The 576,716-nt window shown below is 44.6% G+C and overlaps 4 protein-coding genes across 8 annotated transcripts; 2 read left to right on the top strand and 2 right to left on the bottom strand.

The window, feature by feature from the left end:
* The first annotated feature begins 132,744 nt into the window (after nt 1-132,744).
* Nucleotides 132,745-287,082, top strand: GRM3 (glutamate metabotropic receptor 3). Of its 2 annotated transcripts, none has more exons than XM_090041867.1 (6): nt 132,745-132,826; nt 215,780-216,383; nt 236,509-237,364; nt 262,162-263,228; nt 272,841-273,015; nt 286,567-287,082. In XM_090041867.1, exons 2-6 carry the CDS (start codon nt 215,886-215,888, stop codon nt 286,638-286,640), a joined length of 2,670 nt encoding a protein of 889 aa, XP_089897993.1. In that variant the 5' UTR covers nt 132,745-132,826; nt 215,780-215,885; the 3' UTR covers nt 286,641-287,082. The 2 variants fall into 2 exon arrangements, with proteins under 2 accessions (XP_089897993.1, XP_089897992.1); XM_090041866.1 differs by lacking the exon at nt 132,745-132,826 and adding an exon at nt 133,325-133,371.
* Nucleotides 287,083-293,588: 6,506 nt separating this feature from the next.
* On the bottom strand, nt 293,589-469,361 carry ELAPOR2 (endosome-lysosome associated apoptosis and autophagy regulator family member 2). Its single transcript, XM_090041865.1, has 22 exons — nt 469,221-469,361; nt 381,037-381,157; nt 359,945-360,140; nt 357,971-358,118; nt 353,140-353,226; nt 349,535-349,640; nt 348,449-348,601; nt 341,577-341,665; nt 336,164-336,344; nt 334,909-335,037; nt 332,872-332,962; nt 330,475-330,577; nt 329,475-329,612; nt 327,113-327,376; nt 323,365-323,538; nt 320,871-321,060; nt 315,251-315,347; nt 314,241-314,342; nt 309,696-309,822; nt 308,398-308,576; nt 307,277-307,442; nt 293,589-298,656 (listed from the first exon to the last, which is right to left on the bottom strand). The coding sequence occupies exons 1-22, from the start codon at nt 469,299-469,301 to the stop codon at nt 298,597-298,599; spliced, it is 2,982 nt and encodes a 993-aa protein (XP_089897991.1). The 5' UTR covers nt 469,302-469,361; the 3' UTR covers nt 293,589-298,596.
* A 36,533-nt stretch (nt 469,362-505,894) lies between these two features.
* On the top strand, nt 505,895-551,189 carry DMTF1 (cyclin D binding myb like transcription factor 1). Of its 2 annotated transcripts, XM_090041847.1 has the most exons (17): nt 505,895-506,058; nt 519,526-519,642; nt 520,507-520,626; nt 521,907-522,001; nt 522,749-522,863; nt 529,010-529,086; nt 530,871-531,028; nt 533,253-533,285; nt 533,399-533,508; nt 535,294-535,522; nt 537,034-537,185; nt 538,337-538,552; nt 541,882-541,967; nt 542,995-543,153; nt 545,868-546,251; nt 549,083-549,230; nt 549,822-551,189. In XM_090041847.1, the coding sequence occupies exons 2-17, from the start codon at nt 519,534-519,536 to the stop codon at nt 549,929-549,931; spliced, it is 2,301 nt and encodes a 766-aa protein (XP_089897973.1). In that variant the 5' UTR covers nt 505,895-506,058; nt 519,526-519,533; the 3' UTR covers nt 549,932-551,189. The 2 variants fall into 2 exon arrangements, with proteins under 2 accessions (XP_089897973.1, XP_089897974.1); XM_090041848.1 differs by lacking the exons at nt 505,895-506,058; nt 519,526-519,642; nt 520,507-520,626; nt 521,907-522,001 and having other exon boundaries at nt 528,978-529,086.
* A 27-nt stretch (nt 551,190-551,216) lies between these two features.
* On the bottom strand, nt 551,217-576,510 carry TMEM243 (transmembrane protein 243). Of its 3 annotated transcripts, XR_016441717.1 has the most exons (5): nt 559,495-560,020; nt 554,789-554,839; nt 553,833-553,937; nt 551,467-551,701; nt 551,217-551,352 (listed from the first exon to the last, which is right to left on the bottom strand). XR_016441717.1 is itself a non-coding variant. In XM_090041856.1 (4 exons), the coding sequence occupies exons 1-4, from the start codon at nt 576,449-576,451 to the stop codon at nt 551,579-551,581; spliced, it is 357 nt and encodes a 118-aa protein (XP_089897982.1). In that variant the 5' UTR covers nt 576,452-576,510; the 3' UTR covers nt 551,333-551,578. The 3 variants fall into 3 exon arrangements, 2 of the variants coding, with proteins under 2 accessions (XP_089897982.1, XP_089897980.1); XM_090041856.1 differs by lacking the exon at nt 559,495-560,020 and adding an exon at nt 576,374-576,510 and having other exon boundaries at nt 551,333-551,701; XM_090041854.1 differs by having other exon boundaries at nt 551,333-551,701.
* Nucleotides 576,511-576,716: the final 206 nt, after the last annotated feature.

Genomic DNA, 576,716 nt, shown 5'->3' with positions numbered 1-576,716 from the left:
CGGGTGGAGTGACTTGTCTTTTCGATCTCGGTTACGGGACTGTTTGGCTTTGATTTTGACTTCGGCTTCCTTCGTTCTGGCTTCTTATCTCCGACCTCGGTTTACGGACTGTCTTTTGGACTGGCATCACGACCCCATTTTTGTTGTTTGTTATCCCGTTCATGAGCTGTTGACCAGCCCTGGGACTAGCTAGTGGGCAGCCGCACCTATCCCTCAGGGGGTAGAAAGCAAGGGCTCGCTAGTGAACCCCGTGGGCCAACAGACCCCTTTGTTGTTCGCTATACTTGAACTGAAGAAATATCTGAGCCTCCGCTTCCCAAGCATGAGTAAATAAATCATCTTTGTTTAAACTTCCCATACAGCTCACACTCCACCGCCGCTAATCCCACCTGTTCGTATTCCAATTGTCACCGCGGCCCACCGCGACCTTGGGGCCCGATTCACTCGGTGTTCGGTTACCCCGACAGGAGGATGAAGAAGGCACTGGGTAACGTGGGGCCCCTGCAAAGTACACTGGGCAATCTGGTGGTTGCACCAGAGGATAAAGCAGAACTCTTTAACCAATTCTTCACCTCCATTTTCTTGTGCAGGGACTTGCCCCCAAGTTCCAGGGTATTCAAAAATGGCCCATTTTTAGTTCAAATGTCAACTTACCTGTTCCTAGGTTATTTAGGGAAACTGCACCGAGGTCTCTTTGGGAGGCTTTCTTCTTTGCAAGAAGCAATCTAAATTCATCTGAGCAACAATGCAGCCTCGCTGAGCCTACATTTACAGCTTCATTTCACAGAAATGTATACTGGAGAGCTGCTTGAAAAGTCTTCGGGTACTCAGGCACCCAAATCCTGCTTCCTCCATCATGAAGGTTATGATTATGTCTGGTTATGACTAGGGTATTATCAAATTCATGGCAGTAGCTCCTTTAAGCTTACACATTCCTCCATGCACTCTCGCCCCTCCTCCCCCTGCATTGCTAATTGGCTGATGGGTCTCTGTGGCCCTGTTGCTTGTTGCTGACTGGCCAGGAGACAAAAATCATGCTATATTTAAAACCACAGTTTTCACCTGCCTGCCAACTGGGGACCTCTCCACCAACTGGTGTGGGCGGGGTTAAAGTTAGGGTTGGGGTGTATGCGGGGGAACCTGCAAGAGTAAAGTAGCTGCCGTGCAGCCCACTTACACCATGAATTCGGCAGGTCCCTAGTAATGAAATACCTCTCTTCTTACTTCAATTTTCACTTTTTTCTGTATGGGTTTTTCCCTGAAGTAGGAAGAATGGCAGAAAAAGAGAAGGCAGCGTACCCCAGCCTGTTGTTTGATAATATGCATTTGATAATGGATAACCTATTCATAAATAATGGGACAATAGGTTTAAAGTTATTTAACTAGGAGATTACTCTTTTCTGAACAGCCCAGCAGTCATATCATGCTGACAGATAACAATAGCTCTAACCCACGGAAACATAGTGTATATGAAATAATCCCATGAAGAAACAAGAACTAAAATATGAAAACAATGGTTTTTGGCAAGTACATTCTTAGAGATCAGTTTACTGAGTTTCATGAAGTGATAGGAAATTATTCCTCCAAGTTATCATTCAAGGCATGTTTGCTTGCTTATTTACGTATATATCGGTGATTATTTTTTTCTGCAAATATTTGTAATTTCAATCACACATCCCACTTTGAGTATGTCTATACTTTGCAGTTAGCCTGGGTCTAGCATCTAGATCTGAGACCATTGGCTAGCTTAGCCAGGCTATGAATGATCCCACAGCAGAATTTGCCCTGGAAAGCTTTCCTCTACTTCTGGGCAGTTTTTTCCACCACAACATTTTTCAAACTTTTGGGCACCCAGTGGGTCATCTTTTTTGTCTCCTGCTTTCATTACCAAGTGTGTGCATAGGGGCACATGTCATGTTTCTTTGAGTTATTATGGGAATGTTGTACTGGAAGGGACTACATGACATCATCTACTCCAGCATCCTGCTCAAGTCAAGATCATCCCTGACTAAACCAGCCCAGCCAAGTGCCTGTTTAATGTGCTGCAGTGATGAAGATTCTGCAGTTCCTCTAATTAGCCTGTTCTAATGCTTGACCATGCTTATAGTTAGAAAGTTCCTCCAAATCACCAACCTAAATTTCCTGTGCTGCAGTTTGAAGCCATTTCTGCGACTCCTGTCCCCTACAGCCACAAAGAAAAAGCTATCTCCATCTTCTCTGTAATCACCCTCCAAGCACTTGAAGACTGCTATCAAACTTCCCCTCAGTCTTCTCTTCTCCAGAGTGCATAACCTGAGTGCTTTCAGCCTTCCTCATCAGCCATGCTTCCTATGCCTTTAATAATTGTTCATAAATTCATAGATTTCATAGATTTCTAGGGTTGAAAGGGACATATTAGATCATTGAGTCTGACCCCCTATTCTGGGCAGGAAAGAGCATTGGGGTCAAGTAACTCCAATCAGGTGCTTGTCTAATCTCCTTTTAAACACCTTCATGGTAATGGAAAGCACCACCTCCCTTGGAAGCCCATTCCAGATTTTGGCAACCCTCACCATAAATAATTTTTTTCTGATGTCCAATCTAAATCTGCTCTCTAAATATGGCCATTGTTTCTAGTAACCCCAAGGGGTGCTCTGGTAAACAGAATATCCCCTATTCCCTGCTGCACTCCCCTAGTGAGCTTGTAGACAGCTGCAAGATCACCACTCAGCCTTCTTTTGCAGAGGCTAAAGAGATTTAGTCCCTCGGTCTGTATTCATAGGATCTTACCTGCAGGCCCTCAACCATACAAGTAGCCCTCCTCTGAACCCTTTCCAGGTTATACACATGCCTCTTGAAGTGCAACACCCAAAACTGAATGCAGTTATCCAGCTGTAGCCTCACCAATGCTGTATAGAGGGGAAGTATCACCTCCCTAGACCTGCTCATGATGCACCTACTAATGCAAGAAAGAGTGCAGTTAGCCTTACTTATTACCTTGTCACACTGGCAACTCATGTTCATTTTTGCGTTGACTACGACTCTGAGATCCCTTTCCACTGCTGTGCTACTTAGAATGGTACTTCCCAGTCTATAGGTGTATTAGTAAATCTTTCTCCCCAGGTGCAGCACGTTGCACTTATCTTGGTTAAATTGCATCCTATTCTGATCTGCCCACTTCCTCAATCTGTCCAAATCCACCTGAATTCACTCCCTACCCTCTAGTCTGTTTACTATAGCCCATAGTTTGGTGTTGTCTGTGAATTTGAACAGAATGCTTTCAACATCCTCATCCAAATCACTGATGAAGATATTGAACAGTACTAGTCCAAGGACAGAGCCTTGGGGGACACCACTGCCCACGTATCTCCAGGTAGAAACCAACCCATCCACCACCACTCTCTGAGTGCATACCATAAGCCAACTTTCCACCCACCTGACTGTGAAAAAATCTACATCACAGCTACTTAGTTTATTTATAACAAATGGGTGTGACCCTGTGTCGAAAGCCTTTTTAAAATCCAAGTAAATTCCATCTACCCCTACTCCAGCATCAAAGTACTTTGTGACCTGGTCATAAAAAGAAGCCAGGTTAGTCAGGCAGGATCTGCCTGCTATAAACCCATGCTCATTCCCCTTAGCATTGTGTTACCTGCTAGCCACCCACAAATGTGATCCTTAATTATTTTTTCTAAGGTCTTGCCAAGAACAGAGGCAAGGCTAACCGGCCTATAATTACCCGGGTCCTTCTTCCTGCCCTTCTTGAAAATAGGGACCACATTGGCCCTTTTCCGGTCCTCTGGGACCTGTCCTGAGTGCCACGAGCACTCAAACAATTGCATCAGTGGCTTCACTATGACACTGGCCAATTCCTTTAGTACCCTTGGGTGAAGATCATCAGGGCCTGCCAATTTAAATATATCCAACCCCTCCAAGTGCCCCTTTACTAGGTCAGCACTTATCATTGGTGGACTGGTATCTCTCTCATGCCAGACTAAAGTCTCATTGGGAGGTATGTTTGTATCTGTGTCCAGGAACAGAGATGCAAAGAAATCATTTAAGAGCTCAGCTTTCTCTATCCTATCTGTTTTGAGTTGCTTTAGTCCATACTGTAGTGGCCCTATGTTACCCTGCACATTCTTCCTGCTCCCTATGTACTTAAAGAAGGACTTCTTGTTATCCTTAATCTTTGCTGCCAGCCTGAGTTCAGTTTCTGCTTTGGCCTTCCTCACTGCTTCCCTATAAGCACGAGCCAAGCAGGTATAATTCTCCTTGGTGGCTGCCCCCTGCTTCCACAACCTGTAAGCCTCTCTTTTCCCCTCTAGACTCTCCTGGATTTTCCTGCTCATCTTGGCTCTTTTGCCTCCTTTTATGTGTCTGCAGGATCAGTCCCTTGAAGAACTCCCACCCTTCCTGGACTCCCAACTCAACAATGTTATTATTCCTCAGTCCCACTCTAAGTAATCTCCTGAGCTCATTGAAGTTAGCCTTCCAAAAATCTAGCACTTCTGCTCTACTAGTTACCTTTCCCACCTTTCACTAGATAGTGAATCCTATAAACAGGTGGTCCCTATCTCCTAAGTTACATTGTACCTGCAAACCCCCACCAAGTCCTTCCCTGCGGCCAGCACGAAGTCAAGCAAGGCACTTCCCCTAGTGGGACTGTTTCCCTCCAGTGTTAGGTGCAGGTCCTATGCAGGTTAGGAACCTACATGAACAGGCAGACCTGGCTGACTGCTCCTCCCAGCAGATCTCTGGGTAATTTAGGTCACCCATGACAACCAGGTCTGTCCTGTTGTCACTGTCTGCTAGACTCTTTCCAATCTGTCCACATCTTTTGAAATGTGAAGTCCAAACAGGTGGAGGAATTGCTTCCCTTGATTTGCAAGAGTCACTCCAGTTAATACAACCCAGTATGCTGTTGACTTTTTTTTTTTTTACAACAGAAGCATAAAGTTGGCTCCTATTCAGTTTAAAGTCTACTGTAAGCCCCAGGTAGAACCTCTGCAGTACTGCAGCCAAGCCAGCCATCCCCCAGTCTGTATTTGTGCATGCAATTATTCCCTTCCAAGTGCAGGACTTTTCACTTGTCTTTGTTGAATTTCAAATGATTAACTGAGGACCATTTCTGAAGTTTGTCCAGGTGACTCCAGATCCTAGCCTTATCCTCCAATAAGATAACTCCTATGAGAGCCCAACTCTTAAGTGTAGAGGCTGAAGGAACTGGGCTTATTTAGTCTGGAGAAGAGGGGACTCAGGAAGGATTTAATAGCAGCCTTCAAAGAGGATGGAGCTGAACTGTTCTCAGTGGTGGTGGATGACAGAACAAGGAGCAATGGTCTCAAGTTGCAGCAAAAGAAGCTTAGGTTAGATATTAGGAAAAACTCTCTCAACAGGAGGGTGGTGAAGCACTGGAATGGGTAACCTAGAGTGGTGGTGGAATCTCCATCCTTGAAGGTTTATAAAACCTGGCTAGACAAAGCCTTGGCTGGGATGATCTAGTTAGGGATGGTCCTGCTTTGAGCAGGGGTTGGACTAAGTGAGTTGCAGAGGTCGCTTCCAACCCTAATTTTCTATGATTCTGTGACTCTACCCAACCTGGTGATACTCATCCATAAATTTGTTAAACATGCATTGTGTCCCATCACCCAAATCATTAATGAAGTTGTTGAATAATATTTGACTGAGGACAGGTCTCTGCAGAATCCCACTTGGTACCTCCTCCCAAATAGACATTGAGCCATTGATGTCTACTCATTATGATTCTCCCTGACTATTGTGGTAGAACTTGTCTGTTCCTGGAAATCTGGGAAGGACATTTAACTATTTTGCCTGAAATGTCAGTGAATGGGCGGTGGGACAAGTCAATATCTAAGTTACAATACTGAGAGGACTGTTACCCATACTTCCAGATGAGCAAGCTAGATACTGCTCAGAATACTTTCCAGAGCAAAAGTGTGGATCGTTAGGAGTCTGAGGCTAAAACTCAGGTTAGACCCTGAGTTTCCTTTTGGGTCCCTTGTTGAACGGGACCAGTGTGACATTCAAAAGTAATTACTTGAGTTTCATGTGATTTTGCATTGATACCATATGTAGCAGCATTTTAAAAATGGACCTACCTGAAAGAATGGAGAGGGCCGCCTGGCAGAGAGACAGAGTTTTTCCCACTGGGGACACTGTAGGCTCTGAGGGCAATTGAAGCTGCTTTGGAGGCAGTCCTGTTGGAAGTGGGAGGGGTGATATAACCCCAGCGAAGTTTTGAAAGACAGCCATTAGCAAAAGCCTGGGAAGGGATCTGGGCTGAGAGGCTTGGATAAAAGGGGGGAGTAGTTTTCCCGTGGGAGGAAACAAGAGAGAGAGAGTGGGGCTGAGGGACAGGCTGGAGACCGGAGGCAGAGTCTCAACACAGCGGTTCCTTGGAGAGCCCCTAGGAGTGCCCTGAGGAGCAGCAGGAAAGGCTGCCACAGGAGAAAGGCTGCCACGGGAGAAATACAGTATCCAGTTCCCATCTCCAGCCCGGCAGCCTGCGGAGGCAGAGTCAGAGAGGGGCTGCTTGTGTGGAGACTCCAAGGCAGGAAAGACCTGCCTGCAGCCTGGTGAACTGCTGGGTGAGCACAACAGAGCTGGGTGTGGGGAGACTGCCAGAGTCTGCCCTGTTTTCCCTGAGGGGCGAGGGGCTCCAGGTAGGGAAAAGCCCAGGGAGGAGCTGCATTTGCCAGGCTGCAAGGTAGGAGAGTTGCTACAGCCTGCAGCTCAGATACTGCTCCCTGCTGAGCCGGGGAAGGGGGTGAAAGACAGGGGAAGGCTGTCTTTGCAGGGACTGCAGAGGAGGAGCTGCTGCCTGATGCCCGGAGACCCTTGCTGCCCGGAGACCCCAAGAGCAGGGAGATGGACACCAGCACCAGGGAGCGTCCACAGACCACGTGCAGGGACACGGGCAGTTCCGCTCCCTGAGACACCCCGCCGGGGAAGCGCACACGGGATCCCCAGTACACTGTGTGCCAGTGAGAGACTGCGTAAATAATTTCTTGAGGGCTTATTAGTTGGTATATCAATGTGTTTATTTAATGGTTATTTGTTATGTTGTAAATAATTAAATCTTGTAAATAGTTTGAGAATTGTCTGCAAGGGTGCTTGATTGTAAGGGGAGGCTCTCCACTCGGGGGCACTGCAGCAGCTTTCCAAGGGGCAGGGCAGGACTACTGGCTACCGGGTACCCCAGGATCCCACTATTCAGGTGAGAGAGTGTTGTGCCATGCCCAGGGTTACACACATAAAACAGTTCATGTTGTATGCACTGAGACAAGCCATCAATTATTTACTTGAAAACTGGCCCAGGTGACTATGAAAATTTGTAAACTTTAGTAAACCTCTTTTTGATAAAATATGCTCTGCAGTAGATGTGGTAGTACTATGTCCACCCAAACTGCTTTGTAACAAAATTCTGTTACTTAGCGATGATTCTGGTGAATTTCATCCAGCTTTGTTTCTTTTGTGAACACTTGAACACTCCCGGAGTTCAGTATGCTTTTTAATTTTATGTCAAGGCCCTTAAGCATTAGTCATAACTAAACTGAAATGTAATACATGCATACCATGTAAGTCACAAGCATTTAGTTTAATGTTCAAACTAATAATTACAAATAAACTATTAAATCTGACCAGACAGCTGTTAATATCCCATATTGTTGGGGGTTTTGTTTTGGTTTGTCTTGTTGTTTTTCCTGGATTGCCCCACTTAGATTAACTCTGATACTTTTGACAGATCTCAAATCCACCGGACTTTGCGATCTTTTTTGCAATGTGGAATGCCTACAGAAGAAACCAGTTATTAGTCTTATAAATATTCCTTATGGCACTCAGGAATAAAGTCCAGGCAGACAACAATAAAATACATGGGATCTCGAAGCATATCAGCCTATAAAATTAGATTAAAATAAATTCAATGAATAATAATATCCAATAATCCAACAGTTTAATATTTTAGTAGTCCCTAGGCAAATACAACTTGAAGGTTGACATCTCCACTGCATGCTGCATTGTGATAACAAAAACTATGTGTGTATGCATTTCTATGTATGTGTAAAATGAACACCAAATTTGCCCAGCATTAAGTCTCCAAAAGTAGACAAAAAGGAGGCAGTAACTGTGCCTCTATCCTGGTTCTAAACCATTTGTGGCATAATTTAAAGCAATTCATGAGTTGTTCTAAGCAATACCACTTAGGTCAGTCCTCAAGAGACCATCTTGCAGATGAGGATTACTGGAGTGGAGTTTATTCACCCATCTTCCATCATGCCCCTTTAGTAGAATCTGCAGTGACTGCAATAGAAAAGGAGACAGCCCCGATGACTGTATTCTAACTCAAAACAATTCTGCCTCCAACATCTCCAGCTGGGATATTCAGATTGTTTTCCCCTGCCTTCTTGCTATAACTACAAGTCAGTCGTCCGTGGTCTGGTTGAGAACACGTTCATAGCCTCATTGAGTGCATTCCCACAAGCAGGAGTGTGTGTTTCCTGGACATAACTAGCAGCGGCACATACTTGTGCCATTGGTGGTTGTCCCTGGGTACACCCTTGCACATTTACTCTGGTGCACAGCAAATTGCCTCATGTGGCATAGCCCAGCAGCCTTACCTGGGGTTTGGGGGTAGATTGGGCTGACCCTAAGCAGAGGGGCAAGACCTTCTAACTAGGAACCTCTGTTTCAATCCCAGAGGGAAGATAGGCACAACAGTTGACTGCAGCCAACACCTGAGGAAGTGAGTTTCTGAGCAAGTAAGAAAAATAGCAAAAAAACAAAAAAAAAACCCTCAGATACCTGTAACAACAGGAGGGGAAAAATTCCTTCCTCTTTGTTAGCAGCAAAGTTAATTAACCACTGAAACAGCTTATCAAATGATGTAGCAAGCTCTTCTCCTCTTGGAACCTGTATATCGAGTGATTTTTCACTCTAAAATCTATGCTGTGTTTGAACTAAAAGTTGTCAAACTAAATACTGGAAACAGTCAGTGAAATCTAGCCCTTGGTTATGTAAGAGGCTGTATTATATATAATAAAAGTTCTTTTTCACCTTAAAAAACTTTAAATCCTCACGTTATAAAACTGATGGGACAAAATTACCACAGCAGGAAAGCAGAGTTTAGCTCTAAAAATCAATATTAATATTATTAACAGGACAGCGTAAGTAAGACTTCTTTTAGGCCAGAATTGAATTACTTTTCCACAAAGTCAAGTGCAATCCTTTAAACTTTAACATCCCAGACTATACAATTCCTCATAGGAAACACTACGTAAATACAAATCTTGATATCAGTTACTAGAACCATTTTCCATTCAAAACAAAATGCCCCTCTCTTCTCAGAACCCATTTATTAACAGTGACTTACAGACCTTCTGGACACCTGCCCAGACCCTCACAATAAATAAGTGTTTAAAGCTTTCCTCACCTGCTGAAAGTAATTATCAGCAGTTTAAGATAAAGAGCAATAAGAAAAAGAACCCCCCAAGCACCAAATGGTTTGTGGAAGCCAATAACTTCCTTATGGCTAGGGACAGACATTCAAAAAGCCTGAGCCTGAATTGTTTCAAACTTTGTAGGTTAGTCTAACCTGGCTAGGCTGAATCAGTTTGTAACTATACAGACATCCCAGAAATGTAGGCACATACCTGCAGTGGATCAGGCTAGATGCTATGGGGCACTAGAGCAGCCCTCCCTTCCCTTCCAGAGTGCTGAGCTGAGGGGGCATGGCCAGGCCCTGACAAGACACTCTGATTAGGGAGTGGTTTCCCCACTCCTGATTAGCCCAGCAGGGAATTGATAACACAGTTTTTATCACCCTTAACTAAGTGTTTATCACAGAAAACATCAGAGGGACATTACCAGCTACCTGTTGATTCTGCCTTAGTCCCGTCTGCCACAGCACAGACATAGCCAGCATGTGGTCTGCTGGCTAATGCTGAGAAGTGTCTGTGTAAGCCAGAAGGGATGGGGAAATCCCTGCTTAGCCGGTTGGGGGCGGGGGGCAGGCAGATACCTGCAGCCTTTGCCCAAGCTCTAGCCAGAGACCAGAGGGGAGGGGCCAGCTCTGCTGTGGAGCAGAGAGTCCTGCCCAGCCAAGAGAGCGTGCTGGGGAAGTCTGATTTAACTTAAACCAAGAAGGGGTCTGGGACAGACATTGCATAAACAGTCTGACCCAAATCAGTTAAGTCTGATACAACATTTAACCAGATTTATCTCAAACCAGTTTCAGCCATTTTCATACCGGTTTATGTGCATGTAACATCTGTTCTGTTACAGGTTTAAACCAGTTTCTGATCACTTAAACCAGTTCATATGTAATGTCTGTCCCTTGCTCAGAAATCTAGGATCCTATTAAGCCTGATGACCCATTGGGCTAGAATGGTTACTTCTCACCAGTAGTATGGAAGTAGCCAAGGCACACAAGGGAGTGATGTGGGTGGTATTGCATCTAGCTATCTTTGTCTCCCTGGCTCAAGTATCCATGTACTCGTGTATAGGTAGGTCCATGGAGACAGCTTTGAGCCTAAGTCTAGAATAGAGATTGGACTCACACTTCCAGAGCCACAGTAAGATGCTTTAACCACTCTGCTGCCATGACCTACACTAGAAAGATCCTATGTAAAACAAACGGTCTGTAAAAGACCTACAAAACTGCATTATATGGAATAAAACTTGACAGTAGATATATCTGACTGGCTAAAATCAGCACAAATGATCATTCAGATTCAGATCTATCATTCTCATATTACATGACCCATTCTGCTGATTCTAGATGACCCTTAAGGATAAGCCCATTGTCTACAGTTGACAAGAATGCAGCCATTCCCCATGTCTGAGGAACAAACCAGTGTGACTCCCTTTTCACCATTATTTATCACTGACAATTTCTCTGTCCTCTCCAGCATGCCAGGCTGATAAATCTGGAAGGTGTTGCATCACAGTTTTCTAGTGACGCTACCACAGATATGAGAATCAAGAACTTCTTACGTCAGCCAGAAACCAGGTAATTTAAACATACTCAAAGGATTTCCATAATTGTTTCACCAAATGTGACTGTAACATTTACTTTCTGCTCCATGAGTTTCAGTTAGAACGTGCAATACATCCGTGTGTTTTCTTTGGGAGTTTTGTTAATGTTTCCTTTCCTTTAATGCTTGTGAGTTTTCAGATGAACATGTAGCAAGTAACTTCTGCCTCTTCTAAATACTGTCTTTTATAATAGTCATCTCTCTCTTACTGCATGCCATGTCATGATATAACTGTAATCCCTTTTGCTGATTTATGTTAGCTGGGACTGCATTGTTCTGAGGATTACCAAAGAACTACAAACACCTTTCACCTCCAACTCCTTCCTATAGAATTAGTCCAAGTTAGTAATATTGGAAAATTATTACTACTGTCTAATGGTTCTTCAGTTAGCCTATGCACAAAGAGTCCTTGGTTTAAAATTATACTCAGCTGAACAAGTAGAGACATTTACAGATTGAGGAACAAAGGGTTTAAAGCCAAATTTTCTGTCTTCAAGTGCCAAAAACCTGAAAGTGAGATCACTTCTTGGATAGCCAATGATGGGTCAACATGCTGATCTTTAGATATCCAAGCTTAAAAATGTTGGCTGAATAGACTTATGCAAGGTCATTGGTAAAGATAAAAATAAAAATCAAGAGTCCTGACCCCAAATTCATGCTTCTAATCACCAGATGATACTTTTCATACAGTGTTTTGCAAGTCATACCATAATAACACAAGATTGAATATTTTAGGCATTGTTAATCTCAGGAACACAGTCATAAAGCCTTTTCTTTTTTGTTTGACCATTTCTAACGTTCTTTTAATCAGATCATGCCAAGGACAGGAATCCCTCTCCAGAAAGCACTCTTCTAGGCTACAACACGTATCTATCACATGATTGCAACTTTGCAGATTTCTGGGTTTTGATTGCCATCCATGGGATCTTTTGTGGCATGCTTATTTATGCTGAACATTTAACTCCACAAGCAGTACAAAACAGAGTTAATAATGGTAATAGGATCTATGTACTTCTTACTACATGATCATAGGATTTGGTGTTCCGTTCACTGTTTGAGAGCATAATTTCCTCGTTGTTTGGACAGTTCTTACTCCTTTACTCTTCCAGGTAATGCATATCGTCAGCACTTCAACAGTTAATCAAAAAACACAGCTTAGTGCCTCTTATTTCATAAACATCAGTTAGCTAGAGTGTTAGGTTAATACATTAATCTATGAGCTGATTTCTTTACCAATTAAGTGAATTGTCGAGATACCTCCTCTGGTTGAAAGCAGTACTTGGTCAGAAAAACCTGAGCATGCAGATTGGTATATTGTGTCTGAATGTAGCTTCATGTACATAAATGTAGCTGAATGTAGTTTTGCAATTGTTCACAAAATCATCAATTTTGCTGCAAGTAGGCTCAAGGAAGATTAATTCAAACTTTTAATTAATGTCAAAGCATCCCTGTCAGGGGCCCTAACTGCCGTGCAGTCTGGGCTAATTGACAAGCAGTTAGATATACGTGCATAGGGGTCTAAGTGGTAGGGTTGTGCGAGGCTTTGGACAGAGCTTAAGACTGGAGCAGCTTTGGACACTTCAGGGTCCAAAGCAGCACATCCAGGTCAATGCGCTGCCTCATTCGGCTTCCCGAAGCGGTTTGGAGCTGCCTCGGAGATCTGGCCATAGGGTATAATGGGGAAACAATAAAATATCTATAACTTTGTTGTGCTTTGTCCAATTTTGATGAAATGTTCAAGAGTGGTAGACTCTGCAGAGAGCATGAAGTTTGCCAAGTTTCAAGAAGATTGGTGCAGGAGTTTGGGGGGAAATGTACCCCAAATTCTTGAAAGCAAAACTCCTGTCACGTCTATGGGTTACAACACAGGGGTGTCACAACTACAGGGCTGGTAGCTCTTGCTGAGGCCACAAAGCCTGCCACGTTTCCAGAAGATTGGTGCAGGGGCTTGGGGGGGAACTGCCCCTCAAGCAAAACTTGTGCCATGGGTGTTAAGGCGCAGCGGGGTGAAAGCTGCAGGGATGGTGGCCCCTGCTGCAGCCACGAAGCCTGCCAGCTGTCCAGGAGGTTGGTGCAGGGGGGTTCTGGGGCCCGGCACCTCTAGCTGATGACAGACAAAACTCATGCCGTGGGTGCTTGTGGGGCTGACTTGTGTCTGTCTTGGGGTGTGGGGGACACTACTCCAGGCCTGGCTGCTAAGCTACTGTGTTACCAGTTACCAATCAATCATAATTCACTCAGGGACCAGCTCAATACACAGGACCTAGCTAATGTAGCCAGTTAATTGCCATTAATTAGCACCTACAAAACCAGGCTAAGGAGAGGAAAGAATAAATACAGACAATCAACTGCCCCAACACAGGGACAGCCAGTCCTCCGAAGATCCACTTTGGTAAACCTTGCTAGTCCTGTGCTCTCTGGTTTCCTGCCCCTCCCCTGGATTTCCTCTTAAATCTAGTGATTTAGCATCTGACTCCTGATCTTTGATTTGGTGTTTTTGGATTCTGTCCCTGTCTCTGGTCCTCCTCTGATAGCCTAACTACTAGGCCAGACTGCCCCAAACCCAGTCCTTACAATCCCATTTCAACATTTGCCAAAGGAAAACGATCCAACTTTTCATTTTAAAACAACTTTTCATTACAATTTTTATTCTACATCTTTTTTTAGTTTGTAATATATTATATATGATAGTATTAAAAAGGAGAAATTGAAACTTTTTTCCAGAATTTAACGGAGATTTTTTTCCCCCTAATGTTAGGCTTTTTGTTTTTATTGAGATGAGGAGAAAAGCTGAAATGTTCAACTTCACTCTCTATCAGTCCTTCCTGAAATAGATTTTATCTCCTCTACACAGCTCTCATTGTAGATGATTTACTCATGGCCACACTGAAAGCCTGTGGTAATGAGGGGAATATAACTCAAGCTATACAAGCTTCCCTGAATATATATAAGAAGACTTCCAGTAGTTAGAGGCTTGGGCCCTCAAGATGATGTGAAAGGTAGTTCTCCAAGAAATGAAATTATCTTACTTATATAGGGGATTTTTTGGAAATAAATCTTTGGTCATGCTGGATTACAACCCTCAGATCTTTTAAAGAATCCCTGACTCGCACACAAACTTAATCTGTTTCTATGTACCAATGTACCAAATATCACCTGCCTTTCTTCTTACTCTTCCTTACTCTCATTTTCCTTACTTTAAAGTCCTTCAAAGTTATCACCTTCCCATTGTGTGGTTTTTCTTTATATCAACAGTAGCTTTTTCAGCTGTCCTCGCAGGTTGCTTTTAAAAGCAGATTATGCAGCCGGGCTGCTCAGTGAGAGGTCATTGTCATGGTACACAGGTGGCTGGGTATCACAGAAGGAATTGATATGGTACAGAGAAAGTCTTGATGAGGCTGAAAATGTTCCAACAGCTATAGCCAAATCTTTGTGGCTAACAGGTGATTCTTAAGTTATTTCTGCCGTACAGCCGTTAAGCCAACAAAAGCTTTGTCGGGGTATGTTTAGGCTAGTAAAAGTTGTGTTTTCCCCAAACAGGAAAAGTCCACAACAGGAAGCAGAGTGGAACATAACCCAGAAGAGACAGGAATGACTCAGGGTCAAGATCTAAAGCCCACTGCAATCAGCAGGGACTCCTATTCATTTCTTTCGTCAAAGGTGAGTTATTTTTCATAGCCATTTCATATTTTTCATTGTTTCATAGCCATTTCATAGGAATGACGTTTCCAGGGAGCTCTAACTTTTAATGAAATAGTGGCTCATGCTAAGTACTTACATTAGGGTGTAAATTTTGCTCTTGTTGAGTGAATCAGCTGTATAGGTCACAGTGGCCATGTCCACATAAGGCACTGACTGCACGGTAGCTCGTTACTACTGCGCTGTAGCATCCCATGGCAGGAAGCATGACACAATGCTACCGCACAAGTAGTAGTGAGCTACATGAGCTACTGCACAGTGTCATGAAAAAGCCATTCGGTGGCACTACTGTGCAGTAACTCCAGTCACTGTGCAGTCATTTAGTACTTGTTATATAGGTACTAAATGACTGCGCAGTGACCACTCGTGTAGACATGGCATCTCGTGTAGATATGGCCAGTGGGTGAGGGAAGAGGAGGGAACATATGCCAAATGGGAAAGGATGGGCAGCTGTTATGGAGAGAGCACGAAGCTTCAGTTCTGCTCCGCACCACCTTTCCGTACAGTGACCTGCACATGCAGCTATAATCTGTGCTAAATAGAGGATTACCATTATTTATTATTTCCCATGGTGCAGGATATCACAAACTAAATTGGGACTGTGAGATCGATGACCTGCTCCTACGGTGTCACCAAAGCTATAACAGGGGGCCTGGGTGCCCTGGGAAGTAGCACTGCATGAGGCAGCATCACTGGCTGTGCTGCTAGTGGCACAGTGATGGCCAGTCCAGCAGTGAAGGTGTTTCCATTTTTCATGCTCCCCTTCAGATCAGCACCCAAGGCTGGTGTTCTCATCACCCTGCACCCTTCATTATGATACTGGGTGTCACAGCTATGGCCACTACCCCTTACTCCTCAGGATACAGGCCTATGGAAAAGGATAGGATTGTATTTTATTTACACCATTCTTAATTGCCATTTTCAAAAAGAAACTATATATTTCTTAGTTGCTTCCTACACGAAGAACATAGAAAATCAAAATGGTCACACAGTTTTGGGGCAGTTTTTTATTTTTTTGGTTTTTGAGGGGGTTTTTTCCCTAAGAAACAGCAGAAAGATACATAATACAGTGCAAATAGTTTGCCCTGCAAAATTTCACTGCTGCCTGCAAATAAATAAGTCACAATCTTTTGTTTGCAGCATCCACAACCTTCAACATTTTTCTCCTTTTTTTTTTTTTTTTTTTGTTGGTACGGGGATGTGGTTGCCCAAAATATCTGCACAGCTTTGAGATGAAACTGTTATGGATATTTACAATGTCAAACTTGTTCAGAGATGCTCAGAAATTCAGGGAAAGGAGAAAAAGGAAGCAGGCTTGCTTTCCTTTATATCAGCTCATACTCATAAATTAATAACCAGCCCCAAACAAACATTTACATTTATTTTGTAATGAAGATAAATTTTTTAAACTTGAGCATTTTCAGCTGATTTGGAAATGTAATGTCCTAATTCATCAGCTCTGCCAACATGATAAATCCTCCACATTAATTGCCTGCTCTTTAAAATAGAAGTCAAATACATCTGGCAGCAGTTTAAGTATAGACACACTCTAACTATATGGTCGCTAAGAAAAATAAATCAATTAGAATAGTTTGCTAAAAGAGCTCTATTAGATCAAGCATTTTCTGTTTCATTTATGGCCATATGGCGAAGAATTAATTCTGTGTTGCCATCAGGAAAGTTTTGTGGAAGAAAAATTGGATTGACATTTTATTTTTACACCAAGCTAATTTTTGCCTCTAAGATAATTATTTATGAAATATGATGTGTAATCTGATGTATAAACCCTTAGAGGTTACTAGCAAAAGAATAAAATTGATATTTTTAGCATTGGTGCTTAAACTATCCATTTAAGAGAGCATAAGTATAGAGTTACTAGCATGGGGATTGCTATTGTGATGTCCGTCCTATTGTCTGATACACTGGAGGCTGAAGCTGGAACCTCTAGGGCTGAAAACATGAATGTCTACAGCTGGAGCTAACGCTCTACAATGAGGTTATAACTAAACTGTGGTTTTGGCTTAAAGAGGGACCTATTATACTATATTTACTCAAATGTAAGACAAGGATTCCCCATCATCATGGGGGGAAAAGCCCCTCATCTTACATACAAAGCAGAGAGGGGAGTCAGAATCAGACCCACAGCAGCCTCCTGCCCCCCGCCCCCTCCTCCTCTGCCACTTGCCCCCTTAATCTTGTGCCCTCTGTCCAGCCCCTTCCCTCTCCCTTCCTGCCAGGCACTGCTCTGCTCTGGCTTGGGCTGGGGTCTCTCCCAGCCTGGGGAACATGGAAACTCCTTCCCCCACCCACCAAACAGCAGTGCTGACACTGCTGCGTGACCAGGCAAGGACTGAGCTTCCACGTGCAGTGCTCTGGGCTGGAGCAGCCTGAGCAGCACCTGACATTAATGGGGGAAGTGGGGATAGGGGCAGAGACTGCGGGGAGCAGGGGGGAAAAAGGGCAGAGACTGGGGAAGCAGGGTGCAGGAAAGCTGCAGGGGGAAGAAGTGAGCAAGGCAGAAGTGAGCAGGGGACCCACCTACTGTTTTTCCTGCTGGGGGGCAGAGTTCAAGACAACCCTCCAATACTTGGATTCTGTGCCTGAAAAATTACAGTAAATTGATAAATTTTCCATATATAGAGACTATTTACTGGGGGTGGGGGTTGTCCTTATCATTGAATTGTGCATTCATGGTCATCGTGCATTCGAGTATATATGGTATGCACCCTCCAGCAGTTTATGCAGTGTCAGTGACAATCAGATCTGTATGGGACTGACTATGTTAATAGCATTGCCACCATCACTTAAGTATTTCTGGAAGCCTAAGCAGAGCTAGGCCAAGTCAAATGTTTCTGCAAGGAAGTACAGACCCAAAGTCTCTTGCTAAGGAATGATGAGTCTTCCTTCCCTAGGCAGGCAGAAGGCAGGGAAGGATGGCACCTTAAAGACTAACCTCATTCTGACAGTGCCATAGATTTTCTCATGCAACAGCCTGCTTCAGGCTAAACAGCCCTCTCCCTAGGAAGGACCATATAGCCTGACTTTTTATGTACCACTGGTCTTTATATTTCACCCAATTTTCTCTGTATCAAGCCAAATAACTTGCATCAGAAAACAGTAGAAGTTCTGCTTGGCTAACAAAGCATATCCTTCTAATCTTCAGCCATTTGTTTCAGTGGTTAATCACTCACAATGTTCATCATATGTGTTATTTCAAATTTGAATTTATCAGGCTTCAGGTTCCAGCCATTGGTTTTTATGCTCATTTGGAGATTTCTGCACTACCATCTCTTTCCTTCCAATGAAGGTGTTTATGCACAGATTGAGTCATCTCTCAATCTTCTTTTTGATCAGATAAACATACAAAGCTGTTTAAAAGCCTCTCATCATAATGCAATTTCACCACATAATTTGTGTTTCCTTTTCTGCCTCTTTTCCAGATTTTCTAAACCCATTTTCAAATGTAGACATGAGGATTTTACCCATTTTTCTAGTACAGAACTTAGAATGCTGTATAAAATGTCAAAAGTACTTCCCTCTCCCCTTTGCTCCCCCTCCAAACCCACCACCTTTGCTGGTACGTATCAGAACCACAATGTCACACTGGGAGCTTCTGTCCAGTTGCTTGTCCACTGTAACTCCTAGTCTGAACTGCTTCTGCAGTATTCCTGCAAGTGCTGTTGAGAAGCATGCCCCACCACCACCCACTTCCACTCCACACATGCGAAACCCAGAAATAAAGCACTGAAGCCTCCCTCTTGCCTCCGAGTCAGCACTCTCAAGCACCTCAGAGACAGGTATACCCAGTGGTGACAGGAGACACCACTGGGGTAGATTCAATGCCTCTTTTCTAGGTTTGATTTATGCAAGGAGTGGGTGATCAGGGTGTACATGACAGCGTTGTGGAAACAGTATAGACATGCCCATAGATCTTTCCCAGACTCACTGATTCCCAGGTTATCATCCTCCATCCTTTGAGACTGCCCTGCATTCCTTGTTCCTACATGAAACTTTGCATTTGGCTGCACGAAGTCTCATGTTGGTTCCTACTTGCTGTCTATGCCTGCCCCAACCTCAATCATTATTTACTATTCAATCAGGCTCTGCATCATCCATTGATTTTATTGGCAGTGATTTTAGTTTCACTTCCAGACCATTGAAAAAGTTGAATTATAGTTGGCCTGGTTCCAATCTCCATGAAACCCCACTAAAAATATTTTTTATGTTAATCTCCCGTTGACAGCTACCCATAGAAACACAGAATTAAGAAGAACCTCAGGGGGTATGTCTACGCATGCCTCTTTTAAGCAGGCTTAGCCTAAAATCACCATTTTTAAGTTGCATTAAGGGCATGTGTCTACATGGGTGTGCCCTTAATGCACCTTAAAAATGGCAATTTTAGCTATGTGAGCCTAAATTTGATACCTGCATAAAACAGGTATCAGATTTAGGCACAAATAGCTAAGTCACATTAGCACACATGTAGACGCAATAATACGCATTAAGGTGGTGTGCGGCAATGGGCACACACTGCGTTAATGCATATTAGCATGCCTGCACATGCGACTTAACTATTCTCACCTGAATTTAATGAGACTTACTGTGCATTAGCCTGTCCACATGTAGACACACACCTAAATAGCCTTAATATGCCTTAAGCAAAAGCGTATTAAGTTTAGGTGCATGCAGATCCACGTGTAGACACGCCCAGGGTCACCTAGTCAAATTCCCTGCACAAAGGTAATGTGTAGTATACTTAACTATCCCAGTTCAATGCCTATATAGACCCTTCTGTCCAAAACCTACACAGTGAAGGAGCTGCCACAGCCTAAGATCTGTTTGTTACCAAGGTCTTAATCCATGTGGAAGAACTGTATTAATATTACACAGTACTAGATTTTCACCCAGAATGTCATGTGGAACTTAGTCATATTTTTTCAGAACTCTAAGTGATGTAATTAATAATTCATTTACAGTTAACTTTATCAACTGAGCCCTTCTCTAAAAATAAAATCAGCCTTGTTAAACAACCAGTAAGTTATGCTGATTGTGATTAATTATATTGTTGTCCTACAAATCTTTATTAAATGAATTGTTTATCAGCTTTTTGATTATTTTGCATGGGATTCATGCCAAGCTAAGTGGTCTATCATTACCTGGATCATCCTGCTGCTCTTTTTGCATTGTTGGTACAACATTAGCCCTCTTCCTGTCTTCTGCAACTTCACCAAATTTCCAAGATTTATTAAATCAGTGAACCAAATCTTGTTAGCCAGCTCTTTTAGGACTGATAGATACAAGTCTTCTGGGCCTGCTTATGAGATGTTTAATGTTCTCCTTGGTTCCCCAATGGACTGAAAAGCAAACTCATGTGATACATGCATGACATCCTGCTTCTTTCCAAATCCACAACAGGAATATTTATTGAACACTTCTGCTCAGTGAGTTGTGTTATCGTCTCCATCTACTGTTGACCCTCTTTTCATCACTTGTCACAAGGCATTATTTTGCTCCTGCCATATTTAGAAAATGCCTTTCCCTACATTATGAAGATGTTCAAGTAGCATCTTTAAAGTATTGCAGACCTGTATTCTGTAGATTCTGTGTTGCAACCTGTCGCAGAAATGTTACTAAACAGCATCCGGTAGCAACAGAAGCATGAACTGATCCATTTTGCTGATTGCATTTGGGTTGAATTGAAGCCACATGGTCTTTTATGCTCAGGGACCAGCCTTTCTTTGTAGAACATTTTCCTTTGTAAATTCCCACATGAAAGCCAGGTCCACATTTTCATCTAAGGACCTGTCTTAAGGCTAACATAACTAACTATCTCTTTCTTCTAAGTATTTATTCCTTCACATGAAGATTGCTCAGCAGATTTTGTTTCAGTGCAAGATTCTTTATTCCCAAAGACAAAATTATCTTTAAGAGCTTCTTGCAGAAAGTTACCAAGACAACAGGTAATACAAATCTTCTTTTTTTAGATAGGATAGATATGCATAGATTTTTTTTCCCTTCCCAGTTGTTTTTATGGGTTCAATATATCTTCTGCATGGAATGTTATACAGTGCTACTTAGCACTTTTAATTAATTTCTTTCAATCCTTTTTACATAATATATTATTATCTGAATTACAATAGAGCCTAGAGGCTCCAGTGAAAAACAGAAACTGAATATGCTAGGCACTGTATTAATTGTAAGAGAGAGTTTCTTGGGTAGCAGACAGTCCATATAAATAAACACAGGAGCATTATATTCCTGACTTATAGCTATAAAACTAAGTTTCATATCTATTAAAGTAGTGGCCCAGGAGCACAAGGTTTGCAACAGACTCTGAATTTGAAGACTGTGATTACAGAAACATAGGCCACACCCATAAGACCCTCCTTTTCTTCAGACTATGATCAATTTTCTGTCAAACCCATAATTTAAGCGTGTCAAAGGTCACTCTTCCGACTGGACTTAGAGAAGAAGACTGCTCTTAACATGGTTCCACAGCTTTGATATACAGTAATGGTCACACTGCATATATGCCAGTTCGGGAGGCTGGTGGAGTACAGGCGGCAGTGGGAAACATGGTTTGTTTTTATTATTAGATTGATTTGATTGTGTCTGGATGGGGTGAATGCATCCAACATTTTCATAATTTGTATGTGTATTTAAGGAGTAACAGGGTCCCCAGAGCTTTGGGGACTATATTTTTTAATACTTTATAAAGCAAAGAAAGAAATCAGAATAAATAACGTGCTTCATAATTATAAGACAAAGCTTCCATAAGTGGACATTTAACTTTATTGTTGTTGGTTTTCCTTTTTCTTTTCTTTTTTTTTTTTAAATGACTTTTAGCTGGGAGACTTTTCTACTCGCTCTCCTTTTCTGTGACTTTGGTTTTAAATTTCACGCTCATTGCCAGTTTCCTTTTCGATACCCAGAAATATGCTCTTGCAGTCTGAATGGCTTACTATAATGGAAATTAGCTAGGCTAAGGAGAAAATAACAAAAGTAAAATCTCCATTAAAAGGAACGCAATGCGCCTCTCCTTTGTGACGGGCAGAGGAGCTGAATGGCACACAAAATGGCAGCATCCTGCAGCAAGCAGCTGACTCCCAAGGCTGTATGAAGAAAACAAAGGCAAAGATTTTCAAAGGTGACTAAGGACTTTGCCGGACTCCATTTTCTGGGTTTCCACCTTGAAACATCTTGAACACTTCCACTCTGAAAGTCTTTTAACAGGAGTCTCAAGGTGGACCACCAAAAAAATTACACCAGACACAAGCACTGGTGACTGTTGGAAAGTTGGTTGGACATCATAAATATATAGCTATAGGTGGTCCAGCATGAACAGCATCAAGGTCACTATCTTCAGACTCACCAGTCACCAGCATGAACAGATCAGTGTCGCACTTAACTGAAGATGCAATGAGGCATTTGGAGTGAGTCAGTGGGCTGAACTGACTACATGCAACAGATTCAGTAAAGGACTTAGGACCAATGAAGGACTTCATTTTTAGGTGCATCACTCCTAGAATCAGACATCAATTTTGTAGCCATACTGGTGGGCAAAAAAGATATACACAAAGCTCTCGAGTGAGAGGCAATATCTTTTATTAGACCACCTAAACAGTAGCAAAAAAATGCAATGACATTTATTTTTCCAAACAGCTCAAATACAATATCTATTTGAAGATATCGTATTTTAGGCAATAGGAAAAATAGACTTCATTGCTAAACAAAAACAAAGATTTTTTTCACCTTCCTGGCTGCCTCTGACATGGGACACCTTCAGGGAGGTAGACAGCCTCATCTGCACATCACAGATCAACACTTTTACAAAAGGACTCTCAGATCCCCTAGGAAATACACTTCCAGCCTCTACCTCCCCTGAGCAAAATGGAGTTTATTTTCTACCTAGGAGGACTTTGACAATCTTTGAATTCTCCTCAGCCTGATGTGCCTGAAAGTTTGCAAAGAAAAGATTTATTTTTGCTACTGTTTAGTTGGTCTAATAAAAGATATCACCTCTGACCCAAAAGCTTTGTGTATCACTCCTGGAACAGAATTCAGACCCACTTAAGAGTCTGTATTCACAGCAGAAGCCTTAGCAGGAAATCACCATATTCGGTATGAAGGTGCTTAAAGCTGACCAATAGGAAATGCTCTGCATAGGCTCGTATCTTAAATATAGCCTCTCTCCCTTATTTGATGCTACCATTCACTCAGGATCCACAGCTCTGACATAGCTGACTACAAAGCAGGGCTCATTCTACTTTTAAAACACTCCTGGAAGAAGAGCAGATGGTACCTTGGCACCTTCTATATAATAGCCCAAAATGTAGAGCCCTTGCCAAGGAAATGGGAGAGCAAGATTCAAATCCCTATAAGCTGTTCTGGATAAGGCACCCTTGACCCCTTCCACTGAAGCTGTGGCACTGTGAAAAAAAGAATTCAAGATCTACTGAGCCAAAAAGGGAATGAGCAGAAGAGGAAGAATGGTTTTGCCATTCGCCTTTTGTGATGAGATGTGGATGTTCCTCTCCATTCCAAGGATTGTTTCTGTGCTTTGCATCGATCTGTCTTTGTACACAGTGACAGAGAGGTGGAGAATGCTTGCCTCTCAGAATAACCACAGCCTGGTAGTGAGAGGCACTTTCTTAGGATATGAGAGCTCTAGGTTTGAACATCCTCGCAAAGAGGAGGTCGTTGAACCCAAACGTTTCATTTCCTGGAGGAGAATGTGCCTGAGCAAGTTTCTGTACAGACTAATTGCAATTAAAATCGTAGAAGCTACAAGGGACCTTCAGAAGACATCTAGTCCGACCCCACACCATCCTATAACCAAACTATCCAATACATATCCATTGTCTAACCCATTAATAAAACTACACAGTCAATCCTGACAAAACCACAAGGCATAAAATTGTAACGTGCCATGGGTAAAGCAGGGGGACAATAGTGACCAATATTCTGCTGCTGCAAGAGTTGTTAAAATATGCACCTTCCAAGGGAAAGGACCACACCCCTGCTACAGAGGAAGGCAAAAACCCCCACAGTCCATACCCATCTGACCACGGGCTAAAATTGCTTTCTGGTACGGCTGGGTGAAACTTCGGGTGCTGATTCAGCCCAATTCGGTGGCCAAATCTCTAAATCCAGATGGAATCAGGGAACCAATAAAATGCTCTGAATTGATTCAGAGAGCTTCGGTGATTCAGGCAGTCCCTGCATGCTGCAAGGGAGCTGGAGCCAGACTCACAACTGGTAAATAGGGGGTAGGGGGTCAGTGGAGGAGATCATGGGGGGACTTCTGACAGGCCCTAGCCCCTGCCTGCTCCCCCAGCCTCCCCCCATGGCTGCCCCACCCACCTCAGCTCCCAGGGCTTTAAAAAAAAGCCCCGCACTCACTGGGTGCTGCCTGGCATGGGGCAATCCCCACTGCTCCCCATTGCGCCACGCTGCATGGGGAGCTCTGCAACGAGCTCCCTGACCCCCCTCTGCTCCCCCAGCCCTCCCCCCATGGCTGCCCTACCCACCCAGCACTGGCCCTGTAAGGGGAAAAAAAACTAACTCACTGGCACCTACAGCAGCCTTCGGACTTTGCAGGGCTCATGGAAGAGTCCCCCATGCAGTGTAGGACAATGGGGGGCAGTGGGGGCAGCAGGGATTTCCCCCCTTCCCCCCACCAGGCAGGAACCAGTGAGCCCGGGGGGGGGGTCTGGGGGGGTTCTTAAGGAGCCAGGAGCTGGGGCAGGTGGGGCAGTCATGGGTAGGGGGCTGGGGGACTGGGTAGGGGTTGAGGGGTTCATGCAGAGCCCCCCACATGGCGTGGGGCAGTGGGGGGGGCAACAGGGATACCCCCCACTGGGCAGCAGCTGGGCAGTCGGAGCTTTTTTTTTCAAAATGCTGGGAGCTGGGGCGGGTGGGGGATGGGCCTGTGTGATTCAGAGATTCGACAGGAGCCGAATCTCTGAATCAGTTTTGGCTGAATCAATTTGGGACAGTGATTCAAATCACCAAATCAAATCACTGTCCCCCAAATCAGCCAAATCCAAATCTGAAGTGAATACAGCCTGCTTCGCACATCCCTAGTCTATAGTTTCCCAGGTCCTCCTTTCTGCCTTTTTAAAAAGGGGCCCTATGCTTTCCAGTCCTCTGATATCTCCGCCATATCTCATGACTTCATAAATATTATTGCTAAGGCTCTGCGATCTCCCCTGCCAGTACCCTGGATGAAGTTCATCAGGCCCTGCTATCCCGAATTCATTCAGATCCAACAAAGACTCTCTGTTTTTCCTGTATTCTTGTCCCTCAGCTTGTCCCCTTCTTTATCCCAATAATCCTTATTAGCTGTCTGGTAGCAGCTTAATTATTTTCTGAAGACTGAGGCAAAATAGCTACTGAGTAGCTTTGCCTCCGTTATATCTTCTGCTAAGAGTTCACCCAGTCTACTCCATTCAGCTGTGTGTGGTGCCATCTGGGAGCAGAGAGAGTTAGTTAAACTGCATAACAAGAAATCATTCTCAAACTAGATTGTGTTGAGTGTGATCTAAACGGGAACAATGGATTCTCAGCCCAGTATCTGGATAAACTGTTTTGACTTCTATGTCCCTATGAGTTTATTGTTTGTTTGCCTGTTTCTGCACTGCCCCTTCTCCCCAACTTCCCTCCCTTCCATGTCTTATATTCAAATCACTCTCTGTATTTGTTAGCCTGTTTTGTGCATATCCTTTCATAGCATCAGATGAAGTGAGCCCTTGTTCATGAAATCTTAGGTATCCCAGATGCATTCAGTCTATAAGATGCATCTCTACCCTTTCCTGGGTTAGTGTCCTAACCACTGTGCTATTGAATAAAAGGGGTACTTCCTCTGGCCATGTTTTAAAGAAGATCTCTCTAACTGGTGGCCTGCAAGGGACTACCACATGGCCCGTGAGCCACACACAGCCTGTAAGCAGTTAACATGGAGCCTGCAGGCTCCAGCAGCCACCTGCCTTGCAGCAGTAAAGGGAGTGGGGGTCTGCTCTCTGCCTGTGCAGCCCTTACAGTTGGCACTGCACATACCCCAGCACCGGATTGAGGATTCACATAGCACCAGCGTGGTCCAAATGGAAGAGGATGTGCGGGGGCTGTGTGCTACTGGACAGCCTGTGCAGTGAGGCATGGTGGAGCCATGTGTTGTGGGGTGGGGTATTGTAGGCTTCTGGTACAGCCCATATGATGGTGGGGATCCTGGGGAAACTGCCCTCCATCCCCTCAGTCTGCAGTGTGTGGACCATGCCATGTACAAAACGGAGGTGGGGGCACACACTAGCACCTCATGCAGGTCTTGGGCATGCTGAAGTTGAACCTCCCCCATTTTAAAAGAAAGCAGCATTTGAAGGAAGCCTGTTCCTATCCGTGCCTGTTAGGTGTGCCCAAAGTGCAGCACACAGATAATGCAACTCTGAGGATTTAGTGAAGAAACCCCTTGCTCCTTGATCCTGCTCAGCTTAAATGTGAGCTGGGTGCTGAGCTGCTTAGCCTGCCAGGACTGGGGCACTTCTGGGCATGCACAGAGGCACAGCTCTTGGCCTTTAAGTTCCCCAAGCAGGTAGAGGCATGCAAGTATGAATTATAGATACCTCCAAAGTCAGGTGGTAACTGAAAGGGGGTTTTCCAATCACTGGTTTTGGCCATAGGCAGAATGTAGGTTCTTAAACTCCCACTCCATTGGATCTGGTTTTCAGGTCTACTATGGCCCTGCAGATCATTTTTCTTTTGCTGGAATACAGTGCACTTGGCCATTTGAAAAATCAAGCTTGTTAAAGAACTGTTTTAAATATTTTGAAATCCATTGACCAAGCTGTGTGTCACTGTTAACAGCATTTCTGAGAGAAGTTAAGGACTTTGGTCAGAATAAGCATTCAGCACTTACCTTTAAGCACATGAGTAATCTCATCCTTATTCAACAAAGCACTACATTTACCTCCTCTTTATTTAACAGGCCTGAAAAATCAACACATGCTTTCAGGCATATAAGGCTATTGGCAGCATATTATGATATCTGTGTCAATCCCCAGGGCATGTCTAGGATGGGGCATGCTGGCTTCTATATGAGTCCAAAAGATAAATTAAGTTTTTGTAAAATCATTGTCTTTCCTTTCACGATATTCATATTTTAAATAAAATAAGGTAAAAGTAGCAATTCTGCAGCCATATGCCTATTTTCTGCTGAAGCAAAGGGGATTTGAAATTAATGGTGAACCTTTTATCAGGCGAACAGAAAAATATCTCAACTTAGATTTCAGTTACTTTGGTGGGGATGACAGGACAATGTTGAGAAGTCCCATTAAGCTTCCTGGCACTTACTGGCAGAAAAATAAATGAAAACACTGTTTTAAGAATGCTGCTTTATTTACTGATGACCATAAAAAGAGCAAAACTGGAAGGCATTCAAGAGAGCTGACTGGCTGATTGTCACAGTTTACTGTTTTCAATATCCAAGTGTCCTGAACATCAGTATCAGCAACCTGCAAAAGTATGGGCTCTATCAATCAGGGAGCCAAACATCTAAAAAGGATCAGTGCACTCAAGCTTGCCACTATGTGGAACTGTGAGTTTGGGCATGTTATTTAATATAAATTGTTTATCATAGCTGTTAGCTCATTATTTTTCTAAGCAGGCACACTGCCTGACAAATTAAAGTTCATATTCTAATATATGATGACAGTACTAAATGACTGCTTTAATCAGTTTTGCCCAGAAATGTCATTCTTGGTTTGATGGAACCAGTGGAACTTCAACTTAAAGTCTGAAGAAATGTGGAAGGAGAAGCTCAGAAATCATCAGCTGGCTTTAGAAATGAAGGATAATTTCATACAATCCAAGCCCTGTTACCATTGGCACAGAGGGGCCTTGTAGGACTGTGAGTGCAAGTTTACTACTTTCATAACATATGTTGACATTTCCATGTGCAAAAATGGGACACATGACCCAAATTCTGCTTTCAATATACTGAATTATTTAGTATGTATTTTCTCACATACTACACCCCCCAAAATAAGATATGCACCTTATTTTTGGGAAAGCAAAATGGAGAAAAAGAGATTTTCCCAGAGTTATGATTGCAGAGGGCAGAGACAGAGGCTAATCTTCAGCATACTTGTCTCACATTCTTGCTTAACAAGAAACTGAAATCCTAGGTGCTGCTGAAGACAGGTCTCCATGGGTGGATCTACAATTTTTAAAAGAGCTAAAAAGGCTGCAAGTCCATGAAATAAGAGGAGATAGACCTCCTGTTAGCAGACTGAAAAAATTGCCCAAGAAAAGGCTAGCATAATTAGTGGAACATCAAGACCATTAACAAGGAGAAATGATTGTTAACACCTGTGGATTGAAGAACAATCTATTAAGTCAACTAACTCCCTTGGCTGCCAGCTACAGCTGCTTCCAGGATGTAGGTTTTGGGGGTTCTGAAAAATCAGCTTCCCCACTTAAGATGTACACCCCAATTGCAAGAGAGGGGGGTGATTTATGGGGGAAGGTGAATGTGATATGCAAGAAAATATTGCACCCTGTACATTTCAGTGGAGTTTCTACAGATTAATCCCATTATAACTGAAAACAGTATTTGGTCCTGGCAGTGCAAAGAGTGCAGACGCATGCTGCTAATTTGGTATTATGGCCAATATTTTCACAACTTATGAAGAAATTTTGATGCCTCCATTTTTGGACATCCAGCTAAGATACCTTACAGTGGTTGGCTTGACTTTCCAAGAGGGGATGTTTGTAAGTTCCTGAAAAAAATAGGCCCTATTTAAGTTATTTCTACCTGGGCACCAAAACGTAACAGATACAAAATCACTGGTCACTCTGGAAAATATAACTAAGGAAGGCTTGACTAAGGAAGATAACTAACTCCACTGTTTATTTTTAATGTGTTATTCTATCCTAAGGAGGACTTGATGTGAAAGCTACTGTTGTGTTCTGTATTTATTTTGTCTTGCTGATTTTTTGCCATCAAAGTTTCTTGTTGTGCTTGTGAAAAAGTTTGATTTATCAGCCACCCACAGACTCCGTCAGGGCTCTGACAATCACATTCTACTCTCTTCAGTCTTGTATATCATCACCAATAATAGAGGTTCTTTAGGACATATTATGATTTAAATTATACTTAAATAACCCCATTGTCTTCAAGGAATCAGGACCCGTGATAGAGGTGATATCTTTTATTAGACCAACTAGATTTTTGCAGAAACATTTCTTTAATTGCAAGCTTTCAGGCACAAACACCCATTGTCTTCAGACACCTGCTCAACCCAGTGAAGTTCCATGGATCTGTACAGGAACCAGAAGAGCAGGATCTGAAGACTGCATCATTGCAGGCATACGGTGGGCACCCCTCCCAAGGATAGCAAGCTTGACACAATGGAGAAGCTTGTGTGCTACCACTGCCCTCAAAAGTGATGCCATCTGGGGTTTTGTACTCCTGGTTGGGGCACCCATGGCAACAAGTGTGAGAGCAAGGTTTCCAAACTAATAGCTATCTAAAGATAATAAAAGGCTCAATGGCAAAGCAGATGGATGAAGAAAGAATGCTTCACAATGGCTGCAAATGTAGAAGAAGGCTGCAATGGAATAGAAATCATGTACCTCCTCCTTGCCATCAGCTTAAGGCTTCCATCCTGTGAAGTACCATATGCTTGCTGATGTGAAGTGGCATCCCCATGTTAAAAGAAGAAATGTACAGGTGTCTTCCATCAAGAGCAAGTCCCATGGCAATGGGCGAGTGGTGACAGAGGCAGGTGCTAGTGATTAATAGAAGCCCCTAGTCACAGACCTACATGGAGATGATCATTATTACCACATTAAAGCCAAGACTCAGAGGAAAATGTGAGCGCAAAAGAAAGAGAACAGAGCAAAAGAGATTTTTAAAATTGCCAACAGCTATGACATGCATTGTTTCTTCAGTGCTACCAGAACTATCTATGGGCCAAGCACAAAAGGAACACTCTTTAAAGATAGCTCCACCATCAACATGTAGTGGAGGGAACACTTTAAAGAGCTCCTGAACTGAAATTCTAACATCAAAGACAATACCATCAAAACCACTCCATAACACCCCGTTAAGGACTACCTTGCAGATCCACCAACTTATCAAGAGGTTTTGAAGTCCATTAAGCAGTGAAGAACAACAAAACAAGTTGTTCTGATGAAATTTTTGTGGAATCTCCATCCTTAGAGGTTTTACTCAGGTAGATAAAGCCTTGGCTGGGATTGTATGTTGGGGGTTGTTCTGCTTTGAGAAGGGGTTTGGACTTGATGACCTCCTGTGGTCCCTTCCAACCCTCATTTTCTATGATTCTATGATTAATGCCAACTGAAATTTGTAAGCAAGGTGGAAAAAAGCTCTCTCACCAACTACACATCATTATGTAAATCTGGAAACATGAACAGATTCCCAGTGATTTGAGAGATGACAGAATAATTTCCATATTCAAAAAAGGAGATGGATCAGATTGTGGCAATTATCAAAGTAGTGCACTCTGTCCATAGCTGGGAAGATCTTTGCTCACATTCCCCTCATTAGAATCACTTTCCTAACTAAAGAGATTTTACCCAAATCCCAATGTGGGACTCAGAGTACAATAGATATGCTCTTTGTTGCTAGACAGCTGCAAGAGAAGTGTCATGGGCAACACTGAGATCTTTATATGATCTTCATTGGCTTAAGTAAGGCCTCTGATTCAATCAACAGAGAGGCCCTATAAAAGATTCTGAAGTGATATGGATGCCTAGCGACATTTATTACCATGATCAGTCCTCTTCATAACAGCGTGACTCAACTGTCCTAAGCAATAGCTCAGAAATGGACCCCTTCACTATTAAAACTGGAGTCAAGCAGAAATGTTTGATTGCATCAATATTCTTCCATCTCTCTTGGAACTATTCCATACCTCTTTCCTGATAGTGGATGCTGACTCTAGATGCAAGTCTATCTCATGGAGTATTTCTTTAACAACTGGTTACATTCCAAATCCAAGAAAACCAACAGCTCCATTACTGATCTTCATTATACTGACAATTGTGTCATCTATATTCACTCAATTGAAGAGCTCCAGGTTGTTCTTGATTGCTTCTGCACAGCACAGGAAATACTTAGACTCACTGTAAATGTCACAAAAACCAAGATCCTTTACCAGCTAGCTGTTCCTCCATATATAAAAATTAGAAGGAAATCCTTGGAAAAATGTTGAGCATTTGCCCAACCTAGGTACACCTTTCCCAAAAAGTAAACAGAGACAATATTCAACACTATATAAAATCTTCCAGTTCTGCCTTTAGATGTTTCTAAAACTGTCTTCTATGATTGTGACCATAGCACCCAAACCAAACTTCTCATCTACCAGGCTGTTGTCATCTCTCCCCTGTTGTATGGGTGTGAAACTTGGATCAGAAACACCTGAAAGTTTTGACAATCAACAATGTCTTCAGAAAAATCTCTATATCAATTGGAAGAACAAATGCCAGCATTCTGGATCAAGCAAACACCACCAGTATTGAAGCCATGCTTATATGGCACTAGCTCCATCAGACAGGACATGTTGTAAGGATGCCTGACAAGCAGCTCCCAAAACAGGTTCTATACTCCAAACTCATCAATGGTTACTATTCTAGATATGGGCAAAAAAGAGATGCAAGGACACCCTGAAGACCAATCTGAAGAAATGCAATATTAACATCAATACCTGGGAGACTCAATAATATTCCCAAACAGTGTTGTGATATATGACAAAGCTTCAATCATTCTGAACAAACTCCTCTCACTGTGGAAGCAGATAGGCAAGAGAGAAAAAAGGAAAGCTATGACCCAGCACTGCCAGTATCTACTCTGATGGTTAGAAAATGGTATTTAAAGGTTTGCTTTTGGGAATTTGTAGGTAAAGTAGATATGCGTTAGAACAATGGGCCAGGGAAATAGCAAGGGTCAATTGATTTCTAAAAGCCTTTGTGACAAAGTTTCCTCAAGGCACACTGTGTCTGACACAGGCAAGCAAAAAGTAGACACATAGGCTGGGAAATTGAAGACATGTACCAAATTGTTCCATAATACGAGATAAGGGACTCTGCAGCATTGACACCAGATCATAGTGTCCAAGTGCAGAGCCTTTGGGATTTCTGGTTTTGGTAGATGGACCAAATTATGGGGAGAAATGGGTAAAGCCCAAATTAGGATCTGTGCACGTGACGAATTTGTGAAACAAAGAAATAGGCTGACAGGACAGGGGGACCAATCAACAATGCCCAAAGATGAAGTGTCATCATGGAGGGGAAAAAGATACAAAAGGAGGGATTTCAGAGATACAAAGTGTCCCCAAGGGGGGAACCCAAAGCCATCATGGACAGAGGGCACACCACCAGCCCGTCTCACCCCACTGGGGGGAGGATTCAGCCTCCAACCTCCAGGCTGCTGACATCTGACATTCAAGAGCAAGAACCTCAGAGTAAAGCTCATGTACTGGCCAGATGTACCTTGACTCTGTGAACCCTGGGACCATTAGATATAGAATTGCTGGCATTATTCTTATCTGCTATCACTGTGTATCAATAAAATTCACCCATTATTGAATGTAGAGGTCATGGTTGGTCTGATGGTTTGGGTCCACCTGGAACAAGGTATCTGGGTCATAAATCCAGTGCTAACATATTCCTTCCTCCTAGAACTATTTGCCACATCTGCAATTGAACATGCAGGTTTCAGATCAGCTTCCTCAATCATATACAGACTCACAGATGCCTTCCCTATTTCCTGGAAGACTGTCATCATTTTATGAGGGGACTGCCAATGGCAGTGGACACCTTACTTTGACAAAAAGCACTCTTTGAAAAGCTGGTAGGGATTTTTTTAAAAATTTTCAAGGAAAAACAGTCTGTTTTTCTGAATGAAGAAATCATACATCCCTATTTTCTCCTCTTTCATTTGAGAAAAGCACAGCACAGTTTTGAAAGCCCCTATATAATCATTTTCTCAATTTTCCCCTTTCTCTGTGTTAGCTCCATTCTCATCCAGTGGAAAATTGGACAATAGAAAAAAGAAACTAAAGGAGGAAAATGAGGAAACTCTTTTATTTCCTCAAAAGCACTCCCCAAAATTTGTTCTTGGGACTTTTGAAAACATGTTATAAAATAACTTTCTCTTTGAAATACTATTTTTATCAGTTGTATTTCTTGGTCATACATAAAATGGAAAGAACAGTGTGACCTTTGGAATCCAGAGGATTTAGGGCTGTTGCAGAAATTACCCCCATACTTGCAAAGTGAACCCACTTGAGATGAAAATCACCAAAAGAATAAGCATAGAACCCCCTTTAAATTTTCCCCTTTCTCAACCTTTCTTTCTGACTGAGTGTCAAGATGTGTGCAACCACAGGAGAGGGTTATAGAATGCCTTTGATGCAGATACAAATTAGTACATCTCCTTCCACATTTCCCCATCACCAATCACCACACCAACCATTGCACTCTTCTTTGGGATGCTACAATTTAATCATCTTAAAGTTTTGAATATGGACAAACATTATTACCTTGTATCAAATGACACTTGGATAACTCACTGGCACTTGAACAGTACATGTAGTTTCCAGTGCTGAGCTGAGATCTGTCATGTCCTGAACATTTTACAGGCCTGGGCGTTTTGCTAAGACTTCTAGCTTGAGTCCAAACGAGGCCTGCAGGGCCATTGCATCTGGCCAGCAGGGTTTCCCACTGGTCCAGAAATCTGGCAGCGGGGAGCAGTGGCCATTACTCCCTTGCCAAATACCCAAACCCCATTTCCTGTGCAGTTGGTTGGAGATAACCTAAGTCCCCTTCTCCCTGAGTGATACCCTAAGCCCCTGTCTCTCTGCAGGCCCTTTCCTCTCTACGGGGCTGAGTCAAGCTCCTTTCTCCTGCAAGACCTGCCCTCAACCCCACCCCTCCCCCACCTCCGTGCACCCAGATGGTGCCTGCTGTGACTGCCAGAGTGCCAGATTGGGAACTGGCCCAATACACACACACACACACACACACACACACACACACAGGCAAAAAAGGTTGGGCACCACTGTGTGAAGATATTTGCCATGCCAGATATATTCTAACAAGGTGCTTTCCTGTGGTTTTTAAAGAGCCAACCCAGTAGCACAAATAATATAAAATTAAATTAATGTTAATGCATGTTTGCTTCTGTAATCAATAATTACATGAAACTATCACTGATAAACAAACTAGATGGATTTTCCAAGTTTCTTAAGGAATCATTATAGGAGCAGGCTAAAGGTATTTTGGGTACGTTTACCATGTCCATACTTACAAATGTTTGGAGTATTTGTAAATTCTTTCTTAACTTCAGGTTTTTCATTTCTTAACTTTCTGGTACTTAGTTTTTCTTTGATAGTTTGAAAGGTGTTATAAGAATTTCTGTCCTTGGGTTACTGTTATGTCCTTTCAACTAAGACTGTGTGAATAATTGGTTTTTCAGTTCAGCCACTGAACTGAAGAATCTGAAATTTATTTTGCTTCCATCTGGAATGAAATTAAACCAAGAGATGAAAAAAACCCAGAAATATTCTCAATTTGGGTCATGCAAAATTGTTTGTCTCATACATACTTTCTGTGGTTCAGTGGACACGGAAGTATTACATACAGAGAGTAAGACCTCCAACAGGTGAGGCAGGAAACGTTCACTATTGTCTGTGCTGAACGGGGCAGAGAAAGGATTTCACCTTGGGCTATTTGCAGTTTGACAACTGCACCAGGCAGCACAGTTTGGGAATGAGATCAGCAGCCCCCAGTGATGAAAGAACAGGTTAGAGACTATTTAGAAAAGCTGGACATGTACAAGTCCATGGAGCCAGATGCAATGCATCTGAGGGTGCTGAGGGAGTTGGCTGATGTGACTGCAGAGGCACAGGTCATTATCTTTCAAAATTCATGGCGACGGGGGAGGTCCCACATGATTGGAAAAGGATGAATATAGAGTATTTATACACCTGCTCCTGGGGCGGGAGGGGGAGGAAGGCTTTAATTAGAGCAACTCTAAGAGCCACTCTAATTGAAGTGCCCAGAGCATCTCATGTATCAGCATTCCCATGCTGAAAAATGGTGGCAGAGGTGCTTTAACTATAGCTCATAAATGGAGATATTAGAAGCCTAGCCTGAAATGAATACCTGACTTCTTAATATCTATGATGAAACAGGTTTGTGTCTTGTGGGATTTGCTCCACTGCTTCACAGCTCCCTGCCTGACATCCAGCTGCCCCCTGTCATTAAACAACTTTAGTTAAAGCACCCCTGCCACCATTTTTCAGTGTAGGGACTTTGATACTTGAGATGCTGGAGGCTGCTAGAGCGTGGTAATTACCATGCTCCAGCACACGCAATTAATGGAGTCTGCTCCAATGTGCTGTAATTACAGCGGGTCAGAGAAGCCTCAAGGCTCACAGGTGCCCATAGTGCCCATCTTTAAGAAAGGCAAGGAGGATCCAGGAAACTACAGACCAGTCAGCTGCACCCCAGTCACTGGAAAAATCATGGAGCAGGTCCTCAAAGAATCCGTTTCTAAGTACTTGGAGGAGAAGGTGGTTAATAGGAACAGTCAGCATGGATTCACCAAGGGAAAGTCATGCCTGACCAGCCTGCTTGCTTTCTATGATGAGATGACTGGCTCTGTGGATGCGGGGAAAGCAATGGACATAATATACCTTGACTTTAGCAAGACTTTTGATGTTGTCGCTCACAGAATTCTTGCAAGCAAGCTGAGGAAGAATGGATTAGATGAATGGACTGTAAGGTGGGTAGAAAGCTGGCTGGATTGTCAGGCTCAATGGGTAGTTATCAATGTCTGAATGTCTAGTTGGCAGCCAGTATCAAGTGATCTGCCCCAGGGATTGGTCCTGGGGCCAGTTTTCTTCAATATCTTCATTAATGATCTGATCTGGAAGATGGCATAGAGTGCACCCTCAGCAAGTTCATGGATGACACCAAGCTGAGGGGTGTAGTATATACACTGGAGACTAGGGCTGGGTTTTGGGCCTCCCACTATTGAAAGGATGTGGAAAATTGGAGAGAGTCCAGCAGAGAGCAACAAAAATTATTTGGGGGCAGGGGCACATGGCGTTTGAGGAGAAGCTGAGGAAACTGGGTTTATTTAGTTTGGAGAAGAAAAGACTGAGAAGGGATTTAACAGCAGCCTTTATGATCGAGCTAAACTGTTCTCAGTGTTGACAGATGGTAGAACAGGGAGCAATGGTTTCATGTTACAGTAAAGGAGGTTTACGTTGGATATTAGGATAAACTTTCTCACTAGGAGGGTGGTGAAGCACTGGAACAAGTTACCTAGGGAGGTGGTGGACTGTCCATCCTTGGAGGTTTTTAAGACCCGGCTCGACAAAGTCCGGGCTGGAATTATCTTGTTAGGGATGGTCCTGCTTTAAGCAGAGGGTTAGACTAAATGATCTCCTGAGGCCCCTTCCAACCCTCATTGGCTATGAGTCTGTGATTCTATTGGATAAAAGGAGAGGAGCACTCTTCCTCAAAGTTGTGAAGCTAGCCTTAACATTTTTTTTGCAGATGAACCATTTGGCAATTGCTGATCAAATTATAAACAGTTTGGATCAACTGTTTTAGTGAACAATTTATTCACTTAAAAAAATTACTCATTTCAAATCTCAGTATTCATTTTCCTTCAATATTTTTTATCTTTTTCTCACTTCTGAGGGGGAAAAAAAAACCCTTGAAAAATATTTTCTGTCCTGATTTTATCTCACTCTTATTATTATAATTATAATGATGTCACACACCAAATAACTCTGTGGTCTTTATGGCCTTCAGCAATTTAGAGTCTGTTATCATGAAATGAATCTGCTATGAACTAGGCAAATTTTGGTGTTTTATCTTTTATTCTAAACCAAGCCTGTGATCATTTTTTCTTACCCCTTCCAAAGGGAGTGCATCTGAGCAATACAAAAGCTATGAATTCACTGCTTTACAAGGATCCTTTGTAAAGGCTGCTACTTATGGTATTGCTTGTGCAATGTTGCCGTTGTTTCTTTTTTTTGTGGGGGTGGGGAGGCTGGAGGAAAAGGACACGATTACAGATTCACATTCAGTTGGATGTCTCTTTCACTGAAAATGCTTCCAGATGTCTTTCACTCACTGAATTCATATATCGGATATTTTTTCTCTCTTATATTCATGAGTTCCACTTCGTGCAACATTTCCTACTGCACATGCTGTACTGTCTACTGAGAAGCAATTTGGTCTTTGCTTATCTCTGATACTTCCTCAGTTTAGGTCACGCCTTCAATTACAACAATCCTACAAGAATTCCCCTAGTCTGAAACCTATTCACCTGCTCAGTCAGATAATCTTGCTCAAGATTTTAAAAGGTCAAAGACAGGGAAATATTGATCATTCAAATTCACAAATCTCCGTCTCAAAGATATCTACCGGTAATTACAGCAAGCCTGGAATTTTTTGCTGGACTGCCAGCAACATCTCATAATGCCCAAGTCTTCTCTGTTTCTACTGGGATGCAGAATGGTGAAGGCCTAATCTAGGTTTGTAAAGTAAAAATTCATGGAGTCTTTTCAAAACCACTGTATTTCAACTCTGAAAAGCAGACATAACAAAGGTTGCTGTATGCACTCACCAACATAGCTGCCTTTGAGACTTTTATCAAAGCAATCCTAAATCCTAGACTATTTGAAAAAATAAATGGTATTTACAATGGTTTCCCCGGTCAGGGCAATCTTTGGGACTAATATCAATTTAACTTAATGCCATTGAACATTGCCATGTCATTGTAACCTGTGTAACAAAACTGACATTTCTCTACAAGTACAAATCGTTTCTTAACCATCATCTCTAATTCTATAACTAGGACAAAACATAATTTAGCTTCCCCGCAAAAATTAAGTATATGTAAAAATAATTATTACCAGCTTATATAGCACTGAAAAATGTACACTGGAAATCTCATAGAACAAATAAAAGATGGAGATAGAGCAGGAATGTAAAATGCATCTGGCCCTGTGGAGCACATGAGTGGCACAGGGCTAATCCATGGCCCAGATCAGACCCACACAGCCCCCCTGTGCCCCTCCCATGCCAGATCCAGACTCAGTGCTGACCCCCACATTGGTCCAAGACCTATGCCACAAACAGCAACTGGTCCAGCTGATCCATGACCCACATTGCAAGTGGCACCCATGCAACTGCACTGCATGTGGCATGCGTCCCAGACTGGGTGGCAGGGGTACACCATGTGCAGTGCAGATCCCAGACCAGCCAGGGTGGGCACCAGATGGTGCAGTTCCAGACCAACCAGGGTGGGCACCAAGTTAGTGCAGATTTCCAAGTGGACGTCCCACTCCCTCCATGCACCACATGGGTCAACTCAAACCCGAGGCAGCACCACGGGCCAGCTGACAAGATTTGATGGCAGGATCTGGCCCACGGGCCAGATTTTGGACACCCCTGGGGTAAAATTATCAAAAGCAGCTAAGTGATTTGCAAGCTCAAATCCTATTTTAAAAAGCAACTGAGCCCACTGGAACTTGAAACATTATATGACTTACAAGTGATCAAGGTGCGCCCATATACATGCAGTGAGGCTACTCTGACTTGCTGTAATTAGAGTGTGTTGGATCAGACTCAATTAATCAAGCAGACTCCAGTGCCCCTGTGCTGAAAAATGGCAGTGGGGGTGCTTTAACTAAAGTTCGTTCAACAACACATAACACTCTGGGTACTTTAATTAGAGCAGCTCTTGGAGCCACTCTAATTAAAGTGCCCGCCTCCCCACCCACTCCTGGAGCATGTGTATAAATTCCTTCGGTTCCTAAGTATCTAAGTCACTTCTGAAAATGGAACTGCCCATTGTCTTCAATCAGGCACAATTGTATGGGCTTCCCTGAATCAGTATGTTAGCCTGACAACCTCAGCAGATGCCTATCCATTTGATTCTATGATTATATGGTTTGACAAAAAAAAGGTCTGTGTTTAATTAAAAAAGGACATGCAAAAAACATGCTCTGCAAGTGGAATAGGCCAGGCCAGCTCCCGCCCCCACCCCACCTCCTTCCCCTCCAAGGATCAAGACCACTTTTATCAACAGGAAGCAACAGATGGTGGCAGTAGTTGGAGACTCCCTCCTATGGAAGATGGAGGCATCTATCTGCCAGCCTGATCTGTTGTCTTGGGAGGTCTGCTACTTCCCCAGAGCCTGTATCCAAGATGTCATGGAAGGATCACGAAGACTCATCTGTCCCTCGGACTACTATCCCATGCTGGTCTCCCACGTGGGCACCCATGATACTGCCAGGGGGGACCCTGAGCAAATCAAAAGTGACTACAGGACTCTGGATGCCAAGGGAGAAGAGGACAAGAGCTCAGGTGATGTTCTCCTCAATCCTTCCAGGATGTGGACAAATTGAAAAGAGTCCAACAGAAGGCAACAAAAATGGTTAGGATGCTGGAGACCAAGACTTCTGAGGAGAGGCTGAGGAAACTGGGCTTATTTAATCTGGAGAAGAAAAGACTGAGGGGGAAATTAATAACAGCCTTCAACTACCTGGAGGTGGTTACAAAGAGAATGCAGCTAGCCTGTTCTAAGTGGTGGTGGAGAACAAAGAGCAATGGTTTCAAGTTGCAGCAAGGGAAGTTGAGGTTATACGTCAGGAAAAAACTTTTTTACTAGGAGGGTAGTAAAGCACTGGAACAGCCTGTCCAGAGAGGTTGTAGAAGCTACATCCTTAGAGGTTTTTTAAGACCTAGATAGGCAAGGCCTTTGGTGGGGTGATCTAGTTGAGGATGTTCCTGCTTTGAGCAGGGGGTTGGACTAGATGACCTCCTGAGGTCCCTTCCAACTCTAATTTTCCATGATTCTATGATTTTGTCTTACATTTCAATGATTTTGTCTTGTATTTCATTTGCTCTGGTGACACACTAAAAAACAAGTTGAATTCTACAAAGGAGATTAAGTGGCCCATGGTCAGAGACAAATCTAGGCTTGCTTCTTTTGAAAGCTCTGTCTCTAATCAAAATCACACTGGAAAGGGTTTGGATCCCATTCACTTTTATATTTATTTCCATCATTCTAGCACGAAAGGAAGTCCATGATTAACTCTTCCAGTTTTTCCTAGGCATGATTAGGTCCTTACCTGAAGACGACAGTGATCTTATGCACCCTGGGATCAGTCCTGAACTCAGTGGTAATTCTTCTAGTAGATGGCTTGGGTGGGATCTACAAAGACAAGTACTGAAAGGGCTGTAAGCAAAGTGTAAAATCTGGGGTCTGGGTTTTCAAAATGAGTAGTGGTTTTGTGTGTTGAATATGAGAGATTTTAAAAAGGACTCATTTGGAGAGATTGCTTTTCACTTTCTGAAAATCAGCCCTCTTTTAGGTGTCTCAAAGTAGTGTATTTTGAAAATCTTGGCCCAACTGTGTCTCATTTTCATCTCTCACATCCCTCTTTCATCTGTTTAAACCAGGCATTTCTCATTATTTCACCATCCATCCTCCATGCACAGATTTGCTAGAAAGCCATTAAAAATAAAATGTCCCCCCATCTCTTCAGAAAGTTTAGATGACAAACAGAAATGGTGACTCGTGACCTTTTGACATTTAAAGGGAGGAGACTCATCACTTTCCTGAAGCGATGCTCAGAAATTATGACAAAGGTTAAGCTTGCCTCCAGAGCACAAGGTCTGTAGAATTACTTGAAAAGCCTAAGAAAAAAAAAAAGGAAAAATATATTTCCTGCGTGAATGACACAGAAAGGAATTGCTCGTTTAAAAATTCAGAAGATACTTTCTGATTCTTGGTTGCAGTTTTCTAATAATTCTTTGATCAGTCACAACCACGTGATCACACACATTGAAAGTACCAAGACACGGTTTCTGCATTTACAATTCCCCATCTTCAAAGTGGTTCTCAGTTTTATCACCACTATGGAGAAAACCCTGTGGCATGCAAGCATTTTTTTTTTCCTTCTTAACATGCATTATTGTTATTTTAAATATTTTCTTCAACTCTCATTCAGGATATTAATATTATTCATATGCTTTCAGGATACATTTCTACCACTTTGCAGACAATATCTGGTATTGCCTCTAGTTAAGCCAATGTTTAAAAAAGAAAAACCATAAAAAAAAAAAAAAATTCCATAGAAGAGATTACTCATGTATGCATTACTACAAAAGGCTTCAGTGCTGTTGTATTAAACCTGAATAGACCTGTGGAACTCATAAAGGAAACTGAGGGCAGAATTAGCGTAATATTGAATTACCCTACCCCTACTGAGATCTGTTGGCTCAAAACATAATTCGCTTTCTGCTGCCCATTATTTCAAATAGGTAATTGTGGGAAGAGAAAAGAGACTAAATGAAATTATATTAGAGCTTTGTGGGAGAGAACAGAAAAGGGTCTCTGGACAGTCAAATGATTAGTGACTAAGGATTGCCATGTGTCAGGTGGATGGAAAAGCCTACAGAATAGTTTGTCGGGCTACCTCTGGTATCATTCCAATGGAATCAGTACAGATCAACCTTACCTTAATTTGGTCTGTGAATCTTTGTCCTGTTAGAAAAGTGTCATCTCTATTCCTTTTTTGTATCTAATATCTTGCATCTTTAGTGGGACAAATTTTGTTATAACTTAACTTTGCACCAGAGCAGTCTTATGGCCCTCTTGAAGTCAATGAATAAAGCCACACGGACGCTGAATTTGGAACCTTGATGTAACTGGGTTGCACAAGTATGAGCAAGGATCGGCCCCTTTTCTGTTGAGCGATGTCAGTGTTTTATCCCACCTCTCATGATATTTGTTGGTTTTTTTCCTTAAAAACTTATCTGCAAGAGCTGTGAGACTCTCTGCTTTCTTTTGGTATATTTACAGCCCTCGTGGGTGCAAAAAGAGGTAGGAACCAGGAACTTTCTACATTGCATGACCTCCGGACCACCTTTGACAGTGAACAGATGCACAAAGGGCAACAATGTACTTGTCTTAGAAACATGAAGAGCAAAGCCTGCTCAGCCTCATTAGAACAAAAGGAAGCCATTGGATGGGGGAAGGACAGCTCAATGCAAGCTTTTACACGAACTCCCATACAAAACCAGCAATGTGTCTGTGACTTGAATGCACCTATATGGCATTTAAGGTTCAGTTTGATTTAACATACCTTTTAAATGAGTAAATAATTCCTAGCAGCATGCTGCCAGCGGTTAGAAATAGGTTTAATTTCAGTAAAAAGCAATCAAAACTAGTTTCCCATCCAACCCCATGATACAAAGGCCAGTCTACTTGTAATTTCTGGTCACCTCTGAGCATACCTTCTCACATGACAACTGCTGCAGTTGCTTTAAGGGGATTGTCCATCTTTCATCTTCCACAAAAGGATGGCCTATACACTGCCCACAATCCTCCCTTCTGCCCAACCTGCTAGCCATGCCAGCCATCCACTAGGGAGAGCAGAAAAGGCACAGGCAAACTGTTGTTGCTGCCAGTAAGAGTCAGGTCATCATGACACCTGGTCTCTCTCCCATCCAACATCTGTCTGCAAGACCAGCCTGAGTTACAAAGAACTTGTAGTGGAAAAGATCCAATATCTAGCTTTACTTAACCCCTGCCCTGTCCACCACACTTTCTCCCAATCCCTTCCCATGCATGCATAGGGAAACCTCTCTACCTCAAGGCCAAAGGGGAAAGGGGGACACATGTTCCCAACTTGCCCCCCAGCTGAGTCCTCGAAAGGACCCATTCCTCACTGAACTAATTGCTGGATGCCAGACACTGCTGTATGAGATCCTGCTCCAGCAGCAATCCTGCTCAGATAGCTGAGGAGCTTCATTAAGATACCAGGCAGGACAACATGATATATTAGGTTGGAGGGGGTGGGGAGTGAAAGGTCTTAATGACTAGAGAGATGATAGATGGATAATAGAGGGGGGGAAGATTACTTTATATGTCACCGAGAGAAAAATTTGCAGCAGGCCCCTTGTTAGTATGTTGGCAGCATATCGTCTGGCTGGACCTCAGTGGCTCTGATCCTGCAGGGGAAGAATTCCTCCTGCAGTCAGTCAGAATTCAGCCTGCATGAATAATGCAGGATGGGGCCCACTAAACTTTTTCAATAATTAATAAGTGTGTAATTAAGAACCCATAGTGATCAGTACATCGCAATTAAATTCTTTCTTTGAGACATTTAAACTGAAATGAAGCTAAATAATTTCTCCTGCTTGACCCAAGGAACAATGCAGCTTGCACAGGATGTTGGCACTAACCAGGAATGTAATGCTTTCTTGACTGACGGCTATTGTTATCATCATCATCATTATGCTGCCACTACTGTGGCTTCTCCAAATAGATTACAGGCTAAGTATAAGACAAGAGACAGCAGATGCTTATAAATATCACAGGGATAGCAGGCAGAAACTCAAGCCAGACAGAGTGATTGGCTTGCCCAGTCTATTTCCCTGGATTTTTCCCTTCAGTCTCTTCCCAATTCCAGAGAGGAGAACCCTTGAAATGACATTGCTGTGCTGCTCCCCGAAGGATTTTGCTGAGCTCCAAAGCAGCTGACAAACCAGCACTGCAGAGCAAACGTCCAACCTGTTAAAACTATGGATTGTTCTCAGCAATAGGTTCAGTTGCCTTGCAGAAGAATGCCACATCCCCTCCAAAAATTAGAGCTCAGCTTTCTGACAGCAATGCACAGTTCAGAGACAAAAGTGGTTTCTAGGCCCAGCTTGAGAGCAAGTAGTGAGGAGGAAGCAAATGGGGATCAGAGGCCCGAATGAGGGCTGACATTGAGGCAGTGTTACTTCACTGCGGCCCTTACCTTGCTAACTATTGAGCAGCTATTTCCTACGGATCCTACTGTTTCACCTGAACTGTGAGGTTCAGAAACCTGCCCCTTGCGAACTCATCAGGGGAGAATTTTATTCATAAATAAATACTCAAGAGCTCCCTGCCCATCCAACCTTACCCTTACCCTGCCCCAGAGGGATTCATAGATTCACCGATTGTGAGGGGCTGGAAGGGACCTTGTAGATCATCATGTCCAGCCCCCCTGCACTAGGCAGGAAAAGACACTTGGGGTCAGGTGACCCCAGCAAGGTGACTGTCCAGTCTCCTTTTGAAGATTTCCAGGGTAGGTGACTGTACCACCCCTGAAGGAAGCTTATTCTACAGTCTGGACACCCTGACTGTAAAAAAGTTTTTCCTGAAATTGAGCCTGAAGCAGCCTTCCACAAGTTCATATTCATTGCTCCTGGTCTTCCCCAGGGGTGTCCTGGTGAACAGCTCTTTACTGAGTTCTTGATGTATTTCCTTGATGTAGCGGTAAGCTACTACCAAGTCCGCTCTCAGCCTTCTCTTCTGTATGCTGAAGAGGCCCAAGTCCCTCCGCCTGTCCTCGTACAGCTTGCCTTGCAAGTCTCTGATCATACAGGTGGCTCTTCTCTGGACCCTCTCAAGTTTTTCCACGTCCTTGTTGAAGTGTGGTGCCCAGAACTGGATGCAGTACTTCAGCTGCGGCCTCACCGGTACAGAGTACAACAGGAGTATCACTTCCTTAGTTTTGCATAAGATGCAACTGTTAATGCATGCCAGCATGTTGTTTTCTCTGCTGGCCACAGCATCGCACTGCCAGCTCATGTTAATGCGATGGTCGATCACTACCCCTAGGTCCCTTTTGGCCTTGGTCCAAATCAAATTGTTGCCACTGAGCCTGTAGGTCTGTTGAGGATTGTTTGCCCCCAAGTGGACCACCTTACATTTCTGAGTGTTGAACTTCACATGGTTCCAGTCTGCCCAACTCTCCAGCCTGTCTAGGTCTGCCTGCATCTGCAACCTATCTTCTGGCATGACCACACTCCCCCATAATTTCATGTCATCCGCAAACTTGGCCACACATCCAAATCATTGATAAAAATGTTGAAAAGCACTGATCCAAGCACTGATCCCTGAGGGACACCAATGGCCACTTCTCACCAGGATGACACAGATGTATTCATGAGAACTCCCTGGGTCCTACCATTCAGCCAGTTTTCCACCCACTGAACTGTTGAGCAGTTAAGCCCACAATCTTCCAATTTTTCCACAATGATATTATGGGATACTAGATCAAAAGCCTTTTGGAATTCTAGGTATATAATGCCGACCTTCTCTCCCATGTCCAGGTGGCAAGAGACCTGTTCATAGAAGGAGATGAGATTGGTAAGACAAGACCTACCTGCAACAAAGCCATGCTGGCTGTCATTCTGAATCTTACCCTCAATGAGTGTATTGCACCTCGATTCCTTAATGAGTTTTCCCAGGATTTTCCCTGGGATAGAGGTTAGTCTGATTGGCCTCTAGTTGCCTGCGTCCTCCCTCTTCCCCTTCTTGAAGATGGGCACAAGGTTGGCCCTCTTCCAATCCTCAGGGATCTCCCCTGTGTGCCACAATTTCTGAAAGAGTTTTGCCAGGGTTTCCACAATGACTTCAGCCAGCTCCATCAGCACCCTCGAGTGAAGTTCATCTGGTCCTGCTGACTTATAAATGTCTACCTTTTTAGCTGGTTTTGCACCAGCTCACATTCGCAGTGGGAAGGCTATCATTCCCACCATTCCCCCTGTGATCCTTATCTCACTTGTCTTTCCCCTTGATCCAGTGAAATACCAAAGCAAAGCAGGCATTCAGGAGTTCAGTTTTTTCCTGAGTGTCTGTTACCAGCTGTTCCAAGGTGTTCATCAGGGGCCCCACACTTCCATTTGTTGTCCTTCTGCTCCCTACATACCTAAAGAAGGACTTCTTATTGTCCTTCGATCCCCTGGCTAAATTAAACTCAGTCGCTTCCTTAGCTTTCCTAACCATTTCCCTATAAGTGTGGGCCACTGTTGTATAGTCCTCCTTGAGGACTGTCCCTAGCTTCTACTGTGTGTATGCCCCTTTTTTGTTTTTCAAGAGGACTGCAATGTCCCTGTTGAGACAGGAGGGCTTGCCATCCCTTCTGCTACTTTCCTCTTCATGGGAATGGTTTTCTTTTGTGCTTCAAGGATCGTGTCTTTAAGGAACAACCACTCTTCATGCACCCCATTCACCTTCCATACCTGGTCCCACATCACCGCCCCTACTAAGCCTGTTGAAGTCAGGATTTTTGAAGTCCAGGACTCAATCCTGCTATTCGATTTGTCAACCTGGAGGCAGACAGTGAGCCTGATGAGCTCATGGTTGCTGTCACCCAGGCTACTCTCAATGTTCAAGCCACACACCAGATCATCTCCTTTGGCTAACACCAAGTCTAGGAGAGTGGTACCTCTCATTGCCCTTTGCACTTCCTGGGTCAGAAAGAGCTCCTCAATTACAGTTAAGAAGCTACAGGACCGATCTGACCAAGCTATGTCCGGGTACTGAAGTCTCCCATGACAACTAAGGCCCTTGCACTCCCTCTGTCAGTTCTTGAGAGACCTCAAGCTCCTGCCTTTGGTTCTGTGGCCTGTAGTAAACACCCACAGTAAGGTCTCTCTCACCTGCCCCCCACCTCCCACCCCAAGCTTGACCCAGGGGGCTTTAAGCTGCTTATCTCTGGAGCCAATGTCAGCCTCCAGAGGGTTTTACTGCTCCCTCACATAGAGAGCTACCTCTCCACCTCTTCTCCCTGCTCAGTCCATTCTGTGCAGGAGGTAGCCCTCTACGGCTATGCTGCAGTCATGTGAGGAGTCCCACCAGGTCTCTGTGATCCCTACCAGGTCATATTGCCCACTAGATGGGATGTGGGTTTCTTTCTCAGAGAGGGAGGTCTGGTGTTAATTAAGATAAGGGGAGTTCTGGCAGTATTTGTAATTTAGACACTGGGCCAAATTCTGCCCTAATTATCTCTCTGAGGAAATTAGTGACCTAAATGGAATGAGGGCATACCCATTAAATTGAATAGAAAGATATAGAACAAATTAAATCAAATTATAAATTCTTCTCTGCCTTTATGCCTTCACTAATCCGCTAAGCATCCTTCTGTAACTAGTGAATCCTTGTGTCTGCAATTAATAAAGACATGCAGAAACGTTGGAGGTGTGCGACACCCCAGAGTCCCTTTCACATTCACACTCACTGGGCTGTCCTTCAAGCCTTGCCTCCTGGAATCAGGTGATTATGATTTCTGACCTGGCAATTCTGCACACACACTATGAGCCGCCTCAAAATTAGATTCCTGAAGTGATTTAGGCAACCAGGGTCAATTTAATAATTGATACGCTGAAGGCAGAGCAATTTATCTTGGCCCTCATTAGAGCAAAATGCAGACTCTCCGATCCATAGGAATGATGGTTCTTTTATGCGGTGTTAATTGCAAAACACCTAATAGTTCACAGCTGGAAATCTATAACATATCCTGGGACCGAAGCCTCTGACACTAGACTGAGCTTTGCCACTTGCACTGAATATTGTAGTGACTGAGTTAAAGGGAGGAAAAAAGCCAAAAGCTAGTGCTCGTGTACTGTATTTCTTGGGGATTTTCCTTTCATATGGATATCTGATGATAGACTATAATATCCTCTGGCAGTATAGAACTCTAAGATAATATTAGATATACTGGAGCAAACCCTGTATCCCCACAGCCTTTGGAGTAAAGACCAAGCACAGCTGCACACCCTAGGCTGGCTCTGAATAATACAACCCTGCACTCCCCTAAGAGACCTAATCTCTGTCTGCCTCTCTCAAAGATAACTAACATCCTTGTCAGAAAGTAGGGCCACCTCAGAGGACTGACAGCTTAGGAAGCAAGAACGAGTGGAGTCGCTCACAAAGCAGCAGCTGAGCAGACAAGAAAGGGCATCTACAGACTCAGTGAGCTCCCCATCCTACTGAAGGCAATCGGGGAGGATGGAAACAGCAAGACCGCTAACCTCGCACTTGTTATAGCTCTGTCTGACCCGCCTCTAACCCTTTCATCCGCAGGTCCCAGTTTTTCACTTGTTCTGTGAAAGTTAACGTGGCCTCAGACTACACCAGTCGCTAAGTTGCATACATCAGGGAAGGCGGAGAAGAGGATCAGCCACCGTCTAGACGAGAGGGCTGAGATCTCGTTTGCACAATCTCCTGTGCCCATCTGAGGACTATATTAAGCAATGGCAGACGACCATGCCATGCCTCTTACCAGGCTTCACTATTCTGATAGTCAGCTGATAAGAAGCTCCCTTCACGTCCCAGGACTCAGGATTTGCCCTGTGTGGAAGAAAAGCTATCACCAGCTGAAATTTGCCCAACACCATAATAAACAAACTAATGAGTGCAGGCCTCCATCTTGTGCGGTACCGGGGATCCTGGACTTCCCCTGGCCATCAAGGAGCATTTAGGCCATGCAGCTCCTGGAGGTATTGAACCCCTGATATGCACGGTCCTATTTCCAGGCATAGAGTCTCTGTTGTGGGGAAAGGAAATAAACAGAGCCGCTCAGAAAATGAGCTGTTCCCCCATGGGAAAAAAAATGGTAAAAAACTGACAATCTGAAAATTGAAAAGGTTGTCTTGAAGGGATAGGGGGAGGAGAGCAAAGGGTTTCCACATACAAAAAGAAATCCATTTAATCAATAATCCATTGTGTTTAAAAAAAAAAAAGACAACTTTCTCCTGTTTCAGAGAGAAAAATTTTAGTTCATCTAGAGATTTCAGGTAGCCAACAGCGTGAAAGTCTCATAGCCCCTCTTTTTACCGAAGCACCTCAAGTTTTTAATGCATTTCTCATCCTTTCCACCCTGTGTGATAGGAATGTACCATATGTTTGCTCTAGTTGTAGCCTTCTGGCAAGTTATTTAAGCATGCTTCGTCTGCTCCAACTTCAACTGTATTTTTCAGAGAGTAGTGAATATAACAAGACAATTCCTGGAAAAGCAGATAATGGGCCAATTTCCCCGCTGATGAAGGAAGGCATAACTCCATCAAAATCAATATAGATGCATCCACTTACGCCAGCAGTCAGTTTGGAACAGTATTTTTATAGTATTTTTTCTGCATTTATTTTTCAGTCAGTGCTTAAAATATGCTGTTATACAAAAACATTTGAGCAGTAAAAAAAAGAGAACAGGAAAAGAATACTGGTAAAAGAACTAGCCAAAAGCAAAAAAGACATAGAAATTCACAAAGTGCCCTAAATCTTTTCATTTCCTTAGGTTTTGTTGTTGGGTTTTTGTTGCTGCAAAAGGTTAGCGCACTAGAAAAGCAAATAGGCACTGAGTCTACTTCAGAGCTGAGCCTGACATCTTCAATACTGTCTGCAGTTTCATCTGCTCGCCCAAGAACATGGCTCAGCACACCTGAAAGTCCTTTTGGAGTAGGCAGAAATAAGACTGGAGGTACCCTACAGCCTTGAAGCCGGTCACAGAAGGAGTCTGAATGGAGCCTGTAGCCACACTTACATTATTCTTTATGGAGAATGGGAAAACCAGGCTCTTTGGATATGTCTGTCTTGCTCCTTGATGTGGCGCTGAGGAGCACAGCCTCACCTGCCCATTCCCATTCCTCACATGCCACACCTAGCAATGAGGCAGGGAAGACACAATGAAGGGCACCCACCAACACTCATTTAGTACTTGCTTTAGCAAATACTAAATAACTGCGCAGTACCCACCGGTACTGTGTGGCCGTGGCAGCACATGGGTAGTTTTTGACCCTACCATTGCTACTGCGCAGTAGTGGCAGCAGCACGGTTAGTGCCCGCTGATGCTACATCACTGTAACAATGAGCTGTGTTACCGTCACTCATCACTACAGCGATGTAGCATCTTGTGTAGATGCACCCAGTGTGAGGAATGCCTCTGCTTCTCTGAGAAGCTGCTCCAAAGCATCAAAGAGCAGGAGCACAGCGGGTCAGCAGCATTACTAAACCATAAGCTTGAAAGTTTTATGGATTCCTGCCTCTCAGCAGAAAGCAGTAGGCAGTAAGAGAAGAATAATTCAGTTGAAAAAAAGATTGATGAACATCACGACTCAAAACACTGCCCGTGGTTGTCCAGACTACATCAATCACAGGAGGAAGCACTGGAGCAGGAGGCACGTACCGCTGTGCTTATGGGTCAGGCAGATGGTGAAAGGTTACCCTCCCTTTACTACAAAATGAACTGGTCTGCATTACCCCGTCCCACCTTGAGGAAGAACAGCCAACTGCTCTTTCAGTAGATAACATGGCAGAGGAAGATTTACAAGACAGGATGCTGATGTCCACTGACTCAGAGACTCTTTCTAATTGAAGAAGGATGTGTGGCCAGCTGTAACAGGAGCCCCTAACCCCATTACTGGGTTACAGCAGCGATTCTCAGCCAGGGTGATGCAGCACCCTAGGGCGCCCTGAACTCCTTTGAGGTACCACAGGATGGCACACAATGTTAGCACTGTTGGGTGTGCAAACATGATTCACATGATAAACTCAGAGGGCACTTTTACACATGTATGTGCAGCACCGCCAGGTGTTTTGAAAAGTGTCCTGCGTTGTGACTCTTGCAGTTGTATAAGCAGTGAAATGCATGTCAGCACAGAAAATGTCAGTGATCTACTTTTGAACTAAAACACATCAAAGGTGTTTTAGTTCAAAAGCACATCACCACCATTTTCTCTGTGCTGATGTGCATTTTGCTGCTTATACAACTGCAAGCAACGCAGAGCAGTGCGCGTTAGCTCACTTGTGGAGCAGACTTGATTAATCGAGTCTGCTCCAACACGTCAGATCTTCTGCGTGTCGCAGCACAGAAAAGTATGTGTATAAATGCCCAGAGATTTCAAATAGGAATCCTTAGTGCAGGAGTGGGCAAAATGCAGCCCACGGGCCAGATGCGGCCCGCCAGGTCATTCTATCCCGCATGCGGGCCCCCTAAAAAATTTAGTTAGCTGCTTCTGGCTGCCTGTTATGCGGCTCTTGGTGGCTTGCCAAAACTCAGTAAGTGGCCCTCTGCCCAAAATAATTTCCCCCCACTGCCTTAGTGTCACAAATATCCTGATCTGTTTTGGTCTTTCTGAGTTCTTTTCAATAGAAAAATTGCTATATTATTTTTCCATAGTCAAAAAAAAAGGGGAAACAATGAGCTGGCATTTTCTGAGAGGTGCTTTGAGTCTAAGGAGAGGTGCCTTGAGCCTAACAAGGGGTGTCTTCAAACTAAAACAGTGAAGAACTCCTGGAGTAGAGAGTGTGGGTTTGAAAAGGGAAAGACTTGACAGACCCTTTTAAAGCTAAGACTTTTGAGGCCAGAAGTGGTGAAACTAGGGGTTATGTAAGCCCAGAGCTGAAGAGAAACTGGGCAATCTGGCCCAGGCAACACTGGGAGAAGAGGCCCCCTGAAGTGGACTGCAAGCCTGCAAGCTTACAGATAAAGATTTACTAAACCCATAAGGGCTGCATCTGAGGTCACCAGCAAACTGGATGGGAAAACCTGAGGAAAAGGCTCATTGGTGTTAGCTGATTGTGTGTGTGTGTGTGTGTGCACGCGTGTGGAACAGCTTGTTTACTCATAATTTGGATGAAAGTATGCTCCCAGCTCAGGAGCCCACCCACAAGACAAGGAATGGGTTGGCTGAATAGGGGAGAAGACCAGGGGCTGGTGAGGACACTCGGGTGGAGTGTGTCTGTGAGATCCAGAAGAACCCTGGAAGACTATTAGGAGGGTCTGCAGTGTCCATGAGCTGAGTTGAGCTGGCAAGTCTCTATGAACTATTTGGGCTTAATGAGGCTTCCGACAGATTGCAGTAGAGAGTTCAGGGGTAAGCTGGGAACACCTGATGAGCCAGCGAGGCTAAGCAAAGTGGGGAACCTTGGAGGCAGGCAAGTAGTTGCAGTGAGGTTCACAGATGATCATCTTGGTTGGCCAGACTTGAAGAAGCCTGGTGATGAGTGGAGTGGAGAAACACACCTGCAGTGTCACTCTATCAAAACTGAGGACTGACTCCCAAATGAATATATAAGATCGAGGTGTAGCAAAGAAGAGCAGGGAGGCCACTGGGATGAAAGGCAGGGCCCTACTGACCCCCCAGTAGACCAAGCAGTAAAATACCCAACCTGCTACAGCATGACATCAGCGGACTGCCACCACTCATGTCCACTGTCCAGCATATATCCATACTTTGTCTTAAATGTATTGGTACCACAGTCTTCAACAAGTGCTCATCTGAGCATGTGAGAGCTTTTCTTTCATCTGAATGAACAGATACTGGTTGCTAGAGGAAAATACCCTGAGTGTGACAGAGGACCCACTAGCAGCAGTGAGCTTCCCCTCCTCACCATGGTAAGAGGCAATGCAGTCCTGATCAGAGCCCTGCTACCTGTGCCAAAGGGAGGATGATCTTTTAATTTCCTAAAGTGGGGACAAAGGAAATTGTTAGGTCTCCTTGTGGGTGGAGATGTAAATGAAGAAACACAGCTCCTGCCTCCACTGCCCATGATTGCTTAATTCTAAATCATGTAGAAAATGCAATTCTTCTTGCTCTTTTATCTCTTTGTTTTCTCCTGTGTATCTTCCTGTTCACAAAACATATACCACAGAGAAAAGGGTGGGGGGCAGGTGAAGGGAAAGAGCCAAGGAAGCACATATTCCTCCACTGTCTCAACTCATTTTCTTCCAAACAGCATGAACAGAGTAACAAGCAATTGCTCTTGCTGATGGCCTCTAAGCCTGAGTACTAATTTTTATTCTTCTGTGTTCCTACAGACTGGAAACAAATGCTGATGCTTGTGCTTAACACTGTGGAGGAAACAAATTAACTAGATTCTAGAAGAAGCTGAGTGAAGTGAGCAATTAAGGAAACATACTTTCTTTAACTGATTAATTCCAAATAATATGGAAGGAGCAACTGGTTTTATTTGTTAATCATTTTATTTCCTGTTATGTGTATTAGTTACTGTCCACAGAACATAACTGCTGATGCGGTGAGAGGAGGACAACTTAAATATGAAGGAAACTGAACTTGCTTCTATTTAATCATTTAAGTTTAAATATTGTGGAATAGCAAGTAGGTTTGCACCATTTTTTTTTACTCGGAAAGTTCATGTTCACTGAACTAAGACAGGGCACAGACTGCAGCACTATAATTTGCTGGGATCTGAGAAATGCAAACACTGGAGGAATTATCTGAGGAGGAGGCACAGTTTTCTTCCTCATTTAGCTTCTTTCCACAGATAATGTGGAACAGCAATTGGTTGGATTAGGTTTTTTTCCCCCCCTTCCCCCACTTGGATTTGTCCTAATATTGTCTCACTGAGTTTACTCCAGATTAAGTAAGGAAGCCACAGTGCTGGTGGGTGCAATAAATGAAAAGGATACTTAAGAGAATTCTAAGGGGAAATGTTGGGAAGATGTTTAGATCACCCGGACTATAATAATTTCTTTCATTCTTCACAACCCAAGATGACCACATCCGGGACGGATGGAGAGAGGTAGAAGAGAGAAAGGAAGGAAAGGAGAAAAGAGAAAGGGAGAAAGAAAGGAAAAAGGAGAAAGAAGAGAGAGGAAGGGGTGGAGGCTAGGTCGCGTGAGTACGCAGGTGATTTATAAGCCCAATCTTTGCCCTTAACAATCTGCTGCAGCAAGGGCAGGAGAGTGACGAGGACATGAGAAGTCCTCATTTTCCTGGCCCCACACTTCCTCACTTCCTCTGCTGCTGCTCGAAGGCCAGTGCTCTGCTCTGGACTGATGACCTCCAGGATAGATGTTGACCTGAAGGCCACCCAGACTAGGGATGGACATTACACATAAAACAGTTTAAGTGATCAGAAACTGGTTTAAACATAACAGAACATAAATTCAGTGCACATAAACCAGTTTCATAATAGCTAAAACTGGTTTACCATAAACCTAGTTTCATGTAGTATCAGACTTAACTGATTTGGGTCAAACTGGTTTATGTAATGTCTGTCCCATACCCTTTTCTGGTTTAGGTTAAACCAGACTTCCCTTTGCAGCCCTGGGCTGGGCTAAATTAGGCTTCAGACAACAGGCTGCCCCCGCCCCTCTCCTCCCCAGCCAGAGCTCTGGGGAAGATTGCAATCACAGCAGGCTTCCCTCACGGCTCACTGCTCAAGCTTGAATACCCTCTCCCTCCCATCTCCCACAGCACAGACCTCAGCCCCACAGACCCTAGGCATGTGGTATGATAGCTAATACTGAGAGGTGTCTGTGTGTGTGAGTGTCTCCAAATTCACTGGGACAGGCACACAGAGCAATGTCTACTTAGGGCTTTTGGAGCTAATAAACAGGTCAGCTGGTAATGTCCCTCTGTTTCTTCCTTGGAAAAAGCTGTTTAAGAGCTTGAACTAATGAGAGGCATTTGTTTTGCTGATGGGCTGATAAACCCTGATATCAGAGCTGGTTTTATCAGTGCCCTGCTGGTTTGCAGCCATCAGGTTTGAAGACAGGGCGAGAGATTGAAAAGCTCAGTATCATCAAGAGATACATGCACTGTGCACACACCCTTGCCTCAGAGTGCCAGCTGGGGACTAGCATCTGGCAACTCTCCCACCCTTGAGCAGAGAGCAGGGAAAAGCCTGGGACAGTGCAGGCAGGGTGGGGTTTTACATTCCTCCCTAATCAGACAGTCCTGCCAGGGCCTGACCATTTCCCACCCCCACCCCCACTACAGCTCAGCACTTTGGAAGGGAAGGGTGGGCTGCTCTAGCATCATCCCTCCCCCCCCACACCCCTACCCCAGCTTCTAGCGTGAGCCATTTCAGGCATGTTCCTGCATTTTTTCAGTCCACAGGGGATGTCTGTATGGTTACAAACCAGTTCAGCCTAGTCAGGTTCACCAACCTGCAAAGATTGAATCAATTCAGGCTCAGGCTTTTTGAATGTCTGTCCCTAGCCCTGTTCAGTCACTGTAGCGCAGCCCATAACTCAGTGTGAATAATGAAAGTTGCAGACGGGGAGAAGCATGGGATGGGAAATTCAGAAGGCAGGGTAGATATCCCCTATTATAGACTAACTAAGAGGTATAGGTGTGTGTGTGTACACACGTGCTTGTTTATACATAAATCTTATTTAGTTAGTCTATAAAGGTTCATAGCTACCCTGCCTTCTGACTGACTTCAGACTAACATGGCTAAATACTTCTTTCTGCTTATGGGAAATTCTAGACATATCATGTTCACCCTCCGGTTCAGCATCTGCCACTAAGATACTGAGCTAGATGGACCTATGGTCTGATTCAGTAAATGGCAGCACTTAGGAGTTAAGGATAGTATTTCTTATTTATTGTTTCACAAAAGAGTCCTGCATTAAACACAAACATGACCAGGTCACAAAACGCCTCGACGCAGGAGGAGGGGTGGATGTTGTATACTTGGACTTCAGGAAGGCCTTTGATACGGTATCCCACCCCATACTGGTGAACAAGTTAAGGGGCTGTGACTTGGATGACTGCACAGTCCGGTGGGTGGAGAATTGGCTGGAGGGTCGCACCCAGAGAGTTGTGGTGGATGGGTCGGTTTCGACCTGGAAGAGTGTGGGCAGTGGGGTCCCGCAGGGCTCGGTGCTTGGACCGATACTCTTTAATGTCTTCATCAGCGACTTGGACGAGGGGGTGAAATGTACTCTGTCCAAGTTTGCAGATGACACTAAGCTATGGGGCGAAGTGGACACGCCGGAGGGCAGGGAGCAGCTGCAAGCAGACCTGGACAGGTTAGACAAGTGGGCAGAAAACAACAGAATGCAGTTCAACAAGGAGAAATGCAAAGTGCTGCATCTAGGGAGGAAAAATGTCCAGCACACCTACAGCCTAGGAAATGACCTGCTGGGTGGCACGGAAGTGGAAAGGGATCTTGGAGTCCTAGTGGACTCCAAGATGAACATGAGTCGGCAGTGTGACGAAACCATCAGAAAAGCCAATGGCACTTTATCGTGCATCAGCAGATGCATGACAAATAGGTCCAAGGAGGTGATACTTCCCCTCTATCGGGCGCTGGTCAGACCACAGCTGGAGTACTGCGTGCAATTCTGGGCGCCGCACTTCAAGAAGGATGCGGATAACCTGGACAGGGTCCAGAGAAGGGCCACTCGTATGGTTAAGGGCCTGCAGGCCAAGCCCTATGAGGAGAGATTAGAGAAACTGGACCTTTTCAGCCTCCGCAAGAGAATGTTGAGAGGCGACCTGGTGGCTGCCTATAAGTTCATCGGGGGGCACAGAAGGGAATTGGTGAGTATTTATTCACCAAGGCGCCCCCGGGGGTTACAAGAAATAATGGCCACAAGCTAGAAGACAGCAGATTTAGATTGGATATTAGGAGGAACTTCTTCACAGTTCGAGTGGCCAAGGTCTGGAATGGGCTCCCAAGGGAGGTGGTGCTCTCCCCTACCCTGGGGGTATTCAAGAGAAGGTTGGATGTGTATCTAGCTGGGGTAATGTAGGCCCAGCACTCTTTCCTGCTTATGCAGGGGGTCGGACTCGATGATCTATTGAGGTCCCTTCTGACCCTAGCATCTATGAATCTATGAATCTATGAATCTATTATGAAAACAGAACACATTTCTTTTTTAGAATGTCTTTGGACGCATGAAAGGACCAATGATCAGGGACATGGTCACATCCCCATGAAGCACCAGCACGAAGAGAAGATGCTGAACAGAAGTTGCTTGTATCACAGCGGATGCCAGTAGTGTGCACACACACATACTAAATTTTCCAAGCGAAATCAATATTCTTCAGAGGTTTCACATTGATTTAGTCTTTGGAAAACATTTGGGGGGTGTGTTTGCTTCATATCAGAAGCTTAGATAAATCTACAAAGGGACATTTTAAAAGTAAACATGAGCTGGAACAAGATTTCTATTCCTAAGACAGCTATACTAGAAAACTAACAAATAACTTCCTCCAAACTATTTACCAAGGCTATGAACTGGGCTGAATTCCTTTATCATCTTACTTTGATAGGAATGTAACTTCCCTTTCTGCACATTGTACTCATATTAATTAACAGATAAGTAACTATCAGTCACAAAACCTAATGAGAAAAGGGACTCGCCTTGAATATTTCTTATAAACCTCCTGTTCTACTTTTAATATCTACCTTCAAAAGATATTTTCAGTTAAAACAAATTTCTTTACATCCATTTCCAAATCCTGTACCCCTTGCCAATACAAAGGCACTGTTCTATCTGCTCAGGGTAAAGGATGCTAAAACTACCCAAATAATGCTGAGGGGAGGGAATGGGGGATGAGATTAAGTATGGAAAAAAATTCCAGAAAAAAATTGTTTCAAGTTGCACTGAAAACCCCAATTTTCTTTTTCTTTCTTTTCTTTCCTTTTCTTCTTAAAGCAGTTCAGTAAAGTTCCCCATGTCCTAACAGGTACATAGCAGAAGAGTGTCTTCACTGGGAATGTTGAAAGCACAAGGGACAGAAGGATGTGAAGAACCAGGTGGGAGAAAACAGAAGCCCGGTGCCCCTGCTCTGGTTGTCTCAAGATGATATGAAGTGGGTATGTGAAAATGCATCTCCAAAAGAAAGCAGAGCTCGCACTTTAAGTGATAATGGGATGACAACACTGAATCAACTACTATTTCTTTGTTTTTGGAACACTGTAAAGTTTTAATTCTTTAATCCATATCCCCTGGCTTGCCTTTTTGCAGGCTGCATGCTTTATTAGTAGCTGCCTAAAGCAAAACTCAACATCACTGATGACAAAAGGCCCATTATCTTCAAGAAGACTAGAATTTCACCCAAAGAAAGCAACAAAAGCAAAGATAATCAGCCAGATTCACACTTAGTAAAACTCCAGTGGCTTCAGTAGAGTTATATCAGGAAGAAATTTGTCCCTTTGTGTACACTCACAATTAATCAAGGATAACAGAAAGGACCTCTTGTTTTCACACTGTATCTAGTACTTGTATCATCAATCAATAATTGAAGGAATGAGTGTTTCATAAGGGATATCTGTTGACAGTTGCTAGTAATCCCTTATTGTAGATAGCTCTGATGAATGTTTAACAGGTCCTGCATAGATGACCAAAGCAGGCAGTGAAAAGGAATTAAATGCTAAAGACAGCAATTTCTTAGGGAAAACAAAATAGTGTGAACACTACACTGTGTGTTAACATAGAAAGTATGAAAAGACAGTCTCTGACTCCAGTCAGTCAGCTTAACACATCACAGTTGCACATTATAGATCAACAGGCCAGTGTTTGTCAAGAGAGTCATTATAAACAATGGATTAGGAATAAAGTCTCCTGAAGCTGCAGGTAGCCTGTATACCATGTAGAATTGTGGACAATGAGACTATTTCCTTGTAAGCTGAGGATTGCTCACTATCGTAAATACTTAGTGCTTTGTCTAGCTTTGAACATATCTCCCAAGATGGGGGTTCAATGAGCTGGGCTAAACTATTCTCACAGTACATATACTAGTGTACAGGAGAACTTCCACTAGTTCTTCTGGTCTCTGCTCAGATAATGACTCTAGCAATGGCACAAGGAGATCAGGGGCAACACCTTTTTAATCCACCCTGTGAACAAGTGGATGGAGAGAGATTTCATGGGTAGTAGCACCTGACCAAGTGCATGGGAATAAGTATACAAAGCCCACAAAAAGGGTGTCAGCAAGGGAAGAATTCTAATATTATAAAAGCCACAGTCTGTCTGTCTATAATGCTTTGTTTGCACTCTGATTAATGATAGAAACAACCAATCAGTATGAATATAGCATTCAGACGGGAAGCAGGGGTGCAGCAGTGTCACCATGATGGTGGGGACATAGGGAATGAAGCGGGGCCTTGCCCCGCCTGCCCTGCTCCCTGGTGGTGGGGGCAATGGAGCAGATGGAACAGCTTGATCCTTGGAAGTGGCAGTGGAAGCATAGGGGGGCAGTGGTGTTGCACAAAGGCGGTTCGTTTCCCTGGAGGCGATGCAGAGATCACAGACACACAGACATCAGTCGGCACAAAAGGATGTGTATTTGTTTGCAAACAAAGGTCAGAGAGTGGAGCTTTGAAGCTCAGATCACCTCTCTGGCAAACTAAATGCGTTTGCAAGAGGAATTTATCTTCTCTCTCCTGGGCATGTGTGCAGACACAGGAATTCTTGCAGCTTACTTCCGTTTCATACAAACATACATGTAACTACATCATTACATACATCGCATGTATAGTATAATTAGCTGTTTGAGTACACGGGGTGGAGAAGTAAATATGCAACAGCTCATTAAGCATGCTCAATGCTACAAGAGTTCAAAAGTTTATACCCCAAGGCCATGCAACTAAATTCTAGTCTCTGTAATCAGTAGGAGAAAGTTTAAGGAGGATGGGGGAGAGGAGCCTTGGACAGTATTTCTTTCTTATCAGGAGCAAGATGTAAGCTGTGCATTTCTAACAGTGGGATCAGGATGCCACAGGAGGGGGGCGAGGCTATTTTCACCCACTCCCATGCTTCCTGCAGGTGGAAAAGCTGCTCCCTCCCAAAGTGGGGCGGGGGAGCAGTGGGCCCAGGCCAATGTGGCGGAGGCAGGGGGGAGGGGAGGAGCAGACCTGATGGGGGGAAAATCTGGCCCGCCACAGTGGTAGGGGGTGGGGAGCAGCAGACCTGGGCTAATGCAGCAGGGTAGGAAGTGGGGGGATGGAAGGTGCAGGCTCAGCCCCGAAACAGTGTCAAGGAGGGTTGGAGGGTGCGCTGGGCCCAGCCTGGCACGCGCCGGCCCTGAAACAGTGGTGGGAAAGGTTGGCTGGGCGGGCCCAGTGCTGGCCCCACAATGGCAGTGGGGAGGGTGAGGGGGCCAGACCCAGCCCCACACCAGAGTGGGGGAAAAGGGAAGTGGCACCGGTGCAAGGAGGAGACAGGTGGAGCAGCCCCAAACCCGGACTGCCGGTGGGGACAGGGTCAGGCCCAAATTGTGGGGGGGGCTGGACAAGGGGAGCGGGGGCACAGGGCCAGATGCCGGGCTCTGGCCCCACTAGCACCCTGGGTAGGGATGGAGGGAGCAGGCCCATCCCCGAAGCAGTTGGGGGCAAGAGTGGAGAGAGTAAGCCTGGCCATGGGCCTCTGTCCCACCCCTCCTGGCAGGTGATGGAGCAGACAGGCCAGCAGTGCTGGTCCCTCCCCGCTCTGAGGCAAGGCCAGCACTGACCCTGCAGGCAGTAGCAATGGAGCGGATGGAGGGGTCAGGGCCAGCACTGCTAGCCATGCCCTCCCGGCCCTGCAGGCAGTGGCAATGGAGCAGATGGCGGGGCAGAAGACAGAGTGGGGGACAGCCCAGTCCCGGCCCTGAAGCAGCAGGGCAGGAAAGGGGGAGCAGGCCTGGCCCCGAAAGTGGGTGGGGAGCAGGGCCAGAAGTAGACTACTCTCCCTGGCCGCCCCTCCTACCCGTCATTCTTGACAAGCAATTGGCTAGTAGAATGTGAGTCACTGTATAGCTATCCAATGAGTTCCAAGCATATTGTAAAGTTATGGCCTAGCTCTGTGTTTTGAAGATTATTACACAACTTAAACTATCAATGCTAGCTGTCTATGGGTGTGCTATACCCAGACCTCTACCTGAAGCACATTTCATTCTTTGTGCAGAAAGTTTGCAGCAGGAAAACCCACTAATTTGCCACAGCCAGAAGAACCTTCAGAAAAAGCAGTCAGAAATGGGATGATGGAAATTCTGCACTGGAAAATTTCAAGTTTTGCCTAATATTTTGACCAAACCTTCTTGGGATTTTATTTATTTATTTTGGAAATGTCTCTTAAGCACCTTCTATTCCAATTCACCCCATATAGGCCACACATTCTGGCCTTCCTCTTGATGATGGGGGGTGTGGCTGACCCACTTTGCCTGTGCCACATATGTGCAGTGAGCTCTTAACTCGTTGTCAAGTAAGTGCTGGCTCCTGACAGAGGTCCAATGAAATGAGTGAGCTGTAAGCTTACCAGGTGATTGGGAATGGGGTCTGGCCAGAGTCCCTGCTATTTTTTTTTTTTATTTTTTTTGTGGCCACAGAGCCCAGTAGATGAACACTGCTGCTGTTTCTCCTTACCCTTTCCCTTCCCATCCCCTCCACCACTCCCACCCCACTCCAAACTGAATGCAGCCAGAGGCATAGGTGGCAGAAGGGGGAGAGCTACTGGGGCTCAGCCCCACCAAACACCAGCGCAGCCTGACCACAGGCTGCTGCAGCAGGAGGAGAGGGGTGTGCACACTCAGATACCCTGCACAGCCAGGATCGCAGCCAGCCCAGTGGGCAGTAAGTTTCTTTCAATCTACTTTGTTTATGACTTCCTGGGCTTGGGCAGGGGGAAGGGTTGCAGACCAAGACCCCCACAATGCAGGAGAGAGTGGGGCAGGGGCAAGGACAAAGCTTTCACCCTTTCCCCTGCCCCATTCCCTCCTGCACTGTCCCACAACCCAGCCCAGTGGGGGCACCATTCACTGTGAAAGAGGCCCCATCTGGGCTGGGCTCTGGGACAATCAGAGCCTGGTGGCTCATCCAGAGGCATGGTGCGGGGGAACCGAGGAGGGGAACACATGGTCTCCTGATCTGTGCACCAGGGAAGTGCGGCTTGCAGCTGCAGTCTGGGTTCTGCTCCCTGCCTTTGCACCTTGCTACCACTGCTTTGAAAGCAGCGTGGCACAGCACCATATGCATCCCACCACTGGGCAGGTTGGTAAGCAAGGCAGGCCAGTCCCAGCACCGCTGCCTCCTGCCTCCTCACCCCCACTAGGAACAGCCCAGCACTGCCTCAGTCCCAGCTGGCAGTGGCAGCCCACCCTCCCCCATGCAGATGCAGGAGCACACACCCCCCATGCCTCCCAGGATGTTTGCAGCAGCAGGAGCCACCACCCCTCCCCATCCCAGCTTCATCCCACGCCCCCATCCAGCTGGTCAGGGCCCGGTGGAGCAAGCACATGGGTCCCAGGGTCTCTGTCTCCTCCAGCCCAGCAGCTGCACATGCACAGCAGACCCCAGCCCCAATCCCAATCCAGGGCCCAGTTCTGCTCCGCTCCTTCCTGAGCCCTGCCCAGTCCCAGCCCTACTCCCTCGCCCCCACCCCCAGCCCCTTTCCCTCCACCCATCCCTTCCCCCTAGACTTTCCTGCCTGGGGGAGGTATGTGCGCATGTGCAATTTTTTTCTCCCTCCACCTATGGCCAGAGGGAAAATGATAGGACAAGCAACAGAGTTCATTTCCTGGGATGCAAAGCAACAAAAAGCAGGGGCTTCTCACACAGCCCCATGCCAAGAGTTCACACATAACACAGCCAAAGTGTGGGGGGGTGACCAAGCTGCAGCACCCCTCTGATGATGACATCAACACAAGACTAGTGAAAGCTGGTGTGGCCTTCAGCAGATTCAGTAAGTCGGTTCGGGACCAGAGGCATTGGAATATCTACAAAACTGAAGGTTTACAAAGCCATCATTCTCCCGACTCTCCTTTATACCTGCAAAACCTGGACCGTCTACCAGCGTCATGTCAAGAAACTAAACCACTTCCACCTGTGCTGCCTGCGAAAGATACTAAAAGTCAAGTGGCAGGAGAAACTTCTGAACACCACGGTGCTTGGAAGATCACCTCTCCCCAGTATTCACTCTCTACTGAAACTGGCACAGCTAAGATGAGCTGACCACCTTTCAAGAATGCCTGATACTCGCCTGCCAAAGAAAATCTTCTAGGGTGAACTGTCAAATGGAGTACAGTCTCACGGCACACCAAAGAAGCAGTACAAGGAAACCCTAAAGGTGTCTCTAGAGAGCTTCAGCATCGACCCAGAGTTGTGGGAGCAAATCACTCGCAACCATTCATCCTCGAGGTCATCAATCTAGAGCGGAGCCCCTGCTGCGGCAGATTGTTCAAGGCAAAGGTCGGGGTAATAAGTCACCTACATACCCATGCGACCTATCCTGCACTCCACTCCCTTCTCTTTCCTCTCTCTCTTTTCTCCTTTTTCCTTTATTTTCCTTTTTTCTTTACTCCCTCCCTGTTTCTTCCCCACTTCTTTTATCTCTTCTTTCCCCCTCCTCCCCACCCCTGCCAGATGCAGTCATCTTCGTCCGCAAAGGACAAATGTGTGTGTGTGTGTGTGTGTGTATGCTATATCTTTCCTGTGGCTAATAGCTCCATAATTATAATGGTCAAATATTTCAAAAGTAATTAGCGCTTTTTAGATCCCTCATTCTTTAATTGTCTAACCTGAATCTCCCTTAGGATCTGTTCTTTTTAAAGTGATTAACACTCACCTTATGGTGCCTCAGAACTGGCACCCAAACCACCAGCTACTTTTAAAAAGCTGACGTAATAATTTTTGGCTGCAAAAAATTCACATGGCTCACAATTCACACTTGTCTCCAAGAAAATGAATCATGAAGATGGGAAGGAAGACACTGAGGTTTTATATTTGCACCTTTGTGTTTGCACTGACAAACTAGAGTGGGACAAAGCCCTGGTATATTGACATGAAATCAGTAGTCATCTGAAATCTGATAAGGAAATGAACTGCTCTCTCATCAGCCTGACAGGCAGGTCTTTCCCAACTACATGTTCAAAATGATCAGGCATGCTTCTGTGGTTCCTTATCTTCTTTACTTCTGACTTCTTGCTCCATCTCAGGAAACAGAAGATAAAATCACCAATAGCATCTCTTAGGAATGTGTCACTCAGGTTTACAAAGACCTGCTAGCCCAGATTCTCTGGTGCATCCTGTCTTCACATCGCATAAAAAGAGAAACTCAGTCTCCAGGGAGGGTGGTCTGGCACCTTTCATCAACACTAAGGGTGCAGCCAGAAGTAACAATTTTTCACCTGATCTGAGCACAAAAAGGCAGTTTATAGCTGTGACCAAACACAAGTGCAGAGCTTCAAACAGCTTCAAAAATGGTTGATTGGATGAAGATCTGACGCCTCATTGCATGAGGTATCAGATAAAGATGTTACAAAATGTAGCATCTTTTGTAACTTGTGTCTGCCCAGCTCCCAACCTGTCACTGTTTTCAGAATGGGAGGGGGGTTTCCAGCCCCCACTGGACAGTGGCGTGCATGTATTGCAGCTCTCCCCCAAGGTGGGGGGCTCCAATTCACCCACCCCACCCTTCAGCACCAACTGGGGAGCCCCAAGAACAAGCTCCACTGCCTTTCCTCCCTCCCATGCTGAAAACAGTAAGCACTGATAGAGAGTCCTGGCCACTGCTATGGGAACCTGACTGCAGATTCCCCTCTTCCTTGGAGCCAACAGTGAACTTCTGTTTGGTCTGGGGTAATGTAACTCAGAACACTTTGCAAAAATCATTCTGAGTTACACATGAACAACACATGCCCCTGGAGGCTGGGGGGGCCACGGTGACCACACACAGGTAGCAGCAGCAGTGGGAGCATGGCATTGGCGAGCAGGGAGCTCCTGCAGGTAACCACAGCACCGTCAGCAGCAGAGAAGCGTGCTGGTGAGTGTTGACCAGTGGTCGGTGATCACCTGCAGATGCCTCCAGTAGTGTTGGTAGTGGCCAGCAGCAATCGACTACTGCCTACAGATGACGCTGGTGGTGTTGGCGGCAAGGGGGGGTGGCAAGCACCTGCAGGCACCACTGGCACCTGCATGCACTCCATACAAGTTGCCAATGGAGTTACAGCTGGGAGCTGAACTTCTGTCTGCACCTTACATTCTCAAAGAGGAAAAAAAATCTCAAACTGATTCTTTGACTGGTGACAATGGGAAAATGGTCTCTTTTTCACAAGCTGCTTACTCCCCAGATATAGTCAGGGTCTTTACTTCAGCCTTTAGTGATAGCCAGATTGTAGCTGGGCCATATATGACTGCTGAAGGAATAAGACCACTTGAAAGTGACTGCTTTATCTAATTTCAGGAGTTGGTGCTCACAGAATGAGTGGGTGGGATGTGCCGCACAGAGGAACTCTCAGGCACGGCACAGAAGTAATGTAAACATGCTCAGTGTGATTTAGAAAGACAAGCCCCATTTTAAAAAGTGAAGCATTGCACCCCAGATCGTTCAGTTTTGATGTGAAAGTTAGCCTCTTAAATAACTTAGCTGATTTTGAAAATTATATCCTAAAACTATTCTAAATGTGTAGATTATATATTCAGACGACAAGCCACTTACGGCTACTTTGTCCCTGCACTTCCTTGTACCTGCCAAATCCACACCAGACTATCTGCTAAAAAAAAAATCTTCATGTTTCATTTATATGGCTGTTGCCTGGGCTCTAAAAGTATACCAAGAAATTGCATATGAAGGGTATAAGTAAAGCCAAGTTTCATAATGCCATAAAAAACGGCTTCTCGAGACACTTTGAGAGCTTACCTAGTCCAACTCCCTGCTCAGAGCAAGATCATCTCTTTTGAAGCCAATGTTTTTCTAACTTGCACTTAAAATATTCCACTGACAAATTCCACAGCCTCTCCAAATAATCTGTTCCTTAACTACCTTCATAGTAACAAAGATAGTACCTATAATCTCCTTTTTGCATTTCAAGTCCATGATTTCTTGTCCTTTCCACAATGCAGATAAAGAACAATTCTTTGCCATCCTCTTCATAACACCCTTTTTGTAATTGAAAACTCTTTGAAGGGCACTCTGTGCCCAAAAGGTTGTCTTACCTCTTTCCCAACTATGTAGCTGGTCCAGTAAAAAAATACTACCAAAAACACTTTGCTTCAAATTGTTCTTCTAGAATAATACATCTAATGTTTCCTCATAGGTTTTGGGAAATACCTCATAGGCATTCCCCAATTCTTTTCTCATGGGTTTTGTTTTCTAGGCCTCTGATCTTTTTAGTTGCTTTCCTCTAGATCAGTAGTTTTTCATCTGTGGACACCTAAACAATTTTGAATAGAGGTGCAAACTCCTCTGGAAATTTCAAATGGAGGTGTGGACCCCTTTGAATGGTTAAGTCTGGGTAAATTGTAAGCGTGGGTATTCACATACTTTTGACTGATCATAAGTCATCTTTCATGGACCCCTTAGACCCCTTTTATAGTCTCTGATATGCAATTTCATGGGTGTTCAATTTTCTGGGCTTTTTTGTTTTTGCTTTTGTTTTATTGGGGGGAGGAGAGGTTGTAAAGTTAGGCCCTTTCTACTTGCCCCTTTCCAGACTCTGGGAGCTCATTCGCCTGCATACATTCTTGAAGATAAGAGCCAATTACTCTTCAATTAGTTCAGCCAATATCTTGAGAAATCTAGGATGATTCTTATTAGGCTCTGCTAATTTGAAAATATCTAATTTATCTAAGTAATCTTGTTCTGGTCCTTTCCCTACCTAAGCAGAGCACACATCCTTCTTGGTAAGCAGTTCTATTCATCAACTAACCATTGGCTGGGGGTCCAATTCTAGGCAGGGGGGCATTTCCTCCCCTCCCCTACTCCTTCCTCAGCTGGCCTGGCAGGGTCCAGGTGATCAGCCTGGCTCCCAGCTGCAGAGAACCTTGTAGTGGGGGCTTTACTCCTCTGCCCAGACTGGGAACTAGGCCAATCACCCAGCTGGCAGACCAGTTGAGGAGGGAGTGAGGCACAGGTGAGTGGTGCCTCTTGAGTCGGGGGGGGCACATGTGGAGAGTTCCCTGGTGGCCAATTGCACTGACTGGGTGACGGGGGGGCGTCCCCCACAGCCAATCTCACTCACCAAAAAGCACCTACATTGAACACCTTCAAGAGTAAACTGGATGCTTATCTTGCTGGGATCCTATGACCCCAGCTGACTTCCTGCCTTTCAGGTGGGGGGCTGGACTCAATGATCTTCTGAGGTCCCTCCCAGCCCTGATGTCTCTGAAATCTATGAAAGTGGCCGTGCTGCTTCTGGAAGTCTCACGGCCACTACCGGAAGTGGCGCAGCCACTTTTGCAGTCAGCGCCGCTCCCCGGCCAGTGCTCACAGAGGGGGCACCAGCACGCCTGTCTGCTCCCCTGCCCGTTGCCTAAACAGGGAATGTGGCCTAATAGGGGGTGCACCAGTCTTCTCAGGGGGTACGCATGCACCCCCTATGTGTCGCCACTGGAGTGGGGGGAAATAGTCCCCTCCACCTGGCCATGGACCCCCAGCCAGGCTGTGCCTGGCACAGGGAGTGGGAAGCCCACAGTGGGGGCCATTTTCTCCCCCACCCCTTCTCAGCTGGCCCGCTGGCTGAGGCTCCTGGCTCAGGTAGGGGAATAAAGGCCCCACTGTGGGCTTCCCTCCAGCCAAGAACCAGACTGATCACCTGGTAACATTCCCTTCCCAGCCGGCAGGCCAGCTGAGAAGGGAGTGGGGAGGAAAAATGGAAACCTCCCCCCCCTCCCTCTCCCACCCCATTCCCAGCCGACCGCACCTGGCATGGGGAGAGGAGTGGAGCCCGCAGTGGGGGCTTTTCTCCTCACACCTGTGCTGGGAGCTAGGGCGAATCCCCCAGCCAAGAAGGGGTGAGAGTGGCATGGGGGGAATCCACCGGGCTCCTGGCAGCTGGGAGTGGGGCCAGCCCTGCTTTGTTGAAGTAGAGAGCATAGCCCAGGGCTACACAGCATCCTGGGATGCTGGAGGACTGAGTTGAATTGAATCAGGAGGGGGCCTGGGACAGAAGTACCATAAACCTATTTGACCTAAATAAGTTAAGTATGATACTACATTCAGCCAGGTTTATCTTAACCAGCCATTTTGAAACTGGTTTATGTGCAGTGAACTTCTGTTCTGTTACAGGTTTAAACCAGTTCCTGATTACTTAAACTGGTTTATGTGTAACTTATGTCCCTTACCTGTTTGTTTCCCCTCCCCAGTCAGTAACGCACTTATAATTTTCCTGGTCTTTCTCTTACTTACATATTTATCCAAGTCTTTTTGTTGCAGCTAGCAAGGAATATGAAAGGTATCTCAATTCATTTTCTTTCACCTCTTTATGAGCATTAGTAATGCAATTCCGATATTTTTTTTAATCTTAAGTGAATTCAAGCTTAGCCCTAAGGCCTCTCTCTCTGCCCATGGCTTTTAAGTTATTAGTATATTTCTGAGGTGGAGGCCTCTAGTGCAATACAATTATTATACACTGTGTCAGTGTTAACCTCCTTGAGGGTAGTGGTAAACTTGCTAACTTCCAGCAGAGAAGTTGCTTGTATTTTTAAAATGGCCTGAAAGGTAAGTTAAATTACTTTAGTGCTCACCGACAGCATCAGATTGACAGGTGCGGAGACAGAGGTCTATCCACTGAATAAGCAGTGGCAATACAACCTCTTTAGCCTCCACATTGCAGGGTACATCTGAGTCTTGACATGGAAGAAGCTCCATGGCTAGGAATGAGAAAGGATATTTGTTCCCTATGACCCATTCAGTCCATGACTGCTGAAACTGAGGAGATGGGTGCTGCAGAGGGTCTCCTGCATTGCTGACTTTTGTGATGTGAACACATGGCTACAATGAATGAAACCGAAGCCCTCAGCTCATATGACAGAGGCTCCTGTTGTTCATTTTCTACATTGCTACAGTGCCTCGGGGACTGCTCATGGACCAGGACCCCATTGTGCTAGGAGCTATACGAACAGGACAATAAGATACCGCCTAGGCTTTATAACCTAAGCATAAGAAATGAGACAAGACACAGATACAGGCAAGTGGGAGAATGTGAAAGCATCAAGATAATACTGTTCAGGAAGACAGTAGATCAGCAATGGCCACAGCACTTCAACAGCCTAATCCACACCAAGTGTTCTGTAGACATCACAGCAAAGGATAGTTTTAAGAAGGGACAATATAGTAGCCGGTGGGATATTGCACGGGACTCTTTTCAGGCAAATGAGAAAGTGTAGAAATGCTTTCAAAATGTAATGAGACATCAACTGAACAAGTACCTGCTGGTAATGCTCCTATTCACTATCAACCAGCTCTAATTCAATCCAGGAACTGAGGCATACAAAGTTCTGTATTAGGTCTACCATGTATGTGAATTTCCCTTATTTCAGCCTTCTAGAGCCAACAACAAGGAACAAAGAAGAAAAAGCTCCACTTATTGATGGCCTGACCCATGAACTCACTAGATGAACTCACTGAGCCTGTTCACCACTTCTGCAGTTTAACTAATCCATGGCACTAAGCCAGGGATGAATATGGCCTGCGATTGCATGAAAAAATGAAAGGAGAAAATAGAAGACATGGGGCACAACCAGCACATAGGGACTGACTGCAACTCCTCACTCCAAACTGTGGGAAAGTTCAAAATTAGGTGCGATTCAAGCCTTGGTTTCAGACTTGGGACAACCAACCTCCCCTACTGATTCCCCGCAGCCCCACTCCAAAACCATAAACAGCTTCTCAGGGTAAACCCATGTGTTTTTCCTGCATTGCTTCTACATCTTACCAGTCTCAGTTGCCATTACAGGGACATGGTTAGAAGAAGTGGGAAAGCAGGCAGTGTATCACAGAAGTTCCCAGATGAAGTTTAGAGAACTTAGTTGAAGACAGGGCGGCCATCATAGAAGACATTCCACCTTTCTGCTGCTCTGTCCTCCATTGATACAAAACCTGATGCCTTTATGTTCTCTATTTTTCTCTTCAGGAAGGCTCAGTGGAAGGCTTCTCTTCACGAGAAAAATAGAGGACATAAAGGCATCTGGTGTCGTATCAACAGAGGACAACCAGACTGTCCTCTATGATGGCCACCCTCGTTGCAGAACAGCCCCTCGCAGCCACCAGCAGTGAATACAAAGTAGGGCTGCCTTGAAGATACATTATTGTAAAACTAGGTCTTTCTTCTGGCCTTCAATTTAGGGAAACACAAAGGAGGCATCAGCTCCTCTGGGGTTGGGCTGAACATATTTTAACCAGAAAATGTATCCCTTAAAAAAAAAAAGAATGGGCTGTTTTCTCTTTTTATCTATCTGCCTTTCTCCCATTCCCATTTTTTGAGGTCTCAATGGACTCAATTCACCACAGTCTTAGGGAAACTAACTTCTGTGAAAAATCTGAGAGGAAAATCCTTCTTTCTTAGAAGTTTACTCGCTGTACTTATTCTGTTCACTTTGAACAGAGGTGACTGATGACTTTGGGTTAACTGATGACATCTGGAGCCCAAGTGTGAGCTTTATCAGGCATTGAGGCAGTTCACCATTCTTCCAAAGACCCCCTGCATGACCTTGGACAATGCATTTAATGTCTCAGAGTCTCAGTTTCCCACCTGTAGGCTGGGTGTGACTGTGCTTCTCTTCTTTGAAAGACTGGTGGAAGGCTTATTGTGAGGGGATCAAACAGAACAAGGAAGTATTTTGTTAGAGGTGGGACTTGGGGAAGAAGCATTTTCCTTTTAGATATGTGCTCTAGTGTAAAACATCTTGGTTTCCTCTCCCACCAACAAGCATAAATCTCTTGGCTTTGGTGGAATTACTGCCTGCTGACATTTGTGTTACGAACCTTAAGCTCGACAAGGCAAGAACCTTGCTTCCTTGTCCCGAGTGCTTGGCATGCATACTAATGGGACTGCATGAGTAATAATAATAATAAACATTATCAAAGCATGGTTCATAAAAGATGTTTACGAGCCCCAAAAGAAACCATTTCAGTGCTTTTAAGAAAAAGATTTTATTTCCCTATTCATTCCAAGACCATCAGCAAGGAGCAGGATGGCAGATTGATAGATAAACTGGAGGAGCTAAACTATGCAGTTTCACTGCTGATAAATAAAACATCATTTGGCCACTAAATCACAGCTTTTGCCATTAAATATTGGTATGTTCTCAACATACTATTTTACGGCTCATGACAGTTCCAAAAGAAGAACCAAATGCCTGCTTCTCGCCTGCGTTTATTTGGCTTAAAGACTGGTTTGAGACATCTAATAATTTCTGGATTTAATATTTTTACTGCCACTTTTCTAACCACTTGTAATAAATCTCTCTTTGGGATCCCAATTGTAGAGTGATTATAAAAAAGAATCCCTGCTTACTAGCTTTGTGTTTTCTACTTTTCAGCTATATTTGCAACTGAGTTTTGAAGTTGACATGAATCTAATTTTTCTTCGGTAAAAGGCAGCATTTAGATTAAGATGCCTAAGTTCAGCAAAGCCCAGTTCAAAAAGCCCATTTCAAAATATAAATGAAGATTATATTTCTGTTATAGCCATAATTTATTAGAATCTGAAGAAATACTATATGACAATATCAATAGGATATTGGTTGTCTTATCATAAAAGATATTGGACCAGATCACCAACTTGTATAAAGGGGGCGATTTCATTGATTACAGCAGAGGTAAAGTGACCTATACCAGTCAAGGAACTGGGCATGACTATGGCCCGATCAGTAAAAAAATAGTTTTCTGTTATCAGAGCAGGTGATTTCCTTGTAATTACTCAGGAAAGGTTAGTTTGGACAAGAGCTAGAAATATCAGTAGAGAGCCACTGCCTGAAAAGTACTAATTTACAGCAGGGATTGACCATGGAATATAATAAAACTAGAAATGGTAGCAAGAAATGTCACCAAAATGCAGGTGAGAAGTACAACTTATTTGCTACAGTCTGGTACACAGATTCAGTGTGGCTTGTGTTTAGCCAGATATAAGTTAGAATCTCATTGGATCACCAAGACAAATCTGTTTTGTGTAAGAAGGGCTAGAGCATGGGCTTTCAGTATGGGGTATCATAAGCAGGTCTTAAGGAGTTCTTTAGGGCTTGATAGAAGGGTGGATTCCCAAACTGTTTCTTTGCCAACTGCAAAGTTACAGTTACAGAAGGCAACATGCTTAGCTCCACTGTATAAGTGGATCTGTAATGAGTTATAATGGTCATAGTGCTAGTTTTATATCTCTGCCCTAAGATGGAAAATAAATAGACAATTTAGGCGATTAAAAGCTATTCTTGCAAAAGCTTTTTCTACTAGTTACTGTTTCATTATCATGGTTCTAAATGATGGCTCATGGTTAATGATTTGTGTTTTTACATAACACAAGCAATTGCAGATACAATTTCTCTGGCTGCCCATGAAATTACAGTCATTTTGAATTTCTTTTGATACTGTTTTTTCAATAAGCATTATCTTTGGTAATCGTTAGGATGTTATGAAGGATTTTAATGCCCATAAATAAAAAAACGACCAATTTTCTTCTAGCAATGCCTTTTCAAGTTCTGCAATACAAAGAACTCCCTAAAGTGGTGCATTGTTGTTTATTGTATGAAAAAAATTGTTTTTGTTCACCATTTGCTAGATTACACACTCTCTGAAGTGCTACTAAACAATAAAACATGACTGCAAAAAATTGCTCAACCTTTATCTTTCAGAAATATCATCAAGTCAAAATGCAGTTCTCTCTGACACATAAAGAATGCATTTACAACAAAATAAACTCTCGAGTGAATAACATGTGCTGCCTGCCATAATCCCAGCTAAATGCCAGATTCCATTCAGGTTTACAAGAAAATCAATGGGTTGCTTACATTTAACCAAAGAGTTTGGACACTCACTTGCTAGCATCCCTCTGCTGAAAGTCTAAAGGGTGCTCTATAAAAGCGGTCAAGGCCCCAAACCTAGAAGCCCATCAGGCTAGCACAACTAAGATGCACCAGTTTCTGTGGCCAGCAAAGGGCAAGACCTAACTTTGACCCCCAACCCAAATTACCAGCTAGCCATTAACTGCTGTCTTGACTGGCGGGCAGCCATCCTCTTAAGTTTGAGGCCAAACTCACCCCACTGGGACCAAACTCACCCCCTGGAGGCCACAACAAAATATCTAAGCTACACTGGTATCAAACCACACTATTAAATGGGGCTTGTCTCTATATATTGTAAATGGTAGCACTGGGGGTAGCAGTAGATGGGGCTGGTAGCACTTCTCAGGTTGTCAGATCCTGCCAAAGGCCCTTTTGATAGTAACTTGTAACTTCCCTATGCTTTAGTTTTTGGGGTCTTATTTCTAAACTAGTGGTTTGCCACAGGTGTATGTTGTCCCAGATTGCCCCTCTCTCCCCACATCTAGCTGTGACCTTTCATTATTAACAGCGCAGCAGAAGCACGCTTTTTACTCTTCGATCAGGTGTCACTTCACCCTGGAGCAGCTGGACACAACAATCACAGGGAAAATCTATTTGCACTTCATAGTCCAGGGCTACAGCATGCTTAAGCAATGCCTACTAGGTAAATTTATCATACCTACCAGTGATACCTTAAACTAGAGCATACAGACACTGCTCCATGCCTACTGCCCACTACAGTATAAGCAGTGTACTTGCATCAGCCTGATATTGTGTGGGCTAATTAATAAAGGCTGGGCAAGGACAATTAGCATTATCCACAGCAGTAAATAGCATACCCAGAGTAGTAAGTGGAGGTGGCTGTTCAACACCCTGCCCAGAAGCAGGGTAGTGTATTTCATAGATTTCATAGCTATTAGGGCTGGAAGGGACCTCGGAAGATCATCGAGTCCAGCCCCCCGCCCAAAGGGTACGAAGTCAGCTGAGGTCATAGGATCCCAGCAAGATAAGCATCCAATTTGCTCTTGAAGTGTTCAATGTAAGTGCTTGAACCACCTCCAATGGCAGGCTGTTCCAGACCTTGGGGGCTCGGATAGTAAAGAAATTCTTCCTTATGTCCAGCCTGAAATGGTCTTGTAGTAGTTTATGACCGTTCAACCTTGTCATCCCTTGGGGCGCTCTGGTGAACAAATGTTCCCCCAGATCCTGGTGGTCACCCCTGATAAACTTGTAGGTGGCCATCAGATCACCCCTGAGCCTGCGCTTCTCCAGGCTAAAGAACCCCATGCCTCTCAGCCTGTTATTGTAAGGTCTGTTTTCCTGACCTCTGATCATGCGCATGGCTCTTCTCTGGACTCTCTCAAGCTTCTCCACATCCTTTTTGAATTGTGGAGCCCAAAACTGGATGCAGTACTCCAGCTGCGGCCTCACCAAGGCCGAGTACAAGGGGAGAATGACGTCTCAGGATTTGCTTGAGAAGCATCTATGGATGCAAGCCAGCATTTTGGTCGCTTTACTAGCCACAGCACTGCATTAAGGGCTCATGTTCATCTTGTGGTTAATGATGATCCCCAAGTCTCTTTCTTCCATAGTGCTAGCCCGCATAGGACTGCCGAGCTTATAAGGACACTGCAGGTTTTTCCTCCCAAGGTGGAGAACCTTGCATTTTTCGGTGTTAAACACCATCAGGTTCTCATCCACCCATTTGCTGAGCTTGTCCAGGTCAGCCTGGATCACCCGCCTGTCTTCTGGTATGGATGTTTTGCCCCAAAGTTTGGTGTCATCGGCGAACTTGGCCAGTCCACTCCTAACTCCAATGTCCACATCATTAATCAAGATGTTGAACAATATGGGTCCAAGGACAGAGCCTTGGGGGACCCCACTGGTCACAGGACACCATGATGAGTGACTTGCATCAACTACCACCCTCTGGGTCCGACCATGGAGCCAGTTTCCCAGCCAGCGGACTGTGGTGGACCCAAGGCCACAATTAGCCAGTTTCACCAAGAGGTGATCATGGGATACCAGATCGAAGGCTTTTTTAAAGTCAAGATATATAACATAAATCTCTTCTCCCTTGTCCAGGTGATAGGCCACCTGGTCGTAGAAGGAAATGAGATTGGTCAAGCAAGACCTACCCACAACAAACCTGTGCTGGCTTTCCCTTAGGATGTTGGCGTCGGCCAGTCCATTCAGGATGGCCTCTTTAATAAACTTTTCTAAGATCCTCCCGGGGATAGAAGTCAGGCTGATGGGCCTGTAGTTTGCCGGATCCACTTTCCTCCCTTTCTTGAAGATAGGCACCACATTGGCCTTCCTCTAGTCTTCGGGCACTACACCAGAGCACCAGGAGTTCTCAAAGATCCGTGCCAGAGGCTGGGCAATGACGCTCGCCAGCTCCTTGAGTACCCTGGGGTGTAGATTGTCAGGACCGGCTGACTTGAAGGTTTCCAGCTTCTCAAGATGTTCCTTCACAAGTTCAACATTAATGGAGGGTAGGGGATCTCCCTCACCTAAACCGCCCTTTCCCGTAGCGGGCATGGACGTCCCATGGGACTAATTAAAGACTGACACAAAGTGCCCATTTAATAGGTTGGCTTTTTCCTGGGCGTCAGTTGTCAGTTGCCCCATCTGGTTTGGCCGGGGTCTAATGTTGCCCTTGCTTTTCCTCCGGCTCCCCACATATCTGAAAAAGGACTTTTTATTGTCCTCGATCCTCAAAGCTAGTTGGACTTCAGTTGAAGCCTTGGCTTTCCTGGTTTGCTCCCTGCAGGACCGGACCAGTGCAGAATATGCAGGTGCTGCTGCAGCTTTCATGCTAAGTTGACTGTGTAGACACAGTCTCAATCTCTTTGTTAGGATGGTACAGGCTCCGTGTGAACTGAGTGGGGAGTTGTGAGAGGCTCAGACTTGCTCAGTGGGGATGGAGTCTTTGGAGAATCTCAGTATTTTTCAAATCCTTCAGATCAATGATTCTCAGCCTTTATAAACTGAAGGTACACCTTGTTAGACTCAAGGCACTTCCTGAAAAATGCCAGCTCTTAGTTTTCACTACTTCGAAGTCTTCAAGAAGAGACTCGACAGACACTGTGCTGGGCTCATTTGATCTCAGCAGCAGTACTCCTGCCCAGAGCAGGGGGTTGGAATTGATGTTTCCAGCCCTTAATTTCTTTGATTCTGTGATTTTTTTGACTATGGAAAAAATAGAGCAAGTCTTCTATTGCACAGAACTCAGAGAGCTCACAACAGAGCGGGATGGTTTTGACTCCATGGATTCCAATTTGAAATCTGTGTCTATCTCGTGAATCATGTGTACCTAACAGGGCTAATATTGCATTGCACCCTTAAAAGGATCTCATGGTATCCCAGGTTGCCACAACACCCTGGTTGAGAATCACTGTGCTAGCTATTATGTGTGTGCAAACTGGGATTTGTGAAAGGCTTGGACACATGGCCGATGTTTATGGAGAAGGTAAAAGGCACATCCCTCATACAAAGACCACTTTCCACCAGGCTTTAAGTCCCTGCTTAAAATCATATGGGTGCTCTAGCATTTGAGGAAGGGGGGAAATGATGTCTTAATATGATAGGAAATTCAGTGCATAATTTGCCTAACCCTTGTCTGAGAAGCAACCAGATCTTTTTGGCTGAAATTCAAAACATGGATTTAAAAGATTAATGATTTTAGCAGAAATTTTACTGAAATTAAAGTCATAAACAAATGCATGTGTGGTAGGAAGCTTTCAGGCACCTTAATGATAGGCAAGCAGTGCCCCTAATATGTATATGTGTTCATGTGTATCTGTCCATGCGTACATATAGTCTTATACACAGGTAATACACATGCCAACTGTTTTGAGAGGTTATCATCATTAGGAAAAGCTTTGCCTTTTCATAAGGATACAATCATATCTTGGGCTGGATTTGCTGATACACTGGGGCTATTTGGCCTCACTCCACTGATACAGAGCTTTACAAACCCAGCTTAGACAGTTTTACAGCTGCTTTCCATCACCACAGATGCAGCCAGAGCCTCCCAGTGAATATGGCCTTGCCTTTCTTTTCAGATATTTCAAACCACTATTGCTCTCCTAGCTTGTCACTTCTCCAGAACTATCATTATGTAAATAACCTGTAGATTTTGGCCGATGAGACAGATTCACCTAGTGATTTTTTTCCATCAAGCCTTAGCGAAACGCTTCTAGGTGATACTGTTTCCTTGCAGCATGTTATGAAGCATTTTCAGATGGATATTTTCCTACTGAAAAGGGATCTTCTGTTATGATAATTCCTGGGAGGAGTTAGCAGCAAGTGCACGACTTGCCCATCTGGAGAGGACAATGGAAGCCATGCAAAGGTTACAGTATTTAGGTAAGTTCATAAAGCTGAAAGAGCACCTAAGTCATGTAAGTTTGCACATGCATCCTGAAAACTGTGGGAGCTATAATGGATATCTAAATGGAATCTGCATTGCAATTCAGTTTGAAGTGTATAGAGTGTTGATTTATTGGCACTTGGCAAGTGTGTTTGGGTAGATACAACCTGCGTTTTAGTTTAAGCAGCCTGAATGTTGCAATATACTATCATTCACAAATAACCTGTTGCTTGCTCATTTGAATGACATGCCATCAATACACAACATAATGCTAGAGTTATAAGGCTCACAAGATCAGTGAATTCCAGATAATAGAGTGAATCTGTATCATTTGCTGTAAATTGGAATTTAGATGAAAGCAATGAGAAAAGTTCTTTTGGTTCCTTCAAGTCATGTAGTTTATGATGCTGTCAGCTGCTGTTTCATTTATTCAAGAAGTGACAAGATTGGAAGTAAAAATGTATATATGGAATTAGCACTTTTTCTACTGTTGTTGTTACAGCAGGGCTCCTTGCACAGGGCAAACTCAGATCATTGTTAGATTACAGTATTTTCATGTATACAACCTGCACCATTTTCACAAAAATCAGCTGCTGGAAATTGGATTTTACACTTTAAGCAACAAAATACAATAATGACAGCTTCTGCAGCATGAGCCTCTGCTGGGGAAGAGAGAAGATTATCCTGCATATGCTGCACAGGGTAGTATAATGAGCATGTGGGGCTCCTTAGCTGCTGGTTGCAAACAACAGGAGTCCCATGAGCTCGCTGCATTGCCCATATAAAGCTTTACTTTCCCTTTTTTTCCTAGCAGAGGCTCATGCTGCAGAAACTGAGCAGGAGTTTCTGCCCCATGCCAGGGTTTGGCTCTGCTGTAATTTTACCAGACTTAAGCTGGATCAGTTGGGTGGGCCCTCAACTGACCTGGCAGGTGCTGCTGGCTGCAACTCAGCTCAAGAAGAAGAGAGGGGCCAGGCATTTGAGCTCAGCCAGCAACACCTGCAGACTCATGCACCTATAGGGTTAAAAGAGCAGCCATACTGTTTTTTGGCTTCCCCTGATTTGCTGCCCCTGTTTTTTTGCTGCCCCCACCCACCGATGTTTTCCCTTAGAAAATACAGTACTTTCCAGTATTTTCAAGGATTTTTTTTCATTTTGCTTTTCAAAAGGAAAGTCATATCTTATTTGGGGGTGTATTATATGTGAGAAAATATGATCATAGGAAAGTATGGCTGGAACAGACCTCACAAGGTCATCCAGTGCAGCATCCCTGATTGAACCATCCCAGGCAAGTGTCTCTTCAATCTGCTACCGAAAATTGCCCAGGTCTAAGAATTGCAAAATTTCTCTAGGTAGCCTGTTCCAATATATAAACACTCTCAGAGTCAGACAGTTCCTTTTAATCTCCAATTTGAATTTCCTTTACTGCAGTTTAAGGCCATTGTTCCTGTCCTCTGTGGCTACAGAAAAAAGCCATCTCCATCCTTTCCATAATCACCCTTCTGGTAGTTGAAGACAGTTATCCAATTCTGCCTCAATCTTCTCTTCTCCAGACTCAATAACCTTGATTCTTTTAATATATATTATATCTATCTATTATATATATCTATATATTATATTATATTATATATATCAGAACAAAATACATTGTTCTGATATAATATACATAGTTTGTCACAAATTATATACATTATATAATATATATTATAAAAAACTAGAGTTATTTAGTCTGGAGAAGAGAAGATTGAGGTGGATTTGATAACAGCCTTCAAATACCTGAAGGGTGATTGTGTGTGTGTGTGTGTGTAGTTGTACTTATAGGTATAGACAGTAAATAGTAACATAGGTAGCAAACATATAAATACAGTAGTATAAATCAGGACTAAGTCTGCTGATGTCAGTATGTTTATACTATATGAAATTCAGCTAAGTGAGATCAGAATTGAGCCCAATGGGAGAGAACGCAATCAGGCCCTTAGAGATTATATACAAATGGACACATCATCTGTCCAATTTCTTTGGAGCACCTGTCCCCATTATAAGGAAAATGTATAGCATTAAAATTTTAATATGATGCTATAGGTGCTTTTTCCTGATGTAGATAATATTGCATATCTAAAACAACTATCTGCATTTCTTAACACTCCGGATGCTAGAAGTCAAGTGATCATTTTCACTTCAGTGAAGTGTAACTCCATGCACATACAAGCTCATCTGTATCTTCACATGATGTCACAGATATTCAGAGAGAGAGACACTGGAGAACTACCAACCAGCTCATCAATACTTCCCTGGGAATATGCAAATGCATTGTATTCTGCATTTAAAAATATGATCATTCAGCAAAATATTACCAAGTAGTTCTAAGTATATATAGTAAAAATACCTGTAAACATGGTTTTGTTGGTAGCAGATTTAATCCTATACATATATGTATATATAAATACATATGCATGTACATGCACATATATGTATAAATCCCTTCCTTTTCTCCATCATTGTGCCCAGGGCTGCATAAACATATTGAAACACATCAGGCAGAATTTGCAACCATGCCTAAGTGACTTAAAGAACCACTGGATTGAAAGCAGCCTCATGGGTCATCTAATAAAATCAGCTGAACAGATATAGGATATTTTTCTTAAGACTTCATCAAAACCTGCTTGGTGGCATTTCAAATTCACCCCTACCTGCCATGTCCTCTGCAGCAAGGGGCAAGAACAATGTTTCTTCGCCTTTACAAGTCTATAATCTGGAACTACAAAAGAGCTTAGGAACTGGAAATAGAGAGACCTGGGAATGTTGCAGTCTTTGGGGGGAACAAAATATATTTACTGAATCACTGAAAAGAGCACCCCACCCTCCCCCAAAAAATCTGTTTTCATTCAATCTTGGTGGGTTTGAGCCTCCAGAACAGCCCACCATGTTAGACCACCCAGGCCCATTTCTGTGGAGCCAGGACAGACAGTCATGAAGTTGTCCCCAAGACTTTCATAAATCCATGACCAAGGATTTACAGATCTTGGTGCTTCCAGGCCTCAGTGTTTCCAGGGGAGCCAGGTATCCCAGACCATCCAGGCTGACTGCTGTAGAAGCAGAAGTCTAAGGTTATGCCTATAGCATCTCCACGGTGATACTGAGACTGCTACCAAGAAACAAGCACTGCTCACTTGCTCACACTTCACACTGTCTGGCCAACAAACTATTTTTTTTCCCTTTCAAAGTAAACTGGTTTCCGAGAAGATATTCAGAAATACCTCCGAAAACACACCTTTAAATACCCAAGAGCGCACTCTCTAAGCAGTAGTGACCAGGCTGGTGAGCACCTGCAGAAGCCGCCGGCGGTGTCGGTGGTGGGGATGGGGCTGGAGAGCACCTGTGGAAGCTGGCAGTGGTGGGGCTGGTGAGCACCTGCAAAAGCCGGCGGGGGCCACAGGGCCCATGAGCACCTGCAGAAGCCGCTGGTGGAGTCAGTGGTGGGGACAGCCCTGTCAGGGAGGCACATGCTCCCACTGTACCTCCCTACCAGTCACCTATACCCACACCTCGTGTGAGTGTGGGAGCCCAAAACCCCAGAGAGGTGGTGGAATCTCCATCCTTGGAGGTTTTTAAGGCCCGGCTAGACAAAGCCCTCCCTGGGATGATCTAGTTGGGGATGGTCCTGCTTTGAGCAGGGGGTTGGACTAGATTATCTCCTGAGATCCCGTCCATTCCTAATTTTCTAGGATTCTATGAGTGCTCTTTAGCTAATATGTGAAGAGGGAAAGCACAGCCTCCTGCTAGCTCTGTTCTGTCACACATACTCTGAGAAAGCTCAGTGAATGGGGACCCAGAATGGTCATTTGTGAATCCTGATGGGACTTCAGCATTAGATAACAACTGAGCAACTCTTAGTTGCTTCTGCACATCCCCAGTAGAAATGTATGTGCTTAATTGCCTCCAGTGGTGCAAGTTTCAAATGCAGTCTACTGGTGGTATTTCAATTGCACAGAGCCTAGGAAGCAAGCAGGAAGAATTGGAAGACCTCTCAGAGTCATGGAACTATGAGATTGGAAAAACGGAGACTTGGTAGGATAATTTGCATGACTCAAGCACTGTTCGGGAAAGACAGACGGGGAGAAGAGGAGGACGAGCTGCACTTTATATAAAAGAGGAATATAATTGCTTAGACCTGCAGTATGAAACTGGAGATAGGCCTGTCAAAAGTATCTGGGTCAGGGTCAGAGGAGAGAGCAACATGGGTGATGTCATGATGGGTGTGTGCTATAGACCACCAGACCAAGAGGATGTGATAGATGAGGCTTTCTTCAAACAGCTAGTGGAAGCTTCTAGGTCACAGGCCCTGGTTCTCATGAGGGACTTCAACTTGACATCTGCTGAGAGAGCAATACAGCAGTCTGCAGGTAATCCAGGAAGTTTTTGGAGAGCGTTAGGGACAAAATCCTGGTATCAGCTCCCAGATTACTGCACCTGGCATCACAGTCTGGGGAGGATGTGAGAAGCCAACACAAGGAAAAGAACAGGTTAGGGATTATTTAGAAAAGCTGGATGTGTACAAGTCCTTTGGACCGGACAGGATGCACCAGAGGGTGCTTAGGGAGCTGGCCAATGTGATTGCAGAGCTGCTAGCCATGGTCTTTGAACACTCATGTTGACCAGGAAAAGTCTTGGATGATTGGAAAGGGACAAATATAGTGCCCATCTTTAAGAGAAGGAGGATCCAGGGAACTACAGACTGGTCAGCCTTACCTCAGTCCCAAGACAGATCATGGAACAGATCCTCAAGGAATCCATTTCTAAGCACTTGGAGGATAAGGTGATCAAGAACAGTCAGCATGGATTCACCAGGGGCAAGTCATGCCTGCTCAACTTGACTGCCCTCTGTGGAAGGGCCCAGTGGATGTGGGGAGACCAGTGGATGTGAAACACCTTGACTTTAGCAAGGCTTTTGATACGGTCTCCCATAATATTCTCAGGCTTGTGGGTGTGCTCCAGGAAGGGGGCTGGCCAAGAGTTGGCACCCCTGGAGAGGCATCTGCAGTGAGATGGGCGGCTTGGCACCAGAGCACCCACTACTGGCCCACCACAAATCCTTGTCTGGGATGATCTAGTTGGGGATGGTCCTGATTTGAGCACGGGGTTGTACTAGATGACCTCCTGAGGTCCCTTCCAACCCTACATTTCTATGATCCTAAGTTCAAGTGCCTACTGCATCTACATGGTTAGACAGCAGCTGAATGTGATTTTTAAAAATTAACATTTTAAACATAGACTCCTAAAGTGGTAGTTGGCTACCCAAGTGCTTTTGTGGGTCCTGTTCCTAAGTCCCATTTTGGAAAGTAATTTAGATATTTGGTGTCCACATTTCACTGAAAGGGATCTTTTTCACTTTTCAAAATTTGAGGTAAGTTATGTAGGCATATTTGAAAATTTTAATGAGGATCATTTGGAATCATACAGTATATGTGTGCCTAATTATTCGTATCTGGGTTGTTCGAAACCTGCTTAATTCACAGCAAACAGCCAAATTCAGGACATGTCACTCAATTTTTGCTGTTTTTTACTTCAAAGTAAAAAAACCTGAAGCTTCTCAGTGGTTTCTCAGAGCTGATCAAAGTGGAGCCCTATGAAATAAATGCTATAACAAATAGCAGTCATGCACACTATTTGTTGCAGTTATGTGTACACTCAGGTACACTGCAATCCCCTAGATTCACAGGGGGAGGGATAACCCCACAAAGTATCCAGCTTCGGCTGTACTTCAAAATGATCTTTGCACTGAGGCAAAGGACTCCCTACAAGGACTCCCTAAAAGCAAACCTTAAGAAGGGTGGCATCAACATTACAAACTGGGAAGTGTTGGCTGGTAACAGGCCTCAATGGCGCTGCACCCTACATCAAGCTGCACTCCACTTCCAAGAGAACCATCTTGCTCAGGAGCTGAGAAATGCCAGAGGGGTAAGGAAAGTGCACAACATCCTGGCCAACAGCTGTGCCCCACCAAGGCACCACCTGTCATATCTGCAGAAAAACTTTCAGAGCACAGATTGAACACTTCAGCCATCTTAAACCTCACCCATAATCCATGCCCCCTGCCCACCAGACATCATCTTTGTATCAAGGAATAGCTGTAAAAACTTCAAAAAGACAATACAGAAGACTAAGCTTAAGTTGTAAAGTTGTACTGATCGTCAGAGGCAAGAGCACTGCTACTGATCGACTAGAGCAAATAACATTTGAATGCAGTTTATTCCCTATCATCAAACTCAGGACATCTTTGAAACCTCTATTTTATAGCGGTTCAAAGCCAGTTCCCTAATGAGGTGAGTTTTTTTCCTAATGGGCATCATTACATACAGACCACAGGTTATATGTTACAGAGTTACAGTAGCTGAAATGAGTGTTAGCATTAGACCATCCTTAGCAATGCTGAATCTGAGCAAATATATTGATCCAAGGACCATGGTATATAACCAGGGTTCCCCAATAGAGAGCAGCTGGCTAATACAGCCAAATTTCTCATGTTAGTGTAGGAAGATGTGACAAATACCTTCTTGGCAGCTACACAGTGAACCGTCAGTGAACCCATCCCTCAAGGAGATGACTTGGATTAAGAGCAGCCCCATAAGGAGTCATTGTGACTTCAAGACTTATGCTTGTGGTTTCACAGTTATAAGACAAAAGCTGATACTGGTGAGCCTTTAAACTATTTATTTTCTGAACAGCTAGATATCTCCCTGCCTCCTCTCTGAAAACCAGTATCAGATTTAATCAGCATAAGCAGGAACAGCCTAATAAAACACTGCATGGCACTTCGCTGATTGAGCCAAGGTTATCTTAACAGAAGTGTCAAAAGGGCACAAATACAAAACAGGGATCATAAAATAGAGCCAAAATCCCACAGCCAGGAAATACTTTCTCACATGTTTCCTTTCCACTGTCATAACAATCAGGTTCTGCCTCTGAGCATTCTTGCTTTGTCTTTTTTTATGCTCCAGGAATTTCATTTTCTAACCCCACCCTCCTCATTTGGCCCCCCTGGTGTGTAGTGCTCCAATTCAATCTGTTTTCTTTCATTTTTAACTATGTTGGAAGTCTGTAGAATTCCTTCATCTAATTACTTTGTTGATGCTGCAGTCCTGGAATAATGGCCCATTATTAGCTTCGGCTGAGAAGAATATGTTGGCTCAGTCAGAAATGCTAGAGTTGACTCTTCTCTCGCTTACACACTTCCCCGCGCCTCCCCACCCCCCCCGCACCCACACCCCTTCAGCCTCTCTAGCTCCTCTGGGCCTGATTCTGTTCTTTCTTGTAGAAACGTAACTTAGGAGTCACAGGACGCATCTACATGTGCAAGAGCTGCCAGATGGGTTTACTTTGTAGTAATTTACTGCAGAGTAAACCCACCCTGGACAAGCATCTACACAAGCAGGCATTCAGGAGCAGATTTGCTCCCACCTTCCTCTGCCCCCTTGCGGCAGCTAGGGGGAGCTCTAGGCTCCCCCAGGTGCTAGCCCAGAGGCTGGCAGGGAACAAAGGGATAGGAGACAGCTTTTTCCTTGTGGGGACTGGGAGATTGTTCCCTGCCCCTGGGAGCTGCCTGCTGTCAGGGTGAGCTCCAGTGGTGGAGCCCAGGTGGAGACAATGTCTCCCTGCCCTGGCAGCAGGGAGCTCCTGGCCCCAAATCCCTGGATGGGGGGAGCTTGGAAAGAGCTGCAAGGGAGGGACAGGTCCAAGTCCCTCCCCCACAGCTCTTTCCAAGCCCCCTGCCCCCAATCACAGAACCAGGGCCAGGAGTTCCCTGCTGCCAGGGCAGAGAAACATTGTCTTAGCCTGGCTGAGACCAAAACCCACCCCAGCAACTGGCAGCTCCTGGAGGCAGGGAGCAATCTCCTTCCCCCTACTGCCTGGTTGACCAGGAGCAAATTTGCTCCCAGTTGGCCATCTACATATGCCTCACTGCTCTGTAACCAATCAAACTACTAGCAAATTAACTGCTGAGTAGAGCAAATTACTGTGCAGAAAGGGCCTGCATATGTAGACAGTGATGCTTCCTGCAGTCTATTGTGCAGTAAAGTGTCTCATGTAGCCACCCCCACCTTAAGCAAAACGTTATCATGGAATCATTTATAAGCCAAAATTACCCTTCCAGGGCAGACAAATTTCATTATAAATTTGGCAAATCATTTTGGCTGGGGGAAAAAAAGGGAAAAAAAATTTCAAAAGGTTGAAACAGCTCATTTTTAGTACCTCCAAAATGCAATGGTTTTACTTTGAAGCTAGAATTGCAAAGGGACAAGTACAATTCACATAACTAAGGAGAAAGACATAACAAATATATCCTATAGACCAGTTGCTACAGCACTCGGCTACTAGGTGGAAGTTCTGGGCAGTAACATAACCAGTAGTGAGCAACCAGGGCAACTGCCCTTGGCATCCACTTGGACGGGGTACAAGAATGGCAGCCACTGCCTCTGTCAGCTAAGCTGTCTCTACCACCACAACCATCCTAACCCCTGCCACTACTGCTTCCCCCTAGGTCACATCCACACATGCAGGCACATGTACTTACAGCTCAAGTACCAACACCAGAAATGCCTGACTAACCTGGTCTCTTTCAATGACCAGGTAACAAAAAGCTTAGATGTGAAGGAAGAAGTTGATGTCATCTTCTTGCACTTCCAGAAGGCCTTTGACACAGTGTCCCACCCAATTCTGGTGGGCAAGCTGAGGGACTGCGGCATTGACAAATGCACGGTCATGTGGGTGGCAAACTGGCTCCAGGGGCGCACCCAGAGGGTGGTGGTGGACGGGTCAATGTCGACCTGGGAGGGTGTGGGCAGCGGAGTCCCCCAGGGCTCAGTCCTTGGGCCGGTGCTGTTCAACATCTTCATTAGCGACCTGGACAAGGGTGTGGAGAGCACCCTGCTCAAGTTCACTAATGACACCAAGCTGTGGGGTAAAGTGAATACACCGGCAGGCAGGAACCGCATCCAGGCAGACCTGGATAGGTTGGAGAAGTGGGCGGATCTGAACAGGATGCAGTTCAACAAGGACAAGTGCAGAGTGCTGCACCTGGGGAGAGGGAACCAGCATTTTGGTTATAGGTTAGGGGTGACCCTCTCAGCAGCACAGAGGCAGAGAGAGATCTTGTAGTCAGGATTGATTCCAGGATGAATATGAGTCGCCAATGCGACAAGGCAATAGGCAGAGCCAACCGCACCCTGTCATGCATCAACAGGGGCATCGCTAACAGGTCCAGAGAGGTCTTGCTCCCCCTCTATGCGGTGCTGGTCAGGCTGCAGCTGGAGTACTGTGTCCAGTTCTGGGCGCCGCACTTCAAGAAGGACGGGGAGACCCTAGAGAGGGTCCAGAGGAGGCCACTCGTATGGTTGGGGGCCTCTGTGGCCAGCCCTATGAGGAGACGCTGAGGGACCTGAATCTCTTCAGTCTCCGCAAGAGGAGACTGAGGGGGGGATCTTGTGGCTGCCTACAACCTTATCAGGAGCCACCAGCAGGGACTTGGGGAAAGTCTGTTCACCAGGGCCCCCCTTGGAGTCACCAGGAACAATGGCCACAAGCTGAGGGAGGATAGGTTTAGGTTAGATATTAGGAAGAACTACTTCACTGTAAGCGTGGCCGTGGCCTGGAATAGGCTTCCCAGAGAGGTGGTGCTCTCACCTTCCCTGGAGATCTTCAAAAGGAGACTGGATAGGCACCTGGCTGGGTCTTATGACCCCTGCCACCCCCAGTGCTCCTTCCTGCCCATGGCAGGGGGTCAGACTAGATGACCTGTCTAGGTCCCTTCCCACTCATTGATTCTATGATTCTATGAAATTTGTGCTGGTGATTCGTGCCTCAGCGCACGTGCCCTGACATGCACTTTGATGTGGAGCAAACTGTGCCACTTGGAACAAACTGACCCTGACCAGCTCATCCCAGATCTTCATCCAGGAGGAGCTAGAGGCTGAGGCCAACACAGTATAAAAAGCTGAACTGGCAAGCAGGTCAGGGATACTTTCCCTGAGGAGCTTCTGAGGCCTGGCCAGTAGGTGTCTGGGAAAGCTAGCCCCTTGTGTCAGCTGGACTGCTGAAGTAGCCCTAACCTAGAGTGGGCTTGCACCCTCTACCCTGTGCAACAGTCTGGCAGTAGGGGCTGCTGCCTGGTTGTGAGCTGCTCCCACCTGTGACAGCATCCACCCCTTTGGACCTGCCACAAAAGGCAGACCCAAAGGCCACAAGCCTGCCAGACCCAGACGGGGACCACACAGCCACCTGGGCTGTGGTATGGGCACTGTAGCAGAGCCACCTGCACCTCTGGGCCAGCTGCCCATAGACCGTGAATACACAATTGGCCTTTGCAAGACAATGCTGTCATGTCTTCTGGTTCCCCTGCTCTGCCAACTGGACAGCTGTCATCCAGAAGATATGTTCATTGTGGTGGCCCACTTCAAACTGCCAAAGTGTGTCCTCCTGGCTCCAAATGGTCAGGAGGTCAGCCACCTCATCTGCCCTCCTGCTGGGTCCCCAGTGCTGGCCCTGGGCCAGATCCCCTGCCTGGGTCCTCCCACTTGCTTCACCAGCAAAGATCCTGGTGTTCTCTGTTTAAAAACTGCAAATTCTCAGCTAAAAACCCCAAATTCTCTTATTAAAATACCCCAAATCCATGTTCTTCCATGATTAAAGTGAAGCACCACTATATATAGAGAAAGAGAGAGTTTAGTTAGGCAATGTTTTATTGACATGCTCACAATTTTAAAGCAATTTGAAAGCCTACCAGTGCTTCTATCATCATCATAAAATAAAATCTAAATACCTATACACTTTGGCATTTGCTTTTTTTATCATAAAAAAATCAGAGTTACCCCTTCCGCCTTCAACCACAAGGATGTGGGGACAGCTGCAGCTGGACCTGCAGCTGCTTTGTGGTGCTGAGCAGCACTGATATGCTGGTTCCCTGCCTGTGCCCCTGCCCTTGCCCCTCATTCCCAACCCATAGCCCTGCCAGTGCCCCTCACTCTTGACCAACAGCCCCTGCCTGCCCCCCAGTTGCTACCTTCCAGTACCAGCTCCATCCCAGCACCAGGACATGGGTACAGATCCATCTGTCCCACCCACCACTTTGTGGCTCTGAGCAATGCCAACCCTTGTGGTTCTGCTCCCTGCACCTGTGCCCAGGCCCCAGCAATCCCCAAGCTGTTTCTGGGAAGCCCTTGACTGGGGCTTGTTGACTTCCCTTCCAGGCCAGCTTCCCCCTGCACAGGCTGCTCTAGGGAGGCACGGGGTCTCTCTCTCTCTCTCTCTCTCTACTGCCACCTCAATCCCCCCCACCCATCATCCACCCTGATGCCACCTCCACCCCTCCCCGCAGCCCATCACACCCCACAAGTGGTTCCTGGGACCAGGCTTCTGCAACCACATGGGGCTCCAGGCACTGCAGGCAGAAACTACGTTCCACCAGGCCGGGCTGGCTCCTACCTCCATGTGGTGGGCACGTGGAGGCGGGAGATGGTGCGCAGTTCCTACCTGCAGTGCCAGGTGGCAGCAGGAGCTGGCCCAGTTGTGTTCCAAGGCACATGCCAGCAGGTCAGGCTGGCTCCATGCACCACATGAAGCCCCCAGGACTCAGGTGGCACTATGTGCTGCCGGGGGGCTCTGCCTGCAGCGGGCCATGAGCACCCCACTGCACACAGACCCACCCTTCCCACACAGTCCCGCCACCCCAACTTACTAGGGACAGAGCCTCGGTCCCAGCCAGCTCCGAGGCACTGCTGCCAGCCATGGCCTGCTTCTATATCTTCCCGCATGCTTAGGCAGGTATAGAGGGCAGGGGCACACAGCAGGTATAGAGGCATTCTGGCCAGATGCTAGAATGTCTCTTTGGAGGACCCAGCCTCCAGTTGCTTCAGGGCATGCTCCAGGAGTGCACCTTTTTTGGAGCATGTTTTCTTACAAAACACTTCATGTGACAACCACCCAAACAATCCATTTGAACATCTCTATGTGGTGTACCTACCCTAGGGGTAAGGGGAAATAAGGCTACATAAAGTTACTCCTGATTCTAACTCATATAAGTGAGAGTAAATTTAGGCTCGCTGACTTTGACACCACTAGGGATTACATGTGCATCCCTACATATACATAAATAAATTACTAAAACAAAAAAAAAATCTTTTTAAAACTGATAGCCAGATTCTCCAGCTGACATAAATCATTGAGCTCCACAGAGCTAGCCTTCTACTTTGAATCAGCTAGCATCAGCAAGGGTGGTCATGTTCCCTCAGGTGGATTTTGCTTCTTATTGATTCTCGAATGTGATCTGGCAAGTAGCTGCCCCCGTATCAACCCCTGATCTCCCAGCACCGACTTTGATTCCATTCGAACTGGCAATCCCTTTTAGGTGATTCTTCCATTCGTCTTCAAGTAAACATTGCGTCCTGCTGCTTTTGACCTTGTGGCTCAAGTTTCCACTGTGTCCTGGCTCTGGGACTGCAGTTGCCTGGCTTTTTTCATTCAGTGCCTATTCTGTTTCATGAATAGCATTTTGTGTACTTCAACAAGACAGTGTGTTATTTCTTTGCTCTTTGTTGCACTGCTTTAATTGTTCTTGATGATGACAGCTTGGAGCATCCGTGAAAAGTGTTAATGCAGACCTCTAAAGACAAGGTGGGTTTTTTTAAGTGAAGATTTTGCTAAAATATTAATAGAAAATATACAGCTGTATATTTCATCTTCATAGAAAAATGAAAGTCATCTAGTCTACCCTGCTGCTCAAGGCAGTATTGTCCCGGATTAAACAATTCTAGGCAAATATCTGCCTAACTTTCTGTTAAAAGTCCAGCGATGGCGATTCCACAAGCGCTCTGAGCAGCCTGTTAACCACCATAACTACCCTCACAGTGAGAAAATTCTTCTTAGTATCCAACCTAAAATTCCCTTGTAGCAATTTGAGAGCTTTGCTTCTTGTCCTGTCTCCTGTGGCCATGAGAATCCTCTTTAGAACCACCTTTAGGTATTTGAAAACTGTTATCAAATGCCCCCCTCATTTTTCTCTTCTTCAGACTAAATAATCCTAATACTTTCAGCCTTTCCTCGTCATGAGTCATGTTTCCCATGCCTCTCTTAATAGATGCCGCTCGCCAGTTTGCCTAAATTATGAAGGGCCCAGAACTGAATACAGGACTCTGGATGAAGCCTCACCAGTGCCAGATCGAGTGGATGAATCACCTCCTGTGACTTGTTCAGCATTTGACAGTAGATCTCAAGAGCAGGAGTGGAGTTCACTGCTGCTGCTACGGAGAGATTTTCACCCAGTGTTTGCTCCTAAAGCCCATGCTGAGAAAGCAAAAAGCGCCTACTAATTCTGGTGGCAAAAATGGGTGAGTTCTCCCCCCAGCCACAGTGACCTTCACTGCCGCTCTACGAAACTATGATTCCCAGAACACCTTGCACCCCATGATACACATTGCTTATGCCAGCTGCTTCTTACATCCGGACAGCACAGGCAAAGTGGGGAATGGGAAGGTAAGGAGCTTCCTCCCTGTCCCTCCCACTGGGAAGCACCTAGGGCACGTGCCCCACTCACCTACCCATATTATGGTAGTGGTGATATCTCAGATTCTGCCTGGTCCTCATGTGACTGGAGGGCTTTAGGAGCTTTTCCTTCCTACCCAACCGAAGCACTTTTAGGGGCTGTTTCTTGCTTTTCCTAAGCAATAACAACCCAAAGGTTGTCAGGAAGGCCTGAAGTGGATAAAGACTATGATGAGTCACGGAGAACGAACTAAGCAGAAGGAAGGACTTCAGACTAACATGGCTAACTATGTCTCTCTGGGCAGAAGGAGTTGTACTCCATTAGACCTGGGCCCACAATCCAGGTAAAGAGTAGGTGCATCTACACATTCATTAATGCACCGTAATTACTGCATATTACATTTAGTACTTGTATAATCAAGTACTAAATTAATGCACAGTAACCAGCATTACTGCACAGTAGCATAATAATACTGCGCAGTAGCACTGTTCATGCTGTGACACACTACTGTGCAGTATTATTAGGCTACTGTGCTGTTAGCATCTCGTGTAGATGTGCCCAGTATGAGGCTAAGAAAGGTGGAAAGCTTTACTCCCTTCTACATCCTATGGCAGCTGAATAAGATAAGGGCACAACACAGCCCTAGAAGTATTCGTTACTGAGTTTCCACACTGGGGGAGGGGGAAATACCCTTGCTTCTGACCTTACACGTAACTACATGGGTCTAATTTAACTCACTTCAGTGAAGTTATTCCGGATTTACGCAGGGATGAATGAAATCCGAATACAGCCCAGAGTGTTATTTGTACATTAGGTCCAATGTCCAATCAGTGCAGACTATTCTTATACTGCTTCTAAACATTGATCCTTGCTTCGTGTCCCTCCCATGGGATGCCTATAAGAGCCACTAGTCCAATTTCCAATTAGAAGTTAGTGCATGCTGCATGCTGTTCACGCGCTCCCCCTCCATGTTAGCAAGCCCTGAGTGGATTTAAAAAAAAAAATTATAATTGGGATCTCTTTGCTGGTATAAAGAAAAACAGAAAAAGAATTAATGTATAACCAAAAACTAGTCCAAATGATGTGACCAGGGAAAAAGGCTGAAGCCATAGTACTCCACAAAATCTAACTGTGCCTTCTAGAATAAATTTGCAGCAAGAAGATTAGGACTGGAATATCTTCATAAAAAAAGGAGACTAGGACTGGAGTCCTGCCTTTTACGGGCTACCACCCTTCTTGAAAGTTACCACTGCTGTCCTCTTCCACATTTATGGAGAGAGAGAGGCTCCAATATTGTTAACACTGGAATACAGCGATACTGGAATTCCCACCTGCCTGGTACATTTTTAAAAAAGCATTGTTCTGTGTGGCGTTCTGCCAGCTTTGATTATGAACAGGTCTGAAGAACAAAACACTACGCCACATGCTTCAGTAGGCTGGAGAGAGAAAGCCAGTGTATTGTACAAATGAGTATTAACCCCTATTGACCCTGGCCACCACACGTACCCTGAAGGCTCATTAGGCACTGACCCTCATTATTAGACATGCAAAACTGTCCTGCTCTGGGGAAAATGCTAGAAGATATTATGCCACTGGAAGGAAGGGTGGGAGGGAAGGTCCTGGACTCTTCAGCACATCAAAAAACACGAGCCCTGCTGTACCCTTTCAAGTGGTTAGCATACTTTCTCTTGTTTGCTCAGCCAATGCCACTTCCTCCATATGCTTCCTGACACTTTTAGGGTGTTCTGCATACCAGTAGAGAGAAGCTACTGTGTTTAGGGAAGACTAGAGACTTACTTTTTATCTGACTACTATGCAGAGGTGGAAGGGAATGTTTCCCTACCCTCACACTTTCTGGGCTTAGTAAGGACCTTCATTATGCCTCCCAAGAATCCCTCTGATGCACACATCACCAAAAAGTCAAGTAGCTTATTCAAACTTTGTCGAGAAAGATCATACTTGGGAGTCCTTTGATACAAGGGTGATGGTCTTCCAGTAAATAGGGAAGTCATCAGTGAGTCCATAGATGACTGAGGAGGCCCATCCAAGATCTGCATGCTCGACTGCAGATGTGGCGAACAATTCTGAGTAGATCCTGGTGATGTTGGATCACAGCTCATTTTGTCTTTCTCATCTGCCTCCATGGTGAGATGAGTTTGTTTGAAATGACTGATTCCTTGTCATACATCATGATGCTACTGCAGATGATTCAGTGCTCGAAGTCTCCCAGGTACTGGCATTAAAATAGCATTTCTTCAGACTGGCAGTCAAAGTGCCCCTGAATCACTTCCTTTGCCCACCTCTAGAATGGTGACTACTGGTGACTTGGGAGTATAGGACCTATTTGGGAACCAGTCGCCAAGCATCTTTGTGACATGTCCTGTACAAGCTGTAGCAACATGGCTTCAATATTGGTGGAGTTTGCTTGAGCCATGCAGAATGCTGGCATTTATTCTTCTGTCCTCCCAACTGACATAGAGGATTTTCCGAAGGCAACATGGGTGGAAACATTCCAAATCTTTCAGGTGTTTCTGATATGTCATTCACATTTCACACCCATACAACAAGGTAGGCTTGACAACAGTCTAGTAGGTGAGAAGCTCGGTTTGGGTCCTGATGTTATGATCGAAGACTTAATTTCAGAGCTATCCCATGGTAGCACTAATAAATTGTATCCAGTGTTAAATGTCATCATCCAAGTTTACTTTTTGGGAATGGTGGCTGCCCAGGTAGTGTGGAAATACTCAATGTTCTTCAAGGATTGCCCTCTAATAGTAATGTGTAGAGGAGCAGCTGGTTGGTTTGGAGTGGGTTGGTAAAGGATCTTGGTTTTCCTGAAGTTGACAGGGAGTCCAAACATTTCATAAGCTTCACAAAGGTAATAAGGTGTGACCTGGAGCTCTTCAGTTGAGTGGGCAGACACAACGTAGTCATGAGTGTATAGAAGATCAGTAATAAAAGGGTTGGTTATCTTGGAAAAGGAAGATAAGGCTACATTTGGGGGGGTTTCTCTTCCCTATTCTGGCCTGTTGTATAACGGCAATAACCCCTATTGCTTTATACTCTAGAAGTGATAAACAGCTTTTGCAATAGATTAGTGCCTCAACTTTTCTTCTGCATTTGATCAGCCAGAGCAGCTGTTCGTTATTTTCTATATTACAAGGCAGCAGAGATTATCGCTTAAATAGACATTAAAACTTGTGGTGGGGGAGTAATCATGTCAGCTGTTGAAAAACAGATTTGTTTGCTCTCCTAAAATACTGCAAAAAGTACAAATGTTTCTTTGGCAAACATGTTGCTTTGACAAGATGCTCTATCATTCAGGTCTAGCATAAAGACAACAGCTACCACTTCACTCTCAGCTGGTCTAAGAGTTGTTGGTGGCTATTAAAGTGAATCCAAATTGTTGCACAACTGGAGCTATGTAGCTTTATATAAAGCTATGTAGCTTTATAGCAGGGATGTCATTGATCTGGCCTTCAGGCTTCATTTTGCTGGCGAAGTGCTATCAGCTGGCCCAATATGCTGCCCATAGGTCTTGGACTGGACCCAGACATCCCAAGCAGCATGTGCAGGGCCAGCTCACATGCAGGGCTGGATCCAGTACAGCATGTGGCACACTGGGCTGGATCCAGCACACAGGGCCAGTCTGCGGGTCTGATCCAGGCTGCAAACTGATTCCATACCACTCCTCTAGTCCACGGACTGCCCACCGGACCTGTTGAGTTTAACACCCCTGCCTTACTGCGTTATGTTAATTCCAATAACATTTTCTCTCTACCAGGACAGAGACAATTCGTGTATGACTACTGATCTATGTGACTTTGTGTAAGTCACTGATGTCCAGACCCTTAAAAAGCATTTGGGAACCTAGTAGTCATTGAAATCAAAGGGATTTCAATGGAACCTAAGCTTCTACATGCCTTTAAGGACTTGGAACTTAATTTCTCCGGTAGGGAGCCACAGCTTCACATCAGCAGAACAGAGATAAAATCATTCTTTTTGAGCCAACTGGATGAAATTCTATGGCTTTTGTTGTGCAGGAGGTCAGACAAAATGATCATAAAGATCACTTCTGGTGTTGCAATCTATTACTATATTGCCAAGCTATCTTTACCTCTAAGAGATTAATTTGACTGTCTACATGGGCAAAACCAATGAACATGGAGGAGACAAAGCAACCCTGACAACACTGGAACTGAGCCCCTGGTCAAAAATGTTTGAAAAATTAAAATACCCAGACTTCATTCACTCTGGCTAGTTTATTATTCCTTGCTCATGAACAATCACATTACAACCTGAAATTCATTTCCCAAACCCTTGTAGTTTGGGAAGTTTTCCTCTAAAATTTCTTAGGACATGTGTTTGACTGTAAGCCATTCTTCTTCATTTAAAATAGTCTGGTTCAGTGCTTCTCCAACTTTTTTTTTCACGGAACCCTTGAAAATTGCTGAGGGTGTCGGGGGACCACTTAATAAACTTTTCTTTTTTTGTTCGACAAATCAAAGCACACAACTCATAATTTAATATCAGTAGACTTACCTTACAAGTACAGATATTCTCAATTATTCCACAACCTTTCTACAGACCACCTGAATGAAGCTTGCAGACCAGCAGTGGTCCGCAGACCACAGTTCGACAGCATCTGGTCTAGTTTATTTGCATTACAGCAGCACCTCTTGCTCCAGTGAGAGTAGGCCAGATTCTGCTTGATTGTGTGTGGTCGGTGATAGTATATAAAGTATGTTCCCAAAGAGTCATAGTATATACTATGTTCCCAAAGAGTTTACCTACCAAACAGTCTATTCAAAACACTTTACAGCAACCATTAGAGCCTTTCTGGTTTCTAGCCACTTAAGATGAGGATTGAGAAGATACTCCATCTGATAGCTTCCATTATAACGGTATAGCTCTTTTTTTTTTTTTTGGTAATCCCTTCCAAGATCTGTCAGCCAGCCAGTCAGCAGGCAAGGAAGCCAGTAACCCTTTCTGCACTAACATGCCCAGAGCATCATTCTACTGCACCACAAAAGGGAACGTTCTGAGTCTCTCTGGTCCATCTCCCATTTCTATTTTTTCACAGTATTACATAATAGAAAAAGAGAGGTTTTTCTTTGGTAAAGAGTTCCCAGATTTGCCCCACTGAGGGCTGGCACATGGTCAGGAGATCACCAAACTAGTTTTAAGTCTGGTGGAATGTGTATTCATAGTCATAAGGGTATTATAAATAGACCAGTTCTGAACCAGTGTGCTGTGGCATGCTGGATTGCCTTGAGATCCTTTCAATGGTGCTATGGAAAAGTTAGCATTGTTAGGTTTGCAAACTTGATTCAGAAGATAATCCAAAGATGTCAATTAGGAATCCATATGAAACATTGTGACCTGCTGCGAGTCCTTTGCAAGAGAAAAAATTCTTAATAATTTTCCACAGTCAAAAAAATGAGTGATAACTAATATCTGGCACTTTCTGAGGGGTATTTTGAATCTAACAAAGAGTGCGTTGCATCTAAAAAGTTTGAGAACCACTGAATGAGATGAAGGAATGCAGTGACTGATGATCTTGTACCCTTTTTCCATCTCTTAACTCCTCCAATTTAGCAAAATCAAACACTTACACTTTCCCGTCTCCACATAACATGCTGGGATCTATTTTTAAATATACAGAATACGGTATTTGTAAATGACATTGTTTTTATTCATGAAGGGATTGAAGTTTGATTGATGTAAATTGCAAATCCTCCAGGAATGCTGTTTCTCATCTTAAGCCACCAATATATCTCCAAGGAGATTTCATGGTAGTATTCCTTTCAGAGCTCTGATTTACATTCCACCAGAGTACACCCCTGGCTCCCATTAATTGTAGAGGTCCGGCGGAACCAGCGAGAATCCGGCTTACTTTAACATTAAAGTCAGCTGAGCCTAGTCGATTATTTATTTATTAATGCACAATTTTAAATTACAGTTCTGCATCATTCTGAAGTCTTTGGGTGAGTTCTATATGAAGGAATAGTAAGCTTGTATGAAGGGGCTGGAAGCTATACTATATCTGAATAACATTTCTTCAGCTCAGTAGTTGACAGGAAATGGAATGGTTTCCCCCCCCCTCAATTTCTTTCTTTTTTTTTTTTAATAAAAAACCATTAATTTGGGACATCATATCTGAATAATCCTCAGTGCATGGGATGCTAATTTTAAAACATCACGAATTAAACTTTTTTTCCCATTTATTGCTTGGCTTGTTACATCAACAGGCAAAATGATAAAGTTTAATTACTTTTATGAAAATGAACTAAAACTATTATTATTTTGCTAAAGTACTGATGACAGCACCACTTAAAACTAAACAGCCAAGGCATACCAAGTGCGAAGTAAATCACAAGGTGGGGAGCACATCAAGCAGTGGAAGAGGATTCTTATTTGCTAGGACAAAATTAGCATTTTATGGTACAGAGATTGATTACTCATCTCTGATTTATTTCCTTCCCCCTCTGTGATGTTACCATGTTGGTTCTTGTGAAATTCCCTTATTTCCCCATTGCAGTAGTGATTGTTTGTTTCAATGATACATTATGGAGCTCAAAATGTAATCAGATAAAAGCTGATAGCAACTGCACTCCAAATCCAAAAGTTTTGTAGACTATATTTACATGTTAGAACTATAAAGAAGAAGTGTTACTTGTCCCCCATAAGAATAAGGGGGTTTTATAATCCAAAACATTACAAGGTTAATTTTAAATTATCATGTTGATTATTAGATCTTCGACTGTCTAAAAGCCAAAAGTTGTATTGAATTTAAAGAATCTACGCAGATTTTGCTATCTTATGATTCTGTGTGGTACAAAGAATCTTTATTATGAGAGAAACTAATTCTGCTCAGAGCTTGGTGCAGCTCCCACTCTTAGTGAAGTCTTTGAGCTCTTTTCTACACTGATGTAACTCCATTTACATCATTTGAATTACCCTTTTTGACTTACACTAGTGTAAGGTAGAGGAAAATTGTATCCATAGATTCCTCAAGGGCATAATCTAAATCCCTCTGTCCAGTCAAATCTCTCAGTGACTTCTCTAAGAGATAGAATAAAAATGATTTTCATGTCATTTGGACTCCACAACAGTTCTACAAGGAAGTGGTAGAAAGTGGCTCTAAACAGGCTTGTCCACCCCAGATTAAAAGATGTTGTCCCCCTTCTCCAGAGACAGCTGGATCCTGAGACCCAGATTTCTTAGTTGGTTTTAAAAAAATAATCGAGTATTTTGTGATCCTAGGATTGGCAAGTTATTGAAATATAACTTTAGTATTATTTTATCATAAAAGCAATCTGTCTGAATGTTGGGATAGATGATCATCTGGGGTAGGAACAGAAATTACACATAAACCAGTATAAGTGATTGGAAACCAGTTTAAACCTGTAACACAACAAAAGTTCAGTGCACATTGTGGCAAAGTGGGCTTCTCTCAGGCCAGCCATCACCAGCCTCCCACCTGCCTTCAGGCACATCACCTGCCTGTCTTGTCCACCACGACTTGTTGGAAAAGTAATAAGTTGTTAAATAAGGCAGGAGGCTGCCCATTTCTTGCCCTGATGCCAGGGGGCGCTATCTGCGGCTCTGTTCCTCTCCTACACCACAGCCCAAACCTCACAGATGGCATCCAGATGTTACAAGCACACCAGCCCCACACTAGGCTCCAGAATCCTCCCCATAGGACCCTTCTTTGGTTCCCCTGCTCCAGCGGCCTACACTGCCTTCATCCAGGCTGCTAAGCTCCACATAGCTGGCTCCCCTCTCGGGTGTGGTCCCTACTTAGGAACTTCGGCCCTGCACAGCCCTGGCCTCACCTCAAAGGCCAGGCAGGCCCACAACTCTGGGTGCCCCTCACAGTGGGCACCTGGCCCTTTTGACCTTCTCAGTCCTGGCCCCAGCATGGGCCAGTCTAGGGGGCACTCTAACTCCGGCCTCACTAACCCACTCTCTGTCCGGGTCCCCCTTCCTGGACGTGGGGAGCTGGGGTACCTCACACCATGACTGGTGCCCCAGGGTCTCACAGGGGACTTTCACTCCCCCCCGGGGCAGCAGGTCCTGGTGCTACTACGGATGTTACTTTCAATCCACTCTCTGCCTCCCAGCAATGGAGGACTCGCCTCTTTCGCTCTAGAGCTGACCCCTCCCCCCCCGTTCACTCGGTCCGTGGCCCTGCTCCCCTTGCTTGGGGCTCTGCATTACCCCCCTCACTGGGGCTTCAGATCTCAGCCCCTTACTAGGGGCTACCCCCTCACAGATACTCCATTACTCTGCCCCTCCCTTGGGATAGCACACCACCCCTCATTGGGGCTACAGATCTTGGCCCCCTTCACTGGGGCTACCCGCTCACTGGGGCTTCCCAACTCTGCCCCTCACTTGGGACTAGCACACTGTCCCTCACTTGGGGCTACAGATCTCATCCCCTTTCCCGGGGGCTCTGGGTCAGGGTCTGCTCCCTGGTGGGCTCAGGTGGCCATAGCCATGCCTGGCCCCAACTCTCCCTCTTGGGGTCTTGCATCCTCACTCAAGGCCACGGGGTTTGCTCCCCAGTGTGTTCCGGCAGCTGTAGCTGTGCCTGGCTCCAACTTTCCCTCTTGGGGTCTCAAACCCCTGAAGGGATCAGGCAGCCTCAGCCATACCTGGCCCCAACTCTCCCACATGAGGTCTCGAACCTCCCCATGGGGCTCAGGTGGCCACAGCCATACCTGGCCCCAACTCTCCCCCTCAGGGTTTGTACCCCTGCAACTACCTCTGATGGAATGCAAACCCAGCCAAAGATGAGGGCTAGGGTTAAGGCGCCCCTACCCACCTTTCACCAGGGTGATAACTGGCCTGGCATTTCCTGGGGGTACCCACACCACTGAGAGCCCCACCAAGCCACCCACTCCTGGCAGGGTGCAGTTTTAAGTCATGCCCAGGACCAGAAGCCTCCTATCCATTCCCTACATCTCCTCCCTTACCTCCAGATGATAACAGCAGCCCTATGGCCAAACTACGTTGTTGCCTGTCCTCCAGTAACAAAACTGCCCTGTTTATATGGTCAGTCCTGGGTCCAAAATGGCTGCCCTCATCAGGCACCTGGCGGCTGCCAGTGTCGGGCCCTTAAAGTGGCAGGCACCTATGGTGCCTTGCCACACACATAAACCACTTTCAAAATGACCAAAACTGGTTTAAGATAAACCTGGATGGATCTAGTATCAGATTTAACTGATTTAAGTTGAATCAGTTTATTGAACTGCTGTCGCAGATCCCCTCCAGATTCAAATTAATTCAGTCTCCCAGCATCCCAAGTTGCTTTGTACCTCCCCCACAAACCTCCCCTCGCAGGGTAGGCAGGCCAGCCTTAGCCATGCTGTCTACTCCAGCTGAGCAGGGAGGTGTGCTCTAACACCCCACCAGCTTCTGGCCTGGGACATTGCAGGCATGTTGCTGCATTTCTGGAATCAAAAGTAAATGTCTGTTCACTCGCTTACTGGTTCAACGTACACAGCTCAAATGAACCTGTGAAGATTGAATCAATTCAGCCTCAGGCATTTTGATTCCTGTATTTAGCCCTGATGTCATAAGTATAGCCTCACTGACTTCAACAAAATCTTCATTAATGTGCATCATGTGAGAGTCAGCTGTCAATGAATTCCTTTTAAGCTATCTATTCCTAAATGGGCATTACAGTGTTTATGGTTTCAGATGGATTTTTTTTTTTTTGGTTGGTCGGGTTTGGTGCTATATTTGGTTTGGTTTGGTTTCTTAAAGCACAGAGGTATCTTGAAGTGTTGGGCCCAATGCTATATCAGACACTTGCACCTGTGTAAAATGAATACAAAATGAAAAGCTACTAAATCACAATGCCACCCACCTGGCTCACATTAAGGCTCCAGTTCTACAAATGACAATGGATGGGCTGACTGTTGTGTTCAGGAGAAGGCCCACTACATACAGAATCAAGGTTTATTTAATTTCACAAGGTGCAGGGCACTGGAGAGAAAGATCCATTTTATGTCCAAGATCCACACCTGCAGGGAGTGGATTAGAAAAACAAAGGCAGAAACCAAATACAAACTACCAACAGAAATCAAAGACTATAAAAATTCCTTGTTTAAATATGTAGGAAACAAGAAAAAAAAAATAAGGGACTGCTGAATGCAATGGGACAGCTGATAACTGACACGCAGGAGAAAACCGAACTTCTAAACAAATACTTTGCGTTGGTATTCCACCAGGCCAAGGATATTAACTTGCCTGACAGGAAGCAGGGTGGACAAGGTGGGAGTTATCACCCACCTATAATCAGCAAAGATCTTATGAGGGAATACCTAGAGAGGCTAGTTAGCAGGACCAGGTGAACTACAGGTCAGCAGGACCAGATGAACCACACTCAAGAGTGCTGAAAGAACTGGCTGGCGTCATCACACAACTGATGGCAAAGCTATTCAAGAACTCGTACTCAGGTGAGGTCCCAGAAGACTGGAAGAGGGCCAACATGATGCCTATCTTCAAGAAAGGAAGGAAGGAGGACCCAGGGAATTATAGGCCAATCAGTCTGACCTCAATTCCTGGAAATATCCTGGAAAAAATTATCAAACAATCCATCAGTGATAGTGTCACACCACTGCTTGACTGGTGAATAACCCTATGACTACTGGGATGGGCCTTCTCCAACTTGCCTGCCACATCTTGATGATACTTTGAAAGAAAGGGTTTCAGTGGTATATGTGATGGGCCCCACAAGGGGGTACTCACAGTACTGCTGCGCCTGACTCAGGGCTGAAATTGGGTTTCAAAAAGGCCTTGGACTTGGTCTTCCAAGATGTCCTCATGGTTAAATTGAGAAATTGCGGCCTTAACAACTTAACGGTCCAGTAGCTGGGAAACTAGCTCTGAGGTTGGACCCTAAAAGTGTTAAGATGAAACCAAGTTGACATGGTGAAAGGTGACCAGTGATTGTCTCTCAAGGCTCAGTACTCAGACCAGTGCTTTTCAACATTTTCATGAACAATTTTAATACGGATGTGGAAAGCATACTGGCAAAGTTTGCCAATGGCACTAAGTTATGGGGGAGTGCTGTCATGCTGGAAGACAGGCTGAGGACACAGGCTGACCTGGACAGGCTTGTAAAGTGGCCAAATCTAAACCTGATGTTTAACACAGAGAAATGTAAACTGCTCCATCTGGGGAAAAATAGTCCACAACATACTTACAGTCTTGATGGTACTACACAAGCCAGCACCACAACTGAAAAAGACCTGGGAGTCATGGTCAACCACAAAATCAACATGAGCCACCAATGCACTGCTACAGCCAGCAAAGTGAACAATACTCCGGCATGCATCAACTGGTGCATCACAAGCAAAACTAAGGATGTCATCCTCCCACACTACTCAGCATTGGTGAAGCCGCAGCTGGAGTACTGGGTCCAGTTCTGGATGCTGCACTTCAAGAGGGATGCAGGGAAGCTGAAATAGTCCAACAGAGGGCTGCATAAATAGACCATAATGAGGAGAGGCTGAAGGACATGGGACTGTTCAACCTGGAAAAGAGAAGACTTAGGAGGGGACTTGGTGGCAGCCTTTGAGTATATAAGGGATGAACATCAGGGGCTAGAAGAACAGCTGTTCACCAAGGCACCCCAGGGGAAGACTAGGAATAATGGTCATGACCTGATAAAAGATTGCTTCAGATTAGACATAAGGAAAACCTTCTTTATGGTTCGTGGGTCCAGAGTCTGAAACAGACTCACCAAGAAGGTGGTAGTCATCTTCCCTGAAGATCTTCAAAAGATGACTAGACGCACACCTCAAGAGATCATCTTTTCCAGTGATTTTCAAACTTTTAAAATTTGCAGACCCCTAAAAAATTTCAAATGGAAATTTAGACCCCTTTGAATTGTAAGCATGGGTATTCACATACTTTTGATTGACCATAGTCATGTTTTGTACATCTCTTAGACATAGTCTGTTGACTCCCAGGGACCCATGGACCACAGGTTGAAAACCACAAATTTAGTCCAGCCAGAGATCAAACCTGAAACCTTGGTGTTATTAATACCACACTCTAACAACTGAGCTAAAGCATCATAGATGTCCAAGGTGCCTATACAGGAATTTTAGGGCAGTTTTTTAGCATCTGAGTCACAAAAGCAATCCAAATCTATCCTGCTCAGTGGTCACAAAATCCTTTAGGTGCTTTGACTCATTAAGTTTCTCCATTTTAGCCAGAAAAAGAAAATCCCTAGGGGCCTGGACTGGGACTCCAGGTCATGCTCAGAAGCAATCCAAGACCAACCACTGGGCTACCACACTCCCACATACGCTCTGTTGTGGTTCAGATCAACACACTTTAAAGGCCTGTTGATCAGTCAGAGAAATAGGATCTTTAGCAACTGATGCTGCATTCAAGTATACAGCTTAGTACAGAATGAAGCCAAAGGAGAAAGTCCTCACTTTTTGCCTTGTAGAAAGAGCACTTGCCCAAGAAATCAGATAGCTGTGCTTTACCACACCACTGTCCCCAATGGCATTCAATCCTACAGCTCAGACTTCACAGGAGAATGCCCTAAACCCCAAGCTGAGTGAGATCTACTCCTGTTAAAGACAGACCACTGGGTAGCCATGAGTGCAAGTATGGGGCCAGCAGGAAAAGAAACTAACGGGAATGCCACAACTAACAGTTGTGGCATTCCCATTCACTAGTTCAGCTAATGAACTAGTTGTGGCACTGTCTCAGGAAGGGACATCCTGCTTTCCAGTCCCTGATGGCAGGGTTATTTCTGTGCTTTAACCAGTGTAAAATGCATTACAGCCCAGGTCCTACATTTCATACGCTATGCTCTTCCACAAGGCTATTTGGCATTGTCAGTACCACCACAAACATGCTTAGGATGCCGTGCTTTACAGTGAGCTCCGTATTGTTGTGGTGAGAGCATTTTGGTTTAAATAGTTGTCTCCTTTCCGAACACCCTGGATCCTCACTTGGTGGTAGTGTCTTCCTTGCAGTTCCTTGGAGATTCAGCCTGTAACTTAGAGGAACAAGCATTCAAGATGAATCTCTGTGCCTGAGCTTTCCTATGGGCTAGCTGCAGATGCTTCCCTCTCAAGTGCCCACACAACCTGCACAGCCCATAAGAGGCATCCTAGGTTTCCCCATTCACGGTATAGGAAACAGTTTGCCTGACGCCTCTGTGAGCGTGGCAACTGCCTCTTGGTTGGCAGACAGGGAATAAAACCAGTGAATTCCAGCACTGAATACATGAACTAGCATGCACAAGTCATAGCAAACAGCCAAGCCATTGTAAAAATGCATGCTGCATGGATGAGCCACATAAATCCTATGCTCAAAATAAGTTTGCCCCAAGCACCTAAGGCCTACCACAGATCAAATCCTATATAAGCCCCTCTTGGTCAATACATAAGGGAGTAAAACTTGGGACCTTCAGCTGATGAGCTGCTATTGCTTGAATTAAGCATCAACCTGAGTGGGAGTAGAAACAGGTTTTATCCTCTGTCAATTGGGCACAGGGTAAGGCTTATAACATCTACTCTCCAGCACATTTCTATAAGCCTATAACAGCATGGATGGTCATAGATTCATAGATTCATAGATGCTAGGGTCGGAAGGGACCTCAATAGATCATCGAGTCCGACCCCCTGCATAAGCAGGAAAGAGTGCTGGGCCTACATTACCCCAGCTAGATACACATCCAACCTTCTCTTGAATACCCCCAGGGTAGGGGAGAGCACCACCTCCCTTGGGAGCCTGTTCCAGACCTTGGCCACTCGAACTGTGAAGAAGTTCCTCCTAATATCCAATCTAAATCTGCTCTCCTCTAGCTTGTGGCCATTATTTCTTGTAACCCCCGGGGGCGCCTTGGTGAATAAATACTCACCAATTCCCTTCTGTGCCCCCCTGACGAACTTATAGGCAGCCACCAGGTCGCCTCTCAACCTTCTCTTGCGGAGGCTGAAAAGGTCCAGTTTCTCTAATCTCTCCTCGTAGGGCTTGGCCTGCAGGCCCTTAACCATACGAGTGGCCCTTCTCTGGACCCTCTCCAGGTTATCCGCATCCTTCTTGAAGTGCGGCGCCCAGAATTGCACGCAGTACTCCAGCTGCGGTCTGACCAGCGCCCGATAGAGGGGAAGTATCACCTCCTTGGACCTATTTGTCATGCATCTGCTGATGCACGATAAAGTGCCATTGGCTTTTCTGATGGTTTCGTCACACTGCCGACTCATGTTCATCTTGGAGTCCACTAGGACTCCAAGATCCCTTTCCACTTCCGTGCCACCCAGCAGGTCATTTCCTAGGCTGTAGGTGTGCTGGACATTTTTCCTCCCTAGATGCAGCACTTTGCATTTCTCCTTGTTGAACTGCATTCTGTTGTTTTCTGCCCACTTGTCTAACCTGTCCAGGTCTGCTTGCAGCTGTTCCCTGCCCTCCGGCGTGTCCACTTCGCCCCATAGCTTAGTGTCATCTGCAAACTTGGACAGAGTACATTTCACCCCCTCGTCCAAGTCGCTGATGAAGACATTAAAGAGTATCGGACCAAGCACCGAGCCCTGCGGGACCCCACTGCCCACACTCTTCCAGGTTGAAACCGACCCATCCACCACAACTCTCTGGGTTCGACCCTCCAGCCAATTCTCCACCCACCGGACTGTGCAGTAATCCAAGTCACAGCCCCTTAACTTGTTCACCAGTATGGGGTGGGATACCGTATCAAAGGCCTTCCTGAAGTCCAAGTATACGACATCCACCCCTCCTCCTGCGTCGAGGCGTTTTGTGACCTGGTCATAAAAAGAGACTAGATTGGTCAGGCACGATCTACCTGCCACGAACCCGTGCTGGTTTCCCCTCAGCATAATTTGTCCTGCCGGGCTCTCACAAATGTGAGCCTTGATGATTTTCTCAAAGATTTTGCCAAGGATGGAGGTGAGACTGACTGGCCTATAGTTACCCGGGTCCTCCTTCCTCCCCTTCTTGAAAATGGGAACCACATTGGCCCTTTTCCAGTCCTCCGGGACTTGACCCGTGCGCCACGAGCATTCAAATATTCCCGCCAGTGGCTCTGCAATGATGTCGGCCAGTGCCTTCAGTACCCTCGGATGGAGCTCATCCGGGCCTGCCGACTTAAAGGCATCCAGTTCCTCCAAGTGACCCTGCACCACCTCAGGGTCCACGCATGGAAGTCTGGTGCCTTGCTGCTGCCTCCCTACACTCCCAGTGAGAGACTTGTCATGCCTCTCACTTAGGAACACTGAGGCGAAGAACTCGTTGAGGAGTTCAGCCTTGTCCCCTCTGTCCGTCACCAATTGTTTCTGCCCATTTAGCAGGGGTCCTATTCCTCCCTGTGCCTTCCTTTTACTCCCTATATATCTAAAAAACAATTTCTTATTGTCTTTTACTTGGGTTGCCATCCTCAGCTCCATGGTAGCTTTGGCCTGTCTAACTGCCTCCCTACAAGCACGAGCAGAAGAGGTATATTCCTCTTTGGTGATCTCTCCCTGTTTCCACTTTTTATGTGCTCCCCTTTTGGCCCTTAGTCTGCCCTGGATTTCTCTGGTCAGCCAGGGAAGCCTCCTGGCCCCTTTCCCTCTTTTACCTCGCACGGGGATCGTCTCGCTTTGTGCGAGAAGGATAGCTTCCTTAAGGCACAGCCACCCTTCTTGGGCTCCCATCATTTCAAAACTACTACTCTGCAGTGCATCCTTCACTAATCGCCTGAGTTCGCTGAAATCAGCTTTCCTAAAGTCCAGCACGTTCACCCTACTGGTTACCTTACCCACTCGACGCCTTATGTTGAATTGTACTTTTAGGTGATCACTGTCCCCCAGATGGCTACCGATCTGTAGGTCCCCTACTATGTCATCCCCCGTTGCCAATACCAGATCCAGTAAGGCATTCCCCCTAGTGGGACCATGTACCTCCTGCGTCAGGTGGAGGTCCTGTACACAGGTTAGAAACCTGCGTGAGCGGTGGGACTTTGCTGTCTGTGTCTCCCAGCAGATGTCCGGGTAGTTTAGGTCCCCCATGACCACCGCCTCTTTAGCTTTTATGGTCTCTGAGAGTTGCCTCAGGAGCCCCAAATCTATTTCTTCCCCTTGATGTGGGGGTCTGTAGCAGTGGTCTTTCACTTTGTGTTTGTACAGCACCTATTCCACTGGACCACCATTCCCACTTGGATTCCCTAGCTGCTACTGAATATAAGTATTAAATTTGTTTCTTTTTGCCCTTATACATGTACTAATAATCTGATTACTTAGTAGTGAGGGCTTGCTTAACACAGCTACGCTTCTTCCAATCTATTTGTTTCTGTCAGGAAACAATTAATTTAAAGGCATCAACTGGATATTTTTATACTTTATTTTATGCAGCTGTACACAGGAGAAAAGAACAGGGAAAAATACTTCTCCTTTTACCCACTTATATTAAAATGAGTTGTGTACAACAGTTAAACATGGTTAAAAAAAACACTGGTTGCTTGGGGGATTGATTAATTACATTGGGCTATTTATCATTGGGGAAATTAGGTGCCACCTATAAAGTGCTCCTCTATAGAATAATTGTTTTAATTGATTGAAAATGAGATTTTTTTAAAAGCACCGAAGAGCCTTAAATCAATAGATTAGTACAGTAATCAGAAGAGGCTTTTGAAAACCCCAGCCTAATGCAATTGTGATAGCTGGGACAGCGGGGACACAAAGTGGAAGCCAAGAAGAAGGAAGCTGTGGGGAGGTCCAATGAAGAACCAGGAAGTTTAGCAAAAGGGAAAGAGTGGGCAATTTTGCCAGGATTCAAAAGTGATCAGTCAGGCTTTTAAAAAAAAATAAACCTTGAGGTTAGAAAATGAGGATGTTGAGCTCTTTATTTATTTGAGCTCCTGCTGCTGGAATAATTGGAGTCCAAGGTTTTCTGTGCAGTCACGAGGGCTAAGAACATACTTTAAATGAAAGCCGAGATTCTCAGGGCATAGTCTAATTCCAGCCACTATGGGGTTAAGTAAAACAAACCTTGTGTGGCTCATGTTGTAATTGCAAGCATTGTCGATGTTGTTTTTAGCCCTTTGGGCAGGTGCCATCTTTTTGTTATGCTTGTACCCCGGGGTGGCCTAGTTGAGGTGCCAACTACCATGAACTAACTAATAATCAGAATACAAATAAATGAACCTCTAATAAGGACAGGCTGAGAGAAATACCGAGAGGATGATGCATACATAGAAATGGCTAAATTCAAGAGAGAAGAGCATCTTTGAGAGAGAGAGAGACACTTTAATGCCACTGAACTGAAAAAATATTGAGTCTTACAGAAAAAGGCAGCTGGAAGGAAAAACATAGAGCCTGACAGAGGTTTGAGGCGCTCTGAAAGGCCTATCTGGGAAGTGGATGATGAAAGATCATTTCACGTGCTGCAGGACTTGAACTATTTGCCATACACTAATTCTCTAGTTGCTGATTGAAAAAAATGTCATCGCCCCAGATTAATGTATTGCCTATGGATTGCAATGGGAAAGTAACAGCAGTCTGTCTACAGAACATAGAAATCATTTGTCCTCAGAACTGTCTTGCGTGAACAGGCACCGAAAGAAAGGACAGCCTGGAAAGTGAGGTGCCTTCAAGTGACCATTGCTGGGCATAGCCCTGTTGGATTAATCTTTAAATGCAATAAATGTTAAAAATGCATAAAAGTTTGGAGAATTTAGTTACTATGGGTGTGTATACATGTACTAACTTTCTGACAGTTAAGCCAACTTAAAAAAGTTAAGTCAACTTAACATATACACATGTGTGGAGCAGAGTCAACCTAAATGTGGTGCAAGATAATATACCTCTGATGTGTATTACCTTGAGTCACATTAGTTAAGTCAATTTAGCTCACAAGATAGCTGCCACCAAGTCAAGGAGCTGCATCTGTGTATGCTCCAACGTGGCTTAACTTTAGTTGACTTAGGTCACCTTATTTTAAGTTGATTTCATATGTATGCATGTACCCTCTAAGCCTTCCTGTGAAGGGCTCTGAAGGAGCCATTAGGGGAGAGAAGAGAAAGGAGGGGAGGGACTTATGTGCTGCAACACAAAAGTATATGTACACTAAGGTGGCAGTAAGCCTTTAGAGGACATCCTGAAGCAGTCCTCAAGCCCAGAAATATGTCAGTAAGGCTCTCCTACAACAGTGCCTCTCAAAACTTTCATTGCTGACATGCTTCTGGAGCAGCCTCGCTGCCGTATTTCTAAGCTTTCACCAAGCAAGTGGGCCTTGGTACAAGTCCTGACTTTTAGGCACTCTGCCACCTAGTGCCTTGTTCAATCCAAGCACCAAGGCTCTCTGTACAATGCATGGAGAGAGATGGGATCAAAGAATGGAGTTCACAGAAGCCAGCATGCTTGTCAGGCAGCTGCCCATGCCAGCCATGAGAAATGAAAAGGAAAAAAGAGTTTCTTACATTTCACCCAACTGCTGCTCACAAACTGGACTACAGAGAGGCATCTCGTTCTACTTGGGATTCATAGTCCTGGCCCAACCCCTGGAGTTAGTACCTAAGCCCTACTTTCAAAAACAAAGAAGGCAGCAATAGCAACAGCCCAATATTTTTACTCAACAGTCCAATAATTACATCTGGACTAGAGCAATGGTCTGAAACTGCAACAGAGACAATGTAGCTTGGAGGAACATTCTGACTGTGAGGGTGGTCAAGCATTGGAACAGGCTACCTAGAGAATTTGTGAATCTCCATACTTGGAAATTTTCAAAAACAGGTTGGACAGACCCTTGGCTCAGATTTCATAGACATTAGGGCTGGAAGGGACCTCGGAAGATCATCGAGTCCAGCCCCCTACCCAAAGGGCACTAAGTCAGCTGGGATCATAGGATCCCAGCAAGATAAGCATCCATCTTGCTCCTGAAGGTGTTCAGTGTAGGTGCTTGAACCACCTCCGATGGCAGGCTGTTCCAGACCTGGGGGGCTTGGACTGTACAGAAATTCTTCCTTATGTCCAGCCTGAAACGGTAGTTTATAACCGTTTGAACTCATCATCCCTTGGGGCGCTCTGGTGAACAAACGTTCCCCCAGATCCTGGTGGTCACGCCTGATAAACTTGTAGGTGGCCATCAGATCACCCCTGAGCCTGCGCTTTTCCAGGCTGAAGAGCCCCATGGCTCTCAGCCTGTCATAGTAAGGTCTGTTTTCCTGACCTTTGATCATGCGTGTGGCTCTCCTCTGGACTCTCTCAAGCTTCTCCACATCCTTTATGAATTGCGGAGCCCAAAATTGGATGCAATACTCCAGCTGCGGCCTCACCAAGGCCGAGTACAGCGGGAGAATGACGTCCCGGGATTTGCTCGAGAAGCATCTATGGATGCAAGCCAACGTTTTGGTCGCTTTACTAGCCACAGCATTGCATTGCAGGCTCATGTTCATCTTGTGGTCAATGATGACCCCCAAGTCTCTTTCTTCCATAGTGCTAGACAGCGTAGCACTGCCGAGCCTATAAGGATGCTGCAGGTTTTTCTTCCCAAGGTGGAGAACCTTGCATTTTTCAGTGTTAAACACCATCAGGTTCTCATCCACCCATTTGCTGAGCTTGTCCAGGTCAGCCTGGATCACCCGCCTGTCTTCTGGTGTGGATGCTTTGCCCCAAGGTTTGGTGTCATCGGCGAACTTCGCCAGTCTGCTCCTGACTCCAATGTCCGCGTCATTAATGAAGATGTTGAACAATATGGGTCCAAGGACAGAGCCTTGGGGGACCCCACTGGTCACAGGACACCATGATGAGTGACTTGCATCAATTACCACCCTCTGGGTCCGACCACGGAGCCAGTTTCCCAGCCAGCGGACCGTGGTGGACCCAAGGCCACAATTAGCCAGTTTCACCAAGAGGTGATCGTGGGATACCAGATCGAAGGCTTTTTTGAAGTCAAGATATATAACATCAATCTCTTCTCCCTTGTCCAGATGATAGGTCACCTGGTGGTAGAAGGAAATGAGATTGGTCAAGCAAGACCTACCCACAACAAACCTGTGCTGGCTATCCCTTAGGATGTTGGTGTTGGCCAGTCCATTAAGGGTGGCCTCTTTAATAAACTTTTCTAAGATCTTCCCCAGGATAGAAGTCAGGCTGATTTGACTATAGTTTGCTGGATCCATTTTCCTCCCTTTCTTGAAGACAGGCACCACATTGGCCTTCTTCCAGTCTTCGGGCACTACACCAGTGCGCCAGGAGTTTTCAAAGATCCATGCCAGAGGCTGGACTATGATGCTTGCCAGCTCCTTGAGCACCCTGGGGTGTAGACTGTCAGGGCCGGCTGACTTGAAGGTATCCAGCTTCTCAAGGTGTTCCTTCACAAGGTCAGCATTTATGGAGGTCAGGGAATCTGCCCCACCTGGACCTCCCTGTCCTGTCGCAGGCATGGGCATCCCATGGGACTGATGAAAAACTGATGCAAAGTGCCCATTTAATAGGTTGGCTTTTTCCTGGTTGTCAGTTGTCAGTTGTCCCATCTGGTTCAGCAGGGGTCCAGTGTTGCCCTTGCTTTTCCTCCGGCTCCCCACATATCTGAAAAAGGACTTTTTATTGCCCTTGATGCTCAAAGCTAGTTGGAGTTCAGTTGCAGCCTTGGCTTTCCTGGTTTGCTCCCTGCAGGATCGGACCAGTGCAGAATAATCCTCCTTGGAGGTGAATCCCATCCTCCATCCTTTTTGGGCTTTTCTTTTTAGCCTTAGGAGGTCTGCCACATCCCTGGAGACCCAGGGGGACTGCTGTGCCCTCTTGCTGCCTTTCCTTCAAGATGGAATAGACTTAGCTTGTGCATTGAGGATCGCTTCCTTGAGCCATCACCCTTGAACTCCACTCTTCCTGGGGTTATGGTCCCTGAGGGCCTGACTGACAAGCCTCCTGAGCTTGTCAAAGTCAGCTTTTCTGAAGTCAAGGACTTCTGTATTGCTGACTGACTTGCCAGCTTTACAGTGGATAATGAAGGTGATCAGCTCGTGGTCGCTGTCACCCAGCTTCCCATCAATCACTAGGTCGCCAATTAGGTCATCCGCAGTAGCCAGTACCAGGTCGAGCAGCGCTTTGCCTCTTGTTGGCCCACAGACTTCTTGAATCAGGTAGCGGTCATCCATGCACGATAGGAAGCTTTGCGACTGCTCAGATTTTGCTAAGTGATCTTCCCACAAGATGTCCGGGTAATTGAAGTCACCCATGACAACCATGGTTTAGTCAGGAACGGTCCTGCCTTAAGCAGGGGACTGGACTAGATCAGTGTTTCCCAACCTTTTCGAGCCCAAGGTACACTTACATTCATACAAATTTTCTGCGGCATGCCTGTTCAGGCATTTCCCATCCTCATGCCTATTGTAGCTCATTACCATGGCAAAATTCCATGGCAGACCTGTTTATTTCTGATGCCACCTTTTTGTGCCATGGCACACTGGTTGGGAAACACTGGATTAGATGACCTTGTAAGGTCTCTTCCAGCCCTGCTTTCCTATGATACAGAAAACCCAGGTTTAAATTCCTCCTGTGCCTGTGAACGAACTTCAGGAAGTATTCCCAAACCACTGAGCTATAGGGCATTCTAGGGTAAGGTAGCTCTCACTGTCCCTTCTTGATGGAATAACTTAACATTCACTGAGTGTGGACTGGAATTAACATCCTCCCCCACACCCTCCTTCTTCCAGATGAAAGTTCGCAAGTCATTTTCTCCTCACCTTCTGTCTGCCTAATGACTAAGTAATCACTCTATGAAAACTGGAACAACAGGATGAACAAAGAGAGCTCCTTCTCCTTTCCTCTCTCAGGATTCCCTGTAACATGGTAGATATAATGCTAACTTACAGGGTAGAAAATATGGATCAAGTTCCCTCAAAGAAAGAGCCATAGTTATTGGGTTTTAAAAAAAAAAAAAAAAAGGTTCTTCCTCATTTTCTGTGCAGAGTTAAATGAATTCTGATCATGCCTAGTAAATCAGGCTTCTCAGGTGAAAGAGATGGAGGAAAGCCTATTCTATAACCTGGAAAGGTTTGCGAGTGAGAGAGGTAACAAAGGTAGATAATTGAGGTTATACTTACCAATAGAAAGTTAAGGCTTTACAGATAGAAAAATAGGTAGTAATGAGCTTTAGGTGTTGAAGGGCTGTAGTTGGGTTAGACAAATGTTTTCTGAATGACACTAGAAACCTGTTGGACAAAGGTACCTAAAAAGGCATGTCAGCAATTAAATCTGCTGTGTTCCTAACAGAGCCAGTAGCATCACTGGAGTGGGTGAGCAGGCAGTGGCAGACTGGCAGCTCCTGTGGATCCCACGCTCTCAGTGTTTCCCCTCTCCAGGCCCCGGCTCTGCAGAGCTCTGCTCACACCGCCAGGTCTCCAGCACTCTGCCAAAATTGCTAGTTAGGCATTTAAAGAGACTCATCTACAATGATCAAAAATCCCCTTCTTCCAGCAATAAACCACCCATTCCAAGTCCCAAAGGTCTGAAAGACATCTGAGGTTAAAGTGGAGACACTATCTGATGTAGCAAATCTTGCATAACCTTCTTGACACTCCTAGTTTTATGGTAGTTGTACTTCGGGGATAATGAGGAAAGGAGAGAGAAAGGAGAGAAATTTAGAGGGGAGTGAGGAGGAAATACTTTTTTTTTTATGACTGACTGATTTGTCTGCTTGTGTTAAGAGCTGCTCAGGCCTTTGACCTAGTCAGGTAAGACATGGGGAGAAGATTTAGAAAGCAGACTGAGTGGGTAATAGTCAAAATTGTACCAATCAGTGATCCCATGGCTCTGCAATTTGTCACATAGACATTATCTCCACTTAGGTGACATACGTGGTGGGATGCCCTGGAATTCGAGTGGTCCAGGAAAAAGAATTAGGCACAGCTTGTTTACAAAACTGAGAGATCTTGACCGAAAAATTGATAGCTAGAAAAATGATCCTAAAATAGGAAGTGTTTATGTACACTGTGTGGTTCAGAACAGCATATTTGCTTATTCTTAAAAATATTTCTCTGTTTAGCGCATAAGGCAAGCCAACATGAAAATGGGAAAAAAATGCCATATGTTGTTTTTATTTTCTCTTTAGAAACTATGTTATTTCCTCGGATTTGTGAAAGGGATGTTGTAAGGTCATGTTTATACCAAATCTGGGTCTTTGTACAAATGAGTTGATGCAAATTCTAAAATGGGTAGATGTTTTTCCCCCATTTGTTAAAGTTTCCTTTGCAATTTTGAATTAAATATTGTTTTGTTTGCCAACCAGTCATCACAGCTTCGTGCTTTCCTAGGTCGCTAGTCACAAAAGTAACAATACATGGAAAACTAAGCATAAAGGAAAGATAAAAGACATTTCTGAAGCACAGACGGAGATGATTAAAGTTTACCTGAATGTAGTCAGAGTTTATGTCTGGTATTGTGTGACCAGTAGGCAGCTATACAAGAGCCCTTGCAAATGTTCAACTGACTCCAAAGTTGTTAGGTAAATCAAACCAGCATTGCATTGACTGTTATCATTGCTCAGTGCTACCAGAAAGTAACAAGCAGAGAAACATTTAAAACTCTCCTTAGTTTAAGTAAGGGCGCTGACAGAAGTGACATTTGTTGCATGATCAGTCCCCTGAATGTGGTCTACAGCTATGCCCAGACAGAAGTGCATGGCTGCAGAGCATTTTTAAAGTGCCTGATCATGCAACAAATTAACCCTCATGTAGAGGGTTCAGACTAAGGCACTCCAAAGCGGAGCATCTTCAGTAACTTCTGTCAGTACCTGCATGGGATCAGGGCTGGGCTGATGCAGCCCACCCTGCCCCCAGGTCTGTCAGCAGGGTGGGAAGGAAGAGAAGGGAGTCGAGGGAGCTCTGGGCTGGGGGTTGCCCAGCCGGGGAGGGTGGGAGTGAATTGGAGTCCTCCATCTCGTGGTCCCTGGCTCCAGCTCAGGCTGAGCAAAACACAGCCCAGAGCTCCTTCCTCTCCCTTCTCCTCCTCCCATCCTGCAGACAGCAGTGGGAGGGGAGAGGGGCTGCAATCAGGCAGACTCTCTCCACTGAATCGGCTCCAAGGTGGAGCTCGATCCCTATCTGTGAAGCACCGTGAGTTAAAGTGGGGACCTGCACATATGTCAGTGCCCTAAGTGATCACATAAGTAACCTAGGACTGGAAGGGATCTCTCAGGCCATTAACTCCACAGCCAACCCCATGGAGGAAGGATAGCCTTGTGATAAATGTACTGCACCAAGGCTGTTCCTGGCTTTCCAGGCACTTCATCTGTGACATTTTAAGGTCCAGTTCTCAGTCAGGGTTTATCTCCTTTGAAATCAAAAGATCTATGTTGACTCTATACCACCCTGGTTTCCAACCCTGTTCAGTCTTTCTGGTTCAGATCTTCCCTGCAATTCAAGTCATCTACACTTGAGTTGTTTTTCTCATCTTAACCTAGGCAAAATGAGAGTGGCTACACTTTTATGCAACACTTGAATTTCTGGGTCTACACAGGTATGTTACTAACTTGAGCATGGCAGTGAGACTTCTGAAGGCATACCCCACGATCGCTAGGGACATGCTGCAGGAAACAGTCGATCTATGAATCCTCTCCCATGAGAAGCAGGAGAACCTGTCTGCACATAAGAGGGAATTTGTAGGGGGGCACCAGAGACGAAGTAAAATGTAAGTGTGGTTACTGCTGTGTGATTGGATTTGCAGCTGACAAATTGTACACACTTGACTTGTAGCATATTCTGCTTCTGGGAAAAGTCATCTTAAGAAAAGAGCATTATTGCACTCAATATAAGCAGTAGGTTTGTGTGTAGATTCAAGTTAGGAATCAGGTTTTAGAAAGGGCTTCTAAGCACTAATTCAAATAATGATAATGGCAGTGGCAATGATGATGATGCTGGGAAACTAAGTTGGAGATATGCCATTTTTTGCCAGCCAAGGATCTGGCTCATGCTTTTTAACTTGGATGTTTCTCTTCCAGTTCTTGTTCTTTGCAAATAACACAATGCTGTTGCTGCAAACATGGCTATAGTCAGGTAACATTTAATGATCTCCATCTGTGCCCCACAGGACCTTTTATCTTTTCTCTGTTTGATTAGCTATTTATTTCTTCATTGGTGACTAGCAGTCCAGGAAACCTTATAGCACTGTGTTCTGAGAGGACTGTCAGTGCAACTCTTGTGAGTATTTTCGTGTGAGCATTTAAGTGAGGTGCAATTACCTGGCTTGAGGGCCATTTGGAGGCAAGTTTTGCCTGGCTCTTCATAGATGCATCATGCAACCTGCTGAGCCCCTCTCTTCCAGCTAAGCAGCCCATGTGAGGCTCAGGTAGAACTGCAGTCCTTGTGATCCATGCACCAAAAAATGCAGGGTCTCCTCCCTGGGTAGGTCCAAGGCTGCCCGTTCTTCTGCACAGGCTGCCAAAGAAGAAAGCAGGAAGAAACAGCAACATTCATGGCGACAGGTTTGGAAAGTAGGTCTTAAACTGAACTCCGTAAGAGGGGAGGGGTAACAAGCAGGGTTTGTGCCCCAGGGAAACCCCAGCAGGGGGAGGGAGGGAGGGAAGGAGGCACATGGGTCTGACAGCAAGGGAGGAGGGCATGCACAGCTCCAAGAGCAGTTGGCACAGGAGTCCCACCCATGGCAGGACTCCAAAACGGTCCCTGGTTGGGCTGCTGCTGTCACGTGCTCTGCCTGCCCCAGTGCTTGCTCTTAGAGCAGCAGCACCCAGGTGCTCCTGCACCAGCTGCAAGATCAGATCCACGGGGCCCTTCTTATTCCTGGGGTGTGGACTCCATGAGAGTGGGGGACAATTTTGGTGCTCCTCCTAATTTGGCACCCTGGGCTGATGGCCCTTTTGCCCACCCCTAGTTACACTACTGCTTCTTAAGCTACATACGGTAAAAGGCTTGTGCACAAGGTATTACTTCTCACATGGTCACTTAACTTCTCAAGGTTAAAACTTCCTTAAAAAGGGAAAAAAAAATATTTTTTTAAATGAAAGATCAGCATTTTCAGGCAACACCTCATCAGGATGGTCTGACCACAATCTCAGGCTCAAAGGTATATAGGCAACAAATTCCAATTTAAATAAATGATTAATGTTTATGTTTTTTTCATTTTATATGCTGCTTACTTTTCACTGTCTTCACAATACAAAACACACATACAGCCAACCTAAGCAACCATCTAAACCTGACTGACAGCTGCTTTATATTCCTGGAGTGACACCAGGCAGCCAGAAGGTAGTTATGAATCTAGCTGACCTTTCAAATCTAGATGACCTTTAGAGTTGTCACACTCCCACTTTCTAATTTGCAGTGAATTCAACTCTCCTATAAACAGTAGAAACACTCAGCCAGTGGTATAAAAATATCAGAATCATGAGCTAAGTAGGAATAACTAATTATTTAATAACATACAAGTATCTGGAAAGCCCCATGTACTCCACGAAAATTTGGCATTGTATCTGCCTGGGGAGCATTTTGAGTATAGGACTGGAACAGAGGAACTCAGATGGACTGCTTCTACCAACATTTTAGTCAATGAGCTTGAGTTAAAGCTTCTCTGCTGCCATTTTGAAGAGTGGGAAACTGAATACACGAGATGCTGCGGGCACTTTAATTAGAGCGGCTCCCAAGTGTCGCTTTAATAACCTCCCCCCACCACCACCACCCACCCAGCCTGGAGCACATGTAAAGACGCCCAATTGACATTAAAGGTGTTACGTTTGATCTGCACACTGGCATACATGAAAGGAGAATTCAGTTCATTGAGCAGTATCTGCTCATTGAACACAATAGAACTACACTCCCAAGTACTATTAAATGTGAATAAAGATAGCATCTCTGAATCTCTCTTCTCTTCACTAGTTCCCTCATCTGTAAAATAGTTCTTTACCTACTTCACCCGTATGTTGTAAGGATTAATTAAGACTCAAATAGAGGGAAAGTGATCTTTAGAAGTGCTGAGGGTTGTTGTTATTACTTCTCACATGGTCACTTAACTTCTCAAGGTTAAAACTTCCTTAAAAAGGGAAAAAAATATTTTTTAAATGAAAGATCAGCATTTTCAGGCAACACCTCATCAAAATGTGTGAAAATGCACTTCTTTTTCCAAGTGACAGGGAGAAAGGGAAAGCGAGAAAACGGAGGATCTTTTTTCAAAAGCACAGCTTCCCTGCAGGTTTCCTTAAGTCTTTTTATGCATTAACATACAAGGGTTTCCTCTGGGCTTGCTTAGCCTCAAACAAAGAGAGTCAGTTGCAGGCTCCTAAACTAACGAAAGCCTAGTTCAGTTTTCAGCCATAGTGCAGGAAGAAATATATTGATCCAGTGGAGAAAGCTTGAGGATTCTCTGCTCTCTACCCCTCTCCTGATCTAATACATACATTTCAGGATTTCAAAGGTAGGAAAAATAAAAGCCTATGGCTGCTATTGTGATCTCCCACACATTCCTAATATCTAGAAATACATGGCAAAGGGTACAGGACCCAAAGGAGAATAGGCCAGACTGTGACTTCTCTGGGAGCACCTCACACATATCCAATATGAAGACAGAGAATGAGCCAAAATATTTGCAATTTTTAGGTTGCAAGACTTTTTTATAATGCAGCTGTACACACTATTTGTTACTGTTCTGTGTCTGGATCACTTTGACACCAGTTGGAAGCTGGCTTTGAGGTGGTAGGTTCCACCAGATTGACACTGGACCTTCTGTCTCAGCACCTGTTTTGCACCTATTGAATTTATGTCTGGGAAGCATCCCAGTGGCCATTCATTTCACAGCCTTCAGGCAGAACTTCCACAGTCTCTTCACATTGTCATGCCCACATCTAATACCAGTTCTTCCAGATCTTCTGTGGATGCCAGTTGTTCTTCCAAAGGAATTTGGGGGCTGGGTGGATTGACCTGTAAAGTCACAAGGATATTCTTGTGCACTTTTCTGTAGAAATATGCGCGCTAGTTCTGGAACTGGAAGCAATATAGCCATCTCAGACTGGGCAGAGCACCTCACTGATCCAGCTCTGCTAGTTCTGGGACCCTAGCTGATTAATATATATGCATGACATTTCCTTGTACTTTGCTGACATACCAGCTGGCACAGTACATCTACCATACTGAGCCTTATAGACAAATCTTAAATGGTAGGCGGCCTGAGAGAATCTGGGTCTCCAAGCCAACGTCAGCTGGGGTGTTCACAGTGGGGAGAGGGATATCATCCATAGGGTATTATCCATGAGGGACCCTTAACTATTGACCTTGCTCTTCTCACTCACCATGCATTCAAAAAGCCTGATCTATAGGCCTTTGGAGCATGCTGTGAAATCTGAGAGGACTCAGGGTGTGGGCTTTCAGGACAAGTGAGGTGGGTTTATGCTGCTGTTTACAATCTGCTGCCTGATAGTCTATTTTCTCTGCTGCATTATGCTGCTGGTGGAAAATGTCATTTGTAAATGTAAATGCTGTCAAGGTGCCTGGAGCCTTCATCAAGGCATTCTGCGTCTTTCCCTTTGACAGCAATTCCCTGGGACCTTCCGCCCCGTTTTCCCAGTGGAACTTGTATATTTCCTTTAGAGCTTGCAAGTCACTTATGTACTTTGGTGATGGGCATTTAACAAGAAATTCAACAGACAAGAGCCTAAGCTTGCACTGACTTCTGTGCTGACCCACTGCAGGTCTTCACTTGAAGTAGCATTGATTCCTCTCAGGCCTGTGATCGCCTTGAAGGATCAGACTGTAAAGCAATAATGCAAAGCCCACTGAATATTGCAAGAAGCCCAATAGCTTAACTGGATTTTGGATCATGTCCTAAATCAGATATTTGCCAGCGTACATTAGGTGCTCTTTCTAGTTAATCCCTCCCTATAATTTAAAGCTAATTCAATTGTTTATGAACTCCAATCTACACGTGTCGGGTAGCACAAATCTATTATCAATTTGTTGTGAATTCCCATTTTAAAACTCTCATTTTAGTAGCTTATAACTCTGTTGACTTTACCTGGCTGGGCCGAAGTTTCTTGAGCCAGGTGTTTGCCTTAGTCTGGATTTTATTTTTATTTATTGATTTTTAATTTTCTAGATAAAACAGTTCAGCCATTTATGAAACTAGGGCTACAAACAATCACTCTTTGCAATGTTGCATTGTTAAGTTATGCGGCTGCTTGTCTGAGTTTCCTCATCTACAGCAGAGCCTTTCCAATTTGTGTCAAGCACGTGACTTGCTGTCCCCATTAAAATTGGCTCAAATGTTTCCAAATAATTAGTCTTTTAAAAAGTCTGCTTCCACATGCTCAGTAGAGATTTCCTAGCATGTAACAGCAGAGACACCCAAGGATGCCATCTGCACTGGGCATACATTAGCTCGCAATAATTAAAGCTCTGGAGGACATGTTGTGTCTGAGTCCAGGCACCAAGACTGAAAGATGCAAAACTCTCTCCTATAACCTTAATTCCCATTTACCTATGGAGCCTAGATAAGATAAAGGAGGAAGCTTCCTAGAAGACTACCAATATCTGCCAGAAACATCATGGAGGAAGCAAGAGACACCCTACTGTCATCATGGCCCCAGAGAAGGTGGGAAAAGCAATGGAATAACAACCAGACCCCACTACACAACTACATACAACTGCCATCTTCATACCCGGCTTGTCATAAACTCCCACGTGAGGCATGGGTAAACCTGAATCAACTGCAATCAAGCTATGGAGCCTTCAACAAAAATCAAACATAAAATGGGCCTTCCAAACTTACCATCATGCCCCTGTGGCAAAGGAGATCAAACCACCCAGCATATACTGACTGCTCTCTATATGGTCCACCAAAGGGAACAAACAGACTGAAAGACTGCAGTAATATTGATGGATCTACTCTTAAATGGTTAAAGAGGTCAACTTTCTGAAGTCATATGCAAGAAGACTAGAAATGATTGGGCAAGGAAATTGGCCCTACAAACCAGTGGTATTCAGGAGGATAGCTGCCAAGTAGAGGGAAGACAAATGAGATAGGAATAAGATTATGGGGGAGCACGTGAACTAGGACTGGCTGGGTGAAGTCCTTAGGGCAAGAACTGGGAGTGGAGAGAATGGATTAGACAGGAGGAAGGAAAATGGAGCTTCTTGCCTCATTCATTGTACAGTATGGACTTGCTTTGGGGATGAATCAGGTGAAGGACACTGTTGCCTCAAGAAGGAGGTGAAGTATTCCAAGAAAGAAAGGATAGTGTTGCACTTACGGTAGTTGAATACTGTCCTAAATTCTACCCCTGCCTCTGCCAGAGTTTTCTTGAAATATTAGGCACATCGCTTATACCACACTTCAACAGAAAATCACCAGTTGTGTATTGGGCATCTTATTGGAGTCTGACCTTTAGAATTACTGGGTGTTCACAGCTGCGCTTGAAGCCAAAGTACTTTGATCGTATGAAGCGTTATATAATGTTAAGTAACCTGATGTAAGGATTTAGTCATAGGCAAGCTTGTGGAGCACACGGGTAGACAAGAACCTGAGCCAGGGGAGAGTTCAGACTAGGAACCAAGGCTGCACAGGACAGCCAACACCAGAGAGTCCAAGTCAGAGTCCTGGTTAGCAAGCAAGGGCCGCATTCATAGACCAGGCAGTGCCAGAAGTCAGGATCCAGAAAGTCCAGGACACCCAAACAGGGTAAGCAGGAACCAGGGTGAAGGTAATTAGATTTGCAGGTTGTGAAGCACTGAGCAGCAAATGCCCAGCTGAAGGCCCTAGGTTTATCTACTAGTCCTACACTATGCAGTCAATGAGTTCAACCCTTGCGGCTGGTATTATTCTGAAACAAGGTGGCCCTTCTCAGGATGCAAATTTTCTGCTAACACCTGAAACTTGAGACACTTAAGATCAACATTTTTCTCTGCTCAGAAGTAGAGGATACCTTTGACATTAAACTCTATGAACCCTAACTATAACATCTCTATGTTGCCAACCTATAAAATGGAGAAAATAGCCCCTCATGTCACAAGGGTGCAGTAAACAAAATAATTCATTAATGTTTGTGAAGCAGTTGTTGCTGTAGCTATTAATGCCACAGAGGAAATTAAAAATGGTGTTCTTAGAGTGGGGTTCGAGTAGTACGCAGTAAAAAAGGGTGCAGCTACAAGTTCATTAATGTGCAGTACTTACTGCGGATTTAATTTAGTACTTGCTTAATGAAGTACTAAATAAATGTGCAGTAACTAGAGTTATTGTGCAGTAGTGCCGGTGAATGGGTTTTTAGTTGACTGTGCAGTGGCCCAATACTACTGAGCAGTAGCATATTAGCACAGTTTTTGCCCAGCACACTACTGTACAGTGTTATTAGGGTACTGCGCATTAAGCATCTCATGTAGACACTCCCAGGATAGCTAGAATAATAAGGCAAAAAATACTGAATAACTGTTCTTATGTAAGCACCATCCGTTCTATGTACTGAATATAGCAGGGTCCTGTGGGAAAAAGAACACAGTATATAATCATGTGTTTAAAATCTGTATTTTATCTGTCTCGCATATGCACAAGGCAGATGAATTAAGGTTTAACAGGCAACCTTAAAAGTGGTATTTTTTAACCTTTAAATGCTTGATTTATGGCCTTAAATGTTCTTTTAATGTAATGGGTTCATGTAATATAACTGTAAAGTGTGAAAGAAGCTATATAACAATTCTCTTGTATGTTCTTCAACTACCCTTTTTTTCCAAGTTAGAAGAGAAAACATTATTCTGAGAGGGAAAAGATTGTGGGTCAGGTTTTTAAATTGGCTCAAAAGTTTTAGTCACCTTACCTTAAGTTGTCTTCCATTTCTATCAGTTTCCCAATGATCCTGATGTTTTGCTCTTTGAAAAAAATGTGTGCCAGATCTTCAACAGGCAGCTTTCAGTTAGAACCATTGACTTCCATTGACTTCAAAGGAGCTATGTCCATTTACCCCCATAGCTCCACTGTGCCATCCTTTTTCACTGAGAAGAGGTACTACTAAAATTACAATGGACAGAAGAAAGAAAGAAAATTAAAAACGAAACTCTGAGCAAGATTTTTAAAAAATAGAAATATCATTCACCAGGGCTAGGGACAGAAGTTAAACATAAACTGGTTTAAGTCATCAGAAACTGATTTAAACCTGTAACAGAACAGAAGCTTAATGCAAATAAACCAGTTTCAAAATGGCTGAAACTGGTTTAAGATAAACCTGGCTGAATGTAGTTCAAACTTAACTGATTTGGGGCAAACTAGTTTATGAAACTTCTTTCCCAGATCCCTTTCTGGTTCAAGTTAAATCATAGTCCCCCGGCATGCTTCCCAGCCCTGGGCAAGCTGCACTGTCTGCCCCAGCAAGAAAGGGTGTCACAGGCCAGCTGGGCACTGTGAGTATATCAATTTAGTTACAGACTGACTGAGCACTGCAACTTTATTAGACTTTTTTTGGTTCAGGATCGAGGACGTGATGTTGGGAAGGAAAGCAATGACACGTTTCACTTATAAAAAAGAATAAATTTTACTTATACCAACAAAAGATATAGTTTACACTTATGACAGTTAGTAAAAAGGTTAAGCTAATAAACAGACAACATAACAATACAAGTTAAAATTGACAGTGATAATAAAACAGATAAAGGAATTAACCAAGAGTTCCCACTTGGTTAGCAACTTATCGATAGTCCCTCAGTTAGAAGATACACTTCAAGTTGATTCAGCGAACTCAGGCATCCCCAAACTGGGCTGTCAGAGTGAAAACCGGAGGGAAAGTCCCTCAGTCTGGATCTGGCCTTCGTTCAGAGATCCGGGGAAATGGGACAGCAATGACCTTTCTGTTCCTTCCTTCCCTGAGGGTGACTTAACGTGCATGTTCTTTTATATCCTGTCTATGCTAATTTTTTGGTTATATAGCCATTCATAGCTATATATATTACTTTATAGCTGTTATCCTATGGGGTTAAAAGGTGTTAGAAATCATTATAATAAGTTACTGCCCAAGCGTGGGTTTACCCAATAAGCGAATCACACCACATCACTTTGGGGTCTGAGATGAACATGTCCCCACCTAAGTACAACCCACTTTGTTAATTATACCTTGTGATTACGTTTGTTAATTTTTACTGACCCTAAGCGAAATTTCATAAATCAGCTATGTCTGTGGTTATAATTCTTACTTCTGCTTTTAAAAGTTCATGCTGTCTGAAGATCAGTATAAAAAGCTATGTATAAATGTTTTTCCAGACAGACAGGAAACTACTCCATAAGCTACTTCAGATACCTTTAAAAAAGCAGATTTCTCCGTTAAAGTTGCTTGTCAACCCTTTTGGTTCTGGCCATCACAGAAGGGTTTTAACCAAAAGGTGGGAGAGAGGGAGGAGACAAAGGCAGGGACTGCCCCTCCCCCGGCAAACCCTGGCTGGGGTCTAGGGCAAAGGAGGGGGTTAATCCCCCCTTCCCTCAGTAAAATCCCCCTCCTATCCCCACCCCTCCCCTGAGCTGCCCTGCCCTGCTAAATTTACTGAAAGTTCCTGCTGGCTGCAACTGTGGACTACAGAGGCACCTAGAAGAGGAAATGATGAGCAACCCTGCAGAGTCTCAAGCAGGTCTAAGGAAGTGATCCTCCCTCTCTATGTGACACTGGTCAGGCCGCAGCTGGAGTACTGCGTCCAGTTCTGGGCGCCGCACTTCAGGAGGGATGTGGACAGCATGGAGAGGGTCCAGAGGCCACCCACATGGTCAGGGGGCAGCAGGGCAGGCCCTACAAGGACAAGCTAAGGGACTTGAACCTGTTCAGCCTCCACAAGAGAAGGCTGAGGGGGGATCTAGTGGCCATTTACAAACTGGTCAGAGAGAACCAGCAGGCCCTGGGGGAGTCCCTGTTCCCCCGAGCATTGCCAGGAGTGACTAGAAATAACAGTCACAAGCTGGCAGAGGGTAGATTCAGGCTAGATATCAGGAGGCGCTACTTTACTGTGAGGGCGGCTAGCATCTGGAACCAACTTCCAAGGGAAGTGGTGCTGGTTCCTACCCTGGGGGTCTTTAAAAGGAGGCTAGATGAACACCTTGCCAGGGTCCAGTACTCTTTCCATGGCAGGGGGTCGGACTTGATGATCTGCTCAGGTCCCTTCTGACCCTACCAACTATGAAACTATGAAACTATGAGTCTTGCTTCTGTGATTCTGAACTGCAAATCCCAGAGACCTCTGGGGCAGCAGTACGAGGAAGTGCCAGATAGCTATACTCTAGCACCCCCTGGCTTCTGGGCCCAGCCACTGCAGGCATGTGGCTGCATTTCCTGAATCAAAGGTAAATGTCTGTCCAGGTGTTTCTCAGTTTAATCTTTGCAGCTTAGACTAACCTGCAAAGACTGAAACGATTCAACCTTGGACTTTCTGACTGTCTGTAGAACAAAAGAACAAACTTCCTGTTTATAAATTTAGCCTTTCATTTTTAACAAGGGGCACAGCAAAGTCTCAGCAGGGTATTTAGACAATAGTATATCCAGATGGGCTTTCAGTGTGAAGAGAATCTGAAATACACTCATTGACATAATAAAAACAGGCTGAAGTGCAGTTTTCAGGCTTGCAAAGCTGTTGCCTATTGTCTATGAGTGTATTTATTTCACAAGAAGCCCATATCTTGAGTTAATGGGAAAATGTAGATCTTTTGCCTTGCTCTGTATGTGGTAGGTCATAGATATGATAGGATTATAAAGGGAATGGATCCATGTGTCACAGTCTCTGACAGCACTGCACTGAACTTCTTGGCATGCATGCTACTTTAGAGTCACAAACAATCCTTTATATCATCCAGTCAAAGCCTTTAAGTGGCTCACAGCTTGACAGTGTTACATTCACCCTCAATGAGCAAACGGACTTGTCAGTAAGTTGCAAGCACCTTTAAACACAACATGTAAATATAGTACTTCCTATAGAGAGGGAAAGGGAAACACCACTAACAGACTGGAAATATTTAAAAAGAAAAAATATTGGTAACAGCTTGAATACTAATAAATATAATAAAATGCACAGAAGCTTAAAGCCGACTTAAATTAAAAGAAAAATAGATTGGATGATGCTGGTAAGCAGAATCCAGTTATCCACATGATAGAAAGAACAGAACAGTGTTAAGACTCTGACTAGAAAACGCCACTATTTTTCTATGTGTTACAGTGTGGGAGGAGAAGAGTTGAAAACTAATTTGAGCAACTGTGGTTTGTCCCATAGGGATAGATGCTTCCAGAGGGCTAAATAGTGTTTTTGCCTTAGGCCCCGTAGTGTTGTGTTTTTACACAAGGAGAATGAGAAAAGAAAACCTATACTGTCCCCAGTAAGAAATAAGCTGCGCCTACTCATGCCTGTCCGAGCACCCAAGCCCACCAATTCAGCAGTGTACACAGCACAGAGGAGCCCTGCCTATGTATTATAATCTATTCCTCTTGCAGGAAACTCTGAGCCTGTTATTGGGGCCTGCATTAGTGGCAGCTCTAAGCTATCTACGGCATCAAATTTGTAGACCTTGGTGTGTGCAGAGCAAGTGCAACCAGACAGGTCTTATTCCTCAGAAGTGGCATAGGCACACCCATAATCCTCAAAGATTATGGATAACTTGCATATGTACGGGACACTCTCCCTAGGTATAAGGATCTCCCTAGGTAGGAGGGTCTCCACCTACTCTCATGTCCTTCCTATGTAAGGCGTAATACTTGCTCTGCAGGTAAGACATTAGCCAATTCAGAGTACAAAGGGGAAGCTTTATCTCCTGAGCCAGCTATAAAATGGACTATAATTTGGCCCTAAACTAACCAGGACTGTTTTGCCTTGTATCCCTCCTCTACCACAGCCTGCGGGAGAATTGCCCCCAAATGTCTCCACAAAGTTACTCAGGATGGAGCTGAAGGGGGTAGGAGAAACATTGTCCCTAATATCAGTGATGCAGAAGTCCATGTTGCATACAGTGACCACACATACACACTTGCCATTTTTCTCAGGCAGTGCCTTAGGCCCTAGTTATATAAAGCACTTAAGCTTGTATCCAAGCAGCTGCGTATGGCAAGTAGAGGGAGCACTGCAAAGGTTGAGGCAACCGTGTCTAATTATAAAAGGTAAAATTAGAAAGTTTCTAGGCTTGCCCACTGTATGGCATTAAAGCCTACAAGCCATTTAAAATAAGAAACCTCATCAATTTCTTTTTGGTTGTGAGCTGGCATGAGGTTGTTAATCACATTTATGAATTTGATAAAACAATTTCTTCTGTTCATTAGAGGTTACTATAAAAGTGCTACGTGGGAGATCAACTGACAATTTGAAAGTAATCTGGCTTTTAATCAACAGTAATAAAATCCATTATTTCACTAGCGGATAGCTCATGAAGGTAAATCTCTCCCATCAAAAACACTTTTAATTTTCCTGACTTATACCTTCCTGGCTGAGACAGGAAAATAAATTTCATATTGCAAGTCCCCCTTCTGGAACCAGCTCTCAGACACTGAGGGTTTCCTTATAAAAAAGATGCACTCAGAGGACTCGAGCCTCCTTTATTGCTAGCTATCTCTGGTCTCAGGTCTAAACAGATATCCAAGATAGCTCTAAACAAGCTACCTCAAGTACTGAAAGCCTAAGTAGCATGGAGCAATTTGAGGCAGTATGTGAGAGCTAGGATGTCTGTCTCTACATACTATTGCAGTATGTGCTTTTCATACACCCTGCACTCATCAGCACATGAAATTAATGCAGCCAAATAAATTCCAGCACAGTTTGCACCAGAATTTATTACTCCTGGGTCCCATGTTTGCATGTGTGCCTGGGACACAGCACGTTGAGTTGAGGTGGAGAAGCCTTGGCTAGCAGGGGTCCCAGGGACACTGAAACACCCACGGGCCCCAGCCAGCCCCATCAGCACCTGTGTTGCATGTGTTGCAGTGAAGTAAGTAACTCCATCGTAAGACAGTACTTGGGTCTGGCAGTACTATCCTATGGCGGAGTTAATTAGTTTCCTCCATCTTAATAGCACTACAATGTAGACAGTGACATTTTACTGTGGAGCTAGTTAGCCAACTCCGTAGTAAACTTCTCATGTAGACGCACCTACTGTGCTCTTACATGTGTGGTAGGCTTGCCGTGGCAGCGCAGTGCACTGGCTTCGGAGAGGTTTAAAGTGATTGGTGGAGCACTCCCCACCAATCAGGAAATTCAAAGGGAGAGGCCTGCCCCACCCCTACTCAGGCGCGAGGCAAAGAGCCAGACCAGAGTGGGGACTAACCCCCTCTCTCTCTGATTGGTCCATTTGCAATCTGGGGATGGAGCCTCCAAAGGGAATAAAAAGGCAGCGTGCCCAGCACATGGGCAGCTGTGACAAGGGACAGAAAAGAGGGCCAGCAGGGCAGAGTGGCTGCCCCAGAAGAACCTGAAGAGACTCGCTAGATGGGGAGCAGCAAGCAGCTGTGTCACCCAGCCACACCATGAGGGAGCACGTGCATCAGTGCACAGAGGGTCTGGGAGCAGACCGAGGCCCCAGTGTTACAAGCAGCAGTTCGGGTCTCCAACCCCTGCAGAGAGCAGGGAACCCGATGCACAGATGGAGGCACGGAGGACCCGGGAGCAGATCTGGACCCTGGGGCTGCACACAGTGGCTCAGGTCCCCAACCCCAGCACGGGGCCAGGCAAGCCGTGCATGGAGGGTCTGGGAGCGGACTGAGACCCCAGCGCCGCACAAAGTGGCTCAGGTCTCCCACACCTTGGATTGAGGCAGGGCCACATGACAGTACACAAGGCCATGAGCAGGCCTGCTGGAAGAGCTCCACAAAGCAGCTGAGGCCCTGAAGAGAGAGGAAACGCTACACGGGGGTGACAAGGAGAGCCTCCATGGGTCCTGAGGGTACGAGTTGCCTGAGAAGGGAATTGCCATGGGGGGGGCCTTTCATCAGGGCAAGCCGCCAGGAAACCCCTGAAGGGGAAAGGGAGAGAGGTTAAGGATTAAGGCCCCCCACCTACTGGGTTAAGTGAGGTTGTAGGGTGCTACAGGGACATTGGGGTGTTCCCATTTCCCTTTCTGGGGGGCCCTCTGCCCCAGGTCACCAAAGTTACCCTAGTGCAGCTTGCTGCCCTTTTCTCTTCCTTTGGGCTCTGCGCCTCATGCTTTGTAAACCTTGCACCCTATTACAGTACAAGAACGCATGTTTGCTGAGACTCCCTTTTCTGATTACCTGCTCCCTCACCTGTATATAGAGTATTTGCATCAATTTGTACATATACTGCCTATAGTTCCAATATCCTCTGTGTATATGTCCTATTTTAACTTTCTTCTCTCTTATTAAATAATATCTAGTTACATCCCGATACGTGTCCTGCTTTTGCTCTATCAGGGAGGAGGAAAGCTGCACCCGGCTGGGCCGCCATGCCTCCCCAGTGCTCCTGCCCTGCTAACATTCCCTTAATTTGGAGAAGTAGTACATAATTGAGTACCACCCAGGTTACACATGGCTATCATCACCAGCAGACCTGTCTTTTGCATGCTCACAAATGGATCTTATTCGTACAACATGCTACCATGCAGTATACTGTTACCCTGACTTTAGAGAAAGGGAACTGAGGCACGGTGAGACTAAGTGATTTGTTCTCTGATAAAAAGTCTCTGCTAGAGCCAAAAATTAAAGTCTTGTCAACCCTAGTTCCGTGCCCTGCCTTCTAGACCAAGGGTGGCCAACCCACAGCATACATACCACAAATGTCATGAGCAGCCTTGGTGTACGGCATGCAGCAGACTGGGGAGGGGATAAGCAGCACAGCAGAAATGAGAGCAGGAGATTGGGAGGTAGTGCAGGACAGGGAGCAGAAAGCTGAAAAACAGAGCAGGGAAAGGTGATTGGAGTGGCACTCAGAGAGGGTATGGGGCTTATTTGTAGTTCACCTGCCAAAAAGATTGGACCCCGCTCTGGTAAGCCATCCTTTGAACATTTGAAGCTCCCTGTAAGACAGCCAGAAGGTTTCTATTACTGGAGGAGGAAAGAGCAACAGGAAGAGCTAATTACAGAGAAAACAGTCAGCCAGGAGGGAAAACATAGGCTAGGAGGGCATACTGCAGACAAGGTTGCCTTGCAATAGTCCAGCAGGGTCAAGTCCAGCAGGTAAGACAAGATACTCCTGCAGCAGCCAGGCAGCAACAGTGAGCTACCATGGGATGAAGCCAGAAAGCACCTGTGGGTAGCTGGGGAGGTCACCTGACTGCAAAAGGGCAGGGCCTGGGAGATACAGGCCTAGGGCTGAGCCAACACAGTCAGTCTGGTCCTGCAGGCTGGAGGTTAAAGAGATCTGAAGCTGAGAAACTGCAGAAGACTGCTTGGCTGTTTCCTGAGCTGACAGGGGTCCTACAAGTAATGCTTGGACGGGTAGCAAGGGAGCATGTCCAAAATGGGGCAGCTTGTGTTACAGCCAGAAGGCTTATGATTTTGTGTGTAGCCTAAACTGGTGGTTTGGATGGGACTAGAAAGGAGTGAGAGGAGATCTTGGAGTGCCAGGGAGGCATATGAGGCTGCGGCTTGCTGAAGCAGGATGCAAGCTTCAGCACAGCTCACAGTCCAGAGAAGGGCAGCAGCGGGGGCCAGGGCCCCGCAGCCTGAGAAGGGCAGAGATTAAGAGACAGCGAGATGCAAGTGGGAGCAGGGAACCAGAGATAAGAGCCCAGGGAGGTAAGACAAGGGCTAGAGCCCAAGAAGCCAGTGCAGTAGATCTAGGTAGAGCAAGGGGCAGGAGCCTGGAAAACTGAGGTCCTAACAAGGGAGTAGGGATCTAAGGTGGCCTGGTGGCTTGTGGCAAAGTGCCCAACTAGGTGATGATGCAAGGCAGCACAGCTGTAAGGGAGGTTCAGAGGCCATGCTTAGCCCATAACCCAATAGGTATCTTGGGGGATATGTATGGGCCAGGAGGGCCAACTAAGTGTGAGGACTGGAGTAAGCCCAACAAGATTTAAAGGGGAACTACTGGCAGAAGCCCAGTGTATAACTTGTTCTAGGGCCCTGGGACAGTCTCACTTTCCAAACTTCCACCAAGGTGTGTCAGGGGAAAATAGAGGTGGGTGGGGGGGAGGTACATGGAGCCAGAGCAGAACAGGAGCAGAGCGACTACCAAGGAGCATCACAGCCACCCCTGGAGCATGAATCCAGTTACATTCCCCCAAGGAGGCCAGTAGGAGCTGGGTGTGTACATATCAGAGCCCACAGTATACAATGGTTTTTTATCCAAGGGTCTTCATTACTCTCATAGCAGCTGCAGGCCCCACTCTGCTGCACGCTGAACAAACACTGAATGAAAAGACAGCCCTTGACTCAAATAGTTTACAAGCTAAGAGTAAGTTGGCCACTTAGCCTGCTGGCTCTTGAGAGAAGAATTTGCTCCCCGAGTTCCTCAGCCAGCTCCCCAAAGCAAAGTTCAGTCGTTAAACAAATAAAATCCCCCTGTCCCACCCCAGCACAGCAGCCTGACAGCTCTTTGCAGCAAGCCATTCCCTTCATAGCTTGCTTCCTCCTCTTGCTTCTAGGAACTTTTTAAATCTCCCAACGGGCCACTCCCACCTTACCCAAATGCCCCACAGCTGGGCTTTCTTCACGGGGCTAGCTGTTCCTCCTTAAAGGAACAGACACCCTGCTACAGTAAGAGGTGGATACAGGCAGGCAGGGAATGTGAGGAGGCCGCAAGTTTCAGAGCCAGGTCTCTTCACAATTTAGAATAACGGAGCAGGTAAAAAAAGGGGCTCTGGGAGAGATGCCCTTGTATTGGATGAGATGTGTATAAAGAGTTTGAGCCATTCACTGTAAATCGGGTGTAAACCTGTACCAGCCATGGTCAGGACCTTTCCACTGCAGAAGCCCCCATCAGGTACATCAGGGCTGCCCCAGGAGCTCCCCGAGAGCAATATGAGATGTGGCCAGTGATTCTATCTCTTCTCCTTGCTTCAGATCCACATTACATCCTAAACTGGTCCCTGTACTCGGCAATCCCATATACAAAGGGTTTAAAAGGCCATATAATCTAAAGGGCAGTGTTTCCCACTTACGCTGAACAGTGGCTCGTGTACATAAAGCAAAGCAGGATCAGGTCTTCACTATTCCTAGCAAGGCAATGACATCAGCAGCCTGAAGGAGGGCTTGCTTCCCCTTTCTATGGTCCTCTGTTATATAATACTGCAGCTTAGAGGTTTGGGGCAGATTTTCCTCTCTCACCAGTTTCCCCCTGACATAACTGCATCCGCTTTAGCAGATGTACACCTGGTTTCCACCAGCCCGAGCCAGACAAGGGTTGGGCCCTTTGCATTTTCCTCCCTGATTTGGTGAAGTCCTTAATGAAACTGAGGAGCATGATCATCTCAGCAAATGCCCTTGACTCACAAAAGCAAAACTCACGTAAAACTATCCAAGTAGCTCCAAAGCAATGGTCAGAATGCCAAAGTAAGCCGGTGTTAAACAACTTTGCATTAAATATTAAGGAGCAGGTATAGATTTCTTTTAATTGGCTCAATTTGCTATTAAACTCCTAGCTGGTTGGAAATGAATAGCCAGGCCCCTGCAAGCCAGTCTGTTGTGTTTTCTGCCTACAATGCCAACAATGCCAGTGCTCTTCCTTTGTTCTTCAGCCCACCGAGCGAAGTGGGTAAGCACTGACTTGAAGCATAAAAGCATAATACGCGCGCTGTGGCTGTGGAAACAGGTGAGGGACGAGCTGTCTTTCCTATTAAGCAGAAGGAGGCAGGGGATTTGCAAAGTGTCCCAAATAGGGCAGTGCTGGGGGAGAGGGAAGCGCTTCTGATTCTCCCTGTTGGGCTGCTCCCTGCACGCTCGCAGCCAGCAGAACAGCAGCTTTTCCCCAACACCACTTGGCAGAGAGGAGCATGAGCAGTAAAGCAGCCAGCTTTCTCTGCAGTCCCCCAGGCAGCATTGTTGCAAATGAATGAACGTGCACCCACTGACAGCCCTACCTGGTGCCTCCATCCCACGCTGTCTAATTGTCTCTGAATTCAGCACCTGCCACTACTTCTGGAGCGGGGACACTTCCCATAAAAAAACCCCAAACTTGACAGTGGATTTAAACCTCATTGTGTTCCACTCTCCCTTGATACATTTCAGCTTCTTTCCTTTCTCTTTCTGGGTCTGCCTTTGCTGCTCTCCACCTTGGTTCCCAGTATCTTTTTTTTTTCCCCCCTCTGTGCCACCGGATGGGCGAGTTAGGAATGGTTTTCGTTCCTTTTTGTTTTCTCCTTTTCTTTCCTAAGAACGAGCCAGCCCCAGCGGTGCTTTCAAACGGCTTGAAAGCGAGAGAAAGAAGCAGACAGCCGGGAGAAAGATGAAACAGGCTGCTCTGGCTCTGCATTCAGGTCTGCTCCTGGCAGCTCCTGCCCCCTCCAAAACCAGCATCCCGAGCATCCTTGGCGGGGGGGGCTCCCCCCCCCACCCCGCCCCGTCCAATCAGCACTCCGGAGAAGGGAGGGGGCAGCATCCCCAGATGATGGATGAGGGGTTGCTAGGAGACCGCGGCGTCTCCCCCCCGGCGGACCAGGGGGCATTTGCCGCCCGGACAGCGGGTGGAGGCAGCGCTGCCCCGGCCGCCCGCCGCCAGCGATAGCCAGCTGCAAAGTTGGTCCGCGGGGCCCGGGTCATTCAACCCCCGCAGAATAAAAGAAGCGGGGAAGGCGGCCACGCCACGATGCCGCCGGGCCGGAGGGGCCGGGCTGCACGGGCAGCCCGGAGGGGGGACGCGGGGGGCGGGCCGGTGGTCGCAGCCCCCTGCCCGCCGCGCGGCTGAGGGGCTGGCCGGCAGGGGGCCGGAGCGCGGCTCGGCCCCGCAGCAGCCGCGCCGCACGGTAAGGACCCGCCGCGGGAGCCGGGGAAAGTTTGGGGAGGGCGGTGCCGCGGGGCAGCGCGGCCAGACGCGGCCCCGCGGTGCGGGGAGGTCTCGCTGCCCTCTGCTGCGGGGTCGGGGCAGGCGGGCAGCGCGGGGGAGGCGCGGAGGGGGCTCCGCTGCGGCGCGGCCGGGCTGCGGGGGGCGTCCTCTGCACGCACGTGTGCAAGTGGATGCGTATGGGCGCGTCCCTGTATCCGCGCATCCGCATGCTCATCTCGGGGAGGTGCTCAGCGGCTCCGCTGCTGTGTGCGTGCGCGGGGGTGCGGAGAAATGCAGGCGCGTGAGCCCCTCTCCCCCCTCGTTGTCCACCCGGCCGGGTCTACACGCGGGGGCGGGGGCGGGGGCGGGGGCGGGGGCGGCGAGGTGGCGCCGGCCCCCTCCCCCGAGTTATCCCGAAGTGGGTGTGCAGACCTGCCCCTCCCCGCGAGCGCAGCCCCGGGATCCTCCCCAAGCCCAACTCAACAGTTCAGCCATCAGCCTGGCGGTGCGTTGGACTGAATTAAGGTCGGGCTGTTAGTTTTACCTTTGAGTTTTTTGGCTGTTTTTCCCCCTCTCCCTCTCTCCCTCTCTCCCTCTCTCTTTCTCTCTCTCTCTCGGTTGATGTCGTTTGCTGCAGATGAAGTACAAGATTTGCAGGGGGAGGCGGAAAAATTGGCTTTAAAAACATCTGCCTTCGAGGGTCTTGAAAGCCGATCGTGTGCGATGCGGTCGCGGCTATTTCAGTTTGTGCAAATGCATGTCTCGGGTGGCCTGGACGAGCACGGGGACAGGCTGGAAGGTGTATAACCCACCTGGTCCAATACAGCGTTTAGCGCATGGCCGTGTATTTGCGGCTGCCTTTGCCTCCCAAGCCATCCTCACTTGTTCGGCTGGCTGCATATGTCGATCTCTGCCGTAATTGTTAAGCGATGTTATTTCCTCTGAAACGACTGCTTTGGGGAAGATAGGCATGAAGGTATTTTTATCCGTACTGAGGCTGTAATACTGAAAGCTTACTTTTACTTTGTGCCTTTCATCCTCCAGCGTAGATCAGTAGTCATGTCTGTACACCCTTCTGATCACATTGATGGTGAGAGGCACATTAGGAGATGTCAGACTGAATGTAACTTATCCTTTGGTACGGCTTGTTTCCCCCACTTTCCTCCCCCCCCAAAAAAAATACCAGTCTTATGAATGGATGGCCCACAAAGCCTTATTATTTCTGTGATGTGCTTATTACAGCCATAAGGATAAAGACCAATTTAAAGTAGAAAAGCCATTTAAAGGACAGCAAGTATCCTTTTCCTTCCCTTCATCAGTTAAAAATAGTAAAAATGGCAATCTTTCTCAAGTCCATTAAAAGCAGGAATTCTTGTGCCCGGAGCTGTTTTTATTGTTGTTGGCTTTGTGATGACTGTTTTAGTGACCTAGTTATATGCTTCTGCAAATAAAGTTTTTGAAGGTGAATGTTGATGCTCTCTACCAGTGTAGCACAATGCTGGCGTTAAAAGAATGAATGTGTGGCAAAGCGCGGTTATAAAGTATCTATTTGGACTTAGTTTGTGCTTTAATACTTCGATAATATGTTGAAGCAAGCTGTGAAATTAAGCTTGACAGCCAAAGAAAAGAAACCTATGTTAGAAATAGTGGTATTGATCACGACGGTGGTCTGCACTCTTTAACTGAAATTAAATATAGGATAGGTGGGGGTGAGGTTCATGTATTGAAAGGAAGGTATCTACAAGTGTGTTTTCCCCCATAGAAAAATCTTGTCGAATTGAATAGAGATGAAACGAATAGAGACCCACATAAATTACTCTAAAACTTAGGGGGGCTAATTCTAATGTTATATCAAGTGATGACAGAGGTAGTTCAAGAGTAAGACACTATTGGGCCAGACCTGCATAGTATGTAAATAAATAAAGGGTCATATCATCAACTGGTGCAAATGAATTCTGTAGAGCCACGCTGATTTAGACTAGTGATGATCTGGCGCAAGTCTATCGACTTCATAAGATATGAGAGATTTTCTATAGGTTTATTAAATCATCCTCTGGTGGGAATATCGTTCCCCGTTAAATTCTACTGGGGACTTCAGAAAAAAAAACTATGCAATAATTACCATTTTCTGTTAATTTCCTGTAAGAGCCAAAAATTCAATGCTTTATCAAATAAAATAACAATTTGTCTTAATTAACTATTTTTAAATAAAGCTCCCCACTAACGAGGGTCTCTGGGGGCTGCGCAGCAGTGCAGAGGAAGGACATAACACAACATAAGAGCATGTAGCATCACTGCTTGCATATGACTACATATAATGAGAAGTGCGGGAAGTTACACAAACTCTGGTGAAGAAATCCACGTAGTATCAACTTGCTTCTCTTATTGGCAGTTGAAGTCCATTTATATAGATTTCAACCAGATGGTTGTCACTAAGCAATCCAGATGTGTTTGGAACCAATCGTTAAGAACGAGATTATCCTGCATTTTTACGCCTGTGTGGCAGGTACATCTAGTAGGGGAGCAGTCTCCACAGGGTCACCACTCCTCCTGTGTAGATCGAGGGAGAATGCATGGCCGTGGGAGGATAAATGGAAGAATCCTGCTTACATCTGTCCTACCAGTGCATCGCTCAGTGCATTTGATCTGGCACAGAGAAGAACATAGTCTCATTTTGGTACAGACCAAGAGCAAAATTGTTTCCCACTGAGATATAACAGCAGCCAGAGATACTTTCTGGCTCTGAGTGTCTTTCCTGGGCCAGGGTTGCTGATTGTAGCCATGTTAGTCTAAGGACAAAGGCAGACAAGTTTCTCTGGGTAAATGTGGTGTATTTTGGTAGAACAACTAAATAGAAAAATTGTTCTTTCCAAGCTTTGGGGCACAAACACCCTTCTTCAGGCTCTCTATATGCCTAAAGAAGGGTGTTTGTGCTCGAACGCTTGCAAGGAACAATTTTTCTATTTAGTTGGTCTAATAAAAGATATCACATTTACCCAAAGAACCTTGTCTGCATATTTCCTGGGACAGCAGTTACAAGCTATATTTTCAACAGCGCAGGTTGCAAAGTGGCAATTGAGCCCTAAATGGGTAGAAAGAAATGATGCACAGGAATGGGAGGACTTTTAGAGTGTCTGTATGAGTATGTATATACGTGAACACACCCCCATCCCAACACATTTGTGTTTAAAATCGTGTGTTTTATTTTATTAGTCGAACAAAAAATGACAGAGAATAGGACTGTCTCGCTGACATTGTGAGGAATCTCGGTGCAAACATATGAGCTAATTCCATTGACACAGACAAAAAAGCAATTCATTATCTACAGAAGTGTTTCAGTTGCAGCTACCCAGGAGGGTAGACTATTTCTGCCTTCTCTGGTATGCTCAGAATCTAATGGGTACCATCAATGAAATTGTTGCCTTATTCGTTTTACTACAGGGTTTTGCAGTGTTTCATAAATACTACAAGGAATATCCTGTGTAGTGTTTAGCTGTGTGCTAACTCAGTAGACCAAATCTTCATGTAGTGTACATCAGGATAGTTCTCAAAGGGCAGTGAAGTCAATGAAGCTACACTGATTTGCATCAAAGATCTGTCCCTTTATTTCTATTATTTTTATGTTGGTCCCTTCAGATCTAAAATGGTATGACTAAAACCATTCAAATGCCATCAGAGCTAAATGGAACTGCACTGGAGCTACATGGATGTATAATAAATAGTCATACTACCTATAGAGAACCATATCATCAACTGCTGTATATCAGAATAACCATGAAATCCAGTTGGGTCACCTAGATTTATGTAAGGGGAAGACTTAGCTCAAAATCTGTTTCATGAAACTAAAATGTCTTTTGCAGAGACACCATCTGCATTATGATGATGATTTTGTGTCATAAATGTACACAGCAGTGGCCAGTAAGTAATCTGCTACAACATACCACTATCAGATATCTGTATTGAAGAATTTGCAAACTGAGAGCATAGGTCGTCCCAATGACTTTAGTGAGACTGGACACACCTGTTTAAAATTTGCCATATGCTTAAGTAGCTGAATGATTGTTTATCATTAAAGGCCTGATATTTGCCATTGAAGTCCATGACTGAACTGATACAAAAATGTAGACACAGTGCAAAACAAGACAGGATATGCACTGAGTAGGGAGCAAGCCTCACAACTTTAACATTTTATAGATCAAGTGTTTCATGGCTGTTTCTAGGTGAGCACTGAGGGACCATAAAGTAGGCTGATGAAAGAAGAAGACAATAGAAGACAAAGATATGGAATAACAGAGGGGCTAAGAAGGTAAAGTGAGGACAGTAAAATAAAGAAGGTTGAATACAACACAGTGGCAATGTCTACACATGTGATTAATTGTGGAATAGACTGATGTGATTAACTGTGGAGTAAAGCATCACTGTCTACACATGTAACACTATTAGGCTGCAGTAAACTGATTAACATAGCCATGAGATAGTACTGTCCCTGACTCCACTATCTTATGGCAGGGTAATTAACTGTGATTAAAGGCACATGTAGACATTGACTGTGAGTATAAATTGCACCCAGCCAGCAGGGAGCCATACTCCTGCCTGTTGCCTAGCCACCCACACTTGCAGCACCCTCATGCCCAAGCCAGCCCCTCTACCACCCAACGTCACCACCTGGAACCTGGAGCTGACTCCTAGTGTCCCCGCCCCTGACATGAACTGCTCCACCATGGCTCAGATTGCTGCTGTCCTGGCACACATGTAGATGCAGAGGTTGGGAGTAGTATATTCCAGCTCAGACTGTTCTGGAGTTTATCGCTTCGAGTTCATTGCATGTATAGATACACCCAATAAGTGGAAGATCAATGAGGCATTCAAGGGTGGGTGACTTGGCTGGAACAGCGAAAAAGCAAGATGGTATTGGTAGCCGCATCATGGTTTGAATGAAGTAGAGAAAGATAAACATGGAAAGATCATGGAGGAGGAGTCCTTGAGACCACAGATGACAAAGACTTGGACTAACCAGTATGCTAAAAATGCAGATATTTTATTTTATAGGTATTTTACAAATTGTACCTGCCAAATTTGACCAGCAGGGAGGGAAAGTTCAAAGACAAGCTGATTCACTTGAAAGGATGGTGACCAAGTTTGGAAAAAGACAGAGGTTTGCACCAGAACTTTTAGGGGTTCATTTTTGCCTATGTTTAAGGCCATAATGAGTTATAAAAGAGAAGATATCAGGAAGGCAGGTGAGGCTGTGACAATGCAAAAAATGTGGGAGAGGCAAGGATTTCTTAGGGTGATATCTGTTATTAGACCAACTACAGCAAAAGCTGTGTTAACCGGCACTTTATTAGCCAGAAAACTCTATTAACCAGTATCCGAGGGATGCAGTAAAAGTGAAACTGGAAGTACCACTTCCAGGTTTCACCGCTGCCACGAGCAGAGTTCTTGCCACTTCTTCGGCCCACAGCCCAGGGCAAAGCAGCCTGTGTGGGGCAAAGCAGCCTGCACAGGACCCCCCCTTCCTGTTCCCCGCCACACTGATGCTGGGGAGTGCACCAGCCAGTGCCCATTTGATTAACCGGAAGATTTGATTAATCAGCATCCCCCGGTTATCCCCTGGATAACAGAGCTTTTACTGTATGTAATTGGGATAAAGTTAGACAAACTTTCAAATACAAGATGTTCTTTGACCTGATAAAGAATGTCTTGCATTTGAAAGCTTGTCTAACTTTATCCCAACTACATAGTTGGTCCAATATCACCCTAAGAGAAATCCTTGCCTCTAACGTTTTCTGGACCATTATTGATACAACATCACTCTTACACTACAAAAACTTGGAAAATCATTGGTGATCAAGACTATGTACAAAAGTTGACATTGCTAAACCCATACGAGCAAGGAGCAGTCATGAACAAAGCCCCAGTAAAAATTCAAGAGCTTCACCTGAGCCTCAGTGGTCCCTTTGGGCTAGCACGAATGGGTGACACCAGTTTCTGGCACCGGTGACACATAAGTTGACTGAGGAATGGCTTTGTAGAATAACTGTGGAATGAGGCTCAAACTCATGCCTCAAGGGCTACAACAAGAAGCTGTAAGGGTTTTGCAATTTCACCCCAGGCATGATGAGAGGGTAGAAGGAGAAAACCAGGTGATCATGGCTGGAACAGGGAAAATGAGAAGGCAAGGGAAAAAGTATGGTAGAGATCCCCAGGGAAACATCAGAGAGGTGGTCAGAGGAGGACCAAGCAAGCACAATCACAAAATGGTACAAAATGATTACAACGTCACATGCAGAAGTAGGACACTGAAATTACTTCTACAATTAGCCATTTGGGGCATTTTTACACATGCTCCAGGAGCCATGGGGGGTGCTTTAATTAGCAAGCCATGCCACTTAAAAGCACCCGAGCGTCACATGTATCAGTATCCCCCATGCTGAAAAATGGTGGCAGAGCAGTTTGAACTAAAGCTCATCGAACGATTAGTTTAAAGTGCTCCACCATCATTTTTCACCACAGGGATGCTGATACACATGATGCCAGAGTCTGCCGGAGTGCATTTATTTCTTGATTAGTCAAGTCTGCTCTGACACGCTGGGTTTCCAGCACGTCAGAGCTGTCTCCCTGAACGTGTATAGGAGCCCTTAGTCTCTAGCAGCTTGAGTAAGAAAAGTGTTGGTAAAATGAAGATACTGCAGGCTACGTAGTCAGGCCTTGAAGAGAAAGAGCTTGAAGAATGAACTTCATGGCAGACAGACTGGAGCTGCATGTTTTTAAAGACATCTATTCAAGGAAATCGGAAGCAAGGTCAAGGAGGAAAACAGGGTTTGTGTTTTAAAGTGGCAGGTGGGTTTTTCAGGCTAAGAGAAACCACAACTTTTGCTATGAAGTTAAAAGTGTATCTGAAGAAAAGGCAAAGGGACACAAGGTTAAAATGAGCAAGTGAAAGATTGAGAAGGAAATGGAGCTGGTAAAAGACTAAAAACAGGAGGAAGGAAAGAAGGATGAAAATGGGAGAGAATGAAGAGAGGAAGAAGGGAAATAAAAGGAACAGATTTCCTTGGGGTGGGTGTAAATGGTGTTTCTTTTGACCCTGAGAAACTGCGCCACACATTGTACAGAGAAGAAGGAAGCAAGGCTTGGGTGGAGGTCATAAAGAAGAAATAAGAGGGAACCCAGATCTGAAAACTTTGGAGAAAAAAGGATACATACTCTTGCCAGGGCTGGCACTTTACTGATGAAAGAAAGAAAAAAACAAATGTATAAGAAATTGAGGCAGGTGAGTTAACATCATTAACTAGCCTAGAAACATAGCAGAGATTTTATAATGTCCTCCTTCCCCATTGGGAACATCAGTTGGCAGCATTTCACAACCAAATCAGAGGACCATTATGTTGCCTGAAGTGTTGCATTTGCAAAGATAAATGTGCATACTACTGATCTGACAACCTACACAATAAGATCTCTGCAAACCATCCTCTCCTATGCAGTTGTGATGGCCTGTCCCCAAAACCATGTGGTGGTAGACCAATCCAAACATTACCCTGCAGTCCAAGCAGGATGATTGTGCATACAATTTATGGCGTCTAAGTTCCAGCAACGCTGAGACTTTTCTTGGAATAAGTGTGGCATAAAACCTTCTGAGATGTGTTACAAATGTATGGCTGCCTGGCTGCACTGTGTGAGGGGCTTTTTTTTACATAGCTTTCAGCTCAATCAAAGATCTAGATGCCAAAGCTAGCACTTGGGGACATCACTGAACTGTGACAATCAGAGAAGAACTTTGTGCTCAAAAACCACTAAGTGTATTATACTGATCCATAGAGTACAGCAAGGTCCAGTCTTTCAAACTAACTCAAATATCTAAAAGGCCTTAGTTAAAAAACAAACAAACAAGAAAAACTGGTCCAAATTCAAGATCTTACCAAAAAGACCAGACTTTTGCAGCTGAGTGCTGAGCTTATTTAAATATACCCCCAAATATTTTGACATCAGTGACAATTAAAATAATGATAACATTTTTCATTTTACTCACCGGTTACAAAGCATTATTTTTATTAGGTCACAACACAATGGGAAGGGCTTATAAAACGTATCATATGTTATGGTACAAGACACCATACAACATTGTATATTGTAGTCATGAGCTCACTATAGCCAAAGGAAGTTTTGCCCCTGGGAACTGTTCTAGGGATCAGTCCCTAGGTTAAGAGATTTGTGGTTACATACAGTTGAATATAGTTGTATATGTCTGTACATTTGCACTGTACTTTGGTTAGGCTCTTTAGATATATTCATTATATATTTTTATTAAGAATCACTGTAAATTGTAATCAGACTCTCCATATGCCTGGAGAAGGGGTTTTGTGCCTGAAAGCTTGCAAAAAAATTTTTTTCCTACTATTTCACTGGCCTAATAAAATATATCACATTTACCTAAAGAACCTTGTCTGCCTTGTAATCATAAGGACATGTAAATGATCTAGAAATGATTAGAGCAGAAAGAATAAAGGACATTTGATACTATACTCTTTAAAAAGAAATTAATGTATAGCACAGGAATTAGTTAAGCACACACAGGTCATGTCTACACAAGACATTTACTGCGCAATGGATTAAGTAGCTGCGCAGTAAACGCTGCACATCTACATTTGCACCCCAATTAGGCTGGAGTAAACTAACTCCACAGCAGGATAGTACTTATAAATACAAGAAGTATCCTGCTGCAGAGCTTCTTACTTCACAGCAGCATATGCATAGACACTTCCTGGGGCACAAGGGCAACTTCAGTGCTTGAGCTGCCTACTAGCTAGTCCTGCACTGAAGCACCCTCATGCCCCAGGCAGCCCCTCCACAGCACGTTGAGCGGTTGGGAGCGGCCCTGGACTGGCAGGCTGACCTCCCTGCCCCAAGATCCTCTGCCAGTTGGGCCTGCTCTAACTTGGCTCATTGTGCTGTGGTCCTGTGCACATGTGAAGACATGGTGCCCAAGAACAATAAACTCCAAAGCAATAAGATCTGGAGATGATTCATGTGCATTAATTGCATGTGTAGATGCACCCACAGGTGTTTAGTAGTGTGTGCCTATCAGACAGTCAGAACCACACATTGAGAGATCTCTGAAATATCAAGGGGGAACATTTAGGAATGTTTTTACTAGCCTTCTCTCATGGAGGGATTAGCTGAAACCTTTCTTCCAGCCTACTCATTTTTTCATACCAAGAGAAAACATCCTATAGGAAGATATCTAGGGCCCACTCTTCCAACCCTAACTCAGTATGTTTACTCCTACTGACTGGAACTACTCTTATGGCAAAAGACTGTAGAAATGTGTCCCTCATGTTTAAAAATATATATATAAATATTTTATCCTTAAAAATATTTAGCTTAATAAAATAGATTTTTTGAAATAGGTAAATTTAGCATCTTTGTTAAGAATATTAACATGAGATTTAGCCTAATGGGAATAAATTTGTCAAGATGCAGAGTTGGATTAATAACTAGTTTAAATTAACATAACTCTATAGTTTTCATGAAAACTGCATCAATCTACAGCACCTGAGAAGCTGGCCCATAAACTCCTGAATTTTTAATGGAACATACTAAAATGGGACCCCATCCAAAAACCATTGCAAACAATGGGAAATCACCCATCAGCTTCACTAGGATGAGGTTCCTGTTTCTATTGCAAAAAGCTCCACAACAGATCAAGCTCTCACTTTTAGCTACTAGGAGTTCCATTTTGTATTTAGCAAAATGCAATGCAATACAATTTCATAGGTGGCTATTCTGTATACCACATTATTCATATACACAGAAATGAAGGGCTGTGCCTCCTCCCTCCCTGCTAATAGACATTACAGGAAAAAATAAAGGACATTTGTAGCTTACAAATGTCTATATTTTTCTGTATAAAATGTACTACTATGGGGTTCTTTCCAAGTCATACTGAGCACATCTGCATGGTGACATAGCTCGTTGCTAAAGCAGTGTAGCATCAGGGGGCACAAACCATGATGCCAATGCTACTGCACAGTAATGATGAGCTACTGTGCGTTAGCATGTTGCTATTGCGCAATAGCATCATAAATGACCTGTGCAGCACCAGGACGGTGCACTGTGAATGGCAGTTATTACGTGGTCGTTTAGTACTTAGTCATTGAGATTAACAACTGTGCAGCCAGGTGCACTATGCAGTCGGGCGTACGTGTAGACACACCCACTGATCTGTATAATTAAGCCACATTTGTAAAAAAAATGGACTCTGTGCATTTTGCAATGCTCACACCTTGGTTTGTGCGCTATCACTAATTTGCTACACAGGAATTTACCAAAGCCCTTTCCTTGTCATTTGAGAGTGATAGGGACTGCATTTCCATTACTTTCTTGATGGGCTTGATCCCATATGATCCCATGTGTGCTCTCCTCCCATTCAAGTCAGGAAGAGTTATTGATGCTCATGTCTTTGTGGGGAGGAATCGAGCACCTTGCTGGAGTAATCCATGTTATTTGCCATGCTCCCAAAAGGAAAGGGTGAGGAGAGTTCTTCATAAGAAAGGACCTTTAACATTAAAGTCAGCATCAGTCATTTTTTTGGAGCCATCCAATCAGTTTTTCCAGTAAAGATAAATCTACAGCTACTCTTGGTCCCTTGATAATAAAGGAGAGATTTACCTTCAAGATGAACACATCTGCTGTAGCTAACACCTAAGTTGTCAATCTCCGGATTCTTGTTACAGAACAAAAAACCAATTACAGTATTACCAAGGACAACATAGATCCCTTGTCCCGTTTCATCCACTTGCCTGTCAATTCTGCTGTCCATAAAGATATATTTACATGTGAGCAATCCTGTGATCAATTTATTAATATTCATTTATGAGTTAAAGGAGCAGAAGATCTAACGAGGTAGTTTCAGCAATACAAATAAGGTGAGATAACTGTGAGACAACAGTATTCTTGCTTCCCAAAACTGGCTGGAAATCTCCAGGAAGAGAACGGTGCAGCTTAAAGCAACCTTTTCTTTCTCACTCAGAAGTGAGCTCAAATTAATTGTGCAGTTTAGCTGAACTTTGCTTTCCTCAGTATCCTAGGAGAAAAGCTCTGACAGATTGGGAATTTTAGCTTGTTTGTAATGTAAACGCCACGATATCGGTGGCACTTTTTAATGCTCCAGAATCTGGGTGGGGAAAAAAAAGCCTTGATCCTTCAAGCAAACAAAGAGGAAAAAAGGTTAAAAGAATCATCATCTGTGAAGGCTGAGAATGAGTATGTGGGGAGAGGTGCCTCTATTTTAATAGTTTCAAAGAGCTTTTTAAAAGATATTAGCAATGTTAGCAACTTCACTAGCGCTGAAACCCACTGAAAAGGGTTCCAAGTGTCTCTTCCATGTTTTTAACAATGTTTTCCAAATTTTCCAGTGATTATGTTAAATTTACTGACTGACATCAGTTGCATTTCATTTTGCCAAGATTTTCCCTAGAAGTGAATACTTGGGGTATGCTGTAAGTGTTCAATACTCTGCGAGTCAGGCTAAGATACCTGTATTTATAACAGCACGACTGAGCAGGTATAAAGGCTTCTGATTTTCTCCCAGGAACAATATCAAGTTCTTAAGGGCTAGACTGTGAATTTTTACATCATGCTCCTGAGCAAAAGGTTGTGCATAAGCCGCACTTCCCAAGAATAGCATCAGGAGGTGTTGAGACTCCAAGACACCACCGTGAGTCATAATTCCTCTCCTGCTTCCTTCTTGCTCCCAGCAGGTATAACTACTTTCTATGTCTCTACTAGCTCTGGCTCTCTGGAAGAAAGCAGGCTGGTAGAGCCTAGGATCTTCCCCTTTCCTTTCCCACCTCTTTGCCGACTCCAAGGAAGGAAGAAGTAGTCTCTTCCACTCCTGAACACAAGGTTTAAGTAGGCAACATAGAAGACAATGGATATTCTTAGTCCCTACCATTTCAGAGAAAAGACATACTAGACTTGATTGCTGTTGGTTCCATTAAGATGATGTGAGCAAAGCATTTCTTTGATGTTAGCTCATGTTTTCAAGGATTATTACACTGGTTTTTGTCCCTGAACTTGGTAGGAGTCAAACAGCAGGGCACAAGCTTCTCGGAGGACGATCCCATTCCAGGGACCATTCTACACGAAGTGGCCCCTCTCTCTTTGCTTTCTCATAGGGCTGCGTGTCTTGGTCTCTCCTGGCTGTCAGCATGATTTTTCTGACTGCTCCAGGCCACTTCTGCCTGGGCACACACACACTTCCACCAAGACAATTCTCAGCCCCTGCATTTGCATTCAAACCTGGGATGAACCCCCTTGGATCGAATGCTACAACTCTTACTCCAGCTGGTCCTGTCACATTGGTCTGTGAATTGGGTGACGGCTGCTATTATTTCAGCTCTCACCTTAAGCAAAGGTGTGTATATCTGTTCCCTCGGTTAGCTGGAGTGGAAGGTGACTGTCATGCTGACCAGCTTCAACAATTGCCCATTGATTAAAGACACTCCTTGGGAGCCACTACAATCTCCAGCTTGACAATACTCATTCACTCCAGGCCTTTGTCCTGTGGATCCATAGGCGACAGGGACAGTGACCATGCGGCAGGGGGAGCTTTGCACCCTGTGTACCAGGAAGCCATCCATACCACCCCCAGATGTGTCAGTGTGATCCAGAGTCCTGCGGGCCAGAACACTGAATTACTGCTTACACAAAGCCAGTGGCCAGTCAGGGGAGAGTAGTAGTCCACAGGCTGGTCCAGTGCCTCTGGAGGAACGTGTATAGCATTCCCCTGCCAATCCCAAATACTTCATCCCCATTCAGCCCAGCTACCATAGTTTTTGCCAGGGATCAAGAATCTCCCCTTCATGTTTCAGGCACTTAGTACATCATGGCTCCTCTGGTATTAATTCTTCTTCTTCTATTCAGAAATAAGCCTTTTGTTGATTTGCAAAAAGCGCATCCAAAGCATGCCCATAACCCTACCCCGCCACAGGTAAAGCAGGGGGACCACAGTGGCCAACATCCTGCTTCTGCAAAGGTTATTAAAATATGCTTGAGAGATCCAAGGAAGAGGGCTACACTCCCTACAACAGGGGAAGGCAAAAACTATCACCAGCCATACCAATCTGACCATGGGCTGAACCCAAATGTGGCAATTCTTCTTCTGACCTTGAGCAAGATCCTCTATCCAGGAATTTTTGGGTTTTAATCCCAGCAGAAGCATTGGGTGCAGCCAGCACACTTCTGAGGAAGCCAAAAAACAGCCAAAAAAACCCAAACCCAACGGACAGTACAGCAAGGTTGGGGGGGGGGGCGGGATCCTTTCCAGCCCTGTGTAGGAATCAGCAAAGCACAGAAGCATGAAAAATACCTAGAACATAACATGGAGATAGTTACCCCATGATAATCCCTGACTAATGCTTATCCAACGTCTTCTTGAACCCCTACAATGACAGAGATTCCACAACTCCCCTAAGCAGCCTTATTCCAGTGCCTCACCATTCGACTAATGGAGAAGGTTTTCCTGATATCCAATCTAAACCTACTTTGCTGCAACTTCAAGCCATTGGTTTTCAATTTGTCTCTGGCTCCTGTCCCCATTAGGGTTGCAGAGAACAGCAATATTAAGAAAACAAAAGAAAATGATGAGAAATTTTATTTTTAGACCAAGAGATCCTTCACCTAATATTACAATAAAAAATGGATGAAAGCCAGGTTAAAACAGAAGCCCATTTGGAATATTGATGTCTAGGTAGCAATGCCTTTTGAGGAACTCAGGAGCTAAATCCTGCTTTTGAATGTCGATGTACAGATCCCCTTAGGTTTGATGATGCCTCTCCCATTAGAATTTTCCTCTACTATAGAATAATTGACTAATTGACTATACCCATGACTAAAAAATGTAATTGTTTTTTGGGTTGCATTTAGTCCAATCTATCCAGATGGGAAATATGGAAATGGAACATTTCTCACAAATATTTTTATTTGGACAAAAAGAGCCATTTTTCATTGACTAATATTTTGAACAAAAAGATTTGAACTGATTGTCTTGAAGAGAGTTGCAATGAGGGTGATGGGAAAGCTCCAGAGAAACATCAGGCATCTTGGGAGGTGATTTCCACATAGTAGACGCTTGTGCTTAGAAGTGTTTGGGCCAATTCCCATGGCAGGTTTTGTAGATAAGCACCAAAGCCTTAAAATCTCCCTGGTCATCAGTGAAAAACCAGGGGAGGGATTGGATACTGAGGTACTGGACTCTTGGTGGCTTAAGAGATGGCTTCCACTTAATGAACCCATATCCGTAGGCTTTATTTCAGGGTACTTCTACAGTCCAGCACATCACAGATATTTGTCCTTTCTAGCATCGCTAATATTCAAAACCCAGTTAGGAGCAAATCTAGTATTTTTCATTTTGATTATTTTACATTTTAATGCTGATCCCCTCCAAACTGTTACAGTATCACATGGATTTTAATAGCTTTAAAAAAATAGCCATTTGGAATCAGCCATATTTATCTTTGGTGAGTAACTACTCCAGAAAGAAATGGATTGAGAGGGATTAAATGTAAGGCTAATCATTCATTAGGCAACCTAAGGCCGATTAAATGTGTTAATCCATTTAATTTTTCATCTATTTGTTTCCATTGATACCCTTGCTGGTATTCGTTTGCATATATTACTAACCTAAAGGTGTTGATTAATGAGAGGATTCACTTGCTATGCAAGGCTCATTCCTTACTCATGTAAACCTCCCATGTTGGTACTGGTATAAGGACCACAAGAGCTCACTCTTATTCTCTCCTTTGTTCTCTTTCCTGAACACAATATTAACCTAGCTACCTTTTCAAATAAAATGAAAACTAATACACTCAGCATGTGTGTTGATACTAGATAGCTGCAGTCATGTTTAATGACTATAGCTTCATTTGCAATTTGTTTTCTGTGTATTGTTCTATGAGAAAAGGCCTAATCTACAATTGTTACTCAACTGAATAGTCCTACGATTGGTAGCTATTGTTTTAGTTTATTATTTATTAATTGTACGCTGCCAAGAAATGCACTAAGCTGGATGCTTTATAGGCGTGTAAAAGATTCCTACCCCAGGGAGTTTATAATATAAAGCATAATATTGCCAGAACTTGTTACAAGGCATAGGCCTCAACTATGAGTCAACTGGAAGATCACTTGGGGGAGTAAATGTAAGGAAAGGGCAAAGACTGTTGTCAGTGTGTGTCAAAGCACAAGGAGCAAAAGCAGAGATGGCTAAGCTTCTCCAACTCCCCCTGCTATGCAGGTAAGCAAAGAGTAAGAGACAAAGAATAGGTGGGGGAAAGAAAAATGTCTTGTCCTTCAGAATGCATTGATTGTGTAAATGCGGAGAGAAACTATGCCAGAAGAGAGCTAAGAGAGCCTGCTTCCCCGGGGATCCAGTGTAACCTTGAATTCCAGTGCTGCTCTGTTCCCGGCACACTTACTTGACACCCCTCACTCAGGACAGATTGCAAGGTGCTAATCTAATCCATAATACTTAAAACCACTAATCATCTTGTTGATTTCCTCTGGCTTCCATGTGATAAGGAAGCCAAAAAGGACTGTTTGCAGGACCAGATATTATATGGACACGATATAAAGCTACAGTCAATCAAAAGGAGAAAGAGGGAGAAGTATGGCAAGGGTTAAGCTACTCTTTTTGAATTCTATACTGCATTTTTACTGACTTCAAGACTCTCGTGTGTAATCTTTAAAGTATACAGATTCATAGTTTCTAGGGTCGGAAGGGACCTGAGCAGATATAAGGTTCTACAGTTATGTATTTTTTGGAATATTTGCATAAGGAGATGAATGCAGTGAATCTATTGATGTCGTCAATGCAGAACTACTGAAACTCTAATACCTTCTGCACTGCAGTGATGATTATGAAACTAGTATGTATTTGGTATTATTAACCCAAGGCATCAGCCATAAGAAACACTTGAAAAGTAGAAAGGCAAAAATATAAACTGCGGAAATATGTGCAAGGCAGATGCGGTATGTTTTTGTCATACACAAATTGCTAATTCTGTTATCATCTAATGATTTGATCAAAAATATATTGTAACTGAAATCTGAAATTGCTAAGAGATTTCAGTTGTTAGAAATAGGATCCTGATGTTAATGTTAATTACTGTAGCAGTGTTAGAGTATATTTTAATAAAAGTGTGAGAAGATATTGAAATTCAAATAACTCCTTAGAGGTTTTACAACTTATATAATATGCAAAGGAATTCAGGATGAGAAGGTTTTAGAAATTAATAACTCTTTTTTTTAAAGAGAGATAAAGAACTACGTGTCTTCTTCTAAAGGGACTTTATGTTTTATTGTCAGTTTGTGAAAATGTATTATTCAAAGGAGTGATAAAAAGAGGTTTAAGGTAAATCACACACTTTTGTTTCTCCCCTGACATTTTTCTCACTGTCACAAACCCCTACATTTTTTTCTACTTAAAGCCCATATACAGTGACCCCTGAGAAGATAGAAATTGCCCTTTTATCCACCCCACATCATGTAAACAGTAGGAATATGCTGACCTGTGATGCAGCATAAGTAGTTCAGGAAGGACCTAAACCCTAAATGCAAGACTCAATGCGATAAATCCTAAACTGATATAAGAACAGTTACAGGGGTGTGAGAGGCGAATCGGGTCTAACATGTCAAGCCTTCAGAACAGTAGTAAAAAAGAGGCAGAGGATGTGAACACATTTATATTAGTATAATCTGTCTTTCCAAAAAGTAAATGAGAGGCAGACAATAACATAAAGCTCTATATCAGTGTAACTATCTACTCCAGTTAGAGTTATCCTTTGGAAAGTCTGGAGTGCCAGACACTTAGACCACATTAAGGGCACTTAAAATGTGAACTTCTACTTAACTCATACTAAGTGCTCTCTGAGGCCAGGTACAGACATTACACTTTTCCCAGTATAAGTGATCAGAAACCAGTCTATACCCAGAACAGAACAGAAGTTCTGGTTTTAAAATGGCTGGACCCAGTCTAAGATTTACCGCCCACCCCACAGACTCACCAAAGGCAAACGTGCATTCTGTTTGCCACATAGTAGACGGTTGTGCTTAGAAGTGTTTGGGCCAATTCCCATGGCTACACCACTTACAGAAAACAGCATAGTTTAGATCAATTCTGCCTTGGGCCTTTTTAATGTCTGCACTTAGCCTGAGTATCTCAGAGGTATGCCACTTCAGGCAAGAGTTAACTCTGGGCCATGCTATCTAGCTTGTGTTAGAGTAACTTTAGTTTGCTCAAGGGAGATAAAACGAGTGATTTGCAATGCTCCACCATCCCAGTTCCCACACCCAAACCAACCAACAGGGACAGAGCCTGGGTCTCTGGCTCCTACCCACGGCCCTGCTCACCAGCTTTCTAGTGGCAAGCCAGAGCTGTACAGGCAAGAAATGGTATCAAACTTTAATGTGTGATTGCTGACAGTATGTTCTAACTTTCACACTGCTTTACACTCCACAGATTTAGTATGGTTGAAGTGTAATGTGCAAGTTCATCCTAAATTGATAGATCATGGGTGTAATTCTGCTACCTTCCTGCACTTAAAGGGCACTTACCTAGCCATTGAACTAAATGACCTCTTGAGGTCCCTTCCAACCCTAACTTTCTATGATCTGATGATTCATTAAGTGGCATTTTTGGTTACAGAATGTTATTCTATTACCCCTGTACTGTGGATACGTAATTACGTACACGTATACTGCAAGTGTTCAGTAGGCTATATGCTGGCTAGGCAGCTTCATGGCTATGTACACTTATACCTGAGTATAAGTTCCCAAAAGCAAGAGGACCCTCCCACAATTCAGTCTTCATAGCTGAGTGGTCAGGACGCTTGTCCAGGAAGTCGGGAAACTCAGGTTCTAGCTCTCCCCACCAAGGTTTGATCTTATACCGCTCTGACTTCCTAACACAGTACCCTAGCTACTAGGCAGCACCAAGTCTCCCATCAAGTCTTAGTCCAGAAGCCAAGCAAGTGCACCTTACATTTTCCAATCATTGAATAAAATAGATGAAGGAGAGTGGGGAAGTGTCTGTGCCTTCAGAAGCACAGGGCTCAGAGCACCAGCCCCATTTCTTTCCAGAACAATATCTATCTCACTGAGCCATGCTTCCTGTGGCTTGTTTTCTTTCTCCTGGCTCCATATTAGTAGCGAAATTAGGGGTAGGGGCAAGCGGCGCACCTGCCCCAGGTGCTGTCTTAGAGGGGGTGCTGGAACACCCCCCTGGGAGTCTTCCATATGACAGGTACAGCCCAACTAAAAAACCCAGGACAACCCAGTGCCCTGTGGGAATTTTGCCACAGGAGGTGCAGTTCCTCACCCAGCAAAATATGTGTGTGTTGTGGGGAGTGAGCAAGGTGCCAGGGGCAGGAGACCCGGCACTGCAGGGCTGTTATAGCTGAATGCTGCAAGCTGAATGTTGCAGCGGCCCCACAGCACAGGGTCCCCAGGACCTGCCCCAGTGCCTTGTTTTCTTGCATGAGCACACACACACACACACACATTACTGCTCTTCCCGTGGCAAAAATCTGGGCAGAGGGCACTATACTGCTCAAGGACTCCCCCTCATACACTACTGGGCACAAGGCTGCCCGGCTTTTAAGTTTAAACATGTTATAGTTTTGGATCCCTACAAACCATTTGCTGTCATCTAGATAATAACATTTTACCTCAGGCACCTCAGACCAAAATATCTCAGTACAATCAGACTCAGTAGGAAAGGCACATTGCCATCAGGTTCCAATTTTAAATCTAGCGTATATATATATTTATATGTAGTCCTTGTGCCAGGTGGTTAACAGCAGCAGCAAAGGCTAGGTCCCGTAGGTCTAACATACCTCTTAAAGAACCACCACACTGATTTAAGACCCCTGCCCCAAATTCTGGAGGATAAATATTTCCCCCTCCTGTAAGTAGACTCCCACCCGCAACAGCACCATTATCTTGGCAGAAGTTCAGAAGTCCTCAGCAAAAAGGGACAAGAGGGGCATAGAGTCTGAGAAAACATGTTCACAGCATAACATCTGAAAAAGTATGAAAGCAGTCAACAGACCTGCAGTCATCCATTCAACTCTCCCCACCATCACCAACCTCTACGACTGCCCAACAGACAAGAGTTTTCTGGCCAACGCACCCTATTATCCACTGCACTCAGGGCTCAGGTTGGAAGTCTGGATATCTAAGGGCTCTCTGCAGAGCTGGATCCAGCCTCACTGAAGCTCACGTAGGTCCATCCTGAGAAGCCATTACCCAACCCATCCTTGCGATGGAGTCCACACAGGTCATGGATGTGGGGAGGTCACCTCGGCATTATTGTCTGACAGCCTTTGTCAAGGCCACCTCCCCATCCTGTTTCCATTCCAGAACACAGACTTATCACAAAGGAGAAGCCAAGAATGTCGCATGCCCTGAGCTATATTGTTTTGCTATTTGAAAATGAGCTTTTCACTACATTGAGACTAACTTTCCCCTTTTTTCTCTTGGACTTCCAACCTCACTTTCTACCAACATCTAAATCTGGTTCTGGTAGGGTGTTCCATGACTGACTGGTGGAATAGCGGGTATATAACTAACGTACATAAAAAGTCTAGCCATACTTTTCCCTTACTGCCAAAAAATGGGAGCAAAGAACTCTGAACCTTCTAACTGCAGGCTTACATACACGACTTTGAACACAAAAGATACTAGGACAAAAGGATCACCAGCAATAGATTATCATTTAAGTATTTCTTTATAAAGCAATCCTATCAAGAAATAAATTTATATTTTATACTTCAGTTAATATAGACCTGCATTTATACATTCCTCAGGCCTGTTTCTCATGTCAAAAGAAAATGCTGGTATTTTCCAGGTTTCACTACGGATGCTTCCTTTTAATTCAATTTAAATTTCAGTGCAGAATTGGCCTCCCTAACACACAATCTGTTTTATTTTCAGGTTCTGATTTCTTAGTATGATTAATTCCCACCTTCTCTGAGTTACTTATACAGAAACCAGGCCAACGGCCCAAACACAAAACATCCCGACACATGTTTTCACCATGAGACGCATGGTGTAATCTATTTCCTGTTTGTTAATATGAGAAGTGATACTGTGGCTAAACCCTGCTAGTCTACACTTCAGGGAGGTAATGAAAATTGGTGAGATTTCAAAGAAGAGCTATTAGAGTTATAAAATATCTGAAAAGCATGCCTCACAGCATGAGGTTTAACTCTATCTGGTGAACATATCAAAGATAAGGGAAGACTTGATCACAGTCCTCAAGAACCTAAAAAGGGAACAGAAAGTTGATAATTAAGGGCTCTTCAGCCTAATAGCCAAAGGCATAACAAGATACAAAGGCTGGAAGTGTCAGGGAGACAAATACAGGCTAGAAATAAAACACAAAATGTTTAGTTAGGGCAATTAACCATTTGAAAAACACGCAAAGGATTGTCATAGCTTCATGATCGCTGGAAATATTTAAATCTGGAGGTGAACTTTTTTTTAAATATATGCTGTGGTTCAGCCACAGCTCTTGGTCTGGAAACATGCATCAAACTGGGGAAATCTGCTTGTTTGCGTTATGCAGGGATTCAAACTAGATGATCACAATGATCCCTTGTGAATGTAAAATGCACCAATCTGTGAATTAATTGAAGTTTATTTAATTATTCCCAATCTTCAGAGTTGTAAACTAAGTCTTTATTAAGGTGAAGCAAAAATGATTAAAAAATTGGCAAGCTAGCTAGCATTCATATTGATTCTATTAATTATACTGATTCAGGCATTGGGTTTCTCAGAAAACATTCAATTCTCCTCCTACTAATCTGATGATGACAACAGACCTGTGAGATTAAAATATCCTTATTGGCTTGCATAAAACGATCAAGTGTACTTGATGACATTCATCTTAGTTGTAACTAAGGCCCAGGTGGTGACCTCCAGACCTAAAAACATCAACCTTTAGAGTTTGAGGGGAGGAGCTACCTCCTTTTCTGGGAGCTGCAGTGGACTCATATAATCTCTGGATCAAACACAGAGGAAGATTTCTGACTCCCAAGCAAAGAATATTTTTATTTTTTTAAAAACTTTTTTCAAAAGCCACATCTGTTAAGCTTTGAATGCCAAGTTTTATTGGCATTTAAACAGGGGGATTGCAGTACTATAAATTACTTAGAAAATAGCTCTTCCTCCTCATGTCAGAAAGCATTTCTGGTCTGATCTATATGACAGTGATGGTGCCTCCTGGCACTGAGGGGCAAGAGTACAACCCACACCCCATTCAGCCGCATCCACAAAAATTCCCCAAACCTAGAAATACATCAGTAAGGCCACGCTGGGCTCATCCTTCACTTCCCGCTCTTGAGTTTCTACTGTCCCCAAAAGAGGCTGCTAGGGATGATGCCAAAGAGGTCTCACTAGGAAACTTCCAGGTTTGGAGTATGTCTCCAGGGACAGGATGGTTGAGCATTCGTGGGCACCTGCGAGCCAAGATGTACCACCACCACATTGCAGACCACCTCTCTGCCAGCTTGAACTAGTGTTTATGATTTCTTGCTTGAGTACGAAGTCACTGTCAGGTTTGGATTGAGGGACAGATAGTGTTTGAAGGGAGAGGTTGCTGTTTTGATTGTACAGTCCCTTGCAGACATTTCTTTTACAAGCTGTCATCAGTCACAATTCTCTGATGAAAGGCAGGGCTTGGCTTGGCTTGGCTTGGCTTGGCGTGCTGCTGCCCCAGGTGGAAGGAATCCAAACTTTTGGTTCACCAGTAATACATTCTTATGATGTCCCTGGTCCAGTCCTTTTCTCTCCTCACATCTACCTTTTGTAAAGTTCTCTCACTATTTTTTGTGCATCTCTCTAGCCTTTCATCTGGAGCTGGACAGATGATTTTGCCTCCTTGTCAGGACCATCCAGATTGCCTGGTGATTCCCTTCCATACTAGGGCCTGGATCTCTCAAACCTTTCTGCACTGTGATTAGCCAAACTGAAGCAACAAAACTGCTTACGTTATGTGAAGTTGAGCACATGCTTATTAACATCTTTGCAGACTCGGGAGTTGAGCCATCATCACTTCAGAAGCTAGATGAAGCCTTTGTGCTTCTCATTCAGGAATGGGAATTGCTTCTCTTGCATGACTTCTGCTGTAAACAGGGTAGTTTTGTACCTTATAGACCAGGGAAGGGCAATTATTTGGGCCGGGGGCCACACAGGTAGTTTTGCTGAGTTGTGATGAGCTGGGTCAGCTCCACCCCTTATCCCCACTGCCACAAAACTCACCAATCTCCCTATGTAGGTTGGGTCCACAGGCAGGCAAGGAGTGAGATGGGCAGGCAAGGCCAGGATTGCAGGGTGGCCCCTGCCCTGTTGGGGGAGGAGGTGTGTATGGGGTGTGGCAGGAGGGCATGTGTGCATGTGTGGAGGGGAGGTGGGGGGGAGTTTCTGGGTGCTAGGTCCTGGGACCCAGCTAGGGATGAAGGGAGGAAGGAGGGAGCAGCAGAACTCACCTGCATGGTGTGGTCCTCGGTTGCCCCCACAGCCCACGTCAAACCGAGACCCATCCAGCGCAGCCCTTGCCGTGCTCCAGCCCACTGGCAGCTTATGAACAAGGCTGCTCCTGGTGCAGCTGCAGCCACCTGGGTGCTGCTCAGCTCCCCTCACCTCCAGCACTGACTCCTCCTCCTCCTGCAGCACCAGGCTGGGAGGAAGCATGCAGGGCTCCAGCTCCAAGCTGCCTTGCAGCCACTCTGCCCATGCAGCACAGGAGCCCAGTGGGGCAAAGTCAACCAGGAGCTTCAGCCAGGCAGCTCCTGCCCGAGCACACGGGGCAGCCAGGAGCTGGAGCTAGAGCTAAAGCCCCACACTCTGGGGCAGGAGCCACTTGACTGAATCTTCCTCCTGGCCCAGAGCAGCCCAGCAGGAGGAGGAGGAGGAGGAGCTGCCACTAGGGGCAAGGGGAGTCAAGCGGCCCCTCCAGAAGCTGTGCGTAGTAGGCAAGGCTCGGGCCAGGCCCAGGTGAGCAGGCATGGGCTAGAGCACAATTCAGGCTGCCCTAGGCAGGGCTTGGCCCCATGCAGAGTGCCACACATGCTGGATCCAATTAGTTGGCTGCCCCCCACCCCTCCTGCAGGTCATATCTAATCCATTGGTGGACTGGATCTGGTCTGTGCGCCAGATTTTGCCCACCCTTGTTATAAACTAACTAAATTGGAGATGTGTAGCATAAGCTTTTGTTAGTAGAGCGCTTACATCACCAGCAGGGATCCTGGTTTTCCCTGATAAAAAAAATCACAAATCCTACAATAGAAATCCCAAAATCTGTGATTAAAATGGCCATGCAGCAACAGTAAGGGGCACAAGCCCATGCCACCTGCCCTCCCCCCGCCCCCCCAGTGCTGCCACATGAACAGGGGATGCCCCACTAGGACAGCATGCAGCTCACAGCAGCAAGCAGCTTCCCCGCGTGGCCTCGCTGTCCTTTGCAGCACCAGGTCACACTCACTGGGGTGCGGAGGCCCGGGGGGAGGGCAGCAGGCAGGGAGCCCTAGCCTGCAGTGGGCAGCCCGCACCACCCCTGCCCCACACACCACACGCAGGTCTGGGGGGCACAGGTCCCCGCTACTTTCCCAGGAGTGCACACAGCGGCACATTTCAGCCCTGGGCCCCAAGCCCCATGAACCAGCTGGCTGGACAGCAGCCCCAGCCCTGCCCAACTCCCTTCCTCCCTTCCTATGGGCACTTCCATTTCCTCCTCCCCCCCGCCCTTACCTATGAGAGCTGCTTTCCAGACTACCTGGTGGTCACGTGCACATGGCCCCCACCGCCTGCCAGTCCTCCTCCTGCTCCCCCCCAGCCCCTTGCAGGCAGGGACTCTGCCAGCCTGCAGAGAGCTCTTTGCAAACTACGCAGGTGTCTCCATTAAAATGAGAAATCCACGTTTTCCTTAGGTAAAGGGGAAAAACTATATTGTTCTCTATTTTTCCATGGGAAATGGAAAATCCAGATCCCTGGTCATCAGATGCTGACTTGTATCAACATCAATCCTTTCAGGTTGCTTTTACTGGCCTTCTGACTGGCATAAGCAGGGGATCAGTAATGATTACAAATATGTTGTTTTCCTAGACTTTAATACAGTTTTCAGAATGTGCCATTCAAGCCTCATCATCTCAAACCTTTTCTCACTATGTATCTTTTCTGTTTTTCACTCACTGGGCATATTTTCCTTACTATATTTTATTAAGCAGTTGTCTTCCGGAATATCAGCATTACATGCATACTTATTTGTGGTTTGGTTTCCATTCTCTGAACCCAGGAAGTAAAAGCTGAATAAGAATTAGAAAATTCCAGCTCAATCTAGGGAAACTAGATTTACATTTGTTTCCACTAACATCAATAGAGTAAAATTTATGAACTCGAGTACTTCAGCATAAACCCAGAGTGTGTTAACTGATTTAAGTTAATTTACTCTAGAATTATATCATCGAGAGTAAAAGAAGAATTTTTCATCACATAACAAAATATTTATTACTGTATTCAATACCAATAAGTACCAACAGGACAAGGAAACAACTTCATAAGTGTATCCCCGTGAGCAGGAACATAAGTTCCCCGGGGACAATTAGCAATGGCACATATTTGAGACATATTTGTGCTGCTGCCAGTTGTCCCCATGCATGCTCTGGCATGTGGCAAGTTGCCCTGTGGGGTAGGGGAGGTAGGCTGGCCCCAGAGACTCCAGCAGTGGCAATCTGGGCGAGCTTAGCTCTGCCCAGCCAGGCTCTGGTTTTAAGCGGCACACGCTGCCGCCACGTGCACTGCTCCACTTTTTTCTGGAGCAGGTTTTTGACACGGGGATCTTAAAAACGCACTATTGCTGCAAATTCACAGTGTGGGGAATAGCTGCAGGGGTGGCCCCAGAGCTGGATCTGCAGTAGTGCAAACTGCACATGCGTGCTCATCTGGACGTGCTCCATAAGTCATAAGGTACTAGGTGTTTTCATGTTCCAAAGTGTGCAAGGATACTGTTTACACTGCAACGGCAAGTCCCAGCAAAGATGTTCTTCAGCACTCCCTGCCCATTGACTGGCTTCAAACCTAGAAATACACCAAAGGGTGTCCCCCGCCTGTGTTCTGGAAAACAGCCATTCAGGGTGACCTCAAGGAGAATTCACCATCGTATTTCCAGAGTTGGACCATGTGAACAGGAGCCTCTGGACGGGGTGTGCTTGGGAATGTCCTTGCCAGAAGACAGTGCCATCATGGTGGAGATATACCCCAAGTTATTCCTTGGCTGTTCAGAACAGAGTTATAGTCTTGTTAAATAAATCACAGCTACCCATGGCTGACAAGATGTACAGAAGTAATGTAGAGAAATTCAGGAGCTTCCAAGGTCAAGTTTGATTAACTAACCAAATGTGGGAACTCAGGCCAGATCCTTCACCAGAAAAGGCTTGCTTGTGAGACAAATAAATATTCTGTCAATCACTGTTAATATCATCTTAAGGATATTCAAACAAAATGGGAAGAGGAGAATAAACTGACAGATTTAAAGTCTTCTGGTACGCAAACACATATGAACAAATGACAAAACCTATAAACGATACATCAAAGAACGGAATACAGAGATTTATATCTTCAGCTGCTGTAAATTAGCATAGCTCCATTGCCTGCTAATGGCCACCTGATGATTTATGCCAGCTGTGGGTTTGACCCAATTGATTTTGCAGTTGATAGTTTTTGTCCAGCCATTAACATCATCTCCCATGGGTGCATTTTTGTTTTTGAGAATTTGGCAAAGCAACAAATACTAAACAGATTAGGCAACCTTTGCTCTCCAACCCACCTGCTAATTCTTTATTAGATATTCAGCATAAATTCCATGCACAGTACTCCCACGGAAACCAACGGGAGTTCAACATTCAGAGCAAGTGAAGAATACAGACAATGCTGAAAAGCATGTTGGCTGTTGCCTGCAGTTGACAGACTATTTTTAGCTCACAGACTGTTATTCCGTGGAGTAAACTCAAGCCAGGTAGAACAAAATGCACTTTGCAGACTCATCTACATAGCAAGCCAGATCAATCAGAATTTGCTATGCCCCTTATATGTTCACATTCTTAATACTTGGCCCGTGATGTCATGTCATGATGCTGCATCGTGAACACAACAGAATTATATCCCACAGGTAGGTAATGCAGCTGTGCAGTGATATAGATCCATGATTTACTCTGAGCTAAGATCAGACAGTACAGTAACCAAAGTTTCTAAACAACCCTCACAGACACATCCCATAACTTTGGCACTGTCAGAAGGGGTCCCTCCACGTGCTCAGCAGTGAACCTAGAAGTGGACTGGAAGGACTTCCTGTCCTTCCAGGTCCACCGGGGAGTGTGCTGAGGGCCTCCCCATGCGTCCCTGGCTCAGTGATCAGCCATAGGGGGACCCCAGGTGCCCCCCCAAACCCAGGAGGCACCAGTTGCCGAGTTCAGAGGGTCTGGGGGGGGGGCATGTGCTCCCTGGAGGACCCTGGAGAAGACTGGATATGTTTCACTTCCAGGTCTGCTACGAGCTGCCTGCTACCTTGAGGTATGTAGAAAAAACATTTGAAGCTGTGTCTATGTCTGAATCTCCAAATCTTTCCGAATCGCTCCAAATCAATTCAGAGGGCTCTGATTCGATTCAGAGAGATAAAAAGTGTCCTGATTCGATTTGGAGATTCGGCCACCAAATCGGGCCAAATCTCCACCAAATTGAATCAGGGACCAAAGCTTCACACAGCCCTGTCCTGCAGCTCCCAGAAATCTTCTAGCAAATCTGATTGTTTCCTCAGGAGGAGTGATACTGTTAGGCAGTGACCAGTTTTCAAAAAGTAGGGTATCATTACAGGGAAAACGTATCCCAAAACAATGTCCAATCCACATGCTTGCTACTATCTACCCCCCATCTTCCACATAACAGGGGTTGTTTGAAGGTAGGTATGTTCAGATGCTTCACACACGTAGCCCGGATGTACACAGGTTTGTACTTCCCTCTCCAATTGAGGGAATTACTGGCAGGGCAGTGTGCTGTGGAGGGACACAACAGCCCAGAGGCCACCTCCATCCCCTATAGAGTCAGGTCCAGTCAATCAATTTCTTAACTATATACAGATTTATTATCACAACAAAACCATTAAAGGAGTAAGGACATAGATTATATATACATGTACAAGTTTACAAAACAATACACCCTATAATATATATATAGAGCTATATAGTTTGGGGGGGGGGGCGTCCCCTGTGGGGACCCTCTCCCCAGGGTAACTTACTACTACTCCGCAGTCCCGGAGGGTTGCCTCCTTTTCTTCAGGTCAAGTTCTGTCCCTGCCGGGTTTTCCTGCTGCCTGAGTCTGCTGCCGCTGTCCTGGCTTCAGGCCACAGGCAGCGCTGTGTGTAGTGGACACCTCGCTTGGTGCTAGGGGTTGGAGGCCTGGACAGCCTTGTGCAGCACCCGGGCTCGGTCTGCTCCCAGACCCTCTGGGCTGCATCATTTGTACTGAGCTGCTGCCCCATGTCAGCAGCCATAGAGCCAAGCCACCTCAAGTGGCTCCCAGGGTCTCTCACCAGCTGTGCACCAGCCTTGAGTCTCCTGAGCCACATGTTATGTTTTGCTTTCATATCTCTAAGTACTGCCTCCATGCAGTGCCTCCGGCACTGAGCTCCCAGCTTCGTTCCAGGGGCTGAGGGCCTGAGTCGCCCAAGGGGATCCAAAGGTCCTTCTCCATGCACCAGCCTGTGCACCGTGTCTGTGGCCGTACACCAGAGGTTGCAGACCCAAGCTGCCTCACACAGCTCCCAGGGTCTGGATGCCGTGCGCTGTGCTGCGCACCGAGAGCCTAACCACTGGAACCATTCCCCGTTCCTCCCAATAGAAGTCTTCAGGGGCTCTTCCTGGGCTACTGCTTTGCCCTGCTGAGCAGCTCTCCTCAGCTCTTCTAACCCCTGCTCTTCTCAGTCCCACACGCATCTGCCCTAGTGCTGGGCATGCAGCTCTCTTTATACGCTCCAGGGCTCCGCCCTGAAGTCTTCTGGACCTGACAGTTTGCAGTCTTCAATCAGGTCCAGGAGAGCTCTTCTCCCCCTCCTCTTCTCCTCTGGAAAGGGGCCTGATGTTATTTCTCTTGCTGCCTCCTGATTGGTGGATGGGCTCCACCAATCAAAACAGCAGGATCGCAAGCCTGGGATTCAGCCCAAGCTCTGAAAGGTAAGCCTGCTACACGCAAGTTTCCAGGTTGTCACAATGAACATCGCAGTCTCATGCTAGCTGTCAAATCAGTTGAACACTCTTCTCTATAACTCTGTTCATTGCATCTGGTAATTTTGTCAACTACTGCAAAGCTAGCTGGGTATTTCCCCCAAAGATGTTGAGACTTCTTCAGTCTGTTTCCCTATACATTTTCATTATGTTGTAGCCATATTGGCCTACAGGCAAAAGGAATCAGAACTCTGGGTAGAGGTGATATATTTTATTAGACCAACTAGATATAAAAAGTTCTTTATTTGCAAGCTTTCAGGCACACTCACCCTTCTTCAGGCATAGCAGAATGCAAAGATTGTAAAATTGTGTTTCCACGCAGAAGAAATTTTACAATCTTTGCTTTCTCCTATGCCTGAAGAAGGGTGTGTGTGCCTGAAAGCTTGTAAATAAAGAATTTTTTTGCAAATATCTAGTTGACCTAATGAAAGAAGTTCCTTGGAGCATCCAACTACAGTGCATAAGCAACTGAGATATCACCACCTTTGCCATGGTTTGTTAACCCTTTGGTGATAAAGACTCTGCTGCTAAAATGTCCATTTTTTCACTGTCAGGTACTTTTAAGGCTCTCATTCCACGTCTGTAGTCTTGTCTTGCTGGGGGTGGTATCAAGAGGTTGGGTGCTGGTGAGGAAGATCCTTTGTTACTTCAGCCATTTGTGGGCTGTGGGATCATTGTACAGCAGGTATCTTACAGCCTCAGTTCGTCTCGATCATGCTGTTCTGCTTGCCACTGCTCTTCTAATGTCAGATGGAGTGATACCAGCCAGCAGTTACACACTGTTTAGGTTGGTAGGCTTTAGCCATCCTGTAACACATCAGCAGCTATCATTCAGGACGGGGTCATTTAGCATACATTAATCTCCCCCACACAGGGCATGCATACCTAGCAGAAGAGAAGCTGAGAGCCAGAACAGTAAGTTTCGATGACTGAGGGGCTAGCTCCCCATTTCATAGATTTCATAGATTTTCATAGACATTAGGGCTGGAAGGGACCTCGGGAGATCATCGAGTCCAGCCCCCTGCCCAAAGGGCAGGAAGTCAGCTGGGGTCAGAGGATCCCAGCAAGATAAGCATCCAATTTACTCTTGAAGGTGTTCAATGTAGGCGCTTGAACCACCTCCGCTGGCAGACTGTTCCAGACCTTGGGGGCTTGGACAGTAAAGAAATTCTTCCTTATGTCCAGCCTGAAACGGTCTTGCAGGAGTTTGTGACCGTTCGACCTTGTCATCCCATGGGGCGCTCTGGTGAACAGGTGTTCCCCCAGATCCTGGTGGTCACCCTTGATAAACTTGTAGGTGGCCATCAGATCACCCCTGAGCCTGCACTTTTCCAGGCTAAAGAGTCCCATGGCTCTCAGCCTGTCATCGTAAGATCTGTTTTCCTGACCTCTGATCATGCGCGTGGCTCTCCTCTGGACTCTCTCAAGTTTCTCCACATCCTTTTTGAATTGTGGAGCCCAAAACTGGATGCAGTACTCCAGCTGCGGCCTCACCAAGGCCGAGTACAAGGGGAGAATGATGTCCCGGGATTTGCTCGAGAAGCATCTATGGATGCACGCCAGCATTTTGGTCGCTTTACTAGCCGCAGCATCGCATTGGAGGCTCATGTTCATCTTGTGGTCAATGATGAACCCCAAGTCTTTTTCTTCTGTAGTGCTAACCAACATAGCACTGCCGAGCCTATAAGGGTGCTGCAGGTTTTTCCTCCCAAGGTGGAGAACCTTGCATTTTTCAGTGTTAAACACCATGAGGTTCTCGTCTGCCCATTTGCTGAGCTTGTCCAGGTCAGCCTGGATCACCCGCCTATCTTCTGGCGTGGATGGTTTGTCCCAAAGTTTGGTGTCATCGGTGAACTTGGCCAGTCCATTCCTGACTCCAATGTCCACATCGTTAATGAATATGTTGAACAGTATGGGTCCCAGGACAGAGCCTTGAGGGACCCCACTGGTCACAGGGCACCATGATGAGTGACTGCCATCAATCACAACCCTCTGGGTCTGACCACGGAGCCAGTTTCCCAGCCAGCGGATCGTGGTGGAGCCAAAGCCACAACCGGCCAGTTTGGCCAAGAGGTGATCATGGGATACCAGATCAAAAGCTTTTTTGAAGTCAAGATATATGACATCAATCTCTTCTCCCTTGTCCAGGTGATAGGTCACCTGGTCGTAGAAGGAAATGAGATTGGTCAAACAAGACCTACCCGCAACAAACCCATGCTGGCTGTCCCTTAGAATGTTAGCCTGGGCCAGTCCCTCAAGGATGGCCTCCTTAATAAACTTTTCTAAGCTCTTCCCCAGGATAGAAGTCAGGCTAATGGGCCTGTAGTTAGCCGGATCCACTCTCCTCCCTTTCAGGTTGGTGAGCTTATATAAGATATTGTTACAAGTGCTCACCTTTGCCTTTGTCTTCATTGTTTGTTCTTTGTATGAGAGGTTTAATCAAGGATGACTCCAAGGTAAACTGGGTTTGGACAGTGAGATAGTGGGGTCTCAGACACATCTCAAAGGAGGTCAGTATTGCTCCAAGGCAAGAAAGAGATGAGAGAGACCAACTGTAGGTGTATACTACAGACCACCAAACCAGGGAGACCAGCTCAATCTGGAGTTTACCCAAGAATTGACTGAGGCTGCACCTGCACATGACATGGTCGTCATGGGCAATTTTAATCATCCAGACATCTCCTGGAAGTAACACTCGGCCAAGTTGGATCAGTCACGATCCTGTGTCAGGGAGTTCTTCCTGCCTCGGGAGGTGCATGGGCCAACCAGAGGTGACGTTCTGCTAGACTTGGTCCTGGCCAAAGGAGGCGACCAGGTAACTCACCATCTGCACATGAGCCAGCAGGTTGGCATTGTATACCTTGACTTCCAAAAGGCCTTTGATCTAGTACCCCACAATGTCCTCATGAGAAAATTGGAGGATTTTAGGCTGAAATCCAAGACAGTCAGGTAGGTGAGAAACTGGCTGCAGGATAGGACCCAGAGAGTTGTAGTGAGTGGATCTGTGTCATCCTGGCAAAAAGTAGGCAGTGGTACCCCGCAGGGGTCTGTTCTTGGTCCAGTAATTTTCAACATCTTTATTAATGATTTGGATGTAGGGGTGAAGAGCTCACTGTCTAAGTTCATGGACAACACCAAGTTATGGGGAGTGTGGTCACACTTGAAGATAGGTTGCAGATACAGGTGGACCCAGACAGGCTGGGAAGTTGGGCAGATCAGAACCTGATGAAGTTCAATGTCAAGAAATGGAAAGTGCTCCACCTTGGGATGAGCAACCCCTGACACACGTGGCAACACCAAACTGACTAGCACCATGAATGAAAGGGACTTGGGGGTAATAACAGACCACATTATGAATATAAGCCGACAGTGTGATGCTGTAGCCAGTAGGGCAAATAATACTCTGGCATGCACCAATCAGTACACCTCCAGCAAAGCCAAGGAGGTGATTCTTCCCCTCTACTCAGCACTGGTGAGACCACAGCTGGAGTACTGCGTCCAGTTCTGGGCACCGCACTTCAACAAGGACATGGACAAGCTTGAGAGAGTCCGTATGATCAGAGTCTTACACGACGAGCCATATAAAGAAAGGCTGAGGGGTCTTCGACTCTTCAGTCTGAAAAAAAGAAGGCTGAGAGGGGACCTAGTAGCAGCTTACTGCTACACTAGGGGAGCACATCAAGGGCTTGGTGAGCAACTGTTCACCAGGGCACCTGAGGGGAAAACTAGGAGTAATAGCCACAAACTCATGGAAGATTAATTCAGGCTCAACATTAGGAAAAGCTTCTTCACAGTCAGGTGTCCAGACTGTGGAATAAGTTCCCTCCAGAGGTGGTGCAATTGCCTATTCTGGAAACCTTCAAGAGGAGCTTAGACAGTCACTTCGCTGGGGTCACCTGACACCCCCCCCCCCATTATCTTTCCTGATTGCTGCAGGGAGCTGGACCCAATGATCTTCCAAGGTCCCTTCTGGCCCTACAATCTATGAATCTATGAAGCCCATACTGTGCTATATAGTATAATAAGATAGTGAAAGACAGTACCTGCCTTGAGGACTATATCATTTCAACGAACGAGGATGGTAAGGAAAAAATAGGGGCAGTGACTTGCACAAAAACCAAACAGCAAGCCCATAGCAGAGGCACAACTAGATTCTGGGTCTCTTGGGCCCTGGCCCTATCCACTGTCTTCTGGCAGGAGGAACAGAGGAAGGGGAGGAAGTGGGTCAGAAATTAAGTAGAGTAATTAAGGCAGAGCAACCGGGTACCAACTTGCGGATGGGTGGAGAAATAACAGCTGTTGCTGCTGTCAGCCAGGCCTGCCGCCACCAGCACCTGGGAGCCACCACTGCTGCCCTGTTATGCTTCTGCAGAAATATGCAGGGTGGGAGAAAAAGCCAGGAAGGAGAAGGCTGGTAAAAGACAGGAGGAAAGAAGTGGCTCAGGGGAGGTGAAAGAAAGGGAAACAACATGAATTTTGACCCCAGAGCAGCCATCAAATCTGCTGGCCTGACTCCTCTTCCATTTCCCCATCTTTAACACCCCACAAGAATCTGCTAGCATGAGCGTGGCATTTGATAGTGGCAAAAACTGAGTCTGGAAAAGAGACAAGAGAGACGTGGCTGACGAAGAAAAGAAAGTCAGTGAAGAAAGGCAGAGAATGTAAGAACGCAATCTCCCAAAACATGAGAGACGAGCTAGCCATACTAATTCCTGGTAAAACATCATTGATTTCAGTGCAGCGTAGCAGAGATGACTTTGGCTACAGTCAATGTATATTTCTTTGAGAGAGAGTATTTAACAGCCTGGTGCCGAGATATAACATCAAAGCTGCATGTGTGAGATGAAAGAGGCTTGCAAGTTCTATGAATGGGAGGCAAAGATATTCTTAATCTGTCCAAGAAAGGTGATTTGAGGGGGCTGTTTCATTTGATTTCAGTGCTGTGTCAGAGTGCATTAGCAAGCAACCACCACTCCTATTGAATTACACAGCACTTTCCATCCAGAGATATCAACATGATTTTTCAGAGGAGGCTAGTATCATTAACCCCATTTTACAAGTGGAGAAACAAGGACAAAGAGGTGAAGTGACTTGTCTATGACAAACCAGCAGGTCAGTGGTACAGCTGAGAAGAGAAGTCAGGTCAGCTGAGTCCTTGTTTAACCATTAGCCCTCACCGTCTCCCCTCCTTGAGTGCTTGGATCAGTTGTTCATGTGTGAATGGAACAGAAATTCAATTAGGATGCCTAATTCAAAATTGCTAGCTGGAGTCCCATTTTATCTGTTGTGATGCCTGTAAGAAATCAGCCATATTTATCCAGTTAAATTAAGACAGGTTAAATACAGCTTAAAATTTTTAAGTGCATCTCTCCTAGGTGTTTGCACGGGGGTAACTAAATCAAGATGCATGTGTGGGATTGAGGGACTGTCTTGCTTGTCCATGATGCTCAGGTCATATTGAGCTAAAAATGTTCCAGAGTTCCTGGAGTATCCTCAGGGCCAGGACATCTTGTAACAACTTTTACAAAGTTTCTTATACCTTCCTGTGATGCAGCTGGTTCAGAGACTGGTTACCAGGTTAGATGGATGTGTTTGTGATCTAGTCTGGCAATTTCTGCATCTCTAAATATGTTATGAAACATGCTCACATTTTGCATCCAAGTCTATATAGAGAAGTGCAAATGAGGCGAATATTCTCCTTCAAGAAATCTCACATTACTTTCTAATGTTCTGTGGCAATAATCCTTTCAGTTCCCCCTCTAAAGCACTTGAACTCTCAACAATGTGTAGTAATGTGCTTATCAAGGTTTTGCTTTCCCAGCTGAGACAGCAAAGTTAATTACTACAGTCACCAAGTATTTGCAAGGGTGATTTTAAATGATGTTGCCATCCTCAAAGGTGTTCATTTATTTGATTCTTGAAGTGACCACCTAAAATAATGGAGCCGCTAAATGTGTTCCACTTGCCTTTCTGATTTGAGTACGGGATTATTATCACCTTTCTATTTCAAATTGCAGTTCATTAAACCACAGACACAAAAATAGATGATGAAAATGTATCTCTTGATGCTGAAGGCAAAACTCTCCTGGGGAAATGGACCATTTCCTTTGTGCTATAAATGAGGGGAGGTGTTTAGTTAGAAGCATGGGAGTCAGATGGAGGCATGGATGAAATGGTTCGATTTCATGATGCTTTATTTCCTTCATAATTCAACTTTTTGTGTAAGCACTCTGTGGCTTGGTACAAACAGTCAAAAAGCTTGAGGTGGAATCATAGAATCATAGAAAATGAGGGCTGGAAGGGATCTCAGGAGGTCAAAGCAGGACCAGCCCCAACTACATCATCCCAGCCCGGGCAAGGTTAAATGAGGAGTGAACAGAACACAGGATTGCCTTTCTGGTAAAGGCAGCACACAAGCTGCCTGCAGTGGCCAAGGCCAGCAGGTTGGGGGCACAGTGGGCCCTGCACCCAGGCTGTCAGAGCCAGACCAGCACAGATTCTCTTCCCAGTCCTGCCTCCAGCCTCTGGCCAGCTTTCAGCCACAGAAGGGGGGGAGTCTGTGTCCCCGCACAAGTCACAGCACCAGCGGCAGCCGGCATCAGGTAGGCTCACACCGGGCAGTTTGGACAAGGGGGGCTCTGCCAAGGGAAGGATCGGGCCCCTTGGAGCTTGGCACCAGCATCTGCTGGCAGCAGGATATGCCGGGCAGTCTGGGAGGCTTGTCCTGGGCAGTGAGAAAAGGGGCTCTCCACAGCCTCCTGCCACCGCCTGGCATTCACCAGAGCTCTGAAGGGACTGATCCTTCCCTCAGCGGAGCCCCCTGTCCCCGCTGCCCAACACGAGCCTCCCAAGCTGCTGGGCACATCCTGTTGCTGGCTGTCACTGGTGCTGGGGCTCATGCAGGGACATAGACCCCCACCACCACCACCATCTGCCCGCAGCTGACAGGTCACTGGAGGCAGGAGCTAGGGAGAGAGTATGGGCTGGTTTGGCTCTGTGACAAGCCGGGTGCAGGGCCCACTGGGTGCTCAGCTGGAGTAGCCAAGTGTGGACTGAGTGCTACTGTGTGTCCCTGCAAGAGGGGGTGGATAGTGGGGGGCCACAAAGGCACCTGGGATGCCAGGGGCAGTGACCTAAGATGAATCAATAGAGCAGCAGTTCCCAAACTCCGACAGACTGTGCACCACCAATTTAAAATGATATAACCTGAAGTACTCCCAGCAAATCTTTGTCATATAAAGTAATTATAATAAATCTGTTAATGCATACCACTGACAGGTTGTCTGTATACCATTGGTAGTACTGTACCACAGATTGGGAACCACTGCAATAGAGGATCTGGTACAGAAGTTGAATACACCAGTCTAACCTAAATCATTTAAGTTTGAACATGGGCAACTGTTGCCTCCGGAGTCTGGGGAGGCACCCGCAGACGCCAGCAGCAACACTGATGGCAGGAACGGGGCTGGCAAGCACCCACAGAAGCTACTGGCAGTGGGGATGGAGCTGGCAAGCACCCACAAAAGCTGCCAGCGGTAGCAGGGACGAAGCTGACAAGCACCCATAGAAGCCGCAGGCAGCATCACCAGCAGCAATGGCCCTGTTAGGGGGGGCATGTGCCCCCAGTGCCCTCTCTGCCAGTCACCTATGAGTTTGAGTGCACATTGATCCAGATCAATTTTACACTGGGTTCCACCATTATGGAACCAGTCTGAACTGAAATTCTGTTCTGTTACAGATGTAAACTGGTTTGCGGTCACTTAAACTGGCTGATGTGTTACGTCTATGTTTGGCCTGTATTTTATTTATGTATGTAGGGTACATAGCAGAATGGGAAACTTATTCTTGACTCAGGCCCCAAGGTTCAACCAACTAGTAAACAGTAATAACCCACATACTTTCTATTTAGATAATTTTAATATAATAAAAGCTGTGGCACTTCTAGACGTGTGTCTGCCTGTCCACAATGCTCCGAGCTAATGATGCATGCATGACTCAGAGCCTCACAGATGGAGAGACAGGTGGAGGTGGGGGCAGGGGCGGTCAGGCCGGGCTACGTTCCTTGCTGCAGGGTGCAGCCGGGGGGAGAGGCCCCGAGCTGTGGCATAGGGCATGTGGCTGTAAGGGGGTGGGGGGAGGAGAATGGCATGTGATGCACCTGGCAGGGGACCTGGTGCATGGCCACAGGGTGCTGTGAGGAAGCTGGCATGGGGGGCACACACCATGCATGGTGGGGGTTGTGGCATGTGGCCACAGGCTGCCACAAGGGCCTGAACTATAGAGATGGTCTGCATATGAGGTACACATGGTTGCAATTTGTTTTAATTTGAATATTCATGGGTCTAACCTTGCAAATGATGTGCGGATGGATATTTAAGTCATTTCTTTGTGGGGAGTATAATTCTTCATTGAAAAGAGCAGCACTAAGTACTTAAGGGAAGGAAAAAGGTAGAGTAGAATTACACTTTATAGACTAAGTAATGCAGAGATGCATAAGCTTTTGTAAGCGTACATCAGATATTATCCACTTGGTGTAGGTGAGATGTTGCTAAACCCAATCGAATAACCAACGTTTAAGAAAGATGGCATATAAAAACCCTGTTCTTCACTCTACAGCTGGCCCCTATATTTAAAATAATGCCATGGCACCTTTATGGTTTGATCTTGAGAGCTATGGAATGCTTTCATCTTGCCTGCACCACAAGTGCACATCAGTTGTACATTTAATCCAAAACCAACATCTGTAACACCACGCTGGATTATTGCTCCAGTCCTGACTCAGGGATCATTTCCTGCAGCTCCTGTGTTTTCCTTGGAGGTCTCTTTTCCATGCACTGAACAAACTGAACCCTTTTTAGCTTTTGAAATATGACAAGGTAATGAATCACAGCTGCAGGCTGTATGTACATTGTGTAACCAGAGGTGATGATCACCTTCCACATGGCTGTCAGAGGTCCACAATGCATGTTTCGTTTTGTATACCAGAGGCAATGAACAAGATCCTCTCCTGATTTCTTTTGCAGGAGGTTGGGCAATGGGGTTCAGGCTTCTAGTAATAGCTCCATGACTCCCAAAACCAACCCAGGTGCCAATGCACCTTACAGCTGCTGACAGGCATCTTTAAATTATGCCAGTGTCATAGAATCCTTAGGCTCTGCCATGCACTTTATTCAAATTAATAGGCTTGCTGCTTCCCTGACACATCCTATCTCAGACGGTGCAGACAGAAGTGCAGCTCCCCACTGTAATAGAGAACACTGTGCAGGAAGCGTTTTGAGTCACGACAATCCCCCAGACCAAACAGAAGTTCACTGTTGGTCACAAGGGGAGGGGAATCCAGCTGCTGGCTAGGAGTCTGCAGCCGGGTTCCCCTACAGCAGCCCCTCCCCTCTCCCAGCCTGTCCTCATTTCAGAATGGGAGAGACAAAGGAGCTCATTCTAGGGGCTCCCCAGCCAGTGCTGGAGGGTGGAGTGGGTATATTGGAGCCCCCTGCTACCTCCTATACACCCACCCTCCAGCAGGAGTTGAAACTCAGACTGAACTTCGACCCACACAGACTAAACTCCCTTCACTCCCTTTCCCCCCTCCCATTCTGAAAGCAGCTCGAGGCTGGGAGGCAGAAGAGACAGAAGTTAGAGAAAAAGCTGTTTTGAAAAGACTTCATCTGACCCCTCATGTAATGAGGGTTCAGGTTTTTGCCCGATCGGCCATTTTTTAAGCTATCTGCAGCTGTGAGCTTGTGTATGGTCACAAGTATAAACTGCTTTCCATGGCCAGATTGGGTGAAATTGCCATTTCTGTCTGTGCCCAGAGACTCAGACCAAGAGCTATATATTTCCCTGCATTAGGGTAATTTTATGCTGGTCATTTACCACCTAGTAATGGTTCCTTTATGCCACAGCCCTGAAATTATTGTGGAATCAGACCTTCTAATGCAGGGGTGGCCAATTATTTCAGCTGGCGGGTCACTTAATGAGTTTTGGTGAACTGTCAGGGCCCCACACATAAATTCTTTCAGAAAAAAATCATTTTAACAGATTATAGATTAAAAAAAACCAGATCATACACTAAAAATCAAACATCTACCATAACACATTTTAATCTTCTTTCAAAAAATATTTTTGTCCTGATTTATGTTTTTGGGGGTTTTTTAGTAGTGCATATAGAGGTGATTACATAATAGCTCAAAATAAAGTCTTATTCTTGTATATTGTGTGAGGGGGTGTATGTGGGGGAAATATGGGGAGGGGGGTGAGTGTGTGTGGGGAGGCTGCCCATGTGCTAAGTCCCAGGATCCAGCAGGGGGGAGGGGGGGTGGTCTAATAAGTTGGTCTAATAAAAGATACCACATTCACCCAAGGGGAGGGGAGGGGAGAAGGGGTGGAACCTATAATTGATGAAAAGGTCCAATGGCAACAAATTACAATGTACCCCGTAAATGTATGCATAGTAGTAGACAACCATCGATCCTTCTGGATCATGGTGTATGCAAGAGAGGTCATCAGGGCCTTCAACGCGTCTGCCTAGGCAGGAGTGTGGAGTTTCATTATGCCTCATGCAATTTATTATATCAGGCATGTTATAACTGACAGCAAAATCTAACTCTGAAAGGCAGCAGAGTTATACTTATGTTAATGGAGTTAAAACAACTGAACATCTAGCCTGCTGATTAGCTCTGTATCCCATGAGATGTGCTATGGTTCTCAATGGAAGTACTCACAGAGTAAACCGCTCATGCCGAGTCAGGCTGGCAGAATCCAGCCCGTTGTTTCTGAGACATTTTTGGTGGGGTATAAGAAGCGCTCAGCAGGAGCTGAGGGAAAGCCAGAACACAAATGAGATGGAGCAGCTAGGGAGATTTCATTTCCGCACAAAAGCATTTCCCACAAGCTGTATCAACTATCTTTAGTTAAACAAATACTCAAAAAGATCAACATTCCCCATTTACAGTGCAAGGCAGTACCAGTTACCTGTGGTTTTGCTGCCTTGGGAGACTCAAATCATCAGCCAGAAGAGACTGACCGGGATTTTTTCTGGTGTTCACAGAAAAACAAGAAGAAGAAAAAAAACCTCCATAGGAAACAAACTCCCACAGCCTGCCTCTCGCATGTTCCCTCTTTCATAATGCTGGGGTCAGATTCTGCCCTCTTCCCTCCTCATTACTGCTGTGCAGAGCTGCAGGGCCATGAAAACTCTGCCCTTTTTGTGCTACTGAGATCCACTCAGAGAGTCAGTGACCGACAAGCAGAAGTAAAGCCCAGGTAAGAATTTTTTATAGTTTTGGTGGCACATTGCAAGATACACCAATTATCGATTTTCAGAGACTTCAGATGTGATCAGAGGCGAACACTTTGATGGTCTTCTCCCTTACTGCCAGTGTCAGTTGGGATCGACGCCATCTTAATGAAGGAAGGCACATCGATATGAAGACCATGCGAATGAGTTCACAGCCAGGCCCCAAAGTCTTATTCTGTCAAAATGACTTTCCATCATCTCCTCTTTCACCTTTCATCTGGTACAGGTCTTCCAACTGATGAACTTTTAGGAGAAAAGCTTTCACTGCATGTTATTCATACGGGGAGATATGGTGTCAAAGTAGTTAAAGCTGTGGTCTCTGAAGCGTGAGTCTCAGCCCCGCGCTGAACTCAGTGCAAAGCCTAGCTCAGCCAATTCCGCTTGAAAATGGGACCTGTTCATTTGGACTGAAGAGTCGAAGGCAACCCAGTGTGTACGGACCACAGTGCAATCTTGTGCGCCAATGGCTACAGAAATCAGCATGTGTTAATCATGCTGACTGCTCCGGTTGTTAGACTCAGGAGGGCGCTTAGCCCATTAATATTGCCCCGACCCTAAAAACCCTTGCTCATGGAAGGAGTTGTATTGACAATCAGTGGCACTACTCACAGGAGCATTTGCACACTCCACCCTTTTTTCTAAATTAATTTGTGAAGGAGAAAAGCAAGATAGTTTATGTTACCCTGGACCAGAGATCTGACTGCCCCATTCCTTTTCCCACCAGGGAAGCCCTGGGTCATTAAGGACATGTCTACAATGGCTCTTTGCTGAGCCAGGGACTGACACTGAGAAGCCCACCCGCCTGTTCAGCATGCACTAAATCCCAATCCTGTAGCTGCCATCAGGCAGCCCTGAGCAGGTGTCCCAGTTCTGCATTTGGTCTCTCTGTTTCAGGCAGGCTTCCTGGCATGCACTCTCTCACGGAGTTACACCACCTCATTTCGCACTGAGAGCGAGACCCTGTGATCAGGGTATGTGCAGTGATCGCTGGGTTCAACAAACACCGGCATAGGTAAATGAGAGCAACTAAACAAGCAGCTTTAATTGTGGAACAGTTGGTAACATCTGCAGACCCTTTGTCTCTAAGTAACTAGCTAGCTGCTCCCTAACTGAGGGACCATCTCCCAATTCCCAGCTCTCTCAGTCTCCCATTAGGGAGCATCTCTAAATTACAACTTCTGTCACTGCAGCGTGTTACGACAGGGCTCTCAGACACAAGTAGGCAGCGGAGACAAAAGCTCGGTCTCTCTGGGCTTCACTTCCCCATATGTAACATGGGCTTCAGAGTCCTTTCCAATTTCCTAGGGATGCTGTGGGGATACATACATTAAAGACTGTGAAGCAATCAGGTAATTGATAGTGTCCTGAATACCTGAGCAGGAGTGGGAGGAACACTTTATGAATAACTTATTATTCTGAAGGGGATTAAAGTAACACTGTATTTGCCTTTAATCATTTACAGGATTCTTCAAAAATACGCACTGTTTCCACAGTTGTGCAGCTGAGAAATGATTTAGGGCCAAATCTGCCACTGGGACAAAAGGAAGTCAGCAGAGCTATGCTGATTTGTAGCATCTAAGGATTTAGCCCACTCATGTTGTATGCACGGACATGTTCATTTGTACTGAAATTTTTCAAGTGTCTCTCTTTAAAAAAAAGTGGAATTTGTGAGGGGAGCTTCTGTTATTACCATGCACAACTGATGCAAAGGACAACATCAAACATTTGGAAAATTTGCAAATACACCAAAGGGAAATATGGTGATTTACTTGCTTTTAATCAGTTTAATATAATTTCATGAATCTTACACCTAAAGGACTCTGATTGCTGTACCAGTTACCTGTGAATAAAGCCTCCTTCTGGCATGTGATAATTAATTCTTAAATCTTGGAAGACTTTGAGCTTCAGAGACCCCTGGGCACATTTGTATGAAGATTAGACATTGTTTCTTTTCTCCTGTTTTCTTTGAAGTCTTTTCTTCAAAGATTCCAGTTCACTGTTCAGACTGCATAAAGCGCCTATTGACAGAGTCTGCTTTTCCCCTTGCACTCGCACAGGATTTGGGTCTGATTCTCTTCTCTCTTGCACTGACTTCAATGCTACAGATGTCGATAGAGAGAGAGCAGCGTAAAAGCGGTGTAGGTAAACTAGAGAATCAGACCTCTTGCCAAAAATGTCATGCGAAGTGCTTACCCCATAGTGAAACCTTACTACACAACAACATATTCATTGATATTGATGATGCATGCTGTACACATTTTGTTTTTTTGTGATGCTTGTCTTAAGGTTGTGGGGTGTCAGATTGCAATGATCAAAAGCCAAGGCCTTAAATTCCCTGTAATACAAGCTCTCAGGGGCTGTGTCTAATGTGGGAAGAAATTTGTGGGAAGGCTCATGTATGATTCAGTGCAGGCCTGTGCTCCTGGTGATGGCAGCTAAATGAATGCAAGAGTTGGATTCTGTTTTCTTTTATACCATGTGAATTGGAAATAACTCTACTAAAGTCAATGGAGTTTCTCCCCCTAGAGTAAGTAAATCCACCATTTGGCCCACAGCAAATACTGCAAAATAATTCCAATCAAACCTTAGATTAACTTCTTACTTTCTTCTCTTTCAAGGCATTATTGTTCCCTTGATCCTTCCAGGAAAAATACTTCTCAAACTCTCATTTTAATGCAGGGAGGAGGGGGATGCAATTGTGCAGACAAGAAAGCTTTATTTCTTCAAGAGAAGTGCTCTCAGTCAGCTCCTGGCTGATAAAAAAGCATTGCCAGTGGAAAGGCAGTGCCTGTATGCTGTGAGGACTGTAGGAGTTCAGTCTGGGTGTGAAAAGAGATCAACTAAACAGCACCAGGTACAAAGGGTTAAAAAAACAAGGAGGACATTAAAATTACACAGGAAATTGCACCACAGGCTTGATCTCGCCAGCCTCCCAACATTGCCCTACGACTACTCCCATGGCTGAGTACACTTAGACGGGTTGCCACCCGCCTACTTCCTTTGACCTTTGTGGGAGAAACTTCTCAGCAAAGTGGTACAGATCATACTATTTAGATCAACTCTTGTAGAGGCAGGTGCAGCGTGGACAGCAGAGCCCCAAGTGAGTGGCACAGGTATGTAATAGGTGGCTAAGTACCTTGCATAAGCAAATGATGATCAACAATATGAGTTAAGCTGGCTGAATGAGGTTTTAGCCAGTCCACTGGGAGGCTATTGCATGATCCATTGAGCCTTCAGCTGTTGAGGAGAGATGGCAATGTTCTGACTGAAAAACAATGAAGACATATATAGTATTTTTAATTAGATCTCAAAACAAAGAGAAGCTGGTGTGATGATTTCGGTTCCTGAGCTTTTTTATAGACAGAAAAAATAGAGATATAGAGGATGAAATTTGCCCAGGGTCGCCCAATAGGCCTGACTAGAGCCAGAAATAGAACCCAGGTCCTCAAGTCCAAGTCCTATGCTCTAGCCCAGTGGTTTTCAACCTGTGGTCCACAGGGGTCTGCAGACTGTGTCTAAGGAGTCCGTGAACGATAACTATGATTAACCGAAAGTACGTGGATACCCACCCTTCCAATTCAAAGAGGGCCACACCTCCATTCAAAATTTTGTAGGGGTCCACAAATGAGAAAAGGTTGAAAACTACTGCTCTAACCAACAGGCTGCACTGTCTCCAGGCCTGTTGGATCAACCACCCTTTTGTCATTCAGCAGTTCTTCGCATTCCCAAGACGCTATTCCTTCTCTGAAAAAATACACTTTGTAATTCTATGGCTGTCCTTGTAGTGAAAACCCTTGTCCTATGAATTCTCCAAGAACCGAATGCCTGGACCTGATGCTCTGGATCATTGTTTCCCAACATTCAAATTCTAGCCACCTTTTCCGTTTCTCACGCTCTTCAGCCGTGGGTAGTGGCTCCCCCTGGTGGCCCAATGTGGAAAAGAGCCAATGGTAGATCATACCGGGGGACTCAAAAGCCTGCCAGCCAGCTGACAAGCCGCCAAAGAGAAGTTTATAGCTGCATGTTTTTACGTAAGAAAAAGCAGGCCAAAGAATACAAATGTCGGTCGAGGGCATATTGCCCTTGATTGAGTGGGGAATGGCCCTGGCTGGCTGGAAACCCAGAATTAACAACAACACAAAAATTAGCAAGGATTGCCAGCTGAGGATAGGCATCTGGCCAGTAATCAGAGGGGCCTCCAAGTCAATTAATCCATCTGAGAGCTGGATTAGCGCATTTAAACATGTTTCCCTTAGTTGCTGCAAAGGGACCTGTTGAATGAGTTGTAAAGATGAATGGAAGGAAAGACATTTCATTTAGATGAAGAAAAATGGCTCTGAAACAGTGGGTGGGTGATTTTTACATACCATATGTGCTGCAATAACTGAGCACAACAAGAGCGAATTAAGGGCAGAGAGCAGCAGTTTTGATTTAAAAGCTCATGAGTTTCAAGATCTGTTACATTTAAAATTATTATCTATCTACCTGTAGAATTTGTAGACAGTGCACACACAAGTGCAGGAAGATTTGAGACTCTGTGCTCCATAGTGTTAAGTGAAGTCATCCTGCTCATCTCTAGAGAAACCATAGCTGGACTATTTTGCCACCATTGGAATGGCAGAAGAAATATTCAAAAAGTTATATCCTACGCTTAGCCCCAAAGGTGATGAGACTTGGTCTGAGCCTGGCCTATTGTTGCAAGCCAACAGGACTTGCTTCTAAGACACTTTTTAAACCATTGAAACAAAGTACAAAGGATTGGAAGGAACCTTTTAAGTCTAGCCCCCACCTCTCACAGGCACCGCCATCATCTAACCCCTTTCACCAACGCATTAGGATTTTACCCTCACTACTTGTGTTGGAAAGCTGTTCCAGAAACTCGCACTTCTGGTGGTTAGAAACATTCTGCTCCTCTCCATCCTAAATGTATTCACTACCAGTTTCTATCCATTTGTTCTTGTGCTAAAATTTAGCTTAAATAACCCTTCTTTCTCCTGTGTTTTCACTCCACTAATATAGAAAGCAATCATCCATTTCATTTTGCTAGGCCAAGACAAGATGTTTTATTTTCTTCCTGTATAAGATATCTCCATTCGCCTATCATCCTAGTCCATTTCTGTTCTAATCTGAAGTTATCTTTCTTGAACATAAGAAGCCAGAATTGTACAGTTTTCTACATGAAGTTTCAACAGTGCCTAGTACAATGGTGTTAATGTACTGAAAACACCTGGCCTGATCTATCTTCCGATCACACTTGCCTTTTTCATGACTGCATCACGTGGGCAGCTCATAATCATCCTGTGACTGACTAGCACAATGCTTTTGCTTCCCCTGTCATTTCCAGCTGATGAGCTCCCAGCTTATAGGGACTAATAACAGGAATTTCTAGTATAAGCTGAGAGAGCTCATCAGATGGAAATGACAGAGACCTGGGTATATTAGTTGATCACTGAAAGACGATGAGCCCCTGATGTCATATGCACTGTGAAACAGGCAACGACAATCCTGGGATAAATCAGGCAAAGTATTTCCATCCGTGATAGCAAAGCATTAATGCTTTTGTTCCAGTGAGACCTGATCTAGAATAGTGTGCGTCGTTCTGTTCATTTGTATTCAAGAAAGACTAATTCAGACTGGAACAAGTGCAAAGAAGAGAATGGAGAGCCTGCCGTGCCAGATAAGAGTAAGGCCTTGGCTAGAAACAAGGCTTTGCTGGAGGACCTAATGTTCTTCACTATGGCAGCAGCTCACTACTTTTTTGTCAGCAGTTACACCAACTTCCCAGGGTGCAATTTTGGTCTGTGGTGACTTGCGGAAGCACCAAAATTGCTCTGGTAGATGAGTAGTAGCAGCTGCTGTCTGCTACCAGAAGAGATAGGTGAGTGGAGACAAGACCTAGAAGGCTTGTTCAGCCCCAAGGAACTGAAGGCTGAAGCCTTTTGAAAATCTCCCCCTTTGTCATGAACAACCCTCCATCAATAAGATCCCTTTGAGAGAGTTTGGCTCCCATTAGCTGTAACGTTCCCAGGTGTCACATAAGGGCCAAGGTGGTACTTGAAGTAAGCAGTGCTTTGTAGACAAGAATCAGTACCTTGAATGAATGCAGCACTTGACAGGAAGGTGGTGACAACAGCCGAGTGTGATTTTCCGCTCATTACATACAAGTTTTATAGAGCCAAGGGAAGACCCGAATAGCAGACTCTTTAGAGATCTATAGACATGCTTTATTCTTGTGCTCTTTCTTGATTAAAAAATGTGAGGGGCAAGGATTTCTTAGGGTGATAGCTTCTGTTGGACCAACTATGTAGTTAGGGTGAAGTTAGACAAGCTTTTGAATGCAAGACATTCTTCCTCAGATCAGCTTGATTTAAAAAACCAGAAATATAAAATGCACCTGGGGGGCCCTACCTGTGACATGTCACTAAAATGGAGTAAAAATCCACCTCCCAACCCCATATTCATATACTAGAGCTGGGCATGATGAAGAAGGTGTAAAAACTGGTTTCATCCCCACTGCTTCCTGGCTTAGAAAGCTGAACTGGCACTAAGGGGAAAAGCCACCGCTAAACCAGTAGTGCTCATTGGCCCTGTGAGTCAGATGAGTGAGACAGGGCCTGTCTGCAAGCCAGATCAGGCCCTGCAGCACGGCACTTCCTCCTCCCTGCCCCACATGCTGGGATGGGTCCTGGGGGCCCAGTGCCTCTCCCTCCCAGCCCCCCACACCAAGATTGGGCCTTGGGACCCAGTGCTGCCCCTCCTGGCCCTGCATACTAGGATTTGGCAGCGGGTCCAGCACACAGGGCCTGGGGCTTCCAATGGGTCTGGAGATGTGACAGCGGAAAAGTGGTGCCACCACCCCACACTGCCAAATGTCCCGACCCCTGGGGACCCCCACAGGTTGGAACTGGCCCCTGGGCAAGAGGTTGAGCAGCCCTGGCATAAACCAACAGCAGATTATTTCCCCCTGGGACTAGGGTAGAGTGGAAGGGGAACTATTACAGGGGTGCTCTTGAACCAGAGAGGATCCCAGCTACCCTGAAATATGGGAAATTTCCTAGCAACACACTTCAGAAACCAGCTACCACAGTTGAATTTCCATCTGTAGGATAAAGAAAAAATACGAACTAGCAATTTTCCTGCAGCCAAGGTCTGTTCTTTCCTAGGTGAGTGCTCTAAACACTTGTTTCTTGTATAAAAGGGAGGTGACCTTCTTGCTACCATCACTTCCTTCTCCTCAGGCTGTGTTCTAAAAGTTGAGAGTGAACCTAGGACAGGTTTTTGAAATAAAGGGTATAGAGGCCTACTTGCAGGAGAGAGCTTGGGAAAAGCTGATTCTCACAGGTTAGTCTAAGATCCATAGACTGAACTAATAAACAAGTGAACAGGCATTCACTTTTAATTCCAGAAATGCAGCTGCATGCCTGCAGTGACTCAGGCCAGAAGCCAGGGGTGCTAGAGCATACCTCCCTGCTCAGCTGGAGCAGACAGCTTGGGCCAAGGCTAGCCCACGCACCCTATGGTGGGGAAGGGGTCACGGGGGAGGTTCAAAGCATCCTGGGGACTGTGAATTAGGTTGAATCTGGAGGGGATCTGGGACAGAAGTTCAATAAACCAATTTAATCTAAATCAGTTAAGTCTGGTACTACATCCATCCAGATTTATCTTAAACCAGTTTTGGACATTTCGAAAACAGTTTATGTGCACTGAACTTCTGTTGTGTTGCAGACTTGAACTGGGTTCTGATCACTTATACTGGTTTATGTGGAATTTCTGTCCCTAGCCAAAATACCTAACAGTCCTGGATTGCATTCAAGGGTCCCAGGGCCTAAGAAGTAGGCATCCTGGTGCCTGAGTCCATTATTGGATCCAGACTGTCTCAGCAAGGATGATAGCATCTCCCTACCTCGTGGGTAGGAACTTACCTAAGTTGCCATGAGACAAAGGTTTTTTGTGGCCTGCACACTGCACACAGAGCCAGTTTCACAAGCATGTTGCAGTGGCCCCGCCCCTCGCAACTAATTGGCAAAGGGGTCCCGCAGCTCTGCCCGCCGTCACTAATTGGCAGAGGGCACCTTCAGTCAGTCTATGTCACTACTGCTTTTTGGGTTGTTTTGGTTAATTTCTGAGAAAATTGTGGCCAGTGCTGGATTTTCTGGCAATTGTAGCAATTGTGAACACTGTTTTTTGCAGTTTCCACAAAATCTGTGAAACCACAATTTAGGTAGGTTGCTACTCATGGGGTCTCTGTTACAACTAAAGCATTAAAGCAAGGTCCTGGCTGATAAAAATGAATTGCCAGGGGGAAAATCAGTTCCTGTGAGCTACGGATACTGCTTAGGAGTTCAATATAGGCAGGGATAAACTACTTACCATCAGGTATGAAGGGTTAAAAAAGCAAGGAGATATGCTAGAAGATGAGGAGGACCTTAAAATTAAACAGGGAATTGTGCCAACGGCTTTATTTCAGCAGGCTTCCAGCATTTCCCTACAATGACTCCCACCATTGAGTATACCGTCCAACATGTACACCTGCAAACCATCCCTCCTCTTAAGACAGACAGAACTGATTATGTTTCTTTCCCTTCCATGGTAGTCACACTTGAAGATCAAGAAGAGTATTAAGTCTAAGTTTTAATACACCATAGGGATTTGGAAACTCAGTTCCCATCAATTCTAATAGGCATCTTAATTGAAAAATCTCTCCCTACAGGTATGTTAAATTTCCTTTCCTAGGTCTTATATATGGCATGCAATATAGCATTTTAAAATATCAAACTAAGTGCCAAGCAAAGACAATGTTATTTTATTAACCCAAGGAACTATGATGTTAAAGATTTACATTTTTTGATGCTCTTCAATCACGTTTATTCTGCCCCTTCTTTCCCAAGTGGCAAACCCTTGAATTAATGTAGCGCCATTGGCAAGAGACTGTTATAAAATATATATTGTTCTAATGTAAAAACCACTTGTCAGCATTTGATTCATCATCAAATAATGGCTGCCAGTGATGTGCTTCAGCCTACGTACTAATACAAAATACTATTGATTTTTTTTAAATATAGAAATATTTTTATTCCTTCTGTTCATACATTTCATGCTTGTTTTGTAGATAGTGTTATAGATTTCATAGATTTCATAGACATTAGGGCTGGAAGGGACCTCGGGAGATCATCGAGTCCAGCCCCCTGCCCAAAGGGCACTAAGTCAGCTGGGGTCATAGGATCCCAGCAAGATAAGCATTCAATTTACTCTTGAAGGTGTTCAATGTAGGCGCTTGAACCACCTCCGCTGGCAGACTGTCCCAGACCTTGGGGGCTCGGACAGTAAAGAAATTCTTCCTTATGTCCAGCCTGAAACGGTCTTGCAGGAGTTTATAACCGTTCGACCTCGTCATCCCTTGGGGCGCTCTGGTGAACAGACGTTCCCCCAGATCCTGGTGGTCACCCTTGATAAACTTATAGGTGGCCATCAGATCACCCCGAGCCTGCGCTTTTCCAGGCTAAAGAGTCCCATGGCTCTCAGCCTATCATCGTAAGATCTGTTTTCCTGACCTCTGATCATGCACGCGGCTCTCCTCTGCACTCTCTCAAGCTTCTCCACATCCTTTTTGAATTGTGGAGCCCAAAACTGGACGCAGTACTCCAGCTGCGGCCTCACCAAGGCCGAGTACAAGAGGAGAATGATGTCCCGGGATTTGCTTGAGAAGCATCTATGGATGCACGCCAGCATTTTGGTCGCTTTACTAGCCGCAGCATCGCATTGCAGGCTCACGTTCATCTTGTGGTCAGTGATGACCCCCAAGTCTCTTTCTTCTGTAGTGCTTTCCAATATAAAACTGCCGAGCCTATAAGGGTGCTTCAGGTTTTTCCTCCCAAGGTGGAGAACCATAAGATCAGTTGGTTGATGAGCAACAAAATCTAATAAAATAATGGTCAGAAATGGATTTGTATGCTTGAAAATGGCAAGAGAAGCTAAAGAAGCAAGAAAAAAACCTCAATATACATTCAATCTGAACTGATAGGAATGGAATCCATTGCTGTATTTGAACTTCATAGGCCTGGTTTTCCTCTTATGGTTATATTGTTTTAAATAGCTTTCACCATGTTCTTTACAAAATTTGTCTATAAGCACACTCCTCTCAGTTAAAGTATTGTTATCCTCATGGTGGCAAAGGTAAAACCAAGGCACAGAGAAATTAAGTGACTTCGCCACAGTCATAGTTTCATAGTTTCATATTTGGTAGGGTTGGAAGGGACAGATCATCAAGTCCAACTCCCTGCCATGGCAGGAAAGGGTACTGGGGTCAAACGACCCCGGTAAGGTGTTTGTCAAGCCTCCTCTTAAAGACCCCCAAGGTAGGAGCCAGCACCACTTCGCTTGGAAGTTGGTTCCAGCTCCTAGCCACCCTGACCATGAAGTAGCACCTCCTGATGTCTAGTCTGAATCTACCCTCTGCCAGCTTGTGACCGTCATTTCTAGTCACTCCCGGCAGTGCTCAGGGGAACAGGGACTCCCCCAATGCCTGCTGATCCCCCCTGACTAGTTTGTAACAGGCCACTAGATCCCCCTCAGCCTTCTCTTGTGGAGGCTGCACAGGTTCAGGTCCCGTAGCATCTCCTCACAGGGCCTGCCCTGCTGCCCCCTGATCATGTGAGTGGCCCTCCTCCGGACCCTCTCCATGCTGTCGACATCCCTCTTGAAGTGCAGTGCCCAGAACTGGACGCAGTACTCCAGCTGTGGCCTGACCAGTGCCGCATAGAAGGGGAGGATCACCTCCTTGGACCTGCTCGAGATGCATCTGTGGATGCATGACAAGGTGCGGTTGGCCTTCCTGACTGCATCCCCACACTGTCAGCCCGTGTTCATTTTGGCATCAATGAGGACTCCAAGATCCTTTTCTGCCTCTGCACTGATGAAAAGGGAGTTCCCCAGCCTTTAAGTATGGTGCTGGTTCTTCCTCCCCAGGTGCATCACCTTGCACTTGTCGGTGTTGAATCCCAACCTATTCTCATCTGCCCACCCCTGTAACCTGTCTAGGTCTGATTGCAGCCTATTCCTCCCTTCTAGGATGCCCACATCCCCCCGCATCTTAGTGTTGTCTGCAAATTTGAACAGGGTGCTTTTTATTGCCTCGTCCAAGTCGCTGATGAAGATGTTGAACAGTGCGGGCCTGAGGACTGAGCTCTGGGGGACCCCACTGCCCACATCCTTCCAGGTTGAAAATGACCCATCCACTACCACCCTCTGGGTGCGGCCCTCCAGCCAGTTGGCAACCCATTTGGCTGTGTGGGTGTCGACACCACAGCCCCCCAGTTTCTTAATGAGAACGGGGTGAGAGATGGTGTCAAAGGCCTTCCGAAAGTCCAGAAAGACTATGTCCACTGCTATCCCTACATCTAAGGATTTTGTGACCTGGTCATAAAAGGCCACCAGGTTGGTCTGACAGGACCTGCCGCTAATGATCCCGTGTCAGTTGTCCCTAAGCGTAATCTCCCCTTGTGGACATGTGCCAGAATAATTCTCTCAAAAAGCTTCCCCAGGATTGAGGTAAGACTGACTGGCCTATAGTTTCCTGGGTCCTCCTTCCTCCCTTTTTTGAAAATGGGAACCACACTGGCCCTTTTCCAGTCCTCTGGCACCACACCAGAGCACCATGAGGAAAGCCTTGCCAGGGGTCCCTCAATGACCTCTGCTAACTTCCTCAGCACTCTGGGGTGGAGATCGTCCAGACCAGCTGATTTAAATACATCCAGTCCCTCCAGAAGTTCCCTGACTAGATCCTCACTGATCTTTGGCCTGGGTGCGCCTCCCCTGGGGTCTACAGGGGTCCCGATGGGGTGGGGGGGTGACCCAGTCCCTGCTCAGAAAAATGGAGTCAAAGAAATTGTTAAATAGGTTAGCTTTGTCATCTGGTGTCATGACCAGATTTCTTAGCATGCCTTGCAGAGGCCCCACGTTACTTGGTACCTTCTTTTTACCCCCTATGTATTTAAAAAAGGACTTCTTGTTGTCCTTGATCCGGGTAGTTAGTCCCAGTTTCAGCTCCACTTTGGCCTTCCTGACTGCCCCCCTACAGCCCCGAGCAACTGAGGTATAGTCCTCCCTGGTGGTGGCCCCTCCCTTCCATTGGGTGTACACCTCCTTTTTAGCTAGGAGACTTACGAAGCCTTTGGCAAAACTAAGAATTGAACCTATATGTCCTGAGTATCTGTTCATAAGAATTATTCCAGGCTGAAAGGGAGAGGAAGTGGGCATTAGGTTGTTTGAGCAGCACAAAGCAACCCTCGCTTAACTAGCCGCTGGAAAATGACTCTGCATTAAGAGACACTGAACCACCATAGCACACCTGCCAATACATGCAGGGGAAGGCCCAAGATCAAGGCACATAGTCCAGGTGTTCCTGCCTTCTTCCCTTCCTTGGTTGCTGGAACAGCCCATGGCAGCTAATGTCAAGAGGCATAGGTCCGTAGCAGACACCTCCATGAGATAAACATAGACCCAAGGGTGGCAGGAGGGACACAAAAGTGATTTAACTCTGAGGTTGTGCTGAGTTCTCCACAAATGGACCAAAGTCTTAGAGACTAACAAGTATGCCCATCAGAGATAGTCCTATATGACAGACCAAAAAGTGGAAAACAAACTGCAGAAGCTATATTAAAAAGTACAGGTATTACAAGAAATTAACCACCCTTGTTCCAGTGCAATAAGGACCTGATCCAAAGCACATAGCAATCAACAGCAAGACTCCCGTGGACTTCAAAATATTTTGGATCAGGCCAGTAGATTTTTACAACAATTAGAGGTTGAGCTATAAATGTTTTAGCATTACAAAAATATAGGGAAAAAACTCTTGCATTTCACTTACTCAGGTGAGACTTTGCCATCTGTTGTCAGAGGAGAGTTAATAATGAGATTTTTTTTAAAAAGAAAAGAAATATTATGTCAGTATATCTTTTCTTTGCAGTCTTAACATATTCTAGCACAGGTAAAGTATTTACATGAAGAAATATCATCAGAAGAAAAGGCTCAATTGCTTCTAAGTTTCTGATGTAAGCCATACCAAACAATTCCCTATCATCACATCTGGAAGTATCTGTGAGTAATGCGTTTTATTTAAATTCATGGTGGCATTTACTACCTACGCACAGACAGATAATGGACAGATAGCAGAATAATGATCAGCAAGTGGCTATCATTCGATCCTGTTTTATGCTGCAGCTTGCCTGCCTTCATCTGTCTCTGCTTGTGAAGAAGTTGCACGTCCCTCTATCTCAGATGTAAACGCTCCCGCCTATTATGAATGCATTGCAAGGATTTCATTTTCCATCCAAAATAATGTCAAATGATAAAGAATAAACCCCTGTGCTGTTTGTTTCCAAAAGCATTCAAAACCTTGTGTGTGTTTCGCGTTCTGCGAATGGGCTTTGCATCCCAACAAAGACACAGTCAAGAGCTGAGCTTCAGAAGGACATAATATTTAAGGAGCATATCTCCCCTCACCAACACCAAAGGTATAAAAGGTGGCAGTGGAAGAGCGTATCTTTTAAAATATTGAAATAAGAGATAGCGCTTCTGCAGTCCTACTGATTTCAGGAACCCAAGGAGAAAATTCTGAACGGCAGGGAAAAGAAATAAGATCCTGTGAATGTGGTAGTAAAATATCACACAAATTGTCATCACTGTCAGCTACCTCAAGTGGAAAATATGTGTTCTGCCCCAAAATAATACCTCTTCTCAATGAGGGTATCAGGATGTACTCATTCGCTGTAGCTATTTGTATTCCTCTGGGTTTCATGAAGCTGTCAAAAATCTTACAAGTGCGAATGCTGTTGTGTAAGTGAAATTAATGACTCCTTTGCTGCTTCCCATATTTTAAGGCTTTAAATGAGACTTATTGCAGGGGGTTTTGTCAAAATGTACATGTAAATCTGCCGGCATTTAAAATCTTAAACCTGATTGACCTCAAGACATGATTTCAGATCGGCATTTATCTCTGTGTTGTAAAGCAAGCACACTGTCTCTTCACCCAGGCACGAATCCCATATCACAATCTGTTTTAACTAACTAGGGGATAAGGCTCAAAGGGAAAGATCCAGTCAAGCAAGTAAGCATTGCAAAACAAACAAAAAGCATTTGCATAGAGAGACATTGTATTTATTTAGACATTAACCCCCATTTTATGATTATTTGTTGGTGTGGAAGGGTCTGTCTGGTCAGCTGAGCATTGTCGTGGTGCAAACAGGAGCTAAACATGAATTATATGTGTAACCCGGGCGGTACTCCAAGAGGTACCCCCTCGCCAGTTGAAGGGATCAGAGCAGGTGCACAAGCACTGTGGGAGGTGTAGGGACTCTCCTCCCCCTACAGAGCTGAGCCAAACCACCAATGGGGACTTAACCAATACCATTTAATACTGGGAACATAACAGGCATAAATCAGAGGGTATAGTGAACACTACAATGCCCCAAGGGGGTAGGATTCAACAAAGGTTAGGCACTTACAATCATTGACAAAAAACAAGGTTAACAAACTATAAAACACAAACAGCTGAACAAACAATACAGGTTGGTGAAATATAAAACGGCACAAAACGCAAAATGTCAAAGAAATATAGGGCCTTGCTACCTGGAGGGGGGGACACAATGACCCCTTTTCACTGCAAGAAGATTTGTTTCTTGCCAGCTCACTCACCCCCAAGCCACTTAGGCTGGGATTATGAACCTAGATCTCCCACATGGAAAGCAGGAACGCTGCCACATAGCCACCACTGGTGCCACTGTTCAGACCTGCGAGGGGTCTTGACCTTCTCAGAGCCCCGGCCTCACGTTGAGCTGCCTGGCCTCCGATTGGAGGAGCTGGAAGCACAACTGGGGACCCCTCAGGTCACTGCTCAGATCCTTTCTGGAGCGGAGGTGGGGGGGCCCTCTCCTGCTGGCTGCAGCCTCTCCCAGGGGATCCTGGAGCCCAGCGGGAAGCCTCTGCTGCTGGCCGCACACCAAGCTGCTGAGGGTCCCACCGCTGCCTGCAGGTCCTGCTCTTTCAGGCTCTTCCGGGGCACTGCTCCTACCCTGCTGGCTCAGCTCTTGCCAGCTCTGTGAAGCTCCTTCCTTATTGTCCCTCACTGGTCTCCCCTGAGTCAGCCCACGCTGCCCCTTTTATCCCCCTCCAGGTGACCCAAGGGGCCAATCGGGACACGGAGGGGTGGGGGGTGAGTCTCTGGGGCCTGATTGGTGCGGTAAGGGAATCCCAACTTCTCTAATCATCTTTTACCCCTTCAGTCCAGAGGAGAGCCACGCGCGTGATCAGAGGTCAGGAAAACAGATCTTACGATGACAGGCTGAGAGCCACAGGACTCTTTAGCCTGGAAAAGCGCAGGCTCAGGGGTGATCTGATGGCCAGCTACAAGTTTATCAGGGGTGACCACCAGGATCTGGGGGAACGTCTGTTCACCAGAGCGCCCCAAGGGATGACGAGGTCGAATGGTCACAAACTCCTGCAAGACCGTTTCAGGCTGGACATAAGGAAGAATTTCTTTACTGTCCGAGCCCCCAAGGTCTGGAACAATCTGCCAGCGGAGGTGGTTCAAGCACCTACATTGAACACCTTCAAGAGTAAATTGGATGCTTATCTTGCTAGGATCCTATGACCCCAGCTGACTTAGTGCCCTTTGGGCAGGGGGCTGGACTCGATGATCTCCCGAGGTCCCTTCCAGCCCTAATATCTATGAAATCTATGAAAACCCCTGGGCCAAATCATTACCAGATTGATGAGGAAAGGGAATCCCAAGTCCTCCAATCATCTTTTGCCCTTTCAAAAACCCTGGGCTAGGTCACTGCTAGCCAGCCCGTCACATCTGAATGATTAATAATAACAACTGTGCTTGTCAAAGTGCCACAAATCTAAACTGAAGTCTGTGCTTATGTGGTTTCTTGAATGAGGACTGACATTTCCAGTTCTTGGGATGGGGGCTGTGCTGTCCTCTGTATTTGGAAGTGCCAGACCAGTAGCTTAACTATGAGTGGGCAAGCAGGGCACAAGCCCTAGGTGCTACCTAAGGGCGGGGGGGGGGGGGCACTCCAGAACGGAGGTAGGGGCATGCCTCACCCTCCCTTGTGCCCTTCATTCTGCATCTTTCCTGAAGCAGCTCCATCAGCCAGAGCAAAGAGGCACCATGAGGTTGATGCCAGCCATAGTCTCACCTCCAGGGGAAGCCACTGCTGAGTGGGGAAGCGCCAGTGTGGCCAGGACCAAAGATTTAACTCCCTCCACTCCTTTTTTCACCACCAAATTCCAGCTTTCATATTGCCACTCAACATACATTTCAATGGTGTTAACCCCCCCAAAAGCAGCTCGCCCTGATGGAAACTGTATCAGTTAGTCCTCTGTGCCAGGCTATTTTAAGCAGTAGCTCAGTCTATATACTGGATTGTGCCTCATCCTTTCATATCTATGCAGTGAGAGGGAGCAAGGGCTCCAACAGTCCACATTTTGTGACCTGAGTAATAGCAAGCCAGAACTGCAGCCCGAAGCTCCAAGAAATGTAGGGGATTTATCTCAAATACCTACCTACCCACTAGGAGGGAGCTGGAACTCTCCAGAGGGGGTCAGGGAGTATATGGAGTGATGGCTCTGCCCCCAAGAGATGAGCAGCTGCACTATTTCAAGGAGTATAGTAAATTAGTTTCTCCCTTAGCCCACATTGCTCCCAGACAGTCTGGGGAGTGGGCACGCCTTGCTAATGCCTAGCACCTCCTGCTGCTTTCCAAGGGATGGTGCCCCACACACATATGCCAACTTCATCTTAACTCTAAGGACCTAATCAAACATATAAATAACAACACCTTGTCCTGTAAAATCAAACATCACTTTCCTTACAACTGGTTTTGTTGTTAAACCTGAGGCTAAAGACCATTTGAATAAAACCCCGTCACTGAGGGAGGTTATATTTTTGCACCTGAGTGAGCCAGATTTTTGCTGTCAACTGGAGAGAGGCCTCTGATGTCACCAGGATCATTCCAGATCCTGCTAAAATGAGTAGAAAAATGGGCCTGCTGTGTGTGTTACTGTTCACTGGAGGACCTCCGAGCTCTTTGCAAGTGTTAAGGCTCATGACTCTCCTGTACGGTACCAAAGTATTGTTGCTGTCCACTGTAATGACACAAGGAGAAGCAATGGCATAGCTCTGGTTGCAGAGCAAACTAGTGACAGACCTGGGATTGGAATCAGGGAGAGCTGAAGTTCACTGCATTGCTCCAATTACTTGACTGACGTCCTTTCAATGATAGAGGAGGAGTTGTTTTGGAATCTGGAGGCCACAATATGATCCAGAGCCCTGTAAAGTTGGTGGAAAGACTCCCATGGATGTTAATGGGCTTTGGATCAAGCCCTGGAGCAGTATCCAGACTTTGCCTGAGTGTTGTGCCTCATGCAGAGACAGACTATTCAGCCTCCCGCTAATTCAATTTCCTTTGCACTTTCTGCTAATTCAATAGTGCAAAGGATTCATAGAACGACCAACAATCCTAAAGGATTCATGGAACTCACTCTTTATGCTTGGGATGGTCATAAAGCCATTGTAGATTATTTTCATTTTTAAAAATCCAGCATTTTCTTTTTCTTTTTTTTATCCCTAATCCAAAAATTAATGTCTAGAACATTTGCATCTTCCCTCTAAAGCCATCCACTGAGTATACCATCTTCAGCAAAGAAATTGCAATAGCATGGTCTGCTTTTGGCACAACAATCCTATGACCCCGGCTGACTTCCTGCCCTTTGGGCAGGGGGCTGGACTCGATGATCTCCCGAGGTCCCTTCCAGCCCTGATGTCTATGAAATTTATTAAATCTATGAAATAGTTGTTATTCCTGGGCTCCTGTAACCCCCTCCTGCCTTGAAAAGCTCAGAGCCTCCTCTCAGGGAAGATAGCTGCTGGTATGGAACAAACCAGGATGTATTATGGGCCAGGTACTGTTCCTCTGCATTATTCTCCAAGATCTAAAGCCCTGGGTGAGGGGATAAGTAACCAGAATTCTGTTGCTGCTTCCGCCGTTGATTCACCGACTCATCTTGGACAAGTCATATAGCCCTTGTGTATCTCAGTTTCTCATTTGTAAAACAGGAGTAATAGTTTGCTACTGTTGTAAAAAGATTTCAGACCTTTGGAGAAGAAGTAGGAGGTATTCTTATCTACTACTGCACCAGTGGCAGCAACTGCAAGCACAGGGATGAGGGGGCAGAGATACCAAAAGAAGTACTGCCAAATTACAGAAAGGACAGATAACAAGTTTGAAACAGAGGAGCTGCATCTTGCCAATGCAGCCCAGAAACAAATAGCTTTACAAGGAAGATGGTATCTTTATTTTATACATCTCCCATGCTCTGAAGCACAGCAAATCCTCTATAGTAATGGTTTGCTGGATGCTGAATGCAACTAGTAAACCCAGAAGCGCAGATATATTACCACTCTGAGACTGATGGAAACTTTATAGAGCACTTTGCCCTCTCAGGAATTTTATTGCTTCCAACCAAGGCTCAGTGTATTCATCCAAGTAGCAGAACTAGGCGCTGAAAATGAGTCTCTGAAGCAGCAGATTTAACAGACAAAAGCATCAAAGATCCCACCCTCCACACGGGCCAACTGATGAGTATTTAATTTCTTCTGTACAGATCCTGAGGTGCAGCAGACAAACGGGACCAAATCCTGAGACAAATCCTACTGACCCCTAAATATTAACGAAGAAAGTCTGTGCTTTCTGTGACAAAAAAACAGTCCAGGGCTAGCTCCTCAGTGAGTAAAAACCGGTGCCGTTCTCTATGGTGCATGGATAGATATCATTTTATGCGGTTTGTAAATCTGCCCCCAAATCATTCCAGTAGATTTCTACTAACAGTTGAGCTCCCAGCAGTCTCTCAAACACATCAGCATGTACCTGATAAAATTATCTAGTGCACTCCCACCCACAGGTCTAGCAAGTGTCTGTCCAAGACACTACATGCAGTGAGTCTGTGTCCCACATCCAAAGTCAAGGATCATTTTCATATATTACACATCGTTGGGGTGTATTCAAATTCATTCTTTGCTGCACTAGATCTATCAAAGGGATGATAGGCAGATTTTATTTGTTCCACTTCACAGATTTCAGGTTTTTTATGGCATTCCCCTTCCTGCCTAATCTTTCTCATATCTTTTTAAAATTTCAGCTGAAAAATACTAATCTAACTGCAAAATGTTGTCAGTTGTTCAGGAGGAAAACAGTTTCAAGTAGCTAAAACAAGAGACAAAAAACAGCTTGAACATAGACAAGGGGCCAAATTCAGCACTGGTGTAGCATCATTGCTCTCAATATAGACCTTTTTCATAGGACTGAATATGGCCCACATATTGCACCAAGTCTTCGTGGTCAGAATCATACTTCAAAAAGGCCCATCTATCCAATAGTTCAGAATTAAACCCATAACACACCTGATTCAATGAACCACTGAAGCTGGTTGAAAGACTTCCATTGATTTAGACATTGGGTAGAAAACTGGCACAAATTCTTGAATTCCATTTGAAATTAACAAGACCTGCAAAAATATAGATTTTTACGATTATTAAGATTACCTGACACATCCTGCTGGCTGCCTACAAACTCATCAGAGGCGATCAACAGCAAATAGGTAGAGCCCTTTTCTCCCCAGCACCACCTGGGGTGACGAGGAACAATGGTAATACACTGATGGAGAATAGGTTTAGGTTAGAGATCAGAAGGCAATAGTTTACAGTTAGGGTGGCCAAAATCTGGAACCAGCTTCCCAGGGAAGTGGTCCTCACCCCTACCTTGGGCAAATTCAGGAGGATGCTGGATGATCACCTGTCTGGGGTCTTGTGAACCCAGCATTCATTCCTGCCTGTGGCAGGGGGTCAGGCTAGATGATCTGTTCAGGTCCCTCCTGACCCGAGCTACTATGAAACTATCCCTTTACGCATTCTAATTACTTACGATTTTGCCAGTTCATTTAGTGTATCCATCCCCAGCTGAATTTCTTTGGAAAGTTTGAGTTACAATGATTTAAAGAACGGAGTTCAGGGAAAACATGTTTCTCATTTTAAAACACTTCTTTGAAAAGTCAACATGCCTTCATGCTTTAGAGCAAGACTTGAAATGATGCAGAAAGCTGCTCTTAGCATCAAAGGTATGCCCCTGGCTGTCCCAATGAATATCTGCCCAAATTTGACCAGCTTACAAGTCCTTGGATAATCACAGTATGCATACATTCAGTAAACACATTGAGTTCATCAGCTAAAGTCTCCAAAGATGCTGTCTACACTGAGCACAACTGAGACTTTCATATCTCTTACTGCTGACCAAATTGCATGTGCACCATTAGAGGCCTACCTAGATCACGCTTTTGTGGAATTCATGGAAACAGTGAAAAACAGTGTTGTCCATGATTGCTGAAAAATCCAGCATCAGTCACAATTTCCCATGAAATCAACCAAAAAACCCCCAAAATGATAGTGACATAGACAGAGTGAAGGCACTCTCCACTAGAGGCAAGGGTGGGACAAAAAAGTGGTGGTGACATAGACTGTCTAAGTGAAGGCACCCTCTGCCAATCAGCTGAAAGCGGCAGGGCTGGTGGGGGTCCTCCACTAATCAGCAGTGAGGGGTGGGGCTGCCATGAAATGCCCACAAAATCCTGGCCTGCTTCTGCATGCCAGAAGCAGGCCATGAAAAACCTGCTGTTTTGCTGAAACTTAGATAGGTCCCTATACATTATCCCTGCCTAATAAATGAGCAGGTTGTGTCCCTCACACCTCCTGCACATGATCAGCTTGCACACGCTCCACCACAAAGACTGAAAGAGAATTTCTCAGGGTGACAGGGACACAACCAGATTTTCCCTTTTATTGCCGCTCTAAGCTGCTCCAGGCTGTGGTGAAGCCAGGCCTTGAACAGAGTGTCTCCATTGCAGAGGCATAGCTAGGGACTCAAATCTTGATTTTGTGGATGTCATGGAAATGTGAAATCAGGAAATCTCCGCAAAATCCACTGGGAAAAAAAGAATTTACTAAAAATAAGGGGCCAGCTCCCCAGTAGGAGTCAGCAGTCCTCCCTGCCACACAGCCTGGCACAAAAAGGGCTGTGGGCATGAAAGTGAGCAATCAAGACTGCTGTTGCTCCCACCCCTTGGCTGAGAGGGCTGCCTGCCATGTGGCCCTACACCTCTCCACTAATCATCAGGAAGGGGGTGGGCTGCATGATGGATAGCCCTCTCAGCCAATCAACACTCAGGAGTGGTACCATATGACGGACAGCCTTCTGCACCAAACGTGGGGTCATCAGGGCTCCTCAGACAGTCAGAGGCATGGGGAGGCCTCACCATGATAAACCCGTGCAAATGTCAGCCGCCCCCACAATCTGCCTGCAAAATTATCCAGTCACCGCCTTGAGTTGAGTAGACCCCTAGGCATAGCTAGCTATTTTGGTGCCCTCAGTAGAGAGGAGAAATGAAGGGAGCAAGGTCTTACCTGCCACAGCATGGGCTCCCCACACTCTGGCTGCAGGTCTCTGTGACAACAATATGAGCTTGGGCTTCTCTGGCTGCAAGATGCGCTTCCTGCACACCGACTTAACCAGCTGCGCATCCCCATCCCCACATGGGCTCCCCAAAGACCACCACTCTGGTGCTCTCTGTAAACGGGTGCCCAGGGCTAGCATCCCACTTGCCTACCCCTATTTATGCTATTGCTCAGTGAACCCCACTGCTGGCACCCAAACAGCACAGCAGAGGAAACAGCCTCACTTGAATGCAGGGCTAGGAAGAACTAGGCTGGGGAGGAAACTTATTGGGACAAGAAGTCTACTAAGACTTAGATGACAGAGACTGATGTGTAGGGAAAGAAGGCTGAAATGGGAGGCAGGGCTGGGGATGGAGTTTGTGAATGAAACGGGGGGAAGAGGGGACAGAGAGAATGGTGAGTGAAATGGCACATAGGTTGCACAACCAAAACTTCCAGCATTTGAAATTATATTAGAGCCATCTATTGATACACATGTACAAAACAAGCATCCTTAAAATGTGAGTAGCCACACTACGGAGAAATGGAGAAAATATAATTACAGAGCCTGCAGAAATAGCATGAGTGCATTTATCTTTCATGAGTATAAGCCCATAGATTGATAGATCAGTTGGTCTCTATGACTCCATTATGGAGTCCATGGAGTTGTCATTCTCTTTCCTCTTAGCCACCCTGAAAGAATTAAACACCATATTTGTTATATTATCATTTTACCAAACCTTGTATGTTCTTGTGGAGATTATTGGAACCCAGATTATCTACAAAAGATGATGCCATTCAATAATTTATAATTTATAGAAACCAGTTTGTCCAAGGAGCTACATATAAAATGCAGTTTCTTTTTAGCATCTTTATAGTCAGGTTTTAAAGGAGAATACGCTGCTATGGTCTGTGCAGTCATTAGCCATAAGAGACAGGGAAATGTACTGTGGAGAAAAACTCATCCTCTGGACACATCTGTTCCTGTTTTGATTGAGGAAACAGCTCAAACAAATCAATGAGTTTGAAGTGAGGCTGAACAAACTATCCATAGCATGGATGGACTTGTAGAGTATGAGTTCTCCATAAATCAAAGGGTATGGCTTCTGCTCCTTGTCTGGATAGCTGTTATAACATCAGATGATGCATACAGAAGCTGCTGATCCTATAGGAATACCATAATGGTGGCCAGATGCTCAGACGCTGCCAATCAGTATGGTTTATTGTATCCAGTCAAACAGAACATTTTCCAACATTTCTCATCTCAAGTTTGTGCCTTGTAAGAAATCTGGTGCTGAGTTCTTTAGCAAGGGAGCTTAAGTTGCAGACAGTTACTGTGGTGTCAAGAGAGGGGTCAACAGAACACACTCATCTTTCCCAATACAGGAATCTTGTCATAGTGTCACACACTGCGTGAGCACCACAGCAAGACTGTGCACCCCTCCTTTGTGAATAATACCTGAAAAATGGGCTCAGGAGTGCCAAGGAAGCTGAGTCTAGCCCCAGTTCCACAAGCATAGCTTCATACCTTGCTCTGGACTTGTGCCATAGGTCTCACTCCCAGTCTAACCACCTTCGAATGGGTACCTGGCCATTCAGGCTGGAAGGGATACTGGGCATATCACTCTTAGGTGCTGTTGAGTGCAAAAAATGGCAAATCCCTTGGATTGGTTGGTCCCTAGGTCCTTATATGATATTATGCCCAAATGGGGACACCCAGGCAAAGTGATATTCATGGATAACTAGGTGAAATCCAAACTCAATTGCAGTCCATGAGACTGTCATCATTGACTTCAGAGAGACAATAATTTCACCCCTAAAATTCACCCTTGTCTTAAATAGAGGGACACAGCCTGGAAAGAATAAAAATCTAGGCATTTGGTCAGAAGGGAATATTTTATGGTACCTCTTGTGTCAGCAGGGCATATTTTCATATTGCATGTCTGCAGTCTGACCCAAACTATGCAAATTAGGGCCAGCCCTTAGCATCTCAGTTCAGCCTCAAGTGGGACAAAATCTGAGCATCTCTAGCCTCTTCAGCTAAATAATTTGCTGCACTGTTCTCCATGGGCTGGCTCCTAAGCTAGAAGCAGCATCGCCTTGTCCACACAATGCTTCAAGTGGCCTAATTAGCGCAACAGTGTCAGTGCCAATCAGCCCACTCCCGCAGTGATTAGCAACTCTGCTGGCTTCTGGTTTCAAGCACGGTCCATGCAGGCCAGTACAGCATGCCCAAGGGCGTTGCTGCCAGGCACAGTAACTGTGCTCTGTAGGAGCAGCTCGGTATGCTACTATTCCTCACACACAGCTGTTTCATATGGGACAGTATTTGTATTTTTTCTTATGTAATCTGCCAGCTTTGGCAGAACTCCCCTGGGTCTTGGCATATAGATCACACGGTTCTTAGTTCCCTTTGTGTAATGGCGTAAGATAGAGGATTTTGGCTATGTTGACTTTGCTTTCCTGAGATACAGTATACCGGCACCCTGTGGGGCTTTGCTGTTGGGAACAGAGCCCTGAGGGAGAGACATTTCACCTCCAGTTAGCACTCGCGCTGGCCAAATTGTACACGGTAATCCTGCCAAAAGCTTGCAAGATCATTCAATGTAAAGAGCTGTGTGTCACAGCGCTTGTTCCCTAAGAAGCTTCCTGGGCCTTAAAGGTGTAAGATTTGCCTGGTGCTCGTTTCCTGACTTCGACAACAAGCTCATTTTCAAAGCCTGATTGCAGAGGTAGAGCTCCTCCCAGCACTCCTCCTCGTTATTTCCGTTTCAAGATGAACCTCAGAGCATGAATGAACTACATGGTTTTTGCTCCTCCGCCCTTCTTCTGGCTCAAGCTGTGGCTTTGCCACAAGCCCTGTAGTCGCCTTGCCCCAGGAGAGGACCTACTGCCACACTATGGCTGCGAGGGATGAAATCTGGCTGCTGATTTTCCTCTTGCTCCAAGGGAGAAAGAATGAGGTGCAGTCCAGCATCTCTAGAGCAATGCACTTCACCTTGCCCATGAGCTCAGGTCTGGGGCTGGAAAATGAGAATCTCAGCCAAGGCTCCTTCTGCTGCTTGCCTATGGCCAACCATCCCCAACCCATAGGCACAAGAGTAGGAGTAGGCACTGAGCACATCAAGGGAGGGTGCTGTGATACAGCTGCACCTCCCTGCAATTCCTCTCCCTCTCCTATTGCCCATGAGAGCTGAGGCCCCGACCAGAACTGGGCTCTCTGCCCCGGGGGCCTGCTGTGCCCTGACAGCCCCAGAAGCCAAGGGCCCGATCCCAATTGCACCCTCCCTTCTCAAAATCTTAGATCCAGAGCTGGTAAGTGCCCCAAAGAAATTGCTCCCCACCACCCTGTGATGCAGACTATTTTCTCACAGGCACATTCTTCTTATTTTGCTTGAACCCTGTCTGGAAGCAGGGCTGTGGAGTCAACCTGGTGCTCAGGCCTTTACAATTCCTAGCTTCCTTCATCTGCACACATCCAATCTACTGCAAATTAACCCACATGTTTAGGTAACTATTGGGACAATAATCATTTAATAACATTATTTGTCCACTTAGTGCAGAGTGGAGGGTTCTGCTGGTATTTCCATGAGGGTTATAAATATGACAAGCAAAAAACTTCTACCCAATCCAAGCTAGTGAGAAAAGTCGAAGAAGAGAAAGAAATAAGGCTCCTCGTTTCTGACTGGGTTGTGATACTAAAGAGAACTAATAAGCCTCATCCAATTCCTGAACTGCAGTGAAATTATTACATATTCATTTATACCACCATCATGCACATTGATGCAAATACCAATTCTTATCCTGTAAAGATGCTCAGAGAAAGCAAAAGCAATAACAAAAATTGTAGGTCACAATCAGCAAGAATTTCCACTATAAAACCTTCCAAAATAAACCAGATCCATCTATTATCAGTGGCTTGAGATTGTTGTGAACTGTATATTCTTGCAATAATGAAAATATCAGGTCCTTAATCAGTTTTGATTTCGCTAGAGAAGGGAGTAAAAAAAAACCTCAGCAGTTGGTCCCTTAATGAATCGCTCAACTGAAAATACTTTACGAAGTTGGGGTGATGCTCAGCTGATATAAGTTAGGGTGATTCTCACTGGTGCCCCCTCTGAGGAAATCTGTGGAGATATGCCGCTTTAGTTCACCTGAGGGTCTGCTTTTAATTCAGTTAAACTCACAATCTGCTTTTGATGCAGGGATTATTGTTCCCATTTTAGAGATGCGAACCAGTCTGAAAGAGGTTAATTAACCTGCTGATAGCCTCACAAGCATCAACGACAGAGCTGGGAATAGACTTCAGGAAACCAGAGAGCAACAATCGTTCCGACTGAGTCAAAGATCATCAGAAGTGTTGAAATTTTGGAGAGCACCTTGAAACGCGGGCTAGCCTGAGAGACATACATGTGTGTATAAATGCACAGCTGGCGCGGCACAGCCCCTAGCACTGGCTAAGAGGAGCATGCCTACACGTGGGGAGAAACAGTACATAAACCGAATTCCTAGTCTTCTCATTCCTGTAGTTTGCCCATGTTGAGTGTGATGGTACTTTCAGACCAGTGTAACCTGGAGTAACTGTGCTGACTTCAGTGAAACAACTGTGCTGCCTTTACACCGCTGAGATCCAAAACTGAACCCTTCCTAGGACAGGCATCTTAGATATGTGGTCTGACAGCCCAACTGCTGTTTCTTCCACTTCTTGCCTGCCATGGAGATTTTGAACATTGATGTTGCTCAAGACATGCCAGATCTGATCTGTGTTCTCTCCAACCCTTCCCAGCCATCAGCAATATATACCTCAGTGGGGCAACATTTTGTGATGGCACCGAACCTTATATCCTGGCCCTCTGGGGAGGTGGGCAGTTGCAGGGAGCTTGACCTGTGCAAACGAGAGCTCTGTCATGGGTGGGACGTGTCTGTGGGCAGCACTCAGTGGCCCCCCAAGCAAATGCTGGAGTGAGGCAATCATTTCCCTGGCTCTAGACAGATCAACATCCCTGCCAGCCTTTATTCGGAACAGCATTGAGGACCACAGCATAAACCCACGGAGCCGAATTCTGCAGCTCAGCAAATAGCTGAGTCGCCTTGTACTGTCACCACAGAGAAGAGGAAAAAGATAAAGGAAGCGAGGGTCTCCTCTGAGATAAAAGGGCCAGCACCAGAGGTGACAGGACCTCTGGGTTTGTCCTGATGCACCTGGACTCTGGCGACAAAGGCAGTGACACTCCGCACAACAAGGAGCTGAAATAATGCGCTTGTGCTTTGCTTTTGTTTTAATTTTTACTGTCCTTATGCTAATTTGGAGTTGCTGTGGTTGTTGCCATAGTGATAGCCATCTAGAGATGAGGGAAGCCAGTGAGTATGACAGAGGTGCGAAGTTTTGGCTCCAGGGGACACATACGCAGAGTCACGTGGGAGAAGCTCAGCAGTCAGCTTGAGCCAGGTCTGAAGAGAGAAAAATAAGAGCTCTTGCAGGAGGAGGGAGAGTTAGGAAGTTCAGCCTAGGACTGAGGAATAGCGGGGGAAGGAGCTCCCTGCTAAGGGTGCTAGGGATTGGCTCTGAGCCACGTCTCTAGACAGGGACTGCTTGTAGGCAACATGGGGGTTACATTCTCCCAATTTCGGGCAAAGTAAACCCCCATGTCATGTACACCTGTGTTGGAACCTGATCCTTACCTGCCTCTTCAGCAGCGGGGAGGGGAGAGCGAGCTGCTGGTGGGCAGAGCGGTCCCTGAGCTGCAGGGGGAGGGGAGGCTGGTGCTCCCCTCCATGGCAGCAGTACCCCCCCCTCCACCCCAGGTGGCACCGGCCCACAGACACCCATCTCGGGCGGTCCCGGGGGGCACTGCAGCCATGGAGGGAAGCCCCAGGCCCCTGCGCAACCGGGGAAAAAAGATCAGGCTCGTTGCTTTTTTTGTTTGTTTTCCCTCTGTGGAACCTGCCTTCCCAGACTGCTGCCGGGCTGTCTGCGCGGGCTGCCTGCACGTGCTCTGAGCCACAGGAAGCCCAATGCTTCCTTCCGCGGCCATACAGTAGGAAACTAAAACTCCTTGGAGGTGTTTTACTTTGCAGCATCCCAAAGTCATTTGCTGCATCCCAAAGTAATTGAAAGCGCATTATGCCGCCAACTGTGCTACACCGGCTGGAGTTAACACATGATACACCGCCGAATGTGCAAACAGAAATGCCATTAAAGTGGTGCAAAAGGCATTTATCCTTCTTCAAACCCGCTTTAAAGTGTTGTGTACAAATGGCCAGGGATGTTAACTACCAGGGTCTGGTGATGGGTGTCATTTGACATTCAGCAAAAACTGGCCCAGCTGTGGTGTTGCCCATGGCTGAGCTGGCTGTGGCTCCTGTTCTTGCATCTCCCTTAAATGGAAATGCAGAGCTGGTGCCCCAGTTGCCCACCCCTCAGTATGCTACTACCTCTACCCAGCCTAGCCCCTACAACCAGACGTGATGGGAAATTAAACTGGGTAGCAACTCACTTGGATTTTGTTTCACAGAAATAAAACATCTGCTTGCCCCCGCCTCTCTGGGATGTGTGGGGCTTGCTTATTGCCCTATTTGTGGGGCATTTCTTTCCAGAAAAGTAACTTCTTTTCAGAAACAGGAAAAAATCAGTTTTTCAAAATCTTTTTCTTTAAAAAAAGAGCCATGTCACTAACTTGAATGTGCAAAGTGCCTTTTGGCAGGCTACTAATGGTGCCTGCAAGAGGAGCTGATGCTAACTAACATGTCTATGTCCCTGGGACTGACTTTCCAGGGTATGTTGCTGACAAAGATAAGTGTGTGTGATGAGATCCCTCCAGCATGCTTTGCTCTTGGCCTTGTTGAAGTACTCTCCAATACATGCCTGCTACAATCACAAATTAAGGCTTGGACAGCTACTTTTCTTATTTTTCTCTTCTGCCCAGGTATCTTTGTACTAGCTTGTTTTTCTAGTGTAAGCAAGGAACTCAGCAAAAAAAAAAGTCAGAACTAATGCTTCCTATAACATCTATATGCTCCTCCTTACAATTCTCTTGACATTAAAGGCTTTATTAATCCTACAGTTCATTTGGAGCATGAGCTTTCCAAAGGCACTCAGCATAGGCCTAATTTTGCTCTCAGTGGGTGTGTCTACATGTGCATTAGATCTGGGAGCAGTTTACTCACAAATAAACTACTCACAGGTAAATGCTTCCAGGCAGGCATCCCATCCACATATGCAGGGAAGCAGGAGCAGATTTGCTGCTAATAGCAGCAAAATTCTCCTGCTTCCTGGGCTCATGCAATGGGCCCTTCTGCCACCAGGGGAACCTATAGGCTCAGTGCTAGCTGCCCCACCAGCAGATCAGGGGAGGGGCAGGGAATTACCTCTCCCCTGCTGCTCTTTCCAAGCCCTGTGCTTTGATCAGCCAATCAGGGCATGGGACTGAGAACTGAGACCTGCCCTTGGCAGGCACAGTTCCCAGCCTCCACCCCATGTTCATGGGACAGAGGCTGGGGGCCCTGTTCCCCATTCAGCTCCATGAGATAAGGATCTCCCAGTGCTGGACTTATGAGTGCAGATCTGGCACTGGGAGATATGGATCTCCCAGCCTGAGCCCTTGACCATGGAGCTGGCACTAGTAGATAAAGATCTCCCAGCCCCCACTCCCCAAATGTGATCTCAGAGTGGGGTGGGGGTGGGGTTCCTCTCCCTGCCACTGGGCAGGAGAACATAGTCCCCATCCAGGCTCTGGTGGCAGAGCCCGCACCAGCAGCAGGCAGCTCCTGGATCCGGCCCCCTGGTGGCCACCTAACCAGGAACAAATTTGCTCCTGGTTAGTCATCTACATGAGTGCTAATGTGCAGTTAGTAATTGCAAGTCAATTTAATACTTTCATTTTCAGGTAGCAAATTTACATGCGATTAGTGAAGTTTTCTGTGCAGTACGCATGTGCACATGTAGATGCACGTGCTTACTGCACAGTATGCTACTGTCCAGTAAAACATCTTGTGTAGACCCAGTGACTTCAGAGGTAAAGCACCAATGGACTGCATTGAAAGCAGAACTGAGCCCTATGCATTTTTTCTCTCGCATCCTGTAGATTCAGCAGTCTAGACAGCAGTTCTGGGACTGTTAAAACCCTGGGGAATCAGAAACTAGAGATGGAAAAAATCTGTTTGGTCACACAGCATGGTTCTTTGCCAATGCAATGCCGACAGGATAGCTTCCCGTGCTGTGTCCAATTCACCCTCAGATTATTCCATGTATGCATCTTCCATTGCTTAGAAGTAGAAGGTGCATTTGCTCTCTATTTACGTACCATCTGCATTCCATCAAGTACATATCACTATGTACCACTACCTGTGGCTGCACAGCTGTAAGTTGGAGAAGTGTTATGGCTTGTGCTGAAGGCTGTCCCCAGCTGTAAACGGGCACTTGGGCATTCAGGCAAGAGAGTCAGAGGTGACCAATGGTGATGCTGACCATATCACTCCTTTGGGCGGCTGTTGTGTACCTTAACCATGCTAGCCTGGGTGATTTTTCTTAGTAAAGTACGGTATAGCAACTGCCACCTCGTATCCTATCTATTACTTGCTTCTCAGGGCAGGTTAAAGTGAATAGCAAGTCAAGTTAAAGTGAATAGCAAGTCATGTCTGAAAGACTGAGGGTATCGTTTTCATCAACCTCTCACCAGTACTTTTCTGACAGTAGAAAAGACAATATCACACTCTCTTCAGATGAGTGAAGAAAATAAAGATCAAGAATCACATCAGCAAAAATCATTGGTTTCAAGAGCTATGCAGTGATTTACATCAAATAAGCCTTCTGGCCCAATAATATGCTTTGTCATCTGTACAGTAAAAACTTTAAAACACCGCAGTCCCAACTGATAGCTGAGGACAGGATTTGTTTCCAGTAAACTTCTGTGACATTAGCAATTAAAAATATAAAAACAGTAAGCACAATTCACAATCAATTATATTTTATTAATAGGTTTTTAATACACGCCACAGCCCAGTAATCATGAGGCTGTTCAGCAGAGTTATTCTAAAATCAGCTAATAGCAGGATGTAATTTGCAGCAGCCTCTGCTCACTTACAAAACACTTGCTCCGTTAATTGTGATTTCACACTCCACTGAGCACCGTAGCCTAAAGGTAACATTCATGTGATGGAACAGTTACCAGTCTGTGGTTTGGGGGGGTACATGGGGGTTGTTATTATTTTAAGATATGCTACTGTAGCTAATTTTCCATTTTTTAATATTACAAAAGGCCAACAGACAAGCATCACAATCAGTTGCTAACCACTTCAATTCTTTCCTCAGGAACCCGAATAGAATAAGTATGTCTCCTGCTACAGCTCCCCTTTAGTTACTCATCATTGTTTTCAAGAATAATGATGAGCAGTATTAATATGAGCATATGCAAGATATTAAGACTGAGATCTGGACTGCGGTATGGCAGGCATGTGCAAGCACGTAGAAACAATCAGCCCTTGCCCTGAAAAGCTTACAATCTTGTTAGATGAAGGGAGCAATATTATCTCCTAAGCTTCTTGGACACCTTCAGAAAATCCCAGCCTAAGTGTTTTAGCCGCAATCACGATGGGATTGAAACTAGGTCAACTTTTAAACCACAAATTATCCTCACACAGAATAGAGACTTAAATGTCAGCTCTAGAGAGGAGCAGTCCCCCATCACTTATGCAGAGATGACTGTCATTTAACACTCATGACTTGGAGATCCTGAGTTAGGATGGTGGGGAAAGGCATCCTTTGGGATTGCCCTCTAGCTGTCAAGGGAGCAGATGGAGTATCTGATACCCACTCTGGGGCACAGGGGACTGAATTGCATTCACATACAGCCTCCTCCTTGGGTGGAACAAATTGCTGGAAATCCCAATGTTAAACCACAATTCTCCCCAGTACCAAATGCTTGAAGCCAGGTATAACTGTACCACATACAGCAGCATTATAAGTAACAAGCTCTCCATAGCCCTCACGTGCACAGGCACAGCCATAATTTGGCCCTCTTGCTGTAATGTGAGCAAATGTCTTGGCAGAGCAATGGTGAAAATGAAACCTGGCAGATCCTAACACTGCTGTTTTGAGGGAGCCAAGCATTGGCATGCAGAGTATCTTGGCTGGAATATGAACAGAAACTCACAGAGGGAACTGGGCTCAAGAAAACCTCTGCAGATGTTCCAAAGAGCTGCAAAGTGATTAGGAGCAAAGGAAAGGGATTAGCTTTGTTCGGGTGGAGAAAAATGAAGACACTTCACAACAAGGTAAAAAGAAAATGCTAAATACTTTGCCAAAGAGATATATCTTGATACCCAGTCCCACCATCAGGGAGAGTAGCTAAGTAGGTGTAATCCATACAGGCGGTGGAAGGCGAGGACTAACAGGGCTCAGGCCCCTCTGACTTTTTGTGGAGGCCAACAACAGTAGCAGCACCATGGCACTGCCATCCCAGTGCCTGGTGCCACTCAACGTGCAGCGGCTCCGCTGCTGTTGCATTCAACACCAGCTTGTGCCAGTCCTGCAACAGCCCTGCAGGAGGGGCAGATGGGGCTCAGCACTCCCAAATAATATTTTCCCCCACGCTTATGTGGTATCTGTATTCAGTGACTCCTATGGTACATTTGAGTCCTTCATATCTTCTCTCTTCTTTGTGAGAGTCAAAGCAGGACACAGCATAGTGACTTAGCAGGACATAGCATAATGACATCCCAGAAAGCAGTCCTAGTCAGCTGTGGGCAGACCAGTCTCTTAACCTATACCATTAAATCTGGCCTTTGATGCTATTGACATATCAGTATGTATCACTACCTGTGACTGCATAGGTGCAAGCTGGAAAAGTGTTCTGGCTTATACTGAAGGCTGTCTCCAGGCTACTTAGCTGTAAATGAGAACATGAGCATTCAGGCAAATGAATTCAGCTCAGAAAAGAGAAAGAAGAAGATGGCAAGAAGGGAGAAAGACTGTGAGGGACTGGCAAAGGTCTAATGCCATGTTACAAAGGTCTTAGACAATCATCCAAGAGTGGCAAAGCATGAGCCTGGTACTGACACCTCAGAATTTCTGAACACTCATTACTCAGTTGCTGAAGACTAATATCATCTATCCTAGGTTTACCAGGGCAGTGCATATTTGCCTGATGTTGGAGGACCTAATCACGGCAATCCACCTCCTACAGCACCTCAGTCCAGTACTGTATGAATCACCCTGACTCAGAAAGCAACACAGGCCAAAATACAAACTCCTCTCACTTCCCATTCATTATTAGAAGGAATTCAAGGGGGTTGTTCTACTCAACAGAATCATTTTAGACCACATCTGTGTAACATTTCTCCCAAATCCGAGGCCACAACAAGGAGAAAAGCCCAACCAACATGACTGAGACTTGCAGTTAGTCACTGTAAATGAGTCAGGAGGGGCCTAGAAGGATCCAACTGATTCCCTGCAGACCCTCCCTACACTCAGCCCCGTGTCCACACTCAGAATTTGAGGGTGAAAAAAGCACATATTTAGTTGACAGAGTGTTCATCTTTTTTTAAATACAGTATATCAATCAATAGGCCATAAAAAGGGACTTTTTAATGTAAAATTTCCACTTCTGTTTATAATAATTACCAACACTTACAATAAGAATTCCTAATGATTTTCAGAAGTAAAGCTCAAGCTCTTTATCCGGAAGGTCAGTAATATTATCCGTTTTAGAAATGGCTAAATTGAAAGGAAAAAAAAATGACCAGCCAAGAGTTCCAAGTAGCCTAGTGATAGAGCCAGGACTAATCTCCTCCAAGATTAATGCCCAACTCAAAAGGCCAAATTGCATCTCTAAACAACACTGACTTTCTTCCTGAGATCTAAATATGAGAGTGGAAAAATTCAAGTGTGCCAGAGCTTTTTAGGAGTCCACAGTATTCTTCTCCAATAAATCATATCATCATAAAGCAAAGAAAGAAAAGGTCTTTGAACCAGGTCCTCAGCTGGTTGAAACCAGAATATTTGCATTGACTTCCACTGACAGCATGTTGTGTCTCCCTAGCCTGACCCTAGAGGTACAACTGGATAACACACTCTTTGCTTCCTAATCTACATGTGATGCTGCTGTTGTTAACTAGCTGCCACACTTTCAAACCTCAAAGGTGGCTGCATTCTGGTGGTCTTGGAGTAGGGAAGAAAAAAAGAAAGATGAAATAGTGAAGGGGAAAACAGAAGCCCCAAACCTTGGATGGATTAGTAAGAAAACAAGAAAAAAAGGACAAAGAGTAGGAAAAAACCTAACTCCCCAACTCTTCCAAAATGTTTCAAACAATATATATAGCAAAAAAATACAAAAAGAAAAATCGTTTACTGCATGAAACTGCGGAAGGGTTATTTTAACCAGCTCTGGTTTCTGCGACATCAATGACACCAAGCCCTGCTAGTTGCCACAAGAACATCTGATGTGAATTTATAATGCATTGGTTCAAGGGTGGCCGAGTTTCAAGGTACATGCCACAAGTGGCATAGGCAGCTGCTGTGTGGGGTCCACAAGCCCCAGGCACTTAGTAAAGGGAGGTGCCAGAATGGACACAAGGAAATTCAAACCTCTGGCCATTCATGGCTTTGGATCCTCACTTGCCATATAGAACTGCAGCAATTGCAAGACTAGGGAAGAACTAACCTGGCATTTAGCAGTAACATCTCCTCTTACAGCAGTGTCCACCCTCTACTCTGCTCTGCACAGCTGGGGGCTCAAGCTCTTCTGCCTCCATTCCAGCCGCCCAGGGTGCAAACTCTATTAGCAAACTCTACACCTCTGGGCAGGTAGGGATCGGAGCGACCTTGGGGCTTAACTTGCGGTATACCTACCCTTTTAGTCTGTGGCAAATGTGGGGTAGTTCATCCCAATTTCACCGAGGGGCAAGCTATTGCATGGGTACTGTGGGAGCACACACACACAGGCAGTTACCAAGGAGTATCTGGCACTCTATAAATTCACATACTCACTTACCCTTTAGTAACTTACTCGTGTAACCATGCTCATGGGTGAATTTTTCAAAAGCATTTAAGTGATTTAGGATAAGATTTTTCAGAAGAGCTCTGAGTCAGATGTTCAAGGACACAACAATCTATAAGTAAGTCCAGATTCTCAAAAAAGCGCTTTTTTGAACACCTAGTGGTACATCAATAGAACTAATGTTCCTAAATCACTAGCTACTTATGGCAACCCTGTTAAGTACATGTTTCACTTTCAGAACACGAGTAGTTTCATTGAAATCAAAAGGACTACTCAAACACTTAAGTATGTTGCTGGATTTCAGCCACACACTTCTTTGGAATAATTAATTTACCTCACCTGTATCCCTAATGTGATCATAAGCACCAGTCTTCAATGAGAGAAGCAGAAATAAACACTGAGTTTGTAGCTTCAGTGATACAGGCTCTGAATCATTGGCCAAGCAAGTTAGGAAAGTGTCCTACCAGTGAAAATAATATATATTTTGACTGTATTTCATGCATGTCTTATTCCATTTGCTGCAGTTTTTCCAGACAAACTCTGAAGCATAACATCCAGCATGTGAAATTTCAGGAAGATTGGTTTACTTTGAGCAAATGTATGTGTCAAAACCCAGCTAACATCCCATGAAATAAATTCTCTTTTTCCACGAAGAATATTCACTTCTGTTTCCTTTACCTTGTCACATCTCTACAATTGCCCCTTTTCTAATGCCATTCAGATTTGAGTTATCAGACTTCAGGCAGCCACTATCAGTATGTGAGCAATTTGTGTACCTGGCACATTATCTGCCACCCTAATTCATGGGTACCTGTAAAAAAAGATTTTTAGAAACAGGTGTCTGGATTTCTAATTGTAAGCAGTAAAGAGAGTCAGGATTGTCCATCACTCCTTTCCAGTGCAGTCAGACATCTTATCCCATGGTGCAGTTCTTATCAAGTGTTGAGGTTAAGTTCTGGTAGGGCCCGTATAAATGAATGAAGTGTGTTGGATTAGCAGTACCGTGATAGGAGGCCGTCATCTTCAAGACAGATGTAGAGTGGCATTTATCCGTTTCAGTTCTTGTGTCAGCCTTAGACATGCATTGAAATTTGAATAAAAATAGAGATTTTTTTTAAACAGGCTCCGATAGAAAAAAGCCAGTCTTTGGCCTCCTTGACAATAATTAGTAATGCCACCAAAATCAGCAGTAGTTTTTCACCGCAAGACTAAATATAGCCAACCACAACAGCCAAACCCAAACAATAACTTCTTCACTATGAAAAACAGTTCATTGTGCATTTTCCTAAGAGCCTGGGTAAATAGATGAGCCTGGCAGGATGCTCTGAAGGTCAATACATTTAAGCCAAGACAGGGGGGGACAGGAAAGGATTCCAAACTTGAGGTCTCCTCAGAGCATCCCAAGTAGCTCTAGCTCTAGGGTAGTAGACCACCCTATTTCATAACTAAAGGTATTAAACAGAAAAGATAAAGCCAACAGCTTCAGCATGGGCACTCAACCTTCCTTCACCACTTCAAGGATGTCATCTGCTCATGCCACCAATGCAGTTGCAATCCTGCACCCAGGATGACCTCACTTGGACAAGGGTCAAGGAGAGGCGTATCAATGCTCAGAGTTTCTACCACACTCTTCTCTATACTCTGAACCAGAAAGGAAGTCTGAATCTCCTTGCCTGTTAAAAGCCTCTCAGTGTCAGTAGTGATTAAGAAGTGAGTAAGTTCTTTTCGTGGTGTAAGATGGTGAAACAATAGAAACCAATATGGAAGTCATTGGGCTACCTAGGAATGCCTGAGCAAAATTAACTCATGGAGAATAAGGCTGAAGTAACGCATTACACTTAGACCATACGAAGGGCACTTAAAACCCGAGCATCCACCCATTAAAGCTTATTAACTTGTTCTAAGTGTCCTCTGAGTGTCTCAAAGTTACACCAGTTCAGGTGAGGGTTAACTCTGAGCTCTGCTACCTAGCTCATGTTAGGGTAACGTCAGTCTGTTCCATGGAGATAGGCAATTTAGTCCCGTGGAATCCCAGGATGCACCACTTCAGCCTCCTCCTCTCCCACGGAGCAGACAGAGATAAAGCCCACGTGCCCTGGCTCCTAGCCACACTCCTGCTTACCAGTCTTTTAGTGGCAAGTCAGAGCTATGCCAGCAAGAAACTATATTAACCCTTAACGTGTGACTGCTCACAGCACATTCTAACTTTAACACTGCTTAACATTTCACAGATTTAGTATGGTCTGAGTGTGATGTGTGATTTCCCCCTAGGAGGGTGTTTTCTCTAAAACTGATAAAATAAGTTGTTGGTTTTTTTCTCTAAGACTGATAAAATAAATGTTCTATCCTAATAGAAACAACTTGGCGAGACCACAAATATTGGGTAACACATAGGAACTCAATCTTCCTTTATCACGGCATGGAAATCAGCTGCTCATCCTACCAGTGCAGTTGCCAGGGGCAATAGTATTTTGAGCAAAGCCCACATACTTAAAATCTTAAAGCAAGTTAGTGACCTTCTCTCTCTAAGAGAAGGCGCTTTCAGTGTCCTCTAGCAATGGATTCATTTTTCCATGCTATAATTCTCTGCTGAAAAGGACACCGATCCAAAGGAGAGGTTGTGGAACAAAGGTGGCCTAACGTTTCTAGTATCTCACTAAGCTAAGCTGGCCATGGCCTACCCAGAAAACACTTAACAGTTGTCCCTGATGCTCCTGCCATGCATCTATGGACCCCTATTCCTGGTTTGCTTCACTTTGTTTCAGTTGTTTCAATATTCAGATTGATTCAACACCACTGGTGATCCCACATTTATATTCAGCCACACTGAAAAGGGGTTTGATGGTAACAATGTCCTACAATTGCTTCAGAGAAGCTTGAAGTAGACGAGTAGGTCAAATATTTGATGGAACATCCAATCAGCAGTCACATGATGGGGCACTGATTTGCTGTGTGATTTTGGGTATGTTACTCTACCACTATTTCCTTTCCTTCTACCTATATACGTTGTGAGTTTTTCAGAAGTACTGTATTATGTTTTACACAGAGCCTAGCACAACAGACCCTTGAGACACTACAACAATTTAAATGTCAAATAGCAAGAAGAAAACCAACAACAATAGGATTCCAGTTTGAACAGTAGGCATTCCCATTTGAAGTTTTAATGTACATTTCAGAAACCAGTGCTTTTAAGGGTTGGTGACAAAGGGTCAGACTGACGCGGCCCATATGGTGACATTTCTTCTGGTAGAATATGACCACCATCCACTCATGAGCATCTGGGCACTATTTCCGGTGCAGGTAAGGGAAGAATACAGTCCATATTTTAGACAGAACACTTCTAGAACTGATCTATGTATGTAGTAGATTTAACATATCCCAAACTAATCAAGCATGGAAGATATATATATGTAAGTAGGCAGAAAAACTGAAATCCTAGCTCATTTTTGCTAATTGCTTTAGAACAGCTTCTCCTCTGCAGAGCAAGCTCTCAGTTCTGGCATCCTCCTGATGACACTGTTCATCTAGCCACCTGAATCTGCCATTTAAGTCTTGCTCTTTTACAAATCACATAGCCATCAGATAAACACTTGGTCTTGGGACCGTGACCCTTTTAACAGCCTGAGAGGGAACATTTTTGACAAGCTGTCCCTCCCATAAGCACCTGTCCTCACACTGATACATCTTATAACACCTGCTCCTTTTGGCACTGCATTGAAACAAAGGGAAGCCAAAAGCACACAATGGGGGGAGGGAGAGTCAAGAATCAAGGATGCAGACGTGGGAAGCTAAGATAGCAGATTTTCTGGGTGAAAGAGCAATGCCTACAAAAGGAAGTGCACTTTATGATAAAAAATTAGGCCATTGGTTAATCTCTTCCACAAATAAACAAAGGAAGTGAACAATTGAGAATTCTGTTTCACTGCCAAGATATGCAGGTAACACTTATGCAATTTGTTGATCAGCATTTTGCATCGCTTACTTGTATTAAGATACCTTGCCTTATGAAGCCACATTTTTGCCCTACTCCACTACATTTGTCCCTAGTGTGAATATTCAGAAGTGATTAGTACTGCTCCAGAAGACTCTGCCTAGTAATGCTGCATTGAGATTTATCTTCTCCACCGATGCCCAAAATACTGAGTAACGCCCCTCTCCTCAAATGGTACACAGAAAATTACAAGTGTCTAACACTGAAATGAAGCTGGTGTGCATGGTGCATTGGTGATAAGATTCTAGGCGGAGGGGATTTCAACCCTGACTTCTAACATTTCAGGAAATATCTTAACCACTAGGTCACACAAGACTGAGAGTACCTTCCTGTTAAAGGTAAGCCATTGTGCTGCCAACAAGGAAAGCATCATGGAGATAGAAAGAAAACAAGTAAGGGGGAGCCTGACTCTTTGGGTGCTGATAGACATGCAGCTCCCTGATTTAACTCATGTGTTTCACACAAAGTGCCATGAGTTACAGTGACCTCTCCCCCTCCCCCCGACACAACACGTTTGCCATTTGGGACACGGAAATCAAGCTTCACTTTGAAGCCAATCTCTGCACCCTCCCTTCCCCAACCCTCCCCACATCCACCCTCCACCCCATCCAGCGCAGGCTGGGTAAACCCCAGGCCAGAGATCCTTCCTTTCCCCCATCCCCTTTCCCATCCTGCAGACAGATTTGGTGACAGGGCTGGGCTTCATCATCCCAGCCCTGCTCAAATGCAGGGACAAAGAGAAGTTAATGAAATGTCTTTGGATCACCTTCATCTGAACCCACAATCAGGCACTTTTAAAGTGCTCTGCAGCTGTGCACTTGTCAGCTGCAGAGCATGGCTGTAGAGCACTTTCAAGAGGCCAATCGCAGACAAATATCACTTCTGTCAGCACCCTCTGACTCAAGAAGGTGGATGATGTCTTGCTGGAAGGGAGAATATGAGAGGCGGTGAATCCTTACTTCTACTGTTTGTGCCTTCTGCTTTACAGAGCCTTTGGAAAAACTGTATAAAATGCAATAAGGGCAACATGTTTCTTCCCATGGTGCCCCACCTGCTTGAAACACCCTCCTCAGGAGGTTGTAATAGGTGCTCAGACTGTACCGTTTAGAAATCCTTTGAGTAGTAGTCCTGATGACAGTACTCCTTCATGAAGAAAAGGCCTCTAAGAAGACATGACCCAGAATCTTTAACCAAAAGGAGTGTGTGCCTGTGTCTAGTGAGAGGAAAAGACAGTCAGATGGATTGATAGAAGCAAAATTCAGAGTCTCTGATTTCCCATTCTGAAAAAGAAAGGAGAGTGTGCATGTGCTTGTGCATGTGCTAAATTCAGCATTTTTCATTCCTTTGCCTCTAACCTACCCCATCTTTTGGACAATGACATGACTCACCACTGTCAAATTTCTCTTGAAATCATATTTCTATGACAACTATGGCCACACACCCAACTTACACAGAAAGATGGAACAGGACTGGTGATCTGTTTGCTTTCAGATCACCCTGGGAAGCCACTTGCATTGTGTCACTTGCATTGATGCAGCTCTATGGAGCCAGATCCTGCCCCCATTTGTAAAACTCAGTCCAGAATAGGGCCATGACTTACAATGGCTTTACCCCAGGTGTATCAGCGTATGTGATGCATTTGGTATTGAAGAGGTTAGCTGGTAAAATGGCATAAACAGATGTATCACCAAAAACCAGAACCTCTCTACCAAGACACCAGCCTTCTCCCAGAGCCAGGAAGTTTTGTTTGCTTTTCTTCCGGCCCTAGCACTTTTGACTAGTGGCCCAGAGGGCCAACTTCAAAAGAAGGGGGTTAGGAGGTGTCTTCAGCCATGACTATCCCAGAACCTGGGGCTTAGCCACTCTGCATAAACCTATAAGGTTCAAACCCCCTGAGAGAAACATCTCCCATATCTTGAGGCAATGGTTTAATCACTTAGCTACTGGAGCAGTCAAAAGAGATATGTGCTGTTTGAAAGGTGGATGTGGTTGCTGCGTCTGTATGTTTCTTTCTGCGTAGGTCAAAAGCCCTGCTAAGACATGCATGTCTCATGCAATCAAGAAACAGTGAGATTCCAACCAGAAAGACATTCCTCATTCCCTGTCTTACAAGAGGTTAAAATTTGCCACTGGAATGAATGGAGAGTCAGTGGCTCCTGAGTAATCAAGGATCCATCTTCACAAGCCTGTCAGAGGTCTAGCAAAGACCTGGAATCAGGACTTCTCAACACCTGGGGTGTTGAAGAAGTGAAGTGGATTTACTGAGGAAAGCAGATTAAGGATTGGTTATACTTCTATTTCTTACTTTTCACAACAATTACTCTTTAGGGCACATCAAAAATGTTTCTCCTGGGGCTAAGTCAAGTTTTCCCTAGGCAGCTGTTTGGTTTCCTTTTCAAAGCCAAAAAGCAAACAAACAGAGGCCTTTTCTACACGTGTGCCTTAACGCACAGTAGCCTATTTTACTGTGCGGTAAATCGTCACGTCAAAAACACGGTAATATGCTAATACACAGTAAAAATAGGCAGCATTAAGCATCACTAAAAAAAACATGTGCTTCTGCTCCTGCACAGTAGGGCAGCCTAAGAATCTAGGCTCAAGTAGGGGCACTGAGCAAACCTGGCCCTTCATATCTATATGCCTCTGTAACAGGAGCCTCTAATCCCTGCTGCTGAAAGGTGAAAGCTGCAGTGAGGCAGACTGCAGGTGCAGACTGTAAAAAAGCAGGCTCCAGAGCAGCAAGCCTGATAATTAACAAAGAGGAATCCCTGTGTATGAGTAAGGGAGGGAAGCCTGGTAACTAGAAAGGGTGGAGCCAGGCAAGGAATTTAGACAGAGCTCCTAGTCTGAGGAGTCAGTCTGACCCAGGAGAGGTTGATGGAAGGAGCTAGGCAGGACTGGAAAGAGACACAGGAAGGTAAGTTTGCTTAGGGGTTTGTTTTAAGGTTTGCATCAGCTGTAAGGTATGGATGTGGCTGAAAGGGAGGTAGTAGACCACTGAGGGTGCCTGGGGATGATGCTGAAGTTTGTCTAGTTGACATAGGACCAGAAAGGACTGAAGGTCATTTGAGTGAGGCCTGAACGCAGGGGAGGTGACTGAGAGCTCTGGCTGAGGATAGTTATTGGGGCCGCTGACAGAGCACTAGCTGAAGATGATTGTCTGGGCCCTGAAAGAGAGCCTACTGGGGAGCTATACTGTGGGGCAAGCAAACCCAGTGAATCTCACTGAGGGCCAAGTGAGCCCAGGTAACTGAGCAGGATGGACACGGCTTCTAAGGCCACGCTGGGCTTTTCTAAGGGCAGCCTCTGAAAATTCATACTAACCTCAAAAGACATGGCAGGCGAGAACAGACGAGGTGACTCTGATAAGCCAGAGTGCAAGGAACAGGATTAGAATGACTGCTGGGGATGCCATGACTGCTGGGGATGTCCTCAGAGACGGGATCCTGTTACAGCCTCATTTCTCCAATCTGAAAATGAGGGATAACAACTTTCATATCTGTGTTGTAATTATATTGATTTAGTTAAGATCTTCAGCTACAATGGTTGCAGAGGCCAAACACACACCTGTAGAAAAGACAATGTTGTGAAGATCTTAAAGTACATTATAATCCAGAGAGTCTATCACTGGCATGGAAACAGATACAATTGAATTACTAACCGCAAATAAATGATCTTTTTTTAAATGTCCTATCTATGTAGGTTTCTTGTTGTTTGACTTGTTCTGTAGATGGCTGAATAATATTTTGCAAATAATTTATCCTCCTAAATTTGACACCGAATTATTTGTGAAATATATAGTTTATTAGTAATTATCATTTTGCAGTTATTCCTACCAGTCCAGGAAAGATGTTTACCTCCTTTTCTTACACTGGTTAATAAAAAATATGATATTAGCAAAGCCTGTAGTGAAGATGTCTGTTTCCAGTTGACGTATCGCCTATCTGTGAAGGGAGAATTCTGCTGAAAAGGGCTTCAACTCAGGATACATACAACTATACTGAAATCAATATAGCTATAAAGAAACACATTTAACTGTGTAGCTGACTTCTTAATGATTTATGATATTAAGATCTGGAATAAATGCTGTCCTTTCCCACAATCTCTACATCAAATAGAATGTCCACTGGAACAAACAGAATAAGCTTGTTTGACCATCTTTCGATGTTAAATTTTAATCGTCTTTATTCTTAAAATTTCTTAGCACTCTATTTTAAATAATGCTAAGTGTTCCTAAATTATATATAACCCTGCAAGCCTAACCATAACAAATTCTGCTTTAAGGAAAAGGTAAGTATAGTAATAAAATATTAAAGTGCACTATTTAAATATTACCACACTTGATTTTGTTGAGGGGAGGAGGGAAGCTGGAGTTCTAGGTTGACATTTTAAGTCATACACTAAAGAGATTATATGAAGGGGTTTCCAAACAACTTATTTAAAGAGAGACTGCATGTATATATAAAGGGGTTTGCACATGTGTGTGTATGGGAGAGAGAGGAAGCATTTTCTGTGGGCATATACACATAATGAAACTATTATACTATCACAGGATTTCTCTTTTAAATCAATGACAAAATGCCCATTCATTTCAATAGGGGTAGATATTGGTCCCAAAATACATACATCACTCCCATGTGCATGCTTGTCTCCCACTGACTCATGCACCAAACTCTCCAGTTCCCCTTCAATAGCACTATGAAGGTTTTATGGAGGAAAAGACGATAATAACTCATGTCCCCTTTTGCCTTTTCTAATTCCTTACATCTTTCTAGGAATTTGATGGACGGTCTTGCTGACTTGCTCTTTGCTTGCTTGGAGGACAGCATTTCACACTTGACAATGGAGCAAGAGGACTGAGGGGAACTCCTACTCCTGCCAATGTTTCTTAAAGCTGCCAAAACGGGACCAGTGAAGATGTTTACCAGGCTCCAGGTCCTTGCCTTAGCTTTGTTTTCCAAAGGAGTTTTCCTTTCCCTAAGTGACCATAATTTTGTAAGAAGGGAAATTAAGATAGAAGGAGACCTGGTCTTAGGTGGTTTATTCCCAATTAATGAGAAAGGCACTGGGACAGAAGAATGTGGGCGAATCAATGAAGACAGAGGCATCCAGCGCTTGGAAGCGATGTTGTTTGCCATTGACGAAATCAATAGTGACTATTACTTGCTCCCAGGAGTTAAGCTTGGAGTTCATATTTTGGACACCTGTTCCCGGGATACATATGCTTTAGAACAATCTCTGGAGTTTGTTAGGGCATCTTTGACAAAAGTGGATGAAACGGAATATATGTGCCCTGATGGATCATATGCCATTCAAGAAAATATGCCGTTACTCATTGCCGGTGTCATAGGTGGTTCTTACAGCAGTGTCTCCATACAGGTAAGACATTTCAAAAGTTATTCCCTTGGAAGACAATTATTCATCTTGAGCTTCCTTTAAATAAAAGAAATATTAAGCACGTTACTGATAATGAGCCAAAGTTGTTCCTGTGGTCAATGAATTGCACCAGCTATGAATCTATTGCACTGCCCTCCCTCCTGTTTTTTTTTTTTAAACAATCCTTCAATAGCTGTAGGATTGAAGCAGATCCTTCATTATGCAATTCTTCTTAATGAGGCTAGAACCCAGTTGTTTTAAGGTTTCTGAAGAAAAACTTATTTTAAGCTTTGGATTTCACAACGTATTTTAAACTGAAGAAATATTAACAAATTCACATCATTGTTTTTGCATGGGAACCTAATAAGACCACATACATTTCAAAGATAACGAAAACTTGTGTCGTGCAAACAAAGAAGATTTTTAAGTATTCCATGCCCTTCAAGCAGATCTGGGTTGTATAACAGACATATGCATGCAGCAAACCACCCCCATGTTGGTTGAACCACACATGGGTGCCCTTTTTCACTTTCAGCACCCCAGCTGCACTGCACTGCATGGGTGCTCCAGGCCACCAGCTCTACAAGCTGTCTCATCACCCTCTGTCCTCCAGGAGCCAGGACAGGCTGAGAGCCTCCTGCAGCCAGAGCGATGGAGGCAGTGGGAACCTGTGGGCCATATGATAACCATCGGCCACCAGATAGCCCTGATCTAGACTGATAAGGAACTAAAACAAAAAATCATGTAACAGCCCCAAAATTTTATTCTAGCCAAACCAAAGGCAACTCATATATTTCAGCTATTTAAACAGAGATGATCCTGGCTAGAACAGAAGCTTGAACTAAATGGCCTTTTGAGGTCTCTTCCAGCCCTGTTTTCCATAATTCTGCAATTTTTCTACATCTTAGTCTACTGAAGCTGTTGGAACTTTTCCTAGTAACTTCAATCAGCTATGTATCAGGTCTTATTCATGGGAGCCACAATTCCTAATCATGTTTCTAAATTTGTTGTTGTTTCTCCCTTTCTTTGTATTGTTCATCATAAAAATGCTTTTAGATCCCTGCTAACAATCAATAAAGAAGTTGTCTGGAGAGGTGCAAAGTAAGCAAAACTATATGGCAGAGTACAGTTGCTTAGGTTTTAACTGAATTAGAAATAAGTCTGTGAACAAAAAGAGCAAATATTTGCCTCAGAGTTTTTGCAGGAATTCTGCCTCCCTCAGTCCCTATTCAGGTGTTTTTACAGCAGTCATCTCCAAGAACCTTTCAAAACTCACATCCCCTGCCTTAGTATACACTGCACAACATTATAAAAAGCCTCTGTGACGACAATAGATAGAGATCAATGTGGTTCTCTTTGGTTCAAAAAACAAGCCAAATTGTGCCTCCCTTGTACACAAGTGATGAGACTGTTCGTACACTCTGAGATAAGGATTTCAAGATTATATCAGGGTCAAATAACAAAATCCTGCCCTGCAGGTGGCTCTAGTGGGAAAAAAAAAGGCATAGTATGCTTCACTTACCCCTCTTGGAAGTAATGTGCATTTTATCCAGTCCTAGAGGAAGGCACTGGATATTACCTTATCCAATGAATTAAACCACCAGGTTGAGAGCATTCCTGACTCATATCATATATGCATGAGCACACAACAAGGACTAAGAGAGGGCCTGTCCTCTTTATGGTCCAGATAACCACCTGTTCTGTACATTCATGCAAGGGAGTGAGGGACGATACACGGCATGGACAAAACCCGCCTCTACAAAGCTGCCACTCGCCCCATGCAAATAGAAAGAATCACAACTCAGCCCTGCAGGTTCCAGATAGCACAAGTGTGGGAGGTGGTGCCTAATAGGCCAGGCATATAAGCAGGAACCCAGTCATCAGCTGCCCACCTGTGCAATTCATGGGGTTTGTGGCAAGGAGTTATCCATAAATTAACAACTCCAAGAGCTAAGAGGGAGGAGTAAATACATCCTGATGCATGTTCCTGTTCAGCATTCCCAGGATTTCCTACCAGATGCTACCAAGATGGGCTTGAGGCCTATAGCACAGACAGTGTCATTCCAGCCCTTTGCCCCAGTCATTGCTCTTCACAAGGGCAGAATTGCCTTGCACTCTGTGGGGCATCTGGGAAAGAGTGCACATCCCAATAGTGATACTAGCAACTTAAGCTTTGGCTATGGACAATGAAACAGTCAATTGGGTCACCAACTGGCTGGAGGGCCGCACCCAGACAGTGGTGGTGGATGGCTCGTTTTCAGCCTGGAGGGATGTGGGCAGTGGGCTCGGTCCTTGGGCCTGCACTGTTCAACATCTTCATCAGTGACATGTGGACGAGGAGGTAAAAAGCACCCCGTTCAAATTTACTGATGACACTAAGATGGGGGTGGATGTGGGCACACTAGAAGGGAGGAATAGGCTGCAATTGGACCTAGACAGGTTGCAGGGGTGGTTGGACGAGAACAGGATGGGATTCAACACTGACTTGTGCAAAGTGATGCACTTGGGGAGGAACAACCAGCACCATCCCTACAGACTGGGGAACTTTCTTCTCGTCAGTACAGAGGCAGAAAAGGATCTTGGGGTCATCATTGACTCCAAGATGAACATGGGCAGGCAGTGTGGGGACGCGGTCAGGAAGGCCAACCGCACCTTGTCTTGCATCCACAGATGCATCTCGAGCAGGTCCAAGGAGGTGATCCTTCCCCTCTATGTGGCACTGGCCAGGCCGCAGCTGGAGTACCGCGTCCAGTTCTAGGTGCCGCACTTCAGGAGGGATGTGGCCAGCATCGAGAGGGTCCAGAGGAGGCCACTCGCATGATCAGGGGGCAGCAGGGCAGGCCCTATGAGGAGAGGCTATGGGACCTGAACCTGTGCAGCCTCCACAAGAGAAGGCTGAGGGGGGATCTAGTGGCCTGTTACAAACTAGTCAGGGGGGATCAGCAGGCATTGGGGGAGTCCCTGTTCCCCTGAGCACTGCCGGGACTGACCAGGAATAATGGTCACAAGCTGGCAGAGGGTAGATTCAGACTAGACATCAGGCGAAGTGGTGCTGGCTCCTACCCTGGGGGTCTTTAAGAGGAGGCTGGATGTACACCTTGCTGGGGTCGTTTGACCCCAGTACTCTTTCCTGCCATGGCAGGGGGTTGGACTCGATGATCTGCTCAGGTCTCTTCCCACCCTAGAAAGTATGAAACGGCAGCAAATTTTATTACATTCTATAACTTGTTCAGTCATCATTTTGTCAAGCTGCCAGAAGCCAAGGAGTTAACACCACTGCTGCTCAAACCTATTGCTGCAGCTGCCGAATTAGGTATTTTCAGTAGCTGCTGGTGACTAAAAACAACAGCATCCCCCCTGGGCTGTTGGCCACATTGACACTGTGGTGCCAGCAGCCACAGCTCTGGGGATTGAACAGCAGCAGCATCAACATCTTGACTGCTGGCACCAACACAACAGCACCTGCAGCCATAGCCAGAAGCTCGGTGGGTTGGGTCCAGCCCACGGGATCAAAGGAGATTGACCCCCCCGAGGTAGGGCTCGCTGCAATCTATGTTTTCTACTTTTGTCTAGACTATCAGCAAATGCTAGAAAAGATCAGGTAAACAATGCAGTTTGCTTCTGCCATTCCTCTTTGAATGAGTCATGAATGGTGGCCGTGGAGAACAGCAGGCTCTGAAGAAGCAAGAGTGCAGGAGCAAGCATTTGAGTGCGGAGGCCAAGAATTTCAAGCAGACAACCCTAAAGCTAGACACCTGAATTGCTACTTAGGGACTTCTCTGAGAGCCTAATGTTCAGAGATGCTCAGCGTCTGCAGCTTCCATTGGCTCCTCTTAGAGGTGTGGGTACTCGGCAGCTTTGCAGATCAGACCACCGTAATCACCAACTGATTTGTCCAAGTGCCTGTGACGATTTCCCTTGGTTTCAGTTCAAATGTGGGGTACTGAGCACTTTGAAAATCAGGCTTGCCATTTAAGCGCCCAAGTGTGACCTAAAAGCAATAAACAGCTCCAAGTCCACATCACGGCTTTACAGAGAAAGCCACAAAATAATCTCTGCTGAGCTCTTCAGCCAGGAAAACATTTCTGCCTTTTTCCCCTCTGGTGAATATGCTGTTGCAATTCTAAACTCCCTCTCCCTCCTCAGATTCTGCCTGGACAGCTGTCTTCCCAATCACTTCATGATGCTCCTGCTGTCAAATTTCTGCTTCTTTCATTATCCTTCCACCAAGGAAAGAGAATTCACTGGTAAATCAGCATAAGCACCAACCCCACTGAGCCAGAGTGTGAAATAGGCACTTTTGCAGATAGTAAAAGCTACAAGAGAATTCAGAATGCTTAATTATTTTCTGGTCAGAGTAGCCTATTATGGCTAATGAAGATCTGGATAATTAGTTTTTAGATGCTGTGTTTAAATTAGCAATGGGTCCAAGCCACACAGTCTGGTCCTGAAAGACCCTTGCTTGTGAGGTTTAATCTTTCATTACTTATAGGACCCACCCCGCTGCCGCCCGTGGAACTACGCACGTAAGTAAGAGCTGTTTGCATGATATAAGACTTGAGCTTAGGCCGAAAAGCATCAAAAATGAAAATTGACTTTGTCCACCCCTCTTCACCAGGAGTCTCATCTCTTCCTCTCAGACAAGGATTGGAATAGAGAGACCATTGCGTTCGTCACCTGTATCCGGCATCCTGTAACACAGAAGAGGGCAGCAGTGCAAAGGCTGCAGCTGCTGCAAATCACAGTAGCCCACATTACCAGTCACAAGGGCTGCTGTGAGCTTTGGGGGATGGAAGGAAATGAGGACTATAGTTATCCACTTGAAATGGTAGGCAGGCTGTAATTAGAAGAGCTACATAAATTATAAGTATTAGCAAAATGTAGTTTAGCCAGGATAATGAAATTGCTATCTACTCCTGAAAAAAAGCATCATCGAGCTTTAATGACCACAAGTGATCAGCTCTTAGCATCATCCAACAGCCTGCAGCTTCAACTGCGCGGTACCTATAACACCAAACTATTGCTTTGGTACCTCAGGTACTCATAGACCAATTTCTCAAACAGTCGCCCGCCTAGAGCTGGCTGACACTGTTTCATGAACTGCACGATAAGCAGGGTTCCGGGTTTTCCATCTGCAATGCGAAAACGTGGTAAAACCCAGATTTTCTCCTTTAAAGGAGAAAAACACAGGAAACAGTGGATTTCCCCTTGCAGGCTGGCAGAGTTCCAGCCTGAAAGGGGTTACGGGGAACGGGAGGAGGGTGGTCAGGCAGGGGACACCATGTGCACCTGCGCACATGCACGTGGCCACCAGGCAGCCTGCAGTGCAGCTCCTGCAAGTAAGTCTGGGGAGGGGGAGATTGAGGCCCCCATAGTGAGGGAGGGAGGAAGTTGGACAGGGCTGGGGCTGCTGCCCAAGTGCGTGGAGCTTGGGGCCCAGGGCCAGAATGCAGAGCTACAGGGCCTGGGCAGGGAGCAGGACAGAGCCAAGGTCAGCTTGTCTGGAGGGCAACGGGGGGGCTGGCTCCCTACTGCACACACTCCTGGGGGGCATAGGAGGCATGTCTCCCCAGATGTGTGTGCAGGGGCAGGTATGAGCTGGGACTCCGCACACTTCTTCCCTCCCCTTGGGGCCTCTGCAGCCCAGTGGGCAGGACCCAGCGCAGCAGGGCAGAGTGGAGTGGGAAAGCTCGATGCTGCCACTGTGAGCCCCACACTACATGGCTGCTTCCCCCTGCCCACCCAGCAGCAGCAAGGGGCACAGCCACCCCGATGCTGCTGGGTGTGCAGGGGGTGCCGCGCCATGGTGACTCAGGACTTGCAGCAGTGCAATCAAACTTCCCTGCCCCACTCTGCCCTGCTGTGCTGGGTCCCATTCACTGGGCCACGGAGGCCCTGAAGGGAGGGCATCAGGGTGGGGAACCCAAGTCCTCAAAGGGCAACCCATATCCGCCCCCCATGGGCTCCACTTGGGCTGTGATACCCACAGGGAAGGGGGAGCTGGGCTCCATGCTGCTCCACTGCAGCAGCCACCGCAGTAGCCGGGGCTCAGGGGGCAGGGGCTGCGGACCCCGGTCCCTGGCCCTGTAGCCCTGGCAGCTGGAGCCCCCTCCAGTAGGGCTGGTGGAGGCAGGGGGACTGGGGATGGGGACTGAGGGGCATAAGCAGGGCTGGGGGGCTGGGGGTGGGGAGTGAGGGGCAATGGCATTGGCAGGGCACCGGTATATTAGGGCTACTCCGCACCACAAAGCAGTGGGGAGGGACAGCCACAGCTGGACCCACATCCTGGTGAGCGAAGCAGGCAGGGAGAGCTCTGATTTTCCATGATAAAAACTCCCCAGTCAAACCCCAAAATGTATAGGTATTTAGCATTTATTTTTTTATAGTGATTGAGACACTGGCAGGCTTCCAAATTGCTTTAAAATGGTAAATATATCAATAAACCATATGTGTTCAACTGATACCTATTTATATGCTGGCGGACCTTTCAACATGTCACCCACTCCCATTTTGTTAGTGCTGTTAGTAGGGGACTTGCTTCCACCCGGTTGCAGCTCTCATTCAGCGGTGTGGTATCCTTTTGGTTCTTTGTATTGCTCAGATGATTCATTTCTTCTGATTTTCTTATATCAGGTCACATGACAGATGAAGCACTTTCTAAGTCCACTTGGCCCTAGTCTTTGGCCTTGGCCTTGGCCCTGCCTGCCTGGTTATCTGGTTGGCTGACCTTATCCCACCGTTTTGTCTCCACAACTTCTCTGAATCTGCCTCCTGTAACCCATGTCCTAGTGCAACACAGATTGTCGCCTTTTGCCTTTATTTGTGCGGCTTTTTGATGTTCACTGGGTCTAGTGGTCTCAGATATTCTCTTCCTTTCCTATAGTGGTCTGGCGTACTCTTTTCTGCTTCCTCTTCTGGGCACCACTAAACTAGCCCTCATGGGAGACGGGGTCTTGTTTTTCCTGCCCTATCTGTCTAGTCCTTGGGAGGGTGCATTGCGGTGACCCAGCATTGTCGTACAGGAATGCCTTTCTGTCTGGTTTGCCTTTGCCATCAGTCTCTTAGCTGTCTTTACTGCCAGCTCTGCCTTCTCACTGCTTTGTAGGTACTGAAGGGAAGGCATCTTGTGCTCAAATTCTCTTTTGTCATCGAATCATGTGAATCCTGCTGCAGTGTACTGTGGCCAATTTATCTGAACGTGCCACATTGGTTATATTTTACCTTGAAAATTGTACCTTCAATTTTCTGATCACAGTTCTTGCTTGAGTGACTTCTAGAGATTACCTCCCAAAAGATGAAGTAGTAATCTCCTGTGACTGTGTACGTCTTATCATTAAAACTGAACGTATCTCTTCCGACCAGCTCTTTAGAAGTTTTTGCTGCTTAGTATCACGGTCCTGAATTGCTTCACCCTTGACTTTTCCTCCTGCAATGAGAATGACATCTGCTATGCCCACAGGCATTTTTACCTGCTAGCAGGGGTGGCAAAGATGGTCAGGTGGCTGGCTGGCTCACCAAGCTCATTCTGAATGTCATAGTTATAGTTACTTATATACCACGTGCACTTTTCCCCCCTAAATCAGCCTTCCAAAATTGGGGTGCATGTCTTAAGCAGGAAAGCTGATTTTTTTTTTTTTTTTACTGGAATAGCAGTGTGGCGTACATCAAGCAGACACTGTGACTCACGGCTGGCAAGAGGGTCTACCATTTCTCCCTGGGTCTACCAACCGCAGCAGCAGAGTTTGGTGTTAACCCTCTCACAGCCACTGATTCTGGCGGAAGAGCTAAGTGAGCTGTTGCATGTAGTCTATTGTATTGTGAGCAGGCTTGTGGTGTGGAAACAACACTTTATCATTTACAGGAACTTACATACATAACTACTTAGAGGAGAGAAGTTAGATTCTTGCTACTGCCTTTGCCAAGTGTCTCATACCCAGCTGTGGGGGCTAGGTCCTGGATGCGGGCAGCTGGGCCTGTAGATAGGCTCCTGAAGGGCAACCAGGAGGTCAGCTGGGTGGGCGTGTGGGTCACCGGGGTGTCAGGTTGGGCTCTGGGTCAGCGGAGCAGAGATCCAAGCAGCCAAGTCCAGGGTGCAAGCCCAGGCCAGAGTCCAGCAGAACCAAAGAGCCAGGTACTTCATTCTAGGGAGGATCCAAAACCAGGGCCAGGGGAAGCCAAAGCTTGTTCAGGAGTCAAAATAATCAGAGAGCTGGTATCAAGTTCCAGAGAGGATCCAGGAGCAAGTCCTGACTGTGAACTTAGCAGGCCAGGCTGCTGCATCCTCAGTCACAACACGCTTGTGCCTGCACTCCCTCCAGAACTGAGAGTCAAGAAGCTGAGTTTGTATGGTACGGCGGTTGGGCGACTTTTTGCCACAAAGAGCCGATGCCAAAAAGCTCTCTCGCAGTGCTGCACAAACATGGCTACTTTGCTTCTGGGTTGGGAGGTAGCATGCACAAAGGAGCAGTGTGTGTGTTAAGTAGCACTGTTACCTGTCAGAGCCAGTTGGCAGCTTAGTCACGCCTAATGAATACTTTTCTCTGAGACGGATCAATAATGCGTTCTTAGTTACTGGCAATGGGTAGGGACTTCTTTTCAATGGTGTAGTAAATGGTTTGTGGTCAAGACAGACCCTTAGAAGGTCTCTGAAGGTTTTCTCCCTAGTATGATTAAGCTGTTGATTCATTCTGAGTTTGTTTCAGCAAAAGTAATGAGGCCTCTTCTTCCCAGGGTTGATGGTCCCTGTTTTAGTGCTTCTGCTGGGGCTAAGACAACTCTGTTTCATGGGAACCTATTTCTTAAGTTCACCTTGCCATCTGAATGACTCCTCATTTGAAATATGCCTTTGTATTTTGTTACAAGGCTGCACTGAATCCACCGTGACTGCTCGCAGTCCTTTCTCATTTTGAGGATATTCTGCTGTAGTGCTATGATCTAATCCACAGCTTGCAGGGCCCGGTGCTCAACAGTGGATCGTACTCCTGTGTGTCAGCTACTATTAACTCCTGATGATAACGTTTCTTGTTTTGTGGGTTTCTTATCAACAGCCTGCATTTGCCCACTGGCCTCACAATGGTTTTATAGTATATTAATGGCACTTTGTCACATTTCTCCAGTCCCCGTATTGTTGCTTATCAGTGCAGGGATTATACTGCAGCTGGCTGAACAAACCAGCAGTTATCAAGCTGTCCTTGATGTAATAGCCTACTTGCAAATATGGCAGTTAAAAGGCTGTGCATTGCCTTCTGCATCTCTCAAATATGCTCAAGTCCTATTGTAGACGCTCTGCTCTTGCCTAGAATTCTCCGTTACTTCTTTCTTTCTTGCATAACCGGTTCTGTTTCCCACTTCCTTGGTCCAGTTGCCTCTTGGATGGGCATTTTTTTCTTTCTGCCTTTCAGGTTGCTTTCCAGGGGGTATTCACTGGACCATGATGTCTGTGCTCTCGGTCAGTCCATCTCTGTCTCTGTTCCTGTATTTCTTCAGCCCGGTGGAACCCAGCTGTTTAGAGCGGTGGATCAGGTGCTTGCGACCCAGCTGCTCTGGGGGCCACCACTCTCCTCCAGTAGTGGAAGGTGGGGAAGGAGAGAGGAAAGAAGGGAGGTGGCTGCCAATGTCAGGGGGAGGGAAGGGGAGAGGAAGGGAATGAGGACAGGATCAGCTTACCTCCGGGCTGAGGACAGGATCAGCGGCATGCTGCAGGGCGAAGAAGGGGATGCACTGTGCTTGGTTGCTTGCCATTGATCCCCCATGCCGTGGGCTGGATCCAGTCTGTGGGCCATAGGATGAGCCCTACTGCATTAGCCGGATCCTGTGAACTTGTTCTGCACTAGCAGCTGTTAATGATTTGATCCTTTCCTGGGGGCAGTTCAGCCACCCTTGCTATTTGGAGACATTTCTGTAAAAATGCACCTGTTTCTCTCAATAATCTCTCTCACAGATTGAAGGGTGTGGCTCACAAATGATACGCTCTTTATTTAGAGAACATTTACGGGTAATCCCTGCAAAATCATATGTTCATGTAGATGCCAAGGTTCTCATCTGTGTAGTTTGTCTGTCTATTCCTGCTTCTACTTGTTAGCGTCACATAAAAATGCAACACCTTTCTACAGTCTCATTCTTTTGAGGCCGAAAAACCCGAACACCTTTGTCAGCCATTCCAGTGTTTCTGGTCTATTCCTGACAAAATTCTCAGTCATTTCTTTTCTCCCAAGAAGGTAGGAAGAGTTTTACCTTTGTTTTCTCATCTTGTTCCCCATTTTAAGCTCTGTATACAGATTCACTTCTTGTGTCAAATGCTTCCAGTCTTGTTTAAGGATTATTTTTGACTGAAAATTCAGTAATCCTGATGTTCCCTGCATGCTTGCAGTTGCCCCTTCCCCTCCCCAGATACTGCTTTCTTTGACTGTTACTCCTTGTATTTACCATGGATCTCATTTGACTTACCACAGGCATCATGTTTTATTTGCCAGATTTGCAAAATGACAAAAAAGCACTCATACTGTAAACATTTTCTGCATTCACCCCTCTGCATACAGAGAGGCAACTACCATTGTATCCAATTTCATAGACATATTTCATAGACATTAGGGCTGGAAGGGACCTCGGGAGATCATCGAGTCCAGCCCCCTGCCCAAGCTTGGGTCATAGGATCCCAGCAAGTTAAGCATCCAATTTACTCTTGAAGGTGTTCAATGTAGGTGCTTGAACCACCTCCGCTGGCAGACTGTTCCAGACCTTGGGGGCTCGGACAGTAAAGAAATTCTTCCTTATGTCCAGCCTGAAACGGTCTTGCAGGAGTTTGTGACCGTTCGACCTCGTCATCCCTTGGGGCGCTCTGGTGAACAGACGTTCCCCCAGATCCTGGTGGTCACCCCGATAAACTTATAGGTGGCCGTCAGATCACCCCTGAGCCTACACTTTTCCAGGCTAAAGAGTCCCATGGCTCTCAGCCTGTCATCGTAAGATCTGTTTTCCTGACCTCTGATCATGCACGTGGCTCTCCTCTGGACTCTCTCAAGCTTCTCCACATCCTTTTTGAATTGTGGAGCCCAAAACTGGATGCAGTACTCCAGCTGCGGCCTCACCAAGGCCGAGTACAAGGGGAGAATGACGTCCCGGGATTTGCTCGAGAAGCATCTATGGATGCACGCCAGCATTTTGGTCGCTTTACTAGCCGCAGCATTGCTTTGCACCCAGACTGATTTCCTTGGTAACCCCTCCAAATTCTTCCCTCCAGCACTTCTGCTTCCCCCTCCATGCAGGAGGGAAGACGTTCCATGCAGGTTGCTGCAGCTTCTCTCCTTATTTCTAAATCACATTCAAAAGCTAAAATCCATAAAACGGGGAGACCCTAAAGGACCCAGCTCTCAAGCAGTCACAAAGAATGTGGATACCTAAATGCACCATACTCTTTTCAAACTCCCAGGCCTGCTGATTTCTTAGTAGTGTTTTCTTTCTCTGTCAGCACTTGTCGTAGTTACCAAAGGAAAATCACGTGACTGTAAATAGGAGGGGTAGTCGTTTAAGCAGTTCCAAGTGGGAAAGAAAGCAACATATTACCATGACGGGAGAGGGGGTAACCATGAAGCAGTCTGTCTCTTAAAAAATGGCTCTGTGAACAAGTTAGAAAAGTCCAGGCACAGCCTACAATCAGTGGGGAATGCTGTCTTCTCACGGTGGCTGAGACACATCTGGGGGATGATGAAACTGTCTAAACCAGGAGTTTCAAACTCACCTGGCCCCCCAGACTGAATCCAGACCACAGGGCTCCTCTGGGGCTGGATCTGGACTACAGGGATCCTTACAAACTGGATCTGGAGATCCCTCCAGTGGCAGAATGAGCAGCAGTGTGAGTGGGGTCAGGGAGCCAGGAGTTAGTTAATGCAGCCATCGCTGAGCCCCTGTTTCTAACACCCAACCCCAACAGGGCTCCATAACTTGACGTTTGGCAGCAGGTCCTGCCCTCACTTGCCCCATCTTCTAATTCCCACCCCCTCTAGGGCTAGATATAGACAGTCAAAAAGCCTGAGGCCGAATCGATTCAGTCTTTGCAGGTTAGTCTAAACTGCACAGATTAAATTGAAACAGAAGTGAACAGACATTTATCTTTGATTCAAGAAATGCAGCCACATGCCTGCAGTGGTTCAGGCCAGAAGGTGGGGGTGCTAGATCATGGTTCTCTTGTTACGTTCACGTTCTCTGCCTCCTGTTTCTGAGATCACTGGGATTTTCAGTCCAGAATTGCAGCAACAGGACTCTGCAGGGTTGATCAACACTGTGATTTAACATAAACCAGGAGGCGGTCTGGGACAGAAGTTTCATAACCTGGTTTTACCCAAATTAGTTAAGTCTGGTAGTACATTCAGCCAGATTTATCTTAAACCAGTTTCAGCCATTTTGAAACTGGTTTCTGTGGACTGAGCTTCTGTTCTGTTACAGGTTTAAACCAGTTTCTGATCACTTAAATTGGTTTATGTGTAACTTCTGTCCCTAGCCTAGAAGCTCATGAGCCAAATAACAGTTGTGCCCACCAGTCCTGGCCAATACACCCTGTGTTTGATACACCGGTTCCAGATGTTTCAATTCAAGCATTAAGGGAGTCATTTAGAATCAGAAGTCCTAGGTTCAGTCTCTGCTGCCAGTGACCCATTCAGAAGCATCCTGTTACAAGTGTGCCATGACTACGACATAAAAGGATTACTGCTTTCCAGAGAAGGAAATCTGACCTGCTTAATCCCCCACATGAATATGTAGGTCATCCTTGGGCTTTTATCAATATGCTGATTTAGCTTATATATCTGTGCTACATATTCAGGTCCCACTATGCTATTGCACAAAGGAAAACATTCTGGATAGAGACAATTCTGCTCTAATATTCCATGGTTTCCTTGCATACTCCCTCTTCATTTGTTTTATTTTCATTGCTATAGATAATTATACAAAAATAAGTTCTCAAACTTTTTAGACTTTTAGGCCCCTCCCTTATTTTTCTAAATTTAGCAGCACCCCATTTCAGAAACTAATACTAGAGCAATTCTGCATTGCAAAGAATTCAGGAAGACCACAACAGGATTCCTGTTTGATGCTATGGATTCCTATTTCAAATCTCTGGATTTATCTTGTGAATCACATGTAGGTGTTTGTACATGTAAAAATGCTAATATTTGTTGGCACCCTATAGCACTCTTAAAACAATCTCATTGCAGCCTTTGTTGAGAATCACTGAGATATCACTGAGATACAGCTTCACCATCAAAGTCTGCAACCAGACTCAGGCACCTGTTTTAAAAACATGCACTTGATTCCTGATGTTCATTTCTTTGATAAAGTCATAAGGCTGTCTAAATATTTTCTATCTAGAAGGCTATCAGGGATCCAATGGCTATAATAAATGCAGTGAATATGTAGCTAAATTTTTAAAGCTTCATTTCCAAGATTTCTGGCAGAAGGCAATTCTAAAAAGAAGCATTTTGTGTGTTGGTAGGTTGGTCGTTTTTCCTTAACTGTTCCCCTTTCGGCAGGAATGTTGTTAGAGAGCGTATGCTAATGGAAAACAATAAGCAACTCCAACAATGCCACAGAGATACAATGGAAGGTGATCACTACTTCATTCCTACAAATAGGCCGCACACTGTATATGCATATGGGTAGGATGGGACTCTGAATTAACTTAGCAGCTTCTGGCTTGGACACTCTGATACTGACATTATAGTACAATGTGTAAAAGGCTCGGAGCAGCAGTACTACTACATTGTAGCTATGTTCTCAGAGCTATTCTCAAGCTCTGCTTCACACAGGACTCAGGCAGATGACCAAAGACAGCCTTAAACCACTTTTCTATCTTAGATACTTACATGGCCCTCGTTACTGTGGTATCAAATAGGGCTGTGCAAAATTTCGATGGGTGTTTCGTTTTGAAGCTGTTATGATGCATTTCGAGCTCCAAACAGTGAAATCAAAACAAAATGAAAGTCTTTGAATGAAAATTTCGAAACGTTTCAAGTTTTGAAGCCAGACTTGCTTGCAGCTAACCATATTCTTCCATTTCCAATTCGATCCCCGGATCCCTGATCTTTCCCCCAGCTGTCTGATCACTTCTCCCAGCACTTCCAGCTGCTGCTACCAGGTAGGGCTGGCAGTGGCTCTGGGCTATTTCCCTAGCCAGCAGTGGCAACCTGCTGAAGCCCCACACAGATCCGGGGGCTGCGCACCATGGGAAGAGCTAGGAGAATGATCAGAGATCTGGAGATCAAACCAGGAGCTCTGGCTGACTGCTGGATCCATCCCAGCTCCCAGACAGTGTGCAGCACACTGCCAAGCCATGCTGCACCTGCACCATGGGGCAGCTGCCACCCAGGTGCCAGGCAGGGGAGTGATCCCCACTGCTCCTGCCGCTGCATGGCGGGTGCTCTGCCATGAGTGCCCAGAGGCCCCAGTCTCTGCTGCCAGAGCCAGTGAGTGCAGGGCTTTTTATTTATTGTTTCAAGCTCTGCGCACCGGCTATGGAGCATGTGAATGACAGCATACTGCTGCTGCCAGCTGGGGCAGCACCCGAGTTTGCCTGGCACAGCCCACACCAAGCGCCGGGAAAAACCCATTGCTGGAGCTGGCCCCAACCAGCAGCTGCAGCCCGCTGTCATCCCGCATGCAGATCCAGGGGACCGTGTCCCCTAGGAGGGCTGCAGGGCTGTGCCAGGCTTCTTCCAGGGGGAGCGGGCCCCTGGATCTGCGTGTGGGATGATAGCACGCTACCACTGCCGGCAAGTGATATGAGTTTTGCTTTGAACAGTTTGAGGTGCAGTTTTACAAAAATCCCTGCACCCATCTCCTTAAAACTTGGCAGGCTTCATGCCCTCAGAAGGGGCTACCATTCCTGCAATTTTCTTCTGAATCAAACAAGAATAACAAAGTTATAGGCATTTTCGTGACTCCCCAATATAGTCTACGGGCAAAACATTGAAACACATTGAAACAGCGTCAAAACAGTGAAACAGGTTTGACAAAATGAAACGGAACAGCGCTTCTTCAAAACAGCAAAACGAAACATTGTCCCTTCAAAATGGCAAAACGGAAGTTGAAATGAAATGGTGCTGTTTCGCACAGCCGTAGTGTCAAAGTCCTTCACTTGTGCGTACTACTATCTCCATTTCATGAATGGAAAACTGAGACAGAGAGGGCCAAACCCTCATTGACTTCTCAGGGTTTGTCTCATCTACAGGAATGGGGGGGGCCCATCACTGGGGGATTCAAGTGCATGCTGCCCACCCACTCAAACCTAAAAGCTCACTCCAAAACCAGAGCTTCAGCAGTGAGGCTGGGTGGACAGGGTCTGAGTGGGTGGATGGGTTGTGAGTCCCATGCCAGGACTTGCCATTGAAGCAGCATAGACTAACAATGAAGTGCCGAAACAAGATGTACGAAGAAGTTAGGCACCTCAGTAACAAAAAGAGATGCAAATTGACACTTAACAATGGGCACAAAACTGCTAAGGAACCTATATTCACCTCTACTGGGGCCTGTAAAGGTCTCTAGGCATCTAAACTGAAGCTGAGGTGCATCTTGAGAAGTAATCGTGGCCAGTCTTGGCCCCACCTAAGTTCTGTTTCAGTTCAAGCTGATCCTGAGGATCTCACACACTCTGGTCAGGCCCCTGTCCCCCAGACAAACCATGCTGAACTATTTGAGACTGACAGGAAGCATGCAGATCAATACCAGAGGGCTCTAGTGGTGGTCTTTTACCTAGTAGCCATGACAAGAACACTTGACCAGCAAGTGAAAAACCAGTTATAGACCCACCTCATTCCAAGCAACTCAAGTCCACACTCCTAGTTCCTAAACCCCTCTTCCCCGCTTCCTCCTCAATTCCCCCATCCCACAGCAGCGTGAATTCCACTACTGCAGGGACTGCTAAGTAACTTAGCAGTTGCTGGCTTTGATGGTCTGATACTGAATTTATAGCTCAATGTTTAAAGCAGTTGGAGCAACAACACTCCCGCACTGAGCCAGAGTCTTGCCTGCTTGCAATCTGGCCCTCTGAATGATGAATTGGCTGCCCAGTAGGCTAGCTTCAATTGGAGAAAGAGTCCACCCAGCTTAGCCCATAGGCTTGTAGTTAGGCAATCTCATGAGAAGTCAAAATGTGGGTTTAAATCAGGATGAGGCACACCTAGAGCATGGGACTCCCACATCCTGGGAAGTGTCCTTGTCACTAAGTTAGTAGGCAAAAGCTAAAAGCCACCAACCCTGCAGTCCTTCAAGTGTGGAGAACAGCTCTGGTACCTGGCACTGAACTCAAAACTGCCATCAGTTAGTTAACCTGGTCGAGGCAGACACTTGCCCACTGAGTCATTTGAACCCTCATCACATGGAGGTACCTGCAAGTAAGACACTTAAGGAACAACAGTTCAGACACAGCTTTCTTCTTGTTTAGTTTTAGGCACATCCACAGCTGCCCTGAGCAATCTGGTTTTACAGCACCAGGCACCCACGCTTCATGCCCCCACTTTTAGTTTCCAACACCTTTTCTACATGCCTATATATTACACCAGTCTTGCAGAGCATTTTATATCAAATGAAAGCTCAGCTTCATGATCAGAGGTCAGGAAACAGACCTCGTGATAAGACGCTGAGAGCCATGGGACTCTTGAGCCTGGAAAAGTGCAGGCTCAGGGATGATCTGGTGGCCACCTATAAGTTTACCAGGGTTGCTCATCAGGATCTGGGGGAACATCTATTCACCAGAGTACCCCAAGGGATGACAAGGTATGGTTGTATGGGGGGGGGGACGACAGCTGGTTCACAAAAGACTGAAATATAGGCGAGCAATGAAGCAGCTGTTGTCCCGCCCCCCCCCCCCCCCCATACAACCATACCTTGTCATCCCTTGGGGTACTCTGGTGAATAGATGTTCCCCCAGATCCTGATGAGCACCCCTGGTAAACTTACAGGTGGCCACAAGATCATCCCTGAGCCTGCACTTTTCCAGGCTCAAGAGTCCCATGGCTCTCAGCGTCTTATCACGAGGTCTGTTTCCTGACCTCTGATCATGAAGCTGAGCTTTCATTTGATATAAAATGCTCTGCAAGACTGGTGTAACTTAGTGCCTTTAAACACAGCTTTTCTTTTTTTGTGTAATATTTTTGGATTCTTAAAACTAGCAGGAAAGACCAAACAGGAAAAATAATTTAAGATGTTCTCACTGCAAATATGGGTAAATGTACTGACCATAATCTGACCTACAGTTGCCCCTGAAAGTGTAGTAAACAGTGCATTTCTTTCCAAGCTGGCTAGAAGGTATATTGGCAGCTGTGCATGTTTCCTTAAGGGAAGACAGATCAACCGGGGTTACAGCAAGGATCTAGATGTTAGAAAACCTGCTGTGCTGTGCAATTGCTGTAAAATCCTGAACAATTTACTTACTTACCTGTAGCATAGAAATTCTAGTGCTTACTTGTCTCAAAGGGGTGCTAGGCTGGTAAATTCCTTAAGTCTCATTAAATGCTATAGTATTTTCAGATGAAAATGTCTCAGAAAGGAAAATGTGGCAATGTGATGAGGTTTCTTGTCAAACGAATGTAACATGAACCCTCCCACCTTCGAAAATAAAATTACATCTAATAAACACAATAACACTACTGTAACATCTCTCATGCCAGAACATCTTGTTCTGATTCACATGTGAGCATATATACAACCAACTAGTGTACAGCGTGTTAGCGCTGAAGGGGAGAAGATTTTTGGCCAAAGACACAAAAGCAAATCTCATCTTTAGCAAAAAAAGAACTGAATACTGAATACCTCCCCAGGATGGAAAGAGCACAAAGCATTAAGATTGCACTGACATTCACTATATCTACCTCAGGAAGGTAAAAAATACCTTTGAACCTGTGGTTTCTGAGGAGTGTAAGTGTTGCAAAACTTTACCTTCTAACATCTAGATTACTGAATGGCAAGGAATAGATGGAGAAACAGATTCACATATATTCAGTATCTATGCCTGAGTCACCACTCCTTGATGGTACAACTTTGGAAAAAGTTCTGTCTCTTTTTAGCTTGCTTGAGAATTATAGCTAGAGACTCACTACCTGTGCCTTATGAATGCGACAGAATGAAAGAGTGAAAATGATGACTCTTAAACCAGGAATTTATGCCAAGACTGTATAGTTCAATGTTAGATGCTTATGGAAATAGCTCAAAGACTGTGAAGGGAAGTGGGTTCTCAGCTGGGATTGCACTGACAGGTGACAAACTTCCAGTTGTTTCATTTGTACATAACAAACTGAGTATATACAAAGTATATATAGCTAAACTAGAATATTCCTAAAGTTAAATTCCTCAATCCATCCACAAGCCATTGTCTTGCAAAAACCTAGGCTCCAATTTACCTGTGTGTGCTCCCATTCATGACCCTGCTCTTGAAGTCAGTGGCACTTAATCACACTGGGCATGTCTACACATCACCCTGCGGAGATATAGCGACACACTCCATCACCGTATGGTGTGCTACAGTGATGTAGAGATCATGTGCGTCTACATGTGTTCACCAGCTACATCGCCATAGCCACATGCTCCCTGGCTATAACATGGCACTATGGTGACGCAGCTGGTGAATCTGAGCATGCACTGCCCATAGGCCACAGTACAGGTGGTTACTGCGCCATGTTTTAGTACTTCTGCATAGCAAGTACTAAAACATGGCACAGTAACAACGTTGCCATATGGCAATATGTAGACATGCTCACTGTGTAAAGTCCTGTGTGTGCCTATCTCTCTTGCAAGATCAAGACTCGAAGGAATTTAATAGATCATTTTCCCTGATTTTCAAAGGTGCTGAGCTTTTGCAACTGACTCCCACTGACTTCAACAATGGAAGAATCAGATTACTTAAGTAGCTACATATGGATTTCATGGTCTAATTGCATAAACCCTGGGTTGAAAACATTGCCCTTAATTGGCTGAGTCCTGTTGCTAAGGTTGATTCTAAAACTTGGGTTGCTTCTATTTTTCATTTAATTCTTGCCCCAGGTATGGCTGTCTACCATACCAGACAACAAAGTTTCATAAACCATCTGTTTAGACTGCAGTCACAGGCGACCAGAGAAGAAAAGTGAGTTAGCCGATACTGAGCTTCATTCTGGTCCAAATATACTGTTGCTGTTATCTGGGCTTGTCCATAAAGCTAGCCTGAGTATCCCCACCTTACCTTTCATTTCCCAATCACCACTACAATTCTCAGAAGTCATTGCACCTGAAATATTTCAGAGGAGAATTCAAGGGCAAATTATCTATGCCTTTTTTTACCTCTTGGCCTTAGAGTTATTTGTTTTCAGAACATTATTCTAACATTTTGATCAGCCCAGATTCCATAGCAGTTGCCCAATGAAGCAAGAAATGCTAACAATTTTCCTTTTGTGCTTTCAGATGTAGTCCAAGAGTAACACCGCCTCATAATGACCAGCATGATCTGACTAGATAGATACAAACATATTTACCCATAATAGCTACTAGCACGAGGAAAGGTAATGGGTAAGGAAATAGCACATGCAACAAGCTAAATCTCCCAGCCAGTATAATTACAGTATTACTGTTGTTATTTATTATTTATAAAATGTTATAGGTAAACAGAGCATTGTACCACAATTGAGCCATACCCAACAAACAGCATGTTCACTGCCTCGGGGATGCTCAGATGAGAAAGATACAGAACAAAGAGCACAACACAGCACAGAAAGGAAAAGACAAGTCACTCATTTCAAATGGAGGGTGTCACTAAATAGGTGTGGTTGGAAGAGTTTCTTTAAAGGTGAAGGTTTTGTATGCATTCATTTGGGGCTGCTCTGGGCATATCAAGTAAAGTTTCACTGAGCCCTAGAGAGGCTACATCATAAAAAGGAAGGAAAAGCCACTCAAATCACATAGGTCTGAGTGAGGTATCAATACCAAGGCTGAATAGATAGCTATGCTCCAATCAGACAGTGGTGTCCAGAGAGCTGTGGGCCAACTAGTCTGCTGGTTTAATGGTGTCACCCTCATGAGAGCAGGCCTCATTCAGCCTTTAACCTGTCTTAATTCACTCTTGTAAATAATATTCTCTGTTAAAATGTGTTTTCCCCCAACTTCCCTCCAGGTTGCAAATTTGCTTCGGCTATTCCAGATCCCCCAGATAAGCTATGCTTCCACCAGTGCCAAGTTGAGTGATAAGTCCCGCTATGACTATTTTGCAAGGACGGTGCCTCCTGACTTCTATCAAGCAAAAGCAATGGCCGAGATCTTACGGTTCTTCAACTGGACCTATGTGTCAACAGTTGCCTCAGAAGGAGATTACGGAGAGACAGGGATAGAAGCTTTCGAACAAGAGGCTCGCCTTCGAAACATCTGCATTGCCACCTCTGAGAAGGTTGGCAGATCCAACATCAGGAAGTCCTATGATAGTGTGATCAGAGAGCTGCTCCAGAAACCCAATGCACGAGTCGTTGTCCTCTTCATGCGAAGCGATGATTCTCGAGAGCTCATAGCTGCTGCCAACCGATTCAACGTTTCCTTTACGTGGATTGCTAGTGATGGGTGGGGGGCGCAAGAGAGCATTGTCAAGGGTAATGAGCATATAGCTTCTGGAGCTATAACCCTAGAACTTGCCTCCCACCCAGTTAAAGAGTTTGACAGGTACTTCCAAAGCCTTAACCCTTACAGTAATAAACGCAATCCCTGGTTCAAGGATTTCTGGGAGCAAAAATTCCAATGCAATCTCCAGAACAGAAAGGTGCATAAAAAAACTTGTGACAAACACATAACAATCAACAGCTCCAATTATGAGCAAGAATCCAAGATCATGTTTGTGGTGAATGCTGTGTATGCAATGGCCCATGCCTTGCATAAAATGCAACGAACGCTATGCCCCAACACTACCAAACTCTGTGATGCCATGAAGCATCTGGATGGCAAGAAGCTGTATAAAGATTACCTACTGAAAGTTAACTTCACAGGTATAAGCTTGATAACTCTCCTTTATTGCATGCAGTGTGTGTGAACTTTGCTGCTGCTAATTAAATGTCTTCATTATAGTATTTACCATTTGCATTGCACCAGGTCTACATTGTTCTAAGTGATGAAGTAAAGGAATAGTTTCTACCATAGTCCCTGATTCAGCATGATGTTTATGCTTGTGTGATTTTAGGCATGTGACAAATCTCATTGACTATGCAAGTGTTATGGATTTCAATGATTTGGAGCCGTAAAGATGTGACTTTTAAAGTTGATAACATAATGCAACAAACTGGATGAATCAAATAAATGGGGGGGGTAGAGAGAAAGTGGATGATACAGTAATGATATGTGTTATGGGCAGAATTTAGCCGTCTACCTGCTTTTACAATTACTGTCACCACTGTTTAGTCTTTTATTAATATACCACCTACCAAGGCAAGCTGGTTCAATAAGGAAAACAATTACAAAACATAATCTTATGGATCCTTGTTGTTATGAGTCACTCTGCCTCAACAGTATTTATGTCATGCTTGGATTTTTATGAATAATTAAACTAATATTCTTGGATGGTCTATGTGATGCAAAAGAAACAGTCACTGGTCTCAGAGAGAAACCGAGGGATTGTACACGTATGATGCAATATACTGTATTGACTTAATGATTCATTATAATTTAGCTTATTCCTGCTAATTGCTCTCCACTCTGCAGATGTTAACAATCCTGTCTCCTTTTTAACAGTGTTGATGTTCCACTAATCAAGCTAATTTTGCTTCAGCAATATTCCTGTCTGTTTACTGCTCCTGGTCTCTCTCCTCCTATTTCACAGTCCTTAGCCCTTTTCAAAATCCTAGCTCTGCCCATGAAATCCAGTCTTCAGCAGCAGCAACTGTTTCAGCTTTTAACTGAGCAGCCAAAACCTGCTGGCAATTCAGCAGTGAAAGGGTGAAACTGTGACTTTTGCTTGAGCAGGAAATGGAGGGTGAGTGAGCTGAAGATTAGGCTCAGACCCTGCTCTATGCAGTCATAATTGAAAAGATATTTTTTTCTTCATTCTGCCTTCCCTAAAGTAATGTCTCTCTTATTTGAGGGGCATACGATACCCAAGAAAGTATGGTACTTAGGCCCAGGAGTCAGGCAGCTCTCATAGGACACTAAAAAGAAACCACTCAGCTATCATACATACTATCAGGGTTTGAACTTCTCCATGTTTGGGGCTCTTTTTGGGTCTCAGTTCAGGTCTCTCTCTAGACATCATAGGCCAGATTCTCAGTAGTTCTCAGCATCTACAACTGAGACTAGATTCATAAAACAGTTCTCAGTGGGGAGGCACTAACTCCTGAACTCTTCTGAAAACTTAGCTCTAGAAGTGCCATACATGGTTTTTGACCTCCTGACAGGTAATAGCATTGGAAAGTTGCATATGTTTGGTTCCCACCTCAACACTGATATCTCAATTAAAAACAAAAAAACCCAAAATAACTCTAAGCAGCTGTGATGCAAAGTTCCTCTTCCATTGCCACAATAAACAGTAAGCTTTTCCCACCATATGATCTGATTGCCTCCTGCAGTTTTGGAACCAGTTCTCAATTATAAAATGCATCAGTATTTTTCTTTCTCTCATTCTGGGTCATATAAATCCTGCCTGCATCTGTTCCATGTATACATCTGTCATTTCACCCAGTGGGAATTGCAAGTACAGATCAATTGCAGGAGTGTTTGGAGAACACGCTGTTCTCAACACTAAATACCTTACAAAGGAAACAACCAAAAATTGAGCCCAGTGCAGATGAAGAATGATGTGGAGTTTACAAACACAGCAGGAACATTAGTGCCAAGGTTGATTCTGAGCACTGAAGCTTCCTTAGCGCAGATAATGGTTTACGCGCGCCCAAAGGAACCAAGCAAGAAATGAAACAAGGACGACAATTATACATACGCACGCAAGCACACACATGGTTATTTAATATTTCAGAGGTAGTCAGGAGAGCAGCACCTCACCATCTGTGCTGAACGTCTGTAGTACAGACAGACAGGCCTTGAAGGCAGAGAACTTAGTAGCAGGTATATGGCTTGCAACCAAGTATGTGAAAACCAAGATACGGTCCTTTTAATCCACTTCCAGGCTTTATAAATGTGCTAGATTGCATCTTTGTACACACCAGATTGCATAAATTACAGCATGAGATCTACACCGCACATGTATGAAGACTCAATTTTCACACCCCAAGAGCAAGCAAGAAAAGCAACTAACAGGAAAGTGTAAGGTAAAAAAGAGAGTGTCCTTCGAGATGACAACTGGGTACCAGGTTTCCTGTGTACTAGACCTATTTCTGCTATCGATTCTCTCTGACTCTGCCTCTCTCAGGCTCCATTTACCCACCTGCAAAGTTCCTATCACAGCTTATAACTGCCTCGACCAAGTAGGTCTAGCACACAGAATTGCAGACAAGTGCCTGGAAATGTGATACAAGTGCTCCAGGACAACTCAGAAACCAGAAGGCAAGTGTTCCAAATTGAGATCTCATGTTTTTTAAGCCAGATTCATGATTTCAGAGGGCCTGACTCATGATTTTGAAATGATTAGACTCCTGATTGAAACAATGGGACAGGAGGATCAGAGGTCAGAATCCAGCTCCTTGGGTTTGTGTATATTCATGTGAGTCTATCCATTGTATCATCAAACAGAACAGCAGCTGATTGAGAAGCTGTAAAGAGGACATCCCTCTATGTAAGGCTGCATTATGAGGAAAATAAGGAATAATAGACTCCAGCAACATATACTACTTTTGTACTAACTGAAATGCTCTGGGTCTCTCTCTCTTTCTCATATCCCTTCCATATTTCTTGTATCCCTGTTGGGAAGTATGTCATTAAACTTGTGATCTCCAGTTAGAAAAAAATCTAAAGTCACTAAGATTTCCTCCTGGAGTTAATGAGTATTTCATGGTTTACTTCTAGCCCTCCTCCCACAGATAACATATAGATACTATTACACTGAGGAAGCAAAGCTGCCTTTGCAATCTTCTGTGGCACTCTAATGACTTCTGTGGTGAGAACAAGCCTTCCTGGATCATTTCCGTGGTAAAAGTTCTGTTTAGGAGATAAGGAGCTTTAAATGACCCATAGTCAGCACTTGTTTCCTATTTTATGTGCACAAGAAAGACTGTCTTCCATTGTTGTCCTTTATTTGTATACGTGTCATGTTCAGTGAAACGTAAAACTTGAGAGCACAGAAAAGTAGCTGAGTACTAGGGTTGAATACTTATTGATCATCGGGGTAATTATCAATGATCCATAAAACCAAAGCAAATATGGAGTGAATTCTGTTGACTAAGGGCTAACAAGCTGTCAGGGGGGTGGTCTATGCACCATTGCAATCTACTGCACAGAATCATAATTGTGCTTGATAAGGCTTACAATTGTAAACCACGAAAAGAAAGTATTTTGAAGCACAATTCATAGAGGAGGAAGGTCTGGCTGCAGTGTATGCTGTTGCATAACATTCCACATGGCCAATCAAGTGAAAATCAGTGTCCGAGGTATGCCATTTTTACACTATCATTTGTCTTTTTGTGGACACATTCATATTATGCACTGCAGCATAATTGAGAAGGGATGATTTACTGATCTGGAATGGCATGCACTTTTCACTTCTAGGTCACAGCTGCAAATCAGATCTTCCACCAGGAGTTCTCAAGGCATAATGGCAGTGCAGTAGGTTGTATGCATCACATTAATGCTGTCCATCCCACTATAGGAGGGATCATTTGGCATCATTCATGGCACTCTTGCACTGATAAGCAGAAGGACTGAATGGGAGCAGAGATTGAATCATGCTCTTCTTCTAGTTAAGATCAAGATGTAGTGGACAGCGAGCCCATCTACATGAGATGCTTGACTCGAGATCAGAGCAAATTACTGTGCAGTAAGCATCACCAGGCTGCAAATGCTTACTGTACAGTGATTTGCTCTTATCCAGGGTAAATTTGCTACCTGTAAGTACAAATAGTAAATTTACTTGAGAGTAATTACTGCACAGTATAGCATGTGTAGATGACTGCCTGGAAGCAAATGTGCTCCCAGTCGGCTGGGCAGCACAGTGCAGGAGATTGCTCCCTTTCCCCAGGAGCTCCCGCAATTGTCCCAGCTTTGAGGTTGCAGAGCTGAGGATGGGAGATCCCTACTGCTTTGGCAGGGGGACATTGTCCATAGCCAGGGTCCACCCCCAGAGCCCACCCCCACAGAAGGCAGCTCCCAGGGGTAGGGAGCAATCTCCCAGCCCCCCGCCAGGAAACAGCTATCTCCTAACCCTGTGTTCCCTGCCAGCCCTGGTGTTAGCACCCAGGGGGAGGCTAGAGCTCCCCCTGGCTGCTGCAGGAGGCCAGTGCAGGGCCAGTGGGGGTGGGAGCAGACTGCTGCCATGAGCAGCAAATCTGCTCCCTCTTCCCTGCATGTGTAGATGCTTTACTCTAAAGTAAATTGCTCTAGAGTAAACCCATCCTGGGGCATTTCCACATGTAGAGGCACCCAGCAAGTAGCATTCACTGGTGTTGCCTAGGTCATATCAGATGTATGAACAAAGTCCTCCCTCCTCTTTGTGGTACCCTTATGCTGCCTACTCATTACTACTATGCAGTACCGTTGATGTTAGTGCCCAGCAATGTTACTGTATGGTAGCAACAAGCTACTGAGCAATATCTCATTGCTACTCTGCAGTAGCGTGTTGTGTAGACGTACCCACTGATAAGCAGCATCAATGACATTTCTTTCCACTGCTGCTTCTCAATCCTCAGAGGAGCCCCGGGAATATGTTGCAATTGGACTGTACCCAGCATACTTCCATTCCTAAAAAGTCTGCAGAAACCACAACACAGCAATGAAACCAAAATGGTAATACTAATAGCAGCATATTTAGATGAATGAACTTTGAAGTCTCTGAAACAGCAAACAGCTCTTAATCTCAGTTTTCTTCACTTGAATACTTATATTTCCCACCACTTGTTTCAGCTGAGCTGGTCAAAATACTCATTGCATATAAATAAAAGTATTCTATACTGTGTTTGCAAATCCAGTTCAGCTTTCTTGGCTGTATTGATAAAGTAACCTTTAGATGTTACAAACTCTAGAGTAAACTGCTCTTTGGGAGCTGAAAATGTAGGGTGGAATTTGGCATTCTGTTTGTTGAGCCATGCACTCCAGTCTGAAAAACCTGACAAATGGTTTCAGCTTTCAGATGAAATGTTACAGAGCTAGAAAGCTTAGTAACCTCATTTCCCTAAATCACAGGCTTGCTATGTTTTGCCTACTGATTGCTTTATAATTATTATTATTTCATCTTTTGTTTCACTGGCAAAATGTCATCCTGATTTCTAAACCAAGTCTCTACAAACTAAGAGTTCAAACTAATAAGTACACTTGTACAGTACTTTTCATCTTCTAATCACTGTACTCGCTGCTGCAACTCAATTGGCTTCAAGATCAAGAGCAGAGTTCAAGAATTTCAATGGGATTATATCATTGTTTATTTCCCATGCAGTCAACGATGCGCATGACATTCACACACACAAAAGACGATAGAAGGTCTGATCCTCTTCACATTGAGCTGAGTGTCAATCCTAAGTACATCACTGAGCTGTGATGAGAATAATACTGTGGGAGTAGAGAAACTATTCTCCTGTGCCTACTCCTATGCTTAAACTGGGATCCTGAAGCCAATGAGATGCACCCACATTTTTTGACTTGTGATTTAAGAAAAAAGAAAATAGCAAAAATGGACACAAGTACATAGTCCCTATGGGGCATATAAAAGCCATATCTGTAGGGACTTTTTCTTAAATTCATGTTTATGTGTGCACACACACACACGCACATTTAAGTAAAAGTCCATCTTGTATTTCAAGCAATAGGGCAAATCTGTGGGAACAGATAAATGCACCTGTTTACAGATAGTCGCAAGATTTTCATTGTCTATGAACGTTCTCATAAATGAGAATGGGAAAAGGCTTATCTGGTAGTTGGATGAGAATTGATTTAAAGATGACGATGCCTTATCATAGCAAAGTTGTTTTATTCATGCAAATGTCTGGGAATGCTTTTATTGAGGAATTCACCCAGCACTCTCCCAGACCTTTAGCTTGCATCCGTACTTTGAGGGCAAATTCAGTAAACAAAGAGCTCTACAGAGAGGATGAGCGGGATTTTGTAAAATACAGGATCATTGCTCAGAAACGGACCTCCCACACAATTCCCACTGACAACTGTTGGAACCAGATCTGGCCCATGTGTTTGTTTAAGAGGGACATTTAAACACCTATACAGTATTTCAAACAAATCTAGTGTGCCATCTATGCAATATTTATAACTATTTTATTAACAGATATGGGTAATAATGGAAAATAATCTCTCATGGCTTTAATTGGGTGAGTTATTTCCTTGAGTTTCCGTCTTCCTGACATGAAATCATGCTTTAGATGAGGATGTAGGCTACTAATGTAAAACTGTATTACACTTCTCAAAAGGCAAACTGGACACAAGAATTAGAAGCAGAGAAGCTGCAAAAGCAAAACAGAGAATGGTTACTTTAGTAGTAATTCCTGATGCTATGATTGACGCACAGGAATGTTTCCTCGATCTAATCTCGGTCATTCCTTGCACAGCCGACGGCCCAGAATTCAGGAGGTTACTGAGCCCAAAAAGAGAGGGAATGCCTGAAGTTAAACCTGCAGTAAACCGTCTGTTCATTTGAGATGCAGGATTGATGAGCTGCAAAATACATTTTGCCCAATGCCAACTAGTACAAATGGCACTATCAGCAGTATTATATCGTCAAGGTTGAGGGACATAAAGCAGAGGATATTAGTAGGATCGTTAGATTTCCATCTAAGGCCTAAACAAAAACAGCTAGTTTCTTATGAGAAGAATAATGTCACAGAGGTAGGGGAAAATAATCAGCTAAGCAGTCAATGGATACGAGTTGGTATAAGTCACACATTGAAGTCCTTATCATACTTTATATTGCACCCACTTACTCCCCCACTGAACCCCCCAGGTTGCTTTTCCTCTTATAAATCCACCCTTCCGTTTGCCAATTTGTCATTGGCATTGCTACCAAATCCCTTCTGTTATTAGGAGAGTGATTATAACAGTGAATTCTGCCTCCAGATACATGTCCACAATTCCCATTCAGTTCTACGACGGCTTCACACAAATTCTATCCATATAGTAGATATCAATCCTCCTTCTACTACAATACACAGACTGGATGCTTTGGGAACCATCTCACCTCCACTCAGCGCAGAGCTCCGTGTATACCCATACTTCAGTTTTGAGTTCAGTGCTAAGGGAAGAATGCCACCTATTAGATCAAGGGGCTTCAAACCTTTTTTGAGGAGTGTACCCCTTCTGGTGGGTACCCCTCCTGATGGGTATCGTAGACTCACAGAATACATGAGTCGGAAGGGACCTAGACAGATCATCGAGTCCAACCCCCTGCCATGGGCAGGAAGGAGCACTGGGGGTGGCAGGGGTCATAAGACCCCAGCCAGGTGCCTATCCAGTCTCCTCTTGAAGATCTCCAGGGAAGGTGAGAGCACCACCTCTCTGGGAAGCCTATTCCAGGCTCTGGCCACCCTTACCGTGAAGTAGTTCTTCCTAATATCTAACCTAAACCTATCCTCCCTCAGCTTGTGGCCATTGTTCCTGGTGACTCCAAGGGGGGCCCTGGTGAACAGACTTTCCCCGAGTCCCTGCTAGTGGCCCCTGATAAGGTTGTAGGCAGCCACAAGATCCCCCCTCAGTCTCCTCTTGCGGAGACTGAAGGGATTCAGGTCCCTCAGCCTCTCCTCATAGGGCTGGCCACAGAGGCCCCCAACCATACGAGTGGCCTCCTCTGGACCCTCTCCAGGGTCTCCACATCCTTCTTGAAGTGCAGCGCCCAGAACTGGACACAGTACTCCAGCTGCAGCCTGACCAGGACCGCATAGAGGGGCAGCAAGACCTCTCTGGACCTGTTAGTGATGCCCCTGTTGATGCACGACAGGGTGCAGTTGGCTCTGCCTATTGCTTCATTGCGTTGGCAACTCATATTCATCTTGGAGTCAGTCCTGACTCCAAGATCTCTCTCTGCCTCTGTGCTGCCGAGAGGGTCACCCCTAACCTATAACCAGCCTTCTCCCCAGGTGCAGCACTCTGCATTTGTCCTTGTTGAACCGCATCCTGTTCAGATCCGCCTACTTCTCCAACCTATCCAGGTCTGCCTGGATGCGGTCCCTGCCTGCCGGCGTATTCACTTTACCCCACAGCTTGGTGTCATCAGTGAACTTGAGCAGGGTGCTCTCCACACCCTCGTCCAGGTCGCTAATGAACATGTTGAACAGCACCAGCCCAAGGACCGAGCCCTGGGGGACTCGGCTGCCCACACCCTCCCAGGTCGACATCGACCTGTCCACCACCACCCTCTGGGTGCGCCCCTGGAGCCAGTTTGCCACCCATGTGACTGTGCATTCGGCAATGCCGCAGTCCCTCAGCTCACATCTAAGCTCTTTGTTACCTGGTCATAGAAAGAGACCAGGTTAGTCAGGCAGAATCGGCCTTGTACGAACCCATGCTGGTTATCCCTCAACATCACTTCCCCTGCAGGGCTCTCACAAATGTGGCCCTTGATAATTTTTTCAAAGACCTTCCCCAGGATAGAAGTGAGGCTGACTGGCCTGTAGCTGCCAGGCTCTTCCTTCCTCCCCTTCTTGAAAATAGGGACCACATTGGCCCTTTTCCAGTCCTCAGGGACTTGGCCCAAGCACCAGGAGTCCTCAAAGAGCCGTGCCAATGGCTCCGCAATCACACCAGCCAATTCCCTCAGCACCTGTGGATGAAGGTCATCCGGGCCCACCGACTTGGACACATCTAAGCCCTCCAGGTAATCCTTAACTAGGTCTGAACTAACAATCGGGGGACTCGCATCCTTCCCGGGCCTCTCTGCGCTGTCACCCAAGAGCACCCCATTGTCAGCAGACAGGAACACGGAGGCAAAGAACTTGTTGAAGAGTTCAGCCTTCTCTCGTGCGTCCACCACCAACTGCCCTGCCCTACCCCGTAGGGGTCCAATGTTACCCTGAGACTTCTTCTTGCTACCAATATACTTGAAGAAGGACTTTTTGTTATCCCTAATCCCAAAAGCTAATCTAAGAGCCAGTGCTGCTTTGGCCTTCCTTACCAAATCCCTACAAGCTCGGGTCAGGGAGGTGTATTCCTCCTTTGTCCCTGCCCCCTGCTTCCACCGCCAGTACCCTTTTTTCTTTGCCCTCAGGCCAGCCTGGATATCCGCACTCAGCCATGAAGGTTTCTTAGACCCTTTTCCCACCTTCCTGCGCAGAGGAACTGCATCCTGTTGTGCCCCAAGGATACCCTCCTTGAGGAAGGACCACCTTTGCTGGACCCCCATACTAGCTACACCCTGGGCTCCGAGTGCCTCCCTGACTAATGCCCTGAGCACATCAAAGTTGGCCTTCCTAAAGTCACCCGCTTCTGGTTGTGGAACAAAGCGAGGGGGGCCAGTCAATGAACAGGGGGGCCCCAGCTGCTGAATGGGAAGTGGTGCAGTGGCAGTATGCCGCGCACCCCCTCAGGGCCTTCCCAAGTACCCCCAGGTACCCCCAGGGCATACCCCTGGTTGACAACCCCTGGATTAGATCATCAGTACTTCCTTTCTTCCTCCTTGTGTCCTAGTCCTTATGACAAGGGATTTAGCAAAATCTGCAGATTCACTAGAATCTGACATGGCCACTTCTGCTATGGCCTTCGACTTGTGACCTCTGGGCTGCCGACCGCGTGCCTTAGTGCCTCTGCCATCCCAACCCCTGTCATCAGTGCTGAGTAATTACAATGAGGCTGTGAGTACTTAACAGAATTCTCTTCTTTTTAAGTGAGGAGTCATTTTAGCTCATTCTTTCAGTCTGCAAAGACCAACTACATTTCCAATAAAGAGATAATGACTGTCTCTTAGATGGAATTCCAGCATCTTGATGAACAAAAAATCCTCTTCAGGGACTTTTTACCAAAGAAAAACGTCTAGCACCAGAAAGCTTTAGTGACTATGTTTTAGTGCCCTTCTAAGATTTCTACAACATTTTTCACCCTCAGTCTCTCCTGGGTCTATGCTTCTACCTTTAAGTAGGGAAATAAATCAACATTTTCTTTCTGCATTTTCTCCCTGGAGGTCCAGTGGTTGCTCTTGCTGTTGCTGAACTGGCTCATTGGAGCAAAACATTGAAAAAAAATGCTGTGCTGTGTGCTTTATCTTCCATTCTTGAGAGCTGAGGAATTTGCAAATATTAATAGGACACGCAATTTGCATTTTGTAGAATAAGAGACTCCAGTGAACCCTGATGCTTCTGGGAGAGGTGACATGTCACCTTGCAGCTGGGGTGTGATATGTGTGAATAACTTAAAAGCTAGCAATGGTCATCCTTTATCTCATCTGCCTTCTGTCACTGCTTATCGGTGCATGTAGCCTACCACCACAAACTGGCTGATGCAGCATTTTGAAATTAATAAGATATTTCCCTGCATGACAGCTTAACCTCCCATTTTATTAGATGTAAATTTCTAGGTGTTGCATAATTACAACTAACAGAAAGATTAATCCATAGACTACACATACCCTCACTCAGGCTCTGACTAAGCAAGATACTTGACTTAGCAGCACGTACCATGAGTGGATCTAGGATTTTCAAAACAGGGGTGCAGATGATGTGGCACATCATCACATATAACACAAGACATATTTTTTCTCCAGTTAAAGAGAAGCTAGAAGCTTTACTAATATACTAGGGGGCTAGCATTGCATTATTCAGTTTAAGATCAAAGCAAAAAACAAAAATAAGCATTGGAGTGTGCACTTATTTGCTAGATTGTATATAATTTTTTTTAAAAAATACAACATACTAGGAAAAAATTGCCAAAAGACTCAAAAGATACCGTACATTAGTCTTGTAGTCATTATAATTAAATGTACATCTCTCATTCAGATTCACAAAACAAAATCTACATCTGAGTTAATATTACCACACCTGAATTAAGGTTTCTAGCTAGAGCTAAAACCAGTCGACAAGGCTGTAATGAAGATATTACCAGGAATGGCCAACAGATGGCAAAATTGCAGAAGAAAGGATAGTTTGAATAGTGGAAGATTGAGACCATTAAAAAGGATAGAGGGTCATTAGCACCTGTGAAGTGGAAAGAGTTTAGCAGAAATCAGGGAGATGATAATGAACCAGAACATCAATTGACTCTCTCAGCATTGCCAGTATAGGAATCTCGGTGCCCATCTCAAGCAGTTGATTTTAAAGTCTGGATGAACCAGGTATTAAAGTGGAGTGCAAATGCCCCACTGCAGCCCCCTGGCTCTGCCCTTGATGTGTACTTAAATCAGGGATGGACAATGTCTGGCTCGCGGGCCAGATCTAGCTGGCAATGGACTCCATTTCCCAGCAGCCGCTGCCCACATGGCTGGGGCTGGTTTCTTTGGAGACCCCAGCAGCAGCTGCACTGTGATAGTGCAAAGCTGGGGTTTCCATTGAGACCAGCCCCAGCAGTGCTCGCAGGGCGACGAGCTGATCCAGAGCTGCTGGGATCCCGTGGTGGTGGCAGTATGGTCATGATCAGCAGAGTCATGATCGGCAGTCTGCATGCTCTGGGCAGGGGCGTGCTGGCAGTAGATCACCACTGCAAGGAGCTGGGGCAGACCTGCAATCCGCAGTCTGCATGCCCTTGCCCATGCAGGCTGTAGATTGCAACTCTGCCCTGAGTCTGGACCACTGCTGCAAGATCCCAGCTGCTGCAGAGCAGCTCCCTGCCCTGCCATGCACTCTGCTAGCACTGCTGGGGCCAGTCTCCTTGGAAACCCCACCCTTGCATTATCGCAGTGCAGCTGCTAATGGGGTCTCCATGGAAACTGGCCCCAGCCATGCGGGCAAGGGCTGGTGGGAAATGAAATCTGGCCACCAGCCATATTCGCCATTTTGCCCACCCCTGATTTAAATGGACCTGACGTGCCCCACTGGAACTTCATTATACTGGAACCTCCTTCCTCCTCCATCTGGACTCAGCGTGTTTGCATGTACATCCCAATCACATCCCAAACACATTCGCTTTCTAGTAAGCATCATGAGATAAAATTATGGGACGACTAAGCCATTTGCATTTCCAAGTGAAACCCAGCCAACTTTCCTTTTCACCAGTCTTACATACGAGGGCTGTGTGAACCTTCGGTCACTGATTCGATTCAGTGGAGATTCGGCCAGATCCAGTGGCTGAATCTCTGAATCCAAATCAAATCAGAACCCTCCGTATCGATTCGGAGCGATTCATCAATTCGGACACAGACACAGCTTTAAATGTTTTTTCTACGTACCTCAAGGTACCAGGCGGCTCATGAATGCTGCCATGCTGGGACGCATGCCGTGTCCCACAGAAGCACAGGGGGCTCCCCAGTGCACTTGGCAGCAGACCCAGAAGTGGACCAGAAGCACTTCCACAGTCCACTTCCAGGTCTGATCGCCAAGCTGTGGGGTGTGCCCCCCCCCCCCCCCGTGTGCTCCCCGGTGGTACTGTGGAACACTTCCAGATTCACTGCCGAGCATGTGGAGGACCGCCCCCACCCCCCACCACCCCACTGCTCCTGTGGGACACTCCATCCACCCCAGTGTCTCAAAGTTCACAAGCCATGCTGGTACCTTGAGGTATGTAGAAAAACGTTTTAAAGCTGTGTCTATGTCTGAATCACTGATTCTCTGAATCAGCATCAAATCTTCGCATCAAATCTTCAGATTCGGATTCAGCTGAACAAATCAGGGACAGTGATCCGAATCAACAAATCAAAACACTGTTTCTGATTCAGGATGAATCCAAATCCGAATCGAATAGGCCTGCTTTGCACACCCCTATTACATTCACTGTTTCAAGCACTGTAATTGATGTGCAAATGCACAGTCTTCTCCCTCTTAACAAGTCTATTCCCTCTTTCCATGAGGTATACACACAACGCATATAGCATTAATACATTCAAACTCTGAATCATTCAGTAACTCTTTTCACAGATGGCTCAGTAAATTCAAGCTTCAGCTGTTTTGCAGGGACTGCACTACACCAGGACTTTATTTTCCTGTTGGAAGCACGATTTCACTTTGTAAACAGCCTGCTGATTATCAATTTACATGGTGATTGCTTAGAAATTTTTGATAGTTTCATAAAAAGCTAAATAATAGTATTGCAGTATAAGTAATTAAATCCACATCTATTCAGATTTAGGAGCTTTTGCATATCAAGTCAATTAGACAATAACAGACAGAGGGTCTATTTCAAGGTTCATTTGGTTCCACTCTCTAAGGTATGAGCTATCTAATTAAATACATTTTAGAGCACTCTCTGGAAACACCTTTCTAATCCTCCAGGTCCCCACACAGGAGAAAACGTTTTAACCGTCATCTTGCAATATCTTAATTCCTGAGTTTATTCAAATTCCCTTCAGGTTTATCCCCAGAGGCACAGATTAAGAACTGGAGAAAAAAAACGTGATAACGATTCAACCCCCAACCAATCCTCACCCAAGAGCAAATGCCATTTGTGCATAGGTTTTAATAGAGCAAGAGATGAAACATAAACTGCAGCACTGCAAGGACAGCCCTGAAAGGTATAGTGCCTCGAAAATATGCCTCTGAGAACCTGGATATACAACATAAACTGCCCTTTATACTGGGGTATGAAAAAAAGAGCGCACACACACATTAACACTTACAAGGCTATAACATATGAGGATCCAGTGTAGAGTACCCCTGGAGTAAAGAGCAGAGTAAAATATCTTGGAATAAGTTATATCTGTATAGGTATTGTGTGTTTGTAGTTGTTCCGGGTAGTTGTCTCCTGAATACGAGGATGTTTCCACTCCACCTAACAATGGAGTAGCATTGTAGTAGTATCTGAGATGGAAACTATCCCAGGACAATTCATCATCCATCTGCTCTGGATCCTCATGTCATTTCCATCAGTATACAAAACCAATGTAAAGAACACTGGTGTTGAATTGTTGCATGTCTAGGCCCATAGGTCCTTTCCTGCTTAGAGGGATATTTGCCAGATTTACCATAATTTATGCAAGCAGTAAATCCAACATACACTAGCCAGGGGAGCTACACCACTCAGCACATGATGTGGGGCTGAGGCTGAGCTTCTATTTATTCCCCCCACACAAACGTCTAAACTACTTACACTGGGGGGAGGAGCAAATAGGTATGTCCTGTCTCCAAAGGTCTAGCGAGCGTGTAAACGGGATTCATACTCCTTTCATTTGGCCCGACATAAAATGTAGCCCTCTTTAAACAACATTAACATTCAGGAATTGCCAAGAAAAGTCACCATCAAACTCATTTATTCACAGGGCTAAAAAGTCTCATAGGATTCTGAAATCAACCCAAATCTACACTTTTCCCCTCTGAGGTTTCAAGCTGTCACCCTAACAAGGGCCATAATTCTTCCTAATGGGATTGGGTTCCCCTTGCTTATGTTTACAAAATAACAAGTTGGCCTGAGGGAGGAGTTAGGCTGTTTAAAGTCATGCTTTAATTTCCTTTGTAATTACAACTTGATTGCTAGTATAAATTACCTTGCTTTCCTGCTGCCTTTTGTGTCAAAGTGAACAATCTTAAATTAAAAGCCTGATGTCAATCCAAATGCATTGACGTTGAAGTCTTGCAATGGGTTCATGCAGCTTATCAACTACCAGTTAAACAGAATACTTTAGATAGAATAAGACTAAGATGCATTTGATATATGCTTGGTGCCTTTGGTAAGACCATATATTAATGCAAGTTCAATTTTAAGACACTAGGAGATATTTCACAAAAACCTTAATCTTTATCAATGATCTTAATGATCCAGAGAGGTCTCTTAGGCATCTCCAGATTACTCATCACAGCACTGAAAATTTAGGTCTTAGCATCCAAATACAGTCTATAGGGGGAACTGAGCACCTCCAGTGGGAAATTCAGCAAACCCAGACACTGAGCCTAAGACCTAGTCAATAGGAAATGCTGAGCACAAAGGTGTCTCTGAATTCCTGCCCCTTTTTGGATCTTCAGTCCCGGAGCGAGTACTGCACAAGGAATCATAAACCGCAAGTACTCTTCTGAGTCTAGGTACATTTTGTGGTGGTGATGACGGTAGTGCTCAGCTTTATATACCATCACTAAAGGCCTTCCTCAGCCTGACAGAATTCACACCCTCATCTTCCACCTCCCAGGAAAATGCCTGACGAACCAGGCTGAGAACAATCTGGGCTGGTGCACCCTCTGCCCCTCCTGTTCAACCTTGCCTCTGGGCAACCTAGAATAAAAAGAGTCATGGGGCCAGAAGGAATATGATCCTGAAGGTTAGTGCTTAGGATACACAGTTTGGAGGAGGAACCCTGAGTTCTCTGAACTGTTCATGCATTTGACATTAGAAATAATCCCGGGAGCAATGATCAGAGCCCAGGTCTTCTTCTTCCCCTGTGCTGCACTGGGTGCTGAATTCAGTGCTTTCAGTGTGTGCTTGGAGTGCCAAACAGACCAACCCCTCTAGGGACTTTGGTGGAGTTAGGTGCTGCTCTGTCTTGGATGTTGGATGTGGTTTACAGACACACATAGATGTGGATTATGGCCATAGGTAGGAGTTAGGCACAAAAGTCAAAACATAGGTGCCTAAAGATCCTCGAGGTCTGAAATGCAGGCACTGAATGAATTTAATTGCCTATGCTGGAGCCATCAACTGATATTCATGACTTACATTCCACCGAAGTCCCATTTAAAGTGCCTCAGGTATCATGCTGAAACTGGCCCTACACGTCTTCTATTTTCCCTGTTTCAACCTGAAAATTCCTCAGTGAATGAGAGGTCCACCTGTGCATTTCAAAAAGTTCAGAGTAGGAAGCACTTGATCAGAAAAAGATTTCCGTGGTGAGGGGTTGTCACGTAGCAACCAGCTAATGTTTTCCCAACCACAAAAGCCCCAAGGACCATGCATGCAAGAGGCCAACACATGATGGAACAGAAAACACCGTTGTCCGGCAAACTCCTCACTGCAGAAGTGGTTATTGAGTTTTCCATATATTCAGATGTTTTACATACTTGTATGGAGCTATGCTTCCTCTTTTAAGGATTCCCATAATCTTGCTAGGAGGGGCAGCTACTGCCACGTTCTTTCCAATGGAGTTGTCTGCTGGCCAAGTTGCTAGAGAACATTGCTTTTTGCGTGTACTGTGGACAGCTCATAAAAGTTACAGTCACTTTGGTCTGCAGCTGCAGATGTCTACTTTTGAGGCATGGGAGCACTGGAGCCCTGGCATGTCCAGGGACAGGCGCTCTTGAATACACACCATCACACACTGCCACTCACATGTGCCAAATTAAAAAATGCAGCAGTGAAACCACTCCGAGTCCCATCTGTCCAATGCTCTTGAGAGCAGCCACAGGCGTTATCTCTAGAGTGGCCTTATGGCCATATTGACAGGTTTAGAGAATGTGAGTGGGAGTAGGAGGGTAGGGCACCTGACCCTCTATTTCTGGACCCACCAGGGACACCGTGTAGGCATACTCTAGGGAACTAGGCTAGATACAGCTTTCCCACCTGTCTCGCCATGGATGATCCTGCAAGGATCCACAGATTCATGAAGTTGCTCTCAAGGGTAGGAAGGGGAGTAGATCAAGTGGAAATGAGTTCCCAATCAGATCTCTACACCAGTGGTTCTCAAATTTTTTTTTTCGCAGACCACTTGAAAATAGCTGAGGGTCTCGGCAGACCACTTAAACTTTTTTTTGTTCTACAAATCAAACCACACAACTCATATTTTAATATCAGTAGTCTTACCTTACAAGTACAGATGTTCTCGATTGTTCCACAGCCTTTCTGCGGACCACCTGGATGGAGCTCGCGGACCAGCCGTGGTCCACAGACCACAGTTTGAGAATCTCTGCTCTATGACAGTCGAAATATTATCAAGGTAGAAGTAAATCACATCAACCTTAGAAACCTGCTTCTAGCTCAGTCAGAATAAAGTTAAAAGCTAAACTCCTTGAGCCTTGTGCTTCCAGATCAGGTCCCACCATAGTATGAGGCCCCTGGGCAACACTATGTAAAGTGTTGTTATATTACCGAGGATCTTTCTTTCCAATGCTTTCATAAGGTATAATAAGCAGATCTCTGAAACTGGGTGGGAGAACTAACAGAAGTACAACTTTCATTTTACGTAGTGGCGTGAACAAGTATCTTGTTTCCCTCTCACATTATTTGTTGGTAGTTTTTGCAGTGCCATCTAGTGAGACTAATGGGGTTTTACAGAACTTGGCAGGAACTTCAGCATGGCATGGATCTAAGTCTCTACCTTTACACTCCCAGATTAGCTTCGTGCGGTGCACTTACTAAAGACCAGTGGAGCCAGTAGAAAACAGAGGGAGGTAGTGTTAATATGCGCAGAATGCACTCTTACACTGTTTGCGAATCACAAGGAAGCCTGCGGTTTAGGAAACAGCTGGGCTGAGAAAATGCCAAGCTGTCACTGAAGCATGTTATTAATGAGCAACCTCTGACTACTGAGTTGTGTCTCTAGTCCACACCATGCTTTGGGAAATTACATTCTGCAAACACAGAGCAGCTGTTGAGTTATATAATACAAAGAACCATCTCAGATTGAGGCATGTCTGCTATTATTTCCAAAAGGCAATGCTACAAAAGTTATTTTCTCTAAGGTTACAGTTCAATTCCATCCAGGGTCAAACACGTGCCCAAATACCTACATCCCTGTTGCAACAAGATTAGTGCTTCTGCATAAGCAAAGTATAACAGCTCACTCTAAACTGGTCAGAATGAAAGTCATCTCTCTCCTTTAGGATGTTAGTTCTCAGAAACGTCCCCCCAGTGCCTAATAAATTTAAATATTTTTCTCTTCCACTGTCTTCCTACCCACTTTGGAAGTTTCTCCACCTCATTGACCCTGTGTGTGGAACTAATCATCTTTCAGTGCAACACACAAGATCTGCTCTTAACCTAAGCTTGCTTGAATTTCCTCATCATGTAAATTTTACAACCAGCATTTTGCTCCTGAATCTGCTTGCATCGTTTGTCCCTAGCAACATCAGCATCATAACTACCTGCTCCTCCACAATATTCAATAGATGGTAATTTCAGCGTCTTTTGGGTTCTGTCATCTTCATGCTTGGAAAACAAGTCACTCACCTGGTCTGAGAGTTGCCCCTTCCCCAGAATTTCTGGAGACACACAATGTCTTTATGTTAGCCATTTACATCCCCGGGCAGGCAGAAGGAAACACATGGAAGTGACTCACCAAATACGAACTGTTCAATATTATTTTACTTTATTACCCCATGGAAGCTAATAAAATATACATAACATTGGGCTCTCCTACTGCAGTGCTGGCTGTACCTGAAAGAGCTCGTCCTTGGCCCCTCCCAGCCTGAGCCAGGGTTGATGATCAAGCAGCCGGTTCAGAGGAGGATCTGCATCCTCCGTACACATAGACTCTGTAAACCTCTCGCTCAGTTCTACTAGTTTAGCATCATTGACTTTAGGACACAGACATGCATCACTTAGCCACAAGGCTAGAGAAAGCACTGTGTACGTAAACTAAATAGCCCTCGTCTTGGGATGTCTGTTGCTGGTATCCTGTTAATTTGGCAGTGTAGTAATCAGAGCTTGTCTTCCTCTCTAAATTGCTTTAAATTGTGCACTGTTTTGTTAGTTTATTTATTTCATAGATTTTACTTTAATTCACTACCCTCTCCACTGATGTAACTGAGTACATAAAGCATTTGGCACAGATGTATTCCAGGACATTGCTCCAAAGAGAGTCATTTTCACTCTGCCACGGCGACACATTCAAAGAGATTAGTTACAGTAAGAAGCTAATACTTTTATAAACACCTATTTTATAGAGTGTGGTTTAAATAAAAATTAACTTTCCAATTTAGTTTTAAAGCTGAAATTAAAAAAAAAGTAAAATACCTACTCAGTGAGTAAGTCTCTCTAGGAAAAACTGCTGCTCCATTCAAAAATTATTCCTCTTATTTTATAGAATAAATGTCTATTTTATGTTCATTATGCATTCTTGCCCTTTAATTCCTTTCTGTTAATATGAGATCCTCTTCTTTGAAACAGCATGAGTTGTGTGCTGCTACATCAGCTAAGATATGGAGATAAATACTAGGCGAAAAATGCTTCAGTGATTTTTATATATATACATATATATATACACACACATACACACACACGTATGTATGTATGTATCTGTGTCTGTGTGCATATATTATATATATATACATACATATATGTTTATATGTATGTATGTATGCGTGTGTGTGTGTATAATATATATATACTATACACATAATATATATTACACACACACACACACACACACACACACACACTGGCAAGCATCATAGCCCAGCCTCTGGCACAGATCTTTGAAAACTCCTGGTGCTCTGGTGAAGTGCCCGACGACTGGAGGAAGGCCAACGTGGCGCCTATCTTCAAGATAGGGAGGAAAGTGGATCCGGCTAACTACAGGCCCATCAGCCTGACCTCTATCCTGGGGATTATCAAAGAGGCCATCCTATGCAGGCTAGCTGATGGCAATATCCTGAGGGATAGCCAGCATGGGTTTCTTCCAGGTAGGTCTTGCTTGACCTATCTCATTTCCTTTTACAACCAGGTGACCTATCACCTGGATAAGGGAGAAGAGATTGATGTCATATATCTTGCCTTTAAAAAAGCCTTTGATCTGGTATCCCATGATAACCTCTTGGCAAAACTGGTTAACTGCAACCTCACCACGATCCTCTGGCTGGGGAATTGTCTCTGCAGCAGGATCCAGAGGGTGCTGGTTGATGGAAGTCAATCGTCATGGTGCCCTGTGACCAGTGGGGTCCCTCGAGTCTCTGTCCTAGGGCCTTTACTTTTTAATATCTTCATCAATGATGTTGACATTGGTGTCAGCAGCAGGCTGGCCAAGTTAGCTGGTGACACCATACTTTGGGGTAAAGCGTCCACACCTGCGGACAGGAGGGTGATCCAGGCAGATCTTGACAGGCTCATGAAATGGGCAGACAAGAACCTGATGGTGTTTAACACCGAAAAATGCAAGGTTCTCCACCTTGGGAGGAAAAACCTGCAGCACCCTTGTAGGCTCAGCAGTGCTACACTGGCTAGCACTATGGATGAAAAGGACTTGGGGGTCATGATTGACCACGAGATGAACATGAGCCTGCAATGTGATGCTGCAGCTGGTAAAGCAAGCAAAACCCTGGCTTACATCCGTAGATGCTTCTCAAGCAAATCCCGGGACGTCATTCTCCCACTGTACTCGGCCTTAGTAAGGCCACAGCTGGAGTACTGAGTCCAGTTTTGGGCTCCACAACTCAAAAAGGATGTGGAGAAGCTTGAGAGAGTCCAGAGAAGAGCCACGCACATGATCAGAGGTCAGGAAAACAGACCTTACAACGACAGGCTGAGAGCCATAGGACTTTTCAGTCTGGAAAAGCGCAGGCTCAGGGGTGATCTGGCAGCCACCTATAAGTTTATTAGTGGTGACCATCAGGACCTAGGGGAACGTCTGTTCACCAAAGCGCCCCAAGGGATGACAAGATCGAATGGTCACAAACTTCTCTGCGACTGTTTCAGGCTGGACATAAGGAAGAACTGCTTCACTGTCCAAGCCCCCAAGGTTTGGAATAGACTGCTGCCAATGGTGGTTCAAGCACCCACTTTGAACGCCTTCAAGAGACATTTGGATATCTATCTTGCTGGGATCCTATGGCCCCTGCTGACCTCCTGACCCTGGGGCGGGGGGCTGGACTCGATGATCTTCTGAAGTCTCTTTCATCTCTAATGTCTATGAAATCTATGAAATCTATATGGTGGTCTATTATAAATATACCTGCTGATGCTATTTTTTTTTTATATATATATATATATATAAATAAAAAAATAAAATATAAATAACATAGATCATCCAATGGATCCATTTGTAGTCTCACATTTTCCATATTCACATTGAATTAAACATTTTATTCAGTGACTCACTCCCTTATCCAAAGGACTGTAATTTATTTTTCTCCATCAACCTCCACTAAAATAGCATTGATCTGTCTGTCTGTAACTAGGTGCAAGGAAAGAAAATGAATGGTGTTTACAAACTACCTGGCAAGCACTTTTCTACGCACTTACCTTTAAGCAGGAGAATGGCTCCAAGAAAGTCAACCAGATGCAGGTTTCAAGTTAAGCACCAGCATAGATACTTATAGAAGAGGGGGCTTCCCCTTCGCTAGGCTGTTTAACAATGCATCAGGCTGTCTAAATCCGTGGCTGATTGGAAGTATTTAGATACACATTTAAAACGTATTCTTTAATGTTGTTAATCCCATTTCTAGCCACATGGCAGGCCTCGGGCTTGATACTGCAAGGTGCTTATAATTTTAACCTTTAGTCAGCTAAGCATGCACCTAGCCTCAAGCATGTTACTGGTTGTATAATCACCTGCCTTGAGTCAAATAGGTGACATTATTCTCAGCCCTTGAGAACAGTTGCTCACCTGAGGCTCACCTCAATAGGAGTTGCAGATACCCGGCATTTTGCAGGATTTCGCCCAACTTTCACGGAAGCTGGGTGAATAAACAGGCTGCTAAAACTGAACGGGTACTAAAAGCTTCCACGTGAATACTGAAGTAAGACAGTGGTAAGGACGACAACACATTATTGAAGAGTTAAGTGCAGCATTACGATTTTATTTTAAAGCTGCTCCCGGCTGGGAAAGTGTGTTGGTGGAGGGGGAAGGAACTGGTTTAATTTTCCTTCCTGTTGACTTACATTTAACTGTAACTGCTTGAGTCATGGAGACCATCTTGTTCCTGGGAGCACAGGCAATTCTCGGGATGGTTTTGCCACCTTTATTCTGCAAGGGATATCATTGGGCTAGATTTTGACAGGAGCTACATGCCTACAGAGGTGAACAGCAGAGAATTAGAAATCTCGTCATACCACTTCATGGGTTACCTGGGCCTTGGATGTAGCTGCCTCACATACCTGCTTACAGCCGGGGTAAAGAAGGTGACTGGGCAGAGACTGCTGAAGGGCCAGGGATGGAAAGAGTCCTGGATGTGAGCCCGGCACTCTGCCAGCCGGCACTGCTGAGTAATTTGCAGCTGGGATAGATCCATAGTGAATAACTAGTGCCCTGCCGCTCCTCAGGACAAAGAGAGGACGTGTCCCACCAACTCACAACCTCTTTCCTCTTAGGCAAGGGCAGTTTATTCACTACCCTGTTGTTTGGGCCTCCACCCAAAGTCATCATTTCTTCAAATGAAATCAGAGGGCGTAGCTGCAGAGCAAGGAGCTGTCGCACATGCTTCAAGGTCCCAGAATTGTGCTCTGGGTTGTCTGAAAAATAACATCCACTACCTGCATGAACTCTAAAAGGAAACAGATTGCAAGCCAGAGGGAGCAACTGCATCTTTATATGGCACTGTTCATGTTCATAAGAGGCTGATATAATCAAACCTGTGATGCAGTTGCAACATGAGGCTGGGGAGGGGGACATGATTTGTTCCAGCAGTGACAATGGAACCACTTCCATAACCAGAGACACTAGGATCGAAAACGCTTTTATTGCCTAGCAGTGGTAAAAACACTTCTGGTTCCTGCCAGTGATGCTGTTCACCTTGTGTGCTACAGCAAGCTGTACAATAAATCACATGGTAAATACAATTTCCTCTTACATTTTTAATAATCCTTCATTCCCTCTGCATGAGGAAAAAATGAAACTCTCCAGACTTTTAGCAGTCTAAAGTGCTACACTATTGATTCCCCGTAGAAGGTCACAGTTCCAGCCTGTGTGTTTTTATCTATTCCCCCACTGAGATGTGGGACCAAAACAGTCCATGCTGGGCAACTTAACACAGGAGCAATGTAAAAAAATCAATACACCCAACCAAAGTATGATGGATACCTAACATTTTAGGGCAGACGAAGAAGCACATAAAAAGACAAGGCAGGAAATGGTTGAGGAATTTATAATTACTGTACATCATACCCTCAATCAAACCCTTAAAAAATAATCCTATATTCAACTTTATTTGAGACTGTCAAGCTCCCAACTGCTTCTTACAGATCTGACCAGCTAAAATCCTTTCTGTCCTGCAGGGTGAATTCCACTGAATAACAATGAGCACCTGTCAAAACCAATACCCTTTCCTTCAGGACAATGGGAAATTTGAAGGGTCAGGATTATGCACATAGTGGTGATACCACAGGAATTTGAATGTTGTGGATGAAATTACCTTCCTGTCTTTTCATTAAAACTTTTCCAGTATGTTCAGTGTTTTAAAGCAAAGTGCAGTAGTCTAGCTACTTTTCCAGGAGTAGGCATGCTTATATTTGCCATCCTATTTGATGGCCTTCTTTCATGCACAAGCCATGAGGGCACTTTCCTCCTGTCTTTATCCAAACCATGCGAGATGAGGCCCTTTCACATGAGGAGGGGCTCAGCATAGGGGACAGGGGTGGTAAATACCATGTTTTGCCTCTAAGGTCACTGGAAACACACACCCAGGTGAAACGTGATTTTGAGCAGGACTCATCTCTTTAACAAATTTTGCATTAGAATATACGACATCCAAAGCATTGCTTCATAATTAATTTATTTGTTAAATCATTTATGTTCAAGGTAAACAATAAAGAAAAATCAGAAATGGTAATTGTTCGTGCATACTTCCAAATAACACAGTAGCAGATAGCCAAGAAATAGCGTATTCTATGCAAAGACATTAAATGTGAGTTCTGGTAGTTGAAGTCATTTTTGTCATCAACACAAATCAAGCATACTTCAAAACTATTTGGTGACATCTACAGCCTAGGTAACAAACCATAGGTCCATTGGTTTTAATAAACCTATTTACACAAGTGAAGGATGTGACCCACTTTGTGTAGAGTTATAATGGGCATGAAACTGAGGAATCTTTTTTTTAATCAAATTTGAGATGCTGTTGTAAATTTAGGTAAAAGAATCTTTCAGTGATAATACCACATTTTTCGATCCTTAAATGCAGAGGGAGAGATGAGTCAGAGTATTGACATATTTCAAATGCACGTTGGAAAGAACTGCCAAATGCAAACTGCGTCTAGGCCAGTATGTCTTAGTTCATGGGCTAAAAAGGATCTTTAGAGACGTCCTTGAGAAAGCCATATTTTTATATCAAAGCCACTGGGAAATTGGGGTGGAGAAAAAAGATGTCTCTCATAAAGTACTGTGCAATTCAGACAGCATGGGTCCTGGTGTAGTTTTAGCCTGGTGACCCATGTGCATTGATTGCTTCAATACTTTAGACCAGCTTGTAACACAGAATCATCATCATCGTCACCTCCACTGCAAGAAAGAGCTGGAAATATACTGTCGTAGGCCATTACCATTGAAAGTTCATGCCTCTTTTCACTAGAAACATTGCTTTCTCTAGACATATAATAAAATCTCAGAGCTGACCTTGATGTCCATATCATTGGGATATTCTTTATTAGCTGTTCCTTAAGCAAGAGCCGCTACCCAAAGGAAAATTTCTCAGTTGATGTTTTGGCTCAAAATACCTTGCTCATTGTAAATTGTCTAAAAGGCTGCCAGTCTTCTCTGATATATATGCCAGCTAACGGAACAGGAAATGACTTGGGGGTCATGCTAAATTTCCTCTCTTTCTGTTTTCCACAGCTCCATTCAATCCTTCCAGTGCTGCAGACAGCATGGTCAAGTTTGATGCTTATGGAGATGGCATGGGCAGATACAACGTGTTCAATTTCCAGTACACAGGGGGCAGATACTCCTATGTGAAGGTTGGTCACTGGGCAGAAACCTTGTCACTCGATGTAGACTCAATTCAGTGGTCCAGAAGTTCAGTCCCCATTTCCCAGTGTAGTGACCCCTGTGCTCCTAATGAAATGAAGAACATGCAGCCAGGAGACGTCTGCTGTTGGATCTGCATTCCCTGTGAGACCTTTGAATACTTGTCTGATGAATTTACCTGTGCAGACTGTGGCCCTGGGAAATGGCCCACTGCTGACCTGACTGCCTGTTATGACCTACCAGAAGACTATATCAAGTGGGAAGATGCCTGGGCAATAGGTCCTGTTACCATTGCATGTTTGGGCTTTATTTGTACCTTCATGGTTGTAGCTGTCTTTATCAAGCATAACAACACTCCTCTGGTCAAAGCCTCTGGTCGTGAACTATGCTATATATTACTTTTTGGGGTGTTCCTCTCCTACAGCATGACCTTCTTCTTCATAGCTAAGCCTTCACCAGCCATTTGCACCCTGCGTCGCTTGGGGCTGGGAAGTTCCTTTGCTGTTTGCTATTCTGCCCTGCTGACAAAAACGAACTGCATAGCCAGAATATTTAACGGTGTAAAGAATGGTGCTCAGAGGCCTAAATTCATCAGCCCCAGTTCTCAGGTCTTCATCTGCCTGAGCCTCATCTTGGTACAGATTGTGGTGGTGTCAGTGTGGCTCATACTGGAGTCCCCTGGCACCAGACGGTACACTCTTCCCGAGAAAAGGGAGACTGTCATATTGAAATGCAATGTCAAAGATTCCAGTATGTTAATCTCCTTAACGTACGATGTAATCCTTGTAGTCTTGTGCACTGTGTATGCCTTCAAAACAAGGAAGTGCCCAGAGAACTTCAACGAAGCCAAGTTTATCGGTTTTACAATGTACACAACATGCATCATTTGGCTGGCCTTCCTTCCCATATTTTATGTGACGTCAAGTGACTACAGAGTAAGTCTTTGGACATTTGTTTCCCCTAAATTGTGTGCATCACTTAAGCAAGGGCCTGTCATTTGCTAAAAGCATCTTACACTTTGTGATCTCCAGCGCCCTTTACAAACAGCTGCTTTTCATTGTTAATGCACAGCTAAGCAACAAGATACACCAGCTATTGCTTTACATGGAAATGTTGTACTTCTAAGCAAAGTATGGACTTCTTCTGAATTATGGATATACAATGTGTACAGTACTAATCAGGTGATGGAAGTAGTCGCACATGGGTAAAATATTCACGCACCAGCACATACCAGTCAGAGTTATAAGAGATCAACCTAAAGCTTCAGAGGGGCAGGGTTTTAACTAGAAGATTGAAGTAGAAACTATAGCCGTCCAAACCCCAAAACGTGCATTTTTCCAAGAAATGCAGCCATTTCAAGATCTGGTTTGAGTCTTGTTCTAAAGATTTTTTTTTTTCAATTTTTGTCATTTTTTAATTAAATAAAAATCCTAAATGGAAAATCACTTCAAATTTTACAAATTACAATATTACGTTCCAAAAATTATAACATAGATTATTTGAATGTCAGTGAAATGCCTTTTTCCTTTATTTTAAATGTGGAAATCAATATGTCCCTGCAGCAAATCTGATTTCAACAAAACAGCATTTTCTGATTAAAACATTGTCGGATTTTTTTTCCCCCAGATCTATTGGAATCTTTATGTTTCCTAAGAGGAGGGTTGGGGGTATTAGAGGTAGTCTTTGGAACTATATTCATGGTCTTCATTCAAATTGTTATCCAAAGATTTTTTTATCAGACTAACAGGAAAGGAGGAGGAATTAGTAGGTATATAGACTTGGCTCCAGTGCAAGGTACTCATTCTGGTCCTGAGAGTCGTGGGGAGAAGAGCTCCCTGGAGAACAGGATGAATAAAGGGATGTCTAGGGGGATAAGGTACCCCAGGGGGCTGGTAGTGATTGGGAAGGATCTTCTCTGTGGTGAGTGTACCCAGGTGGGTTGGTTATTTTTGGTGAAGTGTTTATATTGACCATTTTACCTGCTGTATGGGAGGTAAGAGGCCACAAAGGGATGCCCTGAAGAAGGTGCTGTTGATAGTTTGGCTTTACAGGGACAGGCAGCCCTGAAAAGCCTGAGGCTCTAAGGGTATTTATATAGGTGCTCCGGGAGAGTGGGGAAGGGGGAGCACATCAATTAGAAATGCTCCAAGAGCCACTTGAATTAAAGCGCCCAGAGCATCTTATGCATCAGCGTCCTCATGCTTCAAAATGGCAGCAGGGGCGCTTTTTCTAAAGCTTGAACGAGTTTTAAATAAAGCTACTCTGCTGCCATTTTGAATTGCAGGGACGCTGATATATGAGATGCTGGAGGCTGCTGGAGCATGGTCATTACCATAACTTGTTATCGAAGACTTGGTTGATCGATTAATCAAGTCTGCTCCGACTTGCTGTAATACAGCACCTTGGAGCAGCCTTGCTGCTCATCTGTAGGCACCATAAGTGTTTTTAGTTACTAGGCTCAGGGCCTGGCCCAGTGGATGAACGCAAGGCTAAGGGGGCTTGGTAGAGAGAGAGATTCGGAGAGTGCCATGGCTGAGGCCAGTCAAGAAGAGCAATGCCTTGCTCAGGGTAGAGACTGGGCGCAGACAAGGCTGCCCAATGATAAGCAGGGCAAAAGGATGCTCCCCAGGAGCATTCTGGTACTCTGCGGGCAGCCTCCCCAGTCTACATTTACTTTCCAACAATGTGTGGCCAATCAGGCAGTAGCCTGTGAGGCCAGAGTGGGTGGAGGCATGACAACAGTCCTCAGAGGTGGGTACTGTCATGCAAGGGAGTACATAGTGGCTTTTATTAACACAGTCTTGATGTTCCCACAATATTAGGCACATTTCTAATTCCTCCCCACCCCCATCAACCTAGGAAAGATATTTCATAGATTTCATAGACATCAGGGCTGGAAGGGACCTCAGGAGATCATCGAGTCCAGCCCCCCACCCAAAGGGCAGGAAGTCAGCTGGGGTCATAGGATCCCAGCAAGATAAGCATCCGATTTACTCTTGAAGGTATTCAATGTACGTGCTTGAACCACCTCCGCTGGCAGACTGTTCCAGACCTTGGGGGCTCGGACAGTAAAGAAATTCTTCCTTATGTCCAGCCTGAAACGGTCTTGCAGGAGTTTGTGACCATTCGACCTCATCATCCCTTGGGGCGCTCTGGTGAACAGACGTTCCCCCAGATCCTGGTGGTCACCCCTGATAAACTTATAGGTGGCCATCAGATCACCCCTGAGCCTACGCTTTTCCAGGCTAAAGAGTCCCATGGCTCTCAGCCTGTCATCGTAAGAGCTGTTTTCCTGACCTCTGATCATGCACGTGGCTCTCTTCTGGACTCTCTCAAGCTTCTCCACATCCTTTTTGAATTGTGGAGCCCAAAACTGGACTCAGTACTCCAGCTGCGGCCTCACCAAGGCCGAGTACAAGGGGAGAATGATGTCCTGGGATTTGCTCGAGAAGCATCTATGGATGCAAGCCAGCGTTTTGGTCACTTTACTAGCCGCGGCATCGCATTGCAGGCTCATGTTCATCTTGTGGTCAATGATGACCCCCAAGTCTCTTTCTTCTGTAGTGCTATCCAATGTAGCACTGCTGAGCCTATAAGGAAGCTGCAGGTTTTTCCTCCCAAGGTGGAGAACGTTGCATTTTTCGGTGTTAAACACCATCAGGTTCTTGTCTGCCCATTTGCTGAGCTTGTCCAGGTCAGCCTGGATCACCCGCCTACCTTCTGGCGTGGATGCTTTGCCCCAAAGTTTGGTGTCATCGGCGAACTTGGCCAGCCCACTCCTGACTCGAATGTCCACATCATTAATGAAGATGTTGAACAGTATGGGTCCCAGGACAGAGCCTTGAAGGACCCCACTGGTCACAGGGCATTGACTGCCATCAATTACAACCCTCTGGGTCTGAACCACAGAGCCAGTATCCCAGCCAGTGGATCGTGATGGAGCCAAGGCCACAACTGGGCAGTTTGGCCAAGAGGTGATCATGGGACACCAGATCAAAAGCTTTTTTGAAGTCAAGATATATGACATCAATCTCTTCTCCCTTGTCCAGGTGATAGGTCACCTGGTCATAGAAGGAAATGAGATTGGTCAAACAAGACCTACCCGCAACAAACCCGTGCTGGCTTTCCCTTAGGATGTTAGCCTGGGCCAGTCCATCAAGGATGGCCTCCTTAATAAACTTTTCTAAGATCTTCCCCAGGATAGAAGTCAGGCTAATGGGCCTGTAGTTAGCCGGATCCACTCTCCTCCCTTTCTTGAAGATCGGCACCACATTGGCCTTCTTCCAGTCTTCGGGCACTACACCAGAGCGCCAGGAGTTTTCAAAGATCCGTGCCAGGGGCTGGGCTATGATGCTCGCCAGCTCCTTGAGTACCCTGGGGTGCAGATTGTCAGGGCCAGCTGACTGGAAGGTATCCAGCTTCTCAAGGTGTTCCTTCACAAGGTCAGCATTTATGGAGGGTAGGGGATCCCCATCACCCGAATCTCCCTGTCCCATAGCAGGCATGGGCGTCCCATAGGACTGATGAAAGACTGACGCAAAGTACCTATTTAATAGGTTGGCTTTTTCCTGGGCGTCAGTTGTCAGTTGCCCCATCTGGTTTAGCAGGGGTCCAACATTGCCCTTGCTTTTCCTCCGGCTCCCCACATATCTGAAAAAGGACTTTTTGTTGTCCTTGATGCCTGAAGCTAGTTGGAGTTCAGTTGCAGCCTTGGCTTTCCTGGTTTGCTCCCTGCAGACCTGGACCAGCGCAGAATAATCCTCCTTGGAGGTGAATCCCGTCCTCCATCCTTTGTAGGCTTTCCTTTTTAGCCACAGGAGGTCCGTTAGGTCCCTGGAGAGCCAGGAGGGCTGCTGTGCCTTCTTGCTGCCTTTCCTCCGTGTTGGAATAGATTTAGCTTGTGCATTGAGGATCACTTCCTTGAGAAGCAACCACTCTTCTTGAACTCCCATCTCCCTGGGGTCACGGTCCCTGAGGGCCTGACCGACAAGCCTCTTGAGCTTGTCAAAGTTGGCTTTTCTGAAGTCAAGGACTTCTGTGTTGCTGACTGACTTGCCAGCTTTACGGTGGATGGTGAAGGTGATCAGCTCATGGTCGCTGTCACCAGCTTCCCATCGATCACTAGGTCGCTGATTAGGTCATCCCCCGTAGCCAGTACCAGGTCGAGCAACGCTTTGCCTCTTGTTGGCCCATAGACTTCTTGAGTCAGGTAGAGGTCATCCACACACGAAAGAAAGCTTTGCGACTGCTCGGATTTTGCTGAGTGATCTTCCCACAAGATGTCCGGGTAATTGAAGTCCCCCATGACAACCAAGGTCCTGGAGCAAGCGGCCTCAGTCAGTTCCCAGGCGAACTCCTGGTCAAGCTCAGGACTTTGAGTGGGAGGTCTATAGTAGACTCCCACCGTTTTGTCCCCTGTGCCATATTCCCCACGAATTTTTACCCAGAGGGTCTCTAGCTGTCCATGCTGGTCGCCAACATCAGCTTGCAGGGACATGTAGCTTCCCTTCACATAGAGAGCTACACCCCCGCCCCTTTTGTCAACACGATCCCTCCTGTACACGGTATAGCCATGTATACCCGTGGTCCAGTCATGGGTGGAGTCCCACCAGGTCTCCATTATCCCAATGACGTCATAATTCTTTGCACTGAGCAGGAGGACGAGCTCGTCCTGCTTGTTACCCAGGCTCCTGGCATTAGTGTACAGGCAGGCAAGTGTGCCCTTGGGGGCTCTTGCCTTGCCCACAGATTGTGCCAGGGCTGGGGCAGGGGTGGGCTCCCTTAAGTGCCTTGGTCTGCTGGCTTTGCAAGGGCCGCTCAGCGGGCCAGCAGGGGCAGTAGTCCCCCCATCCCCCAGCGGCCTTAGTTTAAAGCCTGGTGGAGCAGGTCAGCCAGCCTGGCTGAGAAGAGCCTCCTCCCCAGGGGAGAGAGGTGGAGGCCACCTTCCATATTGAAGAACTAAACACCCTACAAGGACAGATAAGAAAAATGGCATGGCAAGATCCACAGAGTGACACTAAAAGAGCTAAATGTATTTGGTCTAGACAAGAGAAACCCCAGAAAGACAGGATAACAGCCTATAAATAAATTCAAAGTAACAAAAGGGAAAGTAATTATTCAATCTCAGGAGACGTTTGGACAAGGAGCGATGGCCTGAAACTAAGGGGACAAACGTTTAAGCAAGGCACTGGGGAACAGTGCCTTACACTAAAAGCAGCAAGCAGTGAGATAGCTCCAAGGGTCATCCCTGCAGATTTTCTCATTAGTAGGGATGCTAAATGATATATGCCTGAAAACAGCAGGATTAGCTAAGAGGTGCTTTTTCCACCACCCCAACTTCATTATGTATGACTGGGATTTTTTTACAGAGGAGCCTAAGGGGTTTAGGCACATGTTGAATGCAGAGACATAGCTGGGCAGTTTTGCACCCTGAGCAGTGGTGGCACACAGGGCAGCAGTAGGAGGCAGGCCAGCAGTGGTGCCAGTAGGCAGGCAACAATGACAGCTGCTATTTTTGTGCCCCCCACCCCAAGTTGGTGCCTAGGGTTATTACCCTGCCTGTGTCCCCCTTAATTATGCTACTGATTGAATCTAAGTGGGTTAGAGGGCTGGATTTTCAAAAGCACTTAGTGTGATAAGAACACAACTCCCATTGACTCACGTGTAAGAAAGGATTTGTTTTCTAACTCCTGTTGGTGCTTTTTGAACCCCCTCCCCCTGTCCATGCCAATGAATTTTAAGATTTTTTAATATATCCCAGCCTAAGCTTACAGGTTCAAGTCCAATGTCTATTGCAAGCCTAGGTGACTCAATGGCCTGGCTCAGTGTCTGTACCCAATATACATGAGGGAGTGATGAGACCTCCATCTATCTTCCATTCCCCATTAATTGATAACCAGGGACCTGGGCACATCACTGGGCACACCCTTCAGCACAAGTCCTGAACATGTCCCTGTATCCCTGTCAGCTTCCCTGAAGCAGACTAACATTTTCAATATAAATGTATCTTCTAATCTGCTGATTCATGAATAGATTAGAAAATTATTGATTCATTATCTTTGAATGAACTGAAGAAACGTACTCTCCTTGTTCCATTCTGCTGTAAAATAATAGTGGTGAAGTTATTCTTAGGACTGGAGCTGCTCACTGAGAAACAGGTATCAAAAACTTCTGATGAAACATGCTGAAGGTAATGAAAAAATGGTTAGCACTATATTTGAATGCTGTTTAGGAGTCTTGAAAGCTGGGGGGGGGAGAAGGGAGTCCTACTGGGGAGACATTTACAGAAGATGGCAATAAGTACATTTTAAAAATTGAAAAAAGTAAAACAAATGGATGAATAATGGGAGTCTCATTGGCGGAAACAAACCTTCCACTAACTAAGGCTGCATCTACTCTTAAATTTTTTTCCAGCAACCTCTGTCTGGTGAAGAATCATTGGTACTGGCAGAAGAGTTGTAAATCACTAGTTTAAATCAGTCTTTCAAGTGTAATAAGTTATACCAATAAAACAGTTTCCCCCACAGCTACTGCACCAACAATAGGTTTTTAGCTGGCATAGTTATGCTTGCTGAGTATGTGACTTCCATACTTATGCCATCACAACTTATGGGAAGACTGGGGGCGGGGGGACAAAACAAAACAATGAACTATTTCATAGCATTGATTTTTCATGCAGTGGTGCTTTACATTGATTTCAGTGAGCAGTTTTGTTTCAAAAATCAATGGCACAGTATGGCCAGGTGTTATTTAATAATCACTTACAAATTTGCACTATGTGCAGCAGTTGAAGTCTATAGTGTGTTCAGACAAAAATACATGTTAGTTTTATAGCCTCAACTAGTAGAGAGACAGGCACGTAAAGAAAGTCCTGAATCTTCCAGCTTCTACGAAACTAATCTTTTCCTACTATGACAAGACATAGACATAGACAAGATAGTTGATCTGGTTTCCATTACATACAGAATGATCCAGAGACTCACTGATTTTTTTTAATGGGATCTTTCTGGACTTCAATGAGCTCAGCATCATGCCCATAGAGCAAGAGGAAAGACATGAGAATAGACTTATAGGAAGAGTTTGTGTTCACTCTGTGGCCATTTAAGTTCTTCACTGGTCCCTTACAGTGGCACCTTAGCAAAGCTTGCAATGTGCTTCTTTTGAAGGGGGCTGTTATTAATTATATGACTGCAGTAATGATATGACCCATTAACATTGTGCCAGGTGCTCTGTGAATGTATACAATGACAAAGTCCATTCTCCACACTAGTTTTTGTTTTACAAAACTTATTTCTGACAATGGAGCCTCGAGACATGTTCCCACACAAGAGAGTTAATCTCCAGGGACTGGTTGAATGGAATTGAATGCAGAACTGCCCAGAGACGTGCAATAATTTAGATTAAGTAGCAGATTTTAAGACAGTTTAATGAAACATCTTAACTTGAAGAACCTGCTCAGAAGTATAGAGGCTAAATTGAAACTGGGGCAGCAAACTGGCAGGGAGAGAGCGGTGGCGGGGAGGGCGGAGAGAGAGAGAGAGAGAAGGGGAACATAAGGAATATAGGGACCTCCTGGGCAACTGAGACTGCAAATGCAGAGCACTGGGCTGCTGCATAATAAACATTTATCTGAAGGGTCAACACGAGCATCCACTCCAGTCCTTGTCCTGCGGCACTGCCCCAAGAAACCTTACAGTGTACCACAAAAAGACAGTAGGAGAAACAAGGCCCCCATCAATAACTTGTCAACTGTATTGGCAGGGAAATTGTTAGGTAAAATATGCTCAGATGGTACTAGGAAATGAACCACGTCCAGGCTACAAAGGGAGGCAAAATAAACTCCAGCAGCCCTTGCTTATCTGCCTTGGGGAGAAAAGCTCTTACTGGACCCAAATCTGGCAATCAGTTTAACCCCAAATACATGAACATTAAGGGGCCTGGATAAGACACCTGAGAAGTTTCTCTGTTCCATTAAGTCCAGCTCACCTTAGCCAATGTCTTACCTCTAGCCATGGCCAATGTCCAGCCCATGAGCAAAAGGAGAAAAAAATCAAAACCAGAAGCCAAATAATGTATTCAAGGAGCTAGAGGGGAGGATTTTCTGCCTGAAACCAACACAAGGTATAGAGTGTGAGACTGCCCATATATGCAAGCAACCCACACAGTAACCAAGAGTCCTTTCTGCCCCTTCAACAGGATGCTGATTAGTCTAAGTACCATATTGCACGTTCTGCTCCAAGAACATCCCAATCCTATCATACGACCCCCTTCTAGAAACTTAACAAGTTCCACCTTAAAGCAATTCAAGTTCTTCACCCCTCTACTTTGTGCAGGACACCATTCCAGGAGGGAGAGAAAGTGCAAGTCCACCAAAGCTGCACCAAGAAGTGCAAGGGCAGTTACCCCCAGAAAATTCCAACCTCCCGTCTCCCAAATTGACCTGTATGAAAAAGCTTTATGGTAACTCAGTTTTACTGGAGTCAAAAGACTCTTTCAAGGATACAAAGAGTTGCTAGTCAGGGTTCCTTTCCCGAACAGAGGCCTTAAGCTGAACTGGTTCTCTGTGTGGCACATCCATCTCTCAGGAACAACTCTGGACCCCCACTGTGCACAGCATATCCCTTGCCCCCTATGGCTCCTAGGCTCCACAGAAGACTGCTTCTTCTTGCAGGAAACATTTTTTTCCTTGTACCCAGATCTGAAGTGATACAGTGAAGTAGGCCTGCCTTTCTATGTGCACTAGAAGGGGGACCCTCTGGACCTTAGTTATAGTCATTGTGAATCACAAACGTAGCCATGAAAGACAAGATGGGTCTGGAAGCAAAGGATTTTTGTGGGTGATATCCTTTATTGGACCAAGTGCATGGTTGAGATAAAGTTATGCAGGCTTTCAAATTCAAGGCATTCTTCATCAGGTCTGAGCTGATGAAGAACATGTTGCATTCAAAAGCTTATCAGCTCAGACCTGATGAAGAATGCCTTACATTTGAAAGCTGTATAACTTTACCCAATCATGCACCTGGTTCAATAAAGGATATACTCCAACACTACCAATACCATTCAGTAGATCACTCAGGATAGCCCCTGCCAATATAAGTCTTAAATTCATTTCCTACTGTGGTATCATGTCTATCCTGGTATTTTGCATTTCAGGTTCTCCCTGCTGTTCAGATGAGAAGACGTTTTTGTTCCTACTGATTTAGAGAAGCAAGTTGCATCACAATCTGCAGAAACAAACAGTGCCAGGCACAACAGGGCATGCTGCTGTCCAATATCCCAATATGCAGCAGGCACTGGTCACAGGGAATCTTCTCAAAGAGTAGGTTTTGGAGTCAGCTCATTATCCTTAAGCCATAGTCATAGCTAAACCTTCTGAAGAGCTGGCTGTGAATTTGGAAACAAGAAATCTATAGAAATCAAAACCAAAGAGCCATAAAGTCGTGACTTCCAAAGTGAGCACCTCATTCACAATCTGGTTAGCAAGGCACTCCAGCTCATTGCCACACATCTGATAACTCAACTCTTGCTTTATGATGACTCTCTTCTAGGTGCAGACCACAACCATGTGCATCTCTGTGAGCCTGAGTGGCTTTGTTGTGCTAGGATGCTTGTTTGCACCAAAGGTACACATCATCCTCTTCCAGCCACAGAAGAACGTGGTCACTCACAGACTCCATCTCAACCGGTTCAGCGTTAGTGGGACTGGCACCACTTACTCCCAGTGTAAGTAAAGAGCCTGTCATCTAAGCACTGCATGCCTAATGCTGTACTGATGCTCAAGGAGAGTGAAACATGCATGCTCTGAATCTAATCTCAAGTCTCAAGGGCTGAATGCAACCTAGGAAAGCCCTGTCCTTTTCATCTCAGTTAAAACATCATAGGATTGTCTTTGTGCCCTACGGAAACATTGTTCCTCTCAAGTCTGGTGAGAACAAAAGAAACCTGTTCATATCCCATGGCATTTTGATCAGAGAAGCATGGGTGACCTGAACTGAAGCTCATTGAAGTTATTGGAAAGGCTATCACTAACTTCACTGGGCTTTGAATCAAAGCCATATTGCATGATGTCCACAGAACCACAGTCCTCTGTTACTCTCATAAGAATGGGGGTGGGGAAGATTGCCCTGGAGTATTCCTGTCAAAATGCCATGATGGCAGGATGTGGTCCTCCAGGCAGCACAATCTCAGTGGATGTTATTGCCTGGGTTACAAGACAAGGCTTTGAGTCATAAACAACTGCAGAGAATATCTGTCATGCATGTAAGTGACAGTGAAAACTGCCTGGATGTGTCTAATATGAGCTGTACCCTACAAAAGCCCCATGACCTAGGTTATCAATCAAGGCATTAGTGCAAAAACAGCTCCTCTGTTTTGCACCCCCACACACACACACCCATCCCCCCACCCAATCTTATTCCTAGACAGATTGTCACTTTTGTTCCTCGTTTGGGGTTGTTGTTGGTTAGGAAAATGGGTCACCTTGATTTTATTTTTTTTCCTGTCAAACTAAAATAGTCAGAGAAGTGAGCAAATGACACTTTGTTCACAGGGATAAGCAGACAGCATGTCTCATTGGGAAAACTAATTATACAAGCATAACACAAGAAGAGACAGGGATGGAGAAATGGATGAGGATGGAAATGGAGGACAGCTTGCAGGGAAGGTGCATACTCAGACACTGGAATATGATCTGAATAATGAAGAGTGATTAGGTATGCCTCTATTTTGAGGTACTGAGCTAGAAACAGGGGCCTGGTACAATATTCACCAGGCACGTCTGCACTGGACACTTTATGGAACAGTAAAGCAAATAACTGTGTAGTAAGCATCACCGTCTACACTGTCTACACATGCAGACCCTTACTGTGCAGTCATTTTCTCTACTCAGCAGCAAATGGAAGTAGCAAATTATCTGCCAAGTAATTACTGCACAGTAAAGCATGTGTAGGCAAATTTGATCTGGAGCAAATTTGCTCCCAGTCAGCTAGGCAACAGGGGTGGGAGATTGCTCCCTGCCCTTGGGGTGGGCTCCACCACCAGAACCTGAGTGGGGACAAGTCTCCCTGCCTCTGCTCTGCAATTGTGGAGCTGGGGGCTGGGAGCAATTTCTCTGCCCTCATTCCATGATCACAATTACAGAGCAGATGCAGGGAGCTCCCTGCATGGGGAGAGTTCCCCACCCAGCCTGGAGCTGACTGGGATGTGTTTCTGACTGGGACAGTTCCCAGTCAGCCCTGGGCAGCACAGGGAAGTCTGCAAGTGAAGCCTAGAGCTGACCGGGGACTGTCCCAGTTCAGATAGTCCCCAGTCAGCTCTGGACTGCATGTGCAGACTTCCCTGCACAGCCCAGGGCTAGCTGATAGGGCTGTGAAAAGCTTCAGATCATGATTTGGATTTGGAGATGATTTGGAGGCCAAATCTATTAATCCAAATCGAATCGCTAGAAGCTTTAGGCTTTCTGAATTGATTCAGAAAAGATTCGAAAAAGATTTGGCAGTAGGGTATAATGGGGGATCAATGAAATAGCTATAACTTTGTTGTCTGTTGGATGATTCAGGTGAAACTTGCAGAGATGGTAGCCCCTGCTGAGAGCATAATGTGTACCAAGCTTCAAGGTGATAGGTGCAGGGGGTTCTGGGAAACTTCCCCTCAAATTCCTAAAAGCAAAACTCATGTTACGTGTGTGTATTAAGCCATGGGGGGAGGGGGTGTGAAAACTGTAGGAGTGGTAGCTCTTGCTGAGGCCACAAAGCCTGCCAAGTTTCAAGGAGATAGGTGCAAGGGGTTCTGGGAAGTTGCCCCCCAAATTCTTGAAAGCAAAACTCATGTCACATGTGTGTTAAGCCACAGCAGGGTCAGAACTGCAGGGATGCTAGCCCCTGGTAAGGCCACAAAGCCTGCCAAGTTTCAAGGAGATAGGTGTAGGGGATTGGGGGAAATTGCACCTCAAGCTGTGGGCAAGCAAAACTCATGACATGGGTGACACTATGTGTGTGTTAAGGCACGGCAGGGTGAAAGCTGCAGGCCTGATAGCCCCTGCTGAGGCCACAAAGCCTGCCAGCTGTCAAGGAGATAGGTGCAGGGGTTCTGGGTTTTGGGGCCCTGCACCTCTAGCTGTTGACAGGCAAAATGCATGTCATGGGTGCTTGTGCAACTGTCTGTCTTGGGGCACTGAAGTGGGGGCGGAAACTACTATAGACCTGGCTGCTAAGCTACTGTGTTACCAATCAGTCATGCTTCACTCAGGGTCCAACTCAATACACAGTAGCTAGTGAGTAGCTACTAGATAGAGTTAACAAGCAAGGATTAACACCTACAATACCACAGATTAAGGAGGAGAAAGAATCAATACAGACAACTGCCCCAAGACCGAGACAGTCAGTTGCACAAGCAGTCATGTCACGAGTTTTGCCTGTCACCAGCTAGGGGTGCAGGGCCCCAGAACCCCCCCTGCACCGATCTCCTTGTCAGCTGGCAGGCTTTGTGGCTACAGCAGGGCTTAGCAGCCAGGCCTGCAGTAGTTTCCCCTGACTGTGCCCCAAGACAGACACAGTCGCATAAGCATCCATGACACAAGTTTTGTCTGTCAGCAGCTACAGGTGCAGGACCCCAGAACCCCCCTGGACCAATCTCCTCGACAGCTGGAAGGCTTCATGGCCTCATCAGGGGCCAGCATCCCTGCAACTTTCACCCTGCTTCACCTTAGCACACACAGTGTCACCCATGTCACGAGTTTTGCTTGTCCGCAGCTTGAGGTACAGTTTCCCCCAAACCACTGCACCTATATCCTTGAAACTTAGCAGACTTTATGGCCTCTGTAGGGACTACCATCCCTTCAGTTTTGACCCTGCTGTGACTTAACACACACACGACATGAGTTTTGCTTTCAATAATTTAGGGTGCAGTTTCCCCCGAACCCCTGCACATATCTCCTTGAACCTTGGTAGACTTCATGCTCTCAGCAGAGGCTACTAATCCTGAAAGTTTCATCTGAATAAGACAAAAAACAACAAATTTATAGATATTTCATTGATTCCCCATTACACCCTATGGCTGAATCTCCGAATCAACTCTGAAGCTTCAGAGCCGATTCAGCTGAATTGAAGCAAAAAACCAATTCGGGGTTCTGAATTGAATTGCTGAGATCTGAATGAGCCAAATCCAAACCCGAATCGAATACTTTCCTATTTGCACAGGCCTACTAGCTGGGTGCTCACCCAGTCAGAGGCAAGTCCCAGCCCCGCATCATCTTCCCAGCCCCATGCCCCTATCAAGTGATTGAGGCACAGGGCTTAGAAAGAGCTGCAGGGGAGGGGCAGTTCCCAACCCCCTGTCCCAATCTGCCAGTGGAGCAGCTAACACTTCTCACTGCTAGCTGCCCCACCAGTGGATCAGGGCAGGGAGCTGGGACTTCCTCCCCTCCACACAGCTCTTTCCAAGCCCCCTGCCTCCAGATGGGGAGCTGGGGCTAGGAGCTCCCTGCTGCCAGGGCAGGGGGACATTGTCCCTGCCAGGTCTCCACCACTAGAGCCCTGCAGCAAGCAGCAGGCAGCTCCTGGGGACAGGGACAAAGCTCCCAGTCCCAGTCAGGAGACAGCTGTCTCCTCCCCAGCTGCTCCCTACTAGCTTCTGGGCTAGCACCCAGGGGTAGCCTAGACCTCCCCCTGGCTACTGCAGGAGGCCAGTGCAAGACAGGAGGGGGTTGGAGCGGATTGCTGCCAGGAGCAGCAAATCTGCTCCCAAATGGGTACATGTATAGATAGATGCCTTCCCAGGGTGGGTTTACTCCAAGTAAATTACTCTGGAGTAAGCTCATCCAGCAATGTTTATCCATGTAGGCACAGCTACAACATCTGTAAATGAGATGCCTTTAAGGTGTCTCTACTTAGATCCCCCAAATTTTAGCAAACAAATAACTGATCCCCCCCAGACTTAGCCTTAAATAGGTCGTATGAACTTAATTTTCTGAAGTGCTTAGCAGTCACTAATGAGGCCAGATTTTCCTTGGACCCATGTACTCTCAGGGTAAACACGTGGACCGCATAAACACGGACAGCTCTTTGAAAATCATAAAAATCATAGAAAATTAGGTTTGGAAGAGACCTCAGGAGGCCTAGCCCAACCCCCTGCTCAAAGCAGGACCATCCCCAACTATATAAGAATAATAGGAAACTAGGGTTGGAAGGGAATCTGGCCACTTACCGAGATACCTGTACATGAGAGCTGCTGCATGCTCATGTGTGCTTCTATGTGGGCTCATCTACATGTGTGCTGGACTGTGCAGTTGTTACTGTGCAGTCCAGATCCTGCACAGGCCTTTTCCCAAGCTATTGCACAGTAGCAACCCGCTTTTCATGTAGACGTGCCCTGTATGTAGAGTGTAAGACGGTCTTTGCAGTTTTTACATCAAACTGTGGAAATGAGATGGTAAAAAATGGTTTCCATTCAAAGAGATATTTCTGCCAGGACTTCATCCTATATTATTCTTTGTTAGGAAAGAGTGGATAAAATAGCTGTGCAAAAAAACCAAAAACCAAGCAGCAGCAAATGTGTGGGTCTGGCATTTTGATGAAGATTGCCATCTCTCTTCCTTACTGCATCTTTTTCTATTATTGTATTAGCCTGAAAAAGTGTATCCTGTGCTTTTGTGCAGTCTACAATCATATGAAAAACACACAGCCTAAAATCATCATAACAAAGATAAATGCAAAGACAAAGCAAAGCAGTCAGCCCTGCCAGTTCTTGCTCCTCTATGGTTTATAAAAGTGGCCTCCAAATACATCCTTTCCTATGATGAACTGAAACATCCCTATTTTGATGGGTCTTGGCATGATTTTGGGAAGACCTAGAAAGTGGTTTAAGAACTGACACATTGTATATAATCCAGTGCCCATTAAATATAGTGGGAAAAGCCCCATGGACCTCAGCGGCCACAAAAGAAAGGCCATAATATCTTAGCCAAAAGCACAGTTCTGCCTTCTCTCAACTGGAGAGAGGTAGCTCAGAGAAAAGCAAGGACTCATTATTTCAATATCAATAACTAGTTTAAAAACATTATTTTTAAACAGATGCCATTGAGAAATCTTTATACATTCTAAAGGTACATTTTAAAGGACCAACCGTTTTTAAGTGTTTTTGATGAGTGGATTTATTCTTAGATGGTTTTGTAAATTGTGCAACAGCCATTCATAAAACACCAAGTGGCTGTCATCTAACCTGATCTCAGCCAATTGTTATCATCTTGTTTATGCCTGGTGTAGCTATGCTTCAATCCATGGCCAATAAATCATTGAGAATATTTTCTCACTGGCAGCACACAAGCCAGAGGACACCAAGAAAAAGTCAATAACCCCACACCATCTCTTAAAACAGACATAAAATGTTCCTCCATCAGTTCTGAAGTGACAGCTTGTTTTTCTTTTGGTCCCGATGCTTCTTTGCATTTATCACAAACTGGTTAATGCACATCTGACCAATATAATGCCTCTAACTGCATGCTTTCTTTTCAGCATAGCCACCTAAAACCCCATTACGTAGCAAAAGTTCTTGCACACTATTAGGTGCTGTCTAAGCCTTAAATGAATATGTGGGGAACTAGGGTTTTCAAGGGTAAACTCTTGGAACTTAAGCTGGCTGCTCCAGAAAATTGTTCAAATCATCAGAGCCCTGTTTATAATATTCGTTATAGGTATACACATAATGCAAGTATCCATTTAAATGTGCATGTGCATATACATATGTGTACTTTTCCATACACATAACATATTGTAGCAATTATGTTACACTTGTATAAATTGACTTCAAATTTTCATGTTCAATTTGAGGAAAAACAGCATTTTCCCTGAATACAAGGAGATAATTACAGCTAAAGACTTCCGTCCAAAACCCAATGGGAGAGCCAAATAAACAAGAAAAAGCAGTAGTATAACTAAGAGGTGACAAGCAGGGCACCTGCACCAGGCATCCAGTTAGGGAATCGGGGCACAGAGATTACACCCATTGCCCCTGCCAGCTCAGTACTGCCACCACTAGCAGCAACCTGGCCACGGCCATTGCCCCTTCCACCAGTGACATCCAGCATGCAGAACTGTCCAGCCGGGGCCTCTGAGAAAAAGACATAAAAAAAATTAAATGACTAAAAATACTTCCATCAAAATTGCACTTAAAAAATTCCAAATTTGTATTTTTATTGCAAAAACCAAAAAAAACCTAAGTATGAAGTCAGGACTGTAGGGAGCCCAATTATGTCAACTCCACATGTAAGTCAAGTGATTTTTGTGGTTCTTTTGGAGGTAAGAGGTAGATTTAGAGCAAAATCAGAACAACATAGCATAAAAAGACACATTTAGACCAATTTCTATATTATGTATGTAATACATATATAGTCATATTACCTATGTGCATGTACAAAGAGAGAGGGGTTGATATAACTGTACCTTTACATGCTATGCTGCTCTAAGTGTACCTTTTTCCTGAAAGATAAATACGTTTTCTTCTTTTAAATGATCTGATTCTGTAGTTCAAGGATTCTACCACTGTGACTTATATACACTTTTGTAATGGTCCAATGGACCATGAAAATGGGTAGAGTGCCACATGGAAGGTAAAGGATTTCCAGGTGAATGATTCACAAGAAAATCTTGTCTTTACAAAGTGGCCTGCAAAAATTGAGTATCAAGTGTTAGTGTTGTTTGGCTGCTATGTGGGGAAAATTGTTTGAAAGTAACTAAACTCTGATGCTTACAACAGTTAAAGCTTGGGCAGCAGGCAGTCAAGCAGATTCTCCCACTAACAAAGGAGAAGACATAAATGAGAAAGGTAGATATTAAAAGGGGGCTGAACAATTAGCATTTAAGGTGCTGCATAAACTTTGCACTGCACAAACCCCCCACTTTGATAGTCTCACAGCTTTTTTGTTTGCTCTCCATCATTTTGCCAGCATTCTCCAAAGGTCTGACCAAACCATGAATGACTGGTGCCTTCCACGACTGGGGGGGCACCATAGCATTGAGCAGGGACCACCCGCAGACACCACTGACCATGTCAGTGGTGATGGGGGGTGGGCTGTGAGTGGCAACTGCCCGCAGAAGCTGGCAGCAGCTTCAATGGCAGCCAAATTCAGGAGGGGCACGTGCTCCCCCCCCCCCCACACACATTGCCTATGAACCAAACCTTACTTAGGAGTTATGGTAGCAGCACATGCCCAAGAAGGCTGTGATCAGATTGCTTGGGTCATCATCTCCTGGCTTTCCACAATACATACCTGAAGTTGGATATGAACTGGTCAAAGCGAGCTGACAGGGTCCACTCAGACCCCACAGTCTATTAAAACGGCACTAAGTGAAATGTACTGGTAGTACAGGAAGACAGAAGAGGAGGACAGGAAAGAAATGACAGACCTCATCTGGTGGACAAGGGTCTGGCATAGACTTTTTCAGGAGCAGACTCTCTGAGGAGGGCAGTGGGTGAGGGTACGGGTATGAAAATGGGTGTGCAAATACACAGATATGCAGGGAAAACTGTGTAATGGGTTTTTCATGTGTTTTGAGCTGCCAAGTGAACCACATGGGCCACTTGACAGAGTATTGTAGGTGGAGTTATTTATATTTATTTACATATACATATATATATCCATATCATATACATATTATATATCTATATAAATAAAAATTAATATTTTTACACACAAAAAAATTGCCCGGGTCATCACCACAGTGAGAATGCCACAGCACTGACCTCAGCGTGGGGTATGCAAAGCTCATCAGGAATGCTGGCACTTAGGTAGTTTAAGCTGAAGACTGTACCACTGCATCTGCATTGCAAATGTTACCCAGGCTAGAGAGGTGATGCAGAGAGACCCTTAATGACTCAGACAGCAAGGGACAGAGCAACCTTCTGCCTTCAGATCAAAGATAAGAGGATAGCAGCAACCACTGAAGTTCGATGCTGGGCAAGGTAGAGCGCCCTGGCCCGCACAATATTATTGTTTCCAAGGGCACCAATTCAGCACAGCTAAGAAACTGTCTAACAGAGGTTAAAATCACCTCCACTGTACCTTTTGCTAGATGTGGGAGCAGCCATCTCCCCTGGCATTCCTCAAAGCCGTAGTTCAGCTCTTAATCTTACCTCTCAAATTGCTATAACCGGAAAGATTTCTCTGCTGTGGAGCTCAATAAATATTTATCCCCTGTATTCTAATGGCCTATAAAAACAAGCAAAAATGGTAAGGGAAACATCTCTGCTGTGTTAAAAAAAAATTGATCCATGGCATGAAATCTGTAGGCCATAAGAAGCCAATGGTTCCTAGGGTCTGCTAGATAACTTCAATCTTTGGCAACTTTTGGAAAATCCCAGCAGAAGTCCATGGCCTTAAAATGCTTAAACAAATCCCTACTAGTTTTCAGCGGCCTTTTCAATCATGCAGTTAAAGGGCTCTAAGAAAAAGAGCTATGCACAGATGTACACCCAGGTCAGGAGCAAAATGTGGGAAGACAATGACATAGGCCAGACTTTTGGGGTGTCATATTTTCCCCACATACCATACACCCCACAAATAAGACATTTTAAGAAATTCTTCTAAGAATTCTTCTTTATTTTTTGGAAGGCAGAATGTAGAAGAGGAAAAAATATTTTTTCCAGACATAGAGCAAGTCCTCCAGGAAACAGTGTGTCCAGTAAGTGCAGCCATTAGTGAAGTGTAGGCAGTGCACATGGGTTCACGTGCACCCCCTGAGCATGGCAATGCACCCCTTGCGAAAAGGCACCGCCTGTGGGTGGTCACTGCTTGCCACTGCCCCCCACCCCGCCACTGACACCATCAGTGGCATCTGCAGGAGGTCCGCAATTGCCACTGGCTGCTGCCGATGCTACCGATGTTGTCTGTGGGTGGTCACCAACCAGTGGTCAGTGCTTGCCCCCCCCCCCCCCCACCGACAGCACTGCAGCTGCGTGCAGCAGCTCCCCGCTTGCCTTCATCACCACCAGTCCCCCCCAGCCTCTGGGGGCATATGGCATAAACGAGTGCAGCTTCCCAGAAAACAGGCTACATAAAGCAGTAGTGTTGGGGAAAAATTTTGCCTTTTTAAACCAAATCTTGAAGCTGGCCTAAACAACTGCTTCTCTTCAGATTTCTCCCTGAAAGGTAAGGTGGATCTTGGCCCTGTCTGTATCTGTCACCAGTTTAATTAAAAATCACAAAGAGGAAGGCTTGTGGTACACGAATGAAACGGTTTATTAAAGAAACACAAAACAGCCACTACTTTGTTAGTAATATACATATAAAAAACAACAGTAACAGCAGTAACAGTTACCACTAAGTATAAATTCTATAAATCCTATAACTAGGACAAAGGGACTGCAATCACGAGAGATATTTATTGGACCACCGCTGTCGTCGGCTCTGTCTGCCTTTTCAGACCCAGTGCCAGGGCTTACCTCACCCTATTACTGGTCACTGGTCTTTTACAAGGGTATATGACAGAAAGATCGCCCACGAAGGCATCCCTTCCCAAGGTGTGGGGGGATACACACCAGCTACTCAGTGAGGGCGCTACCAAAGCCTTATGCACCTGACAGGAAACATGTCAGGGAGCCACGCTCTGAGTGAGTGTAGTGGTGTGCTGCGGAGCGGTCTCTGACCGCCCCAGGGACCCTTGCTCCTCACAGAGGACCCGGATTCTGCGGAGAACTATACCGGGACAGGCAATAATTTTGGGCAGAGGGCTGCTTACTGAGTTTTGGCAAGCCATTGAGGGCTACATGACAGGCAGGCAGGGGCAGATAAATATTAATTTTCTAAATTTTGTAGGGGCCCCATGGGCCAGATAGAATGGCCTGGCAGGCCTCATCCAGCCCCCGGGCCGTGTTTTGCCCACCCCTGATCTATACCCACTCACACAAGCTATTGCTCTCTCTCGGTCTCCTCAATCACTTTCTCTCCATCAGTCCTTACAGGCCCTCTCACAAGCGTACCCTCACCAACACACAGAGCACCAGCCACACGCACGCCAAGCCCCACTCACTCCCTCACTCCGTTTCTGTCCATCAAAACCCTTCATAGGAGTAGTGCACCCCGCGTGCCAGGGCTCTGCACACGCCACGTGGGCGTGCACACAGCACGCTATTCATTATATCTAAGGGTGTCATGTGGAAAATTACCAAGCTTAGGACCAGCACCATGTCATTCGTCCTACTTAGTCTCACCTGTGAATGACCTTACTAACTCGAACTGTCCTGGTCCCATAACATGAGCCAGCCACAAGCATCATAATTTGCTCTCAACAGTAGGAACGTCCTCGTGTGGCAGCAACAAGGCTAGCCCCAGACCCTTGCAAGGAAAGCAGCAAGACTGCAAACTTTCTTAGTGGAAAAAGTACTTTATAGACATTCCCGTAGACCAGGGGTGGTCTAAATGTGGTACACGGGCTGGATGTGGCCTGCCAGGCCATTTTATCCAGCCTGCTGGGCCCTTAAAAAATTTAGAAAGTAAATATTTATCTGCCCCTGGCTGCCTGTCATACAGCTCTTGATGCCTTGCCAAAACTCAGTAAGCGGCCCTCCCCCCGAAACAATTTTCTGCCCCTGCCCTAGATACCGTAGGCCTCACTCACCCTCAGCCAGCTTGGTGGCTCTTCAGCCAAAAGTTATTGCCTTGCCAGCAGCTGCAACAGGATTATCACAGAGCAAGAAAGCAGCAGCAGTCATTTTGGGAGCCACTTTGGCACAGCGTCTGCTTCTTTCCTCCCTTGCTTCTGTTCCAGCAAAGGAGGGGGAAAAAACCCCAACTTCCCTGCTTAGGACACAATTTTGGAGAGCTGATTTTAGAAGAGGGTTCCTATGGTAAGCAAGTATACATGGTGCCTTGTGGGGAGAAGGTATCAGGAAAAAAATAAAGGAGCAATATTTATATTTGGCACATGCACAGCTCTTTTCATAGCTGTTAACCTTTCAGCTTCAAATCATGCCAGCAATGCAGATGAATGACAATCCTTATACAGAGTGGGACCAGAGTAAATGAGATACATCCCACAGTTTTAGGATGGGCATCTGCATCTTAGAAGAGATTATGGGCCAGGTTTTCTGAGGCGCTCACCTCCCTTTAGTCACCTAAATAAATCAGCTGGGTTTTTCGCTGATATTTACATCCAGTCTGTCTCCTTGATATAGGTATCTAAGTCAGAGCTGAGCTTTCCCATTTCCGCTCTGGTTCTTAGCTCCCAGGTCTATATGACTTCTGTCAGTTTATATGTACAGAGAGCCACCTACAGACTGCCCTCGGCTCTTTGGTCCCCAGCTTTCATTCCTGTCTGCTAGAAGCTCGAGGATTACACAAATTGCCCTAAAAGCCCTACACAAATTGATGTCCCCTAGCTGACCCAGGCCACATTTTGCATCGTGTAAGCAGAAGCCATTTATGTCTACAGTTCTATTGTAGAGAATGCGTTAAATGAGAAAACAGACCAGACAAGATAGCAAAGAATCACCGCGTGGAAATGTGATGTGCCCAAACAACAAATTATGGATGACCCAACTGAATGAGTGGGTCACAGAGAAAGAGTAAAGAAAACAGGAGTTGTGGAAAATACAGGTAAAATAATGCAATGTTGCAAGATCCGAGTTGCCCACTGCTATATGAACTAATGAGGCTTCTAGCTCAGGGTTGAAGAATAGCACTTCTGTTCATCCTATTTCTGCTTCTGAGGTAGGTGTCTAACTGACAGGTAGCAATGCCTAGCTTTTATGAACTAGCCTAGGAGAGCAAAAACCCAAACGGTCAGCGTGGCAGATGCAAGTCCAAATTCCTTCTTTTTCATGAGTCAGAGCACTTGAGTCCTCTGTTTTTCAGGATCACACCCAACCACTAAGCTATTCCAGGAGCAAATGTTCACAATCTGTCCCACTGCAATAGTGTATTCTGCTTTCTGTGCAATAGTGAAATATTCAGTAGACCAAAGTCAGGGAACAAGAACATCTCTATAGCCTGGTGAGGGCAAAGAAGGGGACACATGTGGGTTGCTGGCCTTGCTCTAATTTGCAAAAAGTTATGACCATCCTGAAACTTTTTTTTTCAAGCAAATAAATTACTCGTAAGGGAAAAAAATCACCCGGCTTTATTTCTGAGGCTTAGGTTATTCAAATCACTGACCTCTCTTTCCCTTCATTTGGTAGACTGCATAATGGGACTGTGGAAAGACTTATTAGCTGCATAAAAAAAATCTGGATTGAAAATAAGTTTCAGTATCTTTATCAAAATGGTCTCAGTCTCAAAGTGCAGCTATCCCTGCTTTTGGAAGACTCATCATGCCTTTGTCAGAAATGTAAATTGTTTGTTGCACTGGGGATTGATTTTACTTAGTCAATGCTTGCTGCATTTTTTTCTTTTAAACATTTTTTTCTTTTAAACATTTTGATCAAGGCATCCAGTTTCTTTGGGTCACTGTAAATGTTAACCTAATGTACCTTTGATAATGTACCATTGTCTGATTTTGAATAGAGATGTCAATGAAGTCTCTTCATTCTTGATGCTCCAACAGAGACAGACAAAACTGTTGGTTAAAATTATACCTCCCTAGGCTTTATCAGGATAACATTATGTCCTATTGCTGTAATACAGAAGTATTTAAGGAGAAGTTCTGCCACGTTGACTCATACTGAGCAGCCTCAACCTCCACTGAAGTCAATGGAACTGTATATTTATTGACTAACATATAATTTAACATTAAAGGTATTGCAATTTGGCCTTTGGGTGTGGGTACTCATTAATTCCCATCCTAGACTCCTAGGAGTGAAGGGGTCAAGGCCAGAATATTATTAAAGGGTACTAAATGTGCTGGTAAATTTATATGGTTGTTAAAATAAAAGACTTGCTTTGCTCTTTTGAGCATATATAGAAAATAAATCACTTCCTTTAAATTGAAATGTAGATGAAAACACATTTGATGCAAAAGTGGACCCTCGTAATTCTCAACTGAATAATGAAAGGCAAGTAAATGGATAATTCCCATGAGGTGCTAAACATTCACCACTCTTGCTGATATCATTGAGCCTGGAAAATATTTAGCATCTCATAGGATCAGGCCTTGTTTAGAAATGGTGAAAAACCCAAAAACCTTGATTCTTACTTACAATACGGCCACATTATATTATTCTAACTAAATTACAGTTACCATACTTTGCATTGCCAGAAAGGCATAAAGCAATATCTGCCATTTATAAGAATCATGTCCTCAAAGCCATTTTCCTTGGTAGCTAATGACTCTTCTTTCTCTCTTCCAGCATCGGCTAGTATGTACGTGCCCACGGTCTGCAATGGAAGGGAAGTCCTAGATTCCACCACTTCATCTCTGTGATTGTGACTTGCGGTTCAGTTCCTGAGTTTTTAGACTGTTAGGCAAAATTTGCACATGTTGTGCACTCCAGAAACAAAATAAAAAACAAAACTAGTACCTTTTTTTAGAAACAGTATAATAAATTATTTTTGAGGACTGTACAGTATATAGTGATGTTCTAGAACTTTTTAGACTGATTTTAGCACCTCTGTTATTAACAGTTCTGGGGGACATGTACATAGCCATGGTTTACCGTGCGCATAGTTCTGCAGTGTTGACTCAGCAGTCAAGGGAGTGATTTGTTGCAAGCACAGTCGCAGTGTTAGGTGACTTTCTTTCCTATGAAATTTTTTGTAGTTCCTTGTTGTAATTAACCTCAACTGCATTTCTATGTTGTATATTACAGTTACATTCTGTGTAACGGATTGTTTTCTCAGCACAAAACAGCAGTATTAATGTAAAGATGCCAATAATAAAATCATAAAAGATTTTTCAGCATTGTTGCACTTTTTGTTTTTCCCCTCTCAGGTCATTATAATTCATTAGAGGGGACTAGATCCTCTTTCTTTCTGTTTCCACCAATTAGTAAATTAAATCCTGCTGCTCATTGTGGTTCTAGGGTTTAGCAGTCTCCAAATGTTTGGCCACAATTTGGCCGGTAGTATTGGCAACAACATCCCAAGGTGGTTTGGCCAAGTCAAGGGCAGGTTAGCTTCAAAAAACTAGGTGAAAGCAGATGTAAGCCTGGAAGTCTGCTCTGCTAGTCCCTCAGCTGGTGTTGACTGACACTTATCCAGGAGTCTTGACTTTGATCAGAAGGAAAATACATATTGCTAAAAAATTTCAAATGAAAATATTTTCCCCATTGAAAAATGGCCTTTCTTCAAAACTGAAAATGTTCAGGTTTTGTTTTCTGTTTGTTTGGTTTTTTTATGGGGGGTTGGGATATTCATGAAATTGGGAAATTCGTGAAAATGGCTTCTATTCCATCCAGGAGCACAAAACAACCCCAGATGCTCCCTTTGCCTGGAAAAGGGTGTTTGTACCCTAAAGCTTGCAAAGAAAAATTTTCCAACTATTTTAGTTGGTCTAAGAAAAGAGGTCAGATTTAGCCAAAGAATTTTGTCTGCACTGTGTCCTTAGACCAACACAGCTACATGGCTACCCCTGAAATTTTCTGTGACTGTCTGCCTCAAGTTTCTCTGAAATTTGACTCAAAGCTGTTATCAAAATGACCATAACATTATTTTAATGTTAAATCATACATTAAGCTGTGTTTGATATACTAAAGCATTCATATATTTTGCTAGAGTCTAAAAACATGGGAAGGTTATATTAGGTAGATAAAAAGATAGAGACTCCTGATAAATAAGATTACATCTGTGTTAGGCCTGCTTTGTATTAACATGGTGACATAAAGCTAGCATGATCTCTCCATTAAATTGCTTTGCATCACTAGAACAGAATCAAACAGTTAGAAGATACTAAGGAATCTGGACCATAAAATATAGTCACAAAAAGGACAATCCTGAAGAAATGTCCTAGCATCTCAGTAGCAATGCCTGTGACCAAACCATACAGATTTAGAGTGGAAATCTACTGCAGCTGTAGGCAATTGCAAATCACCTTTAAAATAATGTGACTTTTATAATCACATCCTAAGAGGAAACAATCTCCTGTCTTACCTTCGATCAGGTCCAATAAGTCATTCAAGAAACAAACACACCTCTAATTAATGTTTTGGTGTATATTTACCTAAGGGCTTGTTCTCATCGATCCTGCACCCATTGAAGTCAATAAGCAAAATTTCCATTGACTTCAAGGAAGTGGCTGTGACTCTTAAAAGGCTTGGATGAAAGACGCATACAATTTAAAATACAACGGGAGAATAAATTATCTGGGATCTGATTCTTCTTTACACCCAGGCCCTTCTATTCACTCACAGTCTATAGCTCCTTGGGGCTGGATTGACAAAGGAAGTCAGGTCTAACGGCCACTTTACATGCCAAAGCCCAGCATTTAAGTGCTCAAAAGCCCCACTCAGCTGCTACCATCCCAGGAACTGCCTATGGCACTTAAGTTTCCACCAATTAAGGTGGCCTGCCTTACTTTCTGCTTCTGGGCACATACAAAAATCACCAAAGTCCCTATCTGTTCTATACCTAAATCCCTGCAGGACTTGTACATGAAGTTTTCCTCTACTTCTATTGCTTAAGAGGCTCAATTCAATAGATGATGTCAGAACGTGCCTCCCAGATCATATCTCACACAAAACAGAGCCGGGGTAGCTGTGCTGCTGCATTTATGCTAAGTCCCTTGGGCTAAGGACAGACATTCAGAAAGTTGGAGCCTGAACTGATTCACTCTTTACAGGAGACCCCAGCTCAGGTCCCAGCCAGTAGGACAGGGAGGGGGCTGGCCAGTTCACTCCAAGCTACTGCTGGGGTTGACCATACCCTTGCCGCTGGAACAGCCAGTAGAGAAATGCAGGTCCATGCCGGTGAGACAGGGTGGGGAGGGGGGTGGAATAAACCTCATCCCTGCTCCCTTCTGGGGACCAGATTCTGGCCAGGCCCCTGCCCCTGCCCCTGCCCCTGCCTGTCCATGCTCTGGCTCTGGTGCAAAGAGCACAGCCTAGCCCAGACAGCATGCTGGGGGACTCTGGTTTAACTTCAACCAGGAAGGGGTCTGGGACAGAAGTTGCATAAACCAGTATGAGTTCAATGAGTTAAGTCCAACTACACTCAACCAGGTTTATCTCAAACCGGTTTCAGCCATTTTGAAACTGGTTTATGTGCACTGAACTTATGCTCTGTTACAGGTTTAAACCAGTTTCTGATCACTTAAACCAATTTCTGTGTAACTTCTGACCCTAGACTGGGCGATTAAAGCATTCACCTGAGATATAGTTGAACCAGCTATAATTCTCTCCTCTATGTGATTAGGAGCAAATATTTGAATATAGGCTGTTCAGGATAGTGCTGTAATAGAGGACAACCATCTCTCCCAAGATGGATCCATTAGTCTTTGCAGCTGAAACTGGCCCATTTACACAGTGATTTATATGTTCATGAATCAGGGAGGAGAATCCCATTTCCCTAGGTGAGTACTCTAGTTGTTGGGTTACAAAGTTGTTCCATCTTTCTCTCTCCCTGCAGTGCAATGAATAGTTGAATATGTTGTGGAATGTTATTTTTTATGTCTAGTTTTCTTGGGTGGCCAAATTGAGATGCATGATTCTCTGAAAATCAGGTCCCTTTGAGGAGTCTTAAATTAGGCAACAAACATCGCTAAATTAAACAAACTCCAGGAAACCACTTATGCAGTAAGTTATTATTTAAAGTCAGAATCTGACCTGAAATACTTAAATCAAGTCACGTCCAATCATTTCAGATCCAAAGACAAATGAACTCTTTGTGAACTCCTTATTTGGCTTGAAATACACAGGTGGTTACCACCTAAACTTGTTTCCTTATAGGCAATTGAGACCAGATGGAGACTTAGCTGTCTCCACTGTTTTTCATTAATAAAGGTGAAGAAATAGCTGAGTCTTTTTGATTATTTGCTCTGAGTAGCCATGTAGCTTCAAAGGCATCAGGCTATGCAGCTGCTTTGCTTTTGTACAAAAATGTCGTGGCTGGTGTTGAAATGATGGAATTCTCTCAACTCCTTTCCTAGCATTTGTGTATGATTCTTGTGTTTCTTTGGACGGTTTTCAGTGCTCTGATTTGGATTTCCAGGGAATGTAAGGTTCATGATGGATTTGAGCCAGTGGGAAAAAAACACCGAACAAACAAAAGGAAAATGTCAAACCCTGCTAGTACATCTCCATGCATTGCAGTAGCACAAAAATGTGATGAGATTCCTTTAAATTAGATCTTAAAATGAACTCTTAATTTTCACCCCCCGTGAATACTTAGTGGATGTCTTTTAATATTGTCTTTTTGGAAAAAACTCAAGCAAGTATTTGGACTTTGCAAGTCTCTGAAAGGCTTGGCAACTCATGAGCTGTAATTGCTTTCCCTTTAAAGTACTATACTAAAGATGGGAAGTGTGCTAGTTTCCCTGCTTCTTAAATCAAGTTTCTTTGTACATGATGTGAGCCAGCTTGCTAATTCAGAGCAATTAGGTGGGTAGCACCACCACTGGGCATGTTCGCTGCCGAGGGGAATTTTTAATTCCGTTTTACAAGTACTATTGATTCCATTATTACATTTAATCCTGCTTGTATAATTCCACCTCTCTAATTTCACTGGAGAGGAATAATTACAGTTATGGAGCTATACACTGAATTTTGTATTTTATTTATTTTTATCTAAATTTTTGGATATACATAAGGACCAATACACGCACTAAACAATATGAAGAGTCACAAAGAAAAGGGGCCTGCTCATAACCGTACTGGCATTGTGAAAAAGGTTGTTGCATAAATGAGAATTTACATGCAGATGTTCAAAGACACCTAACAAACATTCAGCTAGCTGGTTTGTCAGTAATTCTTTGAGGAAAAAACTCATAGCCAGATCCTATATAAAGGATTCAGACTTCTAGAAGCACCACAAAGCTGAGATGTCTGGTTAGCAGAGTGGGACCCAGAATCCCATGCTGAGTACCTTCTACATGGTGAGAGTTGGGCACTAGAGAATGGGATACAAAACAGCCAGAGCCCTGAATAGGAAGCCAGCATATCTAGGTTAGGGACAGACATTACACACAAACCAGTTCAAGTGATCAGAAACCAGTTTAAACCTGCAACAGAACAGATGTTCAGTGCACATACACCAGTTTGAAAATGGCTGAAACTGGTTTGAGATAAACCTGGTTGAATGTAGTATCAGATTTAAGTGATTTGGCTCAAACTTATTTATACAACATCTGTCCCAGACCCCTTGCTGGTTTAAGATAAACCAGACTCCCCCCAGCATGCTCTCTGGGCTGGGTGGGGCTCTCTGCTCCACAGCAGGGCTGGCCCCTCCCCTCTGCTCCCTGGCTGCAGCTCCAGAAGAGACTTGCAGGCACAGCAGGATCTGCCTGGCTTCCCCTGCCCTACCCCCCACCCCAGCTGCTTGCTGGACAAGCAGGAATCCCCCCCTCCCCCCGTCTCTCCCCTCCTATCTCCCACAGCAGGGACCTTAAGCATGTGGCATGCTAGCTAATACTGAGAAGTATCTCTGTGTGTCTCCAATTTCACTGGGACAGAAAGACAGAAGAGTGACCACTTAGGGCTGTTTGGAGCTAATCAACAGGTCACCCAGTAAGCTGTTTAAGAAAAGTTTGAATAATGGGAAGAAGCTATTGCTTTGCTAATGAGGTGATAAACACTTTATCAGCCCCTTGCTGGCTTGCTTGCCTGTCAGTTTGCTGCAGACAGTATGACAAAGCAGGGGGGGAGATGGAAAAGCTCTGTATCATCAAGAGATGCATGCACTGCACAACCTGCCTTTGCCTCAGAGTGCTAGCAGGGGGCTGGGGTCTAGCAACACTCCCACTCCTTGAGCAGCGAGTAGGGAAAAGCCTGGGATGAGGTAGACAGCCCTCCCTAATAAGAGCGTCCCGCCAGGGCCTGGCCATATCCCCCCTCAGCTCAACAGTGTGCAAGGAAGGGAGGGCTGCTCTAGCAGCCCCTGACTTCTAGCCTGAGCCACTGCAGGCATGTGCCTGCATGTCTGGGATGTCTGTGCAGCTACAAAGTGATTTAGCCTAGCCAGGTTAAACTAACCTGAAAATATTGAATCAATTCAGGCTCAGGTTTTTTGAATGTCTGTCCCTAACCCTAGAGTCAGCACAATCAGCACAAAGATGTATAGAGGTAGCCAATAGGAAATGCTGAAGACTGAAGTAAGACTAAAGCCCCACCCACAGCTTCCTTATTCAGGGCTGCAGAGATGAACTGTTGCTTAGCTGGGGTTTATTACCCTGAGCTCTTTCCTGAAATTAAGTGCCAATGCCCTCTTTTTCAAAACTAATCAGGGCTCATACTTTCAAAAATCAGTTTCCCATGTGGGAATCCCAAATTTAAATCCTTTTTCAACCTGAAGGGATGCAAGACAGTCCCTTAGCCACCAGGCTGGAAACTAGTCGGAGTGCAGGATGGGAGTGAAGGGCACCCAGAGGAAGCTGTGTCACTGTGCAGAAAAGAATTCAGGATTCATTGGACCAAATACAGAGCACAAGAAGGAGCCTGAATCTATGCATTAGTGGTCAAGGTACTCTCCTTAGACTCCAGTGACCTGATTAAAAAGTGGGACAAAAGGTATCATATCTCACATCCACTAGAATCAGTAGATTTTTAGTCTCTGGAAGGCACCCAGAGAAAGGGTGCATTGCCCTTTTCCACCTTGTTACACCTGTGAATGTCAGTCATTCATCTTAGTATGCTGCAATTTCAAACCCATACTGTAGGAAACCATGTTAGTAAACCCCATTCCCTCCTCCAGTCCTAACCCTCAAATATAGGAAAGGGTTTTTTTGGGTAGGGGTTAGAAATCTGATACTATCCTGCCTCTCAGTGATGAGCTGAGAAAAGTTTGTGGGAATCTTGAGGGCTGACTGCAGCCTGCCTTGCAACAGCAATCATGGCAATGCAGCAAGGGTTCAGGGGCGTTGCAGGCACTAATGTGCACAGTGGACAGCCTAGAGTTTGCGAGTTTGAGGCCACAACAGAAGCACTTATGGCCTGGTCTCTCAAATTCCAACAAATATGTAAATTCTGCTAAATACCTTGTCACAAAGGACTGAAAAAGGAATGGAAGCAAAAATTCAGATTCTCAAGCCAGCCAGTTGTGAAAAGGCTGCAGATAATCCACCACAAAAGATAAAGGTAGCTACTGGCTTCTAACCACTGCCTGACTCACATTAGACCCAGTTCTGCAAATGTTACAGGAGGATGAGAGTGGGGAGGAAACACCTACTTGATGACACTGCTTGAAGGAAAGGTACAATGCTACCCAGTTGCTTTTGTGTGTCTGGCAAACTTTTATTAGACAAAATAAAGGGTTCAAATATCCAAAACAAACCAGAACAGATGCAACATAATCGACACAGAAGAACCACGGTGCAACAAGGATTCAGCATTCAACAAGATCTGGGAGCGTCTCAGCCTGATCTTTGGCAGACCCCTCTGAAAATAGGTTCCTGGGGAATTCTAGTGTAGGGAGGTTACACATAAAACCAAAGCTCCCAGCATTCATTCATCCCCAGTTTTGATTTCACCAAGCACACGGATAAACACATACATGCTCCCTCCTTTGGGTTTGGAGTCCTTTAAACGGACCAATAATCTCATCCAGTATGGCTTCCTACATCAACACGTGGGCAGTTTGCTTCCCAGTAAGATTCAACTTCACACAGCCAGGAGTCTGGCCAAAACATGGCGGTAGCTTCTGAACATCTTGCATGTTGCAACTCTTCCCCATTCCTTGCTGTATCACACTGTCAAACTGCCAGTGTGTCCATGAAGTCATAGGTGCTCTAGCCTTCTCATGTCTGCATATTCTGAGTTGCAGCTTTCATACGTTTCTTCTACCTTACCTATACAACTACTCCCCAAGATACCATGAATTTCATACTCTCCGAAGGAAGAAAGTTAAGAATGCACATAGGTCATGTTGACAAATAAGGAGAAAGAAGAAAGAGGGGAGAACAAAGTTAAGTAGTACCCACCACTCCATAATATCACTGAAGCAAAGAGTTTTGAAAGGTTTGACATTTTATGAATAGTAAAAATAATCGTCCACTCTTGCACTAGCTAGGACAGCAGTGCAAAGGCTCTGTCCCTTCACATTTCAGGACCTAAAGCAACCCTCAGCAGGAAGAAACATCACTGGTAGGAATGCTTTTGAGTGTTTTCAATCATACTTCAAAGCATCTGCTACTGGCCACTGTTGGAAATTGGTCAGCGTTTCCGGGTAGCAATATCCATTGCTATTATTTCTAGTTATAATCAAGTATCCCACCCTTGTGAGATCCCACCAGTTCTCTTAGCACAGGCAAACGAACAGATCCCAAGTGTCCACCTGCAAGAACCACAACCTCAAAGACTCCTTTTAAATAGTTAATAATAACAATCCTCCTTTAACTAGGATAGACTGCAATTGCCTAGATCCACAATATGGCTTCTACTTGACATTTGAGAATTCAGATTCCAAATCAAGTGTATAATGCATCTCGAATACCAGCAAATGTAATTAGAACCAGGGGGAACGGTACATTGCAATTTGACCTGTAGAACCAGATCCTCTAACGGTGTAAAACAAAGTACCTCCCCATGAGTCTAATGGAGCCATCCTGATTTACGCCATTTCAGCCTAATTTACTTAGAAAATCTGACTTTAAGAAAGGTCTCTGTACATTTGTCCCCAGGCAAAGACTGTCAAGGCAAAAAATGATAATATCCATGCTTGATTTGCCAATAATTTATACAGAGACACCACTATAATGTATTTAATCCCTGAAAAGATTCAGTGGCTTGGTTCCCAAGTTAAAAGGAAAGCATGCAAATGCTGCAATAAAATGTATTCCATTTAATCAACTGAACACATAACAGACTGATTCTCATTGTTTTATGGCATCAAGTAACAGAAGATGTCACAGGCAACAGTTTACTTAATGAATTGTTTAAGGCTTCCAAACTGTGCCTTTTATCGGAAAATGAAAATAACATTTTTCCCCTTGTATCTTCAGGGAGAGGAAAAGAGAAATAGTGAAAACCAGCTAAAAGACATCAGAACTAACTTGCTTACTGCTGGAAAATTCCATGGTATTATTTTAAACTTAACTTCAATCAGTTCTGTAGGAGTGGTTTGTGTCTATTTCCATAGTACTGCACCAGTATTTTTAGACCGCTTGAAAGAATATTGTATAATAATGTGACAGATCATTTGGAACCACAGATAAAAAACTGCCATATACTAAAGTCTATAGGAGCTGACAAAGAGAGCTGTTTTGCAGCTAATTGGATAAATTCCAAGGGAAACCCCAAACAAACCTTCCTTGGTATCAACCAACTGAAATATAGTTCATTTAAATTTAAGGCATTTTGATATTTCAGAGACCTGGCTCCAGTGGTAGAAGAAGAATCCCAATTCTCTCTCAATGGCTTGGAAATGATGTGCAGATAAGGGCTGTTACTCAACATTTGAAAGATAGAAACATTGGTAACAGGCAGAACTATGTGGAAGGTGGGAATTCTGTAACTCCATCCATCACTAAAGCTCAGTGTAGGCTGCCGTTCTACTAAAGATCTCCAATCTGAAGTTTCACATATTATTTTTACTTTATGAATGCCAGTCAGATAAAAATCTTTGATGCTACAGCACACTAATTGAATAAAAAAAATTTGTAGAAATATCTTCATAAAAGACCAGCAAAGAACTGAAATCCCAAAGCCATTGCCATTTACTAAGTAAACATGTCACTGATGATGTGTGTCAATGATATAATGACAACAAATACAATGTACAATAATAAATGCATAACGGTACAAAATATACAAAAAGGAGTGCGTTTATAATTTACATTCAGCAATACTCCAATATGGTGCGACACCCCATAAAAATCCTTTTCTAGCAAATGAAGTGCAGTTTCAAGAACAAAAAGTGTATTTAATACCTGTTAAGGTGTCCAAAGTATTTCCCATCAAAAGAACAAACCCCAGTTTCTGCAATTGATTATATAAAATAATTGAGTAAAATTTCCCTGAACAAGAAAGAAAAACCTCTAATCTTCATAAAATTTTCTTCAACATCTTAGAGTATAATAAAATATTCAGAATGCAGAACAATCTGTTTTAATTTAATTTAAAAGTGGGCTGTTGCCATAGGGGTTGATGCAGCACAGTCATATAAAATAACAGAGCTATATTCCTTATAATAAAACCACCATTTCTGCCTGTGTCTTTTCCAGTGTTTCATAATGCAAACATGTGTATGCCTAGAGGGACAGTCAAGATTGGTTCCTTATCTCCTCATAGCTCTACACAACTTTTTCCTGCATGATTTTTAGATTTAAAGATTTTTAGATCCAAGTTTTAATTAATCATGAGTTCAACTCAGACAGGAATTTCAGAAAATTAGTTTTTGATAGATTGGATATTATGCAGATCACATGCTTTTGATAGGGTGAATTATTCAGTGATTTTCTAGGCCTGATTTTTAAAGGATCTCCACTTAGCTTTCAATTTCCCAGGTACCATCTTGTGCCCTCATTTAAAAGCAAACATTGAAAGAGGAACCAATTTAAAATGTTAACCCACATTAATGCCACTGGGCATATCTACATGTACATTAATGCAGTTTTCCTAGTGCACGTTAAATTTAGTACTTCCAATGTGAGGTACTAAATCAACATGCATTAGGCTGCCCTAATCCACAGTAGCTCAAGCACACACTTTTTACGTGATGCTTACTGTGCAATAGCCTATTTTACCACACATTAGCATAACAGTACTTTTTTTTACACGGCGCTTTAATGTGTAGTAAAATAGGCTACTGCACATTAAAGCGCACGTGTAGATGCACCCACTGAGGATCACTATGCTCTTCTAGTGCTCAGATCTGTGAGAGTAATATAGGATTCCAATTAAGAAGTGTGGTCCTTTGGGTCAACTATTAAACTTTTGTGCTTTTACAGCTAAGGTTCAGTTCCTTCAGTCTACATGAACCCTAGAAGGTTGGGACACAATTGGTGGTCCATATGGGATACTGAGCTGCTGTTGAATCAGCATCCTGAGAGAATGCTCTGGAATAGGTGCCCTGGGTAGAGAAAAGTGTCATTCATGTTCTGGGTCTTGGTTCCCCTCAAGTGCTGACAACATGTAAAGAAGCTATGAATCAACTATTGCCTCTAACCACGTGGATCTGGGCACACAGCAGCAGCTCACACATCGAGGTCCAGGGGGCACGTCTACATGTGCCCCTGACTGCACAGTTGTTATTGCACAGTTATCTAATACTTGTAGCAAGTACTAAATAGCTGCGCAGTAGTTGCTGTTACTTCGCAGTCTCAGCACCGCATGGGTCATTTCTGACCCTGCTGCTAATGCACGGTAGCATCAGTGTCACACTTTGTGCCTGCCGATGCTACGTCGCCATAGAGATGAACTATACTGCCATAGCTCATCACTACGGCAGCGTAACATCTCATGTAGACACTCCCAGGGCTTCTGAAATTTAATCCTGCCAAGACTGTTATTACATTGGCTACATTGGGTTCAACCTGTAGATGTAAAATTGTGCCTGCTACATTAGAGGCTGTTGCAAAACACTTAGAGCCTTGTTACACGGTAATTTTGGGCAGCTCCTGGAGCTCTTAATCCCTGGACTGTCCGCACATTAATATCTTAAGTGGTTTTAAACACTCATTAGGCAGCTCAAAGTTGTGTCACTCCAGACTAAGGGTGTGACTGCTCCAAATTCCAAGCTAGCACTAACACCAATCAACATTTGTGCAGCTCACAGTGTAAGGTGTAACAAGGCCCTGACCTTCTAAAGTATTATCCTCTTCAAGAATCAAAACTCACCTATGTTTCTTCCCCTTCAAGTACCGTTGACCATTTTAAGAGAGACTTGAAATGCTACAAAAGGAACAGTCCAGAACCTTTGTAGATTTCCAGTCTCTCAGAAGAATAATTTCTTATGATGTGTGTGGAAGGAGTGAGAAAAAGTGATAGGTACCTATAAATCACATTACATGCCTGAGCAATGCCCAGGTGAATATCTCATGTCATTGGCAGAATGTCTCTCTCTTCCTGAGTTAAATTTCATTTTCAGTATGGAATCCAAGTGTCTGCTTTCCTTTTTGGCAAGGTACTCAATCACGTGATAAGGCAACCCACTCTTTTGTTTTGATCTTCGACTTCTCTCTTAAACTCAACTTTTGTTAGAGAGATCACCACTAAGATGTATGCCAGAATGTGTTTAAAATGTGGTCCTGTAAAAATAGAAATCAGGTTTGTTTCTTTGAAGGCAGCAATAAATCGTCATATATTTTGGGATCTTGAAGATTTCAGCTGAACAGATTCAAAGTGATCTTCTTTCTCCTGCAATGGAAAAGAGAGGTTTTCAGCAACCAGCATTTCTCATCTTCATTACAAAATTTGCTTCTCTCTTATCACTCCATATAGCCAGCCATAAACCAAATTTCTTCTTTCTGTGACTCCAATGCACGCCCTTTTGAAGACATTTCAATTAGAGAGAGCAATTACTTCTCTCTCAATTAGAGAGAGCAGAATGTGGATTTGTCACATCTCCAATCAAACAAAAAGAATAAAATCAGGAGAAACTTCATATTTTTGCAGAGTGGCAGAAGGATTGTTTATTTTTTAATGCTTGTTTTATGGGTGTCTACAGGTACGCCCTTAGAAATATACACAAATGAGCATTTTGTACAGTATTGAACTGATTGATCCATGTTAGGGATTCTATGGCAAATTTATAAGACATCTTACTATGTCATGTAAAGAAAACAACAACAAAAACCCCAAAGTCTAAGTCATTAAGACAAGTCATTTGAGCAAAGAACACAGATGGAGAAATTGTTGAAATCTATCCCGTCTTTAGTCTTCTGTGGCCTTGGGCATCTCCTGTAGACTACAGCTGATCCAGACACTTAGCTATGGATTGACCTTTACTCCAATGCTTAACTTGAAACAACTGTCCTATTGATTTCAGTGGGATGACTCAACAATGAAATCAAGCATATGAATAAGTGTTCACAGGATCAGAGACTACAATGTGACTATGCACATGCTTAAACTTAGCCACATGTTTAAGCTGAACTGTGCTGAACTGTGTCCAGTCCCCCAGCTGTAAAACAGGGATAACATTTTCCTTCCTCAAAGAGTCGATTTCAGGATCAACTACTTAATGCATCTGAAGTGCTACAAAGATGAAAAGCATCATGCACTGGAAGTGAGAGATGTGCTACTTATTATCCTTTAATTATGATGTCCCTGCCTTTTTTTACTGAGAAAGAACTAGCTTATATAAGAATACAGAACTCATTTTTCAATAGATTTCATTTCATTTTTAAATGGATTTCATCTTGAAAGGTTATATAGTAATTTATCTATCAAGAAGAAAATTACATAAAGGCAAGCTGCTTAACTGGCCACACTTTCAAAGCAGAAAGATACCACAACTGCTTTGTTTCAAGGAGCCGAAGAAATAGAGATGTGATATTGATTATAAGCTGTTTTGGGGGGTTTTTTGGCTATTTTTCTATTGTGTTGAACGGGCTGGTTAGAGGATGTGGCAGTGCACTGGTTGTACCCGCCACTTTAAGATCATCAGGCAGGCGGTGGAGCAGCCTGGAGGTGAGTTCAGAATTGATTAGGTGATCACCTGATTGCAGGGGGCTGCCTGATTGGAGGAGGGCTGGGCAGACAGAGTATAAGTTCAGACCCTGGAAGCAGGGCTGGCAGTTACATCTGAGGAGCTGGAGGAACAATATTGCACAGCCTGAGGACTGCAGCTCTGGTAACACCTGGAAGTTAGGGTAGGAACTATGGGGACAGAGAAGGTTCCTGGGTAAAACCTGAAACTGCACCCTACTGGGGCTGGTTGGTTTGGTGGGGCTGCCTGGGGCAGGACAGGAAATGCCACACCTGTGCCTCCCCAGTGAAAGGCAAGGAGAGGGTGCTGTAAAGCCTCAGCCCCCACTGCCTTGTGTATCACCCCATAGAGGGGAAAGGCTTGGGGCCAAGGTCCACCAGGAGGGACCTTAGGCCCATGGAGAGTAAAGTGTGGCCTAGTGAGGGATTGGAGTGAGTGAGCGCAGTCCAGTGGGGGGCCAAGGGAGTGGGCCACTGAGAGGCCATGGGGGTCAAGGCACACCAAGTGGCACCCAAAGCTTAAGTGGGCCAGAGGCTGAGTGCAGTTCAGCAAGTGGCCAAGGGAGTAGCAAGGAGAATACAGGGTACCATCTATAAGGCATGGGACATGGTATAGAGGTAGTTCGGAGTCGTGTTATTAGCCCCGAACACCAAGGCCACAAATGGGCAGCCTCCCACATATCAGCTATTTTGCTGGAATTTTTTTATTGACATTTTTTCTTCAGTTTACAAAAAGGCTAACTCAAAGCCTTCTCACCCAAATAAGACTGTGGCAGCTGACTCAAAGTGGTTTCTGTATCCATGTTTTACGTTTTGGGGTACTGTTCTCCAATATAATGTAATTAACATTACTGATTTAAATAGTATTTTTCCAAGTTGATACTTGCTAGCATAGATCAGAGCTGAATCTTAGACAATGAAATTCCATAGCTGCTAGGTCAACTTCGTGCCTGATTTGTCTGAAGACACTGCAAAGTAGAGTAGGCAAAGTTTACCAACTATAAGAATTCACAGCTAATGCCAAATAGCCTCGACTTTTGAAGTAAGAATCTACCTGAGACAAGATAAATGTTCCAGAATCTCCTAAATTAATCACCTTTGGCACTTTTACACATGTATCAGGGATGGAAGATGCTTTAATTAAAGCGTCTCTGGGAGCCACTCTAATTAGAGTGCCCACAGCGTCTCATGCATCTGGGTCCACGTGCTTCAAAATGATGGGGGGGGGGGGCACTTTAACTAAAGCCCATTGAATGAGCTATTCCCCCACGCACTACCAGGAATAACTAGGAATAATGGCCATAAGTTGACTGAGAGTAGGTTCAGGCTAGACATCAGGAAGCACTACTTCACTGTCAGGGCGGGTAGGATCTGGAACCAACTTCCAAGGGAAGTGGTGCTCGCTTCTACCCTGGGGGTCTTCAAAACGAGGCTAGATAGACACCTTACCAGGGTCGTTTGACCCAGTATTCTTTCCTGCCCATGGCAGGGGGTCGGACTTGATGATCTGCTCAGGTCCCTTCCAACCCTACTAACTATGAAATTATGATGCTGATACACGAGACAGAGAGGCTGAGCGCATAAATTAGCATACTCCAGTAGATTTGATTAATTGAGTCTGCTCTGACGCTGCAATTACAATGCATTGGAGCAACCACCCTGAATGTCTCCAGGTACCCCTTGAGAGTAAATTAATAATACAGACTACTCCAGCCTATGACTGGTTTCTCCCTTCAGACCTACTAGAGAGAAGCAATTTGCCAACAGAACATCACCGCCTGGTTTCTGGACTGCAGTTCCAAATTGCAAAAGAACCAAAGAACTTGCAAGCCCCCTATTGTCTTAATGTTACAGTTTTTATATTAAATTATGGTGTGGATGTGAAAGGGTAACTGTAGGCACAAATGTGGGAGCATCCATGAAGCCTACATGAAGAAGCTGCCTGAAAGTTAAGTTTCCCAGGTGAAAATCCTTAAATCCTAAACCTACTCATTAGCACTTGTAGGTTCTGTCTTCAAATTCTGAGAAACTTGTAATCTCCAATATCTGCTAATAAAAGCTGTGGAATTTAAGATTATCAAAAGTGATCCCTTAAAGTCTTTTATAACTGCTCTGTTGTAGGGAGGGGGGTAGAGGGGAAGGGGTAGCCACCACACAAAAATAAAATTATAAGGAAGAAGCTTTATAAATATCTCTTAGAGAGTTGTTTGGTTTCAGCATTAAGGTATTTAACTACCTCTACATTACAGGTTTAATTGACTTTGGAAAAATATTTCAGTTATGATTTATAACTGAGCTAGCAGCTACCTCCTTTGAATCCCATTTAAAATTATAAAATTTAAGCGTTTAGCATTAACTTGTTTTAACCTCAATCCAGTACTGAAATTAGCTCAATAACTTGACCTTAAATAGTTACATTGTTTTATTTTGGCTTTAATTTCACATTACTAAGAATAACTTGGATTCTAGGTTTTCTTGATTTTTATTTGTTGTGTTTCCTTAAATGTTTTACTAGCATTTATGAAACTGATATGGAGTCTCTGGCTAAGCAATTTGCATCATTTGGTAACCTTTATAGATATAAGCCACTCAACCTAAAACCTTGACCAGCTCCTCTTAATTAGTTAGTCCCTACAACATTTGTCAAACATTTATACTTACACAGCTCTTCTCCCATCAAGGCTTACAAACTCATGTCACTTTAGACATGTAAGGACATGTAAGGAGAACAATAGGCTTCAAGGGGACAGCTTGTAACCATGTCTGAAAGATCAGGGCCTTGACCTGCTTTTCATCAAATATCTATCCAAAAAACCATGGGGATTTCTTCTCAATGCTGTCATTTTGCTGACAGTACTACAAATAGATTTTCCTTTATTTAAAGAAACTCTTTAGAATATAGCAAGTGCAAAAGTGGAAAAAGAAAATACCTTATTTTTTTGCATATAACAAACCCTGGAATATAAGACGCATCTTGTTTTTAAAAGACAAAACAAAAAAAGATCTTTTCTTGTAGTAACTGAGTAGCAGCAGCTAGGGAGCCGAGCCTCCTCATGGTCCTGCTCCCTATGGATCACTGGAGATTTTAATTTTGGGTTTAGCAGATAAGCAGTGCATCCTGCTCTTACCATAATTCTGCTATATAATGTGCCCTCTGATTTCCAGCAGCTGCTTTTTGCGGAAAAGGTACACACAGTATGTGAACATATGGTACTTATTCACACATTGTATAAATACCTTGTAGGCCCCCTTGCGTCTGGAAGCCACTAAGGCCAAGAACTTGTTGAAACAAACAGGACGTTGAACATTTATGTGGACAGCAGCCTAGTTGCTAGTTATACTGTGTGGACAGTAATATGAGTTACTAGAATCAGGGGGAGGAATTCTATTTCCCTTTGTGCACCTAAATGGCAGTATCCTAGTCATGCAAAAATATAGAACTCTTGGTTCCAAAATGATACCTTTTATTAGACCAACTGGGAAATAGCAAGCTTTTGGGCTCATGCACCCTTTATCAGGCTCAGGGAAAGTTCAAGATGGTAAAAAGTCCCCATATGTAGGAAACAAACTTCTTTTTTGTACAGTATCCTCATCATGCACCTCAGTGTTTTGGACCCTGCCTGTGCACCATGGACACTTAAGCATGTTCACATGGATTGAGCATGTAGAGTCGGCAACACACTGGCCATGAAAGAATAGGTCCCTCCCCCCCACACACATTTTGTTTTAGTCTCAACAGCTGATCAGTTAAGTTTTTAGGCCAGGAAATAGGAGGCTAGGTTCTAGCCCTCTTCCCATCCCCTCCTCCTGCACCTAGAGTGGTCTCAGAGCCTGAGTCCCTAGCACTGTGCACCAACCACCACATGGCAGAGTAGGTGTTAACCAGCTGCTGCTCCAATTCAAAATTCCCCTGGTCCTCATTTTCCACCTTTTCAAAGATAGGCACTATTTTAGCACTTCTCTAGGAAGTGTTGACAGAGCAGTTAAGGCACCTCCCTCTGACTCCAGAGGTATTTATTTGAACATTGTTTGCAACTTCCAAAAAGAATCACAGTTTGCAGGTATGTCCAGGGACTGCCAGACCTGACAAAAGCCACCTTGCTCTTTTCTCTGTCATGGGCTATGGGAATGTGAATACATTAACCATTCCAGCCTGATGGGCCCTGTAGGCACAGGCAAACCCATGCCCCACCTTTCTTCAATTATTTTCTCTCTCCTTAGGGAAAAAGAACAGAAAGAAAGAAAGATGTGGTGAGGATTGTGCTTCCCCATCTTTGGCATTAATGAAGAATGATGCTTATAACATTTGGTTTAAGAAATAAATAATACATTCCAGTTATCTGCAGGGATAAGGACAGAGACTTAAACAAGCTAATGAGGTACTGGAAACTGAGTTTGCCAGCTTTGATTATCCAGCAGGCAAAATACACCAGCCTAGAGATATCTGACAGGCTTATTTCAAAAAGGAAACAGAGTACAGGCCAGGCTGCTCAAATGAATACAGAACTTTGACTTAAGAATAGGATGACTATGGAGTTCAGGAGATGGAGTGGTCTCCATTCTGGATATGAAATATGAACTGATTTTTTTAAACTTTAAAACCTACTTTCCTAGCAATCCCTCTTCTTTTTTCCTAATGATTAAAGGGCAAATGATGCCAACGTGATCAGCAAGGCCAATGCATTTGCTGTGTCTCCTCACAATATTAAACGCTGCACGCAGCAGTAGAGCTGACGCAACATTTCACTACGTTCAGCCATAGCGAGCTGATGCTTTTCACAAACAATTCTAAATAACTGCCTTTTCCCAGGGTTTAAAATTGAACAATTTAAGAGAAAAAATTGGAAAATAACCGCACTATTTTTAGAAGGAAAACTGAAATTCGAGATTTTTAGTATTTTGAAGCTTCTGGGGGTTTTCCCCCCATTTTGAAGCTCTGTGACTTTCACAAAGATGAATAACTGGGAAATTTCCAGAATGAAAAGAGGAAAAATAATTTTAAAAATCAGAACGATTGAAAGGAAAGAGACATAACAGGAGGAGAAACCACTATACATCATTCATTCTGTTGCACTCAGTGGCAAAATGGAAAATAAGGAATAAGATAAAGGGGGAAAAAAGACCCGAATCTAAAAACTGCAAATCTGAAAACATTGAAAGACAGGGTTCTACATGAAAAGGGCAGCCAGGATTATTCAACAGGAAATCCCTGCTCCAAAACCCCGTTGAAGCCAAGAAGGTATTTTTATTGACTTCCAGAAGCTATGGGTAATGGTAAAGTACTCACAGGCTCTACCTTAGGATCTCCCTGTCCTCTACTTCTGTCTAGTTTTTGTCTATTTAGGGCCCACTTCTCTAAACCTACTCATGCCTTGCTTATTAATGGGTAGAGATGAGCTGATTCAGGGCAGTAAGCACCACACTACGTGGTAGGCATTTGTTGATATGAATCTATAGACTGAAAGTCCATGGTTCCTAAAATGTGATCCCTAGGCCCCTTCTACACATTACAAGGATTGCACAATTAACTGGTTAATTGCGCAATTACCTCAAGACCAGCTACATGTGCAAAGTAGCTGTCACATGATAAAAAGCTCCAAGCAGCTATAAAGTTAAGACCTCAAAAATGTGCCCTAACTTCCTACCTGGTTGCTATCGAGCTTTAATTTGCATGTGTAGCAGGGTCTTTCCTGTGACTGGAAGCCATGCCACTTGACAGGGCTCCCAGCGACAGGGGGGCACCAACACCTGGCATGAAACCCCTGAGACCAAGGATCATGGCTGCTGTGATCCCAAGGTCTGGTAGTTCATGAAACCCCCAGGCCCACAAGAGGCTCTTGGACCCAGCTGCGCCTCACCTGCAGCTGGGACCCAGAGTCCCACAGCTGTCACCTCTGGGTCCCCGCTGTGTCTTACTCTCACAGTCCTGGGTGTGTGTGGCCCCCACAGCTGGGAGCCCCCTTAGCAAAGGGAATTCCCAGTTGTAGGCGCCTGCTCCTTGCCAATGCAAGGAAAGCCCAGGATAGGGCCCCCTTACACCAGCAATAAGGCGTGATTGGATCTAATGCGGGAACCCACAACCTACATTTATGATTCACACCTCCTGCCGAGCACATGTGGCATGGCAGGAGGCACAATTGTGTGGACCACAGATTAGATCCAATCCACGATGAACATGGGCCGGCAGTGTGGGAAGGCAGTCAAGAAGGCCAACCGTACCCTGTCATGCATCCACAGATGCATCTCGAGCAGGTCCAGGGAGGTGATCCTCGCCCTCTATGCGGCACTGGTCAGGCCGCAGCTGGAGTACTGCGTCCAGTTCTGGGCACCACACTTCAAGAGGGACGTGGACGATATGGAAAGAGTCCAGAGGAGGGCCACTCGTATGATCAGGGGTCAGCAGGGCAGGCCTTATGAGGAGAGGCTACGGGACCTGAACCTGTTTAGCCTCCACAAGAGAAGGTTAAGGGGGGACCTTGTGGCCTGCTACAAACTGGTCAGGGGGGATCAGCAGGTATTGGGGGAGTCCCTGTTCCCCCGTGTGCTGCCAGGAGTGACCAGGAATAACGGTCACAAGCTGGCGGAGGGTAGGTTTAGATTAGATATTAGGAGGCGCTACTTCACAGTCAGGGTGGCTAGGGCCTGGAACCGGCTTCCAGGGGAAGTGGTGCAGGCTCCTAGCCTGGGGATTTTTAAAAGGAAGTTAGATGAGCACCTTGCCGGGGTCATCTGACCCCGGTGCTCTTTCCTGCCAAGGCAGGGGGTCGGACTAGATGATCTACCTAGGTCCCTTCCGACTCTAGCTACTATGAAACTATGCCTTTACCTGCACGTGTAGAGGGGGCCCTAGATTAGCAAAGCTCTATGAAACAGCATCAGCAGCTGCTGCTCTCCTTCATTATCTTCCCCTTCCATGATACAATGGCTGTCAGTAGCTGGAAGGTCACACTGTCATCGCTCATTTGGAATATTTATACTCCACGGAGAATTGACTGGGCACACTTTGCTTTCTGCATATTAAATTTCTATGGAAAAGGACTAATGTCATAGCTTCAGGGATAGCATTTAAAGAGAGGTGACTCTGGCAAGTGTCAAGATGGAGGTGTCCATCAATCTCTTTTCAGATGTGGTCCACATTATGAGGATCCTTACAACAAAGGTGTTTAGGGAAAAGCTGGCAATGCTTACTTCCATAAACAATTCCAGTGATTTCAATGGAATCACTATGGCGACAATGAAATGTGCATTTGCAGGTTTCTGAAGTGCTATTAAAAGGAGCACCGCTACACAATCATTTTCAACATTCCTAATAAATAATAATGCTCACCTTTGTTGCCAATGATTTGAGCTTTCCCAGAAGTGACTGTTTATTTGAATATACTATTTCCTCTTCGTTATCTTCCCCTTCCATGATAGCACAGCTGTCAGCAGCTGGGAGCTCACACTCTTTTGAGTTTGCTGTCATCACTAATTTGGAATATTTATACTCCAGCCTAAAGGTATAAACACGGACAATTATGGTTTCTTTTTTTTCGCCTGCTCAATGTCCCATATTCTAGCATTATGCAGACAGTGCAGATCTTCATAATTTTATCTGCAGCTACTCCTCCAAGTTAATTGTTAGGCATTTCTTCAGAATTGGAAGTTATATTTTAAGAACCAGAAATAAGAAACATGCCGAGAACTTTCTATTTTGCAAACTAGAGCAAACCCCATAAAGTCTTTAAATCAAGATCCATGTATCCCTCTATGTCAGTGGTTCCTAGTCTTTTTAGACCGGGGTGTCCAAACTTTTTGAAAGTGGGGCCGGATCATGAACTTTTTATCAACCAGTGGGCTGGCGAGCCATATTCAAAGACCTCACAGGAAGCAATGTCACATCATCCCCTCCTCCCCCCCGCAATGAAAGTACAGTGTTTACTTTCGTTTCCCATCGCAGCACCTCGGGCCTCAGAAAACAGCTTGGAGGGCCACATGTTGGACAAGCCTGTTTTAGACTAATGGATCACTGTCAACACTCAAAATTTCTCAAGACACCCATTTATCGAGAGAAAGCCATTGGATCCTAATGGCCTTGTATGGGGGTCACAGTCTAGGAACCACTACTCTTAATCAAACTGAAACTGTAAGCTTAAGGCAGGAATCAGTAGATACAGGTAGATGATTCCAATGGTTCTTTCTGGCCTGAAAATCTATGACTTCATAAATATATATTACATCAGGGCTTAAAAAATCTTTAACTATCAGGGGTAAAGAGGAATATCCGCACTGGCATATTATTCCATCCTTGCCTACTTTGGGATTTGTGTTATCTTTCTGTTAGAGACAAAAAACTAGAGATGATTCAAGTTGGCCTTTCCTATGCTGTTCCAGAGTGCACAGGAATCAGAGCCTTTCCAGAGATCTCAGTGAGTTTTGGCTCATGTTACCTCAGTGCTTAACACTTACTTCTGATTCTTCTTCCAGAAGTAGCAGGTCAAGGCTATGAGTAGGACAGCTGTGAACGCCCCAACACCTGCTCCAACTTTTAACCAGAAGTCCACTGTTTCACAGGTACTGATCCTTTTCTCCGGCAAGGAAACCCCTTTGATGCACTGCTTTGGCTCATTCCATACATACAGGATTTCCTAGAAAGAGAATGAGAGGATATGAAAAAGTGGCTCAAATTCAGAGACTCATGTTGGATAGTCTGAGAAGATAACAAGATGTTTAAGAGAGAGGGTACCTGGAGAAAGGAGATACTTACTCTTTAACGAGTCTTCTCATTTTTTTGGTCAAATCAGAGTCAGACTGCACTGCACTGCATACATTTTCCCCACTAAGATGGCATTAAGGGGCCATAAACTGGTCATAAATGCCCCAAAAGTCATTCCTCTGTGAACAAGGATTTCCTGCTGTCAACCTGTGTCTGTAGCCCTCCATCTCACTCAGCATAGAGAGTGGATTGGGGAAGGCAGGGAAGGGTTGTGTGGCATGTGGGAGGGTATATGGCAGTAGCTTACTAGAGGCGTCGGTGATGGGGGCATGAGCCCCAGGCACTGACAAAGATAGGGGTGCTGGAACTGAGGCTTGGGGGAATCCTAGAACAGAAGCAGTTACTCTGCTAATCTAGCAGCTACAAACTACGGCTGTGTGAGAAGCGGCTGGGAATTGGGTAGCAACATCAAGGTGGTTCTTGGGTCCTGCTAGATAAGTGCTGAGAGAGAAAGAAGCAGGAGGTGAAGACAGCGGGGTGTCCCCCTGCTGCCGCCAAATTAGAAGTTGTGTTTCTTCACTCAGCATGGCATTTGGTAGCACCTCTCAAAAGAGAGGTGGGGACACCTTCCCACATAGCTGTCAGGCATCTAGACTGGCTCTGGCTCCACCATGGTCTTTTCCTCTCTGCAGAACTAGATCCCAGCTGCTGTCAGGACCTGAGAGCCCCTGCCTTTACCACCTAGGTCCTGGACACCACCCAGAGCCTCAAGCACGACCCTGGGTGCCGCTGCAACTTAAGGGCAACAAAGGAACTTGGTATGCCTCTCAGATGTGGTAGCACAGACTTGACATGAAGGACCCTGAAATAAAGGACCAACTTATGATAGCCTAGAAAACACTTCAGAGAGCTGGAGAATCAGGGAGCGCTACAACACCGCACTGTGCATGCTGGTGCAGAATCCTGTGGTGCTGACAGAGGCAGTTCAACAGTGGCCAACAGCTCCACAAAACCATCCTGTTTGATTATTTATCAGGCATCAGCCTCATACCTGAAATCCTTTTTTGCAAGCTCCCTCAATCTCATGGTAGTCATGCTCCATGCACAAAGGGCAGGCTTCAGCACTTTCCCACATGAAGTAAAATGTGCATCCATCACAGGTGCCGGCAGGGCACAAGCTGGGAGAAAAGCAAAGCAAAGCTTGGTTACCATTTGTGGCACAGATGTCTATCCTAGGGGATGGAGAAACAGCCCACCTCCTGTACAGCCAGCCTATTGCTGAAGGCTGCTAATGACCATTACAACAAATTACCCTTCACTAATTCAATATTTAAAAAAAAAAATCAAAATTCCCAGGGAAAAATTTTGCAGGCAACAGAACACCTTGTGTCAAATTTAAAAAGTGACTTCGATGTCAAATTTCTGGAAATAATAGTGTGATTATGAGTGTGATACAAGAACTTCTACTGAACAGAATGAAATAGAACTTAAACCTATACTGAATAATGGATTTATTCCAGATTTGCAAAATTACTGATAAAGTCAGATTCTCACCAATTGTGCCAATCTAATCTCCTTAGTAGCCATGGTCTGTCACTGTGAGATAAGGAATACTGTGTGAGGTAGATCTGTGATCTTTTTAGGTTGTTAGGTTACCTTTTGGAAATACCCTTAAAATCATTTTAAGATGAACATATTAAGGATGACCATATGTTCTGGTTTGGCTGGGACAGCCCAGATTTCAGAGGCCAGTCCCAGCCAGCCAGTGAAAATTACAATGAGCGTCCCAGGTACAAAGGCAGAGCAGTAGGAGCTGTGAAATAGGAAGCCCTAGCAGACTGCAAAATTGCATGATTAGTGGAATAATCATTAACAGTAATTGTTACTTCACCGGTCATTGTTGACACCTGTGCAGTAAAGAACATGGATTTCACATCATCTCATATTTTACATATTTTAAGCTGTTTTGGTTGCATCCATTTCTGATGTGCAGGGATCCTGGTATTCTCCAATTTAAAAAAAAATCCCCAATTTTGGGGTTATAAAAAGTAACCCAAAATCCACATTTTCCCATGATGAAAATGAACCACCACTAATACATAGATAGATAGGTATAGTAGTGTTTCATATATATACACATCACACACACACACATATATATAATATACACATACCTAATATATATACACACATACACCTATTTTTTTATATATATATAGTGGTGGTTCATTTTCATCATGGAAAATGTGGATTTTGGGTTACTTTTTTTAACCCAAAAATTGGGTATTTTTTAAAATCAGAGAAAACCAGGATCCCTGCTGATTTCATATGTTTGGTTTACACACTCACTCTAAGTGCTTGTATTTGAGTGCATCTTTGTCAGGTGTTCCAGATAATTAGGGTGACAGGAATGGGCACATTCATTGGCTGAGACTAGCTGTTACAAGCTGCTGCTGCTGTATAAAGAAGCCCCACTTTTTCAGACACGGGCAATGATTCTGGGATGTCTCCACCCACACACTCCAGAATCAAGACAACCAAAGTCAGTTCCCACTTCTGAAAAACCTGGGCTAAGCAATTTTAGCTTTGTGCTCTGCTGCTTGCCGTGACTAACAGAAAGCTCTAGAGAGTTAGAGTACACACCACTGCCTCATAAAGAAAAATGGATTTGAAACAACTGTCAAAATTATAGCTAGATTTCAGCATAACTTCCACAGAAAACCCTAGCTAGCAAAGTTATAGAGGTCTCTGCTCCAGTGCCTCAGAATGTTTTTATAAAGTATTTTTTTTAGAAGAGTTGAAAAATAAATGTCTTTGTGCTAAAAAGAGTGTGTCAAGTTTATGCTTGATGTAACTCCATTGATATCATTAGCAAAAAGCTATGCTTATAGGAGAAATCTTATACATTGCAAGAAAAAATGTTTATTTGGAGAGAACCCATCACTATTGTAGCTTCACAGACAAATCCAGATCTGACCGATTCTGACCAATCCACAGGCAGCAAATTCTTCACCAAAGATCAGTTTTGTCCCCATGTATTTTTCTAGTAATGTCTCACTACAGTTACAGATACTTGCATGAAACAGAAACGAGACCCCAGTGCTCCAGTACTGTAAGTCAGAGATGGTGAAGACACCAGCAGGGTCCACGTGCCATGGGGGCCACACAAGAGGGCCATGCCCCCCTCCCTCCTCATCTCCCGAGCTGCAAAGTCTTCTGGCATCGTGTGGACAAGCGGCTCCTCAACACCTCCTTAGCTGCAGACTCCCTTGCTGCACTGTGCCATGGGCTCCCCCAGCACTGCAGGATGCACCACCCTGCCATGCCTCACACCCTGTGACAGGCACAGGAGGTGAAGACCGGAGAAGAGAGGGAGAGCCTGCAGACTTTGGCAGCAGCAGCCAGCGGTGAGGGGGGAATGGCAGCCAGGGGAAGCCCAAGGGCTGCAGATCACCTCCCTCACAGGCCACATGCCCTGCTGTGAGCAAGTATTGTTGGATAGCCCAATTGGAAGTAATCTCATTGCCACCATCACCACCACCACCACCCTGAAACTGAGGGAGGAGAGATGCTGATTTCCAGATCTTCAACATATTGTGGAGATCTGTCGTCAGGCCCAGTCTCAGACTCCTCAAACAGTATAAAGGTACAGTGTAAAACCCCTTATCGCTTTTCTTTTGCAGCTGGCTGGCTGTTCCATATGGGGTGGCTAGAGTCTGCTTCCTACTGATCTAATTGTGATGTTTTGGGTGATTTCTTCCATATGTGGTGGACATGCTCTATAATAGTTAAATGCCAGAAGGACGTTTCCCAGCCTACTGAACAGACAACTTCCTTTCCACAAGTCTGAGAATACAGAAGTGCCATTTTAATATTCAGTTAACAAAACAAAATATTACTTGCAATGCCATGATGCTCACTCAATTTTTATTCCCAGCAGCTAGATTTATAACAATTAAATGCAATCACAGCTAATAAGCAACTCGTTTAGGAAAGCGTGGAACACAGTTACTGTAGAAACGTGGACTCATAAGAGACTTGCACTGTGACTTTGAAATCTAGTTGCCCATTTCTGGTGGACCAGGGAGCTAAAAGCCCGATCTCATGCCTTGATTTTGCTACTTTAGAACTTTCTCTCTCAATTACAGACTATTTTCTCTTCATACATATCAAGGACACCAGTAGACCTCTTTCCTGAATACTACCTTGCTTAGGTTATAACAAGCAGCAAAGAATTCACCGATTTTTGTTATAAATAAAAGTACTACTTTACCCAATACTAAGTGCTGTGTGTGGAGAACAAGAGAGCTAGTGGGGGGGAAGGTTACTTGTTTTTAATAAATATTATGTGTCCCTTGGGTTATGTATTATCTGTTTTGGCCCATCTTGCTTCTGGCTGTATTTGGGGGGAAATGATGCATAATACTTTATTTTAAAGTGTTATTGAGTTGTTTTAATCAGCTGTTGTCACAGACTCATAGAGAAAAAAGGGGCTTGCAGATGCTAAGCATAGTTGGGCTGGGCAGATCAACACAGCTGGTAACAGAGAGCTGCAGCTCAGAGGTGCAGTCTAAGAGTGATCCTGCAGTTCCATGCAGAGAGGGGAAGGCTAGATTAGAAGATCCTCTTTGAGCAGCTAGGCACCTAACTCCATCCTAGATGCATTACAGGCTGGCTGGGGAAGCTGCATAAATTCCGCCTATGTTTCCATAGAGGCCCAATCTGTCAGGTGGTCACAGAATATGCCTAACAGCAAAAGGAAAGGGCTTCTGCAGGACCATAACAGCAAGACTAAGCAGCATCCAGTTCACCGGGAGATGCTGTGGCCTGGATACTCATCTGGATGAAACGAACATGGGCCTCTGATTAGTAAGAGATGATGGAGTGTTTCACAGTACTTGCATAAGGTGACTAAGGAACAGGGTGAAAAAGTACCCTGGTGAAATCAATCTTGGCTTTATACATCAATGTAAAACAACATGGGGTTCAGAAAAGGACAGATGTGGAGGAATCCTGGGGTCTCCCCCACAATATCTGACTACTACTGCACCTCACCACTCAGTGGTGGAGAGCAAGTGACAGCCTATTTGTTTCACAAGCGGCTACTGTGCGATAAATGCCACTAGGTGAAACCTAAACTTGGGTAGCTTACACCCACTAGGGTTTTACCCCCAACTCTTTCAGAGGTAACTGGATTGGACTGGGTGATGACTTAACGATCTGCATTCTCTGTCTGCTGCTGCTTTGACACTGGTGAAACGCCCATTTCAATGGTATGTGTATTTTGTCCGTCTACCCCCTAAAGCAGGGCTGTGCAATTCGTGGCCTGTGGGTTGCATGCAATCTGCAAGTTGTTAAAATGCAGCTCCCAGGCTCCTGCCCAGCAGCCAGTCCCATCCCCCTCTGCCCCCAGAACAACCAGGAAGAACGCCTGAGCAGCCTAGTGGCCAATGGCTCACCTGGTGTGTTCTGCACAGCATATAGCCCCTGCTAGCATGGCCCCCAGTGGCCTAGAAGCTGGACAGCCCTGCCCTTAAGATTTTGCTTAAAGGAAGTGGGGACACTCGGCATTATTATAATACAAATAATTAAATACCTGGGAACTGAAATATCTCCCTGATTGGGTTTGGAGGGGTCACATCTCATTGTCACAATGGTTGCACGTCCATTTTCACAAGAGGTTGTAACTGTGGAAGACCTAATCCAAAATAAAACAAAACCTGCAATAAATATTTAGTTCATTTTCACTAGATATGTGTTGTGCAGTATTTGTACTTTAGATGCACAGTATTTGTATTTAAATACATAAATGTAAACACACAGCTTCAAGACATATCTGCCCGCATATGTATAGGTACAGCTCTAGAGATACTGTCACACCTCACTGTTCTTTGCCATTGTCAGATGAAAGGAGGAACGAGACAATTTATAACTGATTATATAATCATTTTACATCCCTGCATACTTTAAAAAGGTGCATTTCAGGGACTCTTCACAGAGGAACAGCTTCTTCCCATGCCAAAATCAAATGATTAGAAAATGATAGCCGTAAGCAGTATGGTCTGAGAGTTACTAAAAACCCAAGAAGCTGCAAACGACTCTTCCCTGAAATAGCAGAAGTTGGGCATGCCTTGGAGACCAGAACTCGCTGCCCCATTATGCAGTACAGCATAATAATCTGAGCCAAAGTATGGCCGTTGGCTATAATATTACCCAGACGAACATGAAAAACAGGAAGAAGCTGGTATGATCTGGGCAAGTCTGAATCAAGTGATTTTTTCCCCTGTTTCAGTTTTGGAAACATGAATGCAAATATACAGGGGTTTCTACTGCCATAAATGTTTCAAAGCAAATGAAGGAAAAACCATGCCAAAAAAACTAAGATATAATATAGCACCTAGAGAAATCATGGCTCTGGTTCCACTCTGTGTGCTCAAAACTGACTCAGATTTGTACAGGCAATGGTGTTTACTGATGTCCTAGGCTTGTCATCAACACTCCTCTCAGCATTAGCCAGAGACTGGATGAGTGCCTTAAGGATCTTCTGTCTAAGACTACTCTTCCATTAAACAAACAAAAATCATTGATGTAGAATTTTCCACCTACTTGTAAAAGAAATGCACATCAGGTATTTTCCTTGGAGAAGGTGGAAACATTTCTGTTTTCATGCTAATATTTTCCAACGTGGTTTCCACTGTAGCTCCTAAAATAATAGCCGAAAGAAACAAGAAACAGGTTAAGAATGAGATTTTTGGAGGATTCATGTACTGTGCTTTCACAGTCTACATGTTTTCAACGGATGGTACTTGACTTCTAGGCATGAACTCATCCAGTAACTTTGTGTTAAGTGCTATCTTTTAATATAAGTGAACTCTACAGATTTTTGTCTCTTTCAGACAAGGTACAAGCCTATAAGATAAAATGCATTATATAATTTTAATAATTACAAAACATAATTAGATAAAATACATTACATAATCTTAATATAAACTCTATCATTGATAAATCAAAGTGTAAAAAACAGTCTTCATTTTTTTATGTGAATTTACAGCTTTGTAAGGAGGATGCCAGATACAGGACCTAAATGAGTGCTGTCTTCCTTCAAAGGACAGGCAATTCTGGGAGGAAAGAGACAAGTCAGTGTGCAGTCCCCTGGAGCAGAAATTCCAAATGCAACAGAAAGATTGCGTAGACTTACAAAGCCATATGGAAAGTTTTTTATGATATGCAGTGGAATAAATAATACAGTATCACATGAAACTACAGGCTGCAGGGATCTTGGAAGGGAGCTAACCCAGAGAAAATCCAAGCAACCTTCTTAGAAATCCTTCTAGTCCCATGAGAAAGAGAAGACAATTTGGAGGTAAACTGCTGGTTGCATGACTGGTGCGAAAGGTTTGGTTTTATGAAACACTGAGCCACTCCAGAAGGAGAGGGATCTGGCCGAATAGGACAACAAAAGACTGACTTTCATATGGGGGAGGGAGGTGCTCATTTTCTGCTGGAGACTATCAGGAGCAACCAGAAGGCCAGCATACAAGTAGGGTGCTAAGATGGCAACGAAGGTCAATAGAAGAAATATTTCAGCTGCTGAGGAGTCTCTGAGGAGTGTGGATAAGAAGCCCGAGGAATCAGAAAGTCTTAGTAATGAGGAAAACAACAGATAAACTTGACTGAAACCTGCTGGGTTAACTCTCACGGTTAGATTGTTAAAAATATCTAAAAGGATAGAACAGATCATTGAGGTACAAGGCCAGCAATCTATATTGCAGATGCCATTGATTATGCTAGTCATTGATAACTAAGGATTCCACATGCACATGGATTTATAAGATGACTGACAAAACCCTCAAAAGGGGGGAAGGCTCGGGTTTGCTACAGCTCATCAAATGGGATGCTACTCCACGAACATCTGGTGGTGAGGTAAGAAAAACTTTATTATTATGGGGCAGAGCTTCATTTTCAACACGCATGCTGGAGATCCCATGAAGCCAGTAGTAAAATATTTTTAGATTTTCTAAATATTATAGTTGATAATTATATCACCCAAAATACACTGGTCCCAACAAAAGGTAACACTGCTTTGGACTCTGTTATGTCAGATGAAGATGAACCAATCACTGGACAGAAAATTTGTCTATGGATCACAATCAGATTTCATTTAATATGGGCAAACCAAGGTGTGTCCTAACTGTATAATTTAGGCACACAGGTTTGTATGTATATACTTGATGCTTCAGAAAAACTCATTTCCCAAACTGAGAAGAATTATGAGAAAAACTGACTAGGAGGACAAAATGAGAGAGAAATGTGAATGGAAATAAGAATTCCTTGAAAACAAACTGATTATTATTAGATGGCCAAAAAGCCTGCGATTCCTAAATAAGCAACTTTGCCAAAAAGCCCAACTTCTGTACTAAGTGAAGGCAGCAATTTGAAATAAAAAAATGGGATACAACTAACAAGAAAAAAGGGACATAGATAAATCAATTAAAATATAAAAATTAGGAAAAACAGAGAAGTACTAAAGGAAACTAAAGATATTAAAAAGCCATCAGGGCTGGCGACAGCACTAAAGGGCAAAAAGGAGGTAATTAAGTACATCAGGAAAAGCAAACCTACTGATATTAGAAGACTGTTACCATAATAGAGACAGTTACTTTGTTAATCACTCACAGAAAAGACAGAAATGCTTCATAAATATTTTTGGTCTCTGTTTGGAAAGAAACAGGATGATGAAGTCTATTAGTAACTAAGAAGGATGTTAATTAGCATCTACAGAGCACAAATGCTTATGAATCACTCAGCCATGGTAACTTAGATGTAGGAGCCCTAGCAGAGTTGGCTGAGGACCTATCTAGCCTGATATTCATTTTAAACACATCTTAGGATGCTGGGGAAATCCTGGAAGCCTGGAAGAGTAGTAATACTATGTCAATATTTAAGTGCTAGTAGGAAAACTTGGTGATTGGCTGGTTAGCCTGACATCAATCCAGAAGCAAATAATCTGCAGATGGCAGAGCACTCAATCAGAGAAGATCTAAAAGTGATGAATATAATTAAGGGCAATCAACATGATTTTATGGGAAACAGATAAAACAACCCTAATTCCATTCTTTGATAAGATTGGCTGATAAAGAAAACTACAGAGAAGTAATTTTTTTTCATAAAGTATTTCACTTACTACTGTTCAACACATGATTTAAAACAAAACAATATACTGTCAAATAAAGTACATATTAATGAATTTAAAAGCTGCAAACTTAGAGATGTCAAAAAGTGGTTGTCAATGGGAAATTATAGTCCAATGGAGTGTTTCTACTGCCATTGATATTGGGCACAATTTCATACAACAATTTCATCAGTGATCTGGAAGTTAATAAATCTCTACTGATAAAATTTGTGGAGGGCACAAAGATTGCCAGAGCTGTAAGTACTGATGAGGACAGAGTAATACAGAATAGTCTGGATCATTAGAGAGGATGGGCCAGCTCAAATAAAATGTGTTTTAAAACAAACGTACATAAGAATGAGGAAGGCAGGCCACAAAAGAGCAGCACAAGCAAGTCAACAGGAGCTTCCAATGCCATGATGTGGCAGGGAGGAGTAACACAGACACAAGATAAAGAAGGATGCAGTGAATGGGGGTAAAGAGGTGAGACAAGCACTAAAACTCATCACCATTTTAAAAATATGGACATGAGAACTGTATGTTCAAACACTGGAAAGAATGCAAAAGAGTCACAAAAATGCTCTAAGGGGAGGAAAAAAAGATTTCTAGTGACAGACTTAGAGCTTGATCTGTTCAGTTCATCAAAGCAAAGAGTGCATATTGACTACAGCATTGAAAGGGACGTCTATATTGTCTCTCCCCTAAAATTTTAGTGGGGGGACAATCTCAAGCATGCCCCATCCACTTGCATTTGCCAAACCCAGAGTGGTTTCATGCCAAATTTCTGGGGGTCTTACCACATGGCCATTCTCAATGCCTCTGTCTCTGGCACTTGAGCAGCTTCATGGGATGCCCCAGAGTAGCTTCACCACCGCGTGTTTGGGTTTAGCATGTGTGAACAGGGGCAGGTAGGCATGGCATGTGTATCTGGGGACACAATGTAAATGTACTTACTCTAAGGGTGGGGACAGAGTTTTTAATAGAGAGAAACATAAAAAAGTATCAACATCTGGAAGAGGAAGGCAGACAACTTCCAACTGGAAATAAGGCACACCTTTTGTTTTGTTTTGTGTTTTTTTAAATAGCAAGGGTGTTTAACCCTCTCTGATAGGTGCTTTTCCTAGCGTGCCTACTCTGCTGGGTTGGATGATGTAAGGAGTGGTGCATATTATCCATTGCTTGACAGCTTCAATATGAGATTGGGCACCTTTTTGGAAGATATATGTTATGTTTGTCCAAGGCATTCACAGATAAAGGACTCCAGCCACAAGTGGGGGAAAGAGTGCTGCCAGACTGGCAGGCACAGAATATATTGTAAATATAAAGTAAAATTATATATGCATTGGCATGAACAGATTCAATAGAAAGTAACTGAAGAGTCACACATGCAGATTCAACACATTCACATATCTCACAATACACTATGGTCAAACACAAATTATTGAGTTCAATATGTGAAAAACTAGTGACAAGTAAGAGTCTGTGGTCTCATGCTCCTTTCCAGGCATAGACTCTTAAAAACACAGTACATATTTTGTAGATGGAAGAAGTCATATTCTCTGCAAAGAAAAAAACAACATTGTGTTCCTACTTTTTTCTTCTCATGTCCTTAAAATTACCACTTGGTCTCCTGTACTATAAACACACAGATGAACACAAACAGGGCAGTACAAGGGACAGCAGTCTCCATGGCTAAGTACAGACAGTCAGAAAGCCCAAGGCTGAACTGATTTAGTCTTTGCAGGTTAGTCTGAGCTGCAGAGATTAAACTGAGAAACAGCTGAACAGATAGTCACTTTGGATTCAGGAAATGCAGCCACAAGCCTGCAGCGGCTTAGGCCAGAAGCCAGGGGGCACCAGAGCATGCCTCTGGCACATAGCCACCACGGGCTGTGTGTTCACTTCCTCTTCCTGCTGCCCCCAAGATCTCTGAGATTTGCAATCCAGAATCACAACAGCAGAACTCTGCAGGGTTGCTCATCACTTCCTTGTCCTACTTCCAGGTGCCTCTGGGATTTGTAGTTCACAGTTGCAGCCAGCAGTAAGTTTAGCAGGATAGGGCACCTCTGTACTTGGGAAAGAGGGTTTTAAACCCCTCCCTGGCCCCAGCCCTCAGACGGGATTTGCCTAGGGGGAAGCAATCCCTGCTTCTGCCCCCACCCTGCTTCTCTGCTGGAGCAGACAGCACAACCCACCCTAGGGCTGCAAAGCATGCTAGGATGCTGGGGGACTGTGATTTAACTTGAACCAGGAAGGGGTCTGGGACAGAAGTATCAGACTTAACTGACAACCCAAGTCAGTTAAGTCTGATACTACATTCAACCAGGTTTATCTTAAACCAGTTTCAGCCATTTTGAAACTAGCTTATGTGCACTAAACATCTGTTCTGTTACAGGTTTAAACCAGTATCTGATTACTTAAACCAGCTTATATGTAACTTCTGTCCCTAGCCCAGGTCACAGCCTCCTGAGTATGGGAGTGGGTGACAGACAGCCTGCCTGACTTGCATCATTTTCCAAAGCACAGTTGACAGGCTGGGAACAGCAGCAAGAGGATGGTATAGATCAGGAGCTATTTAATTCTCCCCTACAGGAAAGGGGAGTCCAGGACTGAATTGTGCCTCTAACTACCTTTCTGGTCTGCTCCCGGGAGGACAAAGCTATGCACAGGTTTCTTCTCCAAACTACCATCTCTATTTCCCCTACCAAGTATCTTCAAGAAAGCTTGCTTAAAACAGTCTGAGAGGTGCTTCCTCTTTTGTTTCTGTATTGTGTTATCTGGTCCTGTGCTCTCTTTTGCCTGAAAAAAGTAGGAACCTGTTATGCCTTGAGCGTAACTTGCCTATCAAGAGCTGAGGAGATCATCTTCTCAAGGATCAGAGAAAGGGAAAATACAATTGCCACACAACATGGGGTGCCTTGTCCACAGAGGTGCTGGGAAAATTCCACTGATGGGATTAGACCGTGAAGCAGTGTTGCCCCTTCTCTTATTTGTAGATGACCAATCTGTAGAGTGTGTATTAAGTGCAAAGAAGCAAAAGACAAAACCACATACCTAAAAATGCATCAGCAAGACTGTTGGACTGCAGAGCCAGGGCTGTCCTGAACCCCTTGCTGTCAGATGGGATGATGGTAGACTGGCACACAAAAGCTCCCATGAAGTTTGAATCATCTTCTGATTCAGCCACCATATCCTTTAGAGTGACATCTGTTATGTTGTCAGTGCAAATGGCCATCTTCTTTCCCTGTAGATATTAGATGAGGGTGAAAATGGGCTTTTATTTCCTGCAGGATTTTCACAGACTTGGGAGGGAGGGGATGTAAAGAGGGAAGGTGCGTTCCTCTCATGACAGCTTGAAAAGAATTTGAAATTGTCAGCAAGGAGGAGACAAACGGCAACATTAAATTGTCCCATCATGAAGGTTCCAATTAAATCTGGACGCGTATTCTGAAACAGCCAGACACTTCCCTCTTATGTATTGCTCAGGACCTGTGCTATTAAGCATCCTTATTTGTTTTTCTTGACAACATAGCACTTACTTGCAATGCATAATAGAATGTCTTGCAACGAAAAACTGTATTTCCCTTAACCACATAATGATTCATTATATGATACCTCGTTATCTGGGACTTAACCCAGGAAAAACTGTTCACAGAGAATGAATGCATGCAATGCTTAAAGGAATGCCTATTGGTTTCTACAACACTGCATTAATACATCTCAGAGATGTATCCCTCCCTAGAGACCTCCATGAGAAATGCAGAGCAACTGTCACAACAGACAAGGCAATTCACTCCTTGCGGGCCCAATTCCATAAAATACTGAACATTCAGGGTGTGTCCAGATGAACACGCACGTGCGTTTTCCTGGAGACAAATAGCAGCAACACGTAGTTGTGTCGCTGCTACTTGTCCCTGAGGAATGCTCACGCACACATGCTCTGGCACATGGCAAGTTGCCCTGGGTGGGGTAGGGGAGGCTGAGGCCAGCACCTGGGCTGGCCCCAGCAGTCTTACCTGGGGTTCTGAGTGCTTCCTGGGGCTTCAGCAGCAGCAATCCAGCATGCAGAGCCTGGCTGGCAGCTGGAGCGTGGATCTGGCCAGCCAGGCTCCGGTTTCAGGCAGCACACTCCAACGCCATATGCACCACCTCGTTTTTTTCCAGTCGCAGGTTTTTTTGGACACCAGGATCCCCCAATGTCAAAAAAAACCTGCCATGCTGCCAAGCACGGCAAACGCCTGCATATGCGATGCATATGGTTTGCAGCACCACATACTGCACGTGCCCATTTGTCTGCATGTGCCCTCAGCATCCCCAGTCCAGAAGAGCACTGAAGCATGTGAGTTACTCTAAGACACTGGGACTGCTGGTATACAAAATGTTGCATGTGTATTTAAGCATTTTGGTGGAAGAGCACTCCACGCCCTGTAGGATCAAGCTGTAAGGTACAGCACTTGCATAGATTTAAGCACATGAGTGTTTCCATTGTCTTCAGTACCACTAGCGACATCACTGGGATGACTAACCCACATGTTTAAATGTATCCATCTGCTGAAGTGCTTTGAGGAATCAATAATCATTGCTTTAGTGTATTTCAAAATTTAGATTAAGCCTTTGTTGCTGTAAACTGCCATCTTCCAGATGATGTGCATTAACACTCAGCAACAGAAGCATATGCTTTTACCGAAATTAGTTAAATGCATTTCATTATTGCTCTAACAGTCGGAAAGCAAACAGTCAGAGACCTCAATAACTGGCAGGTGTGACTGGAAGTGAAGGCTGGTGGGTAGCTGGGCAAAGAGGTGCTCTGCTGACAACAACATCTTCACTTGAGTGAGAAGGGAACCTGGGGCCATATGGAAAGAAGCTGACAGTTAAAAATTTCAGTTCTTAGTTTGGGCTGGTTTTGCAGCAGAATACCACATTAGCAAGAGATAGGTCAGGTGAATGGCCCTGGAGATCCCACAGAAAAACAAAAGAAGGTCCGGGATTCTGTTTCCTGAGCATCTCCTTAATTTAAAGCAGGGGTCTTAAAGCCTGTGGCCATCTCTGGCCTGTGGATCTATACATCCAGCCTGCAGGGTTCCCAGAGTGGCTGGGAATTTGGGGACAGGGCCTGTAGCCAAACTCTGGGGTGTGGAGCCCCATTAGGGACACATCTCAGCAGCAACAGGGCAAGTACTAGCCCCTGCAGCTCCCTGACACTGCTCACCCTGCCAGCAGAGGTGGTTCCAGACCCAGCACACGAGAAGCCCCATGGTTCAGATCTGGCTGGAAGTCCAAATGTGCTTAACTCCCCTGGCCTGAAGCACTACAGTCCTCTTGCCAGAATATCATTTTGCCATAAACAGGAGCCTCATTTGTGATTGGATCCAAATCCCAATGGAAAGGTTTGGCACTGAGCTGGGGCCTAAATGCAGAAGGAGCTCAAGACAATTAAGACCTCCCCAAATCAGGTGCTGATTAACTACTAGGAGGCCACAAAGATATACACAATCAAACTCAGTGAGGCTAGCCCATTCCCTGTCCCTACTACGTCAGCACCTACCTCATTCCCACATAGGCTGATGTTAAAGAAATGAAAGAACTTGGTTCCTCTAGACGTGAAGCTGGGTCCACTCATTAACGAGCCCACACCACTGAGGTTACTGAAATCATAATTCAGGCTCTGGTTATCCTTGAAATACGACACCAGACAGTCACTGAAGCACGTGGAGTGGTCCTTCCAGAGGAAGAAAAGTATATTAAAAGACAGTTACAGACCCCCTGGGTTAAAGCAAATGGGAGTATATGGTTCCCATATATATAAGGAGTATGCTTGGTTCAGAGCTCCCCCTTCTCAGCTGGTGAGGCGAGAGCTCCCATTTCTATTTAAATCTCTTTTAACCAGAGTCCACAGCTTATACATACTGTAGGTTGTATACATTATATTGCAATCAGTCTGCAATTCTAGTCCACAGAGGGCCATGGCAGATTTATGTAGCCCACACTGACACAGCATTGCCCTCTCCCCCATCTTCAGGTAACTACATGATGTATACATTTATGAATTAATTACTGACTTAGTGTACTAACAGATCTGATGCTTTAAGCCTTGTAATAGAGGCCTGTGTTTTTAGATCTGGAAGTCCTGAGTTTAGCCTTTGTAGATGGACCTCACAAAGACATTGTCACACTCACCCATTACAAGAGGACACACAGAACCATAAGCAGAGTGTTTTGTTAAGCAATTGCAAGCAGACATGGTGCCAGGAATGGGTCTGGAGCAATGGCACTGTTGACTAACTACATCACAGAGCTAGCAGTGGCCATTTCCATGGTGAAGCAGACAGCTCTGTCCTTGGGCTGAGTGCTCTGAGCTCCTAGCTGAGTGATTGCTGCCTGTGTCTGACAAAAGCCCTAACAAAGGGGCAGCGCCAGTCCATGCTCCGCAGAGCATAAAAGGAGATCCCCTGAGTGATCAGGGAGTGAGCAAACAAGGGGAGCAAACAGAGCAGTTTTTAAGTCAGTTTGCCACCCCCCCCAACCCCCCCCCCCCCCCCCGCTTTCAGGGGAAGCCTTTAAGGGTGTTCATAGATGTGTTCCAGGAGGGAAGGGTGTGCCTCAATTACAGCAGCTCTGAGAGCCGCTCTAATTAAAGTGCCTGGAGCATCAAGTGCATCATCAAACAAGCTTTAGTTAAAGTGCCCCTGTCGCCATTTTTCAGTGTGGAGACGCTGATATATGCAATGCCGGAGTCTGCTGGAATGTGGCAATTACCCATGCATGCTCCTCTGGATGCACCCCTAGGTAAGAGGTTGAAAGCCAGGACCCCTATGGTAGCATAGTGCCATATACAGGATCAGCTACACAGGGAGAGCTCCAGTGCCTAAACACATGGCTGAGATGATGGTGTTGGGAGGAAGAGTTTAGGTTTATTAAGAGCTGGGGGAATCTTTTGGAACACGAGGACCCTATACAGAAAGGACGGTTTCTACCTGTGCCAAAATGCTAGTAAGCCTCTGGCATATAGCATTAAAAAAAGGGTAGAGAATCTTTTAAATTAAAGTGGTAGGGAAAGCTGACAGGTGCAGAATAGCACACAGTTCAGACTGACACTCCCTACAGGAGTGAAACCACTCCTGAAGGAGCTAATGACATTCACACCTAGGGTGCTAAAGCAGCTCAGATCAGAAATTACTGAAGTTCTAACTGTAGCATGCAACCTACCACTAAAAACAGCCTCAGTACCAGAGGACTAGAGCGTCACCAGTGTGACTCCCATATTTTAAAAAGGGTCTAGAAGGGATTCAGGGAACTACAAGCTGGTAACTTCTGTTCCTGGAAAACTGATAGAAACAATAATAAAAAAATAATTGTTCAACACATGGATGAACATGATTTGCTGATGAGGAAGCAACACAGCTTTATCAAATGGAAACTGTGCCTCACCAACCTATTAAAATTCTTTGGGGGTGTCAATAAGCAGGTGGACTGGGGCAATCTTGTTGACACTGAGTGCATCTACATGTGCAATTAGCATGTGGCAATAAACTCTGGTGCAGTTTGTTCTGCAGTTTATTGCTTCCAGGTGCAGCATTTACACATGTACCCAGGACCACAGCATGTTGAACGAGGGTGGAGAAGCCCCAGCTAGCAGGGAACACAGAGGGGTCAGCCTGCCAGCCTGGAGCTGCTCAAGCCCAGCTCAACATGCTGCAGAGGGGCTGGCCGGGGCATGAGGTTGCTACAGTGAGGGGCTACCTGGCATGTAGCTTCTGCACTGTAGCATCCTTGTGCCCCAACCAGCCCCAGTCACCTACTACATGTGCATTTCATTGCACATAAATGCTCCGCTTTAGGATAGTATTTGTCCTGGACAGTACTATCCGACAGCAGAATTAATTATTTTACTGCACCCTCATATAGGCACATGTATACAGTGATACTTTATTGTGGATTAGTCAGCTCCACAGTAAAACACATGTGTAGATGCACCAATAGTGTATTTGGACTTCCAAAAAACCTTTGACAAGGTCCCCCATAAGAGACTCTTAATAAAATGAAGTAGTCACAGAATAGTAGGGAATGTCCACTCATGACATAGAAACTGGCACAAAGCTAGAGAGCAAAGAGTCCATATAAAGGGTATAACTTTATCTGCCTATAAAGGGTCAGCTTCAAGATGGAAAAAAAGTAAATGGTGGGGACCAGGGATGCTTAACATATTCATAAATGTTCTGGACAAAGGGGTGAGTAGTGAGACAGCCAAATTTGCTGATGACACAAAATTATTCAAAGTGGTAAAGACCAAGGCAGACTGTGAGGAACTACAGAAGGATCTGGCACAATTGAGCAAGTGGGCAGCTAAATGGCAGGTGCAAGTCAATGTAGATAAGCATAGTGGTACACGTGGTCAAAAATAACCCAAACCATACACAAACTATGATGGGCTCTACATTAGCTGTTACCACAAAGGAAAGAGATCTGGGAGTCACTGTGGACAGTCTGCTAAAAACAACAGCTCAGTGTTCAGCAGCCATAAAAAGGCAAACAAAACATTAGGGATTATTAAGAAGGGAACTGTAAACAAAACAGAAAGTATCATTACGCCCACCTTTATAAATCCATAGTGCATCCACACTTTCAATACTGTGCCTAGGTCTGGTACCTACACCTCATAAAGAATATAAAAGAATTAGAGAAGGTATAGAGAAGGGCAACAAGGATGATCTGTGGTATGGAAGGGCTTCCATATGAGGAGAGACTAAGAAGGCTAGGCCTATTCCATTTAGAAAAGAGATGTTTGAGAGGGGGAATGAGAAAGGTTTACAAAACACTAAAAGGCGAAGAGAAAGTAAATAGGGATTTATTACTTACTCTCTCTCTGAATACAAGAACCTGGGATCACAATGAAACTAGTAGGTAGGAAGTTTAAAACCAACAAAAGGAAGTTCTTTTTCACACAACATGCAATTAAAGTTGTGGAGCTTGTTGCCACCAGATGGTGTGGAAGCTGACAGTTTAGCTAGATTCAAAAAGAGGCTAAAGACAAATGCTTGGAAGAAAGGAGAATCAGTAGCTATTGAGCATTGTGAGTTAAGAATCAGAACTTCCTAGATCTTAAATGCTGGAGGCTGCAAGCAATAGAGGAAGAATGATTAAAACTCTGGTCATGCCCAATTCACCCTCCCTTTCAGCATCCACACTCTGCCACTGTGTGACACAAGATACTGGACAAGATGGACTGACTATTTGGCCCCAGTCAGTGGCAATTCTTATGTTGTTATGTTTTTAACCACTTTCAGTCTCTGTACCTTGGTACTTTTACTGCCAGGCCCACAAGAGACACAAGCCTCTTTGCCATACACCTGATGTACGGACAGACAGGTATTGGCTGGGCATTCCTTGCACTGGTTGGTTTCCTTCTCAATGTAGTGTCCAGCTGGGCATGGCACGCAGGATGAACCGAACTGCTCCGAACCCAGTGCGCAGGCCCGACAGGATGAGGCCACTCCATCCACAGCATTGGTCACCATGATTGAGTAGATCTTCACCATGTCATTGATGAACTGCCTGCTCTGAAACAAGAGTGGGAGAAATAATCCCAGTCCATGTTATACAATCAGAATCTCATCTTTGAATCAAATCTCACAACAGCCCTGTGCAGTAGAAGACCTCCAGTTCAAGAAAGCACTTAGGCATGTTTATCAGACGCTGGAAGGAACCCTTAGGGAAGCATGTTGTATCCTGTCTGCGATTAATAAGTTGCTTCCCCCAGTGCTTCGTCTAAAGGTAGAGATCAGGAGGCAACCTGCAGGTCACCAGGGTCCAAATCCTAGTCCACTTATTAGGTGCCTAAGTGATTCTATCCCATCCTGCTCATCCCTGGAAAACAGCTGACATAAGGGGTGGATGAGTTCTGCTCCTGCTCTCTGCCTTTTGGTGACTTAATCTTGAGTTTAGGATGGAGCCATGTTACAAAAGTATTTACAGTCATGCTCCAGGCATTTGTAGACATCCTCCGGGAGTTGGTGGGGGAGCGGGGAGCTTTAATTATTGCAGTTCTGAAAGCAACTCTAATTAAAACGCCCAGAGCATCCCATGTATTAGCGTCCCTACACTGAAAAATAGCAGCAGGGCCATTTTAACTAAAGCTTGTAAAAAGTGCCCTCGCCACCATTTTTCAGAGCAGGGACGCTGATATACATGACACTAGAGTCTGCTGGATCATAGTAATTACCACAGTCCAGCAGACTCTATTAATTGAGTCTGCTCTGATGTGCAGCAGGCAATTTCAGCATGTTAGAGCAGCTTCCCTCCATGTGTATAGGTGCGCATCAATGTTTTGTCTGGGACTTGAATAAGGTGGAATAGATAAGAATCTGGTTCTTAGATAAAACAACCTTTTTATCTCGCTCTTAGATATGAAGCCAAGAAGCAGTTGAGTTGAGAATGAAATCTCTTGGCTGTCTAAGGGCCAGCTTCTAAAGGCACACTAGAGAAGGGACTGGCTAATAGCTGACTTGTGGTGTGGTGGTTAGGACACTGCACTGGACCACTGTGGCAGCCAAGACAGTAAGGTATGTGGGGTCAGGAGGAAGGACACAAGGTAGAGGATGTGTAGCTCAGTGAGATGATATTGCTTCTAAAAGGAAGCAAGCCCTGGATTCTTCCCAGGAGCCTTACAGAACCTTCTGCATTGCTCCCCATCCATGTTATGCAGTAACTATTAAATGCAGTGGCTCAGCTTCAGGAGTCAAACCCATTCTGTGTTAGGGAGCCTAACGGTTGAATCTCCTGCTTCCTCAGCAAGTGCCTTAACTACTCAGCTACTGGGGCTAAAACAGAGGAGGGTCCCCCCTCCCTCTCATGCCCCTTCACTTTTTTCTAGAACCTGTCCTTGTACACATGCATAGTGAGTTGTGTGTGCACAAGCCTGTACCCACAGTCATGCAGAGCCAGTGTATAATCCAAAGTGTAAAGCAGAGCCCAAAAATGGCGAAGATTCCACTTAGACATGCAGAGGCAAGAGCTATTCCATGAACGGCTTCCCCTCCCCACTCCTTTTTTCATTAGGGCCATTCCTGACTTTATAAGCAGCTATGTGTTTTAGTGCCTTGTTGAATCAGAATCTAATATTTTGTGGTAAAAGATATAACGTAAGAGATGCTGCACAAGTACAAATGGGATTAACATTATTAGCATCTATAGCATTTGCTTTGCTCTCCATTTCTCAGTTTAGCATTTTGCTGTCTCCTATTGATGAAGCAGGACAATACCAAGTTTGTGCCAGATGAAAGCAAGATTCAGCCTAAAATAAGGGAGAGATCCTGGCCTCTCCCAAAGGATCATTCATATTTTTGGAGACTACCCAAGATGTCTTGCTATCCAGATTTTCACTGTTTTTGTTATCATTTTGCCTTTTGATTTTTGTGAGCCACTTTGCACCTTCCTACTTAGCCATTATTAGAAGTACAATATATTCCCACTGTGTGACCCCGAATACAGATGGTAGATACAGGGTTTCTATTATGTTGGACAGCACGCCTATGCCAGCTTTCTCTATAAATGAAGCAAGAAACAGGCTTGAGTAGGTGGACTGGGATTTTGAGTACTTGAGTGAATTTCAGAGGGAGGCTCTGCTGTTAAATCCTGGCTTAAATATCAAATACTTACATCCTGGCCTTCGTTTATTCTCTGGAAGGCCCATGTGAATGTGAAAGAAGCATTTTTGGAGATGATGTGAGTGTAGGACTGTTTCTCTTTACTTCTTTCCCAGGATTCCACCACATTAGTGTTTTTTCTATTAACATCCTACAAAATCCATAATAAAATAGAAACAATATTAATGAAGGAGGTTTGAAATATTATAAGAATATTTTATAATAATAGCTGGTGCTTAATGCATTTAGAGGACCTTTTATTTGTATATGGTGTTTAGCAATGGACAATAAATACATTTGTCTCTATTTCTCCACAACTGGCAATTTTTAAGTAAAGAATGGGAGCTTTTTCTGAAGCAAATGCTCTAGTTTAAACAAAAATACATTGAGGAAAGTCCTGTGACTTGTGTTATACGGGAGTCAAACTAGGTTGATCCAAATGGTCCCTGCTGACTTGAAAACCGAAGAAAATAGATGGGACAAATCCAGGCACAGTGAGAGTAATGCCAGTTTTCCAAAAAGTAGATACTAATTTTGAGTGCCTCCGTTTGAGGGACATTCCACTTCTTGATGTCTCATGTCAAAGCTCAGCAAAGGGCTTAGTGATCGCCTGACAATCTAGTATGGGTAAAAAGAGTTTTTCCCTTCCTGTACCCTTTACCCAGAACATGACATTGTTAGATTAGAAGGTGAAATTCTGGTCCTATTGCCGTCAATTGGAGTTTTATCAGGTGGAGTCAAAAAGGACAGAATGCGATCCTTTTTTCCATCAGCTTACTGATTCTTTTCTATACTTCAGAGAAGAATGAGATCATACTACAAATGATGGAGAAAACTTGCTAGATCATCAATTAAATCCACCTACAAGGGCACTGCAGATACTAAACTAATGCCACACTTAATCTTCATCATAATAAACCTAATGCAGCTAATCGTTTCTATGTACAGATATTAAAATGACACGTGGAATGCCAAGCTCACTCATCTGTCATGGAGTAAAAGGTCTCACTTACCACCATAAAGTACAGCACGCAATCTGCTGAACAGATGGTCTCAAAAATAAATGTAATCCGTCCTAGTTCTGACCCAGTTGCTCCAGTCACTGACGTTGGAGGTCTGTTTAACAGGGAGGAACTGAAATATTTACAAAGTTCTCTACAAACACTTAGCAGTCAGTCACACTATTTCTTTTTCAAATGCCTGGAGAATTGAAATTCATTCCCACAAAGTCTGCCCCGAACAGAAGGTCTGGTCCATCAATCCTTGCAGCACTGCGGGTTGGCTACAATGACGTTTTTGATTAGGAGTATGATTTCTTTAGTGATACTGCTATATCACTGCAGTCAGTAAGGGAATACAATTATGCTGGTGTACAAGTGGCTTATTCTTGTACAGCTTATTTTCCTTCCCAGATGGGAACAGCTTCATCAGTTAGGCAGCATATTTATGCCACCATAATTGTGTCTGCACTGGAGGAAGGGGATGGACCACTTTAATTATACTGGTTTAGCTCAAGTGGTATAATTTTTGTGTCCAAAGAAACCTGCAAATACTATAACCTTAAATGCTGGAAGCTGCAACTGAGAGAGGACCAGTGGAAAAAACCTTAGTCATACCGGGCATTTTTACACATGCATGCGTCACAGCACTGGGCACTTTAAAAATCACCTGGCGCTGTGACGCTTGCAGTTATACAAGCAGTAAAATGCACATCAGTGCTGAGAAAATGGCAGTAACATGCTTTTAAACTAAAACACCTCAGAGATGCTTTAGCTGAAGAGCACACCGCTGCCATTTTCTGCGCGCTGACATGCATTTCACCGCTTATACAACTGTATGCAGTGCAGTGTTGTTTGCCTCAGCTTGCATGCAGAGCAGACTCAATTAATTGAGTCTGAAGCAGTGGATCTCCAGTGTGTTGAAGGAAAAAAAATATGTGTATAATGCCCAACTAGTTCACCCTCCCTTTCAGCGTCCACTCTCTGCCACTGTAACACAGGATATGGAACAAGATGGTCCTTTGATCTGACCTAGTAAATGGCAGTTTTTATGTTCTTATGATACCAGGTTGTATCTGCAACTCGACTTTGACCAAACCACAGTGCTAAAATAAAGACGTAGAATTTAGTGACACCTAAAATCATCCCAGTGGTTTACAGCATTGAGTGCCTTGGAACCACATGGGCATTAGGAAGCAGTTTAGAGCCTGGTCTAAGTTGTGTGCCTATCCCTTACCTTTCCATCAATTGTGTTATTGGGTACAGCAAAGAGAGAGAGAGAGAGAGAGAGAGAGAGAGAGAGAGAGAGAGAGAGTGTGTGTGTGTGTGTGTGTGTGTGTGTGTGTGTGTGTGTGTGTGTAATTATGCAAGTTCTCCTATTCACTTCTAGAGGAAAATATATATATCCATAAATGCATATATGTAACATTTGGCTGGATTAAGATCATAGCCAATGTCTGGATTCACAAAGGCTTTGATTTGAAATATGTTAGTGCAGATTTTATGTTGCAAGCTGCAAGCAGGACTTGCACGTAGGACTTAAATATTTAGGGTGTTACCCTGCAAAATGCTGAGTGACTCAGGGTGATGCTGAGTACACTCATATCCCACCCAGGACCCTGCTACATGTTCAAATTTAAGTTAAATAGAAACCAGCTAGAGAGTTATTACACATTTTCTAGCACTAACTTTATTGTTGGTTGGTTCTTTTTATAGCTGGATAGTGATTTTTATTGTGTGATAATTACTTTGCACTAATGGCTGGTCTTACTTTTCACATGTGGCCAGTCTAAATTAATTTATCAATTAACCAGGCAATAGAGTAATATGCGTAATGTTTAGTAGGTGCCTACAGTACAGAAGCAGGAGAAGGTGGGGTATATCACAAAAGATACTCACTGTTCCACTGTGATCCCTTTCAGGGTAATTTTTCCTCTACCTTCTGAAGGGAGGTGGGAGTTGTCTCTTAATCTAAAAAGATATAACTGGCCTTGTGTCCTAGAAAGCATCACACCATTAACTTCTAAATCACTGCTCACTTGAGTGAGGTCCATGGGATGCCAGCCCTAATATCAGGTTTACTTTAGAAATTGCACCTAATTTGCTCCTGTTCAAGTGAAAGCAGTTTGGTCCTTAGCAAACAGCAAAGATCCTGACTGCTATCTGATGTATAAAGGACTCCTCCACCCATATGGTGCTGAAGTGACTTCAGTGGTGTCTACAGATCTGATGACAGATTTGGGGTGTAGGATGTCAACAGCCCCAGTCACAATAATGTATGGAGTAACCAGTTACTTATAAATGATCTAGTACTGAAGAACCAAACTTTGTTTTCCAATCAGGAGTTAATGTAAAGCAAGTGCAAAAGCTGGCAAATAAAATACAAACTGACAAAGAAACTGTGATTCTTACTTAAATCCTGGGATGTGCAGATTCAGGATAAGAAAATCATTATCAGAGCCCCCTGCCCCGCTCTGAATATGGTCTCCAGCCACCTCCCAACCTGCAAAGGGAAAAAAATCCACATTTCCAGAAACAGGCAATTTATATAAAAGTGTCCTCATCTCTCTATATAATACAGGGGTTTTCAATAATTCAGTAAATAAACTAGTGATTGAAAAATATAGTTGGAACAAATTGTCAAAAAACTAATTTCTTTTAAAAAGGGGGACATTTTCAGGATGGATATCAGCTCCTGGACATTGTCCATGTCAGATGAAAATGTCACCTTTGAAGTTCTGATTTAAAAAGCAACTTGAAGTTCAGTAAATTGGGGTCAGACTAGATGATTAGAACGGTCCCTTTGTGCTCTAAAATCTATAATCTAGGAATGTATGTGCTTAAGTTTAAGTATGTGTTTGAATTACTTTACTGGAGCAACCTTATCATGCACCCTAGAGAGCAGTAGTTCCTATACAGAACAGGACAGGAGCAGTTCCTCATAGGATATGTATAAGAAATCTCTGAATAGGAATATGTCCACAGCTGCACTATGAATGTTTTCTGCTGCCACCTCAGGACATATGCAGGGAGAAGGCTTGGAAGGCACCAGGTATGGGGTGTTTCCTCAAGTCTCAATGATCAGGAAAAATGACATTAAGGATAAACAGGAAGAAACTACAATACAACAAAAATGTGGACATTTATTTTCCTATATAATCCTTAGCTCACTGATTCTCAACCAGGGTGCCAGGACACCATGGGATGCCGTGAGAATATTTGGTGATGTAAAATGTTAGCTCTATTAGGTGAGCAAACATGATTGACAAGATATACCCAGGGTTTTCACATACGAATTCAGTGTTAAAAAAACATTCTGACTGGTGTAACGTGAGGTCTTTGAAACAGAAGAATTGCTCTATTACTTTTCTATAGTCAAAAAAAGAGCAAAAACTAAGACCTGACATTTTCCAAGGGGTGCCTCAAGTCTATCAATGCATGCCTTGAGTCTAAGAAGGTTGAGAACTACTGCCTTAGATGCACCCTGTACTCTGTAACATGGATAACTACCTCTTTAATATACTCTAAGCTGTTCAGTTGGTATAATCTGGGATCAGATCCTACGCCACCTAGTAGGCACATAACAGAACGTAGATTCTTTAGCGTGATCCATCTAATGTTAAAAGCAAATAGGTTCTCCTCCACCCCACTTTCTTGTACCTCAGACTAAAGAGGGTTTGTTACAAAAGCAGATTCATTAATGGATTTTCAGGACTTGCATTAGGTAGAATGCGATCACATTTAAGCACCTAAGTCCACTTAGATGCCTAGTAGGTAGAACAGACTCTGGCATCTGGTCTGGTTCCAGGAAAGTTAACAGAGCAAAACTGATTTATTCCAGCTGAGTCTTGCCCTTTATTTCCTCTTGCTTGGTATTCAACAAGATGATTATCCACTGACTTATCAAACCTATGTGCAATGAGAGGAAGAAAAGCAGCTGTATGCTGGGGTTAACTGAGCCAAGCACATATTTGATGGGCCCCGAGTGTGTGAACAGACAAACACATTCTCTTGTATAGTTATTCAGTTCTGTATACCAGAAACAATTAACTGAGATCAGGAACAGGCAGGTGCAAAGCTATCCCAGGGTAGCTCACACAGTCGGTGGCAATTGCTGTGCCACCACTAGGCGACACAGGAGCAAGTAATTCCCTGTTTGCCTACAGCAAACAGCTACTTTAGGATGGTTGTGGATGTATGAAACTTAAAGCAGTGCAAATTACACTAATAGCATTTTGCCCTGGACTCTTTTAGGAATAGTTCTTTATGTGACTGTGTCGTTATCCCATGTTAGGTGTCTGTGTCATCTGTCCACTACTTTTTTTTTTGTTTACAGCAATGTAAGATGTTATGCTAATTACAGAAGTGTAAGCCTCTCTGTCCATGCCCTCAAATACTCTTACAATCAGTGAAGATGAAAGATAACAAGGTAGAGAGAGACCGGCTCACCATTCATTCCATCACACTTTGAATTTCCAACATTGAAACAAGAAGTCTTCATATTGGCTGGCAGTATGTTCCACCATTTATATTCAAATCCAAGAGCTGGTTCAGTCCCAGCTGGGCAGGCCTGGCATTCTACAGGGGAACAGCAGGGAAAGGAGATTGCACCCAAGTAATGACTATAAAATGCAGCACTTTACAAAAGTATAAAGGGAAACAATAGTGTCTCATACAGGGCAACTGGGAATGAAATGGAAGATACGTGTAAAACAAATAGTCCTTCAAACCTGAATAATCATTCTTAGAATCTAAGGATGTAAGAACAATCGCCCAAAGTGCAAAGGCAAAAGACTCCTTGCTGACAACTTACAATAAACTTGGCTGGACAAGGATGTCCTGGGGAATCAACAGGTCAAGGTAGAGGGGTGGTAAAAAGAGTGAAAGGTCATCTCAACTGATACGGTCCACCAGACTAGCCTACTTAAGGCACGCCCGTTTCTGTAGCCAATGGACATGTCTACATGTTCATTAACTTGTATAATCAAGTACTGAACAAATGCACAGTACCCGGAGTTACTGCAAGTAGTGCCGGTGAATGCTTTTTAAGTGATGCTACCGCGCAGTAGCCTAATATTATTGCACAGTAGCATTTTAGCAGTATTTGTGCTGTGACACGCTACTGTGCAGTATTATTAGACTACTGCACTGTCACCATCTCATGTAAACACACTCACTGACATACAAGGAAGTGATGTGGTGCAAGGCATCACATCTGGATGCTCTGATTCCACGTCCTGAACAATCAGGGGCCAACTTTGGTACAAGCCTGGGGGAAGGTACAAACTCACCCCTCTGACCCTGTAGCACAGTGCCTTAAACATTCTGCTCCTATGCCCCCTGGCTGGGGATGGATTAGGATGAATTTTATGCTAGAGCAGAGTAATCACTCTATCCTCCAGTGGCCCTTAAAATAATTCTGAGGATGTTAATGCCAACTAACTAATGACAGCAACCCATTGTTGCTCTAACACACCCATTCTTCATGTTCTCCATTCACCTGCCTATCCCCAAACACTGCTCTGATGTCATTTAATCACTAATTATTAGATGGATAAGAACCCTAGCTAATAGTAACACTTCATAAAAGCGTAAGTAATGCACAGGCTAGTGATTGCCTTTAGGGAAACAAAGCAAACATGGGTAGAAATTCACTGCAATGATCTACTGAAAAGGGGAATTCACCAGATAATAGGCCTCCTACCCTGTGTCCCATCCGAAAACATGCCCTGAGGGCAAGGCGTGCAGGAAGATGATCCATTATTGTAAAACCCAGGGTTGCAGGGTGGACAGTCCTTCCTCTCTCCAGAAGGGGGCAGCTCCATTGCATCCCGAAGATCTTCCCTACAGATTTTAGGCTCTATCCATTTATACATGATCTGAGTCTGAAATAAAAAGGATCTCGTGTCAGATTGTAGAATCATAAAATCACGAGAAAGTAGGCCTGGAAAGGACCTCAAGAGGTCATCTAGTCCAAGCTCCTGCCAGAGGCAAGATCAAGATCATATCTATCCTTACAAATCCACGGTCTTGCCTCTTAGCAAAACTACACAGTCAATCCTAGTCAACGCAAGACATAACGCCCTAACCTGCCTCACATAAAGCAAGGGGACCATGGCCAGGACCAATGTCCTGCTGCTACAAAGGTTGTCAATATACGCTCATGAGATCCTAGGAAGAGGGCCACAAAGCCCCATTACAGAAAAATGCAAAAAACCCAACCCCACAGTCCATACCAATCTGACCATGGGGTAAAATTCCTTCCGGACCCCAAATATAGTGATCAGTCTGACCCTGAGCAAATGGATAAGACCCTCTAACCAGGAACCTCTGAGTTTAAGTCTCAGCAGGAGCATTGGTACACCCCAGTGAAAATCTCATAACTTGGCTGCAGCCAACATGCAATGCTTCTGAGGAAAGCAGAGGAAAAATAACAAAACCTTGACATCATGTAGCAAGAGGAGGGTGAAATAATGTCTTCCTAGTCCCATGTGCCAACTAACAAAGGCCAGAAGCATGGGGAATACCCACAGTACAGCACAGATATAGCTACTCCTAGAACATTCCTGACCAATGCTTACCCAGCCTCTTCTTAAACACCTCCAACAAATGTGGAAACCATCGATACCACTATTACTCTATGGTCCAAAACAGGACTGAGACCAGATTGTGCTAGATGGTATACATGCAGATAGGAACCTGCAGCCCTCCCTGATATACTTCTAATATGACTTAAAACAAAATGGAACAAGTGATTATGATGGACAATAAATATGAGGGAATGAAGGGTGAGCGCAGTGGTAAAAAGATAACATAGGTGAGCTAATGGCTCCAAATGCATGAGTTAATGGCTCCAACCATTTGCAAGGATGCTGCTTTTTAATTAATAAATAAATATATGCTATCCCCGACTGCCCTTCCCATCAGGAGATCAAAGCCTGTCAAGTCAGGAGGTCTTTCCACTGAGTTTGTTGAACTTTGCTCCAGGCCTTAATTAATTGGTTTCCTGTAAGCATCACAACAGCCAACCACTGACCGTATCTGAACCTTGTGGCTCTGGCCTTCCCATCTTTAACCCTTGCCTATTTCATTGACTCTTTGCTGTATGCCACTTGGGATCTTATGTTGGAAGAGTGCCACATAAAAAAACACTGGGGGTTTTTCCTCTGTATTTTAAAGAGCCTAGCACAATGGAAAACATCCCTCTGAAAACCTCACAAGCTATTTATCATCCCAGCATATGCCTGTATTTCAAAAAAATTCCTAATTTTTCTCCAATCATATTAGCACATTCTTCTTTGGAAAGACAGTAGTACCAGATCACATGGACTCTCCTGAACTGCCACATTAAATAAGCGCTGATTTGTATGCACCAAAGTTTTAGTTCTGTATTGACACTGCAAAATAAAATTGCATCTCTGGTTCATCATGGACTGATCCTTGCAGAATTTGGGTTTCTGGATTGCACTAGGTTGTGATGGCCTATAAAGTGTTAATATTTCAAAAGAAGAAAATGAGATAAGTTCAAAAAACTGGAAAACATTTAAATTACCCAAAATTAACTGTCTCTTTATACCTCGGGGGTGGCTTTTGAGGATGATGATACTGACAACTACATTATAACTGTCATATAACAATAGGGAATTTAAGAAAGAGTTAAACAGCCCTTTTGATTCTTAATTGTAGTAGGGTTCAGATTTATAGATTTGCCTGATTATTATTTATTTTTGTAGTAGGTGTGCAGAACATTTAAAATAACATAGATCAGTGCCTACAAGGAAGGAAAACTTGTGTGTGAGCAAACTTTACTTGCACAAGTAATCCCACTGAACTCAGTGGAACTCATATTGTGCATACAGTCTGTGTGAGACTGGGGCTTATCCAATAGACTTGAATTTTCCAAGGAGCTGGTCAATGAAAGGGGTATCTAACTCCCTTTGGACCTTTTGAAAATCTCAATTTAAGTCCTGGTGATTACAAGCCCAATCTTGTACCCAGGAAAAGATATCCATTGACTTCACTGGCCCTTGGATCAGGTCCCTGATTCAAAGAGACTACACACACAAACATAAATGGACACAGTACAACAAGTGATGGCAAAAAAAGCATTCGGGAGTGACCTATTTATGACTTGACTTTCAGAAATGCTGAGTGCTGACAGCTGCTGCTACTCTGGGTGCATTTGTTGCACACTCCTGTGTGGGGGACTTTCTACACAGAGCTGTTTTATATGTTGATGAGTTCATTTTACAATACTTTGAGAGAAAGGTCATCAGGAAGGCAGAAGGAGTGGGTCTGTACTGGGAGGCTAATCAAAGCAAGTGAGCCTTGAGGAGGGACTTGAATTTCACAGCTCAATTACAAAGTAATCTGCAGGAAACTACATGACAGCATAGTACCTTAGGGTGCAGTGGAAAAGGCTATTAATTCACAGAGTCATTAGAGAGGGAGGTTTCGGAGCACAAGTACTGTGTGGTAAGTCATGGGTACAGATCTGTCTCATTCGGAAGGTCGGTATTCTAAAATCGTTTTTATTAAAGCAGATTCAGACTCAAAAAGTGTGTGTAACTGGCTGAAAAACTCCATCCTGTTAGAAAGTGATATGTTAGCTGCACCTGGGTTGAGGGGATTGTGGTGTCTTGCTACCCAGTGTTGGCTGAAGGGAGGTGGGAGGGGGATCTAGGGTGTGGGCAATGCAACCCTACATGAACTGTGATGTCAGCCAAGTTTCAGCAAAATGTGTGTCAGGACAGTGTCATAGTTGGCAGCTGCTTGCCCCCAAAATCCAAGCTGTGATCTCAGCACTCTCACAAAAGAGTTCCCATAGGACTGTGGGGAAAATGGGAGTAAAGTCCTCATTATAGTTCACCCTATCATAAATCCAGTCACTGGACATTCAAGGTGGTCCCAGAGGCAAGGCTGTATTGTTATCAGCATCTGGGTCCAGATTTTGTCAACACCTACACATATGAGAAAGATCAAGTCAGACAGATCATGGGCACAAGTTTGACAAAACCAGGGCCTTGCATACTATAGTGATAGTTACTGAAGGAAAATCTCAAACAGATATTTATAGTTCCTGGAGGAAGTGAGAGGGTGAGCCAAGTGACTTTCCCCAAGTCACTAAGGGGGTGCAATTCTACTTCCTTAACTGACAGTTTTCTAGCTGCATATTTTCAGCACTCATGCATAGCTGAAAATTCAGCTTTGCCTGAAGTGTGAATAAATAAGTGTCTAAACAGCTGCCGGGATATAGGTTGTAGCCGTGTTGGTCTAAGGACATAGGCAGACGAGGTTCTTTGGGTAAATCCAACATCTTTTATTAGACCAACTTAAAAAGTTGGAAAAACTCTTCTTAGCAAGCTTTCAGGCACAAACACCCTTTGTCAGTCTGAAGAAGTAAAAGTGTCTGCAGATGGTTTGTGCTCTTCCTGGATGGAGTGGTAAAGCAGCCAGAGGCCAGTACAAATTCAAGAAAGCCAGCTACTGAGCATGTGCAATAGGCTACAGGTACACAGCTATATGGAAGGCTCCTCCTTCCTTTATCCTAGAAAAAGCACAAAGGAAGGAGGAGACTTCCACATTTTAGCCCCAGTTGCAGAGTGGTTAGAGCACTCCTTCAGAGAAGTGGCAGACCTGAGTTCTAAGCCCACCTCATCCTAAGGGGTTTTGAACCTGTCTCTTGCTCCAGTTTTCTAAGACCACGCTGTAACCATCCTATACAGGTTAGGCATTGTCCAGTGCTCCTTTTGAAGCTCAGCCGAGACTCCCCATACCCAAAGAAGGGTGACTGCACCCAAAAGCTTGCCAAGAATTTTTTTTCCCCCCAACTACTCAGTTGGTCTAATAAAAGATATCACATCTGCTCAAAGAACCTTGCCTGCCCTTGCCTTTAATAGTTACTGGATAAATTGAATACAGAATAGTACAGAAGTTTATGCTCCCCTGTGGGTAAGGGTCCAGGCTAACACTCAGGGCCAGCTCCTTTGTAGAACAGCAGACATCTCACAGAGCCACTTACCATCTAGCTTGTGTGCATCCTCCTGGCCCCACATATCTCCCTCTCTTGTTTTCCCAAAGTCAGCTTCAAAAGAAGTGCTGAAGAGTGGCATGGATAATGCCTGACCTGCAACAAGTACTCAGCTCCCTATACTGATAAATCAAAAAGATGCAGGTTCAACCCCTCCTGGGCAAAGGAAGTCCCAGAACCCGGGGTTTTGGCTTCCTTGGGCAGTGCCCTAACCACTCAGTGATTTTAGGGCTAAAACATGGAAGGATCTTCCTTGTGAGTCTAGCAACATTAGTCATGGGTTTCTGGCCTGCTTCATTTTTGCAATTTAGATGCGGGTATGCATCTATAACAGGCATACATGCATAGCTAGGGTGACCAAATGGAACAATGTGAAATCTGGGACATTGCCCTCCAAGTCCCGCCACAAGTCAGCAGCACTGCTGCAGGTAGAAGTGGGGATGGTGCGGTAGGGTGCAATTCTGGTACTACTATTCAGGCAGCTAAGGAGGTCAATGGCCTGTTAATGACCCATTGTTCCTTACTTCAAAGGTGTTAACAATCATCTCCCTTTTCAGTGGTCTTTCCACTAATCAAGCTAACCAATTTTAGAGCAATTTTGCTGTCTGGTAGGGCTTCCTATTTCACAGCTTGTGCAAGTCCACCTCCCTGCCAGACTGCACTCCATGCTCCATGCCCGGGGATGCTCATTTTAATTTTCACCGGCTGGCTGGGCCTGGCCTCTTAAATCCAGGACTGTCCTGACCAAACAAAGGCATATGGTCACCCTTATACATAGCCATGTGCAGGCCTAGTCGGTGCACAGCTTACTGCCCATGCTTAATCTGTGTGCACATACTCAGATGCCAACAACATAGATAAAGTTGAATTACTTCCTGCATGTAAGTGCCAAAAAGGCCACTTAGGTTGCTAGAAAACTGCCACTGAGATGCACAAAAGGAAGCAGGATTCTACCCTAAAAGTAACTGCTAGAAAAAGAATAAGAATTCAGGAGTTACTGGCTCCCTGATTGGTGTCCAAACCAATAGACTTCCACTGTGCCAATGAATTAAAGAATAAAGTCAAACTGAGTGAGCCTCATACTTACCTTCCCTTCTTTATCACATGGCGTATGGATCTGGAAGAAGTCTTTGTTCGTACAAGGAGGACGCTCCATGCACTGACCAGATCCTTCATCTGGAAAGGAAGGTCGAGAAACAGAACATTACGCGATTAAATGATTTCTGCAAAAATGAAAAACAGGGTTCAAGAATCAATATGTCCAGTTAGGCAGCAAGGTAAAACAAGGAATTACAGAATTAACAACGTACAGATTCAGAACCAAAACCACATTCAGTAGGATTTTTAAATGTGCTACGAAGAAATGGCCACCCTACCACTGCTCCAGATAATATAGTTTTTAGGCTCCTTTGAAAATCTCATTTATTATTTGTACTATACAATGCACTTGGCTTTGCAACTCACTGAGACACCAGTATGATCATACTTCTGTAACACTGGACTTTTCATTGAACAGCAAACTACAATTCACACAGATCAGGTTGGCACTAAAATTAAATTCCTTTTGACAATGTATAGAATTGAGAGTCTATTTCCCTTCAGATCTTTTCCGCATTGGAATCAATTACAAAATTCCCATTGATTTTCATGGAAGCAGACACACATCCCTAACTGGTATCCATAACTCAAGTTTGCATTTAAGTGCTAACATGCTTGCAGCAAGTAATCAGTTTTTTAACAATGTTCCTTAAAATCATTCTACAAGAAAATGAATACCAGAAGTTAACTACTCTACAATAGTCAGGAAGCAAGTGGGTAGTATTTGAGGTGCCATCACAGTACAGGGCATGTTTATGTCTCATACTAGCTGAAACCTGCAAAACATTTGCGATTAAATTTCTATTGCAGAAGTATTTCTTTAAATACAAAGGATAGCTAAAAATCTTGACTGAATACTTTAACGGAATCCAAACTTCTCACCCTTGAAAAAGCTAGATAAAGCTGTCCACGTGTAAACACAGGCATGGGAATATAAATACATATTTTGTCAAGTCTGACCTTGTGACTTGCTCATAGTCATAAAATAAGAGGGTCCTCATACATGTGATGAAGGGCCCTCGTATATGTGAAGAAATTACTGTTTAGTGGTTTAATTGCCCTGTTTAATTATTTAATTGTGTAACAGTGCACACGTTCGGCAGCGTGCTATGATTAAATTTCATAACAGTATACACGTTCGGCAGCGTATTTCAATTTAAATGACTTTTTTACATAGCAAACTAAAACATATCCCAGGTACTTTAGCTTGCTACCTAACAAATTACAGCAATATTCCTCACATGTACAAGGGCCCTATCCAGAGAAGGAGGAAGGGATGGTGTACAGGGTGCTGGAAGCCCAGGCATGCTCAGGGAAGTTTGGGCTTGCCAGGCACTGTCCCTGCCACCTTCTCCAGCTGCCAGCACACCCAGCCACCCTCCTGCCGCTTTGCCAGGGCAGCCAGCCCATTCCCAGGCAGTGGGAAGGTGGTGGGGATGGTGTACGGGGCACTGGAAGCCTGCCAAGCATGCCCAGGCTTCCAGCGCTCCATGCACCATTGGATCTGGTGGGTGCTGCCTGCGAGCTGGAGCTGCACAGCTAGCACCCTGCCTCCATGGCCCCTGGGAACATCACCATCGCAGAGGGAAGCGCTGGGCCTTCACCCCCGCAGCTCGCAGGCAGGCTCCGTCGGGAAGGGGTGAGGGTGAGGCAGCAAGGGACCTGATCTTTTTTTTTTCCTCCCAGAGCCTGCCTGCATCTCCCACGGCCGGGGAGCAAGCTACCAGTGGGTCATGCATGCCATCAGGGACTGCGAGCAGAAGATAGACTCCTACTGCCAGGCCCTTCTCCCCCGGGACCCGCAGGGGAGAGCTCCATCTCCCTCCGTGACTAAGGAGGACTCTGGGACCTCCCGCTCTGCCCAGTCAGGGGCATGGACCAAGGTGGTCAAGGGCCCCAAGTCCCGCCGCACCAAGGCCCCTGCCCCGCCGGAGCTTAGCAACAGGTTCGCACCTCTTGCAGCCCCGGCAGAGCCTGCTCAGTTGCCGGCTCCCGCAGGCAACCCAGGCTCGACCGCAGCCACTGCCCCCGCTCTCCCCAAGTCAAAGCGAAAGGTGTTTGTTGTGGGAGACTCCATCCTGCAGGGCACTGAGGGGGCAATCTGCCGCCCCGACCCCTTAGCCCGAGAAGTCGCTGCTTCCCGGGGGCCCGCATCCAAGACATTGCAGAGAGGATCCCGCAGCTCCTCCGGCCCACAGACCACTACCCCATGCTCCTTATTCACGTGGGCACCAATGACACAGCTCGGAGCACCCCCAGCCAGGTCATGAGGCGCTACAGGGAGTTGGGAGCGGGGCTTAGGGGTCTGGGAGCTCAGGTGGTGTTTTCATCCATCCTCCCAGTCTCGGGCTATGGGCTGAGGAGGGAGAGGAGGATCCACGCAGTGAACCAAAGACTGCAGCGCTGGTGTCATTGGGAAGGCTTTGGCTTCCATGACCACAGCCCGCTCTTTGGCGAGAGAGGCAGCGAGCTGCTGGGAAGAGATGGCTTCCACCTCTCTCCCCTGGGGAGGAGGCTCTTCTCAGCCAGGCTGGCTGACCTGCTCCACCGGGCTTTAAACTAAAGCCACTGGGGGATGAGGGGACTACTGCCCCTGCTGGCCTGCAGAGCGACCCTTGCAAAGCCAGCGGACCAAGGCACTTAAGGGGGACCACCCCTGCCCCAGCCCTGGCACAATCTGTGGGCAAGGCAAGAGCCCCCAAGGGCACACTTGCCTGCCTGTACACTAATGCCAGGAGCCTGGGCAACAAGCAGGATGAGCTCGTCCTCCTGCTCAGTGCAAAGAAATATGATGTCATTGGGATAACGGAGACCTGGTGGGACTCCACCCATGACTGACCACGGGTATAGAGGGCTATACCCTGTACAGGAGGGATCGTGTTGACAAAAGGGGCGGGGGTGTAGCTCTCTATGTCAAGGAAAGCTACATGTCCCTGCAAGCTGATGTTGGCAACCGGCATGGACAGCTAGAGACCCTCTGGGTAAAAATTGGTGGGGAATACAGCACAGGGGACACAACGGTGGGAGTCTACTACAGACCTCCCACTCAAAGTCCTGAGCTTGACCAGGAGTTCGCCCGGGAACTGACTGAGGCCGCTTGCTCCAGAACCTTGGTTGTCATGGGGGACTTCAATTACCTGGACATCTCGTGGGAAGATCACTCAGCTAAATCTGAGCGGTCACAAAGCTTTCTCTCGTGCGTGGATGACCTCTACCTGACTCAAGAAGTCTATGGGCCAATGAGAGGCAAAGCGCTGCTCGACCTGGTACTGGCTACGGGGGACGACTTAATCGGCGACCTAGTGATCGATGGGAAGCTGGGTGACAGCAACCACGAGCTGATCACCTTCACCATCCACCGTAAAGCTGGCAAGTCAGTCAGCAACACAGAAGTCCTTGACTTCAGAAAAGCCGACTTTGACAAGCTCAAGAGGCTAGTCAGTCAGGCCCTCAGGGACCATGACCCCAGGGAGACGGGAGTTCAAGAAGAGTGGTTGCTTCTCAAGGAAGCGATCCTCAATGCACAAGCTAAATCTATCCCAACACGGAGGAAAGGCAGCAAGAAGGCACAGCAGCCCCCCTGGCTCTCCAGGGACCTAGCGGACCTCCTGTGGCTAAAAAGGAAAGCCTACAAAGGATGGAGGACGGGATTCACCTCCAAGGAGGATTACTCCGCGCTGGTCCGGTCCTGCAGGGAGCAAACCAGGAAAGCCAAGGCTGCAACTGAACTCCAACTAGCTTCAGGCATCAAGGACAACAAAAAGTCCTTTTTCAGATATGTGGGGAGCCGGAGGAAAAGCAAGGGCAATGTTGGACCCCTGCTAAACCAGATGGGGCAACTGACAACTGACGCCCAGGAAAAAGCCAACCTATTAAATAGGTACTTTACGTCAGTCTTTCATCAGTCACACGGGATGCCCATGCCTGCTATGGGACAGGGAAATCTGGGTGAGGGGGATCCCCTACCCTCCATAAATGCTGACCTCGTGAAGGAACACCTTGAGAAGCTGGATACCTTCAAGTCAGCTGGCCCTGACAATCTGCACCCCAGGGTACTCAAGGAGCTGGCGAGCGTCATAGCCCAGCCCCTGGCACGGGTCTTTGAAAACTCCTGGCGCTCTGGTGTAGTGCCCGAAGACTGGAAGAAGGCCAATGTGGTGCCGATCTTCAAGAAAGGGAGGAGAGTGGATCTGGCTAACTACAGGCCCATTAGCCTGACTTCTATCCTGGGGAAGATCCTAGAAAAGTTTATTAAGGAGGCCATCCTTGAGGGACTGGCCCAGGCTAACATTCTAAGGGACAGCCAGCACGGGTTTGTTGCGGGTAGGTCTTGTTTGACCAATCTCATTTCCTTCTATGACCAGGTGACCTATCACCTGGACAAGGGAAAAGAGGTTGATGTCATATATCTTGACTTCAAAAAAGCTTTTGATCTGGTATCCCATGATCACCTCTTGGCCAAACTGCCCAGTTGTGGCTTTGGCTCCACCACGATCCGCTGGCTGGGAAATTGGCTTCGTGGTCGGACCCAGAGGGTTGTGATTGATGGCAGTCACTCATTGTGGTGCCCTGTGACCAGTGGGGTCCCTCAAGGCTCTGTCCTGGGACCCATGCTGTTCAACATCTTCATTAATGATGTGGACATTGGAGTCAGGAGTGGACTGGCCAAGTTCGCCGATGACACCAAACTTTGGGGCAAAGCATCCACGCCAGAGGACAGGCGGGTGATCCAGGCTGACCTGGACAAGCTCAGCAAATGGGCAGACGAGAACCTCATGGTGTTTAACACCAAAAAGTGCAAGGTTCTCCACCCTGGGAGGAAAAACCTGCAGCACCCTTATAGGCTCGGCAGTGCTACGTTGGTTAGCACTACAGAAGAAAGAGACTTGGGGGTCATCATTGACCACAAGATGAACATGAGCCTGCAATGCAATGCTGCGGCTAGTAAAGTGACCAAAACGCTGGCTTGCATCCATAGATGCTTCTCGAGCAAATCCCGGGACATCATTCTCCCCTTGTACTCGGCCTTGGTGAGGCCGCAGCTGGAGTACTGCGTCCAGTTTTGGGCTCCACAATTCAAAAAGGATGTGGAGAAGGTTGAGAGAGTCCAGAGGAGAGCCACGCGCATGATCAGAGGTCAGGAAAACAGATCTTACGATGACAGGCTGAGAGCCATGGGACTCTTTAGCCTGGAAAAGCGTAGGCTCAGGGGTGATCTGATGGCCACCTGTAAGTTTATCAAGGGTGACCACCAGGATCTGGGGGAACGTTTGTTCACCAGAGCGCCCCAAGGGATGACGAGGTTGAACGGTCACAAACTCCTGCAAGACCATTTCAGGCTGGACATAAGGAAGAATTTCTTTACTGTCCGAGCCCCCAAGGTCTGGAACAGTCTGCCAGCGGAGGTGGTTCAAGCACCTACATTGAACACCTTCAAGAGTAAATTGGATGCTTATCTTGCTGGGATCCTATGACCCCAGCTGACTTCCTGCCCTTTGGGCAGGGGGCTGGACTCGATGATCTCCCGAGGTCCCTTGCAGCCCTAATGTCTATTAAATCTATGCAACCCTGAGCTGCAGAGGACTGTGGTGCTTCCCTCTGTGGCAGCAGCACCCCCCCTTGCAGCACCCATTTGCTGGGACCGCACCTGGGGGGTCCTAGGGGACACTGCTGCCATGAAGGGAAGCACTGAGCTGCCCTGCAGGACCCACTGGCAGATGGCCTCCTGGCTGTGGGAGAGTTGAGCAGGCTCCAGGAAAATAAAAAAGGATCAGGCCCTCACCACTTTTTGTCCATCAGCGGAGCCCGTCCGCTCCACAGCGGAGGGCTCAGTGCTTCATTCTAGCTCTGACTTGCCTGCACATTTGTTTGAAACTTCTCAGGATCTATAATAACAACACGCTAGTTCTGTCTGTCGGAGCACTGTGATTGGTTGTTTCAGTAAGCATTGTGATTGGCTGCCAAGACAACCAATCAGAGTGCTCCAGACAGACAAACTAAGCCTACTATTATTATAAGTATGCTGTAGATGCCCAGTACATGCAAATATAAGCCAGTCCTTAAAAAATATTCAAAAGGACAATTTGGAACAACTTTTGTACAAAAGGAAATCCTGCAGTATTTTACTTGAGAAACGCCATTAAACTCTTGCGTCCAAAACAAAATATAGTCCCCAGTATCCTGGAAATTGCTCCCTGAAACAGACATGATTCTGACATGATCCCTGATATAACTACACCAACACCTCTGATTTCAGTGCTATTATGCCATGGATGAATCTGGTCCATTTTATCCAATGCTTTCCAGCCACCCTGGCTGGGGAAACAAAAGAGTTTTGATGGCTCTCTTTCATGCCCAACTTGCAGCTAAACCATCACGGGCTCCATTCTACCAGATATGACAAGCAGGGATGGGGTAGGTGGGCAAGAGGAGTATATGAATGAGAGACTCCAGGAAACGTGTGGATGGGTCAGGAGTTGCCACTGGGTCTGGAATGAACCAAGGCCCCATACTGGTATTAGACAGCACCATGCAATTGCTGTCATCATGCAGAAGAAAACTAAAGCCAAAACTATTGTGAAGCTCACGTTCCAGTCTTTTAAAGTATGGAAATACCCTGGCCAACTTCCACTGTGGGGCCATTATAACCTACCAACAGAAATTCCTCCCCCCCGCCATCCCCCAGAATCTAAGAAAGGCACTGTATTAAACTTCACTTTGTGTCCCAGCCTGCTTGACTACGTTTTAGTGGTAGGCAAAGCAATTCTCGGGCAAATGCAGACCTACACACAAGCTTGTAATGCTGACCACTGTCCCGCACATTCACATATTCATGGATTTTATTCATCTCCTGCTGTGTACCTGCATAATGTGTTGCTTCTTTACATTTGGTACATTCCTTAGCTCCTTTCTCTGAATAGGTATTTCTTGGGCACACTTGGCAGTTGGAAGACCCTGGTTTATCACTGAACGTACCGGGTTTGCATGGAAAGCATTCAGATGTATACGCAACTCCTGTAAAGCAAAGTAGAGGTAAACCACTTGAATAAACACAGAGACATATCCTCCACCGCTCCTGTCTACCCTACTGTCTTGGGAAAATAAACACTATGTATACCATCACTGAATACCCACAATCACGGCTGGGTTAAGTCCCCTGGTTTTGCTATCCGAGAGTGCGGTGCTTCAGGTCTTACCCAGGTCAAACGCCCATTCACCTCAAAGTTTATGCCTTTCTGAACAAGTTAGTCCCTGCCTTGCCTTCTGCCATTCACCTCAATCAGAGTTCAATCTGAATGAACATCATATTATATTCCAACTGAATACCATTATATTCCACTCCGTCTGTTTAAACTTCAAAATTAACCTAAATGACTATTCCAGAATAATTAAATGGTTTATTTAAAGATGACTGAACCATAATTATTCTGGAAGAGCCCTTTCAGTTAATTCTCAAGAATAGACTGTTTTAAAACTTTTTTCATCCTCTTCTTGCTATCCCAGTCCTGCCCAGCAGATGTCACCATTGGCCAAGTAGTCCCCCGTAACATATTTCTCATACCTTTGTTTCTAGAGATTTGGGAGCATGCATAGAGTTTACCAGCAACCCCTGCTTAGCGCTGTTTCGCTTAGTGCTGTTTCACTATAACGCTCATTTTACATTGATACCCAATTCCACTTAGCACTGAGCGAGTTCTGTTATAACTCACAGTTACCACCTTGGTTTGTCAAAAAATTTTGGTTTCATTTAACACTATTTCTGCTTAACGCTCAGTTTTTTGGGAACCAATTAAGAGTGATAAGCGGGGGTTGCCTGTACTATGGTTATGATAATGAAAAATGCTCTTTCCCAAACCAAGACATTTACCTTTGAAGACAGAGATAGTAATAATAGAGTTATCACTACAATGAACAACTGACTTAGATTAACAGCTCAACCTCTCCTACCTTCAATTGTGATGTTTTTTACTAGGACAGGTTTCACCACTTTTGACCCCATGAGAATCCCCGTTGTTCTCCAGTATAATATATTTGTGCCTGATTTCAAAGTTACCTGCAAAAATAATGGCACAGCAATTAGCACCCTTCCTCAAAGGTACTCTTCTATTGCTCTATGCAAGTCACCCATTTCAGTGACTCAAATTCCTCACTTCCTTCCAGGAATTCTAGTTTCCTGGTTAACTAAACTAACTTTGCCTGGTATATCAAGGGCTGTGGGGGCAGCAGTCAAGAAGAGAAGGAAGCAGTGCCTCCCCTCTGAAAGCAAGGGGCGTGAGGATGCTGGGAAGCAGAGGCTCTGAGGCTTCCTTTGTGGAAGTGCCCTGTATCCTACCTTCAAACCAGTTGTAAGCAGTAATGCAACAGTTATGTTCCCAGACCTCTCCAGACAACCCACAGTCACCTGTGGAGGTGCCTAGCTCCCCTAGACATCCTAGCATTCAGTAATGCTTAACTCTGCTTACCTATTCTCTTTCGGATATAGGACCTTAACTCCTAAGTTTGTTTCTACGGGCATAGGGTCCAGTATTTGACAAACCATTTTTTATGGCTAATTCGGCAATTTCAGTGGGCTTCTCCAAAGCATTCAGGATTAGCCTGACCGGCTGCTTTGGCAAGCCTTTGCTCACTCTGGAAAGTTTTCCTGTCTTGACTATACCACAGTTCAAATGGTATCACTTATCCAGCATCAACCCAAGCATGTCAGTAGAAAAGTGCTTTTATCGATGCAGCTTTTCCTGTACAGGACAGGGAATAGCTATACCAGCAGGAGACAACTTGAAGCAGAATCATTCCATCTACACAAGGCCTATACAGGGATAGCTTTGCTGGCAATAAATTTTTTAAAAAAATCTCACGCGCACACTCTCACACACACACACACACACTTCCGGATGACAGTCACACCAGCAGAGGTGGCCTGGCAAATTTTTAACCAGTAGGAAAATAAACACCCTAACCCTCCGCACCCTCAGCAGGCTCTCTCTAAGCATGGGACCATCCTGGGGCAGGGTGGAATTTCACTTCACTTTTCTTTTCACACCAGTCCACCCTGTAAGGCAGTCCAGCTCTCAGATATACCGTGTAGACTGAGCCCAAGCCAATGGGAGCAGGCTGAGGCCATCTCTGAGCACTTCTAACAAGCCCATACATTTTGGTGACTCAAAGTGGGAAATTCTAAAGGAGCCACTCAGCAAACAGCCCCGCCAGGGTCACGCATGTAACCCAAAGCACAGCTCTTCTAAAGAAACGTTTCCAAAACTATCCATTTTACTCTGGCCTTGTCCACACCAGAAAGATTTCCAAAGATGTGGCTCCCTCCTAGTGGAGAAACAACTGGACGTAGCTTATTTCCACTTCTTCAAACAGTCAGCAATAGTGGCAAAAAACAATTTTGCTAATTTAACTGCATCTGCTTTAGCTTTTCTGCCAGCTAGCAATATCATTCAGCAGCACAATCTAAACAGCATAGCCATATCAACCTCTTCAGGGTACACCGGCCTCAGTCTCTGGATTAAAGATCTTTGCTCAGAGAAAGTAAACTAAGGGCGAGTCACTGCAGAGCCACTGATTAAACTGAACTGATTTAGCAACAAATTGAGTTAAGTGGATGCTGTTTCCCCTGTGCAGACACTCTTAAATTGATTCCAAAGAAGCCATATTACAGCCTTGTTACACACTGTAGTCTGAGCTCCTCAAATGCTGATCTGTGCTAGTGCTAGCTTGGGTTTGCACCTGACAGCTAAAACCTTTCTCTGAATGACCTCCACCTGCACAGCTGTGACTTGCCTCTAGAGGCCTGGTTAGTAGGGGCCTGACTAAGAGCTACAGCAGTGACTTACAGCAGGAGTGGGCAAAATGCAGCCCACCAGGCCATTTTATCTGGCCCGCAGGGCCCCTAATACATTTAGAAAATTGATATTTATCTGCCCCTGGCTGCCTATCATGTGGCCCTCGATGGCTTGCCAAAACTCAGTAAGCGTCCCTCCACCCAAAATAATTTCCCACCCCTGCTCTACAGGGCTAGTGAGCCAGAACAGGCTTCTACCCCTGCTCTATGGCAGCGTAAGAGATCCTGGGATACTAATGGACCTTAACTTGGATGGCACATCTATAGGGAGTGGTCACACTTCCATGGAACAGGAACTGTGTAGTAGGGATCAGAAATGATCCTGCCCTGGAGTGGTGTAACTTTGAGCCACAAAATGAATGCTTAAAACCACTTTAAGATGCTAATGTGGGGGATGCACAAAAGAAAGGTTCAAGGCAATGGGAACTTGAAGCTGTGAGGTGGAGAGTGAATGGCATGGGAGTGGGTAATGAAATGGGAGGTGAAGAGGAAATGAGGATGAGGGAAAGGTGGTGAAATGAAGGCAGCCAGCCACTGAAGGATAAAATAAAAATAAATTTAAAAATGTAAAAAGAAATAAAGAGGAAGTAATTAAAGAAGACCTCCTGTTTAATAAATTGGGATTTGGGATTGGTGTGAGGGTGCTGGTTATGCTTCCTGGGGTGGCTGGGAGGTGCGAGCAGTGTGGGAAGGTGCTTTTCATGGAGTTACTGCCCCTCCCCCAGCTCATGGAGACCCAGTCCCCCTACTTGTTCCCCCAGCCCACGCCCACTAGACCTCACTCTGGACCCATCCATGCCCTGTGCCATGGTAACTGGCATGTAATCTGCTGGCTGTTTGCATGGGGTGCACCCCTGGGGTGGCAAGATCACACTCCTGGGGACTGGAGGCACAGTTGGCTTGGTGCCAGAACTACCCCTGGGCAGCATAGAAATTTTGGGGTAGAAATTTTGTCCACAGACAATAGGAGGATGAGGGGGGTAGAGACACTGCATCCTGGGATGCTGGAGGACTGCAACTTGGGCACCTCATCTGTGGCGAGTGGTCAAACATTCATGGAACATGAGCTGGGTAACACAGATCAGAGATAAACCACTGGCATAACTTTAAACTGCCTAAAGAGCTTTTAAAACTAGTTTCGGGTGTTAATTTTTGGAGAATCCAGGCAGTCGTTAAGCACTCCAGAAGTCATCTAAAATTAATGTGTAACAAGACCCTTAGAGATGGCTATGTTTATTTGCTAAATAGGGTTTTAAACTGATGAGTTCAATCAGTGAACAAATTAGAGGTAACCCAGCTCCAAAATGCACTTAAAAATAAGAGATCAAATGGCATCCTTACATGAACACACGAAGCTCCCACTGATTGCAGTGTTTTCCACAAAGCAGAAAATCTATGGCACTAATGAACAACCAGGCCTCTAGATTAGTTGCTGAGAGTGACTCATGGCATTTTGATTCACATAAATCTGTCTGCTTTCTTAAAGGCATGATTAAAAGGGAAGAAGATCTGCATTGATTCAGTAGTCTTTGGACCAGGCCTTTACAGCATCCATCAACTTTGATGTTGATCCTAAGGGATTTTGTACTCCTTTAATAGTCTTTCAATGCACAGGATCTAGCCGTTACTTTCTGGCACCTCATGGGAAACAATGTTAAATTATCAATGAAACAAGAGCCTTAACCAAGTGATACACAGCACTTACAGAATGAGAGCCCCATTCACCATTATCTGTTAGCTTCACCCATTTGTCTGCTGTGGAATCCATCTCCTTGCACTGGTCGTTTTGAATCTGTCAATTAAAAACAGTGACCCCCGTTAGACATCAGGCTAATTATCCCAATCTGGATACATACCACTAGGCTGCCTAGAGACAAAGGAAGATGCTGTGCCACTGGTAATGCATCCTGGACGCTGCTAATGCATTCTGGATAGCGGCTGTATAACTTGCTACAAAGACATTAGGCACATACATACAAAACTGATAGCACTCTAAGGAAGGGCTTCAAAAGATAGCACTGCCCAGTGCATTCTGGAGAGAAAGTGCAGTGTTAAAGGTTAGCACATATGGAGCCCAGGAAATAATGAGCATCCAGCTGCCAAGATATAATTATTTGCTGACGAGCTTTTAAAGCGACAGCATGTCCATTGATGCGCATGAGGGGAAAAAAACTTCAGGCAAGAAAAATCATTGCTATTTTGCTAAAAACATCTAATAATTGAGAAGGCAGCCTTCAGACCTAGTGCCAGATTCTGTTTTACTTATTGTACACATAAGTGGACTCTGGTGTCTAAGTCAGATTCTATTCAAGTCCCTGAAAACCAGTTAATACAAAAGGTGTGTGGATCCTTCTCCTCCTCGGGCACATCTATATGTGTAACCACCACACGTGAATAAACTGCAGAACTTACTGCTGTTTGAACATGCACCTGGAAGCACTTAACTCTGGAGCAATAAGCTTTGCAGTTTATTCAAGCACAACACATGGAGCCCAGGCAAAGCAGCCATGGCAGCCTGGGACTGCTCCAACCCGGCTCAGCGTGCTGTGGTAGGGTTGGATGAGGCACGAGGGTGCTTCAGTGTAGGGCTAGCCAGCAGGCACTGCCCCCTTACCCCACACTGAAGCACCCTCGTGCCCCAGCCAGCTGGATCAGCATCTATATGTGAGTTGCTATGCATGAAAAAAACTCCGCAGCCAGCAAGTACTTGCATTTACAAGTACTAACCTGTGGTCCGGTTTATTAGTTTCCTGTGCCCTAATAGGGATGCATGTGTAAATGCTGAGCCATTCATGGCAGAGCTAATTAGTCAGCTCCACAGTAAACGTCTCATGTACATGCACCCCTTGCTGCTTTTTTGTGACTCACCATATTTGGGATCAGGAAGGAATTTCACATTGCGGTCATACTGGCACGATCTGTATGGAGTTTTCTCTTTCTCTGCAGCTGGGGTTGGGAGTGGGGAGCGAAGGGGGTGAAATGAAGACTTCCTTTCATTTCTTTAGAGTATTTTAACAACTACTTCCTTGCCTTGCAGTAGCTGCATGTGAGCAGTGCCATCATCACCCTGCCTCTACCTGTGGCAAGCTAGGATGCTTTTTGATGTTTCAGGCCTGAATTTTCATGACATTTTAAAGAACCCATTAAACAAACACTTGTCTAAAAGTTTTAGATAAGGATGATCCTGCTCTGAGCAGGGGGCCTAGATGACCTCGTTAGGTCCCTTCCAGCCTACTCATCTATGATTGTATGATTCTGTAAAAATAAGATGATAACAGGTTATAAAAGTACATATGTTAATGGACTTGGAAGATTTAAGTAGGGTAGAACAGATTGAATGTAGGCATCTACATCCACTAAGATGCCTAATAGATGGACTACAATATGGCTCCTAATGTTTTTGCTTCTCTGCAAGAAGAAAACTCAGTCAGTCATTGAAATAACTACAGCTAGGAGCATGTTCCTATTACATTCAACTGATGGTAAAAGCACATTTGCTGCTTCCATCTTTTGAGCCAGGCAGGACAGTCTAATAAAAAGCCTTAGGGGGTTTAATAAAACAGTATGCCCTGTCTCTTATCAAAGTGCAAGAGGTTGCATTGAACTACTAGCAGCAGTAGGAAGGTGCCCCAGGCATTGAAACCAAGTTATTTTTTGTCATCCTTTTCCATCCCATACTAAGAATAACGATATATAGAGGCTTTCATTCCAGCAGCTCGAAAAAGTTTACAAATGCTAATTAAGCTCTAACATTCAGCTGAGATACCCTGTTTTCCTAATAGTATTGAAGGTGAGACCCAACCGATGCAACAAGTGAGGCCAACAGACAATGCCCAGCACTTTTGTTCCAAGTTTTTATTCCCTGGTAAGTCCCATCTGCCTCCTCCTGAGCAGCTCCTACAACTTTGACCAGGAATGCAAGATCACTTTGGGTAGAATCTTCCACAGCACCTAAACCCACGCCATACGATAAGCTTACAATGACTGGCAGCAGTGCCCTCAAGCATGCCATACTGTCTCAAGTTCACTGCCTCCAAAACTGAAAGCAGAGTTGCTGTGTCAACAAAGGGCCTTGGCTAATTAGCACTGCTGAGGGATACTAATTAGCCTGCACACAACTACACTGCTTTAGGTTCTAAAAACATCCAGTGCAGAGCAGTATGGCATGTTTGATAGGGCCATGTGAAATTTCACCGGCTGTTTCGTTTCAACACATTTCGATCACAAAACGGTGAAATCAAAAAAAAAAAACAGAGGGCTTCAAAACAGCCTCAAAATGAAACAAGGGCAGTCAAAACATTTTGAGTTTCAAAACTTTTTGAGTTTCGAAGCAGCCCGGCTGAGTTCCCCTCCCCAGTGCTAGGATCACTCAGTTCCCCTCCCCAGTGCTGCAATCCATCAGGCTAGGGAAGGGAACTGAGCCCAGCTGAGCTGAGTTCCCCTCCCCAGCTAGGATCGGGCTGGGCAAGGGAACTCAGCCCACTCAGTTCCCTTCCCCAGCCTGATGAATCGCAGCACTGGGAAGGGGAACTGAGTGATGGGGCTCAGTTCCCTTCCCCAGTTTGATCGGGCTGGGAAAGGGAACTAAGCCCGATCGCACCTCCCCTGCAGCCCTCCTGGGGTTGCAGGCTCTGACCTGCCTGCCAGATGAGAGAAACTGGGTGCTGCTGCCTGGGACCAGCAGAGTGCTGGCGCTGGTCCCAGGTGGCAGCACCCAGCTTCCCTCCCTCATCTGACAGGCAGATTGGGGGCCCACGACCCTGAGAGGACTGGCACAGCCCCCACAGCCCTCCCAGGGTTGCGGGCCCCTGATCTGCCTGCTGGATGAAAGAACCTGTTTCAAACTTCCCCATTATAGCCTATGGGTGAAACTACAAACAGTGTTGAAGCAGCATCACTGTTTCAACTAAATGAAATGGAACATCATTTTTGAATCAAAACTAAATTCAAAATGAAACGCTGTTCCATCGAAACACTGAAATGCAAGTCAAAATGGAACAGTGCTGTTTCGCACAGCCCTAATGTTTGAGGGCACAAATGGTAAGTGAGCAGCCCAAATGTTTGAGAAACAAATCTCACTGAAGGTCAATGGGATTTGGGCTCTTATAGCACTTGGCTCTTTTGAAAATCCCAACCTTAAGCCTCAGGCAGAGCTAGCTTGTGCATCCTCACAGCTACAGGGTAATGACTCAGACCCTAAGACTACAGCTGACTCATGGCAAGTTTTCATTCCAATTGCTCCTCAGTTTTTGGATACCCAGTGGAGGTATTTTTCAAAGTGAGCCCTCTGTCGTTTTTGATCATTAGGCCTGTTTGAAGGTAACTTCACTTAAATTCTCCAAAACTGAAGCACCTAAAATTGCTAGTCATGTTGGAAAATTTTGAAGCTGAACTTATAACACGCCTTGTAACACGCCTTGGAAAGAGAATTCCCACAGACTTCCACATATTCTACAACAGTGGTCACCTACATCCCACATAGCCACTGGGTCTCACCTGAGGAGCTGGAGGGCTTTGCTTCTTCCCATGTCTGTGGGGCTAAGCAGAGGGGAGCTGCACCCTCATTGCCACTGCTTCTCCCCACCTGCCCATCCCGCAACCCTGTTGCAGGTGCAGCTTCTAGCTGGTAGAAAAGTGAACCAGGGCTGGGCAAGTTTCAGCTAGGAAGAAGTGGCAGTAGTGGGGCAAGCTCCCAGACTGCCCAACCCCAACCCTGCTTGCACCACTGCCTGGGATCTGGGCAGGGAGGAAAGGGCTGGGAAAAATGGTGGCAGTGCCTGGCCGCAGTGTGGACACAAGCAACCCCCCTGCTGCTGATGCACTGTTGAAGCCATCCAGCCCACACCAGCCTGAGACCAAGTTGTTCTGGCCTATGGCTTATAAATGTTGCCAGCCCGTGCTCTAGGACCTATACACGGGTGTAGTAGTACCAAAGTAGACTGCATTCTTCCAAGTTAAAGGGACCCTAGAACCAACCTGGAGACTTTGTTCTCTTAGTAGTCCCACTGAAATCCACAGACCTATCCATATGAGGGAACAAGACCCATATAAGGATTAATTTTAAGATCAGGCTCATTATCCAGACCCAAAACTTTGGCAAAGGAGAAGAAAAAACTACTCCAAAGAATTTCATGGAACCCAATATGGTCAGAAATGTTTTTGTGGCATTCAGAAGAACTATGTGAAAGCAGATTCTCTGCTGATTTCAACTTTATGGTAGGATGCCATAAACCCCCATAACTAGGAGAACAGTGACAGAAAAGTTGGACACAGATGTACAGGAACTTTCTGCCTAACTACTTAGGTACTTTTGAAAAACCTACCTAACAATGAAAGCAGTCAGCATAGGCCAGTTGTGAACATAATGTAAAGATGTAAACAGGCAGTGTAAACAACAAGGAAAAATGAGATTTTTTAAAGCTTGTTCAGACTAAATGGGTAGAGAAGGAGAAAAATAAAAGGTTTCCAGTATAGGCCTTTATCTGGAACATGTCCTTTTACTCTAGGGGTTATATTCAATGTAGAAAAGTCCTTACAAAAAACTCAAAGAAGATGTTGTTGTCAATATACTGGTATTCGAAGAAGACAGAGCCAGACTTCTTCAAATGAACTGCGTAGATCAGAGAAACCGTGCAGTCATCCCTATTAGACTCGATGTAATTCCCACGAGGCGTCCATGAGGAGCTGATAAACATAAACAAAACAAACCTGGTTTTAGAGCACAGGCACAGGGAAGACATTTTTAACATCCTTCTATAAACATATGGCTTATATAAAACTATATTGCTTCATAAGGGACACAAATTCATTCCCTACCTCTAACATTGGCTTCAGGTGCATTTTTCACAGTAACTATAATGAGCTCTGCAAAGTTTACCTTTTCTCAGAACTTTTTTAGCCCGTGGTGGGATGTCTCATGTACCCTACGCTGGAAGGCATTCTGACCCATGTTCTAAAATATCAAATCTCAGAGCCTCATGAACAGCCCTTCTCAACTATTGAGGATGGCATAGCTTTTGAGACAGCTTCAAAACACTTTGGGCGCTTGTACACGTGACGGGGGTTTAGTCCTTCAGGGTTACATTCTATGCCCCCTAAATCGAAACAGTGAGTTTTTAATTAAAACAGTGGGTTTTATTTTTCCGTCACTGTATACACGTCATTGTCCTGGCAGCTGCAGGTGCCTACTGAAGGCAGACGTGGTGAAGGACCTGATCCTTTCTTTTTCTTTTTTTCCAGCAAAGCCTGCCTGCCTCTCCTCCAGCCATGGGGTGAGCTGCGGGTGGGCCAAGTGGCCCCTGAGTTGTGGGGGCCCCAGTCCTTCCCTCCGCAGTGGTGGTGCCCCCTGGAGCCAGCTGGGCAGGCTACTAGTGGGCCAGGTGCTGCCACAGCTCAGAAGCTCCTGATCCAAGTCTTCCCCAAGCCCACCTGGGCTTCCAGCGCCCCGTGCACCATCCCCACCACCTTCTCTGGCTGCCAGCACACCCAGCCACCCTCCTGCCACCTCTCTGCACTGCCCCAGGGAGAAGCCAGCCTGGTCCCAGGCGACCCCAGGTATCCTGTTCATCACAGGCACCTGCTGAAAGTAGAAGCGGTGAGGGGCCTGATCCTTTTTTTTCAGTGGAGCCTGCCAGCCTCCTCTGCAGCTGTGGGGTGAGCAGACAGATTAATGGCTGCAACATTCCAAGTTGCAACACTGCAAACTAAACTACATTGGGATGTGGTTTAGTTTGTGACAATGCAAACTCATGTAAAACCCCCAAAACACAAGCATGTGTAAAGTGTAACACCAGTAAGCCACACAAAGGAAATTTTCATCACGTGTACACGGTAACATTGTCATATGTACAAGCTCCCTTTTACTCTAAATCAGTCTTGGAATGACTGAGGCACAAGTCACAGAAGCCCCAGGCTGTTCTTAGTTTTGCTAAAGAGTAATAACCCACAGAAGGCCATTAGGAAAACAAAGATGGGCTGAAAGCAAGTGAGCCCTTGCTACTCTTATCACGCCTGTTATCCTGGCCTTATGTCATCTGAGGACTGCTCCCCTCCCCTCCCCTGATATAGAGGAATGCTCAGGTGATTAATTAAATTGACTTTATGCTGATGGGCCAGTGCAAAGCAACTGCGGCAGGTCAGGTAGGGCTTGCTGTATTTCTCCTATATTTTTCATTATTCAATAACTCTGCAGTATGCTGACTGGTACTATGCAGACTTCGCTTTGATTGCAAAATGTCTTTGTTTGTACACATCTATGCAGCATAGTGGGCACCACTCTCCCCTCGTTTTCCTGAGAACTCCCATTAAAAGATGATCCTGGGTCCCATTCTGATAGGCACTGTATATCAGTTACTGTTCCTCTGTTAACACCATGCAAAATCTATGTTAGTATGCTAACCAAGCAACTGTTTCCCCACAGCAAAACTATGTGCTAATCCCACTAAAATCCAAGAGAGTCAAAACTCTTCTGTGAGTGTGGCTGCAGATCAACCCATAAGGTTCTTTCTTACTTGTCACAGCTGTCTGCTTTATTCTCAGCTGCGCCGATAGCAGTATCCATGAAAGTTGCCACATTGGAGAATCCTGCTGGCAGTTCATCCCATTCATCAAATTTGATCCCACTCCCCAAGGAATAGGTCCCCTCGGCACATTTACTGCACACCTGGTTCTTCATTTCCAGGTATTCTCCAGAAGCGCATGAAAAAGCTGGGAAGACAACCATTTACAATTGATGAACTGGGAAGGTAATTAGTAGCACTAGTGAGCTGTCACTCTGGAAACCTTTCCCCAAAGCCCTAGACACAGAAATCAGAAACATAATGGTGCATAACCAAAAACCCACTGTAAAACTGAGCTGCAAACAGACTTCAGTTTTTCTGCTCGTGTGAAAGTGCTGAAATCAAACCTCAGATTACAGCTACTGACTGGTTTATTTGCCTCCATTAGTGGGGAAAAAAAAAAAAGAATTTGTCAAATATCTACACAGAAAGCTGTGCACACAACCATATATGCAGAAAGATGCTGTACTTCTGCTATCTTGCTCTTCCTAATCATTGCCAGATTTCTCTCACCTGTCTGTTGAGCTAAGACTACAATGAGAGCAGGGACTGTCTTTTATTATGTCTGTATAGCACTTCATATGATGAGACCCTGATTTGGGATGTGGACCACCCTGCAACACTAAAATGGCTAAGTGAGTTGGTCAGTGGGGTAGAAGATATTCTTCTGCTGTCTATCCAATGACTATGAAATTCAAAAACACACTGGGGTCTGGACCACTGCACCCTCTACTCTCAGCCTTGATTTTTCAAGTTCACATATCATCCCCTCTTGGCAGCCCAGTGAACCAGCTTTTACAGAAAGGTCAAAGTCCACAGGGTGGTTGAAGAACTTTGCAGGAAAGAGGAAGATGTAGATTTAAACCCCACTAAGTGAGTGGGTTCTCTAACTTGGGTATCATTTGCAGGTCAAGTAACCACTAAATTAAAAGGAGCAAGGGCCCTCCTCAGTTGTTTGTGATTTACATGCGTAGACTATAGTAGGCTCTAAGCTACTTAATGGCAATATGGTAAAGCACTTGCTTGTATTTGCTTGCCCAAAGTTTAGGTAAAGAGAAGAGGCAAAGGAAAGGTGCACACCATAGAATGTCAGGGGTGAGAATATTTTTACAAAGTCCAAGACATACAGGTCAAAAGAAATAAGCTAAAGGTTGCTTAGAGCACATTTAGTGGCTTTATTCCAGCTACATTTGGTTTGGGCCAAGATATAGCTTAATAGTTGATATAAATAGGCATATGAATATTAATTGGAGCAGAACCTAATAAAACTTTTAAAAAAATGTTGGCCTTATTTAGTAAGCTTTTTGATACTGGGCCAGGCAATAGAGTATAATAATCTATGTTCACCTTGGCATCTTTGCTGTTCAGCCTTGAACTACTGTCCTTGCTGAACAGCCCAGCTGAAGATGAATCAAGTTCTGTTTTAAAACTTAAATTGAAACCTAGATAAGATGTCCTTTTCCCCAACAGGCTGGCCATCTATTAGGCTTTTTAAAAAAGAGTCTTATTTCTTTAGATGAATGCACATTTTATAAATTTTAATCATTTGGTTATATGACTTACCTGTACCATTTGGTCACTTATATCACATCAGTATTTCATTATTAAATTTGCTATTAAAAGGTATTTACATTGTTGCTTATGAGTATTTAATTAGTGGGACTGACTCTTCAAACTTTTCTTGGTTCTCAGGATGCCTCTGGAGGTCAACACATGGAATAATGCACTTACAGGAGAAGGATCTATAATCTGCATAAACAACCCAAATGCTACTTAGGCAGCTTAAGTTAGCTACATAAGTGCTACTTACCCATTGAAAGGTGGAGCTGGTTTTAGGCCCATATCGATTCATGGGGGCAGATTCCCGGCTGGTGTAACTGTCATAAAACAGTGCACATCAGCTGACGCTTTGGCATGCGATGTTATACAGATGTACCAAAGCTTATCTGGCAGCTGAAAAATGTGTTTGGCTTAGGACTCTTTGATAAGGAGGTGGTACGGTAACAGAAAATTCACTTTATAGCCAATCTCAACCAAACCTGCAGTTCAAGTTCCCACTCGAGTATTGACTCACATGGCATCCCTTTGTGTAATGATCCTTGGCTGGCAACCCTGGGGGGTAAACAAAAGATTACCTCCAAAAGAAGGTTAAGTAGATGAGTTGAATTGGCCTCTTAGTCAAATCAGTGCAGTTTCCATGAACCTGTGGTTTTCAGTCAAACAAATAATTTGACTTCTTTTAATCCTGTCACTCTCAGTGCAGGTAGCAATGAGAAATGGGAAGGAACCTATTTAGGCCATAATGCAGGACCGCACTGCTATTCATATATGTGTTGAAGCTTAACTTCAAATATGTGGGCTTAATTTTCCATGTGGGTTGAAGTCCCTTTGACTTTCAGCACATACTCAAACTTCTGCTTAAATGCATTCATGAATTGGGGTGTAGGCCTCCTTCATGAATTGGAGGCTTCAACTGTAAATGCTTTGGAACAGGAAGTAACTTTTCATGCTCGGTTGTACAAAGAAATGAGCAGAATAGTGTGCCGATTCAGCATCAGGAATTAAGCCACTACAACATCATATTCTGTTCCGCCGTCCTGTGTTTTTCTGGAAGTGTGGTGAGAAGCCATGAGGGAATAGCAAGATATTTCATGATGCTGTTTTATCTATTCCAAATGCTTTTTTCAGTTAAAAAGCAAGAGATTGAGAACATTGCTTAACCACGTGTTGCAAATTTGTGAACTTCAAGTAGGGGGTTGGTATCCAAGAGAAACTCACTGCCATGCTGAAGACACAGCAGGCATAAGAGCCTCATGTTCAGCTTGCAGCGGAGGTAACCAGGGATGATTGCTTGAACTGAGCTGGTATCTGTTTAACTCCTGATGGTCTGATCACTTCAGATGGGAGGAAAAGGAAATAACAGCAACATTTGAAAGAAACAGCTTGAATGAGCAGGCAGGCTAGTGTGAAGGATGTCCAAATTAATCACCTATAGTCCCAAATTAATCACCCACACTCAGTGTTACAGACTGATTTTCTTCTTTTGTTTTTAAATTTGCTTTTCTCCATAGCACCCTGATATGTACTCCAAAGGAGGCCACAATTCCCGTCAAAACACATATGTCTAAGAGCAAAACTAGCTCTAAGCGTACCAGCTGCTTGCCAGGTTCAATTTCAGGCTGAATGTGGCTAATGGCAAAGCGAACTACTTTCAACATCAGAACAGATGCATCACTTGATTTTATTCCAGTCAGTGCAGAGTAGCTAACGGGGGGATGGGATTACAAGCACATAGCTGGAGCATGTGGAGGGTTTGTGTGTGTGAGGATTACCTACCAAAGGGAAACCTTTGTTTTATTAAAAAATAGGATGCAAAAGGGCCAACCTCTTTTATGCCTTAAAAATGCCAGTTGTCAAGGGAAACCTCTGAGAGTGGGAGTATTTTGATGACAGGAAGGCGTTGACAGAATCCCAATGGATTCCTTGGAGCTTATATTTTTCTCAAGATATGGCTAACAGGCAAGTAGTCCCCAATCTCCTATCCTTGATGAGTTGCCACACCCTCGTTAAATGTCACTAATCATACATGCAATACTTTTCTCTTACTATTCGTCCATGTAAATTGCTGTTATAACCATGTGGTGCTGTACATAACCAAGAAAGAGAAGAGTGGGCTACTGTGAACAGCAAGGAGGTCCACAAGCTCCCCTCTCCGTGTTAGGCTCCAGCGGTAAGTTAACCTCATCAATGGCTCATTTTAGCCATCGCAAAATCAAAATAAAAAAGCAGTACCTAGCTCCAAGCAAGTAGTCCAAAAAAATTGAATTTGGGCACCTACTGTGAATACACACCTCCAAAGGACAATTTAGAGCACCGAGGCACCCAGTCAGTCAAACACTGGGCATGGATCTATGTCAGAGCTCCCACCCCTCCTCAGAGTCGATGTACCCAACTCAAGGTAGGCAAGTCTCTGCACTTCGGATCCAAGGCATGTAGGGAGAGAACCTGACTGAGCCGCCGTGGGGAGGCATTGCCTACTTGCTGCACGGTGGCCCACAGGTGACAACACTGCACTCAGCTCTTAGGAGACGGTCATCATTGGGCCACACAAGTATACTTTCTCTTGCTTGATCTTCTCTTGGCCCTATGACTCTTCCATTGCTTTCTGTACAGTGGTCCAGCTTCTTCAATGGAAGTAACAGATCCTTCTATGGAGATCATTACACCCTAGCAGTTAAGGTACGCAAATCAGAGGAAGGAGATAAGGGGTTGAGCCCCCTCAGGCTGAGGAAGACCCAGAACCTAGGTCTCCCACTTCCTAGTAAGAGTCCTAAACATTAGGTTATCAGCAGGTGAATGATGCCACGCCATCCCCGGTCACTTAGGCACTTAGGGTACAATTCTGTTTTCTCCAAGATTCCCAGTTGCCAGATTTGGTTGTCCACCTGGTCGTCAACATTCAAAAATGCCACTTAAACTTAGGTTGCTATTCTATTTCTGGGCATGTACATAGCCATTCACATACACAGGGTTACATGTGTAGGAAAAGAGTGCCAATCTGTGCATAAATGGCATTTTGAGGTCTTAACTGACCCAAATTAGCTCACCTAGGCCCTTTTGCTTTAAGACGGGGCAGGCAATTATTTTGGGCATAGGGCCACTTACTGAGTTGTGGCAAACCATCAAGGGCTGCATGACAGGCAGCCAGGGGCAGATTAATATGATTTTTCTAAATGTTTTAGGGGCCCTGCGGGCTGGATAGAATGGCCTAGCGGGCCGCATCTGGCCTGTGGGCTGCCATTTTGCCCACCCCTGCTTTAAGAGGATGTCTTTATGTGTTGGATTCCATATGCATAATTCACAGCCCTGCAACAGCTCTAAGTATGGCAGAAATTCAGACATACCCCAGTGTTTACAGTTGGCTACTGCTAGGTGCTTTCCTGTTCCAAAATCACAGTCTGAAGGTACTCAGATTTTCTCATTCATTTTGAAGTGATCCCAAGTGCTCATATTTGGGCCAACTTCCTACATTAAGGCACCTATCTTTTAAGCATAGTGAATCCTAAATTGGAGACACCTTTGAGTCTGATCCCTATCTGATCCGGTGTCTTTTATGAAAATGGAATTTAAACTCCTAAGTTACTTAAGCACTTTTGGAAACGTTAGTCATGGTCCAAGCTGAAAGAGTTGGGTCGCCTTGTACTAGAACCTGTTCCCTCTGGTATGGAAGTCTGGCAAACTACAAGACAGACTTTCATACAAGATGATTCAAAGATGAGCTCTAGGTGTAACTCATGGCTTACATTCAGAAACACAGCCTGTGCAACCACCAAACTGGATGCCCATGATCTCTGGCAAGCCATCTATCAGAAGAGCATTCTAATATATCCAACTGGGCACAGAGGTATATAGGAAAACTCTTCTAATGCCAGGACTTGCCCTTGGCTTTCTTAGTTTCAAGTGAACTTGGGTTCACAAAAGTTTGTGCTCTACATGTCTTATTGAGTTAATCTATAAAGGTGATTATTTACCCTGCCTTATGATGGATTTCAGACTAATACAGCTAACCACCTCTTTCTTAGACTTAGTCAGACAGAAGTCAGACATTGTAGTATCAGTTACACTGGTGGCAATTTGGGGTAGCTCTACGGAAGCTGATAAAACAGCTTCAGATTCACAGCAATGCAAGCGAGCAAACAATGGGCCAAGGTCTTGGCTATGGCCTGGAGCTGTATTACTGAATGTTGCCATCTTATCAGCTTTCTCCTACTAAGCACAGGGAAACTTGTGTTGCTATGGCTGCTAATCCTAGGGATAAAGGATGCTATTAGATAGTATTATATATACTTAACAGGCATACACATATATGCACCCACACACAAGCACATATAAAGCTGACATGGGATTCAATTAATAAAGAACTAAACGAGAGGAACAAAATGCACACCAGCCAATATGATCTTTGAGAAAACGTGCCTTGCCAAACAAACCTATTCTCATTCTTTAAGGATATTACGAATGTAGTTGATATTATACAGATGTAATATACTTTCATAAGGACTTTTATTTAGTACTGCATGATTTTTCTTTAAACATTAGTACTATATAGTACCAATAAAGCATACGTTCAACAGATTAAGAAGGGGCTATCTCAAAAATATCCATTAATGAAAAATTATCATTGAACAGGGGTGTTTCTACTGGTGTTTTCCATGGCCAGCACTTGGAAAATGTTATGCTATGTATCATTTTCCCTAGTGAGCTGAAAGTAAATGCTAAAAACATGTGCAGAGGAAACGCAGGCTGGCAGAGTACTAAAGACCATATTTTCTACTGTACATTTATAGCAAATCACCAGAACCTGATGGCATTCACCTTATGGTCCTGAAGGAGGTCAGATTGGAAATTGCTGAACTCCTAACTATAGCATACAACCTGGCGAGCTGGCGAGCACCCACTAAAAACAGCCTTGGGCTACAGGACTGCCAATGTGACTCCCATATTTTTAAAAAAAAGGATCTAGAGGAAAATATAAGCCAGTTAATCTAAATTCTGTAGAAAGCTGGTAGAAACAATAATAAAAAAAGAACTGTTCAGTATATGGGCATGACTAGCTGGAAAAGAATCAATATGGCTTTGTCAAAAGGAAATCATGCCTCACTAACCTACTAGAGTTCTTTGAGGGTGTCAATTAGCAGGTGGATCAGGGTGATACAACTGACAGTAAAACTGGACTTCCAAAAATCTTTTGACAAGGCTCCGTGTCAGAGGGTCTTAATGAAGTCACACATGAGGTTAGGTAGTCACACGCAATTAATCGAGTATGCTGGAGCATGGCAAGTACCACACTCCAGCCAGCCTCCACAACTTATTTATTAGCGTCCCCACACTTCAAAATGGCAGCAGGGGTGCTTTACCTAAAGTTCATCAAACAAGCTTTAGATAAAGGGCATTTATATATGTGCTTTTGTTCAGGGGCGACTGGTGCCTCCTAAGTCTGGAGAAGCACCCACAGAAGTTGATGGCGGCGATGGGGACGGGGACAGGGCTGGCAAGTGCCTGCAGAAGCCAGCGGCAGTGGAGCCGGGGCTGGCGAGCACCCACAGAAGCCGACGGCAGCAGTAGGGACGGGGCTGGTGAGCACCCGCAGAAGCCAGCGGTGGCAGCGGGGACAGCCCTGTCGGAGGGGGCACTTGCCCCACCATGTCCTCTCTACCAGTTGCCTATGCCTTTGTCTGTTCTGGAGCAGCAGACTCCATCAATCAAGTCTGGGGAGCACACAAGGTGACGCACCCAGCACTGCATCACATGCATTTGTATAAATGGCAAAATGCACATCAGCACGCAGAAAATGGCGGTGATGCACTTTTGAACTAAAACGCCTTTGATGTGTTTTACTTCAAAAGCATGCCACCACCATTTTCTCAGTGCTGACGCACATTTCACCATTTATACAAATGCATGCAATGCAGCACCAGGCGCTTTTAAAAGCACTTGGTGCTGCAGCCCACACATGGACAAATGCCCCAAATACCCCCACCACCATTTTGAAGCATGGGAGCACTGATACATAAGACACTCTGGGTGCTTTAATCAGAGCAGCTCTCAGGGTTGCTCTAATTAGAGCACCCCTCCTTCTCCCCCGCTCCCAAAGCATGTCTATAGATGTCCTTAGAGACTAATTTGTTCAGAGAGTCACAAGCTTTCAAAAGTGACAGCCTGCTTCATCCAATGCTTATGGTCTCTGAACCAATCAGTCTCTAAGGGTGTCTAGACATGTGCTCCCGGGTGGGGGACAGGGAGACAGACATTTTAGTTAGAGCAGTTCCCAGACAGCCGCTTTAATTAAAACACCTCAGCACCACATGTATTCAGCATCCCGCATTTCAAAATAACTGCAGGGGTGCTTTAACTAAGGCTCGTTCAATGAGTCTTAGTTAAAGCGCCCCCATAGCCACTCTGAAATGTGGGACACTGAATCCTCATGATGCTGCAGCACGCTAGAGCATTTGTATTAGAAAGCTCCAGGCGACTGCTCCAATGCTTTCTAATTAGAGCACTTTGGAGCACGTGTATAGGCACTCCAAAGTGCCACCATGCCATGCCTCCAGCCTGGCATAAGTGAGAGGATCCACTCCAGTGACTTCTTTAGCTCACCCCATTCCATCTTCATCATTCAGAATTCATCTCTCCAGGCACCAGGAACTATACTAGTTTCTTATTCTGCCTCATCTGCTCAGCTGAGCTGCCTTGCCTGGTGAGGACAGAAGAAAAAAACTTCAGCTCAGGCAAGGTCTAGTAGCTCCCCAGAGATATCACTCATCTCTGACCAGCTGTTGAGTTTGGTGGCACAGATGTCAATGCGGAAGCTTTAAGTATAAGAATGAATGAATACTGTGAAATGCAGCTTATTTGGAACTATCTATTCAGCAGGACTTCCTGACACCAAAGTATATCCTGTATGCTTTGTACCAGCAGGTCCAAACAACAGCTAAACCAAGAACCAAAATGAGGGATGAAAAAAAATATTGCTGAAAAGCCAAAAGAAAACAGGCATTGTTGCTTTATTAATAATGTTTCCTATAATCTTAATCTAATTCAAAATGTCTCATGTGAATAATTTGTATGAGGCTTCTCCAATAGACTGTGACTAATTCATGTTCTTTTTCTCCAGTAGTTATGTTCAGAGGTGTTATCAGTAACTAGATTAGATCTTCCTTTAAAAAGGGAACTGTCAATTCAGCTTATACCTTAGATTTATTCACCTTGAAAACTAGTGTAATCTGAGAGGAAATGCCCACCAGATCCTAGACATTTTATTGTCTTAAAAATAAGTCAGTTATGCATCACACTTCTATCCGAGAAACAATAAAATATATCAATGGTCCCTCTGGCCGTACCTATTTAAAGAGGTGTAGATCCTCTTGCCCTTAGATAAATCAGTATATTGACCTTTTTACAATCTGTTCTGTCTGAACATCTTAAATACTTTTACAGATCATCTCTTTCTCCCTCTATCTTCCTCCCATCCCATCCCATCTCACATACACACGTTACATATTGTTGCCTATCTGCTGAGCAGTAGCAGATGTCAGGGCCTGGCAGGTTGGCCTCCTGCTGGAAGAGAAATCACTGTATCCAAGTCAAGATGTTTTGTAGTATTACTTGCTTATAACACTGCATTACACTTGCGAGGCAAAGAAATGTGCACAGACAGCATGCAAGCAAGCTCTTCTTTCAGAAATCTCACCAATGCCCAATTACCAGAGTATAACTCTAGCCCCAAAACTGATTTCTGTAATTAGCATCAAGGAAGCGAGCAAACTCTTCTCATGCTTGCAAACTGATTTCCTAAAAGGAACCGTATCTACAAAACATAACGACAGAACACTTCTTCAAACCCTGTTCGCTGCCCATACACCAAGGAGGACATCTATATTACTATCACCGTGGTATTTTAAGCATATTCAACTTCACTTTCAACTACCGACCTGGAGGACTCTAACCACGGAAGCCCAGAGTCCAGTGCAGTCTAAATTCACCCTGCTTCTTATATAAGTTTTGCAGTCCTCACTGACCTCCATGATGCTGCAGTTAAACTGCTACCCAGACTACAAAGAATTAGTTTAAAAATACAGATATACACCAGAGGTAAAAGCCAAGGTGACTCCCTAGATAGCAACATGTTGACTAGGAAATGGTAGGGAAAGAAGGACCCCCACAAACACAGCCACAAGACTCGATTACGGTAAGCATCTTGGGTCAGGGCGATATTTAAAATGCACAGTGTTACAAGGACTTAGCCACATGCTTGAAGCCAGGAGCATGCATCTGTGCTGTCTGAATGAAGAAGGGTTTACGCATGTCTATCTGCTTTTCTGAACCAAGATCTTAGGCTATAAACAGACAACACTGAGTGCAGTCGATCAGCGGTAGCACGATGTATCCAAAGCTGTCCTACATTAGGCAGGGTCCCAATTCTACAGGACAATGGACAACATGTTCCCTACTCATAGTACCTTGGAGGTTCCCCAGGGTGCTTCTCTGTAAGAGGGGAAGCCCAGCTTTCCCCATTTGGAGATGCGCCTCAGAGATTCCCCAGGGAGTATGTCTAAAGGTGAACCCGAGGTTTCTCCATTTACAGAGATATGCCTTAGAGACTCCCTCGGCAGGTACTCCCAAGACTGGAGAAGCCCAATCTTGCATGGGAATTACTGGAGTACACAGGATCAAGCCCTCAAGCAACAGAAGCACTTACCTGGGGCAGGTGGAGAGTATAGGCAGCTCTGGGCTGCCCACACTCTTGCCTGGGGCAGGTAGAAAGCATAGGCAGCTCTGGGCTGCCCACACTCTTGCCTGGGGCAGGTGGAAAGCATAGGCAGCTCTGGGCTGCCCACACTCTTGTGTCACAAAGCAAAAAGACATCTGCCACAATAAAGGGGCAAAAACTATTATAAACTCTGTCACAGCCACTAAGTTTAGGCATTTGTGGTGCAACAAGAGTGCAGATGTCTGTTAGCTTGGCCTTTGTTCAACCATAAAAAAATTATGGTGACACAAATGCGATGTCTGTTTCCACCCTTCGAGTGTTTATGGTAGAAGAGCTTCCTTAGAAAGCAAAGAAAACCTTCCAATAAGTAATACAGAGAAATAGATACAATTCAAGGCCCCAAGCTGCAGGCCACACTCATAACTATAACCCATATAGAAGTAGCACTTTGAAAGCAGTGGGCTTTATTACATTATTAAGAACTCATGCAAGTGAGTGCTGCAGAACTGAGCAATCAATTATAACTGCTCACCTCTCTTCCAACTGCTCAGAATAAATCTAGCAAGTCAAGGGCCAGACCATAAGCTGCCAGTCTTTTCTCAATTCCCCTAGCCTTCAAAGAAACTGCATCTGTTTATCCCCTGTGAACATCAGGCCATTCATTGAAAATCCAAGTTGGAGAGCCTTAAGTTAAGCATGGAGGTTTACATTTTAATACACCTTAGTCATATAGCACACTGATTTCAGCAGGACCCAGGGTAGGGTAAATTACTAGTTAACCTTGAATATGTATATCAGAATTTGCTTGTGAGCACTAGGCTGTGTGAAGCTTCAGCCGCTGATTCAATTCAGTGGAGATTTGGCCCGATTCAGTGGCCAAATCTCCGAACTGAATCAGGAAACTCTTTAATCTCTCCAAATCAAATTGGAACCCTCTGAATCAATTCGGAGAAATTTGGAGAGGTTTGATGATTCGGACATAGACACAGCTTTAAATGTTTCTTCTCCATACCTCAAGGTATCAGGCACAGCTTGTGAATGCTGAGATGGTGAGGTGAATGGAGCGTCCCATGGGAGTGCAGGGGGGTCCCCAGCACGCTCAGCAGCAGACCTAGAAGGGGACTAGAAGCACTTCTGGTTCACTTCTGGGTCCACCGCAGAGCATGTGGGGGACCCTTCCCCCCAGCTGGGCTAGTGGTGCCTCTTGGTTCAGGAGTGGGGCATTTGTGGTCCCCCCGTGGCCATTCATCAAGCCAGGAAGGCACTGGGACTGTTGCACTAGGGACTGTTGCAATCTGTCTCACCAATTTTCTGCTCCAGGGTGGAGTGGGGACACCTTAATTAGTGTGGCTTTGAGAGCACCTGCAGTGTCATGTATTCAGCACTGAATACACATGACGCGGAGGCTGCTGGAGCTCGCTAATTAACACGCTCTAGCAGACTTGACTAATTGAGTCTGCTCCAACATGCGCTAATTAGCACGCATTGAAGCAGAGGTCCATCACGTGTATACATGCTCATATTTTCTAACTAAATAGAAGGCTTCCACTCTCAAAAGCAATCAGTCAAAGTTGCTCCAATTGTTTGTCTGCGCTTGCCAGTGCTAAAAAGGTCACTTCTCCCAATTGTTATCTAAAAGTCACTTTAACTGGCAGGGAAATCTGTATCTCCTCTTGTGATATACTGGGAGAAGATTGCACAAGTCCAAATAAACTGCAAACAGAGCAAAGTGTCAGTGAAACAAAATAAATTCCACTCTCAGACCCCAATCATGCAGGTTGCTTTGAGCAGGAACAATTCATCCACTGAAATCAAGAGCCATTTGCAGGCTTTAAGGTGGGCGTGTACTATATTCAAAACTGAATCCCACCATTGGCTGGAATAGAGCTATAGTGGCCTCCCTTGTGTTGGGCTAGTGAGGAATTTGGCCCAATTACTCCACCAGCCACTTCAATGGACTGCATTTATTTGAACAAATGCATCTCTGTTATTCAGCCTACAATAAGATGTGTAATGTTTCCATTTTTGCTACCATTGTCTCATAAAATTGTTTAAGCAATTATCATTGTACATAGTGTATTTTTTAATAGCCTTGCCTATTGTGAATGACCTTTGTGCATTAACTGTGACCACTGACTTTCCTAAGCTTTGTTCTCCAAAATAATGTGAAAGACATTACTTCTGGAAAAGTCCCATTTTGCTATTCTAATTCAGAATTATTCTGCCTTATTCTGCATACAGTACCACTGAGATCGATGTAACTACCCATTCAGTGCAAGCTAATGTAAATTAGAGGGGCCAGAATATGCCCTAGATTAGTCTATGGAATGGAAGGGTAATATTAAAAAGAAATAAAGGTCAGATCACGAGCCCTTTTTACTCCAACTGGTGAGCTCCATTTTTACCTGTCCTGCCACACCTGGGTGTGACTGATAAGGTTTTGGGAGACAGCCCCTAAGGTCCCAGAGTGAGCCCAGTCCAGCTCCGTCTCATCCCTCAGACACTAAGTTGTGATCCCCTCCCCTACCACTTGGCCCTATTAGTACCTCAGGACACCAGTTGCCTTTTGGGCTATTTGTAGCCTCCATATAGCCACCCCTGTATACATCACAGATGTCACTCGGTCATCCAAGTACCAGCCTGTACAGGCCCTGCTGGCTGCTCTTGCAGCAAACTGCTAAGCCTAAAACCATTTTCTATGGCCTCTCAGTCCCAGCCTTCCCTGTACTGTTGCTTGGCAGGCCCCTTGGCCTCATCTCACCCGGCATCTCACCCAGCCCCCCCGCAGTCCCCAACCCAGGCGAGGCTGCCTGCACCCTCAGTGCCAGCACCCTCGTGATCCCTGACTCAAGTGAGGCTGCTTGCACCCTCGATGCCAGCCCCCCCGCGATCTCCAACCCCAGCGAAGCTGCTTGCACCCTTGGTGCCATTCTCCCTACAGTCCTTGAGCCTTTCTGGGCTGTCTGCTGGGTGCCCCTCAGACACCCCTGTGGCCTCCTTGCCACTCCTACTAGCCACACCCAGTCCTCCAGGCTCACACTTAAATCACAACATAAATATGAACAACTGCTTCACAACTAAAAACTGACCCAGCTCTGGGTCATCACCTCACTACAAGCTGTAAGTCCCCTTCGGCTCTTCCCCTTGGTAGCTGTAGGGACAGCTCAGGTGCCTGCCAGGCTGTCTTCCTCAGGAGCTCCTCTCCCTGCAGCACACAAGGCCAGGCTGACCCGCCTGCTCTCAGGGCAGTGCTCTTATATACCCCATAACCCCTCCCGTTCCTGTCAGGCGGCCCACCAGCCCCACACGGGTGTTTCTGCTTTGGCTTGGTGGTCAGCCCGCTCTCCTTTACTGCAGCTTGGGCCAGCTCCTTGCAGCCTTTATCCCTGCCCTGCCTGGGCGCTGCCCCTTGGCTGCTTATTGCAATGCAGCTGGCTCCCCACAGCAAGCTTAGCCTGCCACGCTTTCCCTTAAAATTAACATGAGCCTCTGGCTCGCTGTTACAGGTATCCACTCCTATCCAGAGGTAAGTTGTAAAGTAGCACCAAACCTTCCATCTCCTTCCACTCAGTACAACTGCTGTTGTGTCCACATCTGTTTTACGATAGAGGTCATAAAAGATTAGACAGACAGACAGATCATCCAAATGGAGATACTCTGTATTCAAAGGACTTAAATCCATACTATAGAACATATGGCATGAAATTAGTCTGGCAAAAAGCCCGATTCTGCTCCATAGTAAACTGCAATATTCCTATTTATGGCAACGGCAGCACAGAGACAGATTCAATTCCCACCTCTCTGGCCTCTGAGGGCCCTATCAGACAGCATGTACAATGCACAGACAAAAAGAGCTTTCACGGGAGATTGAAGCTTGCAACAGTACTGACGGGGGCAGGCAATAGGCCAGCCTGAAATGCAAACTGCTTGAGCTACTGACAGACACATAAATATTCTTCACTGAAAAAATCACACCACCTTGATAGCCAGTCGCTCTTATTACCCAAAGTTCCTACGGCAAGATCAGATTCACAATGAGATCTAAATATAATTCAGTGAGGCAATCATTTAAAAATGTGGGAGCCAAAAATTAGTACAGCATATTCCTATCAAAGAGAAGTAATGGAGTGATTCACATAAGATGAAGGAAAAAATAATGGATTTTTCCTAATTAATGGTCTTTGCCTGCAAACTCCTGCACATTCAACTATTTCCTCTGAGGACATGTGCACTGGAACTTGATATCCCGAGGCAGTGAAGTGCTGGAGAAGGTTTCTTAGGAGTGTGGATGGTGGATGAACGAGCCATGAACAGTGATCTTAAGAATAATATTGTTTTGTAATCTAATGTCCTTGTTCTGTGTTTGAACAGACTGTGTCTTTATCTTCATTGTTACATGACAGCATAAATGAGCAAGCAAATAAACAGAAGTAAGAGAGAGCAAAAATGCAATACTTCAGCCTTTCACAGTTTGAGAAGCCAATGGAAGGGCCCATGTGGGAAGAGCTCTTCACTATACATGGCATCTGGATGGAGATTAACACAGTGTTACAGCATGGAGTACAAAGGAGTATAGATCATCTCATTAACTTACATGGGGTGGGCTGAGAGCTGCTGCTGCTTCTTCTTACACCGCATTTGACCATTTTGTTATGTGTGTTTGTGCTTGTGCATCGTATTTTGCAAGATCTTCCATTGTACGTGCACCTTCAAGCAACGTTGACACAGGTGTTGCATAGTCTGAGGCTCTGCAGCAGGTGTTGCCTAGCCTGAGGCTCTGTGCCACAGTCACAGCTGGTTGAACCAATGGTGTAGCCTCACTGCTTCATTAGTTCCTTGGAGCATCCAACTCAGGTACGTACACAGTTGAGACATCGCCACCTTTGTCATGGTTCATCAGCCCTGAGTGATAAGGACTCAGCCGCTGGAACGTCCATTTTTTTTGCTGCCAGGTCTTTTTTTCAGCCTCTCGTTCCACAGCTGTAGTTGTGTCTCCTTGGGTGTGGCATCAAGAGGTTGGGTGCTGGCAAAGAAGCTCCTGCACAACTTCAAATGTTTGCATGCTGCGGGATGGTCATATAGTAGGTGTCTCATATCTTCAGTTTGCCTCAGTCATTCTGCCCTGCTTGCCCCTGCTCTTCTGATGTCAGGTGCAGCAATGCCAGCCAGCAGGTACACACTATTTAGGCTGGTAGGCTTCAGACATCCTGTGATGCATCAGCAGCTATAACTCAGGATGGGGTCAAGGAGGTTAGCATATATGGATCTCCCCCATATAGCTGGGAACTGGAAATATTTATGAACCACTGGTCTTTTTAGGAGAAAGACAAAAGAAAAGCTGTGGAGGGATTTGTTTATGCCAATTGATTTAAATGTTTATGGTGCTCTGTGGTTATGTCAGAGAAGGCAAGTTGAAGAGACATACCCTGCACTTGGGAAAGGAAGATTCGGAGGTTCATAATGGTGATCAGATGTGCGGGAATTCATTCCAGGGTTTGACAAAAGGTCCTTACCTTTATGGCAGAAGCTTTCTCCCAATAAAGCACAGGAATGAACTTCTGAAGAGCTAAAGGACATAGTAACCTTATTCCCAGCACTGAGATTTTTATAATGTTTCTAAATCTACGACGTTTCAGCAGATGTCAGCAGCCAGGGTCTCTTCAGAGTGCTATAATCTAATGTCATGGTGGTGACATGGCAAATTGTTCAGGAAGCTTTCAGATTCCCAAGTAGAGGCCACATCTACACGAAACACTGACTGTACAGTGCATAACCAAGTACTAAATTTGGTGAGGAACACCTTTTCCTTGACGCTGATTGCACAGTAGCTTGTGACTACTGCACAGCAGCATTGCATCAGGCTTCCTGCCACGCAACAGTACTGAGCAGTAGTTACAGGCTACCACGCAGTCAGCAGCTTACGTAGACATAGCCAGAGACTACAAAGACTACACAATAAACATGCTGCATGGTGAGTTAACTGATATTCAAGATGTTCACAAGATATTTTCAGGGTCTTGAAAAATAGTAACAGACAGGAGCTACTTGCACATTTAATGAACAGTAAAGGTCAAAATAAGGTTCCTCCTAAATGCCAGAGATTGTTTATGCTTTTGATAAGCTTATATCTACTGCAACCACTGATGTCTCTAGGGCTAAGGACAGAAATTATACATAAACGAGTATAAGTGATCAGAAACTGGTTCAGATCTGTAACACAACAGAAGTTTAGGGCTTTCTAAATGGCAGAAACCAGTTTAAGATAAACCTGAATGGCTGTAGTATTAGACTTAACTGATTTAGACTACATCAGTTTATTGAACTTCTGTCCCAGATCCCCTCCAGATTCAAGTTAACTCGCAATCCCCCAGCATCCCAGGATTATTTGCATCTTCCTTGCAAATTCCTCCAATCCCCCACCCCTGGCAAGGTGGGAAGGCTAGCCTTGGCCTGAGCTGTCTGCTTCAGCCAAGCAGGGTGACATGCCCGAACTCCCCCACCCCCGCCTCAGCTTCTGGCCTAGGCTGCCACAGACATGTGGACGTATTTCCGGAATCAAAAGTGAATGTCTGTTCATTTGCTTATCAGTTCAATCTCCGCAGGTTAGACTAACCTGTGAAGATTGAATCAATTCAGTCTCAGCCTTTTTGACTGTCTGTACTTAGCCTAGCGGTAGCTGAAATGAAATGTTTGACATGGATACTTCAAAAGAGCTATGTGGGCTGGATCTGAAATGCTTAATGAAATCAGGAAAGTCTTGAGGTACACCCAGAAACACATAACTCAAAGAGTATCCCAGATTTACAGGCAGCATTTCTTGATAGATCTTGACAAAAAATAGCATTAGACCTGAAGGGAGAGAAAAGGCATACCTGTTTGCCAAGCGATGTTACAGTAAGACAGACCATGCCACTGCATAGTGCACCAAACTGGCCCAAACCCCCACTTCATTGTGGTCAGGTTTCAGCATGGTGGTTTAATAAACCTGAAACTGACTCTTTTAATGCAGCCACCAAAAAGTTAACCCTGCCATTGTCTACCTGGAAACCACCAAGCATGTTTCTAGTAAGAAACACTCAGGCCCCTGGCATGCATTACATGCATGGCACTGTTAACTGTAACAGTGCCCCATGTTCAAAAAGTTATGGCACTATAAAATGACAAACTACCCACAAAGATATTCCACAAAAAATATGGACTATCTTTGTAACTGCTTTGCATGGCACAATAAATTGAATATGTGGCACGTCCCCATCCTAATGTTGACAATCAGTTGATTCTTGACATCAGCATAGGAATGGGGCTCAATACCAAAAATGAGCTGCCAGTAAGAAGGCTGGAATAGTCCTGGAGGGAAAAACCAAGGGGCTACCCCTGCTGCAAAAAATGCCTTGCTTTGTAAGGATCCTGAAAATCACACATCCTGCTATGCAAGTGTGGCATGACAGGGCACGCACTTGTTGGGATCAAAGATCAAATCCCTTGGAACTTTTATTCAAACATCTGCCAGTGCCCTTACTGGTGAGCATGTGTTACATATTCCCTTCAGTGCCTGGCCCACTTAAAAAAGGAGTTGCCACAGGCTCCATTGGCACAACCTCCACTAACTCAAGCAGTAGCATACTGCTTCTATCTCAGGCACTCCCTAGCTCAGGCCCTGATGTTCACAGCCTATAGAAAAAATGCTGCCCACAAGCCAACAAGTCCTAGAAAAGGTGTATGGCATTCTCTTTTCTTTAAAGATGCTGGAAGAAATAGTCATTGACAATGGACAGCAGTTTGTGAACTCTAAGTTCTAAGTCTGTAGGGCTCAATATCCTTTCAAATGTATCCCTTCCAACCCATACCACCCACAAAGGAATAGATTTGCAGGGAATTCTACAATATAAAGCTTCCACATTTACTTGCCTGAGCAAAAGAGGTACTTATATTCATTCACCAGAGTAAGCACAACTCAGGGTGCTAGCACACTCTGTGATTACTACAGGGTAATTTATCTTAGATTTTACTTCAAAGTAAATTTACTCCATATTTAAAAGCAGGCACATGACCATCTCCTCTGAGTTCCCTACCTCCAATGGGAACAGTTAGAGCACCTGACCACTCAGTTCTTGGAGAGCGAGTCTGCATTCAGTAAAGGGCTACCCAGGAGACAAAACTGACTATGGAAACAGCCCCATAACAGATATACCAGTCTATCTTATACCTGTGTATAATTGATCTTCACATTCTCAGGGGTAATATTACTAAGGCGTACAGTAGTACAAGGTTGTATTGAATGCGCTCACTTTTCTTTTACAACACAGTAAAGCCAATTTTATTCCATAATAAATTTGTATCAGGCCCTCAGTTTCAGACATTTATTGGTTGATAGGACAAAGTTGTAAGCCTGACAATTGGCTCATTCCCTTGAGTGGTTTTGTTTTGTTTTTTAACATATGAGATGGAGGGAGGCTGAAGTTGCCAGATCTAAGAAGTCAACATCAGAAAACAGAACTGAAAAAAAAAAATTAAACTAGGACCACCAGTGCTGATAAAAAAACAAAATACTGGATGATACCAGCTCTTCTTATTGAATATAGCTGCATCCCAAAATCACAGCAAGCTGAGATTCACCAACACACTCATTAAAGGGAATTAAAAAACAAAAAGGGAATATTCACCTGGTTCCCTACTGGAGCCCCCATGTGATCCTAGCAGCCATGCCCCAGGTGGGAAATAAAGCTATAGAGAAGAATCCTTAAATGTGGTGAACAGAAGCCCATAGTCTGGTGATTTAATATTCCAGTGAACCAACTGAACAGATGTCCCCTTCAGGTAAGAGGTAACTAGACCTGGATGAGTGGACAAGTCAATGACTCAGCTAGAGCCATGGTTTGCTATTAAATATTAATCATAGTTAAAGATTGTTTACAGATAAAAATAGGAAATGGGCAGGAGGATGCATGTACTTGTTTTTTTACTCTATTACAGCACCCGCAAAACACAGATGGCAATCCAGCCATTCAGGCTTTTAGTTCTGCAGGTCTCCAAATCAATGTTTTCCCAGCACATCTGGCCAGTGTAATAATAATTATATTTGCATAATGCCTATGTTCTTGATGCCTCCATGTCCTACCACCATTTATCTTGTTGTTTATAGAATTTAGACTATGTTTTTTTATGACAAAGTTTTTGAATTTTTTTAAACAACTCAGATGTTTCTTGCATCACTTTCTCCCATAGTTTTGTTTGTGAAGAGCTGCGTTAAAATGATTCTCCTCCTCATCAGCTGCCTAAAGGCATGGCTGGTCTGAAGAAGACTTTGAAGTGTTCCCTCTTCCCTGTCACCCACAACAATAAATTTTCTTCACCATTACACTTTGCTGTCCTAGCAGTTCTTTTGGAGAATGACCTTATGGCAGCCTAGTGCTTTTCTTTGTCAGTTATATGTACCGGGAGATATAAATGGTTACACCTGCCAGACTAGATAAATGATGGCAATGTCCCTTCCTTCATTTTATAGGAGAGGTGAACTTTTATTCACTTGTGCCTTTGAATAATCTCCTCTGCTGCTACAAAGGTTTATTGTTAAGTACATTACCATACGTGTTTGAGTATAGTACACATAAATGTTTTCAGTAACACTATCAACCACTAGAAGACATATGAATAGTTATGAACACTCACTGAGAGGTTAGTTGCGTTATGCTAGGCATCTCAATTTTGACTGCTAAGAAGTTAAATTTGGTGAGTGTATCAATTCCTAAGCCACAGAGGGCACATATTAGGTGGCTTCAGTGGAGTTGCTAATGAATATTTTGTTTAGAAGGAATGCCTCATTAATTCATACTGAAGTATAGCAATTTTTGTCTTATAGATCCTATACTATTCATAAAGAAATCAACAAACAAGTAGAATCTCTCCTAGGTCTCCTCCTGGCTTTCTACCACAGATTTTACAGGGAGGCCTAATGTATTCAGCAGATTTGTCAGTGACACAACAAAGCATGGGCACCAGCCTACTGCCCCTAAAAGACGGAAAGGAAAGGACTCGCCTGAAGTCAATCAGATCATTAGCAGAAATACGAATACAACTCCTATCTCCCAAGTCCCAGTCTACTGCACTATCCAGGAAACCACATTGCCTTGCTAAGAGGTAATTAACCCATGCTAATTGCTTGTGTCACTAAAGGAAGACACATGAATTGATCATTTGTGCTCACTTTTTTCTAAACCGTATTAACTAATTCGCATCACATAGTTCAAATCAAATTTCAGTTCAAATAGATGATCAAAGAGGTTTGCCCCCTTCTTCACAGACCAGTAGCCCCTCTGCTTGGAGGCTTGCAGGGCTGGAGGCTTAGTCAGGATACTGATATTTAGTGAGGTGTTGTTGGCACATTTGACTTTCTAAAAGTGTTACTTTGTGCCTGATAGTCTCTGCTGTTTTGCAAAAACCCAACTGAGTTTCCTTTGAGGGGACCAATATTTGCAATTCTTATTGCATTCCTAAGGAAGGCTTATCTGAGTTCCTAAGGACTGTTTTTCCTAAAAGTAACGCCATATATACATGTTAATTAATACATTTTAAATTGTCTAATTTGGCCTGCCCTAGTCTGCATTAAATTGAATCCTCATTCAATGAGGATTAGTTAATTCAGACTAGAGGCAATTTTAATTTGGATTACAGATGTCCATGTGTATATAGTGATAGCTATAGTCCGGATTAAACATAGAAAAACATAGCATTTATAAATGACTGAAGAGTTGGAAATTAAAAAGTGCAAACATACTGCATTCTTTCCCTTTCACAGGGTCTGGCAATCCGGAGCACTCCACTGCTGGGTTGGGGACAGCCACCCTCCATCTGGATCCACTGCTATCACACTCGGTGTATTCAAAGTGGTAATCTGTCTGCAAGCAATCAGAAAGACTCTCAGTTTCATCATAAAAGCCGCACCTTCCCGTCATGGGATCATTCATGAGAGAAGGACATTTAGTGATCTCGATAACAAGCACAATCGCAGTAACAATAGCTTTGCCATGTAGTATACTGTGCATCATTCCCATCACACCCTCATTTATTATTTTATTCAGTGTGCATGTGTATGTTTGTGTACAGAAAAAATGAAAAGACACCAAATGGGATATTCACAAGCATCTAAAGACAGTTTAAGTGGACCGGTGTTCACAAGTTACTTAGATGCTTTTGAAAATCCTACCCAATTTCCTTACAGCTAAAGAATAACCTTAAGAGCACAGGGTTCACTGAAAGTCAGTGCGATTAGTCCAAGCCCTAAATACCTTAAATATTTTTTTAGAAAAATCTTTCACTTTTACTCTAATATAGACAAGAAGATAAAAATCAGATTCTCTAAAGGACTCCCATGTTGGCATCAAAATCATTGTTCGTTCATGACTGAGCACTTTCATTCCCATTTCTGTCATAATGGGACCTGCTGGCTAAGTGGGTATTTTTGGAAGTTTGTGTGCCTAAGTGATAGCTGAAAATCAGGCCCCATTCCTAGATGCCAAGAACTTCAAGACCTAGTCTTGTAATTACGGCACGTAACAATCTGAATCAACACTCTGGTTGGACGAGAAAGAATCAAGACAAAAGTTATGGGATCACAGTGTCACTCAGAACTTGCGTGGGCACATCTTGGTGGTCCAGTTAAGTTGCAGGTTTAATCTAATGATTACCACATTTTCTTGCCTGCCCCTTGTTTTTTGGAAGGCAAAATATAGAAAAAGAAATTGGCTGACTGTGACTTAAGACTAAGTCCCCCTGGAACCAGAGTATCCATGAAGTGTGGCATCCAACGAGACAGTCTGAATGAGGCAGCAGGCACTTTCTGGGGTGGTAGAATAGCAACAAGGTGAGACTCCAGAACTTTGTAAGGGCAGTAGCAAGACTGTTACTCCTTTACTGTAAACAGTTCTTTATGTAAGTTCCTGTGAATAATAATGTGTTTTTTCCATACTACAAGCCTCAGCAAGGTATCGCAGACTGCATGCAGCAGTTCACTCAGACTCCCAATGACTCTTCAGCCAGAAGGTACTGCCTCACCAGCCGGTGTGTGAGGGTTAACACTGGATTCCAACCCTCCTTTTAGCCGTCCCAGACATCTTAGCAGCCAGGAGCCGCGGTGTCTGCTTGCTGTATTGTACCCTGCCTGTATTGCAGCAAAGAAAAAACAGCTTCCCCTAGATACACACTTCAATTTTGGAAGTCTCACTTTAGGGAAGGATGCATATGGTATGCAAATAAATATGATAAATATATATTTTAGGTCATTTCTGGTGGGGTAATCTCATTTAAAGTCTATAGTAGTACCACAGCAGTGACAACAGATTACTGAAGGACAGAGCCGTCCCTTGTGGGGGCGAATCGGGGTGACTGCCGTCGGCCCTGTGCTTCGGGGGGCTCTGCAGACAATGCTGTACAGGGCCTACAGAGGGCACCAACCACTCCATGCAGCCGCCACGTGCCGCCAGCTTCGCACACTGGCTGCTCACCACACTCCCCCCCCACAGGCCCTGCACACCCCTAGGGTCAGCTCTGCTGAAGACACTCCCAAGCTACCCTTGAACTATCTAGCTTGGGTACTAGGAGCAGTCTAGCTGTGGCAACACAGAGCTCAGCACGGACTGCAAAACTTGTGCACCAGTCAGGGTAAATGAAACGGCATTGACCTCTGCGCTGTTGCAGCTAACCTGCTGCCAGACCTTAGTGAGCTATCTCATTACACCCCAGTGTAGACGCATGCCCATAGCACTGGGGAATTCTAGCGCACACTACCCATATACAGTCCCAAGTAGACCAGGATGCTATATCACCACGTATGTCAGCAAGCCATTGCAGGTTCTTCTGCACCAAGAGTCCCCGCCACACTGACTTTCTACATTCCCACAAAAGTGGGAAGGGAGCAAGTGGCTTGGTCCTACAGCTCCTGTATTCTCAGGGAAGATATATGCCAGACAAGGCATAGGCTAGATCAGAATTGCAAGTCTTTTTCCTGGTTAAAAACAAGCATCACTACTTTTAATATCTCTGCTACTTGCTATAGCTGATCTTCTGAAATCTTTGGATTATAATGCAGTTCTACCTTAACATTATTAAAGCATTGGCCACCTTACAAAAAAACTGCAAGTACATTCTGGCTGGTTGGGAATAAATATATTCATGATTCAACTGGTGCTTCAAAAAAAAAAAATCATTGAGAACTGAAAACTATGGAAGCAGAAAAATATTTGTCATCTAAATAATAAAACTAAGGAAAATAGGATGTAATCATCTCCTGAGCTACAAAGGAAATATGATCTACCACAAGACTATAAATATATTCAGTTACAATTTGCATTTCTCCTTTTCTCATCTTATATAATCTCCATGCAAAGACAAAATCCAGGTTTTAATTACTTCCTTTTTGAAATCTTCCTGTGGATAAACAAGAATTTATAAATAACCTTACGTGATAAATGAAACCCATACCATGGCTTATATCACTTAAGGAACCTGGTTTATCCTCTGAATAAAATACACAGGATGAGAATTAACAGTGAAAGGATATTTCAACCATTGAATTGACTTATGTATTGAAACCACATTTTTTGTCTCGTGTCGGATCAACAAAAGCATACAGAGTAAGTGTGGTACCAACCAACATAGTCATTCCTCTCCCAGTCCCAGTTCATAATGTTATCTGAAAGTCAACCCACAGTCAGACATCAAGAAAAATATCATTTCTGCAACAGGGAAATGAATCAAAATAACAGAGAGGGATGGTATTTTATTGTTTGTTACAAGAAGAAGTGGTAAAGTCACTAATTCCCTTTAGAGCCATAGGCCCAACATCTTCCTCACCTCCTCAGAAGAACCCAGATAGTTTCCTTAAGGGTCTGCATGAGTTGGTCTGCAATTTTTACAAAAAACCTTTCTGAGACAGATGGCACCCATGCAAGTCCTTCACTCTGGCCACCCTCATCCCCATATTTATGTAGATAGACCCATGGAGGAGTTTCAAAGATCATCTGTCTTTGCATATGCTCTGGGGTGGGGGCCCTTTAATTAGAGCAGCTCCCAAGAGCCGCTCTAATTAAAGCCTTCCCCCAACTCCAGAGCACATGTAAAAATGCCCTAAGTTCAATGCCTTGACCAGTTTCTTAAAGGGTCCTCTTCCTGTGGCTTCCAGCCCAATAGTTGCTCAGTTTCCTAACAGAAGGATGTCATTTGCTGTTCCTTGAACCCAACCTCATGTTTAAAAGCTAATCTGAGATTGCTCTTGTTCTTGCATTAATCACCTGCAATAAGGTAAAATTCTACCCTCTTTAAGACCTGTAGACTCTCTCTTCTTGCACTCACTAGAGGTTCCCAAAAACCCATTGTTTTCAGGTGTTGAGAAATTGGCCTGATGTTAGAGGAGTGACAACAACTCATATAAGCACAGTTAGGTTTAAACTAGCCAAGTCAGGTGCACTGAGCAGCGTGATCATGACATCGAGTTCATTGTGGGCTAACCACTCAGCACAATGCTGCCATAGCAAGACCACTTCCACAGCCAAGCTGTAGCATTTTAAAGCTATATCTATCTATACCAGTTGCAGTCACACCTGGACTGCAAATGTAGCTATAACCTAAGTGGCAAAGGCAGATGATAGAAGTTATCCACTACTACTGCTTTATACTCAGTTGATGGGATGTGGTGGCAGAGCAGTTAAGTTGTCTCACTACGGCTTGCTACAGCCCAGGCTCTACTCTTGACTCATGCTAAAGTCTATCCTCTGTTGACCCGGTAGTAAACAGAGGATCTGGTCATTCAAACTAGGGTGTCAAAGGCAGCCAGATGTGATGCCAGCCACATCTTTTGTGTGTTGTTGGCTAAGAAATTGGTGTGCCTATAACGTGCCAGCCTAACAGGCTTAGAGGGACCTTCCTTCCTCTCACACATTTTTCTCTTTGACTTCCTCTGTTATTTTAGACCCCTAACTGTATCCTAGTCAGAAGGCCCATAGAGTAATCCCATTTTGTGTAACTGCATTCCTCTGCCTGAGAGCATACCCATGTACTCTAAGGACCTGTCTGTTTGGTTTTTTTAAATCACTAGATTTTCTAGAAATTGTTAGCCAAAGGCTATTGCTATTTTACCCACCTTTGTAATCTAATATGTCTTTTCTGTATAGTTTATATGCAGGTATTACAGCATTTCATCTCTCTTTTTTTGCCATTCCATTGTTTTTCAGTAATGCCTGCTACAGCAAAGTGTCCTCCCCAGTGCCAGACATTAAGCTATATTGGGGAGGGGGTTGAAAATTCTCACATTTAATCTCGCCACGTGTCTGCATTCATTTTATTCCTTAGCTTGATGATTTCTTACTCTTCTAGAATGTAAACCAATTCCTCGTCCAATTCAGCTGTAATTTCCATCATGTCTTCTTACTACTCAAATAGATCCTGGAGTTTCTCAGGTCTTCAGCTTGGGTTTCACAAGAAAAGTTTTAATGCCTACCAATAACCTATTGTAGAATTTAAAATATAATTTTCTTAATGGAAAATGTTGATGCTGTTCCAAGAAGCCAGCCAGAATCAATAAGAGACGTCTTGAACACTACATTTCAAATGAAAGATTAATATGAACTCAGAATATGCATCTGCAAATAGTTGTGTATATTTCTTACACTCCATACTGAATTTTACCTTGTGCTGTACTCTTCTTTCATACAGCTGATGCAGATACAGAACACCAACTATAATTTTACATTTAGGTGGTTGAGCCAGACAATTACATCAGGAGCAACAGAGTGCATCACTGTGATACCTCCTTCATAATTGTCAATCGGGCATTGAATCATTACATGAATGACTGGTGCCTCCAGAGACTAGAGGGGCACCATGGCGGTGAACAGGGACTGCCCACAGCCACTGGTGGTGGTGCTGGTGATGGGGGAGACGGGGCAAGCGGCAACCACCTGCAGATGCTGCCGGCCATGTCGATGGCAAGGGAGGCACACGCATGCAGCAACCACCTGCAGAAGCCAGCGGTGACTTCGGCAGAAGCCAATCTCAGGAGGGAGCGTATGCCCCCCCCATGCCTAGGAGTTGTTATATTTTCCATGGTCTGTTCTGGGTGACCACAGTTGCACACTGGAGTGTTTTCAATTTTCCATTTGTGCATCAAATATCAGCATTTCCCATGGTTTGTACAGATATGGTTTAGAGTTACCCATGAGTGTCATGGGCAATCAAAGCCAAGGACCTTTTGCACTGGATCTATCACAAGATGTTTTGGTGGATGGGGAGACGTTTCTTTTCTTTCATTCGCAGGACTTCCTGTAGAGTTGCTGCTTCACAACAAATAGGTGGAGGAGCGATGTGCAACAGCATGGGCAGCCAAGAGCTTGGGGCCAACTCAAGGGTTCCAGTGGTGCACTGCATTACAGAGTTCAGTTGAATATCAAGAAGCCAAGTGTGACTGCTTATGGTCCATACTGGTGCACAGTACTTGGCTGTGGAGTATGCAAGGGCCAGCACTGATAGTTTCACAGTTTCTAGGGTCAGAAGGGATCTGAACAGACCATCAAGTCCAACCCCCTGCCCTGGGCAGGAATGAGTGCTGGGATCATAATACCCCAGCCAGTTATCTATCCAACCTCCTCTTGAAGACCCCCAAGGTAGGGGAGAGCACAACCTCCCTTGGGAGCCCATTCCAGAGCCTGACACCCTAACTGTAAAGTAGCATGATGTCCATAATACTGATGCTCCCCAGCTTGTGCTATACTGAGAGTTAGTTATAAGATATCTGTGGACTCAGGGGTCCATTAGCATATAACCCAATGGTAGAAAAACTGTCTGGAAGCAGGTCATACTGGAAACACTGCAACCACTGCCCCTTCTCCAGTGGGAGCAGTTAATGCCATACAAAACTTTGTTCAGGGAGTGTGGATATTGCCAGATCACCTAGAACAGAGGTGCTCAACCCCCACGCCATAGGCCAGATCAAGCCTGTGGCCCTATGTCATCTGGCCTGCGGGGCTGCCAGTAGGTCAAGGGAAACGATTATTCCCCTCTATTCAGCACTGGTAAGGCCACATCTAGAGTACTGTGTCCAGTTTTGGGCCCCCCACTACAGAAAGGATGTGGACAAACTGGAGACTGTCCAGCGGAGGGCAACAAACATGGTTAGGGGGCTGAGGCACATGACTTATGAGGAAAGGCTGACATAACTGGGCTTATTTAGTTTGGAGAAGAGAAGACTGAGAGGGAATTTAATAGCGGTTTTCAACTATCTGAAGGGAGGTTCAAAAGAGGATGAGGCTAGACTGGTCTCAGTGGTGGCAGATGACGGAACAAGAAGCAAAGGTCTCAAGTTGCAGCAAGGGATTTTTAGGTTAGATATTAGGAAGAATTTTCTCATGAGGAGGGTAGTAAAACAGGTTACCCAGAGAGGTGGTAGAATCTCCATCCTTGCAGGTTTTCAAGACCCAGTTAGACCAAGCTTTGGCTGGAATGATCTAGTTGGGGGATGGTCCTGTTTTGAACAGGGAGTTAGACTAGATGACCTCCTGAGGTCTCTTCCAACCCTAACTTTCTATGATCCTATGCCTGGCCCCCAGGACCCAGTCCAGCACACTAGGGTAGAAAGAGTGGTGCTGGGCCCCTGGGCTCAATCCTGGCACACAAGGTTCGATTCTGCCTGTAGGCCAGCCCCACCCCAGTCATCTGGCCTGAAAGTGCAAAAGGTTGACCACCACTGACCTAGAAAATCCATGAATTCAACATAAACCACATGCAGCTTTTCACCTATATAGTTACTTCCACATTGGCTCCACCAGGTAGAACCACCTGTGAAGGCAGAGGTGCTTTTCCCTACTGGCAAATTACTTCTGGTACAGAGCTTCAGATACTGCACGGAAAAGACCCATGTAAATACCAAGATCACTCACTCACATTGTCCCACACCAAGATCCCCTGGAATCCTTTTTCCACTTACTTTAATAGTTCTCAACACAAGGCACCTTTATGAGACTCAGGGCACCTCTCTGAAAATCCCACCTCTTAGGTTTCACTTATTTCTTTTGACTATGGAAAAATAATGGAGCAATTCTGTTGCAAGGAACTCTAAAAGACCTTAACACATCAGAATATTTTTGACAGTATGGATTCCTATTGGAAATCTCTGGGTTTATCCTGTGACTGATATTTGCACACCGAATAGTGCTAATATTGATTAGCACCCCACAGTACCCTTATAATGATCTTATGCCACCCTGGTTGAAAAATCACTGTTCTAGCTGGAAGGGCTTGAGGTCATCACCTTTGATCTGGAAGGAGAGGGTGAATCAAAGGCTGGAAACCATAAGTACTACAAAATCTGGAAGTACAGGCAACCCCCACTTAGTGCTCTGAACTGGTTCCTGAAAATCCGAGCGTTAAGCAAAACGAGCATTAAGCAAACTGAAAGTATTTGACGACCCAAGATGGTGACTGCGATTGTTTTTAATGACCCAAGAAGGCGACCGTGAGCGTTATAATGAAACTTGCTGAGTGCTAAGTGAAATCAGGTATCAATTTCAAATGAGCGTTATAGCGAAATAGCGCTAGGTGAAACAGCATTAAGCAGGGGTTGCCTAGATGTATAATGATAAGAGCCTCTCCACTCTCAATTTACAGTTCTGCTCTTGTTAACTTCCTATCACAGATGTCATGGAGTCGAATTTAGGGCTTCCACCTGTAATACTGTTGTACAATACACCATGAATAGACTGCTTCTTTCTTCCCTTTGCAAGGCACCTGAAATTGTGTTACTTGATTTAGAGACACTCTCATTTGGTTTAACCCAATTAACTAACTGCACAATGCTATTAAAAGATACTGTTTGCCAAAAGGGGCATCCATAATCTTTGGCAACTCGTGTACTTTCTATATTTATATGTGAAATAAGGATTAGCTGTGCATAAAACAGAAATAAAAGCTTTGTTGAGGAAAGAACTAAGGCTCAATTAGAAGAGAGTCCAATTTCATCACATGCTCTAGTTCTCTCTAGACTAATCAAACTGAAAGAAAATGCATTCACTTCCTTTGCACTCAAAGATATGATACTACAAAGATCCCTAGAAATCAGAGAGGAGGGCACCTCTTACTGTCAATCAATCCACTATCTGCAGACTAGGTCAGAATTGCTTCCTACAATTGTAAATCATGGGGCTCAGTCCAGACTAGTTTTACTACCTCCAGACATGCGTTTCCAACAGTTCTCACGTGGAGACTATTCCACAGTCTCACTGCCACATTTTTCTTACAATTTCTTTTTAAAAATGAAATGCAAGTGTTCTTCTCAGAATCAAGCCTTCACTTTGTTTTATTTTACCCTGTTGTGCCTAGTTATAACTTCTTGTACCAATAAACATTTCCTCTGCCCTTTCAGTGGTCCTTCTTATGAATATGGGTGGTCATCGTGTTCATGCTTAATCACTGCTTCACCAAACCACTCCCACGCAGGGCCCAATCCTGGAGCTTTTTGTCATGTAAGTTTGTATTTGGACACACAAACATCTCTGTGGAAGTCAGTGGAAGAGTGCTACTATGAGAGTCCTGTTCAGTTGAGAACTGAACTGAGCCCTTCATTATTTCTATGTTTACCCTAAAGTGAGTCCAGCTGTTTCCTTATGCTGCGATTCTCTGAACTGGCTCTGGTTCACAACTCGGAGCTACTAAGATACCCAGAACCAAATGCAGTATTGCAAGCAATGCAAAGGGACATTTGAGATAGCCAGACTTCCTGAAAATCAGGTCACCTTTATTTATAGCCTAGCTGTAGGTGTCAGGTAGACCTACTGTTCTCTTAAGTCCATCACCATTTTGGAGCACTCAGGTTGCAGTAACACAAAAAAGGGTAAAACCAATCACTACATCTTGATTCAGGAAGGCATGTTTACCTCAAATCACAGTGTCAAGGTCTTTTGGGGTTTTACCTTCCTCTGCATCACAGAATGTAGTCCTCTTCCTAGGATCCTCTGCACATATGTGAATCAGTTACTTCCCTGCCCTTGTAGTAGACAGTCATTGGCAGTGCCCTCACTCCTGCCCCACCAATTTATTTGTCATGTGGCATGTAGTAAGGTGTTCTTGGTGTCTGTGATTTGAGCTCATGTAGTTGGGGGTACATGAGGCTTTGAAATGACCAGTACTTAAGGAATCTTTGGATGAAAAGTTGCCTATGAACACTCTCAATCATGCAAAAGACTCCTTCCAGTCCTCTATTCCTAAACCACTGTAAAGTAAGCCCGTGTGTGAACTTACAGTGTGGTAGCCATACACTGTATTAACTGTCCACGTGTATGCTGTTATCCCAAAGGAAACTTTCACTGAGGGGAAAGCTATGTTGGATTTCCTACAGAGAGTGCAATGCAGGCAGCTATTTCAGAATAGCTGGCGTGCTCCGTGTTCACTCTCTAACTTGTCACAGTAAGTTATTTCTGGAGTGTATCATTCACCCTCCTGCTGGCATGGTACTTTTTCATGCGTTTTATTGCAGTTTCACAGATGTAGAGTTGAGGATGTACTAAAGCAGGTGTCATCTAACCCGTGGATGAGTCACAAACCACTGACCTGGTCCACAGGGTTAGATGAGTTTGAAAACCCAGTGTTAATGTGTTTTGCTGCATCAGTTCTTTCATCCCTTGTTGTAGGAGAGTCAGAATACATGAGTAACAGATACAGACTTGCCTTTCATAGTCATTTTTTACCCACCTCATATCTCCTCTTACTACCAGTGGGGTAAGCAGCATTTTTGGTAGCTTCCCAGTATTCAAATAAGTGGGTAGTCCAAGCAGGCAAGTGGGCATCCTAGGATGATTTATACTGAAAATCTTTCCCTTGCAGAGTGAATGGGTAAATTCAAGGAGCCCTGAATCACTTCAGAAGCAGGGACAAGGGCAGAAACAGTCTTTATCAATGTTTAGAAATAACCAGTTGATAAAAAAAGAAAAAACATTGGGAAGGATAGTTTGACACACAATAAATGGAACGAGCTCGATTATTCATGAGTTTTCATCCCAACTAGGTCAAAAGACAGCCTAACTTGGAGAACTGGGTCCAGTGAAGAAGCCAAAAGAGAAACCTGCCAATTTATCTGCTCAAACAAGGACTTTCACCATACCGCCTTATTATCTTTTCAACTCCTCCTTAAAACCTACCTCACCTGCGATTCCCCATTTCACTACTGTCTGGCACTGATTAGGCTAGTGAAAAGCTGTGACTTCTACTTTTCTACTTCATAATGTACATTTTACTGTTTTATCATCATCCTCCCATCCCACCCACGGCCCATTCGTTTGTTCTGTTCCCCTGTCACAGATTGTCTGTCACTTAGGGAGCTCCCTGTCCCTTCTTTATATCCCATCCATGCAGTGCCTAGCAAAACAGGTTCCCCATCTTGAAGCATGCTTCTAGCCATTATTGTAATAGACTCAGTTGTTGTAATAACAACAACAACAACAACAACATGCTTCAGATATTTATTGATAAGATAACAATGATGCTGTGCACTCATTCACTCAGCAGGTGAAGACAAGTGAATATCGTCATCCAGGGAAGTCTTATCACTAGGCTCATGGTGAATACTTAGAATGATGCTGGCCCTACCCAGTGGTTGCAGCCTGGCCTTTATTTCTTCTGTTAAGAAAGTTTTACCCACTTGTAACTTAGCATAGTCAGGAAGCAATGAATATTGCATTCGTCATGATTCAGCAATTCCAGCTACCATTGAAACCACAGAATTTTTCCACTAACTTCACTGAGCATTGGATCAGGCCCTAAATCAAAGTTTTCTTAGGTGGAGATGGTGCTGCTTGCCATTGTGACACTTCAGCCTCTTTTTTTTTTACTTTAACCCCAAGAATTTTACTAGAGTGATTCTCAATTTACATCTGCATATGTGAGAAAAGAATCAGATTGTGTGTATGCGTGCACACGCATGTGCATACACTTGTACATGGAGATAGGCAAATGTCAGTGAATGAGATCCTTAGAGCATTCCAGCATTATTTCCATCTCTGGCTGTAACACAGGGACTCCAACTTACCCCCACCGCCTGATTTTGTTTCCCTGAGGGCAGTAATTATGTCTGCATAAAATCCCTGTGCTCACCTGGGACCTGAACCTGCCAGGTGCTGAGCTCTAGTACGGGGTGAAACTTTTTGGACAAATAATTTTGTTTCCTGGAAAAACGCACCTTCAGGACAACCACAATTACTTGCAAGATTAGGCCCAATTTCATGACCAGTTTCAGCTGGAAAAAGAATACAGGGAAAAATTCAGTAAAATCAAAACAATCTGATTTTTCAATGGAAAAAGATGTTTACTTTGAATTTTAGCAAAAAAATAAAATAATCTTTGAAAATCCAAAAGCCAAGTAAAATATTTCTTTTGGGGCCAGCTGAACTATTTTGTTTGACCTGAAATCCTCTTAGCTTTTATTTTTTTAACACCGTATTTTTTTCTGACTTTTCATTTCAGGGGCCAAATTTTTTAAAATAGCACTAAAGCACTATGGCATGGCTGAGGACTTGTGAGCAATGAGACTCCTGGCGGCAGTTGATAGGAATAGGTCCCCTGCACATAGAAGACCTGATAGGAATAGGTCTTCCAGAATAGGTCCCTGAATGGATTCTGGATATTCAAAATGTCACTACAGGGATTTTCCTCTTACTAGTATAGATAATAATAAAAATATCACTATATAGCCCAAACGTCCCAGTCAGGATCAGGCCCTCCTTGTGCTGAATAAACAGACAAACCCTAAACTGAAGGACTGACCATTTCGATGCAAATAAGGTTGGACAAAGAAATACCAGGTAAGTAAGGGGATAAGTAAGAGGGAATGGACCTCTTTACTGTTAACTAGGGACAGAGGTGAGAAAAGGAAAAGCAGTAGGAAAAGGAAAGAAGAGGAGGAAGAACAGTCATTTCACAGAACAGCAAAGGTTGGATTAACTAATCTACAGGCCACCAGCTGTGACCCCTGCTACACTGCCTCTTGTACGTAGTGGGAAAACAGCTGTATGGGGCTGCAAATATGTCAAGAAGATGAGTTTTCTCACTGTTGTTAATACCGGCCCTCTTCTTCTTGATCATAGCCATGCATCAGGACCAAATTCCTAGACCAGGAAAGAAAGTCATTCGTGAATCCAGTTGTGGGAAGAAAAATTCAGACATTCATTTGAGTTTATAACTACTCTTGTTTTTGACCTCCTTCAACCTCACGTACCCCAAATGCATGTGACCCTAAAGAACAGGAAGACTAAAACAGCATCCAAAGTCTACTCAGCTGACGTCCTAAATGCACATTCACTCCATAGCAACACAACCTCTCAAACCTACGGCTAAAAGGTATTTTTTATGTCAATCAGGATATAGAAATAAAATTAAGGAGTAAAATATTTAACTAGCAATAATTAGACTGTGTGTTTGGTGAGACACTGATCCTGTTTCCTTATTATCCCAGTTTATATTCAGCAATTGCCAGGAAGCCCATCAGCAAGGAAATATGTAATTAAAATGCACGCTTGCATGATGCCTTCCTCCCCTACATCCTAACTGATGCATGTAGGGAAGAAGGATGGACAGGGGTCTTCCCACAACACCCTGCACGGCCTCCTCACATCTCCAGGTGTTGGTTGGGGAGGCAGGAACTACGTGCACAGTATGCATCACAACAATTAAAAGATCTGGTGTAGAATAAGAAACCCATATGTTGAAAACATGGTAGCAAAGTTTAATCTCCTACTGGAAGCAAGGAGCAGGGACAGACATTCACTTTTTTATACTTAGTTGGCAGAATAACACTTGGCTCTTTATATTCCCTCTTCCGGCATCTTGTCCAAGATCCTTCATTTTCTGTACCTCATTCTTCCTCATCCTGTCACTTTTGTGATCGGTGTGTTGTGTGCTGAGGACAGAAATTCAATTTTGTAGAGGATTTTGAGAGTTCAAAAACTGGTTATGGTAAATAAGAAGGCCCCAAAATTTCAAAATTCCCAACTAAAGATCAGTGGTTCTTTTTGGATGAGTGGAAACATTTTTTGTTTCAATAATGTCAAACTGTTTCTTTGCAATTTTGATGTAAGATGTTATCATTTATAATGAACAAAACTAGAAAGGAGACATTTAAATGTTTCTTTCTAAATATGTCTAAATAGGGTATAATCATATGATTCTATTTCCCTTTTCTCTTCCAACACAAACATCAGCAAAATCATGTTGTTATCTAAAAGGTGTCGACTCCAACAAAACAGCCTTTTCAAAAGGAAAACCCTTCCCTCATAATTTCTCTGACCAGCTCTACTAATGTGCTCCAGGACCTACAGACGGAAAGAGCCAAGTGGTATTTTCATCGGATATGGCTCACAACAAAAACTCAATCTAGACTTATATAACTGCTTAAGACTTAACAACCTCACCAAGTACGTAAGGGCTACAGATAAACTCCATAACAAAGGCACTTTTGAGGTTATTTGATTTCAAGATTATAACTGCATTTGAAGTGACTTACCCTAAATCAAACTATGAGAAAAATCATGGATAGAACTGTGAAGCCCCTACCCTCCAATCAAAGACCAAACTGCCTAATCTTATGAGTAAAAAAAATGAAATTATAAATTAAATAATGGTAAACATGTAATTATACATTTAAAAATTATAAATTAAATAACAACCAGTCCATCCAAGAAGAGCACACACCAGCTGCAGATGCTTCCTTAGCCTGACGAAGGGTATTTATACCCAAAAGCTTGCTAAGAAAAATTTTTCCAAGTGTTTGAGTTGGTGTAATAAAAAAGATCTGTTGGTCCAATAAAGATATCAGATTTACCCAAAGAACCTTGTCTGCCCATGTCCTTAGACAACATGGCTACAACCTGTACCACTGTAAATGATATCATCTAAGGATACAGGGTTTAAGCCATAGATATCAGAGTATCAAATCAATGGAAGGTTTAGAACATTTTATATGGGAAACATTAAAAGAGCCACTGTGCTAATAGGTTTAGGAGAATGGCTGGCCAGAATAACCCAGCTCAGACCTGACGTGGGCTGACACAATGACCTGGCCACTGCCACCAGCACCACCATTTGGACGGTCTGTGTTAAGAAAGAGCTCTCTAGGAGAAGTTTCTATTTCAGACCTACAAGTCTGTGTATTGATTGCTTTCTTAATTCTGTTTGAATTTGAGACTAAGCCATCAACTGGGCCTAAAGCAGAACGCAAAAGAATAACAGCTTTTCATGCTGCTCTACCACCATGCTTCAAGTCATGATCGAGAGAAGGTGATAAACAACCCTTAGGATCACGGGAGCTGTTCATTCACTCATATCCATTCACTTTTGGTCTCTGCTGTGACTGAGCCAAGGTGTACGTCATTGCCACATGAGAAGCTGGCTCTCTAACAGAACACCAGCCAAGTGAAAGCTCAAGTGAGAACCAAACCTAAGTCATGAAGACCAGCAAAACAGACATCATATGGTAACTACTGACCTGGACTAGACTGTAGAGCATGATTTTCATATAAAAAAATGGTTTTATATACTCTGCAATATCACAGCAACATTGCTGAAGCAATGAAGTGCTTAGCAGCAAGTTAGCTGAACTTCTCAAGTGTGAGACAGCCTTCTCAGGTCAAAAATATATTTGAATTATAGAATCATATATTTGAATCATTATTAACAGGCAGAATGAGAGACGGAGAGACAGAATGACAGAGACATTCAATACTTAGAGCTTCCATTGGGAGGAACAGCGGCTAGACACAATCAATTAATTCACTGTAATAAAGAGCACTGTAACCTGCTATAGATCATTTTTGCTGTGCATTTTAACCTAGATGGATTCCGACTATATGTTCATGTATTAGGCTAGGTATACTACTCGGTGAGGCTGTGACTCATCTTTTTAATAATAATAGGATCATTTTTGTGACTACACAGGGAGACCTCCATGTTCCATGGATATGTAATTTATAGGCTGTATTTAGGTAGAGAGCCACGTGCAGCAAACAGAAATGAATAAATAGATAGGCCTCTCTGACACTGCGTGTGTGTGTGTGTGCGCGCCACATACACATGCTTATGAAAAAACACAATATACGTCTTTGCATTTCATTGCCAGGTCCAACACCCTCTCCTCCAGTGGAATTTGGAGGCACTTCACTGACTTATACAATGTCATAGGAACAGACACCAGTAGCTCCTAGTCTCTTCCTGCAGCACCCTTTAGTAAGGATGGGTAACACCTGAGCAGGTGTTAAAGTTTTAGCTCTCTCACATTCACATGAGCCAGGCTGTGTTCACAGAAAGGACCGTAAGAAATTCTGAGTATGGTAGCAAATCCCACCGTGTCCTAGCATGAAGAGAATGCTAAGGAAACCAAAAAAGAAAAGGCTCCTGCTGACCAACATTTCCATTTAATAGGTTAGCCACAGTGGAAACGACAATCCAGCATACACATGGAAACCTTCCCTGTCCTGAAGAAACACTGGAGAAGCAGAGAGAAAGATGGGCACAAAGATAGCCAGCCTAGGGTGGGAAACGTTCTCCTAGAACAGCATCAGAGAGGCCTTCCCGTGCCAGTCACGAGTTCCCAGCTCCCTGACCCACAGGACAGGAGGCTAAATTTTCATACTTGCTATCACTTAAGGGCTCACAGAACTGTCAGTTCTACAGGCGGCACAACAGGAGACTTGTCAACAGAGGTATGGTGGCCTAGTGCATTTCCAGGGCGTTTGACTGTGATGCCCTGGTCCCTACTTTCTCACTAGCACACGTCATTCAGCAGAGGAACATCAGGCTAACTCATGCTGCTTACAGAGTTTTCACGGCTCTGATTCAACCCCAGGATTCCCCATCCCAAAGGAAGCAGTAGATTATTCATATCAAATACAACTACCGGCATTACAAAAAAGACAATCTTTTCCTTTTTTGTGAACAACCGTGCTTCTTTCTGCCCCTCCGAACCTCACCTTGTACTTCTCTCCATTCTGCAGCCTCTTCTCTGTGTGCTCAGAGACATTCATCCTCTCTGCCCTGTCTATCTCTGTGGTGCTCAGACAAATATGCACATTTTACAAAAGGAAACATGAGCTTGTTAGACTCCAGTTACCTCTGGCCTATGCTTCTGACCAGCCTGACAATGAATTGCCAACAGTGAAGCATTCCTGCCCAGGGACCAAAGATCTTGGCTTGAAAGATTTGCTGATTCTTTGTGATCAATTCAGAATTGACATCAAGAGAAAAATATCTTGAGGCCCCAATTCAGCTGTCCATTCCTATGTACCAAGGCACTTAAAAACATGCTTAACTTTAGGCAGTGCTTTGACAGCATTTAAGCGTATGCTCAAAACTAAGCCTATGCTTTGCTGAATAGGAATGGACTCAAGCACATCATTCATTCTTTGTTGTACTGGGACTCGAATCTGACCCGCTCTCAATAACATTCTTTGGAGATCTGAAATGAAGTTGCCTGCACCATTAATCCTGGAAGTCAGAAAAGTAAGATAACTCTAAGCAGCACATTTCCTGAAGGCAACACAGCTTTTATTTCAACACATCTCCCTGTGAGGGTCAACTGGAAAGGAATATAAAAAAAAAAAAAAAGAAGAAGAAACCAGGACATGCCACATCTACAGTCGTGACTGACGGTTGTCACTGTTCTTTCCTGGTTATCTAAGTTGACATTTTTTGGCCACCTGGCACTTAAGCACCCAGAGGAATTCTCTCTAGACAAATAGTCCCGTGGCTTTGTAATCACACAGACTGATAAGAAAACATGAGACATCTCCTATCTATTCCCCTAAATTGCTGAACGGCTACAAGACTTACTTAAGAAGCCAAAGGACCTGGATTCTGGGCTCCCCTAAAAAGGAGTTTGAACCCGGGTCTCCATCACTACACTCTAATCCCTACACCACAGGTCAATCATCACTTAATCCTTTCTCTAGTCAAAGACTGTGGGGATTAAGAGCAGGAGGTCAGAAACCACTGCTGACAATTCACATTTCCCTGAAGGGAATGTGGCAGAGCAAAGGAGGGGTATACCACGTCATAACAGCTCCGGAGATACAGTGGCTCAGAGTGCGCTCTATCCCTGGTCGCAAAGGTGAGCTGGAAGTACAATCACCTATTATAATAGCTTTGGGGGCCTTGCTGTCCATCCTCCCATCCTCATGTTTAAGTGGATGTCCCACTGCAGGCACCTTAATTTGCCCTTTAGCAAGTTATGCATATAAAGAAGGTTCTCAATAAAGTGACACCATAGACTAATCTCGCCCCCTTTCTGTAGTTCTGCAAAGCCTGATGAAGTGCAAATCTGGCTTCCAACCAAGAAACACTCATCAAGTAAAAGCAGGGATGTGCACTTCTCTCCTCAGTTATGCAGGCATTGCTTCTGGGCTTTGCTTCATTGTGCAAACACAACTTCACCCCCTAAAGTCAACAGGCACTCTGAAGGCCCTTGGACTACAGACTGCAATACACTTGTCAGCAGCAGTTCACCATTTATCTTATGTCAGTTTGCCTGATGGAGCCAGCACAAGGTTAATGTAGTCTAGATATGTAAAATTATAATAATAATATGGTGATGAGAGTTAGCATGCATATAAAATACCCAGTTTTTAAATGCGGGTAACTTTGCCTCATAGAGGATTACCACTGTGTGCTTATACAGCATTATTCAGCTACAAACCTCAGCACGCTTTACAAACTATAAACGAAACTCATCTCACCATGAGTTCCTAGGATCAAAGGAAAGTAGGACTGGAAGGGACCTCACAAGGTCATCTAGTCCAGCCCCCTGCTCAAGGCAGGAGCATCCCTGCCTAAACCATCCCAGCGAAGGGTCTGTCTAACCTGCTTCTGAAAGCTTCCAAAAAACAGATTCCACAACTTCTCGAGCTAGCCTGTCCCAATGCCTGACCACTCTCACAGTCAAAAAGTTCCTTCAGACCTCCAGCCTAAATTTCCCCTGCTGCAACGTGAAGCCGTTGCTCCTAGTCCTGTCCCCTAGAGCCACAGAGAAAAGCCCATCTCCATCCTTCCTACAATCCCCCTCCAGTCTTCTCCAAGCTAAATAACCCTAGCTCTTTCATCGTTTCCTCATAAGTCTTGCCTCCAAGACCCCTAATAATTTTTCTTGCCCTGAGATGGGCAGCTTGGAAAGAGTTCATGTTCTTGTTAGAAGTGTGAAACCTAAAACTGGACAGAGTACTCCAGGTGATTTGCAAGTGATGCTTTTGTTATACAACCCACATGACTTTTTTCTTTTTCCTTTTTATTTTTTTTTAAGCAACAAGAGCATACTGATGGCTCATATTCAGCTTATGGTCAACCATAACACCCAGGTCTTTCTCTGAAGTACTGCAACCTAGCCAGTCATTCCCCAGTCTATACTTGAACGTGCAGTTATTCCATCCCAAATGCAGGACTTTACACTTGTCCTCCTTGAATCTCATCTCACTGATTGCAGACCATTTCTCCAATCTATCCAGGTCATTCTGGGACCTAGCCCAAACCTCTGGAGCATCTGCAATTCCACCCAACTTGGTGTCATCCATAAATTTGCTAAGCATGCACTCAATCCTATCATCCATATCATTAATGAAAATGTTGAACAATACCAGACCCAAGAAATTCAGGAACCTCATTTGGTGCTTCCTCCCAACTAGACACTGAGCCATTGAGGACACCTTGCTGAGGACTATGATCCAAGCAGTTACGTATCCACCTGACTAGTACTTTCATCTAGTCTGTATTTCCTTAGCTTGTTAATGAGGATGTCATGGGAGACAGTGTCAAGGTAGAACATGCCCACTGCCCTCCCCTCATGCATGGAGCCTGTCACTTGTTCATAGAAAGAAATCAGATTGGCCAGGCATGACGTGCCCTCGGTGAATCCATGATTCCTTGAGAACCAGCTCCATGATCTTTCCAGGTATAGAGGTCAGGCTGATTGGTCTGTAGTTTCCTACATCTTCCTTCTTCCCCTTCCTAAAGAGGGGCACTATATTTGGCCTTTTCCAGTCATCCGAAACTTTACCCAACTTCCATGAGTTTTAAATAAGGATACCTAATGACTCCAAAAATACCTCAGCCAATTCCTTCAATACTCTTAGGTACATGCCATCCAGCCCTGCTGACTTGAAAGCATCTAGCCCCTAACCTCTTCTGCCGTTACTCCAGCCTCTTCCTTATCTCTGCTGCCGACATGCTCATCATCTGGTAGCTACCCCTATTTGTGAAATATTAAGTAAAAAAAAGGCAATAAATACTTCAGCCTTCTCTGCACCATCTGTGACTAGACTGCCTTCCACATTCTATCAGGGACCTATGGAATCGCTGGTCTTCCTCTTGCTATTGACATACTTGTAGAATCCCTTTTTATTGCCTTTTATATCCCTTGCCACTTGCTTCTCAAATTGTGCCTTGGCCTTCCTGATTTTCCCCCTGCATGCCCACACAATGCTCTAATAGTCATTCCTAGTACTATAACCAAGTCGCCACTTTGTATATGACTCTTTTTTGAGTTTCAGCCCCTTGAAGAGATCGCTGTCTAGTCAGGTTGGTCTCCTGTTGCACTTCCCATTCTTCTACCCCTTCAGGATAGCTTGTTTCTGCACCCTTAAAAGGGCTTCCTTAAAGTATTGCCTGTTCTCCTAGACTCCGTTTCCCCTCAGACTTGCGTCCCAAGGGATCCTGCCCACCATGCCCCTGAGTTTGTAGAAACCTACTTTTCCGAAGTTCAGTGTCCTTTTTCTGGTGCTTTCCTTCCTTCCTGACCTTAGAATCTTGAACTCTTATCATTTTGTGGTCATTGCCACCCAAGTTGTCTTGGGTGATACCTTCATATTTTCAACCAATTCCCCCCTGTTTGTGAGCAGTAAATCAAGAAGAGTTTCCCCGCTTGTTGGCCTCTCTACCATCTGAATCAAAAAGTTATCCCCAAAACACTCTAGGAATTTGCTGGACTGATTGTGCACTGCTGCGTTTCCTTCCCAGCATATGTCCTAATAACCAAAGTCCCCCAACGAGAGCCACCTCCTGCAATTTCTAAGCATCTATCAGTTGTCTAAAGAAGTTTTCATCCATGTACTCCTTTTGGTTTGGAGGCCTACAGCAGACTCCCACCAAGACATCTCCCCTCTGATCTTTACCCAGAGGTTTTCAACAGGCCTGCCTACCTACCTACCTTGTAGATAAGTAATACTTTACAGCATTAGACAGAGGGTCAGGCCAGTGTTTTCAATTGTCTATTAAAGTTTAGGTTCCTCATTTTTGAGTCCCGAAGTGGCGATTTCTAGGCATGCTCATCACCTTTGGAAATGAGAAGCTGTAGTTTCATAGTTTCATAGTTTCATAGTAGCTAGAGTCGGAAGGGACCTAGGTAGATCATCTAGTCCGACCCCCTGCCTTAGCAGGAAAGAGCACCGGGGTCAGATGACCCCGGCAAGGTGCTCATCTAACTTCCTTTTAAAAATCCCCAGGCTAGGAGCCTGCACCACTTCCCCTGGAAGCTGGTTCCAGGCCCTAGCCACCCTGACTGTGAAGTAGCGCCTCCTAATATCTAATCTAAACTTACCCTCCGCCAGTTTGTGACCGTTATTCCTGGTCACTCCTGGCAGCGCACGGGGGAACAGGGACTCCCCCAATACCTGCTGATCCCCCCTGACCAGTTTGTAGCAGGCCACAAGGTCCCCCCTTAGCCTTCTCTTGTGGAGGCTAAACAGGTTCAGGTCCCGTAGCCTATCCTCATAAGGCCTGCCCTGCTGACCCCTGATCATACGAGTGGCCCTCCTCTGAACTCTTTCCATATTGTCCACGTCCCTCTTGAAGTGTGGCGCCCAGAACTGGACGCAGTACTCCAGCTGCGGCCTGACCAGTGCCGCATAGAGGGGGAGGATCACCTCCCTGGACCTGCTCGAGATGCATCTGTGGATGCATGACAGGGTACGATTGGCCTTCTTGACTGCCTCCCCACACTGCCGGCCCATGTTCATACTGTAGCTGTAGTATAATTATGCCCTGGTTAATCCTGGGAGCAATAACTAGTTTAACGATATCAAGTTTTCCCATGTAAGGTTCAGACTATTCTAAATAGACTTGATAGTTGTATATAATTATTTATATGACCTAGCGTCCTGCAGAGTAGCACTGAACTAAAGGCTCAAAGACCTAGTTCTGTAGGAAGAAAAGGAGAGGGAAGAACACTTTTCATTTTAAAATGAAAAATTGTTTCATTTTAAAGTGCCAGTGCAAAACAAGGAGGGTTTTTTTCTTTTTTCATTTCTCCTAATCAAAACGAATTGCCGATTCAGCCAAAATCAACATTTTCATGTGGCAAATTTAATTTAGACAACACCGTTTTTTCCCCTGGGGAAATGTTGACTGTGTCCATAGTTGTCAAACACCATGCTTTTCCAACTTCATTTTAAAGCTCAAAATGAGACCAGATGGTTTAAACTAAGGACTGGGAACAAAATGTAATGCTGGCCCAATTATCAGCCTAGCTACAGCGATGCTAGCCAAAGCACTAGCATGTACAATGGAGATATAATCAATACAATTTTGGCTAAGCCAACCTAATATATAATAGATATATAACTCCATTCAACATGATTTAGAGGCTTTCTGCAGCATCCAGGGAGACTGCTGCAGATGAAGTGCTCACAGCTTTGGCATTGTGCATCCAGTCACAGAAATGCCCAGCCTTTCCATGCACTGCATGTGCGTAAGTAATATTCTAAGCAATTTATTTTTAATTTGTCAAATATAAAGCAATCGTCCATTCCATGCTTCAGGGGCCTTTCTATAATTTAATGTTCACAATGAAATGTCATAATTATGACTGCTCGTCTCCATTCCAGCAAATCAATATACAACTATGCACCAGTGGACACGGTAATAAAATATGAACCCCTTCACCACAAGCAGGACATATCCACATGCACATAGAGTCATGCAGGAGCAGGGAATTCAGCCTCCGAAAAGGCCATGCCTCCTGTTCTCCTTTACGATTTCACTAAAGAACAGTTTTATGGCCACAGGAGCTACAACAGGAGAGGATGAGGAAGGCTGAGTACTAAATAATTTCTTCATCTCCTGGACAGACCCCTTGACATCAACAGTGCTCATAGCAAGCTCCATAGCTGGTCCCTAGCAAGTTGTATGCCCCGCTCCCCTGAGCTAAATTTAACTTGCTCTACTCTAGGACTTTATCCCTAGCCTACAAGAAAATGTTGACACCCTACAGAAAAGGTGAGGACATATTAAAAATAGAAAAAAACCAGACAGAGAACCACAAAAGCAGCCAATGCTGGAGAACATTTAAGGTGAGGGAAATGAATTCCTGTTGCACTTAATTTCTACAACAATAATGCCCAGCCCTGTGAAAGGCTGTCTGGGAAGCAAAATGAGAAAGTCAGGTTACAAACCCTGGAAAAATCATTGTCTCTACGTGGAAAAAAACAGAACAATCCTGAACTTCAGCAACCCCAGCAGGAGCCATTAGGATGAAGGATTACAAGCACAGGCCATCTGGCTGGGGGGAGAGGAGGGTGTTTTACTGTATGATGCAGCAGCAAATCACTGTGAAATTAAACCCAAAAGCGACCTATCCATTTCCATACTGTGAGAACTGCCATCACGCATAGCGCATGGGTTTCAAAATGTAAATTCACTTTGTGATTTATGGGTGATGATTCAGCAAGATGCGAAATATGCCACCAAAAACCGAGCCTGTTCAACGTGTAAACAGCGTAACACAGACAGGAGAGTTCAATCAATCGCCCTGATTTAAGCTGCAGTGTTAACTTTGGTTCTCTCTGTTACGCAAATATATTACGATGATTCACTGAGGCAGCCTCAGAGATGCGAGCTGCTGTGCATTATTATATACCATTGTGACAGGAGCTTTGGAAATGTCATATTGCAGACAGATGGCATTAGCAATTTAATTGGTCCTTACGTGAGTAGTGGCAAAAACATCAGACAACCACAGACATAAGCTCTGCTGGGAGAGGTAGAAGCCAGGCTGTGAGCAGCAAGGAGAGGGTTAATGCTATGAGCACAGAAAACAACGCAGCTGTTCATGCTCAAGGAAGAAATTACTAGGGAACTCGGCTCTCGGGGAAATGAGGCTGGAGTGAGTCAGTGAATCCCAAAGGAGGTAGAAGAGGAGCGCGCACTTGGGGGAGACTCTCTGTTTGGTCTTGCCTGGATTAACAGCCGCTTCCTTCCTGCATCGCTGGAAAAAATATTGTTGGGGAGCCTTTCAAGTTCATTACCAAGTGGGCAGTGCCACTGACGTGCATGGTGTTTGGCAGGCGAATAAGCAAATATGGCCCTAGCAACTCAAATGAAGTACAAGGGTGATGGCAAACAGGGATTAAAAGGAACTGGAGGGATTATGTTCAGGGACTGCCTTTGACAAGGAAACTAGGACTGTATTATTATCATTAGTTGTATAACAAGAGTATGTCAAGGTCCCACACAAAAATTAATTGCCTAATTGGCTAGGCATGGTTACACATGGGTAGAAAGAGAAAGCCTCCTGTGAGCACCTTAGTCTCCATAGACAAGGAATGTGAGGTACTATCATCCTTGTGTCATCCAAGAGGCAGCGAGAGGGAGTGTGAATTGCCTAAGGACCACAGTGCATACAGCACAGGTGTACAATGTAAATGGGAAGGGGAAGGACTGCACATTGGCTGTAAACCCCACTCTGGTTTCTTTCATTACACATCTGCAGCACAGCCTAGCACCTAGAGGGTTTGACCACAGTTTACCGAACCTGACAAAGAAATGGGGAATAGATGTTTTTGCCAGTAATAGCCCATTTCTCACATCATAATCGCTTTCTCCAAAGCAATATGTAACTGATAACAGCTTAATCCTGTTATCAGTCTGTAATCCAGGTTCAAACCCTTTGATTCCAAGGAATGAGTTGCTCGATGCTTTCAACAGTTGCAGTAATTATATTCCAAGGGGGCGCGCACACCCTCATGCATGCACACAGGCTCAAGAGTAAGCATCTATTGGGAGAGACAAGTTTAAATGGAATATTAAATGTAATTCTCCCAAACTTCTGCGAGGGACAGGTCTACATATTTTAAAATTCTTCTAGGAATTAATAGTTAATATTACAATGTCACTGAATTTTCATACCAATAAGTTTCAAGGGTGTAGGTTGTAGCGTGTTGATCTAAGGACATAGGCAGACAAGGTTCTTTGGGTAAAACCTTGCTTCCTCAGCCTGACAAAGGGTGTTTGGGACAGAAAGCTTGCCAAGAAGTGTTTTTCTCCAAAAATTTGAGTTGGTGTAATAAAAGATACCAGATTTCTCCAAAGAACCCTGGCATACCAGTATGTCATATTTTTTAATTAATAATTCAAATCATGAAATCAAGAACAAAAATTAAGTTCTATATTTTACAAATGTATGTCCTTGTTTTAGGGGTTTTGCTTCCCAAGTAGTGAAAGTCATGTTGTTCTTGGAATGCAGATGAAAGAGGTTTTAGGTATACTGACTTAAGAGATAATAAAGAACATACTGAACACAAGGCAAGACCACATTCAGGTCAGCTGGCAGTGGCTCATGTTGTGGAGCTGCAAGATACGGGTTCCATTTATATAGCCACATGTAGATTGATCCTGGTTTAGTTGCATAATATTTCTCCTGCATCCCAGATTGGTTGAGGCCCAGCCAAAAACTTGTTCACTGTGTACCCTGTAAAAATGAAAACCCAGGGGCAGATCCAGGATTTCTCAAAGTGGGATGTGGGAGCAGCAGTCTGCACTGCAGGGGTGGCTACACCCCAATGCTCCCAGCTCCTCCCCCCGACTCATGTGAGGACGCATAGGAGCCTTCAGGGATTTTAAGAAGTTCCCAAAGCATGTGAAAATCCCCACTCCCTTCCCTTCCTCTTCCACCCTCTCCCACCTGCTGCTGCTGCCTTCTCTGCTGTCCCAGGGCAAGAAGAAAGGTCCAGAGCTGTTTTTTCCCTTTGCAGCTGGGATGCATGGGGATTGGGCTCCAGTAGGGATGGGGACAGGACTGAATTTATCCCTGGACCTAGGAATCTCTTACTAATAGTGTCTTCAGTTGCTAAGAAGGGTCTTGTTGTCCTGTATGTTTGTTCACATAATTATGAAGCACTGTGAAAAGAAAGATCCCTGGGATCTGAATTCTGCTACACTAAACTAATCTCACTTCCAGCATCAGTGAATCAGCAAACCACTATCAAGAAATGGAAGTCAACATGAACCCAACTGGATGAAATCTCACCTTTGGGCTTGGTCTTAGAATAAAATATAGGGTACTGGGGCCCCTTTGAGGTGTTACATTTATGGCACAATTTGTGTGTTAATTGCACCATAAACAGAATAATAGAAATGAAGGGCAGAAACGGACCTCAAAGGATCATTGAGTCCAATGCCTCTGCTCTGGGCAGGAATACTGCTGAGATCAAATGATCCCGGCAAGGTGTCTGTACAGTCTCCTCTTGATGACTTCCAAGGTTGAGGACTGTACCACCTCCCTAGGAACTCTAGCCCAGATTCTGGTCACTCTTACTATAAAGAAGTTATTTCTTGCATCCAACCTGAAACTATCTTCTAACAGTTTATGGCCATTGCTCTTTGTCCTCTCCTGGGGAGTCCTTCCAACAGCTCTAGCAAACCAAACCATCCAAACAGATTGCAAACTTCAGGATCCGTAGTCAAAGATCTTGCATGTCAGACCTGGGGGCAGAGGGCACTGGCAAAAAGATAACTTCCAAAGCTCCTCAAATACATCCCTCTTACTCTCCACATTGGAACAACCAGCTCAGCAGGCTAATCCTTCATTTGACTGGGCAAGAAATACAAGATAAAGACCTCTTCAGAGAGAGAAATCCCCACATACAAGGCTTTCTCAAAGGAAAGGGTGAATAGCAGCATGCCACATATTCAACATGTGAAGACCTAAAATGAAGAACCAGCCCCAAAGATGTTCCACATTATAACATATAACATCTTTATGGCTGGCTGGTAGGGTGCCATAAACTGAACATATGGTACATCCCCGATGCAGGGATGCTCCATCTCAATGGCAACAATCAACTGATTGTCAGCATCAGACTGAGTGCTTTAAAGAGCTGCTCTTAAAGTGCTGATTGCATGGGTTGCAAGGTTCCCAGCAGGTGGCTCCTTTGTAACCCAGCACCCCATTGTTGCCATCAGGATTGGTGCTACCCCTGGTCCCAATGCCCATGCCAGTACTGATGCCAGCTGATATCAGGACTGGGCAGTCTCTAACCATATTCCAGATTCAGCTTTTTAAAAACCCTTGCCCTGCAGCTCCTGAAGGCATGGCATTCAATACGCTGGGCTGGTCTGTGCCAGGCTGGATTTCACAATTAAACTCCTGGTGGGGGGGAGACCCCTCAGCTCCCCCCACAGTGGGAACCTTGCAAGCTGCATTTGGGTTACAAGATTCCTGTTTAAATAACAGTGGATTGGAATCAGTCTCTGATCCTGAAAATTATGCTTCCTCCCATATATGCGTATCATGGCAAGATGTGCAATTCTGGGATCTGGGATCCAATTCCATCACACCACTATTTGAACGCATGTCAGCAGCCTAAGAAAGACAGAGACCAGATTTATTAGAACACTGAACTTTTCCAAACTTCAAGGCACAGAAAAAAGAGCTCAGAAAAATCTGAATACTCTCATTTAAATCCAGTTTTGCCAACAATTTCAAGGTTTTAGCAGTGATTTCTCTTAAACTCAGTTTTCCTGAAGTCCTGTCATTATGAGACAATTTCAGTGGCCATCTTACAAAATGTCTCTAACCCTCAAGGTTGCAGAGGAAAGATGAAAAATGTGAACACTGAAGGCTGGAAACCCAGATGATAAAAACAAGAAAAACTGAAAACCTAATGGTTACATTTTCTAATTGTTGAACCTATCTTATGATATTGTTGTTGTTGTTTGAATCCTAACCATTGAACTCCTGATGCTGGCAACAAGTGTAACTCTGAACTAGCCAGTTTTTCTAATCACTCTTTCAGACAAGGAAGCCAAAGAATGAACTCATATTGAGACTCACCTCCTAAGTGCTGATTAACCTGGACTTGTTCTACACAAAAGAGAAGCTGCCCTGTAACAGAGTGGCTGGCATTGCATAAGAGCATTAAAGTCAATTTAAAATATTAACTAATTTGAAAACTGAGTCTAAAAGAGGACTATGAGGTACTAAACACCCAAACACCCTAACTATGTGACAAGTAGTACCTATATTAAAACTGAGTCAATGTTAGATTTCTCCAGTTCAGTGACTGGACTGAAAAACTGGAGAGAAAAACTGACTGAGATCAAAATTAAACTAAATTTGTGAGGTTTCATTTTTGGCCAACCCAACATTTTGCTTAAAATGTAGCTCAATTTTTAAATAACAAACGGTATTTTGAAGCAAAGGTTTTTAAAATATTTTGAAAATGCCAAAAATCACTTTGAAAATGTAAACATTAAATGTCTTGACATTTTCAGCATTTTGGAAATTGATCAAACATCTTAAGGGTAGGGAAATAAATTTACATAAACCAGTATAAGTGGTTGGAAACTGATCCAAATCTAATAACACAACAGGAGTTAGTGCACATAAACAGCTTTCAAAATGGCCAAAACTGGTTTAAGATAAACCAAGATGGATATAGAATCACACTTAACCGATTTAGGTTGACTCGGTTTACTGAATTTCTATCCCAGATCCCCTTCAGATTCAGAGCAGGGAGGTGGGCTCTAGCACAAAACCTTGTCTAACTTTATCCCAACCACGGAACTGGTCCAGTAAAGCATATCATTCAAAAGACAATCCTTGCCTCTTGACAAATAGTTTCAGTTCCCCCTCTGCCCCAACACAACATTTTCTGGTGAATTTACCACTTGTCCAAAAAAAATAAAAATGGTCATTTCTATTACTGGCTACAAGGAATTTCTTTGGTCCTAAACTATTATGGACGGAGACCATGTTTTCATACCACACACGAGACAGACTAGTCAAAAGAAGGATCAACTCCTCAGGCCAAAGAAGATTTATTGCATGACTAAGGATTCTTGAGGATTAAGGCAGCCAACAGAAGAAAAATGGCTTCTTTGGGCCAGCATTGAATTAGGTCTGCCTAAGGCTTGCCTGAGATCTCTAACCTTGGGCCAACCTATTCTTTTAACGATATTCAGCATGAGGACCATACATTAGTAAACTTAATTCTGAGAGGCTCCATGTAAAACATATGAAAGAAAATTAACTTCTCTTGCAGTGGGAGGAAGCCAAGACACTATGGGGATAGCAGGACCCTGCATTTAAACTTTGGCAAGAAGATTAAGTAGTTGTTATTGGCCATGATTAATCCCTCAGAGAATGGTTTTAGTGCTTAAAAATGTAATCTGGGTCAGGGCAGCATTACTCTGTAACCAAAAGTTGCATGACTGAAATATAGGAAATAAAAGACAAAGCTGCAGCACTGGCACATTCCAGTGATCAGCAGCTGCTGGAACAACTCTTTCCCTGAAAATCTGAGCCAAGTTAAATTAGTCCTATGGCTAATTATAAGATGTTACGGTACCAACAAGAGTATTGAGGTACTGAAGCTCTGGGTTGATCACTGCAGCTGGTTAGGATTTTTTTTTTTTTGGTGAAAACATCAGTTCACTAAAAAAGATCTATTTTTTTTATCTCAGTTTGGATAGGCTTCATGAACTTTCATACATGTGTAGGGGGGGAGGGCTGTATGTGTGGGGAGGCGGGGGGCACAGAAGGACTGTATGCACATGCAAAATCCAGTGAGAATTGTGCCAATGGGCATTTTTCAATAGTAAAGATTTTAAAACCACATTCAAAAGTCCACTGAAATGAAGAGGAATCTTCCAATTGATTTCAGTGGGCTTTCAACTCAGTCCTGAAAGATGCTGAGCTATATATCAAACTCTCACAGAGCTCTGGCCCTGGCAGAATCAATCCCTGATAAAGGCACCCAGTATCAGGCCGACTGATCTTACTGCAAATGAAGATTAAGCACTCCTTTAATGGGCAAGGAAAAGTCCAACAGGATCTCATCAGTGGTACCAGAAGAAAAGAGAACTCCTAAAACTTGTGCATTCTGCATCTCAAGTAGCTGGAAGGTTACCATTGCCTGCTACACACCAATCCATACTTCACTTCCAATTTTCCTTATGACTGCTCTTGCCACATTGGCGTTTTCCAAATTTGCAGGAACAACCCACAGTGAGCAGAACAGGGCTGACAGCACTGTCCTGGCTTCTTGATTTATATAACCTACTATGAATACCTCAGCAAAGAAATGTATAGCAAACTGAGAATCTTAAAAAAAATTGAGGAAAAATTGCAAGCAACAGAAAATGATATTTTTCAAAATTCTCAGTTGGATCAAAAAATAAACCCAAAGAGGACATTCTTCACTCAAAGTCAATATTTATGGCTGAGTCACAACCCCTGATATAAGGGACCTGGGGTAGAACTACTGCCACAGCCTCAAATGCAATGAAGTGTGGTGGTACTCTGCAGTTCTAATTTGCTGACAGAAAAATCAGTAATTAATATTCTCATGAAGTTATCACTTCAGTTGTGCTCTATCCCAGTGCCCTGAAATATAGGTCCAAGTTACAAAATCACACTAACAAAGAGTGGAGAGTGCTTAAAGCACCCACATATCAGGTTATGATATAACCTCTTAGGACCCTCTTGATGTGCGTTTATAACTAGTATTTAATGTAAATGTGAGTTTTGTAAGCATATGGGCTAGGTACAGACATTCAAAAAGCCCGAGGCAGAACTGATCCAAATTACGCAGTTTTCTGTAAGCGGTGTAGTTTAGATCAGTAGCAAACAGAACACACATTTGCCCTTTGGTGGAGGAGGGGGCATAAATCCTAGACTGGGTTCCACCATTTTTAAACCACTTTATGTACACCAAACTTCTGTTCTGTTATAGCATAGACCGGTTTTGTGTGCTGAACTTGTATTCTGTTACAAGTATAGACCAGTCCCTGATCACTTATACTGGTAGAAGTGTAATATCTGTACCTGGCCATGGAGAGCACAATATACCCCCCACCCCCAGGAACATGAGACATCAACTGAGAGTACTGCAAAGATTACCTAACACTAGCAACAGGGAAAGCAACTCTCAGTTGGAATCGTCAGACCAGATCGTTCCACAAGCCATAAGGAAACCTGAGGGTCTGTAGATAATTCTGCAGGGATGCAGAAGGAAGAGAGCTGCAGGTCTTCAGTCTTGTCCCCTTGTAGACCAACACCAAATGTAAGTGCCCCGAGCCACTCAGCTTGAGGCCTGCCTCCATCTACTGCCATTATACAAATAACAATATGTGACAACAGGGTACAGGTTAGAGAGCATTTGGAAATGGTTTAGGGTTTAACAAGGTGGGACCATTATTTTCCTGTGTTCAGAATCGGTAGGTAATATAAGGCCCAAAGCATAATGGTGGTCCATGACTTCAATGAAAATGGACACCAGTGATTATCCAGGGCTCTTAGTACTTTATATGAGCACTAAGATTCTTGACAACTCATGCCCTTGGTTTGCTTTAGTGCCCAGTTCTGAACAGCCTATGACTGGATGCCACTGCACTGATACAAATTAAATTCAGAAGCAAGGGCTAAATCTGTTACCAGGGTGATTTTCCATTGGTACAAATTACATGAGAGGTAGTAGACTCCCTTTTGAAATCATCAGATCAAGGGCAGATTCAGCCTTTCTGGAAAAGAAATACTTAAATAGAAGTCACTGGACTCAATACAGAGGTAACTACAGGGCTACGGACAGACATTCAAAAAGGCTCAGCCTGAATTAATTCAACCTTTGCAAGTGAGTCTAATTTGGCTAGGCCCAACCAGTTTCCAACCATACAGACAATCCCTCTGGACTGAGGAAACTCAGGCACATGCCTGCAGTGGCTCAGGTTGGAAGTTAGGAGGGCACTAGAGCAGCCTTCCCTGCTGTTCCACGGAGCTAACTGAGGGGGGCATGGCCAGGCCCCAGCAGGGCTCTGATTAGGGAGGGGTATGAACCCCTACCCTGCATGCAGTCCCAGGCTTTTCCCTGCTCACTGCTCAAGGGTCAGGTGTGTTGCCAGCCTGCCGCCCCTGGCTAGCACTCTCTGGCAAGGGTCGGGGGGTGCAGTGCATGCATCTGTTGATGATACAGAGCTTTTCATTCTTCCTCCCTGCTGCATCATACTGTCTGCAGCAAACTGACAGGCAAGGAAGCTGGGGAGAGTGGGGGAGCTGAAAATAGTGTTTATCACCCTTAGCTCAGTGTTGATTGCACCATTAAGAAAACAACAGAGAGACATTACCAGCAATCTGTTGATTCAACACAGACCCAGCATGTGGTCTGCTGGCTAATAAACAGGCACCTCAGCAAGGGCAGAGAGGAGGGGGGGAATTTGTGCTTAGCAGAGAGTGGTGGGGGGAGGGTGGGGTGCAAACAGCTCTTCTCAAATGTTTCCCAGGAAAGACATTAAGCTGCTGATTAGCTCCAAAAAGCCTGTCTGCCTTTGTCTCTCCCACAGCACAGACTATTGCCAGCATGTGGTCTGCTAGCTAATCTGGAGGCGTTTGCTAAAGCAAAGGGGATGGGGGAATAATCCCTGTTTAGGAGGACGAAGCCAGGCAGACGCAGAGGGGAGGGACCAGCCCTGATGTGGAGCAGAGAGCCCCACTAAGCCCAGAGAGCATGCTTGGATGCTGGGGGAGTCTGGTTCATCTTAAACCAACAAGGGGTCTGGGACAGACATTGCATAAACCAGTTTGAGCCAAATCAGTTAACTTTGATTCGATCAGGTTCATCAATCAATCAACTACGTTCAATCAGGTTCATCTCAAACCGGGTTCAGCCATTTCCAAACTGGTTTATGTGCACTAAACATATGTTCTGTTACAAGTTTAAACTAGTTTCTGATCACTTAAACCAGTTTATGTGTAATGTCTGTCCCTAGCCCAGATGACAGTGCTCCCTTTTTACAATTGATGAGCTCGATAATGTACAACTAGAGCCAATAGGAGGTGTGCCTTTAACTTCAATAGGATAAGGATGGTCTGCTCCCTCATACTCCAGCCATGGAATACCCTACGTACTCCAGTTCGAGATGTACAATCTATCTTCTGCTGTCATTTCAGAAAAGACTGCAGAAGAAGTTTACTGTCTTGTTGAACTGGCCTGACATGCTGATAACATGTTTAGTTGCAAAAACCCTGTGACAACATTGCAAAGATAGCTGTAGAAGGAGAAACGTGGTATGTGTAATGTGATCAAGAATCTACAAAGGTACAGAAAATGGCACGGATGATTGCTGTAAGTGAAAGAGGTAAGGGTGTGAAAAGAAACACAGGCCTGCTCTGTAGTCAGCTGAAGCCAGTGAAAAAACTTCCATTGACTTGATTGAGCTTTGGATCAGTTGCCATTTGAATAAATAAAACCATCCTAAAACTATTATTCTTCAACTGCAATCTCTCTTGGGGCCCAATTCTAAAACTCCTTCACTTTCACTGAATATAAGGAGATTTTGAGAACGACTTGAACCATTGCAGGACACAACCTTCAAAACACACAGTGAACAGCAAGCAATTACATTCCAGTTTCTGGGAATTCCCAGTCTCACTTGGCTCTACCTTTGCTCGTTTTATCAGTTTCCTTTTAGCGCAACAGTTTCCTTCCTCTTGTTTCTCTCCTGAGACTTTCTATTTAATTCCAAAGTATGACCCCATATAAAGAGATTGTTTTGGCCCCTCTATGAATTCCTGTTTAACTTTACAGGATTTAAATACAAGCAATAGAGAAAAAAATATATATAAATTCAGCAATACTTCCAGGTTTGTAGGGTTTTACATTTTAAATGTTTTGTTAATATTTGCAAAATTGTTCTTTAAAGCAAGAAAATTTTCTCAAAACTCAATTCCTTCGCATGTATTATGGTTTTATATTAAACACTGCAAATCATTTTTTTATGTGGGCATTAGATGCTTTTAGATACACCTCTGCACCATGATCCCAAATCTGGCAGAAATGCAATTTAAAAACAAGTCACTAGTAATGCTCTTCAATTTACTTCTATGCAACTATGAATCCTCTATTTGACCCCTCTATTGTTTTAAATACACGTTTCCTGTCTTTTGAGCAGATGGCTAACTCTGCTTTGATAGTTCCTATAACTCTCTGTATATGGGGCACGCTGTACCTCAAACTGGTTTCACAAAACTAGATTGTAAACCCAGAGAGCAAGCAGTGAAAAATGAAAACCTGAGAGGATTTCAAGAAATCTCTTGATCAAAGAGACTCCTTTTCTGCAATGTCATCCTGCTATAACATTTGCCACAGTCCTGTGTTCCTACCACATGTGCAGTTCACAAACGCTCCCGATGCTAACATCTACTAAAGTCAAAGGATCACAGCCCATTTCAGGGAGGCCAGTTGAGTCATTCCAGTATTACAGCAGTGTAATCAAGTAAAATTGATCCCAGCAATGCATGTTAAAAGAGGAAAGAAATAACCAAATGCAATAAAACCCAACATGAAACTACATTCATCAAAAGCATATAGGATATTTTATAGTCTATATAGTCTTCTACTAAACCTATTTCAAGCCTGATCCTACAAATCAATTGGTGTTCCAAATCTAAAGGACAGACAGCATTTGAGTCTTTATATCTGGAAAGCCTAAGTAACGGTTGGTTTACAAAAGATTCAGAAAAGTATCTGCAGCCAGGTATAGATCAGCAAAGGAGAAAGCACAAAGCTAGAAAAGGAAAGTAGTGAAAAAGGGTTGTGTGTGAAGGAGGCTTGACAGGGGTCCAGGCAACAGGGAGAGGAAGGAAATGAGGATGGAGCTCTAGGCAGGACGAACAGAAGTCTGAGGCTGCATCTTCTCTGACAACAATGCTGGCTTTTTTAACAGCAAGATAACTACGCATTAACTATCTCACTGTAAAATCTGAGCAAAGACAAGACACGGGTGGTTTTTACTGCAATATAGCTAAACAGGATCCATCTGTGTTTGACCTTCCGTAGCAACACTGCAATTTAATCTGACTGTGCCTTTCCTCTGGTAGCTATCTCGCTGTAAAATCCTAACTCACCTTATTTATTTTGCTGTAAAAACACAGTGAAAACACCTGCTACCAGAGAGAGGATGCTCCTGTGATTAGGTCGTTAACCAGCAACAGAGAAAACATAGATTTAATTCCCTGCTTTACCACACATCCGTGGACAAGTCACTTAAGACACTTTTACACGAGCTCCGGGGATGGGGCGAGGGAGGGATGGCACTTTAATTAGAGTGGCTCCAAGAGTGGTTCTAATTAAAGCAGCTCTAGTTAAAGTGCCACGGAGTCTCATGTATTAGCAGCCCCATGCTTAAAAACGATAGCGGTGGAGCTTGAATGCTCATTTGACGACCTTTAGTTCTAGTACCCCTGCCGCCATTTTTAAGCGTGGGAACGCTGATACACAAGACGCAGGATGCTGCTGGAGTGTGGTAATTACCACACTCCAGTTCCAATGCAGTGTAATTACAGCACGTGGGAGCAGCCTCCATGCTTGTGTACAGGCACCCTTAGGATATGGCCTTCCTTTTCCCACGGGGTCCATCTACATATGCTATTAATGCACAGCAATAAACCCCAATGCATATCGTATTAGAGTTTATTGCTCCCGGGCGCCGTATTTACATGTGCGCTCGGGACCACAACACGTCAAGCTGGCTGGCAGTGGGGCTGCGGGGGGGGGGGGGGTCAGTCTGCCAGCCCAGGGCTCCCAACTCAACATGCTGCAGAGGGGCTGGCTGGGGCACAAAGGTGCTTGCCAGCAGGCAGCTCCCACAATGAAGCACCCTTGTGCTCCAGCCAGCCCTGTCAGCATCAACATGTACACTGCTGCAGACTAAAAAAACTCTGCTGTAGCATAGTACTTGTATTTACAAGCGCTTACCTGTGATGGAATTAATCAGTTTACTCCATCCTAATAATACCGCATGTGTAGACGCTGAGACACTTACTGTGGAGCTAATTAGGCAACTCCACAGTAAATGTCTCATGTACATGCACCGACAGCGCTCTCAAAAGGGGCACTGAAAAGCATATCCCTGCCCACATGTTCCAGACACCCAGAAATGAGGCAGCCAAGCCCAGCAGTGCTCTCAAGCGCTTCGCCTCTAGCGTGCCTGAAGGCAGCAGCCAGGGCCAAGCTCCGGTGCATTTCTGGGTTTGGCACACGTGGAGTAGAAGTGGATGGGCAGATGAGTGCAACTCAGCAGTATTCTTGAGAGTACTAAAAGGTATTTTGGCTTCTCAATCCTACTGAAATTAATACGAGTTCAGTGCTAAACTAGCTGGTAGGTACCTAAATACCCTTGTAGATCTGGGCCTCAATGGGCACATACATAAATTACCAAACGGAGCTCATCGCTTCATTCCTGCTTACACATGCCAAACCCAGAAATGTGGTGAAGGGGCTCCAGGAGTGGCCCAGAGGGTGCTCTCAGGCATTTTGGCAACCAAGCTCTGACGTGGCTCCAGAAAGATTTCCCTCGTCCCCCCACATGGTTCTGCTACCTCATTTCTGGATACGGTGTGCACACGTGGAAGCAAGGGATGGAGATTTTCCTCCCAAGGCAGACTGAGGCATACTGTACCCAGGGCCTTTGCTACAGTTTCTCGTCTGTAAAATAAGAATAATACCCCTTCTCTACAACACAGGAGTTCTGTGAGGACAATTATACCAAAGACTGTGTCAGCTCCAACACTACTGTAAAGGGGACCATATATGTATGTTAGGTTGACAAGGACAGAGCTTACAACTACTGTCCTTCCTTATCAAAATGACAGCTGGGTACAGTTAAGGTAGAGTAAGATTTAGCTTCAGGTTCACCAGACCTTCAATCCAAAGAACAGTGGCACATTAAGAAAAAGTTTTGTCAAAATAACATGAAAAGCTGCAAAGCTGTGCTCAGAACATCTGAAAAAGGTTGTTTGCACAGAATTAAAAGAAAGTGGATCCATCCACAACTTCCCAGAGGGACACTTACTTTAGATTAGAAAGCAAAAATTCATTTTAGCCTCCTAGGAAAATATTTACAAGTTGCACCTTTGCTCCCAACGGAAAAAGGAACTCTATCTGAGAAACTGCTCAATGAGAACTAAACTGCCTTTTCCTCACAAGATTTATATAGGCAGACTCGGAGGTCTGAGAATCAATCAAGTGAGAAATGGAACAAACCTTTTAGGTCACCTAGTACCTCTCCCTGCCAGGAGAGGATTGCTCTCAGACCACACATCCAAAATTACATCCAGTCTGCTTTTCTGGTATGTATTGGAATATAAACCAGCAGGACTGTCTGAAATAACTGTTGGTTGGGGTTTCTATTCCTGTTAATGTGTCATTGCCCTGTAAGAAAGATTCTTAAGAATAGAAGATTCTAGCCCTTCAATTATTTTTTATGTTTTCTGGTTTTCGGCCAGAAGTGCTGAAAACCATAGACTTAATTCTCTAGATCTTACATTTCCAGCATCACTTAAAATGCGCGCAGGATGGGGATAAAACTACCTCTACACTGTGGGTGCATCTACATGTGCAATTAATGTGATGCAATAAACTCTGGAGCAATTTGAGCCAGAGTAAGCTACTCACGGGGGCAGCATATATACATATGCCCAGGACAACAGCAATTTGAGCCAGGGAGGAGCAGGCCCCCAGCTGGCTGGGCTTAGCAGGCACAATGTATGCCCAGAGTCAGCATCTACACATGCATTTCAGTGCAGTTAATTACTCCACCATAAAATAGTGGAGTTAATTAGTTTACTGCATCCTAATACCGACACACATGTAAAACTGCAATCCTTTACTGAGGAGCTAATTAGTTGATTCCTCAGTAAAGTATACATGTAGATGCACCCTGTGTATACTAATTTACACCCATGCAAAGTGTGAAGCAGTATAAAACCAGGCATGATGGCGGTCAAGACAAGGATTAATACTTCCCATCTCTAGAGACAGCATTATACTGTACTGCCTAACAACTTCCATTTAATTTGCTGTCAAAGCCACTTTTTGGTATGTCTTACTTCCAAGTTTTTCCCTTTTCAAAAAACATTTCTTTTGGATTATTTTTACTAGAGATGATTAAATTAATTGCTGCGATTAAGGAATGTGATTAATGCAACTCATTTCTTTTATGATTCCTTTGTAAACAAATTCAAGTAATATACAAGAGTAGCCTGGGAGTACAGGGGACTGTACTCCCCTCTCCAATTGAGGAAATTATTGGCAGGGCAGTATGCTGTGGAGGGACAGAACAGCCCAGCAGCTGCCTCCATCCCCTCTAGAGTCAGGCCCAGACAATCAATTTCTTAACTATATACAGATTTATTATCACAACAAAACTATTAAAGGGCAAGGACATCAAATTTATATATATATATATACATATACACACACACACTATATATATATATATATATACACACACACACACACACACACACACACACGTACGTACATATACATACACATACACAACCAATTATTTTTTAAAAATACAGATGAACCACAGAACAACCGAGAACAAAAGATATTGATCGGACAATCTTATAACTCTACTAATATACAAACTATTACTTCAACTCATTCACATAAACTATAAGGCACAGTCTACAAATATAACCAGCAATCCTTAGATAGACTACCTGCGTGCCCTCCAGGGCAGGGGCCCCACTCCCAAGGTACCACTACAGGAAAAGAGGTGGGAGGAAAGAAAAGGAGAGGAAGACCCTCCTAAGCTCTCCTGCTATCACCCAGGAGTGGCCCACATGGTGACCCAGCCCTGGTACAATCTGTGGGCAAAGCAAGAGCCCCCAAGGCGACACTTGCCTGCCTGTACACAAATGCCAGGAGCTTGGGGAATAAGCAGGAGGAACTCATCCTTCCGCTTAACGCAAATAATTACGACGTCATAGGTATAACAGAGCCCTGGTGGGACTCCACCCATGACTGGACCATGGGTATAGATGGCTATACCCTGTACAGGAGGGATTGAGTAGATAAAAGGGGCAGGGGTGTAGCTGTCTATGTTAAGAAAAACTACGTGTCCCTGCAAGTTGATGTTGGTGACCGGGTGGATGACTGGAGACCCTGTGGGTGAAAATCCTTACAGAACATGGCACTGGGTGGGAGTCTACTACAGACCTCCCACTCAAAGTCAAGAGCTTGACCAAGAGTTAGCCCGGGAACTGGCTGAGGCCACATGCTCCAGGACCATGGTTGTCATGGGCGACTTCAATTACCCAGACATCTCGTGGGAGGATCATTCACCAAAATCCGAGCGGTCGCAAAGCTTCCTATCGTGCGTGGATGACCTCTGCCTGACTCAAGAAGTGTACGGGCCAACGAGAGGTTAAGCGCTGCTTGACCTGGTACTGGCTACTGGGGATGACCTAATCGGCGACCTATTGATCGATGGGAAGCTGGGTGACAGCAACCATGAGCTGATCAGCTTCACTATCTGCCGTAAACCTGGCAAGTCAGTCAGCAACACGAAGTCCTTGACTTTAAGAAAGCCAACTTTGACAAGCTCAGGAGGCTTGTCAGTGAGGCCCTAAGGGACCATGACCCCAGTGGGAGGGGAGTTCAGGATGAGTGGTTGCTCCTCAATGCATACGCCAATTCAATTCCGTCTCGGAGGAAAGGCAGCAGGAGGGCACAGCAGCTCCCCTGGCTCTCCAGGGATCTAGCAGACCTCCTGAGGCTAAAAAGAAAGGCCTACAAAGGATGGAGGATGGGATTCACCTCCAAGGAGGAATATTCTGCACTGGTTCGGTCCTGCAGGGAACAAACCAGGAAAGCCAAGGCTGCAACTGACCTCCAACTAGTTTCAAGCATCAAGGACAATAAAAAGTCCTTTTTCAGATACGTGGGGAGCCACAGGAAAAGCAAGGGCAACATTGGACCCCTGCAAAACCAGATAGGACAACTGACAACTGACACCCAGGAAAAAGCCAACCTATTAAATGGGTGCTTTGCATCAGTCTTTCATCAGTTTCATGGGACCCCCATGCCCGCTACGGGACAGGCAGGTCCAGGTGAGGGAGATCCCCTGCCCTCCATCAATGCTGACCTTGTCAAGGAACACCTTGAGAGGCTGGATACCTTCAAGTCAGCTGGCCCATATTGTTCAACATCTTCATTAATGACGTGGACATGGGAGTCAGAAGCGGACTGGCCAAGTTCGTCGATGACACCAAACTTTGGGGCAAAGCATCCACACCAGAAGATAGGCGGGTGATCCAGGCTGACCTGGAAAGGCTCAGAAAATGGATGCACAAGAACCTGATGGTATTTAACACGGAAAAATGCAAGGTTCTCCACCTTGGGAAGAAAAACCTGCAGCATCCTTATAGGCTCGGCAGCGCTACACTGGCTAGCACTACGGAAGAAAGAGACTTGGAGGCCATCACTGACCACAAAATGAACAGGAGCCTGCAATGTGATGCTGCAGCTAGTAAAGCGACCAAAACACTGGCTTGCATCCATAAATGCTTCTCAAGCAAATCCCAGGATGTCATTCTCCCCTTGTACTAGGGGAGGCCACAGCTGGAGTATTGTGTCCAGTTTTGGGCTCCACAATTCAAAAAGGATGTGGAGAAGCTTGAGAGAGTCCAGAGGAGAGCCATGCACATGATCAGAGGTCAGGAAAACAGACTTTATGACAACAGGCTGAGAGCCTTGGGGCTCTTCAGCCTGGAAAAGCGCAGGCTCAGGGGTGATCTGATGGCCATGTATAAGTTTATCAGGCGTGACCACCAGGATCTGGGGGAACGTTTGTTCACCAGAGCACCCCAAGGGATGACGAGGTCGAATGGTTATAAACTACTGCAAGACCGTTTCAGGCTGGACATAAGGAAGAATTTCTTTACTACCCGAGCCCCTAAGTCTGGAACAGCCTTCCATTGGAGGTGGTTCAAGCACGTACATTGAACACCTTCAAGAGTAAATTGGATGCTTCTTGCTGGGATCCTACGACCCCAGCTGACTTCCTGCCCTTCGGGCGGGGGGCTGGACTCGATGATCTTCTGAGGTCCCTTCCAGCCCTAATGTCTATGAAATGTCTATGAAACTGCAACTTTAGCTGACCTAACATTCTTGCTTAAAGGTAGGCCAAAATAAAAAACCTGACCACAAGGTATAATTGACACTTTCCAAAAATTCCAAAGAGGAAGTAACCAGGTGGGTTAAACTTGGGAGGAGTAAATGCTAATCTCAAACCCCAAAGTAATGTGGTGTGATTTGCTTATTGGGTAAACCCAAGTTTAGGCAGTAACCTTTTATGATAATTTCTAACACCTTCTAATCCCATAAGGTAACAGCTGTAGGGTAAGATTGTGAGCGGCACTAAAGCTCGACGAGCAGAACATATACACAGGTAAGCAACAGGGGCCAGGGCAATTCTGAAATTAGGGGGCCAGTGCACACATCCTCAGGAGGCCTCAAATACCTCTACACAAACGCTCGTAATATGGGAAACAAGCAGGAGGAACTTCCCCTTCTGCTAGCTAACACCAACCCAGACATAGTGGGGCTCACTGAAACGTGATGGAACCCAACGCATGACCGGGGGGTGAATATCAACAGCTATAGGCTGTACAGGAGGGACAGGACAGGGAAGAAAGGCGGGGGTGTGGTGCTGTACATTAAGGAGGAATACACAACCTCATCAAGTAGCACAGAGTCAGAGGAGGGGCACACTGAAGTGCCCTGGGTTAGAATACAAGGCAGTCGAGGAGAAAGAGACTTAACAGTGGGGGTCTACTACAGACCACCCAACCAAGGGGAAGAGCTAGACCTGGAATTCTTAAGTCAGCTCATGGAGGCAGTTAGGTCAAAGGACGTGGTCATCATGGGTGACCTGAACTTTCCAGACATCTTCTGGGAAAAGTGGTCAGCCAGGTCTGACTGCTCATGTAGGACCTCCATCTAACCCAGGAGGTGCAAATCCCCACCAGGGGAGATGCCTTGTTGGACCTGGTGCTGGCCATGGGTGATGAACTGGTGAGGGGGCTGTGGGTGCTCAACCACCTGGGCGATAATGATCATCGCCTGCTGGAATTCACCATCCAGCGCAAGCTGGCAAAGGCCTGCAGCAAGGCAGCAGCCCTAGATTTCAGGAAGGGGGTCTTCAGTGAGCTAAGGAGAATAGTTGGGGAAGCACTGAGGTCCCGGAGGGGAGGGGAGCCAGGTGTCCAAGGAAAGTGGTCACTCCTTATGGAGATGATCCTCCAAGCCCAAAAGGGAGGTAATCCCAACATGGATCAAAGGGAGAAGGAGGGCGCAAAAGCCCCCATGGCTCACCAAAAGCATCCGGGAATGTCTTCTAGCTAAAAGGGAGGCGTACACCCAATGGAAGGGAGGAGCCATCACCAGGGAGGACTATATGGTGGTTGCTCAGGGATGCAGGGGGGGCAGTCAGGAAGGCCAAGGTGGAGATGGAACTGGGACTAGCTACCCGGATCAAGGACAACAAGAAGTCCTTTTTTAAATACATAGAGGGCAAAAAGAAGGTTCCAGGTAATGTGAGGCCCCTGCAAGACACGCTGGGAAATTTGATTGTCACACCAGATGACGAAGCTAACCTAATTAATGACTTCTTTGTCTCCATTTTCCTAAGCAGGGACCGGATCAGCGCCCCCACTGGGACCACCTCAGGCCCCAGGGGAGGCGCACCTCAGCCAAGGGTTAGTGAAGATCTAGTCAGGGAACTTCTGGAGGGACTGGACGTATTCAAATCAGCTGGTCTGGACGATCTCCACCCCAGAGTGCTACAAGCACTCATGGTGCTCTGGTGTGGTGCCAGAGGACTGGAAGAGGGCCAACGTGGTGCCCATCTTCAAAAAAGGGAGGAAGGAGGACCCAGGAAACTATAGGCCAGCTAGTCTTACCTTCAATCCTGCGTAAGCTTTTTGAGAGAATTTTTCTGTCACATGTCCACAAGGGGCCAGCAGGGGAGACTATGCTTAGGGGCAACCAACATGGGTTCATTAGAGGCAGGGCCTGTCAGACCAACCTGCTGGCCTTCTAAGACCAGATCCTTAGATGCAGGGGTAGCAGTGGACATAGTCTTTCTGGACTTCAGGAAGGCCTTCGACACTGTCTCTCACCCCATTCTCATTAAAAAACTGGGACTGTGATGTCGACACGTACACAGTCAAATGGGTCACCAACTGGCTGGAGGGCCTCACCCAGAGACTGATGGTGAATGGGTCATTTTCAACCTGGAAGGATGTGGGCAGGGGGGTTACGCAGGGCTCGGTCCTCGGGCCTACACTGTTCAACATCTTCATCAGTGACTTGGACGAGGGTGTTAAAAGCACCCTGTTCAAATTTGCTGATAACACTAAGATGTGGGGGGATGTGGGCACGCTAGAAGGAAGCAACAGACTACAATCGGACCTAGACAGGTTACAAGGGTGGGCGGACGAGAATAGGATGGGATTCAACATAGACAAGTGCAAAGTGATGCATCTGGGGAGGAACAACTGGCACCATACCTACAGGTTGGGGAACTCCCCTCTTGTCAGCACAGAGACGGAAAAGGATCTCGGGGTCATCACTGACTCCAAGATGAACATGGGCCGGCAGTGTGGGGAGGCAGTCAGGAAGGCCAACCGCACCTTGTCATGCATCCACAGATGCATCTCAAGCAGGTCCAAGGAGGTGATCCTCCCCCTCTATGCGGCACTGGTCAGGCCGTAGCTGGAGTACTGCGTCCAGTTCTGGGCACCACACAAGTCAGGGGGGATCAGCAAGCATTGGGGAAGTCACTGTTTCCCTGAGCACCGCCAGGAGTGACCAGGAATAACGGTCACAAGCTGGCAGAGGGTAGGTTTAGGTTAGATATCAGGAGGCACTACTTCACAGTCAGGGCGGCTAGGGTCTGGAAACAGCTTCCAAGAGAAGTGGTGCAGGCTCCTACCCTGGGGGTGTTTAAGAGACAGTTAGATGAACATCTTGCTGGGGTCATTTGACCCCAGTATTCCTTCCTGCCATGGGAGGGGGTAGGACTAGATGATCTGCTCAGGTCCCTTCCGACCCTAGACACTATGAAACTATGAAACTTCAAGAGGGATGTGGACAACATGGAGAGGGTCCAGAGGAGGCCACTCACATGATCAGGGGGCAGCAGGGCAGGCCCTACAGGAGAGGCTACGGGACCTGAACCTGTTCAGCCTCCACAAGAGAAGGCTGAAGGGGGATCTAGTGGCCTGTTACAAACTAGTTAGAGGGGATCAGCAGGCATTGGGGGAGTCCCTGTTCCCCCATGCACTACCAGGAGTGACTAGAAATAACGGTAAGAAGCTGGCAGTGGGTAAATTCAGATTAGACATCAGGAGGCACTACTTCACTATCAGGGTGGCTAGGATCTGGTACCAACTTGCAAGCAAAGTGGTGCTGGCACCTACCCTGGGGGTCTTTAAGACAAGGCTTGACAATCACCTTGCTGGGGTCGTTTGACCCCAGTACACTTTCCTGCCATGGCAGGTGGTCGGACTTGATGATCTACTCAGGTCCCTTCCGACCCTACTAACTATGAAACGATGAAGATATAAAGGAACACGCATGTCAGGTGACCAGTAGGAAGGATGGAACAGAACGGTCATTGCTGTTCCAAGCCCGGACTCCAGACTCCCAGTGTGAGCAAGGATCAGATCCTAACTAAGGGACCTTCCCCAGTACTCCCTCCAACAGCATTGACTGGGGACACCTGACTTCACTGGAACAACTTGGCATGTACCTGGCACTGAGGAACTGTCAATAAGCAGCCAACCAAGTGGGAACTCTTTGTTAATTTGTCTGTCTGTTATTATCACTATTAACTCTTATTGCTGTATTATCTGTTTATTAGTTTAACCTTCCTGTTAACTGCTATATGTGTAAACCATACTTTGCTGCTAAAACATATTTTTGGTGCCATTTTGCTGCTATAAGTAAAATTTACCTTTATTGTTACACGTGAAACTTGTCTTTGCTTCACTGCCAACTTCGCTTCCTTGATCCTGAACCAAACAGCCCAGTGGCTAATACATTCACAGCACTCATTTGGCCTGCAACCAAATTGATATACTCACAGTGCCCAGCCAGCCTGTGACACCCGAGCCACCTCAAGTGGCTCCCAGGGTCTCTCACCCTCCGTGCAGAGCCTCCTGCACCAAGCTCCCTGCCTTATGCTGGGAGTTGTGGACCTGAGCCACCCAAGGGGCTCCAAAGATCCTGCTCCGTGCACTGGCCTGTGCGCCATCTCTGGCCACATGCCAGAGGTTGCAGACCCAAGCCACCTCACGCAGCTCCCAGGGTCTGGACGCCATGCTGTGCACCAAGCACCGCTAGAGCTGTCCCCCGATCCCCAGTGATAGAAGTCTTCAGGGGCTCTTCCTGGGCTACTGCTGAGCAGCTCTCCCCAGTTCTTCTAAGCCCCACCCTTCTCTGTCCCCAACATCTCCCTTGTGCTGGGCACACATCTCCTTTTATATGCTCCAGGGCTCCGCCCCTGCAGTCTTCCAGGCCTGACAGTTTGCAGTCTTCAATCAGGTCTGGGTAAGCTCCTCTCACCCTCCCCTCAGGAAAGGGGCATGACTTTATTTCCCTTGCTGCCTCCTAATTGGTGGATGGGCTCCACCAATCAAAACAGCAGGATCTCAAGCCTGGGACTGAACTCAAGCTCTGAAAGGTTAGCATTTGGATGAACAGTTTTCAATCATGGGTTATTCACATTATTTATTCAGGATTTGATCCAGCAAAACACTTAAGCACATGCTCATCTCTTAGCATGTAAATAGTTTCATTCAATGTCATGAATGAGTAAAGAGTAATCTCAGCTCCCAGCCTAACCATAGAAACAAACGGTCATGTGTGCACTGCTGGACCAGGTGATGATGGTCTTGCTGATCTACTGTCCTTATTCACACTATGTTGAGTAGTTGTGTATATTGTTTGGCATTGCATCTGATCCCTTTGCTGAATAAGTGAAATTTAGCACAAGAGACTAGAAAGAAATATGTAATACACAACGGCCAGGTACAGATATTATAGTTTTACCAACATAAGTCATCAGAAACTGGTCTAAACCCATAATAGAACAGAAGTTCGGCACGCAGACTGTTTTAAAATCGTGGAACCTGATAGGCAGCCTGCATTTCCCCCACATCCCTCCCAACCCCCCCAAAAAGGCCAAATATGTGTTCTGTTCACTACTGATCTAAATTATGCCATGTACAGAAAACTGTGTAACAGATCAATTCTGCCTTGAGTTTTTTGAATGTCTGTACCTACCTATAATGAATAATGCAATCTCTTGCTCAAATACCAGTATAAACATATGAAAAACAGCCATTTCCCAAACACCCCATCACAAAAACCATGAGCCCAAATGTTCAAGAGTGGCCATTGTATCGTACATTAGCGCAATAGAGTTGAAAAAGCATTTAAAATTAAACCAACTTTCGCATGTGGTGGCTCAGAGCTTCAGCTGGAGTAAATAAGCTGACTGCTGACCAGCCAAGGGTCTGATTCAATGGTTTTACAATATATAATCAACTTGAATACAGGCAGCCTTTCTTCAAATTCAATCTGATTTGCTATTTACATACATATTTAGATCAATATCTATATTGATGTAGATATATATGATACCATATGACACTAAATTTGAAGGTATCGCAAACACTGATAGTACAGGAATAATTTAAAGGACAGAGTTTTTATATATGGATGTGTGTTTATATATACATGTATATGTATATGTACACACACATATAAATGCCCTCTGTTTTTCAAATTATTTCTTTATCCTTGAGAGAGTTTGCAAAAAAAATACCCAATTTAGTATCATCTTGCCAATACCTATAGCCTACTATTCGTATACTTACTTCTACACAAGTAATGAAGAAGTTAAATAAAAATAGATTTATCTCGAGCCCTGCTGGGATCACAGAATCACAGAAGTAGGATCAGAAAGGACCTTGTAGATCTTCAAGTCTGACCCCCTGCCTGGGCAGAAGAAAAACTGGGCTCAAATGACTCCAGCCAGGTAGGCATCAAGCCTCTTCTTAAAGATCCCCAGGGTAGGAGCCAGCACCACTTCCCTAGGAAGTTGGTTGCAGATCCTAGCCGCCCTGACTGTGAAGTAGTTCTTATGGATGTCTAATCTAAACCTACTCTCCAACAACTTGTGGCCGTTATTCCTTGTTATGCCAGGGGGCGCTAGGGGAAACAAGGTCTCTCCCAAACCCTTCTGGTCCCCCCATGTGAGTTTATAGATGGTCACCAGGTCCCCCTCAGCCTCTTCTCTTCTCTTGTGAAGGCTGAACAGGTTCAGGTCCCGCAGTCTCTCATTGTAGGGTCTGCCCTGTTCTCCCCAGATCATATGGGTGGCCCTCCTCTGGACCCTCTCAATGCTGTCCGCATCCCTCCTGAAGTAGGGCGTGCACAGAACTGGACACAGTACTCCAGCTGTGGCCTGACCAGTGTTGCAAAGAGGGGGAGGATCACCTGCTTGGCCCTACTTGAGATGCACCTGTGGATGCAGAACAAGGTCTGGTTAGCCCTGCCAACCGTGACCTCGCATTGTCAGCCCATGTTCATCTTGGAGTCATTAATGACTCCAAGATCCCTTTCTGCCTCTGCGCTCTCAAGAAGGGAGTTTCCCATCTTATAAGTGTGCTGCTGGTTACTACTGCCCAAGTGCAGCACCCTGCATTCTGTTTTTGTTAGCCCACCCCTGCAACCTATCCAGGTCTTGCTGCAGTCTTTCCCTCCCTACTAGCATGCTCGCCTCAACCCAAATTTTGGTATCATCAGCAAATTTAAACAGATTGCTTTTCACCCCGTCGTCCAAATCGCTGATAAAGAAATTGAATAGCACGGGCCCAAGAAACAAGCCCTGGGGGACTCCGCTGCCCACTTCCCCCCAGGTTGAATTGACCCATCCACCACCACCCTCTGAGTACGACCCTTCAGCCAATCTGCAATCCATCTGACTGTGTAGGTATCAATGCCACAGTCGCCCAATTTTTTAATGAGGATGGGGTGAGAGACAATATCAAAGACCTTGCTGAAGTCCACAATAAAGACTACATCCACGGCGACACCTGCATGCAATGCTTTTGTGACCCGATTATAAACAGCAATCAGGTTGGTCTGACATGACCTGCCCCTAATGAAACCATGCTGGTTGCCCTTGAGCATCATCCCTGAAGCTGGCCCATCACAGATGTGCTCCTTGATGATCTTCTCAAAGAGTTTCCCTAAGATAGAGATAAAACTGACAGGTCTATAGTTGCCCGGGTCCTCCCTCCTCCCTTTTTTAAAGATGGGGACCACATGGCTATCTTCCAATCATCTGGCACCTGGCCCGAGCACCACGAGTGCTCGTAAAGCCATGCCAAGGGCCCTGCAATAATCCCTGCTAGCTCCCTCAACACCCTGGGGTGGAGAGCATCTGGACCCGCTGATTTCCACACGTCCAGCCCCAGAAGCTCTCTAACCTGGTCCTCCCCAACCTGAGGAGTCTGTCTTGCATCACGGTGGGGAAGTCCCAGTCCCTGCACAATAAAACCGAGGTGAAGAATTGGTTAAAGAGGTCTGCTTTCTCCTCTGGCGCAACCACCAGATTGCCCAGCGTATCTCACAGGGGCCCCACATTTCCCGGTGCCTTCTTCATCCTCCCTATATATTTGAAAAAGGACTTTTTATTATTTTTGATCTTGGACACTCGTCCTAGCTCTATGTCCATCTTAGCTTTCCTGACATCCCCCTACAGGCCCGAGCAGAGGAGGTATACTCCTCTTTGGAGACAGCACCCCACCCCCCGCCACAAGGTGTATGGCGCCTTTTTGGCAATCAGGCATTCCCAGACGTCCTTGGTGAGCCAGGGGGGCTTTTGGGCACTCTTGCCCCCCTTGCTTCTTGTTGGAATGGTCACCCCTATGGCCCTGAGTATCATCTCCTTAAGAAACAACCACTGATCTTGGGCACTGAGTTCCCCTGCCCTCAAGAACCCCAGTGCCTCTCCCACTAATCTCCTCAACTTGTTGAAGGTGGCCCTCTTGAAGTCTAGGGTTACCGCCTAGATTATAGAACTTTCCTCTCCACTCAATACACAGACATTTATCCATGCCTTGATACTTGCCATTACTCTTTTCCATCCTTCAGCTAATTTTCAGTTCATGTGGCAGGGTTTCTTTCCAAGCCTATTTGAATTAATTTTACAAGCAATATTTCATGAGATGCTGTGTTTAAATGTTTTCCCAAAATCCAAATACATTATATCCACTATATTTGTTTCTTGCACCAATTTTGTAAAGCTATCAAAAAAGCAATCAAAAGTGTCTAGCATGATTTGTTCTGTATAAGTGCATGATGTTTGACACTCCTTGTTCCATTAATCCTTCAATGTTTAGTACTTTTTCTCGTTTTGTAAGCATTTGTTCCACTACTTTTGTCAGATTCATGGGGCTATAATTGGCAGGATTACTGTTATTGTGTAAAAGGTTATTGTGTTTGTTTTTCTCTAGCTGTCTATAATTTTGACTGATTCTTTCATCAGTCAATTTATTATACCCTATAACATCCAGCAACCACCTACAACTGCTCCTTATACACACATGCACACGCACACACGCATATATACACACACACACACAAACCCTTTATCTGCTGTTTGTCAGTATCTATTTTACAAGGTGTTTATTATCTTTTTCTTCCATTTGAAGACAGATATTTAAAGGCTAATTAGCTAGCCATTTTAGAATAATCCATTTCCTCCACAATTCATTAGTTAAAAGGCCTACCTTATTTTCCACCAGTATTTCTCTTCTGCCTTAAAATTGTAAAAGTTATCCCTATCTCACTACTCCATTTTGGCCAGCATCACCTTTTATTTAAATTATAAGAAATTCCACTTTCCTGTTGCTATTATGTCTTCCTATTAGCCAGGAATGACCCTTGAAAACTTGCCTAGTTGATTTTCTTTTCCAATATAGAAATTTATATTCAGCCATGTATAAGGGCCAACTTTTACTTTTGCTGGGGAAGGAGGAAGGGGCTAAGATGATGGACATGTGGAAAGTTTAACCCATTGCAGGTAACAGCCCTCTTCCCAAGGGGGGCCAGGGCCCTTAGGTCCCCACATACTCAGCACCTCTGCAGCCACAGGTCTGGCTGAGCAGGTCTGGCTCAGCAGGGAAAGCACTACAGCATAATAGGTGTCCAGCACAATAAAGCAGGAGGGGCTGTTACCATTTTTTGTTGCATCACTGATTTTTCTTCCATGTGGCACAACAAAGGGTATCAATACCCATTTGCTCAGCATTTGTGCCACCATAAAACATTAAGGCAGTACCAATGAGACATCAAGCAATGTCTGTTTCCAGCATTGTCGTTTTCTCCAAAGCCACGGTTGCAATTTCTAGTCTCTTTTTCAAAGAGCTGTTATACTCTTGGTTAATAATAATAATTCTTAAGCCTTTCCATGCTTCCTCTATACTGGGGTTTTGCAAGCCATCCCTCTGATTACCCTTTACTCACTATGGCTTCGGGCTTTTTGACTGTCTGTATTGATTTAATCTTCACGGGTTAGTCTAAACTGCACAGATTGAACCAAGAAGCATGTGAACAGACATTCACTTTTGATTCCAGAAATGCAGCCACATAGCTACAGCAGCCCAGGCCAGAAGCTGGGGAGGCGCTAGAGCAGATAGTTTGGGCCAAGGCTAGCTCGCCCACCCTGCAAGTGGGGGGTTGCAGCAGAGGTGCAAAGCATCCTAGGATGCTGGGGGACTGTGAGTTAATTTGAATCTGGAGGAGATCTGGGACAGAAGTTCAATAAACCGATGTAACCTAAACCAGTTAAGATTGATACTACATCTACCCAGGTTTATCTTAAACCAGTTTCCACCATTTTAAAAGCACTGAACTTCTGTTGTGTTACAAATTTGAACTGGTTTCCAATCACTTATACCAGTTTATGTATAATTTTTGACCCTAGCCTAAGTTTCTAAATCAGGAAAGCATGTCAGTTCAGCAACACACTTAAGAACATGCTTGAATTCTCAGTAAAAACATGAAGGAGGCTGAAGCTAAGTATGCACAGAAGTGATACCCTGACTCAGAGCCCAGAAGACTTGCCCACTCCCAATAGATAGCCAATCTTAAGTCCATGTAACTGTCTTATAGTTTTTAGCAAAGACTTTATATTATTTTCTCTTTTTTTTGTGTGTGTAACTGCCGCGCGGCACTCTCACATTTATGTAACCTTGAAGTGAACTGTTAATCAAAATGAACGCTTTGTACTTTTCTCCACTGGCATTAAGCTACACATGCGCATTCTGTAAATTTTATTTCTTATCTAAAAGTGTCATTTCTGCAGAAATGAGACTTATGTAGAAAATCTGCCTAGCAATAATTATGTAAAAGAAAATTATCCTATCTGTATACTATAGTTAGTGTCATAGAGGCAGTCCAACAAACATTTATAAAAGAGGCAAAAAAGCAGGAAGCAGCAGAGACGACAACTGGAAAACTCTGTGGGCCTGATCACCCCGCAGACCGGTTCTCAGCCTCCCCGCCTGGGCGTATCCCAGCGAAGATAAAGGCCTCAGAAATCCGACAACAGACAACGATTCACTGTGTTACAGTATTGCTTTGTGTTTCCCAATTATGAGCCGTTGACCAGTTCTGGGACTTAAGGAGTCGGCTGCCGCACCTAGCTTTGGACTTGTTCCACTGTTGGAACGCAAGGGCTGGCTCTGGAACCTCGTGAACCAATGGACACCCTATAGAGTATCCCATTCATGAGCTGTTGACCAGTTCTGGGACTACGGAGTCGGCAGCTGCTGGCTCTGGAACCCCGTGAACCAACAGACCCCTTTAGTATCCAGCATACTGTAACTGAAGAAACATCGGAGACTCCGCTTCTCGACTGCCTCTCATCGTAGCTTAGACAGCATACCTACGCTCGCTATACTTGTATTTACTGCAACTTCGTTCCAACCGGCCTCCCCTCTTACTTGTAAGAGGGTGAGGCCAGGTGAGTGAATAAATCTTTTTATTTTACTCTATATCTGCTCCGTAATAACTCTTATGACTAACATTCCATATCAATGAGCCGTTGACCAGTTCTGGGACTTAAGGAGTCGGCAGCCGCACCTAGCTTTGGACTTGTTCCACTGTTGGAACGCAAGGGCTGGCTCTGGAACCTCGTGAACCAACGGACACCCTATAGATTAAGAGACACTAACTACTTACTCTAAGTCGTCTACTTGTGCCAACTCGGCAAACCTCGAGGGCGGCTAAGAGCTACCTCAATCCCGCCCCACAAGCCGCGCGCTCGCACAACTCCGCAAAGCCCACGGCTCCCCTAAGCGGTGCCGAAGCCGCTAGCCCGGCATTTCGCCACAGTCCACAGGAAACTTTTGTAGTAGTAGCATAGGATCAGGTTACAAACAATCATGTATTTCTAGACTGACATCTACATCATTAACCATCAAACCATCCACGAAATATTTCAAAATTGTTAAAGTATATATGCAGCTAAAATAAATAGGCACCCTTTTAATGTTAAGCATTACAAGTTGCAGCACTGTCCACTGAGAAGATTAAGTCTGCTGAACTAAACCCTAAAAGGAAAAAAATAATTAGTAAATCAAAACATGGCAACTAAAGCAGAAGACCCACAGAACTGTGGAAAACTCTGTTGTTCAAAGGAATGGTTTATCCATTATGATCCTAATTATTCAACCATACAAGTCACTTTTAGAAGTAAATTGCAACATGAAGAATGAGAAAGGGAACTGAGTATGCAGCTATCTGAGAAAAATTGAACAACATCTAAAATCATATCTCCAGGATGCCTTTTACTCTATGCTTACTTTAGAGCAGTAGTTCTCAACTACATCAGACTCAAGGCACCCTTTGACAAATTCAAAACACCCCTCAATAGACCCTTCAGAAAATGCCAGGTCTTAGTTTTCACTCTAACTATAGAAAAAAGTATAGAGCAATTCTCCTTTTTTCAGGTGAGTCATACTGTTGACCTTAACAGGATGACAGGTGAGTCACTGCTGCAGGAAAAGACTCCATTCTACCATTTTTGTTGCTGTGGCAGCTTCTGCTTTTTCTGTTTTACAGATGCAAAAGTCATTTAGCAAAGGTGCAACTTCTATTCTAGTCAAGGCCTGATGACCTTGGAGGCTGACAAATCCTGTCTGAGCACAAAACAGGATGGATAGCAGAGGTGCAAGCCTTGCCTATGCTGTTGAATCTCTGCACAGGACTTATCCTGGGGCATGTTATATCCTTTTCACCCACAAATGCTTAGTGGCATTCATTTTTGTAGTGTCTCTCCCAATGTTTCCATTGGCTAGCCACAGAGAGACAAAGCCAATGGCAATATGGGCACCTGCTAGAGACAAGCTCTCAGAGAAAATGGGTAGAGCAGCTACAAGGAGGCTACTACCTCCATGTAGCTCAGGGTGTCCTTCCCTGTACCTGTGACCAAGAAACCTAAACCCTGAATGTTCCCCCAGATCCCTCCCAGAAGAGCAACAGTGTCCACATAGGTGGATCCAGGATTGCAGTGATGGGATTGTTAGAAATGCGCAGCTTGCATCTTGCACCTGATAAGAAAGAAATACTGCCCAAGGCTCCTTTCTCCCCCGGTCCCACCTTAGCCTTTCTCATACTGATTACAGAAGCTGGAATTCAATTGACTGTGGCCTTGGGGTATGAACTTTTGGCGAACTGTTGTAGTTTCTGGGCATGCTTAATGAACTGTTGCATATTCATCTCTCCGCCCCACATACTTAAGTAGCTATTATACTATACATGCGATGTATGTAATGATGTAACTACATGTATGCTTATATGAAACGGAAGTAGCTGTAAGAGTTCCGGTGTCTGCACACGTGCTCAGGAGAGAGAAGATAAATTCCGCTTGCAAACACAATTAGTTTGTCAGAAGCTGATTTGGGCATCAATGCCCCACTCTGACCTTGTTTGCAAACAAATACATCCTTTTGTACCGGCTGATGTTTGTGTCTGTGATTTTTGCGGGCCTCCAAAGAAACGAACCGCTTTTTGCAACAGGATGAGCTCACAGCGTATGTGCCATGCAGCCAAACCCCCTAGGCACAATCCTGGATGCCAGTGAGCTCCCTGAGCTCAACGACATGTCTGCACAGCTCCAGATGGAGCTCTGCATGTGCTGTGAGCTCTGAGCTCACCAGCTGGTAATCAAGACGTCTAGCTGGAGCCCTTGCTTTTGCACAGCTCTGGAGCCCAGATGATGAACCTTTGCCGTTTGCTCTTCCTTCTTTCCATGCTCCCAATCCCTAAATTCAACAGCAGGGGGAAAAGGGGGCTGAGCAGCAGCAGCTCTCAGCCCCTGCTGTCACAAAGCTCTGCAGCCCTGTGACTGTATCACTCATCACATCTCTTCCCTGGCCACTGAATTCAGGGGCAGCAGAGCAAGGGGGAGGGGAAGGAAGGAAAGGGCAAAGAGCAACAGCACTCACCCACTGGGCTCTGGAGGTGTGCGAAAGCAATGGCATCAGCTAACTGGTGCAGAGCTGCCAGCAAGATCGCGCTGACATGCCAGTGAACTCATAAAGCTCACTGCACCTGCAACACACAGGAAGGAGATGCAGCCGCACTGCCACACACCCCCAGGATCTTCCCCTGGATGCCCAGGACAATGAGTCTGCCACCCTGACCCATGTTGTTTTCCACAGGCAGATGCAATCAGACAGGGTGGGAAGGTTGTTCAGCCTCATGGCATACATATGCAGTAAAGGGGTTGAAAAGAAGCTCATTTTAATGCCTAAGAATGAAATTCTGTATTCCAATTTTCAGTTTTGATCAAGTAAAAATGTTTGTCATACCTTTCCAAGACTCCCCTCCAATAACGCTTCTATAAAGTTTTGTTCCATAAATGAGATTTGCTAATTAAAATGCATTAGCATTTACTGGGCACACCTTACTCCTTAAAAAGACAACAGCCACCTCAATCTTGATTGCCAGAAAAGATCATTTTACCTTGACATTTATAATTAAGTAAAAAGCACTGCTCATAGATAAATAATGCATGTGATATAAGATGCTCTCTTGTATGGCAGAAGGGAAATCATCATTTGTGCCTATGCAAAAAAATTAAACTCTCAGTCCACAGCACGTGTATCTAAGCGTTGTAAGAAGCAAGGATTCATTGACTCTGTTCTACAGTACTTCATCTAATTAATTCAATATTTTCTTTCTTTTTCACAAGAGTCAATAAATAATTATACTTGAACCATTTTAAATTAACCTTATGCTACAGTCAGTCTATACTATACCTGTTGGGTCTGTTTTTTAATAAGTTATTTGGTCTTTTAGAGTGCCTACAGACATGCAGGGCCCTGCTCTACCTCATGGCACTTTACATCAAGTACCATGAGTTAGCGCTCCCCCTCCCCCCAGGCTGATAGAAATTCACCAGCTGGGTCAGGCAAGAGGGGTGCGGGAACACTCTGGCTGCCCCTTCCCCCAGACCAGACCAGACCACCCCACCACCACCACCAGCTCCGGGGCTGTCAGCAGAGGAGGGAGCAGCCGGTTTTGAATGGCCAGAACTGGGGGAGGGGGGCAGGGTGGAATGGAGCCCCCTTGCCTCGCAGGCCCAGCCTGGCTGCCCCTAATACCTCAGCCAGGGTAACTGGGAGGGGCCCAGGAGGTGAAGGAGCTCCGTTCCACCCCCTCCACCCCAGCCCTCAGGCAGCCCCAAGGACAGAGCTAGGTTGGTGCTGCCAGAGCACAAACCAACGCAGCCCCGTCCCCACCTGAAAAATTAACCGTGGAGGGAATACAAGTTCCCTACTTGCTCTGATCTGCCTTATTCTAGTATTTCATTTTACCAGGGTTATTTTTGTTTTTTTGTGCATTCAACCATTTTAAATGCACTCTTCAGCTGTGCATGTGTTAAGTCACAACTGCAGAGCACTTTCAGGGGCCCAACTGCGGGAAAAAAAAGTCACTCATGTAAGTGCCCTTATTGTAAGCCACCCTGGGAAAGGCAACATATAAATAATAAATAAATATATATGCAACTACATATTAGCATTCGGTCTATACTTTGTAGCTAAGATACTGCTGTAACTAAATCTTAAAAATATTTACATCATTTTACTGCCTTGGTTAGTCAAAGATATATAGAAAATGGAGCCGAGCATATGGTTCCATAGTAAATCATAGTGCTAAAATGCTCAGTGAAACACCTGAAAATAACTGGATCATAAATATTTGATTTACATGCTTGTTAAGATTTTCACAACAATAAGTATCAGAGTGTTGTGTTTTCTGTGGAAAAAGGACTGTTGCTTAGTACAGAGTTTGGGAATAGGGATCCTTAGCTCCTGTTTCTTATTCCACCACTGGCAGATATATTGTGCGACCTAAGGGGAATTAGTGAGCACCTCCGTGCTCCTGTTTATTCGCACCTAACTCTACTATAATAGCATTATCTACTTCAAAGGAGTTTTGGGAGGCTTAAGTCATGCTACTGCAAATGCTATATGAAAACCAATTCCCTCTGATGTTCCCAAGGGTAGGGCTCACAGGGCTGAGGCCTTAGCAACTATTTAAAAACTGCTTTAGAAACCTTAGAAGAAAGTCACTACTTCAGTTTCCATTGAAGCTAATAGGAATCGTCCTATCGGCTTCAGTGGGAGTTAGATTAAACCCCAGAAAGATACCACTATATATTTTTAATGGCAGTTTAAAGCACATTAGCCTTACTTGTAACAAAATTTAAATTTAAAATAAAACTCTTAACACATGATTTTTTTTAAGTTAATACCATTTAATTTAAATAGAAAATCTGTTAAGGAAGCAACTAAAAATTGAAGTAACTTTGACTTCACAAAAGGATAGAGTTGAAGCTTTCCCCCAGAGTTTCTTCAGTTATTCAAAAGCATTTACAACTGAGAGTGCTCACTTGAGCCATAGATTTGGAGTTCATCAGTCTACCAGATACTTCTGGCCTTTATTTGGCTTTGTTATAGAGAGTCTACATTTATCTCAGACTCAGTGAAATGTATTGTTTCTTCATATGCTGTGCTAGAGTTAAAATTGCACTTTATGTATAATCATGCTCAGCAATAAATTTATATTTCAATAATCCTCGACACAGTTACCTTAAAAAGGAACCGCTCAGCCTTTACAAGAGGTATTTTGCATCAAAAAATTACTCTGAAGGTACTGGGGAATGATGTACTGAGGACCAACCTTGGGGTCTTTTGGTGCTTTTTGTAAAGTCTCCAATCCAAAAGCACCTCACTTCTCCTTCATTAAAGCCACTTCTTTAAAGAAGCAATTTCTACTTGATGCTTCCATTTTCCTGATTACAGCTTCTCTCCCCAACAGAAAATTAACATAATAGATTTAATCACAGCTCTTTAACTATGTTATTGAAGAGGGAAGACAACTAATGCACCCCAGTATACAAGTTAGGAAAACTTTACTAAAGAAAGATGCCCTGTTTCCCATCTTTTATAATCCAAAACGGAAATGAGATCAGACTTGCAACAAGTGGAAAAATGTGACAGTATTTTCCATAAGGCAAGAAAATTCTGACAAATTTAGAAGTCAAATGTTTGAGATAAAACAGGAGTTAGAGTGAGAGAGACTAATTAAACCAAAAACACCCTCTTAAAAGTGCATTCACATTAATTCCCTTGAGCAAGGGAATACCAAATAGTAAACTGGTTCATTTTATTGAAAGAATATTTTATAGCAATAACCATAGGCAATAGGATTTGTAAGAGAAATAACAAAGCTGGGCAAACTTGCCATCAAATTTCAAAATTGGAAAAGATAAAATCAGATACTCCACTTGATCAAGGCCAAAAGGCCTTGATGAAGTATTGTGGTATTTTTACTCAAGATGTCTAGAATCAGGGGTGGGTCCCAGGGGGTGCAGCTGAACCATCCTATTTCATGCTCCGCCCAAACTCTAAAACTACCTGCCTGGAAGGTGCAGCAGCATTTCTATTAGGCAGTTATGATGGAGTCAATTGACTTTGTGGCGCATTGTCACCTACCTGATTCCTGCTAATCTGTCTCCACTCCACAAGTGTTAACGACCTTTCTCCTTCTTAATGGTCTTGATGTTCCACTATTCAAATTATGCTTTCTTCTACCATACTGTCTGTTATTCATTTCTCGAAATCTCTCTCTTCTATTTTGCGGCCCCACAGCTCCGGCTAAAAACTTTAGCTTAAGTAAATGATATTATATTAACTCAGGTGCAAATGTCTGGAATGACTTTAGGATAAAACATAGATATTTATTTATTTACTTATTTAAGCATGTAAATATTACTACTGCTCCTCCTAAACCCACCGGAGTGAAAGTAAATATGCACATAAATGTTTACAAGATCAAAGCTTTACAGTGCAAATCCAAGAACAACTGGAAAGCTGGCTGATCCCAAACTCAATTCCCTTCAACATGTGCTATCCAACCACTTCTTATTCAGGATTTCTCTAGTGATACATCAGAATTCTCTTCTCAATTACAAGGCATAACTGATAATGGAAAAATCATTTACAGGGGAAAAGTGAAAAAACTGAGTGGTTTTCTGCTTTGAAGGGTATAAAACAGTTGCATCCTTTTGATAAAGATGATAAAATGACAAAAATCCATTCTGTTATGAAAAGCATCCATTATTATTCTGATGAAAGTTTTATGAGAAAGATATGGTATAAAGCATTTTTTTAAATGAACAGCATTTCCATAAAAAGTTGTTTAAGAAAAAGGTCACATTTGATATTTTAAAAAAATCCTTCTCAAAATGTTGACCAGCTCCATGAGTTAGTCTCTTAGCTAACATCCTATTATTGAAGGTAGGTATGTCAAATGAAAGAGGAAATACAGACTTCAGTCTCTGTACCATCAGAGAAGTGTGTCTTGGTGTAAACCAAGTTATGTAGACTAAACCTAGATACTTGGCTGAGATCCTGACCCACACTGGCTTACGCTAGGGTTCTGAGGACCTTATAAATACATGTAATAGCAATAGAGTGTAAAATTAATGATAAGGTTTCCCAAAACACTCAGGACGGTCAATCAACTATTCGGATTGGGGAGGCAATGCTACTGTGCAGAAAATAATATAAGATCTTGCACTAAAAACAGTCTTTGGAGCAGAGTTTGGAAGGCAGGTCTTCCACCTTTCAGGTGAGTGCCTTAACTAGTAAGTAACCAAGTCACTCACTCATTTCCTTTCCTATGACTCTTCAACTTTTTTTTTCAATAGCTGCAACCATAACAGTCGAGAAGACCTCTTCCACTCACCCACCTACCATTGCCTATAGTCTAGTAGTCATGACAGACTCCCAAGAGATAGAGATTGTAGGTTTGAATCCTCTTGGGCAGTAGAGGAAATTGAACCTAGGCAAATGTTTTACCCCTTAGACTTTTGGAAGAGGTAGTTAAAGGGGGTATACCCACCATCCTCTTCTGTGTTTTAAAAGAACATAGTAGCTGACACTAAATTGTATAAGAAGCCCATTCCTGTTGTGGAGCATTAAGCATAGTTAGTTTTCCACATTCTCAGTTTTTACCGATTTTCACTAATAAATTCCTTGATTTTTTTAAAGTCATTCGTTTTTTACTGATTTACATCCGTTTTTCAGTTCAAATCCCTGTTAAGCAGCACGTGTGGGGAATGGCGTATTACCTACTTGTGGCAGTTAACAGGGATTTGAGCTGAAAAAGCAGTGGTGCTGGTAAGCTAAAGTGCAGCTGTGCCAGTTACCTGAGGCACAGGTTTCTGGACGGATGTTGGTGGGGGGGAAGGGGACGGTGGTAGCCACATGTGGAGCAGGGGGCGAGGGGGCCTGGGGGGAGGTGACTAGAGCCACTTCTGGGGCGTGCAGGGCTCTCAGCTCTGACCCCGGGCAGGATGGGATGGGCCACGGGAATCATTCCCAAGACTAGCAGGTCTGAGCTGCACCCTGGAGGCTCTGGCTTTGGCCCTGCCCCGGGCACTGGCAACTGCGAGCCCCAAGGGCTAGGAAGACCCCAGTGCCACTGCCAGCCCCAGCCTTCAGAGGCAGCCTGCTCTCATCCCGCATGCAGATCTGGGGGCATGTGGCCCCCGGGAAGAGCCTGGTGCAACCCCTCAGCCCGTAGCCCTCTCAGGGGCACATAGCAGCAAGAACCGTGCCCCTCCCCACCCCATGCCCTGCACCCACTGACAGTTCCCCCCACTTCGCTCCCTGCTGCAGCCCTGGGAGCGGCCGAGGCTGCACTGTGCCCCTCCCCCCACCCCTTCCCTAGCCCCAGCCTTACTTCCCTCCCTCACCACCGATTTTTCCTGATTTAAACCGGGTTTTTTTTGCCTTTCTTCCTTTTATCCCGATTTCATCCCAGTTTTTATGTTATGAAGATAAATTCCCAGATTTTTTTTTTTTAAATAAAAAACTGAAAATGTGGAACACTAAGCATGGTCAACATTCCTACTAAATCAAGTCCCTTGGAGGATGTACATAGAAGACATATAGTTTCTGGATCCTGATTATGCTATGGCATGAAAAAGTTGCTGAGCCACTTCATCCTGTCAAGAAAGAAGAAAATCTAGGCCTGCGCAGAAGCATTGCAGGCGTTTGGAAAATGTTAAAGTCAGACACAGCAAATGCCTCCAGGGTTAGACAGCAGCTAAGTGAGGGTTTACAGCATCCAATTTCAAACACAAGCATCTGATTTCCACCTAAATCCTACCTTAGCCACATAAATCCTTTATTGGATCTACCACAGAGTCCTTGGGCCTTAATTTCCCACTCACCCTGTGGTTTGCTTGGCCCATTAACACAGAGGAATAGGAATAGCAACCCTACCACACAGGAGGATTTGCAATAATAAATATATGAAAGGTTATGAGGCACTTGGGTTCCCCAGTAAAGGAGGCTATATAAGTACCACAGATAGGTGGGTGAGAGGTGCAGGTCTCAAATAGTTCACAAATCATTCAAGGACCTTGGGTTGCAAAGTAGCAAAACCTTTTTACATTTAGCAATGAGAATTCCAGTCTGCTTGTTCATAGATAAGACCTCGCTGTCCTTTAGAAGAGTTAGTAAACTGACAGTAATGCCTTGAAGTCCGATAAGATTAAACAGATTAATATTGAGAAGTCTTATAAAAGACAGAAGCAAGTAGATGACGCAAGGGGGGAACTAACCACATAACTCATCATTTGTGGGGAGATTGTTTATGGCTATCATACTGTATTTACTCAAATACAAGATAACTTTTTTTTTCCCAATCAGCATGGAGGGAAAAGCCTTGCAACTGCATACAAAGAAACCTCACTAAATATACTGTCCATCATTAAACTGCTCCCCAAAGCAGCATATCCTCAGTAATGGAAACCAACTATAAAGTTGATTAAATGCAGCTAGCACTGAGCATAACTATAAAACTCATGGCCCAATAGCACAATAGGAACCTTTTTTTTTTTTTTTTAATTTCCTGTCTCAGGCCAAATCAGCTCCAATCAGCCAAATTAATTGAGCCAAGCTAAAACATTTAAGTCTGTGTGGCACTACCACCAGCAAGTATCCTACCGCCCAGACTCTTCAGCCTCAGATGCTCCCAAATCCATGCCAGGCATCCTATATGGAAGCAGCAAGCCCAGAAGCACTGGAGTTCAGCTGCCCCCTGGTCTCACTTGCCCTTAGCCAAAAGGGCCAACAAAACAAGCTCAAGAGAAAGCCTGGGAGCAATCCCCTATCACCATAAATTGTGTAGCCAAGATGCTCACATTTGGAGGCATTTGTAGATTCTCACAGAGACCCGCTTGCCTTCAGTACAAGGGATAAGTTGTACTTCACCCTCTAACTACACCAAGTCATTCAAGGCTAAAAAGAAAGGTATCTCCCCTACCCGGTCAGGAAAACCACCTGGGCTTAAAACCACCTCATCTCCCCTGCCAGGTTGTGAAGGCAGCTAATGGCGTACTGGGTGTATTAGTAGAAAAGTTGCCAGCACGTTAGGGGAAGTGACTCTTCTCCTCTATTCTGCACTGGTGAGGCCACATCTGGAGTACTATGTCCAGTTTTGGACCCTCACTACAGAAAGGATGTGGACAAATTGGAGAGAGTCCAGTGGAGGGCAACAAAAATTATCCAGATAAATGTGAACCTACAAAAGCTGCTTTATCCAAATTGTTTTAAATTCCACATAACATTTGGAATAAACATATTTATTCATATTTTACATACATATATATATATATATATATATAATACTCACATGCCCTACCCCATCCAAGCTCATCAAATCTTTGGAATGTGCAACCTAGTCAACTATAGCCATCATCACAAAGGCATGTGAGCTTCATATTTGCTTTCACAGTTTCTCATTGGGGAGAACAGATGCAAAGAGTAAGTGTAACAACTCCTAATTAGCACTCCTGAACGCTGTTCACCTAGAGACTCAAAGCCTGGAAAACAAGCTGTTTCCAATTCTAGGCTCAAATCCAAGAGTTTAAATTCACAAATGGTACAACTCTAAATCAGTTTCTACAGGGTTGCAACAACTTTACAAAGCTCTGATTTTAGCCTTGCAGGATGAAGGGGTTGGGGGGGGGGGTAGAGCTTGGGGTCATGAAGTTTGAAATAAAAAGTGGAAGCTCCATTGCCAGAGAAAAGTACAGTAATGGAGAAAACATTTATGGATTAAAATTGTCCCTGGTGTAACTCCAGTGCAAGCTAGAGAATTAGCACAAGAGATCAAAAATGTAGGGTTGAGACCCATGGTTTCTCTCTGTGGTTTTCAACCTGTGGTCCACAGACTCCTACGGTCCACATATTACGTGAAAGGTATCCACAAAAGATGACTAAGATCAAGCAAAAGTATGTATACCCACACTTACAATTCAAAGGGGTCCACACCTTTTGAAATTTCCAAAGGGGTCCGGCACCTCCACTGAAAAAATGTACGGGGTCCACACATGAAAAAAAGGTTGAAAACCACTGGTCTATCTAGTCCAGGGTTTCAGGACTGACTGTGCCTGGTACTTAAGACTAAAGTAAGAAACCTTGAAGCAAGCAAGGATAACTTGTCCCAAGGAAAGTTTCTTCCTAATTCCCAATAATTGGGTTACGCCCACAAGAATGAAGGTTTATAGCCATTCAAAACTCATTTGTTCTTTTAATATATACTAATGTATCCATAGATGTTCTTGTCATCCGTAGAAAAGAGTTAGACATTTATGAATCTTGTTAAGCTTTTGGTTTCTATGATATCCTCTGGTAAAGCTCCAGAGGCTAATTATGGGTTGTGTGAAAAAGTATTTTCTTTTGTCAATGAGAATTTGCTACCTTTGCCTCAGTGAATATCTGCTAGTACATGCAACGTGTTGTATTGTATCTTGACACCAACCAAACAGATGTTCCTTCTCCAAGTCACGTACGATTACGCATACCGCATAACTCCTCCATTGGTCTGAAGCACACATCCCCAATCGGTTCATTCTTCATTCCTCCTGCCCATTTCTGTCCCACCTCTACTTCTATGCTCTTCTTTATGACAGAAGTCTCATGGGTGCAGGCACGGCTTGCTGCAGAACCCAAGGTCCCAGTGGAAATTCCCGTGAGCAGCAGGAGGACAAGCAAGAGCTGCACAACCCCACTCACCCTGTGGTTTGCTTGGCCCATTAACACAACTATTGGCTCTGCAACCCAGTGTCCTGCTCCGGCTCAAATCCACTGCTCCTGTCCCCAAGTCAGATCCAGCCCATGAGGAATGCTGCAGCCTAGGGCACTGGCTGAGTTTGGTGCCCCTGCTCTCCGAAATGAGGAAAATTTGGCCTCTGAGGTCCCAGTGCAAATAACACAATGCTTACATATGTTAAACCATTTTTTTTTTTTGGAAGTCAGTCTTATGTGTCAGCCTAACCTGAGCTCAAATTTATAGGTTCTGAAAAATGCTGGGTACCACATGCAATGGGTTCGACGTCTGCACCTCCAAATGGGAGTTGTAAGTAGTCATGATTGGGTCCTTACCTATCAGACCTCACCACTTCTGCCCTTTAACAATGACTTTTTTGTTCTTCCTTTGGAATTATGCTGTACATACCTAATGCTAATTTAGGTTCTTTGATGGAAGAGGAACATTATTTTTTTAATTAAATTTTGAACAAATGAAAGTGAAGGACTCTTTGGAGCTGCTTCATACGATTCTGCCAATTCGCCTAAATTTCAACATGCAATTCTGCTTCTTCAATATTTGGGTCTCCTTCATCCTGTAGCATGTCAAGGCATTTTTACAAAGAAATCAAGATTATGCTCACAAAATTAAAATGATCTAAGAAGACCCAAAACAGAAAGCTGGACTTTGGACAGCACTCTGTCATTCTTCAGATGTTTCAGAGGTACCTATAACATTTTTATTCTACAATTTGGGGCTTTAAGGGCTGCAGATGGCAATTTAATTAGTGAGGACCCCGTAGAGAAACAAAGGGCTATTCCAATGAGTCACCCTAACCCTACCTAAAGTTGCACAGTCATTATTAATGACTCAGGCTGGCAAATGAGTCTTCTTGGCACTATTCAAAAGTGTGAGGGGGTGGAACATCCCTCTCAGGCACGGGGAACTTGAGGATTGAACAGAGCCCTGCAAGGAAATGCTAGAAACAGACTTGGGTAGGTTAAGGTTCTCGTGCTGTTGTTTTGCCAAAGACAGACTCAAGGCAAGGGCAAGTTCGATGTATATATAGCAAGTGTATGAGCTGTTCAGAGCAGGATGTGCCTATGCGCCTGAAGACTCGTATTGAACACCACTAATTGAATATCACTTACAGGGGCAGCATTAAAGTAAATAAATACCACAATTCACAAAAAGTGAGAAAGGCACAGGTCTTGCCCTGAAGAACCTACAGTTTAAGACCCTACATCCATTGAAATCTGACTTCAATGGGATTTAGATTCATCTTAAGTACTGTTACAGCCCCAGTTACCATAGTATCTGAGCCCCATGTAATCAGTAATTCATTGAGCTTTGCAACAACACCAAGAGGGAAGAAATTGCTATTCTAAATGGAAAACGAGGCACAGTGAAACTAATGGCCCACAGAGGGACTCGGTTATAGTGGCACGGAGCATCGCCACACCTAACTTTTAGGCACCTGGCACAGAGAGGGCTGATACAGTGTATAGGGAGTTAGGCATGTAGAAATGGGATTCCCAACAGCCAGTGCACTGTGTGGAGGGATGCCCAAGCCAGTCAATAGGAAGCCCAGCAAGACAGGCATGTCAAATCCTCGCTTCTCTTCTGGATTTATGTCCCCACCTGCAGCCCCATGCTAGGTATCTCTGTGAGACTAGGATTCTTTTGTACCAAACCTTCTGCACCTAACGAGTCCCTCTGTGTACAGACGAATGGCAGGGTAGTGATCATGAGAGAGGCCTGTTCTCTACTAGCTTAGAGGTGAAAGAGTGAGCTCGGGTCAGTTGTCTGCACAAGACAACATTGGAGCCTACCTTCCAGAGATGACACAGGCCTCTGAATCCTCCCTGCAGCCAGAATAAGGTCCCCAAAAAAAGTATTTAAGACTGGCTCCATCCCTTTCTGGTTTCCCTGTTGGCCAGCTCTCAACAGCTGCATGTTGATTTTTTCAGTGGCTCCCCACTCAACTGACAGTTTTGGATCCCATGCTGAAGTATGTAACTCAGCGGTTCCCAAACTATGCTTCACAACCCCAAAAGGGGTCACAACAGCAGCAGCTGGGGTTGCAATAAACGTGCCTCCTGAGATTTATACAACCTTCTCCCCTGGGACACCACTGTGGGATCTGCCCAGCTGGCTGCCTCTGCCACTGCCACTGCTCGCTCTGTGCCCGGGGTAAGCAGTGGAATAAGTCCCCTCCGGACATCGGAGGGAGAGGGGCAAAAGAGGGCTTATTCCACCGCTCGCCCCAGGCATACAGCAAGTGGCAGCGGTGGGCAGACCCGGTGGGGGGCAGAAGGGAGCATAACAGTCCACCACAGCTCCTCCTGCCCCGCAGTCCTGTGCCCCCTAAGCTTATTCCACTGCTTCCCCCAAGAAGGTAGTAAGCGGTGGTGGTGGCCAGGGTGGGCAGACCTGGCTGTGGTCTCCCAAGGTAGAGGGGGGAATAAGCCCCTCTGCCTCAGGGACCATGGTGACCCACCGCTGCAGCAGTGAGGGGAGCACGCAGCAGACCGGGCTTGGGTCCCTGGCGGTGGGACAGGAGGGGGGAATTAAGCCCCTCTCTAGACAGACCCCCACTCCTGCCTGTCCCTGCTCTGGCTGGGAAGCAGAGTGGCGAGGCCAGCCTGGCTGGGCTGGAGCAGAGAGCCCAGCCCAGAGAGCATGCCAAGATGCTGGGGGACTCTGGTTTAAGTTAAACTAGGAAGGGGTCTGAGACAGATATTGCATAAACCAGTTTGAGCCAAATCCATTAAGTCTGATACTACATTCAACCACGTTTATCTCAAACCAGTTTCAGCCAATTTAAACTGGTTTATGTGCACTGAATGTCTGTTCTGTTACAGGTTTAAACCAGTTTCTGATCACTTAAGCTGGTTTATGTATAATGCCTGTCCCTAGCCTGAATGAAATGCATGAACAGCATCGGGGCAGGAACCAGAACTCAGAGAGCTACCGCTCAACCACCCAGTTGAGAACCCTCACCACTGGGCTACAAAGTTAGGTTCCTTCTGTACCCTTTTTCTTGGTCCCATGCATCTTACATACCAGAGGAGTGATGGGTGTCTTGTCCCACTTTTTCCTCTAGTGTGGGGTTTCAGACAATCTTCTGGGAGGAAGGAGATGTGGGTTTGATGCTGTGGCCTAAGTGACTGGCCCAAGGTTGTCCAGGAAGTTTGTTGCAGAATAGAAACTAAACACAGGTCTCCAAAGTCCCAATCTACTATGTTAATTGCTGGACTATCATCCTTCTTAGTGACTTCAGCAAGAACAGGGACAAACCTAGATATCATGCGTTGAAATCACACCCCACGACTATTTTCTAGCTTCTCTTTATGTGCACGTCAACCAATTTTCTTCCCTGACCCCACCCGGATCACAAGTAAAAATTGAGAATAAATCGCAATGAAACCAAACAAGAATTTAAGGGAATGCATAAGACAATAGGTCAAAGGACCTTCAGTACGAAAGTTTGGATGCAATTTGAGTAATGCTTCTGTCACACACGTGCCACCATAGTCTAACCAAAGAGCCTTAGCTAGGGACAATCAAATGTCATTTTTTTAAGTACATTTGTGTTGTCCAAATCCCTCAGCCAAGCAAATATTCGAGCAAATCTTTATTTCATAAAAGCTACATGTTCTCCCCTGTCATTTTCTGATGAGACTTTTAAATTAAGTCTCCTATCAGATTTGGGTTAATGCAAGGACCATTCTGCAGCCGAAATTATTGTGAACTTCAAAATAGAGTAGTAAAGAAGTTTTACTTTTTATTTGTTCTTCCTAGTCCTAATTTCATTTAGGCATCCATCCAATATTCTTTAATTATCCACTGGTGATCAGGTGGGTTTGATCCGAAATCCACTGAAGTAGATATCTTTCTATTCATTTCTTTGGTCTTTAGGTCAGATCCTGGTTGTAAAATATACAGCTAAACAGAATACGTTTCCTAAAGTAGCAACAAAAATTGTTCCCTTCAGACTGCATATGGTTACCATGCTGGGGATCTGAACAGACATATACAGCTAAAAGGTAAATTTAAATGTTTTTTGAAAAGTTACCATTATAAAATCGAGTAAAATATTTTAAGACTGGGATGGAAAATTCAGCAATGTTAATAATGAAAATATATTTTTAATTGCACTGTGTGTATACTTTTGATAGGTTTAGTGGGGATGTGTGAAATATTCACAATGGCTATGCTTAGATAATGATGAAATATTACATTTTTATATCTTCACATTTGATTGTACTTCTGCAAAATCTGAAACAAATTTACAAAACAGATCACATTTTTACTTAAAGCAGGGCTTGAGTGATGATGAGCTTATTTTCTGTCTAAAAGAGTCTTTTTTAAAACAGACAATTGCTGTATTTTGACCTTAAAATACATCATAGCAATAAAAGGCAAATTCTTTTATCAGAACATTTTTTTTTGAAGTTCAACAGTGTGACAGTGCAAAAAACAAGCAAGTTTTACAAATGTTTCCTAAAATGTAAGATCTTGTGGCAGATTTTTTTTCTTCAATATTTCTTGCAAATTCTTCACACTGTCCCAATTTGGGATGCCTCCTGGTAGAGAAACATCAGCCCATGCTTGCTTTTTTATTTTATTTCAGGGGTGCTCAACCTCCACATGCGGCCCATAGAGCCATAGTATCGGGCCCACCAGGCTCTACAGAAGTCAGGAAATTTGGCAGTGAAGGAATAGTGGCAATTGCTACTGCCACCCTCTCCCAAATCTTGCAGCTGGACTGGGCCCAGGTCATGTCCCTTTTCCTCCCCGTGAGGCCGGGCTGGGGCTGGGGCGCCCCCCCACACACAACTGGATGGGGCCTTACCATGCCTGCCCCATGTGCTGCATCGGGACCACAGACTGGACCCAGCCTGCAGACAAACAAGGCACCACCCATCCAGCTCACTAACCAAAAAAGGCTGAGCACTACTGTTCTACTGAAAAAATAATGCCAAAAGTGTTACCCAAAAAAATCACAGTGCAGCTCCATAGCTGGACCCTGAGTCCCGTGATTCAGCAAGTGATGTAAGCCTGCATCAGGATCATCATGGATTTCCCTCCGGATGCCAGAGGGAGAGGGGCAGGAAAGGGCTGACTACTCACGCACGTGCCTAATCACTCAAACTCTTAAGGAGTCATTTGGATTTAAATAAATGACACTGGAATCAAAGCCAATTTCAGTTACACCCATGCAAAACCCCATGAGAAGAACTGGGCTTACTGCTGTTTAATGATTAAGACAGATTCTCTAAATCTGTTACTGATTTCAATTGTCCCATATTCACTTGTTCAATTGTCCTTCTTCCTGTCCACATAGGATCAATTCTCCACACCTGCCACATCCTACCCTTGATTCTAGCCTGAACGAGCCAGAGAAGTGATGTGAATGTTCAGTAGTGACAAAGCACAGCGATCAAGCATCCTTACAAAGAAAAGTGTGCAAGCAAAACTGACAAAGAACAGAACTGGGCAAGGATTGGTATTAAGCATGGAGTAGCAAGGACTCATTATCCGTTCACCAGAAGAACACTTTTGTAGAGAGGGAAGTCATTTCAGTGCCTGCATTTCACAGAGCTCGATACCATAAGTTAACTACAAACTACGTGGGGTGCAGACAAAGGAGGAAAACAGGTGTTCATTTCTAGAGCTGAAATTTTTTGAGAAATTTCAACCGCTAGAAATTGTTCCAGGACAGGGAGCAGTACAAACATTCAACCTGCAAAGACAGTGCCCACAGATCACCCAAAAGTGGAGGGAACAAAATCCCCCAACCTGTTCTCCAGACAGACAGTCCCTGGTCTGGAGAAGAGGCAGGGAGCATTGTTCCCTGCTCCCCTCACCTCCCAGACCCAAAGCAGGGGATGAAGATCCCAACCCCAGGCAATCCCTGCTGTTCCCCTCTTGCAGCAGACCAGGAAGGGAGCATGCAGGAGTTTGTTTCTGTGAGAGAAACCAGAAGGGGCATGTTTCCCCCAGGAAAAACTGAACCAATGCTCTTACACGTCATTTTTACCAGAAAAACAGCGATTCTTCCTGTAGAAATGTAACACTTGTGTGCAGCCAATGTAGCCTCACACAAGATCTCAATCCAGCATACAAAAAATGACACTTGCCAATACCAATGGAAAAACACCTTGATTTCCTACCGTAATGGGGCTCCTACCCCCCGTTACTAGAAAAACAAAGGTACTTGGGCTTCCCTGCCACCTTCTTCCCTTTCACTACCTCCCTGACTCTCCTCTAGGGCCTACCGAGTCATCCTACCCCTTTGCAGAACCCCCCTGGCTACCTTGGGTGTAGTCCTCCTCATTTGCCCTCTGACTCTCTCCCCTTACACCTCCTCCCTCTCCCGCATTATTTGGTCGTTGTTACCCACATTTGCTGGGTGCTGTGAAAGAACTCCATTCCAGCCCCCTCTTTTGGCCCTCTTTTTGGGTTGTCTGTCTTCCTCTTCTCCTTCTCTCTGCCCATGTGTCTATCAACCAAGTTGCTAGGATCCCCCTAGGGAGGAGGAAGTTCCCTCTCCCTGTGGCCTGGCCTATTGTTAGACTTCCTGCCACTGCAGGTAATTTGATTGGCCATCTCACCTGGTAGGGGCTGAGGTCATTTGAAAGCGCGGGTCAGCAGCCAGTGGGGCTGCTTCTGGTAGGAACTTAGGGATGAGGTCACGACAGGTATATTTAAGTTCCCTCCATGAGGAGAGGGGGCAGACACGTTTTGGAACACAGCCAGCAAGTCATGCAGCCTCCAGGGCAAGCTCAATCAGACTCTGGATGTAAATGTGAGTACTTACCTGAATTTTAACTAGTATCTTAGGATGAAGTGACTTAGAAGTATATCAAAAGGCTACCAAGCCACTTCTGTTTGCTCAGGGTTATTCTTTTGATACCCCTCCCCATGCCTACCCTCTCTACCGAATAAAGCTATACATTATAGCAAGTCTTGTTGTACATGCTTGAGATGGATTGGGCAAGCCTTCTTGCTCTATTTGCTCGGCTAAGGGAGGCTACTGTTAATGCTCCAGGCTATAAGCACCCCAGAATCCCACAGTGGGTTAAGCACCCCCAAGGTCTATGAGATCTGTGTACCCCAGGGGCACAGCACCATGACAAAGACCAGACCCCGGGTGGTGGCAGTGGTTACCCCAGACCTGCAGGTGTGCTCCGGGGAGGAGGCTGGCCCAGACATGGGCACCCAGAGAAGGCATTCAAAGCTTGGTTTTGATCACTAGCAGTGAGGCAGGTGGCACAACACAGGAACGCCCACTACTGTCCTGCCACAGGTGCTACCACAGCCCACTACCTAGCTGAGGAGTTTGAAATAAGACAGCCACCAGGTCCAGATGCAGTCAGCCCCTGACCACCCCAGGGCAGAAGTAGGGTTGAGATGACCTGCATCACCCTTTATAAACTCAAGCCTTAGGCCAGATAGGCAGTCTGGGTGTAGGAGACCCAAGGAAAGGAGCTCCTTGCAGAGAGCAAAGGAACTGAACTCAGAACTGGGGAAAAGTGGCTCCAGACAGCAGCTGGGCAGAGAAGATCAGCAATATTGCATTGAAAACCAGAAAAGTGCTGGAACTTGTTTATTCTTTCAGTTTTTGACTTGGAGAGTGTTGCCCTGGGGTGAGCTGAACCCGAGGCAGATCATTTTTGTTTTGAGTCGACACCCAGGATTGTGGGTGATCCTGGACCCAATAGTTCAGACTGCACCTATAAGGGAAAAAGAGACTACAGAAAAGGGATGCTTATGAGGTACTCCAGACCTCAAATGCGATTGGGATGGCAGAGGACAGAGACTTGGAGGTTAGCTTCAGCAGGGGAAAGCCAGCTGGGAATGAAAAGCGATGGCATGGGATGTGGCAGCAAGCCCTCAAGCCTGCGACATGCCTGCTGCACCTAAAGCTTGTAGCCCTGAATAGCGGGCCCTGAGCCAGTAGGTACATCTGGAGTTAAACAGGTCCAAGGCCCAGACACAGACTTGATGTCCAAGCATCTCCTCACCTGCGAGAGGCCTTCCCCCATCCAGTGGTTCCACCAACTCCTGGCAGGCAGGACCACAGATAGGGAACAGTCAGAGGGAACCAGGAGGCTAGCGGGAAGTCCCAAAAAGTGGGTACATCATGCCGACACCCCAGGCAGTGTGCACTTACACAAGCACAATGTTCGAGTTCGTCCGCAGACACGGTTTGGCTCCTGATTCACAGCTACATAATTATTACCATCTAAAAGGCTTGATAATACTGAATGTGATCATAGTTCTAATTATAACACTAGACGCTGCACTCTATTCACTCCTCCTTTCCTTTCAAGCCTGATCCTCTGTCCCTGTTATTCAGGAAAAAGTGATGATGTTATCTTAAAAAGAAAATCCAGAGAGATTTCCCCACCCCCCACCCCAGCAGTGTAACACAAATGCTGTTGAGTGCTACCTTTCAGAAAGGATTCAGTGTGTTGGGGACATTGGTAGGGATCAATGATTCTGATGAATTTAGGATGCAACTAAACAGGGGAGGAGTGAATACTGAGGAGGTGAGGACAGTAGAGCAGCTTTAGCACTACCCACACCCATCAGTTCATTTTATAACAGAGCAAAAAACTGAACAGGCTGTTTAAAGAAACCTCAGCATTAGGTCCAGATCCTCAGCTTTGCAAATCAGAATAGACGAGTCGTCTTTAACAGGGTGAAGCAGTTTATACCATTGGAGGATCTGGGCTGATGACTTCAGTGGGAGTAATATCACCACACAGAAAGAGAGAAACACTAAGACAAATTTTTAAAATAAATATTATCTCCTTTATTTATGAGGCCTCTTCCATTTGAATGAACTATTTATGGCAACATGAACAACTTTCTGGCTTCTGTGTGTATAGCTTAAAAAAATATGCATTTCTATCCATATGTTTGTTAAAACAATGATTCAGCCAATGCTGAGAATGAAGTTAAATTCCTACAGTTGCAGTATCTGTGGGGAAAATAAATCTTCAAGGATTCCATACACAAAATATTGCCAGACAAACCTTGTGTCTCATTCTGCAGTGATTAGGCTTGCAGGATATTTATCTGGAGGAGTATAAAAGTAATATAATTTAACAAGTTGTCCTCTTTAATCTAGCAAGAGCCTGAACCCACGCCAACTTTAATCATTTGAGGAATCAATGCAACCCCTATTCACTGCACTTCCTCTCTTGTAACAGAGTCCCAGAGAAACATCCTGTCCAATCTGCTACACAAATTAAATTTTAAAAAAAAAACCCACATAAAACAACATTTGTCAGTTAGCTTTAGCTGCATCATATGTAAAAGCAAAAAAGTCCTTTAAAGAAAAAAACCCAATATTGACCAGAAATTGTTTATGAAATTAATAAAAGGTAATTTAAGATTTAAGGGAACATCACCAACCTAATATCACATTTTTGTCTGTATTTTTTTTTACTTTGAATATCTACAAGAAATTTAAGATTACTGGAATTAAGGGATTTAAAGAAAAAAATCCCTCTTACTAGTCCAGTGTATTTACTTCAGGCATTTTGACCCCAATCTTGCAAAGTATTTATACACGGACTTTGCTTTAAATAATTCCTGGACCTACAGATTTCAGTGGAACTGCTCCTGAGTTTAAAGTTAAGCACAAGCTTCATTGCTTTGCAAAATGCTGGGTGCATTGTTTCCCTTCCTTTTCAATCAGTCCATTTCTCACTGCTTTCATGGGTTTCTCATACAGGGGATAGAATTTTTTTTTTATTGGAGCGTAAGTCTGGATATTATTCACCTGTCTGATACAATGCCATTTTTACACCATTTAGACTTGCTCTCAAAGGAAAGCTCTTCACACTTCCTCTGCTCCTTTGAGGAATGCCAGCAAGCAAAAAAGCCACAGGCCATATACTCAGTCTTGATAGCACTGCACCAGTTTCCATCAGCCAATAACCTTGTCCTTGTCACCAGTCAGCTAGTCACCTAGCTTCCTCGTCACGGTTTTACTTACTATTGGTTTAGCCCTCAGCTCAAAGAACAGAAACACACTCTCCATTTCACTCTTACCCTTCGAAACGTTGTACTGTTCTAGATACACTGGTTTAGCTAAACCCCCTAATGTGACTGCATGTATACAGATATAAAAGTGCCTGTATGGCTATAGATTACACCCATGCAGGAAGAGGAATAAGATGCACCTTTATAATGGCATAATATACTGATTTTCAAACTTTTTTGGCCACATATCCCTTTACCTGCTCACACCCCCTACAACCAACACATCTCTGTTGTTGACAGCACTGCACCCTAGGCAGTATTGCCAACTACCATACCTTGTACCAGCCCGATTCCAGGTCTGGCTCCTGCAGCAGGGAGAACAGAGAAGCATCAGCCACGCGGGGTGGAGTTGCTGCTGTACGGGGATGGAGGTGACTAATCAGAAGCTCCTCTACCACTATTAAAATTGAGGCATATGCCCCTTGGCAAAACACCCACATTCCAAGTTTGGAAACCACTGGTATAATATGACAACATCTATACTATGGTTTATATTAGTATAATTTTTTCAGTAAAGTTACACCGCAAACTGACCTAGTTACATTGGTACAAAACTGGTGTGTAACCAGATCCCAGAAACACAGGTGCATTGCTACAAAGTGTAGGATGCAACATAAAACAGAACAACCATCTCCCTAGCTGGGTTGCTGCCTGGTCTTTCCCTTCAAATTTTAAAAAGAAAAGGAAAAAGAATGGCTTCTATGGGCTTTTGATGTTGTAAATGCCTAAGTTAATAAAACTGAGTTATGACCTGGTTCTGATTTCTACACACAGATATTTCCTTCATAAATATTGACCAATATTTTATGTTTAAAAAAAAAAAAAAGAGCCAAGCCATGGATTGTTTGTGAACTTTTCATTTATCCTATCTGCTAATTTTTATTTTTGGGATGAGATGGGCTGCTAGTGTCACATGATGTTTTGTCTGCTTCCTGACTGGATGACTGCCTATTTCCAAACAGGAAATTAACAGATGATGCACGGCACATAATTAGCTTCTCACCAATGGCAAATGATTATTCCTAAATGCTAAAGTCTGGAAAAAATGTCAGGGATTCGTGGATGTTCCCACGAGCATCTCATTTCACTGTAAACCATGAATTAAAGAAACAAAGAAGTGAATGCCTTGTCAGATGTTGGCAAATCCAGTTTTATATTCTCCATCCACTTCCCAGAAGCAGTGGGAACTTAATTTATCTAATATTTCAATTGGAATTGTGCCCATGTACCTGATGATAGGACTGAACCCATTGTGAATGCAGAATAATTACATGTCTGATATTAGCCATCCAAAAGTCCAAATAAAAATTGTACCATCTTGTAAAAATAATCTGCAGCTTAGCAAGGAAGGCTGGTGGATGGTATGTCAGGAGCTATCACCTAAGACTTAATATTGCCATAAAACCCTACAGCACTGATACTCAGCACTGTCTGGTTCAGAAGCCACATAACCAGTCACTGTTAATCCAAGAGTCACAAGGCATTTACAGCCCAAGATGAATTGTGGCAAATACACCCTAGTTCAAAAACCTACAGGATGTTCGTTAACATGTGCACAGTGTAGTAATGCATATGTTGTATTATTCACAATTGTAAAAAAGCAGTAAAAAATAAGATAGTTTCCCGCAAAGACCCCAAGTATTATGAGGCAGAGCTGTGGTGTGAGTATCACTGCTATAGAAAATATCTTCCTTGCAAAAAAAAGGTTATATCAACAGCAGGCATCCTGGGCTAAAATAGCACTAAAAACAAGGCAATTTTTATTTAATTCACAGTAACAGCTCAGTTTCAAACCTAAGTTCCCCTATAGACTTCATTAGCTAACATGGCTTAGCATCTCACAGAAGAACACTGTTTTTTTTAAGTGTAGCACTACCCATACAGTAAGTTCAGCTATTGGATTGTAGCATGTGCAAATCTACTAATGGTACTAACAGCCAGTTAGACTGATTTGGACCACGAGTTTCTGGAAGGGGAATGAGAAATCCCACTCACATTTCTGCCCACGACAGCCAGATCTTATGCACAAGGAGTAGTCAGATATTGTGCCAAGTATCCAATTATTATGTCCCCAAAAGAGATAAGCAAATACCAATGCAGCACTTGCTATTAATATAAACCAACAAAAAAGATCCCACCACAGATTGATTAAGGGGTGGATCCAGGAAGGGAGGAGCACAACATCCTACTTTCCCTTCATTACAGCTGTGTCCCAGAGATACAATCCACCAAAACCTTGTGGAAGGAAAGTCATCAAAATTCAATTTTCACCCTTTACCAGTATCTTAGCAGTATTCATCCTTCATAATTTCATACAAGGTTAAAGATCAAAAATCTACTTCGGTGTGATAAATGTGTCAAACAACCTAGAAACAGATTATGACATGTGAATGTACCTACCCAATGTGTTCCTACATATACTCCAGGTAAAAATTTACTCTGGCAGGAAGCCACAAATTATTTCTCAGGAATGAAGGGACTGTGCAGCGCCATACTGTGCCTTTGCTAGTCAGCTGCCACTAAACAAAGCAGGAAAACCATTTACTTAGTCATTAGCACTTCCAGCTGAAGGATTAAGATAACCTAGTTGGGTCAGATTTGAATTTCAGGAGTTTAGAAGCTAGTATTTAGATCTCATTGATTATCCCAGAAGGACCTACCTCTACCTGTTGCAGAGCTGTAGTCTGCCAGCACTGCTGAAACACAACTTGATATTATCACCCAGGTAGTTCTGTGGAATAGCTTTAGAGCCGATGTTATATTTGTGTAACTCTACTGTTCTTAATGTTAAGGTGAATATGACACTTCAAGTGAAACGCCAGCTCCACTGAATTCAACAGCAAAACTCTTACTGAGGTCAAAGGAGTCAGGATTTCACCACTGAACATCTGCATGGGCCACAGGTCACAAACAAGGTTAAAACACATTTCTGTCTAGTACACACTGCAAGAAGGAAGTTTTTAATGAGTTAAAGCACTATTGGGGTGTTTCTGGCTACTCAACGTGATAGGAATTAGTGTTGACAGAGCCTTACAAGACACGGAACAATTTTGGTGCCATCAAAGCCAGTGGCATTTTGCAATTTCATACAAGCCCGTCTCTTGGCAAGTTACCATTTACCGGCAGACTGATGAGAGATGTAACAAGTTTTAAAAGAAGCAGAGAAACACCCGTAACTTGGGAGCACGTCAGCTGAACCGATGTAATGGTTTCATCCGTTTCTTCCTATACGGGTATAGTGGAGCTAAAGGTTTATAACCTTAAACATGAACAAATCAGGTCTGAAGTTATTACAGTGCTTTAGCTTACACTTATAGTGAAATATTATGGACAGACAAGTGTCACAGCAAATCAAATTCAAGGCACTGTACTTCCAAACTCTTCTATTTTCAGGGTAAACACTAAAGATTTACAGCAAATTTGCTATTCAGCCTGTATCTTCAGTAAATGTGATTAAAGTATTCCAAAATAGAGAGTGAGCCCCACCCCTACAAATCATATGATTGACTTAAAAATCATGACATTTTAAAATACAATAACAATTGAATTATTGATACTTGCATTCTGCATTTTGAAGGTTGGTTTTGCATTTTCCCTGCAACTTCTTCTTGCAAATATGGGTACTCGAAAGCTACTACTATTTCTTTTTAATGAAAGCAGAGATTCCTACACAATCATGTGACTCCAAGAGCCAAGGATTAACATAAGAAAAACAGAAAGATTTCCGCCCCCACCCCTTAATCAGCAGCTTGGCAAGTTTACATTACGTGGATGGTGCTGCTATCTAGTTTGAGCCCATAGGCATCAACTCTTTATAGAGGTTGGCATTTAGTTAAGTTGAGACGACATTAACTAAGTGCCTCTGTCGCAGAGGGTACAGGCATGGATGCCGATTCTCACATACACTAAGACCGCTATGCAGGTTAGTCTGGCTGATGTAAATCGGTATCAGACGCCTGAAGGATGACATTTCAGCAGGATTAGAGGGTTAAGCATTCAGCTGTACCTTGCAGCTGATCTGTACAACTCTAAAAGCCATCCATAAAACTAATGAGGAAGCACAGCTTGGTGAAAGATTGAATTTTGGCTGTAACCACCTGCTGCAGAAAATCAGGAAAGGTGCACATCGCCTTTCTTTTACAGACTAAGTTGAAACAAATTAGGCTTCCATCTAATCATGGGGAATTCAGTAAGAGATGGTGACTAAAATCCTCATTTTCCCTATGTTTCCTCAACTCAGCAGACCTTTGGTAAACAACCAGGGGTGGGCAGCAGTACAGAAACTTCCCAAGATTGGTTTATTTATCTACGTTCATTAATAATTGGCAGAATGTAGGGCAGGGGAGTATAGACTAACTGGTACATAGGGGCATGAGATTTCATAGGCCAAAGGCACAATCTGTGGCCTACAAAAGCTCACACTTCTCTGAACAAGTTAGTCTATAAGATGCCACCTTGTCTTACCTTCTGCCTAATTGGCATAGCTAACTACCTCTCTCTATTCATTAAGAATTGTTACATGACCTGAAGACTGCTAATATTTCAGCAGCTGGGGCAGACTTAGCCATTTCCTTCTAACATCAGTACTTCAAAATGAGTCAGTTGGCAGGATGACGTGCTTATCTAGCAGCACAATTTGCAAATTGGAAGCATGCTAAGAAAGGTAAAGTTTTAAGGGCCGAGTCCTCACTCTACTACATGACGGTGTAACCCCATTACATTCATTGTGTAAAAGAGTAGCCTTTCAGCTTGTTTCACCAGGCCTTGAGCAGACCCATACAGCACATGCAAAGCATCCATCCCAATAGAAAGGAATTCGGACTGAAAGGTTTGTTTATCCTAAAAGAAAAGGACAAAATATGATGAGTAAGAGAGGAGAAGAAGAAGAATGGAGCTGCCTCGGGAATGCTATATTCTTTTTTCTTCGTTTGCTTTAAGGGAATGCAGAGCTAGAGATAGAATCAACTAACCAGAAAGGAACAGCATTTGATCAGCACTGCTGACCTGCCAGAAGCAGAAAGCCTTGAGTGTAAAGGCCCGAGAAAAGCACAAGCCATCCACTCCTGACGCAAGCTTCTTGTGAGATGTAGCAGTCTTATTACCCTCTTATAAAGTAGGGCAGGTCTATGCGATCATCACCTGAGACGCATATCAGCAGTGTAAAAAAGAAAACCACAGAGGACTTTTATAGTCTAGCAAATGAGATGAAAATTGTCATTTAAAATTGTACAATTATTTAAAAAAATACCTTATCAGACTAATTCATCACCTTACCCTTCAAGATCCTCACTAACTATTGCTATGTTAGCTGATTTCATCTTTTTTGTGTGCGTATATAATCAGTTTGCACACACTGATTTTTTTCCTACTTGATAGGCTTCCCTGCTATTACATTTGTGCCTTAAATTACCAAGTCAAAATACAATTAAAATCAAATGACAACTGACGCAGTCTTCAGAATTCTTGAATCCTTGAAGCTAGGTTTTGGGGGGGGGGGGGAGTTTCCAGCCAGATCAAGCAATTATGAAAGTTACACTGTACTCTTTTCAGAATCAGGCATTAGCTTTAGAAATGTCTGTGGGACTTGTCATGAGATCATGTAGCCACTGACCATATTCTTTCTAATGAGTTTCTTTCCCCTTCTCAAACATGCTTAAGAGATATCTTCCTTGTTGCCAGACCTTTTCCAATGGCTGACTTTCTATTTAACCAGTACTTTGCCACTCCTCTGGTCCTGTGATCATGCCTGTACCTCAATCTGTTCTCATTGTCATAGCACTCGTGTGGTTTTTTTTTACCACTTCTCTTGGATAAGGAAAGCTTTCTCCAGTGTTTGTTCATAGAGGACATCAATCAAGTACTAATATTGAAGGCTCTATTCTGCAGCCATTGAAATCAGCAGGATTTCTGCTGCTAACCTCAGTAAATGGAGGCTGTATTTGCAGCTTCTCTATTACATGATTCCAGTGGTGTTGGACCAGACCCTCCATGTGCAGCTCCACTGTCTTCAGTGAAGTTATACTGATACCAGCTGTGTCTGGCCTTTCAAGGTGTAACGGAGAACCAAGGCCAGTGCAGACACACAGGCAACATTCACAACACCTTGGTCCCTTACACCATCATGCACTTCTGTGTAGTGCCAGGTTGGACTCTTAATGGGGTTTACATGTCCATTTACCAGCTCACCAAAATCTAGAAAAGCTCAGGAGCTAAAAAGGAAAAACCAAGAAAAGCCTGGGCATTCATACACATGAGGGAGATTCATCCTTAAAGATCAAGTCCTGATTAATAGGAGAATTTTAATCCTTTGTTGGTTTAATGTATACAAGCCTTTCAAGTTTGTGGCCTATTCTACCAATGCTCACTGTGACTAATTTTCTTATTCTTGAGTTATTACAACCTCTGTTCTTTCTATATTTTTCAAACCACCATCCACCATCTTCATCAGACTTTCAGCGCTGGCATCTCAACACTGTCTGCATTGCAGCCCACCTACTGCCTTTGTCTGCCTACGTGCTACCTTGGTTATGCTTTCTTCTGCGGTATCTGTGTCTTGCCAGCTGTCTCCTCACCCTTTGTACACCTATTTCCACTTCACCGACTTTATTGTCAGCAATTTTACAGCATGGTTATTGCTCTTCTTCCCTTGACTTTATGCCTTTCTATCACTGAGGCAAATGGAAATTGTACTTGTAGTTTCATCTCAAAGACACAATTCTGTATAACAGGAAAAGATAACCAGGCTCAAAGGCCCATCTAGAAATTTTCATTTCTACAGCTTCAACTGCTGACCATAAGTGGTTCATAAATTTAAAAGTCCTTTAGATCTAGGGTCTTGGGAACACAGAAAATAAAACACTGGATCACACCAGCAGGTCAGACGGCCCTTACCCTGTATCCAGTGATAGATGCTTCAGAGAAAGGGGCAAGAGCACCAATGACAAAGAATGGGACCTACTCAAATGGAAATGTCTTCTTAATCCCTCGCTATTGGTTTATCCCTTTCATGGATTTTAAGGACATATGGTCTCAATGAATTTGGTAGCAGAGCTCCATACGTCAATCGTGCATTGTGCACACACGTTTCCTTTTATCAGCTTACAATGTTTTAACTTTCAATTGCTTAAATTAATAAAGGGCATAAGAAAGGGATACATATTATGTTGCTTGTCTCTGGTCTAAATAGTCCCATGCTTTTCAGTTTTTCTTTACTGTAATTATAGTATATTTATTGACAAGGCTTTGCTAGAACCCAACTCAAGGTGCATTCAAGGTGACGGGGATACTGTTGACTTGGCACTAAAAATCTTTGTGGATTTTTATTTTGCTCTTAATTCATCTTAATTTTTTTTTTACATTTCTACGCAATAAGCAGACATCTTCCTGGATCTGTCCAGATCTTTTTCCTGAGTGATCCTGGTTGAATGAAATCCCAGAAATGTATAGAATTGATTCAGCTAATCCCTGACAGCAGGCACTATAATTATTCTTTAAGATGTATGTTTGTCAACAGAGGTCATGCTGCCCCTTCACCTGGCTTCGGTAGGCTCTTCCAGACCACCTACATTTTCCTTTAGATTTCCCTCTTGGCATCCTAAATGACTGCATATCACCTGCAAATGTCGCCTGTCCACTCACAGTATGGGCACAAAAAGAAGCTACTGCAAGGTAAGAGGAGGTTGTGGCATCAGAATGTGTCGGCTGGCCCTCACCTGTATGTTTTACCCCATGGGAAACAAAAGCTAACTGGTAATTGCTTACCTGTGCTGAAAAGGGTGATCTGCAGGGACCTCCCAGAGACCAGCATTTATCCCCTGTGCCATGGGATAACCATGTGCACACCGGCAGGTACTAACACACACTGTAAAGTTTTGTCCCCTTTTTATCTTGCGCTAACTTGTTCACTTCCCCATGCCCCAAGTTCCCCAAATCACTTAATGCAGCCCTGAGGCACCCTATTATTAACCTTGTGTTGTAATGAAAGCAGCCCTTTTTTAATCTTTTTTTATTTTCTTTTTTATCCTGTTTCTAGTTCATGGTAGAGGCTTTATTTCTTAATCTCATGGCTGAAAAAAAACCTTTCATAAAAGTTTCTTATGTGAGCAAAATAAACTAAGTCCACCTACATAATATCTGTCAAGTCTCTTCCATGTGTTATTTTTATTGATATATTCAAAAGCTTTCTAGACTGGAGAATCACATTTTCCTTACAGGAACTATATTGCTTTCTCTCTTGTATCATGTTCATTTAGACACTTTATAATACTATATTTAATTATCATTTTAATCAGCTTCCCTGGTATTCCAATTTGGCCAGCAATTCTGTAATTCCTGGGATCACACTTAGCATCTATTTTACAGAGAGGTATAATGGGTTTTGCTACCCTTCAGCAGGGTGGCTGACTTTAATGAGAAACGGTGCATTTTTGTCAGCAGCTTAGACACTTTGTTCTGTTTAGATTCCTATTCCTGATGGTATCTGGGTGCTCAGTGGACACAATCATCTAGGTTTTACTAAACTGTATGTCTGAATTAACAATTTGTCCCAACACCTCCTCTTCTACACCAGTGTCAAACATGTCTCATATTTAGTCCCAGAAAAGAGTAAGTCTGACCATCTCCAACATCTTCTCTGGGCAACAATAATGCAACTAATTAATTTACCAGTCTATAATGTCCCTAGTCTCCTTAATGGCTCCATACTGCCCTGAGACGATACTACCAATTTTCAGCATTCAAAAATCATGAACAAAATTCTTCTTTGTGTACTATGTACATAAGTTTTTTAAGTCCTGCCCTAAACCTACCTGCCTCCGAGACACAAAGGCGGCATTAAGAACCACTAACACAGAACTTAAATCAGATTCCACCCTGCAAAACTAGGTTTGGCCAACTGCGCGTGCTTAGGGGCAATCCAGTATAGTTAGTTAATCAGCTGAATCCATCTGAGAAAGCATGTATGAATTCCATGCAAGTCTCTTTAGTCACAGAAAAGCTGCAATGTGGAAGAGGATTCAATCCTTTCTGCACTTTCTAGCTCAGGGGTGGGCAAAATGCGGTCTGGGGGCCAGATGCGGCCTGCCAGGCCATTCCATCTAGCCTGCAGGGCCCCTAAAAAATTTAGAAAATTGATATTTATCTGCCCCGGATGCCTATAATGTGGCCCTCAATGGCTTGCCAAAACTCAGTAAGTGGCCCTCCGCCCAAAATCAATGCCCGCCCCTGTTCTAGCCTAATAACCTAGTGGCTAGGATGGCATAGCAGACACTTGAGAGGATGGGATTAGGCTTCCTAAACAGATGAAAATGGCCTAATTAAATAAGGTGAAATTCAGGACAGATAAGTGAAGAATGCTATATTGAAGAAGGGACAATCAAATGCACAGATATAAAGTGGGACCAACTAGCTAGGCTGCTGTACCAGTGTGGACAGCCAAATTAATTTGTATCAACAAGATAATATTGCTGCAAGAATATCTAATATTGCATTGGGATTTATTAGCAGGAACGTCAGGTGCAAGTCACTGGAAGGGATTCTTGCACTTCATTCTGTATTGGTGAGGCATCATCTGAAGTCCAGTTTTGGTTATCATGCCTCAGGAAATAGGTGGACAAACTGGAAAGAGCTATAAAAAGGGTGGCAATCAATTGTTTTCTGTGCTCACAGGGAGGGCAAAAAAAAGGCTCCGAGGACAAGAAATAGGCTTACACTGTAATAAGAGAAATTTAGGTCAGATGTTAGAAAGAATCTTCTAACTATGCACATAGTTAAGCAATGGAACAGATAACAGAGAGAGGTTGCAGCAAGGGAAGTTTAGGTTGAATATTAGGAAAAACACTCTCACTAGAAGCGTGGTGAAGCACTGGAATGGGTTACCTAGAGAGGCAGCGGAAGGTTTTTAAGGTCTGGCTCAGTGAAGCCCTGGCTATAATGATCTAGTTGGGGATGGTCCGGCTTTGAGCAAAGGGTTGGACTGATGACCTCCTGACGTCCCTTCCAACCCTAAGGATGGGTCCAAAGAGGATGGAGCTGGACTGTTTTCAGTGGTGACAGATGTCAGAACAAGGAGCAACAGCCTCTAGTTGCAGCAAGGGACGTTTAGGTTGCATATCAGGAAGAATTTTCTCACTAGGAGGGCAGTAAAACACTGGAACAGGTTACCCAGAGAGGTGGGGAAAATCTCCATTCTTGGAGGTTTTTAAGACCGAGCTAGACAAAGCTTTGGCTGGGATGATCTAGTTGTGGTTGGTCCTGCTTTGAGCAGGGGGTTGGATTAAATCTCCTGAGGTTCCTTCCAACCCTCATTTTCTATGAGTCTAGGTTGTGGAATCGCTGTCCTTAGAAGCTTTTTAAAGTGCAGGTTAGACAAGCACTTGTTGGGATGGTTTAGACAGGGATTATCTTTCCATAAATAGATGACTGGACCAGAGACCCACTTAGGGTGTCTTCCAGCCCTATTTTTTCTATGACTCTAACCCACTCAGACCTTCAAAATCAGGTCTTCTCTCTTGTTCTTCTACCTCAGCGCACAAATCTTTTCAGGACTGAGCACCAAACTTTTCAATTTCCTAAATGCTTACAATGTTCTGTTTGAAGGACTGCTTTCTCTGCCTCTTGCTAGAGAGTTGTAATAAACACCACTGAGCACACCTCAGGCAAGTATTGTATAAGCAGCCCACATATTTCCCAGATTGTGCCTTATCAGCATGGCTTTTTTTGTGTCCTTATATTACCAGAAAGACAAAGACAAACTGGGAGCAATTCAGAAAGGAAAAACAAATGATTAAAGCTCAAGCAGCATTACAGAGAAGGATAAGTAACTAAAGAAACAAATCCCCCAAAATGCTGAACTCTTTCACTCCTATTGAGGTCAATGGTCCCTTTCAAGTAGCGATCAGAACCCTGCTCTAAAAATATAGAGCTCAGTTAAAAGACAAAGAAAAGGGAAGGCAACATATACAATACTCCAAATTTAAGTGTGTGTAAACACCAAGGAAGGAAAGGAATCATTTTGGCTGGTACCAAGGAGATAAACTAGGAGGACTGGGATGAAATTAAGAGGTCAATACAGGCTAAACATCAATCAAAGTTTGACAGTGAGATCTATTTGCTTACAAAAGTCTCTCAAAGAAAGGGTGGGAGCCTGGGAAATATAAACTAAACTACATGGAATAATAGAAAATGTCACATTTTAAAAATACTCTACAACTCTGGAGGAAGACGGGTTAGGGGCAAGATAACTCCTCATTTCCACTCATCAGCTCCACTAGTATCTGATTCATTGCTCCTGTACCTGGGCACCGTTCTATGAACCAGAGTTAACAGGACTGTCCCAGACCAGGGATGATTTTGGCCCCTAGTCTCCACCACTATAGGTGTAATTGCTAACTCATCATCAGTGCAGCATATACTTTACAGGGTGATTGGGATATGTTAACCAGACAATCCAAAGCTCTGACGGCTGGTCATGTAGACATAGCAGGTTTCAAGCTCACCCTGATAACTCAGGAAATTAAAACAGAGTAGCCACCAGAAGCCCAGTGCAGGCTGAAAAATATGCCAAGGGCCCCAAGTAAATATTCAGGCAGTTCACTGGTGCTGAGCTACAATGCATACATCAACACTAGAGGTGCACCGATACATTGGGCCCATATCAGATCGGCACCGATATAGAGAAAATTGACAGCACCCATAATCAGCTTTTTTTTGCCTGGTGTGGTCAATAACGCGGCTGATAAATGCCTCGTGCATGCACCCAGCTGCAGCATGCACACAGCCAGGAGTGCAGCATCTGGCTGGTAAGTCTGTTGTGGGGGAAGGGAAGGAGCATGGGGGGGCAGATAGAGGTCTCTGCAGTGAGGGAGGGAGTGGGACAGGGGCAGGCACTGCTCAGCTGGGGCAGAGCAGGACGCACAGGAGGATCCCGCCACTGCATGCACCCTGGGAGGGCACGGAGGGCATGTGCCCTGGATCTGCGCAGGGCAAGGATGGGCTGCCACTGTGAGCTGGGGCAGAGCCTGGTGCAGCACAGTGGAGCGGCTGGGCCAGGCTGCACTCAGGGCAGGCAGCAATGACGCTGGGAGCAAGGCTATGGAGAATTTTGGGGTGGCTGCAGCCCCCCACCCACCCATAGCTGCCCTCCCAGCACTGTTGCCACCTGCCCCAGCCCCAGCCAGGAAGAGCCCAGCACTGGCCCCAGCCTGCAGCAACAGTCCAACCTTGCCCCATGTGCAGATCCAGGGTACACACCGCCCATGCCCTCACAGCGTGCGTGCAGTGCAAGGAGCCACCCCCCAGCTCCTGTAACCCCTGGACAAGCCACAGCTCCATCCTGCGCCCCACCCCAGCTGTGTAGTGCCTGCCCCAGCTCCACGCCCTCCCTCACCATGGGGGCTTCGATCTGCTCCCTCCACTCCTTCCCCCCCACCAGACTTACCAGCCTGATGCTGGTCTCCAAGCTGCCCAGCTGCATATTGGAATCAGATCAGTATTGGCCGATATGGCTCATTTAAAATCAGCCGTCGGTATCGGCCCAAAAAAATCTCTATTGGTGCACCCCTAATCAACACAAGCTGCAATAGCACCTCTGAATCAGTGTGGGCATACCATTATTAAATCAGCTCATTGAATTAGCAAAGTTGTCCCTAAAAGAGAGTGATGTAATTAAGCCCTAGTTCATCAACTGTTTAAACTTTAAAGTGATCTCTCTCCAAAAATTGGAATATTAATCAAGTCAAGTCAAGTCAGTCCCGAGGCTACTGTGACTGCTGCACATCATTGGTGATTCCTCGGACAAAGTGGTCATCTCCTCTCCAGGTATGGATGGCTTTTGGCTCACAGGGAGATCATCAGCCCTTGTTTTTAGTTCTGCTGGGTGCCCACCAGAGGCGACCCGAGCAGGGTGCAGGGCCCAGGGCCAGTCAGCCCATGGGGGCCCTGCCGCCACTCCAAAGAAGCTGCCACTGGTGGCGGAGGAGGGAGGGGGTGGTTATGAGCAGCTGGATGCAGAGCCACCACTCCACCCAGCTCCGCAGGGTCCCCCAAAGCACGGGGCCTGGGGCGGTCGCCCTGATTCACACACCGCCAGGGACAGCCCTGGTGCCCACACACCCTCCTCACCCAGACTAATCCCAGTGGGGGTGCTGGTTTAGTCACCAACACAACCATGGAACAGGCTGTATTGGTTTACGTGGTACCAGACAGTAGACCAAGAGAAGCCTGGCCTAACAGGAGGCACATTAATAGCAGCATTATCACCAGGGCACATAGGAGCCTTCCTACAGGGACTAGGACCCTTGGCTCTAAGTACGAGACAACTAGAAATCTCACAAAAATAAGCAAGGATCTATTTCTAGGCATCAGAAAGGTAGGTTCTATGAAAAATTAATATAGCTAATAATGGAAATATCTGGTACAGATGTCAAAGTGAATTGCATGCCTGTGCATTAAGACATGTGCATTTCAAGCCTTTAGGTGATAATGCCTTTATCAAGTCTTTAAATCTGAAAGTACATGTAGCAAGAAGGTTTTACAGCTCTAACAACAACTGGAATCTTATTATTCAGAAACCTCAGCCTGCTCAGACTCAAGTCACTGACAACAGGAATTATGCCGTTAATAAAACGGAATTGGGCCCATAAACTTAGACTCAGCTACAGCAAAATGCATTAGGTATATTAGCAAGTTCAAACCATAGATTAACCATCCGCTTTCTACTTCTATGATGCAAATCAAGTGATTTCTCACATGGATTCCCTGCAAACCTTCCCCGTGAGATGCCTCTGCTCTCCACTCCCTTCAGAGATGTTCACAATTAAATTCCCCGCAATATGATGGGAAATCCATGACAGCAAAGACATACGCAAGCACACGCACACACACGCACGCGCACACATAGTTACAGCTGTCCACTGTGCCTGCTAAACACACAGGGAGGGAAGTCTCTTTTCCAAAAAAGCATTCAAGCTAGGCTTGAAATTAAAATAATAAAATAAAAAAGTGTCTGCCATCCTTTAAAAGACAGAAAAATCCCTTCGGCCCCAGCTCCAGGATAGGGCTAGGTATGTGAAGTGGGTGGGACTTGCTGACTAACCTCCAGGCCACAGTTTGTGTTCCAGCTGTCATGTCACTTGGCAAAAAAACAATTCAGGATTCAGCGGGCCAGAGAAAGGGAACAAGACTTGCCCCAGAGAGGGGAAACGTGGGTTCTGCTTATGGATTTAACATCAAACCATAACAGGATAAAATACTGAATTAATGCTCAGAGCAGGGAACAGAGCCCATCCTGGGGTCCCTCATCCCAGGGAAATGCCCTAAGCACTAGGCTGCAGTCACGCTCCCTCCTCAGCTGTCTGCTCTTCTGTGCAAACTGGCACAGCCGTAGCAGGGGCCCCTTTCCCCACCTCCAAGCACCCTGTAGCCCAGCAGATAGGACAGTCTTCTGGGTGGTAGGAGGCATGGAGCGCATGCTTTCCTACACGCCTGACAACCCACTGAAATAGCCACCGAGTCTTTCCGCACAAGAGCAGCCCCACTCCTGCCCCTTCCTCTGCAAACCACGTTTCAAAAGAAAGGAGTGCCCCAGGTTCCCCTCTTTAGAGGCTGCGAAGCCCACTCGGAGGTAGCAGCTACCTGGGATGGGATCCCCTACGCACCCGAGAGCAGCGGGATTTCATAGGCACCCCACCTCAGGACCCGCGCTGCAGCGCCTCGCTTTCCTCCCCCTCTGCCCCAACCCGACTTGGACCCAGATGCCTCCAAGGCGATGCTCAGCCTGGCAGCGCCTCAGCCCGGTCCTTACCCGGAGGAAATCCAAGCCCGCCTCACCGCTGTGTCGCGGGGGCGTCCGAGCCCCCTGTCCCTTCCCGTCCCACGCGCACGTCCAGACACAAGTACCAAATTGCTGCAAAAGACAGCGCTTCCCTTTCCTCCCGTTCACCCCGAGTCGGGGCGAGAGGGACAGACCCGACAAGCTGTGCTGGCTGGCCAGGAGCCTCCCGCACCCCCAGGCGTGGCTCCCCTGGGGCTGGCCCCCGAGGCGCTGCCAGGGGGCTGGGAGCGCACTCACCTCGCGGCACTGGGGCGGCGGCGCGGCCGCCTGGCACCACAGCAGCGCCCAGCAGCACAGCCCGGCCGCCAGCCGGGACATCCTGCGGCCGCGCCCGGCGCCCACCTGCCGCTCCGTCCCCGGGCAGCGCCGGGCGCCGAGTGGCAGCGGAGCCGGAGGAGGGCGGGGAGGAGGAGGAGGAGGAGGGGGGAGGCAGCGCAGGCGCGGCGGGCGGCGGCTGGAGCGCCCCGCCCGGCCCGGCCCGGCCCTGCGGGCGGCGGCACCTGCGGGCGGCGGCTGCTCGGTCCGCGGCGCCGCCGTTGGCCGCGTCATCCCCGGCGCTGCGTTCTAGAACGCGGGCTCCCGCGCGCCGGGCTCCGCCTCGGGCCCAGGCAAGCGGTGAGGGAGCTTTGCCCTGGGCTGCCTGCCTGGCCCACGGAGCTGGAGCTCCAACCCCGCTCCGCTTTGATCTCCAGGACACCCGGCCCGTGCTCTGGATCTGCATCTCCCCGCTCCCCTGCACTTGGTCTGCGCCCTGGGACTCGCCTCAGGTCTCGGTTGCTTCTTTAGACCCTTGGGTGACCCCCTGGCCCCGGCTGCCCAGCCTGATGCTTAGGGCCGGATTAATGCAGAGGCAGACTAGGCCCGTGCTTAGGGACCTGAGCTCTGGTGGGGGCGGTGGTACGAATGGCCCCATCTGCTTCCCTTCCCCTCCCCTGCGCCACAGCAGCTGCTTCCTAGCAGCCCCACAGGCGCGGCGCCAGGGGGAGGAGGGGGATCTCCACTGAGTTTGTTGGCCTGGGGTCCACTGAAGGGTTAAGCCAGCCTGGCTGACGGTCCTTGGGGAAGTGCTCTGCCTCCATTTGGGGTTGTTTTGTCTTTACAAGGCTGAAGCATAGGTGTAACTAGGGGCTGCTGAGTACCTGGTTTGAATTGCTCACTGTGGGGATCAGTGCAGCCCACAGGTGATCACATCCACACCTGCAGGTATCCTCCATCCCTCCTCCTTAACTTCAGGTGCCCACTTCAACCACCCACCACAACAAACGGGGTCACTGGCATGATCCATTCTTGCCTTGTCTGTGTCAATGCCTTTGTCTTTCTTTGCCATGTCGTATTTTTATCCTTCCAATTACTGATGACCTTTCTTTTTGCAACCATTACTGAACTGCTGCTCATTATCCTCTGGATTGTCACAGCCAGGGCAGGCACAGCAAAGCTTTGCCAACGCAGCATAAAATAACCACACACAAAAATCACATGCTATAACTATACTAGCAAGCCCTAGCTGTGAATGACCCTATGCCGGTAGGGTGATATTGTTGCTTTAGGTTATGTTGTTCATGGAAAGAGTATCCCTGCCCCAGCAGATAAATTCTGCCAGCGGACAAGAGGACCCTGCAGAGCAGCCATCCTGTCAGAGGTTGTTCTAGCACAGACAAACCCTAAGGATCCCCTTATTTACACGCTGGTGGCTTGTCCAGGGAAGAAACAGGAAGAGCCCTGGCTCCACACACCCCCTAAAAGAGGCAGCCAGGTGAGCAGATACAAAGTCAAGTCAAAGCTCCACGTGGTCAAAACAGTCCTTTGAACTAATGTGGTTATGGCACATTTATTTATTAGATTTATATCCTGCCTTATCCAAAAAGGCTCAGTGCAGCTTACAATAAATCAACACACATCAGTTTCCATAGCCACTGGCACATGCAGGAGTGATGTGGCCAGCATTACAAGCTGTCTGTGACACCCCTGCCTGAACAGCCAGATACCCATTTACATCTTAAGCGACTAGGATTAAGTTGAATTCACACCTCTAGAGTCGTCATAAGGTGCTTTAACTGCTTGCACATCCCAGCCTGACATAGGTAATTATTGCTCCGTAAAAGGGGTAAAGTGTCATTCCTGCCCAGCACAAGTGGTGAGCAGGGAAGGAACTGTGACACTGAAGAACAATCCATGGACTCAGCATAGTGCCATTTCATATTGCTCCTTTATGGGGGCAGATGGTAAGGTTAGGCCCAAAGATTTCCACTGGGTATTGGATAATGTTCAAGTGTTATAACTGAGTAACTGCCATGGACATCTAAAAGGCCAGAAGGCCAGATTTCTACTTTAATTGGTTAAAATTAAATCTGAAAGCAAGAGAAAGATGAAACCAAGGTGTTATAGCAAGAATGTATACACAAAACCATGCCAGTTGAATTTAGCATGCCCCTTAGCTCAAGAAAACCAGGTGTAATACATTTATTAAGTAATTATTAACATTAAAGTCTTTACATCCATAATTTCCTGGGGTAAAAGATTTTGCACAAGATAGTATGGTTAGGAATGAGATGGGACCCCATACATGTTAACCACATCAGTCATTGTCTTTAGCATGCGATCTACATTTGCCCAGGGTGAAGAACTGTTTCTAACATAAAGTAACCCACCCACCAGATACAGCACATCTTTCTTCTGCAGTTAGTCTTGAGCTAGGTGACACAGCAGAAGGCTGATGTGTGAGGTTTTCATGCCCCGCTAATACATCACTGACTCTCTAGGGAGCACAACTAAGTGCCACTAAATACACAGGAAGGGTGAGGGCAGCCTCCTAGCAAGCAGGGCTGCTTTACAGTCATCTTAGTGGTAGCACTAGTGACAGCTGTTAAAAATGGAAGATGCCAAATGAGGTGCACAGTGGCACCAGCTGCTCCTTCTTCCTAGCGTTTCATTCACTAATTTGATTTTTGAACTCAGAAAGAATGGATAGATCTCAGTTTACAAACAAAAGGCTATATGCTAACCTCGAGAGCCTGGTGTATGCTGCTGAAAGGTTATTTAACATCCCCTATGGACCTTGGTAATTTCTTAGTAAGAAAAACTACCAGAACTCAATTTTTGACTACTTGATATTTCAAAAATGTCAGAAGATTTTTAAAATATACACTTTAATTATTATGCAGACATCTTGTTGACTGGCTCATTTGAATAAGAACAGAAATGAGCAGATATGAAATCCTACAAATCTTATCTATAGGCATCAGTGCAGATGTTCTTCCTGACTATACTTTTAGGTGTAAATTTAGGGGAAAAAGTATCTCTAGACTATCTGAAAATATATGGGCACTATTCAAGATAGATGCATCAGTCTGTGGTTGTAAAAAGTGTTATGGCATTTGAAAATTTGCATGAGATCGCACAGTTGAGGACTTCGCCTTATTATATGCATCCAAATCATTAGAGGTAAGATTAAAATTGAAAAATCTAGCATGAACTTCTATATTTTCTATCTTTCATTGCTTCACTGCATAATCTTAATGTATTAATGCGGGGATTTTTGCATGTAATATACTAAAAAGCAAATCTAAGGAAATGGAATTAGATATATTAAGACATAGCTGAAATCTTTCAGCTGACTAATAGCTGGATTGAAACAAGAGCCTATGGATGTAGCTCTAAAGAATCATGTAATTTGGGTTAAAAATGATTGCCCTGTTATTCTACTTAAAAGTACAAAAAAATGACAAGTTGCAAGTAATAATTTATCCTGGAACAACTTTGAGAAATATTGCAAACTACTTTTCCAGAATTGCCCAGACTTCAAATTGTACATCCATTAGTATGATGCTGTAAGTCAAGGAAGCTCTTAAAAGTTTGCTTTTTCATTTGTTGTGGTTGCTATGCTAGTAACAATATGCCTCTGTAGCTCGCCAGTTTTTAGGCACTCTAAGCTAGTGGTTCCCACTGATGTCAGCAGAGCTATTCACATGCTTAAAGTTAAGCACATACATAACTGTTGGTTGGGCTGAGGCTTCAGATTCCTCATATATTCCGCAGAACCATGGCAAAACAGGCAGTCATATGTCTCTAATGCTAATGACACCATCAGAAAGGCAAAATTAAATGGATGCAGGCTTTGGCTTTGATGACAGCAATTAGCAGCCAGCTTCAGGATTAGTTAGGCCCCTAGGCTGACACATTATCTTGCATGGTAATAAATCATACTGCAAATGAACCTATTAACCCCTTTATGCTATACCTGCCAACATCAAGAAATTGAAAAGTCTAAGGGGTTATATACGTGTGCATTTCTATCTGGCTTTTGGGGGGAGAGCGGGGAAATTAATGCCACATGTTGCAATTTGTTTTTCTTTCTTAAAAATTGGGAGATTATTATGTCCTACTTCAAGTAAAGCCAGACAATAATGGGATTGAAGAATGCTGGGGACTGCTATATCCTGGCAGATGCAGACACCCCCCCAACCAAAGTCAGGTAAGTGGCACCCACACCCAGCCCAGCCCTGCTTTGTGACCTGCCCAGTCCAGGCTGCTCCATGTCCCTTTCACTATAGTCATATAGGACACATCTTGATGTTTTCATAATAGTCTATGAAGAACCCAGAAAAACTAGGGTCGTAGGAGCAAAAGTCTGAAGTTAAGTAAAATCTCTACTCTCCATTCTAAAATATGCCACATTTTATCCATTTCTAGTTACAAATGATTAACTTTCCAGGCAGGAATGAGATCCAAACTGTACCACAGACCATTCAAGTCCTTCAGTGGTCTTTTGAACATACCCATGGCACCAAATACTGCTTCACGCCCAGAGCTGTGTACAATAATAAAGGGAGTCCATTTGGACTGCAAGAACTTAGATATATATTACAAGAGCCATGTGCTCAGTACTGCTCCTTGCAGCCATGTAGTATAGCATATGCTTGGAGCTACTGTGAAACTCTCCAAGCACACAGGCTTCCTACCCTACCAAACATCCCCACTATAGCTTGTGTTCCAACCTGCAGGTTTTTACAAATACTAGGTTTTTGTAAGTGGAATAACATGTAACTGGCAGAGGATATTCTGGTTTGTTATAATAATACCCGTGAAAAGAGACTAAGTTTCTGGCTGGGAAAATGTCAGCATCTACTTTACTGTTGCTTCATTATTCTTGCTATTAAACTTAAAACTCTTCCCATACCATTGGCAATCAGGACTTGTAGTAGAGATGATATCTTTTATTAGACCAAGAAGATTTTTGCAAAAAAAAATTCTTTAATTGCTATCTTTTGGGCACAAACATCCTTCATCAAGCTTTGAGAAAAGATTGTAGAAGTTCTCCTGGGTAGAAATGAAAGTTCATATTTCATAGGATTTCTGAGAGGAGTCAATAGATGGAAAAATCCTCTGGCCAGTTGGTTCGTGCTGTACCATCATATTTTTCTCTGTCTTTTAGCCTGCTTGTTCCTATCATTTGCTTTGTCCTTTACCAAAGTTCGTCCATCCATAGGCACCAGTTCCATGGGTGCTCTGGGGCTCAAGCACCCACCAAAAAAAATTACAGGGTGCTCAGCACCCATGAGCTACATCAGGTGAGCTGGGATGAAGTAACATGCTGCCTCTTCTAGGCATGTGCAGGGCTTGGCACTGAATGCCAACAAAAAAAAAATGCAGCTACTGGCAAAAACCAAAGTCAGTGCCTAATCATCCATCTATTGTTGTTTCTAAATACTGTGCTTTCCTTGTACTCCAAATGCAACTTTTTGGAACTGCCCTTTGCATAGAAACTGCATCTTTAAAATCACACTTTAAAATCTCCTTTTTCCTTTCCATAATGATACGTTTTGATGAATTAAATTATTTTCTCTGCCTTTCAAAGCCCAATATTTTTTTTTAAACAGGAGATTCTTAGTTTGGTAGACATATTTATCTGTCACTTCTCTCCACCATAATGTTGTATTCTTCAAAGTTAGTATTAAAGGTACTCCTATAAATGTAAGCAATTTAGCATAGTCCATATAAAGAATAGTCATGAAAAACCTGGCATGCTCTGCATTCATTTTCATCCATGAGCTTGGAGAGGAAGGTTGAAGAATTAATTAACCCTCCTGGCATCTGATTGAGAAGAAATTCAGCTGTAGGGAAACACCTTTTCTGCTTCTGAATCATCATGATTTGACACCTATTTACCCACTTTACATACTAGGGGAAAGATGATCCGTCTTGAATTTTAAAATGTGGAGGTAAGCTGTTTTTTTCTTCAGCACATTTAAACTAAAAAGCAACAATCTTCACATTCAAATCAGCGTGCATGTTTGTTTTGTGGAAAGAGGAGAAGCACTGGTACAACTTTGGAGAGACACTCTGTGATAGACAGCTGTGATCATATTCCAAAACCTTTTACTGCTGACATCAGAGTTTCTTAACAATTCACCAGCCTACACATTTTCCCAGGAGACCTGTTTATCGGCTGCTGGGTAACAGCCCTGATTTTGATTAATGATGGAAACCCTGACTTTGTATGTAAAACCAAGGCCTGGTTGAATGACCCTCCAGATCCCATCTTGACCTAGCTGTCTCCAAAGGCATATGTGATTTAACAAGAAAGCAAAGGGGATCAGTAATGGAGTGCAACCTTCCCTTTTTGTATCAGATTGATTGTTGTGTTCTCAGGTGCAGGATATTATGAGCCACAAAGTTATGCAGATTGACTGTGTCCAGCTGGTGCCTGAACCCCAGGATGGGCTTGATGTTAGTGCCTACATCACTCTTTTGCAATCCAGAGATATTATCTGGACTGAACATGGTTCTCATGACAGTGATTCTGGGGCTGATGCTTTTCATCCTTCCTACCTTCCAGAACCTGGCTCCATGAGGCAGGCTCAGTAGATCCACCATTACTCAAACCCAGTGGAGCTCAACATTTTGGTCCTTGCGGCCCCGTTGCCTCTACCCAGTACCCAGCAGCACACAGGGCCATGCTATCCAGCCCATGGGACTCCCCACAGGTCCAAATATTTGGCAGCAAAAGAAAGGTGCCACCGCCCCCACCCATGGACAACTCTTCTGACCTGTAGAGATCTTTACGGTTCCAGGGGCCAAATCTGGCCTGCAGGCCGGGAGTTGAGCACCCCTGCTCTAACGAACAGGCTATTATGTCTCCCACACAGAGGGCAGAGAAACATCCAGGGCTGCCACTCTGTGGTTTAGGTGCAAAGGTTTCTGTCTCCTTCTGCCAGTTCCAGCTTCTTAAGATTAGAAAAGAGGACTTGATCCGTGAAAAATTCTGACCTCAAGAAGCATTGCTGATCCGCTTTTCTGAAAAAAAATATTGGAATGACACAGCTCTGACATTGTCCTGCGGTGTTTGGAGCCTGACATAATGCTCATGGAAAAAGAGTGGGAGCTTCTTTATTGACTTCAGTGGGTGCTGGATCTTTTCGGTGGTGCTTAGCCCTGGCACAACTCTACGCTGGCTGAAATCAGTGCAAAGTTTCCAATGATTGCAACAGCAATTGAGTTCAATCGGAGCATTGAGTGATTTTGAAAATCCAGCCTGAAATATTTCAGACTTACATAAATCCCTGCTTACCATGCATATTGTTGTTATGGGTGACAAGAACACGAGTGGTGCTGGTACTGGTTTGTGATACTGATGTACATAAGAGCAGAAAGCAAGTGTAACGCAGTCCTAACGTCAGCATTGATTTTCTGCTACCAAGTGATGCTCCATATAATTTCCAAAACCCATGTTTCAGCATAAGAAAAATGTGAAGTGAATGTCACAGCTTAGAGAGCACAGTCATTTTAGAAAACAGCAAAGATGCCATTTTTCCTATGAATACCCTGTTTTTGGTCTTGCTCACATTTGTGTATGAAACCATTGATGTCAGACACTTTTGATTCAGATTGATATAAAGGGACATAGAGAAGAGCAGAATCAGGTCCTCAGATGAGGCACCCTCTATACTGTTAGGTCCCAATCTTGCCACTGAATCGGCACAAGCGGACCCTGAGCTGATCTGCCTTTCCAGTGAATTCAGTGGTGCTTCACTTGGAGGCAGGTATGGCCACGTAAATCAGGTTGTAGCCTCAGGATCTTAACAATGAAACACTACATCTGCTAGCTTTACATACATGCTGATAGTGATCCAAACTGATTATAACAATTGACGCAGACATTTAGTATCATTTGGAATTACAGTGATTGCCAAGGGAAGCTTTGAATTTACGATGTTAACTTCATCAAACTTGCACTACAATGCAAAGTGACCTCATGTCCCTTTATATCAATTATAACAATAGACAAACACATCTGACTATCTTATTATATTCCTTGCTAGTTATCATACTCCATGATGGGTTTTTTTGCCGTAACATTGCCACAACACTGCCATAATGCTGCTAATTCTTTGCCCACTTTTTATTTAAGGGATAATTTCCATATACAATTTCTATAGTTCCCCCAGATGCTGGAGGTAAATCTCTTATGCATTCTTAAATAAATGTATAAAACTTTTCCTCTACCTTGCTGGAGGCCAGTAGTTTGACCCATTCATCTAAAATTCCTGTACTTCTTAATGAATTAAACTGGGTCCTCTGCACTCACTATATTGAAACTGAGCTTTAAAAGAGAGAGGGCCTAGATATGAGAATACCTAGGTTTTGGTATTCTTTAAAAGAAAGAAAAAGGAAGGAAAGCTCGTTTTTGAGAGAAAGAAGTGGGGTTCAACTGCACTTAGCTCATAAGTAGCAGAGAAGCAAGGAGGAGGAAGACTATACATACATATGTATTCATGCACATGCATATGTACCATATGGTCTCCCCACATCTTACCTACTGACACCAAGAGCAAACAGAAACAATACAAGGTGCACCTGCATACAATAGTGGAAAAAGGTAGAAAATGAATCCTAGGCTCTAGAGACCTAGCAGATGTGGACCAGTACATGTTGAGAGGAAGCAACCTCAAACCTGGTCATAGATCATATGAGATAATTTTCCCTCCAGGTAAGGGGCAGCTATTGGGGTGGCACAAATACCCACAGCTTCTTAGCACTTTCCTATCCATGTGTTGTGAAGGGAGAGCTCTGTACACTGAGCCTGGGTCCTCAGTGCTGACTCCCTGCGGCCTTCATCTGTGGCTCAGATGTGAAAATTTATCTCTAGTCCCAGAAAGTCTTCTTTCTATTTATTCAGTCGCTTAAATATTCTAAAGGAGACTCAGAGAGCCAGTCCTAGTTGCTTCACACAGGGATTTCTGAGCCTTTTAACCAGCTGCTCTGTCTTTTATAAATTAAAGAGCATCATAGTTGCTTTAGGATTATGGAGCTATTTCATGCATGGAGGATGTAACAGTATTTAACATGGTCTGTTCCTTTGACTGCTTTTCTTTGACTTTACCAACTCCTTCGGGATAGTATTGTTTTGACACAAAATCTCAATATGTAAAGGTGACTTGAAACAGGAAATGCAGATCACTCTGTACATTACTCTGTCAGCTTCTTAAAATTCCTGTAATACAGCCCAATATTCAAAACACGCAGATGTAAATTTGTCTTTTAAAGAGTCAACTAATATATTGCAATATAAATATCCTGCCACATTAGCATACGGTGTCCTAAAGTGGCACCAAGAAAAGTAGATTCGCTCTAAGTGTAACTTTAATGTATTATTGATTATTCCTTCCTGACCCTGCTTTTCTCTTTGCTATAACTTTTCTTGATATTAGATTTCCCCCTTCCTTAAACTGCTGCTTTTTTTATTACATTAATTAATGAGGCAGTAGCCCCTATCCCTTTCTCATTATCCTTCTCTCAACACAATGAACCTAAACTAAAATGTTATGGATTTATCCATCACTCTTGAAAATGTCTAAGAGATCCTGCAAGAGACAAGGATTTTTGTTGGTGATATCTTTTACTGGACAGCACAGTTGGGATAGACTTAAACTTTTGAATGCAATGCATTCTTCATCAGGTCTGAGGGAAGACGCAGGCACAGCAATGATAGAAAGAAGATGTTGCTATCTAGTCTGCTTTCTTTTTTCTTCAGGTTGTGGATTTTTCATTGCAAGTGGTTTAAAGATAATGACCCAGCTGCATAGATCCGTCATCTGTGGCTGTGAACAAAGTGCAGCAGGGTGCTATAGAAGGAGTGTATTGATGGGCAGTGTTGTCTAGTGCATGGAAAGAGCGTGCAAGAGACCTCTGAACTGTTCTCAGCTCTGCTGGTGACTCATTGTAGGGGAAATCACTCTCTGCCGAGTGCTGGCACAAGGCTTCTGAACTATTAAGACCTTTAACTTTGCATTGTCCTTTTATTGGGCCTCTTCATAGGGATGAATTTAATCCTTTTTAATCTCATACAAGTCCTTGCTGCAGACTACATTTCCTTGCTTTCATGTCTCCTTCAGTTACCTGGGAGTATTTGCCGCATTTCAGATCTTTAGCTGAAGGTGCTTTTCCTGGGTCAGTAGGGTTGGTCTGTTTTTCATAGATTCATAGATACTAGGGAGAGAGGGACCTCAACAGGTCATCGAGTCCGACCCCCCTGCCTAGGCAGGAAAGGGTGCTGCTCTTGACAGGTTCTGGAAAAACAGTGAGCAGGAGAGGAAGGATGATGCACTACTTAGGGATTAAGCCTGAGATGTACACCCTGGTTCAAGTCTCTGCTCTGCTACAAACTTCCTTCATGCCCTGGATGTCAGGAAGGCTTTAAGTACTGCACTGTCTAATGCTTAGGTGCCTGATACCTAAAGGGGTATCAAGACCTATATACAAAGCCTGGGAAATCTCAGCTTCTGCAAAGATCAAGTGTCAGCAGAACAAATCTTGTGCCTGAGGTGGACGGTGAACAGACACAGAGATCTTGACTGGAAGGCCTTCAACTGAGTTATCAACTTTAAGGCCATGTAGAGACATTCAAAAAAGCCTGAGACAAAATCAGTCTGTTACGTGGTTTTCTGTAAGCAGCATAGTTTAGCTTGGTAGTGAATTAAGCTCACATTCATTCTTTATTGGCGGTGAGGGTAAATCTTAGACCAGGTTCTGCCATTTTTAAACCAGTCTGTGCACCGAACTTCTGTTCTGTTACCAATGCTGGATTTAAGCTTAAGCTACTTAAGCTGCAGCTTAGGGCCTCCCAATATGAGGGGCCTCTAAATAAGGGGAAAAAGGACATTTAATTCTAATATGACAAAAATATACATATATATGGCTCCACAGTTATTATTCATATTGAGTTAATACATTTGTGCAGAAATAACAATAATTCATCTTAAAATTTCATGAAAATTCATTTTCGTGGCTTTTGTGGCTTATTTTTATCGTATGGGACCTCTTAAGATGGACGTTGTTTAGGACCTCACCATGTCATCATCTGGCACTGTCTGTTATAGGTATAGAGCAGTTTCTGGTCGCTTATACTGGTAAAAATGTAATTTCTGAACCTGGCCTAAAAGGCAAAGACAACAATCCTGGTCACTGACAAATCCAAATCAACAAGCAGCCATAGACAAGGTAACCCAATATCTCCAAGCACCTTCCCTAGGGAATCTGTGCCTTAGTTCCCCATCTGTAAAACAGAGATAAAAGCATCATAGAAGTATGTTATGAGGTTAAATATAGGTATGGATAGACAAACATTTTGCTGTGGCATAAAAAGGGCCAAGTATTACAGAACACCAGCTGGTCAGTGCCAATGAGCATACATTTACCCTGTGGTTAGCTACTTTGGTAGCTAAGCTTCTAGTATTTAGCTTTCATTTATCACAAAGTAAGAGTATGCACATGAGCTATTTTTATGGAGCATTTGATGCATGGTGCCTTCCCACCGCCTTTGCCGTGTTATAGGTTGTTCAAGTGTCTATATCCTACAATAAAGATTGCAACACATTCTGGCCATGGATGGGTCTAGCATTTTGAAGAGGGGGTTGCAGGTGGTGGAGTGCATCATCCCAGAACACAGTGAAAGCCAACCTTTTTGGCAGGCATGCCACAAATTAATCTTACATCCTCCTCAAGTGCCACTGCAGTCCTCTCCCAGCCTAATTGGCTGCTCTGCTTTCTGCTCCCTGCTCTATCTGCCATGGTGCTGCCTGTCCTCTCCCCAGTCTGCCTCATGTCACCCACAGAAGCAGCCCATTCCACTTCTGGTATGTATGCCACAGGTTGACCACCCCTACTGTAACACAATGCATATTTTCTCCAGTTACAAAAAAACTAGAAACTGCTCTACTATGCTAGGGACCTAGGGCTGTATTATTCAGTTTTGGGGGTCCAAGCCAAAACACATTAAATGTGTCTGTGGGGGGCTGACTGCCAGCTCCATGGTGGAGCAGGCACCTGGTGCTGGAAGGTTTCAACTGTTACTAGCCTGGCCAAGAACACAACTGCTCCTGGCATCCCTGTACACGAATCCCCCAGAAACTCCACCATGGCCCCACGGTTCCCCTCCCTACCCTTTATACACTGCACCTACCTCCTTGAATCCCCTAATTCCATTCTGTTCCCAGTTATCCCACATATCACCATAGTCAACCCCACCGCACCATGCCTCAGATCCCTCAAACTCCACCTTTTTGTCATACCTGTCTGAGTCCTAGCCTGCCCCCTCACTGGAAACCTTTAAAATTTGAATGACAATAAAGTAGTGAAGTTAAACCACTGTGATAGTTTTGTGGGGATAAGCAGTTATGTCAGTATAACACAATCAGCAAATATTTCCTGGAAAATGCTGCTTCTCAGCAAATCAAAAGAGCTGGGGAAAAATTGTTCTTATATCTGAAACTTTACAAATGCAAATATTAGTGCCATTAAAATCCAACAGACCTACAAGAGGCTAGGCTGCATGAGTGTTTAAAATTCACCTTGTAAATCAAACAGGGCGTACAGATCTGCCTCTAAAAATCCCTTCTCTTGAAGGCAAAGCATAATGTTAGCCTGTATTTAACAGCTTTATTCAAGCAATCTCAGCTTTGGATACCAAAGTGACCTTTGATATTTATCAAGGTAATGAAACTGCTACAGGTATATTCAGAAGCTGATGAGAGGCCTTCGTCAACAGGGCAGCAGTAATAACCAGATCTTTCTACTGTAGCTGGGCAACTTGATTATTCACATCCCTTTATAGATTTTCCCTTTAAAAAAACCTGCAGTATATTTAGTGCTATTTATAAGCCAGGACTGCCTAAGGCCTTATCAAGATTGGATCCTGGTTCTAGCAGGTACAGTACGAACCTGGAGAATGGTGCCTTCACTGAAGAGCTCCCATTCTAGACAGACAAGGTAGGCACACGCACAGGCAACACATCCAAAGTACAGAATTACTAACTAATGATTTCTCTCCATATTTAACATCCCCTTTCTGTCTGCCTGGTAGAGCCTATACAACCATGCAGTGCCACAAATCCCCATTGTCCCTTCTCCTCTATGCCCAGAGGCAAGCATTCAGCCTTAAATAGGAAGAGTTCAACCAAACACGAGCTCACAAACAGGATAGTGGGTTAGGGCATAAAGATGATATTGACAATTATTTAGGATTTCATTCATGGCTTTCTAGTTTAGAGAGGTAGGTAGCTGTGTTACTCAAGTCAGGCACAAGGCATGGTAGATTTGAACTCTATAGACTAAATCAGAGCTTTAGCACTAGCTTTCAAGAGTCTGAGCTCAGTTCATCAGATGCTGTTGTTCATCAGATGATGTTTCTAGTCTAGGGTCATTGGAAAGTAGTGCTGGAAGGGACCTCTCAAGGTCATCTAGTCCAGCCTACTGCACAAGGCAGGAACTCTGCCAAATTGATAGCCAGCTGCCAAATGATAAAGGTTTCTGAGGCATGTTGAATCTGGATTCTAAAGTAACCTGTGTTCACTGTGGTCTCATGTGAAATGAGTTGGTTTCAGGGCATCCCACCAAACCCAACAGACATTTCAATGGGCTTTTATACGGCCCTCAGGTAAGTTCTGATTAGACACGTTTCTAAGTTTGGTACTATCAGGTTTCATCAGCACATTGACCATCAGTCTTATCAGGGCAGTGTCAGAACATGAAGGCTTATCTAATTTGTCAGTCCAAGCAGTGATCTCACTAAATCAGAACTGAAAAATCATGGCATCGTAGCACTGAGGAAGACTGAGCTGCCACTGCCTGAGCAGTGAATATAATTCTTCTTCAGGATTATTATCATAGCAGCTTTTCCCAGCATGGTATTTATTTTAAAAACAGCTTTAAAAAAGTCTGATGGAGCTTTGTCCTTGTCAAAAAATATACCTTTTACTGAACAGTAACTCACAGATATCTTGAATTATCATCCCACAGTGGTATGAATACTGTTGAGTCCTATGCAAAATACACTAAAGAAGATGCCTTGCTAATCTTAGAAATTCAGGGTTGGAAACAATCTCTAGAGTAATGGATACCTCATCCACATGCTAAGCAGTAAAGCTTGCAGCCTTGTGCAGAGATTTTAGAAGCTGCTTTTACTAAGGTCATTATCTTTCTTAGCCTCCATGCAAAATTCATAACAAAGAGTGTTAAGAGTCAAGATTCATTTTGCACAATTGGCTGACAGGTCCTGCAGACCTTCTCATTCAGTGCTGTGAGAAGAGTTTCAGTTTTCATCTTGCTTTAAACCAGAAACTCCAACTCCTGGCCCATGGACCAGATCCTGGCTAATTCATATAATTGTTCCCTTGGAGAGTCTATACAAGATTTTTTCCCCCAAAATGTTAAGTTTCTAATGTCAGATCTGATCCAAAACACTAGTAATAGCTCGGAGCATCAAGACAAAGAGAGAGAAAAAGGGTGGGCTGCCCTATTGAGATTAACTGTTTACCCTGGAGCATAGCAATGACACTTAACTATAAAATAAGTTTGATGCGCATCTATTTGCACACACATTTCCTGAGCTGGCAGGCAATTCAGGTAACTGCACAAGCAATATAACAACTAGAATTGCAAACAGTAATGATCCAAAAGTGTCCCCTATCTATTTTAGGTCAAAGACAATGTAATACAGGTATGTACAAACCTCATCAATTTGAGACCCCATATTGCAAGCTAATTAATATATGCAGACCTCTGAATCCAGTCAGAATCCCACAAATTAAAGCAGCTGACTTAAACATATGAATCCAGCTGCAGTACTAAAGAGGCAAGACAGAGCATCCTCTTTAACTATAATTTGCTTCATGCCTCACTCATGCCTATCTATCTTCATGCTTAACAATAGTCTCGGCTTTCTGCTCTAATTTTATTCCAGTTATAAAGGATACACGTCACTGAAACTAAAGAGGGAAAACACAAGGGAGTCACTCAGATATGTGAGTATCTTAATCACAGAGTATTCAGAGCTTTCTATGTACTGTTTTGCAATACGCACTATAGTGATGGACTAGCTATCTCATTATAGAAGTGTTCAGTGCATTGTGTTAAGTTTTTTTTTACCTTTTTAAGCATTGCTGAAGAATTCATATAAACAGTATTCCCTCTGGACAACAAAGTGAAAAGAAAAAGAAAGAGGTGTCAGTGGCTTTCACAGTAAGCACCCATGTCTTTTTAAAAAATAGCTGAATCCAAAACACTTTAATCAGATGCTTCATCTGATTTGAAAAGTTTTGAATTAGTATCCATCTGCATCACCAAATCAGTCCTGCAAACGTTAGCAGTTCAGGCTCAGTAATTACTTGTTACACTCTTAAGGTGCTAACTGCTGAAAATAAAAACATATTTTCCAGGGATAGAATTTTTTTCTCCCCTGCATAGAAGAGAGTGTGGTAGGTACAATGACACAAGAAAGATAAAGTGGACTTATAGTGAGACTTAAGAACAAAAAATAAAATGGGGATTTGATGTCAGCAAAAGGGTACTTTAACCTGGAACATTTAGACCATTCAAGGTGCAGTATCTATTTTTTCAAAAGAAAGGGGGCTATTTTCCTCTTAGAGATACCCAAGTGATTTTAGTGTGATATCCAAGAAACTGGATATGGATACCACTGGAATTAGTCTAATGTATCTGAAACCAGAATCTGGCTTTATAATCTTGTTTGTCTGGACACTAATGGCAAGTTATGTACTGTTAAAAAATATTCTATAAATGCATGCCAAGCCCACAGTGCCTTAAATACGTTCACATATTTCCCAACCTGTGCTCACACACGTTTATAAAAACATACAAAAAATCATTACCAAAATCTCAACAAAATGTTTTACAGTAAACCAAAAAAAGCTGAAAACATTTGTTTCTTTACGGAAGAAAATGGGAACTAGTGCCTTTTTTCTGCTGAAAACCAGGTTTCAGGATAGATCCCTCCCAAAATGAATAAAATCCGATCATGTGAGTGCTGCATGTCTGTAGTGTTCATATTCTGCTTTTCTGAAACCCAGATTTCCAAAGTCCTAATTTTTTGGATTTCAGATAGTACTCTGAAGCCAGTTGGACAACTGGGGTTTGCTTGGAGGTTAAAATCAAATCTTTCTGCCCTGCCCATATTTGAATCAAATACATTTAAATTCAATTCACTTTCTAAAGAAAGATCGAACTCGTACAGGTTGTTCACACTTTTAACAGAGTATATTGAAGCAAGCCATGTTTTTTTTTTTCCTGGGCAATTAAGGGCAGGAAGAGAATGTAACCTGCTTTTGATTAGTTTTTGCTGATGAAGCAAATCACGTTTAACCTGTATTAGGTTCTTTTAAAAATCAATGCAATTAACGGTTAGATTAGATTATTATTTATTTATCCTGTAAACTTGATTAGATGAAGTTTTCCAAGTGCTGGAAATACATTTAAATCCCACCATTTTCCCCTTAAAATCTTTGTGAATGCATGGGGGGGGAAGACTTTTTTTTAGTCCAGGATGGAAATACAATGTTGGACCCTCTGCCTCTCAGCTCTAGTATACACCATAATATGTTACTGTGCCTAAATACAGTTAGTTACAAGCATGATGGCTAACATGATGCTGACTATAGCTGGGAGCTGGGTACTGGCCCCACTACGTTCACCTTTACCAGCAAGCACGATCCAGAAGTCTGGTGGCAAAGATTCACCGCCGCGGACACAGGCCCATTAAATTTTCTGTCTCCTGGCCCGGCAGGGGAAAGCAGAATCCCAGAAGGCCCCGGGAGTTCCTGGCTGCTGGGAGAAAAAGACAGTGGAGGACAGAAGAGAGAGAAGATCCCCAGAAAGGGGCAAGATGGAGCAGTGGAAGAGACCGGTGCGGAGGCCGAAGAAACTGCGGAAGAGATGCTGTCACCACCACAGCACTAAGAAGGATGCCAAGGCAAGGAATTCCACTGTAACCTGGCAGGAGAGCAATATCCCAGGAAAGAAGGTTGGGGGAGGAGTGCAGACCCCACCCTTCAAAAAGGACTGGCCGGTTTCCCCTGGGAAAGGGGAGCACACCGGGGACTGACCTAGGAAAGCCTGCACGGAGGTGCGGATCAGATCTATAAGTCCAGAAGTGCTGCCTGTAGCTGCCAGAGATGTCCTGGGGGTGAGAAAATGACCCAGATTCTTAGAGGAGCATGGCTGCTCCGTCTCAAGTGGCTAAGGAGTGACCCGGTCCCAGGAAAAGAAGAGAGGAGGAAACCTGTGATGGGGAGAGGAGAACTGGAGAGTGGGCATGTTAGCCACTCCACCCTCATCAGACCATTAATGTTAATGTTACAAGTCTCTGGAGGATCATAGGATTAGGTTATATAAAGACTTAATTATGTACAATTGAGGGGGTGAGCTAGTCCAAGCCATATTGGGTCAACACCAGAAAGACCCGGGAAGGGACAGGCTCTACTTTATACAAAGAGTGAGGAGTGAATTAACAGAGCCCTGGTAGTATGGGGGCTATTCATAGGACTTGGTGGGACAACCCCCGCCCCCACATGTGGACTTAAGAGGGTGAGAGTCTCGGACCAGGACAAAGGTCCGGGGAACCCTGAGGCCGGAGGGCCCATTTTGTGTTGTGACGCAGGAATCACTGAAGAAGTCTAGTAAAAGTGGGGGGATTGATGAAGTGGTGGGACTTGTATTTGGGGATTCTCACTGGATTAGGACCTACCTGGGGGCAGTCCTCAGGCCTGTAAGGAAGGGAATAAAGGGTGAACTTCAAAGCACAAGAGTGACAACTATCATGGGTGAGTGATGGACCAGGGTGAAGGGGAGGAGGAGCTTCGGAAAAGGAAGAGGTGGGAGGAATTCCAGAGGTAACTGTCAATTTTTCCCCCCCTGCAGATTTTGCAGATTTCACAGATTTTTCAGGCCTTGCCCGCGTTTGTGTAATCCACAAAGTCCGCAAAAATCACAATTTTATTAGGTCCCAATGGTGAGGGGTTGCAGTAGAGTAGCAAATGAAGGCTCAGCTGCGTTTTTAGAAAGATAGTTGGTTTTGAACTTCTTTTATATTGTATTGAGTGCAGAGGAGCTCATTGATGAAAAGTACCAAGCAAAGGGGAAAAAAAGAGTAGTACTCTTGTGTACGAGAGCAACCAGTTGCAGCAATGAAGGGAAGTGGGAGCAATGCAATATGGGATGCCTGGAGGAATGACTAGACCCACGTCACAGAATGCTTAGCATACACATAGCGCTAAACTGGTTCACAGTGAACTCTTTCAAAATAAATATATTCAAGATTCAAAATAAATACATAGAAGAAACCGAACAACAACTGTGCATGAGAATGAATGCAAACCGAAAATCTATCAAAGACAAGAATACCCAATTTCCTGTAGGGGCATTTCTCACAGGACAATCACTCCCTCTCCCATCTCTCAGCTCTAATCCTTAAAGGGAAATTACAACACACTTTTCATAGACAAGCTTATGAACTTCACTTCATAAATCTACTGGATACAAAAAATCATGGATTTATGACACATTACAAACCTCCTGACATCTGATTCACTGAACACCTGCCAGACCTGACCTCTTAAATGACCTATGCCCCAAGTCATTTAAGGCACATTACACCGCTGAATTTGTTACAGCAGCTGTAATTAATACACAATATGCCGCCAAGGTGTGCAAACACCAACACCGTTAAAGCAGTGCAAAAGCATTTAGCCCACTTTAAAATGTCGTGCACATATGCCCATTATTTCATCTACACATAGCCTTGCATTTTTCTTTCCCCTACTCCCTCTGCTCCCCTCCTTTTCTACCTTTCATCTTCCTAATTTCCAGCTATTTACTTTTTCACAGACAGCCTCTTTTCTACTTTGGAAAATTACTACAGTAGAGTCTCCCTTACTTACCTTTGGCTTTTTCTCCCTCGTTTTCCCCCTTCCTTCCCTACTCTATCTTTTGTTTTCCTAATTTCTACCTATTTACATCCTCACTGACATCCGACCACACTTTTACCTTCTTTCATTCCTTGGAATTTCAGAACAGCACAGACTTCCTATGCCTGAAGAAGGATGATTGCACCCAAAAGCTTGCAAAGAACTTTTTTCCAACTACCCAGTTGGCCTAATAAAAGATATCACATCTACCCAAAGAACCTTGCCTGCCTGTTTCAAAATAGTACTTGATTTTCCAAGTATACCTTTCAACCATTCCAGGTGGCTTTACATTGATGTAATAGGCATGCATGCCTGCTTTAGGTTTAAACTGCAGTTAAACCATTCTAAGGGCAATGTGTCTCCATGCTCAACAATTCATTCTCACCTTAGTTTAGCAATATTACACATTGTGCAGTCATTTAAAAAGGCTTAAAATGTAGGCAAGGTGATATCAAACACAGTCCCTTCAGCTATCTAATATTGACCCTTTTGCAGTTGTGTACTGAGTGCAATGTGGTGTTATGCTGTCTTTTAACTATAAATTGTGTGTTTTCTTTTGAGAAGTACTGACTGAACCGGCCTTACAAAGATGTTACTCCAGCCACATGCCATATTAGGTGAAAAATATTGGCAGCTTGGAGCTTCCTTTCTTAGAACCTGTTGGAGAAAATCTTAAGAAATCTATGATACTCCCAGAGATATTCATGACCACATTGCTTTCAGGTATCACATCAACAAAACTGTACTAGACAGGAATAAATTTCCATTATTCCCAGAATCTCAGCTCTTGAAAATTATTTCAGTTTCTACATAACAGTGTATTTTTTAAATGATATCAGCACCATCCCATTCAAATGCAGCCCTGGATGGTTCCAGTCTCAGATTCTATACAGCCATTATCAGTATGCATATGTTGATTTGTATGTTTTCAACCTGCTCACAGAGAAGGGCCAAATTTTAAGTCAATCTCTTTTTTTCGACTTTGTGAGGTTGGACTGTGAACCTGAAATTAAGCAGCTAAGTCCCCAAACATGCTCACAAGTCGGAAAATTAGACATCTAAGTGACCAAAATTGGTCTGGAAAGCATAGTTTATCATTTATCCAAGAGGTTAAGAAATAACTTGATCACAGCTTACAAGTGCATACAGGAGGAAGGGATTTCTCATATAAAATGGAGGTCTCATTTAGAGGAAAAAAAGATCCTCTTTTTTTTCAAGATCCAGCCTGTAGAAGCCAAAGCTAGACAATTTGAAAATAGCAATAATGCAAAATAAAGATTGCTGACTGATGCAACATCCTACCTAGGAACCCAGTGGATTTCCAGGATCTGAAATCTTTAAATCAAGACCAGAGAGCTTTCTGAAAGATGGGCTAAGAAAGAAGCAGAAGGTATGGCTTGATGCAGAAATTACTCTGTGAGGTTCTGTGACCTGTGTTATGCAGGAGGTTAGACCAGATGGGTATAATGGTCCCCTCTTACCTTAAAAAAACTACGAAATTGCTACAAATAACTGGAAGTGCAAAACTGTGTCCATAAAATTGGAGTCCGAGGTCTGGAAACCTAGCCCATAATCCCTCAAAGTAGACATAGGCTGTGATCCCTGTCACAATAATTGCACTTATCAAGACATAGTTATGTGTTAACAAAAGGCATGATGGGAAGAACAAGAAACCTGCCAGACAACGATAAATGCTGACTCCAGCAAACTGGAGACTGCATGCTACAATGAACATCTGCCTACACCTACTTTCCATGGGTACAGTTTGTCATTCCCCCGCAAGCTGCCCCAGGAGGAGGAAGCTAATAAAACTTTTAATGCAACTGGGTAACCCCAAAAGGCAGACAAATGCCAAAGTAAATATTAACTTACTCAACAGGCAACATTTATGGCCATAAACTTGAAATGTGAATCAAGCAAAATGAAGAAATAGTGAGATTGGACGTCACATCCTGCTCTCCTAACACATCTGAGTATTCCTGTTGTCCTCAGCATTCCCATTGCCTTTTAAATGTTAGTCTCTAGGCTTAGATTTTAGTTTTCTAAATGTGTAACGAAATATATGCAAATAGTTTACTTCTTGGGGATACTGGGGTGATGGTGGGGGAAGAGTAGAATGAATTAAACTCCCTCAAAATACCAGCTCAGCTTTAATTATTAACAAAAAACCCTTTTAACAAAGTTTTCATTTGGGACTTTGTGATTATATTCTTCAGTGTTAACAAGTCCCAAGTCCCTTTGCTAGTCTTTTGGTCACTTCCGGCACTTTATCTTACTTCATTCTCTTTTCTCAGTGATTCCCTATATACTTCCAAAAGTCCAATCCAACTTTGATTTCCCAGTATTGAAAAAACCCTTCTCTTATTCTTGCAGCCACTAATTCTTTCTTGGTTTGCAGGACCTGCTGGTTCCCTGACAGGTTTAAGTTGTGTATATTTTTTAACCCAAAAACAGTCACAAACAGAATAAATAAAATAATCAAGTTGCACAGAAAGACTTGAGCTGGCAGGACTGGTAGTGTTTTTGTCACTTCTGCAGAAGGATGATGCTTTTATTCACACACCAATGTCAGTTGTTGGTCAATGCGTGATGAAACTACACATCTAGCTCCTGCTGTAGCTGAACCAGAACCTCAAATTTAAACATCCTCAGTCTTTGGAAGACTTCAGTCCTGAGTGTCGATTTGAACTCTGCACCAAAAAACTTATCTTTAAGCGTTATATTCTAATATCCTCAGTGAAGGTAATTAGCATCTTATTCCAAAGGTAGCTGCTGGATTAAAGGACTAGAATATAAAAGGCCAGATCCTCAGATAGTAACGTAAATGAGCATAGCTCCTTTGATTTCCAAGTCTCTTTGAGAAGAGAGGGCCTGGACAGATGGCATGTTTATACTGCTGTAATAAGTGGTACAACAGTGTAAAAATAAATAGAAAAACTTATACAAATTCTTACACCAGGGTAACTTCATGCAATCCAGTGAAGAATTATGCCTAAAAGTATCAGCAGGGAAATTCTACCAAAATACATTACACTAGTTTGGGTAAGGATTTTTGTGGGTGAAATCTTTTATTGAAACAGCTGTATAGTTGGGAGGGATGTAGTCACCTTTCAGGTATAAAGCACATTTCCTCAGGTCTCTTGCATTTTTCCTGGACTCTCACATCTACAACATCACATCAAATTTACCACCAGTTTGTGTCATCTGTCCACAACCTAAACTGAAGATAGCTATTTGCTGAAGGCAAACAAGGTCCTACCTGCTTCCCCATACCCTAATAGCAGCCTACCATGTGAGCTATTCCAAGACAGGCTATGAACTTTCCTTTTACATACCCTAGTGTAATTTCCATAAAGGCACAAAACCAACATAACTTACAACAAGGGGTGACGGATTATCTGTTCGAATCCAGGAAGTGAGAGAAGAAATATGTTGACTCACAGTGGAACATGCAATGTCAGAAAGAACAAATGGCCATTGACTCCTACCTGCTCCTGCAGTAAGCAATAAGCAGATGAAGAACACAAAAAATAGAATGAAAGGTTCTTATTTTGGTACCATAGCTACCTTCACCACAGTGGATGTCTACACATGCATTTTGATGCACCTAAATTTAATGTGCATTAGTTTAATGCACATTAAGGAGATTTAGACTCATGTCTACACATGCATGCATTAAAGCACACTAACGCCATGTGCGTGGACTGACATGGGACTAAAGTTAGTCCCGAGTCAGTCCATACACAGCATTAATGTGCCTTAATGCATCTACACATGCGTTAATGTGCTTTAGCTATTTGCGCCTAAATTTGATAAGGTATCAAATTTAGACACAAATACAAAATTGCCATTTTTAAAGTGTATCAAGGGCATGCACATGTAGATGCATGCCCTTAAAGCACCTTAAATCAGGCTAAGGCACCTTAAATTTGCACGTGTAGATGCACCTAGTGAGATTTGGTATTGGTACTAGTATTAGTATGAATGCAAGCAATCGCTGTTTATCTTCAGGTAAATTCTATTTGTTTATGGCTTTGTTTCTGATGATTTCTAATTTATGTATCAATTTAATATAGTAAATTTAGTTATTAAAAACAATCTCTGGAAAAGGCAAACATACTGACAAACTACCCAGGACCTCCTTTTCATGATGTGTCTTATTCTGTATATTTTTCTTGTGTAATAAACATTCAATTCCTTTAAATAGAATTTGGCCTAACTAGCTATTCTAATCTCATGGCTAAAGAGATTGCTGACTGATCCCTGGTGTCTGGCATGTATTGGACAATACTATAAGCCTGGAATTTTCAAAGGATCCTAAAAGGAACTATATACCTAAACCCTTAGCATCCTTAAAAAATCCCAGTGCAGGGGCTCAGTAGAAGTACTCTGATCATAGGCACTGACTTTTATTTTTGCTATAGGGGGGATGCCTAAAACGATGGACATGTGGAAAGTTTTATGCATTTCAGGTGACAACCCACATCCCGAGGAGGGCCCGGGGCCCTTGGGCCCCTAAATACTAGGCCTCTATGACTCCAATTGCCTTTAGAAGGTTTTGGATCCAGTTCTAAATGTTAATAAAAAGAGCATATTTAGGCCCTGACTCTATGCACATGCTTCACTGCAAGCACAAGTCTAAAAGGCCAAAAGTCCCACATGCTCTATCACTTCTGTACCTAGCAACACACAAGGGAGTGATGTGACCAGCTTCACACCTGCTCATCTTGGACTCCCCAGTCTGAGGGACCAGGTACCTACTTACAACTGTGCTGATTGCAGTCTGAAGTCAAAGTCATGCCTTAGGAGACAAAGTAAGATGCCCTCACTGCACTACTTCCCCTGAGGACAAGAGTAGGTAGGTGGTGACAGTGACTGGTACAGGTAGAGTGGCCAGAGGTTTCTCCTTCAAGGTGGGATTTCGCCTCTTTGTTTTGCTGCTGACATCTGGATCGATGGGCCATTTAAACCCTGGTTTTCAGTGGCAAAAAAGTAGGTGATATTGCCCCCTGAAAAGGCAACGCTTCAGCCACTGCTCCTATATCTCACACTGCTACCGCTGCCCTGCCCTCTCTTGTGTTAAAGCCAGAGCCAGAGCCACTGCAGGGAAGTGTATGTTGCAAGGGAAAAGACATGAGAGATGGAAGAATGAGGAGCCTCCCTAGCTCCATTCTGGTGCCCCCTCCCTCCCTTTAGACAGTGCTCAGATCTTGTGCCCTGCTCACCCACTCATTGTTAGGAGCACGCACGCGCGTGTGTGTGTGTGTGTGTCTATACGTGTGTGCACATGGGCATTCATGCATAAAAGCAGAGATGCAGCAAGCTTCTTCAGTGCCCTGGGCACTGCTTAAGGCAGGGCAGGGTAGTGATCTGACCAAGGAGGGGTTGAGTCTACTGCAATCATGAAACAGCACTGAAGGCAATCTGTCACTTGGGGTATATGATCCATCCTTCCAATTCCCACAGAATCCCCCAGAGCAATGCCTTGATGGAGAGAGGGAGAAGTTAGGCCCATATAATTGGAATAGCTGCTGGGGAAAGAACTCCTGGGTCATCTAGTTCATTGTTCTGCTAGGTCAGGTTTGGTTTGAGATCTCAAGCTGAAATCTCTATTTATTTTACAGTGATTTTTCTCAGCCTGGATCCAATGGCAAAGGAGGAATGCAAAGGAAGCAATAGAGCAGCTCACAAACACTATGAAGGGTTTAGATGCGATAGACACTGGAAGAATTCTTTAAATGAGCTGGAACACATACATTTAGCTGGGTGACTTCAGAGATGATAAAACTCCTTTGCTGAAAAATACAGATGTCAAAGGCTTCCCACGCTTGGGGCTCCCCTTGATGACTGAATCCACTGATGGAAGAAACTCAGAAGCTGCCTCCAAATGAGGAGCTATAAATTAACTTGATTATTTCATCACAGTTCCTTTGGAAATTAATCTGATTTAACTCATTGAAAGCAAACTCATTTTAATAACTTTATTTATATTACTCCTTGATACCATTAGCCAGCTTGCAGATCATCCAAAGGACATAAAGCATAATCTCATTTTTAGCTTTAAAATCCTTCTGTTTCTTTCACCCCCTCATTTGAGCAGTCGGAAGATACAACACGTAACATATGTTTTTCAGCCACTCTTCTCTCCAGACAGCAAATAGTCACTAATCTGACAGCTGTCAGGTAGTGTTTTTGATTCAGTTAGCTGCTTTTACTCTGGTCTAGGACTAAAACTGAAGTGTAACACTTCTTTTATTTTAAATCCCATGGAAACACAGACCCATATGTGTGTGTGTGTGTGTGTGTATCAGATACACACACACACAAATATACATATAAATATATATATATATAAAGGCATATAAATGTGTTGTGTTATCACTACTTATGGAAATAGATCAGCTTATCCCAACAGCACCATAAATAGTTACATTTTCTCTTTCTTTGTTTAGTTCTGAATGTATCTCTTACCAAGTTTTCCAGATTTCCAACAGGGCAAAATAGATTGCCACCATGAACTTCAAATTCTGGATGCTCTAGACCACAAGCCTGTGATGCATGTTCCATGTAGTAGACTTTTCTGTCCATACAAAACTCCTAGGAAGTCAGTGAGACTTTGATCATAAAGATCCATCCTCACGAAGCTCAGTGCAGAAGCAGAGGCTACATGAGATGTGTGACCCCATCAGAACACCCTAAAAAAGGGCATCTGAGCACTCAAATTCAATCACCCAGATAAAAAATCACCAGTGGGCACCTTCTTGTGCAAAGGACCCTCAACTCTCATTGGCATCATTGTGACAGCACATGGGAGGATCACATAACTTTTTCAGAATTGGGTCTCAAGTGTCTATTCATTACTGTTAGTAAGAACTTCCAGAGACAAAATCCGGAAGGGAAAGGGAAAAAATATATGGCGTCACTTGGTGAGCGAAGTTAAAGACAACAAGAAGATGTTTTATAAAAATGCTGGCCAGAATGGAAAGACGAAGGAAGCTGTGGATCCACTATTAAATATCCAGGGTGGAGGCAGAAAGGCTAATCATGAGCAGCCAGCATGGATTTACTTATGAACAAATTTAGCTAAACAAACTTGATCTCCTTCTTTGACAAGCAACTAATTGAGGGGATGAAGGCAAAGCAGTGGATATAATATTCAGCAAGGCTTCAGCAAGCTGTTTGCCAAAATCACACATGATTTTTCTCATAGACAAACTGGAGAATGCATGCTCAGCAAAACTACTACAAGTTGGATAGACAACTGGCTCAATAGAAATGGGCAAATGGTAATTATAAATAGATCCATGTTGGAATGGCAGAAGGTTTCATGTGGAACCCCACAGGGGTCTGTCCTGGACCCAATGCTGTTCAACATGTTTATGAATGATTTTGGATGCTGGAATAAAGAGTAGATTTGCAGATGACATGCCATTGAGAAGGATTGCAAACATGGAGCTCCTGGGAACATAAGAGTGCAATTCAGAAAGATCTTGGCAGATTGGAAAGCTGGACTGGAGCTAACAGGATGACGTTCAGTGCTGACAAATGCAAGGTACTCCTTGGAAAGAATAATCAGAAACACAAAGTGGGTGACACCTGGCTGGATGGCAGCACTACAGCAAAGGATCTAGGAATCAGACTTGGCATGAGTCTGTGGGCTGATGCAGCTGCACAGAAGGCAAATGTGGTTTGGGGATGCATCAACAGAAGCGTTAGGTGCAAGACCTGAGAGATTCTACTTTATTCATTACTCAGCATTGGTTAGGCCTCATCTGGAAGACTGTATGCGGTTTCAGGCTTCAGTGTGGCAGTGGAGCGGATGGCCTGGGGTGTACCAGTGTTCCTACTGGAACTAAAACCTGGAGGTTGCTGGCTAAAGGGTCCTGCCCCATGCAGAGGCTCAGGACCCAAATGATCGCCACATTTGGGGTCAGGAAGGAATTTTACTGCACAGCCAGCTTGACAGAGATTGGGGGATTTATCTTCCTCTGTAGCAGGCAGGGGACTGGGGGGACTGAAGTAGGAGGGAGCTGTCCCTCTTCCTTGGATCTCTCAAGCATATTTTAACAACACTTGCAGCAGCAGGACATTGGCCACCATTGTCCCCCTGCATTACCTGTGGCAAGTTAGGGTGCTATGCCTTGTGGTTGTACGACAGGGTTGCCTGTTATATTTTAGTAATGGGTTGGATAAGGATTTGGGATGGTTTGGTTGGGGAGGATCCTGCTTCAGGCAGGTGGTTGGCCAACTTGCAGCTCCAGAGCTCTTCCGAAGTTAATATGCGTCTCCTTGAATCTTTGCACATGCACATGCTTCCAAATGGTGACCATGTCGGAGCTGGCCACTGTGTGCTTGTGCAAAGATTCAAGGAGACGCATATTAACTTCTGAAGAGCCGCATGTAGCTCCGGAGCTGTATGTTGGCCACCTGTGGACTAGATGACCTCCAGAAATCCCTTTCTATGTCTGATTTAAAATTTCTTTTTTACAGTGTGTATTTTTATTTTATTTATTTATTTATAATAGTTTCCTCTAAGAAAAATCCATCAAGATGTCTCTCTTATCCCTCTGAGTCCTGCAGTGAAAATAAGCAGGAAGCTGCAATGTGTACCCACCATGTAGCAACAAAGAAGATAAACACTGTTATATGAACTGGAAACAAGCCCAAGCAATTATTAAAGGGCCATTGTCTGGTCCGCTTAGGCCCAAAACACAGGTATTGTGAGCAGAAGGGAAAATCTTGGATCAGTAGAATTAATGCCACAAGTCTGTCTGCTTTCTGCATTCCCTGGCAAAGTTTGTAATTCCAGCACTGCAGCATTGTGGTAAGTTTGGAGTCAGAAACTGAGTTGTTTGCTTTAATGGTGGAAGAGGACGGAAAAATGAAAAATGAGAAATAAAAATTACATTAGTAATTTATATATTTTTAAAAAGATATTTAAATAATATGTTCTCGGTAGAGATACATTTTTTAAAATCTGTCAGCATTCCTTTAATGGTGTCAAATGTTTAAATCCTGAATGTCTGACAGTGCCACCTGCTGACGGGATGAAAATTCCCTGATAAATAAAAGTAAAGGACAAATCCTGTTCCTTAGGAAATCAGTGGGAACTTTGCTATTGATTTTACTGGAAGCAGCATCCCACAAAAAATGACAAGGGGAAAAATCAACACCAGGTTGACAAGCCAAAAGTCCTGTAACTCTCAAGCATCTTTTTTTTTCTATAGTGTGAAGGACATCCTGTTGTAAGAATGGGGCAAGCTTCGCAGCTGGTATCCTACGCTGCAGCTCCACTGAAAACAATGGAACTACCTTACATTACATCAGTCCTTCCCATGGTCTTCTTCCCTTACAGGCATAGAAAGACTCTCCACGTTTTCCATTTGCAATTATACCACGTCTCTGTGCTGGCTACATGGAAACAACATTAGGAAAGTATCTGTTTCTATTGCAGAAAGGCTCAGATTTGACTGGTTTTCATTCCCATGAAGTACGATGCCCACCCTGCAGTTAGTCCCACTAGTGTCAGTAGGTGGCCTCTCAACATGAATAAGAGTGGCAGAATCTGGCCCTAAGCATGTTGGAAGACTGCTGCGCCCACTGCCTGCTCTTTGCTCCATCTGACAGGCTCATTCATTCTGTTCTTTTCTCTTCTTTCTCCTCGTCTCATGGCTGTGCACCCTGCCATCCCTTCTCCTTCTTCTACTGAACACACTCTTCTTCCACACAACCTTCCTCTCTCCCTGTCCTGCTATTCACAGACCTGGTTCTCTGTTCTTGTTTCCATGGATGTCCACTGACCCAGTCTTCCTGCCTTGCTACCTCCCCTGGGCATCTTTCCCCTTGTACTCGGCCTTCCCCTTGTACTCGGCCCTCCCCTTGTACTCGGCCTTGGTGAGGCCGCAGCTGGAGTACTGCGTCCAGTTTTGGGCTCCACAATTCAAAAAGGATGTGGAGAAGCTTGAGAGAGTCCAGAGGAGAGCCACGTGCATGATCAGAGGTCAGGAAAACAGATCTTACGATGACAGGCTGAGAGCCATGGGACTCTTTAGCCTGGAAAAGCACAGGCTCAGGGGTGATCTGATGGCCACCTATAAGTTTATCAGGGGTGACCACCAGGATCTGGGGGAACGTCTGTTCACCAGAGCACCCCAAGGGATGATGAGGTCGAACGGTCACAAACTCTTGCAAGACCGTTTCAGGCTGGACATAAGGAAGAATTTCTTTACTGTCCGAGCCCCCAAGGTCTGGAACAGTCTGCCAGTGGAGGTGGTTCAAGCACCTACATTGAACACCTTCAGGAGTAAACTGGATGCTTATCTTGCTGGGATCCTATGACCCCAGCTGATTTCCTGCCCTTTGGGCAGGGGGCTGGACTCGATGATCTCCCGAGGTCCCTTCCAGCCCTAATGTCTATGAAATCTATGAAATCTTTCTCTCACTAGCAGTTCAAACCTGGCTGGGTTCTCCTCTTGCTTCTGGCTCTTACAGCTTTCTGTCTTGTAGACAGCTCCTATTTCCTCACTTCCTCTTTTTTATTTAGCTGTAAACATATGGGCAGCCTTTATGCAAACTTTCCAGTGACAATAACATGAGGACAAACCAGCCATCAGCAACTATACAGATGTGAATAATTAGACCTTCCAACAAAAAGGAAAAAGAAAGTAGTATAACCCCACCTGCCCCAGCTCCAAAGACTACAGAGACATGCAAACCATTACACCTGTTGAAATATGAAAGTATCTTCTACGACCCCTGACCTCCTAGACCATCAGGAAAGCCAGGTTACCACTGGTATCAATTGCCGCAGCGAGCATTAAAAGGCCATCACGCTGCAGACATTAAGCATTGCTTGAGGACAGTGCTGAAGATGCAGTTGAGTAAATGTGTCAAACCATCCGCAGGCAGAGGCAAAATTTCAGACCATTTCCCAGTTAGAGGGAATACAACCCATGGCTCTCTCCAGGGTTCTTTTCCATGTGGCTCCAGTATAGCCAATATTTTACACTGCTGTTATTCCTCTGGCTTCCCTATTCAGACTGTGAGCTTCTCACAGTCCTTTTACATAAGACCTTTTACGATCTGTCCTTTTACCTAAGAAATACAAAGTGCTACTACAAATAATAATACAGTAACAGATTGTTTACAGGTTGGGTGGTGATGAAGGATGTGCTTCCCTTTCAGACCTGCCCATTGCTCTCCATCTCCTGCCATTTGCTGCTCCCTACTCATGGATACCCAGCCTGTAGATCAGGGGAAGGGAGGTACAATTCCCTAGAAAGAGCTATCCCTGTCCTTCCCAAAAGAATGAGCAGAAGGTAGGGCAGAATGGCACCTTGGAGAATAACTCATTCAGACAGGCATGAGTTTTTGTAGGAGACAGCCTACCTAGTCAGATGCTAGACTCTTCTTTACTCAAGAATAAAAGGAACCACACACACAAAATGCTGGTCTTTAGTATGTTACTCGATAAGGCACAGCCTAGCCCTTTTATACAACTTTTTTACTGGTGACAGAAAAATGTTTTATAATGGAAATCCTGACAGGCTCTGAACTACTGAAAGCAGCACTGACACCTGTCACTTTGATAGAGGTGTGCTGGAAATACCCTGTTAGTCATGCTGCAGGTCAAACCAGTGATTTGCCTGAATGAGTCCCAAGTGACAAAAAGAGTCCCTCCTACTAAGCAGACATGACAGACAAATTCATGTCATCAAACAAAGAAAACCCAGAAAACACTGACTGCAGACAACTGGAAAAATAAAAGGTTTATTAGATCATTTTCGTACAATCCATATCACAAACTAATTAAAATACAGTTACATAGTTTCCATAAGAGAAAGGAAAATGAAAAGTCATATCAAGATATCCTGCATCTCAGTGGGCATATCTACATGTGCATTTATACCGGCTTAAATTTACTGTGCAGTAAATTACTCTGTTACTGCGCAGTAAGCAGGAATAGACCAGCATCTACACATACAGGCATTAAAGTGCATTAACGCTGTGTGTGGACTGACTCGGAACTCAAGTTAGTCTCAAGTCAGTCCACACACAGTGTTACTGCACAGTAAGGCATCTACACATGCATTACTACGCAGTAACTAATTGCACATTACTTTGATAGCTGCATGAGGCAGGTATCAAATTTACACTCCAGTAGGTGTAAGTCACAATATTTACTGCACAGCATGGGCGTGCACGTGTAGACATGCACCTGTACTGCACAGTAATTTTGGTTACTGTTCAGTAAATGCACATGTGTAGACATACCCAGTTTCTCCTATAAAATATCACCCAAAATAGCACCCTGCCACTCCTTTTCTCTGTCACCACTGACCATACCACCAATCTCCCTCTCATTAAGACCCATAACTTGCACATCATCCTTGGACATTGTTTTATTTTTTTCCAACAGGTTGAGGCTATGTCCAAATTTTGTTCATACATTTGGGTCTCTCTTTATGTGAATTGGTTTTGTGCAGATTTGTTTATATGCAATGACCTTATTTATACCAGAAATTCACTCTGTATAAGAAAAATCTGATCTTATGCGAAGTCAGCCGGCAATGAGCTCCTTGCAGGCTGGCAGAGTGCCAGCCTGCAGGGGGCTAGGAGAAAGCGGAAGGAAGGCACTGAGACAGTGCACCACATGCATGTAGGGTACATGCACGTGGCCCCAAGTTACTTTGAGGGCAGCTCCGGCAGGTAAGGGTGGGGCAAGAGGGGGAGTCCCCTGTAGGAAGGGAGCTGGGCAGGGCTGGGGCTGCTGTCCAGCTGGTGGGTCCTTGGCACCCGGAGCCACAGTGTACAGCTACAGGGCCCCAGCAGGGAGCAGGATGGAGCCTCAGGTGGCTCACTGGGGGAGGGGGCAAATGCTGGTGCACCCCCTGACAGGCCATACTCCCCACTTAGGCGACAGGCAGTGGGGGCAGGCAGGAGCACTCATGCTCCCCTTGTGAGTGCCAGCTGGGGAGTGTGAGTACTGGATGAAGCACTGCACCCACTTCCGGGAGCACCGTGGCTGCTTCCCAGTTGGCGTGATCGGCTGCGGGGGAGCCAACCCTCCTGCCCCCCCCATATTCGGTGAGATTGGCCAACCCCCCTCCCCCGTCACTGACTGGTCACTAGGGGGGCATGTGCCCCCTAAGATGGCACCAGTCGCCCACGCTGGTACGTATCCCTATTAATTACATATAATAATGGATTCTCTTTATGCAAATTCACTTTATGTGAGGTTTTTTTGGAACACCACCCTCACGTAAAGCGAGACCCAAGTGTATATCCAAGGTCTGTCTTTTTCTCTCTATGATCTCCTCCAGGTTTTCATTATCCCCTATTTCAAGTGCTGCAGCCTCCACTTCTGTTGCCTTCTTGACACCGACCTTTCTTCTCACAGGCCATGCCAAAGGAGGCCACGACAGCGGTCTTCCTTGCTTCTTGTCTTGAATATGTCCCAATTCTGCTCCTCACTGCATCAGATTTAAGACCCTTCACAATTTTTTCCTCCCTAATTATCCATGATGATAGCTTATTTAGAAAGTACAGGCTATTAGAACAATATTGTTTAAATCTGTACCAAATTTAATTTTAACAACACTCTCTGTCAAGTCCTAATAACCAGGCTTTGATGATTAGAATTACAGAAGGGGCTGGACGGATCTGATTTGCTTTCAGACCACCTCAAAGCCTCCGGCTGAGTCATCGGCACATTACTGATATCCTTTGGTATGTCAGTTCCACCACCCCCATATTCTGTAGTCTCGTTATTCAACCAGCATCTGGCAGACTGGGAACCCGACGACTTTACCTGTGCAAGGTGAAGGATTTTGTAACTGAAGAGCGACACTCTTTTATCTTTAACATTACCCAGGCAAAAGGCTAAGGGGATGCAACTAGTAGCGGAAGGATGGCTGAACATTGTAACAGAGACATCTGGTGGCTGTTATGAAAATATAAGTCCAGGAGGAGGGGAAATACACCCTGCCACATTCTATGTAGGATAGTTTTGCATGGATGATACATATGTGCCTAGTTGAAATGAAAGGAAAATAAGAGTCTGAGAATCTGATTTAAATCCAGAAAACCAAGGAAGAGATTCAAGACTAAGAGTCCATCCTGCTCCACGAGCTCTGGTGGAGATAAGGATTATCCACATAATCCAGTTCTTGTTGGTATGCTTGTCCACTGAAAATCTTTCTTTTTGCTGAATCAGTCAGGGAGTGCAATAACTAGCTGAGCACTTAGGGCATATAAATTAAAGTGAGAGCCTGATTTTTCATAATAATGAATTTGTGGCTGACTTGCATGACCCACATGGGAATTTCTTTATTCTTTCATTACACTAGAGAGTGATGCATCTATATGCACACAGAGCTAGGGCCATTCATTACACAAAGCCCAAAACGTCCTCTTTGTTGACTGTTCTGCCATAAGGAACAAGTAGTCCACTCATGGCAGAAGGGAACGTTTGGTCTCACATCTCAGCATTTGAAAGTTAGGGGAAAGCAAAATATCAGCATCCAAACCTGAGAGATTTCTGGCCAAAAAGCAGCCAACTAGGGATGCACCACACCAAGGGGGCAGTGGACAGAGCGCTAGGCTGGGACTCTGAAGACCGAGGTTCAGTTGCCAGCTCCACCTTCAACCTGCTGAGTGACCTGAAATGAGTAGAACATGCCGTCAATGACGACTATATTCACCATAGCGTGACTCTGTACCCGTACCCGTAAGCACGGAGACCTCACTGGCATGCTTCCTTTCTGGTCCCCAGATCCAGTCTAAATTATGCACGAAGCCAGGCAGGCTGTTGCTCATGGTGGTGCTTATTAACACTATCCAGAAGCAATGCAGATGTACCCGCTTGGTTAGATTGACCCAAACTTAATCCACTAAGATGTTTTTGTGAAAAATTCTTCTCCATTGTTGTAGCTCCAGTGCAACTTCAATCCTTGCTCAACCGCATAGAAGCAATATCATTTTTTAAGCTGTAAAACCGTTATATTTTTAATATGGGTAAATGATGCATATTCTGTGAAAACCTATTTCTGAGAAAAATCACTTAATCACTTTTGCTGAATTTTCCTCCAAAAATATTCACTCCAAGCAAATACCTAAAATGGAAAAAAATTCTGCCTGAACAATTGAGGTTTGTCCAGGTTACAAGCAACCAAAAATAGAATTTGATAAAAGGAAGCAACTGTAACTAGAGGCATCTCCCAATCTCTGCCACGTAGGATAAGCACATGAAACACTTGCAGAGATGGCAGCTTAGACATGTTTAATGAATTAGAGAAAAACTAAGAAAACTCAGGAATTCTTAACAGTTACAAAATAGATCTTCCCATTCCTGAACAGAAGACATTTCTAGTTCTGAATTGCTGGATCCACAATGTATGGCAGACTCCCTATGTTTCCCTCTTGGCAAGTTACATGCCCTTTCCATTTGGTCTCAGTTATGTATCCCCATTTCATTTGGTCTTCCCCCCATCTTACACATTAATACATGAAGATAAAAGAATTCTTTTATTTGTTTTTTTAAATAGCCCTGCTATGGGAATGCATATTTTAAACTCAAGGACTTTGCACATTTTATAGTTTACACAAAATAATGTACTTTTCCCCTTTCTCTGCAAAGATGTCATATAAAATGTCATAATGAAATGTCATTTTCCTATGATTTACTTCTTTGACTAACTATATTACAGGACACTAGGTTAGGAGGGACGACAGTTTTTACTCACAGAACTAGTTTCACTGAACTCAGAGGCTACTCATGTAAGCAGGCTTGTAGAATGAGCCCCAGAAATGCTGAATAGTCCTATAATCAAGCTCTCAATATAAAAAAAAATGAGCAACACACTTTTTTTTGTGATCTCGTCCCTTGACAGATTTCTGATGTGTCTATTCCCTTATTAATTTAATTTTCATATGTCATTTTCATATGTCATAGTAGACTTTTGAATACTTTTGAATACTTTAACACAGTAAAGTATAGCTTAGTATAGCAGGCAACTAAGCAGAGGTAGCAGCATGGTACAAGTGTGAGGAAGAGAGTGCACAATGTGATTCAATGGGAAAGCGCTGGCAGAAGATGGACATTTATTGCTTTTTCATTGGCACAGTCCCATTGATTAGGCCTGATTTACCTCAGAGAGTGTAAGGTAGATCTGATGACTTCCTAGCGAGTGGAAGTACAGTAGATCTCATAGAAAAGGGTGTGGAAGAAGGTGATGGTTTATCTGAAGTACTCTATTGCTCTTATTGATTCAGTATAGGTAGGGCCAGATTCAGGGCATGGTGGGGCAGTTCAACCCCCTTTGAGTCCGACTCCACCAAAGTTTAAACCAAACATGTTTACTCAGCTGGACTTGAGGTAGTCAACTGACTTCATGGTTTATTATTATCCATTTGATTCCTACTGAGCTCTTCACTCAATAACCTTTGATCTTTCTTCAATCAAGCTAGCCTTTCTTCTACAGTTATCCTGTCTGTTATCTATTTCTGGCAATGTTTTTCTGCTTCCCCACCTCGGCGCATCCAATAAAGTTGTGCTGTCACCTAGGAACCTGTACTGGGTGGCTTTGTTCCTGGAGTATTCGAGCTGACAAAATATCGGAGACCAGCACTGGCGCGCTCGCACCCCGGTTTGAGTTCTGCTCCACCCAAAGTTTAAAATCAGCTGCCTGGCAATGGGAGCAGCATTTCTGATTCAGGCAGGAGTGAGGGAGTCAACTGACTTCACGGCCTGATCCCTTTCAAAATCTTCCTCCCACTGGTGTTAACAACCCTCTTCTCTTTTCACTGGCCCTGATGCTCCACCAGTCAAGCTACCCTTTGTTCTGCAACGTCGCTGTTACGTAGCAGGCAACCATCCATCCTCCGGGCCGTGGTGCACACGCGAGAGGAAAACAGGACATAAAGGCATCGGATTTCGTATCAATAGAGGACAGATTAGAAGAAAACCAGACTGTCCTCAATGACGGCCACCCTACGGGCACGTAAAGCTGCCTTCTCCCTCGGGGACCCATGCCCGCGCTCCAGTGAAACCAGCAGTGCCATTTGCACGCTTATCTTACTGGGATCCTTTGACCCCAGCTGATGTCGTGCCCCAGGGGCTGGACCGGACAATGTTACCAGGTCCCTTGCAGGCCTGACGTCTATGAAACCTATGCTGTTTTGCAGAGCACCAAGGGGCTCGGCAATTATTTTGGGCAGCGGAGGGCCGCTCACTGAGTTTTGGCAAGCCATCGAGGGCCGCACAACAGGCCGCCAGGGGCAGGTAAATATTAAGTTTCTAAATTTTTTTAGGGGCCCACCCCTGGGCTGGAGAGAGCTCCCCCGGCCTTAAGGGCCCCCGGGGGAGTCTTGCAAGCGCAAACACTCGCCGCATTGGCGCAGCAGAGATTTTGACTCCAGTGTTTTTTTGTTCTCCGGGCTGCGAGAATGGAAACTTTTTAAACTTAAAACATTTGACAACCAGCCTCAATACTGAAGGCTGACACCGTCAGCAGAGAGGTGCCACGGTCCCTCCGCAGGGGCACAGAGGAGGATTAGGAGGCGGGTCCCACGCAGAGGGCTCCCCAAGAGCACGGGAGTGGGGGGAGGCGGGACTTTTTTCGCGCTGTGCCACCGCGTGGGCCGCGCCGTGAGCTTTGTGGCGCCGGAAGGCGGCAAGCGGAGGGCGGGGCGCTTCCGGCGGCCGCGGCCTGCTGCGCCCGGCCCTGCCGCTCCCCCGCGCCGCTCCCGCCGCTCGGCGCCTCCATCCTGGTACTTGGGCGCCTCCATCCTGGTTTCTCAAGTGCCCGGACCCAAAACAGGAAGTAAGTGCGCGGGGACCTGCGCCCGACAGGGCCGCCGGCTGCAACGTGGGGCCGGGGCGCGCCGGGCCCGGGGCGAGGGCGGCGGCCGCGGCCGGGAGCGGCCCCGCGAGGACCCCCCTCCTCCCCACCCCCCCGCCCCGGGCCCGGCGCATAGCGCCGGTGGGACCCGCCTCAGGGACGGCCGCGCGCACCTCCGGGGAAGGCGCCAGGAAAATGGCGGCGGGGAGAGCGCGGGGCCAAATGGCGGCGGCAGCCGGGGGCGACGTGTCAGGGGGCCTTGCGGCCCCTTATTTATTCGGTGGTTTTCAAATATGCGGCAACCCCCCCGCGGGACATGGGGTGTTCCCCCTCCCCCAGCGGGATATGGGGGTGCCCCGGGGGGTCATGGAATGGGAGCGGGTGGCTTGGGGACCGCCTGGGGCAGCTGCAGTGATGGACATGTGTGGCACACGTGTGTGCGACGCTCGTGTGTCTGTGCATCTGTCTGACCTGGGCATGTGTGTGCACACATACACAGATGTACAGACACACACGTGTGTCTGCGTGTCCATCTGTGTCAGGCATGTGTGTTTATGTTCCCATCTGTGTTGGGTGCATGTGTTTGTGTCCATCTGACGCATGTGTTTATGTGTGTGTCTGTTGCACGCGTGTCTGTCATGGGCGTGTGTCTTGCACATCTGTCTGATGTGTGTGGACATGTCTGACATGTCTGCGTGTGTGACGTCTCCACGTGTGTGAGTCTGCATGTACATCTGACACGCGTGCATGCCGTGGGTCTGCGTGTGTGAGCAAGCGACAGGTGCTCTGGCCAGGTGTAGATGTGAGACATGTTTAAATTGTCCAAGGCCAGCTGCTGTCAGCGAGTGGCATGTGGGCGGACAGGTGCAGCGTCCCCCGGGCGTTGTCATGATCTCACAGATCCCCTCCCTGTGACAAGGTGCGTTTGTCACCAGATGAAGGGAGATGTCTCACCTCTGTAAGGGGAAGCCACCAAGAATTTTTCTTATTACTTAGAAAAGGCGCAAGTCTGATACGGCCAACGTGAGTTATGGGCAGGTTTTATAAACAAAGAATTTTATAAATGGTTTTTATTAACAAAAAACTTATCACGAAAAGTATTTGAGTATCCAGAGGACATTGGGCTTTTTAAATAGCGCTGCTGTGTGACTGCAAGTAGCAGAAGGACGACTAGCAGTACCTCCTAGGTAGTGGTGCATCAGTTAATGCAGGGGTGGGCAACTGTTTGGGCTGGAGGGCCACTTAACCAGTTTTGATGAGCTGTTGAGGGCCATATGCGTGCATATGCGCAGGTGCTTCTTGGCCCTGGCCCATCCATCCACCCCTGCCCAGAATGAGCACCGACTGCAGGCCACTATGTTGTCCTACCCCACCGTCAGGGCTCCTAGCACGTGTGGAGCCCTGACGGCAGGATGAGACAACATGAAAGCCTGTGGCTGGGAGATCAGTCCAGTCCTGCAGGCCCTGGGTGCTGCCCACCAGCAGAGGCTGGGGACCAAGCGGGGCTTGCCCAGGACCTGCGGAGCTGGACTGCATCTTCCAGGCACCGGGGCCGGGGGGGGCGCGGGGGAGATGCTGTGCAGAAGCAGCTCTGCCCACTTGCCTGCCTGTATGAGCCGTACTTGGGACCCCACCTCTGCTGGCGGGCACTGTGGGCGGCAGCTCTGGCTCCTGTCTCTGGGTGCTTCTACCCAGCGCTTCCTGCAGTGTCTGGGAGATGGAATCTGACCCTGTAAGCCCTGGGCTGGACTCCATCTCCCAGGCCCACACACAGTGCTGGGCAGGGCCACCTCCACCCAGCCCCCACCCCTGTGGCACCCGCAGAGGCTGGAGGAGCCGCCTGCTAGCAGAGACAGTGGCACAAGCACAGCTTGCCCACAGCCTGTCATCCACTCCCACCAGCTTTATTTTGCCCACTCCTCAGCTAATGGATCTAGAACTTGGATCTAGACTGGGAACTGATCCTTGCAGTCAGTTGCAAGATTGATGCTGAAATATTTATTGTTTGTGTCAATATTTTGCCATCTGTAAGCTTTTGTTTTGGTGCATAGAAGTTAACGTCTATAACGATACGTTAGAAGCAACAGAGCTACCTAATCAGTCCATCCCTACTGAAATGACAATAACTTGCTTGTAAGGTTTGAGGCATTATTATAATCCTTTGTATTGGAGGGTGAAAAAATATTATCTAAATGTTAATAAAATTATGGAATGTAAATGTCTTTTTTTGTTAGTGCACATCAACCTATCATTCTTCTTGCATATACATCAGAGTACCTGAGAGCCTGTATGGGGTTTTCCCTTGGTATGAATGGGGAAGGCATGCTTCCTTCACATTTTTTAAAAAACGTATATTAAAAATAAAGTCCCATCTATATATTGACAGTTATTTGGTTGTACAGTTTGACATGGTGACCAAACAGTTCACCAGCATTACACAACATATAACACCGACAGTTTACATTTCCATTGCCGCTCACTGCATCTCCTTGTTTCCCCTTTCACCACCCCATCCCCAAACCCACATCTGGACCCCAACCCTTCCCTTTTACTTTCCCAGTCCACATTCATGATGCCACAGGTCTTCAGGAGTCATCTTCTGTGCTTGTGTCACAAAATACAGTGTGCTGTGTCTTCCTCTTCTATTGGTCTCTGCCTCTCTTTCCCCTTCGTCTTCCTCCATTCCTGGAAGTAGAGTTATAGTTTGTTCACCCAGAGCGAGTGGTTGATCATTTCTACCCCTGGGCAGGTCTGTCTGGGTCCCCCACCTGTGCTGTGCTGTAGTGCTCGCACTGGGAGTAGTTGGTGGGCTGTCTGCCAGTTGAGGTCCCTGCATGCTTTCTGTAGGCCCTTGTTGAAAATCCTTTCCCACGCAGACTTGGAGCTGTTGCTCGGGAGCATGCTCACTTAGCTTGCCCTAACCACTGTTTATAGCTCATGATGGTTCAGCAGAGCCTCTGGAGCCTCATCTTTGAGCTCATAATGGTTGGAAAAAACTCCAGGGTCAGGTTTCCAGGCCCGCAGGTGTGTTCTGGGCACTGTGTGCACCCACCAGTGTTGCGGCAGACCTGCAAAATACTGGACAGAGCTTGCTGCCTTGGTCCCTTCCCGGACCACCAGCTTATAGGCAAGGCTCATGTACCTTGCTCAAAAGAACATCAGCATGTCTGGAAAACCCTGGCTCCCAGCCAGTTTTGTTCTGGACAGGGTGGTTCTAGTTGACTTTTCCCATCTAGAGAAAAAAAGATGCACATGTCCCTTTGGATCCTGCACATGGTCTGCTGTGAGGGTGTGAAGACCAGTGTCATGTACAGAAGAAGCAACAGTAGCAGCACCACCCCCATGAGAGCCCTTCTATTAAGAAGTGGCACAAATTCCACAGTCCTAAGCTGTGCTTGACTATGGCTGTGGTCTTGTCCTCAGCCTTCTGGTGTATCAGCTCTGGGTCAAAGTCTATCTTCATCCTCCTCTTTGGGAATGGAAAACTCCGCAGCCATCGGGTCCCAAGCTCTCCCAGCGCCAGGCATGTGTTCTTGTTCACGTTCAGTGTTGTCTCTGCAGCTGTCCCATACACCTGTGTGATGCAGCACCTTCTCCTCCGACCCCTTATCACTGCATAGGATGCTGAGGTGTCTCATGTAGGTCAGGATCTTCATTTCTGCCCTGCCCCTACTTGACACATGTATTCCCTGGATCCTGGGGTCTCTCCTGGGCGAGCAGCTCCGTTGTGCAGAGGAACAGGATCGGGGAGCCGGACTCCTGGCTCTTCTGCGATTGGGTCAGCTCCCTTCACACACATTTATAAAAATGACTTGTGTGTCAGATCAGTATTTTATCTGGCATTTCAAGAATACCTCCTTGACTTCAGGCAGACAAGGTTCTTTGGGTAAATCTGATATCTTTTATTAGATAACTCGGTCTAAAAGATATCAGATTTACCCAAAGAACCTTGTCTGCGTATGTCCTTAGTCAAACATGGCTACAACCTACACTCCTTGACTTCAGTGAATTCTGCCAAAATTATACTAATGTAAATGAGAAGTTTGGCCTATTATACATCTTCTAGTTCTGTGATAATCCATCTCTGTCAGTGTTTCACTGACAAGTAAAGCATAATTTGGAACTCTGCCGCCATCTTACTCAGAACTGTATATTTTATACCAAGCCACCTGAATAAATCTTGATGTGGATTGAGCTTCATAAAGAAACTGTTATGCACAATCTGCTTGTCAGACTGATTTCTCTGCCTCCCTTTTCTCCCTGTGCCTTAAAGGTGTTCATGCTCATTTCCTTGTGATAGATTTTATGAACTGAAATACTTACCTGGTCCATTTGTGATGTTGCTATAATACACGCTGTGTTTGGCTTCACCTGGCTGTTCAGTGTAAGCAAGAAGCTGGCATTTTTCTTTTTCAACTAGACATGTTTGTGCACAGCTTGAGCAATACAAACTGTTCTGATGATTGTAGATGGATTTCTCATCTTACAGGATTTTTGGTGGAAAAATATGCTTTCTTTAAATGGAGGTGGTATCGGTCATGTTATGATCTTGTTTCCCTGTGCTGTCAGTTCTGAGTAAACCTGAGAGCCTATTTCATATATTTCATAGACTTTAGGGCTGGAAGGGACCTTGGAAGAGAATTGAGTCCAGCCCCCGGACTGAAGGGCAGGAAGTCAGCTGGGGTCATAGGATCCCAGCAAGATAAGCATCCAATTTACTCTTGAAGGTATTCAATGTAGGTGCTTGAACCACCTCCGATGGCAGGCTGTTCCAGACCTTGGGGGCTTGGACAGTAAAGAAATTCTTCCTTATGTCCAGCCTGAAACGGTCTTGCAGGAGTTTATAACCGTTTGACCTCGTCATCCCTTGGGGCGCTCTGGTGAACAAACATTCCCCCAGATCCCGGTGGTCACACCTGATAAACTTATACATGGCCATCAGATTACCCCTGAGCCTGCGCTTTTCCAGGCTAAAGAGTCCCATGGCTCTCAGCCTGTCATCGTAAGGTCTGTTTCCTGACCGTTGATCATGCGCGTGGCTCTTCTCTGGACTCTCTCAAGCTTTTCCACATCCTTTTTGAATTGTGGAGCCCAGAACTGGACGCAGTACTCCAGCTGCAGCCTCACCAAGGCTGAGTACAAGGGGAGAATGATGTCTTGGGATTTGCTTGAGAAGCATCTATGGATGCAAGCTAGTGTTTTGGTTGCTTTAGTAGCCAAAGTGTCACATTGCAGGCTTATGTTCATCTTGTGGTCAATGATGACCCCCAAGTCTCTCTCTTCCATAGTGCTAGCCAGTGTGGCACTGCCAAGCTTATAAGGATGCTGCAGGTTTTTCCTCCCAAGGTGGAGAACCTTGCATTTTTCAGTGTTAAACACCACGAGGTTCTTGTCCGTGCATTTGCTGAGCCTGTCCAGGTCAGCCTGGATCTCCCGCCTGTCTTCTGGTGTGGATGCTCTGCCCCAAAGTTTGGTGTCATCGACAAACTTGGCCAGTCCGCTTCTGACTCCCATGTCCACATCATTAATGAAGATGTTGAACAATATGGGTCCAAGGACGGAGTTTTGGGGGACCCCACTGGTCACAGGACACCATGACGGTTGACTTCTGTTAATTACCACCCTCTGGGTCTGACCACAGAGCCAATTTCCCAGCCAGCAGACTGTGGTGGACCCAAGCTCCCAACTGGCCAGTTTTGCCAAGAGGTGATCATGGGATACCAAATTGAAGGCTTTTTTGAAGTCAGGATATACGACATCAATCTCTTCTCCCTTGTCCAGGTGATAGGTCACCTGGTTGTAGAAGGAAATGAGATTGGTCAAGCAAGACCTATCCGCAACAAACCCGTGCTGGCTATCCCTCAGGATGTTGGTGTCAGCCAGTCCATTAATAAACTTTTCTAAGATCTTCCCTGGGATAGAAGTCAGGCTGATGGGCCTGTAGTTTGCCAGATCCACTTTCCTCCCTTTCTTGAAGATCGGCACCACATTGGCCTTCCTCCAGTCTTCGGGCACTACACCAGAGTGCCAGGAGTTTTCAAAGATCCATGCCAGAGGCTGGGCTATGATGCTCGCCAGCTTCTTGTGCACCCTGGGGTGTAGATTGTCAGGGCTGGCTGACTTGAAGGTATCCAGCTTCTCAAGATGTTCCTTCACGAGGTCAGCATTGATGGAGGGCAGGGGATCTCCCTCACCTGACCTCCCTGTCCTGTAGCGGGCTCGGGTGTCCCATGGGACTGATGAAAGACTGACACAAAGTACCCATTTAATACGTTGGCTTTTTCCTGGGCGTCAATTGTCAGTTGTCCCATCTGGTTCAGCAGGGGTCCAGTGTTGCCCTTGCTTTTCCTCTGGCTCCCCATATATCTGAAAAAGGACTTTTTATTGTCCTCGATCCTCAAAGCTAGTTGGAGTTCAGTTGCAGCCTTGGCTTTCCTGGTTTGCTCCCTGCTGGACCAGACCAGTGCATAATATTGCTCTTTGGAGGTGAATCCTATCCTCCATCCTTTGTAGGCCTTTCTTTTTAGCCTCGGGAGGTCTGCTAGATCCCTGGAGAGCCAGGGGGGCTGCTGTGCCCTCATCAATCACTAGGTTGCTGATTAGGTCATCCCCAGTAGGCAGTACCAGGTCGGGCAGCGCTTTACCTCTCAGTGGCCTGTAGACTTCTCAGGTAGAGGTCATCCATGCACAGTAGGTAGCTTTGCGACTGCTCAGATTTTGCTGAACGATCATCCCACGAGATGTCTGGGTAATTGAAGTCACCCATGACAAAATAATTTCTACAGAAGCTATTATAGCCCTCAATGAGAAGACATACCTCTATATCATGATTAAGACTACTATGAAATTTCTGTAATGGAAAACTTCACTTGGGCCAGAGGTTTCTAGGAACTAGTTTGTTGAGAAATTAATCCCTGAAACCTACATGTTAAAAAAATAACATTTTAACATAATCTTTCCTAAATATCATTTAACTCACACAGTATATTCAGCTTCATAGAGAACCCTGTTTTTACTGCATGCAATTTTTAATTTGTGGTTTAGGTTGTTAGTGTGTTTCCTAACACAACACATTTCTAAAATGTGGGCAGTTGCTCATTAGGAGACTATTAGACTAAAAGGTACTCTCTATCTGTTCTGAGCCACTCATAAAACATATCCACACTGTTGTCCTATATGCCCCCAATGTTATATTTTTCCCCCCCTAAAAAGTCTGTTCCCTCCCACCAAGCGCACACTTCATTGTGTGTTTAATATTGAGTGGTATGTGCTCAGAATTTTCTGGAGTTTTGGCTTTGAAAATACATTTTGGGAAATTTATATTTTCAAATGGGAGTAGGAATTTTAAAAAAAAATTGGAAGTAATGTATTTGTTTTAATACAAATATAGAAAAGTGTAATTTTTTTAGAATATAGGAAAAGAAGAACAAAATTATACAAGAATGAAGACAGTATTGGAAATGGAGAAACTATATTATAAAGTCTGATTTTCAGATCAGTAAAAATGATAAGAGCATAACTGAGTTTCCATTCCCTTTGACTTTGTGGATTGTGGGTAGATGTGGGTTTCCTGTGGGAAGGATTTGAGTTGCACACTAAAGGAACTGCAGAGTAGTAGCCTCAGTAGCACAGCTTCAGCATCTGTTGTGTAGTAAGTTGAGGACATGCAGCAAGTACAGTTTCTCGACCACCAATATCAAATGTCTTTTGCAGCAGTGCCCTGGCTCTTTGGCTGTGATGGTGTAACAAAGGGGAAGCCCAAGGGGCAGCTGTGACACTTGCTTCATCCTGTCCTCTGAGCATCCTCTCCTGGCCACCTGCCACACCTTAGTGTAAATATGTACTTGTAAGAAGAGGGAGGCTGCCCAAAGGATCCCTGAGCAAGATCCCATCCGCTCAGAAGTTATGACCCAGTTACTCACTGCTTTAAAGGCAATTTTGTGGTCTCTTCATCTCCCCTTTTAGCCACAGCCAAGCCCTGCAGATGTTGCCTGTCCAATCAATGACCCTTGTTGGGACCTCTGTTCTCTCTTGGCCTTTGTTCCTTCTTTCTTTCTGGGCTGTTTAGCCACTGTTTTGGACCTGGCTGCTGGGCCCCTGACTTCGTCTCTAAGCTGCTGGCCCCTGGCCCCAGTCTCTGCCCTTCTGTGCGCAGGCCTCCCTGGTCCTGGCTGCATTTTTGTTGCCTTTGGTTCCCCTGGTCCCCTCTCTGTCCTTTGAGTGTTCAGGGCCCCCTTGCCCTGGCTCTGCGCCTCTTGGGAAATGGCCCCCCAAAGCCCTGTCTGGCTTCTGCCTGTACTAGGCTTCAGCTCCCCTCTGATTGCTGCAAGGCCTGAGCCTATGGTGTCCTGAACCAGGGCCCCCAGCAAGACTTAAAACTGATGTGCCCGTGGCACCCTGCCATGGGTTAGACCAGTGTTTCTCAACCCATAGGTCGTGACCCAAAAGTGGGTCTCAAGAATATATGAAAGGGTTGCAAGCAAACTTTAAAAATGGATCAAGGATTGTTGGTTGTAGCCATGTTGGTGTAAGGACATACGTGGACAGGGTTCTTTGGGTAGATGTGACATCTTTTATTAGACCAACTAAATAGTTGGGAAAAAATATTCTTTGAAAGCTTTCAGATACAAACACCCTTCTTCAGGCATAGGGAGAGTCAGCAAACTTAAAAATGGCCTCCCTGTACTCCCTTTTCAGCTACGCCCAAACCAGTGGTTGAAACTGTAACCATGGAGTAAGTCCTCTGGCTAACAGGGCCCTCTGAGTCCAAACGTAAACAGTGGCTCCCTGCCTGTATAACAAGGCTTCCCCTTCCCCTAACCTAGGTAATATTCCCCTGTAGGGCAGCAGCACCATGTTTGCTTCGGAGCTCTTGTCTCTACCTGTGTGGGCTCAGGCCCTTTTGATCAGGGACTCTGCAGCCCCCACAGGTGTGTCCATTCTCACCCTAAAGCCTTGCCTGCCTGCCCTTGTGGCTGCTTAGCTACTGTTTGCAGCACTTAGCCCCCGAGCAGCCTGGGTCTCTGTCCCTTGTGCCTGTTATTGCTGACTTCTGGCCACAACTCGGCTAGCAGGTCACTGGTTCCTTAGCTGCCAGCTCTTCTGAGCTATTCCACCCTTCTGCAGTTTCCTCTCAAATGACAGGAGCCTTCTGGCTCTCTGTTACAAAGCGGTAGTTTGCAAGGAATTGCCTCGCATTACTCAAATACAATGCAACCATCACTGGTATTTGGGAATTTCCTATCAGGAATTCAATCTAAGATCCAAAAAAGTGTCCACTAAAGTTTTCAAAGGCATTTAATTAAGAAGCAAATTTAAAGAAAAGCCTTTTTACTAGAAGATCCAGTGCCTCAAAGCAGCATCCTTTACCCTGAGTTTTTTGCTTTTGACCTGAGCAGTGGGGTAAATCATTCTTGTGGTGGGTGGTAGTTGCCAGGAAAGGCAGACTGTAATGTATGTTGTATCTGTGCTTTATGTTGGGCAATAAGCAGGAGCATTTCATCTTGCCTTGTATGAGTCCTGAGGATTGGGTTATGTGTAGGGTTTTATGATAGATTTTGAATAGCAGAGGCTTTTGAAAGATGCCATAAATCATTTTTAGCTGACTCTGAAGATATCCATGTTACTGTCCCAGTGGAAGTAGGTGCAACTCTAGACATTATTAACTCCTGTAGAGTTCCCTTTATGGCTGCTGTTGCTTATTTGTGAAGCAATAATAAATATGTGGAGTATGAATGCCTCCAATATTTTCCAGCAGTCTCATTGAGACAGCAATGCTAACTTCCCTATATTCTCTGAAGTCTGTATTTCTGAAGTTAAATTGCCAACTCTGGAGCATAGGGTCTTAGTTCATCTCCAAGAGAGGTCTTGTTTCTCGAGTAGTTCTGAATATTTGTTGCAATGCAGACAGAAGCATAACTTTCTTCATGCAGTGTTTAACATGCTTACCATAAAAGACATGTTGTTCTGCCTTTGCCCATATTATGACTTCTTCCTCTCCAATAACAATAAAAATGTGCCTTTGGTGAAGCATGTGGTTGGGATTTGCATTTATAAACACGCCTATCTCTTCTCTCACACCATAGCAGGATTGATTCTCGTAGTGAGAGGGAAAATAGGTGTTATTAGCCTCTGTATGAGAGGTGCTGGGGGCGGAATAAACATATATTAATAGCTGATGGTTTTATAAAATAGTGTTTCAGGAAACTGCATTTGAATTGTAACTAACGCTCCCATATGATGGTCTACTGCTAGTTGAAAAACTGGCAATGTGGCATAATATTGTCACTGACACTGGAACAACTAGTGTGTTTTCCTCTTTTATTATCCTGCTGACCTGTCTTCTGACTTGGATGTCTGATTTTATCCACTCAAAACATTAAACCAAAATATTCAGATTTGAGTTGAAGGAAGGACAGCCCACCTTTTAAACAAGTTCAATATTTCTTAGCCTCAATTATTGGCAAAGTTGTATATTCCAGTCCTGCAAAAGAGATAGCTTAACAATTTTGCAGCAGATACCTGCTTTCAGTTTAGTGGCAATGGCTTAATTTTCACCATGAGGACCCAGTATCACTTACCCCATAAAACAGTTGTTACTAAAGCATAAGCGACTGGCTGTTGTTAAGCAGAATATTTCCAATGAGTTCCAAAATTGACTTAATTTATGAATCTTTCTAAAATGATGTATTCGTTATAAAGTCTGTCAGTGAACTTAATGCCTCAAGACAATGCAGCTTTTTTCTGGCAGTCTTCAATAACCAGTTAGACAAAGTATTTGTGTTTTTTACTTGAAATGAGAAAAGTAGCTTGCGAGAGCCATAATACCAAATGTGAGTCATTCCCGTAAAATCTGTGCATTCCTTGTGACGTGGTTTATCTGTGTAGTCAGTGCACAAAATGGACTCTGAGGTAGCTGAAATTCCCAGCAGCCTTTCTCAAAACGTGAGTTAAAGGAGTGGTTCCTTCACCCATTCACAAAGATTTTAAAAAAACTTCTTTCAGCTGTTGTTTCATAGAACTGTGCAAGGCTTGGGAGGATTGATTACCTGCAAGGACTGCTAAATGCTATATTCCAGTCCTAAATACTCAACATTCATAAGCTTGGTGCAGAAATTCTTACAGAGTTTCTGTAATTTGTTATTTGCAGAGTTCGCATTTTCTAATATTTGTGTCTAACAGACTGCTAGACACATTTCAGAACTGGTAATGTGGTATATTTTCCAAGTAAACCACCTTGGGTGGGTCTGAGAGAAGGGACTGTCCACTAAAAATTTGAACAGATCATTGGGCTTTTCGACTTGGTAGTGGGATGGGATTTTCGGCATTCACCCAACACTGCCATTGAATTCACTCTTACAGTGCCACAGCCTAGATTATTTCCCCCCCATCAGATTCCTTTAATTTTAGCACCTGCCTGCATATATCAACCTGGGTACCTTCAAAGTAATAGAAAACATTTAGCAACAGCTTATTAATTATGTGCATGATATGTTATAGATGACCTCAAGCCATAGATTGATGTAGATTTGAATTAATGAAACTATTTCACAATTACCATTTTAAGTTTATTTGTTACAAAATATACTTTTGTTAATGAAATTGACCTTCTAGATGTGGTCTGTTTAACATCTTAATTAAAGAGTAATTATCCTAATAATTTTTCAAATGAGAAATATTAGACAGGTACAGGTAGATCATATAAAAAAAACCCCAAACAGCCATGGGGGAACTTAGAAACATGGACAGAAAGATGACAAGATTTGAGGAAACAAAAGCTAATACATCTGAGGGATAATAACAGATACACAATGGGATGGAGAAATCTGAGAAGCAGCTGTTAATGGGGAGTGCAAATGAATGGTGAATGAATGAGTTTGTAATGCTGTTTAACTTTTGGCTGCATAAACCATGTTGTATTTCAGGGAATAACTGCCCCCTCATTAGTACTCTGGTATGACTACAGCTAGAATATTAATGTTTAGGCACTATATTACTACAAAGAGCAAACTGGAATAAATCTGAAGAGGAGCAACACAAATGATGAAGGAACCACAGGAATTTCTTTCTGAGGACAAAGTAAGGTCCTGTCCTGCAAAGATTTAGGCACACAATTATTTTTAGAGATTTAGTCATACTGCATTCACCTGCCTATGACACTCACCTTTTCCCCTAAAAATCAGCTGTTTGAAATTGGAGTGTTGGTTTTAAATGAGGAAATGCAAGGAGCAGAGAGCCTGATCCTGTGGGAGCCAAACTTCCCATGTATTTTTTGAGCTGAGTAGGTAGCAAGTAGCACCTGCCAAGGTTGCTGAGGTCCTGCCCAGCTTGAGAAACAGGTTGGGTAGTTTGGCTGCGCAGCTGAAAGTCTGATTCTTTTGGAGCTGAATTGTCTGGACCTGTTTCTTGGGCAGGGTGAGCACCATGTCTTGTAGGTAGGGGCTTAACAGAGCAACCACAGGTTTTTGTGTCTTCTTCCCCACCTGCCATCTCCACTGCAGCTGCCTGTGATTTCTCTGTGAAAATACTGTACTTTGTGGTATTTATGGTAAGGAACATTATTTTTCTCTTTAATTCTGTCTTCCAAAAACAAGGTGCATGTCTTATTTGCAGGAAAGTGTTGTATGAGAAAATATGACGTCTTTACAGAATTGGGGCCCACAAAAGGAATACTTGCCTGTAGTTTGCAGGGACTGAAAGATACAATGTGAAAATAGTCTCTGCGTGTTTAAAGGATGCAAAAATCAAGAGAGGAGACAATTTTTTTGGCTGGCACCTAGAGTTGTAAGGAAGATAAAATTTAAGAGTGGAAATTTGTACTTGTGTATCAGAACTTCCTGACATATATAGATGCTTTAGATTAGACTGTGAAATAGTCTCTTGAAGAGGATTCTGGAAAACTCATTGCTTGGAACTTATGCAATTAGATTGGATTAAAATAATAGAAAGTATACCGTATGAAAAAATTATTCGCTAGCAAGAAGATTGATTAGATAATATTGGATCCTTAGATCTTTTTTCATTTCTTATTAGTCTCCTGATGTATCAGACTAAATATTTCCCCTAAGCAAGGAAATAAACAATCATCCAATGGATTTGAGCAGAGCCTTGCTCTTCTCAAAATGGCAAGTGTGTACAACTGGTGAAGTTTGGAGCATTTGAAGCCTGCCTCGCTTTGAAATTGTCTTTCATTTTCACAAATGGTCGGGAAAGCAAGAATGGCATGAGATGGTGTCTGAGCATTCATGACAATTCATGGCAAGTACATTTTTCAAGCCCCAGACTTGCTTATGCCACACGTGGCTCCTCATTGAGTCATTAGGATGCAGATATCCTTATTCCCTAGAGGAGTTTTGTGCTTCTTACTGTTTGTCTCATGCTTAATGTTCTGCATATTCAGAGTAGGTGTCTGCACATAGAAGACTAATGTATTTTGTGGGTTTTTTTCAGGTTTGAGTATGAGCACAGTTGAAGAAGAGTCTGACACAGTGACAGTAGAAACCGTAAACTCCGTGACTTTGACCCAGGATACTGACGGGAATCTTATTCTTCATTGCCCTCAGAATGGTATAGAGAACACTTGGCAGCATATGTACTCTCTCTTTTGTTAGTTCTGTATTTTAAGACCATTTTCAAACTTTCCTGCCATTAGCTCCTGTGCCCTCCCCCCTCCCACCGGTCAGATGAAATCAGTTGAGTTAAGGTTCATTTAGTTTTCCCTTAGGCTTTTTTGTATTCTGGGATCTCCATCCAGAGCCTCTTGTGCTATTGTCAAAACTCTGGACAAGGTCTTTCAGTTTGAGAGCATTTTCTTGATTTACTTTGCTGTGCTATTTTTCATACAGTTTCCTTTCTACTTGATTTCTTTCCATCCCCGCCTCCTTTTCCCCCTCCTTCCCTCTTTTGTTACTAGGTGGCTGGCGTTTGGTCCATTAAACCAGTTATTATTATAATAATTTCCTGAAGGTTGTACAGCGTCTTTTATGCCTTTGACTGCTGCTTTATAAAAAATACTATTTTAAAAATATAGATTTGACATTTGTTGCTTACACATCATAATCTTCAAGTCTCCCAATAATTTACATGCACGTTTAATTTTAAGCAATGCCCTAACTGGCCTAAATGGAACTACTTATGTTCTAAGTTTTAAATTCATGCATACTCTTGAGTTTTCCTTTGTTTTTGGAACAAGGTAATTCAGTAACAGTGGTATCTACCAGCAGACTAAATTTCCATGTAGGTATTAAAGGAAGCACTTAAACTGAGCAAGTAATAATTTGTGCCAAGAACACATATGATAGCAAAGCACCGAGTCAAGCCTCCTTGTCTTTGTTTTTAGCTTCAGCGTTGTGTTTTGGTCAGCAGCATTGGGTTTTTCTTGGCAATGCTGTATGTTAATACAAAGGACTGTGGTTGTGTTTTTATGGATAGAAGCTGATGAAGTAGATTCTGAAGGCAGCACTGAACCTCCACACAAGAGGCTTTGCTTATCAGAGGATGATCAGAGTATTGATGATTCCACTCCATGCATTTCTGTTGTTGCCGTTCCAAGTAAGTTGCTGAATGTTAATCAAAGTGTATGGTTATATGCGTATTCTTGTACTCTTGGCACAAGCATTTATGTGGTAGTAGTTGAAGTGAGTACATTGGACACATTGATTTTAGAAGATTTGCGAATATTTTATTTTCAAATTTATCAATATTTTACATGCACCACCTATTACCCGTATAGGTCATAGTATACTTTACAACAAACCGTATATGCCCCTTGGAAAGAGGACAGCAACTAGCTAGCATGAAGAAGGAGAAGTTGGGAGAAATGCCACAACAGGCAATGTATTCTTACAAAAGCTTTTGGAATATTTTATGACCAAACGGAACAGGTCTGTATCCTGAAGTCTCAAGGAAAGGTCTGCATATTCTTAGTAGATAACATGGTGCTTAAGATCCTGATCTGGGGAAAGCATGAGATGATCCAGTCCTCCTGTTCCTGTGGGGGCTGGAGTAGCAGAGCAGAGCTACCTGTCTGCTTTTCAAACTGGAAATTCTGGAGTGAGAAATGGACAGGTGACTTGCAGTGTTGCTCCCTCTGCTCAGCTCCCAGGCACTGAGAGCCAAGTAGACTGAGCAGCAGGATGAAGCCTCCTGCCAGTTTCTCACTCTGAAGACTCCAGTGTGAGAGAAACTAATAAGTAACAGCTGGTGGCTGCATCTCCTTTCTCTTCCTGGGGCAGGAGCAGCTACCCCCAACATCTTTTCCAGACCTCAGTGACCCCAGTCTCCAGAAGGCACAGGAGCTGAGGAGTTGAGATGCAGGAAAGTGTCCAGACATTTATTCTCTCAGGAGAAACTCCCAGGAGTGATTTCTGTCTGGTTGGAATTAGGTTTCTTCTTCCAGAACCACTATTTTTTTCTCAGGGAGAAAATGCTGAAACGTCTCTACACCCATAGTATCTACCAAGAGTGGAGCAATTCTCCTGGTAAAAATGGAAAGTCCTGTATGTGAGAGTAATAAAAATAAACCAGAGCAGGAAAATTAAGCTCTCATACTGTCCTGTATGTACCAAATTAACACTAATTTTGTTTCACATTTAGTGTTGCAGCTTAAGTATAGTGAGAGCTTGGTATAACTGCTTTATAACTGCCTTGGTTCTGAAAGCATTTATTTGTGTTTCATAATGAGTACTGGTAGCAAGCATTGTAGTGGTTTTTCTATGACAAAAAAACGCATGCTGGAGCCCAGCTGTACAGAAATTTGTAGAGCAATTATAGTCTGTAAATCCTGTACTATTCCAGAAGTGAGCCAGGCTACTAATTGAGTTGTTTTCAAGTTTCAGAAAATGATCCGAGCTTTGAGGTGACTATGACTGCTACAACTGAGGTAGCTGATGATGAGATTAATGAAGGAACTGTTACTCAGATCCAGGTACAGTAAAGCTTCAAATTTGCTGCAGTGTCTTTTAATAAATTGTCATCTATGCATGCACCTTAATTTAAGAAGCACAATGTTTGATTGAAGTGGGGATGTATACCCTTTTTAAAAAATAAAACTGATACAGTGTGACACTGGTCTTTTTAGAGGATCTTCCACTAAAAATACAAGTTACATGTTTTAATAAGAAAAATATGATTTTGAGTTAATTTCTAGTCCCAAAAGGGGGTACATATAGTAGGCATAATGTACATGCAGTGATTTGTTTTATGGTGAGCCGCAAAAATTAGAGTTTTTAACTTTCAAATGGGCCCACTGTCAAGACAGAGAAATGTTTTGGCCTAGTAATCATCCTCTGCCCTCATAGAATACTTTACACGTCTTAAGTGGTTTACAGACATTGGGTCCTGTTCTTTCTGGTTGGCTTCAGTGGAATATCTTGGTATTATATTCAGTTGGAGCTGTACAAGCGAGATTGTCTAATTAATACGCAAAACACCATTAATAGTTAGGTCAGTACATTTTGTTAATTCTGTTTGTGCTGCTTAAAAAAGGAAAACATCCTGTTGGTGCATTTTGTTTTGGAAAGGATGCTGTCTTGGCAGCCAGTAATGTGAACTAATGTGACATGTCCATCTTTCTTCTGCATGTTGTCTGCTTGCTAAGTATTGCATATTAAATTCAAGATGAGGGAATAAATGTTAAATCAGTTAATAAAATCTCTTCAATTAATCTTTCAAGATTCTTCAGAATGAGCAGCTGGATGAAAACTCCCCTCTAGGCAATGAAGAAGTGTCCGCTGTTAGTCAAGCCTGGTTTACAACCAAAGAGGATAAAGATTCCCTAACAAATAAAGGTAGGGTATTTAGCCCCAGATCCCTGCCCTCTCCACCCCTGTATGCAGAAAGCTGAGCTGATATGTGTAGCAAGTTACGTGCAAGCACTTCATATACTGCATAAAATAACCAGTTTTCTGGTGCAGGGTCTGTGCCTATTTTGTTAATGGAAATAAGTAGAGCCAAGCCTAAAACTAGAAATAGTTACTTTCTATAATGGGAAAAAGCAAGTCCTCCTATGTCCCAGACAAAGGGCGAGATCAAGAATGGAGAGGGCAAAGTTGCAGCATAAGCATATTGAAGTGTATGGTACAAGTAGTTATGAAAATATTGATTTATGCTATATATAAATGGCCTACTTAATTTGGCTTTACTCTTACTTTCCTAGCTAAAATTAATGCTAAATGAATCCTGCACTTGTGATTGTACCAAAAATATGTTCTTAGTCCCTCTCTCTTTTTTTCACTCCTGATGGAGAAGGAGAAAGGCAGAGCTCAAATGTAGCTTTCTTTTAAAGAGAAGGAACTAATGTTGGAAAGCTTCCAAGCATGGCATTAATTCTAAGGGTGGCGATTACCTCAAGAGACCCTCCTGTATAGCATCACAAGTCTTTTTTTGTTCTGAAAAGAATGAAGACCTTTTAAAAGCTTCACAGGAGTTAAGCTGAGTGTTGTAGTGCTCTGCAGCATGCACTGCTCTGTGTCACAGCAGGATGAAAATTTTCATGGATGTTTTTTCAGAAAAAAATAACCTTTCCAAGGATATGCTATTTTTTCTCTCGGGTAACAAACAAAATAGTTCTGGCACTTTCTTCCCCCTCTCTCTTTCATTGGAAAAACAGGACAGAAAAACAAAACACTTTTGAAACCAGTTCTAAATAAGAACTGTTTTGAGACTTTTTGAACAAAATAAAAATGGTTTTCCTTCATAACTTTTCATAGAAACAAATTGACTTTTTCTGACCTGCTCTCTTTCAGTGATCTGAAGAGGGAGAAGGTAAAAGAAGAGCAGTGCTAGGAGAGTGGGAATGGGAGACTCAGAAGTTGATGGCAGGGAGAAATGAGCAGCCACATTATGTGGGTATGTCTACAAGATTACAAGCTGGACAGGTTTACTCCAGAGTAATTGCTCTGGAGTAAACCCACCCTGGGCAGGTGTCTACACATGTGCCCATTTGGGAGCAGATTTGCAGCTCCTGGCAGGAGTCTGCTTCCAACCCATTTGGCCCTGCACTGGCTACCTGCAGCAGCAAGGAGGAAGAGCTCCCTCTGGATGCTAGCCCAGGGGCTGACAGGGAGCACAGGGCCAAAAGACAGTTGTCTCCTTGTGGGGGCTGGGGGATTGTTTACTGCTGCTAGCTGCCAGGGTGGGCTCAGGTGGCACAGCCCAGCCCAGGCAGGGACAACGTGCCCCTGCCCTGACAGCAAGGACCGTTTGGCCCTGTCTCTTCAATCGGGAACAGGAGGCTTGGAAAAATTGTGAGGGAGGGGCAGGTCTCAGCCCCCTGCCTCAATCTGCCGGTGGGGGAGCTAGCAGTGAGCCCCCAGCTGGGCAGGGATTCCCCACGTAGCTGGGGGCTCGCTGCTAGCTGCCCAACCGGTGAATCGGGGCAGGGGGCTGGGACCTGCCCCTCCCCTGCAGCTCGTTCCAAGCCCTATACCTTGATCACCCAATCAGGGCACAAAGATGGGAAAAAGCTGCGAGCTGGGACCTGCCCCAAACCAGGACAGTTGCCAGGCTGCGTGGGGATGGCTGCACGTGCACATTTCCCTACGCAGCGTGGGACTGGCTGGGAACTGTCCTGGTCTGGGACAGGTCCCAGCCAGCTTCAGGCTAAGCGGGGACTCGCCCTGTGCAGGGAGCTCTTAGCCCCTGCTCTGTGGTGGCAGAGCTGGAATGGAGCAGTCTCCCAGCCCCTCTCTGCAATTGTGAGGCAGAGGCTAGGAGCTTCCTGCTGCTGGGTCAGGGGATGTTGTCCCTGCCCAAGCTTCAGGAGTGGAGCCCACCCCTGCAGCAGGCAGTTCCTGGGGGCTGGGAGCAATCTAAATGTGCCTTATTTCACAGTAATTAATCATCAGTTAATTTGCTGCTTGCATTTGCAGATGCTACTTGTATCTACATGAGCAGCAGACTGCACAGTTGTTACTGCGTAGTTATTACTTGCATAAGTAAGTACAAAATGACTGTGCAGTAGCAGTGAAATATTGTTCAGTAGCTCGTTACTACTGCGCAGTACTGATGTCACACGGTCTTGTCTGTACGCTCCCAGTCATTTGCTCTACTGTGTGGTAAAGCATTCATGAGGCGGGAACATTAAGTAGTAGTAGTAGTAACAACACCTGAAAGAAATTTAAAAAAAATCTTTGTAAATCGTTGAAGAAGCCACTCCTTTAATTCACATTTTGAGAGAGCTGAAATTTCCAGCAGCTTACCTCAGAGTCCATTTTGTGCACTGGCTACACAGACAATCCACGTCAAAAGATGTGCACAGATTGTAAGTGAATGACTTGAATTTTGCAACAACTTGGTAGGCGTTAGGATGGTGAGTGGGGTGGAACAGAGGGCTTATGCTCCTACTTCACATATATCAAAATCTTCTGCCCTAAAGCAGTGTTTCCCAAATTGTGACTGTAAGAGTTCTTGCTGGGACTTTGACAGAGAGTTGGCTAGTCACATACTACTGGGTGTCCTCATTTTCAGCAGTTATGTGTCATTAAAAGAAAAAATACACTAAATCTTCTTTCATATTACTTTCTCACAGGCATGTTATTGCAAATTGCGGGTGGCTTATGTATTTGTGGATTGATGAGAGTGTGGTCTGTGTGCTTGGTAACTGGAAAGGGAGGTGTTGCTGGAGATAATCTTTCTAATAAAACACACTGCATAATATTAAAAAAATTGTAAACTCTGACCTACTAGCTGGACGCTGCTTGAAGGTCTCCACTTTGTGTCAGAAACAACACCATTCTAGGCGTCCCAATCCCTTTCGTTCACATAGCAAAAAGATGGAGCCTGTGTTACTCATATAGGCAGTGTGTGCTGCCATCTTTACATTCACTTTTCACTACTAGGTAGGTGTCTAATATGTTTTTCAAGCCCTCTGACAAATTATATGAAAATTATAAGTAGGCATATATCATACAGCAAAAGCATAATACAGTTCCTTTCTTCATATAATTATTAGAGGATGTATCACAGCAAGACTAGCTCTTTTTCTTTACGTTGGTTCCTGTGCTCTGATGGAAGTGTTAATGTCAAAGACTTTTAACTACATACTAACATGTTTAACGAATTCTTTGCTTCCATCTTCCTAAGTAGAGACCAGAACAGTCATCTCCCTGCTGGGCCCCCCTCAGGCCCCAGAGGAGGCACACACGGGTTAGTGAGGAACTAGTTAGGGAACTTCTGGAGGGACTGATATATTCGAATCAGCTGGTCCAGACGATCTCCACCCTAGAGTTCTAAAGGAATTGGCCGAGGTCATTGCAGGACCCCTGGCATGGCTTTACGAGCACTCGTGGTGCTCTGGTGTGGTGCCGGAGGACTGGAAGAGGGCCAGCATGGTTCCCATCTTCAAAAAGGGGAAGAAGGAGGACACGGGAAATTATAGGCCAGTTAGTCTTACCTCAATCCTAGGCAAGCTGTTTGAGAAAATTATTCTGGCACACATCCACAAGGGGCCAGCTGGGGACTGCATGCTTAGGGGCAACCAACACGGGTTCATCAGTGGCAGGTCCTGTCAGACCAACCTGGTGGCCTTTTACAATCAGATCACCAAATCATTAGATGCAGGGGTAGTTCCTGGACTTCCGGAAGGCTTTCGACACTGTCTCTCACCCTGTTCTCATCAATAAAATGGGGGACTGCAGTGTTGACACCCACACAGTCAAATGGGTCACCAACTGGCTGGAGGGCTGCACCCAGAGGGTGGTAGTGGATGGGTCCTTCTCAACCTGGAGGGACGTGGGCAGTGGGGTCCCGCAGGGCTCGGTCCTCAGGCCCACGCTGTTCAACATCTTCATCAGTGACTTGGACGAGGGGGTGAAAAGCACCCTGTTCAGATTTGCTGATAACACTAAGATGTGGGGGGACGTGGGCACGCTAGAAGGAAGCAACAGACTGCAGTCGGACCTAGACAGGTTACAAGGGTGGGCGGACGAGAATAGGATGGGATTCAACACAGACAAGTGCAAAGTGATGCACCTGGAGAGGAACAACCGGCACCATACTTACAGGTTGGGGAACTCCCCTCTTGTCAGCACGGAGGCAGAAAAGGATCTTGGGGTCATCACTGACTCCAAGATAAACATGGGCCAGCAGTGTGGGGAGGCAGTCAGGAAGGCCAACCACACCTTGTCATGCATCCACAGATGCATCTCGAGCAGGTCCAAGGAGGTGATCCTCCCCCTCTGTGCAGCACTGGTCAGGCCACAGCTGGAGTACTGCGTCCAGTTCTGGGCACCGCACTTCAAGAGGGATGTCGACAGCATGGAGAGGGTCCAGAGGAGGCCACTCGCATGATCAGGGGACAGCAGGGCAGGCCTCATGAGGAGAGGCTGAGGGACCTGAACCTGTTCAGCCTCTGCAAGAGAAGGCTGAGGGGGGATCTAGTGGCCTGTTATAAACTAGTCGGGGGGATCAGCAGGTATTGGGGGAGTCCCTGTTCCCCCGTGCGCTGCCAGGAGTGACCAGGAATAACGGTCACAAGCTGGCGGAGGGTAGGTTTAGGTTAGATATCAGGAGGCGCTACTTCACGGTCAGGGCGGCTAGGGTCTGGAACCAACTTCCAAGGGAAGTGCTGCAGGCTCCTACCCTGGGGGTTTTTAAGAGGAGGTTAGATGAACACCTTGCTGGGGTCGTTTGACCCCCAGTACTCTTTCCTGCCATGGCAGGGGGTCGGACTAGATGATCTACTTAGGTCCCTTCCAACCCTAGAAACTATGAAACTATGAAACAAGTGTATTTTACCTTTGGAACCTCATGGATCTCTCTGTAGCTTGCTTTGGGGAGAGAAAAAGCTTAGGGCCATGGGGCATTAGGAAAGAACACTCTTACGCAGCAGGAACAGAATTAGCAGTAATGGCTATGCTTCTTCTTATAATTAGGTTTAAACAAAATTTCTTCGACAGATTCTGTCTCCAAATTAGCTAGCTGGCAATTAGCATCCCAAAAAGGAAATACACAGGTTTTCTAAGCAGCTGGACATGTTGCCAGCATGCACCAATACCTGAAGTGGGTCACTAGCACATCCTTAATTATGAGGGATCTGCCATGAGTAGATCTGCCACTATATGGTGTGAGAATGAGAAGCAGGTTTTTAATAAATAAAAGAACAGAGGAGGTTATTTTTCACTTCATTTTGCTACTGGATCACAGTGTTTAAGGATTGCAGCCTTATCTGAATCAAAGTGATGGATTGTTTTGACTTGTAAAACTTATTTGGCCAGGAGATTACCAAATATGGTTTGCTTTTATTGATTTGACATTTTCTATTTGAGAAATCCTGTGCACACAGTGGGGTCTATCTCTTAACTGTCACCTGGAGAACTCCCAGTGCACATAATTAAAGACCGAGGACCCAGTGCTGCCAACACTCTTAATCACTGAGCTTATTCCCCTTACCTGTATGGGGCGCACCCAGATCAGGCAGTGATATGTAACATGAGGCTGTGGAGTTGCCAACTCTTTTAGTTTTATCATCGGTTGTATTTTCTTTTAAGTGCCAGCTGCCAGTTCCCATTGAAACTTCAGAGAATTTCTGATTTCATTTTTTAAAAAGCAAGTCTTTAGTCCTTGCAGTTGCAGAGGAAAACTTAAAAATAGGAATGGGAGCATCCTAATGATTTGAAAACCAGAAGGAAAATAGAAAGAGGTTTCATCTTTTCATTAAAAAAAGCAAACAAACAAAACCGTGTTATTATTTTGTAAGCTAACATTTTGATTTTGGACGCCCAGTGTATAATTTTTGAATATTTAACATTGACAACAACAGATCTCAAACTCAGAAATGGGTTGTTTGTTTGTAAATTATAAATAATTTCTCTGTTCTATTTAGTTTGTGACTCTTCCATCTTTTCCCTTTTTTAATTGCTTTCTGCCTTTGATTTTTTTTCCTCTACCATGCTGGTTTTCAGAATTGTGATTAGTTTGTCTTTGCTCTTTGAAGGCCATAAATGGAAGCAGGGAATGTGGTCAAAGGAAGAAATTGACATTTTGATGAGTAACATTGAACGTTATTTAAAGGTATGTTTTACAGCATAATTAAACTGGTTGCACTGGCTCTGCCCTGCGTTATTTAAAACTTGCTTTCTGTAGAACTTCCCTAAAGTATGCAAATAATCTGTCCTGAACAGCATATAGTAAGATTGCCTACAACTTGTTTGAAATATAATAAAAATGTTTCTATGTATACAGTTTTTAAGTATAACTATATTTATTGTACCCATAGCTGGAGTTTAAGACCAGGTCAGATCTTTTTGCAGCACTTCATATTTGCACTTGCAAATTTAGAACATCTTGTTTTAAAATTGCCCATCAAGATGCTCAAGTGGCATAATCTGTTTGAGCACATGTAAACTTCCTGGAAATCATGGTGACATCAGAAGAAGTACTTAAAGCTACAAGGTGGGGGCTGGAAACAGCCTCTGTTAGCACACCTTTGAACATCTCAGCATTCATTTCGGTATGATTGCCTAGTTGCATTGGTATTTAAATTTATACACAGAGACTTGTGTGGATGTAGAAATAGAGGTGATTAATTTTTTATTTTTTTTAATCTGGCCAAATTGATAAAGCACTCTGTCCTTCGTGAATTACTTATAAACCTCTGAATCGACGCTGAAATATTTGTTAAAATGTAATTGACTGTACTTTTCCCATTTATGTTGTTTGCTCATCTTGGGTAACTAAACTAAAGTACCAAAGTTAAGCAAACTGGTCAGTTTTACCAGGAATTTTCTCTTCTAGTTTTTATGTACTATAGCAGTGTGGGGGGCCCACCTTTTTTGGCAGGCAATGCCACAAGTTAGCCTTCCACCTTCCCAGAGTACCACTCTGATCCCCTTCCTCTGCCCAGTCTGTTGCTCTGCTTTCTGCTCCCTATTTTGTGTTCCCTGCCCAATTTCCTCCTCTGCTTTCTGCCTTGTGCTTCCTGCCTGATCTCCTGCTCTGCTTTCTGCTACATATTCTGCTGTACTGGCTGTTCCCTTGCTGATCTGCCGCATGCCACAGAGTGGCTACATGTGCCATTTGTAGCACTCATGCTACAGGGTAGCCATCCCTACACTATAGCAATGCTATGGCATTTGTCTTTTGTAAAGGAATAAAGAATATTTTTATCCTTAAAATTTTTTTTATATTTATATACTAAAATGTTTCTTCACGTTCCTTGTGCAGCTGTTTTTTCTTAACAAAACCTTGTGGGAGACACCAGGCGTGTCTACACATGTCCCTACAGCACATTTGTTACTACACCATCATTTAGTACTTCCTTTTGGAAGTGCTAAATGACAGCGCTGTAATAGCCAATCCTGTGCCGTGTGCACCGCACCCAGTTATTTTTAGTTGCTATGTCATTGTAGCACCGTGCTATAACTAGGGAGCACATTGCTACAGCACTGTAGCTGCAGTGTCATGGTTTTTGACCGCTAACACTATGGCACCATAGCACATTGCTATAGTGATGTAGTCACGTGTAGCCCACCAACTGTGCTAATTTAAAATTTGCATGATGTTTGTAGATTTGATGTTGCTCTTTAAGTGCTAATTACATAGTTACCAGAATTTTCAAGCTTGGATAGATAATGGGCACTTTTTTTACATATTTGGGCTTCTAAATAATTGATTTGATATGCAGGAGTGTTCTGCACTTCTTTGGATAAATAAGGTACTTATACCTAATTGGGGAGTCCACGTTCAAAATTCATAATCTGGACTTCTGATCTTTAAAAGTTCTGCTTGTTATTTATGAAAGCCAACTTTATTTGGTGCTTTTTTATAAAGTCTCCCTACATCTGTAATCTGCCTAGGCTCGTGGAATAAAAGATGCCACTGAAATCATCTTTGAGATGTCAAAAGATGAAAGGAAGGATTTCTACAGAACCATAGCGTGGGGGCTGAACCGGCCTCTCTTTGCTGTTTATAGAAGAGTTCTTCGCATGTATGATGATCGGAACCATGTTGGAAAGTATGAAAGCCTCTAATGCTCCGTGGCTTGATTGGTATGATTAAGGTCATGTGCTAATTTTTTGACATGCACTTTGACCATTATGAATGATGTGTGAAGTAAGACTATGGAGGAAGGGAAACTAGAACTTCTGGAACTTAAAATGACATGGAGCAAATTCCTCCTAGTCAGTAAAATACAGTATCTGTAATCTCATGATTTTGTAGTGGTTCATGGTAACAAAGATGAGAGGGCACTGAGTTGGTTTGCAACATAAATAATTTGCTCTCGTAAAACTTAGTTTAGAGGCAAGAGTAGAGGCCATAGCTGTGTGGTTTCTTGAGTCTAGTGAAAGAAGATCTCACTGCCTCATTTTTGGTTCTCTTGATGTAATGCCAAATAGAGCAATGTATATATCTAAATAATAATAACGCACATGAGCGCTTCAGTCTTGTTCAGTGGAGCTGTTGTAATGTGGAGAGATGAATTACTCTGGCTCTTTGCCCCTCAGAACCTTGGAACCGGTTCTGTAGAATCAGGTGGTTCTTGGTCTGGGGGCCTGGTGCATTTAAGACACCGTACAAACCAGCCATGAAAATGTTCTACATTGTATGTAGAACATTTTTAGGGGTTCTGTGCTGATTTTTGGAACTTTAAATTTGGTGCATGTATAGCACCCTTGTCATTTATGCTGTGATTAACATGTTAACCATGGCATAAATGTTAAGTGTGGAGGGGCCACAGAAAATAAATCCAATTTGTTCTAGGCCAGACATACAAGGCAGAGTTGTGCCAGATTTATAGCTTAGTAATTCCTGGCTCTCTAGCTCTGAACTCGTATATTAGATTGTGTTGGTTTTCGAAATACAGGGAATAGAATAATCAAGAGGGTTGGTTGACCACATGTTGGTGCTGCAGTCCCAGAAATGGGATCTGAAAAAAAAGGCAATATAAAACACTTATTTTGGGAGATCACATGTTTAGTGTTAATAATTTCTGCAACAATTAATTTATTTATTTAAGAAGTTTAACAAATTTGGAAAGATAAAACATTCCATTGAGAGAAACCATTTTTACCACATCTGCATCCAGAAAATGGATATTAACACCCCCTTCCAGCAGTTTTAGTTCAGCTCATTTCCTTTGCACCCCCTGTCTCAAGACAGAATAATTCTCTCTGACTTAAACCCCATGTTCTAAAGAGCACAAGGGTTATTTTCCAACGTTCTCTGGTAGTGTGTTTAAATTAGCAGGATAGCTAACTAAAGGCAAGAAAGGAATTTGTTATTTACCTGTCTTTGTTTTCACTCCCCCGAGCCTTCTCTGAAAAGTGGCCAGGCTCACAGTGGTCCCTTTGTCTTTACTTTCTTTACTAGGTGATGTCTATCCAGTGTTCTAGTGAGATCATAGAAAATTAGGGTTGGCAGTGACCTAAGGAGGTCTTCTAGTCCAACCCCCTGCTCAAAGCAGGACCATCCCCAACTAGATGGATTTTCAAGGTTAAAAATACTGTTCCAGTCAAGGCAGAGATAGCTAGCTAGTTAGCTGTACTGTATCTTACTAAAACCTAGTGTTTTATAAGAGCTTTTAAAGGACTGAGCGGATCTGCTAGCACAGAGTTCCAGTCCTAGCAGATTCCGTACAAGTGCCAGGGTCTGCACTGTTGTATCTTAATGCAGCTGTGACAATCTCCACTACAAGCAGAACACTAGGATGCAGAGAGCATCCAGGTAGACCAAGATTTCCCCAAGAATTTTGACTTTGTCTGTAAGATCGTAATTTTTGGGCAAATCATTTCATCCACATGCCACAGTTTCCCCAGCAGTTAAGTCAATGTTACTCCAATTTCCTAGGGTGGTAGCAAATCGACAAATTTAACATCAGAACAGTCATACAACTAAACAGGAGAAAATGCGCCATGAAGAACTCTCCTTTTTTAAGATTCACATGACGTAAATTCTGATCAGGTGTATATCAGGGTCAACTCCGTTGATATTAAGGAAGATGCATCAATAAATGAGAAGACCTGCCGATTCAGACATCTTTAAAAATGAACCAAGATGAATAATGAAACTGACTTTTTCCTCTCCTTTTTAAGAATTCATTCAGTTTTGAAGTTCCCCACAGTGTAAAATTTTTTAATGATTTTTTGCTATGTTAGAAGTGTATTGCATGTGGTTTGCAAAAAATATTTTTTCTACGTGCTTTCTACTCTTAAGTAATTGTGCTTGTGTTTACTGCACAGGTATACTCCTGAAGAAATCGAAAAGCTCAAGGAGTAAGTTTTTCATTCACAAGCCCTTCATTCTTTCATAACTATTTAAATAATTTTGAAATCTTCATATTGAAAACTTTTTAGTAATCAGATTTCTACTGAATTGTCTTATTTAGGCTAAGGATAAAGCATGGAAATGACTGGGCAACCATAGGAGCTGCACTGGGAAGAAGTGCATCTTCAGTGAAAGATCGGTGTAGGCTTATGAAGGATACCTGCAACACAGGTACAGTATTATAATGTGAAATAGATTTTAAAGTTAAAACAACATCAGTTTTGCCATTTTTAATGCTTATCTTTTGTTTTCAGAGGTACATAATTTGGTTCCAGGAAATGCATTTCAGGCTGAAGTTTAGCATAAAATCCAGGAACATTTTTAATCATATTTGATATAAAGCTTCCCCACTATTTCAAGGTCATAAAGAGCAAAAAACACAATTTATATATGGTATTTTTTTTAATCAGAATGAATTGCAAACTGCTTTACACATTTGGATCATAAGGTTTTTACAAATTATAGATGCGTGTGCGTGCACACACACAATCTCGCACTTCCGTATAATACATGCAGTCAGCTCATTCCCTGCATCGAGCAACATAGGTTGTCGCTACAAAAGCTCATTCTGCTCTGCACCAGTTAGCCTTTAAGATGTTACTCTGTCCTGCTTTCTGCCTGACTTCAGACTAAACAGTAGACTTCGTATATAAAATATATACACACTATACATATAGAACACACACACACACGATTTCACACTGAAAGAAAAGGCTAGGTATAAGGAGGAAGTGGCACTTTACATGAGTAAAGCCCATGCAGGGCTGTGAGGTTTATGGTGGAAGGGCTGGTGGTTAGAAGTTGTAAGGTTTTCCATCTGTTAGGCAGACTGTGATACGTGTCTCCCTTCAGTACTTGTGAAGCTGCAGGGTGCCATTTGATGTCATGGTGATAGAAAGTTAGTGGAGGAAGGAACTCAATTGGGGCAGAGGATGATAAGAGACTCCTGAGATCCTGAATTCTCCCAGCTAGTATCTTAAACACTTAACTCTCCTCTGCTATCAGGGCCCAAGGAGACACTTGAATTATCTGTGTTCTGTTGGAATACCTGAGGTTCAGAGGGAAGTGCTCAGTACCTAGGACTGCTCCAACATAGTCCACAATACTAGGAATATCTCATGGTAACAATTGGTTAAATCAGGGATGACCAAAGCTCTGGGCCTAGAAATTCAGTGGTGTGGCGACAGTGGTAGTGATAATTGCTGCAGCTTCTGGAGCCACAGCAGTTAATTCTACCACAAAATTTCCAGGCCCTTGGGGTCCTCCTTGGGCTGCATCCAGAGTGCAGGGCTGGAAATGCTGTCATGGAAAGAACAGCGACTGCTGCAGCTCTAGGAGCCGCAACAATTAATGCTGCTACCACCAAATTATGGCCCATGCCTCATCTGGCCTGCAGGCCCCGCTGAGTTGGGCACCACTGGGTTAAGCAGATTCACTTTGGAGAACTGTGAAGAGCTGTTTCAGTGATAAATTACTGGAGCTGGTCACAGATTTTCTAACAGAGCAGTTTTCCATCAGAAAATGCTCATGTAACAAAACAGAAATGTTTTGCAGAAACAGATCTGAATTGTCCACATTTTCAGCAAGTGGTTGTGGAAACCTTTTTGTTTTAACTTTAGTAATATAATACTAATAAGAGTCCAAATGATTTGGCTTGTACAATATAATATATGAAGTTTTTTTAATTTATGCTTATAAACATAAAGGTCAAGATGATAAAGGCAAAACATTTTGACTTAATTGAAATTAAATAATTTGTTTCTTGACAACAAATAGTTGTAGTCTGAAATAAAATCAAATTGCAGAAATTTCAGAAGTTTCCCCTGAAACGGGAAGGAAACTCTTTGTTTTGTTTTGAACTACTTTTGCAAAATACTGCATGGCTCCATCTGCTATTCAGATTTTAAGTGGGCTTGACTGTTTGTTAACTGGTATGAGCTTTTCTTTCTCTTTCAGGAAAATGGACAGAAGAAGAAGAAAAGAGGCTGGCAGAAGTAGTACATGAGTTAACCAGTACAGAGCCTGGCGACATCGTCACGCAGGGGGTATCATGGGCCGCTGTAGCAGAACGGGTTGGAACGCGCTCTGAAAAGCAGTGCCGGTCCAAATGGCTTAACTACCTGAACTGGAAGCAGAGCGGAGGAACTGAATGGACTAAGGAGGATGAAATCAATCTAATCTTGAGGTTTGTGCTCTCAACTTAAAAAGTTGCATAATTTTTTTAAAAAATTACAGTAGTAGAATTCCATTGGGGTCCCTTTTGCTGATTTCTTAGACATTAAGAGATCTCAAGAACACTCCAAAAATCGCTGCTGTGTTGACAGTTCCCAGAGATTTCATATTGAACATATTTTTTGTTTTTGTTTTTTTAGTGAATTTTAGTGCTCGTGAAAGGTGTCAGATTGAAAGCCCTGGAGACTGAAGTCTTCTATTATTCCACAGAACAGGTACAGCACAGGCAGCGGCTATACAAGCTTCCCACACATTGCCCCACCGATGCGCTTCAACCCTGAACTGGAGGGTAGTTCAGTCTCCCTGCCCATTCAGTCCTTGGCCTCTCTGCTGAGATTGCCAACAAGGGTCAAGTGTGGTGGTGGTTTCTGTGATGTGGACATCTGTCTACAGAAGAACTAAACTGAGACCACAAATTAATTTCATGTAGGCCACCGAACACTCCCTAAATGACAGTACCTTTTGTCACTGCCAGACTGTGCTAGATTTGGACTGGCAACCTCCTGGTAAAGAGCATAGTAGAATCTTTCTAAGCTATCTAGTCCTACTTCCATTTTAAATACTTTTAACTAAGACTTTTTAGCCAGTTTTTTTTTTTAATTATGGTTTGATAATTTTCTGGACTGGGGATCAAATGTGGAAATAAGTAGGGGAATCCAGACATTACCAGAGGACTGTTCACAACTTTAGTACAACTTTACATAATATAAATTTCGAACGATTAACCTAATTTATTACAAATTACAATGCATGCTGATTAGAGCTCAGTATTTCTGTGCAAAGAGTATTGCTATATACAGTCACCCTTAGTAGATCTGTACAGGATTGTTTCTGTCCTATTATAGTACAGTACTTAGTCTGTGAAGTGAACTTTTTCAACATGCATGTGGGAAGGGATTTTGCCTGCTGTATACATCTTTCACATATTCCGTAGTCTGGCTATTCCATAGTCTGGCAGATAGAGAATTCGTCTAAATTCAGTGTGAACCTGGAGAGATTAATTTAAGAGGAAGGATTTAAATACTTAACTATGCCTCCACTTGGCTATCTTTTAACTAAATTACTTACTAAGGAGAGCTGGGTCTTATTAAGGCTAGGATGACAGTGTGACTAGAAGCGATAGGATGAAATACTAAGAGAAGAGTTGGAAGCATCATTGCTTGGGACATTTAATATTAGTCTGGACAAAGCACCACATTATGTGCAGTAGAGAAAACAGTCCTGCACTTGCAGGGAGATGGACTGGGTGATCTAATAGGTCTGTCTGTTCCATCTCTAACATTTGATTCTGCTTGATCTCTGGCAGCGTGGAGCCTTGGAAACCTAAATCCTTTTGTGAGCTCTGGTGGACCATTCTGTAACATACCACCTTATGTCTATTACATGTGACAAAACCAAAGCGTAAAATTCTACCCAGTTGAGAAGGTGGCTTCTGACTGCTATCTGTCCTCTGTTTCTTGCCAGGATAGCGGAACTTGAAGTGTCTGATGAAAACGACATCAATTGGGATCTACTGGCAGCAGGGTGGAGCAGTGTCCGCTCACCACAGTGGCTTCGGAGCAAATGGTGGACCATTAAAAGACAGATTGCAAACCACAAAGATGTGTCATTCCCTGGTAATGTATTGGCTGTATGTGTTGTTCTCTTCCTTAAGGTCTTCAAAAGTTCCACAAATATCACAGGACTGAGAGTTATTGAACCAAAGCATGGTTGAGATTCATAATTGTGAAAGGTGCCATCTTCACTGCCTTGGGCCAGGGAATGGCAGTATAAACTTCCTTGACACAGCCTGTATGCTAAAGTATCTTATCTCTGATCTGGAAGCACCTGTTTTATGAAGAACAAGATAATTCAATGCTTGTTCCCTCTGCAAAAGCTTCCAGAAGGTATGTCCATTGTGATCACGGCACATGTCAAATGGACACTCTCCTATAATGATTGTCAGGATTTTTTTTTAACTGTCTGTATTAAGGTAGTGCCTAGAGCCACAGTTGAAAGCATGGGCTTATTGTTCTTAGTGTTGTAGAAATACACAGTAACAGACAATTCCCGCCTCCCATCATTTACTGGTTTCTAGACTGACAAATTGGTGAATTCTAAATCCCCTTCCCATTCCCCAGATAGACCATGCGCCATCCAGAGTGAGAAGCATTCAGTGGTACCACTGGACATTGATGGAGAGCTATAGAACTCTTTGCTGGAGACCACAGTGGGAACAGGGAAGGAAAGTGGTTGGCTTGTTAAGAGCTGTGCACCACTAATCCTGTAGATGCAATAGAAAGTGTACAGTACGACTGGAAGATGAACCTGATGTCTTGCACCTTCCCCCAGTCACACTGATTCTCTGTAATCTGCAAGCTCTTAATTAATCTGCGTCCATCTTCCAAAAGGTTGAAGAACATGTTATTTGCAAAGCTATGTGAAAGCAATGACATGAAGTAATTATTGTTAACTTAGTAGAATGCTGCATATATTTTTAATAACGGATCCAAATTTAGGTCTCTAGCTTGTTTATTATTCAAGCATCCTATTTGTTTACTAGGTTCCTAAGAAACGGAGTTCATCCAGATGGCTTAATATTAATGTATTTTCTTCCAGGTATGTGCCAGAAGTTGTCAATTGCAGTGATATCTCTCTAACTTCATACAGGAGTGTGGCTTCCCAAATTCATAAAAGCTTAGAGCTTTTCCTTTAGATAAATCTCATGCATGAAATTTATTTCAAATATCCTCAGTATAGCTTAGAATTAATGTTCTTTTTCTCTTAGTGCTAATAAAAGGTCTTAAACAGCTGCATGAGAACCAAAAAAACAACCCAGGACACCAGCTTTCAGAGAACAAATCTGGAAGTGGATTACCAAACACTAACTCCTCTTCCGGGGTTCAGCATGTACAGATTCGAGTGGCTCGCTTGGAAGAAAATGCAAGCAACTCACCGAGCCCTATGGCAGCTTTGCAGATCCCCGTCCAGATTACTCATGTCTGTAAGTAATCAGTATTTAAAGTTTGTTTTCCTTTTTAACACCTCTAGTCTTCTTGTCTTCAGGTGATGAAGAAGAAACTAAAGAAAATAAAGGTTGCAGAGCTTAGAGCTTAGTGCTGCTCTGCTCTCTAAGTACACAACAGGGCTGTGATTTGGGAAACCTAGGCTCCATTCCCAGGTCTGTCCCAGATGTGATGTGTGACATTGGACAATTTGGTATTTATACTGTCGTGGCACCTGGAAGTCCCACTTTTGTTTTCCTGGCATAACGACTACACTGCGGCATGTACTAACGGCAGCTCAGGCAGGGCCACCATAATCAAAGAGCCAGATGGTTCCTTAAGTGTAGGTTCAAGGGCAGTCTGAAAATATTCTGTGAATATTCACATTGTATCAGTAAGTTGTACAGCTCAGCCGACCCACGCTGTGGAAATACCATCTGGCTTGTGATATTGTAAATCCTTTACGAGCAGGGACTGTGCTTTTACATGTTTGAATCATACCCAGTACATTGGGCTCCAGTGTGGCTCCACTATTAAGTAAGCTTTTAAATATTATTTGTAACTCTGGAAAATTAAGCTTGTTCCTCATTTTTTGTTTTCACTGGAACTCAAACTGTGAATTAATACTTCATGCCTCTTGCTGCATGCTGCCACCAGCAGGACAAAGAGCTGAATGATATTTATTGTGCTTTTGCATTTTAATTCATTAGCTTACCTTTTAAACGGGAAAATATTCAAAATAATTATCAGGAATCTCCTGCTGGTGGAAGAGCAGTTGACTGACTTGGAGTACTTAGTTATGTATTTTCTGTCTGCAGCAGGTGAAGTATCTTAAGAGCTTGGCAAGGAAAAAGAAGGCATTCATATAAATTAGATGTTGATATTCATATCCTAGGGGATAAAACTGCCAGCTTGCAACTAAGGAAACCAAGCAGCAGTAGAAACAGCATAAGGATGATCTACAGTTGAAAAACAGAAGCAGGATCTGGCTTTGTTGTGCCTATAAATAACAATGAAAGCCCCCTCCTTTTCCCCAAGTTATTTGAAGTAGCAGAAATGGCAGGTTTGGTCTTCGTGGATTTTGGTGGAAGACTTGCCTAGCAGTCTCAGATATGGGTTAGGAATTTTCTCAGACATTAAGTGCATCTATGTGAGACACAGCTGTGCAGTTGCATACCTTATTTTCATCTTCAAAGGGCTTTTCTGCAGTAGGTTTTAAGCTACATGCACACAAGGGGTTTTACTAATGTAACTTCTGTTGGTTTAAAAAAAATATATACCAACACAAAATCTGCATGTAGACAAGGTGGCTTCCTTTCAGAACAGGAATTCAGGAGTTTTAACTAGGCTGTATAAAAAATGCTTTTTCCTCCTGGATACTTTTGACTGGTTCTCCAGTCAGACTTTTTCCAGAGTACAAGATTTATATTTCTATGCAAACCCCACCAAGGAAGAACAAAACCTTCCTTTTAGGATACCGTTATTTGTCATAAAGGAGCACAAATGTACTGTTTCCTTTTGTGGACCACCTTTAAAGCAAATTTCTGTTGGCATAAGTAACATGCTCCCTTGCAAAAGGTATCAACACCAAATAAAGTGCATTGAAATGGAAGGTTTGTAACCTCACTTGTTTGGTTTTATTTCTTGCCATGCTCCATATGTGCAGACATAAGTCCATGTTCTGCATGACTTCTGGGAATATCCTGGGAGGTGCAGGTTCCAAACCAGTGTAAAGATGAAAGTGCCAGTAAGTCTGGAAACAGTTTGCCTTACTTAACCAGGGGCTGCAACACTGGAATGTTATGTCACTGGAGTCAGTGTTAGGCTGATGATATTTATAATCTTTCCAATCAGTCCCTTTGCCCTTTTTTTAAATAGTGGCATATCATAACTAGTGGCACATCAGCTTTCTTTTCCAGTCCCCTGAAACTTTCCCAAATTCCCAAGAGTTATTAAATCCCAGCACTAATGTTGTAGATCAGGACTGTCCAACTGGTGGCCTGCAGCCTGCCCCAGAGGGTTAGAATGTGGCCCCTGACCTCCTGCCCAGCTTCCCCTCCCTCTTCCAGCTTCTGGTTCGGGCTCTTACTCCTGGGGACAGGGCAGGACTGGGCAGCAGGAGGACTCGGCGTGCACAGCAAGGGGAGATCCAAGCTGCCTGTACTGTGTGTGCAGCCAAAAAAGCTGCACTGTTCACAAAGCAGAAAGGAGCTAGGCTGCTCACACTGCCCATGTGGCAAGGATGGAGCTGGACAGCTTGCATTGTCCATACAGCCGGAGATAGCTAGGCTGCTCGTGCTGCTGCTTGTAGGGCTGGGGGGGAGCCAGGTTGCAGCTGCAGGAAAGCTGGGCTGCCTAGGCTGCCTGTGTGGCTGGAGGGGACTCCAGGGAGAGGGGCAGTTTGCAGGGTCTGGGGGGTTGTGGGGTGTGTGCCCCCATCTGGAAGTTGGAGAGCCCTGCTGTAGGGTTCCTCTACCACAGGGGTGGGCAAAATGCAGCCTGCAGGCCAGCTGTGGCCCACCAGGCCATTCTGTCTGGCCTGCAGGGCCCCTAAAAAATTTAGAAAATTAATATTAATCTACCCTGTCATGCGGCCCTCAATGGCTTGATGAAACTCAGTAAGCGGCCCTCCGCCCAAAATAATTGCCCGCCCCTGCTCTACCATCTCCTTTATAGCTCTTGCATACAAATCACCTGGACTTGCTGTTCTTAAAATATCCAGCATTAGTAATTGCTCTTAGAAGTGCTAATGGTAAATAAGCAATTGAGCTCCTTTTCAGCTGGTACTTAGAAGTTTGATGAGTTGCAGCCATTACATATTGTGATTAAATGTATTAGAATGCATCTGATGTTTGTGCTTCAGGGGACAGTGGAGCGCACACACTTTATGGGAGGACAGAAAGAATTGCAAAAAGAGGGCTAGATCCTCAGCTGAAATCAGCCTAGAACACAGCGGTATAGACATGTCACTGATTTATGGCAACTAAGGTTACAGCCCGTGGAGTATCGGATGGATACTCGTAGCAGAATGCCTTCAAAATCTCCCTACAGGTAATAAGTAATCACGAGAACACTAACTGCATTTCGTGTTTTCATCTCCCTGCAGCTAATCATGTCTCCTTCTCTGTGGAAGAGAGCTTCTTTAAAGAGTATTGTCTTCTAGGTGCAGATTAGAAACCTTGCCGTTTATATTGCAGTCAACTTGCTTTCTCTCTGCACAGGGAATAGCAATACCCTGCTGTGTACCAATTATAGTACATCAGACACCCTGCAGTGCTGAGATATTTGGGTTTTTATGGGTTTTTTTCTTTTCCTCCCAATTTCATAGCCTCATCTGATTCCCCTGCTGCTACTGGCGACTCTGAGACAATAACGCTAAACAGTGGAACACTACAGACCTTTGAGATTCTCCCCGTAAGTAACATGGAACTGGCGTGGCAGGATCCCACTTGTTTTTTTCAAAAGCAATTAATTATTAGAATGGCATAGTTGATTTTTCAAAGACAAGGAGAGTTTGATTCCAAAGTAAAGTTCTGTTACAAAATCCAGAGTAAAAGATATACTTAGGTGTTGTCTCGTGCTGTGACAGCGAAGTGCTAAGTCTTGTGAAATCATCTTATGCGGGAATTCATGTTTACGTGTTTTTAAAGAAAAAAACTTCACTGGAGTTTCCGAGAGAGACCTTGGCTAGCAAAAGAATCTGCTTGTCTTGCTCAGTCTGTTATTGACAGCACAATCCTTCTTCACTCCTCACAGAGTAGGCAGTGTAGAGTCTCTGGGGGGGACCATCTTTTCACTAAACATCTGTAGCCAGGCTGCTCCTACTCATATTCACTCCATACTCAAAAGTGACTCCCAGGAAGTGAGGAACTCTTTTTGAAGCTCTCCACCCGTGACATCTTCTGTCTTCTCTCTCTTTCACTGCTTAGGCAGAAACCGATTCATCTCTCACTGACTCCAGTGGGAGATGGATCACGCCCCCCAGCAGGCTAGGGATAGACAAGAATGAATCAAGCAGGGATTAAAATTACTGCGCTTCAAAGGGAAGCAGCATAATAGAACCGGCTGTTACTTAGAGGAATTTCGCTGAGCACTCTGAAAAGATTCCTTTACAGTTCAGGATTTTTTCTTCCCATTTACAAATGCCATGACCCCATGCCAAGTCTCCTATCTGCTGCTGAATCAGAGACCTAAGAGAATAAAGTTTCCTTTATGGAAAAGTTTTCAGGGCTGACAGACGATTGCCAGACCCAAAGGGATAAATTAGTTTTTGGAAAATGAGGCTTTTTATTTTACAAATGCATTGCAAAGTAATATATAGAAGGAGTTTGCAGTGTGCTTTCTATCTAGCTGTACTGCTTATGAGTGAGCGTACAATGAAAGTTATGTAACCCAGGGAGTGACGTCATCTATGTTTTGACATCTTTTTCCTCTTTCTCAGTCGTTCCATCTCCAGCCTACGGGAACTCCAGGTACTTATTTGCTACAAACGAGCTCAAGCCAAGGCCTTCCTTTAACACTGACTACCAGTCCCACAGTGACCCTAACAGCCACTGCTGCTCCAGCCTCCCCAGAGCAGATCATCGTTCATGCCTTATCTGTACGTATCTTGAATGGTTAGAAAACTGACACAGTTGGGGGAAGTTGGTTGAAGGGTTGTTCCATTCGTATTTCTTCTTAGCTTCTGAAATAGTAGCAGGACCCCTAGTTACCTGAGTATGTTAAAGTTGGAAGTCAACTCACAGTACTAAGGGCTTGTTCCTATATGCTTATAAATTTTGCTTCGGAGCTGGAATTTTCTACATTTGCTGTCTGCCTGATCACACTTAGAATTAAAATTTCCATTTAAAAAAGTACAATTTCATACCAGAAAGGTAGCTAAAGTTTGAAACTTAGCAGGGATGTGGTCCTTAATGTTGTCTGTGGCAACAACAAGATGCAGGGAAAGGATAGCTGTGGGTGACACAAAGTGGGGGCTGTTGGCAGTACTGAGGAGGTCAGAATAATCATGGAGGAAGAGTGAGATGACTTTGTGGAATGCAGTATAGAAATGGGATGAAATGTAATAGTACAGGGGGCAAATACATGTGCTTAAATAAGGAGTTTTGCTCTAAGTTGGGAAATCATCATGTTGGAGGAATAGAGGAGTGGGACCTGAGTCAGTGGCTGGATGAATGTGAGCCAACTGTGTGATGCAGCCGTGAAAAGGCTAGTGTGATTCTAGATATATCCAGAGAGGTATTTTCACCAGGGACGGGCATCAGTGCCGTTGTGCAGGGTACTGAGAAGACTTCATTTAGATCCTGATTATATATGTGTAGGCAAAGGGTGATTTCATTTGTAATCTCTTCACAGCAAACTTGAAGGGAGTGCGCAATGTATTTCCTTGTTCCAAAAGTTTGTAGTAGTGAGATTCCTTTGCAATGACTGGGGTAAGTCTTGCCCTGTTAATAGTGGACACACAAATAGTTACTGTGATCACAGTGCCCATGATTAATGGATTGGAAAAGGGAGGTTATCACTTCTCAGCTGTTCTGTAGTAATTGTCCTGTTGCCCACTTTACCCCATGATGAGAGCTAAAATGGAGCTTTCATGCGAGTGGAACAGAGCTAAGTTACCCAGGTTGAGTTTGACATGGTTCTTTGGGTAAATCCGGTATCTTTTATTAAACCAACTCAAATAGTTGGAAAAATTCTTCTTAGCAAGCTTTCGAGCACAACCGCCCTTTGTCAGGCTGAGGAAATGTCTGCAGATGGTCTGTGCTCTTCCTGATCCAGGAAGTTGCTGGGAAAGGATATCTGTGATCCAGGAAGAACACGGACCTTCTGCAGATACTTCCTCAGCCTGATAAGGGGTATTTGTGCTCGAAAGCTTGCTAAGAAGAATTTTTCCAACTATATGAGTTGATCTAATAAAAGATACTGGATTTACCCAAAGAACCTTGCCTGCCTGTGTCCTTAAACTACAACCTACACCCCGGGTTTAGTTTGTACTTCCTGCAGAATGAGACAGTCACCATGGAGCAGTTGAGGCATGGTGCATAACCACCCTTTTACCTGCCAAGGGCCAACGTTCAGTTACCGGTCCTTAGTCTCACTTCAGGGGCAGATCAGCTAGACAGGGAGGAAAGATTTCATTTTAATAGGATTCTACCTTAGTCAGGGACTGGAGAAGGCTTTGGTTGCTGAGGAATTCTGCCTCATAATGGACTTGTGCTGTAGTGTCAGAGGAGCCACTCAGGTCCCTGGTTCATGTGCTCGGAGTTAAGTCAGTTGCCAGGTTTGGATTCAGGAAGGAATTTGCAGCCTGGCCAGATTGGCAGGCACCACTGGAGTGGGTTTGTTTTTTACTATGGTACAGGGCACAGTCTGCTTCCTAGGGTCATCAGGATGCATTTCACTAACATCCCCCAAGACTGCAGGGGTCTGGACTTAGCAGATGCCTATCCTATTCCTGGGACACACTAGGTTGGGAGTTGTGGTATGCTGGAGGGGCTGGAGTGGATGCCCTTTGGACCACTCTGGACTTAACATCTATTACATTGCTGCCTGCTGTTACAAGAGACTGGACTTAGTACCCAGATGGTCCCCTCCAGTCCCATGTTTCCATGGTGATTTGGCTCAATATTGAATCGCCTTAAATGGGATGTCTCCCTCTAGTGGCAGCCCTAGCAGAACTAAAGCCTGTTACTTGCACCTACTTTGATTAATGTGATTTTTCTAGTCATCACCTGTAACATAAAATAGCTAAAACAGGGAAATATTAGCTGGGGAAGGAGGGCTAACAGATATTGAAGGTCAAGAAAGAAATTGGCAAAAATGAGACGAGCCCTGCTGTTCTGATTCCAATACCATCCTTCTCCACGTACTTAGCAGAAGTGGTAGGAGCTCGTGATTGAGGTCTTAGGTTGGATCGTTTCTGATGACTTTTCTCTCATATTCTGAGACTGGTTTTAAACAGTGTTTTCTTCCCCTCTTCCTAACATGAAAGAGGGATGGTTTCAGGCTGGGGTTTTGGGTCCCCTGCAATCAAGCCTCATTTTCACCATTGATTCACTTTGATCTTATTCTCCTCCCTCTGATTACTTGTGTGTAAACTGAGTTCCTTGAATCTACAGATCTATAGTTTGAGGCTTAAGAGCATTGTGTTTTCTATATATATCACAGGCCATTACACATTACCCAGACATCCCTGTCTTAAGTGAGTAATTTGTGCTGGATGGATGATAAGGAAAAGCATTTGCAGATCCTCAAGTGAAAGTTTCTGAAATGCTAATACTTTGTTCTGTGTCCCTTTGTTGATGTTGCTTCCAGCCAGAACACTTGCTGAACACAAGTGACAATGTCACAGTGCAGTGTCATACACCGAGTGTCATCATTCGCACTGTTGCTGCTGAAGACATCACTTCTTCAGTAACTCAGGCAGAACTTACCGTCAATTCAGACATTCAGGCAGCTGACCTGACAGATCCTCCCAGTACCCTAGAAGGAGATGCTTTTCCAGATGAAATCCATCAGTCCAAACTAAGTGACGAGGAGCAGTCTGCTTACAATGAAGACGACTCCAAATTCAGTGGCAGGAGTAACACAGAACTGATAGATGGGGTGATGGTAAGAACTGAGGAAGAGATCTCGGATGCAGACCTCAAACGCGAAGAGGATTCTCACTCCCATTTAACTGGCACTTACGTCACTGAGGTAAGGAAGCATGTGATAGAACTTGTGGAATATCTGAACCTAAGCAGAGAGGAAGCAAAGGTTTGTAGTAAAGGCCTAATGAGTTTAATAAAGTGTCACTGAGAATGAGTCAAGCCAGTATTGGAGAATAGTAGCTCGGTCTCCTTGTGTTCTAGGGCTCTCCACGTTTTGCAGAAGGCTTCTCTGTCTCAGCACTTCATAAATCCATTATATGTTGAGTGATGTGAGTGGTGCTTAGTTTTATTTGGCTTGAGCAAGGAGTTCAATCCACACATTAACTGTGGGGCTGTTTTGTACATTCGACCAACAGAAATGCTGGCACTTACAGGCTGCGGTGGAGGGCGAGTCTCGGAGAGGCATTGTCTAAATGGTGAATTTAGGCACTGTTTGCCTTCTGCCTCCTTCACTGGAGGTTTTCAGGAAGAGTCTGGATAAACATTTGTCTGGGATAATTTAGGAACGGCACAGCCTGTATTGGGGGATAGCAGGGGGTGGGACTAGATAACCTTTGATGACCTTTCCAATTCTCTGATGATATTGCCCCAGACTGGCCCACTGTTGTCCAGCACATCAGTGTATATTTATCAGACACAGTGGGAGTGTCTACACATGTGTTAATATGCTTTAGTTAATGTGCATTAAATCTAATACCTCTGGGCATTTATACATATCCTTTTTGCCCCACAAGGCACTGGAGATCTGGTGGGTTGGAGAAAACTCGATTAATCGAGTCTGGTCCGCACAGGACCTGACGTGAACTGCTTTACACCGCATGCAGTTGTATAAGTGGCGAAATGTGCAACAGTGTGCAGAAAATTTTGAAAACCACCCCCTTTTGAACTAAAACGCATAGTGCACTGCTGCCATTTTTTCAGCGCCGATGTGCCTTTCGCCACTTATGTGGCTGTATGCACCGCAGCACACGTGTACAAATGCCCTCCAATGTGAGGTACTAGAAAAAGGTGCATTAGCCTATTTTAATGTGCATTAGTGAAAGCGTGTGGGTTTTTTTGTGATGCTTTAATGCATGTTAAAATAGGCTAATGTGCATTAAAGCGCACATGTAGATGTGCCCAGTGTGGTGGGCAAGGGAAGTCAAGGGCCCTATTTCTCAGTTTGTCTAGCTGTAACAGAAGTTCCTTTTTTTTTTTGTAGGCTTTGTTTAAGCAAACTAGTCCTGCTAAGTGCTCTCTGCTGCAATAAAGATTTATACATAAACCAGAATATCGCTTTATCTTGATCAGCTCCACATCTGAGATGTATACCCGTTTGTCCAGATGAATTCAGATGTCATTCTAGAACTGTTTTATGCATCTGGTATCACCTCTTGAACTGAACTCCTACATTTTTCATATTTAGGAATAGGGCATAGAAGATAAACATCAGAAAGGTGCCATACTTTTCCATTTTCCTGAAGAAAACATGACTAGGGTAAATTGTGATTGGAGAAGGGATAGATTCAACCCCCCCTCTTTCCCCATCTTATCCAAATGATATATCTAACATTACACGGAGTTTGTTAGGCATCGATTTTCAGTAGTGAACAGATCCACAATGTACCTTCGCGTCACTGTTTCTATGAGTAGGACCTTTGTCAGCTTCAGCAGTCATCTCGTTAGCAGGAACAATATACCCTGAATCCTTTCCAGCACTGGTAACTTTGCCTCTTTCTTTTCCCTTTGGTTAAAATAGTTGCTGTAAAAGGCCAGACTAAGGGCTCATTGCTGTTCATGCTAATTCTTTGATTTTTTCAAGTTGGAATCAATAAAAGTTTAGAATACAAAGACAGCTCAGTTTAACTGAGGAAGTTAGCTACAACTAAAGGGATATAAAGATGTTGTTGAGCTTTGTTTCTGGAAAGAGAAGGCAAACTGAGATGGCATTTTTCCTTTTGGTACTTTCTAACTGGGCTTAAGTGACAGCAGCATTCAGGATGGCTAGCTTCACTTTCTCAGAGAGTTTTCCCCACCTGCCAGCACTGCAGCTATCACAGGGTGGGGATGGCTGGAGGCAGGGACCTGCAGCTGGTGCTAGAGATTGCAACATACTCCTTGCTATTGGCAGCTGGCCATGGGCTGCTCCCTAACAGAGCAAGGTATTATCCTGTGCTTGGGTGCAAATAGGTGAGCAAGGAGCCAGCTGTGATGGAGGCAGTCTAAAATCATGCTGCTGGACAGCACCAGAGATGGGAGAGCCAGGAAACAGCATTGATAGACTGGGGAAATGAGTTTTGCTAAAACTTCCTTCAGTATCAGGGCTGTCCTGTACAAGGGCCTCCAGTCAGCCCAAGCATTTCACACTCCAGCTGGGCTGCGAACAACACGATCCAGTTATTTTCAGTCTACCATTTACATTCACCACTGGTGTTTGACAGTCTGCCTTTGTCTGGCAATGCAAGACAGCAGCCAAGATTGCTCTTCTTTAGCTGTGTGATTATAGCTAAAACTTGGCAGAAAAAGCAGCAGTCATGATGCTAATATTTAAGCATCTCACCAACATTTCTTCCTAACAAATAAATTCACAAGGAGCTGTTGAATTTGTTGTGCTGATACTAATGATAAAGATGTTACCTCTTGGATATGATTTAAGTAGTCAGGATAACTGGATATTACTAGTTTATAGCCATGGTTGTGCCTAAAACAAAGTCATTTCTCTGAAATGTGTTTCTTTTCTTTCCTGCCTTCTACTCCTTCCTCCACTTAGACATATGGTGCTGCTCCTTTTATACACGACTGCCATAGTTTGCATAAGATCCTTGGAAGGTGACTTCTCTGTCCCATGATGTATGAACCAACCTCTCATATCCGCTCCTTCATTCTTTCCTCACGCAGGACCTAGGTTCTCCAACCATAGAAGAGCAAGTGGATCAGTCTGCAATAGATGATGAAACAGTCCTTATTGTTCCCTCATCACATGGTTTTATCCAGACATCAGATGATATAGACAACGAATCAGTCTTACCTCTGACAAGACTAACAGGTAACAGAGTCTCTTAACGCAGTTGTGCTCAGGGGTCAGGATTCTTCTGTTCTGCACAGTCAGTTGGAGCTTGGTATATCATTACCTTATTCTTGAAATCTTCTTGTAAATTTATTTTCATATAAGCAAGATGGCACAAGATGTATTTGGAAACTGCTGGTCAGTTAACGTTTTATTTGGGTTAATGGAAAGAGAATGACATCTCTTTGCTCTTCAGTCCAGAGGTATTAGTGGCAGCCTCTCCTTGTTAATGGCCTTAATGTTTCACTACTCAAGCTAACCTTTTCTTACCACAGGGTTGTTGTCTTTTAGCTGCTCCTGGTCTCTTCTCCTGTTTCACAATCTTGGAGACTTTATCTCTTGTCAGAATTAGAGATCTGTAGAGACCAGCCTCCAGGAGCAGCAAGGGTTTCAGCTGGCAGAGTGAGTCAGCTGAAGATTAGTCTGTGTTTTTAAAAGTATCTGTTTTTAGATAAAAATTACTCCAAGTAGTTCAAAGTACTTACACACATTATGAAATATATCACATCATATGCACCATTAGGGCAGTACAGTAAGTTATGGGTCCTAATGTAATGTGATTCATTGCAGATCCTATATTGCAACACCATGGAGAAGGATCACACATTATTGGCTCATCATTGGGTAGCCCTGATTCTGAAGACTCCAAGGATGTTGAAGACTTAGTTAGTTGTCACTGAGAAGCAGTAAATCATGTCTGTTTTCTATGACTATGTTTGCATCATGAAGTTAGTTACAGCCCTGTAGCATCTGTCCAAAGCAAGCAGTCAGTCTACGTGGTTAAGAAAAGAAAGCATTGTTTAGTTTGAAATGGCTACAGTGCACTTTTACTGCTCGTAAGACTTCTTACCTCATTTGTAAAAGGTTACACAGCTGCTTGCAGCCTGGTTTGCTACATTCAGCAAGGCTCTTTTTATTTTAAAGTTTGCAGTACTCATGGCTAGGATCTACTTGGTCAGTCTGACCTGGCTGTTACTAGTGTGCTGGACTTCACACACCATGAAAACTGGACAGAAGCCAAGGATTGTAGGCCTTAGCTTGTTAGTGCAGCAACAAGAATTAGTTTGCACACCTTTCATGAAGAATGAATGAGGATTTCTGCACTTACTAAGACTAAAAGACTCTACATTCAGGAAGAAATGTATTTGAAGATCACCCATCAGGGATGGCATGGGCAGCATCATTCAGGAGTGGTGTGTTTTCCACTCACTTGACTTGACTTGTCAGTACTTCCCCAGGGTAGGATCCTAGTTGCAGATGCTCTCAAAGTTGTCCTGCTCTTGCTTGTTCCTGAAGAGTCCATTGCTGGCAATGGATGTAGTTGCAGAAAGGGCAGATGTGGAAGATTTTTTTAAAGAAATCACTACGAGTTCAATAAAAAGGGAAATCTTATGAAAAGGGAAGCTATTGAAGTCCACCAGCATCTCCCAGAAACCCATGGCCTCTGGGGAACGTTGCAGGTAGAGTGGAATGATTGCTTGCATAGCAATACACTCCCAGCACACTACCAGCCACCTCTTCAGAGGTGAATTATGCAGCAAGCAAGCTCGTACTTAGGGGAGGGAGGGAAAGTGGCAATGAGGCAGTGGTGCCCTTAGCAAGGGTCTTGGAGGAGCAGGTCAGTGACTGCTTGGGCCTAGTTCCCCAATGCAAAGAAAACCAATTCATTCCTATACTTGAGTGTTAACAGAGACACTAGGCTAAAAAACAGCCTTCTGAGTGGGGTGGGAGAAAAAAAAAAAGCTATAGAAATGAAAGACGCGTGTATAAATTATTTTATTTATTTCTGTAATTAGCTCTTCATAATCAGAGTTCACCTTTCAGTCAGTGGTTTTGTTAATGTGAAATTAAGTTGTAGTTTCAAAATCGTTTGCCGAGGGAACACAAATAATTGTATATGCCGTTTAAACAAAAATAAAGAGTATTTGTCTTAGGTAACTGTAAGATGCTGTTTGTTTCTAGTGTCACAGATCTGTGCAGTGATACAGTTCTTGTGTAGTCATAAAAAAAAAATGCAGGAGGGTGGTTTTCAAAATGAAAAAGCTTGTGCCATTTGGAAATGTCAGTGCAGCTAGAATGTCCATCAAGTGCAACAGCGGCTCTTTAAAAAAAGAAAAAAAAAAAAAAAAGAAAAATATCATGTCTTACAGCAATAATTCTCCCCACCACGAGGGACTTTAAATAAATATTTACATGAAAATCATGTACTGATTACCCCTGTGCAACAACTTCTTCCTTGTCAGGCTGATTGTCCCCTTTCATATTCTTAGGGTGGAGCTAAGAACAGTCTGTACAACATCAGCATTCTTGGGTATGGCCCGTGGCAGTCACTTCCCCACTTCATGGAAGTACAGGTTGGCACATATACATAACATGATGATAGAAAACAAAATGTAGTAAATTAGATTCCTGAATTTAGGCTCCAAGTCTCCTTGTCGATACCAATAGATCTAGAGGAGAGAATGAATTTGTTACATTAGAAACATATTCTATTAACTGATAAGTAGCTTAGGATTCAGTGGCAGAGTAAGCAAGTGTTACACTGACAGTGTCTAGGATTATATTCCAGCCCCCCCCCTTTTAATCTAATCACTACGACCTCTGTCTAAGAACCTGTAAAAGCCACCTTGCTGTGACTGGTTAGCATTGCCCTATAGCAGAGGGGAAGACCTCACTACAGCGTAAGCATGGCCTAACTGATCTAGAGCCCTAGACATCTGGTTCCTGTCCCCAGCTCTGCCAGGTGCTCTGTGGTTTTATTTTACACCAAAATCCAGGTGGTCACTGAGGCATGGAAACAGGCAAGCAGGATCTAAAGGTTTCTCTCAGAAAAACCCCTGGCTATTTTGAGTGTTGGAGTGGGCTCCTATGAACTGGACACATGGAGCAGTTCTCTGGGCTACAAAGAAGCATTCAGATGCATCTGTCCAAGAACCCTCCTCTCTGCAAGTTTAGTTGAAGGCTATACTGTTTGGGAAAACCAGCAGAGAAACTGCTCTATAACAAGTACTGGATCTAGCTAGCCCTTCCTTTCCAATTAAGGACTGCAGTGTCCAAACTTTCGGTGCCCTGAGCAGGGCCCAGAATCCTGGCTTTTAATTGCTTCCTCTCCATGAAGCGTGGTGGGAGTGTAAGAGAGGCACAAACAGCTAGTACCCTGAGCAGGGAGCCACTACCTAGAGATGTGCTAACCTGAAACCCTGCTCTGTGCAGCATAAGCCCCTCACTTAGAGCTACAGGGCACATCTACACAAGACATTTCTTGTGGAGCTGCCTAATTAGCTCCACAATAAGGAGACACTCTAGGTAGTGGCTCCCTGCTCAGGGTACTGGCTGTTTGTGCCTCTCTTCCTCTCCATGAAGCGTGGTGGGAGTGTAAGCAATTAAAAGCCAGGATTCTGGGCCCTGCTCAGGGCACCGAAAGTTTGGACTTTGCAGACACCAAGATTCAGCTGTGTTAATAAGCTATTAACAGTTACAATGGAGTAGGGTTTTTTCTTCAATACTCCCCCTGCACCTGGCCACCCACCCACCTACACGCATACTAAATTTAAAGTAAAAGCCAGTGCCAGGAAAAAGTCTTAAATATTTGATGCTAACAATAACTCTGCCCACTTACCTCTCCTTCTTGTACTGGTACAGGGAGTCACTGGCTAAGGCAGAAGGAAGCCTGTTCTTGCCTCTTACATGAAAAAGACACCATAGTGGGTTGGGCTGGGGTGGGGTGGGGGAAGAAAGGGGGATGTCGTACTATGTGACCTGTACCGCCACTATAGCGGGGAAATACCTGCTACAGCACCTATGAAGGATAGGGAAAACCCTACAGGGACCAATTGAGGGACCTGAAATCTCTTCAGCCTCTGCAAGAGAAGGCTAAGAGGTGATCTTGTGCCAGTCTACAAACTCATGGGGGGCAGGACAACAGAAGCTAGGGGATATGAAGTTTACCAAGATGCCCATCAGGGTAACTAGAAACAGTGGCCACAACCTGAAGAAGAGCAAATTTAGATTGGATATCAGGAAAAAATTCTTTACAGTGAGGATTGCCAAAATATGGAATAAGCTTCCAAGGGAGGTGGTGCTGTCCCCTTCCTTGGGGCTCTTCGAGAGAAGACTGGACAAGCACCTGGCTGGGGTCATCTGACCCCAGTGCTCTTTCCTGCCCAGGGCAGGGGAAATTGGACTTGATGGATCTAATAGGTCCCTTCCAACCCTAAAAATCTATAAAAAAAGTACAAGCCCAGTAAATTGGAAGGGTACTAGATACTGAAATCCTGTGGCCTGGATGCATGGGAGGGAATAGAACAACAAGCAACAATTAGAACAACGGGGTGGAAGGGAACAAAAACCAAGCTTATCCCCCGCACCACAGCAGGATAATTGTTTTCACGTGCAGGGTGTAGCACACTGCAGTAATAGGACACATGTTTTAGCCAAAAAGTGGGTCATTCCTTATCTCAACTTTAATGGGGACTGGCAAATATCATATATGCCAAGTCAGCCTATTTAGAGGGTATGTAAAAAGAGTGTGCAAAGGAGGATCTGTTTAGTATTATAGAAACACACATGCACAATACTTACAAGTATGCCAGCAGAAATGCAGCACAAGGAGATGCAGAAAGCAAAAAATATATTCACTGGTTTTGGAGGTAGTTGAGGGAAGACAAAAGCACTGATCAGAGTCAACTGTAGGGAAGAACACAGAGAGGCTAAGTACTTTCACGCGGATTAAAGACCCACAGTCTTTTCTTACAGGGCTCAGGGAAGCAGGGGTATGAAGTGATGGAGGAAACATGCTCCATCACTCACCCCTTCCCCCATTAGGGCTGAGAACTGTGGACAAATTGTGGATATGGGGGTATGAAAGTTTGGAGGACCTAACAGTATAAACGCCTATCACTAAAGAGGAACTATCAGAATCTCTCAGTAGTTTTAATCCCTATGGGTGTAAGAGGCTTCTGGGGCATGGGGGAAGGGTAGATGGTAGGTCCTAGAGTCATTTAAGGAGAGTTTCTGGAGTAACTTAAAAGCCACCAAAACCCACCACCAAATCATGTAAGAGCCACCATCATGATATAAATCTTTCTGGTAACAGAGACCCAACTGTAGAGAAAATGCTGCTAATTCAGGGGCAGGCAAAATATGGCCTGCGGGCTGGATCCGGTGGGCCAGGCACTATCTTCCAGCCCATGGCACTGACCAGCAAACAACCTCGCCCAGCCCTTCTTCCCACAAGTGTGGGAGCAAGGTGCCCACATATACACCACCTCCCTGCCCCCACAGGGTATCCATCGCACCTTACTCCCACCCTCGTGGGGGCCAGCACACAGCTTCTGCTGCAGCCGCCAGGGACCTGCTCGGCTTTCCCAGCATCCCGCTCGCTCCAGGCTAAGAAGCCAGCATGTGCTTCAATCTAAAACCTGGTCTTATTAATGTCTGATTGCAAAATAACTTCAGTTAAAAAAAAAAGTTAACGGGATTTTATCGCTACACCTTAGGGAAAGAGAGAAACTCGGTTTGGGAAGGTGAATACTTACTAGAAGCAGCAAGGATGTGACGATACCAACAGCCAAGTTGATTATTCTATCCTGGGGTGGGGGAAAAGAGAAAAGACAGTAACACCTGGTCATTTCATTTATGAAGCTGTCACGCTAGTAGTTGATCAACTAAACACCCAGAGATGAGGAAGCCATTCTGCGAGGCCGCACACAGTTTCTGCTGCAAAGCCATTACAGTTTAACAGACTCGTTCCATCCTTTCCCCGCAGGAAGATCTACTTTGAGTCATAAAATTAGAAAGATACAGGGCTGGATAGATAGATTATCTACTCCAACCCCCTGCCTGAGGCAGGATCATCCCTACACAAACCACCCCATACAAATCCCTGCTCTCCCCCGACCAGCAGCAGCCCGAAGCCCACATGCGACTGCCACCAGCGCACAGTCCCTGGCCTGCCCTGCCTTTCTAGACAGCCCAGGCAGTGGCGGTTCCCTCTGGCTGCCCGCCACTCGCCCCAGCCCTGCCGTACTGCCAGGGACCCAGGCGGACTACCCCTACCCTGGCCTGGCCTGCCCCACACATGCTCCAGGCTTGGCTCGGCACAGCAGACCAGCTCCAGGCCATCTGGAACCTGCGCACACAACCCCGATCCACCCCGCGCCTGCCCCAAACTCGCCCGCCCACGCTGAGCAGTGGCCAGGCAGACCCTGCTGCTCAGCGTGGAGAAAAAGTGAAAGTGCCCCCTCCCCATGCGCTGCTGCCAGGAGCTGCTTGCTGCAGCTGCCCGGAGCCTGCCCCCGCACTGCCTTGCTGCTGCTCTCCACCGCCGTCCCCGCTGCCTCCGAGCTGCCCTGCAGCAGCAGCACAGATGAGCGGCAGGGCAGCCCGAATGCAAGCTCTGGGCAGCTGCAGCAAGAAGTACCTGGCAGTGACAAGGGGGTGGTGGGGTTTGCTTTTCCTCTGCATTGAGTGGCAGCTTCTGTCCAGCCACTGCTCCGCGTGGGTGGGTGGGTGGGTGGTCTGGAGTAGGCGTGGGGTGGGCCAGAGCGGGGCCAGCAGTGGCAGCAGCTAGGAGCCATCACCACCCGGGCTGCCTAGAAAGGCAATCCAGCTGCACAGCCGCCTCAGCCCCGCCGCGTGCCCAGGGGGTGGCAGGATGTGCCACCGACTGGATGGAAGCAGGGCCAGTAGGATGAAGGGACCCACCGCAAGCTGGACAAAAACTCCGTGGGCCGCATTTTGCCCAGCCCTGATCTAACCTCTTAATAAAAAATTACCAATTGAACTGCAACTGATAACTCCACATGCCTCTAGCAATCTTCTCCCTCTGCACTGAGTGTGAGACCCGAAGATTTCAGTGATCATCTTAAGTTTCTGTTCCCGACGGTTTTGCAGATCCTGACAATTTTGCCCTGCTCTTCGAGACCCAGATGCAGTTTCTTCATGCACATTAGCGGTGGGATTTCTGCTACTTTTCAGGCAACTGCACTTGTGTAACCCAACACCTGTGGGATGCAGATGCATCACTTGTGCTGCAGCACTCCAACTTAGCAATGATGCGTGCCAAGAGGAGAACCCAGCTTGACTCGGATCCTGGGCAGGTCTCGAGAGGTCATAAGGGGATATGTCCAAACACCTCTGTACTTGGAAACGGGTTACGTTTGGCTTCAAAGTCCAAGACACATCCGTGGAAACACAACTCGTCTGCAGTCACTCTGCAGCTAGATCAGCACTTCAAGAGCATACAGAACGGTCAGATTAAGCTGCAGAATGAAACCTTCAGGCTGAAGAATTAGGAATACAACCTGAAATGAAAGGTTGGATGTTCAGTTGGCGAGACCTGGAGATCAAGGCCCTGCGTCTCTCCCAGATCATCTGAGCACCACTCAGAAGTCAGCGGTGGAACGGCCTCTGTGCCACGACCGTACAGCCTGTCACCGGCGACGTTGGAAAACGGAAACAAGCTCAGAACTCCGGTCTTTGCTAATCTCTCTCCTCTCACTTGGCCGCTGTTCACGACTGCGCTCACTTAGGATCCGAAATCTAGGTCACGTCAAAGGGGACCTTTTTTTTACCCACCCTTCTTCTGTACCAAATCCTTAGACTCCCTTCTGCAGCTGTAACTGGGTGAACGAACATACACCTCCGAATCTCGGCCTTCCATTTAAGAGTAGCCCTGCGTAAAGTGTCCGGTGGAGCCGCATCACCAGGACTTCATTCAAGTCCTGGCCAAAAAGCACGTGTTACCAGCCGGTTTGTGTCAAATGCCAGGACAGGAGGCCAGTGGCACCAGGTTAGCGCCGCATAGCTTTTAGTACCACCTGCACAGACTTACCATCTTTTATTCCAACACTGATCTTGCTTGTGAATTTCTAGAGCGGTCTGCTCTTTCCCCACAGTGCGTCCAACCCTTCTCCGTGCAGCAAAGCTCTCCACGGTCTCCTAACTGGATCCCCTGGGCCCCCACCCCCATTTCTGTCCCTACATCTAGATTCCTTTCTGCCCTCGGACACAGCACACTATAGCGGTCATGCCATTAGGGCACTCAGGCCAGAAGAGGGCTTTGGATAATTGGACCTATTCAAGCAGCCCAGCCCACGTTCACAGAGTGGGATCAGGACCTAGAATAGATTTAGTCTCAGTATCAACAGCAGTTGTACTGGGGGGGTGGGACCAGGCAGGCTCCTCTGTAACTGAAGTGGCAACCTTCATCCTCCCTGGCTATTTTGGTTAACACAGACACACACGCTATTCACCTCACCGTCAGCACAAGTACCTACAATCAATGTATTATCTACCTAAGACTTACAATTTTTTATTTATTTATTTTTAAACTGCTTGGCCACAGAGATTAGACTATTTAAAAGCTTTTATTAAAATCTGAAACAAAAGTGCCGGACAGTATTTCTGTGGGGCCTATGAGAAAGAGCAGTATGTGCAGAGAAACAATTCGCTCTGCTGCGGCCCCGAGTGGGTATCTTTGTTCTGGGTCTGGCATCATCCCAAGCTGAAGTCCTCAGCAGTGAAAAGGAACAAGGCTGCTTATTTCATTTGAATGCTCTCGGCATGAAAGAAGCATTTCCCAGATTGAAACGAAAAACCACAACATGATACTCAGTGTGTGCAGCTGGGGAGTTGTGGGGAAGAGGTATAAGGGAGAAAGATAAAGATAACACCATTTTCTCAGGAGCTGTAGCACACAATGCAAGCTGTGTACCCATAAAGTTTAAAACTTGAATGATTAGGTGACGTGACCCTTTCTGAACAAAGGGAAGCCCCAGAAAGGGCGTTAGTTTGTACCAGAGCAGGACTTGCAAGTCCCAGTGGAGATTAAGACACCACTCTACTCAGTGCCACACAAACCCATTGGAAGAGGCAGTTCCTGCCCCCAGAAGTTCAGTCTAAACTAGGGCTACAGACTGAGCATCCCATGGGGCAGATGCAGCCTACGAAGCCAGGGTGAACAGCCCATCACCGGTGAATGCTCCTGCTGCTCTTCCTCTCCTTCCCCCAGCAGCCGAATTGAGCAACAGGGGAAGGAGGGTATGGGCAGCAGCAGCATTCACCTGTGCAGACAAAATCAGGAGCTGAGCATCACTGCCTGGCCCCCTCCTCCTGCCCCCACCAAATTCAGCAGCAAGGAAAAGAGGCGATGAGCAACAGCAGCAGCAGGGCTCAGAGCTCCATGAAAAAACTGAGCAAACCAGGATGTGAGCAGGGGCTCAGACGGAAGCCACAGTTTTCATGCTACATGAGGAGCAGCAGTGGTGCTCACTGCCCGCGGCCCTGGAGCTGCACGAAAACCATCGAGTTGTTTCGTGGCTGGTGGGGATGAGCACGGCTGCTGCCACTCAAAACTTCTTCTCCCTGCCACTGAATTCAGGGGGGGCAAGAGGGGGAAGCAAAAGCAGCAACAGCTCAGCTGCTGCACCCCAGTGCCCCATGGAAACTTTACAGCTGGAAGGGGAAAGACAGCGGAGACCCATTCTCGGCCACTGCACTCACGCACCGTGCAGGACTGGCTACAGCCCCTAAAAATAAAAAAAAACTATTTCAGAGAAAGCCCCACAAGCTCAGGAACAGAGCAAATCCCACTCCCACTGGTAGGTCACTGGGAAGCGCAGGAAACTGAGATACGGTACAGTGCTGCCAGCTGGGCAGTCTTCATCTGTCCTCTCCTCCCATGGGCCAAAGAGCCCACAATCCCCTCACCAATACCAAGAACCTGGGAGCTAGTGTGCTCCTTACACGTTAAGGCCTGGTGCTGAGCAGGGCACCTCATCGCTCAAGCTCAAGTCCAGTTCAGGCAGTTTCAATCCCTCCTCTGCCATGCACAAGTCCCTAGCAGGTGTGACTTTTTTTAATACAAAAAAAAATACTGCAGAAAATTGAACACTACTTTGCATTCATAAGCCTAAAATTATGAAACACGTGATGTATGTTTGCCTTTCTAACACTAAAAATGCTTGATATTAAGATATGCCAAATATAGAACTGCAACAACACATTTCTATGCAGCTCTCAGCCCATTTCTGGTATCAAGATCTGGCCCACTTGTAAAAAGGAAAGGAAAAAGGTTGAGCACCACTGGTCTAAGTAGTGGGTAGGGAAAAGCGATGAGGGCAGGGAGTGACTTAGCCAAGGACAACACAACAAGTTGGCCACCAAGTGAGGAAGATGCAACTCTATGTCTCTCCGCCCAGTGTCTTCCCCCCAGGCCGCATTAGGAAGTTTGGGATGCTACCTGCCAAGGGTGAATGGACGTGCTGTATGGAGAGTGAGATGAAGCGAAGCAGCTCCCTTGTTCCCATGAATGAAAGAAGCCGAGTCTCAGCAGAGAAAAGCACTTGGGGACTAAAGGAAAAAACACAAAACCAACCAAACAAAAACAGCTTACCAGTGGGAAGAGAGCACATATGATCAGAGCAGAGGTCCACTGGATTTCGGTGGCCTTTGCTGCCCATGAACCCAGAGGACAACAAAGACACGTCATTGCAATTCCCCCACTTTGAAAACAGGAAAAAAATCTTAACGTTACGCCCTAGAGAGACCAAGATTTACCAGGAGCCCACCTACCAGCCAAACACTCGCTGGGAAGTTGGGTACCAGCCTCTTGTGTCACCCCTTGCCCTGCTGCCAGGCCACTGCTGGGGACAGAGCACAGGAATATCCACTAGGTGGCACCGGCTGTCCTATAATCCTCTTGCAAGTAGAGGTCTGAAGGGCAGCTCTGCCTCCTGTCCGGCTGCTGGCAGGGAAGAGGCATGTCCTGTTATCTCCCTGCAGAAAGGACCATCGCTGCCCAAAGGCACCAGGCTATCAGCAGTAAAACTAAGCGGTCTTGTTTCACCTGCGCCAGGAGCAGCAGCAAGGAGAAGACGCAGAGCTGCCGGCGAAGGCTCCAAGACAACGTGGACAAACACGCTCGCCATCCAAGGGGGCGTTGTGTTTTCACATACAGAGATGCCTGTGTGGCAGTCTGTGGCTTCGAGAGGACCAATGCTGCCACGGGGAAAGTTTCCACCTGCCTGATGGCAAGTGGTTTTTGAAGCCCAAGGAAGTGGCATTGCTGGCAGTGCCAACTCATGCCAAGCTACATGAGCTGGAATTAGTTTCTCCTTTGGAGTAAAGCAGCAGCACTTCGTACCACAGATGAACTCTTTTTCTTAAAAAAACCCAAAAACAAACAACCCCCAAAACCCCACTTTCTGGAAGGTGGTCCCCCAGCACACCCTGGCTACAGGATAAGGGACTCAAAAGCTGGACTCAAGGCCGTCAGCAGCACCCCTATGTCCAGGGAACTAGAAGCCCTGCACCCATCACCCAGACACAGCTCTTCAGAAAGGGATATTAGTGAGCTACATTTCATTAGTTAAATCTCAACACGTTCCAGGTTCTGGGTGAGGATTCCTATGCTAGCACAGAGAAAGACCTCCGAAGAGTTTTTCTACCTCCCTGCTGGTTGCCCAACAGCTCCGGGAAGGACTGCGTGACACCCACATCCTCCACATCAGCTGGTTTACTGCAGCGTTTGCTCCAATAAGCAGCCTCTGTTCTAGGTCTGAGCATGCACGGCCGCTCCCACGATGATCTCCTGTGCGGTGCGTGGGACAGGAAGCACAACTCACTGGGCACAGTCCTGGCACATGCACAAGAACTGGCACAGGAAACGCAAATGATTCTCCTTTAAAAACCCTGCAGCCAGACCCTGTAAGTTGCTGTGTTTAAGAAGCACCTTCTAGCCTAGTCATCTCCACCCTTCCCCCCCAGCAACACGGGGAAAGACGAGCAGCTGTCGCTCCTGACACCCATCTACAACAACTCACAGACTGTGGTCTCTGGGGCAGCCCTCGTGTTCGCTGATCTGACCTGGTGCCAGCTCTCCTCAATGCCAGCTGGTACCCGAGGAAAGCATCCCACATCTCCAGTGTTTCTTTGCACACAAGCATTTGCAATAGGTGCAGAGAAGCTTCGCTGGTGTGAACAGAAGGGGAGAGCAGCTCCACAACTCCCCGATCTTAGCACAGAAGTGGGTGCAGAAGATGGGTTCGGTGGCAGAAACCGGCACAGAACAAGGGCAGCGTGACCATGGGTGGGTCGCTTTGTTTCTGCTTTAGTTTCCACATTGTAAATGTCAGCTGGGAGCCACCTTAATTCACACAGATAGTGCAAAAGGCCATTCGGGCGTGCCTGCCCTTCCCCACTCCTGTATACATTAGTACTGCGACGACCCCAAGGAGCCTCCACCCCCTTCCCGGACCAGGGCCTCCTTGTGCTAGTTGTTCTCTGTCTGTACACCTTGCTGGGGTTGTATGACCCCAATACTCTTTCCTACCATGGCAGGGGGTCGGACTCGATGATCTGCTCAGGTCCCTTCCGACCCTACAAAATGTGAATGTGTACAGCACCACGAGACTTGGTTCCGGTGCCAGGGAGCTTGCGGTGACTTTTCACATAGGCTGCTGCACACACCTGCAGCTAGAGTCAATGAGTACTAACTAAACTGCTGTTCATGAGAAGGAGCCACAGCCAAGGTAAAACCCTCTGTTTGCACAATGCATAGATAATTAAATATGGTCCCAACCAGAGACAGCTACACAGAATTTCATTTCTTTATTTCTAAGCAGGCAAACCAAAATGACCCAAGTTTGAACTCAGCCACTTGGTCTAGCAGATGCACTGGAGGGCATAAACTCGAGTTCCTCCTTCTCCCCCATCACTAAAACAGGAAGAGGAAAAGTCTCTTATGACAGCAGGAGCAGCAAGAGGCAAGATGTTTGATGCAACAGGTTTCTGCCATCTTAAAAACTTAAAGAACAGAGTGGGGTCTCAAGTTCACACCTGGGTCTCTTCAGATGAGCTAGGGTGACTGAATGGTCTCTGTCCAAGGGTTTTCTAAGTTTACTAGTGTACTGATCAGACAACACTTGGCAGTCCCCAAAAAAGTAAATCCAAAGTGCTCTCAGCAGAGGCACCAAACATTACTAGTTGCCCCTAAAAAAAAAATCTTGTGCATCCTACCGACATGCATGGAAACATCCTCCTAGCACCAAGTCCAATGAGTCTCAGAGTGCCAGGGCACCCTGGGGTGATGCCAGGTCTTCTGAAGAGTGCCCCAAGGGTGTGAGAAGATAAGCAGATAAGCCTACCCAGTAGCTTAGGCTTGTCCCAGCCTCAAGCTCAGCCCCTCTGCAAGGAGGCAAGCATTGTAATACATAAACTGGTTTGTTTTTGTTTTTTAAAATCAGGCGCCACTCAGTTAAAAAATTATGGAGTCAAATGAGGGCTTCCTCAAGTCCAGAAAGGTTGAGCACCACCGGCCCAGTCAGATGTAAAAGGATGAAACTGCAACACCCCGGCTGTGTTATAGGGGACAGGAGGGCGAAGGGTCAGAGCATCAGGCTCACGCCAGAAGTTACAGCAAGAGAAACCAGCATTGAAGTGTGAAGAGTGACAAAGCCACAGCCAGCCCAACAGCGGGACATGACTGGTGGCTCTTAGGGCTGTGGAGTTTCACCGGCTGTTTCGTTTCAAGCTCGAATCAGCAAAATTGAAGTGAAACGAAAGGCTTCAAAACAGCCTCGAAACAAAACGAGGGTAGTCAGAACATTTTGAAAGTTTCAAAACGTTTTGAGTTTCAGGGCGTGCCTGCAGGGAAAGGAAAGTAAGGAGAGGGAGGGGGAAGAGGGGCGAAGGACTGCTCATACTGACTGTGTAGCTGGCCAGTGAGTGTGATGCTTCCCTGAGGTCCCTTCCGATCCCCGTGCTCTGGGGGAGGGACAAAAAACAGCCTAAAAAGCATTGTTTGAACTGAGCTTTCTCTGGGCTTTCACACTTACAAGTGACACAAGTTTTGCTCTGAACAGTCTGAGGTGCAGTTTCCCCCAAACCCCTGCACCTATCTCCTTGAAACGTGGCAGGCTTCATGGCCTCAGCAGGGGCTACCATCCCTGTGGTGCCTTAACACACGTGACCCAAGTTTTGCTCGTCAGCAGCTTGAGGTGAAGTTTCCCAGAACTCCCTGCACCCATCTCCTTGAAACTGGGCTTCATGGCCTTAGAACGGGCTACCATCCCTGCATGTTTCGTCTGAAATCAGGCAGAAAATGACAAAAGTTATAAGCAGTTTCACGCTGCCCCATTATAGCCTCAGGGCGAAAGAGTTTTGACAAAGTGAAACGGAACCGTGATTTCGAAACGAAACAGTGCTGTTTCGCGCAGCCCTAGTGGCTCCGCATGTGGCCCATGTCAGAACCAAATCTTGCTAGTTAGCCTGGAAAACACAACTGGTTACATACAGTTAACTACAGATTAGATGTTCACAGTCAAACCCACTAGAGACAGCCCACATCCACCTTCAGCACAACAAGGTATTTCAGGATCTCGAGGAGTAGAGCAACTGCTCCCAGAAGTGTGGAGCCAATCCAAGACGGCAGCCTCCAGCGTTCCCAGCGAGAGGCAAGTGCCAGCAGCTCAGCGCAAACAGAAAGGTTAAAAATATGAGCAGGAGCCCAGCTGACTAGAGGGACTGATCAATGTGGTGGAGCCCTTTACCTGGAAGGTGCCAGCCCAGAAATGCAGTGAGATCATTTGAAGGGTGCCCCAGAAAGCACAAGGAGCTAAGTGAGGTGTGAGAAGCTAAGCAGATAAGGGCAGACTCAGACTCCTCCTGCCCGGTCGCTCTGCTTGGAGACACACCGCTAAATACATTGTTGAAATTCACTCAATTCAGAACAGTTATGGAGGGGTGCATCGAGTCTAAAAAGGTTGAGAACCACTGCAGTAGTGAGTAGATGACAACTCTGATGCCATTTTGGGGGAAAATGCACAAAAGAGGAGCAGAGATGAGGAATTCCCACCAGAAAGCCCTGGATACAATGACACTAGAACTGCCACACTGCTTGGCAAAGCACCCAAGGCTCAAAACAGGCTATAGACCATTGCCTCCACAGTCAGACCAACTACACCAGCAGAGAAAAGAGGCAAAACAACATGGTGAAGTCAGTAGTGCTGCTAGTGCTACTCATCCCATGGCTGCTAGAAAGGGTCCACACCCCAGTATCATTTAAAAGAAATTGAAGAGCATTGAGTTTGCAAAGCCAAGTATTGAAGAGCGGCAGCTGTGAGAACGAAGGCCGACTGCACAAGAGGACAGAACGACGACAACGGTCCAAGAGTATGCGATCGCATACTTTTTGTGCATTCACACAAGCTCTGCCTCATTTGGGGCACAGGAGGGACCGTAGCTGTGACGACCTGGGGAATCCAATAGTCTATTATTAATTCTGTGCCTCTATGAGTGGTGTTGGGCTGCAGACTCTGTTTTGGATATGGAGCCCGGCTGCTTTTGCTACTGTCTTTCACTTCGATCTTGGGATAAAATTCCACAGGGTGACGACCCAGAGCTAACAAGAATACTGAACGTTTAGGTTTCTTGTCAAATGGAAACAGCAGGGGACACAGAAGATGACCAGCCTAAGAAAGGCCAGTTTGCCCAGACAGACTAGTAACCAGGGCTGGACACAAGCATGGGCGAACGGGGATGCCCCCCAAGGCCCAGACAGAAAGGGGGCCCCAAATAGTAATCATGATCATCATCACCTCCTCTGGTGAAGGGAGGCCTGATACTAAAAGTTTGCCCGGGGCTGCCGGGAGCTTAGGTACAGTGCTGCTAGTAACAAAGCAACATATCACTTGGTGGGGGAATGTGAGCATTAGACAGAGCTGGTCAGGAGAGAATGTAAAAGGAGACAGCATGTAACAAGGGGGGGAAAAAAAAGAAAAAAAAAAAAAAAAAAAAAGGTCGTACTGGCTCTTCCCGAGAGAGGCAGCCAGAAGCGCTCCATATAGTTCAGAGGAAGAGTTACGTGCAGGAAGGCAGGCACCAGGTCCAAATCCCTTGGGACTTGCCTCATTCCAGATGAAGAAACGGAGGCATGGAGGCTGTGCAGGTGTGTTACTTGACACTCAGTGTCCATCATCTAGAGTAGCTCCTCCCAATCCTTTTTACAATCACTGCACGCAAGGGGTATGTGCTTCAGCCACTGTGCCCCCTGTGGCAGTCAGCTGTAAACCCAAGTGCCGGCTGGGATCAGGTTTACTTAATTTATTCGGAAGCCAACGCTAGTTTTGGGGAAGCTACGTCACAGTCTTGGCTCTGAAGGAGTGCGTGTATGGGGGACTACATAGAGATGTCCACTCAAGCCTGGAGGAGGGGCCTGGACTTTGCTCAGGTCTCAGGCAGCTTAGAAGCACGTGGCTCAGACACAGGGACCTGGCCCGCATCCAGCTGGGGAGTTCAACCGGGGCGATTACATGCAGCGAGCTGTGGGATCAGTGTGATCATGAGTAAGCATTTTTGTAAAGCTGTAAGACTTTCTACTCTTAACTTGAATGCCCAGAGCAGGGCTGTCAGTCAAAGCCAGGCGGCTAGCACGAATTATGAACAGCTTGGGGCAGGCGAGGAAAAATAAATAAATAATCAACTTCTGAGCTTGTGGCTAGAGGGAAATCTGCCAACTGTCCATCAAGGAGGAAAGAAAATAAAGCAAGATTGCGCTAGTGGCCCAGCTACGTCCAGTGACTGAAAACCGCTGTAAGGGGAGTCTGAAAAGGCCTCCTTCTGTGGCAGGCAATGCAGAAGATGGATCTGCAGTGCCTCTGTCCACCTGGGCTGATGATGCTACATAAAACTGCAGCCTCTCTCTCCAGCCCACGCTGGAAACTTAAAAAGGAAGGGGGTAAAGGAAAAAGATACATACAAGTTGCCAGCTGCAGCTGAAAGCCACATTACTCCCAGAGAGAGACTACAACAAGAATTTGAAGTTAGAGGAAAAAACTCTGCCAGACTCAATATCCTGATTCCTCGGAGATGTGAATCCTGAGCAACCTCACTTTGGAGACAGGAATAACCTAGCAGTGGCATTAAATGCTTTGGAGACAAGCTATGACTTAAAAAGAAAGCCAAGCAGCCAATCTAAACTACATATGGCCTTCGTCCCCCTGGCTGATGGGAAGGATTCATTCAGATGCCCAGAAGGACTCTGGCAGTGACAAAAAATACTCAACTGCAAGAGTCTGAGCTGACAAACAGGAACAGAAAGCAAGAAGAGTTACTTTGAGACTGCAAAGAAATTAAACAGCAGCATGCAAAACTGGGGAACTAGCGGTGTTAGAAGCTAAGGTGAACATGTTCGGAGCACTTCTATCAGTGCTCCCACGGCCAAACATTTTGGCCAAGAGGTGGAGGCACAAGGATGCAGAGAAATGGGCTGATATTTTTGCAGAGAACCAGGATGAGCTGAAAAAGCCCCAGAGGAGTTGGCTTGTGGCCAAGACCCGTCTCCTCAAAGAATAGCTAGGCAGACCCATGCTAGAGGGAGCAGCTGCCCCAAGCTGGCTCCAAAGAAAGTATTTCAAGGAAGAGATGTTCCCCCTGCCAGGAGATGGGGAAGGGCAGGGGGCAGATATGAAGTAAATCCTCTTCTTCGCAGCTCTCAAGTGCACTCCCAACAACCCTTGCAGCAGCAGGACGTTGGCCGCCTGCTGTGTGCATGGCAGGTGGTTTGTGACAGGGGCAACTCTGTAGTTTTAGATTAGACCAGGGTGGGCAGAGTCCAGCCCACGGGCTGGATCAGGCCCACGACGGACTCCATTTCCCAGCAGCCCCTGCCTGTGTTGCTGCAGCTGGTTTCCATAGAGACCCCAGGAGTGGTGGTGCTAGGGTTTCCATAGAGACCTGCCCCAGCAGTGCTGGCAGGGCCTGCGGCAGGGCAGGGAGCTGCTCCAGAGCTGGGGCTGGGATCTTGCAGCAGTGACAGCGTGGTCCAGAGCCAAGGCAGAGTTGTGACCCACTGCCCGCACACCTCGGGCAAGAGCGTGCAGACAGCAAAATCGTGGCTCTACCCCGGCTCCAGACCACGCTGTCACTGCAGCAAGATCCCAGCCCCAGCTCTGGAGCAGCTCCCTACCCTGCCCCATGTCCTGCCAGCACTGGTCTCCATGGAAACCAGCTGCAGCAACATAGGCAGGGGCTGCTGGGAAATGGAGTCTGACTGCTGGCTGGATCCACCATTTTGCCCACCCCAGTTAGACAAAGATTTGTTTGGGGATAGTTTAGAAAGGGATTATCCTGCCCCTGGCAGGGGGCTGGACTACATGAACTTCAGAGGTTCCTTCCAGCCCTATTTTTCTGTGAATCTATGACAACTCTGCTTGTGGAAATACAGGAAACGGGAAAAGGAGGGAGGGTCTACTTTTGGAAAATGCAAGCAACCAAAAACCCACTCCAAAAATCAGTGTGAAGTCAGTCTATAGCTTCAAGGTGGTTAGCTGAAACTCAGAAATGATGACGGTGGAAGCAAAATGCAGAAAGGGACTTGGCGTGGAAACAGTTCCTGGAGAGATTCTGCTTTTCCCAAGGACAGGAGCCTTGGAGCTCTCAGACAGAGTGCAGTGCCAAGTCCAGTTCTTCATGAAACAAGGAGCCAAAGACCACCTCAACTGAACCAAAGCATGAGATGTTCCTAGGAACCTGTCCAGCACCATAATGTCTGAAGGAGATATGAATGACAGGCATGAACATATGATACTTGGACTCAATTAGAGGTAGGAAAGTGGAGCATGGCAAGAAAATTAGCTAAAGAGGAAACAACAAGTTGGACTGAAAAGCAGAATTATCATCAGGCTGAAGAATTTATAGGATCATAGGAAGGTAGGGCTGGAAGGGACCTCATGAGGTTATCTAATGCAGTCCCCGATAGAGGTAGGATCATCTCCCACTAAACCATCCCAGCCAAGCATCTGTTCAACCAGCTCTTGAAGAATTCCAAGGATGAGTTACATGAAGAATTCCTTAAGGAGCAGTCCTCAGGCTAATACAATTTAAATATTTCCCCAAATAACCTTAACACAAGTATGACATGTTGCTTTTTGAAAACCACTGTCAATAGATGGGACTGGAATGTCAGAGAGGACCAAATGCCTTTGAAGACTGAAGAGTAGAGTAGAGAGTTGTCTATGTAGGGACTAATAATATCAAGAAACTCTGTCATAGGGCAAGAGACCATCAGTTGGAAATCTGTGATGAAGACCTGGGTATACAAGTTCAGAAGATGATTGTGAGATAAATGTTATCCAAATGTAAAATAAAATTTAAAAAAAAGAAGGGAAAAAAAAATATGATCCTGGAGCATTTGAAGGGATTTATTTCTAGTGGAGAAAGGATACACCACTGGCAACTCTGGTCACCCACATTCAAGAAAGATGCAGAGAAAGGTTACTAGAATGATCAGCAGAGTAGAAAATCCACCTTGCAAAGAAAGCTAAAAAAAAACCTTAAACTGCTTGGCCTAGCCAAACAGAAGCTGAGAAGAGATGCAATGGCCCTCTTCCTCCAAGCACAGGGAGGAAGCAGAGCTACAGGACAATGCTGGCACACGAACAAGTTGGCCACGGTTTCTAACCATCAGAGCCCGCACAGTTCTAGACCAGCCTTTCATTAGTAGTAGTGAGACCAGAGCACTTCACTGGTTTGAGACCAGAGCTTTGACCAGTTTCTGAAAGGGGTTTGATAAGTTTGCATGCGAGAACGAGGAACTGAACTGGATTCAGGAACTCCATTCCTCAGGGTGTCCCCTCAAATACTTGGGCAATACTCTTTTGTTCATTTTTTCTTAAAGTGGGGGGAAGGGGTGTAGGGGAGAAGGAGCTGGGGAAAAGATATGTTCTCCAAAACATCCTGCATGTGTGACTGACGCACCTGGACCATACTGAAAAATCCCGTTTTGTACGTAGGGCTTGCCTGCCTTCTGTCTTGTTACCCTCTTTTTACTGTCCCTTATGATGTCCAACCAAAACCCAAGTTAACAGCCCAGGGTTGCTAAACCCTGGTGATCTTCTACTCAAAAATACTCTTGGAGAAGAGGTAGCCAGAACCAACGAATCAGAAAACTACTCCATCCACATAGCTTAGTTTCATATCCCTAGAAGAACTCCCAAGCTGAGCTCACATACCAGGCTGATTCACTGAATCACTGGACCTGCATGTTTTTATGCTTCCAAAACTGGACAATGATCCTATCCAGTATACCCTTCTGACAGCTGAACCTCCACAGTCCATTTGCCAGGCCCCTAAGACTACTGTCAGAGCTATAGACTTCTTGAATGTCGTTTCACTCAGGATGGAAAAAAAAAAAATTATATAAATTTATATTTTTTTCGCCCCATCCTGTGTGAAACTGCATCCAGAGGGGAGTTCTGGGACAGGATGTGTGCTCCAAAGTGATGAGGAAATGGAGGCAGTGGAACAGAGGCAGAATATATATATTTAGCTGTGTGGATGACACAGGCAGAATATTATATATCTGTCTATCTGCCTGTGTTCCACTGCCTCCATTTCCTCATCTCTTTGGAGCACACATTGTGCAGGGGTTTCTGGGATTTCCAGAATCCTCCTTCTGAAAAAGAGTGCCTCTGTATTTTGGAGGACAAACTATTTCTCAGCTCAGCTAGCTTCGATGTTGGTTAACCCCATAGCAAAAACCTTACTCTCTCTCTCTCTTCACTATTAAAGCCTTCTCCTGTTTTCTGTCCCAACATATTGCAGGAGAATATCTGCAAGGCCAGCATGGCTAGAAAAAGGATCCACGCAACAGTGTTCTGGTTAGATCTGAATGGGACAACACTGACTCTTTCAAGTCCAGAAAGAGAAGCTCGTGTCAGTAATCAAGATGTTACATAATGAGAGCAGGCTAAGAAAGGCTGGAGAGCTAAGATGTCATGCAGATCCTACAGGATTTAGATTTTACCCTGGATCCAAGACAACACAAAGAAGTCCAAGTCAAAGATAATGTCCAGATGTTAGCTACTCACTTCCAACAAAACTCTGTGTCCCCTGCAGTCTTTCACAGGCTTCTAATCATGGCTAAGTTTGCAGAGGCTTTCATATAACATTATATATAATATATTTCTTATATATAATAAAATATATCCCCAATTTCATGGCAAACCGCTGGCTCACAATTCTGGAAGTACTATAGAGAGTCTTAAGAATGTTTTAAACACACACACACACACACACACAGAGAGGGGGGAAAGAAACATTTTCCCCTTAGAAATAGTTAAAACCTTTAAGCTAAAAATTCCACACCTCCCCCGCAAAGTGCCAGCATGGCACTTTGCTTTAGTCTGAACATTTACATCTGACACCATATGCAGGATACATTTAAGGTCTAGACCTTTTCCTGCACATTGGCGCTCACACTCTCTCTCTCCCCAAACAACTGTCTTTCCAAGTCATCCACACAGCTAAAAGGCTCATCTAAGCTTTCATCATCCCATTCTGCTCTCCGGCCTTGAGAACTGTAACCTTGTCCCACTACTGTTCACTCAAAATGTTGCTGTAAAGATCAATCGAGCCCATCATTTTAATGGTATCCCCTCATATTTGATGCAACAGAGGAAATGAAAGTCTTGTCTTCCCTTTCACAGCCTGTGCCCACCCTTATTCATCGTCTCATGTTTAGCGACTCCCCATTCTCAGCGCACCTCATTAGTGCCAAACAATCCCCTTTGTGTTTTCTCCCAGGCTGTCCCACAAGCTTAAGGAGCTCCCTGCAAATCCTCTTCCAGTTCTCCTTTGCCTGCAAATAACACACACCATGCTTAGCAGTTGTGGCCAATGCACCCGGCAGTTGACAACCAATACTGCACCACTGTTTCTTCACGTTACCCTGTCTGCATGTCGTCTCTTGCCCACCTGGACTAGATGCTCTTTGGAGACAGGACAGTCTTCTGGGTTTCTGCACTGGCTCCTAGCTCCTGCAGCAATACAGATAGCCAGGCAAATGAAAATTGGATTTGTAAATGCAAAAATAAAGCAGCCTTAACTATGTGGAGTTACCTGTTCCCTCTACCCATAAGCTGTAATCCCAGTTACTAAGATTTTAGGAGTACCTTGTACCCGGTCTGTTCCCTTCAAATATCTTCCCTTCCCTTCCTCCTGTGGAGTCTGCCAAGCTGGCCTGGAAGTCTGCACTCTGCCTCCCTCATCCCAGAGCAGTTCTGCTGTAGAGAAGGCACAAAGCAGCCTCAGCGGGTTGCGCTGCGCTGTGCTGGCATTCAGTCTTCGCATTGGAGCGCTGGGCAGTGGAGCCTTGTTTCCATTAGCCAGGCTTGTGCTGCAAAAAGCTTTGTCTTTCACTTTGCTGAAGTCACAAACTCTTCCAGCCTTCCCTGCCAACATCACCTGCACATACACAGGTGGCTTCCCAAGGAGCCTGCTCCTTCCCTGTTCTGACCATTCTCCTCCCAAGGAAAGCTGGAATCACAGCCATGAGAAAGGCAGGATGTTGGCTGCAAGGACCACCTCTGCCACGCATGCCGCTCTTCGGATCTGCACTTCTATTTCATGGCAAAGCTGTACGAGAGGAAGGCTTCCTACTTTAGGCCTTTTCATTTCCAAGCAGTCGCGGTAAGTCACCAGACACCATGTGCCCGGCACCAGCTGAGGCCATCTCACAGCTCGGCTACAGAAGACAGCTTTATTTAACTACAGCAATATTGTTAAAGCTGTACTACTCCCTGTACTACAATCGGTAGACTGGCATGGAAGGGTGTATAGCGATAGACCTTCTACTGCCGGGACCACTCAAACAAACACACGGACCATCCAGCGAGGAAGCACGCTGCCAGCGGGCCAGAGATTTCCCTGCGTTCCTGACCTCTGTTTAAAGCCCCATGCTGGCTCCACACGTATCACGCTCTCAGACAGCAAACAAAAAACGCACTTCCCGGTCTGGGAAAGCTGCACACACTCTGAGCCACTAAAGAATTTTCCTCATCAGTGTTTATGTGAAATACGATCGGTGCGATTGATCAACCCATTCAGCTTTGGGTTTACTCCAGCACTTAGATGACAGCGTGTGAACACAAGCCCAGAGAACCAGAGAGCCCATACCGCAGAGCATCCCCCTCTGTGGACATGCTTATGTCGCCTGCAGTAGATTGGCTGTAAAGGGCCCGGCAGCTCCGATTGATTTGGGACGGAGCTACATTTGCTCAGCACGTCTGAAAGCCAGATCTGTGGTGCCTTTCAAGCACAGTGATCCCAGCACCCTTTGTGGGCTCCGAGCCTGATCTTGCCCACCATTCAAATTACAGGTTGAGCCCCTTGTAAAGAAAAAGCCCTGGACCAAGAAGTCACTTAACTGCACCACCTCCAGAAGTGAAAGTCAAGCAGGACTGGTCACACCACATCCATACAGAAAACAAAAGTTAAAAAACTGCAGAAGGATGCAGGCAAGTACATGGACTTAATTGAGAATTACCCAGGAGACAGGCCTAAAGGTTCCCCCTCTCCCTGCCAAAAGAAAGACTTGGAAGAATACATAATATTTCATCCAGAACCCAAGACAGGCCATCTCTTTTTTGTAAACTGATTTCAGCTCGTTACTGAATAACATTCATTACAGGCCCTTTGTATAATGAACCCTAGTTATTCCCAATATCTCTAGCCCACAGAGAATTTTTTCACGAAGCAATTCTATCCCCCATCTTTCCTCCTTTGCAAGAAGTTCATCCAAAAAAATCCCATCAGTCACACTCATCAATTGTGAGCCAGCGTGAGGCACTACACAGCATAGTTGTCAAGCAACACGCTCTTCACTCAGCCCCATTCCTACATCATCTCAGAGCCCAGATCCATGATGACAATAAGAAATGTAGATTGCTCTGCAGTGTCCAAGTGCTGCATCTCAGCCCCTTACAGCAACCCTCCAAATACTGTTACCACTGCAGTTGCACAGTTGTCAAGAAGAAACACAGACTTCCCTGTAATCCTGCACACTAACTGAATAGGAAAAAGGAGAGGGTAAAATGAGCTAGACACAAAGAAATCCAGGTCAAGGTGGATGTGTGCCAGAAGGGGTCGAAGACTTGGAAACTCCAGCCACTGGATAAGTGGCTGCCAAGTACAGTTTTTCATCTATAAGTGCCAGATGATGGACCTGTAATTAAGTAGTAAGAGCTGAAAGTACAAGTTCAATGCCATAATTTAAACCTGGCCATTCTGTCATGAACACCAGCCAAGTCCAATGTAAGGAAACCATATACTGTAATGGGGTGTGAAGAGTTTAAACCACCCCCAAAAGGAGTTTGTTGCAGGGTTGGGGTCTTCCATGAGAGCTAAGTCTGGTGCCCCTGATATGCCCCTGGTAGGAAGGGTGTTTTCAGTATGGCCTGACTTGTAGTATCAGAAGTTGAAAGTTTGGGCAAAGTTATGAACAGCAATTTGTGACAAAAATCTTTTCTGCTGGCTTTTGCCATCCAACAAAGCAAAGACCTTTACCTTTAATCCTCTCCTTCTCCATTTCACAGATATTCACTACCCACCTACCCCATTTGGAGCAGCTCAACTGATCCTTCTTGATTTGTCCATGTAACAATGGCAGAATAGAGAAAGCTCCAGGAAAAGCATTAGTTGTGTTCAGAAAAGAGTCAGTCAATAGGTACATTTTGAAGAGGCACTAAAACATGGTGGTGAAGGTACCTTCTTGAACCTTACTCCAGACTCATGCTAAAGGGCTTCCCCCCATGTGGTCTAGCTGTAAATGGGTACCTGCCTGCCTAGCCACATCAACTCCTTGTGTGCTGTTCACTATGCATGCTGGTGTCTCTTAAAGGCACTCGTCTGATCTGTCATTAGGCTCAGGCAGAGCTCTGGCTTGGTTCTGACAGATCCACAGCTATCCTAGAGCTCACAGTATGCACACCATGGCCATCCAACAGAAACAGAACTTCCCTTCTGCTCCAGGAAGCACAAGTCCATATGATTTATGCTACAAAAAGAAGGGAAGTAGGCTGTGTAGGGCCTCTGGTACAGTCCAGCCTACTGGATACAAAAGATACTTTAGAGACAAGCCACTGTCCCACCAAAAGCTTACAATCCACACCAGACAGCTACACTACAGTACGGTACAGGGGTTGTTCCAAGCACTAGAGAGAACAAATTTAGAGGAGGAGAAGGTGATGAAAGGAGCTCAGATGGCAGGTTCAGCAACAGAGCAGTAGATGTAAGAGAGATGGAGACTCCATCTTCCAGAGGTGCAGATACCCACTGCCCACCCTGATTTCAGTGTGCAGAAGTCCTGAAAGTCAGGCCTGCAGTCTGCAGCCAGTTGTAGGCCCCAAACTTGCACTGTCCTCTCTGCACGGAGACTTCTGCAGGTGACAGGGGGAAGAGGATTAGGACTAGCTAGAGGTGGCTGTTGTGACAGAGCCATTTGACAGGTGCAGAAGCAAGCACCTGTGCTCAAGGGCAGACTTGCACTTACTCTCTGTGTTGTCTCAGGCCATGTCTTTGTGGTCGCGACTAAGCAGAACACAGCCAGAGTCATAAGCAATGGATCCTTCTGAGTCCTTCACGCATTTAAAATGCAACTTTATTTTTTGTTACCTTTAGGTGAACTGTACGCACTTTAATCCATTTAATTGGATATTTAACAAGCTATGATCTGTATAGGTTAATAGTCTCTAACACCTGGAGGGAGAAAGCTGTTGTAAAAATGGAGTCTTCCTCCAATTGTATCGTCCAAGCTAAACACCTCTGATGCCTTTTATCCCAAGACATATCCATTCTTGGAACGCAAGAAAGAAACTTCTATTTTATGTATATATTTAAAAAGATACTCCACCCCACCACATTTATACACGCTGTTACATCTTTTAGTGTAAACATCCTTCTAGATCTGGGCGCAGGTCTGTGCCAACAGATGCTTTTCCAGTTCAACGGCAAAAGGAAAACAAAACACAAAAAGTTTGATCTGCAATCTTTAGATACATATTTCCTTTCTCTTTCTTCAAATGAAATTTCAAAGAGATTTCATTATGCAAGTAGAAACGCTTCGATTTTGATATTTTCAAAGCAAAGGCATTTCAGTTTTGCAGGGCCTTTCTAAGATTTTGAGCACTTCTGCAATAATTTGCAAGTAGTCTAGTTGACCCGATTCTGCATTTTGAGAAACACAACATTTAACCCAATAAAAAGGAACCCAACCACTTCAGAGCACAGCATATTTGACTAGGAACAGTACCAGTACTCTTCTTACAAAAAGCAGTTCCTCTATTTGCTTACAACAGATCTAAAATTACATCTAAACATTTGCATAGCACAGCTCAGGTTCAAAATGCTTAACAAATAACTATTCTTCAATTCAGTTCTCAACATTGCTCTGTAACAGACGTTATCACTATTTTACAGGTGGTGAAACAAGGCAGAGAGAGAAAGCAAGAGCAACTAGCTCAGGGATGAAATACTCCTAACATGAAGAATTACACATCCCCTTCCCAGTCTCTTGGGAACTACCACCCGAACAAAATCCCAGGAAAATCCAGAGGCTTCTAAAGTAATTTGCTCAGGAAAATGTGTGATGACCACTCCGCACAAGAGTCCATTATTAGACGATTCAACAACATGATCAGCAACTGATACCATGTGCTACGCATACGCAGTCGAGAAAGTCAAGTTCACATTACACAAATCACACCATTAAATCTGCAAGAAGACTCTTTGAGAGCCATGCGTCTCAGCCCCGTGCACGGGACCCTAGAAAGGCTCTTTGAACGAGTCCAGCGACAACCTCTCTCTTGGCTCAAACAAGTCTCCTTCTTAGCCCCCAGCTTCCCTCACCTTGGGCCTTCGCCGTGAGCTCACCGCCAGCCGGATCCACAGACATACAGGTAATGCTAGGGGTGTAAAAGTAATTTCCTCCCTGTCAAAGCAGGTTAATGTCTCAAGACAGAGCCTACCTTCAGTGACTCCTCACAGACTGAAGGTACTTAGTGAACTTAATAAGAGTGTTGTCAGTTCTCAAGATTTTGGTGTTTGTGTTGAAGTCTAGGCTTTGGGACCGTGAAAAAACTTATATAAAAGAAAGCTCTGTGTGTGTGCACGCACGTGTGTGTATAAAATAAAAAAAATGAGCTAAGTTTTTCACAGTCCTGATAACACCCAAAATACAGGCTCTACAGATCACCGATTCACTCTAGATCAAAGTAAGAAAGCCCCCTTTTATCAGCCAGCACTAGATGGAGAGATTTTGGAGAGCACCAAGACTCCCAGCTTACCCTTGCTGAAGTTTCTCCAAAGAGAGGTCTGTTGTCCAGCCCGCTGGTCCCGTAGGTCCTGGTCGTAAAGTCCTCCATTTTTATCTAAAGGTCAGTTTTGTCGCTCGCACAGAGAGAGATTATCTCAAAACCAAGTCATCCCTGTCTCAAGAGGCTTTACGCCCATGGCACAGTATGTGCGAGCCAGTTATTTATGGAAAACGCATCTCCTAGCATGGGGCGCCGCGCACAACTTGTGGCTCAGAGCCAGGCAGCCGAGCCTCCCCTCCAAGCCTCCGCTTTCTTCTTCATGATCAGAGACGGCTGCTAGAAAGAAACGGGAGTGAGCTGAAGCAGAAGCTGC

The sequence above is a fragment of the Crocodylus siamensis genome, chromosome 4 (assembly GCF_052110815.1).
Source record: "Crocodylus siamensis isolate JL-2025a chromosome 4, ASM5211081v1, whole genome shotgun sequence".
In the NCBI taxonomy this organism is placed as follows: domain Eukaryota; kingdom Metazoa; phylum Chordata; order Crocodylia; family Crocodylidae; genus Crocodylus; species Crocodylus siamensis.
Note: the sequence above shows the minus strand (reverse complement) of the source record. Positions and strands in the feature narration are given on the sequence as shown.

Excerpts from the sequence above, each read along its gene's own strand:
- GRM3 (XM_090041867.1), top strand. The coding sequence starts at position 215,886 with ATGTTTCTTAAAGCTGCCAAAACGGGACCAGTGAAGATGTTTACCAGG. Across the intron at positions 237,365-262,161 it reads ACTGAAAGTTAACTTCACAG|CTCCATTCAATCCTTCCAGT; the intron begins GTATAAGCTTGA and ends TGTTTTCCACAG. Across the intron at positions 263,229-272,840 it reads TGACGTCAAGTGACTACAGA|GTGCAGACCACAACCATGTG; the intron begins GTAAGTCTTTGG and ends ACTCTCTTCTAG.
- ELAPOR2 (XM_090041865.1), bottom strand. The coding sequence starts at position 469,301 with ATGTCCCGGCTGGCGGCCGGGCTGTGCTGCTGGGCGCTGCTGTGGTGC. Across the intron at positions 336,345-341,576 it reads CATGTGATAAAGAAGGGAAG|ACTCAGATCATGTATAAATG; the intron begins GTAAGTATGAGG and ends TTTTTATTTCAG. Across the intron at positions 314,343-315,250 it reads GATGTGCATTTCTTTTACAA|GTCTTCCACAGTTACAACCT; the intron begins GTAGGTGGAAAA and ends ATTTTGGATTAG.
- DMTF1 (XM_090041847.1), top strand. The coding sequence starts at position 519,534 with ATGAGCACAGTTGAAGAAGAGTCTGACACAGTGACAGTAGAAACCGTA. Across the intron at positions 520,627-521,906 it reads TTCTGTTGTTGCCGTTCCAA|TTTCAGAAAATGATCCGAGC; the intron begins GTAAGTTGCTGA and ends GTTGTTTTCAAG. Across the intron at positions 543,154-545,867 it reads TCATCGTTCATGCCTTATCT|CCAGAACACTTGCTGAACAC; the intron begins GTACGTATCTTG and ends TGTTGCTTCCAG.
- TMEM243 (XM_090041854.1), bottom strand. The coding sequence starts at position 559,743 with ATGACGTGTCTTTGTTGTCCTCTGGGTTCATGGGCAGCAAAGGCCACC. Across the intron at positions 554,840-559,494 it reads CGTCCATTCACCCTTGGCAG|GATAGAATAATCAACTTGGC; the intron begins GTAGCATCCCAA and ends CCCCCACCCCAG. Across the intron at positions 551,702-553,832 it reads GCATTTCTGCTGGCATACTT|ATCTATTGGTATCGACAAGG; the intron begins GTAAGTATTGTG and ends TCTCTCCTCTAG.